Source organism: Panthera onca, chromosome E3 (genome assembly GCF_046562875.1).
Source record: "Panthera onca isolate mPanOnc1 chromosome E3, mPanOnc1 haplotype 2, whole genome shotgun sequence".
In the NCBI taxonomy this organism is placed as follows: domain Eukaryota; kingdom Metazoa; phylum Chordata; class Mammalia; order Carnivora; family Felidae; genus Panthera; species Panthera onca.
In genome coordinates, this window is record NC_138354.1 from 4,211,288 (window position 1) to 4,778,393 (window position 567,106).

Sequence of the window (567,106 nt, forward strand, 5' to 3'; positions counted from 1 at the left end):
GTTCTCACTCTAAAAAAAACACATGAATAAGAGGGAAAAAACGTTCAACATAGAATTACTATATGATCCAGCAAAGAAGATGCCCAGAAGAATTGAAGGAAGGGACTCAAAGAGATACATGTGCACCATTTTCATAGCAGCATAAACAGCAATAGTCAAAATTTGGAAGCAACGTAAGTGTCCGTGGGCAGAAGAATGGATAAACAACATGATACACACACACACACACACACACACACACACACACACGAATATTACTCAGCCTTTAAAAGGGAGGAAATTCAGGCGGCTCCTGGGGGGCTCATTCGGTTGAGTGTCTGACTCTTGATTTCAGCTCAGGTCAAGATCCCAGGGTTGTGGGATTGAGCCCCACATCAGGCTCCAAGCTCAGCATGGAGTCTACTTAGGATGTCTCTCTCTCTCACTCTCTCTCTCCCTCCCTGCACCTCTCCCTGGCTCACACCCTCTCACTCTCTAAAATTAAAAAAAAAGGGGGGGGGTAGGGTAGGAAATCCCAATACCTCCTACGACATGGATGAACCTGGAGGGCGCCATGCAGAGTGAAAGAAGCCAGACGCAGAAGGGCAAATACTATGTAATTTCACTTGCACGAGGAGGTATCAAGAGGGGTCAAGTTCACAGAGACAGAAGACACAAGGGTGGGTGCCAGGCTGGGGAGGAGAGAGAGCACTGGGGAGGGAGCGCTGGATGGGGACCAGCTTCAGTTTGAGAAGATGTCAACGTTCTGGAGATGACGGTGGTGTGGGCTGCACAACACTGTGAATGGATCACAGGCTGAAATGTAGGCACTGAAACGACAGTTTCCCGAAGGAAAATTAAGGGGGAGAAAAATCTTGGTGACACTGGGTGTGGGAAAGATTTCTGAAAAGCAACACAAAAAGCACAAATTATAAAAGAAAAAACAATCAGCAAACTGAACTTCATCAAAACATTTTTTAAGTTTGCTCTTCAAAAAATGTACCTTGAAAAACCCCAAAAAGGTGGGGCGTCTGGCTGGCTCAGTCAGAAGAGCAAGTGAATCTTGATCTTGGGGTTGTGAGTTCGAGCCCCACGCTGGGTGTAGAGATGACTTAAAAATCAAATCTTAGGGGGCGCGTGGGTGGCTCAGTCGGTTAAGTGTTCGACTTCGGCTCAGGGCACGATCTCACGGTTCGCGAGTTCAAACCCCACATCGGGCTCTGTGCTGACAGCTCAGAGCCTGCAACCTGCTTCGGATTCTGTGCCTCCCTCTCTCCGCCCCCTCCCCCACTCACGCGCGCACGTGTTCGCTCTCTCTCTCGCTCTTTCTCTCCTCTCTCTCAAAAATAAGTAAAGACGTTAAAAAATTACAAAAAAGAAAACGAAAACAAAACCCCAAAACACTCTTACAATTCAATATAGGCCAAATGATCCGATTAGAAAAAAAATGAGCAAAAGATTTGAACGGACATTTCGCCAAAGGTGACACTCTGCTCTCCCAGGTGACAAGATGTTCCACGTCAACAGTCTCTAGGGAAACGGGATTTAAAACCACAGTGAGACATACATATCCCGCCACGGCTAAAAGGAAGGACCGACCATACCAAGTGTTGACAAGGACGGAGAACACTCTTACTTTACCCCACACGCCACCCAAGGAGCCTGAGGACCGGCCACCAACTTTCCCATCAGGGGGTCAGAGGCTATACCGCACCCCCAGAGGCATTTGGAAACGTTTGGGGGCTTTGGTTTTCCCGGTAAAGGGGGAATCCCTGGGACTTAGCAGGAGGGAGCCCGGGAAGCTGACCTCCCACGGGCATAAGACGTTGCCCCACACAGTAAACCATCCTTCCCAAATGCCAAGGTGGAAAATTCACCAGAAACCTCCATCCAACTAAAGTTCAGCTTTTTTTTTTTTTAATTTTTTTTTTTAACGTTTATTTATTTTTGAGACAGAGAGAGACACAGCATGAACGGGGGAGGGGCAGAGAGAGAGAGGGAGACACAGAATCGGAAGCAGGCTCCAGGCTCTGAGCCATCAGCCCAGAGCCCGATGTGGGGCTCGAACTCGCGGACCGCGAGATCGTGACCTGGCTGAAGTCGGACGCTTAACCGACTGCGCCACCCAGGTGCCCCAAAGTTCAGCTTTTTAATTAAAGAGAAAATAATAGAGAGGTGCCTGGGTGGCTCAGTCGGTTAACTGTCCTACTCTGGCTCAGGTCACGATCTCGCCGTTCCGGAATTTGAGCCCCACGGCGGGCTCTGTGCTGATGGCTCACAGCCTGGAGACTGCTTCAGATTCTGTGTCTCCTTGGGGCCCTGTGCCCCTCCCCCACTCACGCTCCGTCTGTCTCAAAAACAAATAAACATTTAAAAAAGAGAGAGGGAAAATAACAGAATGAGAGAATACAAGATAAAAACTCAGCGTGCGTCCCTCGAACTCAGGACGGGTACTGCCTCCTGACGTTCTAGTTCCGGTTACTATGTCTGTGTTCTCTGTACTAGGTTACGACGTAAAATACAGTCTTCCTGGGGGTCCAGGAAAAAAAAAAAAAGTGACAGACACGAGGTGCCGTCACGGACTCCTGAGCGGGGGAGACACCCACAGTGCTGTCCCCCACGACCCCCACGGCGTTGAGTGAGGCCTGAGGGGACCCGGGGACGCCTGGGTGACCGGGAGCTTGGCTGAGGGGCGCACAAGAGCACACATGGGGCCGTGGGGCCCGCGAGTCCCTCATGCGGTGGGCCAGGCAGGCGCTGGCCTGGGACTCGCTGCGGGAACCCGCCCAACCCCAGCAGGGCCTCTCGTGGGCAGCCTAGGGTGGGGGAGACCCTCCCCAGTGTGGGGGACCCCGGGGCATGATCCGTGAGGGGGGGCTCGAGGGCCGACAGCCCCCTTCAGCCAGAGCGATGTCCCTCCCCTGCGTGGTCCGGAGGGGGGTGGAGGGGGGGGCAAAGGACTATCTTTGCTACACTGACGCGGCTTCTGGGAAGTTTAGGACCCGAGCTGCAGGGCCCCGAGGGCCTGAGTCCCCCCCGCCCCCCTGCAGCTGGCGCTTTCTGCCACTTCTCCTCCCTGAGCCTCACCCCAGAGTAGGGGTCATGGGGTAGTCCTGTGAGCCCTCCTCTGGGCAGGTGGTGAAGGCGTGTAGCCCTGCCCGGGTGAGTCCCGGGTGCCCACGTCTGCCCAGCTGCAAAGGAGACCCCCAAGCTGGGACTTGAAGGACACACCTTCAAAGGGAAGGTGCCCTTGAGCTCAGTGGGAGCAGAGTCCCCAGTAGGCTCTCCCAGAGTCCCCCTGCCTGCCTGGAGGAGAGGGCCGTGGGCAGGCAGAGGAGCTAAGGCCCGGGAAACATCAAGGCTGACGAGCAAGATGGCTGAGCCCCAGCGACAGACCCCAGGGAGCTTGCCTGGCAGGCCCGGCGGGCCCCGTCTGTGACAGACGGTGGGCACACCTGGCCGGAGGCCTCCTCTGAGCAGGCAGAGGTCGGGGCCAGGACCCTCAGAGGCTCTGCCCTGGGCTTGCTCTGAGCCCCCCTGCCATCCATCAGACCCCAGGGACCACAAAAAGAAGGCACCTGAGAAGGGAGCCCAGACCCACCCGTGTCTCCTCCCTGACCCACCACACCCAGCCCAGCATCACCGGGGGCCGCTCCCAGGAACCTGTTCCCGGAACGGAGGACGGAGAGCGGGGCAAACTCGAGCCCCTTCACACCGGTGGCTGTCCTCACGTGCCAGGCACCACAGCCAGCTCAGGGGACACAGCAGACCCTGCCTGCTGTCGCGGAGGGACACATGGGACCGACCGGGGGCTGTAGCCCCTGAGAGGCGCCCGGGGTGGGATTGGGGGCGGGGGGGATGGTGCCTGGATGGTGAGTGTGGCCAGCTGGGCACACAGGGCATGTCTGGGGCTCACAGGGGCCTGTGGCACCAAAGCTGACAGGTCAGGGAGGTGACGGGAGGTAGGACCTAGAGGCCACACAAGCATTCGAGGAGGTGGGCTTTTACTCCTGTGTGTGACTTCGGACAGCCGTGGACATAACTGCGTGTGTGTGTGTGTGTGTGTGTGTGTGTGAGATAGGTTTTTTTGTTGGGGTGTGTGTCTGTTTCTACCTCAGAACAGCCTGTTTAGCCAAGGTGGCATTCGGTGCCCGGGCCCTGGTCCCTGTCAGCAGAAGTGTCTGGAAGGAGTCTGAAGTCCTTGCAGCGGGGCGTGGCCTATCTGACGGTGGAGGCACGGGCCCTGGCCTCCCGTTCCACACCCGCCCTGCCTCTGCCCTCTGCCCTCTGCCCTCTGCCCTCTGCCCCCAATCCACACAGCCCCCAGCCCGGGGCAACTGTTCGGCTGCCTAAAGCCTGTTTCTTCTCTTTCGCTGTATTTTTTTTTTTTTTCCCTTTCTTTTTTGGAAGCAGCACTGCTCTGAGATAATGGTGCTTCTGGGAAACAGAGCTGAGAGTCCTGTTTGTGCAAAGTGCCACACGCAAGTGCCGTGTTTATGCCATAAATCGCCCCCCTTCCGCGGCTGTCCTCCGCCCTCCCCTCTCCTGTCCCAGCCAGAGTCTGGCCCCTGCAGGGGAAGTGGGGAAGCCAGGCTGGGCTGGGGGTGGCTCCGTGTGCTCCCCTGGGCTGCCGAGAGCCCCAGGGACTGGACGCGTGGCCCCACGCCCCCCAGGCTTGGTCTAGGCCTTGGTTTTCCCCAGCTCGAAGGGGGGTTGCAGACTTGGCCGGGGAGTCCTGGGGAGAGCACACACGTATGGTTCAACCCCAACCTCACACAATCACTGACGACGCGCCGAGGGCTGGGCCCCGGGAGCCATAAAAGGGGTTCAGACTGCTTCAGGAGTCAAAGGCAAGCAGAGGAGAGGGGTCCAGGTCGGGGGGCTCAGGTCACCATGAGGGTGGGCGCCCGGAAAGCCTGCTGTCCAGCCCTGTGACCACACCTGGCCCTGAACCAGTCCTGCCCTTGCTGGGGGGATCAGCAGCGTTGGGACTGGCCGCCTTCTTTTCTTGGCCACCCTAGGGGGTCTGTCACTCACAGCGGACCTGGATTTCTCTGCCCAGGATGACCCACAACCGTGTAAAGACAGGCTGCTGTGCATAAGGGCAACTACGTCCCTGTGTCCGGCGTTTGCTGCTGTTGTTGGCCGTTGGTTTAACACTCAGGACTTTATATACGCATTTGAGGAACAAAAGCCCTAAGCATCAGATTTCTTTTTTCCCAGACACGAGTGTTCCAAGGAGCCTGACTTGAGCCAAACCAGAGTGAAGAATCTCTGCCTTCTCTCCCTCTTGACCGAATGCACGTCCCCACACATGCAACAACAGCTGGTCCAACCCTGGGCACAGGGTTGGGCGCTCGGACAGGAAACACTGGCGTGGAGGGGACACACGAGCCACAGGACAGGAAGCCATAGTTCGATTCACCACTGGGGGGATGGTGCCTGTTCTCTCTGGGGCGTACTGACACCTCAAATTCTAAACACCTTTGGACCCTGGAATTTTCTTTCTAGGAATGCTTTCTGTTCTAAAGAAAAAAATATGCACACATATTCTGTTTATAAGAACACTCACTGCAGCTCTGATTATAAAAGCAAAAAACTACGGGAGCCTGGGTAGCTCAGTCGGCTGAGCATCTGACTTCGGTTCAGGTCACGATCTCACCGTTCGTGAGTTCGAGCCCCGCATCGGGCTCACTGCGGTCAGCAAAGAGCCCGCTTCAGATCCTCCGTCCCTCTCTTTCTGCAACCCCCTCAAAAATATATAAAAACTTAAAATAGGGGGGCGCCTGGGTGGCGCAGTCGGTTAAGCGTCCGACTTCAGCCAGGTCACGATCTCGCGGTCTGTGAGTTCGAGCCCCGCGTCGGGCTCTGGGCTGATGCCTCGGAGCCTGGAGCCTGTTTCCGATTCTGTGTCTCCCTCTCTCTCTGCCCCTCCCCCGTTCATGCTCTGTCTCTCTCTGTCCCAAAAATAAATAAAAAAAAAAAAAAAAAAAAACTTAAAATAGGGGCACCTGGGTGGCTCAGTCGGTTAAGCATCAGACTTCAGCTTAGGTCATGATCTCACGGTCCGTGAGTTCGAGCCCCGCGTCGGGCTCTGTGCCGACAGCTTGGAGCCTGGAGCCTGCTTCGGATTCTGTGTCTCCCTCTCTCTCTGCCCCTCCCCTGTTCACACTCTGTCTCTCTCTCTCTCTCTCTCCCCCTCTCTCTCAAAAATAAACATTAAAATAAATAAATAAGTAAATAAATAAATGCAAAAAACTAGGAGCAACCTAAATGCCCAATCATGAGGGATCAGTTGAATAACTCAGGTAAACACAGCTGTCGTAAGTCATGGTGTAGAAGATTATGGGGGGCAGAAACGTGCACCACATACACAAAAAGCAAAAAGAGAGGTGGGCAAAGTCGTCTGTGGAATACAATCCCGTCTGAGTCTTTTCTGATACATACATACACATATAAGTCCAAAGACAAAGGCCGGAGAGATGTACTCTGAAATATTAATGTTGGGATTACATTATTTTTCCTTTGTGTATACAGGCCGTTTTTCAAATGAGCTTTATTTTATTAGGGAAGAAAGACTGGTTGAAAAACTGAATTCGGGAGGATAATGGCAATTAACAGGGAAGTCTGCCCAAGGCACAGACGTAGCGCAGGAAAATGAGGGGTTCGCTCTGTTGGGAAGGGCCAGGACGGGGGGATGGGGGGGTAGAACTCCCCTGGAGGTTCACGGCAGAGGCGGCTGGGTTTGGAGAAACACCGCGGACTCTGCCGAAGCCACAGGAAGAGCTGGGTAACTACAGCAGAGGGAGAAACATATGCGACGAACAGAAGACACCTGCTGTGTCCCTGAGGCTGGCTCTTCAGGCAGAGGAGGGCCCAGCGCCCCGGGCTGGCCCCCGGAGGGCGGGAGCAGCTCACGGCGTCTGCTTCAACGGTCTCCAGGTCCCCTGAGAGCAAGACGTGGGCAGAGCACACACTTAAGGACATAAAAATAAAGGCCCTTGTCTCCCTAATAGACAGAGCGTCTATAAACCAATAAGAAAAACATACCAGAGAAAGAAACGCTCGATGGCCTTTAAAATACATAAAAAGATGCTCCACTTTGCTCATAAAAGAAACGTTCAGTGAAATCACACTTAGATACTATTTTTCACCCACCCGATCGGCAAAATTCAAAAGTTAGAGAACACCCTCTATTGGCAAGACCGTGGGAAGCTCAGATTCTTGTACATTGTTTGTGGGAATGTAAATTGGTTCAACCCACCCCCGTGGAGGCCAATTTGGGCAGTATCTGTCTAATTACAAATGCATACACTCTCTAAGCCATTCCACTCCCAGCAATTTATGTTACAGACATTGGCACACACGTAAAATGATATTCAAGATTCAAGTGATGGTATTAATTTGCAGCATTGTATGTAAGCACGGAAGACTGAATCAAACCATCTCAAAATTTTTTTTAATACTTATTTTTGAGAGAGAGAGAGAGAAAGAGAGAGACAGAGTGTGAGTGGGGGAGGGGCAGAGAGAGAGGGAGACACAGAATCCGAAGCAGGCTCCAGGCTCCTGCCATCAGCACAGAGCCCGACTCCGGGCTCGAACTCATGAACTGTGAGATCACGGCCTGAGCCAAAGTCAAGAGTCAGATGCTTAACCGACTGAGCCACCCAGGTGCCCCTGTGGTTGAACATTTAGATGCGTCTCAGTCTTGGGGTGCCTGGGTGGCTCAGTCGGTTAAGCATCTGACTCTTGACTTTGGCTCAGATCATGATCTCACAGTTCGTGGGATTGAGCCCCACATCAGGCTCTGCACTGGGATCGTGCTTGGGATTCTCTCTCTCCTCTCTGCCCCCTCCCTCTCTCAAAATAAATAAACTGTAAGAAAAGGAATTAAAAAAAATGTTCAACCACAGGGGATGGGTTGAATAAGTTGTAATTGCCACCCGGTGGAATATTACCCAGCTGTCACAAGTGATGCAGGAGGGGACAGGAGCGACAGTGGCCACATAGGAGCCTTTGAAAACTCACGCCTTCGTAGAAGCAATGGAAAAAAACGATCAGAATCAATTTTTTCAGAACTCCGGAAATTAATCAGAGGCCTGCAGCAACCTGGGGAAATGTTTATTCCAGAAAAATGAAGGACTCTCGGTAGGGACAGCATCCCATGGGGTCTTACCCGCCCATCCCGTGTCTCACTCTGCAGCGAAGCACCTGCCAAAGGCCCCACCCCCTTACACCATCACGGTGGGGGTCAGGGCTTCAACACATGAATTTGGGGGTGGATACAAGCATTCAGACCGTGGCACTGTCTGGTTCCACTTCTAGGAGGTCCCAGGAGTAGTCAAATTACAGAGACGAAGAGTAGAGAACCTGGCTGGATGTCTCTGAAGGAGTTCCTCAAAGCCCAACAAGGCTTTGTGAACTGTTCCCCACCACCCAGACCCGGCAGGGGGCGGGGGGGGGGGTGGCTCCTGTCCAGTCCGGGTGTGTCTGAACTGCCCATGCTGTCTCTGGCCAGCTCCAGGGGCCCCGGATCCGACCGCACATTGGGTAGCCCACTCCCCACCAAGACCCCTCCACTGATGGCCGGTGTGTACTTGGGTTTTGCTCTGCACAAACCTACCCCAATCGTTTTATCACAGCTCGTGTAGTATCCGGCAATCTGCCCTCGGGTCCGTACACCGTGAACAACCTTCTGTTTTATCGCACAGAGACGCGATCTGTTCTCGTTAAGGGCTCCGTACTACGTTTTTAACAAAATTATGTCTGTTTGCTTTGTTCTCCTGTGTGTGTTTTGTTTTGTTTACATCTCAGAATTGAGTTCATCCATGACCATTATAGAAAATCTGGAAAAGGACGGAAAAGAATGAAAAGGAAAAAATAAAGTCACCAGAAATCCTTCCCTTTGGCGGACACGGGGGCGGCGGTTCCTCTCTGCCTTGGCCGGCGGCCCTGCGCGCCCAAGGATGGGTGGGAGGGAGACAGGCGGGGGGGGGAGGTCCTTGCCGGCTGCTAACGCTGTGGTCAAGGCCCACAAACTTAACGGCTCCATCAGTCTGACCCAAACCTCACTGGCTAAAATCCAGATGTTGCCAGGGGCTGGCTCCTCCCCGAGGCCCTAGGGGTGAACCCGTGTCCTTGGCTTTCCAGCGCGTGGAGGCCACACGGTTCCCGGTCCCTTCCTCCAGCCACAAGGAAAGTTCTCCCTCCTCTGCTTGCTAGGACCCTTGTGATTATGCGGGGCTAGTCTGTCCGTGCAACCAGTCCGCTGATTTGGGTGAACTTACCTGCCCTTTGCCACGTGACCTAACATGGTCGCGGGACCTGGGGGTGTGGGCATGGACATCTTTGCGGGGGGTGTTAGGCCACCTCCACAGATGGCCTGGCGGGACGCACAGCCAGGCCCCAGGTCCAGGCCTGTGTAGGCGGTCAGTGGGAGAGAGGGACCTGGGGCTCTGGCCGCTCCCCTGGACGCAAAAGCAAACTTGGGGGGTGTGGGGAGTCACCATTCGGTAGGATTTACATCATCTGACACCTATCAATTTTTCTTTGTCTGCGTTTGCTCCCTTATATGCCTTGATCATCGACGTCCTGAGTCACTAGTACATTTGGAATCGGGACACTTGGCAACTGGGAGGTGACCTCCGAGTTCTGAAGCCACGGACTGCCACGCGGGCCGGATCGTTCTGTGGAAAGATGCTCAGCCCACGCCCGAAATACAGCTCTGCTTCTACAACCCCCTAAGGCTCCTCCCAGCCTTAAAAAATTCATATGTAGACCCAGAAATTTCACTAACGAGAGTCTCTCCTAAGGAAAGAATTCTAAATATAGAAGAACGCTCGAGCACAAGGGTATCAGAGCAGCATTCCCTGGAAAAGTGGCTAATTAGAGACAACCTAATTGTCCAACGACGGGGGACCAGCAGCGTCCACGTGATGGCAAACCGTACTGTTAGACGGATGGGTCTGGAAGGACAGAAGATGCTTTTATCGTTGCAGGTGTACAGCAAAACCCTACATTGGACGATCACAGTCTGAGAACGTTTTTTAAAAGCACAGGACGAGGACTCCAAGGACATGAACTAAAATATCAACAGAGGTTCTCTCCAGCTCCTAAGAATATGGGTCATTTCTTTTCCCCTTCTGCTTCTCTGAATTTTCCAAATTTTCTGGGCTCGATAGACGCAAGAGGAGAGTGGAACTGAACTGGTCGTGCTAAGTAACTGGGGTGTGAAACGAATCCGGCCCTCGAGCAGGTGTGTGAGTGTGCGTCCCCGTTACAGTAGTGCGAGGGTGTGAACAGGAGTGTGTAGGAGTGTGGGTGCCGGCGTGCACACCATGAAATTCGGTGTGGAGGTGGGAGCGACCGTGGGCGAGCGAGCCGGCGTGAGGTGTGTCGGCGCGGGGGGGTGTGAGTGGAGGTGTGAACTGGCACGGGTGCCGGTGTGAACACTCAGGTGTGTGACGGCTGGGGGGTTAAGGCAGGTACGCGAGGCAACGTGTGTGGGAACACGCGTGCGCGCGTGTCAGCGGCTGGGTGTGAGCTACGACGTAGGAGGGTATTTGCGTGAGTGGCCACGTGTGGGTGTGAGGGTGGATCCGTGCTCGCGCTTGTAAGGGGGCGTGAAAGGGTGAGAGAGGGTGGGGCCGGGGTGTGTGCGGCGTGAGTGTGAGCGAGGGCAGCAATCCGCGGGTCCAGGGGTTCCAAGCCTGCACCCCTCTTGCGGGCCTTCCACCTCCTTCCTCACCGGGGTGGGTGGTCGTCAGGGCTTCGCCCAGGCCCCGCTCCTGGCTTTGGCCGACTTCCCCAGGCGGCGCTGCGTGTGGCCCCTGCAGCCGGGGGGGGGGGGACAAGGGGCAAAACTCACAATGCGGCAACTTCCCGCGGCTCGGGCCCCAGAGCGGGCGGGCAAGGTCCGAGGGAAAGCACCCTTTCCCTTCCGACGTGGGGCTCCGGGCAGGCCACGCGAACTCCCAGAAGACCCTCGGCTCTGGAAGGTCAGGGCTCCGCAACGCCTTCTCCCCCCGCCGGGAGAGGCAAACGGGGCAACCAACAAATCCTGTGCAAAGCTCTGGGCCGCAATCAAAGCTTACCATTCTTTTTTTTTTTTTAAGGCTTTTATTAATTTATTTGAGAAATGGAGTAGGGGAGGGGAAGAATGAGAGAGAGAGAGAGAGAGAGAGAGAACATCCCAAGCAGGCTCTGCGCCATCAGCACGGAGCCCAACACGGGACTCGATCCCACGAACTGTGAGATCGTGACCTGAGCAGAGATCAAGAGTCAGACGCTTCAACGACTGAGCCCCCCCGGCCGCCCCCAAAGCTTGTCATTCTCGCCACCCCTCCCTCCCCCAGCCTCGACTCCTGACGCTTCCAGCGCAAACCCCATTCACTCAGGGCGTCCGGCTCTTTCATCACCGCCACAAGAACAGCTTCACTTGAGGTCGTTTGGATGGGTTTTTCTGAGGCTCAGCCTGCGGACAGAGGCCAGGCCGCTTCTCACCCCGTCAAGCCCGGGCGCGCCCTGGCCTTTCCGGGCCGTGCAGACCTCTTCACGTCTCACTGCCCCCAGCGGCACAGTGCTCCCCACAAACCAGGGGTATCTGCTGAGGAGGCCCCCGGGAAGCAGGCGTCGTCCTCCCAGGCTCGGCGGGTCCCTCCTCCTCCACGGCAACCCGCGAGGCCGGGTGAGGTTGGCCGGGGAAGCCAACGGCCCGGGGGGACAACGGCCCCGCATGCAGGCACCCTCCCCTGACCACGAGGCACTTGCTAAAAACGCCACACTGGGCTCCCGTTCCACACGCTCGGCGAGTGACACCTCCCTCAGCGTGACTCCCACCGGGGGCTGCGACAGCGCGTCCCCTTCCCTTGGATCTGGCGGACCCGTGACCGTCACAGTGAACGGAGTGTATGGAGGTGACGCTACGGGACGTCCAAGGCTAGGGCACAGCGTCTGGGTTTCCTGAGGACCCGGCCACTGTGCTGGGAGGAAACCCAAGCAGCCCACGTGGAGAGACCACATGGAGAGGCCACACGCAGGCAATCCTGCCACAGGCCCGGCTGAGCTCCCGGTCGACGGCCTGCATCAACCACCGTCACCTAAGAGGCCTCTGGAAGATTCCAGCCGCCGGAAGAGGCTCCGGGCACCAGGGAACTGGGGCAAGGCACCACGCCACGCCCTGTCCAAACACCTGCCCAAACACCTGCCCCACGGAAGCCACGAGCATCCCCCAACTGCTCGTCTACACCCTGAGGCTGGCATGGCTTGTCCTACACCAGCAGCGGCATACCGCGTGGTTTCCCGCCCTGGCTCCGCCCCCCACCACTCACCTGTCACCCTAACCACCGGGTCACACGCGTGTCTGAAGCACGGGACGCCGGATCTCTCACTCCTACGCCCACCCGCCCTGGCCTCTCCGCCTCGGCTGGCACCTTCCACCCCGTCCACGCTGCAGCCACAGCCCCTTCCCACAGCCCTGGTCTGCTGCCGGACATTTCGGCCTGAAACATGCTGCAAATAAGCCCGTCCCAGAAGCACGAACCCAGTCACTCCTCTGCGGTCCCCAGCGTCCTCAGACTCCCAGAGCCGGGGGCTGGGGGACAGAGTCTCAGTGTGGGAAGATGGAAAGTTCTGGAGCGGGATGGTGGTGACGGCTGCACAGAAGGGTGAATGTGCTCAGTGCCCCTGAACTGGACACTTAGAAATGGTTAAGGTAGTGATTTTGTTATATATATACTTTACCACAATTAAAAATACATATACAGGGGCACTTGGGTGGCTCAGTCGGTTAAGCCTCTGACTTCGGCTCAGGTCACGATCTTACCGTTTGTAAGTCTGAGCCCCGCATCGGGCTCTGTGCTGACGGCTCGGAGCCGGGAGCCTGCTTCGGATTCTGTGTCTCCCTCTCTCTCTCTGCCCCTCCCCAACTCGTGCTCTGTCTCCCTACTCTCTCTGCCTCTCCCTCGATCACGCTCTCTCTCTCAAAAATAAACACTAAAAAAACTTTTTTAAAAAGATAAGGAAACACATTTTTAAAAGTTAAAACATACACATACACACACACACACGTATATAATATAAACAAAATGGACACGGTCCCCACGGCCCCTGGATAACACCTATGGCAGACAGTCACCAGGCACTGCCAGAGCTCAAGCTGCCACTGGGGAGCAGAGAGCGGCTTCAGGCCACGCCGTGTCCCTGCGTCCTGCCTGCCCGGCCACCTCCCTCCCCAGCACACGTGAACTGACCCAGCAGCTTCCTCCGGGGAGCCCCGGGCAGCCTCCGGATCCTCTGCCGGGTCTCACGTGTCCGTCGCGGTCACCCCAACGTCAGAACAGCCGTGGGTGACTGGTGCCCCCCGCCCCCCGGGGGTGGGGAGGGTCGCAGGGGAAAGGTCAGGGAGGGTCCCTCCCGGAAGGACTGCATGGCCACCCGTCTTTCGAAATCAAGTCCACTTTATTTGAAACTTTTCACATGCCACAAGTTTACATGAAAATACCCATTCAAAATATCATCTGGACACAAAATTCAGGAGTGGGCATCACCAGACGGATAAGGGGGTCTGTGTGGAAAGGCAGGTGACACATATTTGGTCACTTAGCACCTGGTCACCACATACCGTGAGACCCCCTGCCAGCTCCCCCCACACCCCCTTGGAAACGTGCCAAGCTCAACGGCTCCGGGTCGGCCGCGCGGGGACAGGTGGTGGTCGGCCGGCAGAGGGGCGGCTGGTGCCAGCGCCGGAGACCCCACCTGCGCCAGGGTGTCACGTGCCCCCCCCCCCACCCGCTCCAGTGAGGAGCAGACACGCCTCCAGTTCACACCGTTAGGACTCCACGGGAAACTATTCCCTCGTCGGGTCCGGCAGCTTCTGGCGCGGACTGAGCCTCCCAGGTGATGAGTTTGGCTCCCTGACCTCACAGCGACGAGCAGCCCCGGGTCCCCCACGTTCCCCATCTGGCTGGCCCGGAGAGGACCCTGTGACGTCAACGCAACGCCCCACGCTCCCGTGGTTTCTGGAAGAGTTCCAGAAAGCAGACATTCAGGTGACACCGCCCGGCCTGTATCCGAGACCTTAGACATTTACGTGCCCCGTGAGAATTCTGCGCCCCCGACGCGGAGAAGACAGGCGAGCACCGCACGGGCACCGAGCCCCTGCCACGTGATCCCATCCCCTCCTGCCCAAGCAGGGAAGGAGGTTCGGGGCCAAGGCCACGAGAACTTCGGGCGCCCGTCCTCCTTCCACATCTCCATTGCCTCAGGTTTTCTGGCCGGAACCGCCGAAATCTCCCACCGTTGGCCTCACCGATTTCTCAGGTCATAGTATTTCTTCTTACAAAGTCTTAGCAATTCTCAAACCTCCAAGGAGCAAATAACAAGGGCAAGAGGAAGCAGGAGGCTGCCCGCTGCCCCAGGGCCACTCAGAGGTCGTGAGGGTGGGTCCACAGGGCAGGGTCCCCGTCCTGCAAGGTGGGGAGAGGTCACGGGGTCACTGCCTTCTTGGCACAGACTCCGGGAGGGCCGCTGGCATGATCAGGATGGCACGTGCTGGTTTCAGACCCTCGTGGGCCCATAGACATCCGGGTCCTCCGGCTCCTGCGGCCCTGCTCCCCTGGGCCCGCTCTCCTGGCCAGAACCCGCCACGTTCGTCCTCCCGTCCGATGGCCCACAGCCGGGGGTCCCCGTGCAGAGGTGGTTGAGGGGGCATTGCTCCCAACACCCAGCCTTGCAGAGCCACCCGAGGTGCACGGGGCATCGTCCAGGTCCCATCCTGGGCCACAGTCGCCGGCCGGAGCAGAGCACACCCTCCAGCCTGGTGGACACGTGGGCCCAGACCCGTGAATCGTCGGGTCCTCAGAAGGGTAGCTGCCAGGCAGGGATAAGGTCTGCCCCCCAGTCATTTGACAGAGTGAAGAGTCCCCAGTCCAGCCTCCTTGGGCTCGGAAATGAAAATACTCGCATGTGACAATGAAAATCCAATGGCAGGGAAGGGAGCCTGCGGCCGCTGCTCTCCTGGCGCTCCGGATGCCTCCCCCCGCCCCCCCACCCCCGGAGCACCTTCAGACGCTCCGGCCAGGGGCTTTGGTGGCGTGGCAGCAAAGTCAGGGCCCGGGGAGCAGCACAGCCGGGAGAGGAGCGAGAGGAGTGAGCCGCCGGGTCCAGGGGCGAGCTGGGCCCAGGAGGGAGGAGCGGCCGTGGGAGGGCAAGGGGGCTTCTGTTTCAACAGGGATAAATGCCCCGGTCTCTCCTCCCTCACTGTCATTCCCACCTTGTCCCCGGGCCGCTTTCTCGCTCTCTCACACCCACACACACTCACGCGCACACGTGCACACACGCACACTCGGTCACATGCTGAGGCGAGCACACGGAAGACGACACTCACGTGTGTGCGCACAGATGGACACGTGTGCACATGCACACGCAGCCACCGGTGCTGACCAGGCCCCTCTCAGCAGGCAGCATATGGTCCGCACTTAACAGCCCAGTTCTGCCAAGTGGGGACCATTAGGGTGGGTTCTTTTCCCAGCATAAAATGCTGCAGAATATAAATTGCAATTAACGCTGCTGCCAAAATGGCACTTAGCGCGAACAAGCACATTATTAACATCTGGCGGATCCTGTCTCGGGTGTCGAAGCGGCGGAAATTCTCGCCCTAAGTAGAAGAACGGCTACGGGGGACACGAACAATACGAGGTCTACCGCTTGGGGGCCGTTTTCCACGGCAGCTCTTGCCCCGGCCTCCGCTGAACGGCCCCTCCCAGCCTGTCGGTGGGCGTAGGCGATGCCGCCGGTGGAAACTGCTTGCTCAGGAGAACGGCCGTCCAGGCCAGCGCGTGAACACACGATCGCAGCCTCTGGACAAAGCACGTTCTCCAGCCTGAGCCCAGGTTGCTCTGAAGGAGACCAGGGCACCCAGGGCCACCCAGGGCCCTGGGCCACCTCCCTCCCGGGTCACACCTCCCTAGCGGTCAGGCCTCGACCAGACACACTCCTGCACTGAGCACGAGAAGTCACTGCCTGCACTGACCACGCTTGCCTGCGGGTCTCTGGGCACCGCCTGAAAGAAATGTCCCCAAACTGGGGAGGGGAGGTGCTCCCACCAACTCTCAGACCCTCATCTACGGCCACGTGGCCCCCTAGGGACCTCAGCCCTGTCTCTCCAGGGCCCAGGGCAGTCTGTGCCTCAGCCTGCAAGGCCAGGCATGGCTCTCAGACTGCATCGGGACCTCCAAGGTGAAGGCTGCAGGGCATTCATCTGCGGACAGCCTGCAGACCAGTCCCTCTGGCCAGGCTGCAGAGAACTGCCAGCTGCAGCCTGGGGCAAGGAAAGGGCGTGCAAACCACCCCCCTCCAGCCATGCAGACCCCATCCACTCAGACAGGGGAGGGGAGAGCAACCGAAGTTGCTGGGATGGGCAGAGGCTGTGGACAGACCGTTTCTCCCAGGGCCCTGACCCCAGGCCTGCTTGATTCCTGCAGCTGCTGTCTGCCCCCCCACAGCCCCTCAGCCCGGCGGGGTCGGGGGCTGCTGAACCGTTTGCCCCTCACGAATCCAGGGAAGGAAAAGGCGAATGAAAAGCCCCGGGACCTGGTCTTCTAGTAGATTGACTGTAGGACACGCTACACAGAACGGGAGAGCGGGGGAGACTGTCACCACAGAAACCAAGCGGGAAGATGGCCGGAAAGCAGATGCCAGCCAGGATGGGCCCCGGCAGCATGAGCAGGGCCCGGTGGGTTCTGTGGCCCTGGCCCAGAGCACAAGGCCGCCTCCACACACTGGCCTGCCCCTGGCTGGCTGGAAGGTGCCCGGCATCCCCCCCAAGTCTCCAGGAGCATCGCCAAGGGCAGTGGGGCCGGACTCTCTGGGTAGAAGGAAACCAGCCGTAGCCCGTCAGAAGCTCCCGGATGAGGGGCTGACGGCTCCGGGGGAGTCTTGCAGTCGAGAAGGCAGAGGCAGTGGGCTCCACACAGGGAGCGAGGCCCTGGACGCTGGGCAGTCGCTCCCCACTTTTGGAATAGCTGCACTGAATTTTTTAAAGTGCTAAATAAAGCTATATGAAATGGGGTAATTTGATCCCTCCTCTGGCCTTAAATGTCCTTCCTAACTTTTAATATTTCAGGCTGCTTTAATGAAGTCAGGTGTATCTGTACTTTCCCAGAAACACGGGGCTTCAAGGGGGCTGCAGGTTTTAAAGCCGAACGTCATGACGGCCGTACGGCGGGCCAGACCCCAGGCCGTACCCCACAATCCCAGCCCCGGGGGGCCCTGCCCAGCCAGCGGCCCTGAACTTGGCTGATGCTGTCTGCCTGGAAACATACTGGGGACATTACTGGGTTAAAACGTGTCTTACTGGGAAAAAGCAGCCCAAACGTGCAGCCACAAAACCTGTGAGCTCCCAGCTGGCCTGAGGGAAGGAGAGCGCGGTTACGGGCAGCGTCGTCGTGTCACGGGGTAAGCCGAGTCACCCTCACAGGCACCCGCGCCGTCACCTCAGCACTGGGCCCCCGCCGCCCCTCCACAGAGCCTGACGGCAGGTGGCCAGGAACACACGCACAGACGGACACTCTGGAGGGCTGAAGTAGCAGCGGGGGCAGCCCTGGGGGCCTCATCAGGGCCCCCAGGAGCCGGCGCCCCGTGATGGACGCGGGTCTCAGGTCAACACCCACGTGGGGCCCTGCAGGTCGCCCCGACAGCCGGTTCTTCCTTCTCATCCTCCTCACGGATCAGAACCCACGGTTCAGTGAGGGCCAAGAGAAAGCGAGAGGAAGCCCCGGGGAGGCCCTGGGGGTGGTGGGTGCACAGGACGGCTGGGCGGAGGGGGCTTTCTTCGTCTTGTGACCCAACAGGCCCTGGCGTCCGGCAGGGGCAGGCGGTGGGCAGGAGCGGCGAGGCCACGTGCCCACTCGGGGCAGTCCCGCTTCCTGGCCCAGGAGACGGACAGAGGCGACAGCGGCAGGCGAGAGGCTTGGCTGACGGAAGCCGCTCCGGCCGGTGCGAGCTGAACCTGTCACCACCACAAGTTCGGTGGCTCCTCGGCCACTCTGCTTTTAAATAAGGTGATCTCATCCAGGTGCACCATGGGGACGTCCCGGATGACATTGGTCAGGCCCTCGTGGAGCAGAGGGAAGATGACGACATTCAGCGCGGGCCGCTCAGCCTGGAAACTGAACCAGAGGCAAGCCGTTAGCGGGGCCCTGTGGAGGTGGGCGCCGCGGGGGCAAGGCGCAGGGCCGCAGGGGGAAGGCGCAGGGCTGAGCCACCCCACCCACCAGCAGAAATGGGCCTCCGGGAGCAGCGGGGCGGGGGGCAGCCAGAGGGAAAGCCACCGACTTAGGGTGGTGGCATTTCTGTGGGGTTCACAGGAGACACCCAGACACCCATTCTCCTGCCAGGGGAGGGACCAGGAGAGCGGCCTGTCGGAACAGGCCATCGCATTCCTACACAGTGGGGGCTCCTGGGAGCTGCAGAAGCCACGCCTGGCCAGGACAACACCCGCAGGGGGTGGAGAAAGAAATGGCAGCCAAACCTGCCTGCCCACAGGCCACCCTGTGGGCACAGAACCCCCCAAGTCAGATGAGGCGGCCCTCTGCCAGGCCCTGCTGCTGGGAGCCACAAGCCCTCACCTGAAGTCATGACTAAGGGGGGTCAGATTTCCTCCCCGCCTCCCCACCCCACAGAGGGGGCAGTCTGCCCTGCCCACAGCACACAGGAAGCGTCCAACTGCCACGGAAAGCCTCGGGTCACCCTCCCCGGGACCCCGCGTGGACAGCCAGCAGGGTGACCAGCCCCCATCACCCTGGCCGTGGGGCCCCTCCCTCCCTGCTTAGAGCAAAGTCCCTGTTTGTACCCGCCCACTCCGCACAGTGGCCAAGAGACAAAACACAAGTGTGGCTGCAGGAGCCCCAGAAAGGCAACATGCTGGTCCCTACGGAGTGAGACAAAAGACCTCCAGACCCCAGAGCGACTCTGGTTCTGGAAGAAAGGCCCGTCCCACGGGTCTCAAGGGGCAAGAGATGCAAAGGTGCCCACAGGACAGGGAACCTGGGCATCTGGCAAAACAAAGGCAACTCCCCTACGGCCCCGGGACTGCTGAAAGGGACCAGGAAACCGCGGCCCCAGCCCTCCCTGTGGTCCCCAGTGGACACAGTGATGGATTTACGACACATGGAAAGTAAATGCCAGAAAGGTACTCATAAAGCTGGATGCTTTGGCAATAAAGATGCCAAGAAAATGCCTCCCAGTTCCGCATTCAGTGGCCTACTCGCGGGCAACGGTGTCTGTGACCGTGAACCTCAAGGCAAGTCCTTGCCTGCAAACCCGCCGTGCAACTGACTTGAAACAAAATATCCTCGGATGTGGGATGTGCCTGCAAAGACTCCCCTGCCCGCCAGCCTGCCTTCCCGAGGCAGCGTCACCCCAGGCTCTTCACAAGCTGCTGTCAGGATGCTAACGGGGGATTAATTTCTCACCCAGAGCCAGGACAGGAATGCAGCTGCCTGCCCGGCTTTGCTCCTCGTGTGCAGCCCCGGGGGCGGCTCCGGGTGGCCGCCCAGGTGGCCGGGCCCAGCAGCACTTGGGGCCACACACAGAAGGTCCCCGGGGCCACGGGCAGACGTGCTACCACCACAACTGAACCCCACGTCCTTCCCTCTCTCAGTTCACACCTGGATTCACGTGGACTTGGACAGAGCTCCGGGAGCACACCCACAGTCGCGGTCTCTGCAAAGCCCCTCCCTGGGCCTCAAGGGGCCCGTGCTCTCTCAGCCACAGCCTCAGGGCCCCTTCGGGGCATCGCCCCCGCTGGTCAGCCCGGCCTGTGACACCACTGGACATCACACGGCAGGCGGGCCTCGCCCAGAGCGAAGACATGGTGACAAGTGGGAAGACGGCAATCACTCGCGTCCAAGTGCAGGGCTGGGGCTGCCTTTGCGGGGGGAGGGGGCCCCCACGGGTGAAGGCGAGTCCTTGATAGGGCAGGGGTGGCGGGGGCGGGGGGGGCTTGTGTGATCCGTTCTGCTCCCTGTACCCTGCCACATAACTTACGTACGTGCTACAATGTTCTTTTGCATGATGCAAACATAGTTTGAAATTCAAGTAAACAAATCCAGTAAATTAAAACTTCTGGCTACCCGCGTTCAGAAGCCACACTACGGAGGACAGGTCACCCCTCAGAACCTCTCCCCTGCTCAGGGCCAGTTGAGTTGCTAACCATAAAGGCCCAAGGCCGAGCTTCTGGCCCTGAGTCACGGAGGAGGAGAGCCAGCCCCCGGAGGTCAATGGGCTTGCCCCCAGGTGTCACCCTGAGGTACCCTGAGGAGGTCTCCGGTCGCGGTCCTCAGGCCCGGCTACACCCCGTGCTGTCCTGGGCGGCAACGCCAGCCCGGGACAGGCATCGGGCAGAGCACAAGGCAGGTGCTCTGGCCTTCCAGGAGCGGCACCAGAGGAAACCTCACCGAGGAACAGAGGGACCCACACGCAGAGGCCTGCTCACCTGTCCTAACGCCAGCACCTGTGAGCTCGGCCGCCGGGCTCCCACCAGGAACAGTGACAAGTGACAGCAGAGGCGGGGAGGGGACCCCACAAGAAGCAGGAGAACCAGGGGTCACCGTGGATGGGGCAGAAAGCCTGCCCTTCCTGGAGGGCCAGAGGACGATGCTTAAGAAAAGGTAAACTATAGGGGTGCCTAGGTGGCGCAGTCGGTTGAGCGTCCGACTTCAGCCAGGTCACGATCTCACGGTCCGTTAGTTCGAGCCCCGCGTCAGGCTCTGGGCTGATGGCTCGGAGCCTGGGGCCTGTTTCCGATTCTGTGTCTCCCTCTCTCTCTGCCCCTCCCCCGTTCATGCTCTGTCTCTCTCTGTCCCCAAAAAAATAAATAAAAAACATTGAAAAAAAAAATTTTTTTTTAATTAAAAAAAAAAAAAAAAAAGAAAAGGTAAACTATATTTACTCTCCACCATTTAGAATGGCTGGAAGGAAAGAAAAATTCTACCGGAGGCTGTTGCACACACACCAGGAGTATTTAAACGGCGCCTTCAGCCACCCAAAAGTCTCAGGACCCAAAATGCCTTCTCTGCACGCTCTCGAAGCAGAAGAAATGTTTCACTTCTAAACCACTGCTCTGTTTAAAAAGAAAATACGACAGAAACCGTACAGGAGAGCGCAGAGGCCCGGGCACCGCCTCAGCCGGGCCAGCCGCCCGCCTCGCCACCTCACGTGCGTCTTGCTGTCGTACTGAACGCGCTCGTTCTAGACGCGGCTTAGGGGACACAGCAAAACGTACATGACCATGGGTCAGGTTTGCTGTGCTTGTTCCAGTCCTTGACATCTTTATGTTAAACAAGGACACGGCACGGCCACAGCAGCGGGACCGTGTGCACTCCGGCCTGACGGAGACGGGGCGCCCAGCACGCCGGCGGGCATCGCCCAGGTGCACACACGCAGGGGCCTTTCCTCTTACTACCATGTTGATAAACGTCAGCTAACGTGGTACAATTATTTCTGCGTTTTGAATTGTTTCCTCAGAATAAATCCCAGAAACAAGTGCTACTTGGGTCAAACAAGGGCTACTGGGTCAAAATGTATGAAAACTTTTACACCTCGAAGGACAAGGCTGTAACGACCTCAGACAGCAGTGAGGGCCACGGTGAGGAGCCCGCGGGCTGACCCACCCACCCTCAGGGGGTCAGGAGAACACTGTTCCGGCACGATCAAGGTGGAGAACAGCTGGGGGCTCCCCGATCAGCTAGGGCACCTTCGTCCTGTGAGCCCACTATGCATCGGCCCGCGGCCCTTTCGGAGAAGCGGACAGAACGGGCCCGGACTCCGTGCTCATCACCAGCACGAGCGGACAACGCGGGGGCTCTGCACAGTGACCACGCTGGAACTGGCTCTGGGCCTGACTCTAGAGTGAGGGAGGGACGCTGGGACCTCACGGCCTGCACGTGCCACGGAGGCGGGAAGGGCTCCTGGAGGGGCAGGCCGGATGCAGCCTGGAGGCGGAACTGGTTCTATCAGCTTCGAAACAGCCACCGCCGGGTGTGCTCCTTCGCAGAGAAACTACAAGCAACATTGAGACTCACGGCCTCTTCCCCCCAAGACAAAGGTCTTCTAGAAAAGCCGAAGGGGGAAGATAAGTCAGAGGAGCCACCCAGACAGTGATAACAGTCCTCAAGAAGCACGAAGACAGACGGCAAAAGTTAGTGAAACCTGCAACAGGGAGGAGAGAAGGGACTTTTGTCAGAGTCCACAGAACTGAGACGCCGCTCTAGGGAGCAGTACGGGCGCGCTGCCGAGCTCCTGGACGATCCCACAGATGCCCAGCGCCAACCTCGGAGTGGCCCGGGTTCTGCCCGCGGGTCCTCCCCTCATGGCCAGGGAGTACCCCAGGAGAGACCAGACCTTTCCGGTCTCCCGCCCACCAGCCGGTGCAGCCACAGCCCGCTACGGGGTACTGGGCCTCGTCCCGCCACTCGGGTGGCCTGGACAGTGTGGACCACGGGAGATTTTAATCACTGAACCGTCTTCTACACTGATCAGCAGCGTGGGGCTCCAGTCTGGCCCCTGACGTGGCTCTCCACCCCCCGCCGGCCGGCGGCTACAGCGGGTCCCACGGCACCTGGCCCAAGGCCTGCCCGCCCCCAGATCTAGCCCCTTGGGCCTCCCCCACCAACGGAGCCACAACTCACCAGCCTCCTAGCTGTGAGGCAAGGCCAAGGGCTCCCCCCGGCTGAGCCCGAGAAGCAAAGCCCTGCTGGCCTGGTCCTTTTCCGGATCACATGCGGATCGGCATTCCAGGTGGGAATGACGAAATCCTCCCAGAAACCTGCCCGGAAACCGTAGTGAGGCAACGCCATTCACGGTGGAGCTCAACCGCCCCTTTACCAGCAATTAAGGCTGCAAAACAGCGCTAATTCTGAATTTTAAAATCCACTTTCAATTCTAACGCTCCCAAGGTTCCCCAGACTTGAACAATTGATCGCTCCATCTGTAAACTTTACTCGTTTCTAAACACGTTTCCAGAACACAAACGCAGACGGAGCCCCGCGGCACAGGGGCGCGGGCGGCCCGGCCCCCAGGGCCCCGGCAACGGCCAGGAAGGAGCTCACGGGCTCAGGGCAGGGTCGGGGAACGTCCCTCCGGCTCGGGCGGCTAGGAACTTGCAGCGAACCGCCTGCCGACCTCACAGGCCCACATTCCTCGCCAGCACAAGACTCTCCAGGACACCTGGGGGAAGGAATTTCCACACAGGCCTCGCAGGCAGAGACGTGACCCCGTCTCGTGGAATGTCCGACCCGAGGCGCAGAGGCTCGGGGGGGGGGCGGAGGACATCGCCTGCCCCTGCCCGGGGTCGGGGTTCCCGACATTCCTGAAAAAGGAGGCTGCCCCACTCCGGCTCGAGATCCCTCAGGATGACAAACGACAGAGGTCAGTGACAAGTAAACACACGCGGCCTGGGAAGACCAGGGATGGGCGTGGCCCCCAGGGTACTGGCACCTGGAACGCCACCACCTTCTGGAAAGCACCCGGCTGAGTCTCAGAACCAGCACGTCCTCACATCAGACACCTCTAGCAACGGACAGGAGACGCCTGAGGGCACAAGCCTCTTCTGCCCCGTCTTGCTTCCCTGAGTGCCCCTGCCACGGAGACAGAGCACGTGGGGGATCATGGGAGCAGCAGAGGGCCCCTCACTCTCAGGATGACCGGGACAGTCCCCGACCTCACGGAGCCGGGCTGCCCCATCTGCAGAGCAGAAGGTCCGGCCGCCGCCCGTGTAACACTCACCAGGGCGGGCACAGAGTCGGTGAGACGCTATTTTAGACAGGAAACTCAGCTCAGACAGAAGAGTGACTTGAAGTCACAGAGCGAGTAAGTGAAGAGGCCACAGCGTGAGCCCAGCTGATGGGATCTGAGGGCACAAGGTAGGGCTGAGCTCAGCAGGATGCCACACACACTAAAGCAAGCTGCCGTCACTCTGTGTGGGACACCAAGAACACTGGAGGGCTGACACGGCCCTCGCCCACCCCCCGGGGCCCACGAGGCCTCGCAGGAAGCTTCCAGGAAGGGCAGAGTCAAAGAAAACCAGAAAAGCTGACAGCCCCCTGGAAGGAGCCCTCCCACCCGGGACGAGGCCAGGGGACAGCGGACAGCAGAGCTGTGGCTTGGTGTGCGGCTCAGACCTGAAGAGTCAAAGGACAGTCCCGCCACGGAGGAAGGGCCGCGCCGCCCGGCTTCTCACCAGGCTGACCGGGGCCCAGACAGAGGGGCAGCCGGGAGCTACTAACCTGGCAGGGACAGGACTCCGGGTCTCTAGGAGAGACAGCAAACGGAACCGACAGGCAAGGTGTCTGAGGCCAGGAGGGAATTGGGGGCAAACAGCCGACCCTGTGAAGCCGGGGTGTGCCCATGGTGGGAGGAGGGCGGCAGGCGGGAAAGCTTCGTCCCGCTGCCCGGAGGGGCCCCGAGAGCCCCGGGCCCACAGGCGTCGCTGCCCCACGGCACCGTCCGAGCTCTAAACCCAGACCCGACAATGGGAACACCAGAGGACCCAAAGTGGGGGAACGTGCAGAAGCAGCCCGCAAACCCAGAGGGGGGGACGCCACAGAGGTCAGAGAAAGGCCCGAGTGTTTAGCGTTTCAAACTTGAAAGAGCAAAGAACAGAAAGAGAGAACGGATGCGTGTCAGGACGCTGCGCTTGGTGTGGGACACACATCGCCACCGCTGTTATGACTGTGTCCGGTACGGTCACAAACCCGCCTCCCAACTGAGGAAACTGAGGCAGCCTGAGAGGCAGGGCTGGGCTCCAAGCCCAAGTGCCGATGCCACCCCCACAAAGGGCACCACGACGGGACCTGTGAGACACATGGAGATCAGACACATAAACCAGAGGGAAAGTGCCGACCCCGAAGAGAGGAGCCACTCGCCCAGTGACAGGACCGCAGATGTGACAGCAGCCCTGTGGCTGAGTCACGGGGAGAAACCGGGCAGGGAGTGGCAGGGCAGCCCAGGGCCAAGTGCGCCCCCCTGCTGGCTCCACAATTCCCTGAGCCTGAGGCAGGGAAGGAGATAAGAGAAAAGAAAGGCAGCAAGAAAGTGACGACAAATCCCAGCCTTTCCCTTTTCCCTGGTGGAACGCAGGCCTGGAGGCCAGAAACCAAGGGCCGGGTCAGGAACCTTCTGGTTACTGTGAGCTACGGCGCCATCTGCTGGCGACATCGCAGAAAAGCAGCTGGGCCCCCGCTCTGGCAGCAAGGCCGCAAGGCCTTGGCCCGCGGCCCAGGGTCCCGCGCGACTGGAAAGGCCAGCAGGTCACCCATGTGCGGCCCGACTGCCAGAGCCTCCCTGTGCTGGCCCAGACCCACAGTAGGGGCCGCGCCACAGACAAGCGCAGAGGCCACCGGGACACCCGTGCAGAGGCGGGCCAGCACCTCTCCCGTCGGGCTGCATCTCGGCCCTGCCCCCTGCAGCACGGCCAGAGAAAGGCTTCCGGTAGAACCTGGACGTGGGTGCAGCTCTGGCAAGCACAGAAGATTCTTCAGACCTGTGAGCCTCCCTCAGGGCTTGCGGGCTCAGGGTGAAATGCCCACGTGGCTCTGGAGGGCCCACACAGCACCCGGCAAGGCCCTAACCCTTCTCCCCTCTGGACACAACCTCCCATCCTCACCTTGCTGGGGTCCAGGCCGCACTCCTCACCTGACTCTGAGAGCCTCAGTTTCCCCATCTGTACACTGGGACTAATGGCCCGTATCTCACAGGACTTCCGTGAGGCTTGAGTAAGAGGCAACGATACACACCGCTGGCACAGCCCCCAGCATCGAGGCAGGGGCCCGGGGCAGAGGCTCCAAGGAGGTTCGCTGGAGACGCGAGGGCTCCAGGCACCGCAGGCCGGAACGGGCCCTTAATTCCCCCGAGGTGGCACTAGGCACGCGGGGGACCCGGCCATGGCCCGGGCCTGTGCCAAGTGCTGGGACGCGGGACAGAGAGATGGGTGCGGCCTCCGCCCAGGATGTCCATTTAACCAAGGCCAACCTCAGGTCTGCTCTCGGATGCCGCGCCCCAAGTGTCAGCCGTGATCGGTGCCCACTGAGGCCATCAGTGAGCCCAGCCCTGTACCCGGCTCGTGGTCCGGGCGCGGAAAACAGAGCACACCGGGCCTCAGACCTCATCAACGGCAGAGGCTGCAAAGAACATAACTGGGAGTGCTACGCCCCCTAAGAAAGGGGCAGGTGGGCGCGGTCCGAGAGGCCAGGGGAGGGATGCCCTTGACCAGGCCACCAGGAGGCGGGCAGGCTGCAGACAGGGACCTCGAGAAAAGAACCGAGAGTGAGAAAGAGAAGCTGAGAGCAGGGACTGGCAGAGCCGGCCCAGCAGCGTCTCCATCGTGCACCAGAGAAAAGCGGCCTTCGCCTGCACAGACAGCAGGTGCGTGGGGAGAGCACAGGGCGGGGCAGCCGCACGACCTGCCGCACACCCCACTTCCCAGACAGCTGCGGTCCCTCCCAAAGCCCACAGCGCCTGGGCCGCACAGCCTGCACCCGACTCAGCCCCCCGAATCCCGGGCACACCAACAGCATTGACTCCATCCCACCCAACAAGCATACTCAGGTGTGGACACGCGATGGTGAGCTGCCCTTGCCGACACGGGCTCCAGAGCCGGAAGACTCCTAAAGCGGAAGGTGAAGGGGAGTCAGTGGTACACAGAGTGAGCTACGGCCAGACCAGAGACCGCGACCCACCCATATAACGGACACAAAACAGAATGAAAGGTAATTGTGTGCAGAGGGGCACCCGGGTGGCTCAGTCGGTGAAGCGTCCGACTTCAGCTCAGGTCATGACCTCACCATTTGTGAGTTCGAGCCCCGCGTCGGGCTCTGTGCTGACAGCTCGGAGCCTGGAGCCTGCCTTGGATTCTGTGTCTCCCTCTCTCTCTGCCCCTCCCCTGCTTGCAATCTGTCTCTCTTGCAAAAGTAAACACTACAAAAAATTAAGAAATGATAACAATCATGTGCAGATTTATCGACATAAAAACCATCTACAATGTGTTACATTTTTAAAAATCAGATGGGGCACCTGGGTGGCTCAGTCGGTTAAAGCGGCCGACTTCGGCTCAGGGCATGATCTCGCGGTCCGTGAGTTCGAGCCCCGTGTCGGGCTCTGTGCTGACGGCTCAGAGCCTGGAGCCTGTTTCAGATTCTGTGTCTCCCTCTCTCTGACCCTCCCCTGTTCATGCTCTGTCTCTCTCTGCCTCAAAATAAAATAAAACGTTAAAAAAAAAAATTTTTTTTTAAATAAAAATCAGAGTAGGGGCACCAGGCTGGCTCAGTCCATAGAGCCTGCGAATCTTGATCTTGTGGTTGTGAGTTCGAGCCCCACGCTGGGTGTAGAGAACACTTAAAAATAAAATCAGAAAAAAAAAAAATCAGAGTACACACCATATGATAAGTCCACCCTGGGTCGGCCGGCCGCGATGACCTCTGGGTGGTGGAACCATGGGGAGCTCTCACAGAAAAGCAGCTTGACGCATGGTCCAAATTTTTAGAGGAGTATTAACATATTATTTCCATAACCAGGGAAAGGAAAACCTCAGCTAGGATTTCTCCTGAGCAGTTCAGCAGAAAACTGCAAAGATGGACGTGAAGTCTGTCCGGCAAGGCCACCGGAAATTCTGGAGACCTCCCGGCTGATGGCTGTCTTCGGCATTTTGTTAACATCGGTGGCCTCCTCCCTGTCAGCTCCCCCCGATCCCCGGGACACAAAACTGGTGAAGGAAGCGACCCTCTCGGCCGTGCTGACCCCAAGCGTCCACACTCAGCTCTCTTTCAGGGACGCCGCGCACTTCCCCACGAGCGGTCTCTAAATGGCCGCTGCCCAAACAACCTGCTCACTCGGGTCAAGTTCTCTCCAGGAAGCATTCCTCCCGACTTGTTCAAATTCTGGGAGCTTATCTAAGTTCTAGCTCCGCCTCCAGGAATGCCACACTCTTGAGTGGAAGACGGGGGCCCTGGTCTGCAGGGCACTGAAGGCGAGGGGGTGCACGGCTTCTAAAGACGCCCCAGTGCAGGGCGACGGGGGCAGAGCGCTGCCCCTCGAGGAGCAGGAAGTGTTTGAACTCTACTGCCTTCACTCACGACTGTCCCAGTACCTACTGCTTCAAAGTCTAAATGAAGTGCAAAGACACCAAAAATTTAAGAGTTGAGAGATCTTAGCATTGGGGCGCCTGGCTGGCTGAGTCAGTGGAAGGTGCGACTCTTGATCTTAGGGTCATGAGTTTGAGCCCCAAGTTGGGTGTAGAGGTTGCTTAAAAATAAAATTAAGGGGGAGTCTGGGTGGCTCAGTCAGTTAAGTGACTGACTCTTGATTTTGACTCAGGTCACAATCTCACGGTGTGTAAGTTCAAGCCCCGCATCAGGTTCTGTCTGTGCTTGACAGTGTGGAGTCTGCCTGGGATTCTCTCTCTCCCCCCCTCTCTCTGCCCCTTGCTGCACTCTCTCTCTCTCTCTCTCTCTCTCTCAAGATAAATAAATTAAAAAAAAAAAAAGAAAAATAAATAGAAAGTCGAATAGAGGTTCCAGGGGAGCTGGGTAAGCGGGTTAGTTTTCACGATCACACGATCACGGGTCACCGTAACAAATTTAATAACAAAGAAAACGTTTGAAATGCTGGGAGAACTACCAAAAATGTGACACAGAGACACGCAGCGAGCAAAAGCTGTCGGATAAATGACATGAACAGACTTGCTTGATGCAGAACTGCCACAAACCTCCCATTTGTAAAACAAAACGAAACACAGGACCGGCGCGCAAAGCACGATAAAGGGAGGTGCGCCTCTACACTTACAAGCGGCCAAGGTGGTAACGTTTATGGTATGTGTATAAAAAAGGCTTCAAGGGGCGCCTGGGGGGCTCAGTGGGTTAAGCGTCCGACTCTTGATTTCGGCCCAGGTCATGGTCTCATGGGTCAGGAGCTGATGACCTTTGCGTCTCCGAGGACTCCAGCACAGAGGGAAAGGTAAGGATTGCCGACTGAGAATTTCTCCTGGCGCTGGCTGCAGAGACGGTGCCCGTCAGCCCGCACGCTGGTTTCCACCTGATAAGCTGTCCTGGGTCAGCCTAAGACAGAGGCGAGTGATCTGATACTGAGCAACTCTGGTCATTAGTCGAGACTTCAATTCCACCCCTCATTCAAACTCCCCAGCACGTGCTGGAAGCTCAGGAATCCCCAAGTCTTCACTCGACAGTCACCGTCCCCACACAGCACAGCACAGCCCAGCCCAGCCCGGGGGGACCGGGGATCTGCGGAGCACTGCACGGGGAGTGCTCTGGAGTCTGGAGTGGAGCCAGGGAGGCTGTGCAGCGTGGGGCACTCGACCGAAGGGGAGCCTAGGAGCAGGGCCTCACTCAACTGCTTGGCCAAGCGTTAGGCTAACCCACGCTCACCACTGCCTGCTGGAGGGGCATCGACGCTCACTCGGCCGAAGGTATCGGGCCACCTGCTTAGTTAACGCAACACCCCGGTGCGATCAGCGTTTCCAGGAGGTCTTTGAGCCTCTGGCACACGCAGGACTCAGGTTGGCAAGTGCAGCCCCCGGGGAGGCTCCCCGTGACCGCCACTCAAAGCCCACGTGGCTCTACTTTGCAGACAAACCAGCCGGCTTTGATACCTGGGTTCTCCTGAAGGGGAACAGGACGGGCGGCAAGTGTGAGAGGAAGCTCCGGGTGTAAGAGAGGCAGCGGAGGCGGCCGTTAAACGCGTGGCAGCAACCTGAAGCGACGACGGACACAGCAGGAACCAGGAGGAGGACCCGATACGGTGGGCCCACGGACTCCGGGCACGGCCCAGCCTCTCACCAGCCAACACACCACCACCCAAAGCCAAGGCCGACAGAGAAGTAAGGCGTCTGCGGAGCTGATCACAGACCGGGAGAGAGCCTGGTGATGAACACGTCAGACGACGCTTGCTGGGAACAGACAAGACACAAGCTTGGACAGCAGGAGGGCCCTCCTCACCCAGGAGACCAGGACAAGCCCAAAGCCCAATGATATCAAGGGGTGGGGCACGGATGTAGGGCAGGAACTCTCTCACACTCCGCCAGGGGAAGCAGGGCTTGGGAGAATCACTTTGGAGAGCATTTTGCCATTTTCTTTTTTTAAAAAAAATTTTTTAACGTTTATTCATCTTTCAGAGATAGAGAGTGAGTGGGGGAGGGGCAGAGAGAGAGGGAGACACAGAATCCGAAGCAGGCTCCAAGCTCTGAGCTGTCAGCACAGAGCCCGACGCGGGGCTCGAACTCAAACACGCTGCGAGATCATGACCTGAGCCGAAGTCAGATGCTTGACCAACGGAGCCACCCCGGGTGCCCCGATTTTGGTGTCTGATAGTGTCACATCTGGGAATCTGGTAGCTGCACAGGGACATTCACCGGGATAGAGGAAACACAGGAAAACAGCCCGAACATCCATCAGCAGAACAGAAATACAAGATGTGACAAATCCATTTGAAGGGTTACTGCGCATAGCACGTGGCAGGAACGAACTAGCGCTAATGAACAGCGGCAGACCTCAAATCCGCGGTGGAAAAACACAGGCTGCATAGCCACGTGCCAGTATCAGACATTTATGGACGTTACAAACACACAGAAACAAAACGCCATGCTTCTCAGGGGATGTACTTGGGGCTGTACTCCTGGGACTTAGAAACCAAACTCACACCAGCAGGTGCAACAAGTCAAGGGAGCTCTGTTTCCATCGATGCACGATTATCTTTTATCTCTGTGTTTTAAGACTCTTAAAGTAAATTCCAAAGGGAATGCAGAAAAGGCCAGACCTAAAACGACAAACACTGCGTGGTTCCACTTGGGTGAGGTCGCCAGAGTGGTCAGACTCCAAGACAGGGAGAGGGTGGGAGCCAGGGGCCGGGAGGTTAGTGTTTCTGGAGACAGGGCCTCCGTTTTCGCAAGATGAAAAGTCCGAGGATGGAGGCTGGTGATCACACAACAACGTGGACCCGCTCGGCGCCACCGGACGGGACACTTACAACCAGTTAAAACTGTCATCACTTTTGTTTTGTTTTTTTAAAGAGGGAGAGAGAGAATCTTAAGCAGGGTCCACACTCAGTGGGGAAGCCGACACGGGGCTCAATCCCACAACCCTGGGATCAGGATCACGACCTGAGCCTAAATCAAGAGTTGGACACTCACCCAACTGAGCCACCAGGTGCCCCTTAACTGTTTTTGGTGGAGGGGTGAGGGGTGGTGGCCCTAGGTGGCTCAGTCGGTTGGGCATCTGATTTTTTTTTTTTTAACGTTTATTTATTTTTGAGACAGAGACAGAGCATGAACATGGGAGAGTCAGAGAGAGAGGGAGACACAGAATCTGAAACAGGCTCCAGGCTCTGAGCTGTCAGCACAGAGCCCGACGCGGGGCTTGAACTCACAGACTGTGAGATCATGACCTGAGCCGAAGTCGGATGTTTAACCGACCAAGCCACCCAGGCGCCCCTGGGCATCTGATTTTTGACTTCAGGTCATGATCTCATGGTTTCGTGCGTTCGAGCCCGGCATCTGGCTCCGCAACGGCAGCACGGAGGCTGCCTGGGATTCTCTCTCTCTGTCCCTCCCCGGTTCACCCTGTCTCTGTCTCTCTCAAAATAAATAAACTTAAAAAAAAAACAGTTGAAACGGTAAACTGTGCTATGTATATACATCTCACGACGAAAAAGAACGCAGGGCCGTATGACCCGAAATCCAACATACATGTTATTAAGCAAAAAAGCAAAGCACATATCAGAAAGTGCACAGGGGAAAACACTGTGTATCTGTTCATTTGTGAAAACAGAAAACAGAACGAATCACTGAGAACTGACAAGACCAGGTGTCTAAGGGGGGGATGGGGTGGTAGCGAGGCGGAGGGAGGGGGCGTGGGGCGGCGCTTCTCCGAGGCCGCCGTCTGATAGAGCCCTGACTCCGAGCGCCACAGCAAGGCTTGGCTTCACGTACGGAAACACGGGACAAATAAAACCTCCCAGGACGCGGCGCGAAGGCAAAATGCTACGTGACACAGCGATAAAGGACCCCGACTGCATGACAAACAAGTGACATGAGCACACTGAAGGGGTGGGGTGCAAAGAACAATCCTGAGTAACTCCGGAAAGCAGGGACCGCGGGGGGGGGGGGAGGCCAAGAGCGTGAATACAGATTATCCTCGGGCTCCAGGCGGTGGGCTGGCGACTCCCAAACTGCCTTAGGTGTGCGCCCGAGGGCGGAGCGGACCAGCAAACACCCCGTGGATGGTGACACCCAGACTGTTCAACGACAGGGAGGGAGGTCGTGAGGAAGGAAGAGGAGTCTGCGGGAACGGGAACCCTGGGCTGCCGGGCTGGACGAGACGCGTCAGCATGAACCTGTCTTTGATGTGGATGCAAACGGGCGACGGGGACACACAAATACGGATGTGTGTAAGGACATACACACATCGGGGCGTCTGAGTGGCTCCGTCCGTTGAACGTCCAAGTCTTGGTTTCGGCTCAGGTCGCGATCTTGCGGTTCAAGACACCAAGCCCAAGTCAGGTTCCGCACTGACAGTGCGAAGCCTGCTTGAGATTCTCTCTCTCTCTCGGCCCCTCCCCCACGTGCACACGGGCATACCCACTCTCTCCCCTAAAATAAATAAATAAACGTTAAAAAAAAGAACACGTAGGTGTGCCTGGGTGGCTCGGTCGGTTAAGCGACCGACTTCGGCTCAGGTCATGATCTCACAGTTCGTGAGTCTGAGCCCCACATCGGGCTCTGTGCCGACAACTCAGAGCCCGGAACCTGCTTCAGATTCTGTGTCTCCCTCTCTCTCTGCCCCTCCCCTGCTCTCACGTGTGCAGGCTCTCTCTCTCCCTCAAGAATAAACATTTAAAAAAATTAAAGTAAAACAAAACAAAACAGAACATACAGACCTCAATTTCCTACTGCGTCCATAAGGGGGCCTGGAGGCGGTGACACCCCAGCAGCAGTGAGCATACCCCACACCCGGCCTTGGTTTCTAATTCCAGCCTCTAATAAAAGGAGCCAGGCTCCATGAGGAAATGGTGGATTCCAGGACTGGGCCTGGAATATCTTGTAGTGACAGAAAAGGAAGGAAAAGGAAGAAAGGAAGGACAAGCTCAGAAAAGGAAGGGGCATGTCGAAGGAGGCACAGGACCCAACCTGAAAGAACACGCCCACGGCCAAATCTGGAACGATCTGTGCAAGCCATGAACGGTGTGAGCATGACAAAACCCCGCTGAATGAAACGAGTATCCACGAGTCCGTGCTGATACAAGTAGATGCCGAGGAAGTAAGTGAATGCGGAGAGGGGACAGGTTCCTTCTCAGAGCACAGCTCCGTTAACAAATGTGGGAGGAACGAAGGAAACAGACAACCATCACAGCCAGACGTCAAAGTAAAGCAACTGTCACTAGAAAGATCCGTCGGTGGATGCCAAGATTAGCGGGCAAAACTCCGACGAGAACCGGGGTATCTGCAGACTCTGTAAGTATCTCCCCACGAGATGCTTCTTCATTCGAAAGGGAATAACGGGCCGAGGGACCCGCAGACACCAATGAGAAGACATGACAACACCCTGTGTCCCTGGCACACCACGCCGAGGACACAGCGTCACCGTGGGTGACGACGGGCATCCTACCAAACACCTGGCCCGTGCTCTGCACAAAGCGTCAAGGTCATGAGAGACCAGGAGAGACCGAGGGCTGTCACGGGCCGAAGGCTAAGACGACGTGACTACCGCTGTGACGAGGGCTCTGAATCAAACCCCGGGACGGGAAAGGACCAGGGCAGGCACTGAGGAAATCCTAAGCGTCACTCCTCATCTGGACGACCGCACCGTGGGGACATGTGCGCTTGGTGGGGGAGGGGGACGGGGGGGGGGGAGGGGGAAACACTCTGCAGTTCGGCTGCCTGGAACTCGACCGTGGGGCAGCGGGAGCGCCCGGGAGGTGAGGCGCCGCCGCGAAAGGGAGCTGGCCTTCGTTCTCATGCCACCTCCGCGGGCGCCCTCTCGACCCAGGAAGCGGCCGCCTCTGCGCCAAGCCCTCGGGAGGAGCCGCGTCACCGGCGCGCCCCCACCCCACCCCCGCGCCCACTCACCTCCGGAGCAGGGACTGCTGCAGGCTCTTGCAGGTGGCCAGGGACTCCCCGGTGAACATGTGACACACGACGACGTGCAGGCAGCGCGCCATGAAGGCCAGCACGGCCTCGGGCTGGAGGGTGCCGCTGCGGGACACCAGGCAGAGGCGCTGCAGCGCGGAGCACTGGCTCAGCGCCTGGAAGAACTGGGCGTTGGCGCTGAAGTAGGGCTGCTCCAGCCTGCGGGGAGAGAGGGCGGTGTGAGACCACGCTGCTGCCGGACCCCCACCCCCCGCGCGGGGGGGGGGGGGGGAGGGGAGCCTCTCGCGAGGGGGGGCCAAGCGGGTCTCTGGGAGCCAGACCCAGACCAGCTGTCCCCACGCCTGTCTACGCCACAGTCCCCTGGGGCATCGGGAGGAGACACAGACCCCAGGGCCTTCCCAGCTGATCCCGAGTTGGGGGCAGACCCTGGAGGCCTGACACGACGGGCGAGCCACCGTACAGACCCCAGCCGGCCACTGCCCGGAGCCTGGAGACCCGCACGCTGGCTGGGCTGGCCGCTCGGCACCCCACCCACCTCAAACGCTGACCTGTCGGGCAGGGGGCGGGGAGCCGCGCTTACATGGGATCCCAGCCACACACTGCTGCCCGCGCCTGTGACACACAACGACAGGCTGAGGGCAGTGGAGGGGATCTGGAGGCTGGGGCCACTCCGGCCACGGAAGGGAAGGCGACAGATCCCTAGTCCTTCCGCCACGGAAGGAGAGGTGACACCGGGCAGATCCCTAGTCCTCCTGCCACGGAAGTGGGGGGGACACCGGGCAGGTCCCCCCGTAGATAGGGGCTGAAGGCAAAGAAGAGCCAATCTACAAAACCGGGGCCTCGGCCACAGACCACCACAAAAGATGGGAGGTGCACCAGGTCCCACCTGCTTTAGAAAGACGGACGAAAAGAGGGGTGCCCGAGTGGCTTCGTCGGTTGAGCACCCAACTCTTAACTCCAGCTCAGGCAGTGATCTCACAGTTTGCGAGTTCAAGTCCCACACTGGGCTCTGCACTCAGTGCACTGAGCGCAGAGCCCACTTGAGATTCTCATTCTCTCTCTCTCTCTCTCTCTCTCTCTCTCTCTTTCAAAATAAATAAAATTTAAAAGAAGTAAGGGCGCCTGGGTGGCTCAGTCAGTTAAGTGTCTGACTTCGGCTCAGGTCGTGATCTCATGGTTCGTGGGTTCGAGCCCCGTGTCGGGCCCTGTGCTGCCAGCTCGGAGCCTGAAGCCTGCTTCCAATTGTTTCTCTCTCTCTCTCTGCCCCTCCCCCGCTCATGCTCTCTTTCTCAAAAAATAAACCTTAAAAAAAATTTTTTAATAAAAATAAACATTAGGAAGGAAGTGAAGAAGAGAAAGGAAAAGAAAGGAAAGGAAAGGAAAGGAAAAGGAAAAGGAAAAGGAAAAGGAAAAGGAAAAGGAAAAGGAAAAGACACGAAGAGATGGGAGAGCCACAGTGGCTGTCGGACAGGGCCTTGGCACAGGCAGGAAGGAGTGCTGGAGCCTCCAGCCACAGGTATGAGAACAGGAAAGTGGTGTGGAGGACAATGTTCCGGAGCCTTCCAGACCCTTCTGCGCACCAGCCGGAAAGCCTAGAGGGCAGACAGAGCGATGTAGTGGGGACACACGGTTGGAGGTGCTGAGGACAATGGACAGGGCAGTTCAGCACCAGCTGGAAACACGGCTGCGGAACCAGCAGATGCCCAGATGTGCGGCAGGACGCCGGGCCGCAGGCCAAGGGAGCCCTCTGGAATGCGAGTCGGAGGAAGAGCAGAGGGCCGGGGGGAAGCTAACAGGATTGCGGGGGCTGCCAGGAGGAGGGCCGAGAGCCAGGAGAATGGGAAGAGAGGAGCTGGTGGGAGCTGTGTCCCCCCCCCACAGACAGGTGGCTGTCCTAGCCCCTGGCACCCGTGAACGCACCTTACTTGGAAACAGGGTCTTTGCAGGGGGGACTTCGTTAGGATGAGGTCGTGCTAGACTGGGGGCGCCGTAATCCAGTGGCCAGTTCCTTACAAGAAGGCCATGCAGAGGCACAGCAACGCAGGGACACCCAGGGAGAGTGCCATGTGACTGCAGGCGGGGACTGGAGTGACACGGCCACAAGCCAAGGACTGCCAAGCACTACCAGCGACCGCCTCTAGAAGCCAGGGGACATGCCTGGCACAGGGGCTCCATCAGATCCTCTAGGAGGAACCAGCCCTGCTGACACCTACAGCTCGAACCTCCGGCTCTCAGAACTGGACGTGAATCCAGGGCGCTCGGGTGGCTCAGTCGGTTGGGCGTCCGACTGGCTCAGGTCATGATCTCACAGTTCGTGGGTTCGAGCCCCACGTCAGGCTCTGTGCTGACAGCTCAGAGCCTGGCGCCTGCTTCGGATTCTGTGCCTCCCTCTCTCTCTGCCCCTCTCCTGCTCACACTCTGTCTCTCTCTCAAAAATAAACATTTTTTTAAAAATTAAAAAAAAAAAAAAAAAACCTGTGCGTGAATCCACTTGTGCTGTGGCGGTTTGTGAGGGGAGCCCCAGGACCCTAACGCAGAGGCCGAGCAGACTCACAGATACCTCCCTGGTCAGTTACACACACGCCCAAGACAACCACGTGAGCAGAGACCAACGTGTGTCCCCCTGTGTAAGACCTTCCCAGAGAAAAACGTAAGGATTATCCCTGGAGAGCAGAGCTCGGCTCCAGAAACTTCCTTATGTCACTGCCTTCAGCAGGACTTCCGTCCATCTTAGACACACACAGTCATCACTTGATGCTTTTATTTTTTTCCACTTGATGCCCTTAAAAAGCTTGCTCAGAGCCTCTGTCCCCCTCTTTCTGCCCCCCAAAAATAAATAAACATTTAAAATAGGGGCGCCTGGGGGCGCCTGGGTGGCGCAGTCGGTTAAGCGTCCGACTTCAGCCAGGTCACGATCTCGCGGTCCGTGAGTTCGAGCCCCGCATCAGGCTCTGGGCTGATGGCTCGGAGCCTGGAGCCTGTTTCCGATTCTGTGTCTCCCTCTCTCTCTGCCCCTCCCCCGTTCATGCTATGTCTCTCTCTGTCCCAAAAATAAATTAAAAAAAAAAAAAAAAAAAAAAAATTAAAAAAAAAAATAAATAAATAAAATAGGGGCGCCTGGGTGGCTCAGCCAGCTAAGCGTCCAACTTCGGCTCAGGTCATGATCTCACAGTCCATGAGTTCAAGCCCCGCGTCGGGCTGTGTGCTGACAGCTCAGAGCCTGCAGCCTGCTTCAGATTCTGTCTCCCTCTCTCTTCTGCCATTTTGCCACTCACGCTCTGTCTCTCAAAAATAAATAAACATCAAAAAAAATTTTTTTAATTAAATAAATAAACAGCTTGCTCTGAGGGGCAGGGGAGTAAAAAAGAACAAAAAGCAGCTCGCTCCGGCTGCCGTGGGGGGTGTCGCCGGTCACCTGGCCAGAGCGGCTCCAAGGCTGTGGCAGCACAGAAGCTCGTGGAGGCGCCGGCCCGAGCAGCAGGGCAGTGGCCGTGGCCAGCGGGGGGCCTGGATGGATGATGCAGATCTGGGCCCGTGCGTGGGGAACCGCAGCCCACGGGGGGCCCGGCAGACAGCGGAGGCCCACAGGCAGCTGAAACCGCTGCCTCCCGAACGCGGGGCGGGGGGTAAAGGGGCAGAGGACAAGATTTGTCAGGAAGGTGCTTCCCCGCCCCTACCAGGCTTCATCGGTCTTTGGGTCGCCTCCGTCTGAACCGGATGACTGACAACAGGACACTGTACAAGGGCGGCCACCAGGCAGCAGGCAAGGTCCTTTCTCCGGGAGCCTCCAAGGCCACCGACGGACTCGAGACAGATGGCGGGAGAGACTCGGCCGGCCCCCGCGGGCAGCCAGGCCCCAGAGACCAAGTGCAGGACCGCGCCCGGCGGGGCTGCAGCCTCCACTGAGAGGACACTGCTGTGCATGCGCTGGGTGCCACTGTCCCTCTCCCTAGGATCCCCTAAGTGTCCCCAAGGCCGGCCACGCTAATCCACCTAGCAGCTCCTCCCAGGGCCCGGGCGCCGCGCAAAAACTCCTCGCAGAAACCCCAGGTCAGACCCGGGACATTCTGTCTCTCTGAGTCATGGCCCAGTGGCTGCGGGCAAGACCTCCATCCCTATGCAGGATCCACAGAGACCTCCCGGCCAGGTTGGTGACCTCCTGGGACACTGCCGACAAGGTGGTAAGCAGTCGTGGATGCTCATAAAAGGAGACGTTTCCAGGATGAGCAAGAAATGCCCACCCCCATCCCAACAAGACAGAGTGTCCCCATCCAAGCCCCCAGGTGGAGGGAGACCCGAAATGCTCTGAATGCAACACCTTCAGAACGGCTGATCCAACCAGGACTGGGTGTAGGGCAGTGGATGGGCGCTCCCCAGTTCTCAAAGCCTAAAAAGACCCAATTGGTCATGCACTAGGTCCCCATCACCCCGACACCTGGGGACACTACCAAGTTCCAGGACAAAAGGACAGAGGTTTTCAAAAAGGGGTCTTTGAGGAAAAAAAGAGCAATCCCGGCCATCTACAGCAGCCACCCGACAGAATATCCCTCAACAATGGAATGTTCTAACCTGAGCTGTGCAGTAGGGGAGCCACCACTCACTGAAATGTGGTTCATGAGACAGGTTTTTAATTTTAGTTTATATTTATGGGTGCCTGGAGAGCTCAGTCGGTTAAGCATCCGACTTCGGCTCAGGTCATGATCTCACCGATGGGGGGTTCGAGCCCCAGGTGGGGCTCTGTGCTCACAGCAAAAAGCCTGGTTGGGATTCCCTGTCTCCCTCTCTCTGACCTTCCCCCACTCTCAAAAATAAACACTGGGGTGCCTGAGTGGCTCAATCAGTTAAGTGTCTGACTTCGGCTCAGGTCATGATCTCACGGCTTGTGGGTTCGAGCCCCATGTCGGGCTCTGTCCTGACAGCTCAGAGCCTGGATGGAGCCTGCTTAGGATTCTGTGTCTCCCCTTCTCTCTCCTCCTGCCCCGCTGGCACATTGACTCTCTCTCTCTCTCAAAAATGAATAAACATCTTCTTTTATTTACTTATTTTTTTTTGAGAGAGAGAAAAGAGAGAGAGTGCATGCACAAGAGGGGGAGGGGCAGAGAGAGTGAGAGAGACAGGATCCGAAACAGACTCCAGGCTCCAAGCTGTCAGCACAGAGCCCGACATGGGGCTCGAACCCACAAACCGTGACATCATGACCTGAGCCGAAGTCAGATGCTCAACCGACTGAGCCCCCAGGTGCCCCGAGCTTCTGACTCTTGATCTCCAGGTCACAAGTTTGAGCCCCACATTGGGGGTGGAGATTACTTTAAAAAAACAAAAAAATGTATACGAGTAGAAATGCTACTAAGCTCCTGACACTAACATTGTGGGGAGGACAGTGGGTCCTTCTAGAGTACGCTCACAAGAAGTCTCACGTTCACTCCCCCATCAACAGTGGAGACTCAGGACGTGTGAGGGAAGAGAAGAGCGGCACTCAGTGTGTGGCAGGAGGGAGCCCCTGGCAGGGCTGTTCTGGGCTCCAATGCTAGAGAAAGGACCCCCCTGGGGCAGCCACAGCCATCAGAGATCCGATGCCAGCAGGTGCCCCTTGGCAGAGATGTGAACACGGGCCTCCCCCCACCCCCAGACCCACTGAACGAATTTCATCGGTAAGGAAAGGACTCCAAGAGCCGTGAGCAGAGAGCAGTGCCTCTCCGAGAAGCAATGGTGGCTGTGTGCAGTCCTCATTTACCCAAAGGAAGGCCAAAGTAACAGCCAAAGTCATGCAGGGCCCAGACGGAAAGCGAATGTCATCCCGGTTATAAGTGTGAATTTTCTGAAAAGTTGACTTTTCTTGAAAAAAAAGTCTAAATATACTATTTCATTCTATCTTTCAAAGGCAAATTACTCTCTTTTTTAAATATTTAAAATTTTTTTCTTTTCAATTTGAGAGAGAGAGGGAGAGAGATGGAGGGAGAGAGAGGAAGTGTGTGCACACGCAAGCAGGGGAGAGGGACAGAGAGAGAGAGAGAGAGAGAGAGAGAGAGAGAGAGAGAATCTGAAGCAGGTTCCACACTCAGCTTGGAGCCTGACTCAGGGCTCAATCCCACGACCCTGGGATCATGACCTGAGTCGAAGTGGAGAGTAGGACGCTCAACCGACTGAGCCACCCAAGCACCCCTATTCTTCTTTTTTTTTTAATGTTTATTTGTTTTTGAAAGATACAATGCAAGCAGGGGAGGGGTGGAGAGAGAGGGAGACGGGGGGTCCCAAATGGGCCCAAATGGGACATGGGATCCCACAGGGCCCGACGCAGGAGTCGAACCCACAAACCATGAAATCATGCCCCGAGCCAAAGTTGGTTGTTCAACCGGCTGAGCCACCCAGGCACCCCAAAGGCACCCCTACTCTTTTAAAAGTCCTAAGGTAAGCATCCCTTTGCAGACCTGAAAGTGGGAAAACGGGAGGGGCTGAAGTCCAGGGTCTCTGGCTCGTCCCTGAGGAAGAACAGGCCTGTGGCGCTCTGGCCACTAGGTGGCGCTGTGGGTCCATGCTACCCACCGGAGACGTAGCGGATCTGGGTTTCAAACCAAGTAAACAGAGTGTGTTCACACAGCCTTTTAAACAGTTTTCAACCAGCCGGCCACTTCCGGGCTCTCCCACTCTGAAGGAAGCCACCCGTGACAGGTGTTTGGGATGGGGGCAGGCCTGTCCACTCCACCAGCTGCCTGGACAAGGGGGGGTGGCCCATCCAAACCTCCCCCCGGCTCCCCGCACGGCCTGGTGGCAGAAATGGCCGGGTGTCGGTGGCTGCCAGTGCCTGCCCTCTGGTCAGAGGGTGAGGAAAACGATCCACCGGAATGGAATCACTTTTGCCTCGGGAGGCAGTCGTCCCCCTCAGCCGCGCCTCAACCTTCCGCTCAGGGAGGATCTGGCCTCCAAAGCCCACTCCCCGAAAGGCAGCCTGGTCTCCTGAAGGTTCTGTGGGCACAGGAAGGCGCTCGGGGAGCGTCCCCTATCAGCCCACCCACCTCCGGAGGGCCCGGGCCTCGAGGGCGGTCCTGGGACGACCTCCAGGGCCTGGCTCCAAACCAGCCCTCTCACTTCCGCCCAGACGCCGCCCTGGTTCTGAGGTCGCGAGCAGCCCAGGGTGACTCAGGGTGATGCCTTCCCCTCCCTCCCCCAGGAGGCAGGGCTTCATCAGCCCTGGGAAAGAAGGCGCCCTGCTCTGTGCGGCGTGGGCTCCTCTCCCTGACGAGGTGCGTGCGAAACGCGAGGCGCTGTCAGCACGACGTGTTCCCGCACCACCTCCCCGCGGGAGGGGTCCTGGCTGCGTGGAGGCCGCGCCCCGCCAGGAGTCCTGATGGGCCTCGCTGATGGGCACAGTGGTGGCGGCACCGGCCACCTCAGGGACGTTCTGCCGGGAAGTGCGGGAGCTGCCCGGGGAGATGTAGCGTGCCGGTGTCTCCGGAGCACGGGACGCCATCTCCTTTCTGCAGCTCCTGCCCACGGCAGGCGGGCAAGTGCCACCTGCTCCTGTCCCTCAGCCTCCCTGGGCTCGGCTTGCCGCAGAAGGCGAGAATCCAGGGGAACGGGGCCATTTGGCTGCGTTTTAGAAACTGGTGTTTGTTCTGAACAGGCAGTACCCAGCTCTGATCGGACATGGTTCTCGGCAGCCAGCGTGCACAGAGAGTCCATTATGAGCGGCGGTCAAGTTCCCGGGCCGACCTACAAAACCCATCTAGCCCGGGCCCCACAGGCCTCCCCAGCCACCGAACTCCCGCACAGCCTTGCTCCTGGAGGACCTGAGCCACAAGGGTCACGTTCCAGCTGCAGAAGCCACTCAGGACCACTAAATGCTGCTGTGTTACCCCGCTCAACGCTCAACAGGCCCTGTGAGGCAGGAAGTGCCACAGACCAGCTGTGTGGCTCAAGCAAGCTCCTTAATCCTCTGGGCCTCACTTTCCTCATCTGCAAAAGGGGACAATAATAGCTCTACTCCCGGGGTCGTTCCAAATGTCAAAGGAGTCAACACCTATGAGTGCGGGAAAAAACAGCTGGCAGCCGTCACAAGTACACCAACAGGATCCAACAGCAGTCACTTCCTACAGTCCCTTCCTCTAGCTTCTGGAACACCTTCCCCCTCCATCTGCCGGCTCCCTGCCTCCCTGCCGGCTCCTGCTCAGTCGGCTTTGCTGATTCTTCCACCTCCTGACTGGGTGACCCCGGGCCCGGTCTGTGGTCTGCTTAGTTCCACGTGCTGGCTGGAGTCCACCGCCTCTCAAACTCTGGGACACACGTGCACAGCTGTGCCCCACAGCCTCCCCATCGCAGATGATGACGACCGCATCAGCCCAAATGCTCGGGCCGAAAGCGTCAGCATCGTCTGGACCCATCCTTGAGCCCTCCCACCCGCCCCACGTATCTGATCAATCAGCAAATTCTTGGGTCTCTCCCCGAATGTCTGACACGGCCTCCCCGACAGTGACAGCGCCCCTGCTCCCGCCCTGGCCCCAGTCTGTTTCAGTACAGCGGTGTGACCTGCCCTTCTGCTCCCCTCCAGTCACACGGGCTCCTGGCTGCTCCCGAAACACCCGACACACCCCATCTCAGGACCCTGGCATTAACTCGGCTCTGTCCAACAAAACCTTGTGTGCAGATGGGAACAATCTCCATGTGTGTTCTGTCCAACATGGAAGCCACCAGCACATGCGGTTCCTGACCGGCTGAAATGTGGCTAATACCGCTGAGGTATGTACGCTTGATTTGACTCCCATTTTTACTCATTTAAAAGTAAGCACCCGTCTGGCTCAGTCGGTTAAGCGTCCGACTTCGGCTCAGGTCACGATCTCATGGCTCGGGGGTTCGAGCCCCGCGTCGGGCTCTGTGCTGACAGCTCAGAGCCTGGAGCCTGCTTCGGATTCTGTGTCTCCCTCTCTCTCTGCCCCTCCCCTGCTCATACCTGCTCTCTCTCTCTTTCTCTCAAAAATAAATAAACATTAAAAAAAATTTTTTTAAAGAAAGAATTATCGTGGGTATTACAGGTGCTAACCCTGTTCTGTAGGCCCTCCAGGTACAAAGTGCTTTGCTCTCACCAGCCCCACTTTACGGGTGGAGGATCTAGGAGCAGGGCGAGGCAGGCAGAGCCAGTCCGAAGGGGGCCTGTGTTAGGCGTCCAGCAGCCCAGGGAGCCGGCAGCACCTGCCATGTCCAGGTAGCCCCACAGGCAGCAGACATGTAACGCTGTGGACGTGAGGCAGGCATTTGGGGGACAGATTCTGACTACTTCGACTTATTAAATTAGGGGCTGTATTTTACTTAATTTCATTTTCATCGACTTCCGTTTTTATCAAACACTCCCGGACGATGACCAAACACTCCCCAACAGCACGGCCAGAAAAGGCACAAGGTTTAATGGGTTGGCAAGAAAGAAAAAAGAAAAAAAAACAAAACAAAACAACCCGATCGCAAAGAGGAAAGATCCAGAAATACCTTGACTCAGAATTTAGTGAAATTAGAACTCAGGTGTTCACCCGCCCCCAATTTTGGGGAATGTTCAATTCCTCCTAATCTCAAGACTCCCAACAGGTTAACAGGGTTGCAGACCCGGGGAGTTTTCTGTTTGCTAAATATATACCAGGACCCATCTGCAGCTTTGAGCGAAATGTGGCCCGCTGACCGCACGCCGATCACCGCTCCTTCCGGAAAGGCCAGCGATGTGACGGCAAAGGCCCAAGAAGAAGCAAGGTGGGACAAGGCACTGGACAGAGAAGGACCAGTGGAGGAGGGAGCAGATTCCTGCTGCTGCAGATACACAGGCAAGAAGACAGGCATCCAAGCCTCTGACGTCAGGAGGCCCGTCCCATGAAGACGGTGGTGGAGGGGGCCGCCCGCTGCAGCCGGGGCCCCTCCTCCGTCCCCGGCGGCTGATGGCACACCCCAACCCGGCAGGAGAGGCGCCCAAGCCAGAGAAATTAACAGAGAGGATGGAATTTGGGCCACAAGGCGGAGGTGGGCAGGAAGGGGGACGTCGGGGGGGTGGCAGGAAGTAAAGGGCAGGCCTGCGGTCCTCACTCCTCCCAACTTACCCGGGCACTCCGCACCTGCGGCAGGACAGAGGGTCCCAAAGGTCCCTGCAATGGGAACAGCAACGCCGCCCAGCGAGCGTCCTTAACCGTTTCGTGACGCCTTGTATCACCTCTGGGCAAGGCCGAACGTGGCTGGGGAGGCCGCGGCCAGAGCCAGGCACTCACTGCACCTCGAAGTTCCCGGGAGGTTAACTTTGACTCAGGTCTAAACCAGGGGGTTCTAACAACACAGCATTACGATTCTCGAAGCGAGGGTAACTGGAACGCACGGGACACGGCATGAACAACTGCCCCCTCCCCAAATACGGGGTTCCGTGGACACTCGGGCTAACGACCGAAGCCGCACATCCAGGGTGTGTGGATCCGACACGGCGGGAAAACACGGAGGCCTACTCTCCCTGCTCTGCCGGGTCGGATCCTGGGATTCTCACCCCCGACGGCAGGGCCTCAGGAGCCGCAGTGTGGATCGCGCTTGGAGGGAGAGTGGACAGACGGCAGGCACAGCCTGCAGAGGACCCCTAGAAGGCTCCAGAGCGGGAGCGGCAAAGCACTCAGCCGGCCCCATTTCCTGTCAGAGGACGCCTTCTGAGGGGAAAGTGGAAGCCTGCAAAGGCACAGTGGTTTCCATTTGGCACGACCTGGGGCCAAGGTCAAGCTCTGGAGTTCGACTGAGCTGGGTGAACCTCAGCTCCTCCTTCAAGCTTCCACTACTTCGTCTGTGAAACGGGAACGATGAAGGGCTGTCACGGGGACTAGACGGTGCCCGACAGCCCCTGGCTTAGCACCTGGCACTCGGCAAAAACGCAAAGTGCGCGCTGACCACTGTGGGGACAGTGACACACACACACGCCTCAGTGCTCCTGCTCTCGCGTCACCCACCAGCCACCCCACAGCTCCAGCCCGACAGGGAGACCAGCTGAGTGATCTGAGCCCGGCCGCTACATCCTCCCCAACCTGAAGCCCCAGCAGAGCTGGCATCCGCCCCACCATACCTTCCAGTAGATTCTGGGAAACAGTGTGATTTTTCAAGCTCAGTGCAATTTTTCAAGACCAGATCTGTCAAGATTTTCAAACATGTCTCAGGTCAACCAAGGCCTACCCTGTATTTATTTTTTTAAGTTTATTTTATTTTATTTTTAAAGCTTATTTATTTATTCTGAGGTGGGGGGAGAAGTGTGTGTGGGGGAGGAGAGAGAGAGAGAGAGAGAGAGAGAGAGAGAGAGAGAGAGAATCCCAAGCAGGCTCTGCACTGTCAGCCCAATGCAGGGCTCAAACTCATGAAACTGTGAGATCACGACCTGAACCGAAATCAAGGGCGGACGCTTAACCCGCTGAGCCGCCCCGGCACCCCCAAAGGCTTACCCTTTCGATGCTCACAAGAACCCCCCTCACTCCACGGCTCAATTCAGCGAGAGTCCGCTGTGTCTGGACTCTTAGGACAGCAGCCTGGGTGGGTCCTGCCCCTCACCCTCTCCTCTCTCAGATCGGCCTGCCACCTCGCTCTGGGCCACTGTCACCTGCCTACAGCAAGCACCGCCCCCTTTCAGCGCCCCTGTCTCCGGCTCCTCCGGTCCGGGCGGGTGCCAGGGGGGCCTTTCCCAGCCGGAGACGGGACTGCTCCCTCCGCCGGCTCTAGTGCGTTCACCTCACCTGGCTGCCCGCCCCACCTCACCTGTGCTTTTGAGCACCCGGTGTGTCTGCAAGACCCCGGGGCCCCGGTACATGCCTCCCGCTTTTCCAGAAAGCCTTGGCCTCGAGTCTCCTCCCAGCGCCCTCTGACTCTTGGCTTCAAAAAGCACACAGTCGGACGGAAAGCCCCGAGTTCGGCTCCTGGCACCACCCCTCACCAGCTCCGCTACGTGGGGCAACAGCCGCCTCCTGGGGTCGTCGCGAGGACTGACCAGGACCGCGCACACAGCGGCATCTTCTAGAGCAACCACTCAAACGACCGACCGCAGCGATGCGGACACGCCTGCCTCCCGCCCCGGCCTCCGCCCCCTGCTGCCTCCCTGGGTCCCGTCACCGCACCCCAGCCCCGGTCGGGCCCCACCGCCCCCCAGGCCCTCAGCGGCTAGAGGACAGCCCGCCCCTCCTCCACCCCGGCAGACGGGCAGCAGGTACGCGAACGTCTGCCACGCGAGGGCCCGAGCCGCTCACGTCCCCCTGCCGCCTCTCAAGCCTCCGAAGGGCCGGCGGCGGCCACGGCGGAGCCGCCAGGCCCCCTCACCTGAGGTCCTTCAGCCGCTTGCAATGCTTCAGCATGTCCGAGAGGGCGGACGTGTAGACCACCTTCCCCATCAGGCCCAGGTTGGCCAGCGACAGGGACTGCAGCTGCTGGCACTGCAGGCCGATGCTGACCAGCCCGGAGCCCGTCAGGATGCCGGGCAGCTGGGCCAGCGTCAGGTGCCTCAGGAAGGCCAGCTGGCCGACGGCGGCCACCTCCGAGTCCCCGACGCTCTGCGCCCGGCTGCAGGGCGGGAGGGAGTTGCGGATGGCGGGCTCGTTGCGCGGCATGGCGGAGGAGAAGCTGGACCCGATGAGCTCGAGGCGTTCCAGAAAGGGCACGTTCTTCAGCAGAGCCCAGAACACGGAGGAGGGCTGGGGGGCCGCCTGCCCCGGGAGGGGGCCGGAGTACGACGGCACGCCGATGCGCACCTTCTTGCCGAAGCCGCGGGGCACGGCGTGCGGGGCGGGCTGGGCCGGGGCGCGGTCGGCCCGCGGCGCCGCCTCAGCCACGGAGCACACGGGCAGGGACAGGGAGCGCAGGCGGCGCAGCCGGGCCAGCAGCTGGCAGAGGTGGCGGCCCGGGCCGTCGGCGCTGTGGTGGTGGGCGGCCGACAGGTTGAGGTGCTGCAGGTTGTGGCAGGACGCCACGAGCGTCTCCAGGATGCCGCTGTCGATATCGTCCTCCGCCTTGCGGAGCAGCGAGTCCGGGGACAGGCAGTGCACGCAGCCGCTGAGGTTCAGGCTGGCCAGGCTCCGCAGGTCCCTCCCGCCGTTGATGACCCGCTGGATCAGGTGGCCGCCGGACAGGGCGCAGCGGCTGAAGCTGAAGTAGAAGGGGTTGTTGAACTTCATGTGCTGGAGGAGGGACGAGCCGTTGAGCCAGGACTTGGGCAGCTGCAGGGCGTCCAGCGCGACGTTGCGGGCCATGGAGTCCAGGAGGTTCTTGGTGGCCCCGCTCTCGGCGAAGCTGCCGGGCACGGAGATGAGGAAGGCGTGGAGGTTCTCGGGCGTGCGGTCGCTGAGCACGGCCAGGTAGAGCCGCACCACCTCCTGGTTGATGTAGCCGGGCGCCAGGCGCGCGTAGAACACGCGCAGGTTCTGGTAGTGGGGCACGTTGCTCTGGCCCACCATGAGCTGGCCCGACAGGACGGCGCCCTCCCGCGTGCGGTCGAGGATCTCGAAGTAGAGCAGCAGCTTCTCGAGGCTGGTGCAGCAGGGCACCACGCCGTACGAGGGCGTGTACAGCGTCTGCTTGAGCTCCCGCACGCGGCTCAGCGTGGCCTTGCACTCGCCGCTCAGCTGGCCGGCATCGAAGCCGGGGCTCACGTCGATGGCCAGGGAGCGCAGGTGCTGCAGGGCCGACAGCATCTTGGAGAGGCGCACGGAGGTCAGGTGGCAGCCCGACAGGTTGACCTTCACCAGGCCGCGGCAGCGGGCGACGTGCTCGATGGTGGCGCCCGACAGCCAGTAGCAGCCGGCCATGTTGAGCTGCTGGATCTCGCGGCCGATCTCCTTCACCACCTGCTTCACCTTGTCCTCGCTCGCCTGCGGGACGGGGCGGGACGGGGAGGGGCGGGGAGGAAGGAAAGGGGCTGAAGGCACCGGGCGGCTCCTTCCCCTTCATCCCTCGGCCCACACCCTCCCCCTCAGCAGTGGACAACCCGGAGCCTCGAGGGGCCCTGCAGGGGCTCTGCGCTCCAGCAGAGGAGGGACACCGGAGGGGAGAGCCGGCCCCTGCCTCCCCTCCCCACAGGCCTACCGGAAGCCAAGCCGCAGTCGAGAACCCCCAGCTGGGCGCGAATGTAAACCGGTGCAGCGGGTGTGGAAAAGTGTGGTGCCGCCTCCTTAAGCTAAAGCCAGGGTTACCATGTGACCCAGCAACTCCACCGAGGGAATGGAAGACACAGGGACTCGATCCGTGCCCGTCACGCACACGGCAGCACTACCCACAGCAACAACGGGTGGCAACAACCCAAACGTCCACCAACAGACAGAGGATAAACAAAAACGCGGTCCACGCACGCAAAGGAGTACCGTTTGGCCACACGGTGACGCTCTGACACGTGCCACAACATGGTGAACCTGGAGGACGTGACGCTAGGTGAAACAGGCCAGTCCGAGGAGATCCCATGTTGTGTGACTCCACTCACAGGAAATACCCACAATAGGCAAATTCACCAACGGAAAGCAGAGCAGAAGTTACTAGCGGCCGGGGAAAGGGGCATGGCGGTCACCGCTTAACGGATCCAGAGTTTCCGTTCAGGGTGATGGAAAAGTTCCGGAAACATTGACGATGGATGCACGACACCACAAAGGTAATCCTGCGTACCGGACAGCGTCGTGCACTTAAAACCGGTGAAGACGGTAAGTGTTATTCCGTGATGCGGGCGGGCGGGGGGGTGGGGGGGTGGGGGGGTGTTCGAATCACGCGATGAAGTCGTGGCCTGGAAACCCGACCTGGCTGTCGCTGCCCTTTACATCGTAAGCATTTTCACATCATTAAATATTCCTCAAAAATATTCCTCACCGCTTAGGTGAGCCACATTACGTCTGGTCATGGAAGCCAGCAGCCGACAGCTGCCCGTCCCGGCTGTGCCAGCGAGGCCTTCAGAAACCACACTGCCTCGAGCACCCGCGCACGTCACGTTCGTGCATCCAGATCACTGCTCTAAGCTAAACTCGCGCACACACAGCCGCGCAGGGGCAGGACACACGCATCGGAAATGCTCCAGATACACTGTGCCGGGGCAGATGCCCTTCCCTCTACAGGAAAGAACCCTCACAGGCAGGAAGCCTGACCCTGGCTCTGGGGAGTGGGCTCAGCTGTCCCCCACCCCCACCCCCAGCAGAGAGGGGCACAGTGCATTCTCCCGTAAAGAGCCAAGCTCTGGAGGGGCCTCGCTCTGGGTTCAAATGCACGGCTTCACAACAACAGTAAGGAAACCTTCCCACAGTCTCCTAAAACTTGGGTCTAGGTCAAGTCCTCTATTTTTATCTTTAAGATATGTCGTCAGTTGACTTTCAACAAAAGTTGCAAGGCAATCATACAAAAGAATGAAACCTTGCCATTTGGGACAACACGGATGGATCTAGATGGTTTAATGCCGAGGGAAATAAGTCAAATACCGCACGATTTCACTCATATGTGAATTTAAGGAACAAAAAAGCAGGGGTGCCTGGGTGGTTCGGTCAGTTAAGCGTCCAACTCTTGGTTTTGGCTCAGGACATGATCTCGTGGTTGGTGGGTTCGAGCTCCACATCTTTGCTGATAGTGCAGAGCCTGCTTGGGACTCTCTCTCTCCCTCTCTGCCCCTCACCTTCTCACTCTCACACAAAAAGAAATAAAACATTTTCTTTTTAATTTTAAAAAATAGGGGTGCCTGGGTGGCTTAGTCAGTTAAGCATCTGACTTTCTGCTCCAGTCATGATCTCATGGCTTGTGGGTTCAAGCCCTGCATCAGGCTCTGTGCTGACAGCTCACAGCCTAGAGCCTGCTTCGGATTCTGAGTCTCCTTCTCTCTCTCTGTCCCTTCCCCCGCTCACATTCTGTCTCTCTCTCTCTCTCTCTCAAAATAAATCAACATAATAATAGTCAATTTTTTTTAATTAAAAAATAAATAAATAAAAGAAACAAAAGAGCAAAGGCAAAAGAGATAGGCAGACAGACAGACAAACCAAGAAACAGACTCTTAAGTACAGAGAACGAACTGATAACTGATGGTGACCTGAGGGGTGGGGATGAGGAAATGAGAGAAAGAGGTGACAAGGGTTAAGGAGCACACTTGTCATGATGAGCACAGGGTGACGTATGGAAGTGTTAAATCACTAAATCATATACCTGGAACTAATATAACACTGTATGTTAACTATACTGGAATTAAATATATATAGAATAAAAAAAATTACAGGGCGATTTAACAAGGAAAGGACGACCCTGTCGATAAGTGATGTTGCAACCGTGAGGAGCCACGTGCAAAAAAGGAGCCCTCGATCCCTACCTCACACCATATACAGAGACGAACACAACAGGGATTGGACGCATACCAGAAGAGCTAAAGCTGTAAGACTTCTGTAAGACAACAGCAGAAAATCTTCACGACCTCAGGTCTAACAAAATTTTCTTCAACAGAAACGCGAGACACACGAACTCAGAAAAAAAAAAAATCAATAAATTGTACTTCAACTTAAATTCAAACACTTATGCTCTCAAAAGATCCCGTTAAAAAAAGAGGAAAGGCAAGCCAGACTACGAGAGAAAGTACGACACAGGCACCCGACAAGGGACGCAGAGTACGTGAGAATTCCTGTAACTCCACGAGAAGAAGCCTTACACAGCTGCTCCGGGAAAGAAGATACACCAACAGCCCAGCCCCGGACGGAAACAGCACTGCTGCCATCCCAGCGCCCTTCCCCCGCGACGCCAGGTGAAAAGGCACAAGGCGACGCCCACCCTGGCCGTCAGAGAGTGGCCTGGTGGGAAGGTCGCGCAGCAGCTGAAACCCGGCACGCGGCTGCTGGGGGGCGAGATGGGGCCTCCCCGGCACCACCGAAGTGCCAACACCCACCGCGGACCCGCTCCTGGGGTACCTGCCAGGAGGTGGGCCTCCCTCCCAGCACCGCATCCACCGAGCCTGCGCCCTCCCCCGGAGGGGGGGCCACACTGGCCGCGCCTTCCGGTCTCTAGCTTTTATCACCTAACCATGTGTCTCGGAGGTTGAGCAGGTCAGGACTCGGAGCTCCCACCTTCTTTGTCAACAGCCGCACAGCGCCCCCCTGCCAGGCTGTGCCGGTCCTCGGAGGGGCACGTGGGCCGTCCCCATCCCCGCCCGCGGGCCAGCACCACCTCGCGACCCGCGCCTCACCTCATAGTCCTTCTGCAGCAGCACAGTGTGGGTAAGGCTCTTGTCCAGGCACAGAACTGCAAGCTTCCGGCAGGTGCGCCGGACGTTCAGAACCAGGTCTGTGCTGGGCACGTGGCTCAGGATGTGCAGGAGGATCTCATCCGAGAAGCCGAGAAGGTGGGCGCCCACCGCCACAGTGGCCGCTGCAGGGGGCGCGTCGCCCTCGTTGGACGTGTCCTGTAGATAAGGGGGGGCGGGGAGAAAGACACCGAATTCCCACGGGATCCCTGAGGTGGCCTTCAGCCCGGCCTCCTCGGCCAAGGACAGATGCCAAGAGAAGCCGTCAGCACAGTCTGTGGGAAAGAAGGTACTTTCACCAAAACCCTTACCTGCGGAGCCAGAGCCCGTGCCATCCAACACCCCCTTTCACATCTGCACACCAGGGTCTCTCCTCAAAAGAGAGGCAAAATGAAATTGCAATTTTTTTCCAAATGTAAGAGACCGTTCCCACTAAAGGTCTCCCATCAAGCCCGCCATGTTGCGGACTCCACTTCTGACCTTCGGCCAACGTTCTCCATTTGGGAAAGAGGCTCTTCTCCCGCTCCCCCCAGCCTCACGCTATATTCTTAACATGCTCAGGTAGCAGGAGTCTATCAAGAAACAATAGAGGTGGGAAAAAAAATAAATAATAAGAGGGGCGCCTGGTGGGTAGGGCGGGGGGGGGGGGGCTCATCCAGTTAAGTGTCTGACTCTCAATTTCGGCTCAGGTCACAATCTCATGGTTCCTGGGTTCGAGCCCCACATCAGGCTCCGTGCTGACAGCACAGAGCCTGCTTGGGATTCTCTCTGTCTCCCTCTCTTTCTGCCCCTCCCCCACCCAAGCTCTCGCTCTCAAAATAAACATTAAAAAAAAAAACCAACGAAGACTGGGGATAAAAACATGTCTTCACCTGTTGGGGTTGCTGGGATGGGCGTCAGGCCCTCAAACAGTGGCAGACAGCAGCTCTTTCCAGCACTGCCATTAAGGAAGGGCAGTATAAAGTCCTTATAAAGAAGAAATCGCACCTCCTAGACCGACGTCTTTACATTGCCGAGGCTACTACTAGATGATGGGAACTGCACAATTTACCCCCACTTATCACACTATCTGGCTAGAAACTCGGACCAGTACTTCCCGTAAGATGTCCACACATTTCACTGTGTTTCTGTAAATATCTGCAAAAGGTTTTCTTCCGTGATGCGGGCCTCCCGCCTCTCCTGGGCTGATGTGTACAACCCAGCGGGAGAGGGGGCTCACCCTTCATCAGTGTGACAGGAAATTCCCAAGTCAAGGGCAAAGGGACTGGAGGCTCTCAGGGGAGCCCATGGTGGGGAGGGATCCCCGTATCTTCCCGGCACTTCCCAGAAGGGATCCTCTTGCCTCTAAAGCATCCTCACCGAAGGGGTGCCTGTCTGACCGCTCCCAGGAGAGGGCACCCAGGATTATTTCCACCGCCTGTCTCCAAGCCCCCCTCCTCCAACCAGACTTTTCTTCTGTACGGATGTGCACCGATGGAAGCCCTGAGACCTGGAGAGCCCTGCTGCTGCTGGGGCAACCGTGAAGTCTGGGAAGGGAGAGCCTGCCTGCACACCCCACACAGCCTCCAAGCCTCTCCCGGGCTCTGTGACTGGAGCCCCCTTCTCTGTCCCACCAAGTGTTCCCCAGGCCTGGGAAAGGGTTTCCGCAAACATTTCCCACGGTGGAACAGCACGGGCCCTTCCCATGTGCCTTCACTGCCCCCCTTTCCATCTGAGGTGCCTTCGATCCTGTCCCCCTCCTCCCACGGTTTGTGAGGGTAGACGACAGCCGTCAGACCCAAGTCCGCAGTGTTCTGGGTTGCTGTATTCTGGGGCTAGTGTTCTCAACCATTAGTGACTTTCCGTAGCTCGGCGCGTCCCAGAGCCAATCATAGGGATCACCTAGGCATGTGTTACAAGTGATGATTCCCAGGGGCGCCTGGGTGGCTCAGTTGTTTAAGCATCTGACTTCAGCTCAGGTCATGATCTCATGGTTCGTGGGTTCGAGCCCCACGTCGGGCTCTGTGCTGACAGCTCAGAGCCTGGAGCCTGCTTCACATTCTGTGTCTCCCTCTCTCTCTGACCTTCCCCCATTCATGCTCTGTCTCTCTCTGTCTCAAAAATGAATAAACGTTAAAAGATTTTTTTTAAATAAATAAATAAATAAAAATAAGCAAAAAGACTTAAAAATATTTTTAAAAATAAAATGTAAGGGGGAAAAAGTTTTATGCACTTTTCAGAACGTAACATTTCACAAAAAAAAATTTTAAGCAAAGACAAAACAAAACAAAAAAACAAAACCTCAGGCAGAATTAAGTAATGAAACTTCAGTGCGTGCCTGCCCCAAAATCATCCCCTCCCAGATGTTCACATTGGGCAACCCAAGAAATCATAGGTCTCACAAATCAACCGAAGAGGTGTCTGGAATGATCTAAATAAATCAAGGGGAGAGAGAGATGAAACAAGGATAATCATGTGTTAACAACTATTAACTCTGGGCAATGGGAGGGCACCTGGCTGGCTCGGTTGGTGGAACATGTGACTCTTGATCTTGGAGTTGTGAGTTCAAGCCCCACACCGGACATAAAACTTACTTAAAAAAACAAATAAAGAGGGGCGCCTGGGTGGCGCAGTCGGTTAAGCGTCCGACTTCAGCCAGGTCACGATCTCGCGGTCCGTGAGTTCGAGCCCCGCGTCGGGCTCTGGGCTGATGGCTCGGAGCCTGGAGCCTGTTTCCAATTCTGTGTCTCCCTCTCTCTCTGCCCCTCCCCCGTTCATGCTCTGTCTCTCTCTATCCCAAAAATAAATAATAAAAAACGTTGAAAAAAAAAAAAAATTAAAAAAAAACAAATAAAGAGGGGTGCCTGAGTAGCTCAGTCGGTTAAGCGTCTGACTTTGGCTCAGATCATGATCTTGCAACTCGTGAGTTCGAGCCCCGCACTGCACTCCTCACTGGCAGTACAGAGCCTGCTTGGGATTCTCTTTCTCTCTCTCTCTCTCTCTCTCTCTGATAAATAAATAGACTTAAAAAGAAAAAAAGGAACACTAAATGCAAAACAAAATTTTTTTTCAATAACTGGCCAATGGATCTAACAGAAAGGCTCATTATAGCGCTCTTTCATGATGTAAACTTGTAAAATATAGCATATTTTACATCATAAAACCTTTGTTAAACCACAACACCAATCTCAAGAGGTGCACAATTTTATGGGTTTCCATAAATTTTCTGTCCCACTTCTCAGGTCTCTGTTTCTCTTAGCAATTTCTAGAATGTCCCCTGCCTGCCTCGTGCCTCTAAGCCTTTCCACAAGCTGTTTCCTTCCACCAGACAGGCCACCACACAGGAAAACTGCTCCTGTCAGAACTTTGGCTCAAAGGCTCAAATGCAACGAAGCCCTCCCAGCATCCGGCACCCCGCTTACCTCACCCTCACCGTGCTCATCACCGCTGGACCAGGCACCCTCCTCCCCTCACCCCAGCCTCATCGGATGACGCTTATCTCCTCACTAGGCCAGGAATGGCTCCTGAACGGGGACCGTTTTTTAATTTCCAAGAGTTAAAAAAACACCGAACCAGGTGAGGCAACGGACCACGGCTTCAGAATCATTTGAAGCATTACAAAAACCGCAGACCACTACTCCCAGAAACTCTGGAAGCCATCCTGGGCATCTGCATTTTAAAGCCAGCAATGAGGGGCGCCTGGGTGGCTCAGTTGGTTAAGCATCCGACTCTTGATTTCTGCTCTGGTCATGACCTCACGGTCGGTCGTGAAACTGAGCCCCACATCGGGCTCTGTACTGACGGCGTGGAGGTTGCATGGGATCTTCTCTTTCCCTCTGCCCCTCTCCTCTGTTCACCTGTGCACATGCGCACTCCCTGTCTCTCTCACACAAAAATAAACTTAAAAAAATAAAAATAAAAACAAACACCTTTCAAAGCCAGTAATGACTTTCAAAATCAGACCACCTCATCTGGAATCCTACAGCGGGGATGGCTGCACAACCATGTGACTATGTTTTTCAAAACCACTCTGGGGCACCTGGTTGGCTCAGTTGGTAGAGCATGCAACTCTTGATCTCAGTGTTGTGAGTTCAAGCCCCACGTTGGGCATAAAGCTTACTTTAAAAAGATAAATAAATTTAAAGCTGTGGATTTTATTTATTTATTTATTTATTTATTTATTTATTTATTTATTTTTGAGAGAGTGCAAGCAGGGGAGGGGCAGACAGAAGGGGACAGAGGATCTGAAGCAGGTTCTGTGCTAACAAGCTGACAGCAGCGGGCCAGATGCGGGGCTCCAACTCACGAACCGTAAGATCATGACCTGAGCCCAAGTTTGACGCTCAACCGACTGAGCCACCCAGGTGCCCCCTAACACTGTGAATTTCATGGTATGTGAACTATATATCAACAAATAATCAATAGACCATCCCAGAAGGGACCTTGATTTCCATCCCCAGGGTAGAAAGAGACGGCCCTCTCTCCTCTCAACTCAAGAGCCGCCCACAAAGCAACGAGAGAGGCCTCACTGGCCAGGTCGCTTCAAGGAACACAGGGGCCTTTGCGCCAGCCCCCCGGGGCCCCGCAAGTACACACAATTACCTGAATCTGTTACAGCCAGGCTACTCCACAACTCTTCCTTTTAGAGCTGCAGCTTTCCAGCCCTTCAAACCTCCCACCAGTCTGCAGGTATGTCCCACAGTCCCACACCGTCCTTCTCAATCAAGGGGCCACTTCTAAGCCTAATTCACTTCAAAGGAAGAGGCGCTGTCACCAACACCCAGCCCCGTTCGAAAAACACTTGAACCTCTGACTCCAGTTCCCCAGAGCCTAGGTAAGCCCCTAAGACAGGAAGTGCACTCAAGGGTCCAAGTCCCACGTGCTACATATACACACAGGTGCACACAAATACACATAAAGAAAGGCAGGAAGCAGCAATAGGAAAGACACTAGTCAGAGTCCGAACCCCCATACCTCGATATGCAGATAAAATACGTTGCACCACATCACAGGGACTCAGACCCAGACTTGTGGAGCGCTGGGGAAGGAATTCTGGGCTAAGTCAAAAGTCTGCCAGGTGAAATGGCCCTTCCTCCATTACCCCCCAAGTCACACAAGCAGGCACAGAGCAAAGTGCTGAAAAGGACTGAAACTGAGCATTCAAAGATAGAGGATGGGGTGCACAGCGGGCATGGAAGAGGGAAGTCTCATAGCTCCAAGGGCTGAGCCCAGGTACAGGGGAAAAGGGCCTGAGAGGCCTAGAGGAGCCTGAAAACTCTGGGGGCGCAGAGGAGGGGAAGAACTCTGGCGATCACGACTGCGGGGCTGGGAAAGGGCTGGAAAACCCAAGGAGGAGAGAGCTTGTGCCTTCGGAACGGAGTGGTGAGGACCGGGGAGGGATGGGGGCGGGATGAGGCAAGGATGGGGCAGGGGGCAAGGCCAAGACAGGGATGGGAAGGACCCGGCGAGGCCGAGGCCAGGGTCGGGGCAGGAAGGACCAAACAGGGCAGACGCCAGGGCTGGGGTGGAAAGGGCCAAGCGGCACGGAGCTGGGGGTCGAGGTCGGGACGGGAAGGATGGAGCGGGATAGGCGGCTGGATGGAAAGGACGCAAGGGGACCGGGGAGAGATGGGAAGGCCCGAGCGAAGCCAAGTCCGCGCGGCAGGAAGGGGAGCGGAGAGAGGCGCCGGCCGTACCTCTCCGGAGCTGGCCATGTCGAAGGCGGGCGGGGCCGCGGCCGCGGGAGCCGCAGCCCCAAGGCCTCCCCCTGGCCCGCCAGGGGTGCTCAAAGCCGGCGCGTCCGCGACTCCACAGAGACCCCGGGAGGGGGCGGGGGCTCCAGCCACTTCCGGCGCCTGCTGACGCACTTCCTCTCGCCAGTCGGCCTGTCCCGCGCGGCCGCCATGTTGGGTGCGGCGCCCGTGCCAGAGGTCCTGCTAGGGCGCGGGGTGAGCCCGAGAGGACCCCGTCAGCTCAGCCGCAGCTGGCTCTCTGGCCTGGCTCCTTTCCCCCTCGTCTGCTCTCTGCAGGCTCCTTTCCAGCCCCACTGGCCTCTTCCTGTCCGGACAGCACTCTCCTGCCTCCAGGCCTTGGCCTTTGCGTCCCCATGCCTGCAAGAACCACCCGCGGGGAGCGGGGCCCCTGCCCACCGTGCAGAAGACAGCCTCCCCTCCTCCACGTCCTCACATTCCCACACCTAAATTTGCTCCTTATCCTGTTTTTTTTCTTCATAGCTCTTGGCACTGTCTGACCTACTGTGTCTTTTTCTTTTCTTTTTTCTTTGTTGTTCTCTTCCTGTACTCAGGGGCAGGATTCCAGGTACCTAGGATGCTGCCTGACGCGTAATAGGCACTGAATAAATACTTGCTGGGTAAATGAACAGGTGGCTGATGTGCCCTCACCCCTTAACGCTTTGTATATAAAAATCATTTACTCATAAAAATCCGTGGGGGAAAAACTGGGGTCAGAATTGGTGCTGACTCCTGAGTGACCTTAAGCGTGTGTATGTTTCCTGTGGTTGGTGGAACAAAGGGCCACGATCTGGGGGCGGGGAGGGAGGGGGGGTTAAACCACAGAAATGTATTCTCTCACAGTTGTGGAGGCCAAAAGTAGGAAACAAAGATGGTGATTGGGCCATGTTGCAGTGGCTCTCAGGAAGAATCCCTTCTTGCTCTTCCTAGCTTTGGGTGATGGCCAACAATCCTTGGCTTGCAACTCTATGGCTCCCAAGTTCTTCCTCTGTCTTTGCAGGGCCATCTTGCTTTCTTGCAGGGGCGGGGGGCGGGGGGCGGGGCGGCGGGGGCGTGTTCACACATTTGTATTCTTTCTTCTAGGCACCTGTCATGTTAGATTTAGAATCCATGTTAGTCCAGGGTGACCTTATCTTAACTAATGACATATGCAAAGAGCTTGCTTCCAAATAAGGTCACATTCTGAGGTTCTGGGCGGAGGTCAATCTTTGGGGGACACGTATTCAACCTAGTACATCAGGTTTCATATCCTACTCTCCTGGGGCCTCATTTGCCTCCCACTTCATTGGGTTGAGCCTTTTGTATCAAGAGGCCTTTGATGAGCTCCTCCTGTGGGTGGACCATCCTGGGGGCAGGCACAGTCTTTGCCTCAAAGAGTTCGTGGTTTAGTCAACAGTTAAACACAACTTCAGGCATAACAAGAGTGTTAATGGAGATCCCATTGTTTACTATTGGAGTCTTGACAATGGAGCCCAACTATGACCTAGACAGGTATCTGGAGTTTCCCAGAGGCCCAAGGTTTCTCCTCCCGTCCTCCTGACTCCCGGACCCATTCCTTCTTTTCCCCTGTAATCTGTAATCAGGTGTGTTTTTTATTGTCATGCAAATGTTTATTTTCTGTCCCCTGTCTAGAGGCCGCTCGCTTTTAGGCAAACAGGCTTGAGCAACGGAATGTAGAAAGGGCCCACAGCAACTACCTGGCTGAATACAGACAGGCCCATCAGGTGACCCACCTCAAAATATCCAGAGGCCCTAAACTGACCAATGGGCTACTTACAACCAGGCACAGTTACCAAAAAAGGGAAAATTCCATGCGTCCCCATACCTCCTCACCTTCCCTCTCTAAAAACAGCCCCCACCCGCTCCCTCATTGCAGCCGGCCTCCCCTCTGCTGTCCTGCCTGCCGCTCCTTTGCGGAGCCTTCAATAAACTTCTATCTCCTTTGTTCTGCCTCAGGTGAATTCTTTCACCACCTGCCTTCATCTCAGCTTTAGCTGAAGCCCGATTGTGTCCCACATTTGGGGGCTCCCATCCAACTGGGAGAGACACCACATTTAGACACCACAGCCCACTAGAACGGGGCTTGGCAACGACAGGCCCTCGATAAACCACCATCAGCTAGGCACCTGATTAGCGGAGATGATGCATGTAAGTGTCCGGCACAAGGAGTAATTCAAACACTGTAACTATTGCTATTATGGGTCCTGATGAGGACGGAGTCCCACGTTTCCCGGGTGCCCCAATTCTGAGGAGCATTTGGTTGGAAATCACAGAGCGTGGGCTCCAGGTAACCAAAGTGGGGAGTCAGTTCCAACACCTCGCTGCTCTCACCCCTCGTTTCCAGGTCTGGGCGACACTTCCTCGCAGTGCTCTCAGTGGCTCCTGCACTGAGAGCCAGCCCCCCCCACCCCCCTCCCCACCCCCGCCACTGCAGTGTCTGGCTGGCCATGGGTTCACCAAAAACCCCAAGTAGAGGCTGGAAATGATGTAGGCGAAGGTGGTGATCTCTGTTACCTCCCACCCACTCCTGATGTGAGGCCTGAAGGAAAGCTGTTTCCTAATAGAAATGACAATGGCCACGATTCCCACGCCACTGGTGATTACACTTTCCACGTGAGATCCGATTGGAACTGTCACGGAACCCTGGTGGGTAGACCCTATTATTACCCCAGCTTGCAGAAGAGGACACAGGTGCACGTGAATAGCAAAGCTGGGATTGGAGCCCACGTCGTCTCTACTCCGGAGCTCAGAGGCTTGGAGAGGCAGAGGGAGCCCTCCAATTCCGCCTCCTTAACTGTATTGCAGGGAGCAGAGAACCTCCAGGCACCGGGAGGCTGCAGCGAGGGGCGGATGGAGCCTGCTGAAGGTGGTCGAGGCAGGGAGAGGCCTTGGATGAAACCCACTGGAAGAGCCTGGACACCTGCCCCGGGGGGGCTCTTCCTGTGCCGAAGTCCTCACCCTGAGGGTCTCATCCCACCAGAAAAGTTTGTGAAGGAGCCATACCTTCCTTAAGCACCTCTCGCTACAGCCAGAATAACCTCTTTCTCTTAAGATTTTTTTTTTTTAGAAGGTGTGGGAGGGGCATAGAGAGAGGGAGAGAGAGACTCTAGCAGGCTACTCACTGACAGCACGGAGCCCGACCTGGGGCTCGAGCCCACGACACCGGGATCATGACCTGAGCCAAAATCAAGAGACGAACACTCAAGGGGCACCTGGCTGGCTCAGTCAGTAGAGCACACAACTCTTAATCTCCGGGTCGTGAGTTCAAGCCCCATGTTGGGTGTGGAGCCTACTTTAAAAAAAAGAAAGAAAGGAAGGAAAAGAGACACTCAACAGACTGAGCCACCCAGGCGCCCCTGCCCCAGCATTCTTAAATTTAAACGGCCGCTTATGGCTAGTGGCCCCCTTGGGACAAGCCCTTAAGCTCCTTGAGGACAGGGGCAATGGGCACTGTCCCCCAGCACTGAGCACTGCACGCTGCTCACATGTAAGTCATCTGATGAGTGATCGAGTGAATGAAGCATCAACCGCTTGGCAGCGGGTTCTGGGAGGTTCCAGCCGCCATGTCCCTGGGGTGACTCCAGGCCACGGCATGTATTCAAACCCTCGGAGAGCTGCGTTACCCTCCGAGCCCCAGTTTCCCCACAAGGAAAATGACAGCCTCCAACAGTGTGACCATGAGGTTTCCCTGTGTCCTCACCACCAGGATGAAGGGGAGGGGCTGAACCCCTGTACTTAACACAACCCCCCTCCTACCCGAGTGGCCTAGTGGGGCGCAGGTCTATTCAGGCAGGGCTGTCGTGCAGCAGAGAGACATTCCAGGGAGATGGGTTTCAGCTGATTAGAAAAGTGAGCCTCCTCGGTGTCAGGGCCGCGACTCAGGTGGAGCCAGGCACCTGACAAAGCAGGGAACTTCCTGCTTTGTCCCAGGGCAGAGGCAAAGCTGCAGAGGGGGCTGGGGATCACAGTCGACATTCCAAACTTCTAGAAAGCCAGAGACCCGTCGTGTTGGCGTGAGCCTCGAGGTGTCCGGCCGGCCGATCTGCCAGGCTTCAGAGGCATCAGGGTCAAACTCCAGCTTCCTCACGTAAGGTCGGTGTCCCTGGGCCAGCCAGCCGCTGTCCTCTTGGCCTCAGATTCGTAACGGACGCACAGAGGAAGACAGGAAGCAACGAAGAGCGCCTTCTCAGACAGGCATGTGGATGGTGATGTGACTTTCAAAGCCACTTAGATAAGACATATGGCCCCACCACCTTCCCATTCTGCCTTGGGGGTGTGACTCCATTTACTTGGACTTTGTTTCTGGTCAATCCATGCCTCTGTCTGTGACACACAAGCCCACACCTCCATCTGCCCAGCTGACTCTGCCTCAGGCATGTCAGAGGGCCCTCTCCCCCGGGAAGTCTCCTGCTCCAGAGGGACAGCTCCCCACTACCCCGTCAGACAGCTCTCTGATCCTTTATTTCCTTTTTTCGATTTATTTTTATTTTGAGAAAGCAACAGACAGAGAGCACCAGCAGGGGAGGGACTGAGAGAGAGGGAGACAGAGAATCCCAAGCAGGCTCCTTGTTAACAGTGCGGAGCCCAAGACTGGGTTCAAACCGACCAACTGGGAGACCATGACCTGGGCTGAAACCAAGAGTCAGACGCTCAACCAGCTAAGCCATCCAGGTGCTCTTTTTATGAATTTTATTTTATTTTATATATTAGGGAGAGAATGCGTAAGTAGAGTATGGGGGGCGGAAAGAGAGAGAGAGAGAGAGAGAGAGAGAGAGAGAATCTTAAGCAGGCTTCTTGCCCAGCATGGAGCCGGACAAGGGGCTAAATCCCATGACGCTGGACCACGACCTGAGCCGAAATCAAGAGTCAGACACTTAACCGACTGAATCACTCGGGGGCCCCAGATCTTTTATTTTTCTTTTTGTTCAAAAGAGACAGAGGCACCTGGGTCGCTCAGTCAGGTTAAGCATCCGACTCTTGACTCTTGATTTCGGCTCGGGGCACGGTCTCACGGTTCATGGGTTCAAGCCCAGTGTCCGGCCCCACACTGATAGTAAGGAGCTTGCTTCCGATTCTCTGTCTCTGTCTCTTCCTTCCCCCCCGCTTGCTATCTCTCTCTCTCTCTCTCTCTCAAAAATAAACTTTTTTTAAAAAGAGAGACAAAATGATACGTGCTTTTTCCTCCTTTTTAAATCTGTATTTCTTAGTTTCTTTTTTCCAGTTTTACTGAGGTACAATTTGCAGGGTTTTGATGTGTGTGAGCACCCGTGACACCATCTGCCAGTCGATATGAACAAAAGCGTGTGCCCCTGCGGTCCTGCCTCCTTCCTCACATGGAGCCTCTGCTTTTTCTCCTCCTTGTCACAACCAGTAATCGTACCTTATTTGTTGGTCTAATATCAGGTTTCCCCCTTACACCGGGTGCCTCATGCGGGCAGGAAGCACATCTGGTTTGTTCTCCACTGGTCCCCAGCCCCTGGCGCCCTGCCTGGCACAAACAGTGGCTGGACAGAGGAAGGAAGGAGGAAGGCAAGAAAGAAAGGCAGGCTAGCATACAGTGGGCACTTAATAGATGCTTATGGCATGAAATAAGTGGTCCAAGGTGGAAACTTGCAGGGCAGGGCCCAGGGCTCATCATCACCACTGAATAGGACCAGAAGAGCTGGAACTGACCTGGGGGGCGGGCAGTGGAAGGGGGACTTCATGCATGTCAAAGCCTGCTGCCCGGGCCCCTAAGACAGAAACATCCTGGGCACTTTGCTGTCCCACCTCCCGCAGGCAAGCTGCATACAGGTCAGAGGTAGCCCAGGAGCCCGGAGGGAACAAGACTGCTTCTGGAGCCCACGCCGCCCTGTGGCATGTTATGTACAGAACTAGGAAACCTTGCAGAGGTGAGCTGGGGGATCAGTCACAAGCTCCTGCTGGGTGTTGGAAGCCATCAGGTCTTAGAAGAGTCTCCTTCCCACTAACCAAGAGTCACCTTGCACGTAGAGTGGAATTACCTCCAAACCCGCCCCAGTTCCGTGGGACTCTGGGCACGTCCTGCCCACCGGAAGGTCTCTGCTCCTCCTAAGATGGGAGGCAGTGGGCCACCACATCCCCAAGGGCCATGGCACCGGCGCCCCACAAGGGTGGGGCCTTGTGCTGGAGGGAGCCGGGATTCCCGCAAGGGCAGGGCCCCCTCAAGGCCTCAAATCTGGATGGACTTGGGGGCACTCAGTCTCTGGAGATACAAAAGCCAAGCAGCATCCTGCATGAAGGTCCCCACCCACTCTCCCTCCCAGTGGCAGCTTGGAGCTGAGGGAAGCCAGGCTGGCCCTTGGCTTTCACTTGGGAGCACTCCATTACCAAGCTGACCTCCAGTGCCAGGCAGACCCTGCCCCTGCAGGGTCTCGGGAGAACTAGGTCAAGCCTGAGCTTGAAGAAAACTGGGCCCGGAGCGCTCAGGAAGGCACGAGGCAGAATCCAGAGCTCTCCCCCAGAGGAACTGGGGCATTCTCGGCCAAGCTGACATGCCCTCCCCCAACCACGGAGCTGCCCTGCAGAATCCTACAAAATACCTTTGGCTGTGTCCGAAATACCGGTCCAGGTAAGCTAGCAGTACAGGTGGAACCCCAAACCCCACCCTCAGTGTCCCAGGCCCCTCAGGAAGGCCAAGGATGAAGACAAAGGCATGTGCTGCCTAGGAGCCCACTCTTCCAAAGGACACCAAGTTCAGGGGGCCCTCTCCAAAGAGCCCTCCACTGAATGGAGGCTACATGGACCACTGTCCTCCCCTTCCACAGTCCAAGACCCCGCTCTTTCCTGAAGCATCTGGACCTCAGAACTCTGAGAAATAGGGGTACGTGGTGGATAGCTAGAGGGCCAGGCCAGGATCTAACTCCCTCCTACCCATATCCCACCCCCAGGACTATTCGATGTCAGGGTTAGATGCATCTCGAACCCCCTTCCCTTCGTGGTAGGGAAGGCTTGGTCCCCGCTGCCCCACCCTTCTCCCCAATACCCAAGAAGCCACATCTTCTCTCTTTAAGGTGTGCACTTTATTGATCTGGTCTCAAGTCAGTGTACAGGGAAGCCCTGACTGCCTGTGCCTCAACCCCACTCCCAGGGAGACCAAAAGCCTTCATACATCTGAAATTGGGGCGGGGGGGGGGGGGGACAAAAAAGGGGAACCACGATGGCAGACCATTCAAAATAAAACAAAAAGAACAAGTATTAAGGCGAAGATTAAAAAAAATTTGGACTACATAATTTACACCAAAGCAATGTTATCACCCTCGCCTGTGTGGACTTGGGCGAGGACTGGCCCTTCTCCTCAGGGAGAAATGGGGTGGCTTTTGGGAAGGCAAGGGACTTCCTGTAACAATGCATCTCACGGTATTTGGAATGACTATTAAAAAAAAAAAGAACAATGTACAGTCAAGGTCCTCGGCCACACCGTAGAACTGTGGGGGTGCTCGCTCCAACCAGCTGCTGTCACCTTCGCCGTTCCAGTTTTTAAATCCTGAGTCAAGCGCCAAAAACAAAACAAAAAAAAAAACGAAAAAAAAAAACCAAAAAACAAAATCCAAAAACAAAAAAAATTTAAAAAAAAAAACCAAAAAAAACAAAACCGAAAAACAAATAAAGCCATGCCAATCTCATCTGTTTTCTGCGCAAGTTAGGTTTTGTCAAGAAAGGGTGTAACGCAACTAAAGTAACAGTCCGCCTAGAAGCATTTGCGGTGGACGATGGAGGGGCCGGACTCGTCATACTCCTGCTTGCTGATCCACATCTGCTGGAAGGTGGACAGCGAGGCCAGGATGGAGCCACCGATCCACACGGAGTACTTGCGCTCAGGGGGTGCGATGATCTGGAGAGAGAAGGGGGCGGTCAGCAGCCCCGCAGGTGGAGGGGGCGCAGCTGGGAGAGCCCGCCCCCGGCCCACCCCACGCCAAGCGCCCAGGCCAGCTCAGGCTGGGCCAGCACCCACCTTGATCTTCATCGTGCTGGGCGCCAGGGCGGTGATCTCCTTCTGCATCCGGTCAGCGATGCCGGGGTACATGGTGGTCCCCCCAGACAGCACCGTGTTGGCGTAGAGGTCCTTGCGGATGTCGACGTCGCACTTCATGATGGAGTTGAAGGTAGTTTCGTGGATGCCACAGGATTCCATGCCTGAGAGGAAACCGAAGCCAGACTTAGCTTCCGGGGTGGCCACGAGGGGGACCCCTCTGAGGGAGGGCCAGGAAGGCCGGCTCACTTACCCAGGAAGGAAGGCTGGAAGAGCGCCTCGGGGCAGCGGAACCGCTCGTTGCCGATGGTGATCACCTGCCCGTCGGGCAGCTCGTAGCTCTTCTCCAGGGAGGAAGAGGACGCGGCGGTGGCCATCTCCTGCTCGAAGTCCAAGGCCACGTAGCAGAGCTTCTCCTTGATGTCACGCACAATTTCCCGCTCGGCGGTGGTGGTGAAGCTGTAGCCGCGCTCCGTGAGGATCTTCATGAGGTAGTCCGTCAGGTCCCGGCCAGCCAGGTCCAGACGCAGGATGGCGTGGGGCAGGGCGTACCCCTCATAGATGGGCACAGTGTGGGTGACCCCGTCCCCGGAGTCCATCACGATGCCGGTGGTGCGGCCAGAGGCGTACAGGGACAGCACGGCCTGGATGGCCACGTACATGGCCGGGGTGTTGAAGGTCTCGAACATGATCTGTAAGGAGAGGAGCCCCTGTCACGCTCGGCAAACCACCAGAGGCAGCCAGGCCAGACTGGGGACATGCAGAAAAGTGCAAAAACACAGCTAAATGTGCTGGGGATCCCGGGATGGGGATTCACTTCAGACCTACTGTGCACCTACTGAAATGCACACTCCAAGGCCGCTTGACAACCAGCCTCATTGGCTTTGTCTCGCGAGCCAGTGTTAGTACCTACACCCACAGCGTTTTATAGCCTCAAACACCTAATCAGAAAAGCAAACACCAGAAAAAGATTCCATCTGGGAAAAAGCAAATAGAACCTGCAGAGTTCCAAAGGAGACTCAGGTCAGAGAAGAAAGTCCTAGGAGAACGGCAGAAGAAAGAACAAGTGAGAAAGGGCACAGAAGAGCAAGGAAGGACGGGGGTGGCCGCCCGCGAGAGGCCAGCGGGCCACTGACCTGGGTCATCTTCTCACGGTTGGCCTTGGGGTTCAGGGGGGCCTCGGTCAGCAGCACTGGGTGCTCCTCGGGGGCCACACGCAGCTCGTTGTAGAAAGTGTGATGCCAGATCTTCTCCATGTCGTCCCAGTTGGTGACAATACCGTGCTCGATGGGGTACTTCAGGGTCAGGATGCCCCTCTTGCTCTGGGCCTCATCGCCCACGTAGGAGTCCTTCTGGCCCATACCCACCATCACGCCCTACGGAGCGAGAGGAGAGGTCAGCGCGAGCCTGGGGCCATCGACCTCCCCCCAACCCCCCCCCCCCCGCCCCGAGAACCAAGCACAGGGCAGGGCCTCCCCTGCGAAGGGGCCCTCGTGCGTGGTAGCGCCTGTTCCCGGGAGTGGAGGCCCCACCCCCTCCCCAAGTCAAAAGCCCAGGTTGGAGCCCTACCTGGTGCCGGGGGCGCCCCACGATGGAAGGGAAGACGGCCCGTGGGGCATCGTCGCCCGCGAAGCCGGCCTTGCACATGCCGGAGCCGTTGTCGACCACGAGCGCAGCAATATCATCATCCATGGCGAACTGCGGGAAGAGCCTCGCCTGAGTCGGGGGTCGGGTGGGGCCGCCCCCGCCCTGCCCACTTCCGGCGCGCCGCGGCCTCGAGCCGCCAGGGGGCGCCGGCGCGCGCCCACAACGGGGACAAAGGCAGCTCGGCCGGCAGCGTTATTACCATAAAAGGCAAACGCTGGTTGGAGGCGGCCCCGCGGCGCGCGGCAGGAAGCCAGGCCCCCGCCCCCTCCCCACACCCGGGGCAAGCTCCGCCTCCGCCCCGTTTAAAAAACGCCGGCCGGCCTGGCGCGCGGCGGCCACGCCCGCGGGAGCCGGCGGCGCGGGGAGGAAGTGCGCGCAGGCGCTCTAGCGCCGCGGCGACCCCACCCCTTCCGGCCGGCCGCGCCGCCCTCACCCTGGCCGCGGCTCCGGGCCCCGAGCGCGCACGCGCACGCGCAGCCATGTCCCCAGCCCCCACCCTGCCGGCGGACCCGCCGCGCCCACCCACCCACCGTGCCGCCAGAGCAAGCAAACCGCCCGCTGCCGCACAAAGACCCGCGGCCGCCCTGGCCTGGGCCGCAAGCACCCCGGGGGCGCGCGACGTGAGCGCAGCCCCGGCCCGATCGAGGGGCGCGAGAGCCCCACTGCCCGCGCCCGGCGGCGCTCCCGGAGCGAGGCCGGTGGCCGAGGGGCTCTTCCACCCCGAGAAGGAAGAGGCGCGGGGCCGCCGTGCTCCCGGCCGGCCCGGGGCCTTACCTGAGAGCGGTGTAAACCGGCGGCGGCGACGGAGGAGCGGCGAGGGCGAGAGGCCTGTGCTCGCGGAGTGGACGCGGTCTCGGCTGTGGCTGTGCGTCGCGTCGCCGGGTTTTATAGGGCGGCGCCGCGGCAGCTCGAGCCATAAAAGGCAACTTTCGGAACGGCGTGCGCTGATTGGCCCCGCGCCGCTCACTCACCGGCCTCGCCGCACAGTGCAGCATTTTTTTACCCCCACTCCCCTCCTTTTGCAAAAAAAAAAAAAAAAAAAAAAAGAGGGAGAGAGAGAGAACGAGCCGGGCTGGGAGAGAGCGAGAGCGAGATTGAGGAAGAGGAGGAGAGAGAGAGTTTTGGCGTTGGCCGCACTTGGGTGCTGGGCCCATGGGCCGCCGCCCCTCTGGGCAGTGCCTGGTCCGCCCCGCGTGTCCCCCACCCCGGGACCCTCGGGTGTGGATGTCACATGAGCAGTGAGCGCCCCGGTGGGCAAGGGTCAGCACGGATGCGAGGGTCCCTGGTTGGTGTGGGTGCATGCTTAAAGAGCAGTTGCAGGGGAAGAATTGGTCAACATTAACTCAGCTGCCTAGAAAGCCTGGATTGGGGTGAGGGAGTGGGGGCTCTGGCTGGGGGTGCTCAGCTTGCTGAGTTAGGGACATTACCACTCAGACCTGGGCTGAGGAGTAGGTATGGCGTGGGGGAGTCAGCGGGCTTGTGGCCACTCACTCGACCGGGCCTCAGAAACAGGACAGGCAGCAGGAGCCAGGGGCTGGAAGTTCCCCGTGAAGAGGGCTCCAAGCCTCCCCTGCCGCAGGCCTGGACGGAGGTGGGCTCTGTAGAGCAGAGACACTGTTCCCATGGAGCCAGGCTGCTTCTAAGAGCTGCCTGGTCACACCCAGCCAAGGCCAGGCCAGAGCCGTTAGCCTGTGACCCAGGCAGCTGCTGGCGAAGGCAGGCAGGGGTGCCCGGCACGGCTCTGGGGCCTGGGGCCCACCATCCATCGTCTGTGTGTCATGTGTAGCCGCAGCTGAACTGCTGTCCTGGGCCATCTGGAGGCTGTTGAGCGCTGGGGAAGGACCCTTAATGCCCCCAAAGATGAGTTAGGTTGAGGGGGGGCGGGGTGGTAGGGACAGTAGGTGAGGACCAGCTGCCCTCAGACAAGACCCTCTTCGTGTCACCTTTTCCTGCCCCAGGTCCCTCCACCAAACATTGGGCAAGACCTGGGTGCCCAGAGTGTTCTGGATGGTTCCCTGCTCCGAGAGCAGCCAGTCTGGGCAGGCAGAGCCTGTACCCAGATGGTGGCCAACAATGATCAGCGTGTGGCAGACGGAGCCAGCGCCCACGGGACCCCAGAGTGGCATCTGGCTCAGCCTAGAGGACCGCGTACCTCCTTGGAGGTGGTGACAGGAAGCTGACTTTTCACACGGAAAACGGGAAGGGTGGTCCGGGCAAGGGGTGCTAGCCTGTAGCCACTGGTCTCTCTCTCTGGGCACCCTAGGGCGCACACAGTAGGTGGTCCTGAAGCCTGTGTTGAAACCAGTGAACCATTCGTCCATATATGGATGTGGAATCTGTGGCCAGAGAAGAGGTGGCCTGGTCCTGCCCACTATAGGTGGCTGGTGGCAGGGCACTTTGGAAGTCGTGGAGGCCCCAGCCAGGTGGGAAGGGTGACCAGTACCCAGCATGCAGCAGAACCATCAGGCTCAGAGCTGTGCCCCGGCATCCCCAGAGAACTGCCACGGGGACTGGCTCCCCTATCACCGCTCCGGGCTTGGGGGATGTTCCCAGCCAGTCCACTCCCTGCCTCCCGGGGACTGCCCTGTCCCCGGTCTCGTATCTCTCAGTCGTGGGCATCTGGCCAGCCAGTTGCCTTGGGGCCTGCCAGGCCTGCGTTTCAGGGGCTGGGGAGCAACCCTCTTTCTGCCTGTTGGTGAGGGCTGCTTGTGGCCATTCACCGAGCCCCGAGGGGTGCTGGGCAGGCTGGGACTGGGGCGACAGGGCAAGGGATGGGCAACTCTAGGGTGGTTTCCGGCAGCTACGTGGGGCAAAGAGCAGGCCTTCTCCATAAGCAGGGCCTGTGCTGTCACCTCACCTCCTCTCCACCAGGGGTGGGCCACGGGGCAGGAACACCAGCCCAACCTGACCTGGGACCGAAACGCTCCCACCCCGTGTCTGCAGCAGCCATTTCCTGGTGCTCTCCTACACGTCCTTCAAGGCCCATCGCAGAAGGCCCGTCTCCCCTCTATGGGGGAGCCCTTTAGCATCTGCAACCTACACTGTCCCTCCCACTTAAGACCACTGCACTCGGCCTCCTCCACGGACCGTGAGCCCTGGCACCCACCTCTTCCTGCCAGACCCTCCCCAGGGCCACTGCTGGAGTATTCTCAGCCTTCCCAAAGGACCCTGGGAAGAAGATGGAGGGTTGAGAGGGGGGCTGGGCCACAAGCCTAGGGGGAGGGGAGGAGAAAAAGAGGAAGTGAAGCGGGCAGGAGGAAGGGGGAGGAGACCTGCCGGAGAGGAAGTGAACAGGTTCTTCGCTTGGGAACTTTGTCCTTGCAGGGAGTTTTCAGAGCTGTCACTGACGGCTGCACAGTCCCCGAGCCTTAGCCTGGCTCAGCCAATGGGGACCTCACCTGCTTTCTGGTGTTTTTTTTTTTTTTCCCCCTCTTGTGGTTCCCCCACCTGGCAAGGCGTCCCAGCAGGGGACATTTTACAGCCCTCCTAAAGGACCACTCCCTGGCCCTCTCTAGAGAAATGGCCACGCTGCCAGGTGAGGACCCCAACTCCCACTTCTCAGAGGAAGAAAGCAACGTGTAGCTGAGGAGGGATGTGTGGCCTGTGGACTTTGGCTCTGGGAGAGTGGAGACACCGGGCCCAGAAGGTGATCAGTGACGGCGAACTGGTGGATGAGGGCATGGGACACTCTAGCAAACACACATCCTCTCTACAGATGAGGAAACTGAGGCAGGACTGCAGTCCAGCATGAAGGACACTAGGTGCAGGGCCCCTGGGGAGCCTCACGCTGCCCCTCCCTGGTAGATTGTCCTGTGGAGTGTCCCCAGGGACTGGGTCCAAAGGCTGTTCCAAGGTCTGAATTCTTGCATTCTACCTCCTCCTGGGTGCTTATCTCCTAGGGCCCAAAGAGGACAGCCACCAGCCTTTGGTCACATAACAATTGGTCCTGAGGCCCCTGTCCGGCTGCCCCTTTCCCCTGCCCTCCTCCCCTGCTCCTAGGGTAGTCTCAAAAGGAGATTGTGGACCTTGGGATTCCTGAGGGACTGGGCTTGGGTTTCCTGTGCCTCCTGCCCGACTTTTCCTTTGCCTCAGGGCCAGCTCTTTGGGATGCCCCCTCCAGGAAGCCTGCCATGATTGCCTCCTTCCTCTACCCTATCAACCGTAGCTTTCCTGCTCAGGGGAAAGAAACAACCCAGCCAGGGATCACACAGCTAGGGCACAGCCAGGAGCCAAACCTCCTGCATCACGGGGCTCTTGCCTCCAGTGCACCAGCACCAACCGGCCAGGCCCTCTTCCAGAGTGGAACAGCACCAGGGCACTGTTTTGAGCAACACCCTGAATCAAGCAGGTGTGATCCCTGAGACAGACCTCAAATGAGAGAGCGAAAGAGAACACGCTCCCTCTGCCACCTACGAGGGAAAGCAGTGGGTCTTCTCAGGGAGGGGGGAGCTTCTTAAAGGGCAGTCAAGGAGCACCCCCTCGCCGCCGCCTCCCCTCCCCCCCAGGTGAGCAGCCAGCTGATGGGGCTCCCATCAGGAGACAGGAGGGCTGGGCTGGGCCCTGTGTATTCTCCTGGGCAGCAGCCAGGGCCTTGGTCCCCACCCAGGCCTGGCCTCTAGCCAGAGTCTCCTAGGGCCTCAGCCTGCTCAGGGCTATCCCTGCTCCCCGACAATCATCCCGCCCCCCCCCAAGGGGGATCCCCGCCCTGGAGCCGCTGGGAACTTCTGACACTTCTTGGGAGAGTTTTAAAAAATCCTTAAAAATCACCGCCTTTCTTCCTGTGCCCCAGGGCGCACGACACCGACAAAGGCCAGGCCCTCCTGGGAAGTTCCCAGCCTTGCTCACTTGACTTAATTTGCAGAAACAGAAGGCGAGGTTCCCTGGACTCCCCCACTACACGCACCAGCCAAGGCCCTTCTTCTTGCCCCCGACCTGACCCGCTGCTGGGAAGGCTTGCTGTCCGCGTCCCACAGATGAGAAACCCAGGCGACCCACACAGACCCTGAGTGTTGACAGGGAGCTGGCCCGTGGGAGCCACAGACCCTTCCAGGCGAACTGGGGAGTGTGGGGAGACTGGGGCGTTCCCACGTCCCCCGCAGTTGTCCTGGGAGGGTCTTGAGGCCCACGTGCCTGGAGAGGGAGCTGATCTGCCCAAAGCCACCTAGAGACCAAGGCAGGCAGCCTTCGGATACCCTGGGGGGTGGGCAACACACCCAGTGGGAGTCACAGGGACAGGAGGTGCCACACAGACCTTGCACTTTGGGCCTCTGACCCTGGGCTGTGATAAAAGGCAAGGGGCATCTGACACCCAGGGCGTCCGGAGCAGTGTGCTGGGGTCTGCGGTCCCGACCCCGGGGCCCCAGCACCCAGGGGTGTGGTCAGTGTTGGGGCTCAACCCCTTCCTGGCCGGGTAGACTTCTCCCTGCTACTCTCCTATGGGGCCCTGGGGGTGCTAGAATGGCTGAGGAGCTGGGGGAGGGGAGGGAGGGAAGGAGGGAAGGCCGACCCTCCTGGAGGGCCCAAGGAAGTGAAAGGGGAACGGAGAAGGGGGAAGGAGGTGCTGGAAAGTGTGGGTGGGCAGGGCCGCTGACTCAGAGGCCAGGCACACTCACCTCAGAGCCAGGCCTGGCCTCCCTGGTCCATGAGAGTCCCTGAAGGCCTGCCCTGACCAGAGCGGCACCACACAGAAACCTCGCCTCTCCCCTGCCGGCTGAGCTGGAATCTCCCCATTTCTCAGACTAGCAAACTGAGGCCAGCGACCACAAGACTTGGCTCTGCAGTTAAGAGCACACTGCTGCCGGACCGCCACACCGCCGGTGGGCAGTGGTAAAGCCAGCCAGGCTCTAAGGCTGTGCTCAGCCACCCTGCCTGGCCGTGGGGTACAACACGGGGCTCCACGTGGGGCACTCCCCAGCTGTCGCCGCTTCTCCAGCCTCGGGGCCTGGGGCCCATCCAAGTGGAAACCTGATCAGTCATGGCCACGTAGCTGCGTAACTAGGCCCTGCCCAGCCAGAAATCTCGGCTGCTGCTGGGCTCGCCAGCAACCTGAGCCGGCTCTGTGTCTGGGCTTCCTGATGTCTCCCAGTGCCTGGCCCCGTGCCAGCTGCTGGGGACCCAGGGGGCCCCCTGGCCTGCACTGTCCACTGGGGATGCAGTCCTGACACGATGAGATTGGTCCTGTGCTAGCCCAGAGAAGAGGCATAGGTCTCGGGCTTGGGTTGTGATGGCTCAGGTAGAGAAGGGGTTTCCCCTGTAGAGTGGCCTCTGTTGGGGGCCAGGAACAGCGGCCAGGGCTCCCAGTCCCCTCGTTTCCCGGATCACTAGGGTATCATTTGGGCTATCTCATTAAGTCAACGCGACTGCTGAGACCCCTGGCGTTGGGGATGACAGTGGAGGGAGTGACACACAGATGTGTTCACAGCGGTGACCCAGAATGTGCAGTGATGGTGCCTTCTTACCATAGCCGGAGTGAAAAGAGCCCAGAGCAGGTGGGGAACCCCAGGAAGGAGTGCAGCCTCCTCCCTGCTCCATGAGGCCCCGCAGAATGGCCGGCTCAGCACAATGTCTTCTGGGGACCCCAGTCTTTCCTTCTTGGAAACACTTTCAGGCTTTGCGCTAAGTAAGATCGTGTTCTGTCGCTCACCCATCGGATGCCCTTGGAAAGTGACTCAGCATCTCTGGGCCCAGGGTCCGCAAGACCACATGTGGATGGCATTGTCTGGGTGGGCCTTTCAGCAGCTTGTCGTGGACATCCTTGAAGCCGGCCACCACCCAGCTCCTTAACAAAAGAGAAACCAAGGCCCAAAGATGGACAGAGGCTGGCCCAGCGTCACACAGTGTATGTGGCAAGTCAGAGCCCAGGCCTGGAAGGCTGGAGGTCTGCATTTTGTGTGCTGCTGGGAGGGCTAAGCAGGTCTGTTGTGAAGGCTACAGGACCCTGCTCCCCTTGGCTAAGAGGGATGACAGCTCTGGGGCACCTGGGTGGCTCAGTCAGTTGGGCATCCAACGCTTGATTTGGATTCAGGTCGTGATCTAACGGTTCGTGAGTTCGAACCCCGTGTCGGGCTCTGTGCTGACAGCTCAGAGCCTGGAGCCTGCTTTGGATTCTGTGTGTGTGTGTGTGTGTGTGTGTGTGTCTCTCTCTCTCTGCCCCTCCCTTGCTTGTACTCTCTCCGTTCTCTGTCTCTCTCTCTCAAAAATAAATATTAAAAAATCAAAAAGAAATAAATAAAAAGAAACAAAAAAGAAACAGTGACAAGTGTCCAGTGCTCCTATCGACGTGGCTAAGTCAATTGTGTGTCGGTGGCCTTGGGCAAGTTGCTCTCATCACATGCATAGTCGCAGAGCTGCAGGGAGGGAACAGAAACGCTGGGCCTGCCCAGAGTGAGTACAGGGTGGCCACACCATGGTGACCTTGGGCCGGGCATATTGTGTCTCTGTGGCATGAAGGCCGTACCACCTCTTCTTCCCAGGCTTGAGGGCTCCAGGCAGGGGAGGGGCCGCCAGCCCTCCCTTGGTTCTCTCCCTGCTGGGCCAGCTCCAGGGAGGTGAGGGAGGGAATTGCTGGGAAAGACCCTTCACCCTGCCCCCTGCCCTGCATGTGTGTGTGTGTGTGTGTCCCTATGTGAGCCCACAAGACAAATCCAGGTCTCTCCCTGGTCCCTAGGCTTGTCACACACAGAGCAGGACCCTGGAGGGCTGGGTGGTGGGGAGGAGGAAGCTGGGGACTACCACCTTCTCCTTGATGTCCTTTTGGATTGTTTTTCCACCAGAGAATACTGGCATGGCCTTCGGGCAAGGAGGGGAGAGGGAAGGGGGTGGGGGAGTGAGCAAAAGACCGTAAAGAACTTGAAACAAGAAGCCAGCCAAATCTCCAAATCACCGGCAAAGATACAAAAACATGCTCAGGGCGCCTGGGTGGTTCCGTGTGTTAAGCATTTGACTTTGGCTCAAGTCAAGATATCAGGGTTCAGAGCCCCCCGCTGGGCTCTGTGCTAACAGCTCAGAGCCTGGAGCCTGCTTTACATTGTGTGTCTCCCCTTCTCTCTCTGCCCCTCCCCTGCTCATGCTCTGTCTCTCCCTCTCAAAAATAAATAAGTGTTAAAAAATTGGAAAAAAAAAAAAAAGATGCTTAACATCATGGGTCGACGGGAAATGCAAATTAAAACCACACGGAGACACAGCCTCCTACCCCCAACGGGGGACATGAGAAGGACTGGCAATCCAGGGGTTCCTGGGGACGAGCCGCCCTCCGTCCGCGCTGGGATTTCCACAACCGCTTTGGGAAACTTTGAGAATGTGCTTAAAATATCACCCAGCGATTCCTCTCCTAGGTATTTATCCACGAAAAACGAGGTCACGTGTCCAGCAAAAGACACCTGCGGACACGTCCCTACAGACTCACATGTGATGTGTATGCACATAACGTACATTTGTCAAAGTCCCAAATGTACATCGGCAATGGCACAGGAAAACAAGGTGTGGTGCGCTTCCGCACTGGCGTAAACTCCCGTCCTGCTCAACACCGGGAACCTCCAGAACGTCCCGATGAACAAAAGAAGCCAGACCCAAGCAAGAGTGGATTCCGTGTGATTTGGTGTTCACAGAGTTTAAGCACAGGGGTGTGAATCTGTGCTGAAGTCAGGAGGCTGGCTTGCCCTCTGGGGAACTAGTGACTGAAAAGGGCCCGAGGGACCTTCTGGGAGTCGCAAATGTCTCTAGATCTGGGTGTCTGGGTGCCGGGCCGGGTATTCGGTTTGTGGCAATTCATGCAGGTGTCCACTAAGAATGTGTGCACTTTCCTAAGATGGCTCACCCCTGCCAGCTTCATCTCACACTCTGGGCACTCAGAGCACTAAACTTCTGCTTGCCTCAGGGCCTTTGCACGTGATGTTCTGTCTGTAATGGACCCTTCTCCTCCTGCACCCTCTTTTTGCCTCTTTAAATTCTGCTTATCCTTTTTTTTTTTTTTTTAAGTTTATTTATTTTGAGAGAGACACAGCATGAGTGGGAGAGGGGCAGAGAAAGGGAGACAGGGAGAATCCCAAGCAGGCTCTGCACTGTCAGTGAAGAGCCCGACATAGGGCTTGAACTCACAACCCGTGAGATTATGACCTGAGCCAAAGTTAAGAGTTGGATGCTTAACCCATTGAGCCACCCAGGTGCCCCTGCTTATCCTTTAAGGCTCAGTGTAAAGATCACCTCTTCTAGGAAGTCCTCCCTGATCTCTAGACAAGGGCAGGGCTCCTGCACCTCCTACATTTCTTTGTCACGCTCATCACCACTGATGATTCAGTGCATCTGTGTGATGACAGGTTTACTTTCTCCTTCCAGGCTCCAAAGGCAGGGACCAGGTCTGTTTTGGTCACTGCAGGATTCTCAGTTCACGGTGCGTGGTTAGTGAAGTTTTCAGTTTCCGTCTGCAGATGGAAGGAAGGAAGGAAAGAAGGAAGGAAGGGAGGAAGGGAGGGACCCAGTTGTCTCCAGAAGGGACAGAGGACTGGATGTGTTGTCTCTTGAGGGTGTGAGCATCCTGTCCCAGGAGGGTGTGGGCACAGCCCTGGCAGGCGTGATGTCCCAGGACTGCCAAAGCTGATGAGGAATAGGCTTAGGGAGGAGGGGCTGGGCCACCTTAGGGCTCACACCTTCCAGAGGATGTCGGGCTGGAGGGGGGGTGTCACAGGAAGTCCTCAGGTCTCCGGGCTGTAGCTGACTCACCCAGCCTCTGACAACAGTCAAAAGTCAGACTCCAGCCTTGTTCTCCAGGGATCCCCAGGGGGGACCACCGTCTGACATCCTGAATGTGTGAGGGGCTGACCTGGAGATGAGTCTGGCAAGGCTGTCTGGCAGAGAGGTCTTTGTGGCTGGGCCCTGACGTCTGAGTAGGAGACAATCTGGGGAGGTCTTGATACAAGCGTACGTTGGGGGGACCGGAAGCCTCCCATGTGGCCGGCACTTTGGAAACTGAGTCTGTAGAAACCTCAGTGGGGAGATCCCTTCTGGCCGACACCCAGTAGAGCACAGGGAGGCTCCCAACTGAGAAAGAGCCCAGTTGAAGCGGGTTCAGTGCATGAGGTGGGGGGAACCCACGTAGCACCGCCTTCCTCTCTATGCCCTGTTCCTCCCAGGACACGACTTGGGGGAAAGGAGGTCAGAGCGGGCTGTCAGTTCTCACCCCTCGGGAGAAACGTACTGGGCCTTGAATTCAGGTTCCGTTGTACAGATGGGGAAACTGAGGTGGCCATGGACGGAACCTAAGCTCACATACCTGGGTTAAGCTTGGATTCGGGAGCCCACAAGGGCAAGAGACAGGCTCTCCTGGGGGTTGGGTGACCCACACACACAAATAACTGCCACGCTGTAGGGCCCAGCCCTGGCGGGGCGGGGGCGGGGGGGTGCCCCGGGAGACCCGCCAAAGAACTTGTTGGAAACTGGGAACCAGAACCTGAACCAGGCCTCCCAGGTGACAGCTGCAGGGCCTCTATGCTTCCTCTCCCTCGAGCTGGCCTCATCAGCCCCAGCCCTGGCAAGGAGAAGGAAAGCAAGCGGCAGGGGCCACACAGCCAGAACGTGTAGCATTGGAACTCAGCCAGGAGGTGGGAAAACGCTTCCTAAGCCGGAGATCACTGACACCCGCAACGTGCAACGACCGGGGCAGGCATGCTTCAGAGCAGGAGCCTAAACTTGGGCGCCGGGACTTTGTCCTGCAAGCATGATGGGCGGCTACAGAGGGTGTAGGAGCAGGAGAGGGGCAGGGCCAAACCTGATGCTTCAGCAGAAAGTTCTACGTAGTTTGTACTAGAAATACCAGAGTTATCTGGTATTCACTCCCCTGGATGAAGTGAGGTGATGAGCCCCTAGTTGGGACGACTGTGCCTTCACAATCATGCTCTTCCTGAGATGCTCTTCCTGAGCCCCTGGCGGCCGGCCCTGTCCTCCTCACTCCCCATCAGATGCTCCTGGAGGCAGAGGCCTAGATGGTTCCCCAAACCCAGGTGAGGCTCAGAGGGTTGAGGAGACATGCCCAAGGTCACACTCAGTTAGGGAAAGTTGGTGAGATGGGCATGTCTTCCTTCTCCATGACCCTGAGCAAGTCACTTTACCTGGAAGGGTCTCAATCTCACTGTCAGAATAGGGGTGAGGGGTGCCTGGTGGGGCTCAGTCAGTTGAGCGTCTGACTTCACCTCAGGTCCGTGGGTTCGAGCCCCGTGTCAGGCTCTGTGCTGACAGCTCAGAGCCTGGAGCCTGCTTCCGATTCTGTGTCTCCCTCTCTCTCTGCCCCTCCCCCACTCGTGCTCTGCCTCTCTCTCCCTCTCAAAAATATACAAACATTAAAAAAATGAAAATGGGGGGGCTGCCAGAGGATGGAACCAGAGGGGGTGTTGAGGGGGGTCGCTGGCTGGCTCAGTCATCAGTAGAGCATGTGACTCTTGATCTCAGGGTTGTGAGGTCAAGCCTCATGTTGGGTGTAGAGATTACTTACAAAATCGAAGAAAAGAAAGAAAGAAAGAGAAGAAAGAAAAAGAGAAAGAAAGAAAAAGAAGGAAAGAATGAAAGAAGGAAAAAAATAAAAAGAAAGAAGGAAGGAAGGAAAGAAAGAAAGGAAAGAAAGAAAGAAAGAAAGAAAGAAAGAAAGAAAGAAAGAAAGAAAAGACAGGCGGAGGGAGGGGGAGAGAGAGAGAGGAGGAAGGGAGGGAGGGAGGGAGGGAGGGAGGGAGGAAGAAAGAAACTACATGGAGGTGCTGGGCTGGAAAAGGTTCACTCTTGTTCCCAGGGAAGCACTGGGGGGGGGGGGGGCAGTCGCCTGTCTCTAAGGCACCTGCCAGCTTTGGGGAGGGAGCAGGCAGGGTGTAGGGAGGAGAAGGGTGTCCATGGACCAGCTGAAGAACTGAGCTTCTTGGCCTTGACTCTCGCCCACTCCCAGGGGCCCCCTGAGCAGAGGGCAAAGAGCAAAGGGCAGGGGCTAGAGTCTGGCCTCTCCCTGTCCTCCTGGGGCCACTTGTAGACATTATCTAGGCTTAATCATGACAGCTGCCTTTCCCTGAGGGTGCCCTGGGTGTGGTGCCAGCCTTCCAGCTCAGCATCTGTAAGCACCCCCTCACCTGCTCCCCCCCCCCCCCATGAAACGTCACCCTGGGCCCCAGGGGGCAGGTATCAGTCATAGAAAACTAAGGCCTAGAGAAGTTTAGCACCACCCACACTTAGGTCTGGCAGACCCCCAGAGGAGGCGGTGACTGTACAGGTGTCCCAGCTTTGCAAGGAGCCCGACCACAGTCCCCGGGCCCTGCTGCAGCGCTGTTATCTGACCCTCAGCTCCTGAGGCCCCGGAAACTCTCTTCGAGGCCCGGGAATTTCTGGGGGACTCAGGAGAATCACAGCCCGTCACAGGCCACTCACCACTCACAGGACCCCCTAGGGTATATACCTGGGACGGCATCCAGGCCCAGGGTCCTGTTCAGGGTTCACGTGACCCAGGGCTGAAAAGCAGAACCTTTGCACCAACCTGGGCCTACGGGGCTGTCTCTGGGCCTCGGTGTGCTCATCCGTACTATGGAGGCGGGTGGCCTCAGACCAGCGTCCGGGGCCCCCAGGCGGACCCCGGACCACCCGGACGGGATGGGGCACAACACCGGGTTCTCAGAATCCCACAGCGCATCGGCGACGCGGTCCCGCCCAGCGGCCAGGACAGCAGGAGGCGGAAGCGAGGGTAGAGGAAGGTTCTCTCCGCTGGGAATCTGGGTCCAGACAGCGGGTGTCCAGACAGAGGCCCACCCGCTCCCAGGTTGGGAGGGGGGGTAGGCGTCTCGGTCTGGGCAAATCAGCGGGTGGAGGGCGCGTCCGAACACCCCAGGGAGGCAGCTGCCTGGGGACCTCCCGAGGCCGGCGCGGTCCAACCCGTTCCCCAAGCCTTCCAGCCCGGGGCGGGGCGGCCGGCTCGGCCTCGGGGGTCCAGGCCCCGCCTCCGCCCAGGGCCCGGGCGCTGAGGGGTGGGGTGGGGTGCCATTATCTGGCGCGGCCAGGCCCGCAAGGCTCAGGCTCACGTGGCCGCGGCTCCTGGCCTCCCAGGTCTCAGGGCCGCGGCGCGGGCGGGCAGATAAGCCGGGCGCTCCCAGAGCCTGGCCGGCGCGGGCCGGGCCGGGCCGAGCTCCCCGCGGGCCCCCCCCCCCCCCCCCCCACCGGCCGGCCCGGCCCACTTGGCCCAACTTCTTCTCCATAAAAGGCGAGGTTTGGGAGCGCCCGGGGAGGGGGCGTTGGGCTCACACGTGGGGCCCGGAGCTTTGCCGGGGCCGCCCCCCCGCGTCCTCCGGCCCTCCCCCCTCGCCCCTCCCCCGGAGCCGCCTCGCCCCTGCCCCTGGCGTCCCGCGGACCACCATCCCGACCTCGCTCTCCTCCTCCGACCCGGCCCTGAGCGCCCCGCACTCTGTCCCCACTTGGCCTTGCAACAGCTCGAGGCCCCCCACAGCCGGGCGGGTCCGCGGAGGGCGGGGTCGGGCATCTAGGAGCGTCGGGAAGACCAGCGGGACCGGGGGTCACCCTGTAACTCGGCTCCGTGCGGATGCAGACGAATCGTACTGGCGGCGGACTGTAACGTGCATTTTAATACCTCTAGAGCTTGGGGTGCCTCTTCCCGATTTTACGTGTCGCCCAGCTCGCCTGTGGCCTTGGGCGCACGTTACGTCTGCGCGCAGCCTCAGTTTCCCCGTCTGTTAACCCGGGGAGAGGCTTCTCCTGCTGGGTTTGCGCGACTGTAAACCGCAGCGCCCCGCCGGGCCCGGCGCGGGGCTGGAGCAGAAGCGGGCAGGGGGCGGAGCCGTTTCCCGCCCGCACGCCCCCCTCGCTCCTCCGGGGGAGGCCCCGCACGGCTGCGTTGAGGGAGAGGGGAAGTGGGCGCCGAGAGACAAACAGTGGGTGCTCAATAAATGCAGCGCTGCCCCACCCCCACCCCGCCCCTCAGGGTGAGTCATCCCTGTCCTGGCCCTTTGCCGAGGGTGGGGGGCGGGTAGGGCCATCGGGTGCCATCTGGCTCCACCCCGCCGGGCTAGGCGACCTCGCCAGGGCTCCGCTCCTCTCCGGGCCTCAGTTTCCCCCTGCTAAAGTTCAGGGCAGGGCTGGCGCAGGCCGGCTGGGGGCCGCGGGCACCCCCGCGCGGCCCCGGCCACGTCCGCTGCCCACGAGGCCGCCATAAAAGGCAAGCGGCCGCAGGTCGAGCAGCCAAACTTAGTCATCCGGCCCGCGGGCCGCCCGGCGCGCCGCGCGCAGCTTCCTCCCCGAACTTCCCGTTTTCCGAGGGGCCCGGGGAGGGGGCCGAGGTGCGGCCTGGTCTTTCGAAATGCCTGGGCTCCGAATGGCTGGGGGCTTGGCCCGGGGGCGTCCCAGGCTGGCGCTTTCATCCCGGAGCTGCGGGTCAGCGCGGCGCCTCCAGAAGACGCCTGCGAGGGAGGCCCAGGCTGCTGCCCGGATAAATCTCAGCCAGCTGCCCCGGGGGTGGGGAGAACAGTGCGGTGCGGCCCTGAGCCCGTCGGTGCATCGCCAGAGCGTCTGGGCCGAAACCACCCAGCGAGCGTCGCGGGAGCAGGGCTGGGTCAAGGGATACGGGGTGCAATTCAGTGCAACGTAAGGGACAGCTCGAGCTGCAGTCGCTGGTCCGTGCATGGACCTCGGCGGCCCCCTCGTGCTGTCTGGGTCTCGGGTTCCATTTACAGGCAATCAGGACAGTGGCTGTCCAGAGGTGGGGGGGGGGGGCAGGGGCAGGAGGCTTGCTGGAATGGAATTGTACCCTGGACTAATTAGGGTGGTGGCCTTACGGCTGTGCACACAGGATTGGGCTGTCCTATCAAGGTCGCTGACCTCCACTGTAGGTAAATTATACCTCAATTCAGAACTGTAAAAAAAAAAAAAAAAGAAAGAAAGAAATGCACACGCAGGGCACGCCCATACATTGGTTAGGGATGTCTACAAAGGTACAGGGAAGGAGTCGTTGCTGCCGCCTCGGGGTGGGTGGGAAGGAGAATCGTGGAACGCTGGGTGTCTTCTGATTCTGATATCCTGTATTTCTTTCAGAAAACAGAGCTGAAGAAAATACGGTGAAGTAATGCCTGGGTCCAGGAGTACATTATGTTCCTCTCTGTCCTTTCCTGTGTATTTGAAATATTTCACACTTTTCACGAAGAAAGGGCGAAAGCACCGTGGCTGGGAATCGGGACACACGGTGGTCAACCTCTTTGACCCTCGGTTTCTTCTTCTGTACAAGGGGGCAATCAATAATCCCTTTGGGGGAAAGCGTATTGGGTGTTAGCTGCAAAGAGCGAGCCCTAGGCATGCAGTAGGTGCTCAGCAAAGGGGTCTGTTTGGGGCTCCCCTTTTCCTAAGCCCACCTTCCCCCCAGCAGGCAGGACTTGCTATAGGGTGAAGGGCCAGGGTGGGAAGGTCTTCACCTCACAGCTCCATTAGGCCAGTGGCCTGGCCTGGCCTGGCTGGGAAGGTTTGTGTTTCTGACAAATGGGGCCAGCCAGCCCCATGCCCTGCCTGTCGCATCCTGTCCTGACTGTCCTGTCCCCGGGGCCAGGGTCACTCTAGGTGAGGCTCAGGGCCAGTATACTAGCAGGACACAGGCCAGCAGGTCACCTGGCCTCGGATTCCAGGTGGCCGGATCCTCAGGAAGCCACTGGGGGTGGTGAGGGCCCAACAGGGATGGTGGGTGCCAGCCAGTCAGCACTGTTAGGGACACAGAGCCCAGAGAGCCCCAGAGGTCTGTGGGCAACCACGGCCAGCAGGAAGGAAGGGAGGAGAGTGCAAGGTTAAGAAAGTACATCCAGGAAGGGAGAGGGAAGAGAAAAGAGAAAGCAAAAGCCTGCATTTCCTCTCACTACTTTTGACCATCTGTACATGGGCACTGCACCCGGCTCTCTGGTGAAAGTCTCCCATGACCCTGAGGGGGAACGGAGACCCCCCCCCCCCCCCCCCCCGCCAAAGCCAGCACGGTTAAATGACGAGGCCAAGGTGACCCAGCTAAGAAAGGCAGGGTCTGGGGGAGTGTGAGCAAGAGAGATTGACGGACGTGTGGCCAGGGGACAACAGGGCCCTTGCTAGGAGGTGTGCTGCAGCTCTAGGGAAGGGGAGGCCGAGGGAGTGGGGAAGGAGGGGTAGGGGACTGAGAGCAGTAAATGACAGCTGGCTGGGGCTGGTCTGAAGGCCGGACTGGCTGCAAGAGACGCCTCTCGGGTGCCCTCTAGTGGGGACATTCTCCTCCCTGGCGAGGCGGATCTGTGTGTCCGCATTCCATGCTTCAGGGAGTGACCGCCTTCTCCCCGTGTTACCCAGCCCATCATAGACACCCCCATCCAGAGCACCTCTTTTCTCAACGCTCCCTCACCTCCTCAGGCTCTGCCTCACTCCAGGCCTTGCTGGACAAGAAGAGGCCGTGGGAAAGCATCAGATGGCAAGAGGACCCAGCCATCATTCGCCCACCAAAAAGTCTGGCTGCAGCCTCCCAGCAGCCCTCCCAGGGGAGACATCTCTCTCTCCTCCTTTTTTAGACAAAGGGAAGAAAAACCCTGAGGTCTAGAGGGTGCACAGGCACCCCCTTTCTCATGCACATGGTCTCATGCACTGAGTCTGGACATCTGGGAGCTGTGGCCCCCCTTCCCCTACCTGTGGGCAGAAGAAGCCCCTCCTCTGGTATCTGGGGCCTCTAACCTTCCTGGCAGACTCTGTAACACCCTCGGCTGAAGGGGCCCTCTCGAAGGCTCCACATCCCCAACCCCCTCTGCAGCCTTCTGCCTTAGAATGAGGGTCAGGGGGTGCCTGGGTGGCTCAGTCGGTTGAGCGTCCGACTTCAGCTCGGGTCATGATCTCATGGTCTGTGAGTTCGAGCCCCGCATCAGGCTCTGTGCTGACAGCTCAGAGCCTGGAGCCTGCTTCCGATTCTGTGTCTCCCTCTCTCTCTGCCTCTCCCCTGCTCATGCTCTGTCTCTCTCTGTCTCAAAAATAAAGACATTTAAAAAAAAAAAAAGAATGAGGGTCAGATTCCAACATGTCCCAGGTGCTTAGAAGTCAAGGTTGACCCTGGAGAAAATATACTCCAAATGAATGACAAATGCTGCTAATTTCCAATAGGAACCTAGGGACTCGGAGTGGAGATGTTAGGCCCTCACAGTGGACTGTGACACTGCATTGGGCCAGATTTATGGGTTTGAGCGGCGCCCCAGAGAGTCGGAATGTAAGGTGGAAAGGCCCCCGACAGTTTGCTAGGTCTGTAGACTGAAGTTTCAACCAACCCATCAGTGGCCTGCATTCAGTGAGGCAGACTTTCGAGAACTTTCCCAGTGGGGTGGAAGTGGAAAGTCCAAAGAGAGTCACTTATCATGTGCTACCCACACGCTTTTAGAAATACGTAGGTAGGGGCACCTGGGTGGCTCAGTGGGTTAAGCAGCCGACCTCGGCTCGGGTCATGATCCCACGGTTCCTGGGTTCTAGCCCCGCATCACGCTCGATGCTGACAGCTCAGAGCCTGGAGCCCACTTTCAATTCTGTGTCTCCCTCTCTGCCCCTCCCAAGCTCGCACTCTGTCTCTCAAAAATGAATAAACGTTAAAAAAAATGTTTTTAAAAGAAATGTATTGGCGAAGCAGCGGCTTCATCCCTGTGTGGGTACCTTCTGTGGGCTGGCATCAGCCACTGACGTTCCACTGGGCTGGGCTCCCGATCTCAGGGGGCTGGCTGGGGCACCCCGACTGGCAGAGGCTGAGTGGGAACTCTTAAGCCTCAGAGACCAGGTGGCTGGATCACACAGAGATGGAGTGGTTTCCACGAGGTACTGATCTGCAGTTTTGATGGAAGCTAACCGATCCTGATGTTCTTGGGAATGAAGGAGCTGGTGCCACTGAAGTGTCACTTGAGGCGGACAGCTCTGTCGCTCAAGCGTCCGACTCTTGATCTTGGTTCAGGTCATGATCTCACGGTTCGTGAGTTCAAGCCCCATGTGGGGCTCCGGGCTGACAGCACCCACATGGAGTCTGCTTGGGATTCTCTCTTTCTCTCTCTGCACCCCGCCCCCTGCTCTCTCTCTCTCTCTCTCTCTCTCAAAATAAATAAATAAAACAAATAAATAAGTGTCACTTGACCAATATAGTAGGGGAAACTTGAGGTCTGGTGGACAGAAACCTGGCTGGAGTCCCCATAGTCTAGAGTTTCTAGGCTTGAGATATGTTATTTGATGCATTAATAAAGGAATGCATATATTGGTTACTGTATGACACATTTGTTCTTTCAGCTTGTTGACAACTGCAATTAAATTACAAAGTTTCCTTCGGAATGCAAGCGGGTGCAGCCACTCTGGAAAACAGTATGGAGGGTCCTCAAAAAACTAAGAATAGAACTACCCTATGACCCAGCAATGGCACTGCTAGGCATTTATCCACGGGATACAGGTGTGCTGTTTTCAAGGGACACATGCACCCCGATGTTTACGGCAGCACTATCGACAATAGCCAAAGTATGGAAAGAGCCCAAATGTCCATCGATGGGTGAACGGATAAAGAAGATGTGGCCTATATATACAATGGAGTATTACTCGGCCATCAAAAAGAATGAAATCCTGCCATCTGCGACTACGTGGATGGAACTGGAGGGTTTTCTGCTGAGTGAAATCAGTCAGAGAAAGACAAATATCCTATGACTACACTCATATGAGGACTTTAAGAGACGAAACAGATAAGGGAAGGGAAACAAAAATAATATAAAAACGGGGGGGGACAAAACAGAAGAGACTCATAAATATGGAGAACAAACAGAGGGTTGCTGGAGGGGGTGTGGGAGGGGGGATGGGCTAAATGGGTAAGGGGCACGAAGGAATCTACTCCTGAAATCATTGTTGCACTAGATGTTAATTTGGATGTAAATTAAAAAAAAAATAAAAAATAAATATAAATCGCCTCAAAGAGAAAAAAAAAAATCACAAAGTTTCCTTTGTAATTCTATGCATGTTACTTTGGGCACTGAAAAGTATTCTGCCCAAATGTCTATCTGTGATGAATGGATAAACAACAGTACAAGCAATGAAAGACAATTCCACTTTTATCTATTTATTTTTAAAGATTTTATTTTTAAGGTAATCTCTACACCCAGTGTAGGGCTAGAACCCGTAACCCCAAGATCAAGAGTTGCTTCCTCCACCGCCTGAACCAGCCGGGCGCCCCTATAATTCCAGTTTTAAAAGGACGAGAAGGAAACGTTCACTCTGCTACAACATGCATGAACCTTGAGCACATTACGCTGAGTGACTCAGCCAGACGCCAAAAAACAAATACTGTATGATTGCATTTATATGAGGTATCTAAAGGAGCCATACACAGAAACAGAAAGCACAAGGGTGGTTACCAGGGGCATTGGGGGAAAAGGGAATTTAATGCATGTAGGGTTTCCCATTTGCAAGAGGAGAAAGTTCTGGGGTGCTGTTTCACAACAGAATTAATGTACTTACTACTAAACTCTAAAGTTAAAATGTTTGCGATGGGGAAGTTATGTTACTTTGCCACAAATTTTAAAATGCAGGATGCAGTAAAAACACAAGTTAAAGGCTTAAACATTTTGTAAACAGCGTATTTCTGAGAAGAGGACCGTATGTATCCTTAGGTGCCACAGGCGACCGCAAGGTTCCCGGCACGGGAAAGGTTAAGAGCCCTGACGCCTCCTACTGGCCGAACCTAGCAGGAATTCCGGGGGCGACAAGGATTCTGGGAATTGTAGTTTGCAGACACACAGCTGCAGACACACAGCGAGGCTCTGTGAAAGGTGGGCTTGGAGCCGGGAGACAACAGCTCCAAGATGGGCATCTGGGCTGGCGGGGAATTCGTGGGATGCGCGCTCAGCGCGCGCCTGTGCTCCCGCTACGCACCTGCAGCCTCGCACTGAGGCACACACGGTCACGCAGACCTGGCGCGCGCACCTGTCACTTGCACCACGCAGCACGTGGCACTCCCGGTTTGCGGTCTGCATCTTTTCCAATCTAACTGGCCACCCAAGCATCTGCGGGTCACGGTGACAGGTGCCCCCTTGCTCCCATCTGACACATCCCCACGGGAGCAGATGCCTTGGCAGTGACCGTGGGAAGTACGTACAGGCTACAGGTGCGCAGGGAGGGGTGTGCCAGTGAGAGGACACAAGCCGGTGCAAAGGCCCTGAGGTAGCAGCTTGCACGGCCACCAGGGTGGCTGGGGGAGGACGGCAGGGGATGAGGTGGGGTTGGCTTCTCTAGACCGAAGAGCCGTTTAGACAAGACAGTAGTCGGGTCTCCCAAGTGAGCGCTGGGCCGCTGCCTAGGGAATCGAATGGCACTCTTCCCCCTGGGGCTGCAGAGGCAGCCTCGGAAGTGACTCAGCGGTATTCCGCGAAATGGGGGAGGTTGGGAGGGATGCTCCAAAGGGGCTGGGGAGGGGGCGTTGCCTTCGCAGAGGCCCCACCCCCAAACTCTCTAGGCCCTCGAAGCCCACGGTCTCAGTTCTCCACCCACCCGCGGCCCAGCGGGTTAGCGGCGGGAATATAGCCTGAGGACTGAGGGAAGAAATAGGGAGCTGGAAACCTGATCTGGGGGGGGGGGGGGGAGGCAACCAGGGAGGGGGGCCAAGACTCGTTCCCACCCTCCTGGAACCTCCATCCCAGAGCCTGGCCTCGGCTGTCGGTGGGGCAGACTGGAAGGAAATGGCGTGGGGTGGCGGCTGGCTCTATTTCCAATCCCGGGTGGCCTTTGGAAGGGGGCTGGGCGAACAGAGTTGGTTGGGTCTGGATTCCCTACGTGACTCTGCCGGCTCAGGCTCTCTCGGAGACAAACTCCTCCTCTGCATAAAGGGAATTGTTCAATAAATAGGCCTTCAAGGATGATCATAAATTACCTGGTGGCACAATGGGCGTGTATGTGTGTGCGCGCGAGTGCGTGTGTGTGTGTGTGTGTGTGTGCGCGCACAACGCACACACCCACCTTGGCTGGGGCAGGCTTGAGTGGATTAGGACGGCGGCACCAATATTCCAAGAATTGGGCCTCAGTTTTCCAATGAATAAAATGGGTATAAGGACCCCCAAAACGAGGCTTGCTGGAGTTAGAGGCAAGCAACGCGATGTCGACCTAATTCACCTAATTATGGGCAAGGCCACGCTCTGGCACTTGCACCCAGGGATGGCTGGACTGAGAAGGCGAATAAATAAACGTTCTGCACGGCTCGGCTCCAAAACTCCAATGTGCCCCCTTAGGGAAGCTGTCCACGACTACAAAGACAAAAGATACAGCCTGCTTCCTCCTAGGCGGAGAGAGGAAAGGACCCCACCCAAGACTGCCGCCCTCAGGGACCCTGCGCTACCCCCACCTCCGGATTGGGCTGCGGAGCTCCTGACGGCCGCCAGGTGGCGCTGCAGACGCTCCTGCTTCGCCAAGCTGGGCGGGGCTGGATTGTTCTGGAGTAGGGCCCTTCCGGAAGCCTCCCTCAGACCTATGTAGAAGCCCTGCAGCCAAAAAATAAAAAGCAAAAAAAGGACTGTGTTCAAAAAATGCAAAATAAGACTCAATACAGTACTTACATATTTATGTGGTCAAATTACAACTGAACTTGCTTCATCTGTCCTAGCCTGAGGCCCTGGGGCCCCAGTGTCCCCTGTTTTGGGGGTCCAGAGCAGGGGCCTGAGGACCTGCTCAGGGTTGCAGCAAAGAGGACTAGATGGGGTGCAGAGCAAGGAGGCTTAAGCCAGGCTTTAAAAGTAGGTAGAATTACTGTTGCACTATATGCTAACTAACTTGAATGTAGGTTAAAATAATAAATTAAATTAAAAAAAATTGCGCATGCAAAAAACAAAAAGGCATATCTTAGAATGACCTTATAATCCAGAAATTCTACTTAGTTTTACATCCAAGATAAATAAACATGTGTGTATACATAAAAAAACAAATAAAAAATAGGGGCGCCTGGGTGGCTCAGTCGGTTGAGCGACCGACTTCAGCCCAGGTCAAGATCTCGCCGTCCGTGAGTTCGAGCCCCGCGTCGGGCTCTGTGCTGACAGCTCAGTGCCCGGAGCCTGTTTCAGATTCTGTGTCTCCCTCTCTCTGACCCTCCCCTGTTCATGCTCTGTCTCTCTCTGTCTCAAAAATAAACATTAAAAAAAAAAAAAAATTAAGAAAAAACAAATAAAAAATAAAAGTGGGTAGAATTTGGGGGGCCTGGGTGGCTCAGTCTCTTAAGCGTCTGACTTCAGCTCAGGTCATGATGTTAAGGTTTGTGAGTTGCAGCCCCACATCGAGTTCCCTGCTGTCAGCACAGAGGGGGCTTCAGCTTCTGTCTCCCTCTGCCCCCCCCCCCAAATAAATAAAACATTAAAAAATGTATATATACACACATATACATGTGGGTAGAATTTGGGGGGGGAGAGGGACCGGACTGCAGGCTGGGAGGTGGACCTGGTCCCAACAAGTACAGAGCCCATCACCCAAGTAGGTGAGAGGGTGGATTCCGGAAAGCGTGTGGGCGAGCGATGCCCTTGCAAATCCGGGAACTCGGCCCGAACCTGCCTGCTGATGGCGGCTGGACATCCCCTAGCAGATGAGGTCAGCGAGCTGTGTCTGCTGGGAACTGGAACAGGAGTGACCTCCAAGCTCCATGGGTCAGAGTGGGCTGGGGGGGTACCTGGCCTGGGAGCAGTGATGGGGAGGGGGTGAGTATCCAGGGAGACCCAGGTCTTGACCCCCTTCCTGCCCAGCCCTGATCAAGGTGGGGGAGGAAGATAGGTGCCAGGAGATAGGTGTCAAAGTATAATTTCCAAAAAGCTAAACAGAGCTGGGGCGCAGGGCTGGGTCAGTCAGTGGAGCACAACTTTATCTCCGGGTCGTGCTTCCAGCCCCACATTCGGGGTGGAAGATTACATTAAAAAAATCTTTTTTTTTTTTTAATTTTTTTTAACGTTTATTTATTTTTGAGACAGAGAGAGACAGAGCATGAACGGGGGAGGGGCAGAGAGAGAGGGAGACACAGAATCGGAAGCAGGCTCCGGGCTCTGAGCCATCAGCCCAGAGCCCGACGCGGGGCTCGAACTCACGGACCGTGAGATCATGACCTGAGCCGAAGTCGGACACTCAACCGACTGAGCCACCCAGGCGCCCCATAAAATCCATTTTAAAATGTTGGGATAAGATTCCCAAATTCAATAAAAAACAAAACCTGACTAATGTCCTTTGGGGCAACGAAGGGTAACCCTTGAACGGCAAATAGCATACAATTTCACTTACAGGTGGAATCTAGAAAACAAACAGATGAACAAACGAGAAAACAAAGAGACTCTTAAATACACAGAACAAACTCGTGTTTACCAGAGGGGAGGTAGCCGGAAGGATGCGTAAAAGGGGATGAAGGGGATGAAGAGGTACAAATTTCCAGGTATAAAATAAATGAGTCACAGAGATGAAAAGTACAGCATAGGGAGTTTAGTGGATACTATTGTAACAACATTGTATGGTGACTATGCTTAGTCATGGGGAGGATGTTAGCCGTATTTCAATCACAAGTAAAACTTTTAAATTATTTTTGAGAGAGAGAAAGAAAGAGAACAAGTAGGGGAGAGGCAGAGAGAGGGGGACAGAGGATCCGAAGCAGGCCCTGTGCTGACAGCAGAGAGCGCAATGCAGGGCTCGAACTCCAAAACCATGAGATCGTGACCTGAGCTGAGTCAGACACTTAACCAACTGAGTCACCCAGGTGCCTGAATAATAAGTAAGTAAATAAATAGGTAAATAAGTAAATAAATAAATAAATAAATAAATAAATACTTTCTTCCTTTCAATGTCTGTTTATTTTTGAGAGAGAAATAGAGTGTGAGGGAGGGAGGGACAGAGAGGGAGACACAGAACCCGAAGCAGGCTCCAGGCTCTGAACTGTCAGCACAGAGCCCGATGCGGGGCTCGAACTCATGAACCGCGAGATCACAACCTGAGCCAAAGTCAGACACTTAACAGACTGAGCCACCCAGGTGCCCCATAAGTACATTTTTTTTTTTCTTTAAACCAGTAACTGTTGGTGTTATCTTTTGTATCAGACACACATCCACAGGTTAACCTGTAACTTCGCCAAGTCCGAGCCCTTAACAGAAAGCAAACAGCAAGGCAAACAGAGGCCTCCTAGAGAGGTAAGTCTTTAGGTGCATTTGTTAGACAAGGCAGTCCTTCTCTGGGCCTTATTTCGAGGTTTTGGATGACATTTCCTGGCACAGGAGAGACGTGGGTGCTTGGCCAGGCCCCGACACATGCTAAAGCCAGGAATACTCCCCAACCTTTCTAGCCTCAGCCTCCTTAGCCCCGAGGGGCTCGGACCCACATCTCCCAGCTCTGACAGTCTCCACCCTCCAAGACCGATTTTACCACCAAACGTATACCCATGGTCCCCATTTCATTTCATCCCTACCCTGCTCTGGTCCAGCCGTCCTAGGGACCACAGGAAGGTAATGACATTGGGTTCAGAGGGACTCAGAACAGCCACAGTCCCCAGGTCTGCCCTCAGGTACTATGTGATTCCAGGAAAACTCGGCCCCTCTCCAGGCCTCTGCTTCGGGTTGGCCAAAGGGCAAGGTGGAGGGGGTCTGTGGCTGCCCCCGCCTGCTGTTCCACAGGGGCCCCCCAGATTTGAGAATGTGGGAACCCTCCTTGCCCTTGGTGCCACTGAATGCCATTCAATTCAAAAGGAATGAGCCACTGGGGAAGAGAGACCTGATAAGCTCCTAGTGGTCAGGAGCTCAGAAACAAGGTCTGGTCTCTTAAGATAGTGGGAAAATCTGAGACGTTTTGTGGATTCAGCAGGAAATGGTTTAGCAGTTGACTGGCAATGTCTGTCATAAGTGCAAAAATGAAAATAGGTTGTATCTTGTGTATTTACCCAACCCGGTCAAGTAAATACAGGCTCTCTCTCTCTCCAGTAGAGAGTCAGGAAAGCGCAGATTCTGGTCCCAATTTTGCCACTGCCTTGCTGAGTAAACTGAGGAAACCAGCCCCTCTGAGCCTCAGTTTCCGTAGCTATATAAAATGAGAGTTAGTATCTTCCCAGGGTTGACGTGACAATAAATATTGTCAGTGAATATCTTCATGTTGCAAGAAATGGAAAATACCAATGAATCCTGCTTGGAACAACGAACATTGGTTTCCCTAACTGTCTAGAGATGAGACTTCAGGTATGGTATGATCAGGGTTCTGGCTCAATTTCTCTGTGACTCTGTTAGTATTGTTCCCCGCCCCCCCCCCCCCCCCCAGGTCAGTTCTGTCTTCAAGGACCCGAAGCCTGCTACAGGCCCACACTGACTTGGGGTAGATTGCAATGTTCTGGGCCAGCCCGCTAAGCAACGGCCCTAAAGTTGCTCCTGATTGGGCAATTTCAGTCACGTACCCATCCCTGGAGCACTGCTTGTTGCCTGGCTCGGAAGGAGCCAGGAAGAGAAATAGGGTCTTCTCCCAGGCTCCGGCGTTAGAGGAAGAGTGAAGAGTGGAAAGGAAACCAGTAAAAAGGAGGGAAGGGAGGGATGCTGGGAAGGAGCCCCCGGGGAGCACGGTGGATGAGGAAAGGAGCGGCTGACAAACTTCTCCAGGCAGCCCGAGGCCATTGCCTCGGGATCAGACAGCCCGGGAGGCTGGAAAGGGCACAGCCGCTGAGGTGTGCAGGGGGGAAGGGGCCCTGGGTGAGGGTGTGGCGCGGTAGTGGGGGGGGTACTTTGGGGAAGGTGCCTCCAGCCGGAGATCTCAGAAACCACGCCCTGCAGGAAGCCAGTCGGGGTCCCCTCCAGGAGCCTCCCGGTCCCCCAAGCCTCCTGCTGCGCCCTCCGCGGTCTCCGCCAGCAGGAAGCAGGGGGCGGGCTGGGGAGGCGGCGGCTCTCCGCAGGGGGTCGGGGAGCGCACCGGTCCCGGGACGCGGCGGCTGACGGAAGTACCGCGGGGCAGGGGTTGCAGAGGGCAGAGGGACCCGGGAGACGCCCCCTCGCCAGCCGAGCGCACAGTTGGGGGCTCCCCCTTCGCGGGCGGGGCCCCTACTCACTCCGACCCCCACTGCCGGATCCAGGGCCCCTCTCTCCGCCGCGGCTCGGCGCTCCGGCTCCCTCTCCCCGCCCACAGCCCCGCCATTGGCTTCCCAGGGCTGCGGCCGCCTCGGATTGGTCCAGCTCCGCGAGGCCCCGCCCCCTCGCCGGCACAAAGAGGAGGCCCACCCCGCCTCCGGGCGCTCAGATCCAGCGGAATCCGGGGGCCCGCGTCCCCTGGTTGCGAGCCCCGCGCGGACCCCGCGGCGCGGCTGAATCGTGGCCCCCCCCAGCGTGGGGGTTGTGAGCCCCAAAGGGACGGATTTATGCCTGGGGTCCCCGCCGGAGTCTCCACACCTACACCCCGCCCCTGGGGCTCTATGACCTTGTCGGAACTGACCCCCAAGTCCCCCTTACTTAATTTCCCCTCCCTGCCTGTAGTGCTGTGGGTGTGGGTGGGTCGACTCGTCGGATTATTAGTGCCTTGAGTATAAACGCTTACAGGTGAGAAAACTGAGGCTCAGTGAGGGTAGGTAATCTGCCCCCAAGTCACACAGCAGTCAAGGGTACCCAGTTACCAATAATGAGGAGTGGGGAAAAAAAGAAGGGTGGTGTAATCTCCGTGCACCGCCCCGCTCCAGTTTCCCTCCAAACACACTCGAGACCCTCAGCTAAGCGGGCTGGAGGAGGGAATGTCAATAAAATTTGGCAGGGGCGTTTAGGGAGCCAATGTAGGCTTTGTTCCCACCTCCCCCTCTTAGGCAGGTTTGGCCTCCCTGAACTTTACTTTCCTTATCTGTGAAATGGGATGATAACCGCTGTGAAGATTAGACCAGACCTGCCTGGCGTCAGGCACACAGTAGAGGCTAAACATGCGGTGCCTTTGGAGACGCTGTGAAGGGGTCACAGTCCACAGGACATCCTTACAGCACGGTGGACCTGCTCAGTGGGGGTCTGGAAGGGGGCATTGGCACTAGGTTTCCCAGGGGGACTGACGGGCCTGTGGGTCTTGGATTGTGGGAAGGCCCCAAGCCAGGAGAGCAGGGCAGGGTGAGTGTCCAGGCTGCCCCAGCGGGGTGGGAGTGGGGGTGCCATTCAGGGTTTACCAGACAGGGGCCGTGTGAAGGGGACGATGGGAACAGAGCCTCTCCGTGCCCAGCGAAGATGGGGCTAGGGGGTATAGGCGGGCTCGAGGGCTTCGGGATTTCCAGAACCACCCCAAAACTTTTTTTTTTTTTTTTTTTTAAATTTTTTTTCAACGTTTTTTATTTATTTTTGGGACAGAGAGAGACAGAGCATGAACGGGGGAGGGGCAGAGAGAGAGGGAGACATACAGAATTGGAAACAGGCTCCAGGTTCCGAGCCATCAGCCCAGAGCCTGACGCGGGGCTCGAACTCACAGACCGCAAGATCGTGACCTGGCTGAAGTCGGACGCTTAACCGACTGCGCCATCCAGGCGCCCCACCCCAAAACTTTCAAAGTGGTTGGCACTTGTGAAGCTCTGGGAGAGGGTGACCAGATGCAGGGAACACTGGCCAGGACTCCTGGGTTCAACCTGTGGCATATCACAGGTGTGAGTCCTGAGTGGTCAGGGCTTCCCTTGTGGGAACCGGTCAGTGGCCCTGTGCTCCTGGCCACCTGCAGGGTCCATGTTTGGTTTCATCCCCAGCCTCTTACAGCATGGACCAGCATCCTTTGTAAGGAGCAGCTGACCCCTTCACCTCTCCAGCCCCTGCAGGGCTCCCCTCCGCATCACCTGCTCTCCCCCCATGGTTTCCCAAAGACCCTCTGCAACCCAAAATGTCTTTTTTCTTTATTTATTTAGAGCGAGAACCAGTGGAGGAGAGGCCGAGGGAGGGGGGGGGGACAGAAGATCTGCACCGGGTCCGTGTTGACAGCACAGAGCTGGATGTGGGGCTCGAACCCACGAACCTCGAGATCATGACCTGAGCCGAAGTCGGAAGCTTAACCAGCTGAGCCACCCAGGCACCCCGCCCCAAAATGTCTTTTTAATCTCTTTTTAAATTTTGAAATAAGCACACACTCAAAGTTGCAAGTACAATACAAAGTAAGGTTTTTTTCTGGAAAAAATCGGAGAGTGATTTCCCAACCTGATGCCCTTTCTCCCCTTATATTCCCTTCAAACAAGTTTGTTCTTCTTTTTTTTTTTTTTCCTTAGAAAGAGTGAGCAGGAGCCGGGGAGAGGGGTAGAGGGAAAGAGATAGAATCTTAATCAGGCTCCACACTCAGCACAGAGCCTGATGAGGGACTCGATCTCATGACCCTGGGATCATCACCTGAGCTGAAATCAATGGTCAGATGCTCAACCGATTGAGCCACCCAGGCGCCCCAAGTTTGTTCTGTATACATAGCCACATTAAGGTTGCCAAAATAGGAATACGTTACTACGCAATGAAACATGACCTCCAGCTAATGTTCAGACCCCGTGAGTTTCACTCGTTGTCCCCAAAATGTCCTTTATAGCAAAAAATCCAAGCCAGGTGTTGTGGTTAGCTGGATCCCCTCTTCGACCCATCTTTGGCTTTCCTGACCTTGACATTTTAAAAGGTTACAGAGCAGTTACAGGCCAGGAGTGGTTTGGACTTATCTGACCTCATGATTTCTTTCCGATTTTGCTTTGTGGCAGTAATATCACAGCGCTGATGCTGTGTTCTCGGTTCGCCCTGTTCCTGGTACTGCTTCCTGTAATGATTTGATGAAGGGCGTGTCTGCCCAGGTTTTCTCCATGGAAAGCGTCTCTCTTTTTTTTCTTGGTCAATCATCAATCTTTTGCAGATGTGCTATTTTGTAAAATACTCCATTCCTTATCAGAGTTGACTTCCAATTACTTCGTGTATTTATATCTCTACAGAATCACATTTTTGTATCTATTTTACTCAATGGGTTGTAATCTGATACTATAATAATTTTGTTTTTCTTTTTGGATGCTAAAATTGTCTCCCACTTGGGCTGTGGGAATACCTCCTAAATGGCTCCTGTGTCCTTTGGACATCATGTCATACTTTTTTTTTTTTAAACAGCTTTATTGAGGTCTGATTGACATACACTCAATTGCACATTTTTGAAGTGTAGGATTTGATAAGTTTTGACATGTGTCCACCCATGAAGCCATCAACACAATTAAGGTAATGAATGTATTCATCACTCTTTGTGCCTTTGTAATCCCATGCCTCCCACCCCACCCATGTCCTCAGGCGACTGCTGACCTTCCTGTCCTACGGATTAGATAACCATTTTCTAGAATTTTATATATGTGAAACCATGCACCCTTTTTTTAAAAGCTTATTTATTTCTTTTGAGAGAGAGAGAGAGACTGGGAAGGGACAGAGAATGAGAGGGAGAGAGAGAATCCCAAGCAGGCTCTGCGCTGTCAGCCCACAGTCTGACGTGGGGTTCGAACGCACGAACTGTGAGATCATGATCTGAGCCGAAATCAAGAGTCGGACGCTTAATGGACTGAGCCGCCAGGTGCCCTGCTACATCCTTTTTTTTTTTTTTTTTTTAATGATTGAGAGAAATTCACAATGCATAAAATTAACCGAAGTGAACAAGTCATTGGTATTTAGTGTATTCACAGAGTTGTGCCACAACCATCTCTAACTAGGTCCAGAACATTTTTATCACCCCCAAAGGGAACCCCCATGCCTGTTAGGCAGTCACTGCCCATTGCCACTAACCCTCTGTCCCTGGTAACCACCCATCAGCTTTCTGTGTCTCTGGTTTGACTTATTCTGGATATTTCACACAGACGGAATCCTCCAATACATGGCCTTTTGTGCCCGCTTCTTCCAATGAACACCCTGTTGCCAAGGTCCGTCCGGATTGTAGCGGATCAGTTTTTCGTGCCTCTTTACGGCTGAATACTATTCCATTGAATGCATGCAATGCATTTTGTTTATCCTTTTAGCCTGTGACAATACCTTTGGATTGTCTCCACCTCCTGGCTATTGTGAATATCAGCGCTGCTATGACCCTCTGTGTACCAGTTGTGTTTGAACACCTGCTTTCAATTCTTCCGGGCATATACCGAGGAGCCACGTTGCGGGGTCACATGGGCATTCTATATTTAACTTGTGTACCCGCCAACCTTTCCGGCGGGCTCTGCACCATTTTATATTCTCAGCGGCAGCATAGGGGGGTTGCAGTTTCCCCGTGTCTTCAGCAACACTTATTTTCCTCTTAATTTTTTTTATTATGGTCACTCTAGTGGGTACGAGGTGGTGTCTCCCTGTGGTTTTGACCTGCATTTCCCGGGTGGCTAATGCCTTGGAGCATCTCTCCACGTGCTTGCTTTCCATGTGCTTGCTGATCCTTGGAGAATCCTGGATCCCTCTGACAGGTCCTCCCTGTTCCCTGCACCAGCCCTGATCAGACCACACCAGGGGCCCCGTCCGTCCTTTTTGTGGAGCCTAGGGATGGAGGCACGAGGTGTGGCTGCTCCCAGGCCCTCTTGAGGGGAGAAGCAAGGAAATGTGTGCATGTTCACACGCAGGGCACGTTCACACACATGTATGATTCCCGTATCTATTGATTTGTATTGAAACTCCTGAGTTTACACTGATGCATCTCGGGGTTCACTGTAGTTTCCTCCCTTTCTGTATTTGTAGCTGCCTTCTCTACCAGTGAGAATCTGGCTGCCGTGATCCTAATGTTCCCAATCCTGCTGTACCCGAGTGTGCCCCCAAACGCACCCCACCTCTCATGGCCACTGTCGCCCCATCGCCCTGCAGACACCCTCCTCTCCTGCTCGGTCACGCTGTTTCTACTGCCTCCTTACCCCGCATGGGCTTGGACACCCTTCGCCTCTCCTGCCTGGAGATGCTCCCCCCTCCACTGAGCTCTTTCCCCCCCACTCTGATCCCCGGAGCCGGCCACCCCCCTCCTGGACACCTTCCACGGAAGCCCTCGCCACCTGCTGGCCTCTGGGCCCTGACCTCTGCGCAGAGCCGCAGCATGCCCCGCCCCCAAGTGTGAAGGCCCATTTTGCTCTACCCCAGCTAATGGGTTTAGGACTCAGTTGTTCCAGAAGGGAAAGGAAAGGAGAAGGGGCAAAGAGAAGAGGGAGAGGTCGCCTCTCTTTCTTGCTTTATCTTGACAACTCATGGCAGGTGTGCCCTTTGTAACCAAAGCGAGAAGATGCGACCAGATATTGTACCCCCCTCCCAGCACACCTGCGGGTAGAATTGATGGGGAGGAGGCTGCAGTTCCAAGGCCAGGGCTTGGGCCTCTGCTGGGGAGGGCTGGAAAGGACCGCCTGGGGACGCAGGCACCCCGGGGGAGGGCTGGGCACGGCAGGTGGCCTCCTATCCTCTTAGCTTCCTCCCCAGACAATGGGCTGCCTTCTGCGGCCTGAGATAAGAGCCACGTCCAGGAATCACAGAATCACAGCCTCCTGTCTGCCACCCAGGAGAGGACTGCTTCCCTGGGGACGGTCCCCTCATGTAGCAGAGGCCACCCGTCTGGTCCCCATCACCCTGCGCCTTTGAGGAAGGGAGGTGTGAGGCCCTACCCTTGCTCCAGGACTCAGCTGCTCGAGGAGAATATTTTCTTTTCGTTAAAAAAAATTTTTTTTAACGTTTATTCATTTTTGAGAGACAGAGCACGAGGGGGGGAGGAGCCGAGAGAGGGGGAGACACAGAATCGGAAGCAGGCTCCAGGCTCCGAGCTCCGAGCTCCGAGCTCCGAGCTGTCAGCACAGGGCCCAACGCGGGGCTCGAACTCGTGAACTGTGTGATCATGGCCTGAGCTGAAGTCGGATGCTCAACCAACCGAGCCACCCAGGCGCCCCAATTACGTTAACTTTTTTAATGTGGCTCTAGGACATTCCAAGTTACCTTTGTGGCTGGCATAGAACATCTCCAGTCCCGGGAGCCCCCGGAGCCCCACCCAGTCAGCACCTCCCCGGAGGCCGCTCTCTGCTGTCACCCTACACTAGCTTTGACTGCTCTTGAACTTCAGGTAAATGGGGTCACACAGCAAGGGCTCGTTCCTGTCTGCGGGGGTCAGCCGTGGCATTCATGTCCTGGCACATTCACGGGAATTTACTGATCCAGGCCCTGGATGGGACAAGGGGACCCAGCGAGCAACCACTCCACTGGGTCCTTGGCTTGAGGAGCTCGCAAACGGCGTCCCCTCCTGGGGACAGGGGACGTCTCCTCCCTCACCTCAGCCACCATCTTCCTGCGGGTGATAACGAGCTTGTCACACTCCTGCTCCAGCCTTGCATGGCCCCGCTGCTCTCAGGATAAAGCCCAGAGCACAGGTCTGCAGGTCTGGCCTCTGCCACACCGTCTCCCTTCCTCTGCACCCAGATCTGACTCCAGCTGGCCCCTCAACTCCTGCTCCCCTGCGGGCTCCAGTGGACACATCCCCGGAACTGTTCTATGCCAACGACCCCGTGGGGGAGGCACCACTGTGCCCATTTCCTGCCCCCCGGGCCCCCTTGGAGGCTGCTTCCTAGTCTGTATGCTGACCTCTGTTTCTTTGAGCCTCTCTGTTCCATTGCAGTGAACCTCGATGGGAACCAATCATGCGCTGATCACTAACCGAATTTCCCTCCTTTATGCAAAGTGAGCAGCAAACGCCTCTAGGGCCGTGGCTTTGTCACCAGCAGTGTCACTGATGCCTTCAGACCATATTACATTTATTGCAGAAATTTCAGAATATCATTTAGACTCATCTCATGGTAGTTCTTTTTAAAAAAACTTTTTTTTCCGATGTTTCTTTATTTTTGAGAGATAGAGCACAAGTAGGGGCAGAGAGAGGGGGAGACACAGAATCCGAAACGGGCTCCAGGCTCCGAGCACGACGCGGGGCTCGAACTTACGGACCGTGAGGTCATGACCTGAGCTGAAGTCGGACGTTTAACCGACTGGGCCACCCAGGCGCCCCAAATGATGGTAGCTCTTAAATCCACCACTAGATGTTATTATTTAGTGTATTAATAAGGAACACATATATTAGCCTATTACATTTAAACAATATGTTGAGAACTTCAATGTAACTGATTTCCTTTGTAATCTTATGTATTTTATATAATCTTATGGCTTATGTGTGTAAAAACATGATACTGAGAAAGGGTTCATAGGTTGTCACAAGTCTAGTTTGGATACTGTTGGGAAGATGTGACGTCTGGAGCCCTGGCAGCCATCTTTTGACCCTGAGGGGCTCAGCCTGAGGGCAAAGCTGACTCAGTAAGAATGCAGAATGAGGAGGGGCGCCTGGGTGGCTCAGTCGGTTGAGCGGCTGGCTTCGGCTCAGGTCATGATCTCACAGTCCGTGAGTTCGAGTCCCACGTCGGGCTCTGTGCTGACAGCTTAGAGCCTGGAGCCTGTTTCCGATTCTGTGTCTCCCTCTCTCTGACCCTCCCCCGTTCATGCTCTGTCTCTCTCTGTCTCAAAAATAAATAAACGTTAAAAAAAAAATTAAAAAAAAAAAAAAAAAAAAAAAAAAGAATGCAGAATGAGGAGTGGGGGAAGTTCCAGGGTCCTTTCCCAGCTATTAGCAGAAATAACCCTGGAAACTCCCCTCTTCAGGACTTCTTCTTTCTTGCTATTTATTAATGACTTTGTTGTTTGGCCAGCTGAGTCAGAGTTTTCTTTCTTTTACTTTGATGGTACCATGCCTGAAACAGGTTGTTTCCAAAGAGGTCCAGGAATGGCCTAGGGAGAGGTGGGTGAGGACAGAATCCTGTTGGTCTGTTCAGAGTCTTAACGTGAATTAGAAAAAGGTACTCCCGGGGCGCTTGGGTGGCTCAGTCGGTTGAGTGTCCGACTTCCGTTCAGGTCATGATCTCGCAGTTTGTGAGTTCGAGCCCCGCGTCGGGCTCTGTGCTGACAGCTCAGAGCCTGGAGCCTGCTTCAGATTCTGTGCCTTCCTCTCTCTGCCCTTTCCCCGCTCATGCTCTGTCTCTCTCTGTCTCTCAAAAATGAATAAACATTAAAAAAGAAATTACAAAGAAAGAAAGAAAGAAAAAGGTATTCCTCTGGGTGGATGAAAGTTACCCTGTCTGGGGGCTGTGACTTCAGGCAAAAATCAAAGTCCTTTTTCTTCCAGGCTAACAGCCCCCAGGTGAGCACGCAGGGCTTGTGTGGGAGGAGCCTGAGTTGGCTCTCACCCCCATGCAGCCTTTGTGTAGGGTACAACCTGTGCAACTGTACACGGATGGCCTGGAAGATGACCGCCAGGCTGAGGAGAGTGGTGGGTTTTTTGAAGGGACATGTGGCACATGTGGCCGCGTGGCAAGGGTGGGGCCTGCAAACGTCAGTTCTCAAACACAGGCCCTCCGGCCGCACTTGAGGGAGACCCACAAACGGCCGGCACCCATGGTCTGCAACTCCTGTTCCCAGCCCCGTGAGGACCTCACTTTGTCTGCCAGGGACCACCCTGCAGGTGTACCTCTTGTTCATGCCCCAAGGCTGCCCTCGTCCCCATCCGAGGACCCCCACTGATGCCCGGACCCTTGGGAAGTGACATGCACTGGGGGGACGTAGGGGGGCCGTCAGCTCAGGACTCCTGAGCCAGGCAGGTGGTGAAAGACTCCCCCTCCCCCACATGAGCATTTCAGATATCCCGGGCTGCTGTGCCCAGCCAGCTGGCACATCCCGAAATGCTAAGCTGTCCCTGGGAAGCAGCCAGAGTGCCGGGCTGGGGGTCACGTGCTCACTTCTGGAAGTGCGGGGTCTGCAGTCTGGAAGGTCCGCAGGTCAGGGATGATTGAGCCCAGAGAGGCCTGGGCGGCAGGGAAGGTGAGGGAGGGTCTGGCCTCCTGGCCTGGCCGCCCCTTCCCGCCCCTCTCTGCTGCTGTCTTGCCCTGTGGCTGCTCGGCTTCCGGGTCCACAGGGCTTCGTGCAGCCCTGCTCTCAGCTGGGGGGACGTGGGGGCTGCAGCCGGGGCACGAGGCAGACGCAGATCTGCCCAGTGGTGCGGCAGGAGGGACGGAAAGTCGCCAGCGGTTTCCGGGGGGTCCCCACACCTGTTGGCCATCTGTCAACTCCTCGGTTGTCTCTCCAGTTCCCAGATCCGGCTCCAGCCTCCCGGGGGTGCCCACGCTGTGGCGGGGGCCCCAGGGATGCCCAGACCTGCGCTGCCCAACACGGTCACACGAGGCTTTTTGCATTTAATTTCAGGGGTGCTCGGTCGGTTGAGCACAAGACTTCAGCTCACTCACGTCATGATCTTTGAGCCCCATGTTGGGCTTTTCAAGGGCAGAGCTCATTTCAGATCTTCTGTCCCCCTCGCTTTCTGCACCCTCCCCAACTCATTCTCTCTCTCTCTCTCAAAATTAAACGCTAAAAAAATTTATACTGGGGCACGTGGGTGGCTCCGTCGGTCAAGCATCTGACTTCGGCTCAGGTCATGATCTCTCAGTTTGTGAGTTCGAGGTCAGGTTCTGTGCTGACAGCTCGGGGCCTGGAGCCCGCTTCAGATTCTATGTCTCCCTCTCTCTCTGCCCCTCCCCTGCTTGCACTCTGTCTCTCTCCCTCAAAATAAATAAACATTAAAAATTTGAAAAAAAGTTTTAAGTTAATTTCAGTGAAGTAAAATGAAAAGTTCCGTTCCTCGGTCACACAGCCACATTGCAAATGTTCAACAGCCGCATCTGTGACTGGTGGCTCCCATGCCGGACAGAGCAGATTCTAGAACATTTCCATCATTGCGGAAAGTGCTATTGCTTGGTGCTGAGCCAGATGCCTGTCTGGACCCCAGAGACACCTAAACTTGGGAAGAAAGTGCCACAACCCCCTGGGGCTGGTCAGGGAAGGAGCCAGGTGGCTCCCCAGACAGGGCAGGGAATGTTTAAACGGGGTCTTTTTTTTTTTAATAATGTTTAAAAATTTTTTTAAAAATGTTTACTCATTTTTGAGAGAGAGAGAGAGAAAGAGACAGAGCATGAGCGGAGGAGGGGCAGAGAGAGGGAGACAGAATCCGAAGCAGGCTCCAGGCTCTGAGCTGTCAGCACAGAGCCCGACCTCGAACGCACAGAGAGATCAAGACGTGAGCCAAAGTCAGACGCTTAACTGACTGAGCCACCCAGGTGCCCCCTATAACTTCTGACTTTCCCCAAATTTAACTACTAATATCCTACAGATGACTGGAAGCCTAATCTACCACAGGAACAGTCGATTAACACATATTCTGTCTGTTATTTACAAACTGCAATCTTACACTAAAGTAAGCTGGAGAAAAGAAAATATGATTAAGAAAATCATTACTTAAAATAAATGTAAGAAAAGAAAGGGGAGGGGCGCCTGGGTGGCTCAGTCGGTTAAGCGTCCGACTTCGGCTCAGGTCACGATCTCGCGGTCCGTGAGTTCGAGCCCCGCGTCGGGCTCTGGGCTGATGGCTCAGAGCCTGGGGCCTGCTTCCGATTCTGTGTCTCCCTCTCTCTCTGACCCTCCCCCATTCATGCTCTGTCTCTCTCTGTCTCAAAAATAAATAAACATTAAAAAAAAAATTTAGAAAAGAAAGGGGAGTGTGTGCCTGGTTGGTCCAGTTGGTAGAACATGAGACTCCTGATCTTGGGGTCATGAGTTTGAGCCCATATTGGGTGTGGGGATTACTAAAAAAAAAAAATAATAAATAAATAAAAATAAAAATAAATACAAATAAATAGATGAATAAATAAAAATAAATAAGCTTAAAAAAAAAAAAAAACAAGGGGACCTTAGTGGTTCAATCGGTTCAGCGTCCAACTCTCGATTTTGGCTCCAGTCGTGATCACACAGTTCATGAGTTCGAGCCTCACGTCGGGCTCTGTGTTGACAGCTTGGTGCCTGGAGCCTGCTGCAGGTTCTGTGTCTCCCTCCCTCTCTGCCCCTTCCCCGCTCCACTCTTTCTCTCTCTCTCAGAAATAAATAAACATTAAAAAAAAATGAATTAAATAAACAAATTTACAAAAAAAGATTTCTAAAAAAAAAAAAAAAAAAAAAGGAAAATCATAAGGAAGAGAGAATACACTTACAAAATCCTCACGTAAGTGGACCCGTGCGGTTCAAACCCGTATCGTTCAAGGGCCAGCTGCACGGGGCAGGACGGAGCAGCGATGGGCACGGTGCGAACGTGGCCGCAGCCCCACCTGGGTGGGTGTGAGCGAGTGGAGGAGAGGGAACGGGAGGGGAGGCGGGAGAGAGGAACAGAGGCCAGACCTGCGGGGACCCGACACCGGGTGCTGAGCACTGGGGAGCCATGGGGGAGGTGAGACACCCTGGCTGCTCCCGTGGAGGCATTGCAGGCCGCTGTACTAGGGAGACGGGCTTCTTATTATTCCTCCCCGCGGGCGTCAGGAGTTGATCAGACCTCGCTGAACCAGGGAAGGGCAGACCCCTTGTTCCTTGCCGAGATGCCCGTGGATTTACGGGCATTTAGCGGAAAGGGTTCCGTGCCAGCTCCGGCAGGAGTGGATGGCCGCTCCCCTTGGCAGATGGAGCTGCGGCCCGAGACAGGCCCGTCCCGCTGAGCTTTCACAGCGTGGGTGGGGGTGAGGGGAGCCCCAAAGGGCACAGGCCGTTTGGAGCAGGAGTGGGGTGGTGGCCGGTGCAGGGAGGCTGAGGCCTGCCACCAGCCAGCGGCCTCTCTGTCGCCAAGGAATCCGGTCTGGCTCCTGGCAAGGACATCTTGGCAGGAGCCGGGCTCTGCCCGGGGTGCTAATGCCCTCTTAATTAGCCAGGCTCTTGCCAGGCACCTGCCGTCACAGCCTCACTTTGCAAAACACGCTTGGGCCTCAGAGTCGGACCAGCCACTGCCCTGCTGTAGGTCAGGCACCCTGGGACGGCCTCTGAGCAGCCCGCTGAGGCCCATCTGGGCTTCCCTGTCAGGGCATCGACGTTCAGGAGGATGCCAGAAAGTAAAATGATTTCTAGGGACATGTTTTCAGTAACAGAGATGGGACAGGCCGGCCTCCAGACTTTTGCCCCGGTTGTCCCTGACTCTGCCTTCCTGAACTGGTCACTCGCTTCCCCCTGGACTTCCGGGTTAACTCTAGAGTTCCCCCTGCCCAGGACAGCTCACCACTTGGGCCACCACAGATTTGGTGGTGCCTTCCAGGGGCTATAGTTTAGGGCCGGGGTTGGGTCACAAATCTCTCGCCAAAGCCGATGAGAGCCACAAGCCTGGGACCCTGAAATCTGCCCGTTCCTCCTTTAAAGCTGGGCTACCGCCTTTCTGTTCTGCCCAGGCCTCAGTTGCCCTCTTTGTAGCCGGAAGGCACTGAAGCCAGAGACTGGCAGGGATGCTTGTGGAGACGGGGTGATGGCCTCATTCTGCCCTCCTCGGTTCTGTCCGGACAGGGCTGGGGCGCAGCCTATGGCCTCGGCCAGCACAGCTGGCCTGGAGTCCCTCCCATTTGCAAGACAGCCTGGAGGGACGCAGGCCGTACCAGGCTGCTTCGAGGGGCCCGCAGCCGCAGAACAACAGAAGCCATTCACAGGCTCTGGCCTCCAAGGCCCCTCATTTATGGTGGGCTGGGCCGTGGACATCTGTGCGTCTATACCGTGGAAGCACTTCCGGCCCCTTATGCACGCCTGGGCCGCACTCCCCTCCTTTTGAGAGAAGGGAAACCCAGTCCCCATCACACAGCTCTGAGGGATGCTGGCCTGAAGCTCCCGGGACACTTCACGCCCCGGTCCTTCTGGGGACGAGGAACCAAAGCTTCCAGGGGGCTGTGATCAGCCCCGGGCCACCCGAGGCCCCAGGGCCTGGTCTCCGGGTGAGAGTCCAGAGGAGAGGGCAGAGCCCCGAGCAGGTGGGGTGCGAGGTTTCCAGCATCTCACTGGGCGGGTGTAAACCGACCGAGCCACCCGGGGTGGGGGGGTGGGGGGGGGCCTCAACTTACCATTTGAAAGCGTGTACACCTGTATCTACCTCCAAAGCATTTGTGTCATCCCCAAAGGAACCCCGTGCCCCTCAAGCAGTCCCCCCATCCCCCAGGCGACCACCAATCTGCTTTCTGTTGGGTGTGTTCCTTCACCTCCTCTGAGAAATGAGGAAGATCCCAGCTTACTAGAACTTCAGAGCAGATAAGGGAGCAGATAACCGAGAACGTTCAGCACAGTGCCCCGAGCTCCCCACCCCACCAGAGGGACTCGGTGGCCCCTGAGGGCAGAATCCAGCCAGAGGGCTCCTGGGGACGGTGGGAGCCGGTTCTCCAGCTGGGGAAGATTCCTGCCAGGAGGAGGCAGGGGGAGTCCGAGGTGTAGGAGGCCGTGGGTAGCAGGGCTCAGCCTGGGGATGGGGAGAGGTGAGCACACAGCCGGTGCAGGCGGTCGTTGCCCCGGATGGAGCAGCGTCACCCCACTAGGAATTTCATGACCCGCCATGTGTCTTGGTGCAGGCAGGGGTGCGGACGGCCCTGGTGACGGGGGAGGGGGGGCTCATTGGGAAGAGTCGTCAAGAGACGGAAGCAAGACGCAGAGAAAAAAGCCAAAGCCAAATAAATAAACAAAATCCTCAAATATGAAGCTATACGTTCCTATATCTAAACATCTATCAATATCTCCCAGAGTAGGGGCGCCTGGGGGGCTCGGCCGGTTCAGTCTCCGACTCTGGCTCAGGTCACGATCGCACGGTTCGTGGTTTCGAGAGCCCCGCGTCGGGCCTTGTGCGGACAGCTCAGAGCCTGGAGCCTGCTTCCGATTCTGCGTCTCCCTCTCTCTCCTCCTGCCCCCCACTCACACTCTGTCTGTCTGTCTCTCTCTCAAAAATAAGTCAACGTTGGGGGCGCCTGGGTGGCGCAGTCGGTTAAGCGTCCGACTTCAGCCAGGTCACGATCTCGCGGTCCGTGAGTTCGAGCCCCGCGTCAGGCTCTGGGCTGATGGCTCAGAGCCTGGAGCCTGTTTCCGATTCTGTGTCTCCCTCTCTCTCTGCCCCTCCCCCGTTCATGCTCTGTCTCTCTCTGTCCCAAAAATAAATAAAAAATGTTGAAAAAAAAAATTAAAAAAAAAAAAAAATAAGTCAACGTTAAAAAACTTAGAAAGAAAACATTAAAGCATGGCGAATCTGGGGCGCCCGGGCGGCTCAGCCGGTTAAGCGTCTGACTTTGGCTCAGGTCATGATCTCACGGTTCGTGGGTTCGAACCCCACGTCAAGCTTTTCACTGACAGCACGAGAGCCCACTGTGGATCCTCTGTCCCCCTGTCTGTCCCCCTCCCGCTCACACTCTCTCTCTCTCTCTCTCTGAAAAGTACATAAACAGTAAAATGAATAAATAAACACTAAAAAACCATTAAAGTAGAGCGAACCTGCTCGTGCTGTCCTCTGCTGACACAGAAATCACGCTCCATCCATTCCCCTCCCCCCACCACTGCTTTTGGAGGGGCGCTGGGCATTTTCTTTCTTATTTTTGTCCTTGCTGTGCTTCTGTAAAACCTTTTATTATGGAAATGTCCAAACGTTTATGGAAGTAGAGATGCTCACACAGGAAACCCCACGCATCCACCACCCTCTCTCGGGAAGATCTTAAAGCAAACCCCAGGCGTCTCTGTCATTTCGCGGGCAGAACTTCTGGGGAGTGCTTCCGGAGGGTGAGGACAGCGCGTTCTGGTTTTTGCCTAACGCCCGTGCCATGAATAGCCCCATCTGCGATTTCACCAGACGCTCTGCAGGTGTTATGATTCCCATTCACAGGTGCGGCACCAGAATAAGTCTTTCATGCAAGGTCCCGTGGCAAGGATGTGTCAAAGCCAGGACCCGAGGGACTCCAGTGTCCCCTCGACTTTTGTGCCAGGTGTCCCTTCAGAAAGCCTCTGCTCCTCCGTGGTGGGAGCAGGGAGTCCCGGGGCTGCAGGGCTGGGGACAAGGGGTCTGGGTCTCTGTGGCTCAGGACCCTCACCCGGAGGACCGGGGCCCTCACCTCGGAGCTGGAGAGCTGGGCGGCCCTTCCCGGTGGCCTCATTTCCCTCCCCGGACCAGGCAGGCGGCACGAGGTGGCCAGCCCGGGGGCAGCTTGGTCTAGGTCCCGCCAAGCACTCCGTTCACCCCGTGCCGTGCCCTCCTTCCAGGGCAGCTCAGGTGACGCCTGGGCTCCCGTGGGACCCTGGGACACAGTGACCGTGTTCCTGTCCTTCCCCAGAGGGACCCGAGGCGGGGTCTGCAGACAGCACCCTGTGACCATGCTGGACGTAGAGGTGCCCAACGTAACTGAGCCCTGGGAAAGGCCAGCGGAGGGAACGCGGGGTGGGTGCAGAGCAGCGGACGACTTTTGAAAATGCTAACCGCATCTGAGATTTTGTTCCTGTATTGGCTTCCCCGAAATCACTATTAATAATAATGTGTATATGTATTTATGTTTAAAGTTTATTTATTTTGAGAGAGAGAGAAAGCGTGAGTGGGGAGAGGCAGAGAGAGAGGGAGAGAGAGAGAATCCCAAGCAGGCTCCAAACTGTCAGCATGGAGCCCAATGTGGGACTAGAACCCACAAACTGTGAGATTATGACCTGAGCTGAAGTCAGATGCTTAACCAACTGAACCACCCAAACCCCCCAATAATATATATATATATATACATACATATATATATATGTATGTATATATATATATTTAAAACCAAGAAGTTTCCAGGGAGCCTGGCTGACTCAGTCGGAAAAACATGTGACTCTTGACCTCGGGACCATGAGTTTGAGCCCCATGTTGGGTGCGGAGATTACTTACTTATAAATAAACAAATTATTTATATAAAAAAGAGGCTTCCCACTCACCCCATCCAGGGATCTATGGTCATGAGATTCACACATGGGGTCGCTTGCTCTGTCCACAGGACACCCTCTTTTCCTGGCAGCTGCTGTGGGCCACGGCTCTCTCACTCCCAATCTCCACCCAAGCTAGTCCAGGGCAAATACACGTCACCCACATCGGCCTTGGACAGAGGACGGAGTGAGCTCCCCACTACCAGGGGCATTCAAGGCAAGACTGGACTGCCTTAATTTTTTACATGGTGCACGGGCCATGGCTGGGCAGGGAGATGCACAAAAACAAGTTGGTTTGTGGTTGAGGGTTTCACTATTGGGAGGGGGTTCTGGCCAAAGCAGGGCATCAACGGCAACAATCCAAATGTCCATCTGTATGACACCAATTAAACAAACATGGCGCATCCTGCCAGGGAATATTATACAACTGTGAAAAAGAACAAGGAAGCCACTTTTGTACTGAAGCGGAAACCGTGTTAAGATACACCGAGCAAGGAGCACCTGGGTGGCTCAGTTCGTAGAGCATGTGACTTGATCTCAGGGCCCTGAGTTCGAGTCCCATAAAAAAAAGATACATCAAGTAATCAAAGGGTTGAAAATAACGGAGAGAAGAATACAAACTCAAGTTCGCTGGTCTTTGCGTAAAGAAAGGAAAACACAAGACACCAATCTAACTGCACTTGTGGAGCTGATGGGGTGGAAACTGGGATGGGAACAAAGCCCGGGTTGCGTTTTTGAATATTTGAACCCTGGGAAGGCATCATCTATTCAGACAAAAACTTAAATACTGGTAATTTAGGTCCACATCCTTTGAAATTCTTCGTGTACTGACCCCAGCTGACCTCGCCCCCCAAGTCCTAGGACACAGCCGCTTTTCCACAACACTGCAGGATCGATTGTGTTCACTAGACTGAGACGGTCCTTGTCCTGTGGGGACATCTCAGGTGTCCTTTTCTGGTCCTCCCCCATCCCCTGCCCTTTGCAAAATTGCATGTTCATTTATTCCACAAATAGGCACGAGCCTCCGTGTTCCTGGCTGATGGATCCTAAAAGGCTTACACAGACTCCACCTTTGCTTGACTACAGGAGTTCTCGGGGGTTCCTGGGGACCCTGGGGGCCCGAGGGGACCCGTCTGTGTCCCCAGGATCCTCCTGTCAATGTCGTTAGTGAATAATAAAACAGCTGGCATTTGTTGAACACTGACCACACGCCAGGGAGAGTTTCTCAGCAACTGTCCTGGGGCGGGCACTGTCACCATGCCCCTTACAGGATGGCAAAGCCGAGAGCCAGGGATGTGCATTTGAACCCAGGCTCCCACCATACCCATCTGGACTCACCAGTCTTTCTAGCCCTCAAGAGCGTCACCTGGGAAGGCCTGGACCCCGCTCCCACCTCTGGCCTGATCGAGAGGCAGGAGCCCCCAACCTCCGACCCCCTCCTGGCCTCTGGGCTGCAAAGCTGTGGGAAAGGGCCTTGGGGCCGGAGAGGGGAGCTGCAGACAGGGGGGAGGTGTTGCGGGGCCTGATCCCCGTGGGGGGGGTCTCAGCACTCCAGCACCACTGCCGGCATGAGGTCGGGCACCCCACGGCCTTCTGTAAATGCTGCAGCTATCTCTCCGCCTCTCCTCGGAGCCTTGGAAGTTGGCCAGAGATCTGGGGTCTTTCTGGTTAAATGGAGGGCTTTTTGGGGACTGGAATGGCTCCTCAGGGAGGGCCAGGGCCAGTGTCTGAGCTCCATGCCCCCAGGGACTCTCAGACCGGCCTGAGATGGGGGGTCTGTATCTCTTCTACAAGACGGAAACTGAGGCTCTGAGAGGTTAAGTAACTTGCCTAAAGTCACATAGCTAGTGAGACCCTGGGTTTCGAGCCTAATAGCCTCACAATGACAAAGTGTGGATGTTCCAGCTCTTGAGGAACGGGTTTTGTGGGAGGGGAGGCTATGGTCACTGTCAGTAAACCCATTCGAGCCACAGTGGTGAGAAGGGGACCCCATCTTCCCCTGGAAGATGAAATATCCCCGGAGGAGTTTGCCTGGGTTGGGGCGGGGGGGGGGGGGGGGGTGGGCACAGAGCAGACCAACCAGTAGGAGCTAGTTCAGTGCTCTCTGCCTTTGGCCTCGGGACCTTGTGGGCAGCCTGTGGTCATGCTGGCATTCCAGGGGCTCGCTTGGCATGTGGGGAATGTCCCAGCAAAAGTCCTAGCCTTAGAAAAGGGAAGTGTTCCTAGAAGGGGGAGGAAGTAGGAGGGCGGTGGGTGTCGGCAGGGAATGTCCCCTTTGAGGGAGGAGGGCAGAGAGCTGGGGTCCTGAAGGAGGAGGGCTACTCTACCTTCCAACCCCCTTCCAGGGTGCCCAGCTCAGCCACCTATGAAGTGGGAGCCTAGGGGTAGAAAGCGAGCGGCCCGGTGGTCCCGGGGGGCGCCCACCTGGATTCCACCCCTCAGGCTGCATCCCACCTCCGACCAGCCCGGAAAAGGGTACACTGATCCTGCACTGCTCACCCCACTGCCTGGAAGACCAGCACCCCGAGGCTCCTGCAGCCCCAGAATGGGAACAGCGGTCACTCGTCTCTGCCACCAGCTGAAAGGGCTATTTTGGGCTAGCAGGGCTGGGTGCTTGGGCCACCGGGAGGGTCTGGGCGGCCTTCAGGGCAGAGTCTTGCAAGACCTGAGTTGGGGTTGTTGGGGTGTGCCCCCACCCCTCTTCGGCCCACTGGCCCTCTTGGGGGGATGTGGGGGCGTCTCCCTCCTTTAGAGCTCTGCTCTAAGGCCACCTCCTCCGAGCAGCCTCCGGACCGCCTCCACCCAGTACTGATGTGTTCTGTGGCCTCTGCGGTCTCTGTCACAACCTCAAACCCGGCCCGGCCCGTCCTTCCTCCCATCTAGGCTTGGGATGGAGGCGGGGTGGGGGTGGGGGTGGGGGTGGGGGGGCTTCGAGGGGTCCCGACCTCTGGGTAGATCCTCAGGCTGCGGCACTGCGGGGGCGGGACCCTGGCACTGGGGGGAGCGAGCCGAAGCGGGGACGCAGCAGAGGCCTGCCGCGCAGGAGGTGAGGGGACGCCGAGCCTGCCAACCGCGCCCCTCCGCGCGCTCCCTGCGCCCCCTCCCCGCGCCGAACCCCGGGGCGGGCCGGGGGCGGGGCCTCGCGGCGCTGACGTCACCCCGCCTAGAAAGGGGCTCGCGCGCCGCGGGCCGGCTTTGTGGAGCGCTGCGCAGGGTGCGCGCCGGGCCGCGGCCGTGAACAAAGGAGCAGGGCGCCGCCGCGGGGACCCGCCACCGACCTCCCGGGCCGCGCCAGGGCCCTCCCGCCCGCCGCCACCATGACCGCCAACGGCACTGCCGAGGCGGTGCAGATCCAGTTCGGCCTCATCAACTGCGGCAACAAGTACCTGACGGCCGAGGCGTTCGGGTTCAAGGTGAACGCGTCGGCCAGCAGCCTGAAGAAGAAGCAGATCTGGACGCTGGAGCAGCCGCCCGACGAGGCGGGCAGCGCGGCCGTGTGCCTGCGCAGCCACCTGGGCCGCTACCTGGCGGCGGACAAGGACGGCAATGTGACCTGCGAGCGCGAGGTGCCGGGCCCCGACTGCCGCTTTCTCATCGTGGCTCACGACGACGGCCGCTGGTCGCTGCAGTCCGAGGTGCACCGGCGTTACTTCGGCGGCACCGAGGACCGCCTGTCGTGCTTCGCGCAGACCGTGTCGCCGGCCGAGAAGTGGAGCGTGCACATCGCCATGCACCCGCAGGTCAACATCTATAGCCTGACCCGCAAGCGCTACGCGCACCTGAGCGCGCGGCCGGCCGACGAGATCGCCGTGGACCGCGACGTGCCCTGGGGCGTCGACTCGCTCATCACGCTGGCCTTCCAGGACCAGCGCTACAGCGTGCAGACGGCCGACCACCGCTTCCTGCGCCACGACGGGCGCCTGGTGGCGCGCCCCGAGCCCGCCACCGGCTACACGCTCGAGTTCCGCTCCGGCAAGGTGGCCTTCCGCGACTGCGAAGGCCGCTACCTGGCGCCGTCGGGGCCCAGCGGCACGCTCAAGGCGGGCAAGGCCACCAAGGTGGGCAAGGACGAGCTCTTCGCCCTGGAGCAGAGCTGCGCCCAGGTCGTGCTGCAGGCGGCCAACGAGAGGAACGTGTCCACGCGCCAGGGTGAGTGGGGACGCCGCCCCCCTCCTCTCCCGGTCGGTGCACAAAGCGCACCCCACCCCCGTACCTCCAGCCTCCCGCCCTTTCTCGCCCGCGGCGCTGCTGTGATCCCCAGCGACGTCCGGTGCGCCCCCGCTAGGCGCGCCGGCCACCCCGCCTCGTCGCGGGACGTGCGCTCGGGCCCGGAGGAGGGGGCGAGGGGTGGGGCTTTGCCCATCCTTGCGCGGCGCCGCACACCCCCGCCCCGCGTCGGGGTTGGGGCTCCCCGGGCCCCACGTAGGCGCCGCCCTACGGGCCACCCTCCGACCCCCCACCCCCACCCCCAGCCCCAGCCCCAGCCCCAGGCCTGGAACTCCCCACGCGCGCTGATCCCGCGGATCGCCCTGCCCAGCCCTGCCCAGCCCAGCCCTGGGGGGCAACGCCCATCCCCCCTTTCCTCGTGCCCCTCCCTGGTCAGCTCGAGGGCGAAGATGAGGGTGGCTACACGCTCGGGGCACACCCCCGCCCCCCACGGTCCTCGCAGCGCAGGCGGGATGGGGGAGCCTTTGATCTCCGCAGGGTGCGCCGCCACCTTCCAGCCCTCCAGGCCTTTCTCCACCCCCACTCTCAGCCTCGAGAGGTCGGCCTCTGCTGGGGGGTGCGCCCCTCGTGTCTGCCCTTCCCCCCCCAGCCCCTCCTCCCGCGTCTGCCCCGCGCTCCAGGCCGCGGCCTTTGTGAGCAGGGGGGCGGGCTCCTCCAGAGGGCCCTCCCTCGCCCCCTTTGTCCTGCTCGGTCTCTGCAGATGGGAAAACCAGATGCGGAGGGGCGGGGGAGGGGATCGGTTTTCTGCGGGTCCCCCCTTGCTGAGGACCCCCCGCACCGCCCCCGGTTCTAGTGCCCGGGTCCGGAGCCTCTCCTGGAGGCGGCCTCCCTCCTTGCGCCCCGGTCCCGGGACGGCGTGGCGCCGATGGCCCCCTGCCAGGCACCCACCCCGCCCTGCGCCCGCCGCGCGTCTCGGGTCTGGTGCGCTCTGCGCTGCGGGCGTTCGAGGGCGGACTTAACGTGAGCCGAGAGACCCCAGCCTGGCTCCCTCGGGAGGCCCCCTACCCTCGAATGAACCCATCCCCAAGTGTCCCGCCTGGAACAATTGGCTGCAACTCGATGCGTCCTTTCCCGGGCCTCCCGCTGGCCTGGCCATTTCCTACCGGCCTGCGCGCCAGAAATGAGCCCCCCTCTTCCCTTCTTAGATTCTCCCCCTGGGCGGTTTCTCTTCCTTCTGATGCCCTCGTCCCTCCTTTGGCAAGGAAGACAGTTGGTTCTCTGCAGCCAGAGGCCCCACTGGACGGACCTGTCGGGGGCTGGCTCTGCCGAGTGGGAAGTTGGAGCCCAGCCTCTGGAGATGGCTGGATGGGAGCCCAATCGGTGGCCTCCCCCTGGTAGAGTGGCCTTCCCGGACTTTCTCCTGATAGCCAGCCTCCTGACTGTGGGCTGGGACTGGGGAGAGGGGCCTGCAGCCCCTTGTCAGTGGGGTAGAGGCCGGGAAGGGGAAATGGCTGTTTTGTGCCTGAGTTTGCTTGATTTGGGCAGTAATATTTCAAGGGAACAGATGAGCGGGTTTGGCCCAGAGAGGTGAAGCCATTTGCCCAAGGTCACACAGCAAGTTAGCAGCTTGCAGAACTGGGTCAGTCTGACTACAGAATAGGTGCTTTTCGGGACCCCCTGATACCTCCCAGCCTCCAGGGCACAATGGGCCTCCCCTTTCTGGTCTCACACAGCGTAGGTAGGGCAGGACTCCTCACCTCTTCAGCAGATTTTGAGGCCCTACCAGGTGAGACATGCTGAGGCCTGAGTGGTGAACAAATGAGTGCGTGTGTCCGGACCCTTCCCTGTTGTGGCTAATGTTCTTGTTGGGACATGAGCAGCATCCCAGAGGTGTCAAAAGGCCTGGGGGTCCAGAAAGTATATCAGGATCCCAGATTCAATGGGGGAGGGCAGGGTGGGGGGTTGGTGACTTCTGAAGAGGATAATTGAGCTGACCTGAAACATGAATACAGGTCGTGTGGATCAGGTGTGTGGAACAGTGGTGCCAGCAGGAGGCACAGCTGGTGCAAAGGCCCTGAGGCAGGAAGGAGCAGAAAGCCCAGTATGGCTGGGAAGGAGTTTGTGAGGTTGGTAGGTGGTGGGACTGAAACAGCTGGTGGGGGCCACCATGAGGAAGACCTTGCCCTTGCCCTCGGGGTCGGGAAGAGCTGAGCGAGCCTGGGCAGATGGCCTCTCCTCTTTATTAAGCTTGCTGGCAGCGTTCGGGTGTGATTCAGGCTGATGGGGCAAGGGGAGCCGGAAATTGGGCCAGTAGAAGTGTTGGCTCATCTGTGAGTTTAAAGGTGCATAGAGTTGGGGGAGGGGTCTTTGGGGGCTGAGATTGGGGCTCTTTTGGCCTCAGATCTTGGGGTCCTCCTCTTGTTCTCGTGTTAGCTGACCCCGGGGCTTCCCGGTGGGATGGAGGGTGACCGGAGGACCCGGAGCCGTTTGGGGGTGGGGGGCGTGTCTGCGGAGGCCATTTTGGACAGGCCTGCGTGGCAAGGAGGCGGTGTCTGTGCTTCTGACACATGCTGGGAAAAGCCAGCCAGGAAGGAGGAGGATCCGGGGCTTAGCCGGCAGGGGGGATGTGAATCATGTCCACAGGCTTGCACAGGCCTGGCCTGGTGGGGGTGGGGTGCTCCCTGCTGAGGCTGCAGTCTGCTCTCTGGCCTCAGTTTCCCCACCTGCTTGGGCTGCCCCAGGGTAATCCTTTGAGCCAGGCTTTGTCTCTGGGAGGGGGCCGTCTCGGCTACCAGGGAGTGGGGTCCTCTGCCTGAGGACCGATGTGACAGGCAGATGGCCTATGTCCATCCCAGGTGCTCAGAAATGGTGTAGCTGTGACCACGTCCCAGGTGAGGAGCTGGCTTGGGTGGGGCTGGAGGTTGGCAGGGTCTCTGGGGGAGCAGCACGTCACTCCCAGTGGGGTCTCCTGCCGTGCTCCTTAGAAATCTCACCTGCCCCCGACGCCAGCCACACGCTGGGCTGTGCCTCACCGAGGCCCCCCCTTGGTCTCACAGCTCCTTGCCTCTGGCCAGCTGTGCCCTGGGGATGTGCTCGGGAAGTGCCCTGTCCCAGCCACTCAGGGGCACTCAAAAGGCAAGGCTGGCTGGCTGGCTGGCTGAGAAAGGGCTGGCCAGGTTGGGCTTCGCAGGATGTGTGAGAGCTCTCCTGAAGAGGCGGGACATGTGAGGTAATTCAGGCCCTTGTTCTTGTGCAAGGATGGAGGCAGGATCTGAAGGGGTCAGGTGGTGGTAAGAGTGACCAGAAGGTGGGGCGGGGGGAGCGGAGTCTCCCAGCCCCCGCAGCCTTAGCAGTCCCCAAATTCGCCTGGCCTGTCCGAAGTGGACACTCCCCAGCACCCCATTCAGGTTAGCGGAGGGGACTGGGAAGCCCTCTCTGAGCTACCTTAGAGAATGGCTCAGAGGCTGGAGACAGGGAAAGCCATGAGGCAGAGGGCCGGGCAGGGCTGGGGGAGGCAGGAGACGGGCTTCTTTGAGCCCCCACATCTGCCTCCCCGGGGCTCCTGCGGGTCTGTGACTCAGGTTTTCTGTGCTGCTGCTGCTGTTGATGAAAAGAAAAATCCCGAAGAAAACCCTGTTCCCATAGTAACCCAGCTCTAATTAGAGACTCCAAGGCCAAGCGGGGCCTTTCCCGTCTGGGCAGGGCCTCGGAGCCAGGAGGGGCCCCGCTGGATGTTGGGGAGACGAATCCCTCCCCCACCCCTTCCTTTTGGGGTTGGAGGACGCTTTTGGTAGACAGAGGGAGACCGAGGCTGAGTGAGGGGAGGGCACTTACCCCAGGGTGCCTGGCCCCCACTTTGGGTGGCTCCCCTGCTGGCCTAGGCCCTTCCAGGACTGCACACAGCCAGCTGATGGGGTCTCAGTAACCCAGTGGCCGGTGGCAGCTGTGTGCCCCGGGCAGCGACGACCCAGCGGAGCCTCCCGACTTCTGCGTTATCTCCGGAAGGCTGGCAAGTGCCTCGTTTATCTGCAAGGCTGTATTAAGATGAGCCCTTTGAACCAGCAGATTTGACTTCTAACCCAGGTCCCTTCCCTGCTCCCTTCTGCCCCTCTTTCTGGGGATCTCCCTCTGTCTTTCCTGCTGTTGGAGCGTGCCTGGAGGGCTTTTACTCTCCTCTGTTCCCTCCTTCCGGTCAGCCAGCCAGCGCAGGTACCCTGGGCAGGTGGCCGGGGCGGGCTCACAGGGCCCCTTCTGCGGCAGTGGGGGTGGGGCAGGTCGGCCGCTTTCGGGGACTGCAGCCCCAAGTGGTGCTCCTCCCCTGAGTGGCCCTAGGATGGTCCCATTCTTGGTGGCCCGGCTACCCAGGGGGCCCAGTCCGTGCTGACCCTTATCCTCACCCATTGCTTTACTGGGGGTGTGATGGTGGATGGGGCTCATTACCTGCCTCGCGGCCGTCAGCAGATCCCCAACATCAGGGCTCTGCGGGCCCGGGGGGGCCTGGAGGGTGGAGCCCAAGGGGTTCCAAGAGGATCTATTTCAGGGCCCTGGGTCCGCCAGGCCACACAGAGGGAATGGCTGGAGGCCCGTTTGCCCCCTTCCCCTCCTCAGGACTCAATACTCCTCACCAGGACTCAATACTCCTCACCAGGACTCAATACTCTCCCTCTGGGTGACCTTGGGCAAGGACATACCACCTCTGTGCCTCAGTCTCCCTCTTTGTGGAGGTGAACGTCCCCTCCGCCTGGTGCTGATGTGGGTTAAGACAGGCTCACACCCTGGGCACCTGGGGGGCTCAGTGGGTTAAGCGTCCGATCTCGGCTCAGGTCACGACCTCACCGTTCCTGGGTTCGAGCCCTGCTTCGGATTCTGTGTCGCCCTCGTTCTCTGCCCCTCCCCCATTTGTGCTCTGTCTGTCTCTCTCTCTCTTTCAAAAATAAATAAGCATTAAAAAAAGAAAATAGGCTCACACCCTTCAGGCCCTTCACTTGGTGGCAGAGAGCTAAGGGTGGGTCCCGGCCGGGGGTGGGGGTGGGGGTGGGGGTGGGGGAACCGGGGCTCCGCCAGCCACCAGCCTCCATCTGCCCCTCTGAAGGGACAACTTACCGTCCACCAGTGTGGTCCCGTCTTCCCTAAGGTGTCGGGACCCAAACGGTGACCCACTTGTGAGCTCTGAGTCTGGGCACCAGCAGGTGGGGCAGATGTCTCTGCTGTTGGGTTTGTTCGAACCCAGGCGCTTGGGGAGTGTGAGTTCGTTCTATTGGGGCCGCATAGCTTGCTTCCGGGCTGCAGGGCGTGGGAACACTGGAAGCTCCCTCTGGTCACATCAGGTGCTTTGGGGACAGGGACACGTGTGCAAAGATGCTGCCAGATCACCTGCAGGTCGAGATCGGTGGCAGGCGCGCACTGAGGTGGAGAAAATGCCTGTGTCTGCACAGGGGGGACAGGCAAGGAGGGTGACTCCACCCGCCGTGCCCGGTGCGGTCTGGGGCGCGGGGGCGTGGGAGGACCGCGTGGGACTTCACTTTTACGAGTTTTGTAAATTCTCTGAAAGGAACGTGAGGTCGCTCTTCTGTTTTCCTATTAACTTGGACATATTCAGAGGCACGGGGAGGCTACGATGTCTCGATTTCCCTCAGGTGCCACAGTCTGCCATCTAGCTCCATCTGTCCCTTTATTCGTTGTTTTTGGTTGTAGGGAAAGCAAATCCCTGGCCTCGGGGCATTTCGTCTCGAGCTGTTTGTGTCTGAAAAACGAGGCCATTTTCCTACATAACCGCAATATCATGAACCGTAATTAATCCTTAATATTTAATCCTGGGCCGCGTTAAGGTTCTCCCGACTGGCTCAAGAATGGCTTTTTGCAGATGGTTTGTCGGAAGGTATCACTTGTATAATCAGAGGACATGATGCCAAGACGGACGTGGCCGGCCTCGGTCCCTGCCTGGCCCTGCCTGGGGTCTTGGGTTCTGGCCTCTGCCGTCGAGGCTGAGGGGTCTCCGCAGCCCCGCCGTGTTGGTGTGTGAGGGCAGGGCTGTGGGTCAGCCCGAACTGGGGTCCCCGTGCCAGTCGGAAGCTCTCCCCGCAGGTATGGACTTGTCAGCCAATCAGGACGAGGAGACCGACCAGGAGACCTTCCAGCTGGAGATCGACCGCGACACCAAAAAGTGTGCCTTCCGCACCCACACGGGCAAGTACTGGACGCTGACGGCCACCGGGGGCGTGCAGTCCACTGCCTCCACCAAGTGAGTCCCTCCCCCCCCCCCCCCCCAACCACCCCGCACCCAGACCGGCCCTCTCTGTTGGGACGGGGCCGGGGACCCGGGGCGGCCTTGCCTGACCCTGCCCTGTCACCCCCAGGAACGCCAGCTGCTATTTTGACATCGAGTGGAGTGATCGGCGGATCACACTGCGTGCGTCCAATGGCAAGTTTGTGACGGCCAAGAAGAACGGGCAGCTGGCCGCCTCGGTGGAGACAGCAGGTAGGTAGTCCCTCCCTGGTTCCCCGGAGGGTCTGCCCACCTCCTAGTCACTCCCCGGCACCGCACCACCCCCCCCCAGGCCCGCCCCCTGCTGGGTCTCACCCTAGGGCTGATTTGCCCGGGGACCCCAGAGTCCCGCCCTCCCTCTCTGAGCCACACCCGGATCATCCCAGCACCCCCCCCCCCCCCCCGCCCCCGCCCCGCCCCCGCCATGAGGCTCACCGCCCTTCCCCCTTCCTGGGCCAGGGGACTCGGAGCTCTTCCTCATGAAACTCATCAACCGCCCCATCATTGTGTTCCGCGGGGAGCACGGCTTCATCGGCTGCCGCAAGGTCACGGGCACCCTGGATGCCAACCGCTCCAGCTACGACGTCTTCCAGCTGGAGTTCAGTGACGGGGCCTACAACATCAAAGGTGGGTTCTCCGGAGGCGGGGTGGCTCAGTGATTTGGCTCTGGGGACAGACATCCTGTGGCCGCCAGGCCCTTCCCTCTTCTCTGTGTAGGAGGGGGGCTCCCCGGCCCACCCCAGAGTGGACTCCCTCGCTCCACCAGAGCGAGAGGCGGGGTTCTGGAAAGGGTGGGCCGGGAAGGTGTCGCACACCTGAGCTGTGGGACTTAAACCCCGGGTGGGGGGAAGGGGCGCGGACCCCTGTCCAGCGGGGGGGGGGAGGGAGGCTTAGACACAGAGGTCACCCCAGTTCCGGAGGTGGTGATTGGCGTGTGGGGAGCCGGCCCAGCATGGGACCTGATGGGCCTCGCCCCCACCCCCCACCCCAGACTCCACAGGCAAGTACTGGACGGTGGGCAGTGACTCCTCGGTCACCAGCAGCAGCGACGCCCCCGTGGATTTCTTCTTCGAGTTCTGTGACTACAACAAGGTGGCCATCAAGGTGGGCGGGCGCTACCTGAAGGGGGACCACGCGGGGGTCCTGAAGGCCTGCGCCGAGACCATCGACCCCGCCACTCTGTGGGAGTACTAGCCTGCCGCCCAGCGCCCTGTCCCCGCCCTGCCCAGACCCTTTTGCTAATAACTCTCTTCTCCAGGCGGGCTCCGGTGTCGTGGCAAGTCCCTTGCCTTTCAAACTGGAAACCCAGAGAAAATGGTGCCCCCACCTGTTGCCCCGTGCCTGGTCCTTGGAGGGGATCTCAGACCCCTCTGCCCTCTCCTCTCTGCCATGGGCGAGGCTGGCACCCCTTTCTTCTGACCTCAGACGACTCTGAGCCTTATTTCCTCAAAGTGGCCAAGGAGGGCGGGGGGAGGGTGCGGGGGGCACTGGGAGGCCTTCCTGAGCCCCTGGGCCTGGCTGGGTGTGTAACTGGAATCTTCTGCCCCCTCCCAAGAGCCTCTCCCCACCCGCCCCTTCCCGGGAGCTGGGTGCTTGCCCCCAGCTTATCGGAGCCCCTGGTGCACCATCCCTGCGGCGGGGGGAGGCTGTGGGAGGGGGAGGGGGTGAAAGCAGCGTGCGCTGGCTGCTGGCCCCTCTGCACCCGCGGCCTGCCCGTCTGCCCCCCGCTGTGGTCTGGGGCCCTGCCGTCTTCTTTCACCCTGGCCTGACTGGAAGCAGAAAATGACCAAATCAGTATTTTTTTTTCTTTTTTTTTGAAACGAAACATTACTGCCAGAGGCGCCCAGGCAAGCCTGGTTGGCAGCCACGAGTGATCTTCAAGGGGTCTCGTGGGGGATCTTGAATCGGCATCTCCGGGCCTCGCAGCCCTACTTGCTTGCTAGTCGTGGGGGGCGGGGGGCAGGGTGCTTCCCTGAATCCCAAACCCGCCCCTACCTCCTCGGGGCCTCTCGCTGGCCCCCTCCCTCCTGCCTGCCCTGGCCTGTGTCCCCATCTGGTGGTGCTGAGTCCCTCACCGCCTCAGCCAGAGCCCCCGGTGTGATCGGTGCTCCCTGTCCGACTGGACTCCTTGGGTCTTGGGGTGGGATGAGGTTGGGCGGCACCCTCCATCGGGAGCCTCCCGGGGAGCCCCGAGGCCCTTGGCTCCCGGCCCTGCCCCCTGCCAGCCCCCCACCCCCGGTTCATCTCTGCCATGCATCTCACTCTGGGTGTCTTGGTCTTTTATTTTTTGTAAGTGTCATTTGTATAACTAAACGCCCATGATAGTAGCTTCAGACTGGAAAGCAAAATAAAATAATGCGTGTGCAGCCCTGAGCTGGCCCGTGTGTGTGTGTATGTGTGTGTGTGTGTGTGTGTGTGTGTGTGTGTTGGGGGTGCAGGCGGGTGGGGCGGACGGGGCCCAGGGTCCGATGGGTGGTCTGAGCAGCCTGGCTGCCTCCAGGAGTGGAGGAGGGGGCCCTGTGAGGGATGGCCTCTTACTTACCCCAGAGATCTGCCTGAGGCCACCAGGGTCCCAAGCAGGTAGCGGGAGCTCCTGGGTGGGGAGGTGGCTCAATCTGGTCCCACAGTTTCCTGCCTCCAGTATTTGTGAGGCCCGTTCAGGCCTGCACCGTGAGTTGGGCCCGTGGGCTTAGGAGGTCGAGGTCAGGGTAACACGAACCCATAGATCCAGCTTTCTCCTGCCTCTAGAGATGCCCTTGACTACAGCTTGGAGGACTGGGGCCCTTGGCCGCCCTCTTCTACTGCATAGGCCTTGTGTGGATCCATCAACACCCCCAAACGCTAGGCCTTGCAGAGGCTGGGATTTCGCGGTCCGACGGGCCCTCTGAGGATGGGCACAGATAGAGACAGGTGCAGGTACTGGGAGCAGGTGGCCGGATGGGCTAAGCTGGGGGGAGGGAGGCGCCAGGTTGGGTCCCTACATCAAAGCAGGCTCAGCCCTGGAAGTTGGGGGACACTTCTCCATCTGGCACACCGGAAGCTGATGAAGTGTCCAGCCCTGAGCCCACCCTGCGTTCTCGGCCCCTGGCAGACCCCCCATCTGGCCAGCCCTGCAGCGACTGCAGTATATCACTTAACCCAGAACTTCCCGAGGGTAGCGCCAGCTCCCATCTTACAGAGAAGACTGAGGTCCAGAGCAGTCAGGCACAGCCTTGCGGGTGGAGCACGGCGCCCTGTGGGTGTCCAAGGAGCAGAGGATGGATGCGGACACTGGGGGCGTGCAGCGTAAGGGCCTGGGACCGCTGGGGTGAGGGGGCTGGAGCCGGCCTCGCCGCCAGAGGGCTCAGCGGAAGCGCTGATTGGCTGCTGGTGACGAAACTGGGAGGCGGGCTGTGATTGGTGGTTCCTGGAGGCGGGAGTCTCGAGATTGACAAGGGCAGATGGCAGCCACAAAGGGATGTTGGGGCCCCAGCGGGGTCCTGGCGACCGGTCCCCCCACCCCTGTTAAAACCAGGCTGGAAGCCAGAAAAGTCTCAGTGACATGGAAGGGACAGATGAATCTTCCGGATCCAAGCTCTTCCAGACCACGGGGGAGGGGGTGGGCGGGGGAGGCACACTGAGAGGGGTTGGGGTGGGGTGCAGGGGTTCCAGTTGGGCACAGCTGTAGATCCTGCTGGGTGAGGTGGCTCGAGCCCCGCCCACGGACCAGGAATGAACTGCCCTGGAATGACACCAGGGTCCGCTCCCGGAATCCCAGCCTCGTCCCTAACCAGACAAGCTAGGCACAGATTCCGAATTCCATCCATTCCACAAAAATGGGCACCTGTCACGTGGCTGCGCATTGTGGGGGCTGTGGGTGACTGAGGCACGCAGTCTGACTGGGGAGATGATCACACTTAGGGAAAGAGGGCATTATAAGGGACAGGAAGGACAGTCTGGGCAGAGGGAACAGCATATGCAAAGGTCCTGTAGGGGGAAGCTAGGCAGGAGGCAGGGTGGAGCCTCCTCGGGTGGGTGGAGCCTCCTTGGGTCCTCCCTGAAGAGTGGGTTTGAACAAGCGAGGGAGGTTGTCTCAGGACCCACCTGGAGGCAATGGGCATCTTCAGAAAGAGATCGATCATCCTGTGGCCTTGCGTGGAGCATGCTGGGGACCACCAGCCTCACTCCTGCACACCCAGGCTCCTCACTTCTGGGTCTTTCCGGGCCTTCGGTTCCCTTCTGTCAGAACCAGCTCTGGGGCCCAGGGTTGAATGCCAGAGCAGGAGACGCAGCTCTCGATCCTGCCAGAAGAACCTTCCTCAGTGTCTCCCCATTGACAAGGGCCTGGCCCCATCACATGCGATCCCACATACACGTGGACTTATGTACATGCATGGGCATGCGTACAGAGTCCTGTGCACACACAAACACACGTGCACTAGAGACATATGTGTGTGCACAGACACAGAAGTGCTCACGGACACACAGATATGAATACAGATACACATATGCCAGCTCCCGGGGAACAATGAGCTGTCCTGAGCTGTCCTGGTCGGTGGGGCCTCTGAGCTTCCCAAGTGTGTCCGCAGCTCAGGCTTCTCCCCTGTTTGTTTCTTTCTTTTTAATTAAAAAAAAAAAAAAAAAAAAAAAAAAAAGGTTTTTATTTATTTTTGAGAGAAGGAAGATGGAGTGTGAGAGGGGGAGGGGCAGAACGAGAGGGAGACACAGAATCCGAAGCAGGTTCCAGGCTCTGATCTGTCAGCACAGAGCCCGACGTGGGGCTCGAGCCCAGGAACCGTGAGATCATGACCTGAGCCGAAGTCGGACGCCTAACCGACTGAGCCGCCCAGGGCCCCTCCTCTCATTTCTGGGGAGATCTCAGAGGAGGACACTCCAGGGCTGGCTGTGCCCTACTTCCTGCAGGGTCAGAGCAGTCTCTTCCTGAATCAGGAGGGATGATAGGTAACCTCCGGTGACCCCACACTGAATCATAATGTGAGGCCCCAGAAGGATCTGGACTCTCTGGGGACCCTCCGTCCTCAGTTTCCCCCATTTGAGCAGTGGGCGATTGGCTCCCTGGCAAGACTGTCCAGATGGAGGAGGGGTTCTGAGACCCCTGGGGCAGCGAAGAGAGAAGGGAACAGATGTGGTCTCCCCAGGCAGAAGGAGGCGTGGAGAAGGGGCCTGGGCAGGGGGAGGAGGGGCGGGGTAGGGTGGAGCGTTTGGCCAGAAGCCCAAGCCTCTTAGTGGGGCCTCTGGGCTTAACCAGGAGGAGGCTCATCCTCCAGGAGGTGTGAATCAGCAAGACAGAAGCTGCGCAGACTTGGGGGAGGGATATGCACTCCCCTCCCCCTCCCTGGGACCCAGGCCTGGCCCCCTGGGAGGGGAGGGGCAGACCCACCTTCCAGGAAGCTCCTGCTGGTGCCAGGCATTGGCAGGTCCTCTGCATGGGACCAATAACTTGATCGTTATTATTATCCTAAGAATCGAGGTGATAAAAGCAAGAGGATGACGTCAAAGGGTGCCCGACCCCAGTCCTTCTCCCCCCAGCCCCGCCCCCAGCCAGGGTACCACCGTTGACTACGTCTTTTACTCTTCTGGAAAACCGGCTGTTACATACAGTACCCACAGATAGCCCTTGCTACGTGCCGGCTACTAGCCCCTTATTCACTCACTGAGTCCTGTGACGGGCTGAGTTGCGTCCCCCTTAAATTCTCACGCTGAGGCCCCAACTCCCAATACCTCACCATGGGATTGTGCACGGAGACAGGGTATTTAAGGAGGTGATTATGAGAGGTCGCCGAGGTGAGCCCCACTCCAATCTGTGTCCTTGTAAGAAGAGGAGATTAGGAGACAAATTTGCACAGAGGGAAGACTGCGTGAGGCCTCGGGTAGAGGCCCCAGCCCAGCCGTGCTGACTGACACCTTGATCTTGGACTTCCAGCCTCTGGAGCCAACTGCCACCGTCCCCATCCATCCCAGCCCTGGGTAGTGGTGCTGAGTCCTGCTCCTCCCATTTATTGGTGCAAAGACTGAGGCGCAGGGCGGTTATGAAACTTGCTCCGGGTGCAGCTGGGATTTATATAGAGAAACATAACCTGTCTGTGCAGCACATAGACGCTCGCGGGATGGGTTCTCCCAGAAACAGACACGCACTCAAGGCCAGGGGGCTTATCTGGGAGGTGACCCCGGGAACAGGGAGGGGGGTACGTGAGCCTGAAGGAGGACGGCAATAGTGTGTGAGCGCCGTGGGCGACCCGGGAGACCCGGATTCACCCCGCAGAGCCTCCCCGCGAGCGAGCGTGCGGGCGCTCACCGGCTGGCCACTTCCTTAGTGGTTACCCTCCAACACTTTGGACTTTGGGGTCAGCTGCAGCCGGGGGTGAGGGGAAGTGAAGGGGAAGCCGGGGTGGGGGACTGTGCGTCCAGGGGGCAGCTGGGGGGGGGGAGACCGGCAGGCCCGTGGTTCACAGCAGCTCTGTGCTGGGCAGGGAGGGGCTACGTGGCAGGGCTGCTCTGGCCTCTGCCGCTGTGCCAAGATGATCAGGACCCCCGTTGGGGTTCTTTTATTGTAATTCAGTAAGGAGATAATTTGGGATGGTGGTAAAATGCACTGACACAGAACTTACCGTCTTCCCTGCTCCGAGTGGCCAGTTCAGGGGCATTAAATACATCCGCCACCACCATCCGTCCTCTAGAACTTTCCATCTTGTTGATTATTTACAAAAATTGTTTTTAAATGCTTATTTAGGGGCGCCTGGGTGGCTCGGTCGGTTAAGCGTCCGACTTCGGCTCAGGTCATGATCTCACGGTTCGTGGGTTCGAGCCCCGCGTCGGGCTCTGTGCTGACAGCTCAGAGCCCAGAGCCTGTTTCAGATTCTGTGTCTCCCTCTCTCTCTGCCCCTCCCCTGTTCATGCTCTGTCTGTGTCTCAAGAATAAATCTAAGCAGAGCAAAACAAAACAAAACAAATAAATGCTTATTTATTTTTGAGAAAGAGAGAGAGAATGTGTGAACAGGGGAGGGGCAGAGAGAGGGGGGGGGGGCATAGAATCTGAAGCGGGCTCCAGGCTGTCAGCACAGAGCCCAACGCGGGGCTCGAACCCATGAACCACGAGATCGTGACCTGAGTCTGATACTCAACCGACTGAGCCACCCAGGTGTCTGCAGAACTTTCCATCTTGTAACATGGAACTCTTGCCCCCGGTTCAACCCCAACGCCCGCCCCTCCCCTGGCCCCCTGGTAAAGTCCATTCTGTGCCAAGGACCTCGGGTCAGTGGAATCTCACAGTGTCTGCCCTTCTGTGACCGGCTTGTTTCCGCGCGGTGTCTGCAAGGCTCATCCACTTGGACCGTGTGCCAGAATCTCCTTCGTTTCTGCGGCGGAGTATAGTGTCCGTGGGAGGGACGGGCCGCCCCACCGCCGGCCGCCAGCTCGCCTCCGCTCTGGCTCTTGGGAGCGCTGCCACCGGGAACACGGGGAGCCGATCTCTCTCCTCGTCCCTGCTTCCCATTCTGTAGGGTCTTGCTGTGTCCTATGGTCATTCAGTCTAGTGGGGTTTTTCTCTTTGAGCAGCTCCATACGGTTTCCCCGCAGTGGCTGCACGTGCACATCCCACATTCCCGACGACAGTGCGCCAGGGCCGCAGTTTACTTTTTTTTGCGCACACGGGATCGAGTGCCCCCAGGGCCCCTTCCCTTCAGGGGTCTCCTGACAAACGTGCGGTTTCCTTACCTGCACAGGCCGACCTCGCTCTGGCTTCTTCACGACCCACCTGACCCACCTCGTCCGCCGCTCACGGACATTCACATCTGTCCCCCTTGTCCTGAGCGGCACACGCTGCTGAATGGAACAACAATAGTAGGCTGGAGTCCCTTTTTTTGTTGGTTTGCTTGTTTGATTAGAGAGAGAGAAAGAGAGGGAGAGAGTGAGCTGGGGAGGGGCGGAGAGAGAGGGGGACAGAGGATCCAAAGCAGGCTTCGAGCTGACAGCAGCGAGCCCCATGTAGGGCTTGAACTCACGAACCATGAGATCATGACCTGAGCCAAAGTCGGACACTCAACTGATTGAGCCACCCAGGCACCCAGGCACTCTGGGGTCACTTGACATTTTGATAGATGTGGCCAGATGGCCTCTCCGCAGCCCCGCCCCAGCCGTGGGTGAGTGTATCTTCCCAGACCTCGACGGAATCGCCCTCGAAGCTTCTTGCCAGGCTGAAGCCTGGGTTTCATGGAGGCAGGAAGTACAAACGTCACCCCGTGTGGGTTAGGGGGTTCGTCTCCGCTAACGGGGAGCACCCAGGCTCGGTGGGGCTTCTCCACCTCGTCTTCCTGCCCACCGCCTTCCTTCTTCCCAAAGCACCACTGGCAGATTTGGGGGGTATAAATAAAAGCCTCCACAACTCTCAGGGCCTCAGATAGAGTCTCCCCCAAGAGCTGGTCCCTGGTCCCCACAGCGGCAGGTGGTGGCCCGGGCTGTGGTCGGCTGCTCTCCACCTGGCCCGAAGGCCTCCCCGCCGGGCTCCCGTCCGCAGACCCGGGCAGCCTGTCCGGGCAGCTTTCTCCTCCTTCGCTCCTCTGCCCTGCACAGCCTAGGCCTCCCCAGGCTCTCATGTCTGTCTCCTTGACTCAGGGAGGCCACAGTCTCTGCCCAGCTTCCGGGTCCCCTGCTGCGGCCCGGAGGCTCTCCTGGAAGGCGTTGGGGAAATCACGGAGTCGCCTTCTCCCGGGATCACTGACTTTGCTCCTGTTGTCCAGCATCTGAAGGGCACTGTCCAGGGAGAGGTAAGCCCCGTCCATCATCCTTGTTCCTCCATTATGGCCAGAAGTGGTGCTTCTGCACCCCAGCCCGCCCCCCTTTCTTAAAACAGCATCACGGAGAGATGACTCACGCATCATATAATTCGCCCACTTAAAGGGTACAACTCAGTGCTTTTGTACCTCACGGATACATGCAGCCGTCACCACGGTCAATTTTAGAACATCTCATCATCTCAGCAAGAAAGACTGTCGTCTTTTAGCTGGCATCCCCTACCCCTCCAGGGCCCCTTCAGCCCTAGGCAACCACTCATCTACTTTTTGAATCTTTGGGTTTGCTGACTCTGGTGGACATCTCACATAAATGGGATCGAACAATCTGTGGCCGCTTGTGTCTGGCTTCTTTCGCTGAGCACCATGTTTTCAGCCACGTTGTAACATGGGTCAGCCCCTTCTTCCCTTTCTATGACCAAGTAACATTGCGTTGTACGGATAGAGTCCTTTTTATCTCTTCATCAGATGATGGACCTTTGGGCTGTTTCCAGTTTTGGGCTACTATGGATAATGCTAAATTGTCACCATATTAGCAAACGTTCTAGGGGAGCATCTCTGTACCCTGAAAACCCCCACTCCGTATCTGGGCCATCAGGACACCTGTAAAATTAGAGCCTGTTGTAGCTGGGAGGGCCATTCGGGTTACCCCTTTCCTTTTACAGATGGGGAAACTGAGGCTCCAGCTAGCAGGTGACTTACCCACCATGACACAGGTGGGAAAACCACTTGCCACATTTTCTGATTCCAAAAACAATTAAGCTGACATTTATGTGGCTTCCGTATGTCAGACTGTGTCCTCACATGCAATAGCTCACTTAACGTCCCACAAACCCCCTTCTGAGGTGGGTATTAAAAAATTTTTTTTTTCATGTTTGAGAGAGAGAGAGAGAGGCAGAGTGTGAGCAGGGGAGGAGTGGAGAGAGGAGACAGAATCCGAAGCAGGCTCCAGGCTCTGAGCTGTCAGCACAGAGCCCGACGAGGGGCTCAAATTCACGAACATTGAGACCATGACCTGAGCTGAAGTTGGACGCCTCACTGACTGAGCCATCCAGGTGCCTCACGAGGTGGGTATTTATAGCCTCGTTTCAGATTTATTCTCTCAACAATGATTCCCTGAGCAGCCTGGACCCAGAACCAGTGCGGGAGACGCACCGAATATTCTCCATGGCAGGAACTGTGGAGAATATTCCATGGTAGGGACCGAGTCTGAGATGGTCAGTGGCGCGTGAAAAGAGAGCCCACGGAGGACCGGGCCTCGGCTCAGAGCCGGGAAATGGCGGAGCTGGGCAGGAACGTTTTTTGGCAACATCCAGCCTCCAGGACGTTCTAGGCTTCCTCTTTGGCCCGGTTCCCCATCAGAGGGGAGGGACGGGAGATGTGTGTGTGGGAGGCATCAGAGTCCCCAGAGGTCTGAGGCTGGGCCGGTTAGGACAGCCGTGTGGGCTGGGGAGCCATGTGGGTCATCCGCTCTGTGCCCCCGTCCAGGCCTGCCCAGGGCCCCAGCGGGGGCCCTCGAAACCCAACAGGGCCTGGGGCCAGGCTGGATCTGATCCTGGGGGTGGGTTCTGGGGTGCCTGGGACAGGGGGCCGCCACCAGCGGGTCGCAGAGACGTGTGCCACCCGCAGAGTGCCCTTCCTTTGAGCTCTGGGCACGTGTTCATCTTCTGGACGCGGTGGCCCTCAGGACTCGTGTGTCTCTCCATGTGAGCTGCTGGGAAGGTGAAGTTGCCTTTAAGGACCCGGCCGGGCCGCCTGGTGGAGACGTGTTTCGGGAGCCCCAGTTCCCGGCTGTGTTTATTTTAACACTGTAGCTTTGCCTCTGCTCCAGTTTGTTTTTTCTGCTTGTTTTATATCATGTGTTATCTTTTTGGTAAGTGGCCTCAATCTCGATAGAAATGAGAAGAGATAGCGCGAGAGAGAACCAGACGTGGGACAGAGAAAGGAAAGAGAGACTACGAGCTGCCTAAAGGCGGCTGCGGCCATCGTCTCCCTGAGGTGACATCCTGGGCACAGGTGCACAGCCTCCCTATCCCAGGCCGTGCACGCCACTTGTCCGGGACTTGGTTCAGGGCAAGCTGGGAACGGCGGTTTGTGGTCCCATCTCCGCTCCCTCACCGGGGTGGCTGGTTTTGACCCCTTGACGGGCCGGCAGGGTCCTCCCCCGGCCTCTCGGAGGTCAGTGCCCTGCTGGAGGGAGGCTCGGGCTACGAGGGGTGAGGCCGGCGGGGGCTGTGGTCTCAGCTGAAGCCCAGCGGGGAGCAGAGCTGCCTGGCTGAGCCCTCGACCCGCAGCGCTGTCAGAATCAGCACCTCGGGGGTGTTCCCAGCCGCCACGGTGGCCTGTGGTTTTCTGCGACGGTAGATGAGAGGCCGGAGAAGCAGGGGCCAGCTGGAACCAGCACCCAGAGGAACCGGAGGAAGGTCTGAGAACGCCCGCGGGTGCACCAGCCATCCCTGGCTGGCAGACACCAGCCCCGCGGTCTCCCCCTGCTTCCCTGGCCTCCGCTCTGCCTGTCCGGAAATCCGGGCACCCTTGGCGCCCTGGTCTGGCCTGCTGTCATCCCCAGCCCTTCAGGACTGGGTCTGCGGTCGGATGCGCCGTCTGGGCTGAGGACGTGGCCCCCCCCACTGCGCCCCGCGCGCCCCGGCCCCTGCTCCCTCAGCAGCCGTTCCGGCGCCTCCTCACTCCACAAGTCCCCACTGGCGTCAGGTCCCCCTGGACTCTCCTGAGCCCCCCGGCACGTGCTCTCACCCGGAGCCCAGGAAGCAGCCTCCCCCACCACCCTCCTCCCCCGGGACTCCGCCAAGGCCCTGCGGTGATTCCCAACACAGCGCTTGATCGAAAAGGCAGATTCCCCGGGAACCCCCAGAATCACGGGCCCCGCAGCCTGCATGTGGACAAGCCAGGAGGACAAGGAGCTAGGTTGTGGCTCCAGTCTCGGATCCGGCCACCATGATGCCTGCCCCATGCCTGGGCCACCCCCACCGCGTCCCCCTGTCCCCACCTGCCTGGCCTTTGAGGTGCACGTTTCTTGTTGTCCAGTTGAACGGCAGGCCCAGGCCAGGTGGCCACCGCCCGGTGCACACGTGAGACTGCACGGGGCACGCGTGCCTGAGATTCCTGCGTGGGGCTTGGGGCAGCCTCACACGCACCACGGCCGAGGGCAGGTGGGGGGGGGGTGGGACCTGCGGAGGGGTGAGGGGCAGCGGGAAGGGGGCCGGACGACAGCGCTCTTCAGGATGAGAGCCTCCAAGCTCTTTTCCCACCTCACGCAATCATCTCAGCCTGACGAAGAGGTGCCGTCATCATCCCCCCCTCAGCGGCAGGCTTAAGTGACCTGCTCGGTTCACGGGGTGCCGCCCAGCACCTGCACAGCCTACTGGACGGCCTGGGGCCTGTGTACCATCCCCCACTTGGGGAAGAGGCAGGCCCAGGTGATCCTGGTGACAGCAGGTGCTGTGGAGGGCCAAGCCAAGCCAAGGTGGCGGTGAGTTCTGGGCTGTCTTCACCAAGATGTGCTGATGAAAGGAGAGGAAGCAAGAAGGGCAACCGCTTTCGACGAAATCCTGACCGAGAGAGAAGACACACAGATGGGGCTTCAGGTGAGCGCCACATCCCCCCAGGGGTCATGAGAAGACACAACAGCAGGCCGGACAGGCGCAGCTGTGCACCAGCTTGCAGCAACATGATCACAAGAAGTCCAAAGAGAAGGCTAACGAGCCTGCGGCAAAAGGTTCTAGAAGCAGCAGCTAAAAATCGTCTTTGGGAAGCTCATACCTGGCTCATGTTCGTGGTGGGTCGCCAACTTGTGGTTGACCGGTCCTGGGAGACATTATATACATCACAGGGCGAAACCACCCCAGAAGGAAATGCATCAAAATATCCCCAGTAGTCACCTTTGGGTCACAAAGCATGTTTGTCTTCGTCTTCACACTTTTCTGTGTTTTCAAGTTCTTTTCTATCTCGAAACGTCTGTAATTGGCAAATGTGTATACATCTCTATCACTTCGAGGACGGGAAAGAAAGTCTGGACCTCACAGTTACAAATGCTTCTAACCTAAATAAAAAGCAGTCCGCTTTGCAGAAAGAGGTGTGCATTCAAGGGGTGCCTCCCTGGGGTCAGATTCCGGGAGAGGGTTCAGGGACCCTGGTGACGAAGGTGTGTCAACGAAGGATGAGAACACCGTCTGGGACTGGTGGGTGGGGGCTGCTCGGTCAAGGAACCTGGAGAGCAATCTAGCAAAAGCCACGGCAATACATACACCATCTTACCTTTTCGTTCACGAGGCTACTACTGGAAAGAAGAGCCACTGAAACATCAAAGGGGGTGCTCAGTGAGGTGTTCGGTGGTGGCAGGAAGTTGGAAGTCCCAGAATTTTCCATCAGGGCGGTACAAAGACCCAGTTAGACCTGGAGGGCACTCCATGGTTAGAAAAGGAGAAAATCAAGTCCTGTGAAAGGTATGGAATCACTGAAAAAAATTTTTTTTTTTTTTTTTTTTACAGAGCCCAACGTAGACTTAACCCTGAGATCAAGAGCTGAGCTGAGATCGAGTCAGACACCCAACCAAGCCATCCAGGCAGCCCATTAAAAAAAAAAAAAAAATTAAGTAGGCTCCATGCCCAACGTGGGGCTCAGACTCACGGCCTTGAGATCAAGAGTCATGTGTTCTACTGACTGAGCCAGCCGGCTGTCCCTTGGGATCAATTTTGTTAACAACCAGGGCGGCAGAGCAAGCGGGTGTGGGAGTGGAATGTGCTGGCAGGAGTGTGGGGAGGAGCAAGAGGACCCTGGTGACGAGGGTGGAGGGTGGAAAAGGTGGCAGAAGACGGGAGCATGGCCATTACCCCTTTGCTTACTGGGGGTGTGGGACAGTTTGTGACTAGGGTGTGGCTGCCAAGTACGAACAATACTGAAAATGTACTGGAATGATGAATGATGAATGATGACAGGGTGGCATGAACTTGTTTAGAAGCTGGGAATGCAGGTAACTTTTGTCTTGGGTTGATTTCAGTGTACTTTTTTCAGAGATGCAAAACAAAACAAAACAAAACAAAACAAAACCAAAAAACAAACAAAACCAAAAAAACAACCCCAAAAGTATCACTCAGTAAAGTTGCAAATGGCAGACAGGACAGACCAGATCATGACCTCGGCCGAAACCGAGTTGGACGCTGAAACGACTGAGTCACCCAGGCGCCCCTAGCCCATGTTTCATTAAAATAATTTTTTTTTGATGTTTATTTTGAGACAGAGTGCAAGCGGGGGAGGGACAGAGAGGAAGACACAGAATCCAAAGCAGGCTCCAGGCTTTGAGCCGTCAGCACAGAGTCCGACGCGGGGCTTGAACTCAACGACCACTAGATCATGACCTGAGCTGAAGTCAGATGCTTAACTAACTGGGCCAGCCAGGTGCCCCAGAGCTTGAATTTTATTAAATCGCTGAGCACGGTTTGAGCCCGTGTGTGCTGAGGTCTGCGGGCCTGGCACGTGGTGGGGGCAGAGGGGGTGCTAGGACAGGCACGTGGCTCCAGAGGACTTGTGGGGGAGGTGGCCCCTGTCAACCAGCTTCCCTGCCCCAATGCTGTCTCATAACGTCGTGTCCCAGTGCTGGAGGACGAGCTTCCTCCCACCTCACCCAACCTTCGCCTGGTCTCACTTGTGCAGGTGGCTCTCCAGGTCAATGGGTGTGGCTTGTCGCCCAGGCCTGGAAGAGGGGATGAGCACATCTTCTGGAAGGGGATTCTGGGCCAAGAAACCAACCAACCAACCAACCAACCCACCCCTTTGTGCCCAACTGGGCCTCCGCAGCCACTCAAGCCAAGGTTAGCATGAGACACCACCCAATGCCTTCTGGGGAGGGGCGGGGGACAGGAAGTGGTCCTTCCCCACGTGGGGCCGGGGCCTCGGGCTCGCTACTCTGGGTTCACACCCTGCGGATCTGCAGCGGCAGCTGGAGGTCAGCTCCCAAGGGGTGGGGAGCCGTGTCACCCTAGACCCGGACACTCCCCAGGACCCTGCCACCCGCCCACGCAGCCCCTGTGATTTCACCACGCGAACGGACAAAACCAGAGGGGACATAATGCACAAACATTTATTTACAAAAAGTCAAAGTTACATATGGTACAAGCTTTTTACACACAGTAGTTTAAACAGAATTCTTATGTGTTTTTACTACCGGAAGGTAAAGAAAAGAATTTAATAAACTAATCATTTCTGCTATTTTTATACAAAGTGACAGGTCATGCACATTTTTTTTTAAAGTTTTAAAATCTTTTGCTAAGTGCAAATACTAGATTCCTCTCTCCAGTTTAAGGCAAGTAGAACGGGACTGTCGCCGGGCAGTCTCTCGTCTGGGGGAGCAAACACTGTGGCCCAGAGAGGGGAAGGTGTCAGGCTGCCTCTGGGATTCCTGCCTGTCCCCGAGACCGGCTGATCTCTGGGGGTTTCCTGCCATCACACCTTGCAGCCACTTGCCGGCCCGTCAGAAGGGCCTGCTTTCCCCCAAACCATCACTAGTGCAGACTGCTTCTCAAGAAACCTGGGGTCCTCTGGGACACAGGCACCTAGAGGGACACTTCGCGGACAGGTGGGGACTCACGCCAGTGTCAGAACTTGTGGCAATGACCTTCCCCCAAACAGCAATCGGGCTCCTGCAGACAGGGGAGCCACTCCACAGTCCAGCTCGAGGAGGAACGTTAGAAACCAGGCACCCTCAGTTCAGAACAGCAGGAATGGACCCCTAACAGCTGCATATGGTGACAAACAGCCAAGAATTCATCTCAAAGGAACGTGGTGCTTGGCCTTGGGAGGAACCAGTTATTCTGGTCTCTCCCCCTCTGTGCCAGCACCTCCCATGCCAGGTTCCGGTGGACTTGCTGGATGGCGGTGTCAGGGGCAGGCCACCCACCCGGAGCCCCCTTCCCTGGGCTAGAGGGCACAGGGGGGCTGGCTCATTCCCTCCTTGGATGAATTGGCTCCGGGGGCCTAGGACATTCTGGTGTGTCCTGGGGTCACCCTCCCCATTTGGTGGGATGTCTGCTAGAAGCTCACTGCTCTGAGACCCTCCCTTGGGGATGCACAGAGAACATGTTTTTAAGGTACTTTAATCCTGTCACCTGTCACCCTTGGCGCAGCTCTCCCAAGGCACGGTCGCTCAGGCTACCAGCAAGGCAGAGGCAGCCTGACAGGGGCTCCCGGCGGCGCAGACCTCTCCTCGTGCGCCCCGATGACGGTCTGCGAAGCCCTGGCCTGGAGGAAGCGCAGGAGGAAGAATGGGCAACTTAGCAGATTTCTCCCCAATTTAACCCTTGAAATACAGGAGACAGTGATGGCGGTGGATGACCCTGGGGCACGGCCTGCACGGAGATGGGGGACCGGCCATTAGGCTCACCCTGCTGTCTGAGGTCTGTGCACACACGCCGGGAACCCCAAAGCCATCAGACATATAGTGACGGCGACAGAGACCAACACTGGGGAGCCAGGCAGGGCCGCCCCCCACAGAGGCCTGTCTCTGCATGCGGGCAGGGTGGGAAGTGGCGCCCAGCGGTGAACAGGCAGGGCCCCCACGCTGGACTCCGCTGGCCTCAGGCGGAGGCAGCTCCGAGGATGGGTGCCGGTGTAGCCTGGGTCGTCTGTCCCCCTGCTGAAACCCACTGCCGCCACCAGACCTCAGGGAGAAGGTGCTCACTGCCGGGCTGGTGGCGAAGGAGGCTTCCCGACAGCTGGGCTGCCCGGGAGGGCCACCAAACCCGTCAGGGTTGCTTCATAAAGATGTTCTGTCTGGCGAGCGTCAGGACCGTCCCGCCCTCACCGGCCGCCTGGTGTGGGTGACAGACTGGACTCTCCAGAGACTGAGCGAGAGAAACTCTAGTAGGCCACAGAAAACCCAATAAGTTCAAAGCGAGTAAATGGCAAATATTTTAAACTACAAAACAGAACAGACAGCACGAGACAGCTCTCTGTGGTCTCAACTGAGTGGTCCAAGGTCAAAGACCCCTGAACAGTCACGGTGGTGGTGGCCTGGGGTTCTGGATTCGGGGGGACACGGCCCACAGCCTCCCCACCCTGAGCGGTGCTCCCAGGCCCGGGGACTCTGGTGGCTCTGCCCCCACTTGATGGGACCAAGTGGCTTGGAGCAGCAGGGCGTACCTCTCTCTGGGTGGGCTGTGGTATTGGGGTGGGGCGTGACGGTGGGGAGGGAGAAGAGAGCCTGGCTTCCGGGACGTGGTTCAGGTGGCCCGGCTCTCTCCAAACCGTAGGAGTTGCTGCGTCAGTTTTACGACGCTTCAGGCTGCACTGTGGTCAGGAAGGCCTACGTGGTTAGGGGAGACACTCTGTAGTCGGCCGGGGGAGGGGTGGAGGCAGACACCACCCTGGCCCCAGCAGGGCCTGGACTAACCGCAGAGATGGGCTGCCCGGTGGGGAGGGTCCCTGCACTGGCCACTGGCATGGTGGGACACTCTGGGGAGGTTTCACTGCCCCCTTCTCTTTGGCCCCGTAAGTGCCAGGCTGGTCCTGTTACAGGTGCCTGGGGGCAGTGGCCCTTCCCAGGAAGGAGCAGGAAAAAACCCGGCCCATCTTTTCGAGAGCCCAGTCCATCATGCCTATTTGACAGGCACGGCCCCGGGAGTGCGGCGGGCTCCCCGGACGAGACAAGGCCGCGGGCGGTCAGAAGCGGCGCCGTGGCTGGGGGCCGAAGTGCATGGGCAGGTTGTGCTCCAGCGGCACGTGGACGGGCGCGAAGTCATAGTTGACGCGCACGTTGGGCAGGGGGGGCACGTAGGGCGCCGGGACGGGGCCCATGTTGAGGGGGAAGTTGTTGAACACGGGCCGGACAGGCGGCAGAGGGAAGGGTGGGTGCACGAAGGCGTAGGGTGGGATCTGTGGCTGGTGCAGGTTCTGCGGGACGGGCCTCGGCAGGGCTTCGATCCGCTGGACTTTCTCTGGAGGCTTCTCCAAGGGGGGCCCGATGCGTTTGAAGGTGTTCTCTGAACAGGAAATGGGATTTAGTAGAGGAGACAACGAAAACCCACGGTGCCTGTGTGCGGGGCGGGGCCGGGCCTGCTCATCTCAACCTCCATCCTGCCTGCCCCAAGCGGGAGGCCGAGGGCCTCGAGAACGGAGCGAGGCCAGGAACATCTGACCTTCAGCGTCATCCTTACCGTGGACACGGGAGGGTGGCCAGGCCACAGTAAGGCCGATTAACGTGTACATCCACCTCCCGCCCCTGCTGTCTGAGCGAGTGTTGATTCGGTGATCACTCTGGAAGGTGGAGGATCGACTGAGCTCAGACCAGGTGGAGCTTCTGTGAGCGCCTTTCCCTCGGAGCTAGGGCCCGGACGGCCACTCCCAGAAACTCCCTTTCTTTTCTTTGTGACCTCAGTGAGGCCAGGGTGGGCCTACCGTCTTTTTGGTCTGGCGTGGGTTCCTTCTGTCTGCTTCCTAAGCCCAAACCCACCCTTGGCACCCCCTGATCGAGGGCATGCGGGAACCCTCCTACGTTCCCGCAAGCAGCCGGGGGCCCGGGCAGAGCGTGTCCGCGGCCACCCGAGGGCCAGCTGTGGAGGTCCCCCCGCCCCTGTGCACACGGACCGGACCTGGCGTGGGGCCCGTGCTGGGGGAGCGCTTGCCTCCGTTCTTTCTCTTCTGCTCTTCTTCAGCCTCCTTCTGGATCTCCTCAATTAGCTTCTCATCGTCTTCCTAGAAGAATAACAAGAGGGTGAGCTTGCTCCCAATCGGCTCCTTGCAGCAGCACAGAGACCCCGCTGGGATCCGGGGAAGGCCAGCTCACGGCCAGTCAGCACCACTCACTGCCACACCCCAAGGGTCTCCTTGCTCGGTCAGTGGGTGCCGCCGCCGCCACGGGGAAGCCCACCCGGAAGGCCTAGGGCGAGGCCGAGAGCTGCTTTTTTGTTCAGTCACCTGTAAGGCAAGCAGACGAAGGACTCTCCGCAGCTTGGGGCGGGCAGACTGATAACCCAAGGGCTGGGGAAGGGGGCGAGCGTGGGTGGGCCGGGCCCGAGGAGTTTCAGATCCGGTCTATGAACTCCGAGTGCAGCGGCCCTTCTGTACAGAGCCTGACAGTCTTGCCGATTCCCTGACCGCAGGTGGACGAATCCTCAGGCCGGCAGAGCCCTGAAGCTGGCGGGCTGCAGAGGCCGGACTGCTTGCCGCCAGTGGAACGGTGGCTGGGGGTGGGGCTCGCACGTGGGAGGAAGGGCACAGCAGTTTTTGAGCATGATGAACGGAGTGGCGTATCATCAAATGCACGGGTTTGAACGGAATGAACTTGGTTCCTAGGGTCTCCCGGCTGCTTCTCCATGAGTCAGGTACAGTCAAGTTGGGAAGAAGTGTAAGGAGGGCACTGGTGCCCACTCTGGGGGCAGGAAAGCAGAGGAAACCGCAGGACTCGGGAAGCGTTTCCTAGACCAGGCACCGAGCCTCCCCCGTGGCCAGGTGTATCCTGGGTTGGAGAGATCTCGGCGATCGCTTTGGATTTTTCATGCTGATCTGAGGCTCTGACCGACTAAACACTGCGTGTTTACTTAGCACATTCATGTCCCAGCCAGGACAGCACTCGGGGATTTCACCAGCTACGAACCCTCAAAGATTTGCGAGTCGGGAAGATCACTCCATCAGCGTGTACCAGATACCTCCTAGTGTTAGACATCGTTCTTAGTGCTGAAACTTCTGATCAACAACGAGACTAAAAGTCACACTGCTGGAATGACTAAATCGCTACGTCATATATTCCCTTTAGTAGATAAAACATTTTAGGACAGTCACAGGAGTCCGTGTGCTCTGTGGGCAATCGTGAGAGGCCCTATTAAATTCACTCACACTCTCCCACCCTCCGATGCTGAACGGCGGACCGAACTCAACGGTCTCGAGATTCTTTCCAATTCTGACATTTGGGAATTTTTAACATACGACCGAATCTTTTTCAGCCTCACCCTGCCAGGTGTTCTGAGCAAAGCAAGAGGAAGAGGAGAGGTAACAAAGGTTAAGTTCCCATCACGCCCGTCGTCAGAAGCTGCCAGGTGCTCGTGCATATCAGAGAATCGTCCGACCCGGAGGAACCCTCACGGCATCATGTCCGGCTCCCCGGTAACACACCCACACACACACACAAATTCTCCATAAAAACCCCAAGACGTGGTCATCTAGGCTCTTTGCGAACACTCCAAAGCAGGGAACTTAGTACGCTACAAAGTAACCACTGAGCTAACCCACACAGAGGGCTCCGACAACAGAGTTCAGTGGGCACAGTTTGAAGGTTTCTGTGTGACTGTAAAAATAAATTCTACCAATTATCTACATTAGGAGCTGACACACCTTTTAATTTTGGTGCCAGTGCAAGGCCCATGAAAAAAAGATTTTTAATCTAAGAAAAAAGAAAAAAAAAAAAAAAGAAAAAACAGAGAGGAAGCGATCCAGAAAACACAAATGGAAGGGCAGCCACCGAGTGGCTGGGAGCAGGCTCTCGAACATCCGAGTCGCCACACCTCATCTGTAAAGTGGGCTGTTGTAAGGACTGAGTGAGCACCAAGTGTGTAAAGGACTTGGCACAAAGCTCTCACTACTAAAGGCAGACAGGTCACGAAAAATGGCAGAAATAAAGATTTTCAGAAGGATGAAAAGTGTCAAGGAAAGTCGTAGAGACTGGGAGATGCCCTCAACACTTCTCTCCGTGGTTCCTTTGTGGTGGCTTCTTCGTGGTACAAGTGACAGGCTTCCTGACTGTATTTACTACGACCACTGAGCAACTGTCAGTTGCACCTAGAACAGGGGTCAGATGGTTCAGATTTCAACTGCCTCCAACTGGCTGGGAGTCACAGGACACTGTGTTTAGAAACTAAGAACTAAAATGCATTTCAATGAATGTGTTTTTTTTTTAAACTTAAAAAAATGTTTATTTCTTTATTTTGAGAGAGAGCAAGCAGGGGGAGGAGCAGAGAGAGGGAGAGAGAAAATCTCAAGCTGGCTCCAATGCTGTCAGCCAGAGCCTAATGCAGGGCTTGATCCCATGAACAGAAATCAAGGGTCGGACACTTAACCGACTGAAGCACCTAGGCGCCCCTCAATAAATGTATTTTTAAAATTACAATTTTTTGGGGTGGGGGAGGGACCGGGGTGGCTCAGTCAGTTAAGTGTCTGACTTCAGCTCAGGTCATGATCTCGTGGTTCATGGGTTTGAGCCCCGCATCGGGTTCTGTGGTGACAGCTCAGAGCCTCGAGCCTGCTTCAGATCCTGTTTCCCTTTCTCTGTGCCCCTCCCCTGCTCACACTGTCTCTCTCTCCGTCTCTCTCTCAAAAAAAAGAAAAATTACAAAAAAATTAAAATTTCGTTTTTAGCCAAACATGTTAGATTCTAAGGGGGAGTTCCTTCCCAAGCAGTTTCCCTTAATCATTTAAAGCTCCTTTGGGGTGCCTGAGTGGCTCAGTCGGCTGAGCGTCGAACTTCAGCTCAGGTCATGATCTCACAGTCCATGAGTTCGAGCCCCACGTCAGGCTCTGTGCTGACAGCTTGGAGCCTGGAGCCTCCTTCGGATTCTGTGTCTCCCTCTCTCTCTGCCCCTGACTCACTTGTGCTCTCTGTTTCAAAAATAAATAAGAATATTAAAAAAAAATAATAAAGCTCCTCAGATCAAGGGGCGCCTGCCTGGGTGGCTCAGTCGGTTGAGCGTCCGACTTCAGCTCAGGTCATGATCTCGTGGTTCGTGGGATCGAGCCCCGCGTCGGGCTCTGTGCTGACAGCTCAGAGCCTGGAACCTGCTTCAGATTCTGTGTCTCCTTCTCTCTCTGCCCCTTCCCCGGTCATGCTCTCTCTCTCAAAAATAAACATAAAATATGCTCAAGAGTAAAGGCAGACATTATCATATACTCTTACAAAATGGCAAATCTTACTTTATATGTATTTTACCATAACTTAAAACATGAAGACTGGTCCCCTTGGGTTTGGGCCGAGTGACAGATGGGCTTCTAGGAGACCTTTCTGGAGGGAGTTCCCTTGGGACACACTGTAGGCACCCTGAGTGTCATCATTCACGGTGAACCAGGATACTCGCCACTCTGCAAATCTAGGACACGCCTAGGCTGCTGGAAGCGGGGAACAATAGGAGGAAAGAAGATGAGAAGGCCGGGTGCGGGGGCTGGGTCACAGAAGGAACTGACCTCCAGCACCCCCGGAAGGGGCTGAGTCACCCACAGGAAATCCAGGCGTGCCGGAGCGGCCACCACGGCCAATTTTATCTTCCAGCAGCACTGGCTTCCTAACGGACAGGCAGCGGGCATGACAGGAAGAACTCCAGTTCTGGGGCTCCACAGAGCTGGGCTGGGGGACCCCATCAGCCTCCACAACCTGACGTGGAGCCTATCTGCAGCAGGTTTACCGTGAGAAGCAAATGATCTCTTCTTACAAAGAGACTTTGTAAGCAAAGTGACAGCAAGAATGGAAGTTAACATTTATCGGGGGCCTCACTACGTGCCAGCTCCTACCGCGAGCACCACACAGACCCGGATCTGCGTAACAACTCCACCAGTCAGGTCCGATTAATGAATCCCCACGTTACAGATGAGGCAACCGAGACTCAGTGAGGTTCAAACCCAGGCCTTCCAGCTCCAAGGCTGGAGCTCTTAACCTCCTAAACCACGGGTTTCTGAACTGGAGCTTCTGGAGCAGTGTGACTGCAGGGCCCCTGGAACTCTGCCTGCCCTGCCCCAAGCACTGTCACAGGCGAGTACTTTCAGGCCCTGCTTTGTTCTAGAGAGAGTGCATCTTACCCTCCTTGAAATACAAGAAGGCTTCTTCTCTCTGGGATGGGCAGAACTCCGAAATCTCCTTTTTTTCCACTAAATACAAGAAAATAGGGCAAAACAAAACACCTCCATTCAAGCAGACGAACAGCCAATACAGCAGAGCATCACTTCCCTGGAAATTTTTAGGGAAATCGCATTCTTGGTTAGCTCACCCAAAAGTGCATGTACCATGCCTTAAAAATAGTTCATCTGAGGGGTGCCAGGACGCATGGCTCAGATGGTTAGGTGTCTGACTCTTGGTTTCGGCACAGGTCATGATCTCATGCTTTGGTTTGTGAGTTCGAGCTCCGCATCAGGATCTGTGCCGTGTGGAGCCTGTTTGGGATTCTCTCTGCCCCTCCCCTCCTCGTGCTCTCTCAAAATAAATAAATAAACTTAAAAAAGGCCCCGTTTGACAGTCTCTGACCGGCTTCCCCGGCACTTGGCCTTTGAGACAAAGCTAGCAGGTCCCTCTCATCCAGACAGGAGTTTGGGGGCCCAGAAACCTCACCTCTTGAGCCAGAAACCCAAGGTGCAGGCCAGGCTCTACCATGAGGCCCAAGAGGACTTACTGGCTCATGGTAGTCGGGTCTCCTGTCGCCTCTGACTGAGCTGTTGTTCTTAGCCCATTTCAAGAGTGGGAACACACACTTCCAAATTTCCCTGACATGCTTTTCTTGTGAGGCTACTAAGTTTCTTGCACATCACAGAGTCCCATGGAATTTTCTCTTTCTGCCACACAAAAAAACAGTGTTTTTGATTCTTAGACACATTAAAGCAATTATGGGGGAAAAAAAGTTTAATAAAACACAAATAAAAAAGTCACCAGTAATTTCTCTCCAGAGAACTCCTGGGAACATTTTGGCCTGCTTCCCACTGGTTGTTTTTGTATCCACATCTCACTCGGAAAAGCCCCGAGGTTCTCTTCTGGAAAGTCGTGCTCTGCACATTCAGGTCCCACCTCCCTGTGCGTACCTGCTCTAGTCACACACCGCTCCCTATGTGTCTCTCCCTGCCACCCCAGTCTGCCAGAGACTCTACCCCTCTGAGGATGCAGTCACGTGCCGAAGGTCGCAGGGTCATGAGACATGAAATCGGGACCAGGCAGAGACCGGCTGCTCCTTCTGGGCTGACAGCCTCCAGGGGTGCCTGGGCAGTTCTGGGCTCTGCAGGTGGCCACAGGCCGCAGACCTCAGGAGCGGGCGGTCAGGGCCCCTTCATCGGCCCCTGAGACCTGAGCTCCTCTCCGCACCCCGCCCGCGCGGGCCTGTCAGGAACTGCGGGAGGAACAGATGGCTCTGTCACAGTCACCGCATCGGACACCCCGACAGGCTTTAGTGAACGGCCACCAAGGGTGACACGTCCCCCAGGACTCCTCCATCTGGTCTCTGGCACGGGCTTTAAGACGGATCCAGCAGGCCTGAATTCCATTCTCTGTATGCTTTCTGGCTCCTCCTAATCGGGGTGAAAATTTTTACACAGATCCACGGAATGTGCATACGAGCGAGGCTAGGCTGAAACAGGAGGGAGTGGACACCAGTCCATGGTCAAGATGTCCCAGGACGGGCGGGTCTCAAAAGGCCGAATATAACGAAACACCGGGCTCGGTGGAAGAGAACCATCCAAAAAATCCCTCTGGCTGCCCACGGCCACTCTGGGAGGGGAGCCCACAAAGCACGACCAGACACGCGGAGGACTGCGAAGGGAACAGGCACAGCGCCCACAGTGGTCCGGCACACCCCAAATGCAGTGCCGAGGCTCAAGGAACAAAGCGGAATGAGGCACGGAGTCTCACCGCCCGGCAGATCTGGAAGAATACTTTAAAGGGAGAAACAAGTGGGCTGCATCTTAACAGGAAGGTTTTACTTCCTTTCCCCGAATTCCTTTGAGCTCAGCAGGACACAAAGTGCCGGCCTGACTTGCAGGCCTCGGACACGCCTGTTTCACATGGAGGCAGCGGGGAGCACGGCGAGGGCACGAGGCCGACGGCAGGGGCCCGGTTTCTCCAAACACACACTCGGCCCGGCAGTCGCCGACAGGAAGTGAGGCAGAATTCACCAGAGAGGTTTTAATTAAGAAAGAAAAAGGCGCCCAAATCCCGACTCCTTAAACTGCACCTCAACAACGAAGCTCCACAGCTCTCCCTGAGCAGCAGAGTCTGGACAGACAGGAGGCAACAGAAAAAGAGGCTGTTTCTGTCAATCAGAGACTGCCGAGATCGCCAGCACAGGCTGGAGGTCCCTAAAATAGACGTGTGAGTGCTTGGCCCCAGGCTGCTCTTGCCGAAGCTTTGAAAAGTCCCTCTGGGCCGGTTTTGTTCAGCATTTCTGATCACCATGGCCGGCCGCCCGCTTGCCTGCTGTCCAGCCTCCTGTGACCACGGAGGGAGGGTGGGTGACTTTTCTTCTTCATTTAACTTTTCCTCCCCTTAAAAAGGTGACTGGGAATCGCAAGTCAACTGCTGCTTCCCTCCTGAGACTCTGGGGGTGGGGTTGAGGCTGGGATCCAGGTCATGTGTGGCCACAGCTGTTGTTAATAAACTTGCAATGATTTCATAAAAGCCTTCCAAAGGGCTGAGGATTCAGTTTCAAATTGTTCCCAGATCGGCTGCAGATCGCCGAGCAACACCAGTCCCTAACCCCCCGCCCCAGCTGTCCCCCTGCAACAGGAAATTGGGGGGGAGGAGGGGGAGGCCCAGCCCGGAGCGGCACATGCTGTGCAGCTGGGGTCTGGAATGGCGGGGCGGGGGGCCGGACAACGTGCTGGGGAGCAGAGACGGCCAGGCTCTCGGCGGGCTCAGGCCGCTATCTTGGGTCAGAGAGGCCCAGCGCCCAAACACCTTTCTATCCAGAGCTCCCCACGGGGGCCCGGAGGCGGCATGGAATGTGACGTTTTGACTCTTGTCAGGGTCAAGTGCTCAGCCTGGGCCTGCTGGCATTCGCTGAAGACAACACATATCAGCTGTTTACTGGACTAAGTCATGCTGCTACCCTCCTTGGCAAAGTCTTCCCGTGATACCTACACTCGATCAGGGACACTTTCAAGGTTTGGGGATGCCTGGCCCCCCCTTCTACCATTGGCAACTCGCTCATGGGGAAGGGGTCCAGTGATGGTCCTACACCTCTGTGGAGTCCCACCTGGTTCACTGGGCTCAGGGACCCCCACGGGCACCTTCTGATGGACCTCTCGCTCCAGGGTGAGGAGACTTCTGGAGTAAAAGGAGCTGACATCTGGTACAAGACCTGGGCTTGCACCCTGCTGTTACCAAGTGACCCGAATCTCATTCTCCTCACCTGCAGACCAGGTGAGGGGTGGGTCCTGTCCCCATGTTGTAACAGAACGGACAGTGTTTAAAAGGTGACTAGGAATAAAATGCTGAGGCTAGCTGTGGAAGCTGGGCTGAGGGGCAACAAGGGAGCTCACATTTCCATGTCTTTCTCTCTCGTACAAGGCACGCTGAAAAAGTTAAGGAAACAATGGGGCGCCTGGGTGGTTCGGTTGGTTGGGCGTCCGACTTCAGCTCAAGTCATGATCTTGCGGCTTGTGGGTTCGAGCCCCGTGTCGGACTCTGTGCTGGCAGCTCAGAGCCTGGAGCCCGCTCTCTCTCTGCCCCTCACCCGCGCACACTCTGTCCCTCTCTCAAAAATAAATAAACGTTAAAAAAAGTTTAAATTAAAAAAAAGTTAAGGAAACACGGGTGCCTGGCTGGCTCAGTCGGTAGAGCGTGTGACTCCTGATCTCAGGGTCGTGAGTTCAAGCCCCACACTGGACGTGGAGCCTACTTAAAAAAAAAAAAAAAAAAAAAAAAAAAAAAAAAAAAAAAAAAAAAAAAAAAGGTTGTGCAGTATCCTCCATACACCAGACCCGGCAGGGACTGGGCACTGGTCTAGTCGGGGTGGAGCTGGAACCACAGACGGGAGAAGTCAGGTGGGTGGCTTTAAGACGCCAAGAGAAAAAGCAATCCGGGCTGGAGCCTGCGAGATACCGTTCACTGACCGTCATCTTTGTAAAAATGGGAGGACACATCCGCCTTAGAGAATTAAATACATTAACGCAGGTCGACATCAGGCTCAATTCGACGCAGGCTTGGGAAAAATAAACACGTCTCCTGACCAAACGGCTGGGTGGGAATGGTATCAAATTGTAAACTGGCTGTAAAAGCCCCAGAGTTTTATTTGAATTGAACAATCTTTACTTTCGCATTAAAAAAATCAAGGAGGTTGTGAAAAACAATTGTGCGCAGTTTCTGGTAACCAAAATCCAAGATAAACACTGACTTTGTTTCGCGTTTATAGAGAAGAAGAGGGCTGTGAAGAATTTTGCCCCACTTCTGAATCCACACTGCCAGGTGACTGCCCTGCTGAACGCGGCTTCTGAGGAGACACCTTCTTAACTACTACCGCTCACTCAGCTGCACACGGACAGGGAACGGTCAGCGTGTTTGGATGCAGTCAAGCCCCAGGGACCCTCCCTGCTGCAAAATAACGGCTGCTCACTTATGTGTGGCCATGTGGCTTTGCATCCTGCCCCCCAGTTAGAAAACTGTAGTTTGCTTCTCTTTCCTTCCTGAAAAGACATCTTGTTTTTCAAGACTCGCAGTTCAGTGTTGCTGGCTTCTTGTTGATAACGAGCAGAGAAGGAAAGTTACATTCCCCGTTTCAGGTCTCATATGGAGTTCATTCGGGTTCCCAAGCAATCTCTGGTCATTAAGGGAGAAAACCACCAAGGGACATAGACACTCTTCCCGGCCTCACTGGTTAATTAAGCTGGAGAAAAGGCTTGGATGACAGGGCACGCTTTGTTTCCCTGGGCTTCTCAATGGCTTTGTGTTCTCAGAAGCCCCAACAGATGCTGGCTTGGAATCCAATCAGTCTCCTGGTGAGAATCAAGGAAACGGGGCTGATCCCAGATTTGATGGGAACGGGGCACATGGAACCAAATCTCTGGCTGTAGCTGCCCGAGGAGATCGGAGGAGTTTGTATTTGCCTGACCTTCCTTTTGAACTTTATTCTGAGCAAATACAGAACCTTTCTCAGGGCGGAAGATGACAGTTCAACAAGAAACAAGGGGGCAGTCGCACGCCGTGGCACCCAAACAAGGTAACAGAACACAAGAAACCTTTAACCAATTCCAGGCGTAGGACCAAAAAAGAGGTGGGAGAAGGAACAAGCACAAGCGTGAGGAGAAAGGGAAAACTGTGCAGGCTGAGGACAGGTCAGCCAGCCGAACACCCTCTCGTGTGTGACTCTACTTGGCGCTGTTTCCGGAGAGACGACGCAGAGCAGGGAGCACTTAGTGGGAGTTGTAGCTGAAGAGAAAGAATCCTATTTCCTGGGGCGCCTAGTTGGCTCAGTCGGTTTAAGCATCTGACTCTTGGTTTTGGCTCAGGTCATGATCTCACGGTTCGTGGGACTGAGCCCCGTGTCAGGCTCTGTGCTGAGAGCACAGAGCCTGCTTGGGATTCTCTCTCTCCTGCTTTTTCTGCCCCTCCCCCACTCTTTCTCTTAAAATAAATAAGTAAACCTAAAAGCAAAAATCCTGTTTCCTCACACAGTTCCCCCAGTTTGCTAAGCTGCATGGCACTGAGGAAGCAGGTCGGCAGAAATGCCAGGTCCCGGGAAGGTTCGTCCCCAGAGGCCCTGCGGATCACCTTAGTGAGCCCGTGTCACTGAGGGCCGCACCTCCCTCCACCCCATCAAACCGACACCAGAAGGATGACCTATTTACAAAGTCTGCCCTTCCTTTGGTGACGGGGGCGTGGGAGTGGGTGGCGGGGAGGAAGGCTTGTTAAGAGTCTCAGTCACAGAGCTGTGGAGTGAGAGCGTTTTCTGGGTCCCTCAGCCCAATTTTCTGCCCAGTGAGGTTGTTCCTGACACGCACACACCTGGTTTCCATATACGACTCCCTGCTTTTCAAAACTGGTCGCTCCGAGGATTATGGTTAGGCCAGGAGAATGCTCTGTTGTGGCTGTCACACAGGGGCCGGCCTGTTACCAACACCTCCTCTTGTCAGGCATATTGGAGATGTTCTGCAGCAGGGGTCAAGTCTGCTGGCTGACAAGGCGTTTCCTTTGGCTTATAAAGTGCTAGCTTAAACTGTGTTTTAAAGATACTTGGATTAAGGGCTAATCTTTACCAATCAGGAGAGATCATATTAAAGTACAGATTTCTACCTTCTCTGGAGAATGTGAAGCCATGGCTAAGTAACTGGGAGTTAAAATCTCACTTGGCAACAATCTGTGGGGGCCGAGGGGCAGCCTTAGATGGACGCTTATACCCTCTCCTGTTTGCCACAGTCCCCACCACACCCTACGGCCCCAGACCTGGCCCCACTTGACATTCACCAATCATTTACGTTACTATTGCCCCTGCGGTAACCTGGGTCCGTGATCCCAGCTACATGCTGTTGGGTGTCCTATGTGTAGATCTTTCCATGTTTTTCTTCCACCATGTTTTAAAATATAGCTATATAGCATCTTATTAATGCAGTATATATTACCTGGATATTTAAGTTAAAAAAAAATGTATACATACAGCATCGCTTAAAAAAATTTTTTTTAAGTAAACTCTACCCCCAATGCGGGGCTCGAACTGAGATCAAGAGTCACATGCTCTACTGACTGAGCCAGCCAGGCGCCCCAGCATCACTTTTTATAGCTGTGTACTCTCCTAATACCAGCATCCCACTCTCGGGCTGTTCGCTGCTGTACTTAACATGTGATGAAAAAATAAAATTCTATCTTGTCTAATCCAATGCTGTTTTTGGACTTCCGTGAGTCACAGCCAAATTGATCCTTATTAACAGAGGAATGTTTATTGATTTCTTATTGAGTCGTATTACTCATTACATATATATTTTTTTAAGGTTTATTCATTTTTCAGAGACAGAGAGACAGAGGGTGAGTGGGGGAGGGGCAGAGAGAGAGAGGAAAACGCAGAATCCAAAGCAAGTTCCAGGCTTTGAGCTGTCAGCACAGAGCCCGACTCGGGCCTGAATTCACGGACGGTGAGATCATGACCTGAGCTGAAGTCGGACGCTTAACCGACTGAGCCACCCAGGTGCCCGTGTCATTACATTTTACTATTCATCTGTATCATATGTGTGTTACGACGATTTCCCCCAGTTTTCCATTTAACTTTATCTTTGTTTACGATGTCTTTTGCCAAAGAGGATTTAAGTAATTTTAGTCTGGCCTCGATATACCACTAAGAAGGATCTTCGCACTTTAGGGGATGATAGAAGTCATTTTCTCTCGTTTTCTTGAAGTATTTCCAAATAGCCCAGTGCCCCAAAAGAGCTGCTGAAGGTTTCTCTTGCCACATGGTAGCCAGTGTGATCTTGAACGCTTACATTAGGCCAAGTCACCCCCCCCATGTAAGCCCTGCAGCAGCTCCCACTGTAGCTGGTGAGACACACGGCCTGGCTGTGCCTGCCTCCCTCACTTTCCTCCTCTCAGCCGCCACCTGCAAGATACACAGCCTTCTTTCTGGTCCCCAAATAGGCTGAATTCATTTGATTTCCTCCTCCTCCTCAGGCAGGCCTCTCTGCAAATGCTGCCTCCGGGGGAGCCTGCACAGGTCACTCCACCTAAAGGCGGCCTAGCCTCCCTCTCCTGCGCTAGCCTTCTCTGTGGCATCACTCGTCAGTCCTGCCTAACACCAACTACACGAAGGACTCATCTCAGACTGTAAACTCCATGATGACGGGGCTTTTCTGTTCAGACTAGTCCTGGCAACACGGAGTAGTTAAGAAAAAAAGAACGGGTTCATCTATCATTTCTCCAAGTGATCTGAAAGGATATTTTCAGGGTTGTCTGGCTGGCTCACTTGGTACAGCATGATACTCTTGATCTTGGGGTTGTGAGTTCAAGCCCTACGTTGGGGGTAGAGATTATTTATTTCTTAATGTTTGTTTATTTTTGAGAGAGACAGGAAGAAAGAGGAAGGGGAGGGAGGGAGAGAGGGAGGGAGAGAGGGGGGGAGAGAGGGAGAGAGAGAGGGAGGGAGGGAGGGAGAGAGAGAGGGAGGGAGGGAGAGAGGGGGAGAGGGAGAGGGAGAGGGAGAGGGAGAGGGAGAGGGAGAGGGAGAGGGAGAGGGAGAGGGAGAGGGAGAGGGAGAGGGAGAGAGAGGGAGGGAGAGAGAGAGAGAGAGAGAGAGAGAGAGAGAACACGAACACGAGTTGGGGAGGGGCAGAAAGAAAAGGAGACAACAGAATCTGAAGCACCATCCAGGCTCTGAGCTGTCAGCACAGAGTCTGACGCAGGGCTAGAACCTATGAACCACGAGATCATGACCTGAGCCGAAGCAGGATGATTCACCCAGGCACCCCAGAGATTACTTTAAATAAGAACTTAAAAAAACCAAAACATAAAAACCAATATTTTTATCACATTAAATTCTCATTTAACGTGTTTCTGGTCTCTGTTTTGTCCTCTGGTCTAGTCTTGAGTCTACATGATTAGCGCAGCTTGGTAAAAATTAGTCTCATTAGAAGCAACTTTTCAAGGGAAAAAAACCATCCTACTGAGTTTAAATGGGAATCACAGCAAACGTCTAGATTCTGGATAGAAGTGCTGTCTTCCCTTAGAGGGGGAGGTGCGTCTCCACTCTCAGGCCGTCCTCATTGGCCCCAGGGAGAGCAGAGGAGCGGGCTGGCGGCCCCCGGGGCTCTGGTGCACCTTCCTCAGGCCTTTGTTTGCTCCAGGCTTGCAGGGTTTTCACTGTTCTGCTCAATCTTTGTGGGAGAACGTCTCTTGGCCCAGATCAGCTTATCACTGATTCAGAGTTTCAAACTTAGAACTCACTTTAAGAAGTGATACAGTTTATGTGAAAACTTACTTGAGAAGAAAGCATATTTTTCCATATGTTCAAGTCTCTTCATGTCTTTCAATATAGTTTTATAGTTTTCTTCGTATTTCTTGTTGAACCTAATCTCCTAATCTCTAGGATATTTTATGACTTGTATTGCTATATAATATGAATGACGGCGAATGACATTCTGTGTATTTATTTTGTATCTAGCCATCTTTGTATGGCTATGACCTCTAATAGCTTTCCAGTTGATTATTTTGTCTTTTCTCATCTCAGGCTTAAAACGGTAGATTTAACTTTCTTCACTACATTTAAAAGTGCTTAGAACTGTGCCTGAAACACAGTGGATGTTCAGTAAACACCAGCAATTATGTTCTCTAACTTCTGCTCTCTTAGCTAACTGAACTGACGAGCAGTTCCAAAACAAAATAGTGGTGATGGTCTTAGATTTGACGTTTGGTAATGCTTCTATGTATTTCACTATTAAAAACATGCTAAAGGACTATTCTGAAATATAGGATTTAAAAAAATCAACCTTCTATACTACTCTTTAAACCTTAAGATAGATATTTGATTTTATTACATGTCTTTTACCACCTAAAGATATCATATGGTGAAGTGTATTAATAAAGCTCTCAGTATTAAACCATCTTTTGGATTTCTGGAACAATCTCACTTGGTTATAATTTCTATTTGCTGATATTTTACTTAGAGAATTTATTTATTTAAAAAAAAATTTTTTTTTAACATTTATTTATTTTTGAGACAGAGAGAGACAGAGCATGAACAGGGGAGGGGCAGAGAGAGAGGGAGACACAGAATCTGAAACAGGCTCCAGGCTCTGAGCCATCAGCACAGAGCCCCACGCGGGGCTGGAACTCACAGACTATGAGATCATGACCTGAGGCGAAGTCAGACGCTTGACCGACTGAGCCACCCAGGCGCCCCGAGAATTTATTTTTATCTAAAGACAGAGTGAGCAAGCATGCGCAAGGGAGGGGGGAGGGGAGAGAATCTCAAGCAGGCTCCACACTCAGCATGGAGCCTGATGCGGGGCTCGATCCCATGACCTGAGCCAAGATCAAGAGTTGGATGCTCAAGTGACTGAGCCACCCAGGCGCCCGTTTATTTACAGAGTTTAAAACCTATATTAATGAGTTAGACAGATGTAATTTTCTTTTTTTAGGGTTATCTCTGACAGGTTTTGGTATCAGCCTTATGCTTTATACACAAATACGTAAAACTATCTTTACTTTTCTATGCTCTGGGATTTGTTTTAGATGGCACAGAAACATTTTATTCCCTGAAGGACTGTAAGACTCTGCCTACAAACTGGGCATGCTGCTTTCTTGAGGAGTTGCTTTTTAATTACTTTCTCATTTTTCCCCCGTGGTCATTGGTCTATGTAATTTCCTATCTTTCCAGAAGTCCCAACGAGTTATGTATATATAAAATCCCTTTTCGGTATGTCATCTTACCACGATTGCCCCCTACAAAGCAACAGGCAGCCATGCATTCACTTACGGTGGGGTCGGTCCAGAGAGAGCATCTTGAACACTCCTGGCAAGGAGCTCCCGGTGAGCGAGGATGCTGGCAGAAATGGTCATAGCCGTTGATGGACACTCGACAGAGGTAGCACATTTGGGCGCCACAGCGGCAAGACATGCGGTTGCAGCCTTCGGATTTGATGAGGCCGGTCCCACACTTGTGGCATTTCCTGATGCGGGCTGCCGTCATTTTTTCCTCACTGAGAAGAGAACACATGAGAGGAGACAGCAGGGAAGATGACAGGAAGAGAAAAGCGCTGTGGCCACTAAGTCCGTTTTCCCACAGGGGACCGCCTAGCCCTTCTAGTGACACCTGGAGAGTGCAAAGAACCTCTGCTTTGGAGTCGATAACTACGTTCGGTTTAGTAGTTATGTGACCCTGGGTAAATCCCACAACCGCTCGGAGACTCAGTTGCTTCATTTTTAGATTAGGAAAGCCCAGCTGCCTCCATCACGTTTTGAGGATTATTAGGTATGGAGATCAAGTACCCTGGCACAGCACCTGGCACCAGCATTTGGAAACTGCTTATTCTGCTTGTTACAGGCCTAAAGCAGAGAAAACGCAAGGTCTTCCTAAATATGTGTTTTCTATAAACAAAGCTGGTTCGCGAAGAGCCAGTGGGCCTAAACCTGAGTTGCAGAGACACCTTCGGTTTTGAATACTCAGTGTGGGGTGGGGAGACACAGGTGGGGACAATCCAGCAACCAGTTCATAACCTCTTCCTGTTGACAGGGCCCATCTCCACGTCAAAATCCCACATCCCCAGACTCCCTTGTAGCGAGGGGATCTGCATGCATAGGAGTCGATTCTGGCCAACGGAAGCTACTTCTTTCCAGAAGCACTCTACCTGATCTGAAGAGGCAGGGGACTAGAGCCGAAATGACACATCTTGGCTCTTTGCCAAGAGCTGGCACTGCTGGACTAGTTTCTTCCGCAGTGCAGTGTTCCTAACTCTAAAATGACACTTGCCACCTTGGCCTGTGACTGTTGATGTGTCTGTCCTCCTCTACTGAGTTGAGTTCTTCAAAGGTATTAAAAGGCATGCCTATGGAGACGAGGGAAGGCAGGAAGGACTCCAAGAGTGGACAGCCCCAAAGCTGGACTTGCCCCACTGCTCTGAGCCCTCCTCTTTCTTCCAAGCGGGAACCCAGAATGGTGACCAGGGAACTGCTTCCCTGAAAAGACTCAACAGTCTGGGCAGGAGTTCTGATCTGTAGCCTCTCTCCTAACACTGAGAAAATAGCCATCTTCCTCCCAGGGCTCCCAGTGTATCTGCTAAGTGAGGGAAGCCAGGTGAGTCTGGGGGCAGGCAGGTGTTTTTAATTACTGATATCCAGAAGACTGTCATAGTTTGCTCCTTAGAAGCCAGATCATGTGCTTAAGAATAGAAAAATGAATTAGGAAATTGGCTGCTATTCATTTAGGTCTAATTTTGAAAGGCCCCAAATGCAGGAAAGCTCCGGCTTGAAAAGAATTTAAACCCAGTTCAAGTCACAGAAGAATAAATGATTTCTAAGTGTCACTGAATAGGAAACATCGTCAAGGAGACAAAGTTTAAATGAAGTGAATTTGTTATTGTCAACTTGATAATACAGCACACATGTTCATGAATTCAGTTACTCGGCAACTGTGAAGACATTTCTCAATGCTCCATGTTAAGACTTAACAAGGTTCTGATGCAAATGTTTCCAATATAAAAACCTGTGACCAAAACACAAGTGCAATTCTCTACGCGCAAACTTTTTGTCTAAGATCGCCTCCGAGGCTGCTGTGTGGCTTCGAGCTGTCATGCTCTGGTGGCCTGGGGCGGGCTGGCTGGCTTCTTCCCTGGGTAGCTGCTATGGCTGTAGTGTGGGAGAAGAGCGGATGAAAGAACCCAGGTTACACAGCCCTTTCCTGAAAGCTTGGGAAGAAGGCGCACATTTATTTGCTTGCTCTGTTCCACCGTGCTATCAGTCACCAAAGTAACGGTGGATATGGTAGGGGAGAAAAGGCACTCCCAGACGAATGGAGGAGCACACAGGGCACACCGCACACCATGGCTCTGATGTTCAAACAGCTGTTCCACACGGCAGGAAGGTCCGTTCGAGGCCTTCGTTTTTGCAATCATAACAATAGTAAGAGGTAGGGCCAGTCCCCGTTAACTTTTCCTACACCAAACAGAGACTGCTCTTATGGCTTGTGGTGACTTGTTCAGTAACACGAAAGTGCAAACTGGGATGAGGAGACATCAGTTGATTCTTTTGGGATTAGAGCGATTTGGGAACTGGATTCTAAACGAGGCAGGAAACAAACATCCCCACAGGATGTGTTTCTGGGCAGGACAGGAAGAGCAGCCGGAGCTGCAGCCGTGTCTGCTGACCTTGTGCTCAAACAGGAAGGTTCACTGCCGCCTCTACAAAAATGATCTAGACCCCCCTCTACATAACTGATCTAGACCCTACAGCTCCATGATTGTTTATCTGCACCATGTTGAAGTATGTTGGGAATTTGGGAGCTGTCGTCATTTTTGGTGGCACATACCATTCAAAATGTTAGATGGTTTTCCTTTGTGAATGTATGAATTTCTTTTATTGTGACAAAACGCACGCAAAATTTCCATTTTAGCTATTTTAAAATCCAGAGGCATTTAGTATATCCCAATGATGTGCAACCATCACTGCCATCTAGTTCCAGGCCATTTTCATCATCCCCCCCAAAAACTCCGTACGTACGAAGCAGGTCACTCCCCGCGCCCTCCTTTCCCTGCACCCCCTCATCCGTCTCTGTCTCCAACTGACTGGTCTATTCTTCACACAGGCAAATATCCACATGTCTAAGGACCGCTCAGACACATGGAACGATGCGAGGGTGGCCTTCTGTGCCTGGCTCCTCTCACTGAGGAGGCTTCCGAGGTTGCGGCACGGATGTTCATCCTGTTCTTATGGCTGAGTAAGAATCCCATTCTATGGCGTACTGAACTCCGTTTACTGTTCATCAGTTGAAGGACATCTGGGCTGTTTTCACCTTTGGCTACTGTGGATAGTGCTGCCAGGAACATTCACGTACAAGTTGGAATACCCGTCCCGTCTCGTACCACTTATTATGCTGTATTTTATGATTCAGCAACAGTAAACTGCTTATAATTCCTGGTGTGTACCCTGCCGTTGCTTATTTTTGACACTAGGCAACTGGCACAATTCCCTGGCCCTCTGGTCCGTGGAGTAAGGGCTATGCGGTGGGGAAAGGAAGTGGAAGCCCTCGGAGGACCCCCTCTCTACAGAAAGTACCACCAGATTCCTCCGGGCATCTTTGAGATTGGTGCCATCATCGAAGACTTCAAAGGTACAGCGGTACTGATTCTCAACACACCTCCTATTGTTTCGGTTTGGCCTGTACAGACAGTGGGGCTTTGAGAACATTACTGTATTGTAGGTACTTGTATGGAGAATGTGCATTACTGTGACTCATCAGGTGCTGCCTGTAACTGTAGCCGCTGTTCCAGATGTCATTTCTTACCAAATACACACAGCCTCTGGCAACCGGTATGTAGCTACTGATCTGAAAAACACTTTCTCTGTCTGATACGCAGAGACTACCAGAAGCAGTTGGCAAGGACCTCGATCATCTGTGGTCCAACAGGACAATACAGTGGTCTTCTATTCAAAAGACAGGCAGATAGAACCTGGGTGACCAGGAAGTAGCAGGTACTCTAGGATACATTAATATGGTAGGTGAGTGCTAGGAGGCGGGAGATCAGTCCCTTCAAACTACAGAGATCTTTAATCTCTACGACATGCTGGCAGTCTGGAGGTCAGGCGTGTGTATTATGCCGTTCCCTCCAAAGTCAAGCACATGGTACCTTATCTTGTATCCCCTACCATGAAGAAAGAAGTCGGACATCTGGGAGGTCTTTCTGGATTTTGGAATTAACATATGATCACGTTTGGAATTAACGTATGATCATACTTGGATGTGCCGCTCTGATTTAGGCTGATAAAAAAGGCTTCCAGGTTTAAGTAGGGCCCAGACCAAGAGAGGCTTTCCAGTTGTTACTGGATGCAGTGGTGCTCCAATCTAGGTCAGACCAAGACCTCGAATGGAGCCGGAGGCAGGAACTGACAGGACGTCGGGGTGGAGGTTCTGCTTTGAAAAGTAACCAGCTATTCTCTTGCTAAGAAACACTTCCTGGCCTGTGACCAAGTCCTGGAGCAGTCCCAGGGCCCGGGCCCGGGGCACTGACAGTCGGTTTACGGAGCTGGGCAGTGCTCCGTCACCAACTGCAAGTGGAACACATGACCTGAGAAAGTCCCAATGCAAGAAGTTATCTGTGTAAGTGCTTTGTGTCATGTTTGTGAACTAGGGCCTTCTGCTTACACATTCGCGTGCGCACACACACACACAGGCACAGCGAACACTTACGGAAGATTTACGGGGCCAGAATCACGCTAGGCACTTGAGCACTTTCATCTCCGTGAGAAGCAGACACAAGTACGCTCTGTACCATACAAATGAAGAAACCGAGGCACAGAATGATTAAGAAATTTGTTCAAGGTTCTTAACTACTGCTATCCACAGCGAGCACTCAATAAATCTGTACTGACTTCATCAAGAAGACATCCTTCTTAGGGGTAAAAGCCCAGATGGCAACAACAGAAAACTTCGGCTTCTCCCAATCCAAACCAGACGTAACTTGTCCACAGTAATCAGAACAAATTCTGGGGGGAGATGGCTCATAAACTGGCTGAAAGACAACTCCAAAGGAGAAATTTAGAATGTTCTTGGCAACAGCACAACTACTAGACTAAGTATACAGCCTGACAAGATGATTACTTTCAAGAAAGAGTAATTTTTGACGTGTTCATCACTTTAAGGCCATGCCACTGGTCAGCTGGTGGCCGCTCGGAATTATAAACGCTGGCAGACAGGATTTGAGGAATCAACGCTAGACTTTTCTAGTTGGAGGGGCATTTCTGGTATCATGTCAGTTTTCTTTCATTGCCATAGACGTAATCCCATCTGGGGATAAGGGCCATGCTTCTGCCCACTACAGTCTACCCTCCGGCCTCCAGATTCAGAGCCATCCTACACCCTTACGACCACCTCAAACCAAGACCCCAAAGGTCTCATCCACCATAGCATCAGCTCTAAGTCCCAAATCTCACCGTCTAAATCAAGTTCAGGTGAAGACGAGACATGATTTGGGGACACACTTTTGCTGAGATGGCTGAGGGGGGGGTGATGCCTGAGTTTCTTGGAAGCTCCTGGGTCTGACTGAAGGGATCCGAAGAGTCCCTCCCTCGAGCCTTTGCGTGACTGAAGACTCCGACGTTTGGCACACTTCCTTGGTTTTCTCTCCAGGAGCATGTGTTTTCTGACGATGAACATCTTGATTTTGGGGTCTTTTGTCACCTGGACGGGATGGGAATTTCAGAAACAATCAAATCCTGTTTCTGACCCCCAATCTCTCCTTCTGCTTGCACTTTCCTCTCTCCAGGGCTTTCCCTGTGGGTCCTCTCAGCTCCATGTCCAGACGCATGGTCTTCACCCTCTGCTTTCGGCACGACCGCAGGGAAGCCGGCTGAGCCTCTTGCCGCTGACACAAGCACACGTTCCGCCCTGACTTCTGAGTCCTCACCAGCAGGCCTTTACGGCCAAAGGGACGCGAGAGGTCTGTTCACTGAAGTTTCAAGTATTCTCCAGGACAATTCTGGTTTTGTCCACGGTGCTCCTCACTTGCTTCTGAGCCCTCAAGGGTGAGGTTTCTGAAGTCCGTATTTCTACCACTTGAAGGCAGTCTGGGCTTTTTTTCTATCGTGCTTTTGCAAGATGCCTCCGGCCTGTATCCATTGACCGATTCCAAACCCACTCGCACACTTCTATGTATCTGTTATAGCCGCACTCTACTTCCGGCCCCCAAATCCGTGTCAGTTTTCTACTGCTGCTGTGACAAGGCATGTCACGTTATTAGCTCACTGTAACACAACTGCATTATTTTGTAGTTCTGTAGGGCAGAAGTCCAGCACGGGTCTCCTCAGAAGAACACCAAGGTGTCACTGGGCTAGGTCACCTACTCCAGGACAGAATCTGTTTGCTGTTCACGTGGGCTGTCAGCGGATTCCTTCTTTGGGGCGGCAGGGCGGAGCTCCTGTTTTCTTACTGGCTGCACACTGAAGGTTGCTCCCTGCTTCTAGAAACGGCCGCGTGCCTTGGCTCAAGGCCACCTTCCTCCATCTCCAAAGTCGGAGGCAGGAGGTGGAGTCTTTTCACATCTCTCCAAGTCTGTCACTACACCTCTAGCTGACCACGGAAAAGCTTTCTGCTTTCAAGGAGCCCTGGGATTAGACTGGGCTCACCTGGATAATCCACGATCATCTCCCCACCTCAAGGTCCGTAACCTTAATCACATCTGGAAAATCCCTTTCGCCATGCCACAGGTTCCAGAGATTAGGGCAGGGCCATCTCTGGTGGTCATCAATCTGTCCACCAAATTTGTGGTAAAGAACACAGTTGGAAAACCATTTGCTTAGATTTAAAACCCTGCTATGCACCACTTACTACCTGAGTGACCATGTGCAAGTCACTTGGGCTCTGTGCCTTAGTTGTATCATTCAGTAAAATGAGGATAATACCACCTACCTGTGGTAGAAACTCAGAGACTGTTAACTGCCCCAAACGGTCATTTCCTACTTCATTTTCTTGGTAACAAAACCCACTCTTCACCCTTCAAATTTAAGTTGGACATAAAATCACCCAGCTAGACATTATATATGGTGTCTGCTGTGAAGCTAGGTGGTGGCCACGTGACTCAGTCTAGACCAATAGGGCAGGAGCAGTCTAGACCAACAGGGCAGGAGCAGAAGTCACACACACACATGTGTGCATCTTATAACTTAAAAGCTGCCTGCCTGGCAGCTTGTCTCTTTCTCCTTTGCTGTGGACTGGAGTGCAAATGTGGCTGCAACCCCGCCACAACCATGCGGATGAGAATACCACCTTAGGGAACGGTGAAGCAATGTGATAAAGGAAACTGGTCTCTGAATGACCTCATGGGATAGATCTGTGTGGCAAGACTGGACTATTATATGAGAGAGAAATGGACTTCTGTATTATTTAACTCAATGTATTTAATGAGTTAATATCTGTAAAGTGCTCAGCCACATAGGGAGTGCTAAAGAGTCCCAGTGCTGATTATTAACTGACTGCATTATATCGCATTCTGGAGGCTGTAATTCTGCTTAGTGTCTCAGGCTACCAGTATCCTATAGGAAACATGGATATAAGCAACATTAGCGCAATCTAATCCAGCTAAAATGTGTTACTACTTATTTATTCAGATTATACGGAGAAGAGGAACTAACATTTACTGAATTCGCACGTGCTGGGCATTTACTGTATCACATCTGACTCCAGCACCAGCTCCATGAGGCTCAAGAGGTGAGGAACCAGAGGGAGGTGAGGTCACTTCCTGAGATCACTCTATACTGGGGTGGCCTGAGAGCCTACTCTTCACACGATCCTCACTGTCCCCTGACAAAGGGCAGGCTGATGGGGGGGCGGAGGGCCCGTCGTAAGCCCCCCGGAACGAGGTCACTCACATAGACGTTCGGTACTTGATGTCATCTTTCTCTGCCAGCTCTTCACAGGTGAGGCCATTGTGCTCCTTCCAGAGTCCCTGACACTTCCTACAGGTTTCCTGGGGATAAAGGAGAGACACAAAGACAGCTCCTGGTGAGGACACACCACACAAGTTTCTGTTCTACAACAGGAAATGCGAAACGAGCTTCACGTGGCTTGAGTTCTTTCTGAGGATGATTTCTAAAGACATTTCTCAACGGAAAAGGTAAGAACCATTAGGAGAAAGCACGGTGAAAATTTCTTTTCCTTAGGTTAAAAAAACAAAAAAAGTGTCCCCCCATCACCCAAATTGTGTAAGGCCTTCTACAATGTCAGGAGCCACCTGAAAAACAACAACAGCAAACAAAAACCACAGCAGACAGACTTATGTGAAATCGGGTTTTTACAAATAAAATCCCGGCAGCTGCCTCAGCGCAGGGCCTGTTTGGGTCTCAGAGGTTTCCGTAATCCCTACGCCCAGGGTTCCAGTGCTGCTCTGGCAAAGGAATACTTCTGCTGAACTGATGAAAGGTCTGGATTAGGATCACTAGGGATCCTTAATTAAGGGAGATACTCCCTCAGTCATCCCTCACTCACAAATACAAATATCAACCTCCACAGCTTAGCCTCATTGATAAAGGTGAATTTTAAAAAATTACTACTTTTTACTCTAGGAGGCTTTATAGTTTACAAAATACTCATCTGTGTCAGAAACGATCTCACATCTATAACAAGAATTTAAAGGAACATTAATCCAATTACATTTCCATCAAGTGGAAATTACAGCCTTAACATGTACAATAGGAGAAGATGGTACTGTCCCCAGCTTTAACTGGGGACCCGATCCAGTTTGGGGGCGGGGCGTGGGCGGTGGTGGTGAAGGCTTGAGGCAATGGAGCCTGACTTCTGAAAGATGAGTCAAGGGTAGCAAAGAACACCAATCTAGACAGAGAATAGAAAGAGAATACTCTGGCAGGTGAGGCTGGGCAAGTCTGGTTCCTGTGGTTGGACCGCAGAGAGGAAAAACAGGCTGGGAGAAGCCTGCAGGGACCGGTCTGCATAGACGCGACCATCAGTTTGACCTCTGTCCTAAGAGCACCAGGAAGGCATCAAAAGGTATCAAGCATGGAAGCAACGTGGTCAGGTTTGTGGTTTAAAAGATCTCTCTGTGTGTGGAAAACACACTGGAGACAGGAAAGAGTGGACATGCCAAACGACCCAACACAGACCCGAGAAGGCCCAGAACAAGGAGGTAGGTGAGGATGGGAAGGAATGTTGACTGACTGGAGAGAAATTCAGGAAGGTGTCAAGGATGGTCTTAGTTTCCGGTCTGTACAACCCAAGACAGAGATGGAGCCTGGCAACAATGGAAAAGGTCTGGCTTGGCCTTTTGTGGGACCCCACCGGCAATGTCAGGCGGTGAGCTGGGTGTAAATGTTCAGCATTTGGGAGTGGCTGGGCTAGAGGTCGCCAGGAGATGTACTAGATTTTATCTTTAAAAATTTTTTAAATGTTTATTTATTTTTGAGACAGAGACAGAGTGTGAGCAGGGGAAGGGCAGAGAGAGAGGGAGACACAGAATCGGAAGCAGGCTCCAGGCTCTGAGCTGTCAGCACAGAGCCCGACGTGGGGCTTGAACCCACAAACCGCGAGATCATGACCTGAGTCAAAGTCAGACGCTTAACCGAATGAACCACTCAGGTGCCCTTAGATTATATCTTGACGTCAATTCTAGAAACATCTCCCACTGCTGTACTCCCCACTTACTACTGAATTTTCTCCAACACATGCTGCTCAAATGACTCAACAAGGCAGAGAACAGTATGTACAGTACAGACACGGTACATAACAAAGGTGGTGGGGGGAGAATATAGCGACACATCAAGTCAACCTGAAGAGTTACCTAAGAAATTGGTAGCACCGATTGTCCCAAGTGGCTGGAAGGCAGGGGTGAAGACTTCTTACTGCAAGCTCTTTTCACCTTTTGAATCTTATACCGTATAAATGTACTGTCTAATAAAAAAATGAGTAGCATTTAAAAAGAGACAGAGAGTGAAATGAAGTGGGCTGCTCGGGGAGCTGAGAACGTGGATGGCCCCTTTGGTAGATGTTGTAAACGGGCTCCAATCAGTGGAAGGGGGTGGGTGGAAGGAGGGAGGAGCTGATCAGAAATTCACTATTACACGCCGCTGCTTCTAAGGGATGCAGTGTTCTCTGTTCCCCTACCTACATTCCCCGCCAGTGAACAAAGGCTAAATCAGTAATGACTTAATTACTAAACAGCAAAATGCAAAGCAGCCCCAAACCCATTTTTAAAAGACCTTGTGCCTGACTATTCTGGGAAACTGAAGGATAAACAACAGCTGGAGAATAGATGAGCTGGTATCTGGATCCTAACCTTCAAAACAATACTAACCTAGCCACCCACCAGGAACAACAGCTTGACAACAATGTGCGGCCTTTAGACAGCGCTTTTCAGCATTCTCGGTGATGCAGTTATTAATTCATGGGACCTTCTTTGTAAGGAAGAACTCATTTTCTAGGTGAGACACTGTCCTGGCCAAATGGAGTCCGTCGTGAACGGTCATACACATGATAGGACACCACCACCACTCACTTCTAAAATCACAGCGGTTCTCCTGCAGCTCCAGAGGCAGATTTCCTGCCACGGTGCTTCTCACTGAAGGGCCCAGGGTTCCCAGAGGATAAAACTGAAATGTCTTTGGAAGAGACCAGCGAGGCATTGAAACCCATAATTAAAATAAGGCGAGAGAAAAGCAGTTTGGGTAGATTTAACATTCGGAGCTGTGTTGTTTCTTTAAAATGTATCTTCTCTTCTAAACACAACATGTATTTCACCGAATAGTAATTCTCTCCTCTGAAGCGCGGCTCGGCTTCGTTCTCAGACTCGACAAATGCTTAAACAATATTAGGCAGGAGAAATATTCTTGATCGCTTCTAACACAAGGATAATTATGTTCTTCAAAGTGAGGTTAATGAGAACGTCCCAAGGACCACTGTGGAAAGCAGAGTACTCTGCCATGTTAACTTCAAAACTCGAAGGACAAGCGTATCCTGGCTATCAAATCTAACCGGAGACCATGCTCTCCGTCACCTGCGTGCATTTTCATATCAGGAGGAAAAGGTGACTTCATCATCATCCCAATATAACAAAGAAGGTGGCTCCTTCCTTCTGTTTTTTTTTTTTTTTTTTTTTTTTTTTTTTTTTAAATTTATTTATTTTTGGGACAGAGAGAGACAGAGCATGAACGGGGGAGGGGCAGAGAGAGAGGGAGACACAGAATCGGAAACAGGCTCCAGGCTCCGAGCCATCAGCCCAGAGCCTGACGCGGGGCTCGAACTCACGGACCGCGAGATCGTGACCTGGCTGAAGTCGGACGCTTAACCGACTGCGCCACCCAGGCGCCCCGGTGGCTCCTTCCTTCTGAACGAGGAGGGCACCCACACACCGATGCAGTCAGTAAGGACTGCTATTCCATCTGTGTTCTTCACGGCCTCGGAGAGATTTCTGGTTAAGTTTTCTGTTGCCCTTTCGTCCTCAAGATGCATCGACCTGTTCTGACTACTCACTGAGGCCTCAACTCTGCTGTACAAAGAAAACACTCCAGAGCCTCCCTTCAACCACTTTCTGCTGCTTCGGTAATGTTTTACGGGCAAGGCAGAAGATTAAGCTTGGTTTCAGATGACCCTGTCAGGGAACTGAGAGTTCGTCAACACAAACAGCTTCCTCAAAGAGCAGCCAACACCGTCCCTGGTCGTCACCTCGTCTACGCACAGCAAGGCTTCCTGATGCTGGCGAAGAACCCGGGAGAAGATAAGACCAAGAGTCCAAGTCACCAGACTCTGCCTTTGTCATTCGCTGCCCTCCAGGCCTCTTCGGAATTTGCCCGGCTCTCCGTGTACCTTGCATCTCACTTGTGGGCCTTCCAGCCTGGTCCAGAAAGTGGAATACAGTGGAAACTGCTCACTTATTTTTAAATGGTTGTCCAGTGAAACTTCTAGATCTACCCTCCAGAGTGGAGAAGTTGCTGACCCAGATACGGAGCATTAGGCTGTGGCCAACTCAAACAGAATCCTTGCATCTCAAGCTGCTTTGCTATCTCAGGCACTCCCAAAAATGCTGGGTCTGGAAATTCCCAAACCACCCCCCCCCTTTTCTTTTTTAAATGTTTGTTTATTTTTGAGAGAGAGAGAGAGAGAGAGAGAGAGTGTGAGAGAGAGTGAGAGTGAGTGGGGGAGGAGCAGGGAGAGAGGGAGACACAGAATCCAAAGCAGGGTCCAGGCTCCGAGCTGTCAGCACAGAGCCCGACGCGGGGCTTGAACCCACGAACTGTGAGATCATGACCTGAGTTGAAGTCGGACGCTCAACCAACTGACCCACCCAGGCGCCCCACTCCCAAACCCCTTAATGCAGAAGATGAGGCCCGGGTACCCGACTATTCACAAATGCTTAGCAAACAACTCCAGCAGCCAAAGGGCCACCTGCGTTCAGGCCACAATGTCTCTCAGCCGTCAAGGTTACCAGTTTTCCCCACCTCCAGGTCCAAATGACACACGGACCAAGTCCAGGCAAGAGCCCGATTTTAAGACAGGAAAACAGACAATGAGACTGATGTTGGAACCCTTGAGAATCAATAATGGCTGGCAAACTCAAAGCTCAGCAGAATTGGGGCCTTTCCTTCCTTTAACTGAGGAAATCCGAGAACTTCTATTTTTCCCAGGGTAAGGATGCACACGGTCTCTCGAGGAAGTCAGATATGTAGCAAGCCAAGTGGAGCAGAGTGGAGTTAAGCGTAATAGGGCGCTCGTGCACACATGAGATGGCAAAGAGGGGGAGGAACTAGGTCAGACAAGGGTTCTTTGAGGAGTGGGCATCTTCACAGGACTGAATAAAACAAGTATCACGAGTTATGAGAACACCCAGGCGACCAATACAGTACTACTCCTATTGGGACTGACACCTGTCTGTGAAGTGCCCTTCGCAGCTACAGCAGCCGTCAACGCCAAGTATCTGAAGTGCAGAACCAGATCCCCAAACGTTTCAACTAAGAAACACACTTAATGTGTTAATATTTTAATGCACACAAAAGGATTCACATCATTCTATAAAATTATTTGAGTAGGCTTTCATCCCACCGTCTTAAATTTTCTGTATTGAAGCATGCTTTGCAATATAGGTCACAACGGTAGCACTCACACAGACTTTGTAAACATACATACACCAGGGGGGGTTTCTGCTCTACACCATCCTTCTGAGGCAGTGAGCAATCACAATGTTGTACATCACCTGCTCTATATACTGGAAGGTCACGGAAGGGATCGAGACAGGGCAGCAGCAATCTGTCCGGGGGCTTGTGTTTCAGAAGGCTTTCACGAATGGCAGAAGCTAGACGAGAGGCGGGAGGATGGCTGAGCAACAACTGGAAGAGTCCACGGGAAAGATGAGGGCGAGAGAAACCTGCAGTGGATTCTGGGGTTCTGTGACAACCTATGACAACCCTGGGCCGGTGGAAGCATGAACCTGGTTGGACCAGGTGATGCAGGAGCAGCGGACGTGAGTGAGGGTGGGAGGCAGAGGTGAGAATGTAAGTTTAATTAGAAAAAAAATTGTATTTGTTTCTTTTAACATTTATTGATTTCTGTGAGACAGAGAAGGAGTGGCAGAGGGACAGGGAGAGGGGGAGACACAGAATCCGAAGCAGGCTCCAGGCTCTGAGCTGGCAGCACAGAGTCTGATGCGGGGCTGGAACTTACGGACCACAAGATAGTGACCGGAGCTGAGGTCAGATGCTTAATTGACTGAGCCACCCAGGTGCCCCAATGTAAGTTTAATTTTAAACTAGCTTATTTATTCACTCTTTTTAAAAGTAATTTTTTAAGAGATTTTATTAAAATATTTAAATTTATTCTGAGAGACAGAGAGAGCGAGTGAGTGAGCATGGGGTAGGGGCAGAGAGAGAGAGGGAGAGAGAGAATCCCCAGCAGGCTTTGCACTCAGAGCCTGATGTGGGGCTCAAATTCACAAACCATGAGATCATGACCTGAGCTGAAGTCGGACGCTTAACCGACTGAGCCACCCAGGCATCCCAAACATTTTTTTAAAAGCAGGCTTCATGCCCACCATGGAGCCCAATGTGGGGCTTGAACTCACGACCCTGAGATCAAGACCTGAGCTGAGATCAAGAGGACGCATAACTGACTGAGCTACCCAGGCACCCCTTCACCCAATACTGGCTGAACTGTTCTCACTTGTCATATGCTGAGATGCTGGGGACAGCAATAGGCAAGTCAGACTCTACCTTTTCTTTCGTTCTTTTTTTTTTTTTTTTTTAACATTTTATTTATTTTTGAGACAGAGAGAGACAGAGCATGAATGGGGGAGGGGCAGAGAGAGAGGGAGACACAGAATCGGAAGCAGGCTCCAGGCTCTGAGCCATCAGCCCAGAGCCCGACGCGGGGCTCGAACTCACGGACCGCGAGATCGTGACCTGAGCTGAAGTCGGACGCTTAACTGACTGAGCCACCCAGGCGCCCCTCTTTTTTTTTTTTTTAAAGTAATCTCTACACTCAATGTGGGGCTTGACCTCAGGACCCTGAGATCAAGACTCACAGGCTCCAGTTGGGCACCCCATTACCTTCTTGAAGCATACGTTCTAGTGAAGGAGAGAAATCTGGGGCAAACAGGGATCTGGGGCAACTACGACAGCAATGGGAACATTTCAGAAGAATAGCACTGGGTGCTGTGAGCGTGAAATAGCACTTACGTTAGCCTGGAGATCAGGAAAGCCTTTTTGAGGATGTGACACTGAAGCACAGCCCTGCAGGGTGTGCAGATTTAGCCAGGTATGGGGGAAGGGTGTTCCAGGCAGAGGGAAGGGGGTATGTGAAGGCCTGACGCAGGAGAGGACCTGTCTCACTGGAGGAGCACAGTGGAAGCTGGTACAGCTGGAGCTCAAAGGGCAGGGCCGAGTGGCCAGTGAATCCTGCTTCCTGCTGCAGGCATGGAGTCGAGAAGAAGAGTCTGGAAAGCCGGGGCATGGGTGGGAAATGCAATGATTTGACTTACATTCTCTTCAGTTGATTTATTTATTTTGAGAAACAGAGAGGGGGAGAGAGAATCCCAAGTAGACTCCACAATGACAGCGCAGAGCCAGACATGGGGTTTGAACTCATGGACCTCGAGATCATGACCTGAGCCTAAATCGAGAGTTGGAAGCTCAACTGACTGAGCCACCCAGGGGTCCCTTGACTTACCTTTTCAAAAGCTCATGCTGGCTGCACAGGCAGGGAATGGCTCCTGGGGGTGGGGACGAGGCTGTAGGACCCTGCAGCAGCCTCCTCACTAAAATTAGGGCCAAGTACATAACTTCTAGGGGGACAAGCCCTAGAGTGTGGATTTGATTCTTGGCCAGACTTCCTTCCCAGCCCTCTACAAATAAGGCTATGACCTACTTCCTGAAACAGGCTGCCAACAATGAGCCGACCTGGCAGGGGTGAGGCTGGCCTGTGATTGGGGAAATGGCACCAGGCCTATCTTTCCTTGTTAGGAATAAGAGAATCGCTTTTCCAACATCTCTTCAAGAAGAGACTTTAAGAAGTGGATTTTCAGCTTTGTGTCTTTAGATAAGCTTCCCATTGAAATGTCTGTATGGAAGGGGGGAAAAAAAAAGGGAGCGTCTTTTTTTTTTTTTTTTTTTTAAAGACTTCCATGTTTTGCAAGTATTCTCAGGGCGCCTGGGTGGCTCAATTGGTTGAGCGTCTGCCTCTAGATTTCGACTCAGGTCACGATCTCATGGTTTGTGAGTTCGAGCGCCATGTCGGGTTCCGCACTGACAGCATGGAGCCTCCTTGGGATTCTCTCTCTCCCTCTCTCTCCTCCCCTCCTATCTCTCTCTTTCTCTCAAAAAAAAAAAAAAAAAAAAAGTATTCTTTACACCCAACGTGGGGCTCAAACCCAAAACCCGGACATAAAGAGTCACGTGCTCTACTGAGCCAGCCAGGTGCCTAGGAAGGGAGCATCTTTAAACACGCGTCCTGAGCTCACACACCCCTCCTGCTGCCCCGCGTCACCGGCTCAAACTCCAAACCAGTACAGGGTGCTTCAGACCCGTGCCACTCAGTCTTCACGGCAATAAGGGAAGTATGGACCGTTAGGTCGCCATTCTTTTCCGTAGAGTAGGCAAGAAAAGGAAGGCTGAGGGAGGCAAATTCACTTGTTTAAGGTTTTGGAGCCACGGACTCAGTCCGCTTGATTCCAAGTCCACTTGCTCTTTCCACGCCGTTCTCACTGCCTGCCAGCTTGGGGCCTGCCAGCAAGAACAGGACATTGTTTAGTGGAAAACCCGAGGGCACAAGGGTATGAGACAAGCCCTGAGGTTACAATGGGCATCTTGTGTGAGAGCAGATGAAAGGGCGGCCAGGCCCCGAGGGGCAGGCGGTGCGACAGGGCGGATAACCAGCTGCAGCTGCTTCCCCGTGCCTCCCCGAGGCTGGGAATGACCCAGCAGGGGCAGGATGCGCTAGGACCGAACCCGAGGACACCATTTCTTAACGATAATGACAGGAACCTGCTAGTCACAGCGAACTCAGACGGGACACATGCGAGGAAGTAGCTTTTCCTGCGACCTCTGGCCAGCTGCACGGCTGCGGGGGCACAGAAGGACGCGGGCTGTTACACTGCCGTTAGACATGCAGACAGGTTCCGTGTGAGCATTCCACAGTAGAACCACGCACCGCTACTTGGTCCTTCCGTCACCCAGTCCCTGGGCCTTTATTTAAAAGAAAAAAATTTTTAATGTTGATTTATTTTTGAGAGAGAGAGACCGAGCATGAGTGGGGGAGGGGCGGAGAAGGAGACAGAATCTGAAGCAGGCTCCAAGCTCTGAGCTGTCAGCACAGAGCCCGATGTGGGGCTCGAACCCATGAGCTGTAAGATCATGACCTGAGCCGAAGTGGGGCGCTTAACCGATTCGGCCACTCAGGCGCCCCTCCCCTAATGCCCTGGGCCCTTATCTGTAAGTACTTGCCCCTCACTTCCCTGAAGGTGGCCATGACGATGATGTACGAAGACTTGCTAATGACAGCGCCCGAGACCATCATACCGCCATGTCTGCTCTGGGGGAAGGTTTGTTCCCAGTGACACTGGTGAGGGAGACAAGTTCTGTACTGAAAGGAATGATGACACTCCCCCTTCCGTCCCCTGCCCCCTTCAGTAAACACCTCCTGAGACAGCGAGGCTGCCACCTCGACCAGGCTCTATTCTCAGCAAAGGGATCAGTGGACAAATGAGGTCGCTGCTCCTTACGGTCTCCGCTCCGACCGACAAGTACATAAACATCCACTCTGCAGGAAGACCGTGAAGAACACACAGGGTACAAGTGGGGGCGGGGAGACTGCCATTTTACACTGGGGTGAAGGATGCCGGCTGGTGCTCAGGTGGTGATCCAGTCTGAACCCGAAGGGGATCTAGCAGAGTGGAAGCAAGGGAGTGGAATGACCTGGGACAGCAGGAAAGGAGCTCAGAGAAGCAGCCCCCGGGGGCTTCGTGGCTGATCCTGAGCCAGCACCCAGGGCCAGCACGGTCGGCCTCCTGTCAGGACACACACCTGACACCCTCGACCTCGCAATGCGCTGCCTGCGTGTCCTTTTTCTTCTGGCAACGCCTACCCATCAGTTCTCATCTCAAACGCTAGGGGCTCTGGGCGACCCAAATGACCTGGGCGAGAGTTGGCACTCTTTCCCTGGACTCCTCGAGCACTTGGCTCCCACTCTATCACAGCTCTTTTAAGTGTCTCGTAATTATCTGATTACATCACATCTCCAAGGAGCCAAGCACTCCTTGCAGGCAAAGACTACGCTCTGCTGATCACTACGGACGGACTCGGAACGGAGGATTCAATCAATCTGTTCAAAAAACAGCACCCTTTGAACGCCTACTTCGTGCCACACGGGGATGTACTGGTGAGTAAGCCAGCAGATTTCTGGATCACAAGGTGCTTACAGCCTACCGCGCTGTCTCAGGTGTCTCTGGATTTCCAGGACCATGCGCTAAGTCTGAGCCACGCGAGGGAGTGAGTGCACGAAAAAACCTCAGACGAAGGCTGTCAATACAAGGCACGTTCCTCTTTATGCAGAGTTACAAACACACCTCCCACCCTTACTCCTGGGACTTCTGCATTTTGTATGTGAAAAAGGCATTTGAGGGGCGCCTGGGTGGCGCAGTCGGTTAAGCGTCCGACTTCAGCCAGGTCACCATCTCGCGGTCCGTGAGTTCGAGCCCTGCGTCAGGCTCTGGGCTGATGGCTCGGAGCCCGGAGCCTGCTTCCGATTCTGTGTCTCCCTCTCTCTCTGCCCCTCCACCGTTCATGCTCTGTCTCTCTCTGTCCCAAAAATAAATAAAAAACGTTGAAAAAAAGAAAAAGGCATTTGAAATCTCTTAGTAAACGGATTCCCTTCCCCCAAAGAACATTATCTCCTCCCTATCAGGTCTTCATATTTATAATCATGCAAAATACAATGATGAGTTTATGAGAAAATCAAGTTATATACAATATACTTTCAGAGGGTGCCTGGCTTGCTCAGCTGGTAGAGTACACAACTCTTGGAACTCCGGATCATGAGTTCAAGGCCCATGCTGGGTACAGAGCTCACTTAACAAGAATCAATGTTATATATATATAAAAAAACCTTTCAGGTTGTGTCACCGCAGCTTGTGCCTTAAGGATACAGGTTGTGTCTTTCTTACAGAGGCTCCTTTCCTTGCTCCCCCAATTCCCTTTACCAATCCAATGCACAAAACTGTCACGATCAGTTATTCCCAAGGAGCTAATGGCCAAATGCCTGCGGATGGTGCCTGAGAAAGTCCCGAATCTCTGAATTCCAAGGTGCTTCGTTGGCTTTAACCTACAGCCTCAACATGTAGAAACAGATAGCTCTTCATTTCGGACAAGAGGTGCTTCACTAACAGTAGTGCCTACTAACTCGTTGCACCTTTGAGAACCTCTCTGGTTGAAAGTCAGGACCGAAAAATCAGTCCGCCGCGCTCTCTCCCTCTCCCACCCAGGGCTCTCGTCGGTTACCACCTGAGGTCAGACCGCAGGTTCCTCTGGCCCCCAGCCACCAGAACAAGACGGTCTAGTCTGCCTGGGTCCATTTTTCTTAAAGGGCAAAAGAAATGTGAGCATTAATTCTTTTAATGATGTCCTGTAATTACCTGATTACATCACATCCCCACATGGAGCCAAGCTCACCTTGCAGCCATTTCTCTTCCCCTCAAAGTAACAATCCCTGAGGCAGAAGAACGTTCTTTTCTTTTCTTTCATTCTTTTTTAAAGTTTATTTATTTTGAGAGAGGGAGAGAGAGGGAGAATGAGGGAGAGAGAGAAGAGAGAGAGACAGATGAACAGAGGAAGGGCAGAGAGAATCCCAAGTGGGCTGGCTCCATGCTGACGCGGGGCTCATTCTCACACACTGTGAGATCATGACCTGAACTGAAATCAAGAGTCAGACGCTTCAACAACTTGAGCCACACAGGCGCCCAGAACCTTTTGATTTCTAAACGCAGAAATTCAAATCTGGGCATGGCCAGGTGACAGCTCTAGGCAACATTACTGAGGAAGAGACTTCTTCGGGAAAGATTGCACACTGTTCTTACTTTTTGATGGTTATACATACAGACACTAAATTAATTTTCAAAAAAATGTGTGCCCTGGATGCATACCCTCCCATTTCTAGATACAGAAGCAGACTTTGAAAAAAGAAATCACTAGGGGTACCTGGCTGGCTCAGTCGGTGGAGTGTGCAACTCTTGATCTTGGGGTGTGGGTGTTGATAAAACTTAAAAAATAAAATCTTAAAAAAGGGGGAAAAAAAGGAAAAACAATCTCTAAACCTCACTCCCGTAGATTGGAAAGAAGCCAAGCATTCCTCTCCTTTAGGTTCATTTAGGATTAGGTGACAAACTGGAATGGGGGACTTCAAATTTGGTTTCTGTACTAATGCTGCCCCCTAGGGATAAAAGTTAAAAAGGCACCAAGACTTGCAGAGATGCATGCTGCCGAGGACAGGGGAATGCTTGAGAAATTCACACGGGGAAAAACCATCTACATTATGACCACAGCGCCTACATTTTATTCTATTACGGACACCAGAGTTCTAAGATAAAGTGATATGTAAATGCTGCCTAGCATGTAAGTTTAATTTTACCAGAATAACCATAAACAAAAATACCAATTCCCTTATAGAGTTATTCAAATACTGAGGACTGCTTCTCTCGAATGTCCATTTAACAGAATCACTGGGATGGTATCAGCAACACCCAGGGCAATGTCAGGAGGTGGGCGTTTACGTAGAAATTTGGAGACAAATAGGTAAGCTCCTACTAGGTACTATGACTACTGCTCTGGGCGCTGGGGAACAAAATGAAAAAATATGACCCTCCACCTTCATGGGAGCTACTGGAGACAATGTCACATAAAATACATATAGGACATGATTTTAGGTGCTAAGGAGAAAATTACAGGAAGGAAGAATAGTCTGGGGGTGCTGAGGTGCAGAGATCGTTCCCAATTATAAAGCAGGTGGTTGGGGAAGGGCTCTCTGAGAAGGCGTATTTAAACAAAGATGAGAGAAGGTGAGAAAGCGAGCCTCGTGATGTCTGGAGAAAGCGTTCCAGGTCACTGGAACAGCAAGGAGTGTGGAGGGAACAACAGAAAGAGTGGGGTGTCTGGGGCCTGGGAGGTAATGACACAGACTGTGGCTTATACCCAGAGTAAAGAGAGGTTGAGTTGAGGATTCTCTCTACAAGGACCTGAGCAGGTTAAGTCCCAAAGAACCCTATCTGCCAGCACCCCTTTCATGGAGAGCTCTGCTGCTCTGAGCCACCTCTCTCCCAGGGCCCTGCCTTAGAGAGGGCTGATGGGCAGCAGGGCAGGGGCTGTGACTAAGCCCAGTCCAAAGGGGCTTGCTCATAGCACAGTGCAACAATACAAGTTTGTGCAACCGAAGTTACTTATAGCTATGATTTTCATACTATAAATTGCAACCCACTGTTGGGTTATGAAATCATTTTAGTAGATTATGGCCAGTGTTTATTTGTTCACTTTTTTTAAATTTTTTATTAAAAAAAATTTTTTTTTATGTTTATTTATTTTTGAGACAGAGAGAGACAGAGCATGAACAGGGGAGGGTCAGAGAGAGAAGGAGACACAGAATCCAAAATGGGCACCAGGCTCTGAGCTGTCAGCACAAAGCCCGACGCGGGGCTCGAACTCACGGACTGTGAGATCATGACCTGGGCTGAAGTCGGACGCTCAACAGACTGAGCCACCCAGGCGCCCCTTATTTGTTCACTTTTTTGAAGTTTATTTTATTTTTGAGAGAGAGCACGTGTGTGAGTAAGGGAGAGACGGGGGTAGGATGGACAGAGGATCTGAAGCGGGTTCTGTGCTGACAGCAGAGAGCCTGATTCAGGGCTCGAACTCACAGACCATGAAATCATGACCTGAGCCGAAATTGGATGCTTAACCTCCTGAAGCACCCAGGTGCCTTTTTCTTTTTTAAAAATGTTTTGAATCTTTATTTATTTTTGAGAGAGAGAGAGAGAGAGACAGTGTTAGCACAGAGCCCAAGGTGAGGCTTGAACTCACCAAGTGCGAGATCTGAGCCACCCAGGTGCCCCTTTTTCTTTAAAAAAAAAAAAAAAAAAAAAAAAAAAATCTTTATTTATTTTGAGAGGGAGTGGGGGGGAGGAGAGAGAGAGAAAGAGAGAAGGAGGGAGGGAATGAGCGGGGGAGGGGCAGAGAGAGGGAGAGAATGAATCCCAAGCAGGCTCCACGCGGTCGGCACGGAGCCCGACTGGCGGCTTGATCTCATGAATGGTAAGATCATGACCTGAGCTGAAATCAAGAGTTGGACGCTTCACCAACTGAGCCACCCAGGCACCCCTTGTTTATTTTTCAAACTAGAACAGAAAAGAAGATACTAGAGTTCATACCAAATGTCAGGCACAGGTTTTGTAAAATCACTGTTCTGGTTACATACATGTAAGTTATTTACATACATATTGGTTTTATGGTCAAATATATTCTTACTATAGATCACAGTCAAAACAGATGGAAAGCCATTAACTTATGATTATTACAACTTTTCTAAAAAAAGTTTAAGGGTTGAGAGAGGCTCTTTCTCATAATAGAAATTCCTAGGAAACACGGTCAGGAACTTAAAAATGGCCCCATCTCCGCTTTACCTCGCAGATAACGCTTTTATAGAGAGGAACATCGCAGAACAGCAGGCTTCATCAGGGCTCAGAGCAAAGTAATGTATTAGGAAGTGATGGATCTAATAACAGATTATTTCAAACTGTCAAAGATAAACACTGCTAGGACACGGGGGGAAACAAGCCCAATACATCTCCTCTTTGCTCAATGCAAGTGTTACTTCTGGGCTTTCTGGTGCTTCTGGGGATCGTGGCCCGGCAGGAGCTGCCAGCAAAGCCAGCTCTTCCCTGCTTGGACTCCAAAGTCATCAAGTCCCGGAAGAGAGGCGCCCGATTTCAGGAAAAGCCAAAGACCCATTTCCTACAATACGTTTTGGACCGCATCTATGTTTTCATGTCGTTAGCTAACTGGGCAGGGGTGCTGGGGGAGGCAGGCGATAAAAATAAAGGCCCTCACAGCCCAGCACTCAGAGAGGTCAGCTTTGCTCTCAGCATTAACATGAGAAATGCCACATATTCTCTGGGGAAGACAGACAAGCGGCAGAAGAGCTCAAGGAGCAACACGGCGGATCACACAGGACGGGCGACCAAAAAGAGCGTTCCAGTCTCATGAGCAGCTCCAACTAATTGAGGAGCGGGAAGATGTGCCTGCGTTACCAGAGGTTAGAAAAAGGGGAAATCGGGAATGTGCCAGCCCGACCCCCACTCTGAGGGAGAGGGGACTGCACTGGCCAGCTCAAGCATCTCTGGCCCTGTCACAGCTACCATCCTGCGGCAGTGACAACGGGCCATGGGATAGCTGGACCCCTCCCCTGCCTCGGGCTCCCTCTCACGATGTTCCTGTGGGGACAGGAAGGCCAACTTAGGTATCTACGTGACAGTCCCATCTGTGACTGAACTAGCATCCTGGTTTCCCTCGACCTCGCCGTGGCGGTCCGCTCTGGACCAGCAGCGCCGAACAAACCCTCGGCCCTGGAGCTCGTCTTGTGTGCGCACGAGAGCGACCAGGGCTGCTAAGAGAAGATGCAGGTTCTGACATTGGGGTCCCAGGGGGTCCAGGAAGCTGCACGCAGACCAACTTTTGGGTCACTGTCAGAGCTCGCTTACGGACCGTGTTTTGAGAAGTCTTGACCCGACTGCAGCACTGCCTCCCCGCGAGGCCCTGCCCTGGTGGCTTTCCTTGGGGACACTGGGACCACTGCTCCCTTGGTGACTTGGTTTCCCCACAAGGGAAAAGCAAATACATGCTGATTAATGTCCCTTATCCAAGAACCTGCTCAGTTTCCCTTTATGGGTTCCCTGAACATATACTTTTGCCACTTTTTTTCTTCCCTGCCAAAATCAGAAAGAAAAAAAAAAGTCTTCTGTACAGACCGTGCTTTTATTTCAGCCTAGGTCTGAGGACATGCTGTGTCCTCAGTAGAGGAGGACACAGTTAGGAGGACACAAGTAGAGAAACCAAGCCCTGCCCCTCAGGCCTGAGAAGCAGAGATGGATGAAGGCCATCCTCGACATGCCCGGTCTGGCAACAGGCTGGGAGATTTACTCAGCCAGGCTTAAAATATAGTAAAATTGATCTCAAAATATAATGGAACAAGAAATGAGATCTACAGCATACACTGTTTGTGTCAATGAAAACCATACATGCCCACACTCTTCTATTTTCTCAAGATATACACACATCCAAGGACATACACACAATTCTTAAAGTGGATGTTTAAGGGATGGGGGCTGGGAATGGGGACGGGAGACGAAGAAGAAAAAACAGAGAGAGGGTCTTGCACAGCTGATTCTGATAGTGTACACTAAGGCGGTGTGGCTGACTCAGGTTCGTGGACTTGGGGGTTCCAGTCCTCACCCCAAGATCAAACACACTGCCTCATGTGCCCTGGGCTCAGACCACTATCACTGCCCTCACCCTCTTTAGGTTTAGAAACAGGTGCAGAGGGGTGGTTGGGTGGCTCAGGGTTAAGCGTCTGACTCCTGACTTCGGCTCAGGTCATGATCTCATGCTTTGTGAGTTTGAGCCCTACATCAGGCTCCACACTGTAACGGCACAGAGCCTGCTTAGGATTCTCTCTCTGCCCCTCCCTATTCCCCATGCGTTCACGTGCTCTCTCTCGCTCTCAAAAATAAATAAATAAACAAACTTAAAAAAAACCCCAGAAACCCAGGTATAGTATAACTGGATTAATCAAAAGGCAAAGCACTACCAACAGGGCATAAGCACATGAGGGCAGGTGTATTCTGGGGTGTCTCTCACTAATGCTTCTAGTTTGGTTAAGTTTGTGGGTTTACTGCAGTGACCTAGTCTAAAAATGACTCTGCTTTAGAATGTAAAAAACTGTGGACTGCTAAAAGTGAGAATTGTAAGAATTAGCATATACTCAGAAAGATGGGTCCCGACAAATGAGAGGACCTCATGGAATCTCTGGTTCTGTATTTCTTGGACAGCGTTCCAGATACTAGGACTTGGCCTTTTTTTTTTTTTTTTTTTTTTTTTTTTTACCATTTGAGATGAAATTCTTACAGTGGAGGGAACAGAATTCAATTTTTTCCTTATTACTCACAGTTATGGTCCTGAGATACATATCCATGACTCTAAGCTGTAACCAGGAAAGCCACTGGAGTCTACCAAGATGTGTGGACAGTCTGTCCCTGTCCTGAATGTCCCCAGACTGCTGGGCCCTTGGAGTCCTCCTGTTTGTTTTGGCTGGTTTCTTCCCTGCTTTCAGGTGGCCTCTTTTTTGTTGCTGTTTCTGTGCTTACATGACACACTTCCTCTTTGTCCCCATCTATCTGTTCAAGAGGTGAAAACCAGACAGCTAAGCATTTTAGAACTGGGTTTCAAGTAAGAATGGACTGATCTAAAGGCAAATCTCTAGGGTTCACCTTGGAGGATGGAACATCAAAGACTGTAATGTTCACTATTTTGGATGCTTCAAAGGCTTTTCAGATTAGCTCCCGCTACCAGTTCAGTGTGGAAGATGAAAAAAAGGCAGCTGTGGAAAATTCTTCACAAAAATGATGACTGTAAAATCTGCTCTGGCTTGACCTTGATGGACCTTTCCCAACCTCATTATCTTCACCTACTGGGCCAACACTGTGGGGGAACGGTACTCTCTGTCTTGGCAGACACGTCTGTCGGGGGGAGTCGTGGGGGTACGAGGTCAGTATCCTCACCTCCTGCTCAGTTTCTCTGAGGGTGGAACCTCCAGCCTAGGCAGACCACCATTCAGACCAAGGCCATCTTTAGTGATGAGGGTGGAGAAAGTGCCTAGGCCTTCTCATTTTGCCAGATGACAAGCTTCTCCTGTCTGGGATGCAGTCCATCAGTTCTCATTAACAGGCTTTCTCACAAAATCCAACCCACGGATTAGCGCAGAGGGAGGCCCAGGTATGTTCCAGGTCTTTTCAGATCTGATGCCCAGGTGTCATTATGTTCACCCTAATTTTTTAGGGTCCGTGAACTTTCACGAAGCCCTCCGTCAAGAAAATCAGTAAACACAGTACAGAGCTGCAGTATCTGGGACTGTGATAGCAAATGTGCATTTACCAATGGGATTAATCAAATGGAGCCTGCATTTCCCTGTTTTCCCTCATTTGATAAAATGGAAGAGTGAAATGCGGATACCTTACCCACCTACAAGAAAACTGTAACAGCCCACAAAGTGACCCTAGATTGTTATGAATTGCGGTGTAACATAACTCTAACTTAAACAATCTCAAGAGCGCACCTTTTTTTTTTTTTTTTTTTATTAATTTTTTTTCCAACGTTTTTTATTTATTTTTGGGACAGAGAGAGACAGAGCATGAACGGGGGAGGGGCAGAGAGAGAGGGAGACACAGAATCGGAAACAGGCTCCAGGCTCCGAGCCGTCAGCCCAGAGCCTGACGCGGGGCTCGAACTCACGGACCGCGAGATCGTGACCTGAGCTGAAGTCGGACGCTTAACCGACTGCGCCACCCAGGCGCCCCAAGAGCGCACCTTTTTAAAATGAAAACATGCTTGTTTTTTCCCCAGGGCTCAAGGAGAATGGAGTTACTCCTGAAGAAAGCACGACAGATTTAGATATCATGTGGGGGATTTTTATTTATTTAATTTTTAAATTTGTTGTTTATTTCCTAAGTAGGCTCCACATCCAGCACAGAGCCCAACACGGGGCTTGAACTCACGACCCCAAAATCAAGACCTGAGCTGAGATCAAGACCTGAGCTGAGATCAAGAGTTGGACACTTAACCAACTGAGCCACCCATGAACCTCACCTGTGGTGGCTTTTTGAGAACTGCTTGGGAGGAAGGGGGTTGAGCCCAGATGTGGGCAGCTTCAGCATGTACAAAGCACTTAAAGACATGCTTTCGATGAGATCACCCGAAGCGAATGGGGACAGATGCACAGGGTCACAGGTCAGAGCCCCTCGGTGCTCCAGGAGCGGTGTGCAAGGTGGACAAAGGGAGGACCAGGGAGCTTCTCAGTGGAGGAGTTCTTGAAGGTACTGGATTGGGGTTCTACACGGGAAAGACGACAAATGGAAGAGGGTGTGTGGGAGGTGCACATGCACCAGGGACTGGCAATCTCTGTCTGTTCTGGCTCGTCAGTAGCACCACCTCCGTCTCTCTTGGCCTGAGGACTGAGGCACGTTCTACCTACATTGCTCTCTGGTGATGCCTTGTGAAATTCGAGACAGAATCTGCATCATTTTGTAGTCCTACAGTGACAGAACCTGAAGCCGTTGCAAGTGCTGAGCTTCCTGGAACCGAGAGAGATACAAGTAACTGCTTAGCTCTGAGCCCCAATCAGCCCAGAATGCTCAGATAACTCCTGGCTCAAATTCTGTTAATTATTGACGGCTGAGAATTGCCACACTCACGTAACATTAAGACCACAAGTTAGTAGCTTCCCAGAACCACAAACTTTAGCTCTAACTTAGAAAAAAAGGAACTCCTCGGTGGACATTCAGGGTGGAATGTATCAATGATCTTTCCAGTATAGTTGGGCTTGTGGCAAGTATTCACGCCTGGGAGTGGATGTAGAGGAAGAATACACCCTCCACAGAGGTGTTCAAAGTGGGTTACATTAGGACCATTTAGAAAAAAAGTTTACTTTTGGCGGGGGGAGGGGGGGGTAGAATGAGAGAGGATGTGAGCAGGGGAGGGGCAGAGAGCAAAGGAGACAGAGAATCCCAAGCAGGTGCTGTGCTGATCTGGGCCCTGAAGCCATGAACCATGAGATCATGACCTGAGCCAAAACCAAGAGTCGGACGCCTAACTGACTGAGCCACCCAGGTGCCCCAACAGAACGACCATTTTCGATACTGACATTAGACAATGACTTCTGGGAAACTTGGAAACAGAATAGGTTCTTAAAGGAGCAGTGGGGGTCAACAGTGGGAAACAACGAAAGAGAACAGCACAGTGGGACAGGGAGGGACAGAGCGCTGCATCCTATCTCTGCCGTGGCCGATTTCTCCCTGGCACTTCCAGAACGTGCCCTGCATGTCTGCATTTCTCTCTCTTCCTGCCGACCTCTCAATCCTGCTCTTTATGTAAAAATGTTCATTTCCCCTTTCAGAACTGGACTTCATGAGGTACAGGCTACACACGGGCCTTTCCCTTGAATATGGCCCCCCCACTCACTCTTTGTTGGACAGTGCAATCTCTCCAGTTGCCTCTGGTTCCTGTGCCCGCAGAAAGACACAGAGGCACGCTCTGTTGAAAGGATTTTGTGGCTCACCACTCTGGGCAGAGAGAATGGAGGAAAAACTGACATATAGCAAGTTAAGTAAATGACTTCTGGAGAGTGGTTTGAGGTACACTTCTGAGCTGCTAATTGGAAAGTCCCATTGGACTTCCTTCCATTTTTATTTTTAAAGCTCATCTGCCTTCCTCACCTGCTTGTCCCAACTCCTGAAAGGAATAAAGACAACACAATGTAGCAGAAGGAGCCCAAGCTTTAGACACTAGACAGTTTGCTGCTATTGATGCTATGGGCAGGCTCCCTGGTCTCGCACCAAGACTTACTCTTCCAATCTCCCTGGACGAGTGTTAAGATAAAATGAGAAAATATGTGGCCTCCGGTATGATGATGCCTGGCTCTCAGAGGCTGTCCCGAATGCTGACTTTACTAGAGGGTTCCCCTTTCCCGAGGTACCTGTGACTACTCTGCCACTTCTGTTTCCAATCCTCTAACATTTAGAACATCACCAACAAGCCTGACGTTCCCCAGGGCTTTTGTCTACGCGAGCAGGTAGGGCAATCTAGGTATGTGTCTTTTTTTTTCTTGACTCCCATGATTTTCAGGGCAGATTCTATGATGACACCATCCACGTACGGTATTTACTAAGTCCCCACCGGGGACGAAGCAGAGCATGGGTGCCATCAGCAGTGCCTGATGTCATCAAACCACACGCCCTCTTCATGCTTCAAATATGGTAACAGCCTCGCATAAAAGGGCCTGATCCTTCCACTGTGAACCCTGGCAACACTCTGCTCGGACTACATTTGACCAAAGAGCTCTTTGCTTTTGAGTTCAGGGTTTCCTCAATGCCCAGGGAGTGGAAGGCAATTTATAAATCATTCATCTGAGCTCAGCCACGCAGTCAGCTCCTGGAAAAGGGATGGGGATCAAGGGGACCATGCACCTGTGAAGGTTTTTAGGATGATTTTCCTCCAAAGAACTCACAGTTCTCCCTAATTATTTGTATCACGAGGAGACTGAATTCTCACTGTTGTCCCAGAAAGAACAAACAAAGGTAAAGTAAACTGCACAGTGTAATCACTTTTGACCCTTTCTGGCCACCTCAAAATTCGCTAATTCTGTTTTGGATTCAACGGAGGAGGTATAATGATGGGCCGCTTAATTCTTGTCGAGCAGGGTAAGAAAACCAAGAGTGACGTGGCTGGCCGATGTGTTGCAGACGACAGTCCCTTTCCTCTGGTGTTGGAAGGATGGTCCCGTCCTTGACCTTAGCTGGAAGCAGAGGCGACACCACACTTCGCGAGTGCCGTCCACGTGGCAGGCTTGCGTGGAGAAAGCCGCTGCCCACGCTGGGAGTTTTTCACGCTCATTAAAAAAACAAAACGAAACCACCGCCCCCCTCGCCCCCTGCAGAAAGTGCACACATAGGCACAGCAGCAGGGACACGGTCTCAACGGAGAAACACTTCACGATAAACGGCAAAGGCAGGCCGCTTTTCTCCCAATCCCTCGTTCCTTTTATTCTCCCAGTTCCGAAGCTTTGGCAACTCCAGTTATGGTATGAGTGTCTTTCACACATTTTTGTCATGGAAAATAGCACAACACTGCTTGGTTAGCACATCACCCATCTGAGGTCTCCAGACAGTACTGTTCTTACGCTCCTACTCACATGCCCACGTGGCTCTTTCTCCACGTGAAAATGAATCCTCTCCTTCAAATATGGGCTGTTTGTTTCATCAGTGATTTTTAGTTCTGGGGGACACGATACCATAAAGAACACTGGAGGACGCTTAATGCAGGCAGGTGGCTATAGATGGTCCCCTTAGAGGACAGTCACCCTGTCTCTTGCTCCTCAAAGGATGAGCAGGACTCCACCCGGGAGCTTGTCAGGAACGACAACAGCAGGCTCCACTCGAGACCTACCAACGAGAAGTGCCCGCGGACATAACGGTGGCGATTCTGACGCGTAGTCCACTTTAGGAAGCGCCGACCTTTTTTTACACAGGTCTCGGTTTTGCTGGTCCTTTTGATACCTCTATTTAGGAAAAAAAAAATCAGACAACTGGGTTCTTTAGAAGAAGAATTTGCTACTGGCAATTACAGGGAAGTTGACAACATTCACTGTCCATTCTTTTCTTCAACGCCCTGAAATCTTCACTCCATCTTGTTTCAAGTGGCAGGTGATCAACAGATTCAACAGTAAGACACCAAAAAGGTATTAGAGAGTGAGGGGACAGGAAGGGCTGGCAGTGAAATCTATGACTGCTCACGTTTGTAAACCAAGGCCTAAACGTAGTATCGAAATTGGCAAGTGGTGTTGAAAATGAGAGGGTGGAGGCGCCTGGGTGGCTCAGTCGGTTGAGCGTCTGACTTCAGCTCAGGTCATGATCTCACGGTCCGTGAGTTCGAGCCCCGCGTCAGGCTCTGTGCTGCCAGCTCAGAGCCTGGAGCCTGCTTCCGATTCTGTGTCTCCCTCTCTCTCTGACCCTCCCCCGTTCCTGCTCTGTCTCTCTCTGTCTCAAAAATAAATAAACATTAAAAAAAATTAAAAAAAAAAAAAAAAAAAAAGAAAATGAGAGGGTGGACAGCGCATTCCGGAAAGCACTCCTGTAAACGATGCCAACACAGCTTCAGGGCTGTACATAAACTGTTAGGACTGAGCACACACCCGCCGGGGCACAGGGATGCCTTGCTGACGCAAGAAGGACCTGGTTACGCAGGGGGTCGGGGGGGCAGGCTTGCCTGATGCCGTGTCATGCCGGGGTAGCTGCCGAGGGGAGATATTCAGGCCCGAGGGAGAGTGCTGAGCTGACTGTCTGATGAAGACAAACCATCCTTTATTGTCTTACTTGCTGCTTCTTTTTTTTTCCCAAAGTTTATTTATTTATTTTGAGAGAGACAGTACAAGTGGGCAGGGGCAAAGAGAGAGAGAATCCCAAGCAGGCTCTGTGCTGCCAACACAGAGCCTGACGTGGGGCTCGCACTCATGGAACCCCGAGATCGTGACCTGAGCCGAAACCAAGAGTTGGACACTTGACCAACTGAGCCACCCTGGTTTGCTTATTCTTGGATGTAAATTTCCGGTGCTGTCAGCGACAGTGGCTATAAAACAAACCTTAGGATGCTACTACCTCAAACACTGTCATGAGAGCTTGATCAGGGAGAAATGAATCAGTAGTGTGTCCCCACCACTCTGTGCCCAGAGAATGCTTAGTCCCCACTCTTACTTCTTCATTAGCTTCTTCACATTTAAAACCCAAAGGTGACTTCCGGAGGTGGAAGTACAGCTCAGGTGTTGCTGAGTGCGTCTCCTAACACCGCTGCAAATATGACTCCCCCTCCCATGTTTTCCAAGCTGTCTTCAGCCTTCATCTGTAACCCCGGATCTCAGTGCCTGTTACGTGGTCTAGCTAGTGGGGAAAGTGCAGTGGTGACCACATGGGCGGCTCATCTACGGCGTCCTAGAGGGCAAGAGTCCAGTCCAAGAAGGTAGAGCTGAAGGTCTCCCTGGTGGGAGCTGCACCAGTCGCACCCCTAGCCACGTGCCCTCCCCTAGAAGGCTTGTGGTGATTTCTGTCAATAAATCACTACCTGGCCCTGCGGAGAGCTGCCAAAGGGTAGTCTGCTGTGGCACTGCTAGTATCTGTTTTCATTCTTAGCGCCTTCCTGCCAACAACTGTTCAAAATAACAGATGGACAATAGGATAAAACTTCACTAGATGCCATTTGCCTTTTGCCAGGTTCCCTGAGCTCTGCTCTATTCAGGCTTAGAATGAACCGCTCTACCTGCCCAGATGAACGTAGGACAATTTGGAAACACACGGAGAACATATGCTAATACTCTGATTGATTGGTTTTTGGGTTCAATTGTAAGCCCAATCATAACCAGTCCTGCTTTCCAAACTGAATATCAGAACCAGTAAAACAAACAAACAAACAAACAAACCCATGTCATTTATTTATGGCTGTTATGGACTGAACTGTACCCCCCCCTCCAGTTCAGATGCTTAAGTCCTAGCCCCCAGTACCTCAGAAGGCGGTAGGACTTTTAATCAAAATGGAGATAGGGCTTTTAAAGAGGTGATGAGGTTAAAAAAAGATACTTAGGGTGGACCCTAATATCCATTCTGACTGGTGTCCTTCTAGGAAGAGGAGATTTGGACACATAGACACCAGAGATGTATGTTCACGATGCAAAGGCCATGGAAGGACCCAGGGAGAAGGTGGCCATCTCAAGTCAAGGAGAGAGGTCTCAGAAGAAACCAAACTTGCTAACACCTTGATCTTGGACTTACAGACTCCAGAAAAAGAAAAATTAACTGTGAAATGCTAAAAAATAAGTTTCTCTTGTTTAAGCCACCCAGTCTGTGGCATTTGGCTATGCCGGCCCCAGCAAACTAGTAAAGTAGCCTTCAGTGTTCATCAAACACTAGATGGTGGTGCATCCAGAGTGGTCGTGATCTCCTCGTGCACATACTGCTGCCTTCTGATCTTCATACATGCTGGAGACTCTAAGTCCAGATTCTTGGGGACACAGATGGGAGACAGGCTGTAGACACTATGACTAAGTCCCAGAACACCAGGAGTGTCACCGATTTACTTCCAATCCAGATGAATACATGGCTTCCTGGAAGTCGCTGCCTCTAAATACATGTTTACTTTGGGGGAACAATAATCTTTTAGTTCTATCAATTACTTACTTAAATTTTTAAAAAGTAATCTCTACACCCAACATGGGGCTCAAACTCATGATCCCAAGATCAAGAGTTGGATGTTCCATCAACTGAGCCAGTCCGGTGCCCCTGTATCAGTTACTTTTGTCTTCACTAATGATATCAAATAGTCTCACCCTAAGAAACGATCAAGTTGGAGAGTTATGTTTGCTAAACTTAAAAGGAGCAAAGCAACCAGCCATGGAATAATCACTCCCCACCCCCAACAAGCAATGGAGTGAGTGCTTGCAAATGTGAACAGATACTTTATGCTACTGACCAACTTCAATAGGCAAATATTCATTTCATTCATAGGTATTCATAAATTCATAGGTATGAATATATTTCCTGGGAATAAAGAGAGATTTCCAAAATTCACAAAATATGTGTTTTTTTAAATTTATTTTGAGAGAGATAAAGAGCGAGCAGGGGAGGGGCAGAGAGAGAGGGAGAGGGAATCCCAAGCAGGCTCTGTGCTGTCAGCACAGAGCCCGATGTGGGGCTCAAACTCAAACTGTGAGATCATGACCTGAGCCGAAACCAGGAGTCGGATGCTTAACTGACTGAGCCACCCAGCTGCCCCCCAAAATACATGTTGAATTAAATCTGCATCCATCTCCCTGTATCCTCTTGCTGGTACCCACAAGTAATTAAGGTTTTTAGGTGTGATTAATTATATCTATTTTATTTATTTATTTTTAATCTTTTTTTTAATGTTCATTCATTTTCTGAGAGAGAGAGAGAGAGAGAGAGAAGCAGGGGAGGAGCAGAGACAGAGAGAGGGAGACATAGAATCTGAAACAGTCTCCAGGCTCTGAGCTGTCAGCACAGAGCCTGATGTGGGGCTCAAACCCATGAACCATGAGATCGTGACCTGAGCCGAAGTCGGAAGCTCAACTGACTGAGCCACCCAGGCACCCCGAATTATATCTATTTTAACAAATATTTACCAGGCGAGCCAAACACTGTGTTAGGAAGTGGGGAAAAAAAATCATAAATAAAACTCTGTCCTTAACTTTCAGATTATAAGATTCAAGAACAGTTGCCAAGCAGAAGTTAGACTGTTTGCCCAAGGTTTTAAATTCAAGAGAAACCAAAAATCTGGAATTTTATATAAAATCTAATTTTATATATTGGTAGCTAGCTAAAAACTAGTTTATAATGTCAGTGAGGACTAAACAACCATGGCTATGAGCTGGATCTGGGGTGTGTGTGTGTGTGTGTGTGTGTGTCCACTTTACAACTCAGGTTTGCATTTTACAGGCCAGGCTGGCCTGGATACACCTGGAGGACAATTACTGGCACCAAGGCAACTTTCATAACGTTGGCTCTAAGTTCAGTTTGTACATTTGGTACATCCATCCACTGAACTGCTATACTCGCCAGCCGTTCCCCTGTTGCCCTCACCTCTCTCCTGCCCACTTGGGGAATGGTACTGTAGTTCTCCTTAACTATCAAGAGAATGTTCTCCTCTCCACCTTTCTCCCCATCACTCCTTGCCGCAAAGACAAGTACAAGGGTTCCTGGCTACTGTGTGGAAAAGGTCCCTCTTCTCATAAAACAGCTATCACCGGGGAAGCGGTGGTGCCTACTCCTCATGATTAACCCACTCGTTCACTTGAATGCTTACGCCAAGTCCTGAGCAGGTGCCAGTTAAAAGAAATGGATCCTACAGTGTTTCAGCTCAGGGACTGGCTGGTGGAGTGGGGATTAAGGAAGAAAGAGGGTCACATGAGTGCTGCAGGTGCTCAGGAGAGAGGTGGGTGGGGCATGGGAAGACCGCACAAAGGAGAAGGTCTGCGTGAGGTTCCAAGGTTGAGAAGAGGCATCCGGGAGAGGGTGAGGGTAACAAGTATCAAGTGTGGGGATGTGAGGCAGCCGGGCTGGTGCAGAAACTCAAGACATGAGGCTGGAACAAGATGCTGGGGGAAGGAACACATGCAGAGAGGCTGACCAGAGCCAGTGTAAGGCCTCCAGAGGTGCCTCCCGGAGCTGTGGGGAGATACTGGAGGGTTTTAATGGAAGGACAACATGGTCAATGCAGTCTGTTCTTCAGGAAGATCACCACAGTGCGGGTCTGGAGCACGAAACTGGAAGGAGCCGAGCGGAAGAGGAAGCCCTATTAGGATGCTGCCATGATCCAGGAGCGCAACGGCGGGGAGGACAGATGTGAGAGAGCCTGGTGACAGACAGAGGTGGGAGAGTGGGGGTGAAGGGAGGGCGGGGGTCTGGAATAGGTGGCGAGAAACCAAGGCCCCATGAAACACGTGGAGCACAGTCTTTGCTGGACATCGCTAAGGTGTTCCCCTGGCCAGAGGTGCTGGAGATTCTCTCTGTGGATTCCATCGTTTGACCTTTGGGGATCTCTTGGTCAGAAAATCTACAGAAGTGCTGAGATTTCCTGGGCCTTAGGCTAAAGGGCTGTAACTTATGGGGTTGTTGCATCTTTTTTAATATACATATGAAGTTTATTTATAGATTTCGAGAGAGAGAGGGCAAGCATAAGCAAGTGAGGGATAGAGAGAGTAAGAGAGAGAGAGAGAGAGAAACCCAAGCAAGCTCCGCACTGTCAGCATGGAGCCCGGTGTGAGGCTCAAACTCATGAACCATGAGACCATGACCTGAGCCGAAATCAAGAGTTGGGATGCTTAACCCACTGAGCCAGTCAGATACACTGTGGGTCTGTTGCATCTTAAAAAGCAAGAGACACGACTGGTCTCTTTCAGCTTTCTGCCCACTCAGGGTGGGACAGGCAGATGTGCATAGCGTGGTCATCCCCTTCACTCTATCTAGACCCCTGCGATCAGTTTCTTGAACCTGATGCTGCAACAGATGTACTCTCTTTAATACTAAACCCCATCTGCAGGCAGGGAGGTCCTGTGTCAGGCACAGCACCACCCCAGAGTGAGGGAAGTGGGTTAACTGCTCAGTGGTTACTAGGATTCTTCTATGGAGCCCCAAAGCGTCAGACAGAGCCCCTGCCTGCCTGCCTGCCTGAGTATGGTAACTGAGATGGACACACTCAGTGGAGCTATGTGAGCTGGGGAAGACTTCGTGGAAGCAACAGGACCAGTGGCGAAGAGAATGACGGAACATGTCCAGGAAAAGGCATCTATGCAAACACATGCAGGCAGGCAAGGGACTGGTCTTGTTTGCGAGAAACAGGAGGAAGAGGCCAGACGAGAAAGAGTGTTAGAAGCCTGGAGTTCTAGAAGCCACTGCAGGTTCTCCCTAGGTGATGTGAAAGAATAGCGAGCAAGGCTGACTGAGAATTACAGGGCAGCCAGGAAGGAAGAGAGTTGGGATGGAGAGCAGGAGGCCAGGGGTACAGTCCAGAGTGAGACTCCGGACCAGGGGAGTGGGAAGACACAAGATTCTGAAGAACCTCTTCCAAATGGCTAAAGAGAGAAAAAAAGAAAAAGAAAAAACCCTAAGAAACCACAGCTTATTAAAAAAATCTGCTGGTCAGGGAATCCTATTCAAAGAGGTGCAGTTGTAGGGGCACCAGGAGGGAAGCTTTTGAAATAACATAGATGTGAAATGGTCAGTGCTTCGTGTGTAACACAGCAGAACTCCCACAATTTAATTGAAAGGTTAGTTTTTTATTTTAAAGTAACAGCATGGAAAGAAGTAATGGGTCTGGAACACTTAGATGAGGTGCGGTTTATTCAGTGCCTGTTACACGCTAGTTACCGACCAGGGAGCTCACGTCCATCACCTCAGGCAGCAGGTCAGTCTCGGACCCACAGGTGAGGCTCCTGCTGGGGAGTGACTTCCCTGGGCCGGGTCTCAGTGCACGGGGAGAGGCAGAACCGCACTGAGGCTCATGGCACCACCTCTATCGCGTTCTTGTTCCAAAGAAACTCCCGTTTTCTCGAGCCCCAGACCTGAGAAGTTTATGTAAACTAACACAAAACAAAGCTGGCAGTAAAAGTGTTGACAGCGGGTGCAAAGAACAAGACGAGCTCCGTCAGCACCGCTGCTGGGGAAACCTCCCAGCAGCACTTGCAGCAGAGCCAGTGAGCTGCTTCCCGCGGAACAAAACGGTGCAGTCCGCCCCAGCCCCGCTGCTCTGGTCCCGTCTGCCTGGCTGTGTGGCGACCACAGCTTCAGTGGTACTCCTGGGACACAAACAAGGCCCCGGACACCCTGAGAGGGCACAGGAGGGGGACAGGAGCAACTGGAGAGATAGCCTTGAGACCTTATTTTTATGGAAGAACAGCACTCCAGGCCTAACCTCCACAAAACGAAGGATTCACAAACACACAGGACGCTATGAGAACCGGGACATGCAGAAAAACCACCGGCCTTCCTTGGGCCTCAAGGCCTCAGGCTCAAAGCGCTTCCCCTCTAGCCATTGTCCCACGCTGCGATTTCAAGGCTGACCTTGGCCCAGGACCAGGTGTGCGTCCAGCTGGGCTGCTCCCAACGGGACTAGCGAGTGCAGGTACAGTCTCATCCAAGGCCCCAATTTCCAGTGGGCAGGGGTGAATGCTTCTTAAACCAAATGAAACCGTGTTTAATGACCTTGTTAAGAAACCTAACCGGAGGCCCAATTGAAGTAAAATGCCACTACAGGATCTGAACATGCACAGCCTCCCACCCGACATTTTAAGGGCGCTCTGACAGAGCTTATTGGGTGTGGAAAGCTGACAAGCATTTTACTTTGTATTATTTCTAAGTTGTCAGGGTGTTCACTTCAGAGCAAGCGCACGTTACTCAGACACTGCTGAGCATGCGATTCTACTGCATCAGTCCACGGGCGGCTGGCGGTGTCCCCTCGCCTCCGAACGCGCTGTGCTCTGCTTGCCGTGTGTGGGGCGCTCATTACTGGTGAGCGTGAGAAGCTGTGCCCACTGCAGAGCGTGACAGCTAATGACATAAGCACATTCTTTTGGCTTTCTTGCCATTTCCCCAAGCCTTCTACTGTAAGGGGGAAAAAAAATCTTTAAAAAAAAAAAGAAAAAAGGAAAGAAAAATAGGCTCTAGGCCTGATTTAAAGGCTCATCTATATGGGGCATCTGGGTGGCTCAGTTGGTTGAGCATCCAATTTTGGCCCAGGTCATGATCTCACAGTTTGTGAGTTCGAGCCCCACATCAGGCTCTGTGCTATTAGGGCAGAGTCCACTTGGATCCTCTGTCCTGCCCCTCCCCTGCTGATGCTCGCTCTCTCTTTAAAAAAAAAAAAAAAAAAAAAAAAGGCCCATATACAGTACATAGATTGTAATAATAACAAGCCCTTATGCAGGCATTGTTCTAAGCACCTACAGTCAGGATCCTCAGATTGGAAAGAAATCATTAAGAACCTGGTTGGAATCTGGCCATTCAATTGCTAATACTGAGGGTTAAGAGCCAAACAGCTTAATCTCATTCTGGGTGTGTCTGTCATTACCTCACTAGCATTTACTGTCCATAGTCCTGGGACAGCTGCTCAGAACATTCCAGGAAAGATACTACCGAGGGGGAGGGTCATTGCAGAGGCCATGAGGGTTACTGAATCAGAACCCAGTAAAAATCAGGGCAAGGGGATATTAGAATATGAAGGACTTGGGCAGTTTCTTGTTCCTTTCCTGGTTCCTGCAGAAGCCGGTGGGTTAACTCCTTTACATACGATGGCACACAATCCCGTGCCCTACCCTCAAAGCAAAACCACACGTGACTATCAGGTCACCAGACTCTGCACTATTCTTCTATAATTAACTGCAATTTCTACCTTCTACTTGACTCCTATCTTGATGTTGGAGGTGCTGGGGTTTCCTCCCAGCTGAGAGAGGAGTACTCCAGTGCAGGCTCGTCTGAATGCTTCCCTACTACGCCAAAGGACACTCGCTGGCTTGGTACCTGGCGAGCATCCAGCTAAGGCCGGAATCTAGATTTTTTTGGTGAGGCTCGGGGGCCCTCTGCTGCCTGCCTGCTGCAAATGTTAGCTCCTCACTAGAGTAAAGAAAATCTCCCTCAGGAACCTACCCACCTGCTGCCGTCTACAAGGCTTTCAATTCATTTCAAATATCCACATGCAGAGAAATGTACAACGCAGCTTTCTGTCATTTGAGCTCCTGCAATGTTAATATTTTATTCACATCTCATCAACAGGGTCTGCAGAACATTAAAGCCTGTGACCAGTCTCAGGAAGGGAACTAAAAGTCAAGGATCTGCCTAAGAAAATCCCCCAAGTAGCATCACAGCCTAGCCAAGCACACACTGTTAATCTTGTCACACAGAAAACAAAAGTGGGATTCAGACAGATGAGTGTGACAGGGCTTCCCCACATAACCTGTGGTCAGGAACGCTAGGCACATGTGGGCAGTCTGCCTTGGTCACTTACTAAATGGTGAGCACAGGCAGGTGGGTGCCTCAGCTCTCCCAGCTTCGGTTTCTGCAGTCTCATTCTATAACAGGGGATATAACGGGGCTACGGGATCGGATGAGACAACCATCTCCAGCACGTACAGGGTGACGGCACACAGCGGTGACCATAAATGTCAGCTGCTGTTCTGCATTGCTGCCGTCACAACTGCTCACGGCCTGGGCCCCTCCAGCGCAGCTGCAGGAACACCAGGTCCCATGGGGGTCTCCAGCAAGAAGACAGGATGGAGAGGCCCTTTACACAGAAGGTGACAGAGCCTGTTTCTGGACACCAGCTCACCAAGTGGGAGCTGGCTTCTCTAACTTATAAGGCAGAGGGAAGGGGCACCTGGGTGGCTCAGTCGGTTAGGTGTCCGACTTCGGCTCAGGTCGTGATCTCAAGGTTCCTGAGTTCCAGCCCCGCGTCGGGCTCTGTGCTGACAGCTTGGAGCCTGGAGCCTGCTTCGGATTCTGTCTCTGTGTCTCTGCCCATCCCCTACTCGCTCCGTGTCTCTCTGGCTCTCTCTCAAACATAAAAAATAAAACATAAAAAGAAAAATTTAAAAGGCAGAGGGAAATCAAGAGAGCTGACAGAAAATGAGAGCAAAGGGGGCTAAAAAGTAGATCTGCAGAGACAGCCAAGGAAAACGAATATGCTGTGCTAGAGCGGAGGGTGTGGAGACACAGGCAGTGGACAGTTTACCGGTTGCTTTCCGCTAACCCTGACCACCCAGGGATTGGAACTGGCCGTGAGCAGAGCAACAAGGAAATTTATGCGAGCCACAAGTACAGAATACTGAAAAGATGGCTGAGTCAAGTTGCCCAGTCTAGGAGTAGGAGCTGAGATACGCAGCAGGATGAATGACAACAGGCAGCATTCACTGAGCGCTCATGGACTAAGCATCTTCTTACGTTAAGTCATTTGGTCCCCGATCCCTGTAACAGACCTTCCCCCAGGGGTGCTATTTTCCTCCCTGTTCTTCCAGATGAGACTGCGGCACAGGGTGGAGCGGGCAGTGTAATACCACTCAGCTACCGAGGGCAGGGGCTGGGGTCCGAACACGGGAGGCCCTGCTCAGGCCGCCCCATTGGCAGCACTGGACGCACCGCACCGCCTGCTCTGCCAAAGTCTGGGAACTTTGGGCAGATCCCTCGGCCCAGAGCGGCGCTGTACAGGGAACACCGCTGCCTGGCCAACCTCCCAGGGATACGCTATGAGGACTGAGGCATGCAGGTGAGGACACCGTGTGGACACACTAGAGACAGACTCACTGCCATGGGCTGTTAGGAAGCCAGGGGGAGATGGGCGGGGCCTTTTGGTAGGAAGAAAGCTGACCAGAATGCCCCACCGTAGTCCTCATTGCCTCACGTTTCTGGGGGTTGACGTCTGCACCACACAAACAGATATTTGACAAGGCCTGAGCTCCAGGTACTGTGGCAACATATCATAAAATCAAACCACTGAAATCAAGCAAGTGAAAGAACATTCCTGCTGTAGAATCTGCCAGTGGAATGTACTGCTGCAGGATGCAAGGGGAAAGGAAAAAGAAAGGAAAAAGAAAGGAAAAAGAAAGGAAAGGAAAGGACTCAGAGAAGGAGCGTATGTGCATGTGTGCACATTTAAAACTGTGGGTCTTGGGTGGCTCAGTCAGTTAAGCGTTCGACTTCAGCTCAGGTCATTCGTCCCATGTCGGGCCCTGTGCTGACAGCTCGGAGCCTGGAGCCTGCTTCGGATTCTGTGTCTCCCTCTCTCTCTGCCCCTCCTCTGCTCATGCTCTGTCTCACTCTCAAAAATGAATAAGTGTTAAAAACACATTTTTTTTTAAACCGCTGGTCTTAAGGAAACAGCAAGAGGAGTGCCTTTAGAATTGGCCCGGGAGCAGCTAGAAGACCATCACACAGGATCCAGAGCCAGCCACCTTCCCACTTCACAGGCTGGCCCGTCCGTATCTGCTTTTCTGCTGGCCGCAGATGGACCCTGGGCGGGGACAGCAGTGCGGCTGCCCGGGGTGGGGTGCGCAGACTGTCTTCATGCCTTGAGCTGCCCTCACCTCCAGTCCGTCCTCCACACTACCGCCAGAACAGCCTTCTGAAACACGCGATGTGATCACATCACTCCCGTTTCCCACCCTGGATGGACTTCCCACAGGGACCGGCCACTTCCCAGCCACGTCACCTCCCCACCAGCTCTCAGAAACGCTTTGAATAAGCCGTGTCCTTTTCTGGGAGCCTCTCCTACTCCTCTGCCCCAGCTTTCCAGCAGCATTCCAGGTCCGGTCCTGGAGCCGCTTCCCCATGATCTCCAACTCCCCAGGCAAAACCAGTCAGGCCCCTCCTGCCTCACTGGGCCCAGGCTCTGAGGCTCTGACAGCTCCCGAGTGGCAGGCTTGCACCTCCACCTGGCCGCACGTTTCCACTGGGACATCTAAAAGGCATTTAGATATGTCTGAAACACGAACTGGGATGCCCCTGCCTCCCCACAAAGCTGTTTTCTCTGCCCTGTATCACTAAAGGATGCTACTGCCCACTAGCTAGTACTTCCAGTTCCACCTCAGATCTCTCTACTCCTTTTACTAACAAAAATGTGTATTATTTTGAGGGGGGGGGGGAGAGAGAGAGAGAAAGAGAATATCCCAAGCAGGCTCCACGCTGTCGGCACAGAGCCTGACATGGGGCTCAATTCCATGAACCGTGAGATCGTGACCGGAGCAGAAACCAAGAGTCGGACGCTTACCTGACTGAGCCACCCAGGCACCACTTTCTTCCACTCCTGTCTGTGTCTAGAGACCACTACCATTTCTGGCTGGGACCATAGAAGGAGCTTAGATTTTGGTTCTTACTTTCCCTCCAGGGCCTTCTGCCATGTCTCTAACAGCTTCTAAGCTTCTGGGAGAAAAACCACTAGCCCCGTTTCAGTGCACGTTTCTCTCTAGTTTATTCCAAGGGTTTTCTCAAAGCCTCAGAGGTCAGGCAGGAAGGCAGGAGCGTCAGCACCAAGGACAGGCACCCTCTTCCTTCCTAAGCCTATCAACTGTCACCGCATGAACCCTTCTCTGTCCATATTACTCGGGAGGTGTCAACAAGGAATCCTGTGACTCAACTTGGGACAGCTGTACCTGGTGAGCTGGCCCCAGCGTCACTGGTCACAACTTCCACATGCCACAGACAGCACTGGCCAACTTCTTCAGTACATTATTCACTGGCCTGGGTGTCCAATCAAGTGACACACTCTAGTGCTGATTTTCTAAATGGGAAACAGATCTAGAACGGGAAGGGAAAAGACCAAACTTAAAAAGCAAGTTCAGAACTAAGATAGTGCCCTCAAAGGGTGCCCCTAAGGATCTTCTAAAGAATGCTACAAGTGTGACTGAAGGCAACAAACTCCCTGAGCCACCACCAACCTTGAGGGAACAGGTTCACACACCCTCAAGACACAGCTTCACGGGCACATCTGACTGTTTTTGTTCTTTTCCCACAGTTTCTTCCCCCCAGAGACGCCTGCACTTAACAAGCAAGTGCCCCTGACCTCTCAAGATAACCGAGACCGCAGTAGGTGCTGTGTTGCCGGGACCAAGTACGCGCACGCTCTCCCTTTTCTAAACGGCCCAGCCGGTGGACTCTGTAGCTAGGTGTCGGCCCACACTTGCTTTTGCTCAAATGTGGACTCTAAAAATTCCTATTTTGTCTTGAAATCCTCTGGAAACACCTCAAAGGCCACTTCACGGAGTAGCCCTTCACAGCTGTCAGTGTCCCTTTGGAAGGGCAGCCAGTCTCTGAGCTGAAGAATAGACTATGACATTTTTGAAAATAAGCAGCACGTACTGGAGGGAACTGTGTGCAACCCTTTTGGAAAGAATTTTGGAAGTCTCGAGAAAATGGATTCTCTTGGACCTAGGAGTCTTCCTCTAGGGATCTATCCTAAGGAATAATTCTAAAAAAGAAAAGGCTTTACATACAAAGCCATGCACTGTGTCACTTGCAGCAGCAAAAGCAGAAAACGCCTTTTACCTCGGACCCAGGGCACATGTAATAAACTGAGGCACATTTGTCTGACGGAATGATAACCACCCATGACACAGGCTTGCAAACTGTTTAAGAATGCAGAAAGGGTTCAGGTCATGCTAAGTAAAAAAACAAACAAACAAACAAACAAACAAACAAACAAAAAACCACAACAAAACCTGGGCATGACACTGTACACATGGAATGATTATGATCTTATGGCAAAAAGCAAATGCTAAAAACACAGCATCACGTTAGGAAGAGAGGACAGGGACCAAAGGGATCTGTGTGACACTAAGCAAGTCTTGCTCTCTCTGCTTCCTCATCAATAAAAATGGGGAAAGCAAATACCTGGCAGGATTCCTGTAAAGATCAATGAGAAAACTGTGTGTGCCCAATAAATGACAGCTGCTATCCTCATGCAGGGACAAGAGGAACGGGTGGTGCCTCCCACACTCCTCACCACGCCAACGTAGGTACAACGTTATCTCCTTACTCTCCGTGTGAAGTCACGTCGGCCACAGGCACAGGGGCGTCATAATCTTAACTATGCCACTAGAACCTTCTAAACAGCTGTGCCCTCTATGGGTATGTACTTAACTTCTGAGCCAGGAAGAGGCTGCTTTTAGGCAACCCGCTTGAGCAATGGGAATCTGAGTAAGGTAAAAGGGCCCACAGTGACCACTGGGCTGAATGCAAACAGGCTCATTAAGCAACTGACCTTGAAAAGGGCCCTAGCTGACCAAAGGGCTACTTGTAACTGGGCATGGGTCCCCAAAAGGAAAATTCTATCCGTTCCCATCCCTCGTCACTCCCCTCTTAACCAAATCCCCCCACCACTGTCTCCTGGCAGTCTCTCCTTTGCTCTCCCGCCAGCTGCTCCCTTGCGGTGTATTCAATAAACTTTTATCTCCTTTGTTCTGCCTTGGGTGAATCCATTCGCCACCCATGCTGCCGGCTCCCCCCGTGACTGGGTTGCCCCACTGGCCCCAGCGTCCCCATCTGGTAAAATGGGGGTAATGACATCTCTCTCAGGGTTACTCTGAGGACTGGGAATAACTTTTAAAGAGCCCAACACAGCAGCAGATAATAAATTAATCGTATAATTATTTGGGGAGGATGTGGGGTTGCTGGCAGTCCCATCAATATTTTGGGACAAAATCTGCAAAAAGCTTATAATGAGCTGAGCAGAGTTTATATCCTAGTTACTCTGGCCATTCTCACATAGACAAATGAGAGACAGGATTCTCCAGCTTCATTCCAAACGGATGGGGACAGGGCAGGGAAGCTTTTGCTTAAAGGAAGAGTAACATTAGGATATGACGAGTTACATACGGTGAGAAGGTTGGCCATGGCTGAGTTAAGGACTAGATAAAAAAGCAGACGGTGATGTGTGAAGAACAAGGGAGTAGAAAAGCAATTCAGCCTAGCCAGTATCTGGCAGTGACTTGTGATAGCTGAACATGGGCTCTCTAAGCCGAGCCTATGCATTAAAACACAAAAACAAACAAAACCATCCTGATGTTCAGACTAGTGCCAGATTTCTGTTTTTCCTGACCTGCTCTAGGAAGCACCGGCCATCACTCCTGGAGCATGACGCTCCCTGGGGTTTCTGGAAAGCAAGCCTGGCTTGTGTCAGCGGTAGCGAAGATCGACCCGAGGAGTTGTGTAGTGTCCTCAGTTCTACTCAAGGCCCAGGTGCCTGTGTCCTGGGCAGAGGGGAGCAGAGCCGCCTCTACGGATATCTTAACAGCTATTCAATGGGCTCCCAAACAGCATCTGTTCAAGGCACAAAACCTTTGCCGTCGTAGGGTCCTCTCCTCCAGCAAGAAGGAAACATGAACTCTGGCCGGGGTGGTCTGCGGCTGCACCCCAGGTCCAGGTTCAGGCTGCGTGGGGAAGGGCCATCATTCAACACCCTGTCCACTCGCGCAGGCTGAGCACAAGTGCCCGGCACTGCTGAAGGTGGGCTGCGACCGGAGGAAGCCAGCTTCTGCTGGTTAGCCCTCTGCGCCCCCATAACCTCACCACCTTTGCTACCGGCTGCTCACTCCACACGATGCCTCCCACAGGGAGACAGCCCACAGCAGAAAGGGAGTGAGCCTTCAGCCACTGGACCCGGGCTGTAGAAACCGGGGAGGCTCCCCACAGTCGTCATCCACCGCAGATGTGGGGACACAGGGGTGGCTCTGCTGGCGGTGGCGGCCTGAGGTGGAAAGGACACACTCACCTGCAACAAAGTCACCCCCTTCCCTTTGCCCCACAGGCTCTCGGGCCTCTTCTGCCTTCACAACTAGATGGGTAACAGCGATCAGTTAGGAGAGGAGACTCCCCCTGGCCCCTGTCTGGGGTCTGAGCTCTTTTGGGGCCTGTGCGATCCCTCCTCTCCACACGGGCCAGCAGGGTTGAAGGAACCCAGGGTGTGAGAGTATTTTTAAGTCTCTGGAAGGGCAGGGCTGTAGAAATCGTTCTGTGACCTTATTTTCCTGGATGCTAAGAGACGCACACTAAACATAACTACTACGAAAATACAGCAAGCTGGAAGATGAACTCCACAGAGGCAACTTCTGCTACCTTTCTCTTTCTTCCCCAAACTCAAAGGACAAAGTGATAAGCTGACAATAAAAGGGGAGGGGCTTGGCAGGCAGGGAAGTACGCTTGAGCCCCTCTCCTCGCACAGACACATCCAAACGGCAAGGCACCAAGCTGCAAACGCTGAGCTCAGGAGTAATTAAATCAAATTAATCTTGGGAAAAGAGCTTTAAATATTCAAAGCCCCATTAATCCTCATGCCTTGTAATTAAATATGTATGTTAAGAAGGCTTGGACAAAAGCAAAACGTTCTCAATATGTGAATTCTTTACATTCGTAGCATTATAATGCGTTCTAAGTGCTGACCTCATAGAAAACTATGTAAAAAATCCAGTGAAGCGCACGTTGTAAAAACATGGCAGAAAGAATGTAGCTACAATCTCTGGCCATCCTGAGCACCTTTTAGAAAAATGTGCCTTGATAAACATCTTCAGTTTCCAGGCTCCACATAATTTGCCCAGTGATAACCCTCACTTAGTCTGGAATCTCCCTGGTCCTCACTCCTTGGGGTCCCGACAGGGCAGCCCTCACACATGGCTTGAAAAGTTCTTGGCTTCTGTTGCTCTGGAATCCTCTCTTCTATTTCCTTATTAAAACACACACATTGTGTCATCTTCCAGGAATAACCTTTCCTTTGCTAATCAACCACCGAGAGAGACTGGTCAGCCCAACCTATCGTGTGTCTTAGAGGGAAGACACCCAATGTTCCAATCCTAAAACACGGCATAATTGCCAAAACCCTCCAGGAACTGCCGCTGTGGGGTCTCTGAAGAGCTCTCCCCTTTCATGGGACCCCACTGCCTCACAACCACCCTGGAAAGGGCAACAGGAATTAGCATGTCCATTTTTCTGATGAGGAAAATCAGAGTGAATGATAGGCTGATGGTCACAGAGCAAGTAGTCTGAACGGCATCAGTTCTCCGATTAAATGCTACAGGTCCGAACCAGCAGCACCTCCAGGAAAGGCTGTCACAACGCGGGCCCAATCACTCAGTGTGCTCCCGTGATTTGTCTAAATTGCTCGATGGGCTCTGTGAGAACTGTTGTTATCAACTACTTCTTAAAAAATACAGGAGCTGGTGCTATGGACTGAATGTTTGTGTCCTTGCAAAATTCTTATGTGAAATCCTAACACCCCTGATGTGATGGTAACAGGAGGTGGGTGGAGCCCTCATGAATGGGATTCCTTAGAAGAGACACTTAGAAGAGACCCGGCTCTCTGCTCTGCCACGACGACACATAGAGAAGTCAGCCATCTGCAAACCAGAAGGTGGGCCCTCACAGGAACTGAATCTGCTGGCACCTTGAACTTGAACTTCCCAGCCTCCAGACTGCAAGAAACGAATGTTTGTTGTTTAAGCCGCCCAGTCTACAGTAATTTGTATAACACCCCGAGCTCAGACAGCTGGGTTTGGAAAGCCTGTCAACAAATCTTTCCAAGGTAGTGGTATTTGTGGTCATGGAAGTTTACTTACAGAAAATCTTAACAAGATAAAAGCAGAAGCATGGATTCATTACCATGGTCAACTGAATGTTAATCTGTCAGGAATACCAGGTTCAAACCCAAAACTAGAAATTAAGGGAACAGGTGGAGTTCCCAGAAAACAGAGTCTCTTTGTATCTATTTTTGGACAAAGATACAGTAGAAGGATTCTCATACCAATACCGGCGGATCTAAACAGCATCTTAAGTTTCTCTTCTGCCCCTTGCAAGATGCTGACGTAGGCACATTTCGTTCCAGGGGGAGAAAAACTAGATAAATGCGGAGAAATCAAGAATAAAAAAAACTCGCCTTTCGTTTATTTCCCAAGCCCCATGAGAGGGAGAAGATGAATGAACCCACCTGTATTGCAAGGACCTGAATATTAAAGGGGCCACCTAAGAATCTTACAAACACCCTCCCCCCATCAATCCTCAGGCCACCCCGTGACACAGGTATGTATCATTATACCCGTTGTGCAGATGAGGAAACCAAGTTACTGAAAGACTGAAGGACTGAGCTAGACCACACAGGTTATGCCCAGAAGTCTCACTGTCATTTGGCAATGAAACCAGAGAGGCGAGTGGAGCGGTAAATAAGCGTCAGAGGAATGGGTATGTCCGATCAATGAAGTCTTTGCCTCCTGTGTATTGATCTTGTTCCGTAACTGAGAAAACTTAGGACACAGAAACATCAGAAGTTTCTGCCTTGTGAATCTCACTTCTGCGCGACTGCAGATACGGACCCTGACACAACGCCAGGTCTCACAGATGGAGAGGGCGTGCAGGTCAAGTGAGTGAGATGGAACTTCACCATCGAAACTGCAGGAAGCTCTGCCGAGTCTTCTTGGAACAGTCATGAGAGTATTAACGGAAGACACTCCTGCTTCAAGTCCTGGATTCCTACTGCTGGCCTGTGAGGACACCAGGCTTTCATTCTGCTGTTCAAAGCACAGAACTGAAAGTGTAAAAACTGAAAGGCATTTCCAGCAATGATTAGTCTTCCTTCGATTATTTAACGTTGGGAGAATAGAGGAAAAAACTATAAAAAGTAGATAGTAAATGAAGAGGGCTGCATACTGTACATAATATGACACGCTCACATAGCCAAGAGCTGCAAAGAAATGGAAGCAGGAGCTACTGACTGGCTCATTCCAGACAGACTGAATGTCAGGGGAAAAGGGTTTTCTGTCCTGGAGCTGTTGGTTGTTTTGTTTTGTTTTAATCTCAGAGATTACTGGGGAGAGCAAACACACCCGTGCACAAGCCACTAAGAAACACAAAAGGCACACATGAAGGCAAAGCGCACTCCTCTGGTTTCAAGCCTTCCTTCAGCAGTTTGTGTTTCATTCCAGAAGATACACACACTTAACAGATAAACGCTTTCCATTCACACAGAAGGAGCCAAATGCTCAGTGTACACACCGCACCTTGCTGTTTTCACTTGATGGTGCATTTCTTACAGAGGTTTCTTGATCAGTACCTATAGGTCCATCTTAGTTTTTTTTGGAATGAGTTACGTAAAATTTGTTGGCGATTCTAGCACTGGGCCATTCTTAATTTACCTATTTCACATTCTTATGAAAAAGGGTTGCTTTTGGGGTGCCTGGGTGGCTCAGTTAGGCATCGGACTCTTGATTTCGGCTCAGGTCATGATCTCGCGGTTTATGGGTTCCAGACCCGTGTCAGGCTCAGTGCTGACAGCTCAGAGCCTGCTTGGGATTCTCTCTCTCTGTGCCCCTCCCCTGCTCACGCATGTACGCACTCTCTCTCTCTCTCTCTCCATAAATAAATAAGCTTAAAAAAAAAGGGCTGCTTTTGATAAAGTATGACACAGGCTCCTGAATGGTTAACAGCTAATGTTACTGTGACGACTGCTGTGCCCTTTAAAGTAAAATTTAATAGGCTCTGAACTCGAACGCTTACCGAATGAGGAAACAGAGAAAAAAGTTCAAAGAACCGAATAAAGGAAATAGCCTTTTTTCATCAAGTGGATCTAGAAAGCTGAGGCTGTCTCTGATTCTGCTGTGGCTCCGTCCCTTGTGGAAGGACGGGAGGGCAGGACGAGGGGACAGGTGAGTTCTGCGCGTGCGCCGCGTAGAGCTGCTGCCTGGGGACACCTGCCCCTCCCACACAGCCTGTTTCAAGCATCTGGCTGGTGTGTGCCATACGGGAAAGTGACAGGATTTACTTTCAGTTTTGAACACCGTGACTCACGCCAGCACTCTGTTCAACTGTGGCCGCATTTGTAATATTTAAGAAGAAAAGAGAAAGGCAAGTCACCTCAAGATGAGGAGGCAGGGCACCTAGAAACCTACCTTGTCGCTCAGCTCCACGGTCAAGTGACCAAGAATTCCTCACTTTCTGAAGCTATTTTCAAGAAAAATCGAAACTTTGTGTCCTTTCAAAATGGGCTTTCATGCTTTCCAACAATTGAAAAATACGATTTCAAAGTAGTTTTCCTTTTCTCCTGGGCTTTCTACAAGCCAAGGTTGCACAGTGTGAGAAATCTAGGTTCAGGACCGGGATTCCATGCCAGCACGCGAGTAAAAGAAGGCAGACGTGCAGAGTTCACGAAAGTGGCACGCCGAAGGGGCGGGTAACCCAAGTTGACAGAGTTTGAGTTTATTTATTTATTTTCTTTTTATTTAAAAAAAGTTTTTATTCTTGAGAGAGAGGGACAACAAGCGTGAGTGGGGGAGGATCAGAGAGAGAGAGAGAGGGAGATACAGAATCGGAAGCAGGCTCCAGGTTCTGAGCTGTCAGCACAGAGCCCGACGCGAGGCTCAAACTCACGAACCACGAGGTCGTGACCCGAGCCGAAGTCGGAGGCTTAACCGACTGAGCCACCGAGGCGCCCCTGAGTTTATTTTCTTTTACTCACATCCTTAAAGTCCCTTTCTGCTCCCCGTTCCTCCGGAAGACACAGCTGGTGCTGCTCAGAAGCGGGGTGGATTTGGGCTGAGGTTCGCGAAGCCCACACGGCTCACAGCGTGGGAGGTGGCGCTGCAGCTGGCACTGGGCACGCCGGCCCAAGTGCCTTCCATGCTCGTCAGCAAGCACCACACAAGCCCTCCGAACGCACGGGGCTGGTGGGGGCAAGGGCCCTGACGGGCCGAGGGCAGAGTTAAGCGCAGGACCCTTCTCTGACGCCACTCCGTCCGTGGCCCCGGATGCCGGGGTGAGTGCACGTCACTTGTGTGCTCCACCAAGCTTACATCTCACGGCACAGATGTCCACACCTGAACGCACAAACTCGCCAGATGAGAGACCCGGCCCCGGAGGGGAAGGGCTGACCCAAGCACTGGGCACACGGCACACGGCACACGGCCACGAGAGGACGGAGCCGGCCCTCTGCGCTCTCCTCTGCAACCCTGCTGTGTTTCCTTTGGGCTCACGCCACCCGTGCAAAGAGCCGGTTTTCAAAAGGTTGTTCGGCCAGAGAAAGAATTCTAGACGCTTTTACGTTCTAAGAGAAATGAGACCAATCCCCTTCTCTAACCCTGTGCCCCGACACGGAGAGCCTGGGGTGACCGATGTGAAGAGCATTTGTCCTCCCACCAGGAGGGTCCCTGCCAGGTCAGCCTGCGGTGGAGGCCCACCTCCACCCCTGACAACAGAGCGCAGACACCGAGCAATTTTGCCCGACAGCGGTATTTTATTGTTATGACAGTGTCTTGTGACCCACTTTACTCCCTGCTCCTTCCTTCTCGGTTATAAGCAGTAATTAGTAATGTCAGCGTTCTGGCTGGGCTGCTCCAGGCCCATTAATAATGCAAGAACAGGAACAGGACGGATGCGTAAGTGTACAACAGAGGTTTCAAGGTTAAAAGCGGTAACGGAGAGAGCTATGGCGGGGATAGGGGTGTGGTGGTGGTGGTGGCGTGCAGGTGGTTTTGGGAGGAGAGGAGGAGAGTATGTGTGTGTGAGAGAGAGAGAGAGAGAGAGATGAAAGGAGTGGGAAGAGAGAGATACGGAGAGAAAGAGAGAGATTTAAATCTATTTTCTGCAACGCTCAGCTTCCCTTTAGGGCAAGACGTATGGCAAAGCACAACTTCCTAGTTGTCCTCGCTCAAGCTCGCCCGCTCTTCTGGAGTGGACACACGTCTCTGGCCACCTGGCAGGGAGTGTGTCCGTGCTAAGTCTCTGGCGCTGGAGAGTTACTAGTGTATGAAATTGAGGTCAGAGAAAACTATACCAGTATCTTTCAAACATATTTTCGACGTTCTAAATGACTTCTCTTAGGAAGGCAATGCCTGCTTGTTCAGCAGAACTGGTACCTTCCCACTTACTGCTTTTAAAGGAAAGTCAAGACAAGCGATGCAGAACAAGCCCTGGGTTTGGCAGCCAGCACCGCCCCCCCCTCCCCCCCCGGAAGACAAGACTGCGTTGTTACAACTGCTCCCGCATCTCTGCAAATCCCCATCACAGGGGTTGCGAGGGGAGGATTTCAAAAGGTACAATATCGCACATTCCTGCAGAGGTTCGTAGAAGAACTGAATGACTGCACACAGCCTGCAAATCAGGCCTGGAAAAGGATTAGAACAGCTATTTGAGAAACACTTGCTTGGTAGATGGGGGAGGGACTACAAAGCAAGGCTGAGCCCCATCCTGAGCTGTTCCTATCTTCAATGTCTTTTAAGCAGAGAAGGATTTGCTACTAAACCTTTCATTTGTCCCTCACATACCAAAAGTGAGCACTTTTCTGTACTAGGAGAGTAACAACTTTATCTGCTAATTTCACAACCAAGGGCAGAAATTTTTAAAACTGGTCGTCGTAATGCTTAGGTGAATCAGAACCCATTCTTACTTGTGAGTCAGAAATAGTCTCTATGGGAAAAGGAAGCAGCTGGAAACAGTCTTGAATCATAACTACTGAAAGCTGTATTTATCCCCACGGGGCTGACTTCAGGGCCAAGGTTTTCTCACTGGCTGTGTACTGTCCAGGAGCCCCTGAGCACGTGCCGTAGACGGGGCTCCTGCACAAAAGCCCGTGAGAAGAAGAAAGGCAGAGCAGCCGAGTTCCAGCGCTTTCCACTTGCCATGAAACCCCACCCCCTCACCTAAAACCTAAGGCCACACACTCTTCTTTGAGGGAGGTGAAGTCAGCCCCCACAACGATCTGGGAGAAATGGCTATGGGCTTGAAAACACACAAGCACAGTTTACAAATCACATTTCTACCTTTCCCTGCAAGTTTCCTTAAAGCCAACAAAACAAAATAAAAATCCTTTTGCTTTAAAAGTTCAGGTGACTGGGTTGATGAAAATGGGTGCGTTATTTTTTTTTAATTTTTAAAAATGTTTTTATTCATTTTTGAGACAGAGAGAGACAGAGCATGAGCAGGGGTGGGGCAAAGAGAGAGGGAGACACAGAATCCGAAGCAGGCTCCAGGCTCTGAGCTGTCAGCACAGAGCCTGATGCGGGGCTCGAACTCACAGACCGTGAGATGATGACCTGAGCTGAAGTCGGACGCTTAACCGACTGAGCCACCCAGACGATGGCTATTTTTTAATTGAGAAAGCAAGACACGCATAACTCCCCAACCCCTTGCGCCTTCGTGTGCCTCCCCCGACACAACTCCTGGGGCCAGTTTAAGAAACTGCCCATCCTCCCAGTTCTTCTGTACGTGTCCACACATATCTCCTGAGACCCGAATATAAACGTACCATTCCCACCCGCCACTCTACACCTGGCTCTCTTCACTTAATACATCTCGGGGGCAGCTCAGCGGTGGCACCACCACACCCATGTCATCCTTCTAAATCTTATTGCGCACGCCAGGAGTTGACTGACGGGAGCTCACGGGCCAAATGTGGCCTGCTGCCCATTTTTCTAAACACCATGTTACTGGATCACAGCCACGTTCACTGTTCACATATCATCCAGGGTGACTCGCGAGGTACGAAGGCAGAACCGAGTAGCTGCGACAGAGACTATGCGGTCGGAAAAGCCTCAACTGCTGGCTGTCTTGCCCTTCATGGAAAAAGTCTGCCATCCCCCAGTGTAGCGCTGTATGGATGCGCCAAAATGTACTTGACTTGTTTCCTGCTGGTGAACACGGTCATGGAAAATTCCTTACTCCTTAGAATTCCTCTTATTCCTTAAGAATAAAATTACAACTCTGCAAATGCTGAGGGGCGTGAAGAAGGATGAGGAAGGGAAGAGCAGGAGCTAGCTGGGAAGAGGCCAGCCTGAAGGCACAGGCTTCAAGAGGGAACTTCAGGGTGAGCTACAACCTCCCGAAGTGTCACTTCCTCTTTTTAGAGGAAACAAGAGGCGAACTGTGGGTCTTTTGATAAGAGGAAATCCCCCTCTGCTGTATCAAAGCTACTCCCTGTGTTTGTGTTTTTCTAAGTCTGGCAAGGCTGCCCGAAGCACACTGTGACCAAATTAGGAAGCGAGCAGGCTGATGTCTCTAAGCCGGTCACCGCACAGCCAGGACGCCCGAGCATGTGTAGACAGTGATGGATGGGGAGGGAGAGGCTCCATCCAAGAAGGAAATGCTATTTGCTTGAGCAATTAGCCTTATAAAAGTTACACTTAATAAGAATTAGTAAGTGTTCTGTAAGACGAAATTCACTTGCTACTGCTGACAAAAAAAAACAAAGGCTTCAAAGGTTTCGACAAGGAAAGATTGTGGGAGACAGAGAGTGGAGACAAATTTTGAGGGGCATTATCCTGTTTATTTCGAGGGCAGTGAAGATCTTGAGAAGTGCCAGGGGAAAATATACCAACTAGCTCTTTAAAAGATTCAGAAGTTTTACACTATTGAGAAAAAGAAAAAAGAATTCAGGCAGGTCGTGCTAAAAAAGAGTTGTGTAAACGCTCCATTTTACCACTACTGCCTCCCCAACTGCTTCATTTGCTGGAACAGTAAGGTTTAAACTCATCTTACAGTTTCCAACAAGGTCTAGGAATGTGTGACACTGAATCATTCATACTGAGCTCCTTTCTGCCATCTCTACTTGGTGATATTCTCTTCCAGGAATGACTTCTGAGTTAACTTCTGATTCTGAGCCAACAAGCTGACAATCTATTCTGACCACCAGTACTATCGGGGTAATAAAGTTTAAACTTGAAAACCCTTGCTTTCCTCCCAAATTTCCAGATCAGCAAGATTCTTGGACATGGTTTTTATTCCCCGAAGAATGTGCTTGGGTCAGTTCCAGCATTCGCTCTGAAATCAGATGTGCAGTTAAGAGTTAAGGTAAGTTTTAAATGACACATCTCAGTTCCTCTTTACAGGAAAACCTTCAAGGGAGCCAGGCCAAACGATGTGGGCACTGTTTTTGGCTCAATCGGAGAACCTGTCCTCTTCAGCTAGAGAAGGCGGAGGCCCAGGGCAGAGGTCTGTGCGGGCGGTGTGCTGGGGTGTGGGGCTCCCGCTGAAACAGCATGCTGTGCGCTGCCGCTAATGTGTGCTGAGCTGGCATTCTGGTTCCTTCACCAGGCTGCACGGGGCAGGAATTTCGCAGCCCCACTCTCATGTTGTCGAAACAGCTAAACGTTTGCTTCCTACCTACTCCTATACTGATTCCCGAACAACATTTCCTTACAATCACCTCAAGGGCCCATGGATTTTACAGGTAACAAGGCTACAAGTAGGTACTTTCTGAAAGACCCTGGCTGACTCACACGCAGTCCCACCAGTTGAGAACTGTACTTTTATTAGTCCGGGTTTCTGTGGCCCATCATTAACGGAGGCGATTGGTATACTAACAGACCACTGAGGACACGCACAGATTTGACCTATCCTGGAATCTCTGCAGAGTCCCCATGTAACTGAAAGACATAAGCTGGAGGTCTTCCTCAAGCTACACGAACCTGGCACTCAGTCTCTTCCCTGCACCTGCACAATGAAGGTGCCGGGGCCACATGATCTCCCAGGTACCCCTTGCAGATCCAACGCCCGCAATCACAGATTCGGGAAACCAGAGGCCAGGATCACAGAGCCGTGCGGGCAGGCCCAGTGCAGCTCCTCCGAACAGGGTCTGAACTACACATTCACGTGTCCCGCTCGGCCAGTGCCGAGGATACCCACACCTGTCCTGACCTCACGCTGCCCATCAGATGGCACACCACGCCCTGCTCTCGGACACCCCCCGCCCCGCAGCCGGGCCTAAGCCAGAGGTGTGCTCTTTCCAAGGCTGTCTTCTGCTTTTTCACTGCAGTGCAGAAGGCACCGCGGCTCTACACAAGCTTCGTTGTCCTTTTATGGTAGAAAAATGAATTGCTTGCCCAGCAGTGGAGCTGAGAGAGATGACAGAACGGAAAGTTGTCATTTGTTGTGGTTCTGGCAGCAACAGAAGAGAGCGTTCTCCCCTCAGCCACCCTGGGATGGACAGTGCACGCCAGGCATTCAGCGGGGGAAAAGCAAACCCAGCCAAACTGCTCCCAGAGGCATTCCTCCCTTGCCTGGCCTGTGAACGGATGTGTTTATTTATGAAGAGTGTCAAGATTTATTTTGGGGGAAATGCACTTTTTACAAAACAAGGTATAAAAAGGCCGTTTTGTGCTCTGCTAGAAGCTCTTAACAAAGGTACCCCAGAAAACACGGTTCCAATCAGATTGCATCCAAGGAACGGGCTTCATTTCCTTGCAGGATAAGGCTATGGGATGGGAGCTGGGCGGGGAGGTGACCTCGCTCAGAAGGGGGGGGGGGGCCGCAGCTGTTGCTGAAGGAAGCCCAGCTCAGCCCACTGCCTGTCTGTCTCTGGCTCAGCTCGGAGGGATGGGGGAGTAGCCACCAACTCCAGATAAATACATTCCTGGGAAAAACACACCAATATCCAAGTCCCTGGGGTAATAAACAGCAGTTGGTACCACAGGGCCTTAAATTGTTTGCATTTCTGTCAGGAGGCCCACAGAAAAAAAAGCAGGCCTCCCAGCAGCTGGGAAACCATGTTGCAAAAGGAGAATTAGGCAATTCTCTGTATGCACATCGGAGTTAGGGAAATTAAGCTTATCTGAGTGAGAGAAATTAAGCTTATCCAACATGCTTTCAGCTGGAAAACAAGCCATTTTAAATGGGTGGGGAAAAAACTTTGTGATGGTTACATGGTTTCTTCCATATTTAAAGCACCCAAGGACTAAAAAAATCACGCTGGCCACAGAGTGGTAGCTAAGTAGCAGCCACTAAAAGAGGGGCCAAACGTCTGGTTTTCCTACAGCCAGCAATGCAGACCCTTCCACGCAGCAGGGGGTGTGCTCCAGAGACAGCCAGCCTCTGGACATGTGCGCCCAGGATGTGTCCACCTGGCCTGTGAACGGATGTGTTTATTTATGAAGAATGTCAAGATTTATTTCCTTGCACTGTCTCTGCCTCTATCGTCGCTCGTGACCACTGCTGCCTTCACCTTCTGGCCTGCCCGCCCTGGTCAGCCCTCGGAAGACTAGCGTTTCTTCAGGCTAATCCACTCCCACCGAGGTCTTCTGGAGAAGGGTCAAAGATTGCTAGTGAACACCCACAACAGTGCACTAATGGGCTTTGGGACTGGATGGTTTGTTAACCAAGGACAAAGGAGCACCGTGCATTCCCAGGTCGCGGGTCACTAGGTCACCAGAAGTGACCAGATATTCCAGCCCCCCTAACGCTGTGTATCTAGTCTCTCTCCCCATCATGCCCTCTTTCATGGCTCTCCAAGGCCCGCGCTCCCACCAGAACTCTGATCACACCATCCCAGCATTAGGCTCGCAACGGCTCCCTGGGGTGTCTGCAACCAGATTCAGGCCTCTGCTCTGCAAACCCCTTTCTATCTAAGGTCCACTCCTCCCAGTGTGTACTCTTCCTGCTCTGTCACACCCGTCTAACGGCTGACCCTTGTTCAGCTCTGCTTGCATCCCTCCCTGGCCAGGAATACTGGTCTACCTGTACCCATCGGGTCCCGTTAGGACTCAGGCCAAGACCCAGCTCTTCCATGAAGTGTTTCCAGACTGTGCCCAATTAAAGTCCCCCCCGCCCCGCCCCCCATCCCCAGATCCCTCCAGCAGCCCCTGTCACCATCTCACTATTTAGCCGTCTGCATAAGGAGTCGGCTTCTCTGACCCCGATCTCAGAGTACGGTTGTGGCTGCCCCTTTTGTATTTCTTCAGGCATGGCAATACTCAGTCAAAATCTGCTGAATGAACGACCAAATTCCAATCAAAGCCAACCGGCCTGTCTTGGCACAAGCCTATGCCGACGGAGCAGTGAAGCAGTGTGTTCAAAGAGGGAAGAAACGTGAGACAGAAGGGGGAAGACCTTCATCAGCTTCTTCTACAGGAAGACAGCAAGGCAAAGGGTTTTAAGAAAGAGCGAATCCGAAGGAAGAACTCAGGGGAGAGAGAAGAGCTGTAGGGCAGAAAGGGCCACGGTGACAAAGGGCTCGGGGGCATGGGGCTTGCCTGGACAGAAGACCCACCCTGGGAGAGCTAAGTGGAGGTCAGAGTGGGCACTGGCCTCAGAAGGGAGGAGGAGGCCTTTACAGGAGGAAAGAGCCTGGGAGCTAAGAGGATTGTGACAACAGGAGACGTTTTAAACAGCAAAATCTCGAAGAGGGGACAGGAAGGGAAAAGGACAAGCAGGAGTCAAAGGCAAGAGAAGAAAAAATTGTGACCTATCTCACCCTCTTTGGGCTAGAATCTGGATCAGCTTCTCAGGTACAGGGAGCTTTTGAAATTTAAAATACTTTTCATATGAATTTCTGATGGAAAATAAAACTGAAAAGTGCTTTTATGAGGCTACAGGGATTTGATCTGAGAAACTCTTAGCCTGTTTCTCTTTGAAAACCAAATGCCAACACCAGTTTCAAAACCCTCAGTATTCTAGAAACCAGGGACTTTGGACTGGAAGGACACTCGAAAGGTCATCTGGTCTCTTTTCTGGCCTTGAAGCTGCACCACTTGCTGGAAGGCATTCCAGAGAAGGGAGTCTGTCCAGAGCTGTCCAGCAGCCTCTGGCAGGGCCTCAGCATAGGGCTCCAGGCTCCTGGAACAGTCTCCCTGGTTACAATATGGTATAGTGACCCATCGTGGGATTTCTTCTGGGTACCTCAGGTCTTTTTTCTCAGGGAAGCTGGAAAACACCAGGTCACTACCACTCCTACGGAAGAATCTTGTACAAATAGAGACCCTCTCCCCTGCTCTTCCCTCCTCCTTCCAGGAGGAGGGGCCCTTTCACACCTTCCCACAAAAAGCTTTTGACAGTTTCCTACACATTTTCCTAATCTCTTAAAAAAGTGACAATGCCACAGAACTGGACATCCGATTAAGGGTCTTTCCAGTTCCCAAGACTGAGAGGCCCTCAAAAGAACAAAGTAGTTAAGAGCACAGATACAGAAAAGTCAAGTGAAATCAGACTTTTAAAACGCAGTATTTAAAAAAAATTTTTTTTCCCAACGTTTTTTAGTTTTTTATTTTTGGGACAGAGAGAGACAACAGAGCATGAACGGGGGAGGGGCAGAGAGAGAGGGAGACACAGAATCGGAAACAGGCTCCAGGCTCTGAGCCGTCAGCCCAGAGCCTGACGCGGGGCTCGAACTCACGGACCGCGAGATCGTGACCTGGCTGAAGTCGGACGCTTAACCGACTGCGCCACCCAGGCGCCCCTAAAACGCAGTATTTTTAAAATTAACTTTGTTATGAAAAAATTTAAATATACAAAAAAGTAGGCAATAAACATGAGTGATGGATCCCCACATGCCCATCACTCAGGTTTCATAATGATCAGCTCAGGGCCAATCAGCTTTCTGTACCCCATCTACTCTCCTGTCCTCTCTCACCCAGTGTAATTTTAAGGTAAACCCCAGACGACATATTCTTTCATTTGTAAGCATTTCAGTTTGTATCACCAAAAGATAAGGAAGGAGAGTTAAAACTGACCAACCGTACCCAAATCACACCTCAAACCACAGAACAGCCTTGGATTTGACTCCTGATGTTGTCACTTGCTAGCTGTGACTCTGGAGAGACGAGGAGCAGAAAATCCCTGAGAGGCTGTCGGCAGGAGCTCTGCTGGCAGGCTGCTCGGCATCTGCCTGTCGAACTAGGGAGCCGACCCCCATCTCAAAGGGCCCTGAGCACCTGCGCGAACTTTCTGGCAGAATGGCACAACAGCTTGTGGGTGTGCTTCTTCCCCAACCGCAGCCGACTGGACCGTTTCTCAGCGCTGATCCTAGTCAACAAGGTCATTCTGTGCCCGTTTTCTCAAGGCGCATCAGTACGTAACGCAGACACAGAGCACACAAGCTGCCCTTCAGTTTCGTGGGCTGGCAGGGCTGGCTCTTTAGCCTGTGACAGTGGAGACGAAGGGCAGTGGGTTCTGGGTCTGGGCGGTTCATCCCACGTAGAACGGTAAACTGGCCCACAGACAGGCACGGGTTTCTAAACATGGTCTGGGAGAAAGCCATGCGGCCTCTGGGGACTAGACAGGTGACAGAGGCCCTCCTCATTCTCTGTATGTTTGTCTCAAAGTCAGGGAGGACACCGAAGAGTAAAACGCCATGCTCAATGCTTAGTTACTCCACAGCGACAGGAGAATGACCTTGAGCCCAGCGGCACACATGAGAAATCCCACCCCGCGACGGCTCCGCTCCGTGCTTTAAGCCTTCCTCTTTGCTCCCGCCTCCCGTGCCCCCACGCCTCCTCCCTGACACAGACACCCACGGGGAGATGGGGTGTTTTCACGCTTGTGTTGTCACCATAGCAACCATTTCTCTCCTACCTGCAAGGCTGGAAGCCCTCAGTGCTCTGTGCCGAGAACGCAAAGAGGGCACACGAAGGCTCTGTGCTCCACAACACACACACACAGCACACATGCACACACACGCAAACACGTGTGATGCGTGCACACACTCCTTCAAGGACACTGCAGTCAGCACCACTAAAACAAATTAAAATGCTGACACCGGGTCACACAATTAGCAATTAGACAAAAAGGCAGCAAATGACCATAAAATGACATTTTGTAGACATCAATTCTTGAGGGATTCAAAAAAAATTTTTTTTTAATGTTTATTTATTTTTGAGAGAGAGACACACATACAGAGCATGAGCAGGGGACGGGTGAGAGAGAGAGAGAGAGAGAGAGAGAGAAAGACAGACACACACACACACACACACACACACACACACACACACACACAGAATCCGAAGCAAGCTCCAGGCTCCAAGCCGTCAGCACAGAGCCCGATGATGTGGGGCTTGAACCCACAAACCATGCCATGACCTGGGCTGAAGTTGGACACTTAACCGACTGAGCCACCCAGGCGCCCCATTCTTGAGGGATTTTTAACGTGAGATTTCTGAAGACTCTGAATCAAAACGCATCTCTCCTCTGATGAGGCACACGCAAAAAAGCCATTAAGTTATTTTAACAAAACATATGAAGGCACTAAACAAATAATGTGTAGTTTCCAGAAAGACAGGCACTGAAAACTTACAGTCCCCCTATGGTTTGCGAACAGGGTTAGAGACTGTGGAGAGCCTGATACGCAATGGCTCACGGTGGCCACAAAAACCGTGAGAAAGGGGTCAGAGTTTCAATTTTAGTAAGTGCCCATACAAATCTGTTAAAAATTCAGTCTCTCTCTTTATATACTACAGACAACGCATCTTAGTAGAAACCAAGACACCAAAGAGAGACAAGGAGGCATGTCCCTTCACTCCAAGGTCAGTGAAAGGCGAGCAGCCCCGACCTCTAGGCCTGCCTGCTGCACTGGCGGCACGTGGGGCAGTCAACACCCCAAGATCAGCACCTTCCCAGGAAGACAAAAAAACATACCCAATGAGTCACGGAGACAAACCGTGGATTTTTATCTTTACTTTGTGACTAATTCTGACTTCTCCAGCAAAATGTACAATCGTTTTTCTAGGTCCATCCTACACTCATCTCTTTGAATATTATTCCCTGGGATGCCAGTTTTTTCAAATAGGGATAACACCACCACCACCACCACCACCACCACGAGAAACTCAAGAGGAGGGACAAACCAGTGCTGCGGACCAAGCAACTGAGACTGACAGAACAGACCCACAGGTAGCCTTCATTAGGACACAGCTCTCCCCAGGGTAGCACAGGTCCCTCTCTGAACTTGAACAATGCAGGCTCAAGCGACAGCAGTCATTTCTTCCGGAATGCATCAGGACAAAATTTAGCTTAAAAAAACCCATCCCCTTTCCACAGTGGCATGCTAGTAAGAAAAGAGTTTTCTGAGTACATGATTTGAAAAACTAGGTATGCAAGGAGTCATTTGTGGGTCCCCCACGGGACTTCACATCTACCCATTTCAGGGGAATCCCACCCTCTGGTGGTGGCGGACATTTTACAAACCTGGGAGAAGCTCCTCCTTCTAGGAACTCCTCACCTGCACACACTCACTGCTGGCATCAGTCTCCCCCTTCCTTGTGCGGCAGCTGTTGTTTCCGGACCTAAGAAGTGCCAGACTCTGGAGTGAGCGCTTCACCTGCATCACGCCGTTTACTCCTGGGCCCCTGCTTTAGGACACACGGCCGTTCTCGTTTCACACATTAAAGAACCATGGCTCGGGGAGGGGACCTATTTACCCTAAGTCACGAAGTCAAGAAGTGGGAGAGTTGGAATGAAAGCATGAGCCGATTTCGCATCAAAATCCCTGGTCTTAACCACTGCGCCAGACTGTCTCCTGAGCCGCAGTGGAGGCGACAGCCACGGGCACCTCGGGGTCTACGGCCTCACCACACCCAGCACAGTGCTGGGTCCAGAGCAGCACATCAACGAATGCCTCTCGTATAACTGTTTCCAAAAGAATCTCAAAACAGAGAGCTTAGTAATAAAGCCCAGCGAAAGCGCCTGTTCCAAGCTATGCTGACAGAGGAGGAACACAAAGCCTGGGAATAAGAAGCTGTGTGACTGGCCTCCTGGAAAATGGCAACATTTTAACCATCTAGAGCAGTTTCAATGGGCGAGAAAAGAAGCACTGGAATGTCCTCTGGGAGCAAGACATAGTAATGCCCATGCCCACCTCCCGCAGGTCAAGGAGACAGGCAAATACCAAGTCCGCATGGACACTTCGGCCTGTCTGGACCGCTGGGCTCTGAAATGCACTCCACTACCTGGGGGAGGGGCTGCAGTCAAGCCTTGCGCTTCAGGGGAGGAGTGCGAGGGCCGCGCCAGCCCTCCCGAGGGGCAGCCATGGCAGCGCTGCCCGTGCCCACTTACCAGCCTCCTCTAAGGCCAAGGGGGAGAGGCTGCTGTTTTCACCATTCGGTGCCCCTGATCAAGGGATAAAAAGGATGAACTGTAGGAGTAAAAACTACTCCTGTGGGGCTAAGGGGAAACAAAAACAAATGTTTTATTCATACTGGCCTTTTCGTTTAGCCCATGTGTATGTAAATATACGTGTACATATCATTACCTTTCCTCCTCTCAGATAGAAATCTACCTCCCTTTCAAGTAAGTGCTGCAAACAATAGCAGATATGGCATTTACAGGACTTTTACTGGGAAGGCAGGGGAGGAAAAAGGTAAGCAATATTTACCTTCTGTGTTTTTATTCTTCTCGGGAACACACAAACACGCACGCACACCCACTGAAAGAACCAAACTCTAATCGTTGTTAGATGTGTTAAGATGTCAAATAATGAAGTGTAATCATCAACCAAAATTTTTCAAGGATCAAGCAGCCTACGACGAACAGATTCACTATGCTGTTTGCTATGAGGAACTTTAAAAAGTGGAAAATGACAAAAATATTAAGTTCAACATAGAATTAAATCCTGAAACCTCACTGCCATGATTGCAGCTCTGCTCCGTGCTTGACGGGAGGGCGGCTGACACGGATGCCGCCTGGGATCCCCTCTGGGACCGTGTCTGAGGTGGGGGGCCTCCCTCTGGGTTCTCGCCACTGGGTGGTATCGTCACCCAACTCCACACCTCCGTGGCCACTTGGTAGGGCAGCTGTGGGGAATGCCGGGAGCCCTGTGAGGCACCTACCCAGCATGCCTGCGCACCACTGCAGCCCGAGGTCTTAAGCTATTCAGCAAGAACCCTCGGAAGGAAGTGACTCACCTTGCGAGCAGGGGCAGGCCACCTCCCCCGAGAGGGAATTCCCACCCCACCCCACTCCCTGTGTGGACTCGCATCATGCAACATGGACTTCCACGCCAGTGAATGAGCCCTCACTCTGGAACTTAAAAAATCCTTTTGTTACCCAAACATTCGGTTCTTGTCAACATAACTTCCTGAATAAAGATCCTCCCTAGTAGTGGGAACAAGAGGATCAAGCTTCATTCACATCTAGATAAATGTAAATGCCTGTGCTCAGCACAGGAGTCAGCTGACTGGCTGGGGCTCAAATTATAGTGCTGCTAATAAGTGCCAACCGTCCACTGTCACAGCTGGAGCCGCCCTGGCACTGACAGCTGGGCCAGGCTCATTGACAGGCTCTTCACGCAGCCATTCAGCTACTGTAGGCGGCTGCAGATGCCTGTTTTTTAGCAACAAACTGGTTCACTGCAGATGTGAATTTTGGTTGGATTTCACTGCTACAGAGTCAATCAATAACACTGAAAGCTACAAGGGATAGGACAGGGCCTAGAAAGGGTAGAAAAAGATGTGTAGGGAAGAGAGATGAGAGACATAGGAAAAGAAAGCAAGAAAGAGACAGGGAAACAAAGACGTGACACTGGGAACAGACGAGTGTTTGCACAGCCACACTCACCCTCTTAGCCTCACTAAGGGACACCAAACCAGGTGTCCTTCACAGTTCTGTGGACTAAAGTCTCATGGCCTGACAGGTCTCCCTTCTTGAGCACTTACTTCCTGAATATTCTCAAACCTCCACCTTGTGGCCCTGGCTACCATTCTGGAAAGTTCTACTTACAAACCTCTGAATTTATGGAACAGATCTATGGTTCTGGGAAGGTACAGAAGGACTCAACAGGGAATAAATATTCCAGGAGCATCGCTTTGAAATCTCCTTTTATCTAACACTCAGCAGTCCCACACCAAACATCCAATTCATTCCTAAAAGCAGCATGCTGAAAACAAACTGATGAATCCTTTATCTGAAAACACACAGGGTGCTAAGGGCCTGGACAAAAGCATTCCATCATATCAATGAGACAAAGACTCTCTCTCCATTTCATCAAAGATACAGGATCTCATTCTCTTCAGGGATTTTGGAGGAATGAGTCCAGGCATTCAAGCCCCCGTCTAGATAATGCATTAATATAAACGCCTCATCTCAGAATGACAAGTTCCTGGAAATCTAACCGGAGTTTAGATTACTGGCAAAGATGCCGCAATGAGGAAGCAGATGCCCTTAGTCTCATGTGGGCCAGAATCAGTTTGTGGCTCATTTCTTAAACATTAGCAACCTTCAAGGATGAACGGTTTGTTTAGCCACCTAGTTGAAAAGAAACATCATAAAGATAATTTGTGTAAGTCTAAAGGTCAAAGCGTATGTTCTAAAAACACTGACATCTTTGAGGTTACATTCTGAATGCACATACTGATTTGCTTTGGTACTAAGCCCAAAAGAATACTGTCAATTCTGTTTAGGAGACGGTGTCTTGCTGACTGACATACTTTTGAAATGCTCCAGAGAAAACCCTTCCTCGTGGAGTATCAGTGCCACCTAGCGGTGACTCTCCATAGCGCTTAATAAGAATGGACCAGGCTGGTCCTAATGGTAAGCTCTCCTGGGTGCAGGTTCCCAAGAGACAGTTTTCACTTTATTTTCCATGGTGGGCCAACCTCTGCAGACCTCACCCCAGTGGCAGAGAGCGCGTCTCTAAGGCGAAGGCGCATGCTATCACCTGCAGGGGTGGGTCAAGTTCTGCTGAAGGACACTGTAATTGATAACGCCTGCCTTCTGATGCACTTTCTTTACTGGAAAACATTACCAAGGGACGTGAAAAGATGTGCATAAATGGAAATACCTACTTTGAGGTTAGCAGGACTCACCACTTTAAAGATAATAATTTCCCCAAACTCACCTATGCATCTGAAGAGATCCTAAATCAAATGCTAGCAACATTTCCTAACTCGGTCACCTACTTCCTAAATGCTCCACCGCAGGCCTGCTGTATTCCCAGCTGCGTTCCCTGTCCCGGGGCTCCCTCCTTTCAATGCTTCTTTCTCCTGACTCCCCAAATTTTCCTCTAGCTTAGCTCTCACCTCATGTTCCCGACTCTAGCACTTTGCAAGTAATTCCCGAGCACCTACCACGTGCCAGGCATTAGCAAAACATGCACATACTCAATCTCCCCATCCTCAAAACTCCGCCTTCCCAAAACAGAATTAACCTTCTCTCCTGGAATCTCTTTCTCTTCTATTTTCAATTGTGTGTGAATAGCATCATCACCCACTTAGTGGCCTAAACCAGAGAAGTGAGTCATCTGGACTTCTCCCTACCCCCACAGTCAGAATATCTTCTTCTAATCCTATCTCGCCATTATCTTTCAAATCTGCTCCTTTTCCCCATACTCATAGTCTCCATACTCATAGTCATGATCTGTATTGGTCCGGACGTGTTAAGTCATGCCGGTGGGAATAAATTCAAACTCCGGTAGCTCAAGAGAGAGACTTATTTCTACATGTCCATCTTGGCAGAAGGAAAAGAGACAACAAACCATTAGATCTCTCTCTATTGTGTTTAAAAAAACCAAACAAGTGAAATCCTATTAACAAATCTTACAGTGTACAGTACAGTATCGCTAACTGCGTGTGCGCTGTTGCATAGCAGGCCTCTAGAACGTGTGCATCTTGCGGGACTGAAATTTTATACCCACCGCACGGCAGCTTCCTATTCCCCGCCCCCCGCCTCTGGAGCCACCATTCTACTTTCCACTTCTGCAAGGGACTACACCTCCAGTAGGTGGAATCCTACAGTATTTGTCCTTTTGTGATGGGCTTGTCTCACTAGTATAATATTTTCAAGGTTTGCTCATGTTGTAGCATGACAGGATTTCTTTGTTTTTTGGAGAGAGAGCTCCTGTGCGCTTGAGGAGCAGAGGGAGGGAGGGAGGGAGGGAGGGAATCTTGAGAAGGCTCCACACTCAGTGGGGAGCCCGATGTAGAGCCCCACGAGGCTTGATCTCACAACTCTGAGATCATGACCTCAGCCGAAATCAAGAGCTGGATGCTCAACTGACTGAGCCACCCAGGCACCCCAGGACTTCTTTTTTCTAAAAAACCTGAATAACATTCCATTGTATGGATAGATATCTCCTTTAGCCATTCATCCATGGATGGACATTTAGGTCGTTTCCGTATCTTGGCTACCGTGAACAATAATGCAATAAACAGGAGTACAAATATCTCTTCAAGATCCTGTTTCCAATTTTTTAGGACAAATACTCAGCAGTAGGATTCCTAGATTATATGGTAGCTTTATTTTTAATTTTGTAAAGACTTTATTAAGTAATCTCCACACATGAGGCTCAAACTTACTACCCCATGATTAAGAGTCACATGCTTCATCAACTGAGCAAGCCAGGCGCCCTTATTTTTAATTTTCTGAGGACACCCCATGCTGTTTTCCACAGGGATGTACTGTTTTACACGCCCATTAACAACGGACAATGGTTTACATTTCTGCACATCTTTATCAACACTTGTCATTTTCTTTTTCCTTTTTGTGAGAAAAGGAAACACATCCCAGTAGATGTGAAGTGATCTCACTGGGGTTTTGATTTGCATTTCCCTGATGATTAGTTATGTTGAGCACCTTTTCATACACCTGTTGGCCATCTGTACGTCTTCTTTGAAAAACTGTCTATTCGAGTCCTTTGTTCATGTTTAAAAAAATTTTTAACGTTTATTTTTGAGAGAGAGATAGAGACAAAGCAGGAGTGGGGGAAGGAGAGAGAGAGAGGGAGAGAGAGAGAGAGAGGGGGAGACACAGAATCCAAAGCAGACTCCAGGCTCTGAGCTGTCAGCACAGAGCCTGAAGCGGGGCTGGAACTCACAAACCACGAGATCATGACCTGAGCTGAAGTTGGGCCCTTAGCCGACTGAGCCACCGAGGCGCCCCCTGGCCATTATTTTTTCAAATAAGCTTTCTGTCTTTTTCTCCCTTCTCCTTCTGAAACTCTTATAAGATATACACTGTTTCACTTGATGGTGTCCCTCGCATTTGTCTCTTAAGCTTTCCTTGTTCATTTTTTTTTCTTTTTGCTCTTCTAAGTAATTTCAAATGACTTGTCTTTGAGTTCACTAATTCTTTCTTCTGTTTAGTCAAATTGGATACTGAATCCCTGTAGTGAAATTGTCCGTCAGTTACTATACTCTTCAGCTCCAAATTTTGTTGGGATTCTTCTCTATATTTTCTCTTTGTTGATAACTCTCATTTTGTTCACATATCATTTTCCTGAGCTCGTTTAACAGCTTTATGATCATTTTGAATTCTTTGTCATGTAATTCTCATACCTCCCTTTCTACAGGGTCCTTTCTGGAGGATCTACTTTGTCCCTCTGGTTGGACCATGTTTTTCTTGTGCCTTGTTACTCTGTGGTAGGATCTACACATTTTAAGCAACACTCACCTCTCCCAGTCTTTACACATTGGCTTTGTGCAGGGAAAGACCTTCACCAATCAGCCTAGCTAGAGATTCTGGGAGCTGTTACTGCGGATATGTCTTCTCTGGAATTAAGCGTGAATTCCCAATTTGAGAGGTTTCGCAGTTTCCTTATTCATGAGCCTGCAATTTCTTTCTCCCTCTGGTGTCTGTCTATGGTACTGCAGGTTCTCTGGAGCTGGTGTAAACTGTCCAGCTCCTTCTCGTTCTCCACGGCTCCTGGGCATCTAGAGTACGGTGGGTCTCATCAATGCTGAGCTCGGCAAGAAAGAAACTAGTCCCTTAAAAAACCTCTTCCCCAAGAAGCTAGAAACTGGGTACATGCTCCACTCTTCCTTTCCCTGAGGGAGAAGCTGCCAAGCTGTATCAGCCTCTGCCTCCATCTGTGTGAACTGTGGGTCCTCTCGGGTGGTAGCCAGCCTCTTGGCTCTCCTGTGTTCTCAGAGGCATCCAGGCATCTAGAGCATGCAGGATCCCGTCAGTGCTCTGAGTCCGGCGAGACAACAACCAGTCCTGTAGACAGTACTCCCAAAAGCCAGAAGACTGGACACACGTTCCAACTCTTTCCCTCTTCCCGGGGAGAAGCCAGAAGTTGGGAGTTTTTCTCTAGTTCTTTCCACACTAAGTTGAGGGGAAGGGCAAAGGTACAGCAGCATATGCTAGTTTAAAATACTGCCTCTGGGGGCGCCTGGGTGGTTTATCCGGTAGAGCATGTAATTCTTGATCTACGGGTCGTGACTTCAAGCCCTATGTTGGGCACAGAGCTACTTAAATTAAAAAAAATAAAATTAGGGTGCTTGGGTGGCTCAGCTGATGAAGCATCCAACTTCGGCTCAGGTCACGATCTCATGGCTTGTGAGTTCGGACTCTGTGCTGACAGCCCGAAGCCTCCTTAGAATTCTGTGTCTCCCTCCCTCTCTGTCCCTCCCCTGTTCATGCCCTGTCTCTCTCTCTCTCTCAAAAACAAAACACTGGAAAACTTAAAAAGTAAATAAATAAATAAATAAAATGTAGTAAGTAAATAAAACGTTGCCTCTGTTCGCAGCAGCCTCCAACCTGGTGCCCCTTCCTGTCAGTGCTTAGATTCAGGAAAGACAGAAGCCAGCCCCTTGGGTAGCTGCCCAAGAAGTCTGGATGCCAGATATATGCTCCAGTCTTTCCTTTCCCCCCTCCAGGGGGGAAGCTAGGATTTAGGGGTTTCCTGGATGTGCAGGTGGGAGTGGCTCTGGCAACAGAGTTCCACGAGTGTTCCCATAGGCTTTAATACAGCTGGCTTTGCACTGTTTGGAATGAGAGAACCTCTTAACTGGTTTCTAAATTTCTCCCAAAGGGAACTGGTCTGTGTACTGCTGATCAGCGTTTCGGCGGGGGGGGGGGGGGGGGGGGGGGTCTGAGGCTGCTGACTGTGCCATCTTCTTGACATTACCCCAAATCACGTTTTGACCACTTTTCCTGCAAGTGACTGACTTCATCCAGACTGACATTTCATTGACCAAAAGAAGTTACATGACCACCTCCAAGTTCAACAGGGCACGTATATCCCTTCCACAGAAAGGAAGCGGAATATTTGATGTTTCTGCATCAGATCCTTTAAGAGCAGGCTTCATGCCTAGTGTGGAGTCCAACATGGGGCTTGAACTCATGACCCTGAGATTGAGACTTGAGCTGAGATCGGGAGCCGGAAGCTTAACTGACTGAGCCACCCAGACCCCCCTCCGCTTCAGATCTTAAAAGCCACTGGGAGACTTTCACTCACATCTCAGGTTGGATGTTCTCAAGACACTCACAGGACACTGTCAGAACCATGAGTGTAACTGTCTTTGGAGAATAATGGCTGTACCTTCAGTCTTCCAAATTGTGTACGAACAGTTTTACTGGCAGGGTCTAATTTGGAATTCTATCAGGAAGTGCAGTCCCAGCTCCACCTTAGGCAATTCATGGAGACTCCGCAGTTGGTGGCAGTGATGTGCATCTTTCACCTGGACTACACAACAGCCAGAGAGACCTCCCTGTTGCCTGTCCCTTTGTCCCCCCTCTCTTACTGGCGCTCCAGGCCTGCATGGCCTGACCCCACCTAGTCTGTAAGCCTTCGGTGTGCTACTGTTCCTCAGACCTAGAATATTCCAACATCTTCACTTCCCCCCACACCCCTACCTTTCCTTCCCTTGGCTACTGGGGCCTCCCCAGGCATTCTGGCGCTGGGTGCATGGGAAGCACACAGGGCAGACAGGTACTACGCTTAGTTCCACAAGCCGGAGACTATCGGGACAAGTGTTATAGCAACAGCCTGCAGTGGGGATAAATTATTACACGGACACATCAGTTCTAAGAACGCATTCAGATTTTACACAGAAACGTGAATGCTGAAAACAAAGGGAATAAAGTTTCGTCCATTAGTTTAGTTTCTTCCTCCTTTTCCAATGACTCCTTTCATTTCTCCCCTCTCCCATAAGGCAGAGATATTATAATGTTCAACTCTTGTCATGCTATTTTCTTTTTGAAAGTAGGCTCCATGCCCAGTGCAGAGCCCAATGCAGAGCCCAGTGCAGGGCCTGAACTCACAACCCTGAGAAAAAGACCTGGGTGGACGCTTATCTGAGCCACCCAGGTGCCCCTCTGGTCGTGCTATTTTAGAAAAATGGTTTAAAAATACTTGTCTAGGTTGCTGCCCATATTTATCAAAAGCTCTAAGTGGTTTGTAAACAGTTAACACATTTAAATTTTTATTTTATTTTTAAAAATTTTAATGTTCATTTATTATCGAGAGACAGAACATGAGCGTGGAGGGGCACAGAAGAGGAGGAGACACAAAATCTGAAGCAGGCTCCAGGGTTTGAACTGTTAGCACGGAGCCCAACGTGGGGCTCGAACCCACAAACTGCGAGATCATGACCTGAGCCGAAGCCGGATGTTTAACCGACTGAACCGCCACCCAGGCGCCCCAATAGTTGACACATTTTAAAACACTCTTAGTTAACAGAGGAGCCTAGTTAAAAAGAAGAAACATTTTCTGCCACGAGGTGCTTAGATGGCTTTGGTCTCACCCGACACAATCAGTTCTCCTGAGAACAGTGAATAATCAGATGTGACAGAGAGGATGCCACGATGCCCAGTCCTTTAATCAAAGAAGTGTCACTTGAACTTCGAAAACCACAGGGAGGGAGGGGGAGAGAGAGGGAGGGGGAGAGAGAGGGAGAAGGAGAGAGAGAATGTGTGTGTGTACACGCATGTGTGTGCACACAGGGGAAGTATTTGAGCACAGCAGGGTAGTGAAAAGAGCAATCAAGAAAAATGCTGGCCCAGCAGAAGAAACTAGAAACCCTTCACGTTTGGCGTGAAGCTATCTGCCCTCCTAGGAAAAGGTATAAAACAGGGGTCCAGAGCTTTGTGACAGGAGTTCCACACGTGGCCCGTTTCTCTGTAACCAAGTCAAGCATGATTCACAAGTGGTGATCTTCATTTGCTTTCATGAAAAGCAGAGCACACAAGTCCTGCTCACGGGTCAGCATGCAACCAGCCGCTATCTGGGCCATTAGTGTTGTCCACAATACCATAATTCAAATATGAATACGGAAAAACATGTGCCTCCCTACCTTTCGGCAGCGAGGATTGGGACAGCTGAACCTCTTCACGTCGCTGTCCAACAGGGCTGGAAAGCTACAGGAGGGGCACCTACGATCAACACGGCAGAAGGAATATTGCTCAGAATATGGAAGCCTGACTTGGCTCCCTGTGACCGTTCCCACGAAGATGGGGTTTTCAGCTGGACAGCCGTATCCCCTGACTTTTAATTAAAACACGGACCGAGACTCTCCATCATGCTGGCTCTTATCAGGAAATGCAGGTGCCACTCTGAGTCCTGCCTCAGTGTAAACCACTCCGTAAACACAGACCTTCTACCTTTGTGAGAACGCCTCACACCTATGTCATCTCTCCCCCAGCCCCCCAACCCAATGTGTAATGACGGTCCTATAAAGCGAGTGATGAGAGGTGCCAAGGAATGTGGTTACAAACATGAAAGGCAGATTTTCCCTTCGTAAAATTATTGCTACTGCTCAGGAGAAAACGCCAGAAGACCTGGAAGATCCAGCTTTGTTACAGAAGTTTCATCGTCTATGACAGTGGTTAGGCAGTCTTCCTAACGGGGACTGAGATCACAGATGACAAGCCCCAACTCAGAGGACTCACCTGACAAGCTCATCGGCGTAAGCAGCGGCCACTTCTTCTTCCGCTTTCCGCTCATAGTACTTATACAGGACGGTCTGGGGAAGCACCTTCTCCAGTTCGCTGGCTGGGAATGAACACGTGCAACTGCCCTCCATGCAGCTGAGCTCTGACTAGAATTGTGAGGTCAGGAGACAAAGAAAGAAAAGAAAACTCAACCAAGTTTTCAGAAACACAAAATCCCCAATGGTTCAATGTATTCCTCAACGGGAAGCAAATAAATAGTGGATAAGAAAGAGATCACGCTCAAAATAAGGAAAGCATGAATAAACCCTACAAAGTCCATCTCTGGTGGCACCAGAGGGCCCGTCACGGTCCAAACCACAGGGCCATGGAGAGTGACGAGGAAGGACACGGCACGGTGTCTGAAAAGGAGGGATTTGTGAGAAGCGAACGGATTCCCTCCACAGGCCCTGAAAAGGTTGGAGGTTGAGACCACATGGGAGGCGGAGGTGAGTGGTACAAGGGACTGACGAGAGTACAGAGTAGAGCTCTTCCAGGAGAAAGGACAATGGCCTCCGGGAGAGCTGCACCCGAGGGCCCTGGACGCTGTCTTCAAAGCTACCAGCAGCTCACCGAGTCCTTCCCACATCACGCCATGTCCTCTCCTGCTCTCGCATCCATTTTTAAGGACTCCTGTGACTACACTGGGCCCGCCTGGATAACGCAGGATAGTCTCCCATTTCAAGGCCACCAGACTAGCAACCTTAGTTCCCCTGTGCCACGGAGGTAACATTCCACAGGCTCTGGGATGAGGACATGGACGTCTCTGGGGAGGCCATCATTCTGCCTGCCACACCGCTCTGCCCCCGTTACTCAGTTCTTGACTCAAGTACAAGCAACTTTAGAATAACTGAGGCTGAGTGGTTTGATTATTGGTTAGGCATTCACAAAAAGCGATTTTGGGTTTTAGGTATTTATTAAGACAAAACTCCTTCCCACACCGTGTTATGCTAACGTCAAGAGACACCAACTCTGGACAGAGAAATATGATCTTGTACAGTTATTCGTTTTTTTCCAAGCCTCCTTACCTGTTTTTAAGTAACCTCTATAACCGATGTGGGGCTCAAACTCACGAGCCCAAGATCTAGAGTCACATATTCATCAGACTGAACCAGCCAGGTGCCCAACAGTTACTCATTTTAATGCAACTATCAAATTCTTCAAAAATTTTATTAAAAAAACCCCCAACAACACACTCTCATATATTCACATAGCTGCAAAGACCTCTGAGTTCAGGCTTTTTATTATGAAAATGAAGATGAGTGAAGGAGGTGCTCCTGGAGCAGGCACAGGGGGACGCCGGGCACGGAGAGTGACGCCACTCGCTTACGACACCATCGCTGCAAGCAGGGACCGCCTAGGCATCCCACACACGCCAGCCTGTCTCACCCCCCAAAGGGCCATTCCACGAGGCATGTGCGCTGGTCTGTAAGTGTGTCGCATCCTCTGTGAGCACCTCGCGCGCGTGGACACGTCCCATGTTCTCACCTTCCCAGATCCGAAGACGGCCTCTTGGGCGTATCTGATGAGACACTCTTTGCAGAACAAGTGCGCGTCCGCACACTGCGTCAGCTCCTCAAACGGAAACTCCCCGTAGCAGCAGCGGCACTCGATCAGCTGGCCGTCCTGCGGGCCGTCAGAGACACGCGTGAGACGCCCCGTGCGGAAGCAGACGGGCAGCTATGGGCCACGGTCCCCCATCCCCAAACGCGTTCTGAGGTAAAAAGCAACCTTCAGACGCCATCAAACAACGATGAGCTGTTCTTTCCTCCCTAAGTCTAGCCCGAGATGCTAATACAAATAGTAATCTATAACTGGAGACAGGGAGAACCGTCATGGGTTTTTATTCTTTGGAGGCATCCTTTGTACAAAGTTACCGTATCAGGAATCCCATGCTGCCAGTAGAGCGAGCACACCTATTCTCCGACGCTGACATGATTACACGAATCAGGGGCAAGTGGCATGAAGGATGTTATTGCGAAAAGCTTCAAAAAGTAGGTTTGGCTCTCTTGTAAGAAGGCAGGAGTGTGAGGGGCTGCATCTGAGCCCCAGCTCTATGTGCAGCGGCCCCTGAAACTAGCTAGTGCAGCAACCTCCGGCACCGTGAGGACCGTGAACTTGCTCCTCTCGCTAATGGTAGAGATCGAGCCAGTCACCAGTCCGTTCCCTCCGTGCTAGAAAAGGCCGCTACATGAGGACAGCAGAGAGCGTACAAGTCACCTGGTCCTCAGGTCAGACACGGCGCTTCCTTCTAACCCTTTGGCACCAGAACTAAATTTGCCTCTAAGAGCCTAACGGATTCCAGGCAATGTTTTTCAAGACGAACAATTCTGTCATTCTCTCTGCTTCAATTCTGACCCAGTCTGGGATCAAGAATGCCAACCATGGTTCAAGTATCTGACTGCAAGCTGGTTGAACCACAAAGTCAGTACATCAACAGGTTATACAGGAACCAAAATCTGCCACTGGGAAATGTCGTAAAGAAAACAGGTCACGTAAATACCCAGAAAAAATGAATTCGTGGGATTTCAAACTACCTTTTGATACTGTTCTTCATTCATCTGCAGGGCGAGCAGAAAGTCTTCATGCTGGGGAACAAAAAATAATCCATGCAGATACAATTTAGGGAAGATGCCACAAGCATTTAGCATTTACTTTCATAAACACAAAAGGACTCAATTACGAAAAATCATCTCTTCGCTTACACGGTGTAGTGGTTTAAAAAGTTACCTCAGAGTAAATTTAAAATGCACCAGAAAGCTAAATATAAAAAAGGAAACCGAACAAATACTGGAAAATATGGGGGAAGCTTTCTTACATCGGATTCCAAATGTGGAAGGAATGAGGGAAAATCCGTGTACATAACACTTCTGAACAGCAAAGACTAGCGCAAGCAAACAGTAATGTGAACGGGCCACAACCTAGTCTGACCCGGTGTTTTGTGGGCATGGCTGGAGCGACGCAGGCACTCCGCTCACATGACCGCTACGGGCACACCTAGCACCACAGGACTAAGTTACGTGAGCAATTACCCTTTGACTCATCACCTGCACTTCCAGGAACGTATCCCCAAGACGCTCTGGGGCAGAAAGAGGAAATCAGGTACACATGGGGGTTTTTACCACGGAAACACCTTGAACTTCCACCAAGAGGAATCACCGAATCAACACGGGTAATGCAGAAAACTGCACACCAGGCGGTTTTAAAAACGAAAGGAGAATCTCTGGCTTGCCTAAGAGTGACCAGCAGGGTGCACTATTAAGTTTAAAGGCAAGGGGCAGAAAAGTGGGCTGCCTTCCAGGTAAGAGAGCAAGAACAACAGAAAACAACCTCCTCCCAATATATCTGCTTTTACATAAAATAAGGAAAGACAGACTAAAAACTATTAATAATGGTTACATATAGAGGGACTCAGGGGTCATGGGAAGAAGGGATAGGACAGAAGGTAGGTCTCTCTGTTCCTTGTTTTACAGTTTTGACTTCAGAACTAAAAATATTTTATAAAATCAAATAAAAGCAAATAAAAAACCAACTCCTTAAAACTTACAAACTTGTTTATTATTTATTATATCAAAACCCCGCTGTTTATCAAGTTAATGGCATAACCACATAGACTTATTTCAAGTGACTTTGTAATATTTTGATTTCATATTTTTAATGACATAATCAGACAAAAAATTATAAATAAATCTCAGACTATATTTAGTGCCTATATATTAGTTGTTGGCAATTAATATTGAGCTGGTATTTCAGAAATGTTAAGTATATAGTATAGAATGAAGAAAATAAGTCATTATAAAATTATTAAAAATCAAGAGTTTTGGGGCACGGAGCCTGCTTGGGATTCTCGCTCTCCCTCTCTCTGCCCCTCCCCAACTCATATGCTTGCACTCTCTCAAAATAAATAAACTTAAAAAAAAAAAGAATCAAGATTTTTAGCATAGAAATACAAACAGAAAATGGAGTAAAAAAAAAAACCTATAAACTAAATTCGAAACTGAAATCTCAGTATGAATTCCCACTAAAATAAAACAAGGTATGTTAGACAAACTGGTGATCCCAGGTCCAGGTCAGGCAAAGCAGGGTGAACCTGGGTCACCCTGTGTGCCAGAAAGGAGGGATGCTGTCAAGAATGACCGAGGCCAGGGGCGCCTGGGTGGCGCAGTCGGTTAAGCGTCTGACTTCAGCCAGGTCACGATCTCACGGTCCATGAGTTCGAGCCCCGCGTCAGGCTCTGGGCTGATGGCTCAGAGCCTGGAGCCTGTTTCTGATTCTGTGTCTCCCTCTCTCTCTGCCCCTCCCCCGTTCATGCTATGTCTCTCTCTGTCCCAAAAATAAATAAAAAACGTTGAAAAAAAAATTTAAAAAAAAAAAAAAAAAAAAGAATGACCGAGGCCAGGATGGAGACACTGACCCGAAGGGCTGGGGGGGGGGGTGTGGAGAGGGAGAGGGAGGAGAGGGAGAGGGAGAGGGAGAGGGAGAGGGAGAGGGAGAGGGAGAGGGAGAGGGAGAGGGAGAGGGAGAGGGAGAGGGAGAGGGAGAGGGAGAGGGAGAGGGAGAGGGAGAGGGAGAGGGAGAGGGAGAGGGAGAGGGAGAGGGAGAGGGAGAGGGAGAGGGAGAGGGAGAGGGAGAGGGAGAGGGAGAGGGAGAGGGAGAGGGAGAGGGAGAGGGAGAGGGAGAGGGAGAGGGAGAGGGAGAAAGAATTTCAAGCAGGCTCCACAGTCAGCACAGAGCCTGACATGCGGCTCGATCCCAAGGCCATGAGATCATGACCTATACCGAAATCAAGTGCTGGACGCCCAACTGACTAAGCTACCCAGGTGCCCCCTTTTAACACTGTTCTGACGAGAAATCGATGGCTGCCATGCTTTGATGCTGTACCATGAAATGTGCCAGCATCTGCAAGACCCACGGAATGCGCGAAATTAGTGCTTTACGTGACAAAACCATCATGTGTGGAAGATCCATTAAAGCACAAGGTGCACTAACAGGTGTTAATGTGACAGATGACAGGTAACCGTGACAGATGGATCAAAAATTCTAATTTCTGCTTGAGGACTAGAGTTTTATCACTGGCCACAATCATTTCACTTTTGAGATAATGCCTGCCCCGTGCCTACTCCTGAATAAGAAGCTTTCTGTCAGCACTTTTTCAAATAAAAAGAGTGTTTTGTGGGGGAAGAGGGCCTGATTGGGCATCTTGCAACTCGAAGGCACCAGCACTTCTTGAGACCCCACTGACCGGTCCGTGTGCGGCAGAGGCACCGTGCCAACTTCCTGGTGGGTCACACAGAGCATCGCGAGGTAACGTGATCAAAGAAGTAAATCTTACTCTTTCATCAAAGGCGTTTTAATTAAAAAAAAAAATTGTTTTATTATTCACTTAAAAGAAGGCTCCAAGCCCAGCGCTGAGCCCAACACGAGGCTTGAACTTACAACCCTGAGATCGAGTCAGATGCTTCACTCAATGAGCCACCCGGGTGCCCCTCAAAGGCACGTTGAGAAACACTGAGTTCTTTTGTAATGTGAGTGCCTAGTGGTGCAGAAAGTGGTTACTAGCACGGTCTGGTGCCACCGACTTGGTTTATGCTGAGCCAGCGCTGCTACTGTTCTGTCAGTACGAAGTCAACGGAACGAAACAGGCAAAGGATGTCTCGTGAGGGTGAAAGATCTGACCTTGCAGACCTCCTGAAGAGTCCCGGGGGGGCCCAGAGGTTCACGCGCTGAATCTGAGATCCACCGATGCAGAAAATACAGAGCAAAAAACCCCCGATACATAAATATTCTGGTTGGCTTGCACACTTGACAGTTTACTCGAAGACCTGAAATGCTAAATGGTACCTCTCTCTGGTTGTTCTCCATCATTAGAGTCCAAGAGAGGTGAAATAGGTATGTTTATCAAACTCCAATTAAAATTCTTTCACATAAATCTGATCTTTAAGTGGTGAACTTTACCCAGTATTATTACAAAACCCAGTTGTTTTTTTAAAGCTTTATAGTTTATGCAAACCAACCGTTTGAAAGAATATGCAAATCTTAAAAGACTTTTTTTAAACATTTTTAAGGCGGGGCGCCTGGATGGCTCAGTTGGTTCAGTGTCTGACTCTTGATTTTGACTCAGATCATGGTCCCAAGGTCATAGGATTGAGCCCTGTGTCAGGCTCCATGCTGAGCGTGGAGCTTGCTTGGCATTCTCTCTCTCTCTCTCTCTCTCTCTCTCTCTCTCTCTCTCTCCCCCCCCCCCCCCCCCCACTGCCCTTCTCCCTAGCTCACTCTCTCTCCTGAATAAATAAAAACAACAAAAAAAAGATTTTTAAGTCTGCATACCACAACGTGGGGCTTGAACTCATGAGATCAAGCGTCGCATGCTCTTGCAACTGAGCCAGCCAGGCACCCCTTAAAGGACCATTCTATACTGAGCCCTAAGAGCAAACCAGAACCCCGGAAACACACCCCAAATCCCCTCTCCTACCTCTGCCATTTCCTTGATTTTCTGCTCATAGAACTCCTGCTCTTGCTGCACAGCTGGGAGAAGGGCACGCCGGTCATAGGACCTACAATGTCGCCGCTTATTTTCCAGAAAGAACATCCTCTTTTCTATTTTTATGTCACCTAGAAGATAAGTGACCACCACACAAGATCATGCAGACAACTGTTGCTAGGAACGCAGGGCGGCCATCCCAGTCTTCTGGGGCCCAGTCCCCCCCCCCCCCCCTCAGGCAGTGCGTTTGCGACTCTCGAGAACACATTCTACCGTCTGGGAAAACTTGGTCCCTTACTGTTCCCTAACGTATCACGCACTTTTTGACTTCCATGTTTTCTTCCCCCTTGTTATGCTCCAACTGGAAGGGCCCTCCTATCGTAGCAGTATTGCACCGCACGAATATACCAGTTTATTAGCCATTCTACCAAGGGCAGTTGGGTTTATAGTTTGGGGTCGTTAGGAACACGTCTGCACTTCAGCTGAGCACACGTGAAGGAGTGGACGTGCTGGATCATAGAGCTGCATGTCTGCAGCTTCAGAAAACAGCACCAATTTTCCAAACAGTGGTGCCACGCAAGGTACACTCTCCCCCCTCCAGCAACGCGTGTGAGCTCCAGTCACACCACGTCCTCACCACCTGTGCCACCGGCCTGTGATTTTAGCCATTCTGGCAGGTGGCCAGGCATCTGATCAACGCTTTTTGAACTTTTTACTTTGAACACCTTCCTACAGAACAGCTCAAACAGTAGTACGTAAATTCACGGTAAGCAACATTTAGAATAAAAAACAACAAAATGACGGATGTCAGACCACGTAATTGACCTGTTCAGGTTTTTTATTTTTGTGGATTTCAGAACTTACATTTTCCAGAAAACTGTCTATTCCACCCAAACCTTCTATTCTTTCACTAAAGTCTCTTCTTCATTGTATCTTTTGCTTTGTCAATATTTTCTACATCAGGTTCCTGATACCTCTCCCCCACTTCATTCTTTTTAACAATTAAATTAGCTATTTCAGCACCTTGCCTTTCCCTGTAAATTTTAGGGTAAGGTTGCCTGTAGCCACCACAAAGTCTTGCTGGGATTTTGACAGGAATTACATTAAGCTTGTGTATCAATGGGGAGGATTTACGTCTTTCCTATGCGGAGTCTTCCTGTCCATGAACATCATACACGTCTCCATTGACTTCTTTCTCCTCTGATTTCTTTCTTCAGTGTTCTGTAGTTTTTGTCACACAGGTCTTGTAAGTGTTTTGTTAGATTTACACCTAAATATTTAATTTGGAGGTGTGGGGGAATAATTATAAATCGCATTGTATTTTAAACTTTGATTTCCACATACTCATTCTGGCATACAATTGTTTTTTGTCGGTTGACCTCGTACCCTGCAATGATACTGAACTTATTCAATAATTCTAGAAGTATCCTTGGAGTTTCCTATGTAGACAATCACGTTATCTGCTTATAGGGGCAGTTTATTTCTTCCTTTCTGATCTGTGCGTTTACTTTACTCCACTAGCTATAATTTCCAGTACATGTTGAATAGCAGTAAATAGAAGACATCCTTCCCCTGTTCCCAATTTTAGGGGGCAAGGATTCACCATTAAACAGGACATTAGCTTTAGGTTTTCTTGCAGATGTTACCAAGTTGAAGAAGCTCCTCTCAAACTCCTGAGTTTTAATCATACGCAGGTGTGAAATATTATTAAATACCTTTTCCACACCAACTCATATGATGTAATTTTTCTTCTTTAGTCTGTTAATATGGTGGATTATATGGATTGTTTTCCAAAATATTAAACTAGGCTTGCACCCCTGGAATATACTCGAGTTGGTCACGGCACACAATTTTTTTTGTGTATCGCTATGTCCTATTTGCTAATATTTTATTAGCGATTTTTGCATGTCTATTTACAGATATTGGTCTAGTTTTTGTACTGTCTTTGTCTGCTTTTGTTATTAGAAGATACTGTATAGAATTAATGTTCATTCTTCTAAAAAAGTTTGGAAGAATTTTCTAGTGGATTCAACTGAGGCTGGAGATTTCTTTTTTGGAAGACATGGAAAACACTGGATTCAATTTCCTTAATAGCTACAGGGCTATCCAAATGATCTCTATCTGAACATGGGTAAGTCTTGGTAGTCTGTGTTTTTTGAGGAACTGGTCCATTTCACTTGTAAAATCTTTGTGTGCAAAGCTGTTCACAGTATTCACTTTGGCTGTCTGTAGGGTCTACAGTGATATCCCCCATAAAAGGTGCTAGCTCCTAATATTGGCAATTTGTGTCTTATTTTCTTGGTCAGCTTTGCAAGAGATGATAGGCTGTATTTTTTATTAATGCTCAGTTTACATCCAAATGCTCCCAGAATCTTCATGAGAAGACTGTGTAGTTATCAACGGATTAAACCATAAACAGTGGAGGGGGAATCCTGTCTCCTCTTCGAGCCAAGCAAGGTACAACCCAAATAGCAGTGCTTGGATGGCAAACGGCTGAAAAGGTGGACAATGAGATTCCTGGAACAGATAGAGGACTCTGAGACTATGTGTACTTATAAGCTGCTGTGAAGAAAGGTTAAATGTATCTGTAAGTCATAAATATCAATGCTGTGTGTTGTCTCCACGCAGCAGACTCACGTGGAGTATGTTCACCCAGACTTTCAAAGAGCTTCTGACAAGCAGAGGAGACACACAGAGAAGGGCAGTCAGGAAGATGAAGCAGCAACAGACAGATTCCAAGTCTTCTCAGAGACAAGAACTACACCCATGGCAGGAAATTTCGGGAACATTTTGACCGGATATAAAAGAACTCCGTAAAAGATAGAGCTGACCAACAAGGGAGTGGACCATCTTGCAAAGTGGCACTTTCTTTCCTCTACCACTCAAAGTTAGAAACCAATATGGAATGACTATGTACTTGGGATGCCTAGTCTAAACCGTGGATAAACTTAGCTGAACGAAGAACCACCTACACGCTGTCCCCACTTTCTTAGCCTTTGGCAAACGTGTGAGAACGTCATGGCAGGAGAGCAATGTACCACAGACTAGCTTGGGGACCTCACAACTCAGAGTCTATGGGTTTCCTTTCAGATCCTCAAGAGCTCAGAAACCCAAACCCTTTCCAACTCCCTGGTTGCCTCCCAGAGTTTCCATTTAGTCACACCTGCAATCAAGTTACGTTAACTATGTGCAGATTTGAGAGAAAGACAAATAGAAAACAAAAGGGAAATAATCCTATTTCTGACATAATCTATAGGAAAATTTTATGGCGGGCTCTTTTATTGGACACAAACGACTCGGATCACATCTGATGTAAAATCCAACAAGTTTACTTGGATCAGATCTGATGTAAAGTCCAACCCGAAGTGACCCCTCTGGAAGAGCTTTCAGAAATTATTTCATCAACAACAGAATGTCCAACAAACAAGTGGCTGTTCAGGAGCTGTGAGCTTTTCTCGTGCAGAAGCCACTTTCTCGGGCACACAGATAATCAATCTCTGGTCTAGATAATTTCACCAGAGATAAAGTGAATTCTTGTCACATCTTCAAGACCGGCCCCACCCCCCAAGTTTGAGAGTGTCCCCAAACACTTTCTCACACACGAACTCTGACACTGCACAGAATGTTCTGGTCATGGTGTTCCCTAGGCAGAAAGAAGGTGGGCGGCAACCACAGCCAGTTTCTAAACACATGGATGTGCTCTCAAAGCAGTCCATGCAGTCGGTCCCTGGGCTGGCCCGGCAGGGCGGCCACGCCACGACTGGCCTTTACAGGCTGTGTGGGAAGGAGACGGTCTGCACAGTCACTACACAGGCTGTGAGCAAAACTCAAAGTTGGCCGTTACCTTGTTCAAACTTGAAATCTATGTAAGAATACTGATTCATTTCTTTTCTCTTTTTTCTTTTTCCACTGGTTTCTGGTGATAGCTCCTGCCATTTTTTAATGGCATCAGAAAAGGCCTAGAAATTGAGAAAGGGAAAGGTTACCGCTGTACATGGGACACAAGAATACACGAAAGCAAGCCAGGCAGCCCCAAACCTCCTCTGACACAGTTTCAGCTATCTCCCCTGCATGGCTTACCAGAAACGGGCCGCAGCAAAATGAATAGGGAGCATTTCATTATTTTCTCTTCTTTCATAAACTGCCACAAGGGCAGAAACAAAGGCTAACTGACAAAGGGCAACATAAGGAAACACCAACTGTTCAAGCTGTCCTCGACTGCGTCCAGGGTAGGTCACCTAACAGATGGCTGACGAGTTCCACTCTACAGGCATACCCTAAATGGTCTACCTCTGGCCCACACTCCCCATCCACTTTCCACGAACATCCCTATGTTGCTCGCGGCTGCCCCTGAGTCCTCTCCCTGTACAGCACACTGCAAGGCGCGAGTCTTAGGCCAGCAGTAATAATCCCTTTTCCTCCATACCCTCAGCTTCTCTCTTTTTCATATCTTTCCAATCGATACTTCAATGTGTTCGAGTCTTTGCCATCTTAAAAAAAAAAATCCTTCCTCCCCTTGCCTCTTTCCCCTTTCAGGTACCAGCCACCACACCCCAGCCCAAACCTGTCAAAGGTGCCATCTGGCCACTGTTTCCTCACCTCACCTCCTGGACGTCTTCCAACCCCTTCCCATCGGGCACCGAAGCCCATCTTTCAACTAGCTTACCTACTTGGTAACAGGAGGCAAACTCTAGACCCCGTGTTTTAGTCCCCGTGTCACCAGGCCTCTCAGCAGCACGGATGACGCAGACTGCTCTTCCCTCCCGGGGTCCCGCGCCCTCTCTGCCCACTCCTCCTCGCCACCCTCCTCCACTTGGCCTCTACATGCAGGGAGGCCTCCAGGCAGCCTCAGCTCTCTTCCTGTGCCTACTTCATCCAGGCCGGGGAGGTCACCCTGCGTGTGCTGATGACGCCCACCAACCCACTTCCTTTGGCCATTCAAGCATCCAGATGAATTCTTTGTACTTGTAGGCCTCACAGACCTCACTCAACATGCTGGCAACTCAACACTTTCCAGATGGAATTCATGATCCTTTCCCTTCCACTTAGCTCTTTTACAGTATTCCTCATCCCAGGGAGGGACATTCCCCCAAATCCCTCTCACTGAACTCCTACTTCTAGAACATTCAAGGTTTGTGCTTAATATCTCTTGCTCAGGGAGGTCCTCCCGGAGCCTCCTGGTCCACCTTAGGTCCTCCTGTTACACTTTTTCCGAGCACCTTACATTTTTCTTTCGAAATGCGGCTAATGGTAATTACACACTTATTTGTCTGATTCTGCTTCCTGTTATCCCCTCTACGGACTATGGGCTTCTGGGGGACAAGGATGGCTACTGAGCCCAGGCTGTATCTGCAGCGACCTGCAGAGTTTGCATTTCATACTCATTTGGTGAACAGTAAAAGGTTCAGGGATGTGTACGTGTTACAGGAATGTTGCTAAAAAGTCACATTCTGAATGTCTGAGGGGAGCAGCTAGGCTGGCCCTCTGGTAAAGTGAAAGCAAGAGAAAATGAGCATTCCAGCTCCAATAGAGAGAGCGTCACCCTTTCACCTTCACCTACCTTCCGTCCCTTCCTTTTCAAAATCTGAGGTCTGGGAACCTGAAGGGAATGGCCGTGTGCCTCCGCACTGCTGTGAGCTAAGCCCTTTGTGCGGCAATGGATACGGCTCATCTCACAGCACCCCCGAGGGAGGTGTTCTTTCACAGCAGAGGCAAGCGAGGCTTATGGACGAAGGACCTGCGCCCAGTCAAGTTGACTAACACTGGGATATGAACTCAGGCCAGTTGCACGACTAAACCCCCTTCCTCTCTTTGACACCGCCTGGTCCTCCCAGAGCGGTTCAGGGAGACCCTGAACCAAGAGCCGGCCAACAGCACAGCTCATCTTACTGCCTTTCCATCTCCCCAGCCAACGTCCTCCCTTACTCTGTTTCCTCTTTTCAGAGTTCTGACTACCTGAGGTGTTCCCCACCAACACTTAAAGTCACATGTTTGTGTGGAAAGACCACTAATTCCTACCAAGTTTTACCTAGAAGTAAATGCTCCATCCTTGAACCAGGGCTATCTGCAAAAACCCAGGAAAAAAGGCAGGGCAGGCACAATAATCTGAATATTATAAAGGAGATGATCAAAGGGTAGATGCCAATTGTCAGCAACTAATGAAACCGGAATGTGAACTAAGAGCTTGTAACTGGCAGCCCACTGGGTTTGCAACTGCACCACCCTCCTGTCTAGAAGTGAAATAGGATCACTACCTTTCTCCCATTTAAATACTATTTTTACTGGGGCGCCTGGGTGGCTCAGTTGGTTAAGCGTCCAACTTCGGCTCAGGTCACGATCTCGCGGTCTGTGAGTTCGAGCCCCGCGTCGGGCTCTGTGCTGACAGCTCAGAGCCTGAAGCCTGTTTCAGATTCTGTCTCCCTCTCTCTCTGACCCTCCCCCGTTCATGCTCTGTCTCTGTCTCAAAAATAAATAAGCGTTAAATACTATTTCTACTTAGCAGGAAAAGAATCCAAACTGGTTCTTGTCAGGAAACTGTATCTTAAAACAGATGTTGCCAACAAATTAAGGAGCCTCCGAAATCTTACCTCAGTAGTTATATCAATCAGCACTTGTCTTAGTATTAACTAAACGTCTAGGGAAACAGACCAAATAAAATTATAAATCAGAATCCTTTCCTTATAGGAACTGCTAGAGTTCACACCTACATACCCAAAGGCACCGTGGTTACTTTTTCTTGCGTCTGCACTCAAGATTCTAGTGAAAACACCCTTCCCTTAAAATCTTGTTCAAATGACGCCCTCATTTCTTTCCTAGTGTTCTCGTGTACCTTTATTCACTCTTTTATAACACCATGTTGTTTTAATCTTTTTTCCCCTTTTAATCTTCTCAAATAGACTGAAAGCTCTCTGGAAGGAAGTTAATTTGTGTTCTACAGAAGCCACTGTCCTCAGGGTCTAGGTGATAACTATCACACAGGAAGTACTCAAAAAACCTACCAGGAGGAACACAGGAATACGAGATATTGAAGATCATTTTTCCTTTTACACTTAGCTGGCATTTCTCCCTCCAGCCTGCTCACATTCACAAATCAAATCCCCACTCAAGGTATTGGTCCTGAGAATCAAGGATACAATCTGGTAAGGATACAAGATTCTTAGGATATCTTGACAATAGCCAAAATTCCTTCAAGAGAGGACCTAAAAATACTACAATGGGCATTTGATGAAATAAAAGTTGAGAAGTGGCCAGAGACTCCTCTATGGAGGCTGGCGGAGGTCAGGTCTAGAAGTGGGGACGTGTCGCCTGCATGGAGACAGAGGTGATCATTAAAGTACACAGGGGAGACATCTAGGAAGGCTGGGGAGCGGAGACACCCAGAATGAGCACATGGCAGAGGACTGAAGGGCTGATTAAAAGATGACACCGCCCACTAGTATTTTAAGCTCCACAGGGGAAAGGATCTTGCAACTGTTCACTGTGACACTCCTAGTGAATGGTCCGTAGCAAGCACTCAACACGCTGTCTGAATGAAAGAGTTAGATCTGTGGCAGACTCACAGAGGAAAAACTTGGAGGAGAAACCCAGTGGTACTATCGGCCACGTGTGAGTGTGTACACCAAGAGAAAGTTGTCAGGTCTAGAACACAGAGGATCAACCTCTGTCCAAAGGCAAAGGGAATTCCTAAGCTGACAGCTATGTTACGAGGTGCAGAGGAGGAAAGGGAAAAAAATGAACTGAGGACTAATGGATAGGTTTGACAATAGAAGCGTGTTTTAGAGTTGTTGGCCATGAAAAGACAGCCACAGGATCAAAAAATAAAGCAACAACAAAAAAAGCAAATGAAAAAAACAAAGGCAACCAATTTTAACCCCAAGAAAAATAGAAAATTCAATAAAGGAAACATTATTGTAGTATATTATCTTCCCTAGCAGTGAACATTTAATTTACATAAATCATAACAAAAACTTTAAAAACAGATTTAACAAAATCACGTATCAAAAAGGTGAGTGTGTATGGGTAAGGCGTAGATCCCCATCTACTATAAAAGAAAACTAAAATAATTATTAAAACTAATAACTCAAGCATAAGCATGTGTTAATAAATGTGGAGATAAGTACTAGAAAGAAGACAGAGAGAGAGTCGAGTTGTCTCTGGAGAACAGAGGAAGAGGGTGAAGAAGGGGGCTTCAGACCGTGGTTTAAAGAATTACCCACCCCCCCCCAAAAAAAATTACAAATAAGCATTTTGGCACAAATTGATTTTTAAAAGTATGGCTGAAAATTCCTTTGATAAAAATTAGCATTCATTTTACCAAGCAGTTCCTGCCGTGAGTTTTAAGGATGACCTGTTCCCTCCAGTCTAGAAGTTACTTATTTTTGAGAGCACCTTTGTCCCTACAAAGGGTAACGGCCGGAAGAAACGTTACTGCAGCTGCACTGTGGTGTGCAAGAAACCTACCCACAGGATACGTCCGTAAAAAGAGTTGAGCTAAAATATATCTGACCACACACGCACTGGGGACGAGTCTTCCTGAGCCCTTGGCCTCCATAGCACAGGCTGGGAACAAAGCAGAGCAGGCCCTCGGGTCCTAGGCCCCTCCAGGGGGAGCTCAGTGCTGTGAACTTAAGGAGGCCAAATCACAGAAGGCTCTTGTGCTCTTGTAATAGTACTCTGAGAACGGACTCTTAAAATCACACTGTGAGGCAGTTACCAAGTCACTTCTAAATACAGAGGCTTGACAAGTGTCCCACAGCACACAGAAGGAAGTGTGGATGGAGGGAACTTCTTACTGAAACCTGATACATGCGAACCACTGTGACGGGCTCGCTCCACACTGTACCCAACCCGATTCTCCCATTAGCCACGTAAGGCATCCACTGTTCACCAAGAAAACTGAAGTTCCACACGTTCAAGACATTTGCTCAAAATCAGAGATCTACCTGGTAGAACTGGAATTAAAACTCAAGGGGTGGGGGAATCAAACCTAAGTTTGATCAAGATTCTAGATCCAACTAGAATCGGTCGGATATGTTAGAACCGGTTAATGATGCCACAGCATACGGTCAGCAAAATCTACGTGGTCAAAACCTACAGGATAAATAACCTATTTTTTTCAACAAATGAGCAGCAAGTAAAAGTAAAGGGGGAGGAAGGAGAGAGAAGTTATAGATTAAAAGAGATTTAAGTAACCTATCAACCAGCTGCAATAAACAGATTTTACTTGGAACTCAATATAACTGAAGGTTTTTGACACATCCAGAGAAATTTGAACAATGACTGGACACCTAATAATGTTAATTTTTAAGGTGTGACAATGATATTTTGATTATGTTTTTCAAAAAAGAGTCTTTATCTTTTAAAGGTAAACACTGAAATAGTTATGGATTTAAAGAAAGTGAAACTTTCCTTGGAATTTGCTTCAAAACAGTCTGGGAGAGAGGGAGCGGGCAGGGTGGGATGAAACAAGACTGGGCGGCACTGACAGTTACTGAAGTGGAGTGATGGGTAAGCACGGGCTCGTTAAAATACAATCGCTAATTTTATACGTGTTTGATGTTCATAATAAAAGGGGGAAAAAATCCAGGGAACTGTGATGGGCTCCGGTGAACATGCGCATGTTAGTAAACTAAGCGATCATCACGCGTGCGGGGCAGCACAGGGAAGGCCTACTGTGGCCATAATGAGAAACATCCCTGGGGGTGCTTCCCACACCCTACCCACGTGGGCATGGCTGTCTAGGGCAAAACTCTTACGCACCATTTGTACACAGCAGGGAGAGGTTCTGAACAGAGGGCATCAGGTTTTAGCTTCTGCCAAAGAGAACTTCCCCTTAAACACCCACTTCCATTCGAACAGTCCAATCCACCCCGTTTCAAAACCCGGTAAAATTTCAAACTACCCACCCAAACAAGCAGACACCACAAAAAATATGCAGGGCCAGAAAAACCAAGAAAGGGATAAGGAAAGTATAAATAACAGGGGAGCCACGAAGCCCTCCTACCTCCCACCCAAGTGAGGAGTGGGCTGTGGGATGACCAGGGACAAGCATCTGCTAGCCAAGTTCCTTTTACCGGTCCCAGGACCGTGGCAGGGACACCGCTCCCAGGACCAACCCACCCCCAGGCCACAGGAGCTGTCCTTTTCACTTCTCATCTGGGCTCCCTGGGAGCTCAGCAAAGGTGTCACGCACCAATGGAGCAGTGAAGATGCTAGAAGAGCCTAAAGAGGAAAGACCCTTTCTTTCTTGTGGTCGCTGGTTTTGGGGGGAAGCTCATTCATTTTTCCCTGACAGTACAGCATTCTCTATTTAGCGTGAGGAATGAGATCCAGAAATAGAAAGCACTAACTATGCGGTCCCCTCAGAGTAATTTTACCTAAGCGTAACCTACAATTAGAGGAGTCTGTGGACAGCTGCGTGGATCTTCCTGGCCATCTAAAGGGGGAAGGGGCTAGACTCAGGGTGAGGCCACATTCACCCATGTGACCTGTGCCCAGCTGGAGACGAAATCAGGGAGGGGCGCTGGAACACACGTTTCACACCTAGCCATCTCGCTCTCCACGTGACATTCGTTACCCTCTATATCCTCACGGGTAAACCAGAACTTCCCTGCTTCTTTTTTGACACATTTTTTTAAAAGTAGGCTCCACACACAACGTGGGGCTCAAACTCCTGACCCCAAGATGGAGTTACATGCTCCACTGAATGAAGCGGCCACGAGACCCTACAACTTCCCTGCTGCTAATCTCTTTCTTTTCATTCAGTTCCTCCTGATCAGCAAATACCTTTGTCTATTTATCTTCACCCTGACAAACTCCTTAGCTCTCTGCCATCATAAACCATCCAATTTCCACAAGCTACACTCTTCATTCTGTTACCAAGGGAAGAAGTGGTCATGAGGTGTGACCCCACCAAGAAGACCAATGAGCACCTTTCGGGTGATTGCATAGTGTCCTTTGAGCTCATGCAGGGCCCACTTGATGTCCTGACTGCTGAGCATTTTGAAGTCGGCCATCAGGAGGTCAGCAGCTTGGATGAAGCAGCGCTGGTCAAGAGGAGCCAATTTAGAATAGTCAAAAAAGTCTAGTTTAGGCAACTGAAACGAGAGAGAGGCATAACGTTAGGAGAACAGAAGTGCATTTCCCATGTGGCACAAATCACTTTAAGAACTGCTTATTACAAGGGGCGCCCGGGTGGCTCGGTCGGTTAAGCATCCAACTTCAGCTCAGGTCATGATCTCGCAGTTCGTGGGTTCGAGCCCCATGTCGGGTTCTGTGCTGACAGCTCAGAGCCTGGAACCTGTTTCGGATTCTGTCTCCCTCTTTCTCTGCCCCTCCCCCACTCACGCTCTGTTCCTCTCTGTCTCAAAAATAAGTAAATGTTAAAAAAAATTAAAAAACAAAACTGTTTATTACAAAATAGAATACTCTCACTTGTACTGATAATCACTCTATGGGGGTTACCAGCCCTGCACAGAGATGAAGAAATTGATGGTTCAGAGATGCTAAATAAGCTGCCTAGAGTCTGGTGACTAGTTTTACCAGCCAGGACTAGTAAAAAAGTATAGCTATGGATTTGAAACCAATCTGTCAGTCATCTTCTTTCCACAAAATGTTCAGAAAAAACTAGTACTTCTGTTACAGACTATGGAGAAGAATCAAAACAAGGTGTGGAGAGTAGGACTTAGCAGCCATGAAGCAGTTCTGTTCTAGACTTTCCTTTCCACCTGACACACTAAATACCAGTTAGGATTACAAATAAAAACGATGATAAAGATTTTAGCAAATCAAACTGTTTATACCATGATACAGAATTTAGTTATATAGGTACATGCACTGTATATAAATCTCACATCATAAGAAAAACTATAAACAGACAATGAACTCTAGGCAATGAAACGCATGCTTAAGTATGTATGGAGAAGTGGGGCGCCTGCGTGGCTCAGCTGGTTAAGCGTCCGACTTCGGCTCAGGTCATGATCTCACGGCTTGTGAGTTCGAGCCCCGTGTCAGGATCTGTGCTGACAGCTCAGAGCCTGGAGCCTCTTCAGGTTCTGTGTCTTTCTCTCTCTCTCTGCCCCTCCCCCACTCACACTCTTTCTCTCAAAAATAAAAAAACATTAAAAAAAATAAAGTGCTTGGATCATTTAAAAAAGTGTGTATGGAGCAGTGTTGATGTTTTTGTGATTTACTTTGAAGTGCATCATAATGAAATGAAACATAAGAGAGATGTACTGACAGACAACTGGATATGTCATTCTATGGGGTGGATATTATAAAGTGGATATGATAAAATGTCAACTTTTACTAGTAGTGCTGGTACTTGGGTATAGAGGTGATCCATGTAAAATTCATTTGGCTTTACTTACCATATGTCTGAAAATTTTCATAATAAAATATTGAAAGAAAAAAAAAGAAATGAAAAATCTTGGCCAATTCTGGTCTCATTTTAAAAACTTGCTTTGTAAGACTAAAGACATGGAGGGTTTGACTTTTGTGGGAAAGAGAAGATGGAGTTACCGTAAAAGAAGTTAAATACAGAAGCCAAAGTGGCTCAGGACAGAAATCCCACTGAAGGAGAAGTATATTCTGAAATCCTGTTTTGCAGGCTGCTCTTTAAGGATGTGTTCTGACAAAGCACTTTCTTCCCACAAAAATGAAAACAGCAGAGCACTTCCAGGTAGAGACTGCAAAACAAAGAGCACGCCACTTGCCTTGGTCTCATCTTGGCTGGCAAGCAGGCTGCTACTGGGGTTGATAATGACTCTGTCTTCCCTCTTTGGATAATCTGGATTTTCCAGAAGAAAATTACAAAGTCTGCAAAAATAAATAACATTATTTTCATAGCGCTTCCAAATCCTACACCTGCCCACCGATTCAAATACAACGTTCGAAAAATAATGTGCCTTGTCATACACTATGACTGGCTTAAGAAATTAAAATGTTTGTGGATCAGAAAAATGAAACAAATAAAAAAGATACACTTACTTTCTACTTTTTGCTTCTAACTTTAAAAAGCAATAAGCATACTAAAAACGCACACTTCTCTGAAGTTTTCTATTAGTCAATGTAATGAAGTCACCGAAATTCTTACTGGTTGAACTGGATGGAGCTGGAGAATCTAGATGAAGAGGATCTACTGTTTGTCAGAAAACTCTAACAAACAAAGGATGGGAAAACGTATTCGCATTCACAATTAAAAACAGTTTGCTGGGCGCCTGGGTGGTTCAGTCGGTTGAGCGTCCGACTCTTGATTTCGGCTCAGGTCATATTCTCAGGGTTGTGGGATCGAGACCTATGTCAGGTTCTGTACTCAGCGTGGAGCCTGCTTGGGATTCTCTCCCTCCCTCTCTCTCTCTCTCTCTCTCTCTCTCTCTGCCCCTCACTGCTTGCATTCTCTTTCACTAAAATAAAACAAAGAACAAAAACCAGCTTGCTAAGTAAATAAATGGAAAAATTAACCTTCTATTAATATTTTTTTAACCCTATGGCAATATAAATCCCCATGAGCAATTTGAGTGACATTCAGTTTACACAGCTAACTGCAAGGCTGAAGGAACAGGCCATGTCTGCTTAAGAATGGACTGTCTTTTGGCTAAAATGAACAAATCAGGAGACTATAGATGCTGGTGAGGATGTGGAGAAACGGGAACCCTCCTGCACTGTTGGTGGGAATGCAAACTGGTGCAGCTGCTCTGGAAAACACAGCGGAGCTTCCTCAAAAAATTAAAAATAGAGCTACCCTCCGACCCAGCAATAGCACTGTTAGGAATTTACCCAAGGGATCCAGGAGTACTGATGCACAGGGGCACATGTACCACAATGTTTACAGCAGCACTTTCAACAATAGCTAAATTATGGAAACAGCCTAAATGTCCATCATCTGGTGAATGGATAAATAAGATATGGTTTATAGATACAATGGAGTGCTACTTGGCACTGAGAACGAATAAAATCCTGCCATTTGCAGCAACGTGGATGGAACTGGAGAGTATTATGCTAAGTGAAATAAGTCAGTCAGAGAAAGACAGATATATGTGGAAGTTGAGAAACTTAACAGAAGACCAGGGGGGAGGGGAAGGGGGAAAAAATTACAGAGAGGGAGGGAGGCAAACCGTAAGAGACTCTTAAAATACAGAAAACAAACTGAGGGTGGATGGGGGGTGGGGGAGAGGGGAAAGCGGGTGATGGGCACTGAGGAGGGCACCTGTTGGGATGAGCGCTGGGTGTTGTATGGAAAGCAATTTGACAATAAATTATATATATATATATATTTTTTTTTCAACGTTTTTTATTTATTTTTGGGACAGAGAGAGACAGAGCATGAACGGGGGAGGGGCAGAGAGAGAGGGAGACACAGAATCGGAAACAGGCTCCAGGCTCCGAGCCATCAGCCCAGAGCCTGACGCGGGGCTCGAACTCACAGACCGCGAGATCGTGACCTGGCTGAAGTCGGACGCTTAACCGACTGCGCCACCCAGGCGCCCCGACAATAAATTATATTAAAAAAAAAAAAAGGATGGACTCTCTTAATACCAAACCCACAGCCTTGTCCTTTCATCACTCATGAAATACTTTAAAGGTAAGGAATATAAATAACACACGCTGATGTATCATTGCCCAGATTTAACAAATGTTAACCAGCAAGGTTCTTCACCCCGAAACGACCCAATATGGCGACAAACTGAGCTCCTGGGACGATTCCACAGCGACAGCAACAGCCTGGGCGGCATGCAGCACAAGCCGCTGCAGTAGCAGGGAAGCTTACGGGCCACGTAAGGGCCACGGGGCTTCCGTGCGGGATGGCTCCTCCATCCTTTTCCCCTCCCTTGCTCCTGCAGGTTCTTAGGATGACTCCGCTCCATGATTCTCAACTCTCTTCTTTCCAGGTCTCTCCTGCCCCGTGTTGGCTCCAATACTGGAGCCTTTACTTGTAAGACAGGTAGTAAGTAAATACTTATTTAAGTAAATAAGACAGGAAGAGGACAGAGGAAAAGCACTCCCCTCCAGCATCTCTTCTCACCCACGGGCCAGTGCTGGGGAACCGAGCAATGGAGAGGCATGCTTCTTCTGCAACCCCGAGGAGCCTCAGTATCGGCCTGATTGCAAAGCCCCCTCCTTAGCCTACTCAAGGACCTGGTCAGCACTGGTCGGCATCCCTCCACATCTTCTTCTTCACCATCACTTCAGGAACCCCATGTGCTTACCATATCCAAGCTCTCTTGGTGATCACCATGCCCAGTCTACTGGAACACAGTGCCAGAGGCCCAGAAAGGGAAAATCCTCTTCCTGCACCACAGCTGTAGCAAGGAGAGGCACCCCAGGTCAAGAACTCTGAGCACGTTTCTCTTCGAAACCACAGTCACTAACGGCGATTCTCTCTTCTGGTATGAAGTGATGAGCACTACGGGTTATACAGATCTTGGCAGGCTGACCTGAGGATTAGCCATCACCAAGAATCACTCAGTATCTATGGGGAAAGGCCTCAAGGTCTAAACTCTGTTCACGTGCACATCTGGACATACTAGAACCCAGAAGTGGAACAGCTCCTCCATTTCAAACATGCCTGTTCGTAATGTTTTGGTAAGTGTGGCTACTACAACCCAACAAACTGCCAGGTATCAGGAATTTGGGGAAAGATAAAAAGGTCACACAGTGAAGAAGCTTCTTTGATAGACTAGTTATCCACGAGTGAAGCCAATGGTCTCCAAGTGGGGTGCATGAAAGATGATCTGCTGGGGTACTGGAAGAAACTACTACAACTCCTGTTTTTTAAAAAGTCTCACCCTTAAAAACGTTTTCTATTTTTACGTATTTTCTAAAGTGTGAAATACAGAATTACAGTATAGGACACAGAGGTAGAATGGGAAGTATACTTTCTGGAAAACAAACCAAAAAACCTCCCAACCATAATTTAGGGGGTTCCTCTCTGACCCATTCACCTTGTATTTTTATTATTATTTTTAAATGTTTATTTATTTTTGAGAGAGAAAGAGACAGATTGCGAGCAGGGGAGGGGCAGAGAGAGAGAGACACAGAATCTGAAGCAGGCTCCGGGCTCTGAGCTGTCAGCACAGAGCCCGACGTGGGGCTCGAAATCACAAGCCAAGAGATCATGACCTGAGCTGAAGTCACTTAACTAACTGTGCCCACCCAGGCACCTCTCATTTTGTATTTTAACATCTTCAGAAGATCACATACTGAAATGCTGCAAGATACGGAATTCCACAAGGCAGAACTCAAGAGGCTCTCATCGTTACGTGTTTATGTTCCAATCTTTTTTTATAATTTTTAAAAAAGTTTTACTTATTTTTTCAGACAGAGCATGAGCGGGGGAGGGGCAGAGAGAGAGGGAGATACAGAATCCTAAGCAGGCTCCAGGCTCTGAGCTGTCAGCCCGGAGCCTGACGCGGGGCTCGAACCAACAGACTGTGAGATCACGACCTGAGCCGAAGTCGGACGCTCAACCGACTGAGCCACCCAGGCGTCCCAAAAATTTCAGAAATAAAAAATTCCTGCTTGAAAATACCAGTAGCCTACAGGATGGTGAAGAAGGCTAAATCTGGTGAGGAATGGAGCATGGGAGGCATGTAGAAGCAGGTTCAAAGGTGCATTATTTGTGAAAATCAAAAAGTGGAAACAACTCAACTGTCTATCAAAAGGAGAGGGAAGGCGTGCCTGGGTGGCTTAGTCAGTTGAACGTCCGACTTCAGCTCAGGTCATGAGCTCATGGCTTGGGAGTTCGAGCCCCGCATCGGGCTCTGTGCTGACAGTGCAGAGTCTGGAGCCTGCTTCAGATTCTCTGCCTCTCTCTGACCCTCCCCCACTCGCGTACACTCACACTCTCAAATATAAACATTTAAAAAAAAGTAGAAGGAGAAATTACAGTATTTTAATACAAATAGATACCACATGGCAATGAAAATGAATGAACTATACTTACACAGGGCACAGAAGAACCCCAGAAACAGAATGCTGAGTGAAAGAAGGCAGTCACAAAAGAATAGAGACAATATGAAATCTTCACAAAATCTTCAGTGTTCACAGATGGTGGCAGCATTCAAATTTTTGAGGACTTCTGGGTGGTAGTTACATGCATGCTTGATTTGTGATAAATTAAGCAGCTATCTTTACTTTGTCCATTTTTCCGTATCAGTATTGCAGTCCACGATAAAAAAGGTTTGAAAAATGCTGAATATTAAAAAAGAACTTGCAAAGTACATCAAATTATAGTTAGGAGTTCCTAGGAGTCCAAACCGAAGCGGAAGTAAAACCCCGGAGAAGTGAGCTAAACACAGAGGCAAGACTGTCCAGAGTGCACTCATCGATCCTAACAGACTTGAGCCCTTAGTTCACAGGGCGCACAAGGTTAAGAGACAAAGCTCACAAAGCACAAGGAAAAGCAAGCCTTAACACTGACGATGAATGGATGGAGAGGAAACCCAAACGCCTTGTGAGAACTGGTGAAGACTACCCAGTCCTAACCCAGGACTAAATGCTGACTCTCCGGATGATCCTGCAGACAACAATCTGGAATATAAAGTGGTACTAGACCGACATCACCCCTGGGCACATGAGGAAAGACACAGCAAATCCTCCCCTGAAGGAAGAGTTTCTATCAAGACCTCAAAAAATGAGCTCACAATCAAAATTTACAAGAAACACAAGGCAACAGGACACCAAGAGAGCCAGCAGAAACAACAGAATGAGATTCATAAGAACTTGACATCAGAATGATCGCACTCGGAACACAAGCTACGTTTATTCGCTGTGTTTGAAGAACTAAATGAATTAAAAACACAGGTAAAAAATAACACTAGAAAAATGTTAAGGAGAATTACAAGGATGCCAGAATGAAAAAAATATAGGAACCGGAACCAGAAACATAGTGGATGAGTGTAAAGGCAGATTACACGCCGTTAAAAAGACACTTAGTGAGCTGGAAGACATCCCTGAAGAAATCATCCAGAGTGTATCAATCACAGAGACAAAGAGGTGGTGTTAAGAGCCACAGAGCACGGGGGAGAGCGTTAAAGCAGAGGGGAGAAAGAGAACAGGATCTGAACAGACAATGGCTACCAAATTTCCAGAACCAAGGAACATCATCCATCTACGGCCTACAACAGTCTGCATTCTAACTGTACTGCCTCAATGCATGAAGCACAAAGTAACTATCAAACATTTCTTACTTCACTCAATAGTTTTCATTAATAGTAACATTGGTACTACAATTTTACCTTAGTTTATGTATACTGTAGGACAAACAAAATATATTAATGTTATTAGAAATTAACGTTTTAGTGGAAGAACACATAGATGTAAAATTTAGAAAGACCAAGCAAAAAAACCTTAAATAGTTAAATCTGGATGGGAAATTATAAATATAAGCCCATGATTTAAAAAGCCTTGTCTGTCCCCTGAAATAGCCTACAAGTGATGACATGGTAGTGGCAATGAGGAGCAGGTCTAGTCCTCAGATAGTAGTTTATAGGATCAACCCTTACTCTACGGAACCTAGGTTTCTTGGAGAAACGACAAGATTCCAGGTTTAGGACAGAAAAGTTCAAGGTAAGCAAAGGCAACTCGGTATTTTAGAAAGTAAGGACGCCGGCTCAGACTAATAAGGACCACGCCAAAAAGACATAGATGCATCTTAAGAGGCTCCTACTGGTCAAACTTAGGATAATTCTGTATCAAACACAAAAAGGTTGTAACTGATTGTAAAACACCACTTCTGTAAAACCTTTAAGTTCACAGTAACTCTAAAAAAGAGCAAGAAGAAGTAAAGGGGCAAGATGTTCCTTAAGCAGATAACAATCCATGTGGCAGATGTACCGATGCTTGCTGTACAGTCTTTTAATCTATGTTAAAAAATACTAGGGGGAAAAAGTCAATGTCATTAAAAAAGTAAGCGGCGGGGCGCCTGGGTGGCTCAGTCGGTTAAGGTCATGATCTCGCGGTCCGTGAGTTCGAGCCCCGCGTCGGGCTCTGTGCTGACAGCTTAGAGCCTGGAGCCTGTTTCAGATTCTGTGTCTCCCTCTCTCTGACCCTCCCCTGTTCATGCTCTGTCTCTGTCTCAAAAATAAATAAACGTTAAAAAAAATTTTTTTTAAAAAGTAAGTGGGGGATTGTTCTAGATTAAACAGCTAAAGAGATAAATACATGATGAAAACCTTGACTCAATCCTGGTTTAAAAACTGGTCACAGTGCTGCCGCTGGACAGAGGGCAATAGGGTGGCCACTGGCACCAATAGTGTCTTTGTACAAATTAGGAATAAGCATCTCCTCTAGGCTGCTGACCTGGGAAACGGGGCTCTTTCCTCTCGGCCATGGCAGGGAACAGCTCCCAGCTGCACCCCTGCCTGAGTGAGTACCACGGTAGAAGCTATAATCTCTGAGGACGGAGGTTTTGGTATACTCCCCCTTCCGTGTTAATTAGCTGAAAATTTTATTAGTTTCAATATTCTACTGTTCTTCATTAACTTGTAACTGTTTTACCTCCGCATGCTGTAAGGAGGGGAAAGAGTGTGAAAGGAAAGAGACTTACTTTTCATTTTTTATTCTTTGGGACACGGTTATTTTTATTTATTTAAAAAAAATTTTATTCTTCCCCCTCCAACCAGAACATTTATATTTTTACAAAATCACAGTTCACATTTTTATGATAAAGGGACTAAAGAAACACTTCTATGCATTTTCCCAAATAGAGAAAGTGGTTGCAGAACACTGTTATAACCACAGGGAAGAAAATGTCTTTTAACAACCTGACCAAAATACAACCTCGACCAAAATGAGTTATCAATGTTCAGAATTAATGAAACACCTTCATTCCACAGCCACGCAGGATTCAGTAAAACCCAGACAACAGTCTGTATGTGACAAAAAGGAGAACTCTTCAAATAGGATTATTAAAAACGACAAAATGCTAAGTGAAATAAGCCAGTCACAAAAAGACAAATACTGTGTTATGCTACTAATATCAAGTCCCTAGGGTAGTCAAATTCAGAGAGACAGAAAGTAGAAGTGTAGGTCCCAGGGCCTGGGGGGCAGAGGAGCGGTGGGAATAAGAAGTTAACGTTAAAGGAGACAGAGTGTCAGCTTGGGAAAATGAAAATGTCTGGAGATGGTGTTGATGGTTGTGCAAAAATGTGAAGAAACTTAATGCCAATGGTCTATATACCTAAAAAATGGTAAAAATGGTAGGTTTTCATATTATGTGTATTTTACCACAATAAGAAAAAAAAGGCATGGTAGTATACTTACACATTCAAATCATAATAATTCTTCAAATGAATTATCTCCTCAACATACCCATTTGCAACATCTGGAAATCTTGCTTCCTAAAAAGGAATAAAGACATTATTTATATTTTATCCACTACAACGGTTTCAAATTGCAATAACAGCCAGAGGGCAAAAAGTACAATGACTGAAGATGACAAAAGGGCTGTAAAGCAGGTCTGTGCCCAGACTTCTCTGTCTACAGAGACTGTGGACTCTAGAGAGGCCCCTAGCAATTATCGGGTCCTCTGCCACTCTGCATATCCATTCTTCACTCTTTCAAAAAACACTGAACATCTCAGCCCCGGCAAAGGCAATCCAAAGGGGAGTAAAGCACTACCCCTTAAGATGCACGTGAGCTAGTGTGCCGGATGAAAACACCTGGGGGAAGGAGGGTTAAGGGCTTGTTCAAAGGCAAACAGCAGCTGAGCCAGAACACACAGCCCTGCATTACGTGCTACATCAAGGATATCCAACAGAACTCCATTCAATGATGGAAACGTTCTATTCTGTGCTTGCCAACATGGGAGCTATTCAGCCCCACGTGGCTATCATGCACACCGAATGTGACTAGTACCACTGGAAATGGAATTTCAGGTTTTATTTGTTAAGACATTTAATTTTTTTCTTCAACGTTTATTTATTTTTGAGACAGAGAGAGACCGAGCATGAATGGGGGAGGGTCAGAGAGAGAGGGAGACACAGAATCCGAAACAGGCTCCAGGCTCCGAGCCGTCAGCCCAGAGCCCGACGCGGGGCTCGAACTCACGGACCGCGAGATCGTGACCTGAGCCGAAGTCGGATGCTTAACCGACTGAGCCACCCAGGAGCCCCTATTTGTTAAGACGTTTAAACTTAGGGGCGCCTGGGTGGCTCAGTCGGTTAAGCGTCCGACTTCGGCTCAGGTCACGATCTCGCGGTCCGTGAGTTCGAGCCCCGCGTCGGGCTCTGGGCTGACGGCTCGGAGCCTGGAGCCTGCTTCGGATTCTGTGTCTCCCTCTCTCTCTGCCCCTCCCCCATTCATGCTCTGTCTCTGTCTCAAAAATAATAAAATAAACATTAAAAAAAAAAAATTTTAAACTTAAACAGCCACATGAGGCTACCACATTAGACAGTGCACCTCTAGCCTGTTTTATGGGTCTGAATTAGAGTTAACTGAAAGCCTTTTTAAAACCAGGGGGATTGCTCTTATGACAGCACCATGGTACCCATGATCTGCTGCTAAAATCCCATAGGGGTTTTTGGGGGGGGGTTAAGGATAGATTAAAGGATCCTAATTTAATTTCTGTATCATATCAGAGTTTCTCTTCTTCTGTTCTATATATCTAGCTGTATATCCCTTAAGAAAATGAAGCCCCCCGCCCCAACACAATGATTTTGAAGTAAAAGAAAATGCAGCTCATTTAGGGTCTATAATTATTTACTTAATAAAATAAAACTTACTGTTTCTTTCACTAAAAGTGCAACGAGTTCTTGATCTACCTCAGTAGCTTCATGCCCCCAAAGGTTTTCCAAATTGGGCTCCTGAGATCCTTGTAGTGGAAAGGCTGGCCCGGGCTCCTCATCATCTATTGCTAACTGCTGGTCTTCAAGCTCTCCTAGAGGATGGCCAGGCTGCGGAGAGGAGGGGCCCGGAATCCCATCCTGCTGGGGTTCTGGTCTTGGAAAAGCCGGCCTAGGAAAAGCCAGCCCTGGGGGCTCACGCTGATACAACAATGGGCCTGGTTCTGCTTCGGGCTGCCGCTCCTGAGGAACCACCTGGTTTGTTATCTCCCGGGGCTGCTGGTTTAGGGACTGGAAGTAACGATGGTCTAACCAGCAGCCTTCTTCGATGACCTGATCATCCAGGATACCAGGTGATTCTCCAAAGTTTGATAAAAGCTCTGTTTCTGAGTCAGATGACTGGTTCTGAGAGTCCAAAGGATCGCCTTCTGGTAAAAGAAGGCCACGTTCTTCCAAGATAACGATTTTCTGCTCTGATCTGGGGTTGACAATGTCATTTGCTACTTGGTTATGACTTGGTCCAGGTTTGGGTTCTCTTTCTGTTTGGCCACTTGGCTTAATGAATTCAGAAACTCCAGGAGGCCCAAGATCCAGAAATTCACCGTAGTCATCTTCAGAATCATCCTGTGCCCCAGAATCAAACAATGAGCTGTTACACACTGAAAAATAGCCGTTCTTATCTGATTCAAAGGCTGCTCTAGACTTTTTAGGCCTTTCTTCTCCCAATCTTTTGAGATCTTGCCACTGGGCAGCTGGTTTGATGAGATTGGGTCGTGATGTCTGAGGTTTATGTGTCTAAAAAAAATTAAATTTTAATAATAATAATTCAATTTCTTTCCTATGTCTTTGTCTCCTTGCGTACTTATGTTGAGCTTCTGAGACAGGACAGGAAAGAAACAAAACCCCAAACACCCTAACCCACAAAACCTATTTTTCCCAATAGTGATCTTAACACTGAAATTTGATCACATTATAGTAATTCTAAGAATCAAAGTAGCCATTCATAGATTGGAACCTGAGTTATAGTTTGAATTATAATCTCACCTGAAACCACTAAAAAGTAACTATGAAGTAGAGGAAGTAATGAAGGAATGACAACACAGTAGGAGTGTTCAATAAACATGAAAAGAATCTAAACTTCATTAGTTACTACCAAAATATAAATTAAAAAAGATCCCTCCCCCCATAAGACTGGCAAACTTTTTAGTTAGAGAATATCAAGTACTGATAAGGATGTGGGAAAACTCTCGTGCTATTATGGTGAATTTAGGACAGCAATTTGGCATTATTTATTAAATTAAAAAATGTATATAGCCTTAGCAGCTTTAAGTGTAACCTTTTCCTATCTATCCCATGAACCCTATGTATCTACAGGGGACATATAAAAAGATATTCACTGCCACATTGCTTATAACATAAAAAGAAAAAAAAAAATAGACATTCTAAAGTTTATGCCCAAGAAATTAAGTCAACTATTATCTATTCTACAAAATATTCTCCCAACTCCCCTCCCCCAAAAGAGGTAGCTCTGTATGTACTGAAAAGCTCACCAAGAAATGTCATTAAGTGAAAAAAGTTGTAAAACAACACAAACACAGAATGATTATTTTAAAAAATCAAAACACAAGACATAAACATAACCACTTCTAAAAGCATATATGTGTAACACACACACACACACACACACACACACACACACACACTCAAAGAAAATGATCTGGAAGAAAACATGTCAAACTGATAACAGCAATTCCTCAGGGAAATCTCTGGAGAGGAAGGGGCTGCTGAAAAGAGACTTTAGTTTATCTGGATTGTTTGAATTTCACGTGTTACTTGTAAATGTAAAAAATTGAAACGGATGTCTATTTTAAGGTAGCAGAATACAGATGCCTTTGACCCTTCTCTTCTCTGAAATCACCCTGTCCCAGGGAGGAGAATGAGACACAACTGAAAATCTCTGATGAAACCAGCAGACATCTGTAATCCTGAATCATAACATATATGAGGAGGAGCAGAAAAATGCAGTGAGGGAAGCACAACCACAGATTTCAGGCAAAGCAGAGAAAGCATCAGAAAGGCAGAGATTTTTCCAAAAAAGGTGGTGTGCCCTGGAAGGGCAAAACCAATACCCTGTTTGGAACAAAGGGCACCTCTACCCCATTCGGCAGCGAGGAGTTTCTGAGGAGGTTGGACTGTACAAGGACAAACACCTCTGTTGAAAGGTAGGATATCAAAGAGACAGGATGGACAGAACTTTGAAATGGGCGTCTCTGGAATCAGCAATCTCTGCCAGGTGATAAAAAGTGAAGGCTAAATAAACCTACGTGCATGTGCACAAACACCCCCCTGCCTACACACACACACACACACACACACACACACACACACACCCTCCGTTTTAAGAGGGAGAGCTCTTGCTAGCCAAGAACAGTGCCTGAGCCCCTTCCCAACACAATTGCCCACAAAGAGCTGGTTCTGGAAAACTTCAGCTTCATTCAAAGTTGAGTAACAAAAATCAACTAGAAACTATATAAAGATACCCAACTTTAAAAAAAAAGAAATGGCAGATGAAGAACATAATTAGAAAATTAGTACTACATGGGCGCCTGGGTGGCTCAGTTGGTTAAGTGTCTGACTTCGGCCTGGGTCATGATCTCACGGTTAGTGAGTTCAAGCCCTGCATCAGGCTCGCTGCTGTCAGCACAGAGCCCACTTTGGATCCTCTTGTCTCCCTCTCTCTGCCCCGGCACGCTCTCCCTCTCTCTCTCGAAAATAAACATTTAAAAAATAAAATAAAGTAGTCAAAGAGAAAACAGTAAATTGAATGAGAAGTCAGAGGATAACAGCCTAAATAAGGCACAGATACAAAATGATTGAAAATTAGGTGAGAAAACAAGAAATAAAGAATATAGCAGAAAAAAAGGTTTTACCATCTATGTAAGTGAGTTCTGAAAGAAGAGAGACATAAGCAGTATTTGAAAACAAAATACAAATATCCAAGGACAGTGCTTGATTTGTTTTAAAGATCTCAGTAGGATGAATTAAAAAACCCCAAACAATAGAAACCTAACAATAGCACCGCAAGACTTCAGAAATCAAATACAAGATAAATTCTCAAAAGCAGCAGCACATATTGCCTTCCAAAGATAAAGACTGACTTTTCAACAATGGAATATTATTCCGTTGTTTTCTGGCTTTCATCTTTCTAGTGTTAAAGGCAAGTAACTGCCACAAAGAATTTTATATTCAATGAAAATATCAGATTTACTGTAAAGGAAATCCTAAAGACTGTTCTTGAGATAGAAGAATAATCTGTTTGTAAGGCCAGAGATGCAGAAAGGAATGAAGAGCAACAAGAAAGGTAAATATTTGGAGAAGATGAAGTGAATGCCGATTGTATAAAATCAAGAACGTACTGTGTAGGGTTTTAAAAATGTATACACAATTAAAGTATATTTAAAAAACAATATGTAAGTTGGGAGATGAATAAGTAGAATTCAAGCGTTCTAAAGTCTTTACCTTATCTAGGAAGACTTTAAAGCACTCATCTATATTAGCGCTGAGGCCTCTACCTGCCCTTAAAATAGATCATATGTTAGACGTGACACCAAAAACAATTGACAAAAGAATAAGCTGAATTTCATCATAGTTTAAAACTGTTATAAAAGCTTCAAAGGATAAAAAAAAAAAAAAGCTTCAAAGGACACTATCAAATAATAAAAAAACAATTCACAGAATGAGAGAAAAATCAGGTATTTGATAAGGGTACAGTACCCAGAATATATAAAAATTCAATAATATAAAGATAACCCTTTTTAAAAATGGGCACGGGGTGGGGGGTGGCGGCACCTGGGTGGCTCAGTCAGCTAAGCGTTGGACTTCGGCTCAGGTCACGATCTCACAGTTGGTGGGTTCAAGCCTGACACTGGGGACTGTGCTGACAGTTCGAAGCCTGGTGCCTCCTTCGGATTCTGTGTCTCCTTCTCTCTCTCTTTCCCTCCCCTGCTTGTGTTCTTCCTCTCTCAAAAATAAACATTAAAAAAAATGGGCACAGGATCTGCATGAGCATTTCTCCAAAGTAGATAAACAAACGGCCAATAAGCACATCAAAAGAGGCTAAATATCATTAGCCCCAGGGAAATGCAAATCAAAAGTATGAGATACAAGGATGGCTATAATGAAAAAGATCTATCCTATACTAACAATCGTCCGAGAGAACATGGAGAAAGTGGGAACTGTCATACGCTGCCAGAGGAATGTACAACAGTGCAGCTGCTCTGGAAGACAGTCTAGGAGAGCAAAACACAGTTACCATATGATCCAGCAATTCCATTCCCAGGTGTATGATTTCTATGGTCTGAGTGTCTGGGTCTCCCTTCTCCACCCTAACGAACCTGAACAAATGGGATCGGTGCCTTTATGGGAAAGGCTCCAGAGAGATCCCCTGCGTCTTCCACCACATGAAGCCACAGTGAGAAGTGCTACCTATGAACCAGAAAGAAGACCTTCACCAGAACACAACCACGCTGGAACCCTGATCCTGGACTTCCAGCCTCCATAACTGTGAGCATTAAATTTTTGGTGTTTATAAACTACCCAGTCAGTGGTATTTTATAGCAGCCAGAATGGACTAAGACAATCAAGAGAAACAAAAAGGTATGTCCACACAAAAACTGCTACGTGAATGTTCACGGCAACATTATTCATAAGAGCAACAGGTGGAAGCATCCCAAATGTCCATCAATTGATGAATGGATAAACAACATGTGGTACATCCACACAATGAAATATTATTCAGCAATAAAAAGGAATAAAGGACTGATTTATGACAGATGAATCTTGAAGACATTATGCTAAATGAAAGCTGGTCACAAAGGATCACATATTGTACGATTCCATTCATATGAAATGTCCATAAGAAGCACATATATAGAGCCAGGAAGTAAATCAGTGGTTGCCTAGCGTGGCGGTGGGCAGGGAATTAGGATTCACTGCTAATGGGCACAGGGTTTCCTTTCGGGATAATGAAAATGTCTTAAAATCGACTGTGTCGATCGGTGCAAAACTCTGTAAATTAACAACTACTGAACTGTACCCTTTTTTTTTATAATGTTTATTCATTTTTTTGAGAGAGAGACACAGAGTGTGAATGGGGGAGGGGCAGAGAGAGAGGGAGACACAGAATCCGAAGCAGGCTCTAGGCTCTGAACTGGCAGCATAGAGCCTGACATGGGGCTCAAACTCACAATCTTGAGATCATGACCTGAGCCGAAGTCGGAGGCTTAACTGACTGAGCTACCCAGGCGCCCCTGAACTGTACGCTTTAAACGGAAGAACTGTATGGTATGTGAGTTAGATCTCAAAAAAGTTGTTTATAAAAAAATTTTTTTTTAATATTTGAGAGACAGAGACAGAGCGTGAAGCAAGGGAGGGGCAGAGGGGAAACAGAGACACAGAATCCGAAGCAGGCTCCAGGCCCTAGACCCTGAACTGTCAGCACAAAGCCCGACGTGGGGCTTGAACTCGCAAACTGTGAGATCGTGACCTGAGCTGAAGATGGATGCTTAACTGCCTGAGCCACCCAGGCACCCCATCAAAAAACTTGTTGTTGTTGTTTCTTATTACTAAGTTTATTTATTTGAGAGAGAGAGCAAGCTGAGGAGGGGCAGAGAGAGGGAGAGGGAGAGAATCCCAAACAGGCTTCACACTGCTAGCGAGGAGCTCGACGCGGGGCTCGAACTCACAAAACTGTGAGATCATGACCCAAGCGGAAATCTAGAGTCGGATGCTTAACTGACTGAGCCACCCACGCACCCAAAAAAGTTGTTTTAAAAAAGGAGAGAGAGAGATCCTATGTAGAAGTCCTGAAGAGAGCAATGTCTGCCAGCCTCCAGCTGCTCCAGTCCCCTGCTGCCCAGCTCCAGAACCATCTGACAACAGTCACATGAGCCAGAACCAACCAGCTGAGCCCTTCTCAAATTCCTGATCCACAGAAACAAACGACTGCAGCTGTCTTAAGCCATTAAGTTTTGAGGTGATACATTACATGGCAATAAGTAACCAGAATAATAATTAATATAAAAGGATAAAAGAAGAATGAATAACTCAAGAAGTTAGTAAAAGGCCCATAAGATAAATGCTAAGGAAGTATGTTAAATATACTAAAGCAGAAGAAAAGCATTGAGGAGAAAAACAGAAACTGATTAGTAAGAAAACAAATGGTAGCACTATGAAATAAATGTCAAAGCAATTTCTTTGGTAAAAGAGTAAGAGAAGAGGGGAGGAAGGAAGATAATGGTTAGTTCATTAAATCAGGAAAAAGGGGATAAAACACAAGTACACAAAACAGAAAAGGAAAATGGAGGAACCATAGATCAGAGAATGTAGAAAGAACAGGTTACTTTGTTTTACTAAATACACTAAAAAACCTTGAAGAAATTATTTTGTAGGAAAATATCCATTATTATACCAAAAAACTGGTATTAAAAGTAACAGAAAATATAGACATGTCAATGACCACAGAGGAAGCTGAGATAGTTTCAAAGAACTGACCTCTAAGAAAAACAACAGCCCCAAATGCCTGTATGATAAATTCAGGTAACTCCAATGTTATTTCAAATAGTGTAACAAAGTACAGAAGAACAAAGAAAACTTCTAAATTCTTTTCATGAAGTCAGAATCAATCACGTTTATAAAAAACCTGTCAAGGATAGCACAGGCACACACATACACCCATGGGCCAATCTCACTTATGAGATCTATGAAGAAAACCTTAAGTAAAATCTCATCAAATGGAATTCAAGAGCATACTACCATTACATTACAATACTATTCCGAAGTAGTCTATCCAGAGACAGAATAATTTACCTTAACAGATGAAAGAAAATCCTATGATAATCTGCACAGATGCTGAAACAGAACTTGACAGAATTCTATATTCACTCATAATAAAAACTTAAAGTAGAGGGGCACCTGGGTGGCTCAGCTGGATGAGCGCCCGACTTCAGCTCAGGTCATGATCTCATGGTTTGAGTTCGAGCCCAACATCGGGCTCTCTGCTGTCAGCACAGGTCCTGCTTAGGATCCTCTGTCCCCCTTTCTCTCTGCCCCTCCCCCACTGACATTTTTTCTCTCTCTCTCAAAAATAAATAAGCATTAAAAAAAAAAAAAAACACCTTAAAATAGATGGCTCCTTCCTTAATGTACTTTAAAAATGGTATCTCAAGCAAAAACCACCATCACAATTAGCGAAGAAACATTAGAAGTATTCCCATTTAGGGGAACCTGGGTGGCTCAGTCAGGTAAGCATCTGACTTCAACTCAGGTCATGATCCCACAGTTCGTGAGTTCGAGCCCTGCGTCAGGCTCTGTGCTGACAGCTCAGAGCCTGGAGCCTGCTTGGTATTCTGTGTCTCCCTCTCTCTCTGCCCCATCCCCACTCATGCTCTGTCTCTGTCTTAAAAATAAATAAAACATTAAAAAAAAATTTTTTTAATGAATAGTAAAAAAATTTTTGTAAATAAAAAGTAAAAAAAATAATTATTCCCATTTATGTCAGTTGGTATTTTTCTCATTTCTATTACCACTATTAAGGTATAATTTAATATAATTAGATAAGAGAAAAATATAAAAACTGGAAAGGGAGAAACTGCAAGTATCTTTATTTCCAGCGAGATCAGATGCCATCCCTTGAGAAGTTAATAGGGTCAACTGAAAAACAACTATAGACAATAAAAATAAGGTGACCTGAGTATGAAATTATCATAAAACCCAACAGACTCTTCAACTAAAAAAGAAAAATGGTTAAAAGGAACAGTGGGAAAAAAGATGCCATTTACAAAAGCGACAGAAAAGAGAGAATAACCAGAAAGAAACAACAAAAAATGTTTAAGATTTATAGTAAGAAAAATTCAGAACACTCTGGCTGAGGGATATAAAGGAAGTCCAGACCGAATGGAAGGAGAAAGTTAGAAAGGGTCAGTATTATAAAAATTGTTCTGTAAACTTAACAATAACATGTGTTCTGAATTTATCTACCTTTTGGAATTAGAAAAGCTGACCTCAAGATCTGTATAAAAATAGCACAAAAACATCCAGGATGATTCTGAAAAATGTAGAGTTACAAAGGGGAGATAAACACTACCTGATATTAAGACGCATGATAAGATTTAGCGATTACAACAATGCAGACTCATGCACAAAGAGAGCAATAGTGCAGAAGTCCGGAAACAGACCAAAACACACGGCCTCTAAAGCTATGGGGACACTGGGCGGGGTAAAAAGGTACTGTTCTCGGAGATGCAGGGTGACAGCACACATGCAGCGGCACAGGCTGCACGAGCGGTGCTCTCAGGCGTCCTACAAGGCCCTACCTCCCACTGCCCTGGGGCTGAAGAATCAGATCACTAACTTGCAATGATGCCTCATCAGGGTAAGTTTAAGAAAACTCACTTCCGTCAGGATGACATCATCATCCAGGTCCTCTTCGTCGTGTTGCTGAGGAGCTGGGGTGACCAGCATGGGAACCCCTTCCTCATCAGAGGAGTCAGATATGGTGATGGGTCCATCTCTGAGATTGATCCAGTCTAAAAGGAGGCAGAGAACACGTTTACCAGGAGGCGGGCACAACCACATTCAGTCTTTTAATTCAATTTTGGCATAAAAAGGGTCAAGCCTAAAGCCAAGCTACTGGTATGTTAGCTTATCTCCTCAAGCAGCATGTGCACCCAAATATTAACAGCCAGGTTTCCATGGAGATCTTCGCAATAATACATTTTGGGAATCCGAAGAAATAATCTGACAGTATTATCCACTTTTTCTTATACAAGGTTGGAAAAATCTGTTGATAAAATCCTGACTGCAAATTTTTAAAAAGTGAAATCACGGTCTCCCCCTCATCTCTACTCCTCCCAGGGAATAAACATTGTTTTATTCAACGGATCGGTCTGAAAAAACTTTCACTCAAACACGGTAAAATTTCATTTAATATTTAAAATATCAAAATTTACTCACCTTAGACATAAACCTTAAAAATCATTTATGCAAACACAGTTGAGTGTTTTATTTTTTTTTAATTTTTATTAGGAAAAAAATTTTTTTTTACATTTTATTTATTTTTGAGAAACAGAGTGAGACAAAGCGTGAGCGGGGGAGGGGCAGAGAGAGAAGGAGACAGAATCGGAAGCAGGCTCCAGGCTCTGAGCAAGCAGTCCGCACAGAGCCTGATGCGGGGCTTGAACCCACAAACTGTGAGATCATGACCTGAGCCGAAGTCGGACGCTCAACCGACTGAGCCACCTAGGCGCCCCACAGTTGAGTGTTTTAAACACCATTTAGCATCCATGACAGTAAACAATAGAACTTTCCTAATTTCCTTTTAAATACAACTATCTGGATAACTATATGTTCAAAGTTTCTAACTTTTTTTTTTTGTCTGAAGATAGAGCGTGTCCAATTTGAATTACTGAATAACACAAACTGTTAATTTTTTCCTGCCTGACCCATGGGAATGTTAAAGGTTAAAAGAAGCAACGAAGAGAAAATGCATTCAGTGTCCTAGAGAAAAGGTTAGGGGGGGAAAAAAAAACCAAAACGAGGAAAGAGGCATCATCATTACAAACACTGAAATTTTTCCATTAAAGCTCTAATATCTTTCTCAAGGTTAATGCCTCATTTATTTTTATGGCACCCAACAATTTGAACAGCAATCTAAAGTCAATTATCTCACGTGACTCATCCCTGTGACAGAGCTGTGGGACAGCAGTTTAAAACAGGTAAGTCTGTAAAATCTAAGGTTCGACCTCCGAGGTCCAAGTCTCTGCTCTACCATATGCCGGCCATATGAGGCTATTATCTAACTTCAGCAAGCATCCGCTTCTCCAACATTAAAAAAGGTTAGTGCAGAAGGCTCAAACCCGCAGCCTGCAGGGGGGACAACCAACCAGAGCTGGCCTAATACATGCTGCAGAATTCTAGATTTTCCTGAATGTTCTCAATCATTATATGCCTTTGGTCATTTCCAGTCATTAAATGGCTGTTTTTGACAATTTTGTCTCATTTTATCACTGGTTTTGGGGAGAGAATTTGCCAAGCTCCTCGGCCACTCCAAAAACCCCACCCTGAGGAGGTCCATTGTGAAGAGACACTGAGGCAGAGTACTAGACACCAGGCACGGGGTCAAGAGAGGAAAGAGGTGCCCGTGAAATAGAGTAACAAACGAGGCCCTGGATGCTTTCTGTTGCTTAGCTCCCAGAATGCTGGCAGCCGGTCTTAGATTCCATATGCAGGAAACTGTAGACTCCTCTCTGGAAGAACTGGTCTGAGAAAAAAAACACTTAAGAGACCACCTTGGAAGACCCAATGAAAAAGCTGGCTTGAAGCTTCTCACCTCATAGTGAGGTCCAATGGTTGGCAAAATACTCCCCCAGCACACCATGTATAAACACGCTAGCTTTGAAAAAAATAGTTTAAAAAACTAAAGTGTAACAAAGTCTACGAATCAAAAATATAACTTCATGAATTAATACAAAAGGCCCACAACTGGATGACCATCACCAAGGTCAGTAAATACAACATTTCGAGTACATTAAAAGCTTCCTGACTCCACAGACTAGTTGTGTTTGTTTCTGAGTACGCATTCATTTCTGGCTTTCTTGCAAATACTGGCTCCACGTATTCATGTGGTGGCATGTGCAGTAGCTCTCTCTGCTCTCTCCGCAGGCCAGCACGTGACAACATTACAAGTTATTTATTCTTCTGTCAATGGACTTTTGGGTTGGTTCCAGTCTTGGCAATTTTGGATACTGAACATTCTTACACACATCTCTTGGTGTGCTCATTTCAGTTGGGTACGTTCTAGGAGCAGAAGAGCTGAATTATATGGGAAGCATATGTTCAATTTTAGTGGACGATGCCAAATGATTTTCCAAATTATGCCAATTTATATTCCCACCAGCAGTGTGGGATGGTACCTGCTACTTCCTGTCCTCACTGGAGCGTAGCCATGCTCATTCATTTATATATTATCTACAGCTGCCTTCACTTTTTTTAAAATAATTTTTTAGAATGCTTTTTATTTTTGAGAGAGAGAGAAAAATAAAGACAGAGAGAGAGAGAGAGAGAGAGAGCACACACGTAGGTGAGGGGCAGCGAGAGGGGGACAGAAGATCCAAAGCAGGCACTGCGCTGACAGCAGAGAGCCCAATGCCCAATGCGGGGCTCGAACTCACGAACCATGTGATTGTGACCTGAGCTGAAGTCAGACACCTAACTGACTGAGCCACCCAGGTGCCCCTGCCTTCAATTTAACATATAGCTGAGTAGCTGCAACAGAGACCATATGACTTGTAAGGCAAAAATAGTGACTCGCTGGCTCTTAAAAGTTTGCTGAGCTCTGGTTTAGATTATTCAGTTAGATGAATCTCATGAGCTTCAAGATTGTATTTTCATTACCATGCAATTAAAAATATTTTCTAATTTCCATTGTGACTTTTTCTTTGAACCATAAATTGTTCTGAAGTGTATTCTTGTTTTCCACGTACAGGGATTTTCTAATTATATTTCTGTAATTGATTTACAGCTTAATTCCAGCATGGTTAGAGAACATCATCTATATGATTTCAATCCTCTGACTCTGTTTGGTGGCTCAAAATATGGTCAATTTCGGTAAATACATTGGGTGCAGTACCATCTATCTATTATGTCAAATTTGTTGATTATGTTCTTCCATGTTCTACATTCATACAAAAGTTTGCGTATGCTTGCATCAGTTAGTGAAAAATACATTTAAAATCTCCCACTCTGATTGTGGATTTATCCATTTCTTCTTTTAGTTCTGTCAATTTTTGCTTTTGACACCATGTTACTGAGTGTATAGAGGTTAGAAATGTTTTATCTTTCCAGTGCAATAACCCTTTTATCATTATGAACTCTATCTTAATATTACTACTTTGGGCTAAAATGTCTATTTTACCTGATAACACAGAGACATACCAGCTCTTTTTTTGTGCTACGATTTGCATAACCCATCTTTTTTCATTCTTGTACTTTTAACCTTTATTTTACCTTCATTTTTAAGCCCATTTTCACTGCATATAGAATTCTAGGTACATACTACTCAGCAACTAAAAAGGATTTAATTACTGATACATGCAACGTGGATGAATCTCAAACCACTCTGTTGGGCAGAAAAATTCAGGCATAAAGAGTACACACTGTCCGGTTCCATTTATATGAAGCACATCAGCGGTTTCCTCAGGCCAGGAGTGGGGTGAGGACTGACCACAGATGGGGCATAAAGGAACCTTTGTGGTATGACAGAAATGGGTGGTCTATGGGTACATTCATTTTTCAAAGCTCACCGAACTATACAATTAAAATGTGTGCATTTATTTAAGTAAATTATACTTCAATAAAGATGATTTAAAAATTAAAAAAAAAAAAAACTTACAGGGGTTGGCACAATAAAAATTATGGTGAAAACACCACAGCTAATAAAAACAAAACAACTCTGCAGGCCTAAAAAAATATCCTCATGCTGGGTGCAAAATACATAAACCCTGTCTCACAGAAAAAAAATGCTTCCAAAGTCAGTAATTTCCTCAAAGGAATTAGATGTTCTGAAATTCTGTTCAAGTATATTTAAAACCCAGTTAAAACACTACTGCAACATTAATTTGATATACATGTGGAAACATTTTAGAAATGATCACATATACAAATTATAGCTAAGATTTAAAGCTTTCTCACTCACAGTGAATTATGGTTACACTCACTACCAAATTAGAATAAACTATTAATAAAATTCTAAAAAATCAGTACTTCTTTTGCATTCATAATGTGCCTAGTTTAAGCATGTTAATTTATTTTTCTCAATATATTTGCTTAATAAGATCTGTTCAACTTCAAATGTTGTCTGAAAGCCAAATGTATATAACTTACACTCTACTGGGAGAAAAATCATCTTCATAAGCACAAAACATTAATAGGAAAAAACAGCAACAAAAAATGGTATAATTTCTTCCATGGAATCTATACTTGTCAAATATACTTTTTCCCTGCTCGTCAGCATGAATTTTTTCCTTTCAGCCTAAGTGTAAATGTGAAGTAGGATTTGACAGAAAATTGCATATGCATTTAGGAATGTTACATAAATACAGGCTCCTTTCCCTTTAAGAATCAGTGAACTTGCCCAAATGTTAAATACCGTAAAATGAACACGTGTTCTAAAATTCCCTGTGAGGGGGGTGCCTGGGTAGCTCAACTGGTTAAGCGTCCAATTCTCGATCTCAACTCAGGTCATGACCTCACAGTTTATGGTTTGAGCCCCGTGCTAACAGCGTAGAATCTGCTTGGGATTCTCCTTCTCTCTCTCTCTCCCTCGCTCTCTCCCTCCCTCCCTCCCCGTCCTTTCCCTGGTGTCTCTTTCTCGCTCTCAAAAATAAACATTTAAAAATAAAATAAAATAAAATAAAGTTCCCTGTAAGGCAACCAGAATCTCCTGGCAAAGAATGAAATCAAGCACCATATGAGGGGGCAAAAATGCTCCAGCATCACTTTCAGTACCTCTAGAGCATACAGGCCTGGAGGAGCCCTCCTTTGAAGACCCCGTTTCTTCAAAAACACAACTGCCACCGTTCCTATATTCCCACTTGACTTCCTAAGATCCAATGACTGCACATTCGCAGCTCTTTTTGGCTTGCTCATTAATAGCTTATGAATCCAGTTGTGAGGAAACATTTTTAAACTTCATTCATGCCAGCAGGTATTACCATTTGGCACAAAGTTTTAGACTGATGAGTCCATTACATCAGATGTTCTGATGTCTAAAAATGAAATGTCTCTGGGTTCTACGGGGTGCAAAACAGGTTCATTCCAAAGACTATGGGGGCGCCTGGGTGGCTCAGTCGGTGAAGCGGCCGACTTCGGCTCGGGTCACGATCTCGCGGTCCGTGAGTTCGAGCCCCGCGTCGGGCTCTGTGCTGACAGCTCAGAGCCTGGAGCCTGCTTCGGATTCTGTGTCTCCCTCTCTCTCTCTGACCCTCCCCCGTTCATGCTCCGTCCCCCTCTGTCTCAAAAATAAATAAACGTTAAAAAAAAAAAATTTTGAAAAAAAAAACAAAGACTATGTAACTGTAACATAAAAGGAGAAAGCAATGATGAAAGGAAGAAAGTGAGAACACTTACCTTGTCCCCGGTGGCAGTGAAAGTTGTTCAAGTGAATTACCTCTTCATTGTTGTTTCCCTCTGCCATTTTCAAACACAGACATATACATACGTGCTTGCTAATATCTGAACATGGTGACTATTCAAAAGGGTCTGAAAAAGAAAAAAAAGAATACTAAGAATGAGGGATTATCGAAACTCTTCCCACATATTTGGTCAAGGTAGCATTCTAAGCTTATGGCGAAAATACCACTAAAGAAAATAATAAAAGAATGCATAACAAAAAAGGTAATGGTAGGGGAAAAGAATAATTAAAAAATAACTAATTATTGCAGAAGAACATATAAAAGAGGAATCAAGGATTAAAGAACACATGGAACAAATAAAGAATAAAAAAAATACACTTAAAAACTCCATTATAGCAACCTATAGAATGAGAGGAAATATTTCCAACTCATAATATCTGGTAAGGGGTTCAAATACAAAAATATACAAAGAACTCCTGCAACTCAACAGCCAAAACCAAGTAATCCAATTTTAAAATGGGCAAAGGACCTAAATAGACATTTTTCCAGTAAGATATTCAAATGGCCAACAGGTACATGAAAAGGTGCTCAGTATCACTAATCACCAGGGCAATGCAAATCAAAACCACAAGCTATCATCTGTGCTCTGTTAGAATGGCTATCGTCATGACCTGAGATGAAACCAAGAGTCAGACACTTAACTGACTGTGCCATCCTGGCGTCCCCACCAGAGAAATTAAGAATGAAAGGCAAGCCGACAGGAGAAAAAATCTGCAATACACATAACAAAGGGCTCCTATTCAACAAGTATGAAGAATGCTTACATGCTGATTGAAAAACAAACCAGACAACTTAAAGGAAAAATGAGCTAAAAGATTTGAACTCCCAACGTTGAGTACCTTGAGGAAACCCAAAAGGCCAGTAAACAAATGAAAAAGTGCCCAACATTATGAGACATCAGAGTAATGTAAACCGAAACCACAAAGGAATTCTGACAAGATGGCAGCACCACAGCTTTTGACCTAAGCTTTTATTTTCATCTAAAAACAAAAAATTCCAGGGCACCTGAGTGGCTCAGTCGGTCGAGCGTCCAACTTCAGCTCAGGTCATGATCTCATGGTTCATGAGTTCGAGCCCCACATTGGGCTCGCTGCTGTCAGAGTGAAGCCAGCTTCAGGGCCTCTGTCCCCCCCACCCTCCACCCCACCCCACCAGCGCTCTCTCTCTCAAAAATAAACATTAAAGAAAGAATTACAAAAATTCCAAGTTAGGAAAAAAAAAAAGCTAAGAATAACTTAAACCCCAAACTATGAGCCCGTGAGGACCAATCACCAAGAGCCACGTGATCTTTGAAGTACCATTTGTGCCTCAGAAAACACACGGAATCATTCAGACGTGAGGATAAGCCCCAGACAACCAACAGGTATCCACTGAGAAGCACACAGGCTAATCTGAGAAAGCTGTGGACACCGGGAAGGGGTTTGCTCAGCTCAAAAGTGGGTGAATGCAAGGGATGCATGCTAAGGTGTGGGAGGAGTGAAGCAGCCCAGGACCCAGAAAGTTTCAAACCTGATCTAGCAGGGCTCCCTTACAAGATGAAAAGCTGGGAAGAGTGACATTGAGTAAAAAGAGACAACAGAAAGAAAGGAGAGAAGGCGGGTCTACATGAGAACACAGGACAAAGCCAGGAAATCTCAAGAACCGAGGTATCGTATTTTGAACACTGCATGAAAAAGGAGTTCGGTGAAGCTAGAAAAGCTATCCCAAACTCCTCTCCTGGAAGTCCAAGAAAACCAATTTCATTACAAATGAGCAAAGAAGAGAGCTGATGTCAAAGCTCATATAAAGTTCTAAGAAAAACAAGCAAAACAACATCCCTATAATTAATGAATACATGCCAGGTAGAGGAGACAACCTAAAGGACACTAAAAAAGTACACAAGCCATAAAACAACATAAATCAGAACTAAAAAAACTCAAATGGAATGACAGCTCTCAGGAAAGAATTAGAAATAAAAGGAAAAAAAGCTTTAGGAGTGAAGACAAAATTAGAAGGAACACAAGTGTGAATGAACACAACACACACTGCTTAGAAGAACTAAAAGGTGAAAGGAGGAAAGTTTTAAATAGAAAAATAAAGAGACAAAGGAACAAATAATCAAGGCCAAGACTGTCGAACATAACAAACAGCAGCTCTTGAATAACTCAAAAGGGAAGAGAATACTAAAAACTGAAATGTAAAAAAAAATTTTCCTAACGTGAAAATGTTGAGGGGCGCCTGGGTGGCTCAGTCAGAAGAACATCCAACTCAAGTCATGATCTCCCAGTTCATGTTATCGAGCCCTGTGTCAGGCTCTGCCCTTACTGTACGAAGCCTGTTTGGTTTGCTCTCTGTGCCCCTCCCCTGCTTGTTTACATTCTCTCTTTCTCACTCTCAAAATAATTAAACTTAAAAAAAAAAAAGTTAAAAGACCACATTTTGAAACAACCCCGTATATACCTAAAACAAAAAACACCTCACCCAAAATGACAACCATCAAGACACATTCTAGTGAAATTACAGGACTTTAAAGAAAAGAGGTCCCTTTAGGACCTGGGCTTGAGACATACAAAAGAATGAAAATTAGATTAATAATAGACTTTGACAGTGATGCTTTATGCCATTAGAAAATGGAGTCAAATTCTTTTTTTAAAAAATGGGAGCCAGAGAACACCTGGGTGGCTCAGTCGGTTGAGCATCCAACTCTTGATTTCAGCTCAGGTCATGATCCCAGAGTTGTGGGAGTCCCTGAGTCGGGTTCCACGCTAAGTGTGGAGCCTGCTTGGAATTCTCTCTCTCCCGCTTTGCTCCTTCCCCTCTCAGTCTCTCTCAAAAAAAAATTTTTTTTTAAATGGGAGCCAGATATTTTCTATCCAGCAAAAATAATTTCAAAGAAAAGGGCACAAATTTATCAACATATAAGAACCTATGGAATATTGATTGCTTCTACAGGTCCTTCCTGAGGAATTGACAGAAAAATAAACTTCAGGCAACCAAAATGACTAAAGACACCACCACGAAGACTGGTAGTGAACATTAAATGTATAATTACTTGTAGCACAGAGACTAAATGCTAACTAAAATCTAACAATACAGTACAATTATAAAAACTATGGGGAGGGGAAGCATATGCAAAATTTTAAAGGAATGTAATCATATTGGTTGTGATGTTCTGAGACTTTCATTCTGATAGCTGTGTGCATATAAGATAAAAAAAACTAGTAGGAGTTATGGAATATTCTAGTTCTATTAATCCCTATGTCCTTGAGAATCAAGATTCTCCATGTAGAAAAAAGAAATTTTACTTATAGAGAAGTAAAACCCTAATAGTCTTAAACTTAAGTTATAAATACTAGTGTGAAGGAAAATATTTTAGTTCTGTACAAAAAAAAAGAGAAAGGCCTGAAGAAAACAATTTATTTGTAGCAATCAGCATCTGTAGTGCCTAGATCATGGTCTTGATTTAAAAGTTTATTTATTTGGGGGGGGGAGGGAGAGGGAGGGAGAGAGAGGGAGGGAGAGAGAGGGAGAGAGAGGGAGAATCCCAAGCAGACTCCACACCATCAGCACACAGCCCGATGTGGGGCTCAAATTCACAAACCGTGAGATCATGACCTGAGCTGAAACCAAGAGTCAGATGCTTAATCGACTAAGCCACCCAGGCGCCCCTAAGTTATGGTCTTGAAATACTATTTCCCACCAAAAGAAACCAGGGATTTTTGGGAGAAATTACTAATTCCATATCTGAAGCAAGAAATGTACAAAATGAGCCTACAACATCTTGTCCCATCACATATCACGGAAACTATCAAAAACTACCTATCAAAGACTGGGTCCTGTCAGAATAACTCAAAGGAAAAAAAAAAGTTCTGAAGAGGTGCCCATTGGCCAAACATAGAACATTCTGAGCACCAATAAACATAATAATATGACATGACTCTCTGAAGAAAATATATACAAGAAAGTGTTCGTAATTATTAAAAAAAATTTTTTTAATATTTATTTTTGAGAGAGAGAGAGAGAGAGAGATAGAGAGAATGCAAGTGGGTTGGGGCAGAGAGAGAGGGAGACACAGAATCAGAAGCAGGCTCCAGGCTCTGAGCTATCAGCACAGAGCCCGACACGGGGCTCAAACCCACGAGCCATGAGATCATGACCTGAGCCGAAGTCGGACACTCAACTGACCGAGCCACCCAGGTGCCCCAATAATTTTTTTTTAACAGGTCATTTTCACAGTATGATATCAACCGATACATTATCTTTAAAATTGGTAAAATCAAGGCACAGATTCAGGTATTTTCTTGTCTTTCCTCTATAAACTATAAATCACTGGATAACCAAATAGAGCGTAAGAAAATGGTTTCTTTATAAAAGTATTCCAATATCAATTAAAAAATTCAATTAAGATACGATCATTTTGTAATCCTTAATGAATTACTGGATCTAGACCTTGCAAATCACTGGCTGCTAACATCACAGAGACAAGACAAAAGCGCATTCTGAGAAAAGAACACACTAGCTACAGCCTTGTGAAAGAGACTGAACCAGAGTTTGGTGAAGGATTTGGACTCAGCCACATTTTTAGAATAGAAGCTCGAGGAAAAAAATGAAATTTTGAATTGCACCCTAAGTATGCAATCCAGACCATGTATCCTCAATGGGAGTGCTTCTGCAAGAGTGTGAAAAGACCTTAAGGTGTTACAATGGCTTGACTCTTCAAAATTCAGTTTCACCCAGCAAAATCTTATTCCTTAGTAATTAATGGGGAGGGTTAGGGGGAAAAATTGTCTAAAAAGGCTCTCTCTATAGGGGAATGATAATTTCTTAGAAGTCTGATGAACACATATTTAGGCTCTGTGAAACTACGGGTCAAACAGTTCAGGTTCAACAACATTTAAGTTATAAGGAAAAAAGAAAAGGAATGGAAGAACCACCTTAGATTTAAAACATACATCAAATCTTTATTTTTTTAATCTTTTTTTTTAAGTTTATTTATTTTTGACAGAGAGAGAGAGAGAGAGAATGTGTGTGTGTGTGTGTGTGAGCATGAGCTAGGGAGGGGTAGAGGGAGAGGCAGACAGAATCAGAAGCAGGCTCCATGCTGTCAGGACAGAGCCTGATGCGGGGCTTGAACTCACAAGCCGTGAGACCATGACCTGGGCCGAAGTCAGACACTTAACTGACTGAGCCACCCAGGCGTCCCATATGCATCAAATTTTTAAAATGCGTTTATAATACCTAGGGATGTACTCTTGGATGATAAAACCATAGAGAAATACAAGAAAATGACTATAAAAGTCAGACTAATAATTTTAGGGGGAAGGAATGAGTTATGATCAGGACAGGATATGTGGGAGGGTGCTGGGGTGGTCTACTTTTTAAACTGGGTGGTGAGTACAAGCATCTTATAATTCATTACGCCATACATTTGTTTTATGTGGTTCTAAATATGGTGTTTTAGGGGCACCTGGGTGGCTCAGTCGGTTGAGCGTCCGACTTAGGCTGTCATGATCTCACAGCTCGTGAGTTCAAGCCCCGTGTTGGGCTCTGTGCTGACAGCTCGGAGCCTGGAGCCTGCTTAGGATTCTGTGTCTCCCTCTCTCTCTGCCCCCTAACCCACTCACATCCTGTTTCTGTCTCTCTCAAAAATAAACATAAAAAAAATTCATTTAAATATGGGTGTTTCGTTTTGAAGGGTAAGAAAACCCTCACAAGATATTATATACCCACAGAATTGCTAAGGGGCACCTGGGTGGCTCAGTTGGTTAAATGTCTGACTTCAGCTCAGGTCATGATCTCATGGTTCGAGAGTTTGAGCCCCGCATTGGGCTCTGCGTTGACAGTGAGGAGCCTGCTTAGGATTCTCTCACCCTCTCTCTCTGCCCCTCCCCTGCTCACTCACTCAAAATAAATAAAAAATAAACTTAAAGAAAAACAATATGACAAAGTCTGATACTTTATCATAAATTGTAGTGGAAGATGATATGCTCTGACCCAACAGCCCACCACTAGCAATCTAGATTATAGAACTATTGCTTATATGCACCAGGTCTATGTATATAAGAATGTTCACAGCAGTATTTTTCTTTTTTTTCTTTTTAACGTTTATTTATTTTTGAGACAGAGAGAGACAGAGCATGAACGGGGGAGGGTCAGAGAGAGGGAGACACGGAATCTGAAACAGGCTCCAGGCTCTGAGCTGTCAGCACAGAGCCCGACATGGGGCTCGAACTCATGGACCACGAAATCATGACCTGAGCCGAAGTCAGCCGCTTAAACGACTGAGCCACCCAGGCACCCCGGCAGTATTTTTCTAAGAGCCAAAAACTAAAAAGGACTCACACCAACGAAGGAATGGACAGATATCCAGTGCTATGTTCACACAATTAAAAACGATACAAAAAAAACCCCCAAACTATTGTGAAGTCACACACACAACATGGATGGACCCCAAGACATAAAGGTTGAGTGAAGGAATCCAGACACAAGAAAGTATGTATTGAATGACTTCATTTAGATAAAGTTTAGTTTAGGCACAGGCCCAAGCTCAGTCTGGGGTGAAACTTCTTTGTGTGTACTGTATTTCACAATAGAAAAGTTAGGCAAACAAAAGCCATTATAAGAAAAAAAAAGAAAAAGAAGTGGTTGCCTCTGTGAAACAGTAGTTGGGGCGTCATGAGGGGAGAACTACTTTTAAATCTTCCTGCACTTTGATTTTTGAGCCATTTTCTTGCTTTAATTCGATGAACGTTAGGAAAATGAAAATAATTAAGAACGAAAGGAGGACAATTCTAACTGCCATGGGGCCCTTTTAGTCCCAAGATCCTATCTATAACCCACCCACTCAATGTTTTTCCTTCTAAGAAAATCTCAATTTTCTTTGCCTTCCTGGGAGAAACCACGTGCTTTAGAGAAAGTAGGTCCCCAGACCCTGGCTTCTCATTAAATGATGTCTACAAAGAATTAAAAGTCAAATCAACATTAGAATTTTTCCAACTTAGAGAATACTAAGTTGTGTATCAAGACTTTTTAAGTCTTACAACAGAATTCTCTGGTTATCTATACCTGGACAAAGGTAACTCAATTTTTAAAAATTACAAATCTCACTTGAAATAATAATTAGGACATCATTTACAAAGAGCACAGGAGAAAGGTAAGAGCTCTGATGTCAAATTTGAACTGCCACCTATTCAAGAACTTTACTTTTCTTCCAAATACAATTTTTTAAAAGTATTCTGAACACTTAATTCTACTAGTCAAGTTTCTTATTTCACCACAAAGTTCCTTCAATTTTACGACAGAAATCCAACAGAAATGTGATTCATTTTACATCTACCTAATTTAGTTAAAATGTCAAACTTGTGGTTGAACAGATTACTTGTGGTGCTTTAAGAGCAAGATTCCGCACAAATGAGTGGTACATAAAAAGACCCCAAGTTGCAGTGAGAAAAGGAGTCTGACAACAGAACTCCTCCTCCTGACTAGCTTCTCTGCAAAGGTCATGTCCTCTCATTCAGGCTTCAGATTAAACTACCTAAGCATGAATGCTGGTTTCACCATTTAGTCAATCAGTGACTGCAAAAATTGCTTAATTTCTTGGACCTAGTTCATTTGTGAAATGAGAATAGTGGTTTTAAGATGAACTGCATTAAATATATAAAGTGTTTAGCACGGTACCTGGCACACAGCAAGTGTCACATTATGACTGTTATTTCCTATGAAATGAAAATAGCTATTCTTACCTTGTAAGGCTGTGGTGGAAGACGAAATCAGAGGCCATTTGTAAATGGTAAATGCCAACAAAACAAGAATTTTGTTATCCCAAGCACACAGATGTATAGTGTTTATTAATTAGTCGGTGATACATACAAACGTTGGGGGAGGGAAGGGCTTTATTTTCCTTTTCCAGGTTAATTTTTACTAGTTTTATTAGAACTATTCACAGTTAAACTTTTACTTCTTTCTATAAGAAACTTCATTTTTTCTGTGAAAGTAGGTTCTTGATCAAACAGCTGAAGAAAATGGTTAAATAAATGTGGAATCCAGAAATTGGAAATGCTACCTAAGAGAGTATTTTATCTTGCCTCTTCCTCGTATTGTAAAAAGTTTCATATGTACGTTTATGACTATACTCTATAGTCAGTAAGGCAGTTGATGCTTCCAAGCCAGAACCAAAAATTAGCATATATTTCATCACTTCATTATTCCGCGGAGAATCTTATGTAGTACTACTATATACTAAGTAAAAACTTAACAAAATTAGATGACAATTCTGTGTTTTCTTCTGCCTCCTACAACTATTTTTCAAATCCCCTTCTTTTCCTTGGGTGGATGTATCAACATATGAAAAAGTCCACATCTGAATCATGTTCTCCACCATGTTCTTGACTATCTTATTCATAGCTGTATTTCCTGCATCTCACACAGTGGCTGAATGAATGAGTGGCTCCAAAAACATCTTCCTCTGTCAGAGTCCGGAGCTGTTCAACAGAGCCATACAGAACCAGAGTCTGATTAAGGGACCACAATCAGTTCATCAGGATTTTCTTCAACTATAAATAATCTTCTTCTCATTCTTCTATTCATGTTACATCTCCATTTTTCCTTCTACAGGTTCCTAATATAATACTGCATGGTCCTGGGGTTTTGTAGTGTTACCACTTTCCAGAGTAATCTCCAGCAATGTGTCGGTCACTTCTGCAACACTGATTTTGGGGTAATAAAAGATATTTCCCACTTAACGAGTTAATCTTTTTGGCCACTCCAGAGGAAGGTGGGCAAAGCCGAGCCAGGCATAGTCTGGGAGAAGCTGACATGCCCATGTCATACCGCTCCACAGCACCTCTTCCCAGAACGGTTTCTCAAGGGTCTATAAGTGATTATTGCTCTTCATTCACATTCTAGCTTCTCATCTTAACCATTATTTGGATATCTATTTATTGTAAGTCTGTACTAACAGTTAATCAGCATTAAATCAACAAAACAAAAAGTGAGTGAGGTTATTACTAAGTATTAAGTTTCACGCAGTTATACTTTTTTGCTTTCTTATACGTTCTGACTTTTCTATACGATAAAGAGTTCAGCAAATATTTATTATGTTCTTGCCACATGGTATAAAAAAGTTGTTATGCATCACAGGAAAACCCAACATGGATCTTGCCTCAAAAAACTTGGGGGAGTCCGGACAGTGAGAGAAACTACGCACACAATTAAGTACACTACAAATTAGCACAACAGAATGAAGTCTTTGTGCGATAAAGACACTATCCCAGTTGGGAGAGGGCAGATAGTTAGGGAAGCTTAGCCAAGATAGCTGTATTTAAGCTAAACTGAATGCTGTGCTAGTTCCAAACTTTGCTTTTAAGATAACTTTTTTTTTAATGTTTATTTATTTTAAGAGAGAAAAAGGGAGAGCAAACGTGTGTGCTCACAAGCAGGGGAGGGGCAGAGAGAGGAAGAGAGAATCCCAAGCAGGCTCCCCGCTGTTGGCACAGAGCCCAGTGCAGGGCTGGATCTCAGGAACCACAAGACCATGACCTGAGCCAAAATTCAGAGCTGGACGCTTAACCAACTGACCACACCCCCCCCCCCCCCAGGTGCTCCTAAGAGAACAGCCACTTCCGCCTAGGGCTCCTGGAGCCCAGAAACACCATTAAGAATTCTGACTCCCCTGCTGGAGAGATCACACGGAAAGCCCTAACTTCACGCGGAGAGAGAAAATGTGGCTGAGCCCAGCCTCCCAGTAGTCCCTGACAAGGCATGGGAGTGAAAAAGCACTTTGGAAGTAGAACCTCCAACCCTACCACCTCTACTAGCAACATGTGGATCAGGAAAAAACAGCCCAGGTTAGCCCTTCCCAATCTCCTGACTCACAAAATTGCCAACAAATAAAACTGTATTAAGTGACTAGGTCTGGGGGTGGTTTGTTATGCATCTATGGATAACTGAAGCCCGGCTCAAATTTTATTTTCTAACCAATGGAAAGCAATGCACAAAGTTGTACTTTAGGAAAATCAACCTCACTGCAATATGAAGACTGTACAAATATCTGGTACCAGGAAACCCAGAAAACAAGAGGCAGTGAAGTATGAACTAGAGATAACAGTAAGCAGGACGAGGGAAAAAATACGATACCAACCACAGTTAGATTCTAGAGGACTTCTGTATGTAAACAGCCATCGGGAAAGAGGAAGAAAGGAGTCAAAGTTGACCTAGATGTTGGGTGACTGGAGGATGGTGATACTATTAAAAACAAGGAAGGTAGTAAGTTCAGAATAAGAAAACACAATGTGCACAAATTTTAACATGTAGACAAAATGGCTCAGTCAGGTGAGCATCCGACATTTGATTTCAGCTCAGGTTATGATCCCAGCATCATGGGACCAAGACTTGTGTTGGGCTGCAAGTGAGCATGGAACCCTCTTGAAATTGTCCGTGTCCCTCTCCCCTGCTTATTTGCGCTCTCCCTTAAAACAAAACAAAACAAACCAAACCCTCTTGTTAGTCTTTCTACAATAGGAAACGTTTTAAACCGAAAATGAAACTCAACGATCTTCCGTGGGTGCACTAAACAGTTTAACATATTAACCTTAAAATTTTCCTCAAATGTCAACTGAAAATTGGTTCAGAAATTAGATTAAGCAAGCACATCCTCATCCACAAGAGGGGAAAAAAAATCAATGTTTTCAATGATTTTTTTACAGTTCAATCCTCCATGAACTCATGAATACAGTGCCCCTGCTACCCCACAATGCCTCCAGGTTCTACCCTCTGATGTATTTTCCTATACCACTAAGGGTTTTTTTTTGTTTTCGTTTTTTTTTTAAATCACAAAATCTCATCATGGTAGAACCAAAATCTCATGGCCTGTGAAATGGTGTCTCGCATGATCCTTGCTGACCTAGCTGACCTCACCTGACACCTCTCCCCCATTCACCATTCTGCAGGGACAATGGTTCAGGCCTTTGAACATGCCATGCTTCTTCCTCCTCTGGTTGACTGATGACTTTTCACTGCCTCCCGGACCAAATTAACTCCATTCATCCTTCAATTTCTCATTTTAAACGACTTCCTCAGATAAACCTTTCCTGACCATCCCCAATGACAACATATCTCACCCCTTCAAAGTGGCTGCCACAGTAACCTACACTTACTTGGGAAGCTATGTTAAATCGCTATCTCCTCTGCTAACATCAGTTCCAAGATCGTAGGACCCTGCAGCTTATTCATTCCATAGCTACAGGACATAGCACGCTGCCTGGCACAAAGCAAATACTCCAGAAGACCTTTCTGAAAAAACATCATTTACAGACATAGCAGAACAATTAGAAATACGAACTATGGAACCAAACTGAGTTCGAGTCCCAGCTCTGACCCAGTTCTGTGACTCAAGAAGTTATTTTTCAGCACCTCATTTTCTTCCTTTTTAAACCAAGGACAATAACAGAACCCCCATCATTGAAGATTAAGAGAGTTTTAAAGAAAATGCTTAAAACGGTGTCTAGCACATGGTTAGCGTCATGTTTTGTCTCACTGACAATGAAGATAAAATAACACTGCCAGGCAGGAGAATTAGTCCTGAGGTCTGCAAATAACACAGTCTAGAATATAGTGAACGCTCGTTCAATAGTAGCTATCGGAGTTGGCAAACACAGGCTCACTCAACTACCCTATTTCATAAACTTGCAGTCTCCTTGACTCGCATCTCAACTTCCTTTATCAGATTCCTCCAGAGGGGCTGGAAGGCTTCTTTCGCGTGCTGCCGCTAGGCTCTATTTAAGAGTTAAGGTGATCCAAAAATCTGGTCCCAGGCTCCCTAGCTGTTTCCTCCAGTTCACGCCACCCCCTGCCCCCAGCCCCAATAAATTACCTATAATAATAATAAACGGAACAAAGCAAGGTTGTTTCTTTGCGGTCTTCAGGCAAGCGTGCAAGACTGAGGTCGGTCCTAAAATCTTCCCTGTCCTCTCCCAGCTCCCAGCAGGGTACAAAAATCTTCTCTTTGCATTAGCAGAGTGCCTAGGACAAGCTGTACCCAGGAACTTATCACATGGTATTGGGAGTTATTTACAAGGCCCCCTGGCTGGTTTATATCGGACCCTGCCGGCGCTCAGGGAGCCCTCGCACGAGACTGGAGCGGCCCGAAGTTTTGAGACGAGCGTTCCACACAGCATTCAGCCACATCCCACGCGGGAACAGCGGTCTCGTTCACTGCGCGGCGCTCCAGGTACATTGGACGGGTTCGCGTTCCCCGCGCTGCAGAGGGTTTTGACGCACTTGGATGTCCCCGCAAGGGCTGGGGGGCGGGGGGGAGTCGCCGGCTTTCTCGAGAAGAGAGCCCTCCTGAACCGAGTCGGGAGGGTTTGGGACCGAGGCCCGGCGCCCCTAGGCCGGGGGCGCCGGAGTTCAAAGTCATAGGGCATCGCCGCCCGCGCGCTCCAGGCCGCGCTCGGCTCCACGGACGCCGCCTCCCGCGAGGTGCCGCCGGGGAAACTCGGTCTTTCGGCGCTTTCGCCTTCGCGCAGCAGGCCCGGGGCCGGCCCGCGAAACTTCCCGAAGTGGCGGGAGCGGGGGAGGGTCCGCCGGCCGCCTGCGCCTTTGTGGCTCCCGCCTCGCCGCCGGCCCCACTGCTCGCGTCCCTCGGCGGCGCCCCGCGCGGCCCCGGGCCCGCTCGCGTTGGGGCGGCCGCCGGGCCAGGCCCGCGCCCCCGACTCCTCGGCCCCGCCGCCCCTCACGGCCGAGGCCCCCGCCCCCGCCCCCACCCCGGGGCTTAATGGAGGCGCCGGGCGGAGACGCCGCTCGCCTCACACGGCCTGCCGAGGAGCTGGACGCGCCCCGCGGCCGACACTTACTCGCCACTCAGCTCGCCGGCTCGCCAAGCGGGCTCGGCGGCCTCTGTCGCCGCGGCTTTTAGTCACCGGGAGCGGCCGCCGACAGCTTCGTCGCCGCCGCCTCCGAGGCTGCCGCTGCACTCCTTCCGGCCCCGCCGCGGCTTCACCCCGCGCCTGCGCACAGCGCCCCCTCCCGACTAATGACAGGAAGAACCATAGAGGCACGCCGGGTGCTAGGGAGGAGGGACCTGGGGAGTAAGACCATAGAGAGGGACGCCTTTCCGCTCACCACCCAGGGAGTCTTGACTCCCCCACGGGGTGGGAGGATGAAGGAAACCGAGGTACCCTTCCCGCCACCCTAGGAAGTGTCGCCATCTCCCTAGAGATGAATAGGTCGGGGGTGGGGGTGGAGGTGGGCAGAAACAGGTGCCCGTGAAAATCCGCTGGATGTGCATTCGTTTGCACCCCTTGCCTTTGGCAAGTCATTCATTCAATACGTATTTTCCGGAGAGGTTCCTGTCAGCCAGGCACTGTTCTAGGAATTGGAGATACAACGGTATGGAGGGTCCCAGTTCTCCTGAAGCTTATGTTTTAGCGGGCGGGGATATAGCTAGGGAACTCGCTAACTAGTAAACTAATGAACTAAAATACTGGTTCGGGCAGAAAGTGTTCAGGGAAAGAAAAAAAAAAAAAAAAAACCACGCATAGGGGAAATAAAGCAGCAAAAGGGATAGAGCGTGATGTGATGAGGATACCGGTGTGGTCGGGGAGTCTTCTGAAGAGGGGACATTTCAGCAGAATACGGAATGACGTAAGGAGGTGAGAGCGATGGTGACCACCTGGAGGAAACACACTTCAAGCACAAGGGAGAGATGCCTGGCGTGTTAGAAAAACAGCGAGCCTGCAGTGCGGTGAGTGAGACGAGTGTGGTAGGGAATGGGGGTTGGCCAGGCGGTAGGGGGCCAAATCATAGGTCTTTTTTTTTTAATCTGTATTTATTTATTTTTTGGGGGGGGGAGGGACAAAGAGAGGAGAGAGAGAATCCCAAGCAGGCTGCACACTGTCAACACAGAACCCCACATGGAGCTCCATCCCACCAACTGTGAGATCATGAGCCCAAATCAAGAGCTGGATGCTTAACCGAATGAGCTCCTCAGGTGCCCTCATAGAAAGTCTTGATAAGAAATTTGATTTAAAAAAAATTTTTTTTAAATCTATTTCGAGAGAGACAGCGTGAGCAGGGGAGGGGTAAAGAGAGAACAAGAATCGCAAGCAGGCTCCTGCCTGCCAGCACGTAGCCTGATGCGGGGCTGGAACTCAGGAACTGTAAGATCATGATCTGAGCTGAAACCAAGAGTTGGACGCTTAACCGACTGAGCCACCCAGGCGCCCCAGAATCTGGATTTTCTTCCAACTGTGATGGGAAGCCACTAGAGAATTGGGAATAGACGTGTGGGCTGATTTTTCCGGGAACGTTTTCCAAAGATGACCCTGGTGGCTATTTGAACAACAGACTCTAGAGAGCTCAGAGTAGAAGCAGGAATGTGTTAGGAAGCGATCGCGAGAGTCAAAATAATTATTATGTGATGGTGACTTTAACTAGGATGGTCAGGAAGGAGGTGGTGAGAAATAATCACATTAGGGATTGATTTTTTTTTTTTTTTTAGGTAGAACAGAGACATTTGCAGGTAGATTGGATGTGAGGTGAGAGAGAAAGGAATCAAGGGTAACCACAAGGTTTTTGGCGTGTGCAACTGAGTAAATGGTGGTTCCATTCACAACTAGGGGGGGAAATTTGGAGGGACAGGTTTTGGTCGGCCTAGGAAGAGGTGAACGTGTTTTGGACGCATTAAATTGCCAGCTAGACCTTCAAATTGAGATGTCAATAGGCAGTTGGATATATGAGTCTGAAGCTTCAGAAAGACAGGATAACTCAGGCTAGGGATTTACAATGGGGGGTCACTGAGATATGGATAATGTATAAAGCCATGGGACTGGCTATACTCATACCTAGGGAATGAGTAGACAGAGGAGAGAGGACGGAACTCAGGGTCACTTCAACGTGTGCCACGTAGAGGAGGGTGCTGAGGAGGAAAGCCCGGTGAAGGAGAAGGAAAACCAGGAGTGTGTGATATCTCAGAGGCCATAGAGACAAAGTGTTCCAAGAAGGAGGAAAATTATCAGTGTTGACAGATGCTGCTCAGAGATGCAATACAATAGAGCTGAATCTCAGGGAAACCAGAAGGAGGGACATTGGCTGAGAGTGAGGCCGGGGACAAGATCTTGCAGTTTTGTAAAGGAGAGAGACAGGATGAGCTGAATGCTGTGGCCTTGCTGGCTCTGGAGTTCTGTGGTCAGAGATTTAAAGTGAAGCCAGGCAGCAAGGATATGGGGCTTTCTCCAGCCACCCACTTAGATGCAGGGGGAAGAAAAGAGCTGGAGACAGTGGGTCAATGAGAGGTATGCTTGACATTGAGATTTTGGAGATGATGCAGTTGTTGGTAATGATGAGCCCAGGGATCGCTGAAGCCCCACGACGAGGGTGCCTGAGGTAGAGAGGAGGCGTAGATCATCGAAGGGCAGGGATTAAGAAACGAAGGGCTGGGTGTAGATAGATTATATAAGAGGATATTAAATCGTCAAGAAAGATGTCAGAAACGGAGGTGGGGCGTGGAATAAGACAGTTCCTAAAATCTTCAATGAATGAGGAGGACTGACCAGCAGCCCAGCAGATAGTTGCCCAGGAAAGAGGGTGGTATGGTCCCAGGGCACGTGCTTTGACGATTCAGTTAATCGTCGTTGTTGTTTTTGATTTGCTGGCCCTGCTCCATCTTCTCAAGATGTCACAGAGGAGCCCACACCTGCCCTGTCACCGAACCACAAAACAGCAGAGCAGAAAAGGGAACAGCCTTTAACAAACCCCAGACTTTTGAGCAGTATGGGAATATCACAATTTTTGCCTAAGTGACCTATTGCCTGTAAGTAATAGTTTGTTCTTTAGACGGATTCATTTTTCATCAAAATATATTTTTTAAATTTTTTTATATTTATTTATTTTTGAGCGGCACGCGTGCACGCGCGCGCGTGCGCGCATTAACACACACACACACACACACACACACACACACACACACACACAGTGTGGATGGGGAAGGGGCAGACAGAGAGGGAGACACAGATTCCGAAGCAGGCTCCGGGCTGTCAGCACAGAGCCTGATGCGTGGCTCAAACCCACAAACTGTGAGACATGAGCTGAGCCAAAGTCAGACGCTCAACCAACTGAGCCACTCATGTGCCCCAAAATATATTTATTTTAAAAGGGAAGCCTCATTTCCCTCTATAAATAGAAAACAAGTCTCACTCTCCATAAAGCAGAAAGTGACCATAAAAATAGGTTCCAGGAAATAAAACAATGTTACTGACTTCTTTTTTTCTTTTTTTTTTTTAAAGTTTTTAATTTAATGTTTATTTATTTTTGGAGGAAAGAGAGAGAGAGAGAGACAGAGCGTGAGGAGGGGAGGAGGCACAGAATCCAAAGTAGGCTCCAGGCTCCGAGCTGTCGGCACAGAGCCCGACGTGGGGCTTGAACCGGGAGATCATGATCTGAGCCAAAGTCAGACCCTCAACCGACTGAGCCACCCAGGCACCCCTGTTACTGACTTCTTAAAAAGTTATAATTAGAGGAAACCAACCAATAAACCAGCCAACCAATAAACTAATAAACCAACCAATAAAATACAAATAAAAATGAAAATCAAGGTGTGAAACATAGAACTGAAAGTAAGCTTCCTTAAGAGAAGGATGGCAACCTGATACTTACATAACACCGTATGTTAACTAATTGGAATTAAAATAAAACTAAAAAAAAAGAAATTAGGGGGGCCTGCATGGCTCAGTTGGTACAGCGTGTGACTCTTGATCTTGGGGTTGTGAGTTCGAGCCCCACGTTGGGTAGTACTTAAAAAAATAAAATAAAATAAATTTTAATTTAATTTAAAAAAAGAGAAGGATGGAATAGTTTGTGAGCAGTCAGCAGTATTAAGGGATTTTTGCTCCATATTTTTATTATAAGGAAAAATGTTCTATGTCAATAAGAGGAGTCACTTTTTTTTTCTTTTTTTGCTTTTAACGTCAACCAGCACCCAAAATCAGAAAGGGCAGAAGAGATCTGCCTGCAGACAAAACTATTGCCCAGAAGCGATGCTTTGCTACTTTCCTGGGAAGACTTTTCCCATCTATGGAAACTCGTCCCATGTGTATTGGCTATACTTCCGTGCAGTTATGGTGGAAGGTATGCAACATAAGAGCACTCGGAGCCTTCCAGAAAGCTGGGGTATAATTCATACACCTCTGTGAGTCATTGCAGCCCTGCCTCCTGTATTTCATTTTCTGGTTACAATTAGTTTAATGTGCCTGCCACCTGTAAAATCATTTATAATCGTAGAGGACTGCCATTTCCACACTCTGTATATCATCGTCACTCCCAAGAGCTGTGAATATTGCCATCGGTTTTATCTCGATGAAGCCGTGCTAGTCTGGCCATGGAGGAAATTATTCCTGAACTCGATCTGCTTTCAGAAGCAGTAATTTCCTGCTATTCTAGCGCATTGCTTTTTTTTTAAAATCAGTGTTATTGCAGAATGATTTATATGCAATACGACGCGCCCACTGTAAGTGTACATTTCTGAGTTTTGACAGATTCATGCGCCCACGCATATAACCTCCGCTGCAATCAAGATAGAGATCATTCCCATCACCCCCAAATATTCTCTGGTGCTCCTTCCTCAACCTGTAGTGGTTGATCTGCTCCCTCCAGCCCTGGATGCTAGGCAACCACTTATCTGCTTTCTGTCACTTTAGATTAGAATTGCTTTTTCTGTAGTTTCAGATAAAGGAGATCATAAAGCATGCACTCTTGTGTCTGGTTTCTTCTGCTCAACATATGTTTATTCTCTCAATTTTTATTGTGGTAAAATGCACACAACAAATCTCAAATCTTAACCATCTTTAAGTGTATGCCTCAGTCGTATCAAATGTATTCATAATGGATGTTGTGCAAACATCATCACCATCCATCTCCATAACTGTTTTCATTTTGCAAAACTGAAATTCTATACCCATGGGACAATAGCTCCCCATTCCCCGCTCCCCCCCCCCCCAGCCCCTGACAACCACCTTTCTACTTTCTGTCCCTATGATTATCACTGCTCTAAGTACTACGTGTAAGTGGAATCCTACAGGATTTGTCTGTGACTGGTTTTATGTCACTCAGCGGAACATTCTCGAGGTTCATCCATGTTGTAGCATGTGTCAGAATTTCCTTCCTTTTTAAGGCTGAGTAATATTCCATTGTGTGCCTTACCACATTTTGCTTATCCATTCATCTGTCAATGGACATTTGGGTTGCTTTCATGTTTTAACCCTTGTGAATAATGCTGCTATGGACATGAGCATACAGCGATCTCTTTAAATTCTTCTGGATATATACCCGGAGTGGAATCACTGGCTCATATGGTAATTCTGGTTTTTTAACTTTTTTTTTTTAAGAGAGAGAGAAAGAGCACAAATGGGGGAGAAGGGCAGAGGGAGAGAGAATCCCAAGCAGGCTGCATATCCAGCATGGAGCCTGACACAGGGCTCGATCTGACAATCCCGGGATCACGACCCAGGCTGAAATCAGGAGCCGGACACTCAACCGACTGAGCTACTCAGGCACCCCTGGTAATTCTATTTTTAATTTTCCAGTAAAAATCATATTGTTTTCCACTATTTGACATTTCCACCCACTGTGTACAACGGTTCCAATCTCTCCACATCTTTACCGATCTTTACTATTTTCTGTTTTTTGATAATAGCTATCCTAATGAGTATGCAGTAATATTATAGTCCTGATTTACATTTCCCTGATGATTAATGATCTTTAGCATTTTTTCACGTGCTTATTCACAGTTGTATATTTTCTTTGGAGAAATGTCTATTCAATATTTTGGCCATTTTTATGTGGATTTGTTTCATTGCTGTTGAGTTTCAGAAGCTGTCTGTATATTGTGAATATTGATCCTTTATCAGATATATGATTCCCAAATATATTCCCCCATTCTGTGGGTTGCCTTTTTAAAAAAATTTTTTTAATGTTTATTTGTTTTTGAGAGACACAGAAACAATGCAAGTGGATTAGGGGCAGAGAGAGAGGGAGACACAGAATCAGAAGCAGGCTCCAGGCTCTGAGCTGTCAGCACAGAGCCCAACGCGGGGCTCGAACTCACGGACCGTGAGATCATGACCTGAGCCGAAGTCGGATGTTTAACCGACTGAGCCACCCAGGCACCCCCTGTTGGTCTGTTTTTAAATAGACACCTATACCTTTGGTGTCACGGCCAAGAGATCTCAAGATTTGGCAATCTATAATTGCCAGATCCAATGTCACGAAGCTTTTGCTTATTTTTTTAATTAATTAATTAATTAATTAATTTATTTATTTTTAAGTAGGCTCCACACCCAATGCGGGGCTTGAAATCACGACCTTGTGATTAAGAGTCAGATGCTCTACCAACTGAGCCAGCCAGATGGCCCTAATTTTATAGTTTTAGATTTTCCTTTTAGGTTGACCCATTTTTATGTCACTTTTTTTTATATGGAATTCTGTAATTCTTTATTTTTTTTTTTTCTTTATGCCAGGACCACACTGTTTTGAGTACTGTAGCTTTGGAGTGAGTTTTGAAATCGGGAAGTGTGACTCCTCCAGCTTTGTTTTCCTTTCTCAAGATTGCTTTGGCTATTTAAGGTCCCTTGAGATTCCATATGTATTTTAGGATGGGTTTTTCTGTTTCTATTAAAAAAAGTGTCCCTCGGATTTTGATAGAGATTGCCCTGAATCTGTAAGTTTCTTTGGGTGGTATTGACATCTTCACAATATTAATACTTCCAACCCATGGACATGGGAGGTGTTTTCATTTGGTTACATCTTCTTTCAGCGATGTTTTGTAGTTTTCATTGTACAAGGCTAGGTCAGCATATGTTTTGGGGGTTCCTCCGCTTTGCGTGTGCCAATGGTTTATTCGTTTTGCCGCTGAGTAGAATTCCATTACACAGCTATGGCACAGTTTGTTCCTTTACTCACCAGATGATGGGCATTGAGTTGTGTCCAGTTTTGGGGCTATTTTGAATAAAGCTGCTAGGAACATTAATGTACATGTTTGGGGGTGGATATCTGTTCTCATTTTCTGGGTGTGGAATTGCTGAGTCATGTATTAAGTGTCAAACTGTTTTCCAAAGTGGTTGTACCATTTTACTTTTCCCCTGGCAAGGAATGAGAGTTCCAGGTGTTCCTCTTGGTCACCCACAGTCTTTAATTCCAGCCATTGTAATGGACGTACAGTGGTGTATTGGTGTGGATTTAATATGCATTTCCCTGATGGCTAATTGTGTTGTGCATCTTTGCTTGTTGTGCCTTTTTACATCTTCTTTTGTGAAGTTTTGGGTTTCTTGTTTGTTTGTATTGGCCCATTATTTTTTTTTCGAAGATTTTATTTTTGGGGGTGCCTGGGTGGCTTAGTTAAGCGGCCGACTTCAGCTCAGGTCATGATCTCGCAGTCCATGGGTTCCAGCCCCGTGTCAGGCCCTGTGCTGACAGCTCAGAGTCTGAGCCTGCTTCAGATTCTGTGTTTCCCTCTCTCTTTCTCTCTCTCTGCCCCATCCCCACTCATAATCTGTCTCTCTCCCTGTCTCAAAAAAATAAACATTACAAAAAAATTTTTTAAAGATTTTTAAAAGTAATCTCTGTACCTAACACGGGTCTTGGACCTACAACCCTGAGATCAAGAGTCACATGCTCTAGTGACTGAGGTGCCCCTCGGCCCATTATTTAAATTGAGTTGTTTGTCTTCTTATAATTGAGTTGTAAGAGTTCTTTTTCTATTTTGGATATGAGTCCCTAAGTAGTGTGTATATTTTCCTTCACTCTCTTGCCTTTTCATTTTCTTTATATTTTGACAACATAGTTAACAAGTTTGATCTAATGAACATATATAGAATATTACACACATCAGGGGAATACATGTTACCTTCAGATATGTATTTATGAAAATGATTATGTACTATATCATAAAGCAAGCACCAAAAAATCTGATAAACAGTATTTATAAGAAACATTAATGGTAAAATAAATGGAATGTACCATGTTCAAGAAAAGGATTACCCAATAGTCTAAAGATAATTTTCTCCCAAATTGACTTTTAGTATGATGTAATCCCAAACTAAATTTTGGAGGCATTTGTTAAACGAATTACAAAATTTATACAATAATGCAGAGCGAAAAAAAATAAAAAAACAAAACCCAGTCAAGATACTTCTGATGAAGAATAAGGTAAGAGGACTTACTCCACTGGATTTCAAGACATTTTATAAACACATAGTAAGTAAGACAGTGTGGCAATAATAGAGGAATAGACCGGTGGAATAGCTCAGAGAGCCCAGAAACAAATCCACACATACGTGGAAACCTGACATATGACAGCTGGTATCACAGGGAAAAAAAGGATGCCCTCATCAATATATGATTTTGGTGCACGTGGGTGGCTCAGGCTCAGTTGGTTAAGCGTCCGACTCTTGGTTTCAACTCAGGTCATATCTCATGGTTCATGAGTTTGAGCCCTGTGTCCGGCTCTGTGCTGATGGCGTGGAAACTGCTTGGGATTCTCTCTCCCTCCATCTCTCTGTAACCGCCCCCATGGGTGCGCACACACACACACACACACACACACAGTCTCAAAATAAATAAATAAACATTAAAAAATAAAATTAATTCTTTAAAATATGTAGATTCTTGAGACAACTGATTATCTGTATGGAAAAAAAACAAAGAAAATAGATCCCTCCCTCACACACACACAAAAATCAACCACAGATGGAAAAAGGGCGTAAGCAAGAAAGGCAAAACTTTGAGAAAAAAAAATATATAGGAAAAGAAACAATTCTTCAGGCATCCAGATGAAAAAAGGAAAGCTCCTGGTAGCCAAATTGCACAACCACAAATGCCACCTCTGGTCCACATGACCTGACTTCCCTTGTTCCTGCTGAGGCGTTGAGCCTGATAGGTGACCCTAGTTGCTTTCTGCATTCCCCAGTTCTGCGAGTTATTGCTCAGCTTGACTTTCTTGCACAGGCTCCCGGGGACCTCTGTAGCTGCAGAGTGTGACAGGATTCTCAACGGAGCCTAGAGGGTAGCAGGAGGAGAGGCTGGCAGGAGTGGGGTGGGACTGCCTTTGCATTTTCTTAAGAGTGTCTTCTGGGGGCACCTGGGTGGTTCAGTCGGTTAAGCTTCAGCTCAGGTCATGGTTTCATGGTTCGTGAGTTCGAGCCCCACATCAGGCTCTGTGCTGACAGATCAGAGCCTGGAGCCTGCTTCAGATTCTGTGTCTCCCTCTCTCTGTGCCCTTCCCCTGTTCATGCTCTGTTTCTGTCTCCCTCTCTCAAAAATAAATATTTTAAAAAAATTTTTAAAAAGTGTGTTCTGAAGGGCAAATTTTAGTTTTGATATATATATTTAAAATTTTTAAAAAAGTTTATGTATTTTTGAGAGAGAGAGTGCAGGGGAAGGGCAGAGAGGGGGAGAGAAAGAATCCTAGGCAGGCTCTGCACCATCAGCACGGAGCCCGATGTGGGGCTCGAACCCATGAACCATGAGACCATGACCTGAACTTAAGAGTTGGACACTCAACCAACTAAGTCACTCTGGTGCCCCAGTTTTGATACATATATTTTTTAAATTTCCATTCAATTTAAACATTTTCTTATTTCCCTTGTGATTTCTTTGTTGACCCATGGGTTATTTAGAATTGTGTTTAGGGGTTCCTGGGAGGCTCAGTCGGTTAAACGTCTGACTTTGGCTCAGGGCGTGATCTCTCGGTTTGTGAGTTCGAGCCCTACATTGGGCTCTGCGCCGACAGTGCTGAACCTGTTTGAGATTCTCTCCCTCTCTCTCTGCCCCTTCCCCACTCTCTCTCTTTCAAAATAAATAAATACACTTAATTTTTTTTTTTATCTTTTAGTTGGGGGAGTTTTTAAGATATTTCTCTGGTTTCTAATTTAATTTCTTTATGGCTAGAAAACATACCGTGTAAGCTGTCCAACTTTAAAAAATTCATTGAGACTCGTTACAGGGCCGGAGAGTTTCTGGTGAATTTTCCATATACATTTGGAAAGAATGTCTATTCTGCCCCTTCTCAGTGGCGTGTTCTGTACATGTCAACTAGGTCAATGTTAAAAGCTACATCCTTCCTGATTTTCCATCCCCTTGTTCTTGTAATTAGTGAGAGTCAAGTCTTGAACCCTCCAGCTGTGATTGTAGGTTTGTTGACAACATAGAGTTGAGTCGTGCATTTTTAGCCAATCTCACAATCTCTGTCAATTAAAGTGTTCAGAGTATTTTAATTAAATATAATTCTTGGGGCGCCTGGGTGGCTCAGTCGGTTGAGCGCCGACTTAGGCTCAGGTCATGATCTCGCGGTCTGTGAGTTCGAGCCCCGCATCGGGCCCCTGTGCTGACAGCTCAGAGCCCGGAGCCTGTTTCAGATTCTGTGTCTCCCTCTCTCTGACCCTCCCCCATTCATGCTCTGTCTCTCTCTGTCTCAAAAATAAATAAACGTTAAATATAATTCTTGATGTGATTGGGTCTAAATCTATGTAGATTATCTTGTATTTGTTTTCTATTTGACCCTCCTATTTTTTTTTTCCTGTCTTTTGGATTTCACTGAGTAATTTTGAGATTTCCGTTTTTCTCTCTACTATTGGCTCATTAGCTATACTTCCTCGTATTACTATTTTAATGATTTCACGAAGGTTTGTAACATGCATGCTGATCTTATCACAACCCATCTTTAAATAATGTTATTCCACTTTATGTTTAATCTGAGTCACTTACAAGAATATACTTCCATCTCTGCCTTCATCTTTTGTGGTTTTACTTCCACGCATAATATGAACTCCACAACCCTGCCCTTCCCAACATTATGCCTTCCGATTTCTAGCTGCCTGAGTCTCTGAGTTCTGATCTCTATCTCTTCCGCTTGATAAGGCTCTGGGGTTCTGATGAGATTTCCCTTCCTCGCTCCTCTCTGATCCGGAATTGCTTCCAGGCATAAGCTGGGGTGGTGTTAGGCTCACTCAGCTCATTTGTTATCTTACTCTTGGGCACCCAGTCCTGGGCCGCATGCCGCCAATGTCTGAAAACCGCTGTTTCATGATATGCCCAGTTTTCCAGTTGCTTGCTGTGAGCAGATGACTCACCAACTTAGGGAGTGGAAGTCTTAGCACCATTTTGTCCTTTTCCTGAGCAATAATGTTTTTGAAATCATGGATTTTATATTGTGTTTATATTGTTTGTATTCATATTAAAATAAATAACTGTTGGCGTGCCTTGGGTGGCTCAGTCAGTTAAACGTCCAGCTCTTGATTTCGGCTCAGGTCATGATCTCACTGTTGAGCCCTGCATTAGGCTCTGCACTGTCAGCACAGAGCCTACTTGGGATTCTTTCTCTCTCCTTCTCTCTCTGCCTGTCCTTCCTGCTCAAAGTAGGTAAATAAACTGAAAAAAAAAAAAAACAAAAAACCAACAAAAAACTATTAACGTGAAAACACGTATCAATTAAAATGATTTTGCCCAGCAACAGTGGTATGTGTGTCTGCTTTGGAAAATCTTGAGGCAGTCTAATCTCAAAGTATTGTAAATAGGTGGAAAGCAGAGGGCCTGTGACATGCCTGAGGTCACATGGACTGTTAATTTCCAATTCTGATGTGAAACCCAGGCAGTTTACCAATTTCCAGATTCTTTCTATTGCAAACCCCACCCCATGCCCCATTGCTTTCTCTTCTCCTTTGTCTATCCCTTTTCACATCCATGTTTTAAAGGAAGCTTCTGAGGGAAGAATCAGATTCTAAAATGTGTGTTGAGTGCCTACACTTAGCCTATTCATCATTCAGTCATCGGATCAAATGCTGTTTTTCTCACAGAAACCTTCTCACACAATTTGGGGGTAGATCAGCGTCCCTTTTGAAATAGTCCTTTATAGTCCATTTACAATTTTTAATTATGTTTGAATTAGTGATTAGTTATTATTGGAGGAATGCTCTCTCCTCCATTGTGGTACACTGTATGAGGACTGGTGTTTTCTTTCTTTCTTTCTTTCCTTTTTTCTTTCTTCTCTGCTCACTACTCTTCCTCTAATGCATAGTGGCTAGCACATAGAAGCCACTCAATAAATACGTGTTGAATAAATTTGCTAAAAACATCATCAATAGAGAAGCTGTAAGCCACTCAAAGTCTCAAAGAGATGCCTGAGTAAGATCTGATCAGGACTTGCTGGTTGAGCTCTAAAAACAAAAAAGCTGCAGAGTGTATCCCCAGATCCATCAAAGTGACCCTGGTATGGGAGGTCTGGTCTGCCCCTCGGGGGCAGATGACGCCAGCTATCTTTCAGTCACCACCTTGGAAGAATGCCAGGGCACACTCAAACCCCCTGAATTAGCCAACATCACCAGGGGATGTGAGCCTCGGTATTGTCCTGAGATCCAGCCATCAGAGACCACCCATCAGAAATCCAAACTCATGACTCACGTGGGACTCCAGACCAGGGGGAAAGAAGGATTGAGAACCAAAGAAGCGATATTTACACCTACCACCAGATGGAGGGACCATCTCATTAAAGGCCGTGGAGGTTGGCATCCCGACAGTGATCCTGGGAATTTTACTGCGCATTGGCCATTGGTACGGAGAAGATGAAGTGGGTACAGAACCTTGAAGGACAAAAGCCTTCTTGCTGGCAAGAAGTACCTTGACAGGAAAATGCCCATGTCAGGGGCTTGCCCACCAAGACACCAAACTGCCTTTTCTAGAGAACAGTTGTACACCTGTGGTCCCCAGTGCTCTACCTGCCTGTGAGAAACTCTGCACAACAATCACCTTATTCACCTTGAGAGCCAGCGAGGTACCCAAGAGGTGCTGAAAGTGATTTCCTTCATGCCCTGGCTTGAATTTAATATAGGTGACAGACGTTCTAAATTAGACTTCCGAAGGTAACACTGTATGTCATCTCTAATAATAAGCTTGGTGTCAGATTCTTAGTAGGGTGATGTTATGGGCTGAGCTGTGTCCCCCAAATATTCACGTGTTGATGTCCTAATCGCTAGTACCTCAGACAGTGACTGTATCTGGAGACAGGGTCTTTAAAAAGGTAATTACGTTAAAAAGAGGTCATTAGGGTGGGTCATAATCCATTATGACTGAAGAGACGAGGACGTAGACAAACACACAGAGAAAACCAAGTGAAGACTCAGAGAGAAGGTGGCCATCTTGTGCCAAGGACAGAGGCCTCGAAGAAACCAAATCTGCCAACACCTTGATTTTGGACTTCTCAACTTCCAGAACTGTGAGAAAATACATTTCTGTTGTCTAAGCTGCCCAGTCTGTGGTACTTGTTATGGTAGCCCCAGCACACCAATATAGGCAACTAGCCGTAATAATCAAGTAAAGAAATGACGAGAAATACTCACACGGGAAAAAGGAAGAAGCTTTGTTAATAAAGATTGTAATGCACGTACTAAAAAAAAAAAAATGCATCAATATGGAACTGTAGAGACACAGTGAAGGGGGTGATCATTCATTCCTGGGGGGGGATGGAGACTAAGAGGGAGGGTCCGTCAATGGAGGGTGAGACGAATCTGGAAGGATGAGCAGCCATTTATTGGGTCAAGAGTTTGGGCTGGAGGAGGGGAGGAGAGGGTGAAAGAATGTGAAGGGTGCTCGGGAGCAAAGTCCTGATGGTGAGCAAGAACACAGTGAGCAGAGGATCTAGGAGTTGACGAAGTAAAGCAGGGAGTGGAGAGGGGCAGGGGGGGTGGGAGACAAGGGAAGAGAAAAGCTGGGACCAAATCCCAGAAGACTTGGGGCACCAGCCTGAGAGATCTGACAGCACCATGGAAGGTTCAGAAGCCAGTGGAAGCGTTGCAGACTTCCTTTAAAAAAAAAAAAACAAAAAACACTTAGGGGTGCCTGACTGGCTCAGTCTGTAGAGCACACAACTCTTAATCTCAGAGTTGTGAGTTCAAGCCCCACATTGAATGTAGAGCCTACTTAAAAAAAAAAAAAAAAAAAAAAAAAAAAAAAAAAAAGAAAAGAAAAGGGCAGCCTGGGTGGCTCAGTCAGTTAAGCATCTAACTCCTGATCTCACCTCGGGTCTTGATCTCCAGGTCATGAGTTTAAGCCCCATGTTGGGATCCATGCCAGGCATGAATCCTACTTAAATTAAAAAATAAAATAAAGTAAAAATTTAAAAACTCACTTGGAGGATGGCTGTGTCCACTCAAATAAGATCAAAGTCACTGAGGCAAGCCTTCCACTGGACACAACAAAAACAATGTGGATGTCGCATAAAACAGCTTCTTAAAATAATCACAGAGCCACAAGATCTTGAGTCGTTACTGGGCTGAGAGATCCAAAGAGGATGTTAATCCGGGGGAGTCAATCAGGTTCAGGGCTGCCTGGGCCTGGGGTCACTCACTGGTCCTTTCCTAGGAGAGACTCTGAGGGTTTCATGTGACTAGGGACGGGGTGAATGTTCTGACTTGGGAAACTTGACAGATGGGGTACAGAAGAACTTCCATTCTGGAGGTCAAGGCCGTGCTTTTCAGCTGGGACTTCCTGAGTTGAGATGCCTGCCCCCATGAATCTCCATTGTCTCGCCACACGTGGGCTACTCCCCTGTGGTAGAGGGTCCGTAAAGGGAGCTGCTTTCGAAGAGCCTGGCCATCAGCCTTCCCCCAGGTCCATTTTTGCCTTGCCATGTCCATACTCTTTATCTTGAACTTGGAGTACTTTGGGTTTTCAACTCTGCTCCTCTCCTTGGTTCAGCACTATGGCCCTTTTGGGAAAGCAGGCCCCTAACAAGAAGCCTCTTCTACCAGAACTGTGCCTTCTCTGCTTTCACAGGAGTCATTTTGAGCCTCAGTTTGTCTCTTTCATGAGGGACCTCCTAGAAAGGTTCCCCGAAGCAGCTGATGTATTCCAACATCCTGAATTTGTCTTGCTAAATTTCTGACCCTAATTCAAGAAGATGTCCCTGCTTAACATGGTGCAAACATTTCCAGATACAGTCCCAAACAGTCATTCCTCTCTGGAGGGCATTTCTGTCCTGCCTGTTTGCCATGTAGGAAGTGCTACATACGCAATGAAAGAATGATGGCCGAGATAGCATCACAAACACATATTGTGCAACTATTTTGTCATGATTATCACTTTTGTTTTCATTTAGGCAAATCTTTCAGAGTTGTTGGCGTTGGTGGGGGGTGGTGGTTTTCAGCAGGGGTAGGCTTCGTTTTACTTAGTACTGCTGGAAACCATGTCACAAATACCTCTTAATTCAAGTAGGAAGGTATGTAGGAAGGTGCACGTATCATGAGCTTGATGAATTTTCACGAAGTGAACACACTTGTATAATTGGCCCCCAAAACAAGACAATTAACTTGACCAGAACCCCAGAAAACCCCTCCTGCTCTCTTTCAGGCACTGCCCACCTCTCCCTTAGATGACTAAGGGTAGTCATTATCCTGACTTTTAAGACCATGGATGGGGTTCTCCAGGCTTTTGTGCCCTTTATTTCCTAAATGTATACAGAATTATATTGGATATACTCTTTTGTGCCTGGCTTCTTTCACTCAGCATTACAACCGGGAGGTTCGTTCCTATGAGTGTGAGTCATTTTCATTGTTGGAGAGTGGTTCTCGAAGTGTGGTCTGGAGAGCCCTGCGGCTTCCCGAGACTGCCTTCAGGGAGTCTCTGAAGTCAAAACTTTTTTCATAGAAATACTAGGCATTATTTTCTATTTTTGCTAATGTGCAAAACAATGATGGGTAAAAGTGTTGGTGTCTTCACATTAATCGAGACAATGGCACTAACCTATTTACCCACATGTACTTGCAAGAAAAAAAAAATCCAGTTTCACTTAAGAATGTACTTCATTATTGGGTCGCCTGGGGGGCTCAGTCGATCAAGCGCCGGACTTCGGCTCAGGTCATGATCTCACGGTTTGTGGGTTCGAGCGCCGCGTCGGGCTCTGTGCTGACAGCTCAGAGCCCGGAGCCCGCTTCGGTTTCTGTGTCTCTCTCTCTCTCTGCCCCTCTCCCTCCCTCTCTCTCTCTCTCTCTCTCTCTCTTTCTCTCTCTCTCTCCCCCTCTCTCTCAAAAATAAAATAAAACATTAAAAATTTTTTTTAAAAATGAATGTACTTCATTAGAAGCAGTGAAAGTATTGACTTCATTGGGACACCTGGTGGCTCAGTTGGATGAGCATCCGACTTCAGCTCAGGTCATGATCTCGTAGCTTGTGGGTTCAAGCCTCACGTCAGGCTCTCTGCTCTCAGCACAAAGCCTGCTTTGGATCCTCTGTCCCCCTTTCTCTGCCCCTCCCCTGGTTGCACTCTCTCCAAAATAAATAAACATTTAAAAACATTGACTTTTTAAACATTAAACATTTAAACATTAAACATTTAAACATTAAACATTGACTTCATTAGATCTGGACCCTTGAGTACATGTCTTTTTCATACTCTGAATGGAGAGTATGCCCGAAACAGGGGTTGTCTTGAGGAAAAGCCTTTGGGTAATAGCTGAGTCATGAACTAAACTGGCTACCTTTTTTTTTTTAATGGAACACCATCTTTTTTTTTTTAATATTTATTTATTTAAAAAAATTTTTTTTAACGTTTATTTATTTTTGAGACAGAGAGAGACAGAGCATGAACGGGGGAGGGGCCGAGAGAGAGGGAGACACAGAATCAGAAGCAGGCTCCAGGCTCCGAGCCATCAGCCCAGAGCCTGACGCGGGTCTCGAACTCACGGACTACGAGATCGTGACCTGAGTCGAAGTCGGACGCTTAACCGACTGAGCCACCCAGGTGCCCCGTAAATATTTATTTATTTTTGAGAGAGAGAGCACACATGGGGGAGGAGCAGAGAGAGAGGGGGACAGAGGAGCTGAAGCGAGTTCCATGCTGACAGCAGAGAGCCCGATGCGAGGCTCAAACTCATTAACTGCGAGATCATGACCTGAGCTGAAGTCAGACACTCAACCGACTGAGTCACCCAGGCAGTCCTGGAACACCATCTTTTAAGAACGACTGGCCAATAAAGTATGATATTTCAGACTCTGGCAGTTGGCAGACACTTTCTTGAAAGCAAATTTAAAAAAGTAACCATGTGTTTACTGCCAGTGATAAAATTGGAGCTTTCAAGAGAAAATTAGAATTTTAGAACATTTATATCTGCCACTGTGAGCTTGGCAGTTTCCCAATACTTAAAATTTTTGTTTGATGAAATGGGTGGTGATATTAACAGATACTTTATGAAAGTATTTATGAAAATATCTTATACTTTATGAAATGTGTCAACATTTGCAAAAGATGCATAACTCAGTGAACGAGTATTTTGTGAATGAGCAAAGCCTGATGTAACAAAATCATGCACGTGTAAAAAAAGATCACTATAAAATGCAAGATAGACCGAGGGCGCCTGGGTGGCTCAGCTGGTTAAGTGTGTGACTCTTGGTTTGGGCTCATGTCATGTTCTCATGGTTTGTGAGTTCAAGTGCCGAATCGGGCTCTGTGCTAACCGCACGGAGCCTGCTTGGGATTCTCTCTCTGCCCCTCCCTCTCTCTCTCTCTCAAAGTAAATAAATAAACTTAAAAGAATTATAAAATGCAAGATAGACCAAAGGATTTTAGTGGAACAGAGTTTAAAAATGTAGGTTGAGGGGCTCCTGGGTGGCTCATTCAGTTAAGCGGCTGACTCTTGATTTCAGCTCAGGTCATGATCGTGGCGGTCGTGGGATTGAGTGCTGCACCAGGCTCTGTGCTAAGTGTGGAGCCTGCTTGGGATTCTCTCTCACCCTCTCTCTCTGCCCCTCCTCTGCTTTCTCTCTTTCTCTCTCAAAGTAAATAAATAAAATAAACTTTTAAAAAAATCTTAAAAAAACAAAAAAAGAAACTACCACTTGCTGGGGCACCTGGGCAGTTCTTTCGGTTCGGTGTCTGACTCTTGGTCTCAGGATCTTGAGAGATCAAGCCCCATGTTGGGCTCTGTGCTGGGTGTGGAGCCTACTTAAAAAAAAAAAAAAAAAAGAAAGGAAAAGTAAAAAGAAACTACCACTTGTCAAGTTTTGGTAAGATATCAAAGAAGAATATACATGATTGTTTGAAAAGACTATTAAAACACTCCTTCTTTTCATCATGTATTTACGTGTAAGGCCACAATTGCTTTCCGCACTTCAACTAAAATAACATATTGCAACAGACTGAATGCAGGAGCAGAAGTGAGAATCCACCTGATTCCTATGAAATCTGAAATCTGACATTTAAAGAGATTTGAGAAAATGCAAAACAATGCCATTCTTCCCATTCATGCTTTTTTGAGGGGCTGTTTTGGAAAATATAGTTATTTTCCACAGAAATAAAAAGTTATGATACTCCGTAATGAGTTCATTATTATTTTTTGTTACTTTGTAATGAGTTCATTATTTCTAAATGACTTTATAATTAACTATTTAAAGACCTCTCAATTTTAATTCCTAATACAGTAAACACGATAACACTTTAGGGTCTCAAAATTTATGTAAAGGGCTTACAAAGCAAGTAAATTTGAGAAATTGTGCTGCACCACATTTTTTTTAAACTTTTTTTTTTTTAATTTTAAAAACAGAGGGTAAGAGAGAATCTTAAGCAGGCTCCACACTCAGCAGGGAGCCCAACGTGGGGCTTGATCCCACAACCCTGGGATCATGACCTGAGCCAAAATCAAACGTCAGGTGTTCAACTGGCTGAGCCACCCAGGCGCCCCTGCATCACATTTTATGAAGGTAAAATTTTAACTGCAAAAAAAGGATTTATTTGCAATCATTCCCCCCCCCCCGCCCCCCCCCCCCCCCCCCCCGTTACTTGGGGAAAAAGCCACCATTCAATTCTGGGTCAGTGCTCAGCTTGAGCAGAAGCTTGAGACAACACCAGGTCCTAGGCCATGTCGAGGGTACTGGAAATGGGGAGTTTCTCCTAGAGTGGTGGGCTCAGCTATGGAAATGGAAACCGAGGACTGTAGTAGGTTGTTCGAGTAATCACCTCCCCCGCCCCCACCGGCAACCCAGCCCCAGTGAATCACGTGTCTATGCAATTTGCAGTGTGACTTTGCCCCGCCACCCAAGAGGTGGGGTCAGGTAGACTCCACCCTCTGGATCTGTGGCCTTGAGACCAGCAGAATGCCACAGAAGGGGCACTGTGCAGTGGTCATTTTAAAAGTATCGTCAAGATGGAGAGCTTAAACTCTGCAAGCAAAGATTCCTGGGAGAATGACCGAGTTGATAGCACCGTCCCTGTCTGTCTTGGGGATGCTATGATGACTGGGCTGGGATGCCAGCCCAGGGGTAACGGAGACATGTATTCGCCCTCCAGGCCAGAGTGGAAGATTGTTATCAGAGATTGCTCATGGAATCCACCGAGAAGGTGGTGGCTGGTGGGCGTGGGAGGGACCTGGAGTCCCAGTGTCACTTGCAGGGTTAAAACTAAATTATCAGACCCAAGAAGATTCAGGGTCGGTATCAATGCTGTAGCGGAGGGCTGATTTCTTAAATTTTGTGCATGGCAGGCTTGCGTTGGAGGGATGGGCCAAGTCTGGCGATGCCCGGGGTTGGGTCACACAAGTGGAAGTCGTTCCGAGAGCACTCGTTCATTCAAGCCCTTTTTCTCAGTGATCTCGAGTTTCCCCTAGAGGTGGTTCTCTCTGTTGTGTTGAAATGCTTCCTGGATGCTTCCTCTTAGCCTCCTCTGGCATGATTTGCTCGATCACGGGAGCTGGTGAGTGCCAGGCATGCCCGTGTGCTCCCACTTTGGGTAGTCACACTGGTTATCATGCTCGCTGTGTTCCGGGCTCTCCGCGGCTGTGATAGGCACGTGAGAGGAGGGGCTTTCTCTAGCGAGGATCAGCTGTGGAACTTTTCCTGGCGTGTTCACACTTCCTCTTTTCCCAGGCCAACTTTTTATCAAAGCACAGTGGTTTTCTGGGAAACGTTTTACAATCTCCTCTCAAAAAAAAAAAAAAAAAAAAAAGCCATGACTTGCACCATTTGATGGTTGCCATGGGTAAATCGTTCCACCGTGACTGATTTCAGCCACCAGCTTGATGTCGACTGACTTGCAAAACTTAAAAATGTAAAAGCCATCGCTTCTAAGCCGGCGTGGACTGGATCCAGCATCGCGCCCGGCCAAGACAGGAGGTATTTTGGAATCTCCTGTGCTCCTGGAGTCTTCAGCTGTTCCTGCTGTTTTGGGCCGTGTCTCTAACACGCCGGGATAGGCCCTGATCACCCCTGTGAACTTCCTCCTCCGACCTCGCCTCCTGCGCCCCGCCTCCAGTCCACAGCTGTTCCTCAGTCCCGGAGGGCTGACTCAGTCTCCCCGAGCGCAGCACTTCAGAGGCTCTCTGGAGTCATGAGGTGGCACTGCCTGATGGCACAGCTGCTAACTGAACACATCCGGCCTCTGAGAAGAGCCTGGAACCCCTCTGCTCCTGCCGCGGCTGTAGCGGAAACTCCTCCGACAGTGTGGGCGGAAGCCACTGCCAATCGTGGCATCTCACTCTGCTGGGCGCTCAGGGGCATTCCACAAGCCCTCAGTTGTCCTTGGTCCCCGCTCTGTCACACTCCTCACACCAGCCTTCCCAGCCGTCCACGTCTGTTCATGCCTGTGCGTCGTCTGACTTTGCTTCCTCGCTGCAGAGATCTGGTCTGCGCTCTCATAGACCTACGCTCTTCTCAGACATCACAGCGAACCATCAAGCCAGTGGCGTGTTGGAGCGGGAAGAGCCCATCGTGTGCAATTCTTCCTGACTCTGCGTTCAGTGACATCGCACCGGTAGCTTGAAATAGGCCACGGGGGGGCATTTACCCCATAGGAATCAACAGCGCTGCGCACCAGAGCTCACTCCCCAGAGAACCAGTCGTGAAGCTTTTACTAGCCCTTATAGCGTTAGGTCACCGTTGCAAGGCGATGACTGACCTCCCAACCATTTATCTCGTTCCCAGATCTTTCTTTCACTTGCCACTCGATACAGTCTGATCCATTTTGCTATACGTAAGTTTTCCCGTAGCTACTTCAGGTCAGGCTTGCTCTAACCCTATCAAACCTGCTTGGTCATCATCGTTAGTCAAGTAAAGTTTCTGGGGCCGACATTGTTAAAATAGTCCCCTCTTCTGGATCTGAAATTCAAGAATTATGACGGCAACTACGAAAGAAGTCAAGCACGTTAAGAACAGTATGGTGATAGGGGCGCCTGGGTGGCGCAGTCGGTTAAGCGTCCGACTTCAGCCAGGTCACGATCTCGCGGTCCGTGAGTTCGAGCCCCGCGTCAGGCTCTGGGCTGATGGCTCGGAGCCTGGAGCCTGTTTCCGATTCTGTGTCTCCCTCTCTCTCTGCCCCTCCCCCGTTCATGCTCTGTCTCTCTCTGTCCCAAAAATAAATTAAAAACGTTGAAAAAAAAAATTTAAAAAAAAGAACAGTATGGTGATAAAGGCCACTTCGTGTCAACATTTACCCAACACCACAAAACAATGACATAAAGACGATGTTCTAAACACATTTCTGGGGAAACAAAAAAAAAAGCTAAATAATGAAGTCTGAGGCAAACTTGAAGCAGCAAGAAGAATGATGATAAAGATAGGGTCAACTCAGGAATCAATCGGGCTTTTCCGTCAGGGCCTGCCAGAGACCCCACACACGCCGTGGTTCTCTCTAGCATCACGGCACCTGCCATGGATACGTGGAGCACCACGGCTGGCACCTGTAATGTAGGCAAGGACTCCAGCAGCCTGGCCTTTGGCCCCCAGCCCGGGCCTGCTACAGAGCTCTCTCTTGCTCAGGAAGCACTCAAAAATGTCACCCTTCTGAGTCACCTAAAAAATTGTAGCTCTATTCTCATGTGTGATATGTGTCGTCTCCAAAATCTAGAGAGGCCTATCAAACGCCCAGCCTCTTTCTTGACAGTAGGAGATAAAATGTATAATAACTTGTCTTGGGCACCTGGGTGGCTCAGTCGGTTAAGCGTCCAACTTGGGCTCAGGTCATGATCTCACAGTTCGTGGGTTCAAGCTCCATGTCTGGCTCTGTGCTGGCAGCTCGGAGCCTGGAGCCTGCTTCAGTTTCTGTGTCTCCCTCTCTCTCTCTCTCTCTCTGCCCCTCCGCTGCTCATACTCTGTGTGTCTCTCTCTCTAAAAAATAAACATTAAAAAAAAACTTTAAGCAACCTTAGCATATGAATCATGGTCCTCTTAGATTCCTAGTCTGATAATTCCAACATCCCTGCTTGTGGGTTTCTGCTGTGGTGAGCTTGATTCTTTCTCTCTGTTCACCTGTCTGTCTAGTTTAGGGGGCAGTGGCTTACCCTACGACCCTTACCCTACGACCTCACCTCTCTGACAGACAAGTTGTTGTTTTCAGTTTGTTGAGTTTCTTACTTGTCGTTGGGATGGCGTGGCACCTTCCCAGACCCTCGCGTGCCAGACTGAGATCAGAGTTCTGTCCATCTGTTCTTAGGCCCTTTGTCTGTCTACCTTTGTGTGAATGTGGAAGTTGGTGGGCACTTGGTTGGGGAGAGGTGGCGGGCTCCGCCCTCCCTCATTATCCCTGTCGGTTTTGTTCACCTCTTTGGGAGTGAGAAGACTGGAAACCAACCTGTCCCCAGGCTCCTGCAGCACTAAAACATTTTATTTTCTCAATGCCTAATATATGCCAGGAATTGGTCTCATCACTGGAGATACAGCAGCTAATAAAACACCGTTCCTACCTCCTGGCACCCGCCTTCCTGCCTGCCTAGAGAGGACGCATTCATCTTTCGAGTGCCAGCCTTCCGTGCTGCTTGTTCTGTAAATGTCAGCTGATAGCGTGCTCCGGGGAGGCGGTGGGGGTGGCCGTTAAGACATCAACCTCCTCTAAAGTGCCTGGTGCTGAATGAGGCCCAGATGCATGTAAAAGCTAGAGCAGACAGCGGGAACCGGTGTCACTCCTCTCCAGATCTCATGTTTACATTTCATATTGAATTCTCTTCCGACCTGGAGAGCTGCCTGGAGGCCAGGAGTTGAAGGTGTTTTGCCTGCAGAGAAATATTTTCCCATTACCATGTGCAACTCCAGCTGATATAAGAGAAGATCATTTCCCTGCATGCCAACCTCAGGGGCAGAAGGATGATGCCATCTTCCTAAAGGAAGACACATGAAGAGATAAGCGAATGAGGAAGTCTTGCCTCAGTGCCGTGGTCTCCGCTATCGGCCTATCTACATTCCTCTCCCGCCAACTTGCTCTGCCTCGTTCAATCAAACAACGCTCCTTTGTTCTTCCGAGTGGAGGACAAAGCTTCAGATTTGAAATCAGCCCCCAAATCAGCAGCCCAAATGGACACTCACAGGCTTATCCTCTCTGAATCAACATTTAATTAAAAACAATCCAAACAAAGAACGCGTACAAGGATATGAAGGCTATCTGAACAGTAAATTACTTTTTTTTTTTTTTTTTTGGTTTCGTTTGTGTTTCCGTTTTAATCTAAGGGGTTGGACTGAGTGGGTGTTCTTGCCACTGGGCCCCAAAGGATCGTGATTCTGCGATTCTGTGTTGCCATGGGGATGGGATTACATGATTCAGATGCGCAGCAGGGTCCGTTGCTGAGGGAATTACAGGCCTCTTCACCCTCTCTCTCAGGGCTTGTTTTCTCACAGATATTAGCCACGGGACGAAATAAGCTCGGGGCCTCAGGTGCTGAGAGAGAAGGGAAAAATCAGCTTTGTGGGAGGTTTTGGAGGAAGTGAAAAATTCCACTTGCTGGTTGACCCGGGTGGTCTCCTGGAGACAGCCGGACACACGGATGGCATGGTTACAAGTGTCTTCAGAAGGCTCATTCCAAGGCACGAGTCAGTGCCTGCCATTCCACAGGGGCCTGCTGGGATCATGGCTAGATGGCGGCGAGACCCAGAAGGTTTGAGTGCTCCAGAAGGCATCAGAACCTTCCAGACCCAGGGTACCATGGAGGATGAGCAGTGAGGGAAAGGAGGCATGAGGGAAGTTTCTGAGGCGATAGACAATTGTCTCTCCTGCCTGGGTTTTAGTTACATGGGTGTATTTGTTAAAACTCATCAAATGGCACACCTCTGTTCTGGGCATTCGCCTAAAATATAAATTCTATCTCAATAAAAGCAATACTTCAGATGGGAAGGGGAGACGGCAGCCTTGGGGAACCACAGGAGAATAGCCCTAAGGTGTCTCTAAACTTTTTTTTACCCCCTATGGAGTAGAGATAGTTTAGTATTTGCTACAGGGTACATGGCAGGGCGTGATGTTTGCGCTCGTGTTTTGTGTGCACATTGACCACCCCGGTTGTGGTCCCCTGAGGATGATCGTGCCAGTCTCCTCCTCCTCCCTCTCAGCTCAGGACCTCCAAGTGTCAGTCTGTGTTGCTGTCCTGTGTTGATTGGGAGGGCATAGCATTGGAGCAGGAGTTGGGGGAGCAGGACTCCAGCCCCCATCTGGTCACTAATCCACTGAACTCTAGTTAAATTCTCTGGGCTGCAGTTTCCCCAGGTGCAAAATGGGGTCAGCGAAGCTCAGGGTCACCACGAGGGGACAAAGCACCCTGGAGGGGTCTGTCCTCGCAGCGGAGGAGACCGGAGACTGCCCAACGTGTGAACGGCAGGCGTGATGTAGAACACCGGCAGCTGTCAGGCACTCGGGGACCTCGGGGTCTTCTGGTTTGGGGGGAAATCAAGAAACAAATGGTGCGTGGGGGGGGGGGAATGCATTTTAGAACAAGGTGGTCAAGTCAAATTGTAGCTTTGCCACTTCTGATCTTGTATGGCTGGGCCAAGTCATTATTTCATTTCTCCTACATCATAAAGCTCCCTGAGTCTCAGTTTACACAACCGTGAAACGAAAAGCACGATCACAGCAAGTCAAAGGAGAAGAAAGCAGTGGAAAAGGTAATGTGTCAAAGAAAGCGTAGAATTTCCCACAGCCTGGATTTTGTGGATTGTCTCACTGTGGTGTCCTTGGACATTTTTCTTCTGCTCCTTGTTTTTCCTGTCCTGTGGGCCATGAGATCCGCAGGCTTAGACGGGTTTTGTTCTGTTTTGTTTTGTTTCACCACTACTCCTTGACTATGTTGCCTACAACCATATCGATGAACAGAATATCTGGCTTTCTCGTTTTTGTTTTTGTTTTTGTTTTAAACGTCAGCAGTTGTTGGCGGTCATTGTTTAAGATCATTAGGGATTGCAAAATGACGAATAGTATAATTCTATCAATTCTTAATTGACAGATTACCCCTTATCAGTTACTGGGTTACCCAAGGTACTATTTATATATGAAAGACAAGATGTCTGCTCCTATATATACCCATTGTAAAAATAATGACTTGAGGGGCACCTGGGTGGCTCAGTCGGTTGAGTGTCTCTTGATCTTGGCTCAGGTCATGATCCTGGGGTCATGGGATCAAGCCCCGTGTCGGGCTCTGTGCTGAGCATGGAGCCTGCTTGAGTTTCTCTCTCTCTCTCTCTCTCTCTCTCTCTCTGTCTCTCTCTCCCTTTGCCCCTCTTCCCTGCTCATTAGCACATGCTCTCTTGCACTAAAATAAGAATAAATAAAAATAAATAAAAAGAATGCTGACTTGGTCTCCTAGTATCTTCCAAAGGTGATTAATAAATATTTTTTTCAACGTGTCAGCAAACATGGTTTTTTTCTAGTCTAATAGGTGAGAAATGGCCTCTCCTCTTATCTCTCTTATAATGAATGTGGTTGAGCAATTTTTAATGTTTTAGAGAACTTGTTTTTTTTTTTTTTTTTCCTGTGAGCTCTCTGTTCATGCCTAGTGTCCATGTTTAGGTAGGGCTTTTGTCTTCTCTAATTTTTAGGATCTCTCTCTGTATTAGGCATAGTAACCCTTTGCCTATGACCTACATGACAGGTATTTTCCCCAGTAAGTTCTTTGCCTTTCTACTCTGGTCATGGTATTTTAAGCTTTGTAAATGTTGTTTAAATTTTCATTCAGTCAAATTTACTAATCTTTCCCACTATTGTATCTGGATTTTAAGTCATATTTATAGGGAAGTTTTCTTCATCCCCAGTAATAGAGAAATTTCCTCGTGTTTTCTTCTTTTTCCTTCTTCTTTTTTTTTTAAGCACGGCACCCAATGAGGGGCTTGAACTCGTTTGTGACCCTGAGATCAAGACCTGAGCTGAGATCAAGACACCTTACTGAGCCACCCAGGTGCCCTTCCTTGTGTTTTCTTCTAATACTCACATGGTTTCATTTTTTTATTTTACATTGAAATCTCTGATTCATTTAAAATCTATTGGTTGTATGGTGTGAGGAATGGATCTAATTATATCTAATTCCATTAGGCCAGCCAGCTATCCCAGGATCACACATTAAAAAGTCCTCTATGCCTCTTACTGATTGGAAATGCTCTCTTTATCATGCACTTATCTTGCATCTGCAGTTGATTCTTTTTTAAACATTTTTTTAAAGTGTATTTATTTATTTTGAGAAAGAGAGTGCAGAAGGGGGCAGAGAGAGAGGGGGAGAGAGAATCCCAACCAGGCTCTGCACCATCAGCATAGATCCCGATGTGGGGCTCAAACTCCCAAACTGTGAGATCATGACCTGCGCTGAAATCAAGGGTTGGATGTTCCACCCACTGAGCCATCCAGGCGCCCCTGCAGTTAGTTCTGATTCTGGATTTTGTCTTCTCCTTCTGTGCCCTTCTGTCCGTGAACAGGCCGGTGTCTCATTTTTAATGACAGAGGCTGCATCTGTGTTCTAATATATTGAAATCTGGCTGTCTTTCAAGCATTATCTGGCTGTTCTTATTTCTTCTTTTCCAGATTATAATCCACTTGTTTTTAATTCCAGGGGAAGGAAACTAATAGTATTTTTTCCCCTTGAGATCTTGTTAAATTTATAGATCAACTTAGGGAGGGCTGACATCTTCATGATGACCCTATCCAAGAATGTCACATGACTTGTCATTTGCTGCAGTTCCCCCTTTGCCTTTCAAAAGTGTTGTTATAGCTTCTTATGTGAATTTTTTAGACATTACTTTTTAATACTTTGCTTAAGTGTTTTATTTTGTATCACCAATAGGGTCATCTCTTCCATAATACCTTTTTTCTTCCATTATATCTTTTGAACAGCTTTTGTTTATACAGATTTTTGCATGCCGGTTTTATAACCTGCTTCTTTTACAAAATCTCCTTATATTGTAGTGTTTTTCCCCTGACCCTTTTGTGTATTCGAGAATATGATCACACCATCTGAGATTGTAGTTTTATCTCTTTCTTTGTTCTAATTTGTTTTTTCTTATTTCATTGCAGTGAATAATTCCAACACAGTATTAAAGAGCAGCAAACAAAGTGGCCTTATCTTAGTGAGAAAGATTCTAGTATTTTCTCTTTGGGATGAAGTATATATAGTTTTATTATGTTAAAGAAGTATTAGTTATCTCCTGTTTTTATATATCTTTTTTTTTTTCCATCTAGGCTTCCCACCCAGCATGGAGCCCAATGTAGGGCTTGAACTCATGACCCTGAGATTAAGACCTGAGCTGAGGTCATGAGTCGAACGCTTGACTGACTGAGCCACCCAGGTGCCCCTGTATAACACTTTTATCATGAATGGGTGTTGACTTTTCAAAAATGCCCTCTGCTGCTTCTAATTAAAATGGTCACATAAGTTTTCCCTTTAGTCCCATTAATATTATATACTAATGACTTTTCCAACATTGAACCACACTTGCAATCCCATTAGAAACTCAATACAATGTCTTACCTTTATTTTATTTTTTAAAGATTTTACTTTTAAGTAATCTCTGCACCCAACGTGGGGCTCGAGCTCACAACCCTGAGATCAAGAGTTGCAGGAGATCAAGACTGCCTGGCTGACTGAGCTAGCCAGGGGATCCCAGTGTCTTCCTTTTAAAATAGGATTCTGTTTGCTAATATTTTATTTAAGACTTTTGCCTATTTCATAAGTAAAGTTGGTCTGAAAGTTTCTTTCTGGTGTGTAATTGCTGTGAGCATTGGACATAAATGACATACTTGCTTTATAGAAATATTTTGGTCCTACTTTCCTTTTTTCTTAAAAAAATTTTTTTTTTAGTTAACATACAGTGCAGTATTGGTTTCAGAAGTAGAATTCAGTGATTCATCACTTACATATTACACTCAGTGCCCATCACAAGTGCCCTCCTTAATACCCATCACCCATCTAGCCCATCCCCCACCCGCCTCCCTCCATCAACGCTCAGTTTGTTCTCTATCCTTAAGAGTCTCTTGTGGTTTGTTTTTCTCCTCTTTTCTACCCCCCTTCCCGTATGTTCATCTGTTTTGTTTCTTAAATTCCACATGTAAATGAAATCGTATGGTATGTGTCTTTCTCTGACTCACTGATTTCGCTTAGCCATAATACATTCTATCTCCATCCACATCATTGCAAATGGCAAGATTTCATTCTTTTTGATGGCTGAGTAATGGTCCATTGTACATATATGACATCTTCTTTATCCATTCATCACCCAATGGACATTTGAGCTCTCTCCATAGTTTGGCTATTGTTGATAATGCTGCTATTAACATTGGGGTGCATGTACCCTTTTGGGTCTGTATTTTTGTATCCTTTGGGTAAATACCTAGTAGTGCAATTGCTGGATCATAGAGTAGTTCTATTTTTCGTTTTTTTCCTACCTTTATTTATGTTCTGGAAAGGCTTGAGAACAACTGGAATTGTGTAGTCTTTAAAGGTTTGGTATAGGGGCGCCTGGCTGGCTCAGTCTATAGAGCATGTGACTCTTGATCTTGGGGTTCTGAGTTTGAGCCCTATGTTGGGCCTGGAGCCTAGTTAAAAATATGTTTTTAATTAAAGCTTTCATATAATTTCTCAATTAAACAATGTGGACCTGGTGCTTTTGTATTACTCTTCTCTGTTTCTTCTATGGTAATTGGTCTATTTAGGCTTTCTGTTTCCAGTGGGGTCAATTTTGAAAAATGGTATTTTTCTAGAAAACTAGAAATTTCACATAGGTTTGCCAATCTTTGGATAGAGCTCCAGGTTTTCTAATTTATTTGCAGAGTTGTGTGAAATAAACTAGTGTCTTATTGTTTTGTAAAATATCCCTGTTTCGGTACCAATTTCCCCTTTGTCGTTTCTGATGGAGACTCATCAGATTTAACCGAAGGCACCCTGCATTTACCAGGACGGCGAGGTGCTCCTTGATAAAGTCCAATGCAATTCACCGTCATTCTGGTGCAGAGAGTAAAGGTTACAGCGGGAACAGAGACTGAAAGGCCTAGCATATGTGGGAAGATCCATTAAGCAGAAGAAAGTAGGTGCTGTTACTATATGTTAATTTTTCAAGGAGCGTTTCTGATAAATACATGTGTGGGTGTGGCCCCCAATCCCTGCTCCTCCCCACACGGTAATGTGAGGAGCCTGGTCACGATTAATCCTTTTTAAAAAATATTTATTTATTTATCTTAGAGAGAGCATGAGCAGGGGAGGGGCAGATGAGAGGGAGAGAGAGAATCCCCAGCAGGCTCCTCGCTGTCAGCACAGAGCCGGACATGGGGCTCAAACTCACAAACAATGAGATCATGACCCGAATGAAAATCAAGAGTTGGACACTTAACTGACTGAGATGCAGGTGCCCGATGATTAATCTTTTTTTTTTTTTTAAGTTTATTTATTTTTTAGAGGGAGAGAGAGACAGAGCATGAGCAGGGGAGGGGCAGAGAGAGAAAGGGAGACAGAATCTGAAGCAGGCTCCAGGCTCTGAGCTGTAAGCACAGGCCTCAAACCCTAGAGCTGTGAGATCATGACCTGAGTGAAGTTGCACGCTTAACCGACTGAGCCACCCAGGCGCCCACAGGGTTAATGCTTTGAAGGAGTGTTTATCTCAAATGAGTTTTAAATTCATAGGTTAGAAATCCCAGACAACTGGTATCTTGATGAAGAAGAAACCAAGGGGATTCCTGGTTTGTGAGTTCGAGCCCAAGTCAGGCTTTGCACTGATAGCATGGAGCCGGCTTTGGCTTCTCTCTCTCCCCCCTCTCTCTACTCCTTCCCTGCTTGTTCTCTCTCTCTCTTTCTTTCTTTCTCTCTCTCTCTCAAAAATAAACATTAAAGAAGATGGAAGAGGAGGAGAAGGAGGAAAAGGGGAAGAAGAAGAAACCAAGGAAGTTTTCTGTTCTACTCCTACTCTATCTACTCTCCTCACTTTCTGCTCTGGTTCTCAGCCAAAAGTCCAGGTCTAAACTATAGAGCACCATCCTTTGGCATGCTGGCTTTGGATTCGGAAATGCTGAATTTTTTAAAGAATTTTTTTTAAGTTTATTTTACTTATTTCGGCTCCTGAGCCGAAATCAAGAGTAGGATGCTTAACCAACTGAGCCACCCAGGTGCCCAAGAGATGCTGAATTTTTAATCTTGGCTTCTAACTATGTGAGTTTACACACGTCATTTTAGTCCCTCTCAACCTCGGGATCCGCACTTGTAAATTGGAGATCCTAACGTACCTGTCTCACGGGGTTGTAGTAAGAATCCAACAAATCCTGCATGGGAACAGTCAGGACAGTGGCCGGCGTTCAGTAAGGAATCAGTTCACGTGAATCAGAAGTGCTGGTGGGGTGACATGGCGTGATAGGCTCATGGGATGCCCTTTGGCTTAGAAAAGGAATTTGGAGGTCAGATTTTTGAACTGCTGTGATGGCGGTAACGTTGCTGGCATTTTCTTGATTGTATGGATGAGGGGCTAGTGCTGTGGTTATTTCTTTCTTAAAGTCATCCCGGACACCCCTTTCTCTCTCACCCCACAGTGGATTTATCAGCAAACTCTGTTGACTCTGATATCAAAATGTAATACACATTATATCTAAATTATATTATATATATTCAATATTATCTTTAAACATCCAACCTTATCTCAGAACTTCTACTCGTGTGACCATAAAATAATGTACTTGGATTATTGCAATAATAGCATTTGAAGTCAGGGTCAGCCGACTACTGCCTGCGGGCCGAATTATTGGTTCATATCATTTGCACATTTCAGGTGGGTTTTTTATCTTTTGTGGGTTGATATGTAGGCAGCAGTCATAGATTCTGGATACTAGTCATTTGCCTACGGTGTGTTTTACGACTGTCATCTCTGAACCTTTAGCTTACTTTCTAACATTATTTATGGTGATATTGTATGTAATCTTTCACATTTTAAATATCAGCTTACTAAATTTTAAGCTCCTGAGGGCATGGGTCTTGATTCGCGCAACTTTTTTTTTTTTTTTAATTAATATATATTTTTTAAGAGCAGTTAGGTTCACAGCTTATTGAATGGAAAGTATACGGAGTTCCTGTATAACTCCTGTTCCCATATAGGCACAGGCTCCCCAACTATGGCCACTATGTACAGGGTGCTACATATGTTACAACTGATGAACCCACTTTGATGTGCCATAATCACCCAAAGTCCACAGCTTATGTTAGGGTGCACTCTTGCTGTTACACATTCTATGGGTTCGGTGGAATGTATAATGCATATACTCACCACTGTAGTATCATACAGAATAGTAACATTGCCCTAAAAATCTTCTGTGCCCACCTATTCATCCCTCCTTCCCTCCTAACCCCTAGCAAGCGCTGATCTTTCACTGTCTCCATAGCTTTGCCTTTTCCAGAATGTCGTATAGTTGGGATCCTACCATATGCAGCCTTTTCAGACTGGCTTCTTTCACTTGAGAAGTATGCATTTACATGACTTGAGAGCTCATTTCTGTTTTAGAATCGAATAATACTCCATTGTCTGGGTTGACCACCGTTTATCTATGCGTTCGCCTACTGAAGAACGCCTTGGTTGCTTCTAGGCTATAAAAATCAGCCTTTTGTGCGGACGTAAGTTTTCAGCTCCATTGCGCAGATACCAAAGGCTGTGGTTGCTGGATCATCTGGTAAGGGTATGTCTGGTTTTATAAGAAACAGCCAAACTGTCTTCCAAAGTGGCTGCACCATTTTGCACTCCCGCCGGCCGTGAATGGGAGTTCACTCACATCCTCACCAGCATTTGGCGATGTCAGTGTTGGATTCTGACCATTCTCAGAGATGAGTTAGTGTATCTCATTGTTGTTTTTAATTTGTGATTATCTGATGGCAGATGCATTCAGGGCAGGTCTACAAGCGACACATTCCCTCAGTTTTGTTTCTATGAGAAAGTCTTTATTTCTTCTTTTCCTTTGAACCATAATTTTGCACGTTACATAATTTTAAGTTAGTGGGTTTTTTTCCTCTTAATTCTTTAAATATTTTACTCTGTCCTCTTCTTGCTTGGGTGATTTCCGAGAAGTCAGGTTAATTTTTACCTTTGTTCCTCTATAGGTAAGCTGATTTTTCCTTTGATTTTCTGAAGTTTGAGTATGACATGCCTAGATATATTTTTTGTTTGTTTGTGTTTGGGCATTTATCCTGTTTGGTGTTTTCATTTTTGTTTGTTTTTGGTTTTGTTTTGTTGTTTTGTTTTGGTGTTTTCTGAGCTTTCTGGATCTGAGGTTTGATGTCTAACATAAATTTTGGGACATTCTCAGTCATTTTTGTTTAAAATGTTTCTTCTTTTATCTCTCTCTTCTACTGGTATTTCCATGACCTATATGCTATGTCTTTTTTAGTTGTTCTTAGATATTCTGTTCTGGTTTTTCTTTTTCTTTTTCCTGTTTTTCTCCTCCTCCTCCTCCTCCTCCTTTTTTCTTCACTTTTTAGTTTTTGAGGTTTAAGATTAAAAATTTTATTTATTTATTTATTTATTTATTTATTTATTTATTTATTTTAGAGGTGGCGGGGAAGGAGCAAAGGGAGAGATAGAATCCCAAGCAGGCTCTATGCTCAGCATGGAACCAGACCTGGGGCTCAATCCCATCACCCTGGGATCATGACCGGAGCTGAAATCAAGAGTTGGATGCTCAACTGACTGAGCCACCCAGGAGCCCCAGTTTTTGAGGGTTTCTATTGAGATGTCCTCAAGCTTAGGAACTCTATCCTCAGATGTGTCCAGTCCCCTGATAAGCCCATCAAAGGCATTCTTTATTTTGGTTACAGTGCTTTTGATTTCTAGCATTTCCTTTTTATTCTTTTTTGGAATTTCCATCTCCCTGCCTACATTATTCATCTGTTTACCTGTTGTCTGCTCTTTCCATTAAAGCCTCAACCATATTAATCACAGTTTTTAAAAATTTTTGGCCTAGGAATCCAACATTTCTGGCATACCCGATTCTCGCTCTCATGGTTGTTCAGTCTCTTCAAACTGTTTTTTGCCTCTTAGTATGCCTTGTAATTTTGTCTTGATTGCTCGACATGACACACTGGGTAAAAACTGCTGTAATGGGCCTTTAGTAAAGTGGTGGTAAGGTGTCAGGGAGGGAGAGCACGTCCAACGACTAGGTCTCAGGTTTGTAGTCACCCTGTGCCTCTGGACTGTGAGCCTCACACATGCTGCTCATTCCGTCTCCCTCACTGGGTGGGATAGTATAGTTACAGCTGGCTGGAGCTGAGTATCTCCCTTCCTTTGGTCAATTAGGCTCTGATAAGACCCCAGGAGGTTAGGCTCTGGTTAACTAGTTTCTCCTGAGGGCAGGCCTTATTAAGAAGAACAGAATGCTCTCGTGTATTTCAAAATGGCTACCGTTCCCTTCTCCCTGCAGGGAGTTTTCCTCGCATGGTCGCTATGAGCACCGGGGGGATCTCCTGAGGTAAGACTCATGAAAGCGTGTCCCCCTCCCAAGGTTTGGACTCTCAGACTTGTTCAAAACACCGAGCCTCCAGCAACTCATCAGCTTCAGTGCAGGTTTTCTTAACCCAGATCGGTTCACGCGGAGGTTTCTGCTCTGGTAAGTGGTGATTCTCTGAATCTTCCTGCCTCCCTCTCCATTTTGGGGCCCCGTGGCTTGCCCATGCCCTCACCTCCCTGATGGATCTAAGTAGAGTTGTTGGTGTTTTAGTTTGCTCAGTTTTTAACTTGTGAGGGTAGAGTGGCAACGTCTAAGCTCCTTAAGCTACTGTGGTATTTATGTACAGTTGATTTGTTGGCATCTTGGAAAAGTGGAAACAATAGCTTTGGAGGAGAATTGAGCCACCCCAGAGATGCTGAAGGAAGCACGAACTATAATGGAAAATGGTCCAGAGTTGAAAGCAGGAAGGCAGATTCTACTTAGGTACCTGCCACCCACATAAGTGGGGCTATGCAGAATTTTTACAGTAAGGAGTAAGAGATTTACTTCATTAAATTTTTCTGGGGCACCAGGGTGGCTTAGTCGGTTAAGTGTCTGACTCTTGATTTCAGCTCAGGTCATGATCTCACGGTTCCTGGTCTGAGCCCTGCATTGGGCTCTGTGCGGGCAGTGTGGAGCCTGCTTGGGGTTATCTCTCCCCACTCTCTCTACCCCTCCCCTGTTGGTGCTCGATTGCCTGCTCTCTCTCCCTCTCCCTCCCTCCCTCCCTCTCTCCCTCTCTCTCTCTCAAAATAAATAAATTAAAAAAATTTTTTTCTAAGGAGGAGAAGATTTCAAATGGGATATTAATTCCTTGGTTGAAACCTGATGATATCAGGAGCTTGTAATACTGAAATCTGGGACTTTTTATAGTGTTGGCGTTGTGTTATTTTAACCGTGACGTCACTGGCTGTTTGTTAGATTGTTACTGGTTGTCTCAGGAAAATATGGGGCTGCTTTCTCACTTATGGGTGTTTCTATATTTGGAAAGAGATTTGATGCTGAATCTGAGATCTGGAGCTGCTGTCTGGGGCAATATTTCCAACAGGAATGAGCGACAAACCCTGTTGTATAGTTGTATTGGGGATTCCAAGTCCAGCTCCCGAATGGAGGTGCTGAAGGAGCCCATCAGTTCCCATGGAAGGTGGCCCAGGCTTCAGTCATGGAAGGAGGAAAGCAGATTCTACCTGGCAAGCCACATACTCTGGACTCGGGTTTCTCATGATCTAAATCCCTGGTCTGATGAGGCTGTAACTCCCTGACTTTGCATAAGCTACGTGATTGTATTAAACAAGTGGTTCTCGATTTGGGGCAATTTTGCTTCCCCTCCACACCCCAGACACACGTGGCAATGTCCGGAGACATTTTCGGTGGCCGTAAATGTGGAGGGTGCTACTGGCATCTGGGTGCCGCTACACGTCCTACAATGCGCAGGACAGCACCCCTACGACGGAATTAATTTGGCCACAAATGTCAGTGGTGGCAAGGTTGAGAAACTCGTTCAGCAGGACGTACCTAAAGGTGCAATTGCCGGGGCTTCGCATACATGCATTCATCTGTCCTGTGGCATGCCCGAATGTCACCCTACGTGGTTGCATTAATCTCCACTCTTCACCAGTAACGAGTGTTGTTGCGGTTTTACCGCTTTGCTCATCCTTGGAGTTGCCTGTGCCACCTTGGTGGCTTGTACTTCACGTTTCCTTGGTCATTACTAAAGTTGAGCACCTTTTTGTGTCCTTCATTGCCCATTTGGATCTTCTTTTCTGGAAAAATGCCTGTCCGTGTTTTTGATAATTCTTTTTTCCATTGCATCATCTACTTTTTTTCTTAGAGATTTCTAGGAATTCTTAGTTCTTCAGATGAGTCTTTGTAAGTTATGAGTATGATAGATCTCCCACGCTGTGGCCAGTTCATTCATTCTCTTTAGGGTGTCCTTACTCTTGGTGCGATCTTACCAACCTATTCCTTTATAGTTAATGATTTTTGGTTTTTCTTAGGAAATCACCTTCCTCATTCTGAAAATCACGAAGATATTCTGTATCTTCTCAAAGTGATATAGTTTTGTCTCTCACAACTAGGTCTTTGGGATTTTTGACCCCCTTTATTTTCATTTATCTTCTATTTTACCAGTTTATTCTCCAAACTTAGGATCATTGTCATGCTCATTTCTTTGGGTTTAGTTTGCTGTTCTTTTTCTGAAATTCTTAATATGGGAGTGTAAAAATATTAAACACAGAAAAAAAGCAGCTTATTTGCAGAAGAATAAATCCCCAAAATCAGAAGAAAATGGAACATTTATATATATATATATACATATACATATACACACATACACACACACACATATATACATACATATATATATATACATATACATACATACACATACATATATATGTATATACATATACATACATACACATACATATATATGTATGTATATGTATGTATATGTATATATATTTGGGTGCTTCCGAATTGGGTACATAAACATTTATAATTGTTAGCTCTTTCTGATGGATAGACCGTGTAATTATTATATAATGCCCTTCATCATCTCTTGTAACAACCTTTAAAGTCCAGTTTGCCTGATATAAGTATGGCTACTCCAGCTTTCTTTTGACTTCTAGAAGCATGATAGGTAGTTCTCCATCCTCTCACTTTGAATCTGTAGGTGTCCTCAGGTCTAAAGTGAGTCTCTTGTGGGGTGCCTGGGTGGCTCAGTCGGTTAGATGTCCGACTTTGGCTTGGGTCATGAACTCACGGCTCATGAGTTTGAGCCCCACGTCGGGCTCTGTGCTGACAGCTCAGAGCCTGGAGCCTGCTTTGGATTCTGTGTCTGTCTGTCTGTCTCTCTCTGACCCTCCCGCATCATGCTCTGTCTCTGTCTCTCTCTCTCAAGAATAAATAAACATTAAAAATTTTTTTAAAAAATAAAGTGAGTCTCTTGTAAATAGCAAATAGATGGGTCTTGTTTTTTTATCCATTCTGATACCCTATGTCCTTTGATTGGAGCATTTAGTCCATTTACATTCAATGTTATTATTGAAAGATAGGGGTTTAGAGTCATTGTGTTATCTGTAGGTTTCATGCTTGTAGTGGTGTCTCTGATAGTTTGTGGTCCTTGCAACATTTTACTCACAGAGTCCCCCTTAAGATCGCTTGTAGGGCTGGTTTAGTGGTGATGAATTCCTTCAGTTTTTCTTTGTTTGGGAAAACCTTTATCTCTCCTTCTATTCTGAATGGCAGACTTTCTGGGTAAAGGATTCTTGGCTGCATATTTTTCATGTCCATCACATTGAAGATTTCCTGCCATTCCTTTCTGGCCTGCCAAGTTTCAGTAGATAGATCTGCCAGTACTCTTATGTGTCTACCTTTAGAGCCTGTTTATCCCTAGCTGCTTTCAGAATTCTCTCTTTATCCTTGTATTTTGCCAGTTTCACTAGGATATGTTGTGCAGAAAATCAATTCAAGTTACGTCTGAAGGGAGTTCTCTGTGCCTCTCGGATTTCAGTGCCTGTTGGCTTCCCCAGATTGAGGAAGTTCTCAGCTTCCCCAGATTGGGATTTGTTCAAGTACACCTTCTTTCCCTTTCTCTCTCTCTCTCTTCCTATGATACAGATTTTGTTCTGTTTGATTGAGTCACTTAGTTCTCTAATTCTCCCCTCATGATCCTGGATTTTTTTCTCTCTCTTTTTCTCAGCTTCCTCTATTTCCATAATTTTATCTTCTGATTCACCTATTCTTCCCTCTGCCTCTTCAATCCACACTGTGGCCGCCTCCATTTTATTTTACACCTCATTTATAGCATATTTAAATTCATCATGACTATTTTTTAGTCCCTTGATCTCTGTAGTAATAGATTCTCTACTGCCTTCTATGCTTTTTTCAAGCCCAGTGATTAATTTTATGACTATTATCCTAAATTCTTGTTCAGTTCTGTTGATTCTCTACTGCCTTCTATGCTTTTTTCAAGCCCAGTGATTAATTTTATGACTATTATCCTAAATTCTTGTTCAGTTCTGTTGCTTAAATCTATTTTGGTCAATTCTTTAGCTGTCACTTCTTCCTGGAATTTCTTTTGAGGGGAATTCTCCCATATCGTCATTTGGGCGACTTTACTCTCCCTTATGAGTTTTAAAAGCTTGTTACGTGCTCTGCACCTGCGAGCACTGCTGTATTAAAGGGGGGTTATACACTGTCTAGCGCCTGGCTCTTCAGGAGGTGTTTTTCGGAGAGTGTTACTTGCTGTCTGTTGTTGTGACTTTGGTTATTTTATTTCCCTACTCGTAGTGATGTTGTGGACCCTCCACCAGGTGTGCTTTGATTTATTCCTTGAAGTAGCCCTATGGTTTCTCAGGTTGTCCCGGTTTCTTCCTGGTAGACTCAGTCTCTTTTCCTCCCAGACTCTTGGGGTTCAAAGTCCTTTGGCTTCAGGCCTTCTTTGTTTGGGAGACTTGGGAAGTATGGATCCCCCTACTTCTCTGCCATGTTGGCCATCTTCAATCGGAATGACATTTTTTTAAGTGCTGATAGGAAAAAAAAAAACCTGTTGACCTATAATTCTATACCCAGTGAAAATATCTTTCAAAAATGAAGATAAACTTCTGTTTCCAGTGAAGATAGTATAACAGAAACCAGATCTACCCCTCTATCTGAAACAAACAAACAAACAAACAAAATCTAACAAAAGTATATGAAACAATTATTTGGGAGACATACTAAGCAGTGAACTGTCAGTCCTAAGGGGGAGGGAATAAATGAAGGAACCCTACAATTGCCCCAGCCTTGGGAGAGTTTTCAGGTTTAGGTACAAAGAGGATAACCCAGGTGAAGCCCGGAGGACTCCCTGATTTGGGGCCGGGACCCGAGAGCCCAGGGAGATCAAAGTAGTTAGAGGCTCTGAGGACAGAGTGCTGGAGAGTGCTAGGTATGATGTCACATATTTTCTAGCACTAGAAGGTAGATTATGAGATGTTAAAATGGCTTCTGTGAATCTAAAGCAACCACTAAAATAATAAAACAAAGAGAGCCAATGAGCCAACAAAAGAGAAAGTGTAATTGCTTTATGTGGGGCATTCCGAATGGGGGGCCAACGGTGCAAGCGGGGGTAAGAATTCACCCAAGGCAGAACCAAGGAGTTGGAAGTTTGTTGAATACACCGCAAGGAGCGGCAGGTGGGACAGCAAAGGAGAGACTGTCTGCCAGGAGGTGGGGGGCGGGCTATAGTTAAGGGGGCAGTGAGGAGGGTTGGGAACAGATGGAATTTTCCTTTTTTGGTACCTGTGCCCAGTTGTACGTAGCCCATTGGTCTAGGCCAGGGTCTATGGCTGTTTCGAGGTGGGTCCCCTAATGGACTGTTTGCATTCAGCCCGGTGGTCACTGTGGGCCCTTTTGCCTTACTCAGGTTCCCATTGCTCTAGCGTGTTGCCTAAAAGCGGCCTCTACACTGTGGACTGTATGCGTGTCCTCTCCCCCGTCCTATGTTGAAGCCTAACCCTGAATGTGATTGTATTAGTAGGCGAGGACTTTGGGAAGTCATGAGTAGAGCCCCCCTTAATGGAACTTGTGCCTTCTAAAAGAGACCCCAGAGAGCTCCCTCCTGGCTTCCACCACGTGAGCACACAGTGAGAAGACCTGAGTCTATAAACCTGGAGGGAGGTCCTCACCAGACACTGAATGTGCTGGCACCTTGATCTTGCACTTTGCAGCCTCCAGAACTGTGAGAAGTAATTTTCTGTTGTTGATGAGCCACCCGGTCCAAGGTATTCTGTTCTAGCAGCCCAGATGGACTAGGACAGGAATCATAAAAAACATTCAAGTAATCCAGAAGAAGGCAGGGAAATATGAAAAGGAGAATAAAAACCAAATAGGACCAACCAAAAACAGATGAGAGATTTAGACCCAAACATTAATGACCATATTAAATGTGAATGGCCTTTGCATGGTTTTATATGATTACATAGAAGCAGGAGAATTCTATGGAAGAACAGGTACTAGGCTGTTTACATTCGTTATTTGGGAATATGGGGGCGGGCTCTATGTGTATTATTTGGTGTGCTAACCCATATGTTTCTTGTGCTCTTCAAATACACTGAAAAACTTGAAAATCTACAATCAGAGCAGTTAGATGCCCTGGGCTCCAGCTCTATCCAGCATATCTGGGTAGCTCTTAATGCTTATCAATTTCACTCCCATCCCTAGGAGATTAAATTTTGTCCTCTGGTGAAATGGAGAAAATAAAATCCAACACTGCCAACCATCGAACTTGGGCAGGTGGGGCGAGGCTCCTGGTTAATATCCCAATCGGCTTCCACTTGTTTGGCGACACCTCTCCCGTTCTCTCACCTCCTATGGCAGACACTGCTCATTATCTCCCAATATCTGTCTCTGCTTCTCAAGTCATAAATCCTCGTTTTTTTAGCTGGGAATACTGCCCTCCTAGAATGAAGACTTCATTTCCCAGTCTTCCCTGTAGTTAGGGGTGGTCACTTGACGAGACTTGCCCAATGGGATGTGAGCAGAAGTGACTTGTGCCTCTTTTAGATTATGCTCTAAAAGAAAAGCCCTTCTCTGCACTGCCTTTCCCTCCTCACTCCTAGGTGAGAGACAAAATGTCATGTTGGCCATCTTGGGAGGGTAGAGTAGTAATTCAGAAGGAGCTCAGATTTCTGACTCCCTTGAGGCTGTCCAGATGAGTTTATGAACAGAAAAAATCATCTGTGATTTTTTTTTAAGGCACTGTTTTTTTTTTCTTTTGGCATCTCTATTTATCACAGTTTTACCCACATCCTAAATAATGTAGCTCCATCCTTTTAGTTCTTCTTGTGTGATTAGCATTGGTCTGCTCCTAAGTGGAATGCTCCCATTTATTTTAAAGTAGTTTCCTTGTAATCTTGATATTAAAGGGTAACTGTAAGAGTTTTATTTTCTCTCTCAGAGAAGAAAAGAAAAAACCGAATTAATAAATCTATTCGGGGTCTTTTCTGGTTCCATGCAAATTTTAGGATTATTTGTTGTAGCTCTGTGAAGAATGCTGGTGTTATTTTCATAGGGATTGCATTGAATACATAGATTGCTTTGGGTAGTATCGACATTGTAACAATATCTGTTCTTCCTATCCAGGAGCATGGAATCTTTTTCCATTTTTTTTGTGCCTTCTTCAAGTTCTTCCATAAGCCTTCTATAGTTTTCAGTGCATAGATTTTTCACCTGTTCAGTTAGACCTATTCCTAGATATTTTATGGTTTTTGGTGCAACTGTAAATGGGATCAATTCCTTGATTTCTCTTTCTGTTGCTTCATTGTTGGTGTACAGGAATGCAACCAGTTTCTGTGCGTTGATTTTATATCCTGCAACTTTGCTGAATTCATGAATCAGTTCTAGCAGTTTTTTGATGGAATCTTTAGGGTTTCCCATATAGAGTATCATGTCTTCTGCAAAGAGTGAAAGTTTGACCTCCCCCTGGCCGATTTGGATGCCTTTTATTTCTTGGTGTTGTCTGATTGCAGAGGTTAAGACTTCCAATACTATGTTGAATAACAGTGGCAAGAGTGGACATCCCCTGTCTTGTTCTTGAACTTAGGGGGAAAGCTTTCAGTTTTTCCCCATTGAAGATGAGATTAGCATTGGGTCGTTCATATATGGCTTTTATGATGAAATAATAAACAAATCTAAAGCTCTATGTTTGGGGAAAAAATAAGTGATAAGTCTCTGATTGTGGTAATCAATACAAAAAGAGATCAATTCCAGGGAAACTCTCTAAAAATAGATCTGGAAATTAAAATGTTTTAAAAATGTTTATTTATTTTTGACAGACAGAGAGAGACAGAGAACGCGAGAAGGCGTGTGCGAGCACACAAGTAGGGGAGGGACAGAGAGGGAGTTACAGAATCCAAAGCAGGCTCCAGGCTCTGAGCTGTCAGCACAGAGCCTGACGCGGGGCTCAAACTCAAGAACCATGAGATCATGACCTGAGCCGAAATCGGACACTCAACCGACTGAGTCACCCAGGCGCCCCAGATCTGGAAATTTAAAGTAATTTAAAGTAATAGGCTTAATTAAAAAAAACTTAGTGAAAACTTGAAAATACTGAATTAAAGAACGATTTGGGGAAAAAATACATTACCAAGACCAGTTTAACAGGAAGAAAAGAACAAAACAAAAGACATAAAACCCTAAAAGAATTATCCTATAAAAGTTTCTACACTCAGAAGTTTCACGAATGAATCTCCCAAATGTTTTGAAGGGGATAATTTCTACTGTTTGTAACTTTCTCTAGAACAAAAGTTATATATAAAGTTATGTAGCTGAATCTGCAAAGGACTCAGATCTCTGATGTCCAAACCTGACACAGGAAGTAGAAATAAAAGGAGAAGCAGCCCCATGTTACAAAACAATAGGATTACTTCCCCCCCCCCCCAAAAAAAAGCATGAACTGGGGCACCTGGATGGCTCAGTTGATTAAGTGACCGACTTCGGCTTGGGGTTTGTGGGTTTCAGCCCTGCCTTGGCTCTGTGTTGACAGCTCAGAGCCTATTTTGGATCCTCTGTCTCCCTCTCTCTCTGCCCCTCCTCTGCTCACATTCTCTCTTTCTCTCTCTCTCTCTTTCTCTCTCTCTCCTTCTCTCTCTCTCCCTGTCTCCCTCTCTCCCTCAAAAATAAATATTAAAAAAAAAAAAGAGCATGTGGGGCACCTAGGTGGCTCAGTCGGTTAAGTGTCCGACTTCAGCTCAGGACAGCTCGGTGCCTGTAGCCTGCTTCGGATTCTGTGTCTCCCCCTCTCTCTGCCCTTCCCCTGCTCTGTCTGTCTCTCTCTCTCTCTCTCTTAAAAATAAATACACATTAGGGGCACCTGGGTGGCTCAGTCGGTTAAGCATCCGACTTCGGATCAGGTCATGATCTCACGGTTTGTGAGTTCGAGCCCCGTGTCGGGCTCTGTGCTGACAGCTCAGAGCCTGGAGCCTGCTTCAGATTCTGTGTCTCTGTCTCTCTCTGCACTTCCCCCACTCGTGCTCTGTCTCTATCAAAAATTTAAAAAATGCAAAAAAAATTTTTTTAATAAACATTAAAAAAAGCATGAACTGAGTCTAATAGTATATTCTAAAAGTTCTTATAGGCTGCATCCAAAGATGCAAAATGGATTCATTGATATGAAACTTACTATTTAAATATATTGATAGTTAAAATGATCATTTTAGTAGACTTTAAAAAAAAATCACATGATAAGGCTGCCCCTAGCCCCTCTCTCATACAAAATACACGATGGCATAAAGAATATCTATTTAGACCAATATCCTACTTGGTTGTTCAAACTCTGCCAGTAATTCCAGCAACAGTATAGAATTAGTACAATTTATTGGCACTGTTTAGTAGCATGGGCGATCCCAAAGAACTGAATTTTAATAAATCCAGCGGTATAAATGCTATGAGCAAAGAAAAAGCATAATTTTAAACTTTAAATTTCTTTTACCTTCCCTTACTTTGTGAATTTTGAATAATACATTTATAATAGCAAATGATGAGGGGAAAACCACACAAAAGAGTAGGTAGCCAGAATGAACCGAATCTAGGGGCACCTGGGTGGCTCAGTCGGTTAAGCGTCCGACTTCAGCTCAGGTCATGATCTCTCAGTTGGTGGGTTCAAGCCCTGCTTCGGGGCTCTGTGCTGATGGCTGAGCCTGGAGCCTGCTTCAGATTCTGTGTCTCCCTCTTTCTCTGCCCCTTGCCTGCTCACATTCTGTCTCTCTCCAAAATAAACATTAAAAAAGAATGAACAGAACCTACAGAAAAATATTGACAATTATATCTCTGAAAATAAACACCGACAAACAGGCCAAGGTTATTTTTTCAGAGCTTGCTGTCTCAAAGCACTCAGTCGTGGGGCGCCTGGGTGGCTCGGTCGGTTAAGCGTCTGACTTCGGCTCAGGTCATGATCTCATGGTCTGTGAGTTTGAGCCCGACGTCGGGCTCTGTGCTGACCGCTCAGAGCCTGGAGCCTGTTTCAGATTCTGTGTCTCCCTCTCTCTCTGCCCCTCCCCTGTTCATGCTCTGTCTCTCTCTGTCTCACAAATAAATAAACGTTAAAAAAACACAAATTTTTAAAAAAAGCAGTCAGTCGCTGTTAACTTGAGTTTTGGCAGAGACTCAAAGGCAGGCAGGGTAATGGGGAAGTTTTACTATGGGGAGAAAAGGGAAGGTTTCCAAATGCCCTCACTGGTGGCTGATGGCAGGATGAAGCTGGAGGCAGGCTAGCTTGGGAGTGGGGCATCCCATGTGATGGGTTAGCGGGTGTATATTCAATGTTTTCTCTGGTTACTCCTGAGTTAGAAGTGAGGACAAACATTAAGAAAGCTGCCAGTCATTGACGAAGTCCTGGCCATTTGGGACTGTGACAGAAGTTATTGTTCAGCTGCCTGGATTGTTACTAAAGATAGCAATCTGGCTTTCTGCGCTGTTTATTGTAGACAGGGGAGTTGGTTTCTGCGTAGGTGGCGGTGGTGATAGGTCAGAGTCCTATCTCGGTACATGGTCTGGCCGTTGTCCATTTGTATACTGATTATCTCCTGAGTGTAACTTGATGATTGTCTTATTCTACCATGAGCTGCAACAATATTTGGGCAAGGGTTTGTTGAGACCTGAGACTATTTCAAGGGCTCTTCCAGGGTAAAAATACTGAGAAAGACTGCCTCTGATTCTGTGGAATGGGGATAATGATACCTATGCTGGGGACTGTCATGAGGACTAAAGGATTTGAGTTTGTTTGTTTGTTTGTTTGTTTGTTTTACAAAACCAGGTGCCCGACATGGAGCCCCTCAGGTAACGGACTTCTGGGCGGAGGCATACAGACAGACCCAGGCTGGGCGCGCAAATTAGGAGGGGGGCGGAGGACAGGGGCGGGTTTGCGTTGAAGGGGACAGCCATGACCGGTCCCTTAACACGGCGCAGGGCTGGGGGCGACCCGGTCCGATCCGGTGGAAAGCCCCCGGGGCGACCGCTGGCTGGTAACAACGCGGGAGAAGGTGCATTTGCCCACAACCCACTGGTCCACACGGCGCCCGCGGCGCCTGCTGGCCCACACCTGCCGCCCCGTGGCCGGAAACGGCTGGGCCGCCGGCCGGAAGTACCTCACCGCGGAGTCTCCCGGGAGTTGTAGTTCCGCCCACTCCAGGGGCGTCTCGGCTGTGTCCGGAGGTCTCCCACAGCAGTCTGCGCAATTCCGGACCCTTGGCGGGGTTCGCGTGGCCGGCACCTGGGACTTAGCCAGTCCTGAGGCTCCCGCTGCATCTGGGACTGACGATTCCCTCTGCCCCGCGGTAGAGAGGGCACGTGTGGCAGAGCCACGGCTGCAGAGCTGGCGAGCCCTGGGAGGCGTGCTCTGCTAGGGGGGTCCGGTGGGCGGCTCTGTCTGACGTCTACTGGGGAGGGTCAGGATTCCTGTCTGGTTTGGGGCGGGAGCTGTGGGCAGGCTGGTCTCATTGCTTTGCTTTACAGCCCAGCCTCGTCGGAGCCCACCGTCCGTCCACAGAGGGCTTAGCGCGGTGGACCCGTGACAGCCTTGGCCCCGGTGAGCTGGGGGCCAGCTCTTTCCCGAATGGTCACCCTTCTTTCCCGATACTGGATTTGTTTCTGTCCCTTGACCCGGAGCTGTTCTGCCCGTCCAGGTCCCTGAACTCGGCCTGGGTGGCCGGGCCTCCCGTGGGTGAGGAGGGACTGCTGAGGAAGCCCACCCTCCCCCCCCCTTCTGTCCAACCCTCTGTCACTCCTTCGGACCCCACATCACAGCCAACGGTAGGCTCTGAGCTATGAGGGCAAGGAAGGAGGGAAGTGAAATGATTGGTATTTCAGGGATTTATGGTGTCGGTGTTCCTATGACCAATGTTTATTGAGTGTCTGGGTCAGGCAACTGGTGAAGCACCGGGTTCCATTCTTGGCTAGAGACCTAGGGCGGTGTCGGTCCCCTGAACAGATAAGGGCCACCAAGGTGTGGGTGCTCTGATAATTACTCCTATCTATGGATGAATGGACACCAAGGAGGGAGGTCAGTTCCTGTTGGGGGAGGCACAACCGAAGATCAGATTTGAAATAAGGTCTCCATAGGTGAAAAGGGGCAAAAGGGTTGGGGTTAGGGAACAGCCTGTGCAAAAGCATGAAACCCGTGGGTACTGCTGGATTTGGCACCATGGAAGAGCCTGGAAGGGGTGTGTGTGGTGAGACTGGAGGTGGTTTCAGGAGCATATCAACCCAGCGGCTGGGTTAGGGGGTAGGGACTGGGTCCTGTTAGTGCCTGAAGTGTTTTAGGCAAGGCAGTAAGCGTGGTTACATTGGTCTTTGGTGTTACTATACCGGCAGTGAGTGGAGTCGATGGAGACCGAGCTAAGGTAGTGAGAAAAGTAAGTAGGGGAATGTATCTCGGGTTTGTGAAGCCGCCAGCACGGGCAGGGGTGGGTGAAGGTGGGGCTGTGTGAGTGCCTCTGTCTGAATGCTGATCAAGCAGGGAGGAGATGATCAAGCAGGGAGTCTCCAGTTCAGTGTAGACTCTTCTTTCCCCGCACTCGATTAGGAGAGCCACAGTGAGGGTACCACAGTGATGCAGAGATGAGGGAGAATTTGTCTGTCTTCGAGGCTTTTTTGATCAAGGTAGGACAGACAAGCTGGGGCAGGGAGGGGGGAAACGAAACCTGGTCCTGTAATGGTAAGTCTTAATGTTTTTTTTCCATTATAACTTGAATCTGGGTCTTCTTGAAGGAGGTTTTTTTCTATTACAACCCATAACTGTTTCTTACTGTGTTCAATTAGTAACATTAGGAAAGATCTCAAATGTATATAGCAAAGTAACAAAAGGAAACTTTTGTAGTTATCATTTAGATTGAGCAAATGTTAAAAGTTTATTTGCTTCAGATCTTCTAAAGAACAAAAACCTTATACGTACCACTGGATCCCTTTTCCATTTCCCTTCCTCTCAGGGTGACAACTCCCGAGATTACTTTATTCTTACATGTTCTTTACTTCCTAGATAGGAATGTGGTCATAAACAATATATTATTTTTTTGTTGGTTACCTTTGCCTGTATTTCTTCTGCTTTGCCTTTTTCTTATTTATTTTTAGTAATTGTTTTCATCTATTCTAGATACAAAACCATTTATAGCTTATGCACATTGTGAAAATCTTAAGTAGTTTGATTGGGCCTGGTGTTTTCTTGATGGGTATAATTCTGAGTACTAATCTATTTTATTTAATGTTTAGTGGGGTTCTGTTTCTGATTTCTGTTGCTTTGTCAATTTTAGTACTTTGTATTTTTCTAGGAAATTGTCCAGTTTAATTTCAGATTTATGGCATTAAATTGTCTATAGTGATCTCATAATTTAAAAACATCTCTACGACATCTGAAATGGTTTCTTTTTTCCCTGTTTAAACATTGCATTTTTTTGCCTTCTCTTATTTTCTCCATCAGTCATACCTGAACTTAGTGTGTTTTATTAGCTTTAAATACCAACCAATTATGCTATTAGTTTTAATAAATCTTTTCCAAGAGCTGATTTTAGTTTTTTCTTTGTAATTTTTTATTTGGGTACAACTTCAGACTTCAGAGAAAACTCACAAGGGTAGAATAGTACAGAGAATTCCAGAACACCTTTCATCTGAATTTCTCAAATATGAACATTTTGCCACATTTGTATGGAGGGAGGTCGAGGGATTTGTGAGCCGATTAAAGAAAAAGATGTCACCGTATGACCGGAAGTACACGCAAGCTTTACTGAAGCATGCACGTTGGGGAGAGGTCCCTCGCAGCATGAGACCATCCAGAATTTGGGGCCCAGGGCCCACTTCCCAGGAGGGAGGTGGAAAGGATACCCCTGGGTGTCTCTGGGTCAGAGGCACATGGGGGCTTGGTAGCCACACGGTGTATTTTATCTGTGCCTACCAGATGCTAGTGTATAGCTTCATGGGGCAGGGAAAGCAGGCAGGTTCCAAACGACTAAAAATCTGTTCGTATTTGGGCTATCTTTGAAATGAATGCATGTGTTAACATCTGAGTTTGGTGCTGCTGGTCTTTTGAGCCAATGGTCTCAGCCTGCCAGGGGCCACTCTGCAGAGGCCATCGCTGGGTCATTTATACACAACTTGCGCGCTCTCTCTCTCTCTCTCTCTCTCCTCTCTCTCTTCCTCTCCCTTTGACACATACGTGTGTGTGTGCAAATACTTGGTGTGCCTTCCCAAAGACAAGGCACTTCTGTCACACTGCCGCAGGAAAATGATCAAAACCAGGAAATTAGCGTTAAGACAATACTGTTGTCTAACCCACGTCTCGTACTCAGCTATCACCTGTTGTCTCCGTAAGACCCTTTCTAGCTAAAGGAGATCTCGGATCATGCATCTGTTCTCCCATTTTCCTTTGTCGTCTTTTCTCTGGAACAGTACCCCAATCATTCGTTGTCTTTGCTAGCATTGACATTTTTGAGGAGTACAGGCCAGTTACTTTGTGGAACGTTTATCAATGTAGGTCTGACTAATGTTTCACCATGATTAGATTCAGGTAATACATTTGTGGCAGGCTTTTTCTTTTTTCCGCCTGTTCTATTATTTCTTTGGTTTTTCCTTTTTAAAATCTCTGTTCCTACTTGCTTCTTTTGTGTTGCTTGGGTTTACTCTTTGCTGTGTTAGCCTCCTGCGATGAATGTTGTTAATTTTCAGATTTTGTCTCATCTGTATCTTAGGGCTGTGATTTGTTTTAAGTCTGTGTTTGTAACTGTGCACCAGGTTTGATATGTAACATTTTTTGCAGCCATTGTTCTAAATAATTTTGCATTCTTCTTATTTTCTAGTTGTGTTGCTTTTGTGTTTAGAGAGCAGCATCTATGCAATACTGTTTTAAGTAACTGTTGAAGTTTATTTTTAGCTTTTTCGGGTCAATTTTTAGCTCCCAGGTGTGCTTAAGAAGAATGTATGTTCTCTAATCAAGTACTTTCTTGTGTCTGATCCAGTAGGTCAGGCTTTTAAATTTTTTCTTAATGTTTGATTTTGAGAGAGAGAGAGAGAAAAAGATGAGTGGGGGAGGGGCAGAGAGAGAGGGAGACACAGAATCCAAAGCAGGCTCCAGGCTCTGAGCTGTCAGCACAGAGCCTGACATGGGGCTCAAACTCACGGAGCGTGAGATCATGACCTGAGCCGAAGTCGGATGCTCTACCGACTGAGCCACTCAGGAGCCCCAGATGTTTATTTTTGAGAGAGAGAGAGAGAGAGAGAGAGAGAGCGCACATGTGCAAATGGGAGAGGGGCAAAGAGAGAAGGAGACACAGAATCCACAGCAGGCTCCGGGCTCTGAGCTGTCAGCACAGAGCCCGACGCGGGGCTCCAATCCCACAAATCGTGAGATATGACCTGAGCTGAAGTCGGACGCTTAACCGACTGAGCCACCCAGGCGCCCCAATAGGTCAGGCTTTTAAATTGTTATTCAGATGTTGCACACTCTTGGGGCGCCTGGGTGGCTCAGTAGGTTAAGGGTCTGACTTGATTTCGCCTCAGGTCACGAGCTCATAGTTTGGCTCAGGTCATGATCTCATAGTTTGTGGGTTCGAATCCCGCATTGGGCTCTGTGCTGACAGGATTCTGTCTCCTCTCTCTGCCCCTCCCCTGCTCACTCTCTATTTCTCTCTCAAAATAAATAAATAGGTTTTTTTTTTTTAAATGTTGTATACTCTATTTTTTGTATCCCGAATCCTCTAGGATCTGTTCATGGCGATGTGGAGTTGTGTGTTTCCCCTCATGGCGTGGGTGTTCCGTGTGTTTGAGCTGCACACTCATCACGCTCGTGTGTTGGTACGCACAGACCTAAGATCGAGTGGGCCTCAGCTCCTTGCTTTGTCTCTGCAGTGGGTTGTTGTTTCTGGCTTTTTGTACGTCTCGAAGTTTGATTGTTTAAATGAACACCGGGCCGTGTGTGTGGGAGTAGAGCCCCTCTTGCCGTGCGCGGGGCTGGGAGGCAGGAGGTCGGTGCGGTGAGACTGGTCGGGCATTGCCGGCGCTGGCATTTGCTGTTGCTGTGGTTACGGTCAGGCCCCCGCTGGCTTCGAGGGTCTCTGCTCTGTGCTTAGGGCGGGCCGGTTCCTGTCCCCCGCTCTGGGACCCGCCTACCCCCTTCGACCTTCTCCCGCTCATGCCCCCGCTGGCTCCTCAGTGCTGCCCAGCCTGGTGGTGGAGGGCCCTGGTCCCCGAGTCTGCCCCTCCCGCTGTGGTAGGAGGCTCTGAGTCTGAGTCGAGGACATAGGCCTGTCCCCTTCCCCTGGGACGGGGTGTTCTTCCCCTTCTCCCTGCCGGGTGCCATGGGTCTTAGCTGTGCTCTGGGAGCAGTGGGTTGTGCTGCCCTTCCCTCAGCTGCACAAGGCCTTGTTCCTCCACGGGGAAATTTCTAGGAGGATGGGGCTTCCCCGGCTTTCCCTGCCATGGCAGCCACTCCCCTCCTCCAGACCTCACCACCCAGGGGGTCTCTCTGTGGTCTCCCAGCCGTCTTCTTTCTCCTGAGCGCCCAGTGGAGAGCCACGGACCAGATTACCACAAATTCAGTGATTGAAAGCTAGGCTGGCTCAGTCGGAAGAACGCGCAACTCTTGATCTTGGGGTCGTGAGTTCGAGCCCCATGTTGGGTGTAGACATCACTTAAATAAAACTTTAAAATAAAATAAAGTAACACCCGCTGTCACCTCACAGCTCTGCAGGCCACAGTCCAGGGCCTCCCAAGGCCAGAGTCAATGTGGTGGATGGTGGGCCTCTTCCCCTAGCGGCTGGAGGTAGAGTCTGTTCTGGGCTCATTGGCGGAAGTCAGTATCTAGTGGTGTTAGGCCCGAGGCCCCCGATTCCTCGCTTGCTGCCAGCAGAGGTTTTGCTCAGCTTTTGCACGGGATGGCAAAGGGTCCTTCTTGTGTTTCGCTCTCTCTGGCTTCCCCTGTGCCCCCATCAGAGGAAAATGTGCTGCTAATGTTTTCACATGAGTCTTACCGTGCCGTCTATTGTTTACAGGTGTTCTTAGTGTCTATTGCAAAGGCTTAGAGACAGGCCGTGACCAGGCAGCTCAGTCCTGCTGTGGATTCCAGCTCCTTCTAACCCCCAGACGGCCTCCAGGCGGGAGCTGAGCCTCCGGCCATGGTAAGTTCTCAGCAGGAGAGCAGAGCTTTGCCCATTGGAGTTGACCCCAGTCCTCAAGCCCCAGGCACCCCACCGATAGAATAATTCTTGGAAAGAAGGTGACCCGACAGCAGCAATCTACTTTGGAAGCGGGGCTCCCTCTCTGAGCTCCCTCTCGTAGCTTAGGGATAAAGTTGGAGGTCACAGAACGGGGTGGCTTCCAGAAAGTGTCCCTAAAACAGCTGAGGATGAGCTTGCTGACCGTGAATTTGGGTGATGCCATCGCATTAGGGGATCTGTCTAGGATTTGGTCGAGGGGAAGGTTTGCTAGGAGGAGAGGGGGTCCCCCGCTTTAAGGTTAGGGAAGCACAAACGAGGGAAGGGATCCCCGCAACACTCAGGCGACCCCCGTGCGGATTTCTCTACACTCGGTGCCTTCACTGTCCTTCTCTACTGCCCCCCGGCCCCCCACTGCCCCTCACTCCACTGCTTGTGAGATGCAGACCGTCCTCCTGTAGTCGAGGCACAAAAGTTGCTTTCTTAACCTAAGAGTATTTCATTTTTCCTTCTCATGTTAAAGACGAAAGAAAATGGGCGTGAGAGAGGTGTTCAGAGCCACCCAGCTTACTAGAGGCCGAGCCAGCACTAGCGCCCAGGGCTCCCGTCCGCCAGGGCCCACCAGGCGGGGGCTTCCTCCTGGGCGCCTCAGTTCATCGCTAAAACCCGCCCCTTCCCACCTTCCACCCCTTCAGACCCTCTCACGGATCTCCTCTCCTCCAGGGGAAGGACTCTGGTAGGAGGTCATGGAGAGAAAACCCAGTAAGATGATATATGTATATTTTTATGAGATACTTAAACAGTGAGCATATGTTTATTGTCTAAAATAAATTAGAAAATGCCACTATTGTAAAAACAAACGAACACATCCTACCATGCAAAGGTCACCATTGTTAACATTTTGTGTGTTTTGTCCAGAATTTTTTCTTCTTTTTTTTTTTTTTTTTTTTTTTTACAAAAACCCATTCCACGTGCTGAAATTGATGTAGACAAACAGGCAACAGAGCAAAGTGTCCCAGTGTCCCCTTTGACCACTGTTTTGGACCCACTCTATTGGGTCTGCCTTCCTGCACTTGTTCCCTGGGGTTCCTACAAGGTACCACAAACTGAGCTGCCTAAACAACAGACACGTGATCTCTCTTGACTCTCGAAGTTGGAAGTGAAGGCGCGGGTGTGGCCCGTTCCTTCTGAGGCCCTGATTGGGGGGCCCGGTCCCGGCCTCTTCCCCGCCTTCTGGGGCTTGGTCGGCAATCTGTGCCCATTCTTGGTTTCTGCTGCATCACTCCGAGCTCTGCCATCATCCTCCCTGACGTTCTCCCTGTGTGAGTCCCTGGGCCCCAATTTCCCCCTTTTGTAAGGACACTAGTCCTTCCTCCTGGACTGGGGCCCGTCCTCATGGCCACACCGTCACCTGATCGTTGACAAAGGCTCTGTTTCTAAAGAAGGTCACATTCTGAGATATTGACGGCTAGGATCCCCAGCAGATCTTTCTGGGGCACAGAATTCAGCCCAGAACACTCCACTGCCAGGATGACATCTCTGGTAACCCAGAGGGGTCCTGTTACTTGAGGCTGTAATAAGGAACAGTCTCTCCTGGCTTGCTGGCGGGCTAGTGAACATCTCACTGCCACATCCGGGTTCTCTCTCTCCCTGTGGATCTGCAGCTCTCCACTTCCCCCCACCCCCCATGGAGGGCCTGTGATCTCTTCTGTCTCTGCTCCTCCTTAACCCTTCCTTCTCATTGGACCACTTCTTTCTCCACCAGGGGCAGGGGTGGAGAAGGGGAAATGGAGGCGAAGTGACACAAACATTTCCTTGCTTGGCGCTTCCGGTAGCTCTCCCCCTGCCCAGCCATCTGTCCTTTATCACGCGGGAGGCCGCGTGATGGCTTTGTAGGGGTGCAGAGCCTGTGACACGAGCAGGGGCTCTCTGGCAGACCTCTGTGCCCGCCCCTGGCTCAGTGCTCTTGCTTCCCAGGGCTGGCTCTCTGTGTCCCGCAGGCAGCCTGCTTTCTCCCCATGTTGTTCAGGCTCCCCTAGCTTCCTGCCCCCCACGTGGCCCCGGGGAACGCTGCATCCTTGTTGTAACACAGGCTGGCCGTGCAGGTGTCTCCCATTCCTGCCCCCACCCCCCACCCGGCCACCACGGTGGCCTCTGCCGGCTTCTCACTTCCAAGAGCTCCCTCCTGCCGTTGGGCTCCCGCATCTGCAAAGCTTCCCCCAGAACGCTTGCGCCCCCCTCTGTTGAACCACCATGCGCCCAGGTGTTTCTGTAGCTGGGCACGCGTCCAGCCTGGGGGGCCAAGTTACTCCCCCCACTTTTGCCGGCTCAACCGTCCCTCTGGTCTTGGGAGGGGGGTAAAACACCATGTATCTACGTCTTCAGTAGTGCCCCTCCCTGCTCCTTCGCTCTTCCTTATCTGAAGGAAGGTGTCCGTTAGGTTGGGTCTGCCAGCTCCTCTGGAGAATTTGGGGTGTCTGGGAATTGAGCTAAAACTTCGGGTACCCGGGGAAAATACCACCCATCTCTGCCTGTTACCCATCTGTGAGTCATGTGTTTGTGAATTTCATAGCTTCCTTTTTATTTATTTATTTTTTCCCCACTTACTGGTGTTGCCAGAAGGTAGTTCTTACAGATACTCTGTAACAGTTTAAGTTATTTCATGGCATGGCATGCTTTGATTGTGTCATAACTGATTAACCAATCTGTTATTTTTAAGCACTTAGGTAGTCTCCAATTTAAAAACCAAAACCAAAACTCCCTCGGAATTCTTTATGGAGTTTCTGTAATTCTAGAGTTTGAGCGTCTCTACAGACTTCTTGGACCCAACTCCAGTGTGTGTCTGTCCTGAGTAGGAACATTCCTAAGACCAACCTCGTGTCTGTTCAGGAGAGAGATAGGTGTGGGGTCCCGTTGATGATTCCAGCCACAGTAAACTTGCTCCTGAACCTTCGTGTTCCTGTCCCCTGGCCAAATGAGGAAAGGAGGAGGAGGGCTCAGGAGAAGCCATCAGATCTTGTCCCGTGTTTGGTAAGTGGCAGAGCCAGACCGGGACTGCTTCCCGGGCCGAGGCCAGCACAGCCGAGCCAGGGCGGTTCTTCCTGACAGCGAACGTGGACAGGCTGCAGGTGGAACAAAGCACAGGGGACCCAGCAGGTCCGGGATGGGATTGAGGGCCCCGCCAAGTAGCCCTCAGCTTGTCTCAGCTGAACTCCATTCATTGGACTCTGCCCTCCAGATCCCATTGTTAGATTTTCCTGTGAGTTGACCCCAGCGTCTGCCAGGGGCAGGAGAGGTGACAGAGGTTCGGGTTCGAAGCTTCATAGGCTACAGATACTTAAAAAATAACTTCGGTATACAAAGTACCAGTTTGTCCTAGATTAGGAAATTCATCTAAGTACAAAAAAAAAATGTTCAGTGGTCATTATCTACCTACCTAGGGCTAACTGCTGCTACCTTTTTGCCTTGCATCATCTCAGAGATCTATGTGAGTGTGTGTGTGTGTGTGTGTGTGTGTGTGCGCGCGCGCGCGCGTGTGTGTCCGTATGCATGGGATCAAATAGTCTTCGGCCACCTTTTTCAATTATCCGTATGCTATCCAATAAAACAGTTTTTTCCATGATTTTGTTTTCATTAGCTACATAACATTTATTTCCCTTTGGAGTAGTGTTTTATTTAACGGGTCCTGTGTAGATGGATATTTCGTTATTTTCTGGGTTTTTTTTTTTCAGAGTTTTAGCGAACTATAATAAACACCTTGGCGACTAACTCTTCGCCTGAACTCATGATTGTTTCTTCAGAATAAATTTCTATTCAATTTCTGAGTAACGAGGGGAGGGGTTAGTAAATTGCACATTGACTATGGAGACACAGACATGAGCGCATTAAGTAGAAAAGGAGAATCCAGGTTGAACCCTCGCCAGGTTGGGTCCCCATCACTCTGCAAGGCGTGGGCATTATGTGATGTCCTCGGTGGGAGGAGGGGGGGAGGGGAGCCTGTCCTCCCCCAGGCCTGGTGGGGGGTGGCAGCAGTTGATCCAGAGGCCCGGGGCAAGCTTGACCTCTCACGTCCTCTCCCCTGCCCTCCCCTCCCCATCTCTGCTTACACAGGTGTCTGCTTTACCCCGCCCAGCAGGGAAGGACCATGTCCCAGGTGAGTGTGGCATTTCTTTCTACCGCACTGTGCTTTCCCGGGGACTTGGGGGTGCTTCTAAGAATGCAGCCAATAAAATACTGCAGGCAGGACCCAAGATCACTGAGGACGCACGGGGAGGGCGGGGCGGATGCGCTGCTGAGGCCGCCACAGTTCTGAGCTGCCCGGTGTCTGCCATTTCTGGCACTTAAAAAAAAAGACATAGTTTTTTAATGTTTATTTTTGAGAGAGAAACAGAGTGTGAGCGGGGAAGGGGCAGAGAGAGAGGGAGACACAGAATCCGAAGCAGGCTCCGGGCTGTCAGCACAGAGCCCGATGCAGGGCTCAAACCCACGAACCGTGAGATCCTGACCTGAACCGAAGTCAGATGCTTAACTGACTGAGACACCCAGGCGCCCCTCTGGCACTTTTACTTACTTCTTTTATTAAAATTTTTTTAAATATTTGTTTAAGAGAGAGAGAGAGAAAGCCATCGGGGAGGGCAGAGAGAGGGAGAGACAGACAAGCCAAGCAGGCTCTGTATTGTCAGCACCTAGCCCCACGGGGCTCGAACCTACGAACCATGAGCTCATGAGCTGAGCCGAAATCAAGAGTTGGACACAACCGACTGAGCCACACAGGCGCCCCAGACGTTTCCGGCACTTTAAAAAGATTCCCTCCAACATAGGATTTGTGTTGTCTGCTTGGGACAAGCACGTCCACGTCCTAGGAGAACTAAAGCTGTTTCCAGTATTAAGAAGGTTCTAGGGTTGGCCTTGGGGTGTGAGGTGTCACAGGCAGGGTCCTGTCTAGTGATGACAGTGAAGTGGACCCAACAGCGAGTCTGGACTCTCCGTTGGGTGTAAGCAGTGGGTCTTACAGCCGTGCAGAATCTGTAATGCTGGTTGTTTCAGGGATCAAAATACTCCGTTCTGCATAAACTGCCTTGTTCTGTCACACTGACCCAGATGAAACCCTGCATTGTCCAGAAGAACAGACGAGTAGCGTGTTCTTCAAATTATCTTCTGTAATAGTTTTTTGACACAGATGGAGAGCAAACAGCCCCGTTTCAGACTTTGGTGGGGGTGGGGAGGGAAGATGATCAGCGTGCTCTTGGCCTTTTGTCCTGGAGTCTGAGCGTCTTTTCGCCACTCGGACCTCACGCATCTGCCCTTGCCCTGGGCCATCGTTCTCTTTGGACGTCAGTGACGTCATTTGCTGCCAGCCTGTCTGCATTCTCAAATTGGACCTACACGGCCCCTCTCTCTACTGTGAGCATGAACGTGAAGTGTGCTGGCCAGAATCCTTCAAGTGACAAGAGCCAGAAACCCAGCAAGAGCTAGTTTAGGGCCAACCCCAAATCTAGGCCACACCTGGCCTGGTACTCAGGGACAGTCACACCTAAGAATGCAGGCGTCTCCCAGAGTCTCTCTTGCCCCTTGTCTGTGACTTCCTTCTCTCATACCGACTGCATCCGTGTGGCCAGAAATAGGCATGGCCCACACCTCTCTTGCGAGGTCTACTGTAGAAAGGGACCAGGTTCTGTATCGTAGAGCCAGTTTGCACAGTCTTTGGGAGAGATGCAGATTTGGGCCAGCTTAGTTCGCGGTTAGGACTGAGAGGCTGTGTCGGTGGTGGGGCGCTCCCAGGAGCTTGGGGTGCCAGAGGGAGAGAGCTAGCCCCAGAGGAAGATGGGCCTCGTGGACAAACATTACAGCTCTCCACTCCAGGAAGAAAAACAGATTCACAGGGTCTTGGTTTCTGGCTTGGGGACCTGTCTTGATGAGCGTGTCTGTGCCTAAAAAGCTTGAACCATCTGGATGTTGGGTACCAGAAACACCTGGGAATGGGACCAGTATGAGAGGTCCAAAACAAGATGGCAGCTCCGTGGCCTCAGAGGAGAGACGTGGGCCGTGACGCGAAGCTGTGGGACCCATATTCAGGGCCGGGGTTTCCTCTGTGCCTCTTAGGGAAATTTGTTCTTTTGTAGGAAACCAGTTTTCACCAGGAGCTTCTTAGGGTCATCCACAACAAAGATAGTGACAAAGGTCTAAGCTCCACCTGTTGAATGCTTAACATGTCGCCATTTCATGAATACCTGTGAGATCGGTATCATTAACCCCTCTCCCATCTTACAGACGAACACACACAGGCTGGAGGTATTAAGCAAGCTGCCTGGGATCTTGCATCTATTAGGTGATGGAGTTGGGATGTGAATGCAGGCAGACCTAGAACTGGGCCCTCAGTGATGGAGCCACACTGTAGTTTTCTCTGGCCAAAACCCAGCCCCGGCAGAGAAATTCAGTTGTACCCTCTACGGTACGGACTTGCACTGTCCAATGTGGTAGCCACCAGCCACGAGGGGATACTGAACCCTGGTGGCTAGTGTGGCTGGAGACCTGAGTTTCTCATTCACACTTAAATTGTAAAAGGGAATCAGAGGAAAATACTTTCCTAATAACGCAACTTTATGGGGGCACCTGGTAGCTTGGTCGGTTAAGCATCGGACTCTTGATTTGGTCTCGGGTCATGATCTCATGAGTTGTGAGTTTAAGCCCCGCATCTGGCTCTGTGCTGACTGTGGAGCCTGCTTGGGATTCTCTGTCTCCCTCTCTCTCTGCCCCTCCACCCCCCTCAAAATAAATATCAAAATATTAAACACAACTATGTTTTTACAGGACTATATTTCATGAGAGTGAAATTGAAAACATAGTGTCTGAGTTGAGATGTACTCTAAGTGGAAAATACCCACCAGGTTTTGAACACATGGTATGAAAAAGAAGAACGAAAAGTATATCAGCAATTTTAAAATAATTATATATTGAAATGATAATACTCCAGATATATTTGGCTAAAAGATCTTATCTAAATTGTTTCCTTTTTTACTTAAATGTGACTACTAGAAAATTTTATCTAAGCCACTTTATTGAGGTGTGATTGACCTGCACAACTGTGTGCTCACAGTTTCTAAGGGTGCAGCGCAACGTGGCTCATTGTGACACTATGCTGTGCAGTGCATCTTCAGAACTTACTCCGCTTCCGTAACGAACACTGAACCTCTGACTAGCGCCTCCCCCTTTCCCTGCCCCTCCCAGTCCTTGGTAACCACCGGTTCTAGGAGTTGACCACTTGAGAATCCTCATAAAAGTGGGGTCACACGGTACTTGTCCTCCCATGTCTGGCATATTTCACTCAGCATATGTGAGGTTCACCTGCTCGTCGCAAATGAAGGGACTTCCTTCTCTCTCCTGGCTGAGTAATGTCCCGTGCTGTGTGTCCACCGCACGATCCGTTCGCCCACGGCTGGACACTTCGGTTGTTTCCATCTCTTGGCTACTGTGGATAATGCTGCGAGGAGCACGAGAATGCACATATCGCGTTGAGACCCGCGTTCAGTAAGATCACGTCGTCTTCGAACAGAGATACGTTTATTTCTTCCTTCCTGATTCCAATGTGTTTTATTTCTTTTTCTCGCCGGATTGCTCTGGCCGGACTTCCAGTACTGTGTTGAATAGGAGAGGCAAGAATGGGCATCCTTGCCTTGTTCCAGATCAAGGAAAGCTTTAGAGGGAAAGCTTTCACCACTGAGTATGATGTTAGCTGTGGGCTTTTCATAAATGGCCTTTATTGTGTTGAGGTAAGTTCCTTCCATTCTTGGTTTGTTGTGAGCTTTTAATCTTTAAAGGGCACTGAAGTTTGTCAAATTTTGTGTGTGTGTGTGTGCGGCTGTTGAGCGGATTATGTCATTTTTATCCTTTATTCCGTTAACGTGGTGTCTCGTATGGATTATCATGTGTTGAACCATCCTTGCATCCCAGGGCTAAGTCTTGCTTGGTCGTGGTGTCTGATGCTTCTCATGTGCTGTCGGGTTTGATGTGCTAAGACTACCTTGAGGATTTTTGCACCTGTGTTTACCAGGGATCCTGGCCTGTAGTTTCCTTTCTGTGTGGTGTCTTTACTTTTGGTATCATGGCGATGCTGGTCTTGTAGAATGAATTTGGAAGTATTCCCTCTTTTTCTGTTTTTTTTGGGGGGGGGGTATTTAAGAAGGATTGGTAGTAATCTTTAAATTTTCGGTAGAATTTGTCCATCAAGGTCCTGGGCTTTTCTTTATTTGGAGCTTTTTGGTGACTTCTTCATTCTCTTTGTTAGTGCTGTGCTCAGGCTTTCTATCAATTCAGTATCGGTAGGTTGTTTTTTTTATATTGTATTTAAAAAAATTTTTTTTCTTTAACATTTATTTGTTATTGAGAGACACAGAGCGTGGGCAGGGGCGGGGTAGAGAGAGAGGGATACACAGAATCTAAAGTAGGCTCCAAGCTCTGAGCTGTCAGCACAGAGCTCCACATGGGGCTCAAACTCAAAAACTGCAAGATCATGACCTGAGCTGAAATCGGTCACTTAACCAACTGAGCCACCCAGGCGCCCCATATTTTTTAATTTTTTTAAAATGTTTTATTTATTCTTGAGAGAGAGAGAGGCAGACACAATCCCAAGCAGGCTCCAGGCTCTGGGCTGTCGGCACAGGGCCCAACACAGGGCTTGAACTCACAAGCTGTGAGATCATGACCTGAGCCAAAGTCCGACGCCCAACCGACTGAGCCACCCAGGCGCCCCAGGTTTGGGTTTTTTTTTGGTTTTTTTTTTTTTTTTTTTTAGAATTGTGTTCATTTCTTCTAGGTTGTCCAACGAGTTGGCATTGAACTGTCTATAATAGCTATTATCCTTTTTATTTCTGTGGCATCCGCTATAATGTCTCCTCTTTCATTTCTGATTTTATTTATTCTAGTCTTTTTTTTTCTTAGTCTAGCTAAGGGTTTTTCAATTTTATTTCAAAAAACCAGCTCTTAGTTTCATTTTTTCTATTGTTTTTCTATTCTGTTTCATTTATTTCTAATTTTTATTTCCCTCTGCCAACTTGGGGTTTAGCTTTTCTTTTTCTAGAGGTGCAAAGTTAGGTTGTTTGAGATCTTTCCTTTTTGAATGTAGATGTTCGTTTCTATAAACGTCCTTCTTAGTGCTGCTGTTGTGGTATCCTGTAAATTTCAATCTGTTGTGTTTTCATCCGTCTTAATATATTTTATAGTTTCCCTTTTGATTTCTGTGACCCAGTAGTGTTTAAGAATGTGTTAATTTCCAATATTTAAAAATTTTCCCCTTTTCTGTTGATTTCTAGTTTCATTTCATTGTGATTGGAAAAGATACTTAGGATGATTTCAGTCTTCTTAATGTTAAGACTTGTTTTGTTAGCTAGCCTATGATCCACCCTGGAGAACGTTGTGTGTGCTCTTGACAAGAATGAGTATTCTGTTGCTTGTGGGTCGAATGTTCTGTAAATATCTTCAAGGCCTATTTGATCTGTAGTGTTGTTCACTTCTGAAGTTTTTGTTTTTGCTGATTTTCTGTCTGGATGACTATTGAGAGTGGGTATATAAGTCTCTTACTGTTATTTCATTGCTGTTTCTCCCTTCTGATTGGTCAATGTGTGCTTTATATATTTAGGTCCTTTTGATGTTGGGTGCATATGTATTTAAAACTGTTATATCTTGTTGAAGGGACCATTCTGAAGTTATAGGACTTTGTCTCTCATGACAGTATGTGATTTAAAGGCTGTTTTTTCTAAGTATTGCCAGACCAGCTCTCTTCTGATTACCATTGTATGGCATGGGATATCTTTACCTTGTTGCTTTCACCCACTGTATGTCCTGAAATCTAAAGTGAATGTCTTGTAGACAGAAGTTGGTTGGTTGATTCCCTTTTTGTTAGGGAAGTTGAGTTCATTTACGTCTAAAGTAATTATTACTAGGTAAAGACTTATATTGCCACTTGGTTAATGGTTTTCTCTTTGGTAGTTTTTTTGTTCCTTTCTCTTACTCTTTTGTCTTTATTGTGGTTTGAGGATTTCTTATAGTGATAGGTTTTGATTCTTTCCTCTTTATTTTTGTGCATTATAGATTTTTTTTGTTGCTACCATGAGGCTTACATTGAATATTTTTACAGTTCTAGAAGTCTCTCCTAACCTGATAACTTCAGTCGTATGTGGAAACTCTATACTTTCTCACACACTCATACTTTGATATTTATGTCAGGTTTTATTTCCTTTTATATTGCTTTTCCATTAATAAATCTGTGATTATAGTTGTACTTTTGCCTTTTAACTTCCATACTTCTGTTAAAAATGATTTACACAGTATTACAGTATTCAGTGTAAATTAATTTGTTGTTTTGGTCCTCAATTCATCCAGAGAGAAGATGAAGGAGAAGGGGAAGGAGAGCCAAGCCCTGTTCTGTATTTGTGGAATCCTTTGTCCTTTCCTCTTGGTGCTCCCTTAATTTTGACCATGTCTTTGCTTATAATTGTGCCCTAATTTTATTTATTCATTCCCTCCTGGTGATTTCCCACCTTTTTCTACGGCGGTCATCTTTTGTCCCTCCCCTCCCTAAAATACCATCATAGGCATCCCCATTGTCTATAGGAAAAAAAAAACCTTTGCCCTGTGATTTGTGCACGTGTGCTCTCTCTCTCTCTCACACACACACACACAGACGCACGCACACACATCCATGCAGTATCTTCTGTATTGTCGCTCCCAAGTATTTGCAGTGTCTACCAGATTTTTGTGACTCCTTGCCCTCGCTGATGCCGTGCCTCTTGGACACACGGTTTATCTTTCAAGATTATGCTCCAGGGCAGCCTCCGGTGAGGCTTCACTTGACGTCAGGACCTTGAACATGACTGCTGTCTTTGCTTCTGCTCCTTCTGTAATGTACTTCCATTGCAGCCTGAGGTGTGATCGCACCACACGGAAGTCTTCTGTCCATCTCGCTCCACCCGGGCTCCAGGTGCCTGTAGAACAGGAGTAATATTGTGTTCTGCTTCCCGCCCCTCCCACCCCCCCCCCCCACAGCCCCAGGCGGAATACCGTCAACATACCATATAGTCTGTAGATGCTTGCACGCCAAATGAATGCAGATCCAGGAGTGAGATCTTTTCTTATGATCTTTTCTTTTCTGTCCCTGGAAATGTAGCACAGAGTTAGGGGCATGCCAAGCTCCCTAAATAACTTACTGTGGGGCAGTCCGAAGGCCCTAAGAGCCCTCGCCTCTGAGCCTTTGCCGCAGAACTCTGCCAGGTATTTCAGGTTCATCGGGCACGTGTCATTCCAGGGCTCATTGTCATTCCGAGACGTTGCTGTGGGGTTCACCCGTAAGGAATGGCAGCATCTGGACCCCGCACAGAGGACGCTGTACCGGGATGTGATGCTCGAGAATTACAGCCACCTGGTCTCAGTAGGTGAGGAAGGCTTCCTGCATTTCCCGATTAATGTCTTTTCTCAGTTATGTAAAACCTCTGAAATGTTTGGCCTTGGGTGTCAGCTGTCTACAAGCCTTGCTGTCATCCCACTTGCGTTATTCGTGAATTTACCTCCTGTGTGAAATAATCCATTCTCTGGCCGACACGTAAAAGTGCATTGTGCCCCCTGCTTCCTTGGATGGCCCAGGCGGCTCAGCATAAGTCCTGTGACTTGTTCTCACAAACAGGGTGTCAGGTCACCAAACCGGCTGTGATCTCCAGGTTGGAGCGAGGCCAAGAACCGTGGATGGAGGAGGAAGAGCTCGTCAGATGGAGCTTTCCAGGTGAGAGGGGGGCAACGGACACACACTGGGCTGCAGAGCAAAATCTCCTGTGTTTGTTTCAGGCAATTGTTCTCAAAAGCCTTGGATCTTTGCAAGTAGCTGTGGATATTTGGTCCAAGGCCTTGAGATGCCCACATGACTCCTGCTACCTCCACACGTCCCACCGCCCGACAGGATTCCTCCTCTTTCCCTGGCCTTTAGAGAGAGGCATATTCTGCTTTCATTCTTTCATTCCATCCTGCTGTCCCCATCTGAGACCTTGCTTGCTCAGTTTTTGTCTAGAATCTTCAGTCTTAACACTTACCCCATGGTTATGAAACAGGCTTTCTCATGTTTTCAGGGATTTGTAGATTCCCGCTATTAAATTTTTTTTTTTTTTTTAATTTTTGAGAGATACAGAGAGACAGAGCACGAATGGGGGAGGGGCAGGGAGAGAGAGGGATTCATAGAATCCGAAGCAGGCTCCAGGCTCAGAGCTGTCAGCACAGAGCCCCATGCAGGGCTCAAACTCACGAACTACGAGATCGTGACCTGAGTTGAAGGTGGATGCTTAACTGACTGAGCTGCCCAGGCGCCCCTCCCCCTATTTTAAAATAACTTATTTTGTGCCACTCATTTTTGTCTTTTCTTTTACTGTGAAATGCCTCAAACTTTCTTGCTCCCTTTTATATGACTTTAGATTCCTCTTCTTTCCTAACTACGAAATATGGCCCCATTTTGCTTAATGGGATATGAATGGCACTCCCCCCACATGCATCCTAGTATAATCCCAGGGTGGATACTGACTCCCTCTTTCTTTCAGGACAGGGGCCTTTTATCAAGCTTTTGTTCAGGGCACACCAGAAATCAGCTGGGGAGCTTTAGAAATACCACCTGCCTGGGTCTCAGCCCAGAAAATCCTGATGGGGAAGATTAGTAGGCATTGATTCTGTCCCTTAGGAATTCAGCACTGGGGCTCAAGGAATTTCCACATTTCTAAACCAAGAAGCTCTGTGGTTGCACTGGGTGTGGGTTTCATGGAGGTGAAACCACGGATAGTTGATGATTTAAAATGTAAGGGCACCGGGGTGGCTCAGTGGGTTAACTGTCCAACTTTGACTCAGGTCATGATCTCATGGCTCAGGAGTTCAAGCCCCGCATCGGACTCTGTACTGACAGGTTGGAGCCTGGAACCTGCTTCAGATTCTGTGTCTCCCTCTCTCTCTGCCCCTCCTCCCACTTGCACGATCTCTCTCTCTCAAAAATAAACATAAAAAAAATAATAAAATGTAGGGAAGGGGCCCCTGGGTGGCTCAAAGAATGGAACTCTTGATACTAGCTCAGTTCTTAATCTCAGGGCCATGAGTTCAAGCCCCACGTTGGGCTCCCCTCTGGGCGTGAAGCCTACTTAAAAAGAAAAAAGAAAAAAGAAAAAAACCAAAATGAAGACAAAACCAAATGAGGATCTAAGCACAGGATGCAGAACCCAACATTTAAGAATCTCAGAGGAGGGGCCACAGTGATGTGGATACCAACATGCCCGAGAAATGGTGCTGTGGGCTTTATTAGTTAGGAGGCTGGTCTGTGGCCAAGTGCATCAGACATCTGGGAAGGATCTCATTTTTTCCTTTCAAAAGCCAATGGATGAGGGTATGTTTATAGATTTATAGCTGTGGTGATTGAATCTGGGCACTTAGGTCTGAAATTTATTCTTCCTCCTGTTTCTGATATAATTTTATTTTTTTGCTGGGGGGGCCTGGGTGGCTTAGTCTGTTAAGCATCCAACTTCGGCTCAGGTCCTGATCTTGCAGCTTGTGGGTTCAAGCCCCGCAGCAGGCTCTCTCCTGTCCGCATCGAGCCTGGTTTTGATCTGTTTTCCTCTCTTTTTGCCTCTCCCACAGTTCTCTCTCTCAGAATAAAATTCAAAGTAAATAACAGTAGGGACACCTGAGTGGCTTAGTCGGTTAAGTGTCCGACTTCGGCTCAGGTCATGATCGCACGGTTCACAGGTTCAAACCCCAGGTCAGTCTCTGTGCTGGCTGCTCAGAGCCCGGAGCCTGCTTCAAATTCTGTCTTCCTCTCTCCCCACCCCTGCCCGCTTGTACTCGGGCTCTCAAAAATAAACACTAATAAGATTATTTTTAAAATTTTATTTGGGGGGGGGGGTGTGTAGGCAGAGAGAGAGAACACGCAAATCCCAAGCAGAAAAGTGCAGAGCCCGATGCGGAGCTTGAACTCACCAACCCATGAGATCACAACCTGAGTGGAAACCAAGAACCAGATGCTTTACCCACTGGTCCACCCAGCTGCTCCCTGATATCATTTCGTTCTGTGGCACGATTCTGGACACACGAACCCATTCAGGTCATGGTATTTTTTGCCCCTAGAAGCAATTTTGCAAGTCGACGGCCACGCAGGCAGAGCACGGGAGCACCGAGCCAAACTTCTGCGGAGCGGCGCCTTCCTGGACGGCCAGGAACCGACCGAGAGAGGGCCCCGGGCATCCGTCCGCCAGAAGGCAGACCTTGACCCCTCACGACGGCAGGGATGCACCTGTGACTCCTGTGGCACGAGTCTGCCGCGTCACGGAGACGGTAGTCCCACCGCCTACCTGGCCCGGAGGCGCTTCGAGTGCGACGGGCAGGGGAACGTGTTCCTCTACTCCAGGCCCGACGGCCCGGCTCCGGGCGCGCGGCCGCGGCAGTGTGAGCGGTGCGGGTGGCCGGGAGGCCGGGCCCGCCGCGGGGAGCCCTTCCCCTGCGAGGCGGCCGAGCGCGCCGATCCGCGGCTGCACGCGGCCCCCGCGGCCCCCGAGGCCCCCGAGGCCGGCCTCTCCAGCCGCCCGGGCTGCCAAGAGCCGCCCGGCGGCCCCGCGCCGCCCCCGGGGTCCGGCCCATCGCCGCCCGCCGCCCTTCTGGCCGGGGGGAAGCCCTACAGGTGCTCCGAGTGCGACAAGACCTTCTCGCACAAGTCCCGCCTCGTCGAGCACCGCCGCTCGCACACGGGCGAGAAGCCGTACGGCTGCGGCCAGTGCGGCAAGGCCTTCTCCCGCAAGTCGTGCCTCCTCATCCACCACCGCATCCACACCGGCGAGAAGCCGTTCGGCTGCGGCGAGTGCGGCAAGGCCTTCTTGCAGAAGTCGCACCTCATCCTGCACCGGCGGACCCACACGGGCGAGAGGCCCTACGAGTGCGGCGAGTGCGGGAAGGCCTTCTCGCAGAACTCCTGCCTCGTCATCCACAGGAGGACCCACATGGGCAAGAGGCCGTACGAGTGCCCCGAGTGCGGCAAGACCTTCTCCCAGAAGGCCAACCTCATCCGCCACCGCAGGATCCACACCCGGGAGAAACTGCACGGCTGACGGGCACAGCCGCCGTGGGCCTCCCTCCCGCGTCCCCGCACGTCTGGGAACGCAAGGACAGACCTCCGCGTGTCCCCCGCGCGCACCACCCTTCAGCGGGAAATCCGGTGCCCCCGCGGGAAGAGAGGGCGACCGAGGGGAAGCCCCTCCCTCGACCGTAGCCAGGGGAGGGTGAGGACACTCTAGAGCCACCTGTTTTTACAAGAGCTGCCCCGCGACAGAGGGGATCGCTGTGAATTCACTCTGGTCGTTGAGCTTTCGAGTCTGTAAATAAATGTAATCATTTAAGACAACAGCTGTGAGCAACATGGGAGCAGTCCCTGGGACGGGAGTGTTTAGGGGTTATGTTCCCAACGATGCTGCATAGGAGGAATTTTATTTGTCAACCGCAGTGGTAATCCAACAGAATTGTGAGCCTGGAGGCACAGCCACCAGACTGTAGAGAATGACCTCTCTGGAGCCCCCGCACTAAATCCTACCCTTTGGTCACTGTAGGGTATGTTATACCCGGAACAGTACGAACTTATTATTAAACCAGGAGTCCGTGCACCGTACCACTTACCATTTGTCCCTTTGTTTGCTGGCAACAGTTATAGAGCCCCCAACCCCCGCCACCCTCAGATCTGGAAACTGGCGCTTTTGTGACCTCTCCTGCTAGCTCTCAACCAGTTCCTAAGTACGTTTCATGTTAAATGTGTCAAGTTAGGACTCCCTTTTCTGGCAACATGACAGACTGTGTAAGGTGAAAGCCCTTCCACTGTGAACGGCCAGAAATGATGACCAATGATAGATTACGTGCTTTTACATGCATAATTCAGCTGGCGACCAGGGAAGTTTCCAGGCGCCAGCGAGGGACGCCGAGCTGAGAGCCAAAGATTAAGTTCGAGAGCCGACCGTGGGTTTAACTTGGTTGACCCAGAAGCCTGGGTTGTTGAAGACTGAAGGAGGGTGCGAAGCAAGGCCTCGGGCACATGAGGCAGAGAGCTGGTAATGAAGTAACTCACAAATTCAGAAATTTCAGAAGCCTGGACATACAGGGAAGGGGTGGACTGGCGAAGAATCTCATTGGCACAGGGAGCTTGTCCGTATCTCTGTGGGCTCCGATGGGGGAGGATTTGCCCTGATCAGCATCCCACGTGAGACAGAATTTGCAATTTGCCCTATTCCTGTCCCAGTTCAAAAACCGAACCGTTAATATAGAATATTTGTCCTGGCCTTGGAGACAAATTATGGAAGCAAACAAAACATGTTGTGGAGGAAGGCGCCCTCAACCCATGTTTGCCAGGATTCTGACATACACACCCAAGATGAGTTCATAATCCCAAACTATAGAACACAAGGGACCAACCCACAGTGAGAGGCAACAGGCAACTTGAACGAAATACGAACGTCCCGGATTTTAAGGGTCATAGAAACCTACAAAACTCCATGAGCTGTATTGTATGGAAACCGATTTGACAAATGATATTTCATATGAAAAAACAGCCGTCTTCACAAGCCATTAAAAACGAAAACGCCGCATGAAAGCAAGGCACAAAGAGCGAGCACTGGCTTCTTTCGAAAGGGGACCACCCTGGGTGTCTAGAGATGACAGATACAGGCACTGAAAGGTGAAGCTACACCAAAATAATGAGCCACCAACCCAGCCGGTGCTAACTCGGGGGCCGAGAAGGCGAGCAGAAAGTGGAGCGAAGCAGATTCTTAGGATTCGGTCTACAGAGAGGCGGGAAATGTACATGAAAGGGTGAGACATCTGGATGAAAATCAGAGCAAGTAGGAGTTCCTAAAAGACAAAATAGTGGAAGAAAGGGACATTCCAAGAGAAAAAGCGGCTCAGATTTGACAAGACCGGAGATCACCGATACGGGCAGCACAGTGGACAGGTAGGAAATTCGCATCTTAGAGCTGGCTAAGCTGTTTCGGGGTGTCCCTGCTCCGCACCCGCTTGGTGTGGCCGAGGGATCTGCAGGGACAGGACGCTGACACCCGCCTAGATTGCAGCCGTGGAGCCACAAGCGACTGCGAGGGCCCATCGTGGCTTCTCCCGCGTCCTTGCGAGCGCCGTCTCCCCCGCTTGCCTGTCTGCCTTACGCGCCCCTCGGCTGAGACCCTGCGGAGGTTACCTAACCCCCTCTTTGCTGCTTTGCATTAACCAGTGTGGTCCCAGCCCACCATCTCTATTATAAAAGTCACGTGCCCCGGGTTCGATCTCTGTCTGCCTTCTACCTCGACACCCCATGTGGCCCCTCGAGGCCTGCTGTGTACTTCCCGCGGGTCCTGCAAATAATAAACTTCTCCACTTCAGTTTCTCTCCTGGCCTGTTGTCGCACCCGCTGACCACCGGCACCTGTGGTCCTCTTAGCAAACGTTAGTTTAGCGGAGTCCTGACCGTCAGCCGCAGGATCAGGACGGTAGAGTCGTGCTGGCAGCCGGCTGCCGGGGAGCCTTGGAGCTGCGAAGGGCAGGCTAACTGGCTCTCCCCGGTGGGCAGTTAGTTGGTGGGTGCAGCTTTGACCTTGGCCACCGCCCGTCCCAAAGTGCAAGCTGGGGAAGAAGCGACCCGAGTCCTCCAGGGCCTCGGGGCATTGCCCTGGGAGCTGGTTTGCGGTGCACCTGTTCACGCCCCAAGGAGGATGCCTGCCCCCGCTTCCCCACCTGCCCGTGGCTCTCAGGTCCTGTTGCATGGGTTAACGGCCAGCACACGGGTGGCCACCCCACCCAAGTGCAGGCTATGATAGGGGGACAGAGAGACACCCCGTCCCTGACGGCTGTGCTTGCGGGTGGCACGGGGAGGCGGACTCCTAGTCCCGTCTGGTGACAAACGGCACCCTCACTCGGGGAAGGCACGGCTCCCGGCAAAGGTCGGTGTGGCCGGGGCCTGCGGTCCCTCTGTTGCTGCACACCTTTCTGCTGTCACACTACCCTGTGGGATATGACGGGTCCCACCCCTGGCACATGGTGGCACGGGATCTAGTGGTCTGATGCAAACGGTCCGAGCGCCACCTATAAGGCCGGAGGAAGTTAGCAAGTTCATCGCGGAAGTGAAAGCCCACAGAAGTGGCCGCGGGCCGGTCAGCCTGCAGAGCAGGAACCCGCCAGAGCGCTGGGTCCAGCCCTCGAGGGCTAGGGGTCAGCCCGTGACCTGCCACCGTCACTGTTTTGGAGAGGCCGGGCAGGACACCCCCGAGATGGACCTGGCCCTGGGGGACAGCCACTGCAGATCTTTCCAATAACAATCTTTAAGGTCAGATCAGTGGCAGATAATAGAGCATCTGAAACTGCCAACTATGGCGCATTTGGAAGCTGCCAAGAGAGTAAATCTTGAAAGTTCTCATCACAAGGAAGAAAATGCAACCGGGAGTTGCTGATGCTGACTAAAAGGGGTGATCATTTTACAACATACGCATCTATCGAATCGTTGTGTTGTACACCTGCAGCTAACGTTAGCTACCAATTACACCTCAATAAATAAATGAAAAAAACCCAAACTGTTTCACGCATCTCAAGATTCACAATATTCTCAAAGACTTTGTGCAGCAGGAGGGATTAGGAGGGCGGCCGGCTGAGAAGCTGTTCACACGGGCTCTGAGCTGCTGCCCGCCCCACACGTGGGGCAGAGGCCCGCGGCACATGACCTTTCACCGGGACCGGGGACCGGCAGCGGACGCAGGTGCCTTGAGGGAAAGGTAACCACCTCAGGCTCCCGATCAACCACAAGCGATTCTGCCCGAGGGAGGCCCGGCATCTCATCAGATGCTTGTGGTTCCGCGCAGCCTGAGTAACAGGACGGCTGGTGGACCCCCGGGGCCTAACCCCAGCTCCAGAGGGGTACGGGAGCAAAACCAGCCCGGCACAGGACCACAGGTGGCTGAGCACCGGGCGTCGGCAGACCCCACCTGCGGGGCGCCTGGGTGGCTCCGTTGCTTAAACGTCCGACTGTTAATTTCAGCTCAGGTCATGACCTCACGGTTCGTGGGGTGGAGCCCTGCCTCGAGCTCTGTGCTGGTGGGGTGGAACCTGCTTGGGATTCTCGCTCTTTCTCTCAAAATAAATAATTAACTTACGTCAAAAAAAACTTAAAAAAAGAAAAGCCATCTGCAAGCATCTCTGAGGATCCAGGGCCTTTCCCCTGCCCAATCAGGACGGTAGAGTTTTCCGGACGCAGCTAGTGTGCTCAGTTACAAGCCTGCTGCTCCCGAGGCTACTTGGGTTGGTAAACCGGGCCCAAGAATTGCCAGCTGAGGTTTACAGCCAGCTCTGACAGACCCCAGACCAGACCCCAGAAGACGCGGTCCTACCGCTTCCTGCCCTTGGACTCCGGAGCTATGCCCCTGGGCCTGTAGCCCTTAAGCGAGACGCCCACGCAGCCCAGAGCTTGTCTATGGTTTATTCCTCCATCTGGTATTTACTAAGAACTGCCAAGTTCATAGGGTCTGAGACCTGGCTTTAAAGAGCTCACAGTATAATTGAGTGGTAGGTGAAGGAGATGTTTATATTTTAGACTGCCAGTTTATTTTTAATTTTTTTTTTTTTTTAATTAGAGAGGGTATGAGCAGGGGAGAGGCAGAGAGAGAGATCCCGAGCAGGCTCCTTGCTGTCCGTGAAGAGCCTTGACTTGGGGCTCGAACTCACAAACCGGGAGATCACGACCTGAGGCGACATCAAGAGTTGGACACTCAACTGACTGACCTGCCCAGGCGCCCCTAGAGTGACAGCAGTTGTGATTGGGGGGGGGGGGGGACAGAGAGGGGGCTGTCTTAGCGTGCTACACAGACTAGGGGGCTTCTGAACAACGGACATTGCTCACCAGACTGGAGGCCGGGAACTCCAAGATCGAGGTGCCGGCAGATTTCGTGTCTGTTGAGCACCCACCTCCTGTTTGCAAACAGCCGCTTCCTCGCCGTGGCCTCACCCGGTGGAAGGGGAGAGGGAACGTTCTGGAGCCTCCTTTATAAAGGCACTAATCCCGTTAACAAGGGCTCCACCCTCCTCACCTAATTACCTCTAGAGGCCCCACCCCTAAGCCCGGCTCCCGGTGATTAGGTTTCCAAGTGATGAATTTAGAGGGGGAGGGGGAGGACAAAAACATTCTCGCTACAGCAGTATTTGGGTTGATCACTGAACAACACGAGGCATTTTCACACGTGGAATGCGGAACGAGAGGAAGTGTGCACCGGGGGCATAAGGCAGCGTGAGCAAAGGCAACGCTGAAGGCGTGGCTCGCTGCGCAAACAGGAGAACAGCTGTAGCTCATTTTAAATACAAGGAGGTGCACAGATCTGATGAAGCTTTGAACACCTACCTACCCATGTAATTACCACGCAGATCGAGATCTAGAACATCTCCAGTGCCCAGACCATCCCCCTGTGCCTGTGCCAACCCAGATCCTTCTCCCAGGGAACCACTATTCTATCAACCAGCACAGATTCGTCTGTCATTGGCCTTTTGCGTACAGGGAGGCATTCGGTTTGTGCTCTCTGTGGCTTGCTGCTTTTTTTTTTTTTCTTCCCAAATGTCTATTTTTGAGAGAGACAGAGCATGAGCGGGGGAGGGGCAGAGAGTGAGGGAGACACAGAATCCAAAGCAGGTTCCAGGCTCTGGGCTGTCAGGGCAGAGCCCCATGTGGGGCTTGAACCTACGAACCTCGAGATCATGACCTGAGCCAAAGTCGGACCGACTGAGCCCCCCCAGGCGTCCCCATCCCGTGACTCGGCCACAAGTCGTTCGCGTCTACTCCATGTTCGTGAACATTTGCATTTTCAGTTGTGTATTATAAATTAAGGAACCATAAACTTGTACCTTTTAGCACTCGTTTCTCTTCAAAAGGTACCGTGTGTTCAGAATTTAGAGCAGTTGTTCTCAACAAGGGCTGATTGCGCCCTCCCCCCAGGTGACATTTGACAATGTCTAATGACATTGTTTATTATCTCAACTGGGGGGGGGGGTGGTGTGCAAGTGGCATCTACTGGGTAGAGACAAGGGGTGGCTGCTGAATATTCTCCGGTGCACGGCCACCAGCGAGAACCGTTCAGCTTGAAATGTCCACAGCAGCCAAAGAACTCGGCTCAAGTCCGCTTTTGGAGTCCTTGTGACGCTGGGCTCCAGCAGGTCTTGGGGAGCCACAGACGGCTCTGGGATGGGGAGGTTCCCCTCGCGGGGGGAGATCGCAGGCCAGACGCCGTCTGGCACGCAGCATTAGCTGACCTCGGCCCGGACGACGTTCCCTGACTTCCTGCCGCCGACCACCCGCCACAGGGCACCCTGCACGTCCCGGTTGCGCAGCGTGTAGATGGCGGGGTAGAGCAACGGCGTGAGGTTGATGTAGACGAGCGACACCAGCTTGTCCTCCTCGAGGGAGCGGCTGCTCAGGGGTCTGGCGTACATGGCCGTGGCACAGCCGTAGTGGAGCACGGCCACGGTGAGATGCGACGCCACCGTGTTGAAGGCCTTGCGGCGGCCTGCCACCCCCCCGACTCCCAGGATGACCGCCAGCACCCTGGTGTAGGACAGCAGGATCAGGACCAGAGGCAGCACCAGCAGCAGCAGGCAGGCGGCCAGCAGGACCCTCTCCTGCAGGTCCCGGTCCCCACAGGCCAGCACCAACACGGCCGGGAGGTCACAGAAGACGTGGTTGACGAGGCCCCCCCGGCAGAAGGGCAGCTGGAAGATGGCCACGGTGAGGCCCAAGGCCAGGAGAGAGCCCCCAGCGCAGCAGGAGGCGAGAAGGCACCGGCAGCGCCCCGCGGTCATGAGCCGGGGGTAGCAGAGAGGGCGGCAGATGGCCAGGTAGCGGTCCAGCGCCATGGCGGCCAGCAGCAGGCACTCGGAGCCTCCCAGGGCCACGAAGAGGCCCATCTGGGCAGCACAGGTGGAGCGGGCCACCACCTGGCCCCCCGGGGGCAGCAGGAAGCCCGCGAGCGTGCGCGGAGTCAGCACCAGCGTGTAGGCCGCCTCCACGGCCGACAGCGCCCCCAGAAAGAAGTACATGGGAGTGTGCAGGGCGGGGTCCCCGACGGCCAGGCCCAGGATGAGCAGGTTTCCCACCAGCGTGGCCAGGTAGAGTGGCAGCAGGAAGGCAAAGAGCAGCAGCCGCAGCCCCCGGGGCCACCCGGAGAAACCCAGGATCACGAACTCCCGCGGAGCCGTCCGGTTTGACCCAGGCCAGGGGCTCATGTCGGAACCTGAGGGAGGACAGGGGTGCAGGCCAGAGAGGAGGGTCGCGGTGACACACCCCTCCCAGAAACACAGGGCCCTCGCGTCTCCGGGGTTCAGCCCCCACACCCCCTCCACCAGGGACGCGGGGCGTTCTCCCCAAGCCGGCACCTGCCGCCCCCGCGAGTCCTCCAGGAATGCAGGTGTCCGCAGCCACCGTCCGCTCTCCCTCTGGCTTCCGCGGCCCGTGCTCTTCCAGGCACCCCCCCCCCCCACTGTGCCTTCTGCACACCTCTCCACCCACCCCCCCCCCCCACCCCCCGTCCAGGGCCACCATCCAGCTGACCTCCCCGGAGAGGCCTCAGCTGCCTGGGGGAGTCACCGCCTCCAGGCCTCTCGGGTACACACGCGGGTGGATGTCCGCCAACCCCGTCGAACCGCCGGCTCAGGCCGACGCGGCCGCTCCCGCGCACATCCCACCGGCACGCGAGCCACCCTTCCCGTTTAACCAGCGCGTCCTCTGCTGGGGGTGGGGGCGCTGCTAGCGCATCGAGGGCGTTTCTCCGGAGCACCGCGCCCGCCACCGCACTGTGAACGGTGGCCCTGTCCCTGACCGTCTCCTGTGTGACAGAATATCTAAAGATATTTTGATATGGGGGCACCTGGGCGGCTCAGTCGGTAGAGCGTCCGACTCTTGGTTGCAGCTCAGGACATGATCTCGTGAGTTCGGGCCCAGCATCAAGCTCCTCGATGACGGTACGGAGCCTGCTTGGGCTTCTCCCTCCCTCTCTGTCCCTTCCGCACTCACTCTGTCTCTCAAAACAAATAAACTTCAAAAACCATCAGCAAAGATATCTTGATGTTTCAAGAGCCCAGAAAGAATTCGGAGGGGCATCGCGTTGATCTAGAATACTAGGTCAGTAAGGGAGCATTACACCGGGCCTGTCGGCATCAACTTAGGGGTCTTTGAAGAGCCTCAGACCACCAGTGCACATCTCAAAACAGCTCTTTCTAGCCAAGCCAGTGCGTGTGTGTGTGTGTGTGTGTGTGTGTGTGTGTCTATTTGCACACGTGTGTGCAGGGCACAGTGGGTGCCTTCTGCCTCATCACCCAGCCCTGGGGTGGCCTCAGGTCACAGGGACGCCTGGGGCTGAGTAAGGAGCTTTGCTTTCTGGTCCCGTCTGTGATGCTGCCCAAGCCCCACCTTCTCCATGGGGCTCAGATTCCTCGTCTGTCGCCCTTGATGCGACACAGGCCCTGATGCCCCAGGATGTCATTCTGCAATCCTCCCCCCCCCCCCCACCCCGGGCACGAGCCCATCCCGGAGCCCGGATGGCTCAGCGGCACAAGCGGGGCCTCTGGGCTCACGTGCACCTGCTCCGTCTCCGCTGTTTCACTGACCAGCTGAGACGGCTTGGAGTCTTTACCCTGTGGAGCCCCAGCAGCCTCCTCAGCCCCACAGAACTGTCGTGACGACTAAGTGACATCACGCCCAGCACAAAGCGCCCAGCACAGCAGGCCCGGCGTGCGGGAGATGTTATGGAAGGAATCGCCACCCTATCCTGTCGTGTGCTTCCTGCTGCCTGTGTGCCGGGCACGCCCTGCCCCGGCTGAAGATCTCTGGAGGGAAGCGTTGTCTGGAGAGAGCAGAGAGGGAGGTGTGGGGACCGAGGCAGCAGACCTGCGTCACCTGGCCTATCTGCCCGGATTCCGAGACCCCGGAGCCTTCAGGTGTCCCGCCCCTCTGTTTCTCTTCCCCAAGGGTTCCTCCCGCCCATGCCCCGCAGCTCTTCCCCCGAAGCCTCCGAAGCCTCCCGGAAAGTCGTCCAGGGACACTGACATCACCTCCAATGACCCTTCGTTGGCAACGCCCCCATATTCCCTCCAAATGCCGACGGGAGGGAGGGAGCGGGATCACAATCGCTGCCGTGTGTCCAGCCCTCACGGTGTGCAGGTGAGCCGTAAACGCCCCGCGTCCACAGTATTCCTGAACATTCTCGAGACCGCTGTGAGGAGTCACGCCACCATTACAACTGATTTACAGACGGGGAGGCTGAGATCTGGGGGAGTCCCACAGCATCTCCCTTAGTCAGAGGCCCCCAGGTCTGTCTGATTTCACAGTCTCCGCCCTTAAGTAGGGGGAGAGCCCGCTCTTCTCTGTGTCTGCCTTGTCTGTCGGTCCTTCCCCACCCAGACGAGGGGAAAATGGAAAGGGGACCGGAGGAGAGAGAAGGAAGCAGATGCAGAGGTGCGGAAACAGAATGAGGCCTGCGACCAGGGACAGGCAGAGGCGAGCCTGCTGAGGGCAGCGGCAGGGAGGCCGCCTCCACTCCAAGTGGTTCGCCAGACTCTGGGCTGACAGAGACAGAGACAGAGACAGAAATGGAGAGGGAGAGGGGGAGAGACAGAAAGGGAAAGATGAAAGGAGAGGAAAGAGAAAGAAACAGAGAGAGAGACGGATGGGGGGGAGAGAGATAAAGAGAAAGGGAGAGAGAGAAGAGAAACAGAGGAAGAGGTGGGAGAGACAAAGAGAGACAGAAAAACAGAGATGGAGAGAGAGACAGGCAGAGAGAGGAGAAAAATCTCCTGTGTCCCCCCCCGGGCCTTCTGGACCCGAGACCCCCTCCTTGAAGGGTTTCCTCTCTCCCGCAAACATGGGCTTCAGCTGGGGCTTTGCCCTCAGTCCCTGGCACCCACACCCCACCTCCCACAGCATCTCTGGAGAATTCGAAAATTCCTTTAAAGGAGACAGCCAGACTTGGGGCCCCCCAACCCCGAATCGCAGCCTGAATTAAATCCTCAGCTCGGCTGGCCAGGCGCCTTGCTCCCCCCGCTAACCTGGCAGACGTGGTTCCCAGCGGTGACGCCGGAGTTTGGGCTGAGCAGGCGACCAGCGTCCTGGCTGGGAGAAGTGCCAGTTCTGACCATCACGACATAGAGCCCGCAAGCCTTATGGGCGCCCCCATCCCTCTATCTCCCGCGCACGCCTTCCCCACAAGCCTCGCGGCGGCCTGCTGCCGTCTCTCACTTGTCCCTGACCTTGCGCACCTGTTTCGTATCAGAAAGTCCTTCCCCACCTGGAAAGCTACTCGCTCTTCACAGCCCAGCTCAAATAGCAGTTCCTCTGTGGATACAAATTATAAAGTAGCGGCGGACTGTGGAAGGATTCTGCGGAGAATGGGGAGCAGACCTCCTGCACCACATCAATCCCCCCCTTCTCCCGTGATCTCCACCTCTGTTCCCAGGGACTCTCTCAGGAAGAAAAGACAAGACTGACTTAATAGGTTTCCCAGGGCCCACTTAGGGGTCTGGCTTCCTCCAAAGCCCCGGGGCCTCATTAGTGCTCTTCCCCGTGCAGTGTGGTGCCTGAGGACCACGGTGGTCTCAGAAGGCTGGGGGCTGAGGGAGGAGTGGGGGGAAGACTTGGGAAATCTGACCTGGGGTGTCCCGGGAGAGTCTGAGACTTCTGGGCCAAGGGGACAGAGGCCGCCTCTCTGCAGGGATGGAGGTAAACTGGGACGGGGGAGGGAGGGAGTAGCCCAAAGTAGCATAGTGGACAGCTTGTTGGAGAGAGGGGAGGAGAGAGCCAGCTCTCTCCGCATTTCCCCAAAGTTTGCAATAAGAGGGGGCCAACGGGCTGGAGATCTTGGAATGGGGTGACTGGTGTGGATGCGGGTGGGCATCTTCACCACCACCACCACCACCAGAAAGTACCCCAAGGTGCTGAGCAACAAAAGCCAATGACATAGACGTCTTCTGTTCTCGTTGCCCGTTTACAGGGAAACTTACAGCATTGCAAAACGTACGGTTTCGTATCCCACGATTCCCATTTAACATTGACTTACACACGTTTTCCATTTACTACATAGTCTTCTTAACTATTTTAAGCACTAATTTTATTTTTTATTCATTTTTTAAATGTATATATTTTTTGAGAGAAAGAGGGAGAGAGCAGGGTAGGGGCAGAGAGAGAGGGCGAGAGAGAGAATCCCAAGCAGGCTCTGTGCTGTAGAGCCCAATGGGGGGCTTGATGTCACAAACTGTAAGATGATGACCTGAGTCGAAGTCAAGAGTTGGACACTGAACCAACTGAGCCACCTAGGTGCCCCTAATTTTATTTTTTTTTTTCAATAATTTTTTTTTTATTCACCCTTGAGAGACCAAGCACAAGCAGAGGAGGGGCGGGGGGGGGGGGGTACACAGAATCTGAAACAGGCTCCAGGCTCTGAGCGGTCAGCACAGAGCCCGACGCGGGGCTCGAACTCACGGACCACAAGATCATGACCTGAGCCGAAGTCAGACGCTTAACCGACTGAGCCACCCAGGCGCCTTTATCAGTGTATTTTTAGTGTGTTTAACAAACACTTATGTCGTACTTACTGGCTACCAGACACTGTTCTACGGTGACACAGAAATACTGATCCGTTCAGTCCTCACAAAACCCTACGGTGCGGGTGCCACCGTCACCCACTAAGGCCTAGAGAGGTGGAGGGACGTGCCCGCGGCCACATCTCCGGGGCGGGGAGGCAGCACGCGGACGTGGGTAGCGTTTCCGGCTACTCTGCTCTGCGATCTCCGACCATCCTGCGCCACTTCCGAACGATGAACAGCGCCCTCGCTCCCCACCGCGCCACTGCGTAGATGCCGTCATTCGTTTAACAAGACCCTGCTGACGGGTACTCGGGTGGTTGCTCGTTGTTGGCCGGTACAACCAAAACTGAGATACATATCCTGGTCCACGTGGTATGTGGCTTGTGTGCAAGTAATTAGATCGGTGGGTTTGCGCATCTTAAACCGTCTCGGCTGTCGCGCTGGTTACTGACACGGTCTCTCCATCGTTAGGACGGCGCTGAGCGCCTCCGCCTGGAATACGCACAAGCACCCGCCCCTCCACATCTGCACGACATGCTGTCAGATCGTTCGTCACTGATCATGCAGAAATGCGTGGTCTCCCTATCATTTTAATTTGTTCTCCATGAGTGAAGCTGACCCTCTTTTCCCATTTGTAAATGACGTTTGAATTGTTGGCACTCTTCATTCATATTCTTTCCCATTTTTTTCCTATTTGCACTATTTTTGGCACTCATATTCCTATTTCCCATGTTTTTCCTATTTGCTCGTGGCTCTTAGGTTCTTATTGGCTTACAGTCAATAAGAAATCAACTTTGACTGTAGGAGGAAATGTAAATCGTTTTCCTGGTTTGCTGTGTCTTCTGATATTGTTTGTGATGGGTTCTGCCGTAGAGAATTGTTTTATTTCAGTGTAGTCAGATTTATCAATATTTTCTTTTTTAGCTTCTAGGTGGCACATCATGCTTGAAACACTTAGAAGAGAAATTATTTCTCAAATATTGGTGGTTTCTTTTTTTTTTTTTTAACAATTAAGCGCTTAATCGATACACAATTTACCCTGTAAGATGTCGGGTAGGAATCCGATGTTATTTTTACCAGATGTTAGTCATCATTAAAAAAAAAAAAAAAACATTATATGGGGCACCTGGGGGGCTCAGTCGGTTCAGCATCTGACTCTTGGTTGGCTCAGGTAATGGTCTCTCGATTCGTGGGATCAAGCCATGCGTTGGGCTCCCTGATGCCAGTCTGGAGCCTGCTTGCAATTCTCTCTCTCTCTCCCTCTGTCTCTGCCTCTCCCCTGCTCACGCTCTCCCTCTCTCAAAATAAGTGAGTAAACTTAAAAAACAAGCATTATAATAGACATATGATAGACTTACAGAAAACCACACAGAATAATGGTACAATTGAATTTTCACAGAGTGAAAGAATATTGCCAGAATTCCAGAAATCCTCCCTACCCCTACCCCACTGCTGTCCTCTTTCTTCCCTAAGGGAAAATAATATATTTTTTAGCACCTTATATTAGTTTTGCTTCTTTTTCAACCCGAAAGCACATATTCTTTTGTGTCTGGTGTCAAAGAAAAACGTGCAGACATAGAATTAACCATCAGCGTGCTGTTACTTGTATACAGTGAAGATCAAACCATGCACTGAGTCCTAAACAAGTAAAAAAAAAAAAAAAAGGAGGGGGAGAATGAGGATTTAATTTTAAAAAGAGGAAAAGGAAAAAGCGAACACTGCAGAGAGTCTGGGAACAGTGAACCTTATTTGAACATTTTCGGGGGGCACACTGATTAGCTATGAACTAGCAAGGAGGTCAGAACAATCTGTCCTTACACAGGCTGATGAGTGGTATTGGGAAAAACGATTTCAGTTGTTCAAAGATTCACCAGGAAACCCTGAGATTAGCTATGGAGAATAAGTGACAAACTATCTTTCTGTAACGTCTGATCTGTGATTTAAAAAAAAAACACCAACCTGGAATACACAGAAGCAGGAAAACAGGACCCGCAATGACTGATACAGATGACAGATTTAGCAGACAAGGACACTGGGAGGGTTATTACAACTGTATTCCGTATGTTCCAGAAGCTAGAAGAAAGATCAGTCATGCCATGGAGAGACACAGAGTATATAAAAAAGGGCAACAGCCAAACTTCTGAAGGAGAAAACAGGCACGTCCAAATGAAAACTGCACTGGGTGGGGTTAACAGTGTGAGACAACGCAGGAGAGATCAGTGAACTTGAAGACACTGCAGTGGAAACTGTCCAAAGTTAAATACAGAGAGGAGGTGGGAGGGAACGACTAAATAGAAATGAATCAGCAAGATGTGGGACAGAGTGAAGCCACGTAACAAGCGTGTACTTGGAATCTGAAGGAGAGGAGGGGGAAGAAAAATATTTAAGGAAACTCCCAAATTTAATGAAAACCAAATCCACACATCCAAGAATCTCCACATATTCTGAGCCCGAGGAACATGAAGCAAACAATGAGAGAGCTTAAAATCGGTGACAGAAAATATAGAAAAGTATAAATTAAAGAAATACATTCTCTACAGAAGAATAAATGTAGGAGTGATCACTGACTTATCAGCAAGCCTGAAGTCCCCATCTTTAAAGGACTAAAAGGAAAAAAAGAAAAAAAGTCTGTACCCAGTGAAAATATCTTTCAAGAAAGTAGGCTCTTAAAAATTTCTGGATGTACAAAAGCTGAAAGAATTCATCAAGCAGTGAATCTTCTACAATGCATGGCTATCGACATTGGCAAAAATATCTGTAGAGCAGAAATAGACTTCGTTTGACAAGTGTACAAAGCTTTTGAAAATCTACGGTAGAGTCTATGGTTATTAACTGCCTTATTTACCAGCCGGTGCTTTTTGAAAGCCATTTCAACCTATCATGTGTTATGAATCAGGAGTATCAACTGTGAGCTTCATTTGCTCTCCTGAACTTGGACTTTGAAAATATTCTCACCCGTAGTTGTTCCTTCATATCCATGGGGGCTAATTCTTCAATCACTTCAAACTTGGCATTGGCTTCTCAAATGAATGCACAACCTGAACGGTATTCGTAAGAGCTGTCAACTCTCTGAGAGATGAGGAAAACCACTCAAAGTCACTTGCCTTGTTTTGAAATTGACTGTTGATGTTGCTCTCCATGTCCTTGACCCTTCTTCTCACCAAAAGGCTAAACGTCTCAGACTATGTTTGTCTTCTCTGTACACTTTTTTTTTTTCAGCTGTCTCCGTCATGATTTAATGAACCTGCCATTAGGTGGGTGGCTCTCCTTGCTTGACTAGAAACTTAGTTTAGTTGCAGCCTCATTTTTGTTTTTATTTTTGTGAAGACATTCTGATGCAATGAGATCATCTCTTTTAAGCTTTCTCATGTTTCTGGCTGTTGCCCTTCTATGAACTTTGTCTAGCCTGGTGAAGTCAATGTTTATTGTACTCTCTAGCAGAGCTATGGTTTGCTGTGGCAAACACAATGCTTGGCCATCTAAATCAGTAACAAAACAGTCTTTACTCCACTGGATCTTAAAAGTACAGTACTTGAAGTTCACTTTTCTTCTTTTATAGATATGTGGATGTACATGGTTTCTGTTGCAGCTGATTTTCGTTGAACCTGCCTGACTCTGCCAATGCAGCCACATGGGGGTGAGTGGTCGTGGTCACGTTCCAGTAACGATTTATGGACGCTGAAATTTGAACTTGGCATAATTTTCACGTGCCACAAAATATTTTTCTTTTGGTTTTTCTCAACCATTTAAAAACGTAAAGCCATTCTTATGTCGGGGCGGTAAAAACCGTGTGGTGGGCTGGATTTGTCAAGTGGGCCGAAGTTTGCCAACTGTTGGTTTAAACAGAACATTAGAGTGCTAAGTTCTTCATTAGAAAAAGACCCCAAATCACACTCAGCTTCCACCTTAAGAAATTAGAAAAGGAATGATAGGTTAAAAATAAAGTAAGCACAAGAAAGGAAAAAATAAAGATCAGAGCAGAAGTCACCAAAATGGGAAAACTAAAACGATAGAGAAAATGAATAAAACCAAGATTTTATTTTTTGCTAAGAGCAGTTAAGATTGATAAACCTCAGGGACACTGGGTGGCTGAGTCAGTTAAGTGTCCAACTCTTGATTTCAACTCAGATCATGATCTCACGGCTTGTGGGGACTGAGCCCCACGTCAGGCTCTGTCAGTGTGGGATGAATAGGCCACGCTTTTCGGTTTCTTGGCATCTCTCTCTCTTTTTATGTGAAACTGGAAATATTTTCTAATTTTGTAAATGTTTATTTATTTTTGAGATGGTGGTGCAGAGAGAGAAAGACACAGAATCCAAAACAGGCTTCAGGCTCTGAGCTGTCAGCACAGAGCCCAACACGGGGCTCGAACCCACAAACTGTGAAATCATGATGGGAGCCGAAGACAGACACTTAACTGCCTGAGCCACACAGGCGCCCCTAAAACTGGATATTTTAAATAACATAATGTGGCAGTAAGATCCCCTTCCCCCTCCTCAGAAGGTTTAGCTCAGTTGTTCTGTTTATTTGGTGATTTTCTTTTCCTAATTCTGTTAAGTCTGTATTCTTTGTTGTGAGAAGCCTCTGCTCAGTTATCCCAGTTTTCTGGTAATGGCTGGGCAGTCCCTTAAAACAGTAAGCCTTTGCCAAGTGGCCCCTCATGTGTTGGGGCCCCCTCACTGCCCTGGCAATCAAGAACTCTGCCCTAGCCCTTACTTCCTGTTTGCTCAGTCTCCAGACCAAGCACATGGGAGAGAGAAACGCTGTCCATGGTATTTCCTGGGCGTGTGCACAGCCTCCTCGTTAAGGGGCAGTGAGTCACAGCTTCTCATTCTCAAAATGTTCCTTTTAAGTTCTCGACCAGCCTCTTGTTTGCCTCAGCTGATATCATCTCCCCAGACAGCTATGATGTGATTGAAATGCCACTGTTTTTGACAAATGTCCTGGGGATTGGGCTTTACTCCCACAGTGAGCTCTTAATCAGCAAAAATAAAGACCGTTCTTGTAGATGGGGCATTTCTGGGGAGCTGCCATCTGCGGATTTTTGACAGTTCCCTGGGGATGGGGCTTCTGGGGAGCTTCAAGCCCACTCGGTCCCTCCAATGGCTGATAGCTAGGCTGCTGCTGTTTCTCACTGCTGTGTTTCTGAGGCTGTTGGTTTTCGAGGATTCAGCCATTTTTCTGGAAGGAACTCTCCCCAAATTGCTGCAAGCCTTTGGTCACTTTCCAAAGTTCTGGGAAAGTTTCTTGTGACAATTTTTTTTTTTTTGTAAATGCTTTGATGGAACAGAAGATATTCAGATGTCCTTATTCTTCCATAATGGAAGTGCTCGTCTCCTCAGATTTACTCCTGATTCAGTAATAAGGGGGGGGGGGGGGATGCACATGCGGAATTTTGCTTTTGCAAAAATATTGGCCAAAAAGTTTCTGAATCCAGGGCTGACAAAGATGAGAGGAAATAGGCTTTTTCTCACACAGAGTTGGTGGGAGTGTAGCTTTTCTGGAAGGGAGACGTGGTACTTGTCCTTATCAATTGGAATTTCAGAAAAACCTGTTTTTCTGCTGGAACTTCTTGGGCCAGAGACCCCAGCAGGTTGGAGAGGGGCCACCAGCCTCCACCACCTGAGGGCAAAAGGCCATTTGCTGAGAGGAAGAGGGTGAACAGAGGCAAAACAGAGGCACGTCGTGCCATGCAGGGCTGGCCATACAAAGCCTCAACATGCGCAGGAACAGGCAGAGAGGGAGCGAGAACGGGGGCCAAGCCTCCCTTCCCAGTGTGGTGGGGAGATGGCAGGAGAGCTTTCTGACTGCAAGAAGGGAAATGCAGGTGTCGGGGCATGTGGATAGAGAGTTTGCAGCATGATTCTTGTGCACCTTCGAGAGCCAGACCATAGGCGAGATGTAAACACCTTAAAGCAGTAGTTTGGTCCTGTGATCAACAGAGGCCAAACTATCGATGACAAAAGTTGGTTAGACCATGCCTCCTTTTTCACAGGCCCAAACTCCACACCCCAGACGAAAAGGGGCAGCCTAAGAGGATGGGAACGCCCCCTCTCGTGGGAGGTGCCCCTTCTGTTTGCATTTACAGCTGGGGAAGTGGGGCTCCAGATTTTGAGGGGGCACAGTCACATCTCAGCAGACTCTCCTGGGTGAGGACAGAAGCTGGGTATCTGTGCCTGTCGGGTATCTCTGGTTCTGGGATTTCACACACCGCCCCCACGCTGGACCTTACCCTGATTCTCTAGAGTAGCTCCATGCTCTGGCGGGGAGGGGGAACAAGGTCAGTCTGCTTTACTCCTGAGCTGTGAATATTCTCCAGCTGGAGGGGCCTCCTTGGGCTCCCAATTCCTCCCCATGCTTCCCAGAGCCCTACTTGGGTACAGTGGGAGGCACCAGCCACTCCCCCTCAGTCCCTAGCTCAGTCTATGTTCCCCCTAGAGGCTCTGAAATTCTCTACAGGGCAGACTGACCTGGGGGTATCACAGGGGTCTCCCTGACAGTCCTGTGTCTGAAACTCTGTCTCCATCTCTGTCTTGGGGCTGGCCCATGGTGTCAGTGAGAAGGGGGTCCCCTCCTTTCCCCAAGACTCCCATCTCAGCTCCTGCTTTTCCTAGACCCAAGGATCCTGGGGGCAGATCCTGAAGAGGAAGAGCCCTTTGAGAGCTCTCCCTGTGTGGCTTCAGGGACCCCTCGCCCTTCACTACCCGTCGAATTTGCAGACATGGGTCTGGATGTGAATGGGAGTTGCCAACAGAAGAACTGGTTGTTGCAGCAAGTAGCCTACTGCCGCACAGAATGTGCTAGCTGTTCCCAGCACCCCTGCATTCTGGCCCCCAAGCTTCCATCTTTGGGTCACAGGGAACCTGAGCCCGGAGCCCACTCCCATCCCAGGTCAGAATGGAAGCATTCAACACTGAAAACTATAGAGAGCTAATGAAAGAAATTGAAGACACACAAAAAAGGAAAAATATTCCATGCTCCTGGATATGAAGAAGAAATATTGTTAAAATGTCAATACTACCCAAAGCAATCTAGATATTCAATACAATCCCTATCAAAATAACACCAGCATTCTTCACAGAGCTAGAACAAACAATCCTGAAATTTGTATGGAACCAGAAAGACCCTGAATGGCCAAAGCAATCTTGAAAAAGAAAACCAAAACAGGAGGCCTCACAATCCCAGACTTCAAGCTGTATTACAAACCTGTAACCATTAAGACAGTATGGTACTGGCACACACACAAAAAAGACACTCAGATCAATGGAACAGAATAGAGAACCCAGAAATGGACTCACAAATGTATGGCTAACCAATCTTTGACAAAGCAGGAAAGAATATCCAATGGAAGAAAGTCTCTTCAGCAAGTGGTCCTGGGAAAACTGGACAGCGACATGCAGAAGAATGAGCCTGGACCACTTTCTTACAGCAGACACAAAAATAAACTCAAAATGGATGAAAGACCTAAATGTAAGACAGGAAGCCATCAGAATCCTCGAGGAGAAAGCAGGCAAAAACCTCTTTGACCTTGGCTGCAGCAACTTCTTACGCAACACGTCTCCGGAAGCAAGGGAAACAAAAGCAAAAATAAACTATTAGGATCTCATCAAAATAAAAAGCTTCTGCACAGCAAAGGAAACAATCAGCAAAACTAAAAGGCAACCGACGGAATGGGAGAAGATATTTGCAAACGACACATCCGATAAAGGGTTAGTATCCAAAATCTATAAAGAACTTATCAAACTCAACACCCAAAAAACAATCCAGTGAAGAAATGGCCAAAAGACAAGAATAGACACTTCTCCAAAGAAGACATCCAGATGGCCAACCGACACATGGAAAAATGCTCCACATCACTCATCATCAGGGAAATACAAATCAAAACCACAATGAGATACCACCTCACACCTGTCAGAATGGCTCACATTAACAACTCAGGCAACAACAGATGTTAGTGAGGATGCAGAGAAAGAGGATCTCTTTTGCACTGTTGGTGGGAATGCAAACTGGTACAGCCACTCTGGAAAACAGTATGGAGGGTCCTCAAAAAATTAAAAATAGAACTACCCTACAACCCAGCAATTACACTACCAGGTATTTATCCAAGGGATACAGGTATGCTGTTTTGAAGGGGCACATGCACCCCAGTGTTTACAGAAGCACTATGGACAATAGCCAAAGCATGGAAAGAGCCTAAATGTCCATCGATGGATGAATGGATAAAGAAGATGTGGTATACACACACACACACACACACACACACACACACACACATACACACACACACACACACACAATGGAGTATTACTCCAAAAAGAATGAAATTTGCCATCTGCAACTACGTGGATGGAACTAGTGGGTATTATTTTAAGTGAAATTAGTCAGAGAAAGACATCATATGACTTCACTCATAGGAGAACTTTAACATACAAACAGATGAACATAGGGAAGGGAGGCAAAAATAACATGAAAACAGGGAGAGAGAGAAAACATAATGGACTCTTGAACAGGAGAACAAACAGAGGGTTGCTGGAGAGGTGAGAGGGGGGATGGGCTAAACGGGTAAGGGGCATTAAGGAATCTACTCCTGAAATAATTGTTGCATTATATGCTAACTTGGATGTAAATTAAACAAACAAACAAACAAACAAACAAACAGAATGGAAGTGCTCAGAGCCCAGGACTCTAAGGAGTGATGAACCCAGGCCATGGGCAGCAGCCAGCCCAGAGACCCTGATACCATGGGAGGGCCTGGGTACCTCCTCCCCTCAGAGAAAACCATTTCTCCACTTCTGACCAAACCCCAAACCTGCTTCTCCTCTCTCTTGAGAACACATGTGTGCACACACAGGCACAGACACAGACACAGACACAGACACAGACACGGACAACTCTTGGCCAGCAACTTATGGCAGAGCTTTTCTACCTAATTAAGTCACCATTCCCACACTTCTGTCTTAGGAGGGTGATTCATTCTGCTAATACCTTAGGATCTTTTTACCTGTGTTTTTGAGAGATATTGAACTGAAATTTTTCCTTTCTCAAAATTTACTTTTCAGGAGCACCTGGGTGGCTCAGTCGGTTAAGCATCTGACTTTGGCTCAAGTCATGATCTCCCGGTTGGTGACTTAGAGCCCTGCATCAGGCTTGCTGCTGTCTGCACAGAGCCTGTTTCAGATCCTCTGTGCCCTTCTCTCTCTGCCCCTCCCCTGCTCATGCTCTCTCTCTCACAAACAAATAAACATAATTTTTTTTTTTTTACTTTTCAGGTTTTGCAACCAGGCTATTCTGGTTTCCTAACACATTTTCTATTCTCTGGAGGAGTTTATGTAAGATTGTCATTAATATTTTTCTAAAGTGTTTAGAAGGATTTGCTAATGAGGTGGGCTGAGCCTATAGATTTTTTGATGGGAAGATTTTAAACCATAGATTCTATTTCTTGTGTCAGTTTCAGTAAGTTGTGTTTTCTAAAAAGTTGTCCATTTTATCCAGATTTTCAAACTCACTGGCACAGAGTGTTCATATCTATGGGCTCTGTAATGATGTCTCACTCTTTCCATCCTAATGGCTGAGGTGGGGAGAACAAAGATGGACTTCCAGGCAATGGAACAGCATGAGCAAAACCCTAGCACAGCGATTCAATCAGCAGCTGGACCCCCACCCCCATCTGTTTGGAGATTTGAGGCATGTGCCCCAAGGATATATGGGGACCCAGTACCAGGTCCTGCTGATACTGGATAGGCATTTGTGGGCAGAAGCGGCTGCCATTTCATTGGATGGTTCCATCTGGGGTCCCAGAGACAGCCTGAAGAGCAACCTGAGTTATGCTGTGGCCTGAAAACAAGGCCACGGCAACCATCCTGCAGGCTCCCTCTGCACCACTAGGGTGCCATCTCTTGCTGGCCGGTATCTCCATCAGGTATGCTCACTTGGATGCCTGGTGCTGTTGCTCCTCTACCAGCAGGACCCCAGCACTGCTTGAGAGCCCAGTTTATAATTACCACCTGGCCCACCCATCCAACCTTATGCCAAGCTTGCTCTGTCAGCACAGTCCTGACCTCTCTGGCCTCCAGCTCAGACCCCTGCCCCTTTACTCCATGCCCCCACATCCACCTGGCTCTGCGATATGCTAAAAGCAGATGTCATTGTGGGCCAGCTCCTCTGGCTTGGATCAAGCAAGGACCTATCCAGACAATGGCTGGGACTCTCCATAGGCTGAAGCATAGCTGGCCATGCTCATGCTGCCATAGGGCCCAGACACACCCACGGGCACCATAACACAGAACCAAAGAGGAATGTGTCATCACTTTAAACTCAAAACTTAGGGGCACCTGGGTGGCCCACTCAGTTAATCATCTGACTTCAGCTCATGTCACGATCTCATGGTTCGTGGGTTCAAGCCCCACATCGGGCTCTGTGCTGACCGCCCAGAGCCTGGAGCCTGCTTCAGATTCTGCCTCTCTCTCTCTCTCTCTCTCTCTTTCTGCCCCTCCCCTGCTTGCACTTCATCTCTGCCTCTCAAAAATGAATAGACATTATAAAAAAATTTAAACTCAAAACTTAAATCAACAAATAGTGCTTCTTCACCTCTGAACAGAAGTAGGAGTTCCCCACTAGGAATGACTCATTTCTTTTCACTGACCCTTCTCTGTGTGTGTTATCTTCAATTTCAACTTTATGAAATAGGACTCTGGTGTTTTTTAAACTGTCCAATGTGACTGCCACTTTGGGCAATATTGAAATGGGAGCTTGGGGCTGGAGCCTCAGGGAGGGGGTCCCTCTGGACAGCACCCAGTGGACTCAATCATGTACGTCTATTCTTGACGACAAAATGTTTTTGAGAACTAAATGCAAGCACGCTCTGTGGTACTCATCATGCAACACGTTGCTGCTGCAGGAGCTCATAAATTAGGTACAAGAAATAATTTTTATCTGGCCAGGGATTGGGGACCAGCCCTGAACGGAAAACAGCACAGCTGGCTGTAAGACAGAACTTTATTTCTAAATGGAGCTGGGGATGGGTCTGGTAAGGGTACATGTCTGTCCCCTGAAGTGCTCTGGTGTCCACCCCCGGCCTCAACAGCTGCTGATGAGCCTGGGAAGGGACAAAAAGTGGGTCTTGGGGGTGGGCTGTTTGAAGTGAGGGAGGCCCCAGGTCTCCTTTCCAGGCAGGCCTCCTTTAAGAAGCTGGCTGCGGATGGCCCTGAGCCGTGGAGGCTTCTCACAGAGCCGCAGGCCAGCCGCCTGGGTTTTGGGGCTGCAGCACCACGGCAGCCACCTCATAACCCAGGAGGACAGTCAGAGTGAGGAACTCGATTTGGGAACACCCTCGGCCCTCTGTCTCCTCCAGCTTGAGCACCTGGTGAAGGAGAACAGGTTGGGCTCCAGGAAGGGGCTTTCTGGTGCTGGCTGGAAAGGGTGTTGCTCCCCGGCCAGGGACCCTGCTTCTCTGTGCGGTGGCAGTTCCTGGGGAGGCACTTAGAACACGGGGTAGAAGGGCAGCTGTCCCTGTCCCACAGCAAGGGCCCTCCAGGCTGGGTCCCTTGTTCCTCCCTCCCTTCCCTGTCCACCCTTGGACCCTTAGGGCAGAACCAGCCCAAGCCCACCCCCTTTTTGTCCCCTGTTTTTATCTCGGCCCCTGTCTCTATGCTGTCCCACTTCCTCCTTATTCCTGCCCTTCATCTGTCGTTTAACTCCGTCTGTCCTTCAGGCACCCTCATTTTATCTGTCTTTCCCTTTCTTTGTGTCCCTCCGACTTCTCTTGATGTCTGCCCCCACCCTCTTCCCTTTCCTCCTCCACTCTCCCCACAAACTCCAACAAGAGGCGGTTACAACCTTGGAGCATGCTCTCCAGGCTGTCCTGGCTTTTGGCATTGGCATCCGGGATGGGAGCGGCAGTGGCTCTGGGGACGGGGACGACAGGGAGCAGCAGCAGCAGCAGGACCAGCGGGAGCCACGTGGCTTGGCAGGTAGGACTGGCGAGGCAGTGAGGGCTGGGTGGTCCGAGCCCCTGCCCTTTGTCCAGGCACCGCCTCCCACTCCGCCCACCCCCCCTCTCCCCGACCCCCCCTCAACCCCGAGTCCTGGCCCTCAAGCCTAAGCCTCAATCACGCCTGACCTGCCCGCGGACCTGCCGGACTTCCCGCCACCCTCGTGTCCGCCCGCAGCCCGGTCAGTGGCCTCTGGGAGCTGCCCCTGGAACTACCTACCCCTTCTCCAGCCGGAGCCACGCCCCCTGCCGACCACGCCCAGAACCACTCCCCAGTTTTGACCACGCCCCACTCATTGTTACACACACCCAACGATTCGCAGTGACCACGCCCCCAGGACACAACCACGCCCACACCCCTAGAATCAAGGCAAACTTCCACCCGTTGGCCACCCTCTGATCACAGCAGGCCACGCCCCAGGCCAGAGCCACGCCTCTACTTGTAGAGCAAGGACCCTGGAGTGTGGGGGCCCTCCTGTGTTCCGCTCACAAAGCCCTGTGCCTTCTAGGTCCTTGGCCTTCCAGTTTGTCAGCTTGGGGAGCCCTTCCCCCACTGTGGCCTGGAAGGTCTGTCCAGGCAGCACGCTGGGCACCCACGGGGACCACCTCCTGTGCCCACTGTCCCCATGGCATGACTTTATTTTGTCCCAGTTTTCAGTTGAATCAGGAGAGTAAATCTGGTTCCTGCTTCCTCACAATGCCTTATACTGGAGGATGACAAATCATTACCATTTGAGGGACAGCCTCTTTATAGAAACTTAGAAAATTTTATCTTCAGTATTCTTACATTTCACTTTAACGAAGTGTGGATATTTCCATATCTTTCCTGTTTGGAGCACCAGATGCTCTTTTGAGGTCACTTTGGTTTCTTCCCCCGCCCCCCCCCCCCCCCCCCGCCTCCGAATATATGAAATTAAGTAGCCCTCGCCCCAAGTAGTTCCTTCTCTGCATCTGTAGTTTCCACCACTTCGGAGATTCCTGTGATCTTGCCCATGCCTCCACGTTTGTACCCCTTTCCTGGCACACATTATTCTTGCTGAGGTCTCCTGCACGCAGTCCTTGACACACGTATCTCCCAGCCCATTAACCCATTAACCCCCGGCTCATCGGAACCACTGAATACTGTTCGTACTCAACATTTCACTTCTTTACTTACTCCTACTTCATGTTACCAATACCCTCTAGTTTCCTTGGAGATGTTTATTTAGCATAGGTGCGTCAGTTTGCCTTTTTCTTTTCTTTTTTTTTCATGTTTATCTACTTAGGGCACACATGCGAGCGGAGAAGGAGCAGAGAGAGGCAGAGAGAGAGAATTCCAAGTAGGCTCTGCCCTGTCAGCACAGAGCCCGACACGGGGCTCAATCCCATGAACCGTGAGATCATAACCTGAGCCAAAAACAAGAGTTAGATGCTTAACCGACTGAGCCACCCAGGCGCCCCCAGTCTGCTTCTTAGTGGCTTAAGTCTCAGATGTCTCTCTGCCAGAGCTCCTTTTCTCCCGGGAGCCCCTGCAATCCTGCCTGCAGGAAAAGCCACTCACTTCCGCTTCCCAGAGGTTTCTGGAGAGCCCATACTTCACGAAGCTGGCAAAGCTGGTGTTGGCTTTCCCGTGTGTCCACCCCACCCAGACAACCATGATACAAAAGGATTCCCCTTCCTTACTTTTAAACTAAACTACCTCAAATTTCTTCTGTTGTCATGCAAGCTTAGCTGGGGGGGGGGGGGGTGGGGGGGAGGGGGGCTCCTGCCAGGCTGGAGGGCTGTCCTGTGGTCCTGAGCTCAGCACTTGCTTTCTTGTCCCACTGGCATCATGTCAGGTGATCGTGTAGAGAAAAGAACACGGTTTTGAAGCTGGGCTCAGCAGGTGCCCCTTCACTGTGTTCCTTCACAGAGAGACCACAACTGCCCTGTCGTCCCTTGGAGGACTGACATTATTTTCTCCCCATACTCTGCTCACAAGTCCACGATTCAACTAGTTCACCAATTTTGACAGGAGTTCAGGAGTTACAGCAGTTTGATTGCTTTCACGTGACAGGGAATTTACTTTTTTGTCATGATTACCACTGTGGCAACTGAGGGGGCAGGGGGTTACCTACTAGTTGAATTTCTTCATGGCCTCTGTAGCATTTAATTTGGGGAATACTGTAACACTGTTGTGCAATGGGTCACACGTTTGCCCTCACATTAAAGGGCCTACCGGGGTGGACAACAAAACTGGGCATGATTTGGGACGGAGTAAGGGGCAGTGGCTGGAGTTTAGCCCTCAGGTGTAAGTGAGCTCGCGTTAATGTCTCTGGCATATTTAAGAGACTTTAGGGAAAAAATCTGAAAAGTTAACTGACCCCAAGCTGAGCAGCAGTAAATGTGGAGATGGTGCGGGGCGGGGGGGGGGGGGGGGGCAACCCCCTGATGAAAGAGGCAGGCTCTGGCTGGCATGGGAGGGGGGTCACGGCCTTGCCTGACCACATGCCCAGTGGCTAAGCCCGACAGACTGGAGAGAACCGGCAGCTCCATGGGGGACCGCACCACCGAAACCCAACTTTCTGATGACTGCACGTTACGCAAGGCGTTCATCTGTTTACACCTGCAAGCTTTGCCTGGTAGGTTAAATGGGAAATGAAATCACGTGCACATAGTCTGCTCCATCCAATGTCATGACTCATCCCCTCTGTGCCACTGAGCTCAACCAGCCCTCTTCCCTCCCCACACCAAGTCCTCATCCTTTTTATGATGCAAAATTGGGCTGTTTCTTTCACATGCACTCATTTGTGCTGTTAACAACAGAGTATCTGTAAAAAAAAAAAATTTTTTTTTTTAACATTCATCTTTGAGAGACAAAGAGAGACAGAGCGTGAGTGGGAGAGGGGTAGAGAGAGAGAGGGAGACACAGAATCCGAAGCAGGCTCCAGGCTCTGAGCTGCCAGCACAGAGCCCGACCCGGGGCTCGAACTCAGAATGCGAGATCATGACCTGAGCTGAAGTCGGACGCTTACCCGACAGCCACCCAGGCGCCCCAACAATGGAGTATCTTACATTTGCTGAAAGGAAACCTTCTAAATACGATTTCCCATCGAGTCAAACTCACCGTTTTATGTATTTACCTCCAAGCAAGATCACCTCTATGACAGTAATGCAGAAGACGCATCCTGAATTCAGAACGTGAAAAACAACTTGAGAAAATAGGAAATGTTTACACACATTAGTTCTTTATTGGAAGAGGCGGTTCGGACCCATTTATATATGCAAAAGGGAAGGATGACAAAATATGTAATGGCTCTGTCACCTCTTCAAATATTTTACTTAAAATATACTTTATATTAAGCTTTAAGGTCACAGTGTAGGAAATCTCTGTAGTTGCCATTAAAACTACTCTAAGGAGTCTTTCCTGCTCAAAATTATGCAGGACTTCAAGATAATATACATGCAGAAAAATACACATATCTTAAGTGCACAGAACACTCAAGATATTGAGCACCCAGATTTAGAAACAGTATTACCAGCACCAGATAAATACCATTTTCAGCCTTGCCTGAGGCTAACGGATATCCTGATTTCTAACTGCATAGAAAGTTTTTCTGTTCTTATACTTTATGTAGGTGGAGTCATACAGTATGTTTGCTCCTGTGTCTGGATTCCCTCGTTCAGCTCTGTGAAACTGAGCTATTATTGCAAGTACTTCTAGGTCACTTGTTCCTAATGTTCTAGTCTTCTGCAGTGAATTATACCACTTGGGTTCACTCATTCCACTGCACGCATGCCTTCAGAGAATTGTTTCTTGCAGTTTTATGCCAAGAATACTCTAGTATGTCCTTTGGTTGTCATAAATGCACAGATCTGCGAGGTTTGGGTTAAAAGGGTACATGCATGTTCAAAAGTGACAGCTTTCCAAAACGGTCATACCAGTTGGCAATACCTTCAGCAGGGCACGCTTCCCACGGCTCACATCCTTGCCAAAACTTGATCCTTTTTCATGCTTTTCATTTTAACCATCTCAGAGGGTGGGTGGTAGTTCCACATGGCATTTTAAATGTGCGTTTTCCTGATTACTAATAACGTAACTGTTAATGATTATCCTCTGGATATCCTCTTAACTGATGTCCCCAATCTTTTTGCCCATTTTCTATTTTTTTCTTGTTGATTTGTAAACGCTCCTTTTAAATTTTTTTAAGTTTTATTTATTTTGAGAGAATGTGGGAAGGACAAAGAGAGAGAATCTCAAGCACTCCCCGCACTATCAGCATGGTGCCCTAAGCAGGGCTCGAACTCACCAAACATGAGATCATTACCTGAGCCAAAATTGAGACAAGAATGCTCAACCAACTGAGCCACCCAGGAGTCCCCGTAAACGCTCTTTTTAAGTTACAGATCCACAGCTAGAAACTATGGCCTGCAGGCCAAATCCGGGCTGTTGCACGTGCTTTTGAACAAAGTATTATTGGGACACAGACATGTTCACAGAGGCTCCAGCCCACAAAGCCCCAAGTACTTATTATCTGGCCGCTTCCAAAAACATTCACCAACCCCTCCCGTATGCTCAAGTCTGCTGTCGTATGTTGTATATATGTTATAAGTATCTTTTCCCTCTGTTTCTTGCCTATTTGCTTTCTTAGTGGGGTCCTTTTGATAAACAGAAGTTTCAAAAAATTAATATATCCAAATTAACTGATTTTATTTTATAGTTCAGTGACTTTGGGATCTTCTTTCTAAAAAAAGTTTTTTTAATGTTTATTTTTGAGAGAGAGCACAAGTAGGAGAGGGGCAGAGAGAGAGGGGGAGACACAGAATCAGAAGCAGGCTCCAGGCTCTGAGCTGTCAGCACAGAGCCGGACGTGGGGCTCGAACTCACGAGCCGTGAGATCATGACCTGAGCCAAAGTCAGACGTTTAACCAACTGAGCCATCCAGGTATCCCCAGTGACTTTGGGATCGTAAGAAAAATTTTGCTTGCTATAAGGTTACATATAGTCTACTAAGTTTTCTTCTTAGAGCTTTATTATTTTACATTTCATATTTAGATCTGCAATCCACATTTCTATTTTCTATTAAGTTATTAAACGCAATGGCAACACATTTATTAGAAAGAACATCTCTCCTATTACACTGGATTATCATTTTCATCAAAAACCAAGTGACTGTATTATGTATAGGTGTTTCTGGAGCCTTTATTGTCCCAATGGTCAATTTGTTTATGTATGTGCCAATACCACACAATTATAATATAATCTCTATGGCTTTATGACAGGTCTTCTTTGATATCAAGCAATGTAAGTTCTTCTGTTCCATCTATTCCAGAAGATATCCTTGACTATTACTGGCCTTCTGAATTTTCATTTGAATTTGAGAATTAGTTTAATTTTGATAAAAAAAATTTACTAGGACTTTTAAGATTGCATTGAACTTATGAATTAATTTGGGGATAATTGACATCTTTTTAAGACTGTCCTGGAATCCATGAATCATATAAGTCCCTCTCAAGTTTTGTTTTGTTTTTTTTTTCCTGGATACAGTTTTTGAAAATATGGTGTTGGGTAATTTTCCCTCTAGGCACTTGAGGATTTTTGATGCTATTGTTGAGTGGTATTGCTTTTAAGTTTTTCACTTTTTATGTTCACTGCTGGTATATTAAAACATTTTTTGCATCATGACCTTGTATGCACGGACCTTGCTAAACTTACTCATGTGTTTCCTCAGAATTTTCCATGTACAGAATTACATCATCTGCAAATAAAAGTGTTAATTCTTTCTAATCCTTATGCTCTCTGATTACTTTTATTCCCTTACTCTCCTGGCTAGGTCTTTCTGCAGAATACTGAATACAATTAGTGACAGGAAATAACCTTGTCTTTTTTTTTTTTTTTTTTTTTTTTTTGAATCTTGGGAGAAAACTTCACATATTTCAGCACTAGGCATGCTGCCGTTTTGTAGTTTTAGACACTCTTCATCCAAGGAAGGAAGTTCCTCTCAAATCCATAGTTTGTGAAGCACATAAACGAATGGTGACTTTACCACCACATGACTTTTCTGCATCCTAGATTACTTCTTTCCATGTGATGTAGTCCAGGAATTAATTTTTGATTATTAAATGACCCCCTTTGTGTTCCTGGAGTAGTAAAACCCATTGATCGATGTTTTATCCTTTTGCCAACATCCGTCTATTCTGTTGGCCCAGAACTGGGTCATGTGACCACTATAAACAAGTTACTGGCGGTCCGAATAGAGTTCTCGTGACTGGTTTACACGAATCAGGATTCACACTCTATGTCATGTGAAGAAACGGCGGATACCCAAACTCTCCCAGCAAGGAATGAGGGGAGAAAGGACACTGAGTTCATCAACTAAAGCTGTCTGACAGAAACCTGCATTTGTCCCAAAATACTGGGAATAAGCAGTGCAGAGAAGAATGGCATAGTATTCAAATCAAATCAAAGTAGAGATGAAATTTCTGAATCACGTGGTATCGGCACATGGCTCGCTCAAACCCATGCAGGATGGCATGAGACTTGTGTGTATCTTACAGACTACACAGTGCAAGGCCCTCTTTCACTGACACAGACTTAACTCCAAATCATCTATGCATAGTTTATGAAAATATTACTTTAAACTTTTTTTGCTCAAACGTAGTTGAAAACGTTATAAAAACCACGGGCTTACAATTTATTGATGGGCATTCATGAAAAACCCATTTGTAAATACCTTCAAACAAATAGAAAATTATGTATTTAACTATCTGGTACTTATCAAATGTTTCACCAACAATATACAATCCCGTGTTAGTACATTTTGCCACCTTAATACTCAAATTAGAATACTGCCTTTTCCCAAATAATTCAAATCCAAGTTTGCATAGAATTACTGATAGAACACATTTTTAAAACATGATAGAAACTGCCATATATGTACTGTCCTCATTATAAACTCCTGATGATTTTATACAATGGTTTATTCAGAGCTGATAGCTTCTGGTATCTTCCCTATAAACATGTGAATTTACATCAGAAATATGGCTTTCAGTATAACAATTTCCAAGACAACAGATTTTCCCACATTCATTACTTAGACAGATCTCGCCTTGGTGTGATTCCCTGATATGTAAATACAATTTGAATTCCAAAATAAATATTAAATAGTTATCAAGTTTCACGCCTGTATAAATTATCTAGTGTCCAATGAGTTGTAGGGTCTTGCTCTGAAGGCTCTGTTTCTTCTTGCATCCTTAGGGACTCTTCTCTGTGAAAAACATTAGGTGAAGATGAATCCAGTGCCTGAAGCATTTTCCCCATTCAGAAGCACGAACTCTCAGACACCGATCTTGGACTCCTTGTTGGATCTCGATACACTCAGAGGGCTCTGACTTCACAGGAGATCCCCCACAGCCAGTACGCTCACACTCCCTCTCCTGTGAATTCTCTGATGGCTATTGAAGGCTGACCTGTGGTGGAATTTTTTCCCACACTCGTTACATTCGTAGGGCTTCTCTCCGGAATGAGTCCTGTAGTGCACGGTGAGGTAGGACTTCTGAGAAAAGACTTTTCCACATTCGTTACATTCGTAGGGCTTCTCTCCCGAATGGCTTCTATAGTGTACAGTGAGGTTCGACATCCGAGAGAAGACTTTCCCACATTTACTACATTCATAGGGCTTCTCTCCCGAGTGGATCCGATGGTGGATAGTGAGATAGGACTTCTGGGAGAAGAACTTCCCACATTCATAACACTCATAGGGCTTCTCGCCCGTGTGCACTCTTTGATGTCTAAAGAGGGAGGAGTTATGGGAGAAGGTTTTCCCACATTCGCTACAACCATAGGGTTTCTCTTCCGAATGACTTCTATAATGTATAGTGTAGTAGGACAACTCAGAGAACAATTTCCCACATATGTTACATTCATAGGATTTCTCCCCTTTCGGAAGTGACTGGTGCCCACTGAAGGCTGAACCGTCAAGGAAGATTTTCCCACATTCGTTACATTCATAGGGTTTCTCTCCTAAAGGAGCCGGAGGATGCTCGGTGAGATAGGAGAACTGAGAGAACTTTCCGCATTCACTACATTCGTGGGGTTTCTCATCTGTGTGTACCTTCCGATGTCTAATGAAGGCGGAATTTAAATTGAAGGTTTTGCCACACTCATTACATTCATAGGGTTTCTCTTCTAAATGACTTCTGTAATGGATGGTGAGGTACGACACCCGAGAGAAGAACTTGCCACACTCACTGCACTGATAGGGTTTCTCTCCTGTGTGTGTCCTCTGATGGGTAATGAGTGTAGATTTTCGGTAGTAGGATTTCCCACACTCGTTACATTTGTAAAGTTTCTCTCCAGTATGCGTTCTCTGGTGGTCACTGAGGGCAGACTTGCGGGAGAAGGATTTCCCACATTCATTACAGGGGTAGGGTCTCTCTCCTGAATGATTCCTCTGGTGCAAGGTCAGATGGGTCTTTTGGCAGAAGGTTTTCCCACATTCATTACATTCATAGGGCTTCTCGCCTGAATGAGTCCTCAGGTGTTGGGTGAGATGTAGCTTCTGACAGAAGGTTTTCCCACACTCATTGCATTTATAGGGCTTCTCCTCCAAGTGGGATCTCCGATGGACGGTGAGGGTTCCCTTTTGGCTGAAGGACTTCCCACATACATTACATTCATAAGGTTTCTCTCCCGTGTGGGCCCTCTGATGTATGATTAACTTTGACTTTTTACAGAAGGATTTCCCACACTCGCTGCACTCAAAGGGCTTCAATTCCATCTGCGATCTCTGGTAAACATTAAAATTTGACATCTGGATGAAGTCTGACCCGGAGTCATTCCATTCGTAGGGCTTCTCCCCCATATAAGCTCTCTTATGAGTAAGGAAAACAGCTTCGTTGTCTAAGGCTTCCATGCATTCACTGTATTCAAAGGGTTTCTCCAAAAGATTAACGTTCTGAAGAATACTTTCTGCGTTTTGAGAATAGCCTTCCCCATTTTGGTTACACTCATAGGGTTTGTCTCCGTGGTCCATCTTTCCGCACTCGCTACATTCACTGGGTTTCTTTCTCGCATAGCTGCCGTCACTGATGATTAATTCTGAAGTCGATTCTAAATTCTTTCCACATGAGACACAAGTGTGAGATAGGACGCTTGAAGGAACAAGGCTTGTTTCCACATTATGTGTTGTATCAAACGCATCCTCTCTCTCCTCATTTGGGGTTTTGCTGTTGGCAGAAACAGCCTGCCTTGAAATGTCATCTCCATTTTCTGGGATTCTCTCTATCAGGTCATCAACTTTCCAGACTTCTAAAAAGGAATAAAATTAAACAAACCTTGTGAATCTGAACACAACAGGTACAGAACGGGCTGACTCTGGCTGTATGGCCAATCTCTGCAATAAAATAGTCACAAGTGTACAATCGTCTGTTCCCCTTTGTTTGTCCTACAAGACAGACAGACACACACACAAATACGCACACATATGGGGATGGGGTAGACACAGGAAAGGGACAAGTGGGATAGGACTGAGAACTATAGACAAAAGGGAGAATAAATTCACACCGAATAAAGTACCTTTATTACTTCACAAACTATGTTCAAAACTTTGGTAGAAAAGGTGAAATAAACCTTTCACCGACATTTGATGAGCAGAGGGCAATGTCACTGAAAGAGCACTAGATTAGGGCGGACGTGGGGGGAATCTGGAGCACATCGGTCAGGCGGCAGAAGAAGAGTAACTGATGTACGAACACTCAAAGAAAATAATCAAGTATGGTCTACGTTTGGAAGCAAGAGATCACCATTTATGTTAAACTGTAACATACTGCTTCACACTTAGATTACCATGGTGACGTTCTCACTAGCCCAGACCCTTCCAAAATTTTTGCCTTTCTACTCTGTACATAAATCCAAATAATCATTCTAAAAATTTCAATCTCCTCATCTTTAGAGACAGTCCCCCACCCTGTCCCCCAGTTCCTCTCCCCTGGGAGTCTCCGACTCCCCAGCCCTGGTTCACCTTCACCTGGAAGGAGAGTTCCTTCCAGGCACATAACTGCCTGAAAGGAATGCAAGATGGACCCGATGGCAAGAGACCCGGCCGCTCAGATCGGCTCTCTGAAGTGTTCTGACGGGCTTACGTAAGCCTAACTGCACTTATTTGCACAACAGAGTGTGGCGGCTAAGAGGACAGAGATGAGGCTACCTTGATTCAAATCCACCACTACTGGCTGGGACTGGAGCAAGGTATTTAACTGTGATGCGGCTTCACACAGCTGAAATATGCCCAGACCACCGGGCTGGGAAAGGACCAACTTAGTGCATGCAAATCGCTCAGAATAGTATATGAAACAAATGCCCATCAATTTCCTTTCAACGTGCTGACCTCAATTTCCTAAAACCAGTCATGTCCCTGACGTAACACCAAATGAATCCGGAGAACAAAGAGTTTCCATACACGCAGGTTTCATTTTGTACAAAACCTTGAATGTCAGATTTCTAAAGTGGCCCCCACAGTATTAACTTTTATTTCTGCGTATCTTACAAGTTTTTGGAGCCTCTGAGCTATTATCATTAGCGGCTCTCATCCACAATCAGTGCAATGGCCGACAGTTCTGTGCTCAGAAATCTACACCATCCCTGGCCCCAAAGCCCCAAAGACCAATAGGAAAAAACAGAGAATTTATCATTCACCAGTAAGATTTTGCAATTACCTGGATTCACAAATATACTCAAAGTAGCAATTTGCTAGTCTTCCAAAAATACCTCCTGCTCCAGGAAGCCAGGCTATGCCCACTTATTCCCAACCACCAGCCTGTGCTCATGCCCTTGTTCATTCAATGTGGCTTTCAGCGCTGGCTACACTCAAAACCTATCTATGCTTCAGGGGAAGCTCTAAAATATTTATTAAATCTTGGGGCACCTGGTGGCTCAGTCAGTTTAAGTGTCTGACTTCAGCTCAGGTCGTATCTCACAGTTTGTGGGTTCAAGCCCCACGTCGGGCTCTGCATGGACAGCGTGGAGCCTGCGTGGGTTTCTCTTTCTCTCTCTCTCTCTGCCCCTCCCTCACCCATGCTTTCTCTCTCTCTCTCAAAATAAATAGTAAGTATAAAGTTGAACAAAGATCAAAATGGCTGCAGTAATGCTTCCATGAAGCTCAATTTTTTTTTTTTTTTTTTTTAGATTTTATTTTTAAGTGATCTCTATACCCAGTGTGGGGCTCAAACCCACAACCCTGAGATCAAGAGTTGTGTGCTCCTCTGACTGAGCCAGCCAGGTGCCCTGAAGCTTGATTTTAATTTTTTTTTAAATTTTATTTTTTAAACATTTATTTATTTTTGAGACAGAGAGAGACAGAGCATGAATGGGGGAGGGTCAGAGAGAGAGGGAGACACAGAATCCGAAACAGGCTCCAGGCCCTGAGCGGTCAGCACACAGCCCGACGCGGGGCTCGAACTCACGGACCACGAGATCATGACCTAAGCTGAAGTCGGACGCTTAACCGACTGAGCCACCCAGATGCCCCATTAATTTTTTTTTTTTAATGGTTACTTGTTTTTGAAGGAAAGACAGAGAGTGAGCAGGGGAGGAGCAGAGAGAGAGAGGGGGAGACAGAATCCGAAGGAGGCTCCAGGCTCTGAGCTGTCAGCACAGAGCCTGATGTGGGACTTGAACTCACAAACCGTGAGATCACGACCTGAGCCGAAGTCAGATGCTCAACCAACTGAGCCACCCCCCGAAGCTCAATTTTAAAGTAACCTTCTTCCTGTCTTCCTCTCCTTTCTTCTCAGCCCATTCAGGAACCCGTCACCCCCCCGAAGACTAGCAATGCTGGCGGCATGTACAGTTCTGTCGAGACCCGCTAGATCCTGTATTTCCCTATAAAACCGCCAGTGCCCTGCTCCTGGCGGGCTTGGAGTTTTGAAGGCCACAGCGTGCTGCAGCCTCCTTTGGCCGGCAAAGCGACGCAACTACTGTTCCTCTTTACCCCGAACTCTGTGTCTTTGTTGTATTTTGGCTGCAAAGCACAGAGGTCCGTTTTCAACAATTTAGGGCCTGCATTCAGCACCACCAAACAGAGCACAGGTGCACCCTCGGCGGAGCAGCTCAGGGAGGGGACAGGTTTTGGTGGCTGAGTGCACAGAGGAGGGAGTGAAATGGGCAGAAAACCAGCCCAAGGCATTTCGTAGCAAGGAAGGAAAAACAGAAAGAATGAACGTGAGAGTCTCAAGCTAATTTTTCTCCTAGACTTCTGAACGCCAGAAAACAAAGGAATTCTGTGCTACTGGGGGGAGGCTAAGTTACTAGGGGGGAGACGGAGGTAGGAGGAAGGCACCGGATCCTTAGCACAGGCTCACGCGGAGGTTCCCCACAAGTGCAAATCAAATGCAAAAGGAAAGCAGCCTGCACGGGCGCCTGGGCTCAGAGCTGCCTTCAGTGACTCCCAGGGGTCTGGGGCCACCATGTTTAAAACCGTAACATGCTCCTGACGTACCTGGACGACTCCGACACGGCAGGTCACCTTCCACTACCCACGGCTCCTCTCCCTGCTCCAGCTTGAGGATCACTTTCGGTTTGGTGCTGTCGTACCCTGTGAGTGAGGAATGGAGGCAGGCTGGGACCGGCTGCACACCTTTCAGGTCTCTGAGTCCAAGATGCTGCCTCGGAGGCTGCCTGATCGAGTGCCCGGTTTTGCACCTTAGCAAAATCCAGACGTTTCGATGGAGGATTAAACAGACAAACAGCCTCCCGGGAGCCCAAAGAGAGTTAAATGGTCCTATCATTTATTTCTTCAAACTTGAGGGAAGAAAATCACTAAATTGGCAGGCCCCCCGCCCCGCCCCCCAAAGCAGCAACCGGACAGCAGGCTCTCCTCACCCACGGAGACAAGGTGGCTGTAGTTCTCCAGCATCACGTCCCGGTAGGTGGTCTTCTCCTCCGGCTCCAGCTGCTGCCACTCCTCCTGGGTGAAGTCCACGGCCACGTCCCTGAATGACACTGGTCCCTGTAATGGCACGGTGATCGAAACTGGTAACACGGAGGAGATGTGTGGGCACAGGAGCTGACCAAGTTCGCCAGTAAAATGAACTATGAACACTGAAAATCTGACTTTATGTCACGGATTGTACAATAAAACAAACCATACTGGAAATATACTGTCTTTGGGTCCTTTTCATTAAGTGTTTATTTATTTTTGAGAGTGAGAGAGAGAGAGGGAGAGAGAGAGAGAGAGAGAGAGAGAGAGAGAGAGAGAACAAGCGGGGGAGGGACAGAGAAGGAGACACAGAACCCGAAGCAGCGTTCAGGCTCCGAGCTGTCAGCACAGAGCCTAACTTGGGGCTTGAATCCACGGACCGTGAGATCATGACCTGAGCCTAAGTCAGACGCTTAGCCAACTGAGCCACCTAGGTGCCCCTGTCTTTGGTTCCTTTAACTGCCCCCCTAAAAACCAAACCCCCAAACCAGAAAACCAACGGAGTTCCCATTCTGCCAGTGGGCTGAGTTTTGGGGGACGTGAGGTGAGTAAAGCTCCTGCCAGGGCAACACCACACAAATGGACAAGCATCGGATTCCCTGGCCTTCTCTCCGGCCACCTTTCCTAGCGGGGCCTCCGGCCCCCTCTTCACAGGGTGCGCATAGGGCCCGTCCACGGTCTCCTCCTTCCTGCCTGACGCACCTCCTGCTTCAGCTCTTTCATCTTGGACTTTGACCCTCACGGGGGCTACCTGGGGCCACCCGTGTGGCTAAGTGTTCTACTTCCTCCCTGTGTTGGTCCAAACAGCGCATCTCAAATACCCCTCTCTTGCAGCGACACGGTTGGTTGTGCTGACGAACGCCCGAGACGTCAAGGTGAGGTCTATCGCAGGGAGAGTGCCTTAACAAACTTTGAATGTTGGGGCACCTGGGTGGCTCAGTCGGTTAAGCGGCCGACTTCCGCTCAGGTCATGATCTCGTGGTCCGTGAGTTCGAGCCCCACGTGGGGCTCTGTGCTGACAGCTCAGAGCCTGGAGCCTGCTTCGGATTCTGTATCTCCCTCTCTCTCTCTGCCCCTCCCCCGTTCATGCTCTGTCTCTCTGTCTCAAAAATAAATAAATGTTTAAAAAAAAATTAAAACAACAACAACAACAAACTTTGAATGTTATGCTGCCAGGCTTGGCGTCACAGGGGTGGTGGGGTACTGCACGGGGTTCAGGGGGAAAGATGCAGACGTGAAAAAGGACCAATGCCTGAAAACAGACAGCATCAGTACTGAACAGGTTGGCAGGGAAGAACAGGGCAAAGAGACCAAGACCCTTCTCCAGGACTACTTTTCCTTTTTTAACGTTCATTTATTTATTTTGAGAGAAAACGCAAGCAGGGGAGGCACACAGAGAGAGGGAGAGAGAGAGAATTCCAAGCAGGCTCCACACAGCACAAGGCCCGACATGGGGCTCGAACTCACGAGCCGTGAGGTCATGAACTGAGCCAAGATCAAAAGTCAGACACTTAACTGACTGAGCCACTCGGGTGCCCCAAGGACAGCTTTCTGACGATAAGAGTTGATTCCAATTCAGGAGAGGACGCCGAAGGTACACAGTCACTTTCCAGCCTCGAAAAGAAAACGAAATCCTCTCAAAGTCCAGTTCAAAGCAATATAAAAACAGAGACTGTTACCTAGAGCAGGCGTCTCTGAGGAGACTCCGGAGATGTGGGGTCGAGAAGAGGAGAACTGAGAGCTGCGGAACACAGAGCTGCACGCAGGGCACACGCTGGGCACCGCAAGAGAGGAGGGCGGACTCTGATGGAGCCCTGGAGCATCCCCAGGCCCATCGGGGGGGCCCGGGGTTCCCTGTCGGCAGCGGAAGTGAAGGGAAATTAACCACAGCCCTACCTGAGCAGCCTGGGTGGCTCCCGGTTTTCAGCGCACGCAGCAGCCAGATGAGGGTCGGATGGTAAGAACGCTCTGGCCGCGGGCACTGCGGCCACACACACTTCAGAGCCTCTGTAATTAGGGTGGCCACACGCTCACCGTCCAAACCAAAAACTTCCGTGTGGGGTAAATGTTAAACCAGAAGGAATACAGGTGCAACAAGACGGTCTCGGGCAAACCAGGACATACGTGAGCTCCATCCGTGTTGGACACGGATGATTTTCCTGAGGGCAGTGTCTGTCAGCACAGAGCCTGATGCAGGGAAGGCGCGGCCTGGAGCCTGCTTCTGATTCTGTGTTTCTCTCTTTCTCTGCCTCTCTCTCTCTCTCTCTCTCTCTCTCAAAAATGAATAAACATTAAAAAGAAAATTCTTTTCTAAATAGCATTCCCAGGGGCGCCTGGGTGGCTCAGTTGGTTGGCTAAGTATCCAACTCTTGATCTTGGCTCGGGTCATGATGTCATAGTTCGTGAATTCAAGCCCCATGTCGGGCTCTGAGCTGACAGTGTGGAGCCTGCTTGGGATTCTCTCTCTGCCCCTCCAACTCTCTCTCTCAAAATTAACTAAACAAATAGAATTACCATAGGATCCAGCAATTCTTTTGAGTGTACGCTTGTTAAGAACTGAAAGCAGGGCCTTCAAAGAGCTACTTTTATGTTCACAGCAGCATTACGTACCGTCGCTAAAACACACAAGTAACCCAAGCGTCCACCGACAGGCGAAGAGATAAGCAAGATGTGGTCCATATATACAACGGAGTCATCCTCAGCCTTAAAAAGAAAGGAAATCCTGGCACCTGCTCCAACATGGACGAACTCTGAGGACACTATGCTCGTTGAAAATAAACCAGTTACAAAACGACGAACAGTGTGCGAATCTACTTAAATGAGCAATCACACTCAGAGACAGAAAGGAGAATGGCTGAAGGGGCTGGGAGAGAAGGGGAGTTATTATCTGATGCGGAACAGAGTTTCAGTTTTGCAAGATGAGAAGTATTCTTGAGATGGTTGATGGTGATGGTTGCCTAACAATGTGAATGTACTTAATGCCAACCAACTGGGTATCTTAAAATGGTTAAAACAGTGAATGAATTTCATGTCGTGTGGAATTTACCACAATAAAAACACTGGAAGAAAAAAATGAAGTGATATCTACCTAAAACACGTATCGCTAATCCACTAACTTCTAGAGCTCCGCAGACTTCCCCTCCACAAGGGAAAGCGCAAAATGGGGTCATTAGGTGAATATATTCACGTTAGCTATTAGGAATTTTTCTCTCAAAAATTGAAATTAAAAAAATCAAGAATTCTCACCAATTGAGGAAAAGCGAGTAAGTAAAAGCTAAGCATCAAGGTGAGCTGGTCAGCAATAATGGAATCAATTTCATAAAGGAAACGACTTACAATTTTTCCACTGATTTATATTTTTTAACAAATTAAGCAGGATATTGCTTCCATAACATGAGAACATTCTCCTAAAAACAGCCATCACAAAATGCTTAGAGATTAAAGACCAAATTGTTGAATTTTTTTAAATCCCCAAGGAACAGGCTTAAATAACAAATGGGACACAAAATAAATAATCTAGGAAATCTCTCAGATAACTAGAAATTGAAATGATGAGATAAAGCTTGCGATATGAAAGCCAAATCTGACAGATTTGACATTTTCACAACGAACGAGAAAAAAAAAAAAAAAAAAAAACTGAAAACGATACCTGAGCTGAAGAATCAAGTAAGCCTTCGCATCAAAAGGGGCCATCCAATTCGCAAACAGGACTACTGGGAGGAAAATACAGATCTAGAAATTTCCTGACAAAATACCCAAAGCGGAAAAATTAAGGAAAAAAAATCCTAAAAAGTTACAAGGGTGGAAAAAATACCCTTAGGTACCCCTGGGAACTGCCATTCTACTTCTCACCTGAGAAAAACCCACAGAGAACTGCCCACTGCTTGCGAAGGAAAAAGGATTTCGAACCCAGAACCATATATGAAGCCAAGCTATCACTGAGGCGTGCAGACATTATAAAGGTATTTGCAGCGAAGCAGGACAACTGATTTATCAAAGGGAACACTTTCCTTCAAACACTCGAGATACCCTTCCACCCCAGCCCGAACAGGGGGTACAGAAGCCCCAGCGGAGGAGGGAAGAAGGTTTCCAGAGTTGCTGCCAGGAGTAGTTCAGGTGACCGCGAACACTGAACTCGTATTTCAGAAGAGAAGCGCTCAGCAAATGTGCCCCACGGCCCTGCTACTTACAAAGTCTTCATCAACAAGGGGTTTATATCACTTACAAAGTGTGCATCAACAAGGGTTCAAACCACACTGATCCGGATGCCACGGCTGAGACTGCCCAAGACTGCAGAGTTGAGCTGACTGGCCACCCAGAGCAGGGCGTCCCCAGCTGGTCCAGGCCGAGGGAGCCTGTGAACTGCCATGGAGAGTAAGAACCTTCTGGGTCCTCAGTCCACACGGCAAGGAGTACCAGGATCAGAAGACCGATCGATCAATAAATAGGATAGATAAAATTACACGGTATCTCTTACATCAACACAAACATCCACAACGAAACATCAGCAAACAGAATCCAACACCAGACTGAAACGGTAACATATAATATCTAAGCGGCACTTACTCCAAAAATACAGACCTGTTTAATCTTTGAAAAGCCACTGACATAACATGCCATTATAATACAGCTAAGAAAAGACTGATCTCCACAAAGATGCTGCAAACACCTGACAATATCTGAACTACATACGTGATTAAAAAATTCCTCACGAAAACAGAAATGGATACTTCACTAGCACGGACTTGCATACACGCACACACTCTTGTACCCTGATACGCAAAGTACGTGTGATGCGTGCATACATGTACCCATCTCAATCACACACAAGCACATGTATGCTTTTTAAGTTTACACAGATGAGGACACGCACGCACATGTGTATTTATGGAGACTTCTCAGTTCTAAAATCGGGGTTTTACTTAATGGACAAACACTAGACTCATTCTCAGTGAGATCGGGAACGGGGCAAAGTGCTACCTCCGATTGGAGAAAAACAATCAGAGGCATAACAATCAACAGAGAAAAAGTGAAACTATTATTCGCAGGTGATACACTACACCTAGAAAACTCAGAGAGTCAAAAACAAAACCAACTCAATGAAAGGATTGTGTTAGATGACAGGATACAAAATCAACACACAGAAAGCAACAGCCCTCAGGGTGCCTGGCTGGCTCGATGGGAGGAGCTGGCGACTCTTGATCTTGGGGTTGTGAGTTTGAGCCCCAGGCTGGGTGTAAGGATTACTTAAATAAACTTAAAAAAGAAAAAAAAAGAAAGAGAAAAGAAAATCTCAAAAAACCAAAACAAAGCCAAAAACCCTCGTTACGTAAAAAGAAGCGTACAGTTTACAGAGCAACAGAAAAGATAAAACTGTTAATAAGAAATGTATAGTGTTATGCTAAGTGAAATAAGTCATACAGAGAAAGACAGATACCATATGGTTTCACTCTTATGTGGATCCTGAGAAACTTAACAGAAGACCATGGGGGAAAAAAAAAGTTAGAGAGGGAGGGAGGTGAACTATAAGAGATTCTTAAAAACTGAGAATAAACTGAAGGTTGGCGGGGGGTGGGGGAAAGGGGAAAGTGGGTGATGGGCATGGAGGAGGGCACCTGTTGGGATGAGCGCTGGGTGTTGTATGGAAACCAATTTGACAATAAATTTCATGTATTAAAAAAAAAATGTGTAAAATCTATAGTAGGAAAACTTTAAAAACAGTCCCGAAGGACACAGAGGTACACTTGAACAAATGGCATGACGCTTTGTTCCTGCACAGGTCAACTCAGTAACACAAAGATGCAAGTTACCCCCAATTACTTTACAGATGTGTGATCCCAACAAAAAGATCAAAAAACTTTTTTCGTGTGGGGCCTGGGTGGCTCGGTCGGTTGAGTGTCTAACTTCTACTGAGGTCATGATCTTGCGGCTCGTGTTTTCGAGCCCTGAATTGGGCTCTATGCTGTCAGCACAGAGCCCACTTCTGATCCTCTGTCTGCCTCACTCTGAACTTCCCCAACTTGCACTCTCTCAAAAATAAACAAACATTTAAAAAAAAAAAAAAAAAAAAGCTTTTGCCTGGAACTAGGCAAGCTGGCACTAAAGTTCATATGAGGGGAAGAAATCAAGAACAATTAGAAAAATCTCCAAAGAAAGCAGCAGTTTAGGGGGCCTAACCCTACCAGTTTTAAAACACAACCTTCATGGGGCGCCTGGCTGGCTCAGTCAGAAGAGCATGAGACTCTTGATCTTGGGGTTGTGAGTCCAAGCCCCACATTACTTAAATAAATATTAAAAAAAAAAAAAAAAAAGACCCCAACCTTTATGAATGAAATGGTTTGGTTCAGCACGAGAATGGAGACGTGTCTGTGACGTAGAGCACCAAGTCTAAAAACAGACTTTACAATAATCCACGGAACTGACTGCAATAAACAGTGTTGGAGTAACGGTAGTCATTTGGGCATGGACAAAACAGCATCCGTATCTTACACCATAAAAGAAAAAAGTCCAACTGATCAGTGATCTAAATGTAAAATATTCAGCAACACAGAAAACAAACAAACACAAACTATGGGTGAATTTCCCCATAACCAGTGCGGGGAAAGGTTTCTAACTATGACTCAAGATATTGGGACTGCTTTCAGCCAAGATGAAGAAGGACTGGATTTACCCTCCCTCCTGAAAGGACACCAAAAAACAGAATATACAAAGCTGTGGTCTCCAAGACGCTGATCTTGAAGCAACGATCATGGACAGTAATCAGAGACAGGAAATAAACAAGGTGAGGCCTGTGGTTACTGCCTTGAGAGTTTCCAGCCCTGCAGCAGGGAGGGAGAACCCAAACAGAGGTGAGGACGGTTGACACACTGGGGAAACAGGTAGGAAAGTATAGCCCGTACAGAAAATCATCAATCAACCAAAGTGGGCCCAGAGCAGACACGGATGTTATAAGCGCCAGAGCACAACACAACAGTTTATAACGGGATTCCTTATGTTCAAAATATCTGAGTGGGAACAGGGAGGATATAAACAAAAACTCAGACTGAACTTCTGCACATAAAAGCTACAGTGTCTGAGATGAAAAGTACAGCGGACTAGATGAACACACTGCCGGAAAAAAAGATCAGCCAACTCAAAGCACAGCAACAGAAGCTTATATAAGATGAAGCACCCAGAGAGAACAGAGTTTGAAGAGAATGAAGAGTGTGAGTGAGCTGTGGGACAACTTCAAGTGGCGGAACATACAGGTAAGAGGAATCCATGCAGGGCGGATGGACGGGGAGACGGGGGGCATAGCTGAAGAAATATGATCAAAAATTTCTCACAGTTGCCGAAAATCATGAACACACAGATCCAAGAAGTTCAAGGAGATCCCCAAGCACAGAGACACGAAGAAAACAATACCAAGACCTCTCACAATCAAACTGCTCAAAACCAGAAACAAAGAGAAAAGTTTAGGGGTGCCTGGGTGACTCAGTCAGTCAAGCGTCTGACTCTTGATCTCAGCTCAGGTCATGATCTCCCAGTTCGTGAGTTCGAGCCCCGCCTCGGGCTCTGTGCTGACAGTGTAGAGCCTGCTTGGGATCCTGTTTCTGCCTCTCTCTCTGCCCCTTCCACCCCCTTCTCTGAAAATAAGTAAATAAAACTTAAAAACTTAAACGCAGCAAGAGGAAGAAAAATAAAAACCAGGTTATATAAAGAGAAGGAAGGTGAGGAGGACATCATATTTCTCTTGGAAACAACGTAAGCCAGAAGACAGCAGAGGAACCGGTTTGAAGCACAGGAGAAAAACCAGCATAGCTCCCTTGACATAAAAGCCAACGCAAAAATAAAGGCGTTTTCAGACATACAAGGCCTGAAGGAATTCATCATCAACTAGAAGAAGAGGTGACGGAAGTCCTTCAGGCAGAAGGAAAATGACAGAAAATAAGAATCTGGATTTTTTCAGAAAAAATAGTAACTATGTTATTCTCCCTTATTCTTTAAAAGATAGCTGTTTACATAACAATCACAATGTACTGCGGGGTTGATCCTGCCTGTAAAAGCAAAATGCAACAACAGTTTAAGGACCCAGAAGGGACAAATGGAAGGGACCATAAGCTTCCTGCATGCTAAGCAAAAGAGAACATCACTTCAAGAGAAATTGTGATGAATTAAAGCTGCATACTACAAACCCTAAAGCACCCACTGAAATAAAAACCGTGCTATAGCTAACAACCCCACAAAGGATGTGAAATGGAATCATAAAAAAAATTCAATTAGTCGAAAGGAAGGGAGACAAGGAAGAAAGAGGAGACAAAGCTGATGGGACAACTAGAAATCAGAGACAATGGACTACAACCTAGCCAGTTATGCCAATAATTGTATTAGGTGTAAATGGCCGAAGCAGCCCAATTAATAGAAACTGTCAGACTGGATTAAAAAAAAAAAAAAAAAAAAAAGCAAGACCCCACTATGTGCTGTCTACAGGAAATGCACTTATTAAAAAAATGTTTATTTATTTATTTTGAGAGAGGGAGTATGTGTGCATGAGCGGTGGAGGGACAGAGAGAGAGAGAGAGGGGGAGAAAATCCCAAGCAGGTTCCACAATGTCATCACAGAGCCAGACAGGGGGCTCGAATTCAGAAACTGCAAGATCACGACCTGAGCCAAAATCAAGAGCAGACGCTTAACTGGAAATAAAAAATTGCTATAAAGGAAATTACTGGGAAAACTTGTTAAATCAGAAGGTGAACTATAGATTCGATAAAAATATTATATCAAAGTTACATTTCCTGAATTCAGTATCTTTGATCTCAGGAGGTACAATCTGAAAAGGGACATGACAGATGACATCCGCTCTCAAACGGTTCAGAAAAAAAATACATATATACACAGAGATAATAAAGCAAATGTGGGAACATGTCAAAATCTGGACTCTCTGGGCAAAAGGAACACGGGAGTTCTTTGTACGATCCTTGCAAGTGTTGTGCAATTTGAAGTTTTTTCAAAATAAAATGCTGAATAAAAACAAAAGCTATCAAATATATAGGGGATGTTTCAAAAGACTCAGAAACCAATCTGAAGAGATTCCTCTGGTCAAAGACAGATCCAACTAGACACCAAATAGAGTGACAACTTCAGTGTACTGAAAAACTTAAAACGCGTCTAAACCCGTGAGCTAATGATAACAAAACGAAACACGCAAACAAAATTCCTGTTGCACAGGAGCCTACTCAATATTGTGGAAATTATCTTTTCTGTGTGAACCACAGAACGATTTGACAGATGCTTTCCTTTAGAAAAGTATTCTAGCTAGTAAATGAAGAAGAAATGGTAAAGCGGCATGTATCACCTTGTCTCCCCTGAAGAATTGGCAATGAACATCAGCCAATGGGAGGTTAACATCACACACAAAAAAGACAGGCTTAGAACACGGCCTCCAGGAGAAAGTAGACAAGGGTCATGAGGAACAAAGTCTTGCCAAAGGAACTGAACGTAAGTGGGTAAACTTCCCAAGCTAACTACCAATTTTACAAGACTTACTGGGAATTAAAAAAAAAGAAAAAAAGTGTGAAAGTTAAAATGACAGCAATGTGATACAGACCATGGGAAACTAAGGATAAACCCGATTTCTTCAAAACATAAATTACAAAGTAACACAAGAGACACACAGGGGGAGCTACTATTGAAAGATTTAAAAGACAGGGCGCCTGGGTGGCTCTGTCAGTTGAACGTCTGACTCCTGGTCTTGGCTCAGGTCACCATCTCGATCGTGGGATCTCGTGAAATCGAGTCCCACGTGGGGCTCTACAATTGACAGCATGGAGCCTGCTTGGGATTCTCTCTCTCCCCCCACCCCTCTCTCTGACCCTTCCCCACTCGAGATCTCTCTCTTTCTCTCTCTCTCAAAAAAAAATGGATAAACATGAAAAAAAAAAATTTAGGGGCACCTGGTGGCTCAGTCAGTTAAGCATCCGACTTCGGCTCAGGCCATGATCTCACAGTTCATGAGCCTGAGCCCCATGTTGGGCTCTGCTGACAGCTCAGAGGATTCTGAGGCATTGACACAGAGGATTCTGTGTCTCCCTCTCTCTGCCCCTCCCCGCTCACACTCGTGTCTCTCTCCCTGTCAAAAATAAATACACATTTAAAAAAAAATTTAAAAGACTTATCGGCCAGCCACAACATGTGGACTCTTACACGTATCCTGATTGAAAAGAACAAACCCAAAACATTCAGAAAACTGTGAACCTCTGAACACCAGATATTACATATTAAAAAAGAGAGATAATGTGGGCTATCTCCACCCCCTCTTTCAAAGACTCCTCATCAGCTCAAGGTATTTACAGAAATACTTCAAGTGACTTGTTTTAGAGGCCAAGAACCAAGAGACACCAGGAGAAAGTATCCGTTTGTAAGTAACAGGTCAACAGCAAACACATCGTGATGTGAGGTAAGGGCTGGAAAACGCCCAACGGATTTGACTGTAATGAGGTCAATGGTAATCTTTACCACCACATTCAGGAGAGCGGTGAGGACAAAACCCAAACGCTGAGGATTGAAACAGAAACAGACGTGAGGACATATTTACTAGAGAATACCTTCCTGTACCATTTACGGCACAACCCGAATAAACAGTAACAGAAGCATCTGAAGGATGAACAGGCCATTTCCTCAGGACTTCGCTTTTACCCCTGGATTAAACAGTAGCAGGGAAAATATGTCTGGCTGGATCACAGCATTTTGGTGCATGTCATTTCTCCCTGGGCAGGCCCTCAGCTCAGATAAGCTACAAGTATAAGCCACGTGTTGCAATGACATTAAAGGTTGTTACCGGGAAAGCTATCCCTGGTTATTTCAATTTTAACAAGAAAATTTTTTTCAAGTCTTGGGAAATCTTTAAAACCCACAAGTAACAAACTGGGTTCTTCTTACAGTCAATACAAATCACGTAATGGGCAGTACTCTTCCTTTTCTGTAACTGTCAGGAACATCAGTTACATTTGTAGCTATAGGGGCATGAGGACGGTCCAGTCAGTTAAGCCTCTTCTGCTCAGGTCATCATCTTCCCGATCTCGCCGTTCGTGGGTTCGAGCGCCATGTCGGGCTCTATGCTGACAACATGGAGCCTGGGGCCTATTTTGGATTCTCTCTCTCCTTCTCTCTCTGCCCTTCCCCTGCTCAAGCTCTGTCTCTCTGTCTCTCAAAAGTAAACATTAAAAAAAAAATTAAAAAAAATAATTTGTAGCTCTACCCCCACAGCCCTGAAGTAGCCCACCATCTACACTCATAAACTCAACAAGGACTCTGGGTGCCGATCCAAATCCTAACAATTTTATTTTACACGATGATGTCTTTTATTTATTTCTACATTCCCACTGTAAAATCTGGAACCATATAAACCTCCTAAAATGCATTAAAAAAACAAGTAAGAGAACATATACAGACATAGGAAAGCTCACCTGGGACTCATTCATTTTCTACTGCTCTTGGAAATGCGTACAGACTGTTAACAGTGGACCTAGGGAAGGAGAAAGAAATAACAGAAGTCATGGGTAATCTGGCCTGCCCAGGCAGGAACATCCTGCGTAGTAACTGCCAAAGAAAAGCTCGTAAAATGACACCCTGTGAACACTTACAAGGAGCTAAAGACGTGATAAAGGTGAAACACAAAGCATACCTGTTACTCCCACATATCAGGAGATGTTTGGTTTTAAGTTTTTTAATGTTTGTTTATTTTTCAGAGACAGAGCGTGAGCAGGGGAGGGGCAGAGAGAGAGGGAAACACAGAATCCAAAGCAGGCTCCAGGCTCCGAGCTGTCAGCACAGACCCTGATGCAGGGCTGGAATCACAGACCATGAGATCAAGATCTGAGTTGAAGTTGGACCCTTAACCAATGGAGCCACCCAGGCACCCCACAGGAGATGTTCAGATGGGTTACCCTCGTTGGTTAATATAAATATTCACTCCTTTTTCAAATAGTTTGCCTTCATTAATGTTGCCAAAAAAAAAAAAAAAAACTCCCCTTACACCGTTTACAAATTTTCTTACTGTGTCTTCAAACTGTTTAAAATCAAAGTATCCAGAGGGACAGAGATTAGCTCTCCAAAACGGGACAGATGGGCATGATCAAGGCATGATTTTGTTTTTAAATTATCTAACTTAACTAGGTTATCACTGCACGTAAGAAGAAAACTTTAACAGAGTGGAAGCACATTGGCGCAGGAGTTGAGTCGCATCCACAATCCCACCCATAGACTCGGTCACCCTGCAAGAGCCACCTCCCTTCTCAGGCCCAACCTCCTCCTCTGTCACCCCAGCGGCCGCGGCGGCAGCAGCAGCAAACCCTCGCAGGCTTGTCCTGCACTACACTGGCGGATGCCACAGGGCAGAGCCCAGCGCGGTCGGCACACACTTAGAGCACACAGCACAGGTGCTCAGGGACGCTTAGAGACCCGCTTGGAAGCCGGAGAGGGCGGCACGGGGAGCAAGGGGTATCGGGACTGGAGAACGGAGCGGACACAGAACGTCCGCAGCCCACGCGGGGACCCCCTGCGCTCCCAGGAAACCTGGGCCCCGCGAGTCCCGGGGAGAGCCCATCCCTCCCTGGCCGCCGCTCGCGCCCTCGGTTTGCGGCGCGGCCCACAAGATGCACAACCGCCTGGAGACCCGAAAGCCCACGACCTACCTCGTCGGGACCTGCCGAGCTGCCCCGAGGCTCCCGAGGGCTCCGGAGCTGGCGCGGCGCCTCCCGGGGCCGCCGTTCCCGAGGAGCCGGATCTGGGCCTCCGGGACAAGTTCACTTCGGGCCGACGACCGTCCCGGGGCCCGAATCGGCCGCCTGGGACCTCGCCGTCCCGCGAGCCTCGGCCGAACCGCCGCGGGTGCAAACGGGCCGGGCCCGGGCCCCGCCGCCCTGCGCCGCCGGTGCCGCCGCCCGGCCCCTCCGGCCCAGCCCGCGGGCTCCGGGGCTCGCGCTTGGGGGGTCTCCGCTCGAGACTCCGCCGGGCCCCCACAGCTCTGCGCCCGCTGGGTGCCGGCCCGGACGGACGGCGCGCAGCCCCGCAGGCCCCGGGGTCCTTGCCCGCTTGAGGCCGAAGCCTGGGAAGCACGGCCAGCGGTGACCTGGGCACGGACAGGAAGCGAGAGCGGCGCGGCGGCACTGCGCGTGCGCGAACACGCACACAGGGCGAGTCGCACATGCGCAGGACGACGCCGGCGGTGCGCCTGACGGGAGTCCGGCTCGGGAACGGGACCAATACCCGGACTCTGTTTCCCATAAGTCTAAGCGCCCACATGTTAGGGGACGTCTCGAATGTCTCCACCCTACCTGGTGCTTAAGAGGGCGCTGTGTGGAGGGGATTGACCGCCTGGACCTGGGACCCAATTTTCCATTTGTCTTCGCTTCTGTTAGGGATTAGGGGAAGGTGTAGCCTAGAGTAGCGGGCTGTGTTTACGTCCTGGATCCCTGGTCCTTTGCTTGCCCTGAGATCTTTCGTGTTGGCACTGAGATTCCCCACGAACAGGAGGGGACAAGGAAAGGGTGTACCATGTGCACGTCACTGAAATATTAGAAGTTTCACTGAAACGCTGGGATACAATTAATACCCAGCCATGACATAAAGTAATAGTATCTATGGGCACATGGTTTTTCCAAGAGGGAGAAGGAAATAGAAGATGTAGCTTTTCCAGATTGCACAACTAATGCGTAAAGACTGTAAAACAATCAGGAAATACACACAAACCGAAAAAAGAAGAAGAAGAAGAAGAAGAAGAAGAAGAAGACGACGACGACAGATACCTGAGATCTTACCTGTCAAAGAGAATTAAGTTTATGTTAGGTTAAAACGTCATTTTTCAAAAATTGGATAAGGACGATGATTTATCATCATTATTATTATTATTTTTTTTTTTTTGGTGAAATTATATAACCATGTTCTTGGCCAGTTGTTTCTTAATGCTTTCATAGTTCATCCTAAATTCACCTGGTGATCTGGGTGCCCATCCGTGCTAGTTGTCTCTGTTCAAAGGATAAAGCAAACTATTCACATTTCTCCAACAACAAGGTAGTTACAGCTCAAAGCAAGGTGCCTAGAGCCCATGCTTAACGACCTCCCTGCCCCCTGTGGTGACAGAGAGGGACAATATCTTCCTAGAGGTTTACATTTCAAAGAAATGTCTCCCAGGTCCTTAAGAAAAACCTTCCTGGGTTGTAATGCTGGCAAGATAATTATTTAGCTTCTAAAGATACTTAGATACATATGCAATCGACAGAGGTAAGTATTTAGATTTCAAGTTTTCTCAAGGCAATGCTCTTTTAAATGGTAGTAATACGTACTGATGCATGCAAATGAGTGGTCACATAACCCATTCCTGATTTCTCTAGCTGAGCTGTTGCATCAAACTAATCCCGCACAAAATGCGTGCTTCTCCCAAAGCTTCTCTTGGCAGTGACTACTTCGCCAGGGACAGTCTTTCCCAGCTCTTGTTGCTATTAAATGTGGCCTGTGCCTGAATTCTCACGAACTGAATGCTGGAATTTGAGTGAGGTGACCACACCTCACCTGGGCCTGAGCCGGGAGAACCTCCAGACACATTTCTTCCATGTTCTTTTCCACTTTCACCAGGTAAAGGATGGAAGCTTCGCTGAGCTTCTTGGAGAAGACAGGCAGAGTGCCCATCTGCCTGGCCCAGCCTCCAGCTCTTGCCTCCCCTACACGCACTGACTGGCTCAGTCTTCAGCCGAAGACTGGGATGCCCTCCTGCCTCTCTCCACTCTGGTTCTCTGCCTGTGAACCCTGGCTGCCATGGGCGCCCCAACACGCAACTCTGTCCCTGCAACTCAGAGACCCACTGGGCTCCCCCACTCCCCCTCCCCTGTACCTTGGCCTGGACACTCTCTGGGTGGCGAACTGGACACTCTCAAGGCTCACCCCTCTCTCCAAATGGCTAAAACCTGTCATTTCATATATCATATATTTCCGCCTTCTAAAAATGTATGTAAGCTGGGAGGGCAAATCTGGACCCTATGTTTCCACCTGGGCCAGAAGCAGCAGAGCCCTGCCTTTCAATGTGGCTTCACTTATTAGTGTTGACAATATAAAGCTTTCTATTTTGGGGTGGAGCCACCTGGGTGGCTCAGTTGGTTAAATGTCCGACTCTTGATTTCGGCTCAGGTCATGATCTCACAGTTCATGGGATCAAGCCCCACGTGGGGCTCTGTGCTGACAGTGCACAGCCTGCTTGGGATTCGCTCTCTCTCCCTCTCTCTCTGCCCTTCATACATTCTCTCTCTCAAAATAAATAAACATTAAAAAAAATAAAGCCTTCTCTTTCTGTATTTGTATAAAATACAAATATTTTCCCAATTCATCATCAATCTTCCTAACTTAATCTTTTACTTTCATTTTCTATCACACGGACATTATTTTTTTGTGTTCAAATCATTCAGGCTCTCCTCACACTTCTCATGTGTTGACATTGTACTTGAAGAAGCCTTTCCCACCCTTAATTTTCTAAGTTGTGGCCTGTGTTTGCTCCTGTTTGTTTTCTTTTCTCTGTAATGTGTCAATTTTATTAAGATACCAGCACCCATCTTCAAGATTTCCAAACCATTCTTGAAGTCTTTCACCCACTTTTTCCCGAAACTAACATATTCACCGTGACCAGGAAATGTGAGAGGCTAAGAAAAAGGTTCAAGTTTCTCATTTGTTTGAAAGAACTGGTTCTTCTCTGGAGCCTTGGGACATGCCTTGCTTTAATGGAATGGTCGCCAGAAGTGTCAGGACAGTAACTGTCAAATCTGAATTCCCTCTTATTCAAAATACGGGTTGGATCAGTTTACAGGGAAGCTGTAATGAAGTAAGACCAACCAGGTGGCTTTAACCACAGAAGTGCATTGTCTCCAGTTCTGGAGGCTGGGAGTCTGAGATCCAGGCGTGGACAGGGCTGGTTCCCTCTGAGGGCGGTGGGGGCGGGTGTGCTCCATCTTCTTTCCTTGGCTTGTAGGTGACCATCTTCTCTCCATGTGTCATCACATTGTCTTACCTCTACTTCAGTGTCTCTGCGTCCAAATTTCCCCTTTTTATAAGGACGCCACCCATACCGAATTAGTGCCCATCCTAATGGCCTCATTTTTTTAGACTTGATTTCCTCCGTAAAGACCTAACCACCAAATAAGATCACATTCTGAAGTACTAGGGGGTTAGGACCTCAACACATGAACAGGGTGGTGGGGATAGGGGCACACAATTCACCCACAGCATTCGTGTACCCGGTCACATCAAATTCACTACAAGTGCTTTCTCACTGCTTTGCTTATGCTGTGGGAAAGGCCCTTAAAGATCATCTTATCTACACCTTTTATTTTATAGATGAAGAAATGGGGGCTTGGAAGGAGGAAGGATTTGCCCAAGGGCACATACTAGTTTATAATAGAACCACTACTTTCCCATTCCCCATCCCCACCTCCATCTTTTGATAGGCACATCATACTAACTGGCTTATGTCCTCCAGATTGTCTGGGCAGATGGAGAAGAGAATGGGATGAATGGGATATAGGACTTGAATCAGAGCAGTCGAGGTGAAACCTGGGATCCTGCTTCAGTCTTTTGAGTTTCACATCCTTTGTTTCTCAAAGACAAAACTCAGGGGCGCCTGGGTGGCTCAGCTGGTTAAGCACCTGACTCTTGATTTCAGCTCAGGTCATGATCTCATGGTTTGTGAGTTCGAGCCCTGTGTTGGGCTCTGTGCTGACAGCATGAAGCCTGCTGGGTATTCTCTTTCTCCTCTCTCTCTGCCCCTCCCCCAATGTCTGTCTGTCTCTTTCTCTCTCAAATAAATTAATTTTTAAAAAGGACAAATCCCAGAACCCTGTCTTCTCAACTCAACAAAGAAAATGAGACAATCCTCCTGAAAATGCCTTATAAAGGATAATTCTTTATCTCAAAACAAGATTTGAAACCATAAATGGGCACATTGGTGTGTAGATAACATTTTATAGCACTTAAGAGAGGCAATGATATCAGACTACAACTAACATGATTTTAGGACCCACTGAGAGCGTGTCAGACATGGTGGAGGGGAGCATAAAAGTTAAAGACCAAGGGGCGCCTGGGTGGCTCAGTCAGTTGAGTGTCTGACTTTGGCTCAGGTTATGATCTCCCGGTTCATGGGTTCGAGCCCTGCATCAGGCTCTGTGCTGACAGTTCAGCTTCAGATCTGTGTCTCCCTCTCTCTCTCTGACCCTCTCCCACTTGCACTCTGTCTCTCTCTCAAAAAGAAATAAACATTAAAAATCTGTAAATAAATTTAACACAGTGTTTAAAACTTGACATGTAATTGTTAAAAAAAAAAAAAGTTAAAGACTTTAATGATTAGCTTCTGACACCAGATCTTAGAGGTCAGTATCAAGAATCTCATCCCATCTCCCCATCCCAGACACTCTGTGTCATCTTCCTAGGGGTTTCTCTAGGTCTTACAGGTCACAGGAGGGAAGTACAGAGACCATCACTCACTAGAGAATGACAGGCCAGGGTGAGCAGCCCCTGGCGAGACAGGACTTCCTAGTGGAGAGAGCAGTTTTTCACCAATACATGCACAGTCACTCAGGATGAACTCTGCTCATGGGTCTATGTATCCAAATCGGCACCCAGGCTGCTGGACAGGTTGTCACCAATAAACTGGCCAGAGGATTGAAGGCTGGTTCCAAAGGACCCCTCAGCCTTGGACTCAAGGCCTGGCCGTGGTCTTGGCATGTCAGGTATAGATCATGGCTTATTTCATGCAAGTGTGGCTTTGCTTTCTTTAGGACCCCCATTGCCCTGGGGCGCCTGGGTGGCTCAGTCAAACATCTGACTCTGGATGTTGTGATCTCACTGTCACGGGATCAAGCCCCATGTTGGGCTCTGTGCTGAGCGTGGAGTCTGCTTGAGATTCTCTCTTTGTCTGCCCCTCCCCCACTCACTCTCTCTCTCAAAATAAATAAACTTAAAAAAAAAAAAAAAAAGGATCCCTATTACCCTGACCTGGGTGGCATGTCCCACAGAGAGATTTCCAAATCTGAATGTGCATCAGTAAATAAGTTAGAGGCGCCTGGATGGCTGAGTCAGTTAAGTGACTGACTCTTGATTTCAGCTCAGGTCATGATCTCAAGGTTCGTGAGTTTGAGCCCTGTACTGGGCTCCGTACTGATGGTGTGGAGCCTGCTTGGGATCCTGTTTCTTCCTCCCTCTCTGCCCCTCCCCAGCTTGCTCCTTCTCTCTCAAAATAAATAAATAAACTTTAAAAAGTAAAATAAAGGGGCGCCTGGTTGGCTCAGTCGGTTAAGCGTCCGACTTCGGCTCAGGTCACGATCTCGCGGTCCGTGAGTTTGAGCCCCGCGTCGGGCTCTGGGCTGACGGCTCAGAGCCTGGAGCCTGCTTCGGATTCTGTGTCTCCCTCCCTCTCTGACCCTCCCCCGTTCATGCTCTGTCTCTCTCTGTCTCAAAAATAAATAAACTTAAAAAAAAAAAAAAAGTAAAATAAAAAACAATAAGTTAAAGTGGGCCCTACCCCAGTTCTGTTGAACTAGAACCAATGAGGCTGGATCCGGTATCTGTATCTCAGTTACTTTCCCCATGTGGTCCTCACGCCAGAAGGACTGCACTTGCAAAGCACTTCTGTTTCATCCTGCCAGTATTTCTGCAGTAGCTACAGCCACTGTTATATTAAACTGCCTCCACGGGGGGGGGGGGAAGAGACAGAGAAGAAGTACCAGTTTGCTCTTCCCCGTCTGAGCTGTTTAGCCCATTTTTGGGCAATGTACCAACAATGTATCTTAGGATGGGCCCTGCCTAACTGTGGAACATCCAGACAAGGCGGTGGGGGAGAAAGGAGTATGCAAACTGTCTTGAAGAATCCCCTTCTTCAAAGTAATCCGGGCTTTCATGGCACAGAAGAGAAACTCGAATAGGGACAGAGTATCTGCCTTCTAGTACCGGGAAGCTAGCTTCATCAGGAGGGAGAGTGGCCTTCCATTTTGTTATGGAAGGACCCAACCAGCTATGATGGCTGAACGCATCATGAATGGAATTTAAGTGCAAACTGGCTTCCTAGGAGTTGAGCTTCTCCAGGGATGAGTCATGTGTCCTTCACACAGCAGTGCCTCTTCCATCAGTGGGGAGCTGTGGGGGGGCCCCAGGCCCAAGGATACTGTGCAGGAACCCCAAGGCTGTCTGCATGCTCTCCGAGACCTCGTCCGAGTCTGAAAGTTGACGATTGCAAACAAAGGAGACGCTCAGTCCCTGTGCCTTGGATCAACTACTTTCTAACGATCTCGGCCTTATTCAGGTAAAACCGACAAAAAGTGGAAAGATATTTAAAGCGCGCATCCAGGCGATTTGATATATGTATCCACCATGAAAGGATTCTTCCCATCCAGTTAATTAACATGTCGATCACCTCACATGCTCACCTTTTTTGGGGTTAGAACGCTTAAGTTCTTAGCAAATTTCACTTATACAACACAGCGTTATCAACTGTGGTTCCCATGTTTTATTTGAGATCCTTAGACCTCATTCATCTTATCACTGAAAGTCCGCACCCTGGCAAACCTCTCTTTTACCTTCTGTTTCTATGAGTTTGACCTTTTTTTTTTTTAAGATTCCACACATAAAGGATACCACGCAGTATTTCTCTTTCTCTGTCTAGCTTATTTCACTCAGCACAATGCCCTCGAGGTCCATCCGTGTTGTCACAAATGGCAGGATATCCCTCAGGTCTCCATGCATGTACCTTACACCTTCTTTAGCCATGCATCCGTCGACGGACACAGGTTATCTTGGCTGTTGTGAGTAATGCTGCAGTGAACACAGGAGGGCAGACATCTCTTTAATATCCTGCTTTCATTTTCTCTCGGTATATACCCAGAAGTGGGGTTGTGGGATCATACGGCAGTTCTGTGTTGAGAACCCTCCACGTTGTTTTCTGGGTGAACTGATTTGACTTCACTTATGCCTGGGTGGGGCTAATTAGAAATACGTAAGTGATGAAAATACAAAATAAAACTCTAGGCCCATCCTGAATAACAGATGTGCTTCTCATCGAAGTTCAAACAGCGGATGGAAAGCAGGACTCAGAGCCAAGATGTGGAAACGACCCAGGTGTCCATCAACAGATGGATGAACTAAATGTGGTATGTAAATACATATGTGTATCATATTGTTATTATATTATTATGAAAGGAACATGCAAAAACATGTAGACACACGATGGCTATTACGCATCCTTAAGAGGAAGGGAACTGTGACATGCTAGAACATGGATGAGGCTTGAGGACATTTTGCTGAATGAAATAAGTCAGAAACGAATGGACAAACACTGCACGCTTCCATGATGGGGGGTACCTGGAAGTGGCCGTGTCCATAGAGACAGAAAGTAGGACGGTGGTTGCCAGGGGCTGGGGCGGGGTGGGGGAAGGTGGGGAGGTGGTCCTTACCGGGTGCAGAGTTGCAGCTTCAGGCAAGATAAAAAAGTTCTGGAGATGGATGGTGCTGAGGGCAGCGCAATAGCACAATAATGTATGTGTGCCTCATGCCACTGAATTATACCGTTAAAAATGGTTAAAATGATGAATTTTATGTTATGGTATTTTACCGAAGAAAGAAAGAAAGAAAGAAAGAAAGAAAGAAAGAAAGAAAGAAAGAAAGAAAGAAAGAAAAAGGAAGGAAGGAAGGAAGGAAGGAAGGAAAGAAAGGAAGGAAGAAAGAAAAGAAAGAAGAAAGAAAAAGAAAAAAAGAAAGAAAGAAAAGGAAGGAAGGAAGGAAGGAAGGAAGGAAGGAAGGAAGAAAGGAAAAGGAAGGAAAGGGAAGGGAAGGGACAGGAGGGAAGGAGAGGGGAGAGAGGGTAGGTGAGAGAGGGGATGGGAGGGGAGGGGAGGGGAGGGGAGGGGAGGGGAGGGGAGGGGAGGGAAGGGAAGGGAAGGGAAGGGAAGGGAAAGGAAAGGAAAGGAAAGGAAAGGAAAGGAAAGGAAAGGAAAGGAAAGGAAAGGAAGAAAGGGCAAGTCTCAGATGCCCGGGTGAGAAGCAGAGGTAGGAGGTAGGTAGGAGGAAGGAGGTTCAGACGACGCTTCCTCTGATACCACAGGGACAACCAGTTGGCCATCCGCATTACTACATCCATACTTTCATGTGTCTCCCCACCTCAATAAAACACATTCTGTCCTGGCGATTTTTCCATTTAGTCTTCTTGTGTGTGTGCCATTTTCTTCTTAGGATACACAAATGGTAGTGAAATTTCTGGGTCAGGAGTGATACACATGCTCACAAACTTTATCTGCAGACCGGAGCTGATTAATGGCAACTGACGGGCAGGTTTGGAGCGACCCATAGACTTCAGAAACTGTAGACACCATTTGAAGCGTGTGTGAGCACGCTTCAAACAGTCTCCCCAAAAAGTCTCTCGGGCTTGGTAGAGCATGAGTGTCCCTCCAGCCCAGAATCGCATCAGTAAACATAGTGTCAGTAAACATCGAGCACAGGAGCTCTGTCAAATTCGGCATTTTGAACTAGCTTTTAACCCAACAAATCAATGTCCCTGGGACCTTCTTTACATACTGATTTCACTCTCACAAGGTCTTACCTTCCTGCTAAATTTCCTTGTTGGCTTCCTCCCTCTCCCGCCAGACTGCGCCTTGAAATAGGAGTAGAGGGGTGGAGAGAGTCTGACATGGTTCAAGTTTAGCGTGGAGGGAGCCTGGCATCTGCTGGAGAGTGGTCCAGACTCTGGAGGACAGTTCTGGAGGACGGTCCAAGGCTGGGTTGGCGGCAGGAGATATCCTTTACCCCGATCTCCAAAGTGGACACCTGTCTGGCAGTTACGCGTGTTTTCCTTCAAACTGGTTGCCAGGCTGGAATGACCGATGACATCAGAGGCTTCTGACCTTCCTGATTGGAAGGATCAAACTCCATACTGCTTAGCAGCGGAGGTGGACAACAGCATCTTCTCAGAGCTTTTCTTCACTTCCAGCTTTTCCCCAGCTTAGAGAAGTGATAACGGGCTTGTGTTCAGCCAGAATCCAGAAGAGGAGTTTGAGCAGGACACAATCTAAGTTTTCTGGAAGGGAAGAAAGAGTTTGGGAGAAATCATGGCCGGTTGTCAACCGTGTTCCCGGTCTGAGGACCAGAGCCCACAGTCCAGCTCCTCAGGGTACCCCCTGGAGGCAGTAAGGGGTGAAGAAAGGCCAGGACCATCAGGTGAGGAAGCAGGAGGAAGAAGGGACTTGAGAGTGTTGACTAGGAAGGAGGAAGGGGTACAGAAGTCAGAAAGGAGCATGTGAGTAGGGTTTGTGTGACAGGAGAGATTCAGAGAGCCAGGACCTAAGGACAAGGATATCCCCATGGAAGGAAAACCTGGGGGGCAAGGAAGGAGGGTCAGAAGATGAGATCCTCAAATGAGATAAAGGAGGAGAGGAAATTATTCCACTATTCCATTATTCCAATGGGAGAAATTAACTATAATGAGGAAGAGTTTCGAGGACAGGGGATGGAACAGTGGCAAAGATGAATGGGGGCAGGTGGATATCAACAAGGCAGAAAGATGGAAAGATGGTTTGGGAGAGGCCAATAGTCTCCGAGGTCGGAGAGAATGAGGGGAGGTTTGGGTTGCGGAGGGGCTTGGGTGACCAATGGCTGAATCCCAAAGACAGAAGCTTTATATTGGAGCCTGGTTTGTTCACTCAGCCCCCCGGGTAGACCCCCATCCCCCGCCTCCCTCCCGTGGCTGGAAGAGGAGAAGGGAGGAGTCAGAGGAGGAGACAGCCCCAGGGGCTGAGGACGTCTGGGTCGTGGAGACGCTGTGTGGACTCAAGATGAAGTTGAAGAGACAGCGGTTGTCTTCAGTGCTGCCTGAGCACCATGCAGTTTTCAACAGGCTGCTGGGTAGGCAGAGCACCCTCCAATCCTATCCTTTCTTTTTTTTCCTTAAAAAACAAGAAACTTCCAATGCCTACACTTTTCCAATGGAAAAGAATTCTCTGCTAGCTGCTGAGCTCTGTCTCCATCCTTGGAGGACCCCATATTGATCCTCATCAGGGACACTTAAAAACGACAGAGGATTAGGTGACACTTGGAGAAAGCTCTGTCTTAGGGACAAGAAACCTTGGTTTTTGGTCATGCCCCTGGGACATCTCAGCTCTTAGTGGCCTTTTGAAACTAAATGCCATCATCTGTGTGAAGGGGGATGACAGGCCATCTTTGTACCCTGAGGGCACTGTCAAATGAGGAAATGATGGTGAATGACTCTATGGTCTCTATGGTCCCTGCTGCAGTACGTGATAATGACAGAGCACCACTGTTTACTTAAGATCCGAATCCTACCTCTCTCTTGGCCACCCCGCAAGGATACCACCATATTTTCTTGGCCAGGGAGTGGTCTCCTCTCACCTCTGCCCATCAGCCTCACCCTTGGCCACATCCTACAAGCTCCCCCAGGGGAAGCATCATTCTCCTCTTCACTCTGGAATGTTCCCACACTAACCCAGTCCTGGTTCCCAACCTAACACATGCCTTCTTCTCACAGAAGATCCTGTCGTTAAAAGATTCCTGGCCTGGGACAAAAACCTGAGGGTATCTGACAAGGTATCGTCTGTCACTCTCCACTAAGATGTACTCCCGCTCGCTCCAACGTCTGTCCCGGGGCAGGCGGATGCCTTCTGAACCCTCAGCTCTCCTTCTCTCTCCAACCTGATGCTGCCTACACTTCCCTCCAGGCGCCTCATGGTTTCTTGCAGATCCTCTGGGATCTGAACCCTTGTTGTGGCTCTCTGGCTGTTGTCACCTTAAGTCCCCTCTCCTCTCAGCTCCTGGGGGCTCCCCTTTGCTCCAGCTTATCAAAGACCCTCCTGAGGCTGGCTATCCTAAAGACAAGCCCCCAAAACAGCAGAGCGAGCCACCCTGGGAGCACCAGAAACTCTCCCCTTGACTTCCTGGGTTTGCAGCCAACCTTCTGAAACCAAATAAGTAGGTTCAGCCGACATGTGGGAGCATGAGCACCTGCTGAGGCCTTCCACGTCCTGCCCCCACTCTTCTCCCTCCCCTAGGACGTGACCCCTGTCTTATGGCTTTTTTCCTCTCCCCATCAGTATCTCCTGTCTATGGTCATAGCTTACTTCAGCCGTGCTGGCCTCTTCTCCTGGCAGTTCCAGCGAATCCACTTCTTCCTAGCACTGTGAGTATTTTGCCTCGGCCGTCAGTGCTACTCAACACCCTGTGACGATGGAGGGGAGAAGTGGGACTCTGGCCTTCATCTGTTGTTTTCAAGCTTATTTATTTACTTTGAGGGGGGAGAGCCAGAGAGGGAGGGAGAGAGAGAGAATCCCAAGCAGGCTCCACACTGTGGGCACAGAGCCCATCGCGGGGCACAAACTCACAAACCACGAGATCGCGACCTGAGCCAAAATCAAGAGTCAGATGCTTAACTGACTGAGCCACCCAGGCGCCCCTCATCTATTTTTTTAAACCTGTTTGTAACTGATTATTTTTTTAATCTTTTTTTTTTTAAACTGTTTAGTCTGTGTATGAAAACGATAGGATTATAGCGTAGCGTTTTTTATACTTTTCTTTCTAAACACAAATAACCCTAACATCAGTTAAGAGACTGAAGAATAGAAAACATAAAGCCATCCGAAGGGGAGAGAAGGAAGGAAGTGTACTGCCCTGCCCCAAGCCAAGAGCGAAGCCCAAGTGACATCCATCATTGTCTTCCTCTCCGCATTCCCTGCACAAATGCTTCAGTTCAGGCCCTCAGCACTCAGCACAGACCTACCGTAAACACTCCTGCTGGTGTCTTACAAGGCTGTCCCCAAGCCAGCGGGTGTTATGTGCCTCAAGTCCTTCCAAAGCACCCTTCTCTTGCTTCATCTTCCAACTTCGCCGGCCAGTGGCGCTCTTGGGCAAGGCCAGAGCTCCCAGTTTGGATCCAACCCTCTCCACCCAACCTGCCAAGTACCTTTCCCTCTGTTTCTATATTGCGGTTTCTGTCTAGCTGATTTTACACATGCACCTGAAGAAAATGACCTGTCCTCAAGGTTGATTCCAACTCCCAAATCTTCAGATGCTCCCCTGACCTCTCTGACTTTTGTACCTGAGTAGCGCTTCTGTTAAAATCTTAGCCTCATAGGGCACTGAGGTGACTCAGTCAGTTGAGCATTTGGCTCAGGTCATGATCTCATGGTTCAGGAGTTTGAGCCCCACATCCGGCTCTGTGCTGTCCCCACAGAGCCTGCTTGGGATCCTCTGTACCCCCATCTCTCTGCCCTTGCCCCACTCACATTTTCTTTCTCTCTCTCTCTCAGAAATAAATGAACATTAAAAAAACATTTTCAGGGAGCTTGTGTGGCTCAGTTGGTTAAGCGTCCGACTTCGGGTCACGTCATGATCTCGTAGTATGTGAGTCCAAGACCCATGTCATGCTCTGTGCTGACAGCTCAGAGCCTGGAGCCTGCAGCCTCCTTCAGATTCCATGTTTCCCTCTCCCTCTGCCCCTCCCCCACTCATTCTCTCTCTCACTCCCCGCCCCCTGTCTGTCTCTCTCTCTCTCAAAAATACACATTAAAAAACATTTTCAAAAAATAATCCTAGTCTTATGGATATTTTGGACTATAGTTATTTAAAAAATATATTTAATGTTTATTTTTGAGAGAGAGAGAGAGAGAGAGAGAGAGAGCGAGCATGAGCAGGGGAGGGGCAGAGAGAGACAGAGGCAGAATCTGAAACAGGTTCCAGGCTCTGAGCTGTCAGCACAGAGCCTGACGCGGGGCTCTATCTCACAAGGTGAGCTGTGAGATCGTGACCTGAGCCAAAGTCTGATGCTTAAATGACTGAGCCACCCAGGTGCCCCTGGACTATAGTTATTTCTTATCCAGCCCCCATACCCCCTTCCCCAGTCCCATTAGACTAGACACCTGTTGAAGGCAGGTCTTGTCAAAATACCTCCACACTCTCCTCTCCAAACACTCAACACAATCCCTTCCATTCTGCAAATGTTTAAGTTATTTTAAACCAATGAGGTAATCAGTATTGCACTTGACCATGAGAGAAAGCATTCATTCATTCACTCATTCATTCACTGAACAAAAACTCCCCAAGTGTATCTTATGTGCCAAGGACCATGAGGCGATGAGAAGAAGGATGGGGAGAATGCATGTTGAACTAATGCATCCACATGAACCAAGTCCTACATTAGTCATTTGGTAGGAAAGCCACTTTCTGCAGAAATAGAGTGGACTCAGCTCCTGGCCGCAGGAACTGTGTATGTCCCCAGTCCACACAGGGAGACAGGTGTGTGCACAGACACGGTGAAGGGCAAGGGGCGGGCATGGGGTTGGGAACACAGGGCAGGACGTGCCCACCGGCTTCCCTGCTGAGTTCTGTCTTGTCATCACGGTGGGAGACGTCTCTGCCCAGCAGTGACTTCCTGGTGACTGGATGGCATCTGGAGACATTGGGTAGTGAGCAGCCAGCAGCCTGTGTCCTTTCTGGGAAGCTGAGCGTGTGTGTGTGTGTGTGTGTGTGTGTGTGTGTGTGTGGTGGGGGGGTCCTGCCTGTCCTGCTCCTGACCAGCAACCTGACATCTCTCTCCAGCTACCTGGCCAATGATATGGAAGAAGATAACCAGGCCCCCAAACAGGCCATCTTTTCATTCCTGTACGGGAAGAACCGCTCCCAGCGTCCCTTGTTTCACAAACTGCGGTTTCAATTCATCCGATCCATGGGCTGGAAGACCAGGGTGTCCCGGGAAGAGTGTGAGGAGGTGGGTGGGCTGTGGCGACTTGGGGGGGTGGTGCCCAGTGGGAGACAGAGGGAAATATGGAGGGACACGGGATTCGGGATGAGAAAGAATGAAAGCCTGGACGGTGGCAGGGAGGGGCGCCTACCTGGAGGTTGTCTGCTCAGGGGGCCGTCTGTCTTCCAGATCCAGGCTTTTGATCCAGAGCTGTGGGTGTGGGGGCGAGATCGCACCCTCATGCCCTAGAGTTCCCGGGACCACGGAGGCCTGAGGTCATCGGCCTGAGAGAAGGTAGGTCTGTGTCCTCAAGGGTACAGGCAGAATGATTTATTGTCCACTTAGGAACTCGGAGGAGTCTAATTGCTGGACGCATGCTCATTGCCCCCCATCCCACACATCAGCCTTCCACACACTGTGAAGTGGGGGCGGCCACACAGCCAGACGCTGACTCACGTCCCAGCCACGAGCTGACAACCACACACCAGGCATGACCTCAGGGAGATATGTGGGTGCCAGACCTCAGGAAAACCAGTTTGTCACAGAGGCATGGACTTGGCTGAAATAACTGCATCCAAAGCAATTGGGCCTGGATGACAGTTTTGACGACATGTTGATTTTTTGTGTGAAATAGGAAAGTTTCTAATTTTTCCGTATATTGTGTTTTGACTTTCTCGTTTTAACTCATTTTTGGCCTTTAATCCCTGAGAGACTATTAACTCTAGGGATTTACTTACAACAAAATAAATGTCTAACAATACGATATTTGATGGAAACAGCCTACCTGTCCAGTAATAAAAGATAAATTATGACTAGCTATGTCTTCATCCAAATTTGCTTTCGAGCGAGTTGCTTATGGCCAGACCACATATGTGTTCTCACCTCACCTGGCCCACTTCCAGAACAGTCTCTTATCTTGTTCAATCACACGTTTCCCCTCAGGTTTATGGTCAAGGAAGTTTGTCAGAACGAGTGAAGGTTAAGGAATACCAGTTTCAGCATGGCTTATTGTGATCGACACATAGTGACAGATTTGGGCAGAGGATTTAAGTAAAGATGTGGTCCGAATTGTGCGAACTGGCTCTCTTAGTCTGTTCAGGCTCCTATAACAAAGTACCACAGACTTACGAACAGCAGACACTTCTTTCTCACAGTTGGGAGACTGGGAGGCTGAGAGCAAGATGCCAGACCGTTTTCTGGGCTGCAGACTGCCACCTTCTCGCTGTGTCCTCACCACCTTCTCGCTGCGTCTTCACACAGCGGAAAGGGAGAGCTAGCTCCCTGGGGTCTCTTTTATCAGGGCACTAGTCTCATTTATGAGGCCTCCACTCATGACCTAATCATCTCCCAAAGGTGCCATGTTCTAACACCATCACCTTCTGGGTTAGGATCCCAACATGTTAATTTGGCGGGGGAGGGTGGACACAGGCACTCGGGCCATATAGCACTGACCAAATTTAGGACTAACTGCTTTGGTTAAACATTAGGATTCAGGGTTCAAATGGGAGGTTAGGCATCTGGTCTCATGGTTCATGATGTTGTTGTGTTGGTGATGTTTGTAGTATGGTTATTAGTTCAGACCGTAAGAAGCACAAAAGGACCAAGGTGAGCATTGAGTCTAAAGCAACATTCTCTCCTGTTTGTATTACTCCCTGAGAAGAATCACCTAGAGTCCTGGCTACAGCGCATGTAGATAACTGGGCCTGACCTTCACCATAGTAAGACATTTTTGGAGGCAGGGTCCCCAAAGACCAAGGATCAAAATTGAAAATGAACTGAGGTTTAGAATGAAGGATTAAAGATAAAAATGGATTTATAAATCAGCCTAAACTCTGATTACAATTGACTGGGAATGTGAATAATCTTTTCTAACTGGAGACTTGCCTCCTTGCAATCAATCGGACATCCTCTTTTTCTCTCAATTTCAGAGCCCAGGGGAGATGCAGGTTTTCAGCAGGAAGTCCATCCGGATGCTAATGACAGGCCTGAGGAAGGAAGAGAGGAGTCTCTTGTACAGATAATCTGGAAGAACCTAGAACCTTCTAGAATGAGCTGAATAGAGTTATCACACTGTACTCCTAGGAGTTGGGGGCACGTCTAGGAGTCCATGGAAGGACAATGAGAAACCGGGGTTTTGTTCAGGGTCTGTCCCTTCCCAGGGCACCACCAAATATTTCAGATTGTTTTAATTCAAATCTCCTCTGAGGTAGAAGTTGGAGGGCCCGTTTTTTATGCACTGGGACACAGATTAGGAGGGAAGTACTTCAAAAATGTAAAATTAGAGCCAAAGGATTGTTTGTGATAGATAGCCTAACAATATGCCATAAATTTCATTGGTTTATTTTGAAAGTCTTGCCCTTAGAATGATTATATTTATTTTTATACTCTATGTTTATGTATTTATTTTAAATAGTTCTGAAATAGTCATACTTTTCAAAACATGCTGTTCCTACAAAGTTTGTGATGAGATTACAGGTGTTACATATATGTAAATATAATTTTCTTTACATTTTCAGGATAGGTTTTGTGTTATTATATTTATATAATATATCAATTATAAGCAGATGGATAGTTCTCTCAAGTTCTTGTAACTACATTTTTAATTGACATTTACTCTTCATTATTCAACTGTGAGAATTCAGTTGTAATTTTTTAACTTGCCTTGATGACATATTTGTATGTTATTTTAGATTATTAAGGAGGATACCACAGTGTGTATCTTGGGGAAACATAATAAAGATAAAAAGTCTTCTTACCTTCATGATGTTCATAGTCATCCCAAGTCTGCCCTACCTGTTTGCTGTCAAATGATAATGTTGCTTAATGGGGTTGTGATCACTCAACCACATTTCGTAACTCTGAAAAATAATTCTGAGTTATTTTTCACACGGAAAAAAGCAATAGAAGACAAGGCAAATCCTGAACTAGAGTTCTAAAGCCGGAAAACAAGGAGAAGATACTGAGGGAGGAAATGGGGAAGAAAGAAGGAAGATAGTACTATGGGGACCTAGATCTGAAAGTCACAATGAAGGCAAGGTGACTCAGCAAGATATGCATTCCCAGAGATGGTCCATGGCAAACACACCCACAGGTGCAAGGGAACACACGCAGTGTTCATTATTTTAATCATAAGGGGAGTCCTTTTCACAACCTCCAATTCCAGTTTACTGTGGTAGAAGGAAGATCCTTTGTGATGAAAAAGGAACAACTGAAAAGAAGTGAAAGTTTTGGAGAACTTTCTGAGAAGCACGAGAAGGTAAGAGGGGCTAAAGCTGACAAATCAGATAGGCATGGAGAAGAAAGAGCTAATAACACGAATCCTGAATATTGGAGGAAACCATCTAGGGACGTGGTAGCACCAGAGAATACTGGGACTGTCCAAAATACCAAGCTTCAGTGTCCCCAGGGCACACCACCCTCCTGGCACATAGATGTATATCACCAGTCAGGAAGCTCACCTGAGCCTTGGTGACCAGAGTTTGTATTGGGGTTTCATTATGCAAAGTATGATTAATTCTATCACTGGCCATACATTGAACTCAATCTCCAGCCCCCTGCCTTCCCCCAGAGACTGAGCTGATATCATGTGGTTCAAAGCCCCAACCTTGTTGGTCTTCCTGGCATGGCTGGCTCCTATCCTGAGTCACCTTGTGAGCATAAACTCAGTTTTGGTCCAAGAGGCCCATGATGAGTAACAGGCACTGCTAGCATTCAGGAAATTCCAAAGATTTAGAGGCTCTCTCCCAGGAACCAGGGACAGGGACAAGATAAATTCTTTTTTTTTATTTTTAATTTTTAAATTTACATCCATGTTATTAGCATATAGTGCAACAATGATTTCAGGAGCAGATTCCTTAATGCCCCTTGCCCATTTAGCCCATCCCCCCTCCCACAAGCCCTCCAGTAACCCTCTGTTTGTTCTCCATATGTAAGAGTCTCTTATGTTTTTTCCCCCTCCCTGTTTTTATATTATTTTTGCTTCCCTTCCCTTGTGTTCACCAGATAAGTTCTTTATACAACACGCTGGCCATGGTCAGGGGTCTGGCAGAACTCAGGTGGTCAGGGAAGGTAAACATTTTAGGACAGATATATCATGGGAGATATTTGAGACACTGAAGAAATAAGGATTGAAATAATGGGGTACTCACAGGGATTTGGGATATCCTAGGAGACATGAGAAATTAGGAGATGAATGTAGTTGTCTATATAGGAGCAGCTAATGACAGTGAGCAACTGAATAAAGAGAGGCCAAAGAAAAAATGTGTGGGGTGGGGGTGCAGTGCTGGTAAATGAGATCAGCTAATAAGCATGGAGCAATTTCAGAAAGTGAAACCACCAAGGCAAGAAGAGCCACAAGGACAACAGCATCAAATTACAGCAGCTCTAGGAGAGGGACAGCATTCAGACGTCGGATGCAGTTGATGGACTGAGGGCAGCAGAAAGACTAGATTCACCAGACATGGAAACAAAGAGGAGAAACAGTCTGACAGGAACAGCTTGGAAACAGATATAACTTATGAGACACCTAGGAATTAAAACATATATTTAAGAAGCTCTAGGTCTCTGCAGGATGGTAGGTGAGGGCAGATTAGGAAATCGCTAAAATGAAACAGCTGAATGAAGAGACACAAGAAACAGGACAATGGATTCAAACAATAAAGCAATAACAAACAGGCAAGAAAACAGATGGTCAGGTAACTGATGACAGGGTGAGATTCGGGAGTGTTTGGGAAACAGAGAGCATGGTGCAGAGCACCATGGTTTCAGCCAAGACACCTAAAGAACCTGGGATCAGGACTGATCCAGTTGAAGAGGGGTGGGGGGGGGGTGGGAGGGGCAATGCCGCTGAGAAGGGGGTGAGGCTTAAGAAATTTGGAGGACAAAGAGGTGGACCAGCTGAGAAAGTGGGAGATGCTGGAGGCAACCGAAGGCTGAGAAGGACTAAGAATCTGGAAGCTGCTTCGGAAATGTGAGCTGATGTCACAAGAATGTGTGGCTCTCAATGGTGGGAAAGTCAGGAACAGGTAGAAAAAGAACGAAGAGTCAGAGCAGCTGGGCTACGGTGGCTGTGGCAAAAGGAACTGTCTCCGGGGTCTGAAAGGACTGACTCAGTGACAAACAAGGGGTGGTCGCTTTGTAAAGACAAAACACTGAGAAAACTATAAAAGAAAAAGGTAGGAGTGACACAGGGAGGGTCCAGCAGGCAACTCAAAGGCCCCTGTCTCTTCAGCTACTCCCATCCTCTCAGCTTTTCCGGTAACATGCAGCCACATATCCTTTACAGCGACTTACATGCTAGATGAGGTGGGGATTTCTGAGACGTCCCCTAACGTGTGGGCGCTTAGACTTACGGGAAAAAGAGTCCGGGTATTGGTCCCGCTCCCGAGGTGGGCTCTGTCAGGCGCACCGCCGGCGTCGTCCTGCGCATGTGCAGCTCGTCCAGTGTGCGTGTTCGCGCACGCGCCGTGCCGCCGCGCCGCTCTCGCTTCCTGTCCGTGCCCAGGTCACCGCTGGCCGTGCTTCCCAGGCTTCGGCCTCAGGCGGGCAAGGAACCCTGGGCCTGCGGGGCTGCACGCCGTCCGTCCGGGCCGGCACCCAGCGGGCGCAGAGCTGTGCGGGCCCGGCGGAGTCTCGAGCGGAGACCCCCAAGCGCGAGCCCCGGAGCCCGCGGGCTGGGCCGGAGTGGCCGGGCGGGCGGCGGCGGCGGCGCAGAGCGTTGGGATCGGGCCCGGCCCGTTTGCACCCGCGGCGGCCCGGCCGAGGCTCGCGGGACGGCGAGGCCCCAGGCGGCCGATTTGGGCCCCGGGAGGGTCTTCGGCCCGAAGTGAACTTGTCCCGGAGGCCCAGATCCGGCTCCTCGGGAACGGCGGCCCCGGGAGGCGCCGCGCCAGCTCCGGAGCCCTCGGGAGCCTCGGGGCAGCTCGGCAGGTCCCGACGAGGTAGGTCGTGGGCTTTCGGGTCTCCAGGCGGTTGTGCATCTTGTGGGCCGCGCCGCAAACCGAGGGCGCGAGCGGCGGCCAGGGAGGGATGGGCTCTCCCCGGGACTCGCGGGGCCCAGGTTTCCTGGGAGCGCAGGGGGTCCCCGCGTGGGCTGCGGACGTTCTGTGTCCGCTCCGTTCTCCAGTCCCGATACCCCTTGCTCCCCGTGCCTCCGTCTCCGGCTTCCAAGCGGGTCTCTAAGCGTCCCTGAGCACCTGTGCTGTGTGCTCTAAGTGTGTGCCGACCGCGCTGGGCTCTGCCCTGTGGCATCCGCCAGTGTAGTGCAGGACAAGCCTGCGAGGGTTTGCTGCTGCTGCCGCCGCGGCCGCTGGGGTGACAGAGGAGGAGGTTGGGCCTGAGAAGGGAGGTGGCTCTTGCAGGGTGACCGAGTCTATGGGTGGGATTGTGGATGCGACTCAACTCCTCGGCCAGTGTGCTGTCCACTCTGTTACATTTTAAGTCAAAGTAAGTTTCTTAACAAAAGATCCTTTTGAGTAGCACGTTCAAGTGTCTACAAATGATTTAAAGACAGCCATGCCGGTGCACATCTTTTTACTCAGACCATCCTGCATCCTGTTCTGATCTTAAGTAGTTAAAAGCATGGCTAGAAAATAGATGACTGTAACAGAATTTCTTTTTGTATCTTCTTTTGAATGATGGAGGTTTATCTCAATAGGATAGTGTTCATTCTCTAATGAGAAACACATCCACTCAGTGACCATATAGTCAGGTGCCAGTTGCAGACAGGTGGGTGCTCCCTCCTTATTCTTCCAGTTAACTTCTGAAGATTTAAAGGGACAGTTCCCCCACAGGTTTCTTCCATGGAACTTTCCAGGAGAGCACTTTCTTGGCAGTGGAGATCACATACACCTTCATCGCTTCTCTTTTCTTTCCCCAGGTCTGCCCCTACTTTCACTGTTGCCCATGTTTTTACAAGAGGAGCAGAAGATGAGTAGATCTGTGGTAAGTGATTCTGTTTAATGTATTTATTCCCCACTTCCTTTTGTAATATCCCCTAGGAAATGAATAGTTTAGACTTTAAAGGGGAAGGTAGAGATAGAGAAGAGATATGATTGGTCAGACACGGAGTACCAGAGTGGCAGCAAGCATTTCTGTCGTGTTCACATGTGTAGATAGCACGATCCTTCAGAGCCTTGAAAGCCAAAGTGCAGGGCCTCCTTGGTCTGCTTGACATTCATTGAAAAAAATGACAAATGCCATTCGTTACTGGACTGACACTGACCTGTTGAGAAACAGGTTTGTTTTCTCAAGGGTTTTGCAGTTTCTTTGACCATCTCACTTTAATTGTGACCAGTCTCCCTAAATGGCAGCCCCTAAACCATGGCTGTTGGTGCCTTACTTGTGCCTCCTGTAAGCTGAGACATACTGGTCCAGGGATCACCTAGTGCATATAATTTTTCTGGAAACTACAACATCATTCCATAGATACATTGTTTTTACTGCTTGATCCAGGGGTAAATGAGGATACTCTGGAGGAATGGCCTTCTCACCCTCCAGTAAGTCTTGCTAAATATTTTTCTATGCTAGCCTATCGGGTGTGCATCTCAGACTGTGCTGTCATGTCTCTGTCAAAGATTGCTTAGTTCCTATTCATGTTTTCTCCTGCAGTCTTGGTTCTGTCCCTGCCTGTCCCCAGAACCTGCCCCAGTAAAGGTTACCCATGAGCTAATGTACAAAGCCAGCGATTTGCCAGTCCTTGCCTTGGACTGCTCTGCTGGCTTTCCATCTGCAGGGTCTGCTCTGTTGGTTCTATGACAAACCTCTTCTACTCTCTTCCTGACTGATCTGTCCTGTTCATGTGCTGTTTTTTCCATCCCTGGCTCACGACCTTCATACGTGTCTGACTTAACCCTCCTGTGCTCTGAACTGCCCACTCTGTCCATTCTTCCACACGGACCAGATGCCTCTGCCCAGCCACCTACCAGCGTTTCCATGGAGGTTGTCCAAAGGACACCTCAGGTTAATAGTAATTATTTGTAGCCCCCACCTATGCCTTCTGCTCTCGTCCCTGTTGGCTTTTTGTTCTACTGAGCAGCCTGTCACTGAATCCAGAAAAATGGGATTCTTTCTAATCTTTCTTCATTCTCTGTTACCACATTTGCTTGTTCATATTATTCTTGTTATATTATTTTTTTGTTTGTTTTAGAGAGAGAGAGCGAGCGAGCAAGGGAGCTCTAGCAGGGGAGAGGGGTAAAGAGAGAGAGAGAGAGAGAGAGAGAGAGAGAGAGAGAGAGAGAGAATCTCTAGCAGGCTCCACATTGAGCCCCGACATGGGGCTCAATCCCATGACCCTGGGGTCATGACCTGAGCTGAAATCAAGAGTCGGACGTTCAACCAAGTGAGCCACCAGGCGTCCCACAGTAGGTCATTTTTAGGGCAGTTTAGGTTCATCTGAAAATTAAGCAGACAGTACAGAGATCCCATCACTCCTCCATGTCTCAGATTCCCTTGTTATTAACATCTTACATTAGTGTGGTACACTGTTTCAGTGGATGGGCCAGTGTTGATACATTATTATCTGAAGTCCAGAGTTGATGTTAGTTTGCTCCTTGTATGGTTCAGGTTTTGACGTCTGTAAGATGGCGTATGTCCACTGTGACAATATCATACAGAACAGGTTTACTGCCCTGAAAGTTCCCTGGGCACCACATGTTCATTCTTTCCTCCCCCAGTCTCTGGCAATTACGAGCCTCTACGCTGTGTGTATGGTTTTGCCCTTCTCAGGATTTCACATACAGGTGACCTTTGCACAACACGGGTCTGAACTGTTTGGGTTTGCTTATCCATGGATATTTTTTCAATAGATACAGCATGGGACCATAAAGGTATCTTCCTCATGATTTTCTTGATATTTTCTGTATTTTTTTGTTGTAAAAATGCAGTCTGGCATTCACATAATGTACAAAACACGTGTTAATCGACTATTGAGGTTATCAGTAAGGCTTCTGGTCAGCAGCATGCTATTAGTAGTTAGTTTGGCAGAAGTCCAAAGTTATATGTGGACTTTCAACTGTGGGGGGGGTGGTCAGTGTCCCTCACCCCCCGCATCATTCAGTGGTGAGCTACTGTTGGGAGTCATACAGCCTGTAGCTTTTTCAGACTGGCCTGTTTCTGGTTTTATGTGAAATGCCAGTTCGCATCCACTGCTAGTCTCTCTGTCCCTATACTATCTTGTTTGTTGTGCTTTTCTTCTTGACTTACAAAGGAGTCTTAATTGTTTCACATTTTGTCTGTTTGGATCATGTTAGTAAACATTTTCTTCCGAGCTTATTTGTCTTTTTACTTTATTTTCCAGCCTTACTATATAGTCCTCTAATGTTTTCATTTTGATGAGTTGAATACTGTACATTTTTTAAATTTCTCAAAATTTGTGTGGGTAGGACTCCTAGTTCCAGAGCGCTCTCAGCAGTCAGCACTGGAGCTGCCACTTCATTAGTAGACGGTCCACGGTGGTGAGTGGGGAGGACTTCATGGTGTTTCCCTCTTATTTCTGTGCGTTCTTGGTTTTCCCCTCCTGGCTCTGGATGACGGCCACAGTTGCTGTCCTTGGACGGGCCGCGGACTGGTATACTGACTTCCTGACTCTGCAGGCCTCACATGTCTGAGAATGTCTTTTTCCTGGATGTTCAAGAGGAGTCTGGCTCAGTGGGGACCCTTGGACTGCAGTCTTCCCACCCCAGTAGGCTCTCGCTGTTCTCTGTTGTTTGGGCCTCAGCAAGGCATGTGAGCTCTGTGACACACGGAGGTGGCTGTGACACACAAGGGCCCCTTGTAAAGTCATTTTGCACTTGCGTCTTTGTCTGCAGTCCTCTGAGGGGGTCTCTTTCTCTGTCAGTCTTTACTGATGGAATGCCAGTGCTGTGCCCTTCTAGCCACTGCTGAAAGGAGTCTCAGAAAGGTAAAGAAAACCTGTTCTCGCTCCCCCACACCAGGGGAGGGAGCAGCGCTGTCTGCATCAGAAACCTTCTGACAACATAGCAGCTTGAGATGTTCACAGGGTGTTCTTACCCTCATGTCTGATGGTCTGGCTTGTGTGAAACTCTGTAGCCAGCCCTGCATTCTTGATTTACAAAGCCATCTCTGGAATATGAGCTGTACTGAGTGTTAAGACAGCAAAGGTTGTTCCCTTTTGAAACTGACCTAAAATCCCTAAATGCAGTTCTGACTGGTTTCTTAATTTGTTAACCAGGTTTTCTGAAACCCATTTTCCTTGAGTTTAAAATGCTTTTGTAAAGCTGCTTGCTTGAAGCTGGGGAAACAACAGTGTAGTTTTCTCCCTTTGCCTTTGCACATAAACGTGAACTTGGGCAAACTACTCAAACCCGTCACAAAGAAAAAATTCAGTTTGGAACATTCACGATAATGCTCTTTTTAAGGGGCATCACTGCAGTTATTTTACGTGCATTACAAACAACAAAAATTGTAATTTTTTTCTTAGTGTGCTTTCCCCCCCAATAAGACCAAAATGCAAGCATTAAAAAAGTCCGCGCAAATTGCACGTTTTGTGAAATTACGCATGCAAAGCCAGAAGTTAGAATAAGATGTACATTGTTCTATTTATTCATTGAAATGAAACTACGTCCTGTTTCAATCCCTTGCTCTTTTGCTTTTGGTAATAACTTTTGACACGTGAACTTCTGGATGCCGATCTTCATGAGGGCGGCTGCAGTTGTGGCTGGAGGTGTCTGAATGAAGGCCGGGCAGAGCTTCTGGAATACCTCCTTACTGTATCTCCAGGACTGTCTCCTCACAGACCGGGCCTGGGCAGTTCTGCACACAGATTAGTCTGGCCTGGGTGGGAACCACCTCTTACAGCACCCAGTGCCCTGTCAGCAGTTGGTGCTCGGACCTGAACACCTTTACCTGGTCCCTGGTGTCCCCGTACCTGGAGCCTGGGAGAATAACAGGTTCAGGTGACCAGGTGTCTCAGGGAATCTTGCCAACAGGATGCGTCCTGCACTCTTTGATCGTTACATGTTAAATATTTTAGATTTTCAGTCAATGTCAGGAGTTTGTCATTCTCTCAAGTGGCCCCTGAGCAGGACACAGCCTTCTCCTTCCACACCACTCCTTACATGCCTTGTCAGATCACTGGAGCCTTTTTGCTTTTAATGTACTGGCACTGTTTTATAATCCCTCCTTGGCAACTGCATAAATCTGACAGCCTCATTGGCTTTAGTTGTTTAAATGTATTTCTGTGTTTTCTGGTTAATTTTTGTCCTTATTTGGAAAGAGTGATAAGATACATAATGGATAATCAACAGTAACCTGAGGTGTCATTATGTCCAGAGAACTTAGTTCAGGGCTTTCCATGGATTAGCCCTTTTGATGCTGGTATTATGATACTTGACAGGTACCATTGTTACCTTTATTTCAGAATTAGTGATACTGAGGGATGGTTGTAATGACTGGTGTATTTGAGTGGGAACAGTTTATTCAGAAGATCCATATTTAAAGGTTTGGCTTGGGCAGTCTCTGGGTCTGTTTGCCCCTCCTTGGGACCAAGCTCCGGCTCCCCTGGAATGTGTAAATGGGCAGAAAGGGGATTCCTTCCGAGCTTCCCAGCTAGGAATTAGGGACAATTGAACAAGCTATCACTGACAGTTTACGTGGCAGCCATGGTCAGGCCTGCTAGACATACCTTGCGATAAAATACACAACTCACAGGGTGCCTGCGAGGCTCAGTTGGTTGAGCGTATGACTCTTGATTTCGGCTCAGGTCAAGATCTCACAGTTTGTGAGATTGAGTCCCATGTCGGGCTCTGCGCTGACAGCATGGAGCCTGCTTGGGATTCTCTCTCCCTCTCCCCTTCCCCTGCTCACTTACTTTCTCTCTCTCTGAAAATAAATAAAAAACATTTTTAAAAATAAAAATTAAAAAAAAAAAAACAAACCACACACACAACAAGGATGTGTGTTGCCTGGCTTCTTCCTTTGCCAGTTGTGGCAAATATCACAGATCAGCTCCTTCCATGCACAGGAGGATCAGGCTGACTGAGAACAGTAGTTGAATTTCAGGCTGTTGAGTTTGGATCTGGGACACGTGTCTGGAGTTTAGGAGAGAGGTCTGGCCTGGTGGTAAGGGTTTGCGAAACGCTGACATACTCACAGCAGGTTGCAGATAGCAAAGTGTGAAAGACCAAAAACGGAGCCCCAGGCCCTCCAACTTCAGGATGTCTTAGAGAACAGGGGAGCCAGCAAAGGAGACAGAAGGGAGTCAGCAGGGGAGGTCAAAGGAGAGCCAACATCAGTAATGTTCTGGAAGCAAAAAGGAGGAGCAAAGCGCACCCTGCATTTCTCTGAGTGCCTCTCAGGCCTGTGCCCCTTGGCACAGGGGCTGTGTCTGCTGGTCTTCGTGTCCCCAGCAGCCAGGACTGTCCATGGCTCACAGTGCAAGACGGTATTTTCTTTTTTTGGTGACTACCGAATGAGTTCATCCTAGTGTATTTCTGATTTATTTTCTTTCCATGATAAAGGAGATAACAGTGTTTGTAGTTCACTTGACCAGTGAGTTTGGTAAGCTCTTATCCCGTATGCCTTCTCTACCTCATCTGGTTCCAATCACGGTACCATTACAGGGGCCAGTGTCATTCAGGGACGTGGCCGTGGACTTCACCCAGGAGGAGTGGCAGTATCTGGACCCTGAGCAGAAGACCACCTACCGGGATGTGATGCTGGAGAACTACAGCCACCTCGTCTCTGTGGGTGAGGAGAGCCCGCTCTCTCGATTGCTAAGATACATGGGATTTCCCTCAGATGTACCGACTGTAACTTTGAATTTGATGGGACAAATGTGAGTGGTCTGTTTTGGGCACCAGGCAGGGCCTTTGGTCTTCACCTCCCCAGTGCAAGGCTCTGATTGTGGCGCAGCTCATAAGGCAGCACCGTTCTCAGACGATGAGAGACCTGGCAGCCCAGCAGCGAGGCTCAAGTTCTCTCTCATTTCTATTAACAGGCTGTCACATTATCAAACCGGAAGTTATCATCAAGTTGGAACAAGGAGAAGAGCCATGGATAGTAGAAGGAGAATTCCTACCACACAGTTACCCAGGTGTGTTAGTGCAGGCAGTGCGGAGACTGGTAACTCGGAAGTGTTTTTCCCCAGGAATCTCTCAAGGTCCTGAGCCTGTAGAAGGGACTACAGACAGTTGTGTGTGTGCTCTAGCTACCCACGCCTCACTCCCGGAGCCTTCCTCCTTCCCCGTGAGAACCTGTGTTTGCAGAGCTTTTCCGTGCTTTGCCTCTCCCCGGAGCCCAGACCCCGTGGCTCCCTTCTCCCTGCTGAGCCTCGGGTCTTGCTTGCTCCATGGCATTTGCAGTCGCCCGTTATCATGGCTTCTTTCAGGTTTTAGGCATTCGTGTCTGTCATGAAAAAGTAACTGACAGGACTCGTAGGTTTCTTGCCACCTTCCTTACTTCTTCCTCTTTTCTGTTGAGATGCCTCAGACAGGTCTCTGTCCCCAGTTTCGTGTCTCCCTTTACTGAGGTCAGATTCCAAACCCCTATCCTGTGCCTGAGCCAGTGACTTTGGTGCACCTGTGCCGTTGGTGCGCCTGTGTGCTGCTCATCTGTCCCGAGATCCAACCCTTCTTGAGCTGGGTGACAGCAGTGTCTGGGCCTCCTGTCTGCCCCAGACACGCATGTCCATCTTGTCCCTTACTCACTGTGCTGTCCTGTCCTAGTGGGTGCTCAGTGAGTGTGGTGCACGGAATGAGTTATGATTCCTTTCCCTCCATGCTCCAGAAATGTCTCTGAAGGCTCTGCTTCCCCCTTTGCTGGGTTCTGCTTCCTGAGTTCTTCAAAGGGCTTCTCCTCCTGCCATTAGGGTTGTTGTTTGCCTGTTTGTTTTATCCTTTACCATCCCTGTCCTCCTGTCCAATCTCCTGTGGTAGCAGCCCAGTGGTCCCTCATGCTACGTGCACTTGCAAGATGCATTCCTGGAAATTTCCAGTTGATCTTATCACTGGTCTTCCAGGATGAGCCTTCAGGGGTTTCCCTGCTGCTACTGAAAGGAAGTGTAAATTCCTCGTCTTCCCCGTGGTGCCTGGAAAATTAATTTTCTGTCGTTTCCCAGAACTCTTGCTAAATCCACTGGGTCCTCCTAAATGTCTTCTGTTCGTGTGGTTATTGTCCCTTTTGCTTTAATTCAGAGGGGAGTGCTCTGTTTGCCAGATAACAGCACATTTTTCCAGATAACTAAGCACAGGGCCCAGGTTTTCTGCCCCTCCTTGAAGCTTTTCCTTCCAGCTCTTATTATTATTTTGGTCTCTTCCTTGTCTCAAGGTGATTCTGCCTCAGGGCCATACCTTGAAAAAAGTTAGGTCTGATCAAGTAATCTTACTTGATATTATATATATTTTGCTTGACTTCTTTCTTTCCCAAATTATAATCCTATAAAGAAAAGGGCATGTTCTCCTTGCCAAAGTATGTAACATGTAGTCCACATTGAGTATGTGTGGAGTCCAGTAGGTGAAAGAACTTTCTTGTCCATCTATTGAGAAGTAATTGATAAGCGGTGCTAAATATTCATACCTGGGTCACATCCCCATTTATTCTGCAGGTGCTTGAAAGATACCCAGAGGTTTCAGATCAAAAGCAACAGCTCTGATTTCAGTTCAGGGGTTCAAAGGAAATAGTGAGTAGTCATACTTTCTAAGAGACAGGATTTGGTTAAGAAAAGAGAAGAGAGTTGCTTGGTATAATTTATAACTCAGCATTTCAGGGGCGCTTGGCTGACTCAGTCGGTAGAGCACACGACTCTTAATCTCAGGTTCATGAGTTCAAGCCCCACACTGGGCACAGAGCCTACTTAAAAGAAACAAAAAGACCCTCAGCATTTCACGTGGAATGTTGATGTTCCAGGCTGAACCACCGTGCTTAAGCCCTTCTATGGGGAGTAGTTATTTTCAACTTTAAGGGGAAATGGATCTAATTGAGGTGAGAAAGGACTTGAGAAGATTTTGTTTTGTTAAAAAAAATTTTTTTTAGTGTTTATTCATTTTTGAGAGACAGAGACAGCCTGAGCGACAGAGGGTCAGAGAGAGGGAGACACAGAATCGGAAGCAGGCTCCAGGCTCTGAGCCGTCAGCACAGAGCCCGACGTGAGGCTCGAACCCACCAACCACGAGATCATGACCTGAGCTGAAGTCGGATGCTTAACCGACTGAGCCACCCAGGCGCCCCGTTGTTTGTTTTTTTAAAGCATGGAACTCTTCTGAAAGACAGGTCTTGAGTAGATCAAGGCTGGAAGCCAAGCAGACTGAATAAAGCAATAGAAGCTGAGACTTGTGGTTGAAAGGAGCTGGGCACTGTTGGCACACCATAGCTGTCTCAGAAGCACATGGTGCCTGGGATGGAGGGTCAGGCCCCCTCCCCCACACCTAACCGCCCTGGGATGGGTCATCTGCCACCTCTTGTCTAGCAAATAGCTTGGTTTCCCTGGGGCAGAAATTCTTCTTCGTAGGCTGGTATAAACCCAGGGTGGAATCACACTGTGAATCCGGGCAAAAAGTATTCTCTGTCAGACTTTTTCCCTCGTTTTACCTGTTGATGTTTTGGCAGTGCACTCAGGGAATTGTAGGTTTTGGAGGACAAGGCTGGTACGGTTTCATCTGATGTAGATGACAGCAAGCACGGCCGTCAAGTTCATCCAAAAACTTGTTAAGATAAGTAAAAATAAAGGTCACTGTTTGAGAAACAGTTTGGGGAATCTGATTTTTAAGGTTTGTAAATGAAACCAAATGAAAGTCACGAGTGGCGAAGCCTATTCACATTCAGAATTAAGGGACAGTGTGGTATGTCAGAGGCAAGGCTAGTTTAAGGGAATCGCCAGGAGTCTGAAAATGGGAAAAATAGTTGCGAAACTCACAGAGCATGTGTTTTGTGCCAGATGCTGTTCTGAGCACTTTATGAGTTTATGTATGTAATCTCACGGCAGCCTGATAAAGTAGGTACCGTTGTCTCCGTCTCACCCCTGGATGATCCTGAATCATAGGTGACTTAAGTACTTGCTGGTCGCCCAGCCACAGTGCATGCTGCACCATCCAAATAAGAACAAATAGAGTTTCATGGTCAGAATCAGTTCAGTGTAAATCATAGTATCAATAGAGTGTTCACGAAATCTTAAACTTCTGAAGGGCTGGCATGCTCCGAGTTCCTGGGACTCGCCTTTCAAGTGAAACAGAACCAGAGGGATGTTACTCTAAACACAAGGAGGTTTGGGCGCACGCTGATTTGGCCCCACTGTGCGGAAGCTGAAACGAAGGAAAGTAGTGTGGAAGGATCTAGGCTGGTCAAAATGCTGTCACAGAAATCTCAGTAAAAAGCGATGGTGCCTGAGCCTGTGATCATCTCCCCCCAACTTGATGGGAAACGGTGTGGCACAAAGTGCTGGGCTCCTCCCCTCCCCCACTGCTTCCTGAGGCATCTGTGCACCCCAGCTTGCCTGGTAGCACTCCTCATTCATCCCCGTTTGCTGTGAGTCCTTTCATATCTGCCTGTCAGCTGCTCATCCACCATCCCTTGTCTTCCCATCCCTGCTCTGTGTTTACATTTCACCTTCTCTACCCAGTTTTGAACAAAACCTTATAAAGCAGCAAAGATCAAAGGTGCTTGAGCTTTTCCCCTTTCCTGACCTCAGAGGTATGTGTGTATGTGCGCATGCATGCGTTTACCCCAAACCATGAGGGTAGGGAAAAGAAGTACACTTGGAAATATTTACATCTGCCCATGGAGCTGGCATCTACACCACGATGAAATGCTTACATGTAAGTCACATTCCATGTCTTAATGTAGGAGATACACGAAATGTTGTTAATTTTGCCTCTTTTTAGAAGAAGTCTGGAAAGCCGATGACCTGGTTGAAAGGGTCCAGGAGAATGAAGGCAAACATTCAAGACAAGCTGTGTCCGTCAACAAAACCCCGACTGAAGAGAGAGGTAATGTTCTCGGTAAGACTTTAAATGTGGAAACGAACCCCATTCCTTCAAGGAAAATGTCCTATAAGTGTGGCTCATGTGAAAAGAGTTTGAAGTCCATTTCAGAATATATCAGTAGTGATGGCAGCTATGCAAGAAGGAAGCCTGACGAATGTGGTGCGTGTGGGAAACCGTTTCCCCGTGTGAAGCTTGAGAAAACTCATCCAGGAGACCAATCTTACGAATTTAATCAAAGTGGGGGAGCTTATAGTCTAAACGAAGAAAGTATTTATCAGAACATTCATATTTTGGGGAAACCCTTCGAATATATTGAATGCCAGAAAGCCTTTCAGAAGGATCCAGGTTTTGCTAATCATATGGAGGAGAAGCCCTATAAGTGGAATGAATCCGAAATAGCCTTCCTTCAAATGTCCAACCTCAGTGTCCACCAGAGGTCTCACATGGAAATGAAGCCCTACGAGTGCAGTGCATGTGGGAAATCCTTCTGTAAAAAGTCAAAGTTTATCATACACCAGAGGACTCACACAGGAGAGAAACCTTATGAATGTAATCAGTGTGGGAAATCCTTCTGCCAGAAGGGAACCCTCACCGTCCATCAGCGCACACACACAGGGGAGAAGCCCTACGAATGTAACGAATGTGGGAAAACCTTCTACCAGAAGTTGCACCTCATTCAGCATCAGAGAACTCACTCAGGAGAGAAGCCCTACGAATGTAGTTACTGTGGGAAATCCTTCTGCCAGAAGACCCACCTCACACAGCACCAGAGAACACATTCAGGAGAGAGACCCTATGTCTGTCACGACTGTGGGAAAACCTTCTCCCAGAAGTCAGCACTGAACGACCACCAGAAGATTCACACGGGCGTGAAACTCTATAAGTGTAACGAGTGCGGGAAGTGCTTCTGCCGCAAGTCTACTCTCACCACACACCAGCGCACGCACACCGGGGAGAAGCCCTACGAATGTAACGAGTGCGGGAAGTTCTTCTCTCGGCTGTCCTATCTCACCGTGCACTACAGGACTCACTCGGGAGAGAAGCCCTACGAATGTAACGAGTGCGGGAAGACCTTTTACCTGAACTCCGCCCTCATGCGGCATCAACGAGTGCACACCGGGGAGAAGCCCTACGAATGTAACGAGTGCGGGAAGCTCTTCTCTCAGCTGTCGTACCTCACCATCCACCACAGGACTCATTCAGGAGTGAAGCCCTACGAATGTAACGAGTGTGGGAAGACCTTCTACCAGAACTCGGCCCTTTGCAGGCACCGGAGAATCCATAAAGGAGAGAAGCCCTACGAGTGTTACATATGTGGGAAGTTCTTCTCTCAGATGTCGTACCTCACCATCCACCATCGGATCCATTCAGGAGAGAAACCGTATGAATGTAACGAGTGTGGGAAAACCTTCTGCCAGAATTCAGCCCTTAATAGACATCAGAGGACACACACGGGAGAGAAAGCCTATGAGTGTTACGAATGTGGGAAGTTCTTCTCCCAGATGTCCTATCTCACCATCCACCATCGCATCCACTCGGGAGAAAAGCCCTTTGAATGTAACGAATGTGGAAAAGCCTTCTCTCGGATGTCCTACCTCACCGTGCACTACAGGACTCATTCTGGAGAGAAGCCCTACGAATGTAACGAGTGTGGGAAAAAATTCTACCACAAGTCAGCCTTCAATAGCCATCAGAGAATTCACAGGAGAGGGAGTGTGAACGTACTGGATGTGGGAAGGCTTCTCTGAAGTCCAAGAACCCTCTCAGCGTGGTGAGCAGGCAGCTCCTGCCGTCGTCCCTCAGAGTTCACACGGGTGATGCACACGAATGAGCCTTTGTGTTAGTCAGACTTGAAATCTGAGAGTTCACAGGGTAGAGACCACAGTTGTAACAAGCCCACAGTTGTGACAAGGACTCGTCGGATACCAGACTGTACAGAAGTAAATGTTTATAAATATGTAGGATGTGTATGAACTTCACCGTGGACTCAAACTGTTTCACATATCAGGGAATTCATACCAAGGGAAAATCTCTCAATTTAACGAAGGTGGAAAACACACTCCTTTGGAAATTATTACTATTAAATGTTTGTGATGTAGTAACAAGCTTCTTGGAACTTGAATAACTGTTGTAGTAAAGATACTTGTGCAAACAGAAGCTGTCAAATCAGCAGGTAGTGATCAAGACTGTAGCATCGCAACTGACGCTCGTACGTGAGTGTTCCTGGGAATGTAGGACTTACGTTTTTGAGGAGTTTTTAAGTTTGTCCACTTGTTTTTAGGATGCTCCATTACAGGAATTGTATGTTCATTTGAATCATGTTTGAAAAGCCATTGTAACCTTAGTAGAATAATTTGTAAGACATGGTAAGATTATCCATTTGAAACTGCTCCACCACGTCAGTACCCTAATACTGTCACTGAACTCGTATCTGATCGTGTATGAAGTACACTGCTTCTCCCACTCTTCCCTGTCAATGAACTAAATCGTCTATAAAGAAGCTAATGTTTTTGTAATGTGTTCAACTTTATCTGAGTCAGCAAGAGATAGAAATCTATGCATAAAATAGAAAACCATATAGATAATTTTGTTAATGCCAGAAGTTTCCAGTAGTAAGTCTCCTATAGCACTCATTGCATTCTCTACAGTTAAACAGAAAGACTTAAAGTATTTCCATTTGTACTAATTTTTTTTTTTTTGGTCTGTTTTCTTATTTTTTTAGTTCGGATGCCTACCTATGTGTAAGTGTGCAGAGCACACATACTGTGTAACTTAGTAATTATCCGTATTTTTACTTGATATAATAATGTTTTTAAATATTGTGCTCTACTCCTTCCTGAATGAATGAAGAACTCTTCATACGGGTTTGTGGCAGACGTTGGTGAACGACCCTCACTCACTTCTTACTCACTTCTTACTGTTTGCTGGCGGAGTTTGGGTATCCATTCCTCCTCATGGAATGAGGGATAGATCCTGACTAGTTTCAGTTAATAATGGTAATCCTTTTCTCATTGCCAGCCATTGGTTTAGAGTGGTCACAGGACCCAGTTCTGTGCAGATGAACAAAGGAGAGATCTGACAGGTTACCTCTGGAAAACATTCCTTCAAAGATTGGAGGGATGAATCATGCAGGGTGAAGTAGAGTCTTCTGTCGAACGTTGCCTTCTCTGCATGGGATGCCTGGTTGTGTCTTTCAAATACGGATTATAATTTAAGCATGGCCGAGCAGAAATATCGGGAGAACCTGGGACCTAGATGATGACGTTGAGCCACTGAACCAACCAGCCATGTAGCTGGGCCACCTCTGGACTGTCTCTTCTGTAGTAGACTAACTTTACTTTTATGCCAGTTGATTTTGGTTGCTCTGTTAGCCATAACTGAAGATACAAAGTTATACCTTTGTAGGAATTATGCAATTGAGAAGTGGACTTTAGGTAAATCATCTATTTAGAAGTAAGTACTGATAGAGAGCTTTATCTTAACTTTCTGTAAATCTGGATGTAAATAGTTTGAGCACTACAAATCAACTTGAAACAATTAAATGTATGTTTCCTTGAATTGTTACATCATTGACCTAAGAACCTTTAGAGCCTCATAAAGTGTCAGGTATACCTTCCTTTTTACAATGCATGACAAATTTTGTTTAGGTTATTTATGTTATCCATGGATCATCGCTATAGTGTGAGTTGACAACATAGGTGTGGAGGGTAAGGACCTTTGCTTTCCAGTGATTAGCCGAATAGCCTCTATTTGAATAATTGACCCCTTACGGCTGAGATGAAATGCCATACTTTCTGTGTATTTCAGTCACTTGTGCCACCTGTTTTTGTTGCTTAGCACTTTCCCTCCACATTCTTCTAGATAATCGTGAGTATGCTACATAGCAGGAATGAAAAGTCTGGTAGGTTGTGTAGTTTTGTGTAGGAAAATATACTCATGGTGTATTTGTGGAAATGATACCTACAAAGATTCCCACCGTAATCTGTCATTATAGCTTTAAACACACAGTATGCATTTTAAGTAAAATACTCAAAAAGTTTCAGTGGTTCACCACATTCTTCTTACCAAGTGCCTGCGCATGAAAGAGCCTGGTACACATAAGTGGTCCCGGACTGCCTCTGTGATGAGGGAGCAGTGTGATCTGTTCAGTTTCAAACATGTCCGTGCTCTCATGTTATTACATCTCTGAAAGTAAGATCAGTGGCATGTTCTTTAATGCCACTGTTTTTCTTCTCTAGAGGCACGTAAAATAATGGTTTTAGACTTGATGGAATACAATATATGAAAAGTTTTTAACTGTCCCTGGCAAGTGTGTAAGGTAACACAGGCCCGGGTTCATAAAGAAAGCACTAGAGGGACTTGAGCCTCCCTGTCCGGCAGTAAGGACTGAAGGGGGGACTGAAGGACTTGGGGGTGAGTTGGGGGGCAGGAGCTCCTGGGTGTTGTACCAGTGACCTCATAATTTGGGGTGTGAGCAGATCATGAACTCTGAGAGGGGCTTCCAGGGGCTGAGCAGAAGGCAGACCCTTCCTGGCCGTGGACACGTGAGATCCCCCAATATTCTGTATCCTCCTCGAGTTAGTGAAGCGATGGCTTACTCCTTCTCACGTGGATCAAAATGAAGACGTAGTTTTAACACCAAGGCCCTATCCCCTCGGAGGCCCCCGAGTCACCCGCTTCTTTGTTCCATGTCAGTGAGCTTGGTGGCACTGTCCATCCAGGCTCTCCAGAGAAGACTGTACAGTCTTGTGCAGATGTGGCCCAGCTAACTGCCAGCTTTGCAGGCTGCCTGCAGTGAAACAAAACAAGGAAATTCCTTTTCCTTCTCACAGAGATGACATCACAAACCAACGGTGTTTCCCTTCCCTGAATTCAAAGTCCGTGATTCCTGCCAAACTGATGAAGTAGCATGGGCTGCCGACTTGTTTCCCAAGCCCAACTCTGGGGTGCCAGAGAACCCCAAGCAGTTCACACGTCCAGGGACTGCAGGGGTGCCCTGGGGGCAGATGTGGCTCTCGGCAGGGAGGTGTGAGCAGCCAGAGACAGTAGGGAGGCCGGTGCCAAGGGGAACTCGGGGACTACACGACATTGCTCTCCACTGTAGTGTCCCAAGCACATCGCTGCCCACCACGGTCCTTTGTGAGACCGAAAGCAGGTGCATCAGCCCCATCCAGCTGAGATGAGGGGTGGACGTGACAGACACAGTGTGAGCTGCATCGTCCCCTCCTCATTCCACAGCCATGTCATTACCATAAGTAGGCACGTTTTTCCGGATGAAGGAGGACCTTCTGGTGATCATGTAATGTGCCAAGAAGGGGTTCCTCCTAGCTGGGGGTGGGCTTTCTCTTCTGTAACACATACGTCTGCTGAGGCCACCCTGAGGAACAGCAATAGGGGTTAGGCCTTTGCCCAGCTCCTTCCATTAGCCGAGATCTCCAGACACCTCAGCAAGAATAAATGCCGGGAGAAGACAAGGAGTTTACCAAGAGCACACCATATGTCTCCACCACTAGTGGGATGTAGAAATCCAGATTTCAAAATGGTCTTACTAGACATCCCTTGAGAAAAGTGTATTGGTTATATGAAGCAGGAACAGTTACCCCAAAAGAGGTGGGGGAAAGGGGAAAGGGCATCAATAAATGGCATGAAGCAAATGCTTCACTAGATGAGTTTAACTGCAGAGTGGGTGCAGCCAAAAAGCCAGTGAGTGGGCTGAAAGACAACAGCAAATGATTTCGCCCTCGACGCAAGAAGAAAGAGGTACAATGTGAAAAATAAAACAGAGGATGGTAGAACACCCATATCCTGGGGTTCTCAAAAAGACAAGATGGGAAGAAAACCCATGAATTAAAAGTTTCTCAGAATTAAAAAAAGAATGAAATTAAGAGAGGCTTTTGTGATGCCAGAGGGAAAGATCCAGAAAATCTCAGGTCTGTAAAGCAAAACACTGTCAACCGGTAACTAGAACAAATGAGATCCAGTAAAGTGGCAAGAAAAGGGCAGCACATCCACAAGAAGGGATACGACGGTGCTTGGAGTCATCAGTCATTAGAATGCACAAGTTAAAACAAGTTACACTGATCAGAATGGAAAAAATGACAGTGATGTACAATAAATACTGGTAAGGATGTGAATGGTGATTGGTAATATTTGTATACCGTGGGAGTGGGTAAACTGACCTGGAAATACCTTTTAAAATTCATGTGTGTGGGGCACTTGGGCAGCTCAGTCAGTTGAGCGTCCGACTCTTGGTTTCAGCTCAGCTCATGATCTCATGGTTCAGGAGTTCCAGCTCCGCATCGGGCTCTGCACTGACAGCACGGAATCTGCTCGGGATTCTCTCTCTCCCGCTCTCTCTCTGCCCCTCTCCCGCTTGCGCACACACTCTCTGTGCAGCTAACAAAGTTATGGAACTTTCTCTGTCAAAATAAACATTTAATAAAAATAAAAAATCTTTAAAATTCATGGATGTGCCTTCTCATGCAGTGGCACTGCTAACACATTTATCCATCCCCAAGAAATTCTGTACACGCGTGGATGTGTACACAGGGAATTCTGTCAACAGGATGTTTGAGATGTCCGGGTCACCAGAAGAGGTAATAAAACGCTGATCAAGCAGTGGCGTGCATAACACATTTGATAAAACATGGATATGAACTTTAAAAATGAAAAGGGATTTCCGCAACTAAATATTTGTATCCGTTAACATCACACACACACACCCATATACGTTACAATGGAATGCGGTTAAGGTCATAAACCGACCAGCATGAATGGCTGTGAGAAAGGAACAGAATCAGAGTTTGAAATGAAGAGAAAAATCAGGCACAGAATGGCCTCCGTGCAGAAACCAACATTGAATATAAATGTTTTGAACCCACTGGTATGATTAACACTGTTCCCCAGGACTCCTCCAGAAACATTAAAACAAAAATTAAAGGACCTGAGAAGTAAAACTCCTCATCGTTTTATGCTGTTTAGTTTTAGCCAGAGTTTCACGGCTCGGGTGCCTAAACGATGTCTGTGTCTTTTCTGGCAATTTCAACCCAACCCAGCTTCCAATAAAATTGTCGTGGCTGCTCCATTTGTTGGTTCCTCCATACTTTAACTTTTTTTTTTTTTTTTAGGTAGACTCCATGCCCAACGTGGGGCTTGAACTCACAACCCTGAGATCAAGAGTTGCACACTTTACTGAGCAGCTGGTGTCCCTGTCACTCTGTCCTTTTACATGTTCTTGCTAGGATGAAGGAGCCCCCAGCTGGGAGTACCTGCACCGCGTTGCAGAGGTCATTTTGTGGGAGACACTGCATTGCTCAGTGCACCACGGTGCCCCCTTGTACCCAGTTTCGGCTGTGCGCCTCCCTGCAGAGCTGAGTCCCCGGCTTCAGCCAGCAGTGGCCAGGTGACTAAGTTTAGGTCCACGGAATTCGAGCTGGGGGATATGTCATCTTCTGAGTCCTATTCGAAGAGGGCTGTTGTTCCCCACTGCCTCCTCCTCCCTCCATGGGCTGTGACAGCACCATGGTGACAAGGGTAATACCTGAGGACAGGGCTTGGCCAACTGGGCCTGGGAAGGGCCGGGTGGAAACACTTCAGGCTTTGTGGGTACAGCCCCTCACAGCTGCTCAGCCCCGCCTCCACATGTGACAGCACCTACACAGCCAATGGGGATGGCCTGGCTGTGTCCCAGTAAACCTTTATGTATGGACACAAATTTCAATTTTGTAGAATTTCACATGCCATAAAATATTTGATTTTTTTAAAAAAACTGACAAATGTAAAACCCAATCTTGGCTTACGGGATGCACCAAAAGGCAGCAGGCCAAATGTGGCCCATGAACTGTACCTTGCTGACTCCCTTTTAGGGGATGGAAAAGTAACAAGATAAAGGGGACCCTTTCTCTAGAGAACATCCTGGACCACCTGCCTGGTAGTTTGGAATTGTACGTGAGATCGCCATCTTCTCTCTTACCAACTAATCCAACACTGATACAGAATTAGCCAACAAAAAAATGAACCACAGTCATTTCTTCTAAACTGCAGCATATATATTCTTCCCAAACCTAGTGGTATGCTAATGACTTAAGAGTAAGTCACAGGAAGAAAATAAAGGGCAGCCCATTCAAAACCTCTGTAATATAGCAAGAGTTCTAGCACAATCAGTAGCAATCCTAATAAAAGATGTGGTTTTAAAATATTAAGTTCCGAATAAAATATGCAGTATTTCTATCTTTAGAAAAATGTGTGCTCACATCTTGATTTCTAAATATCACACTTTAGAGTAACAGTTTACTCCAAGGCTGATCAGGAAAAATAAGACCACGGAACATTTATCTGTACTAGTAAACAGGAAGTGCTCAGGAACTGATCAGAAGGTATGGCAGAGAGGAGGAAAATGGGGCTCTGCCCATGCCACCCCCCCCCCCGCCCCTGCCCCCCAAGTAGGAACAACTAATGAGCTGGCATCTTCTGCAGAACTCTAGAACCTGGTCCAAAATTTCTAAGTATCAGGCGAGGCTTGATGAGGCAGGGGCACAGCTGTGCAGCCAGATAGATGACTCTCCCGCCCACCTACCACCTCCACCCCTGCCCCCACACCTCAGATCAGCTACCAAATGGGTGACAGCCTGCATTCCAGGCCAGTGGGTTGTTCTCAAACAGCTGCAGAGTGGGCTTCACCTGCTGGACAGAGGTCTGTAGGAGGGTTTCGAGGGGCATCCTCTTGTTTCCTGGACCCACATCAGTCATGGGCCTGGGCAGCCTCCCAGATGGCTCATGCCGAAAGCATTTAAAGGCACAAGTCCAGGGGCGCCTGGGTAGCTCAGTCGGCTGAGCATCGACTTCAGCTCAGGTCATGATCTCACAGTTCGTGAGTTCGAGCCCTGCATCGGGCTCTGTGCTGACAACTTAGAGCCTGAAGCCTGCTTCGGATTCTGTGTCTCCCTCTCTCCCTGCCCTTCCCCCACTGGCTCTTTCTCTGCCTCTCAAAAATAAAGAAACTTAATAAAAATAAATAAATAAAGGCAAGAGTCCTGGCTGTAGCCAGCTGGGGCAAGAAATGACAGTCAAGGTGAGCAGCAAACTGAGACACCTGGGAAAGAAGAGGTTGAGAAAGGAGAGATGTGTGGGAATGAGGGCTTCTAGAAGCTTCCGTGCATGCCAGGAAATGACGTGTGCCCTGGGTGGGTCACAGGCTTAGAAAAGGTCGAGAAGTCGCTAGGCTCTCACTATGGATGGGCCTGCAGGTTCAACAGAAACGAAGTGAAGGCTGAGGCAGAACCAGAACCAGCTTGGCTGAGCAGTGAAGGCATGCTTGATAAAGAGCCAGTCTGCAAAGACTGGGACAAATTGTTTTTCCTCTTTTTCTTTCTCCCCACCTCTTTTTTTCTGTTGGGTTTTTTTTTTTTCTTTTTTCAGCTCCAGGTGTTTTAAGCAAAGTGAGAAAATACACCTAACTCTTAAGTTACTGGAACAGAGAACAGTGGCTGCACATGACAAGGAATACATACCTACTGATACGGAAAAGTCAATAAAAAGAGCACACAAGAAACAACACAAACTCTGGGGTGAGGGGAAAATTTGATTCCCAGAGCTGCTGATTATATTTAAAATGCCCGGTTTTGGGGTGCCTGGGTGGCTCAGTCAGTTAAGCATCTGACTTTGGCTCAGGTCATGATCTTGTGGTTCATGGGCTCGAGCCCCCACGTCTGGCTCTGTGCTGGAGCCTGCTTGGGATTCTGTGTCTCTCTCTGACCCTCCCATCTGCTCCTGCTCAAAAATGAACATTAAAAAATATGTCCAGTTTTCATCAAGTAATTGTAAAACGTGCAAAGAAACAAAGTATGGTCTACTCACAGGAACGAGAAATTAACAAGCTGTCACCATGAGTCCTACCTCTCTGGTTGCTGGGGATGGATCAAGAGTGGGCCACGCTTGGTGGGCAGCTATTTGAGACTACATTTAAACACAAACTCCAGCAGAACCCCAAAGGCTTGGGAGAAGAGCCTGGTTAAGTCCACTCGGGAGGCTGTCTCTAAGAACTAATGCGGGAAAAGCCAAGAGAGATTTGAAAAACAGAATGAAGAGAGACGTGCTTTTCAATACGTGGCAAAACATTACAGAGACAGAGCAATGAAAACATGGTTTAGCTCATCACAATTCTAAAAGAGGTCTGTAAGACAGAATCAAACAAGCCAGATTCAGAGTACTTACAAGCTATGAGTTAGGACTGACTGCAAATAGGAGAAAACCCAAGATGACCAAGCGGCTAGCAGCTCCATCATCCAAACCAGCCAACCGCTGGCCTGCGATGTCTACCAAAGCCCAAGCAGGAGCCCCCGTCGAGTCTCGCTGGCCTTAGATTAGGCATCCATCCCAGGAACTAAACTGGGCTCACAGGGCGGGCGCTGTGACTGGCCTGCCAGGGAATGTGCTGGCTCTGGGGTATCAGCTTCCCTTTCTAAAAGGATGTGGGGAAGAGCACTGAGCACACAAAAAGGAAAACCACTGCAAATGATCATTTAATCCATGATAAAGACAGTATTTTGAGTCAGGGACAAAAAGATGAGTGGCGTAGACAACTAGCAGTTCATTAGGAAAATAAAAATCAGACACATCAAGCCACATCTTGTCAAGAAAAATGGAAAAGATCAACGAATGACAATTTTTTAAAGGTTGTTTCACATAAAGAGAAAGAATACTTGGTACGTAACTGGGTTGCAAAAAGAATTTTCCTGTGCTCCATTTCTTTCAGACAAGAAATAACCGTACTTCATCATTGCATGGAATTTTATAGGGCACAGGGCAGTCACTGAATCATTTTCTCAAAAGAAATCATTCTTGCTCCCAAATCCCTGTATCTAACATATGTGAATTACATAATAAAAATGGGGAAAAAAAAAGTATACCTCCACAATATTAGGATGCTTTATAGCTCCAAGGAACAGAAAAGTCTCAAGTCCAACAGGTGTAAGGAATGTGAACGACCTTCACCTTCCGGGTACAGAGCGGCTTCCGAGCTGGTGAATTCACCATCCGTGTGCTCCCTGCCTGCGGTTCTGCCCTCCCTCAGCTCACCACCCTGACCTCCAGCCCTGAGTCACAAGACGCAATCAACAGGTATCCAGATGGACAATGCCATTCTGCCCTGATTCATCAATGAAGAATCACCCCAAATACTTCCCTAAACATCCTGTTGGCCAGTGTTTGGTCAGACTCTCAGCCCCAAACAGCCTCTGGTGAGGGAGGAAAACCAGGCCACACCAAGGCACTGCCATGAGGAGGAAGGGCTCAGCACAGCTGCCGACCTGCTGTGTGGACACTGAGTGAGGAAGGAGACAAGGACAGGACACTGTCTCTGGCGTCCTGTTATGCACATGGCCCCTGGGTCCCTCACACAAGAACTCTGTCGCTGTACATCTGTAGGCACCCCAAATACTGTCAGGAGCAGGAAAGAGAAGGGTATTTTCTACACACGCCTGTCTTCAGTGTAACAAACACTCTGTTTCGTTAACAGAGCTGCACCCTGCCTTTGCACACTTAATGACTGTGTTTTTATTAAATCAGCTAAACCCAAGACAGGCAAACACTTTTTTTTTAAGGTATTGTTTGCCTTCTTTATTAAAGAGCAGATCAGTAACGATGGGCATCACTATTTATAAATGCCAAAAAGAGAGTGAGAGAATAGACAAGTAGTGAGGTACTTCTCCAAAAGGTTTAACGAAATTTCTCAGAGCTCTGTTAAGAAAAGTAGAGTGGACACCCGTGTCCCGACCACTATGTTCAACACTCACTAAGATCTTGCTACTTTCTGCTTCATCTACTTATGTACGCATAAGCTGCACTTATGTACTTCAAAGCTGCAGACATCATGACAGCCTACCCTTCTGTTCTGCATGGCATCCTAGAAAGATTCCCATCCATAACCACCATTATCACACTTCGGAAGAGTAACTAATTCTGTAATATTACCGAATACCATTCCACATTCAAATTCCTCTCAATGCCTCCAAAGTACATACGTGGATGTCTTCTTGAGTTGGATGTTTTGGGGATCCGATCAAGGATCACGCACTGCATCTGATTATGTCTCGTTAGTCTCTTTGTATTGAAAGAGTCCCCCTGACCCTTTCTCTCTTTTTAAAAATGACATTGGCTTTTAGAGATCAGGCCAGTTGCCTTGGTGAATGCCCCAAAGATTTCGCTGATTGATTTCTCCACTGAAGCTGTTCCTCTCTTCTGTATTTTCTGTAAACTAAAAGACTAAGCGCTTAAAACCATATTAAATATCCTGCCAAGACTATACCCCAGTGCAACGTATGTACGTACCTCACACTGCATCTCAGCAAGAGGCACACAATGTCGCCCCTGGTGAATGGGGGTGAACAATCATTCCATTGTAAAGGTTACCTTTTACAGGGTCAGTGAGGAAGATGTCTGTGCGAGATTCTCTGGCACTGTACAAACTCCCAGTTTCCTTTGTGTCAAATGATCCTGGCATCCACTGATCATCTTTGCCTAGATGCCCTAGGGGTTACAAATTAGCAATATTTCAAATTCTATCATTCCTCCTACATTTATTAGTGGACACTTTTCTGTAATAATCAGCCTTTCCACAACTGTGCCCACTAAAAGGGCAGGGTGGAAATTCTTTCCTTCTAATTACAGAGTAAGGCGTTTGGGCAAGATTTATCTCCAATGGTGGAAATGAGCTCAAGCCCCTTTCTCTTTTTCTGTATTGCTGTGGACAGACTTTTTTGTTTATTCGAATGTTGCCATCAGTCATAGTCAGTCTGTTTGATCATCAAATTACCTCAAATTTGGCCAAGGAGAAACCCTGCAGGCTAGCTTCTGGGACCTCTGACATCTCCCCATTAATCTTTGAGTATTTCCTTGTTTTCTGACACAAGAGGTCCCAGTCTCATCCTGGACACTTCAGGGCCCAGGTCTAGAACCAGCTGTCTCTCCGGGGAGTCCTGGTTCCTTGTGTGGGAAATGCTGGCACCATATCTGCTCATCTGTGGGGGGGTGCCATGGGTTCTGGACCCTCAGTGGACACAGCTAAGAGATATACAACTTCTAAAAAATAATGAGCAATACTTTCAGTTCATATTTCTCATTATGGCAAGGTTTACACAAATTCTTGTTTTTATGGTCACCTCTTCTCTTAAACTGGGGGTTTGGGCTCTGGTATCTCCAATGGTTTCTTTTTGCCTTATCTTACAATATACAAAAACTGGATCCAAAATAACACCAGGATTACTAATAAAATTAATGAGCCATGTTTATAATTTTTTGCAGGTCTTTGTCCTTAAACATATCCCACTGAAAACATACAGTCATAATTCTGCATTCACAAGTTTCTTGTAAAAATTATTTTCTCTGTGCGGTTACCAATTCGATATAAAGATGATTTCTGTTTTCAATTTCAGAATGGTTTTATTTTCTATTTTTGAATATGTAAATAATTTTACATTTATTCAAAAGTCAAAATTTCATAAAAAGGTGTAACGAAAGAAATGTTGCTTCCATCCCTGACTCTAGCATGTTCACTCTTGCCTCCAATTCATTTTATTAGTTTACGGTTTATCCTTCTAGTACTTCCCTTTGCAAAAATAAGCGAGTGTGTGTGTGTGTGTGTGTGTGTGTGTGTGTGTGTGTGTGCGCATGTTACTTCCCGACTCTTACACTGAATGTAGCGTGATATATGGTGTTGTGCACTTCCCTTTCCTTAACAGTCTGTTGGGGTATAGTACTTCAAATTTGTCAAACGTATCACTTATAATGCATACTGTACTATAAAAATACAAAAACACACTGGGGGCATTTAGTGTGAGAAATCTGTCCTGATAATTACTAAACCATGGGGAGATACTTCCTACCGACACCAATTTCAACATCTGCTACGTAAACCAAACATACATCATGTGTGTACAAAGCCGTCCTTACTTGGGCACCTCAAGTGTCTCATGCTGTCAGCTGCTGCCATGTGCTTTTCCAAAGGCCTCATACTCCCACAATGAGCATCTTCAAAATCTGGTACCACGTCAGAATTATGACTTCTAGTGCTACATTATCTCTAGAAAAAACAAAGTATTCACCTATTCCAAATTGATAGAATTCCCCTCAACATTAATTCCTTTCTTCTACAGAGTTTGATTTTTCTCTTTGAACGCTTTCATGTATGTAAAACATTTATATAGTTCCACTCCAGCATCAATTACCTGGTGATCAGTAAGCTGTGGCTCTGTAAATGCTTTTATACTTTTGTTGCACTCTGTGATTTTAGCGCCGTGACTGATTTCTCTGAGACACAGGTTAGATTCATAGGTAGATGCTAATATACGGGACATTGTTAGGGCTGTCTCTCCACATGAGTTCTTTGATATTTAGTACTGTATGACATGGATACCCCCCCGACATTCATTCCAGAGAGAGCCCACAAACCCCCGCCCCCTTGTCTTCTGATGCCAATTAAAGACTGAATTTCCACAGGAGGGGGTCTCCACATTATTACAATCATAAGGTTTCTCCTGGGTTCTCTTGGTTCTTTTGTCTTGTGACAAAATTTGACTTCGCTCAGGAGGGTTTTCCGTATCTGCTGCATCTTAGGGTATCTCTCTTGTGTGAATTACCTGATGCTTTGTGAGAGTCGATTTCTTGCAGAAGGACTTCCCACATTTGCTACATTCATAGGGCTTCTCCCCCGTGTGTGCGCGCTGGTGAACCGTGAGCGTCGACTTCATACAGAAGGACTTCCCACATCGCTTACACTCATAGGGCTTTTCCCCTGTGTGAGTTCTCTCATGATTAATGAGGTTTGACTTCACATAAAAAGTTTTCCCACATTCCTTACATTCAAAGGGGTTCTTCCCTGTGTGAGTTCTCTGATGGACAGTGAGGTGTGATTTCATACAGAAAGATTTCTCACATTCATTGCATTTATAAGGTTTCTCTTCTGTGTGAGTTCTCTGATGTATGGTTAAGGCTGACTTATAACAGAAAGATTTCCCACATTTGTCACATTCGCGGGGCTTCTCCCCAGTGTGTGTTCTCTGGTGTTCAATGAGGTGTGACTTCTGGAAGAAGGTTTTTTTACATTCCTTACACTCATAGGGTTTCTCCCCTGTGTGTGTTCGCTGATGTTTAGTGAGGTGGGACTTCTGGAAGAAGGTTTTCCCACATTCCTTACATTCATAAGGTTTCTCCCCCGTGTGTATTCTCTGGTGTTGACGGAGGGCTGACTTCATATAGAAGGATTTCCCGCATTCATTACATTTATAGGGTTTCTCCCCCGTGTGAGTCCTCTGGTGTACAGTTAAAGTTGACTTATGGCGAAAGGTCTTCTGACATTCGTTACATTCATAGGGTTTGTCTTCCGAATGTGTCCTCTGATGATCGATGAGATTGGACTTCATGGAAAAGGCTTTCCCACATTCACTACATACGTGGGGTTTCTTTCCCGTGTGATTCCTCTGATGAATATTAAGAAGTGACTTCACATAGAATGACTTCTCACATTCATTACACTTAAAGGGCTTCTCTCCAGTGTGAGTTCTCTGGTGTATGATGAGGGTTGACTCCATATGGAAGGCCTTCCCACATTTGTCACACTCATGTGGTTTCTCCCCTGTGTGCGTTTTCTGATGTTTAGTGAGGGCTGATTTTTTATAGAAGGACTTCTCGCGTTCATTGCATCCATAGGGTTTCTCCCCCGTGTGGGTTCTTTGATGTACTATTAGGATGGAATTCATGGAGAAGGCTTTGCCACACTCGTTACATTCATAAGGTTTCAAACCGGTGTGAATTTTCTGATGTTTAGTGAGGTTTGATTTCACACAGAAGGTTTTCCCACACTCCTTACACTCATGGGGTTTCTTCCCTGTATGAGATACTTGATGGATAATCAGGGCTGATTTATAGCAGAAGGACTTCCCACAATCTGCACATTTATAGGGTTTCTCTTCTGTATGCTTCCCCTGGTGTACGTGCAGGGCTGACTTATAGTAGAAGGATTTCCCACATTCATTACATCCATAGGGTCTCTCCCCTGTGTGTGTCCTCTGATGGTCGGCAAACTGTGACCTCTGTAAGAAAGTTTTCCCACACTCATTGCATTTGAAAGGTTTCTCCCCCGTATGTGTTTTCTGATGTTTAGTTAAGTTCGATTTCACACAGAAGGATCTCCCACATTCCTTACACTCATAGGGTTTCTCCCCCGTGTGAGTCCTCTGATGATGACTGAAGTTTGATTTTGCGTAGAAGGATTTCCCACACTCAGTACGCTGATAGGGCTTCTCTCCTGTGTGAATCCTCTGATGGACTTTGAGGGCGGAGTTATGACGAAAAGACTTGTTGCACTCACTGCACACATACAGCCTCCTTTCTGACTGTGTCCTCTGCTGACCAGGAGGGGCCAACTGAACGGGGGCTGTGTCACACTCACTAGGCTTCTCTCCTGGGTGAGATCCCGGATGGTCTGTGGTTGTGATTTCTGAAAAGTTTTCCCACATTTATTACTTTCACATGGTTTCTCTCCTGTGTGTATCTTCTGGTGCTGAGTCAGGTGAGACTCCCGGTAAAAACACTTCCCACAGTGACTACATTCAAAGGTTTTCTCTCCCGTGTGAGTTGCAGGAGGTTGAGTGAGCTGGGACTTCTTGCTGAAGTTATTCTCATTTTCATTAGATTCTTGGGTTTTCTCCTCCACGTTAACTTTCTGATGTTTTGAGAGGGCTGACTTCTCACACTCTTTGACCTCAGTGTGACTCTTCCTTGTGTAAGTTCCTGAAGGACTTGGCGGGCTGACTCATCACTGATATTTCCCCCATGTTCTGTACAATCAGGGGATTTCTCTTCTGTTTGAGCCCTTGTAGGTGGAATGATGGCTGACTTATTAAGGAAGGTTTCTCCACATTCATCATCTTCAAAAAGTAGTCCCAAAGTTTGAATTTTGTGTTGCTCAGTAAGGTCCTGAGTCTGACTGAGGGATTTCCCGTCTTGGCTATGTGCATCAGATTTCTTCCCAGTAGGAATATTTTCTTGATTATTAGCAAAAAGAAATTTCTCACATGCAGTAATTTCATCAGAGTTCTTACTTGAATGACTTTTATCACTAATAATGGATTCTGAAACATTTTTCAAACTCTTTCTACATGAGTCATACTCACAGGGTGTTTTTCTGCAAACATTATCTCTCTTCTTAGTCAGAGATTTTTTGTTAATGAGTGAAACTCGCCACAAACATTTATTTTGGTTTTCCTGGCTTCTGTCTATAAGGTCATAAATAAGAAAAATTAAGTCCACTTTAAAGATGTTAACACATTTCCTATGATTACCAAGATCAAGATAATTAACACATCCATCACCTTACGTAGTTAACACAAGTAGATTGTGCGTGTGGTGAGAATGGTCAACATCTACTCTCAACAACTTTCCACTGTTCTTACCGTCTTAGTCCCCGTGCTGTGCATCACACCCCCAGAACTTGAATAAGTCATTTGTGAGGGAAAAAAAAATCAAGCTGATCTAAGACAACCATAATAGCATTTAGTGCTAAAAGCAATGGAGAAAGAATGACAAATCCTTCAAGACTAAAAGTAAATCCCAATAGTTTCATATGTAGACAAAATGGTACTCAGGTGAAGTAACGCCAGTGAGTCTGAACATGCAAGAATGCAGGTAAATATTGTTTTCATGAATTCTTAAAGAACCTACTAGAAAATGAACTTCAATCAAGAAATGGTAGGAGTGCCTGGGTGGCTCAGTTAAGCGTCCAACTTCGGCTCAGGTCATGATCTCACGGTTTGTGAGACTGAGCCCCATGTCAGGCTCTGTGCTGACAGTGCAAAGTGTGCTTGGGATTCTCCCTCTGCCTCTCTCTCTGCCCCTCCCCAGCTCGCTCTTTCTCTCTCTCTCTCTCTCTCTCTCTCAAAGGAAGGAAGGGAAGAAGGAAAGGAAAGGAAACAAGAAACAGTAAAATGTAATACAGCAGGAGATTGCTTCTGAGCACTGATTTGTTGAACTGGGAATCAAGCCTGGAAGCGGGGCCTGCCTATGAGAATACAATGAAAACATAAAGGACTTCAGATCTTAGAATTATTCGATGTTAAATTATAAACGTCCCCAAACCGATCCTCCCCAACCCCCCAGTGCAGTAACACCTCCCACCACCATCATCATGTTGCTCAGATGGAACGCTTGCCTCCCCCCATCACATGCCACATCTGACTCAGCAGCCAATCCTCCTCTCTAAACACGCAGCCCCACCTCCCCATGTGCACCAGCTCCTTATGCTAAGCCGCCATCACTTCTCATCTGAAGCAATGCAAGCATGTCTCCCCCACTGAAACCCAACAGCCCACACAGCTCACCATCTAGGCTAACCTGACTAGTGCTCTGCTGTCTTTGTGACAGGACTTTACTCCTGCAGGAAACTCCTGCCCAGGAAGCTACAGATTGCAAGTAATTTTAATATTCAGTTCAGAAGCTTCCCCAAAACCCTTTTTTTTTTTTAATTTTTCAAATTATTATTTTAGAGAGAGAGTGCTAGCAGGAAAGACGGGCAGAGGGAGGGAGAGAATCTGAAGCTGGCTCCACACTCGGTGCAGGGCTCGATCCCACAACCCACAATGATTGTGACTTGAGCCTAAATCAAGAGTTAGATGCTCAGCTGACTGACCACCTAAACACCCTTTCCCAGAAAGCTGTCAAATAAACTGCTTAACTTTCCAATAAATAATAAACTTTTTCTCCAGGACTCTTCAATCCTTGTTGTGTTCACACATCCTGAACTATTACACTAGTGTCCTTACCCAATGGTTATCAAGATCCTGTCTGAAACCATACCCTCAAATCCCACAAATAACCTGATTTTGTTCACCCGCCTACAAGGCACTACTGAAACTGTCAGGGTGAGCAATAAATTCAAATGTGCCATATTGGCAGGCGATTCTGGCAGCGTGCTCGTGGGGCCAGCCCTGCATACGGTCTCTGTTTCTACTTTTTTTTTTTTTTTTAATTTTTTTTCAACGTTTTTTATTTATTTTTGGCACAGAGAGAGACAGAGCATGAACGGGGGAGGGGCAGAGAGAGAGGGAGACACAGAATCGGAAACAGGCTCCAGGCTCTGAGCCATCAGCCCAGAGCCTGACGCGGGGCTCGAACTCACGGACCGCGAGATCGTGACCTGGCTGAAGTCGGACGCTTAGCCGACTGCGCCACCCAGGCGCCCCTCTCTGTTTCTACTTTTAATCACCACACTCGCACCCATCTCTGATCTTCTTGGACAGTAGTGGCCACAGAAATTCTTCTAAAATAGTCTTTTGCAGAAATCTGTTAACAGCTGCCCATTTCACCAAAAATAGAGTCAAAGCCCTTACCATGCCCTGTAAAACATCATCTGGGCTCTGGCTGACTCTCTGAAGTCATCCCCTACCAGTGTTCCTCTCAAATGCATCCTTGCAGCCACAGTGGCCCCCAGAGCACTTCCAACAAACACCTACCACAAGAGCACGGCCCAGGTATTCACTGTGCCTGGAACCCCTAGAATCCACATAACATTCAATTATCTGCTCTAAGGTGGACCTCATCAAAAAGGTATTCTCTGACCACCTTTTTTTTTTAATTTTTATTTTTTTAATGTTTATTTATTTTTGAGAGAGAGAGAGATAGAGTGTGAATAGGGGAGGGGCAGAGAGGGAGACACAGAATCTGAAGTAGCTCCAGGCTCCAAGCTGTCAGCACAGAGCCTGACATGGGGCTCAAACTCACAAACCATGAGATCATGACCTGAGCTGAGCCACCCAGGTGCCCAGGTGGGGTGTCAGAGAGCACACCCCACTCCATCTGCTTTTAGCCTGCTTTAATTGTCTTCATGGGTCTTGTCACCACTTGATAAGTAAATTTTTTAGTTATATCTATCTTCTCCTGCTAGCTTGTAAGCTCCAAGAGCTCAGGAAGATTGTTACATTTACTGGCTTATCTCCAACACCAAGAACATGAGTGGCACATAGTAGAAATATCTGCAGCAGAATGAATGAATGAATGAATGCACACGTAGGGGGGGGAACATAAAAAGAAAATACACCATGAAAATGGAGGAAGATGCACACTAGAGAAAGAAACAGAAGATGCTAAGATGACGCAAGCAAGGGTTCAATACTGGGTGTCAGGCAGAAAAGGACAGCACTGGTGTTTACAAGTGATGAAGTAGGGCGATTTGGGTGATTGGAGGTCTGCTAGCTCACTGTTCAGCTACTTCCGAAGGCCTCAGGGCCCAAAACAGAACTACTGAGACACACACCAACCTCAGAACCAGCCCATCCGGGACCTGATTTCTGTGGGCTTCATTCTCCATAATGACTAACTCACCTTGATCACCCTGATCTGGGGATTCTCCCCTTGATGTCCACAGCTCTTCTCCTTGCTCCAACTTGAAGATCACCTCCGGTTTGGTGAGGCGACACCCTGTGAGTGGGATACAGGGTAAAACTCCTCACGGGCTGCTTGGGTATCAGGGCCCGTGGAGGACGAGGAAGGTGCAGCTTCAGGAGCCACATGATAAAGGTGCCCATTTGAACCTTTCATTAGGGAGGCAGGAACACATCCTTTCTATGCCCAATGCGAACATCTTTGACCCATGAGATGTACACACATTATCACTAAACACTCCTTCAAGGGCCCACAAACTCTGGCAGCTAAGAACGAAGAAAAGAAACGCATGCTATGAGACATTACACAGGGAACACCCCTCACCCACTGAGACCAGGTGGCTGTAGTTCTCCAGCATCACGTCCCGGTACAGCGTCCTCTGTGTGCCTGTCAGTTGTAGCCACTCATCCCGGGTAAAGTCCACAGTCACGTCCTTGAACGACATGGATCCCAGACCAGCGCATTTCTGTTCAAGCCAAAGAGATCAGTATTAGGTGACATGAAACAGATATGTGAGAACTCTTAACATGTTTACTCTGAGAGTTTACAACAAATATTATACATGTTGCCTACTCTGTATCTTGTTTTGTTTTTATTTTGTGGGGTAAACTGATATGACAGGAAAACCCAGTGTATTAACTTATTAATTCAAATATAAAAACTACACTTCCTACTGTGTTTCTGAAACTGTCCTACCCTGCCAAGAATATTAAGCTAAATCAGTCCTCTTTTCTTCCCCCTGCCCTTAAGGAGCTTAAGCCTTAGTAAGGAGACAAATCACATTTACAAACACTTATCCTGTAATACGGTATTATGAGAGGTGCATGGGAATCATGTACAGTTAGTGTTAAATAAGGGTAGACAATATGGTTCTATTGTGTATTGTCAGGTTGTGCTTCATCTAGCAGGGGATCTTTGTTAATGTGGCACCATTACACAAGCAGAGCCAAGGAGGCATGACAAACACCCAGAAGTGTGACAGGAGAACGCGGTGTAGGACTCTAAGAAGATAAAGTTCTGCAAAGGTGTTCAGGGATACATTACAGAGTGAGTCCGGGTCTTAGTCCTATAGCTGAGTGTCTCTAAAATACTGCACCCTCACCCTAGCAATAAATTTTTGAGCACCTCCAATTAATTTATTAATAAATAATATATACACCCTGTCAACCCATGCAATAATGATAGGCTTAATTTAACTTTTTTTTTCCCCCTGGCTAAAAGTTAAATGTAGACAATTGACTGTTTCCTTCCTACTGGAGCATCCTGGGCCCTCTATAGGCGGGAGGTAGGACACTCAAGATAACGAGGGGCCAGTAAGGATTGAAAGCAATCACTGTCACAGCTGTAAAATCACTGTTTACACTGAAACACAAGACAGATCTCAAATCAAAAACTTCCAAAAACCCGACTTTAAAACTTAAGGTACCAGGAAAAGAAGAAATTAAACCAAAACCCAGCTGAAAGAAATAATAAAATCAGAACAGAAATAAACAAAATAGAAAAACAACAGATAAAACGAAAATAAAAGCCGGTTTTTCAAAGAGATAAACAAAATGGATAAACTTTTACCTAGATGGACTAAGAAAAAACAGCAAAGTCTCAAATTACTAAAATCGGAAAAGAGTAAGGACATTACTACCAATTTAGCAGAAATAAAAAGGCTTATAAGACATTACTATGAACTACAGTGTGCCAAAACACTGGAAAACCAAGAGGAAATGGATAGATTACCAGAAACACAAAACCTAGCAAGACTAAATCAGGAGGAAAATAGATGATCTGAACAGAACTGTAACTAGGAAGGAGACTGGGTCAGAAATGAGGAATATAGGGACAAATACAAGTCCAGGACCTCATGGCTTCACTGTTTCATTCTATCAAAAATTCAAAGAAGAGCTAAATTACAATCCTTCTCAAACTTTTCCAGAAAACTGAAGAGGACTTCCTAACTCACTTCCTAACTCATTCTGTGAGACCAGCATCACCACGATACCAAAGCCAGAAAAAGACACTGCAAGAAAACTACAGACCATTATCCTTTACGTACAGATGCAAAATCCTCAACAAAATTCTAGCAAACCAAATTCAGTAGTATATTAAAAGTACTACATACCATAACCAAGTAGTTTATTCCTGGAATGTGAAGATAGTTCAAAATATGAAAACCAATCAACATCATATACTACACATTGACTGAAGGAAAAAAAAAAAAAAAAACATACGATAATCTCAACTGATGGAGAAGCATCTGACAAAATCCAGTACCCCTTCTTCATGAAAAAACACTCAATAAGGGGCGCCTGGGTGGCTTGGTCGGTTAAGCGTCCGACTTCGGCTCAGGTCATGATCTCACAGTCCGTGAGTTCGAGCCCCACATCGGGCTCTGTGCTGACAGCTCGGAGCCTGGAGCCTGTTTCAGATTCTATGTCTCCCTCTCTCTCTGCCCCTCCCCTGTTCATGCTCTGTCTCTCTCTGTCTCAAAAATAAATAAACGTTAAAACAAACAAAAAAAAAAATTAAAAAAAAACAAAAACAAAAAAAACACTCAATAAACTGTGAATAGTAAGAACCTACCTCAACATAATAAAAGTAATACATGGAAAACCCAGAGAAAACATCACATTCAGTGGTGAAAGAAAGTTTTTCCTTTAAGACCAGGAACAAGACAAGGATGCCCAATTTGCGCCGCTTCTATTCAATATAGTACTGGAAATTCTAACCAGAGCGATTATGCAAAAAAAAAAAAAAAAAAAAAGAGAGAGAGAAGATATTCAAATCAGAAAGGAAGAAGTAACAATACATCTATTTGCAAATAGTATGATCTTGTATGCAGAAAACCCTAAAGAGTCCACAAAAAAACTGAGCTAATAAAAGAATTCAGCAAAGTAGCAGGAAGGATACAAAGTCAACACACAAAAAACAGTTCCATTTCTATACACTAACAACAATTTGAAATGGAAGTTATAAAAACAATCCCATTTACAATAACATCAAAAAGAATAAAATACTAGGAATTAACAAAGGAGGTGAAAATTTGTACAATAAAAGCTACACAACACTGCTTAAAGAAATTAAAGACATAACTAGATAGAAACACACCCCACATTCATGGATTGGAGGACATAACATTGCAAAGATGTCAAGATGCTACCTAAAGCGATCTACAGAATCAACGCAATTCCTATCAAAATCCCAATGATTTTTTTTTAACTTTTTTTTAACATTTATTTATTTTTGAGACAGAGAGAGACAGAGCATGAACGGGGGAGGGTCAGAGAGAGGGAGACACAGAATCTGAAACAGGCTCCAGGTTCTGAGACGTCAGCACAGAGCCCAACGCGGGGCTTGAACTCACAGACCGCGAGATCATGACCTGAGCCGAAGTCGGCAGCTTAACTGACTGAGCCACCCAGGCGCCCCTAGAAAAACTCTTCTTAAAATTCCCATGGAATCTCAAGGGACCCCAAATAACCCAAAACAATCTTGAAAAAGAAGAGCTGGAGGACTCATTATTTCCTGACTGCAAAACTCACTACAAAGCTACAGAAATCAGAACAGTGTGGCACAGGCAATAGACAGACATATAGACAAATGGAATAGAGAGCCCAGAAATAAAACCTCACATACAAGGTCAGATAGTTTTTTGTAAAAGTGCCAAGACCATGAAATGGGTAAAAGACAGTTTTTTCAACAAATGGCACTGGGAATACTGGGTATCCACATGCAAAAGAATGAAGTTGGAACCCTATTTAACACCACAGACAAAAATTAAAGTGGATCAAAGACCTAAATGTAAGATTTAAAAGTATAAAACTCTTAGAAAAAAACTTAAGGCAAAATCTTTATGACACTATACCTGGCTATAATTTTCTGGATAGGACATCACAACAAAAGGGCAGGCAACAAAAGAAAAAACAGATAAATTGAACTTCCTGAAAATTACAAAGTCTGTGCATCAAAAGACACTCTCAACAGAGTAAAATGCAACCCACAGAATGGGCCAAAATATTTGTAAGTAATATATCTGATAAGGTGTTGATACCCAGAATACACAGAGAACTCCTAAAGCAAAACAACAACAAACCACAAACAGCCAGTTCAAAAATGGGCAAAGGACTTCAGCATTTTCCAAAGAAGATACACAAATGGCCAATAAACACATGAGAAGATGCTCAACATCACTGATCATTACAGAAATGCAAATTAAAACTACAATGAAATACCACCTTGCACCCATTAGGTTATAATAATACATACACACACACACACACACACACACACACACACACACACACCCAAATGCTGGAGAGGATGTAGAGATAGGGGATCCCCTGTGCACAGTTGGTGGGGATGTGAAATAGTACAGCCATTATGGAAGGGTGTGGCAGTTCTGCAAAAAAGTTAAAAAACAGAATTATCGCATGACCCAGAAATTCTGCTTCTGGATATAAACCCAAAAGAATTGAAAGCGGGGTTGTGAAGAAATGTTTGTACACCTGTATTTATAGCAGCATTATTCACAATAGCTATAATGTGGAAACAACCCAGGTATTCCTCAACAGATGAAAAGATAAGCAAATGTGTTATATACACAAAATAGAATATTATTTATCCTTAAAAAGGAAGGATATTCTGACACATGCTATAATATAGATGAACCTTTAAGACATTATGTTAAGTGAAATAAGCCAGCCACAAAAAGACCGATACTGTACGACATCATTTACATGAGCTAAATATATAGGAATATCAGACATAGATATAAATATATCAGATATCAGAATAGTCAATATCATAGACAGAGAATAGTGGTTGCCAGAGACAAGAGGAAGGGAGGAATACAGTTACTGTTCAATGGGCACAGAATTTCAGTTTTATAAGATTAAAAGAGTTACGGGGATGGATGATGGAGATGGCTGCACAACATTATGAATGTATTTATTTAATACCACTTAAAAATAATTAGAATGGTAAATTTTATATGCCACAATAAAAAAATTGGGGAAAATTGCATTGAAGAGTGAACCCCCATCAAATGTACATGGCTGGAGAAAGATACACTATGCTAATACTAATCAAAAGAAAGCAGGTGGGCCTGTATTATTTTCAGGCTCAGCAGACTTTAATAAAAGTTCTCAAGGATAAAGAGAGGCTTTCATCATGATAAAAGGGTCAATTCTCCAAGAAAAGATAATAATCCTCAATATGTATGTGCCTAACAACAAAATGTCAAATATGTTAAAACTGACAGAACTCCAAGGAGAAAGAGGTGAATCCACTGTTACATAGCTGGAGACTTCAACATTATTCTACCAGAAATGGACAGATCCAGCAGGCAAAAAACCAGTAAGAGTTGAACTCAACAACAGCATCGGTCAAGTGGATCTAACATCTATAGGCTACTCCATCCGACAGAAGCAGAATACATTCTTCTCCAGGTCACCTGGAACATTCACCAAGACGGACCACATTCTGGGCCATAAAACACACCTTAATTAATTAAGAGGAAATAGAAGTCATACAATTTCTGCCCTCAGACCACAGTGGAATTAAACTATACAGCAATAACAGAAAGATAACTGAAAAACTCCAAAATACATGAAGATCAAACAACACACTTGTAAATAACACACGGGTGAAAGAAGAAATCTCAAAAGAAATTTAAAATAGTTTGTACTAAATGAAAAATAAAACACAATTTATCAAATATTTGTGCAATGCAGCCAGAGCAATACAGCAAAATGTATAGCATTTAGTGCATATGTTAGAAAAGAAGAAAGATCTAAAATCAATCACCTAAGATTCCACCTTAGGAAACCGGAAAAAGAGCCACAAACCAAAAGTGAATAGAAGAAAAAGAAATAATAAAAATTAGAGTAGAAATCAAATGGAAATTTCAAAAGAAATTGAAAAATTGAAATCAATACGAAAAAAAAAGTCAATGAAACCCAAAGCTGACTCTTTGAAAAGATCCAAGAAAAAAAAAAAAAAATCAATAAACCTCTATCTAGGCTTTCTATGAAAAAAAGAGAGGACACAAAGTACTAAGATGTGAAATCAAAGAGAGGATATAGTGATATCCTAGGGATATTAAAAGATCCTAGGGATGTTAAAATAATAAGAGGAATACAATGAATAACTCTGTCCACAAATTTGATAACTGCATGAAGTTATTCAAAGACACAATCTGGCAAACACACAAGAACAAATACACCAATCTAAATAAGTCTATATCTGTCAAAGAAATTGAGTCAGTAATTAATAATCTCCCAAAACAGAAAGCACCAAGCTTAGATGCGTTTACTGGTGAATTCTACCAAACACTTAAGGAAGAAATTATATTACTTCTCTACAATCTCCTTTACAAGATAGAAACAGAGAGGGTGCCTGGGTGGCTCAGTCAGTTAAGTGTCTGACTCTTGATTGCGGCTCAGGTCGTGGTCTCAGGTTGTTAAGATTGAGCCCGGCGTCAGGCTCCATGCTAGTTGGGGAAGTCTGCTTAAGATTCTCTCTCTCCCTCTCCCTCTACACCTCCCTGGTTCATCATGCATGTGCACTCTTTCTCTCTCTCTCTAAAAAAGAAAAAAGAAACAGAGTGGAATAGTTCCTATTTCATTCTATGTGGCCATCACTACCCTAATATTAAAATAAGACAGACATTCCAAGAAAACTACACACCAATATCTCTCATCAATGTAGAAGCAAAATCCTCAATAAAATATTAGCAAAACAAGTCCAACAATGTATAAAAAGAGTTATATATCACAACCAAGTAGTATTTTTCCCAGATACACAAGGCTGGTTAAATATTTAAAATCAATTAAGGTAAACCCATTTCATCAACAGGCTAAAGAAGAAAAATCACATGACCACATCCATAGATGCAGACAAAGCATTTGAAAAACGATAAAAACTCTCAATAAACTAGGAATACAGAGAAAGGTCCTCAACTTGATAAAGAATACCTACCAAAACCTACAGCTAACATCATACTTAATGGTGAGGAACTAGAAGCTTGGGAACTGATTGGGAAGGAAGAAATAAGGTGTCTCTGTTCACAGATGACATGTTCATCTATGTAGAAAATCCAAAAGAATTAACAAAAAAAGTCCTGAAGCTATTAAGTGATTATAGCAAGTTTGCAGAATACAAGGTTAATATACAGCAGTCAACTGTTCTCCCTTATAACGGCAATGAATAAGTGGAATCTGAAATTAAAAACATAATTTCATGTACATTTTCACCGAGAAAAAAATGATACTTGGGGGGCACCTGGGTGGCTCAGTCGGTTAAGGGTCCGACTTTGGCTCAGGTCATGATCTCACAGTTCGTGGGTTTGAGCCCCACGTCAGGCTCTGTGCTGACAGCTCAGAGCCTGGAGCCTGCTTCCAATTCTGTGTCTCCCTCTCTCTCTCTCTCTGCCCCTCCCCTGCTCATGTTCTGTCTCTCTCTCTCAAAAAGAAAAGAAACTTAAAAAAATTTTTCTTAAATGGTACTTGGGTATAAACCTAACAAAATATATACAAAATGTATACGAGAAAAATCATAAATCTCTGATGAAACAAATACAAAACTAAATAAGTGGAGAGTTAGCCCATGTTTGTGGACAGGAGGACTCAATGTTGTCAAGATAACAGTTCTTCCCAACTTGATCTATAGCTTCAATCAATCCTAATCAAAATCCCAGCAAGTTATTTTGTGGATATCAACAGATTCTAAAGTTTATACATAAAGGCAAAAACCTACAGTGGCCAATATAATATTGAAAGCAATATTGGAAGCAAGTTGGAAGACCAACACTACCTCACCCCAAGTCTTATATAAAGCTGTAGTAATCAAAGCACCTGCTACTGGTGAAAGAATCAATGGAACAAAACAGAGATCCCAGAAATAGACCTCCGTAAATACAGTCAGCTGATCTTTGACAAAGGAGCAAAGACAGTCTTTTCAACAAATAGCACTGCAATAATTGGAAATCCACGTGCCAAAAAATTAATCTACATTCAGATCTTACATCCTTCCCAAAAATTAACCCAGAATGGGTCACAGACCTAAATGTAAAATACAAAGCCATACGACTCCTAGAAGACAAAACAGAAGAAAATCTAGACTTTGGGTTTGGAGATGACTTTTTATATACAACTTCAAAGGCATAATCCACAAAAGAAAGAACTGATGAACCAGACTTCATTAAAATTAAAACTTCCACTCTGTGAAAGACATTGTCAAGAGAGTAAGAAGACAAGCCACAGACTAAAAGAAAATATTTGCAATAAAAATATCTGATAAGGGACTGTTACCCAAAATACACGAAGAACTCTTAAAACTTAACAATAAGCGGGGCACCTGGCTGGCTCACTCAGAAGAGCATGTGCCTCTTAATCTTAGGGTCATGAGTTCAAGCCCCACGTCAGGTGTAGAGATTATTAAAATAAAATAAATAAACCTAAAAAATAAAAACTCCACACTAAGAAAACAAACAACCCGAGACCTTCAGGGACACCTCACCAGAGACATACAGACAGCATACAAGCATATAAAAAGGTGCTCCCGGGGCACCTGGGTGGCTCAGTCGGTTGAGCGTCTCACTTCGGCTCAGGTCATGATCTCACAGTCTGTGGGTTCAAGCCCCACGTCAGGCTCTGTGCTAACAGCTCAGAGCCTGGAGCCTGTTTCCAGTCCTGTGTCTCCCTCTCTCTCTGCCCCTCCCCCAGTCTCACTTTGTCTCACTTTGTCTCACTCTGTCTCTCAAAAATAAATAAATATAAAAAAAAATTTTTTTTTAAGTGCTCCATGTATCATTAGAGAAATGAAAATCAAAATACCACCACACACCTATTAGTATGACCCAGATCCAGAACACTGATAACACCACATGCTGGTCAGGATGGAAAACAACAGGAATTTTCATTCAGTTCTGGTGGGAACGCAAAATGGTACAGCTAGCGTGGACAAGTTTGATGGGTTTCTTAGGAAACTAAACATACTCTTACCATATGATCCAGCAATCACACTCCTTGCTATTCACTCAGTGAAGTTAAAAGTTGTGTCCACACAGAAACCTGCACGTGGACATTTGTTCCAGCTTTGTTCACTACTGCCAATACTTGGAAGCAACCCAAATGTCTTTCACTAGGTGAGGGATAACTACACTGTGGCCCATCCAGACAGCAGGCTATTATTCAGAGCTGAAATGACACGAGCTATCAAGCTATGAAAAGACAGGCAGGAATCTTTTTTTTTTTTTTTTTAATGTTTATTTATTTATTTTCGAGAGAGAAAGACAAGGTGTGAGCAGGGGAGAGGCAGAGAGAGAGGGAGACACAGAATCCAAAGCAGGCTCCAGGCTCTGAGCTGTCCGCACAGAGCCCGACGCGGGGCTCGAACCCACAGACCGTGAGATCGTGATCTGAGCTGAAGTCAGACGCTTAACTGACTGAGCCACCCAGGTGCCCCTTCAGGAATCTTAAATGCATACCACTAAGTGAAAAAAAAAGCCTGTCTGAAAAGGCTACATACTGTACAATCCCAACTATATGACATTCTGGAAAAGGCAAAACTATGAGGACAATGAAAATATCAGTGGTTGCCAGGGGGAGGGAGAAGGGAGGGATGAATAGCACAGAGGACTTCTAAGCACAGTGAAAATGCAGTTGGCCTCTGAACATAGGTTTAAACTGCATGGGTCCACTTATACTCAGATTTTCTTTTCTTTAAATTTTTATTTACTTTGAGAGAGAGAACATGAGCTGGGGAGGGACAGAGAGAGGTAGAGAGAGAGAGAATCCCAAGCAGGCCTCATGCTGTCAGTGCAGAGCCCAATGCAGGGCTCAACCTCTTGAAGCGGGAGATCATGACCTCAGCCAAAATCAACAGTCAGATGAAAAACTGATGTTTTTCAATAAATTCAGTACTACAAATATGTTTTCTCTTCCTTATGAGTTTTTAATGAGTTTCTTTTTCTCTAGCTTATTTATATTGTGAGAATATAGCACATAATACATGTAACATAAAAATATGTGTTAATCAACTGTTTATGTTACTAGTAAAGCTTCCAGTCTATTAATAGCTGAGTTTGTGGGGGGAGAGAGTTAAAAGCTATGTATAAATCTCTGACTGAACGAGGTATTGGTGCACCTAATCCCCAAGTCGCTCAAGGGTCAACTGTACGCTGTATGATATTGTAATTGGGGATACATGTTACACATTTGTCAAAAACCCACAGTGTGAGCACCAAGAGTGAACCCTAAGGTAATCTATGGACTTTGGATGATTATGATGTATTAATGTAGGTTCATCAATTACAACAAATGCACCTCTCTGGGAGGGGAGGATATTGATAATGGGGAAGGCTGGGGTGGGGGGTAGGAGTACATGAAAAATCTCTGTACCTTCCACTCAATTTTGGTGGAAACCTAACGCTGCTCTAACAAAAACCAAATCCTTAAAGCGACAACAACAAAACTCCACCTTGTATGATTCGAGACAGCATTCAGGGAAGGGAAAGGACACCCTAGTTCTCCCGGATGGCCCTGCTGGGTTCCCAGGTAGGATGGTTACCAAGTAAGAGCAGAGTATGGGGGGGCGCCTGGGTGGCTTGGTCGGTTAAGCGTCCGACTTCGGCTCAGGTCATGATCTCACGGTTCGTGAGTTCGAGCCCCGCGTTGGGCTCTGTGCTGACAGCTCAGAGCCTGGAGCCTGTTTCAGATTCTGTGTCTCCCTCTCTCTCTGCCCCTCCCTTGTTCATGCTCTGTCTTTCTCTGTCTCAAAAATAAATAAACGTTAAAAAAAAAAAAAATTTAAAAAGAGCAGAGTATGGGGCACCTGGGTGGCTCAGTCGGTTAAGCGTTCGACTTCAGCTCAGGTCATGATCTGGCACGGTTCATGAGTTCGAGCCCCATGGCCAGCTCTGTGCTGACAGCTCAGAACCTGGAGCCTGCTTCGGATTCTGTGTCTCCCTCTCTCTCTGCAACTCCCTCCCCCACTCATGCTGTGTCTCTCTCTCAAAAATAAACATTAAAAAAAATTTTTTTAAAAGGAAGTTCTGATATAGGCTATAGCATGCACGAACCCTGAAAACATTTTAAGTGAAAGAAGCCAGACACAAAAGAATAAAGACTGTGTGATTGCACTTAAATAAAATATCTAGAATAGGGAAATTCATAGAAACAGAAAGCAGTTTTGGGTACCACTAGCTGGGGGGTGGGGGGATATCAGGGGTTACTGCTTAAGGATTACAGAGATCTGTCTGGGGAGATGAAAAAGTTTTGAAAATCATGGTGATGGCTGCACAACACTGTGAGTGTAATTAATGCCACTGAACTGTATGCTTATGGTTAAATGGATAAAATGGCGAATTTTGTTATATACACTTTACCAAAATAAAAGACACGTGAACGGATAGTGCACAAGCATTTGCCAAAGACTGTGAGTCTGAACAATCTGCTGTCCAACTGTGCAACTTAACAAGTTAAAAAAGAACCAGTCGTCCGTTTCTTTCATTCCTCCAGAGAGCCTTCGGGTTTTGTCCCCAGATCAGAGCGGACGTTCGGACAGCTCTCCAGACTCCGACACCACTGTAGTCCCTGATAAAACCTGAGTTCTGACCTCCACTTCCAATGAGAAATGATTACAGGCAACCAGGGGCTCAAGGCAAGGTTCTTCACTACCTGAAGAACTTCAAAGACATTTTTTCCAGACTCCAGAGTCACTAAGTCTCTCTGTCCCAGGAAAAAACTGGCTGGTCTCTCTTTGTGGTCACTGAAAATCCTGCGTAGATCAGGAAGCTCAAAGATAAACGTGTGGGTCACCTTTGATGACTGTAGGGTCGGTCCCGTGACCTGCAGCCAACTGCTCGCTGCCTGCTAGACAGATGCCACCCACTCATTCTTCATTGGCCCTGAAGTACTTTTCCTCTATTTCCACTCTTCTTCAATAATGTGTGAACACATTTACAAAAACCACAAAACCTGCGGGAAAAAGAAATCAAGGATAAAGAAAAGAAAAGAACTCACCTGGGATTTGTTCATTTTCCGTTGTACTCCCAAGAGCATCAAAACCTGGGAAGGCGTACCTGTAAGAGAAGGACAGAGGAACAGGAGAATGAGAGCCGGCTGGCCCTGCAGCATCTGGATTCTTGTACAAACTTCTGCACACAGGCTGGGTAACCTCTGATGGTGGAGAACAGAAGGAAGGTGACATCCGTCCCTCTGTGACTCCTGCAATGTTTCCTACTGCTTTAACTACGCTGCCCCCCCCAACACAGAAACGTTAAAAACAGAACTATTATTAAGCAAATTCTGGCACGTCAAAAAAATGAAATACAAGGTCTCCATTAAACCGGACGTTGCAGGGGAGAACAAATCCTAAAGGATGTTTTGTGTATCTGATTTACTAGATAACATTCACCCCCTGGGTAGGAGAATCCTCAAAGCTTTAGAAAAAGGCACAGGTGCCTTGAATGCAGGTCTTCTAAAAACGTGTTTCTTCTAATTGGACTGATGCTTCTCAAAAGGATCTTTTAGGAGTGAACTTGCTTTGATGGGACTGTGAAGACTGCACCAAGCTTGGAGTCAGGGACTCTGGCTTCTATTCCCTCTTGTTAATCTTAAATAAGCCGTTTCCTCCGTCAGGATCTTTCCCCCACTTCTGCCAGATGAGACAAAAATAGAAAGAAAGGAAAAATCCTGGCAAACCTTCCCTGAACTACTACTCTTGAGCCTGTAAGATCGGGACACGAGAGCGCACCTCCACAGGCCCGACGCGGTGAAAGCTGCCCAGCTTCTGGAAAGAATCGGTGGAGAACGAAGGGAGGCAAGAGAGCGTTTGGGGTGCGGTTGAAAAAAGCTGCCCGCCTGTAGAACTCCTAGCGTCCCGCCAACCAGGCGACACTTCTCCCACGGTCTGTCCCTCGCCACCACCTGGCCCCAGCTGCCGGCAAAGTGACTCACAGCATCTGAATGCGGTGAAACCCCTGGAGCCCTGCCCCCCCTTTGCTTCTTTTCCGCGTTTCTTCCGTCTTTCTCTTCTGAGGCTCCGACGGGCTCTGATGCGTTCTTCCCGGCGGGATTCCTGCGCTTGCGGCCCGGTCCTTCCTGCCTCCGTGAAGCTGCTTTGTTCCAGGAGAGCCTAGGGGACAGACACCCGCTGGCTGGCACCTTCACCAGGGGCCCCGGACCCGCCTCCCCGAGAACACACAGCGCCTGTCAGGGAGCTTGCAAAGCGGGGGGCTGAGGACAAAGGCAGGAGGGCCGTCGCGAAGCGCCCTCAGTACCCGGACAGCGCAGATTTGGGGAGCACCCCCGGCCCCCGGCGGGCAGGACCCCCGCGGCTCCCCGGGGACCCATATTCCACGGACCCAGGGAGACACGAAAGGAGCCCCGGGATGCACACCGCCGCGGGGCGCGCGCGCGTGTGCGCGTGTGTGTGTGTGTGACCACAATACATGTGGGTCCGACGGGTGCACGGCGGGCAGCGCGCGACACCCGGTCCCCGTCCGACCTCCGAGAAGCGGTCGAGCCGCCTCGGCGCCTACGAGGACGGAGACCCCGCGGCGAGCGCGGCTTCCCCCCAAAACGCCGCACTTCCTGCGCGTTCGCTTGGGGCCCTCCAGAGGCGCCCCCATTTGGTGTCGACTCGGCCCCCGCCGGGGTGGCGGGGGAGGAGGGGCGGCCTGAGCGGGCCCCGAGCGAACCCGAAGCCTCCCTCCCCACGCCCCACGCCGCAGCCTCAGGCCGTCCGCGCGGACCACGGTCCGGACCTCCCGGACCTCCCGGACCAACCGCCCGCCTTCGCGCCGCCGCACCCGAGTAGGGCCCGGGACCGCCGGCACGCTCCGCTGAGGAGAAACGCGCGCCTGCGCACTAAGCACGACGCCGACCCGGCCACGCGCACCGCCCACCCCGCGGGACACTCCGCCCATGTGTGGGGGCGTGGCCTGCGCGGGCCCGCCCTTTTCCCCGCCCCCAACACCTGGACTCCCTCCCACCCCGCTCCTACATCACCCTGACTCCCGCTCTGCCCCTCCCCCACGTCACCCAACTCCCACCCCATCCTTCCCTTCCCCCACATCGCCCCACTCCCATTCCGCCCCCATGTCACCCCCAGTTCCCCATGTTTCCCCCCCAACCCCAGCTCCGCGACTTCTCCTGCCAGGAGGTGAGGGGCCTCAAAGCCGCCAAACAAGGGAGAGATTCGGGAATACAGATGAAAATCTTAACGAAATTAGTCCTTGCAATCAATTGCCCAGCCAAGCAATTGGATAATAATGAAATAACCTCCAATGATGTATATATACGAATCTTGTTCAATTTAGTTGCACTAGAAAAATAATGGAAGCAATATAAATTTAGACAATTTAAGTATCTAATCAATGAATATGTAAAATACATTGGGGAAGGTGGTAGCCATTCAAAACTATAATGTAAGGTAAATAACTCACGTGTAACAATGTTCGTGATCCATTTTGGAATCAAAATATACTTGAAGATACAGGGCGCCTGGGTGGCTCAGTGGGTTGAGTGTTCAACTTTTGATTTCAGCTCAGGTCAGGATCCCAGAGTCGTGGGATCTGCGCTGAGTGTGAAGCCTGCTTGAGATTCTCTCTCTCTCCCTCTGCCCCTCTGCCCCTCTCCCCTGTGCACGTACATTCTCTCTCTGATAGATACATGGATAGATAGATAGACAGATAGATAGATTCCAAGATAGAAGATAGGGTCCTTTTTTTATGTGCCTATGTGCTGTAAAGAATATAAACAAATATGTGGTTTTTTTTTTTTTTTAATGTTTATTTACTTTTGAGACAGAGCAAGATAGTGCAGGGGAGGGGCAGATAGAGCGAGGACAGAAGATCTGAAGCAGGCTCTGTGCTGACAGCAGAGAGCCCGATGTAGGGCTTGAACTCACAAACCAGGAGACCATCACCTGGGCCAAAGTCAGCTGCTTAACCAACTGAGCCACCCAGGTGCCCCTGTGTTTTTTTAAATAAACAAAGACGAACCCACAAACAGTACAGAACAGTGTAGACATTCTGGACATTGTTCATTCACAGGAGTCTAAGAATGGAATTAACATCTGAATATTAATTTAAGGGACACTGCCCTGAAATGCTGGCAAAGCATGTCAGCTTTACCATTCTACAATTCCTGTAAACGTTCAATTTACAATTTAACGAATCTGTATTATTTTAAAATTTGGGCTTACTATGAGATTCTTAGTACTTGATTACCATTACCTCAAATCTGCACGATTAAAAGACCTATAGGAATATGACAGTACTCTACTATGTGTCCTCTATATTTGTATATAAAGTCATAGAGAAGGTCAGGATGTCTGCACAATTAATTGATAACAGTGATGTCTCTGGAGAAGTGGACCTAAGATCCACTTAGTATATATGACTTCAGATTTCTCTACATTTTTCTCCCCCCACAAGGAAAAGAAAATTACTTATCTGTGGGATTGTAAGGCACGAGGCAGCACTGCACAGTAGTCCTGCCCAAAAAGGGGGTCAGCTCACATTGGCAAAGATGACGTCAAGCAGGGACAGCCTGGTCCTAGCTGTGGATAACTTTGATCGAGATCCTTCAAATGCCCAGACTTCAGTGCTTCCACCCATAAAGAGCAATGGGATGGGTCATGCAGTGAGTTTCCAGCTATGAGATTTCACAAGCCAATGATTTGACCATTCCAGCTGTGCATAAGTCCCCAAACTCTTGGAAATCTGGGATCTGCAATTTCCTAACACAATGAGATAAAAGAAAGACACCACCTTGCTGTTTAGGAATAGAGTTGGCTATATGACGTCGTGTCGGTGGGACTATGACTGCAGATAAAAACATGGTTGTGTGTATGTGCACGAATGTGTTCTAAGAGTGTGTCTGAGAAGCAGTTATGCAGAGGGATGGAGCTAGGTCTACAAAATCTCAGTGCCTGGGCCCAAACCGCGATTCTCCAGCCTACCAGACCTTGAGACCTTAGGGTGGCTCTCTGTGCCTCACTTTCCTCACCTGTAAAATGGGGATGATCATTCTTACCAGAGGCTTGTAAGGACCAAGGGAGTTGATTCAGCAGTGGCTGGCAGAGCTCTCACCCAGTAAGCCGGTGATCAGGGTACATGCACAGGGCGCTGTTCTAGGCATTGGTAGCTTTTAGGTGTTTCTAAGGAATCCATCTGAATGTATACTGTCATCTTGTGTGAGTGTAGTTACATGCACCGTGGTGGTGGGGGGGCACCCCAGTTTCTTTGAAATAAGGAAGGTTATAGACAAACCAAAGAGTAAGAAAACAATAACTTTATTATGTTCTGTGTGTGTTCCTCCCAAATTCACATGTTGAAAACCCAATCCCAATGATGGCATTTGGAGGTGGGGCCTTTGAGAGGTAGTGAGGGCGGAGCCCTCATGAATGGGATTGGTGCCCTTATAAGAAGAGATCAGAGGGGCGCCTGGGTGGCTCAGTCGGTTGAGCGGCCGACTTCGGCTCAGGTCACGATCTCGCGGTCGGTGAGTTCGAGCCCCGCGTCGGGCTCTGTGCTGACAGCTCAGAGCCTGGAGCCTGTTTCAGATTCTGTGTCTCCCTCTCTCTGACCCTCCCCCGTTCATGCTCTGTCTCTCTCTGTCTCAAAAATAAATAAAAGTTAAAAAATAATTTAAAAGAAGAGATCAGAGAGCTAGTTGTGACAATAGCAGAAGTCAGTTTGCAACCCAAAAGAGGGCTCTCATCAGAATCCAAACGAGCTGGCACATGTCAGGCTTCCAGCCTCCAGAACTGTGGGAAATAAACGTTTGATGTTTAAGCCATCCAGTCTACGGTAATTTGTTACAACAGCCTGAACTAACGCAGATCCCGTGATACTTCGCACTCTCTCCATCCAGGTTCTGCAGCAACCTGTCAGGCTATGTGTTCCAGATGGCACAGGTTCAAGAAGGCAGAGCCTCCTGACCGGTCTGCCTGGTGTCTGCTGTTCCCCGCTTCCCACACACATCACAGGTCTTATGAAGAACAGAAATGGATACCTGTCATGTGCCGCTATGCAGAATCTAGGGCCCGTCATTTGTCACCGAATCAAAGTCTAAAACATTGTACCAAGCTCTCCCCACCTATAATTCAACAGCAACCCTACCACGTAGCTATGCAGCCCTCTACATGTGGAAAAACTGAAATTTTTCGAGGTTAAGTCACCTGTAGAGGTCATAAAATCAGTACATGTTGGAGTTGAGATCTGAACCATAACCATTTTCTCAGACTTAGCTCTTAACCATAAGGCCAGATTAACACCACTCGCAAAAGTATTTGTTCCCCCGTGCTGCCACCAAACCTTATGGGAGAGCCATCCAAGAGGCCATGAGGAAAGGCAGCCATCCAGAATGGACACACCAACTGAGTCAGGCAAGGAAACAGCCCATCAGTGGTGACGTCTTCTTTCTTTCCTCCTCTTCCACCTAAGCCATGAGAACAGAAACTGTTAGAGACAGTTGCATTTGCATCCCTCGCCCTCTCTCATCTTCAAGGAGGAGAGGAAAATGCGGGCACTCCAGGAGGAAATCCACTGGGATCACTCCCAGGGACCCCTCTCTCCCTCCATCCTGATAAAGCTGCTTCTCCACATTCATGTAATAAGCTGGGTCTCGGCCCAAAGGTTCGGTAATTGTGAGGGGCCCTTCCCAGGGGAGTCCTGAGGACCCTATAAAGGACAGAAATTCAGAACCAGAAGAAAAGCATCCACCCCACCCCACACACCCCCAGGGGCTGCATCGTGAGCACAAAGAGGAAGGAAACAGGAGGGCAGCCGGGTGAAGGCGGGAAGAATGTCACTGACCTAGCCCATCCCAAGGGAGCATCATGAGACGCGGAAAGCGAGTTTCAGCCAATCGCGAGAGAGTAGGGAGCGTGGAAAGCCAGCCTTAGCCAATCCTGAGGGAGCAGCCCCCTGCGCCAGCCAATTCCCGAAGCACCAGGGGGCGTAGCGGGTGAAAGCTTCAACCAATTAGAGAACGTCATTCATCCCACCAAAGTCCCTATGAGAAAACCGTATTAGTCCGCGGGAAGTTTTCTTTGGGGTTGCAGAAATTTGGTTTACGGAGCTCGGCTTAGGAAATCTAAGTTCTCAATTATTAATGTGAAACAGTAATATCGTCTCCACCAGAAGGACGCTTGGTTCTTTCTCACACACACACCTGGGAACTCTCCCAGGATTCTCCAAAAGATCTAAACCATCACAAAATAAGAATTTTAGAGAATTTAGAAAATTATGCAAGCATCAGTAGTCAACACCTGAAATTAGAATTGGTTTGGCTATCAAGTGGATTTTTTGACTACTTGCATTTTTTAAGGTAAACATTTCTTTTATTAGAATTTTTTTTTAAATATCCAGGAAAACTAAGTAACAAAATTTACTTTTAATTGCAAGGCATTTGATTCCTGTACTGTTTTCCTACCCCATGAAGGAGGTAACATTTCCTGCTTATAGGAAATAAATAGCTTTCTTGTAACTCTCTTCTGAGCCACTGTGTTTGTTACAGCCGCAAGAAACGATGCTTCGTGAGAACTTACCACTAAAGGGTCAGCAGCTGTTTTAAGGGTTTCCACTCATCTGATTCTCAGGACAAAAGCCAGGAGGTAGCCCTTGTGTTGAGATAACAGAGGCACAGTTTTATTGGGGTAATAAGCGACGTAGAGTGAATTGAACATGTATGAAGTTTACAATTGGAAGTTTTGGTGTGTGAATATACCCATAACTCCATCACCACAATCAAGATAATAAACATATTGTGCCCCCCAAAGTTTTCGCATGCTCCTTTATAATCCCTGTCTCTCACTTCTCCCTGCCACCCACCCCCCCGCCCGCCCCGCAACTTCCAGGCAATCACTGATATGCTTTCTGTCACTGTAGACGAGTTTGCATGTTCTAGAATTTTAGACTTTTATATAAAGCGAATTTTGTTCCTTTTTGAATGGCTTCTTTAGGCCAACATAACTATTTTGAGAACCATCACTGTTGTTGACTGCATCAATACTCTATTCCTTTTTATTGCCAAGGGGTCCATTGCATGAACAAACCATTATTTGTTTACCCATTCACCTATTACTGGACATTTGGGTAGGTTCATTCCTCTTAGGTAAATACCTAGGAGTTGAATAGCTGAGTCTAGGGTAGATATATATGTAACATTTTAAGAAACTTCCAAACTGGTTGACCATTTTCCATTCCCACCATCAGTAAATGGGAGTTTAAGTAGTTTCCTATGCTTGCCAACACTTGGTATGGTTTAGATATTTACAGTCATTTAAAATAGGTGTGTATTGTGTAATAGTATCCTATCATGGCTTTAATTTGTATTTTCTTAAGATTGATGGTGCTGAGTTTCTTTTCTTGTGCTCAATTCCCACTCATATATCTACTTTAGTGATGTGTCCAAATATTTTGCCCATTCAGAAACACAAACAAAAAAAACAACAACGGGGTTCTTTGTTTTCTTACTATTGAACTTTCAGAGTTTTTAATGTATTTCTGGATACAACCCCTTTATCAGGTATGTGATTTGTATTATTTTCTTTCAGTCTTTTCCTTGTCTTTACAATGTCTTTTGAAATTCTTGATTTTAATAAAGTCTATTTATAGGGGTTTCTTTTCTTTTATGGTTCTTGTTGTATCTCAAAAAATTCTTTGCCTAACGAAACATTTATAAAATTTCCCCTGTGTTTTCTCAAAAGCTTCATGGTTTTACATTTGGGTCTGTTATCTCCTTTGAGCTAATTCTGGTATGTTGAGAGAGGTGTGGATCAAAATACAGTTTTAGTCCAGTAGTCAAATAGGAATTTGGAAGAAGAAAATAGAGAGACTGATAGAAAGGCAATATTAGAAATTGCTAAGAATTTCCAGACTTAGGAAATATGTTCATACACCAATTCACAAAATAGGTTCTGAGCAGGATAAACTTAAAAGTTCCCACTTTCCCATTAAGTTGCTTTTTTTTTTTTTTTTGTAGGAGTTCATCAAGTATTTTAGATGATAGTCCCTTGTCAATTTTAGACATTTCAAATATTTCCCTCCTCTGATATCTATTTATATTTATCTCTGGAGTCCTGCATAGTGCAAAATTTATAAATTTTGAAGTAATCAAATTCATCAATTATTTGCCTCATGGCTATGATATTGGAGCTTTGTTGAGTCCTTTCCTACCCTGAGGTCCCAAAGATTTCACCTAAATTTCCTTCTGCTAATATTGTGGTTTTACCTTTGTCTTTAGGTCTTCAATGCATCAGGTATCCACCTCTTTATCTGATGTGATCCAGTATTATCCAGTATTATCACCCAGCTTCTCTAACCTCATCTACCAAACAATTTGTGCTTTCTTGTCATTGGTAGGGTAAGTGAACCTCTCTTTACTCTTCTTCTTCCACAGAAATTTATCAAGGCCCTCAAAAAGCCCAACTGAAATTTTTATGGAAATTGCATTATTTATGGATTAATTTGGAGGAGAAAATCTTTGTAGTATTAAGTCGTCCCCTCCAAAAGCATGATACAACCATTTATTTAGATTGCTGGTAGAGAAACACCGTTGATATTTTGAGGTTGATCTTATATGAACTTTTCTGTAAGTTCTAGTCTGTGAGCAATGGATTCTGATGTTTTTCTAGGTATATGGTCATGTTATCTGAGAATTAGAACATTTTTAATTTATCCCATTGTAATTCTTACACCCCCTCTTTCCTTGCATGGAAACTCCAGTATTATCCTAAATGGTAGAAGGATAGTGAGCACATATGTTTCTAATTTTAAAAGAAATCTATCTAATGTTTTTTCCATTAAATATAATGTTTGTATAGATTTTTGCTATATAGCCCTTACAAGGTTAAGACAGCCCCCTTCTGATTCTAGTTGAACTTTATCTAATGTTCTTTCTGTATCAATTGCAATATATAAATTTGATGAATACTGTACACAGTTTAATTATATATGACTATAATACATAATACTCATAGGGCTATATTATGTATAGTGATATATACAATTTAAACACAGTTATGTATGCACAGAATTTGATGACTAATAGATACAGCTTTAAAACATTCAAAAATATTGTTTTTGAGACGTAAATATGCAGCATAACTCTAACGCATGGGAGCAGTGAACATCAAATTAATGACAGTCACTTCCACGGGGGGAAGAAAGAGAATGAAAGTAGACAAGGATACATAGATGAGCTCTACTGCACCTGTAACATTTATTTCTAACAAAATGAAAATTCTTGAAGCGATAAAGAAAAACACCAAGTCTGGATATGGATGAAAGATTCATGATTGTTCATTTTATAGTATATTCTCTGTGCGGGTTCTTTGAAAATTTTTAGTTAAGACAAGGGCATTCTGTTTTACCCTTCGGGTTGCCAAAGATCAAGAGGTTTGATTAACACATACTGTTGACGATTGTGTTGGGAAAAAGGGGCCCGTGTTGTTGACCAGAGGTCCGATGTTATAAGGACTTCTGCAAAACTCAAAACCAATGTACCCTTTGACAGAGAAATTCCATTCTAGGAATTTATCATACTAATCATACTAGCAGGCGTGTGCAAAGGGCATATATGCCTTCCTGCATTGGTTGTAGTAGCAAAAAAGAGGGAGCATCTAAAATGTCCATTCAAAGGGAGCTGAGTGAATAAATGTAACATTCATACAATGCAGCTATGTGGCATTAAAATGAAGAGGTAGATCTCCTTGTACTGATTAGAAAGTGACTTCAGGATACAAGGTTAAGAGGGTAAAAGCATCCTGTTTGTTATTCCAGCATTTGTTTAAAAAGAAGGTAGGGATATATATGCATTTGAATATGTATATAGTTTCTCTGGGACACAAGAGATTAGTAACAGCAGGTGCCTTTCACAGAGGGAACAGCAAGTGGGTGTGACTCCTAGTAGGTGTGAGAAAAAGAATCAACCTTCCCCCCCCCCCCCCAATCTAAAGCCTTGTGATATGTTTGAATTTGTATAATATGTATTAAGTTTTCAAACAGATAAAAGCATTTGTATCAACGGTATTTTAGTATCCTCCTCACCCTTTTGTTTTGCCTTTTCTCAGCAGCTGTTTCCAAAAAGGCAGTCTGTAGTTGCTTCTTTGGGGCTGAGGAGGTACCAGGCTTTGGAAGATAAGGGGGGCAGAGGGGCTCCCCAACTCAATAGCGAATCGTCACTAGCTAGGGACCACTCCAGACCTGGTGTCTTTATGTCTAGATGTCGCCTTTCCCCCCTTCGCTTCCCCCCAGGCACGTTTATTGCACGAATTCTTTTTACAGGCACTGTGCTAGTCAGAGGAAGAGAACAAAATAAGCTGTCCCCACCTTGTTGGATGGTACTGGCCCACGGAGGAGACCGTCATTAAACCAGGAACACAAGTAATCCTGTAATTTGTGCTAAGAACCTTGAAAGTGAGAACTGGGTGTTGCCTTAAGAGGGTGGAACAGGGAAATCTACATTAGGTAAGGGGAGCAGACCTGTCTGACAAGCAGATGGTTATGCTGGAGCTTTGCCATTTTAGGACTCTTTCTGGTACAAGTGCAGAAATCCAATCCAAGAGAGCTTAAGCCAAAAACGGAAAACTGCTGTGTATAAGTAACTGAAGAGCCTTGGATGGGGCTCAGGGGAAAGAGCATCAGGAGTGTCTGTGGAGACACAGAAATGTTTGGTAACTGGACAGAGGTGCTGGTTGTACAATACTGAAATGTACTAAGTGCCACTGATCTGTACACTTCAAAATGGTTACTTTTATGTGACATACATTTCACCTCAATTAAAAAAAAAAAAAAAGTGCCTGTGATTCTACGGCGAGGATCCCAGATCATTAGGAACGGCCTCTGTGGGTGAAGTAGTTAGTAACATCCAGCGGGAGAAGGACAGATGTGTTCTGACCCCGTTCACCAAGGTTCCTTAATGCTCCGATGGCACTCTAAGTCAGATACGGGAATGATGCACCCGCAGTCTCCTGACATGACCCGCAAAAACCGTCCAGAACCATCTAGTTACCACCTTCTGTGTATGGAAGTCACGGTGTTTGCTGATCTTTGGTGGGTAGCTTCATCTGTGATCTGTGCCTGGCTGACACATTACAACCTTGGGACCAGGCGGTGACAACCCACAAATCTTGATGTGTGCAAGTAGCTTCCTGTGGGGTTCCCTGTTGATGGCAGGGGTTAAGGATATGGTGAGTGGGCATGGGTACCCGTTCTCATTTCCTTCTAAGTGTGCCTGCTGGGGCTGGAACGCTGACTACTGCATTTCCCAGGCTTCCTTGCTTCTAGGGTTCTGGAATCAAATTAGGCCCTCCAGTTAGATGCACTTGGGTAAGATTCAGCAGACGGAGGAGAAGAGGGCACATCTTCCTGATGCTTTGCATATTGTGCCAGCAAAAGTACTGTGTGTCTCTTTTGTTTGGTTTTGTTTTTTGTTTTTTGGGTTTTGTTGTGGGCCGTCCAATGCCCAGCACCAGATCCATAAATGAGCATAACACTTGGAAATAGAGGCACCTGGGTGGCTCAGTCGGTTAAGCTTCCAACTCTTGATTTCGGCTCGGGTCGTGATCTCAGTTTGTGGGATCCAGCCCCATGTTGGGCTCTGTGCTGACAGCTCAGAGTCTGCTTGGCATCCTCTCTCTCCTCTCTCTGCTCCTCCCCAGCTTATGCTCTCTCTGTCTCTCAAAATAAATAAACATTTAAAAAAAAGTGGAAATAAAGCAAATTCACATTTTTGTCACCTGTCCTTCATGTTGCCATCTCTACCTGGAAAGAACCTGAAGGGGACAGGACACGAGGATCAGCATCTTGGCACAGTGAGTCAGGAAGGCATGGCCGCTGCTAGGTTGTCACCTGACTAAGTGGGTGACACCTGGCCCAGACCTTGTAAGAATGGGCTGACCATTTGGAAAGGAAGTCCTTGAATGAACACCACGGTCGGGCCTGTGTGCACTGGCTATTGTAAAGGGCTAGGTTTGGGATGGGAGCTAGGGACAGATGGCAAGATGAGATAAAGATAAAGCCCAGAGTGCCGCGAGCCAGGATCCAAGAAAAGAGCTTCCCCAGGATTTGCACAAGAGAGACCAGACAACGGAGAATGAAGAAAAGCCTGGAAAGGCAGGATGCCTGCCAAGACGGGAGCCCATCCCTGTGTTCTCATTTGCATCCACCCTGGTAGTGAGTAGAAAAGAGCCACAGCTCACCTGGTCAAGGGGAGGGATCCTGGCCAAAGACGTCCTGGTGTATCAGTTACTGCAGGGGCACAGCGGATGTTACCCATCGTTTTTGGACTCTCCGGGGAGGAATCCTTTGTGTGGGTCTCAGTAGGAGGTAGTGTCTATGTCCCACTATAGATGCCAAAGGGGCCAGGGATTCTCAACCTCCTGGCAGCTGGAAAACGCCCCTGACCCAATCTCAGCCAATCACATGCTTCCTCCCACCTGGAACTTTGAATCTTCAGGGAATAATGCGAATACAGAGGGTCTATTGAGAAATTACTCTGGCAGCTGCAGCTGCTGGTCATCCCAACTGGAAAGTTCCTGGGGCAGAACATTGGCTATGTCTCCACTGCTGAGCCCACCTTGATCTTGCTCTTGGAGACCCCAGGTACTTGCTGCTTTTCTGCTCAGCCATTCTCAGCATGTAGCTGCCACCCTCAAAGTCACTTCATTGTCTCAAGATGACAGCTGAGCTCTACCCATCACATTGGCATTTCAGGTACAAGAAAAGGAGAATCAAAGGGCAAAAAGGTACGCCTTCCAGCTGAGTCAGGCCCTTTTAAAGAACTTTCCTGGAAGCCCCACGTAATTATCTTTTCCTTACCTTTTAACTGGCCACTTCTGTATACAAAGGAGGCTGGGAGGTGTCACTGGGGCACGTTGGCTCGCCCAGCAGTGTAGAGGTTCTTTTAGAGCAAAGGAAGGAAAGAATGGATACAGAGTGGACAACAAGGGAGGATGAAGGGAATAAAGTTAAGGGGAAGTAATAAAAGTGATATCGATCTGGGTGAGACAGCACAGCACATTCGCATTCACCACACTCCTTGTTTTGGTCACATAACGACGAAAGATAAAATTTGTCAACAGGTAATGAAAAAGACAGAGCCAGGCTCAGAAAGCAGGGCAGACATCTCTTTGAACCAAAAAATGAGCAGAAACAGTGTGCGTGGTGAGAGAATAGGCCTCATGGACTCATGGGTTTGGGAGTGAGCAGGAGGCATTGGAGGCTCAGCTCTGGGGGAAAGCCCTTATGAGAAAGGGACCCCAGGCAGGTTCACTGGGTGAAACAGAGCTGGGAACCAGGGCTGCCCACCTGCTGCTGGGGACTGTGGGTTACAGGGAGCTGAGGGCCTAGGGAGGTGGGCGAAGAGGACTGAGAGCCAGCTTCCTGACCGGGAGTCCAGCCCAGCTGCCTGTGCCTCCTTTCCTGGGTCTGCGGCATGCCTGGTATCATCATGGAGCGGTAGCTCAGGGCACTGTTAGCACATTTCTTGGTTACCATGGAGGTAACCAACAAATGGTAGACTCCTGGACAAGGAGAGAGAGAGAGAGAGAGAGACTGGAACTCAAACACCGGTCAAAGAAACCAACAAATAAAAGCCCTCCTCCTCAAGATGAGACTGCCTGCAAAGTAAGTTACCAAAATATGAAGAAATCTAATGCCAAGAAAAAGTAGACAAATTTACCAATCAAATTTGGCATGACACAAATTAAGCTTATGGAACAATATGACAAGAACCTAAATACGTATGTCTGGGGTAGTCGGGTATAAATAAAGACATAACTTCAAAACTGAGAAACAAATTACAAAGCAAAAATTGCACGGAGCCTCACAGTGGCCTCTGTGGCTGCCAGTTATGGGAAGATGTAGCATCAGCATTCAGCGTGTGTCTCCAGGTGGAAACAAGACCCTGGTTCCTCCCCGCCGCAAATCTTGCCTGAAGAGTTTACTTCATGGCCTGTGATGCTCCATGCTGGCTTTTCCAGCCGAGGACCCTTCTTCCCTTCTGGCCTGATTTTCATCCACAGCTGTGCTCTTGCATGTGCAACTTCTCGGGCATATTTCCGACTCCGCTGGTCTCCCCCATTTCACAGAGACCTACTTCCTGAAGCCGTCCATCCTCATGCTCAAATTGGACCGATGCATAGCTGTTGTTCCTGACAGCTCCTTCTCCTGGACTGGCTCCACTATTTCCTGCATCCCAAACCTTCCTCTTTCTTGGTTGACTCTTTCATTCTGTGACACGCCTCCTAAGAGCGGTCAGAAGATGGTCGGTTTTCTGAATTCTTGCATATCTAAAAATATCATTTGTCCTCATCACTAGAATACCATGGCTGGATATAGAATTCTAAGCTGGGAATTTTTTTTTCCTTAGAGGAAAAAAATCAGCCTAGTAGCATTGAGCACCCCAGCACCAAATTGTGGTCCCTAAATATCATTTCGCAGTAAAGGAATCCTGGCTCCTTGGAGAAGTGGTTGATTACAGGGTTGGGACAGGAAAATTTGAAGGCAAACCTGAGATATCTTGTCATACCAGAAAATAGGGAGGCTGTGAACTTGGGGTGAGTGGGGATAGTTTATAGCCACAGGCCCAGAAATACCTTAGCAAAGGCCATGAGTTGTTTCTTTTAATAACCTATTCACATGCTTAAAAGAAATAGAAAGATGCAAGCCACTCACCTCTGTAAAATTTAGAAAAAGATGAAAATGATTGTGGATGCCCCGTGTTGGCGAGGCCACGGACCAGCAGCACTTTCTCACTGCACCGGGAGAAGAATATATCATGGGACTGCTTAGCCTTTCTTGGTGGCAATTTAGCTATATCCAGAATTTTAAACATACATGCCTTTTGACCTAGCAACATCACCTCTAGTCCTTTTTCTCATTTAAACAGACAATTAAACATCTACAGAACTGCACAGAAATATGTACGGAACCTACATTGCAGCATTGTTTGTAATCAGGAGAAGCTGGAAACAACCAAATACCCATTGTTGGAGATACAGGTACATAAACTATGGTACACCCACTAAGTGAAATGTTATGATGGAGCAGTTAAAATGAGTGAGGTAGGTCTGTCCAGTAGGAAAGAGATGTCCTGGTACATTGTTAAATGAAAAGAGAAAATTGCAAGGGGCACATAAAGCAATCCCCAGCCGTGAAACATCTCTGTGTACGTGGAAGAAATGTGCCCCCACGCCCTCCTGCATCAACTGTGGTGCCTGATGGCTGGATGCAGTGTGACGCTTTAGGAGATGAGAAGTATGCACATAACACTTTTCTACTGTTGGAGTTTTGACAACTAGCATGTGCTTTATCATCAGGAAAAAAATTAAATAATGAACAAGGATCATAAAGCTTTATTTAATAAATATAACCAAAAATCTCAAAATACTTTATTCCATATGTAGCCAATTAGAGAAAGAAAAAAAGTTAGAAGGAAGTGTCTGAAGAGATCAAGTGTAAGGGTCAGGAGACAGGGAGGAGGTTGGGGAAATACAAGCAGTAGACAAAACAGGAAAATGACAAAGGTGGGTGGAGGCCAGAGGGATGCTCAGAGCCTCAAAACTCTGAGTACCTCCTTTCATGGGTCACATCTCACGGGGGCTTCCACTCCTTGGCAATGATCGAAGCTGATAAACTGATACTTGGGAAATTGATTAGGGACTCCAGAAATTCAGAAGTCCTTCAACACCAGAAGGGCTTTTTTTTTTCTAGGACCATCGGGATTGCCCCCCTCCCCATCCCCCAAATAAAAAAGAATTTGGCTGGACGTCTGTAAGCCCTATCAGGGAATAATTTACCTTCTCTGAATAGAAAGATCCTCAAGGCTATCAATTTTTAACTAGGTCTTAACATCCATTTGCCTCTCAAAGCCTTTTTTTTTTTTTTTTTTTTTAACTGAAATATTGGGCTCGGTTCTGATGCTTTGAAATCACATTTGAAAGAGAATTTACTTCATAGTTTGTATTTTCCAAATGCTTGGGGAAAGGGTGGGAGGTCAGATCTGGTTGGGGGGACATCATGTGGTGAGCAGATAGTCAGTAAATCAGCTCAAAGGAAGGTGTTTGGGGTCCTGGGATGTGCGCTTCTCCCCGGCACAGAGCAGGTAAGCCTGGATAAGCCCCCGAAGCGCTGGGGCCTCTGAGGAAATGTCTGGGACTCGGCAGGTGTCTGGACCCCCAGGAAGGGGACCTGGCCCCTCTCCTTTGACCACGGGAAAGCTGGAGCAAACAATCCCAAACACAGTAAGGTTCCAGGATGGGTGTATTACAAAGAGCATGTGGCAGTGTGGCTGGGGACCCCCAGAGAGACGCGGTGGACACAGGCAGCCGGCCAAAGCTCATCGTGGGCTGACTCCTCACAGGCCAGTTTTAGTTTCTGAAAGGAGAAACTCCTTAAAAAACAAACAAACAAACAAACAAACAAAACCCCTTTTTTCTTCTTGTTCTTTTTTGCAAAAACAAGGCCTGAGCCCTGACAGGGAGCCTCCCTGAGGGCACGGAGGAGCCGAGCGGCAACAACACGGAATGCAGTCAGAAAGCTCATTTCTCCACTCTTTATTAAAGCTAGGTCCTCCTGCCGATGGCTCCGCGGCCAGGCAGCAGCAGCTGGGGCCCAGGAGGGGCACCGAAGGTCAGGTCGTACTCTGAGGGGTGTGCACGGAGGGAGGAGCACGGAGCCGGACCCCGGCCGTGCAGGGCTAGTCCGCCTTGCCCTTGGCCCCCGACGTTCCCGGCCCACAGGGAGAGGAAAGAAACTGAGGGCACGAAGGCATCGCCCAGCACCGCGGACGCCTCCTGGGACCCCTGTCCTCCTCGTCGCCCACCCCACCCCGTCACCTCATCCAGCCGGGCGAACTCTTACCACCACCGTCCACGCCCCCGCCCCACCCACCAACTACTGCGCTTCCTACCCCGCCCCCAGCGCTGGAGAGCCCGGCTGCTGGCTCTCAGGCCCCAAGGCCATGCCTACACTAAAACAGAAGGAACTAGGTCTAAAAGGGAATGCAGTTGTTTCAAAGTCTGTTTTCTGGCCCCACTCACATTGGCCCAAAAGGCATGAGGGAAGAGAGAGCTCTCACATGAGCCACACTTCAGCTGCCTGCCCAGTGGCTCCCAATGGCCCAACCCGGAGGGTGGGGTGCCCACCAGGTGCGGGCCTTGCATAGCTGGGTGCCTGGCTTGTCACTGAGCCACAGGCTCAAGTCGGCACCCCCAGAGGTGGACTGCCACTGTGCAGACTGTCCATCCTGTGAAACGGGATTCTAAACAGAAACACTACTTGCTTCTGGTACAGAATAGTGACAGAAGCAGAGTTAAAGGGACCTGCAGACATCACAGGGCCCCAAGCCCGTAGGGTTGTGAGAAACGATCCTGCCGCCGACCTGTTGCTTTACAGTTGGTTATTAAATCTAAAGAAGCATTGGGCTCAGAGGGCAGGGCCTTGTGTGTCCACCTGCCCCAGGGGAGGGGACAGCCCAGGCAGCTGAAGGCTGGGGCCTTGGCTCAGCAGCGGGCAAGAGGCCCCCAAGGATCTCTGAGTGTGCCGCCTCCGGCTGTCGGGGGTGAGAGTACCGAAGGGCTCGAAGAGGAGGCTGAGACCGAAACCCACCCGGCAACACGAGTGCCTGGCTGATCCGGGTGCTCCAGTGGGGTGGGGAGAGTGGGTGACTCTCCCCAGAATAAGGCTTCAAACTCCCTCAGGACCCTGCAAACACCTGCAACCCACCAGCCTGGGGCCACAATTTGGTTTCTGCCGTTTTCTCCTCCCAGATTCTTCAGGCCACACAAGAGATGGAAATAAATATCCAGAGTAGACAGAATAAAAGCTCTCCTAGCTGCATGTCTGTCCCCCCGGGTAGGGAGGAACGTCGTCCTCTGGAAACCCTAAGGCTTCCCCTTAGCCACGCGCAGTCCCTAAAACTTCCCGGACACACTCAAATGACCAGAAGGTCCCTGAAGTCTCTCACTGAGGAATGGAAGAAGTCGTCAGCCGAACCCACGGGAGGAGGAGCGGGATGCTCTGCCCTCGACCACCCTCCCCTCCCCTTGACGCAAGGGCATCCCCGCCCTCGCTGTACAACCCACTCACAAACTCGCCGGCCGCCGGTACCCCAGGCCACCCAAATTGGAATCCGAGTGAAATAAATAACACCGCCCGCCATCCCTACCGCTTGGCTTCACAGCACAGACCCAGGGATGCCGCAGTCTTGGTCGGGGTGGCCGCCCCCTGCCCTCGCCTCCTCCGCGCGCGCGGCTCTCCTCTCCCCGCGCGCCCCCTGCACGGCCGGACGGGCTTGGCGGCCCGGTTTCCCCGGGGCCGGGCAGGAGGGGCGCCCGAGGCCGGGCGGGGGCGGGCGGGGCGGTGCGCCGGGGGCTGAGGGGAAGGCACCGCACCAGGACTGGGGCCCTCAGCGCCCCAAGGACAGAGGAGCAAGGGGCCGGCGGCCCAGCGGGCTGCGCCTCCGTCAGCCTCGGGCCATCACAGGATGCTCTCCTCGTAGGCGCCCGAGGGCCCCGCGAAGGCGGCCGCGGGCTCGGAGCCGAAGCTCGTTCCGCCCGCGAACTCCAGCAGGGTGCTGCCGCGCTCCCCGGGTCCGCTGCCCGCGCCCGGCGGCCCCTTGGCGGGCGCCTCGGCCTTGGACGCGGGGGCCGCGGCCGCCGAGCCGGCCGCGCCGGCCGCGCCGCGGTGCGTCTTCATGTGGGTGAGCAGGTGCGAGCTCTGCGAGAAGCGGCGGCCGCAGTTGGCGCAGGCGTACGGCCGCTCGCCCGTGTGCGTGCGCTGGTGCGTGACGAGCACCGAGCGCTGCGAGAAGCGCTTGCCGCACTCGGGGCACGGGAAGGGCCGCTCGCCCGTGTGGCCGCGCCGGTGCTTGGCCAGGTTGGAGCGCTGCGCGAAGCCGCGGCCGCAGTCGGTGCAGCGGAAGGGCTTCTCGCCCGTGTGCGTGCGCCGGTGCCGCTTGAAGTCCGAGCTGTGGCCGAAGCCCTTGCCGCAGTCGGGGCAGCGGTGCGGCTTCTCCTCGGCGTGCGCCCACTGGTGCCGCGTCAGCGCCGCGCTCTGCCCGAAGCGGCGGCCGCACTCGCCGCACGCGTAGGGCCGCTCGCCCGTGTGCGCGCGCCCGTGCGCCGTCAGGTGCGCGCGCCGGCTGAAGCCCGCGCCGCACACGCCGCACACGAAAGGCTTCTCGCCCGTGTGGCCGCGCACGTGCGCCGCCAGGTGCGAGCCGCGGGCGAAGCGCGCGCCGCACTCGGGGCACGGGAAGGGCCGCTCGCCCGTGTGCGTGCGGCGGTGGCGCGCCAGGTGCGAGCCGTACACGAAGCTCTTGCCGCAGTCCGCGCAGCGGTGCGGCCGCTCGCCCGCGTGGTAGCGCTGGTGCTTGGCCAGCGCCGCCCGGCGCCCGAACGTCTTGCCGCAGTCGGAGCAGATCCACGGGCTCTCCTCCTCGGCCAGCGCGGCGGGCGCCGGCTCGGCCAGCAGCCCCCCGACGGCCGGCGCGAACGCGCGGAGCCCGCCGCCGCCGCCGCCGCCGCCGCCCCCCGGTCCGCCGCCGCCGAAGGGGTCGCAGGCCAGCCCCGCGCCCTCCACCAGGGCGAGCCGGCCCCCCAGGGGTCCCGGCAGGGGGCGCCCGTCGGCCGGCAGCCGGTCCCCGAAGTCCGGGAGGCCCAGGATCGGGAAGCCGTCCGGGTGGAGCCAGGACTTAGGGTGCACGGGAAAGTGGAAGCCGAGGGGGTGCGAGGAAGGGCCTTCGCCCTCCCCCAGGCCGTTGCCCACCTCGAGGAACCGCCTGTCCGGCTCGGGGTCCTCCTTGCTCCCGGGGGTGGGCCCCACCGCCGCCGCCTCCTCTCTCGCCTCCACCTCGGCCTCTCCGTCCGCTTCGCCGGCCTCGGCCTCCTCCGGCCCCTCAGGCCCGGCCTCGGCCTCCTCGGGCCCCGCCGCAGGGACCGCGTTGCAGGCCTCCCGCCGAGGGCCTTCGCCGCCGGGCTCCGTGCAACCGCCGCCGCGCCGGTGGCGCTGGAAGTCGGCGCGCAGGCGGAAGGCCTGGCCGCAGTCGGGGCAGCAGTGCGGCCGGTCGGCCGTGTGCACCGCCTGGTGCCGCGCAAGCGCCGAGCTCTGGCTGAAGCTGCGGCCGCAGTGCGGGCACGGGTAGGGCCGCTCTCCGGTGTGCGTGCGCTGGTGCGTGACCAGGTAGGAGCGGCGCCCGAAGCCCGCACCGCAGAAGGCGCAGCGGTAGGGCCGCTCGCCCGTGTGGATGCGCCGGTGCGTGACCAGGTGCGACTTGTAGACGAAGCGCTTGCCGCAGTCCGGGCACGGGAAGGGCTTCTCTCCGGTGTGCGTGCGCTGGTGGATGGCCAGGTGCGAGCGGTACACGAAGCCCTTGCCGCACTCGTCGCAGCCGAAGGGCTTGACGGCCGCGTGGTAGCGCTGGTGCTTGGCCAGCCGGGACCGGTGCGGGAACACTTTGCCGCACACGTCGCACGTGGTCTCGGGCCGCCCTGCCGGAGCAGCCACGGTGGCAGGGAACGCCCAGGGTGCCAGCAGGTTCGCGCCAGGCTCCCGGCCCGGCAGGAAAGGCTTCGCCTCGGACCCCTCGGCCAGAACCCCGAGGCCCCCGGGGTCGGGACCCCAACCCTCCGGAGTCTGCGCCGAATCCGAGTCATCGGGGCCCCATGTCCCAGGCACGTCCCCCACGCCATAAGCTGCTGACCAGAGCCCCGGGGGCTCGTTCTCCTCCTCGGCCACCTCCGCCAGGAAGTCCTCGTCCTCCTCCTCCTCGTGGTCCTCTATATCGTCGGTCCAGAACCAGGCCCCTGAAGGTGACAAAGGCAGGCCAGAAGAAAGAGGTGAGAGGCAGCTCCTTGCAGGCTCCTCCCCCTGAGAAATCGCAGCTTGGGCGGGACCATCCCCTGTCTGGGACAGGGCACCTCCGTTTCAGTGAAGCCACCGCCTCCCCCGTGGGTGTCCCTCCTAGGGAAGCCGAGATTCCTTCACTTCTTGGACTGTTCTCAAACGGCATCAACTAATTAATGCCACCTGCTGAGGAACAGGGATGCTCTACAAAGTTGGTGACCTTGCCTGCAGGCTCCTGTGAGAATATTACAGGGGACAGGGGTCTTGTGCTCAGAAAAAGATTCCCAAGCTGTTTTCCTCAAAGCCCCTTGTGTTCCAGAGAATTCCACCCCCCCACCCCTGCTTGGCCCAAGGCAAGCAAAACTGTGGTGCCAGCACAGCCCCGGCCCCTGCCGCTGAGGACCTGCCCTCCTAAGCACCTAAGTGTTGCTGGGCAGCCCTTCACCTCTGAATTCTTCACCAGCCTCAGGCTGGCCAGCAGCCATGGGTCTCCCTCCCATACTCAAGAGCAGAACCAGAAAAGCTACCTTAAGTGGAGGGGACCCAAAGGGGCCACTGGGCCCCAGCTCTCTGCACTCATCCTAACAGCCACCAGCAACTATTCAGGTATAGCCCACGCTCCCCTGCTAAGCCACCCCAAAGCTGGGCTTTTTCTGAGTGTGCATTTGGGAAACAGTCCCCAGGTGGCTAAGACTGGGGGAACTGCAAGCACCTTATCACAGAAGGCCAAAGACAGCCCCCTCTCCAAGGTCCTGCAGTTCTGTACCTCCCCCAGCAAACCGCACCCCGACCTCTCCCTTCAGTGCAGGTCATGGATATGGACTCGGGCCTGCAGGGTTTTCTACTTTATATAATGGAGTCCGGATATACCAGCCAGTATGATACACCCAGGAGGGAACTACTATCTACGGAGCAGGCACTGAATCCCAAGGAACAGAAGGGAAAAGCCTGACCCACGGTGGCCCCAGGTGTTCCAAAGTACCTGTGTGCCTACTTTCTCATGAATACTTTGCCCCGCGTGTGTCCACAGTGGGCGCACACCATTGCTGTAGCCCACTTCAGAACCGTAACGTCTGGAAGGCTCAGGCTCCGAGGGTGGGAATCCCTTCTACCCGACCTGGGTCCGCCACCAAAACTGTGGCCAGTGCCAGGCATCACCTGGCTGGATGAGTCTGATTGCTGAGTCCTGCCCCCAAGGGAAGGTCCGGGCTGGCAGGGCTGCCCACCCCCGGCTCAGCCCTCGTCCTGTATTTCTGTACGGCACTCTACATGTATGGTGATATGGTCACATGGGCAAACCCAGCACAGCGCAGAGTGAAATAAAGCCAGACACAGGCACGATTTCAGCTGTGAAAAAAAACCACACATCATGTAAAGGGATACAGAGATGGGTTATTTTATTTTTTCATAATTGCAATCCTTTAAATTTTCTACAGTTAATAATATACCGTTGTAGTAAAAAGAAGCTTTAAGCAAGAGACAGAAGTTCCCTGAACTAAGCTCAGTTTGCCTGCAGGTGCCACCCAGGGCATGAGTGGGTGCTGTGGAGTGGCAGCGACCTCAACAGCACAGGGGGCACGCTCCTCACTGCAGTGCCCTCACGAGATGGGATTGTCGGTGGGAGGGTCAGGCAGTTGAGCGGATAGATCCACTGGAATTCTTTCTGTGAGTCTCAAAAATAATTTTAACTCAAGACTGGTGAGGGTCGTGAGTAGTTTGAATGAGACTCCCTAAGGCAGGGGGAATTCAAGCTGAGGAACAAGTGCAATGTCTTAGTGGGGTGACTGTGCACCCCAGGACCTAGCCTAGGGGCAGCACTTGCTGGCTCCAAAACAGCCACTCAGGCCAAATGAGGGCTCACCAACAGGCGACCTCGGCCACTCAGTACTGGAAGGGGTGGGTCAGGTCCCAGTGACTCACCCACCACACCTCCTCCTTGGGGTCCAGGAGCAGCAGAAAGTTTCCCCCATGCACCCCGGGGCGGGGGGTGAACCCTTGCCCTGCCCCTACCTCGAGCCTCTGAACAAGGCTCTACAGAAAGAGTGATCATAAGAGGGACCTGGGGGACCGGGTCACTAGCCCTGGAACGAGCACAGCCACTTATCCGAGAACAAGACGACACTTAACACACAGCCAGGTCATGGAGAGCACCACTAACACCAAGGGAAGGACGGTAAGGGCAGCCACGTCCCTAGCAGTCAGAGCTGGCTGCACCGCAAGACAGGACCTCTGGAAGGTACGGGGCCACGGGACAAAGAGCAGAGGAAGAGCAGCCTGCCCTAGGCTGGGCTCTGCTCCCTTGCCTCCTCTCACCAAAGTGGACCAACGTCTGGAGGTTGGGCCCTGGAGTGGGGGTGTCCCATGTAAGGGTCACTCCGGGCTGCAACGGGGACAGGGTTTCCAGGGGGGGACCTGGGATCCAAGTGAGCACTTACCAGGTCTACTTGTGACATGAGAGCCAGGACAGAGAGGTTTTGCTCTGACAAAGAGGGTGACGGGACATTTTGCAACAGTGGCCTATGGGGTCAAACACAGTTGCTTCTTCCAGAATCCACAGGGAGAGGGTGGAGGGGAGGACCCTGAGTGGGAGCTGGTGTTCCATCCCCAGAGACATTGCTCCTAAGGAGTGTGACCCTGGGTGATTAGCTAGGCTGGAACCAGCCCTCAGAGGCCCAGTGACAATCCCAGGGGCTGACCAGTGGCAGCCTCAGCACAGCCCCCGAGGTACTTCTAGTAAGTGCCCTACCCAGGTGCTCATCAGAGGGCCTTGGGGAAGGGCAGGGCCCCTGGGCCACACACCTGGTGCACCTGTACCCCTGAGCTGCTCCGCATGACGGACACACAATGCCCGGAGAAGGGTGCCACCGTTTACTAGGACTCCCACCCTCAGGCAGCCTCTGCCCCTGTCCAGGGACCCAGAGGCCTGCCCTCAGGCCCAACAGTGAGTCAGCCGTGGGTCTGCTCTGACTAAACGCCTCTCTGCTGCAACCCCTAAGTAAAGTCCACACCTGCTCCTGCCTCTTCCTCCAGACCTGGAGCCTCGAGGTGGCCTTGGGGAGAGGCCCCCACCTGGGGACAGTTACCAAAGGAGGACACGGACAGGGGCTGGTGTGCTCAAAGCTGCGTATGGCTCCTTCCTCCAGGGCTGCTGGCCAGCTGCCTTTCCTCCCCACTGAGCAGGGATTTGGTAATCAGGGCTGGACTCCAGTGTGACAGCTCCCGACAGGGCCAGGTTTCTGTGCTTCGAACTGTCCTCCCGTGAGGGCAGAGCCCGCCCCCCATCGCTGGCCTCAGCCTCCTCATTTGTACCATGAACTGTAATACCAAGGACCAGTTATTAGCAGGAGCTTGAGGCCGGGCCCCTCCTCACTTGGAATGTTTTCTGGCTCCTTCCCCTTCTGCCGACACCGAACCCCGGGGTCTGAGGCAAGACAGCACCTCCGTGCCTTCTCCCTGGCTCAGACCACAAAGGGGGATTCAGTGATATCCCAGGCCCCCTCGGGGGTGTGACAAAGGGAAAGCCCGTGCTGAGGTCTGACACCCCCCCCACCCCCGCTCTCCCAAGGGCAGACAGGCGCTCACGGGCTGTGTGACGTAGACACCACCTGCAGGCTGGCGCCCAGCCTGTGCCTCCGCTCCACAGCCGCTCTGAGTTCCGCCTCTCCAGAACCACTCCCCGCGCTCACCCACCGTGGGATTCGCCCACCTTAGTGTTTTACCTCTTACTGCCTTTAAATGTTCTCTCTATCCTCTCCTGCATCATCTGCAGGCAGGTTTAACCCTGCATTCTGTACTCCTCGTCTGTCCTTCACTTTCACGTGAGGGGCAGGACCAGCAGCCAGCCCCACCGGGTGCCAGGCCCGCGCCAGGTACGGTGGAGACAGCACAGGGGTGGACGATACACGGTGCCGGCTCTTACGGAGTCTGCCGGAGGCGGCAGGCAGGAAATGAGGAAGCAAACATCCAGCCAGGACCGTTTCAGACAGCACGGTCTGCTGTACATGCAGGAAACATCCTGGAGGAAGGCAGGAGGGAGTGCTCCTGAAGTCTATGTGGTCAGAGAACACGCGACCTAGTAGGGACCTAAGAGCCGAGCCAGCCACACAAAGGGCACTCTGGGCAGGGGAAACAGTAGGCACAAAGGCCCTGAGGCAGGCGAGAGCCTGAAGAGAAAGGCTCTGGAGCTGAGCCTGAAGACCCAAGGGTGTGTGAAGTGAGCCTGGCAGGGCGGCAGGTCTCAAGGCCACAGCAGAGAGCCCAGATGCTATTCCAAGCACATGGGGAAACTTCCAGAAAGTAAGGCAGACGGCTAGCTCAGGAACACCTGTGCCTGATGGCCTCACAGAAGCGTGGGATGGGGTAGCGCAAGGAAGGCAGAGACACAAGGACCACTCAGGCAGGCAGCCAGGCCCACTCAGGTGCCCAGGACGCTGCAAGGGGGGCCTGCGGGGGACAAGCGGGGCCACTTCACGCTGGGGGCTGGGGGGATTCACTGCGGGACGCCCATCAGATAACTGAGTGGAGATGTCAAGCAGACAAGGTCAGGGCTGGAGAAAGAAGCTGAGAATGGGCAGCAGAGATAGAAATGGTACCGGAGGCTCTGGTCCCAGTCACCAGTCACCTGGAGAGGACAGAAGAGGACGCAGGACCGTCCTGGTCTCATAAATAAGTGAGGGCAGGCGGAGAAGCAGCCGGGAAAGCAGCTGAGAAATCGAGGCACGTGGAGTCCTGAGGCCAAGAGGGTCTGTATCTCAGAGAGCAGAGAAGCCAGCCTAGCAAGGACACAAGGCCAGCCCAGCAGGCCAAGGTGGTGGCAGCGTCCTCAGGAGGCCTGTGGTCAGCCCACAGGTATGCTGTATTCCAGCCACGATCCCTGCTCCAGTGCACGTGTGGGCAGGGAACGGGCTGCTGCCAGGGGCAGGGGTCTGGCAGGCGACTACAAAGGGCAATCACGAAGGAAGGAGAGGTGCTGCTATCTAAGCCGGGTGAGGAGACAGGTACAGGAAAGGGGTGGGGTCAGAAGAGGCGAGGACAGCGAGCACCCGGGAGCTGGAGGTGGTGGCCACGGGGTGGGGAGCCAGAGCAGGACGCGCCAAGTCAGCACTGGACAGGTCTTGGGGTGCCTGAGTCGGGGGAGGCGGACAATGTGCCAGACCTCTTGGCCCAATTTTTCAAGCAGCACAAGAGAGGAATACGCTTGTGTTTTGCCAGACTCCAATCTAGAAATCCAGAAACTCTGCTGGGCTCAGAACAGTTGGCATCTGTCCTGCCCAGACCCAGCAATCCTCAATTCTCAACTGACTCAGGTACTCAGAAATGAGTACAGGGAGAAAAGGGAAGGAGACCGTCTAGCAAACAGACTACAGTTCTAGTTAAGAAGGACCTTAGGTGGATTCAGTGCACCCAAGCTGACCCCAGCCCTGGCTACCTTATCCCCTCCCGGGCACAAGGCCACGTCTAAGACTATGCCCGGTCCTGCCCCTACCTCGGGCTCCCCAGACAGGAGGGGTGGGATAGGGGAGCACTCTGGGCTCACCGGCCCTACCTGGCACAACAACCAGCCACTGGGGAGGACAGAGGGGCAGTGGCCTGGCTAGCCGTCCTCCTCAGGGAGCTGCCAAACTCACCCAGGGTCACAGGTCACATTGTGGGGACCACCCAGGCTGAAACCTGCAAAAGTCTGCACCCCAGGACCCTCCAAGAAGCGTAGACAATGGGGCCACATCTAGACCACATGATAAGAGACAGGCCGACGGAGGCCTGTGGCCCCTTTAATTGCAGGTGACTATTCTGAATAGGGCCGACCCCCCACTAAGGCCCCCTGAGAAACATCACCCACATCCAAGCCTCATCCTGTAAGCAGCTGCCATGGTCTCACCAACTAAAGCCCTCCCCAGTCTGCAGCCCAGGAACGGCTCCCAGACAGGGTCCCGGAGAGGGTGGACAGCTGGGGCAGGAAGGCCATTCTGCAACACCATGGACAGCGGGGCCCAGGCTCTTAACCACCACTTTAGAAGCCGATTTCCTCATCCGCAAGGGAGGCTGCTCTCCTCTGCCCTGCCATGTCACGGGGGTGCCGTGAGGATACAAAGTAAATGGGAAAATGCTTTGAAGAGTACACGTGTAGGCGTAGCATTGTCTGTGTTTTTCTGTTTTTATTTGAAAACACGTTTAGGAGAGGCTCTGAGTCTATCCAGGCACGTGACCGGCATGAACCATCCAGCGCCCCTCACTAAGGTGACGTCACTCCAACCCAAGGCCGGTACACCCGCTATGCAAGGGCCCCCAGGGAGCCCTGAAACACCGAGCCTAACACACACCTCCTGAAGTACCCCCACAGAACCGACAGTCCCGCGCCCTCAGCCTGGAAATTATGGATTCGGTTTGAATTTCTTTATTCCCCGTGTGAGTAAAGCAAGCAAAGCTCAGGGGGTTAGAGGAACAGAGCCAGAGTCACCTCAGTCCCCGGAGAAATTTGCCACCCTGAACACCTTCCGTACGCATCCCTCCCAAACCTCCTCCCGGGAAGGTGCGCGGCTGCCCGCCCAGGCCTGTGGCCGGCCCCCCAGACCCTTCGTTCAGAGATGGCCAAGTGGGTGCAGAAGGCAAAGAGCCGGCTCCAGTCTGGGACCCAGAAGGGCTCTGGCACGGCCAGGACCGAGCGTGCCCACTCCCGTCCCTCTGCGCCAAAGACTTAACGACTGGCCCTCGCTTACCAAAACAACTCCAAAACCCAAAGAGACGCTCCAAGGCAGGGACAGGGACAGTGTGAAGGGCTCCTAAGAGGAAGCTCGAGGTTCTGTAAGGACTCCCCAGCCTTGGACGACCACGGGCTGGAATCAAGAGAAGCCAACCCACAAAGGCAGAGACTGGCGCACGACGGCCTCCCTGTCTCCACGCGCCCGTCCACGGCCCAGACCGCCAGCACCAGGGCTGCAGCAGAGAGCTAAGGTGAAGGCCAAAGTCCGGCAGGGCTCTGAGGAGCTACAGAGGCAGAAACCGCACGAGTGCATCTCATACTCACCTGTGTAGACGCCAGTGACAATGTCTCCTTCCTCAGGACGGGGGCTATCTGGGACCCAGGGCTCCTCCCCTTGTTCCAGCCGGAAGATCAGATCCGGCTTGGGGATTGGGTATCCTGGCCAGGAGAAGGACAGCCAGCAGCTGCAGGGCCACTCTGGCCAGGCCCGCCCGCACCCCACGTGGTGCCATCCCAACACCCCAAGCCCTCCTCACTCTCTCGCCGCTCTTCTCCCTCCTTCCCAGGACCAGCTCTCCCGCCTCCCAGCCTCCACTCTGGGAAAGCCCACCTTCACTTCTCTAGAACTTTGCCTTGATACCCCCCAGCTCTTCTGCAGAGCCCTGCCCGCACCTTCCTCACCCCTCTCCTCTATTACCTGACTCCTCCCCCCTGGAGGCCTCTGGGGAGTATACAGAACAGAGACCACAGCTGGACTGGTGGCTCCCAGAACACAACCACCTGGCTCACGGCACTGCTGGACCACAGTGAAGACCCCAGAACACAGCCCCACCCAGAAGCCAGAGTGGTCCCTAAGAACCCCCAAGAGGTGGGCTGGATCCAGGACCCCCTTCTCCTAGACCCTGGGGTTTCAGAAGCCACTCTCTCAAACAGCTAAGCTGCTGGCAGTCATCACGTAGGAATGCCTCTTGGGGACGGAAGGCCCCCTGCTTACCCAAGGACACCAGGATCCCATAGTTCTCCTGCATGACATCCTTGTAAAGGTCCCGCTCGCCTGCGTCCAGCCTCTCCCACTCCTCCAGTGAGAAATACACAGCCACGTCTTCAAAGGTGACCAGCCCCTGGAAAACAAAGAGCCCCGGCCACTGCCCTAAACTGCCCTAGGAGAGAGGCAGGGGAGCCCCTAGAAAGAGAGCGACAGAAAATTACTTCAGGAAGAGCTGCCCGTGGACCTGCAACATGGAGCTCACGGGGACACAGCCCAACTGCCCAAAGCCCCAGTGGCACCGAGGGCTTCTGAGCCTGGCTGCACCCTGAAAGGCAAGGACCCCACGTCCGTTCAGAGGTGAGGAACCCAGGCTCAGACGGGGCGAGCACTCAGCTCGTGTGGGGCAGAGCCAAGACTCTCACACTGAGGCCAGGAGACAATGCAGCTCAAGTCCACGGCCGTGCTAAGAGGCGGTGTCCTCCCCTCCTATGTCATCGTCCAACCTAAGCCAGCGGTCGCATTGGCAACGAGAGGGCCCACGCCCGGGTGAGTATGTGGCATCGACTAACCTGCCTGGGCTCGGCAGGAAGCCAGAGCCCGGCCAGGTGAGCGGCACTCCAGGTGAGGGACCACAGCCCGATCCTGGGACAGAGCCAGTCCCCTGAAATAACTGCGCATAGAGCAGCTGAGTAAGTGGCAGTCAACACACTCAGGACATCCCAATGGCCTGGGAAGTCTCGGGCCCCAGGGAAGTGGAGCCATATCCCATGGCTTTGCGGGTAGAGACCCCCAGCCGCGTCCTGCTGCCCCGTCCCTGCTCACAGCCTGAGCTCGCCCTGATGACCACAGCGCCCCTGCCTTGCCAACAGGGCTCTCCAGGACAGCAGGTGCCAGGCTTCCCCCTCAGGAAAGCCTGCCTGGTTAACTGAGCTCCAAGTGAGAGAGCGGCTCACCTGAGACCCAGCTGTCAGGGAATCGTCATCATCTTCCTCCTCCAAGTCCTCCTCGTCCTCGTCCTCCTCGTCCTCGTCCAGGTCCTCATCCCTAGGTGTGGCTGGAGCCCGGCTGGCCTGCAAGGCTGAGGGGAGGATCTCTTAGGGACCCGCCCTCGCCAATAGGCCTCACGGCCACCCCTGCCCAGACAGCAAGTAGGTCAGGAGCCCCCGCTCCTCCGTCCCAAAGCCTGGGTCCTGACGCTCCAGCTCCACCCTATTGGGCCAAAGAGCTCTCCCGACCCGCCCTCCCAAGCTCCCTCACCTCCTCCCCCCAGAGCCAGCTCCTTTTCCTTACCCTTTTGCTGAAGAACTGGGGACCTGGCATCACCGGCACGGCGAAGGCGTCCCTGGGTCCCCAACGTGGGACTCTGTTCCTCGGCCACCACCTCGTTCTCGTCCGCCTCCACCTCCACCTCCACCTGCTCCCCGTGCCCGGCCTGCCCCCCCTCCTCCTCTTCCTCCTCCACCACCGCCGGGTCCTCCCCGTCCTCCGCTAGGAGCTCCTCCTCCTCCTCCTCCTCCAGCTCCACCTCTTCTCCCTTTTCTTCTTCCTCTTCTTCCTCCTGAGCAGGACCACATCCCAACCCATCCTCCGCCTTCGCCAGCTGCGTGGCTGGTGAGTCCGGGGTCGTACGAAGAGCCGCCATCTTCTCCGGAGGAAAGCCTCAGCTCGGCCTGAAACACAGACGGGCAGCGGGGATGAGCCGCCCCCACCCCCCGCTTGCTCCCACACGCTGCTCCTCGGGCCTCCCTCCGTCCCCCGGGAGGCAGGACTCATCTCCCCCACTACACAGTGACGCACCAGAGGAGGAGGGACCGAGGCTCTTCCCGTGCTCTCGTGAGGCACAACTGGGACGCTCTGTGCCCAGAAAGACTAACCACAGAGCCCCTCTCTGTGACCCCATTATGCAGCCTCAGCTCCTTCTTGCCAGCAATCCCGTGCAGGGCACGAACTGCTGTGCCGTCTAGGAGTAAATCAGGGATTTAGCCTAGGTCTTCATCCTCAGGGCCCGTGAGAAGCAGGGGGTCCAGGCCACACGGCCGAGGGTGGCCCACGTCTGGCTGCAAGGGGCGAGTGCGGCCTGGGAGCAACAGCCCACCTCCATCCGGGGACCCACCTCTGCACACCGACACTGTGCCAGCAGGGGTGCGGGAGGAGAGGCCCGGGCTCGGGCAGGGGTGACAGGTAAGACAGGCGGGCTCATTCGCCACCGCCTGGAAGGCCGGCCGGTCGGGCTCCTATTTGCCAGAGGCAGCACACAAGACGTCGTGGGTCTGCGCTGCCCCCTGCGTCTCCCTGGCCCCTCACTCCATCCAGGGCATTCGGGAAAAGTTCAGCAGCTCGTGGAGATTTGCTTCATCGCCGGACCAGCAGATACAACCTAAAATGCCCTTTAACGGCTCTTCAAGTTTAAGGATTAGAGAATCCCAGGAGGGAACCGTCAAAGGCCCAGTGGCTTCCAGGGTGCCACTCACACCAGCGTCACAGCTGCCTCAGCCCAGGTGCTCCGGAGACAGAGCCACGCGGCGGCACGGCCCAGACCCAAGGGCTTGGGGGGCCGCGCCTCCCTCCCAGGTGCACGCCCTCCACCAGCCTGTGGAGACCCAAGGGCAGGACAGAGTCACAGTTTTGACAGGTCGGTTTCTGGGGCTCCTTCTTGAGTGAAAACTTGAGGAGCCTACCCCCCAGCCCCAGCCCCAGCCCCATCAGCGTTTCAGACCTAAAGTGGGCCGCTCCCGAAATGATCTGAGCCCACTGCAAACACAGCAACCCCAGCACCCTGGGATGACGGCACGACCACCAGAAGGATCCTGCAACATCGGGCCACGTGGGGCAGGTGGGCCCAGCGCAGCTCGTCGGGCTCCAGCAGTGGGCAGCATCTGCCGCGGAACCCCTCCAATGGGACAGGGGCGCCCCACATGGAGACGTGCAGGGTCACGAGAGCGGCTCGGAACACCAGGTATCCACAGGGAAACCGCTCAGTGACGAGCTCTCATTCCACAACCCCTCGCTTTTCTACTAACGAGGCGGCACGCACCGGTTCTCGGCACCACTCTGAGCTGCCGCGGCTTTACACGGCTTTTCAGAGCAAGTGCCTCGGTGCACCCATGAGAGCCTTCCAGAGACCAAGGCCCGGGTCCAGGGGCTGGGATGTGTGGGCACCCAGAGGCCACCTCTGTCCTGCCCCTCATGCTCCCCTCCAGCTGACTAGATTGCGGATTCACAGGCACCGAATCCAAGATCACAGGTGAAGAGCTATGCCTCTACAGGCCACCCCAGCCTCCAGACGCTCCCCCAAACCAACCTCCTCGGTCTCCATGGTTCTTTGGGCACGTGAGGGTGCCCAGGTGTAGAAACGTGTGCCGTGGGTAACGCCAGCCACTTCCAGGAGGGCACAGCCCTCCCTGGCACTCAGGGCACTGAGAGTGTGCTCAGCAAAGGTTTCCCAACCACCACCCACCTCAGGCCCACAGGAGGGCTTTTCTCACCCAGGCCTCGGGCTACAAATCCACACTGAACTCAGACACCGCACGAAGCCCAGCAGAGCTGCCTCCTGCCTGGCCACCATCCAGAGCAGACTCCCACAGGCCAGTCTGCTGTACCCGAGGACCCACTCACAAAAGAAGAAAACTCCAAGGCTTTGGAATACAGTGGCCCTAAGCTGGTCCCACCTCCAGACCTTTGCACATGCCATTCCCTTTCCCCGGCTCTCACTTCCCCTCTCTTCACTGATCCTCTGGAAGTAGCCTCCTGGGTCCCCTATTTCACACAGTTCTCTGAACTCTGCCCTCACGGTGCCTCACTTTTATATATTTACAGAACTGTCTGCTCAGTGCCTGTCTCCCCAAGCACACAGTCCACTGCAGGAAGGCGAAGTTCCCTCTGCTCATCTCTGAACACTCCCCCCACCCCACCTTGTGCCAGGCACAGAGCGATCACTCAAATATTTATTAAGGAAACGACTCTAAAGTCTGTGATCAACACGATAACATGAGATTTTAAAAACTCAGGGGCACCTGGCTGGCTCAGTCAGTAGAGCATGCGACTCTCAATCTCGGGGTTGTGAGTGCAAGCCCTACGTTGTTGCACACAGAGCTCACTAAAAACAAAAACAAAAAACAAAACCCTCAGTAGTCTGACCCCACTGCCATGTTCCACAACAGACTGACAACTCTTTGGGGTCCTTCAAAATGAAACCCATCCCAGAAGCACTACGGAGTCTCTGCCTTCAAAGAGGCTGTCACCTGACGTCCCTTTTCCTCCAAAATGCACCTGCTGATGACCAGAGAAGGGAAAGGCTCAGCAGCACTGGAGGTCAGCAGTCATTCTGCAGATGGAATCACAGCCTAGCACAGACACCCCACATACCCCAACACAGAATCCAGAACAGAATCATTCCGGAAAACAGACTTCAGTCACTCAGGCACCAGGTTCCTTCTGCCTCGCCAGGCAGCTAGGTGCTGGGCACACTCCCCCAGACCCACACGCTCTCCTCTCTCCTCTTCTCAGCCTGCCAGCCCACTGAAACTCACTCCGCCCGCTTCCTGGCATCCGATCCCAGGTCAGAAGCCACAGAGGGTCAGGTAAGCAGCCTCATTGACATAAGCCCCCAGGGCATCCCAGACCCTTACTTCCCTTGGGGCCCTGCACCCTAGGACACAGCACTGCCGACACTCAGAACTGAGGATGACAAAACACCCTCTATGAGAACAGAAAGCAGCAGCAAAGTTTGGAAACTGTTAGAACTCTCCACAAAAGTCCCAAATCCAAGAAGCCTACCTAGAAAGGAAGAAACGTGTGGGTACATAAATATCTAGGCCCCTTCCTTCCCTCTAGGTGGCCTTACTGACTACACTCCTGTTATTCAAGGCCTTCCAGGTTTTTGCCTCCTTCAAGAAGCCTTCCTTCCTTGACAACTAGGATCCTCACTGTGTGTCCATGGCTCGGGCTCCCCTACTCTCCAGGATTTGCTCCTGGTGCAGGTGTATCCATGGGGCTACTCCCCCAGCTCCCCCAGGCCAACACTTCGCTATGCTGGCCAGCTCCCCAGACCTGCCAACACTTGTTGAACCAAACCAAGTACCAAGATCTCTCCGCACAGGTGCAGCTAGGGGCCTAATCCCTCTGCACACCTCCCCTTCTCCCTACCCACCTAGTCCTCTACCAAAGGCCAGCCCCTCTCCCACCTCTGCCGCCACATGGGGCGGCCCAGACCCTGTCCAACCCCAGGGATGAGTTCCCCTACCGGACGACCAGCAGTAGAAGACGACATAGCAGCCCACCGGAGCCTCCATTTGCAGAGAGGGAGGACCCAGACGAGGCCCCCAAGGTCACTAAGCAAGCTCCCGGGGCGCCTGGCCAAGCCACTTCCATCCCTCCAGGGGGCTTATCGGGCTCGGGTCTCCCGCAGAGGCCCTGGCGGTGACAGCCCCTCCTGGATGGGTGTGTCCCCGGGGGCGGCCACGGCCCAACCCCCGCCCCTCGGGCCTAGCCGGCGGCGGGCACCTCCCGAGGAGTCCGCGCGTGTCCTCCCCAGCCCCGCCTGCTCCGCGCCGCCGGCCTCTGCCCGCCCCGGGGGTCGGAGCCCGCCCCCATCGCGCGGGGCCGGGCGGGGGTCGGCGGGCGGCGCCGGGCGTGGGCGCGGCCGCCGAGAGCCCGGCCGGCGCGCCGCTCCGGCCCCGCCAGGCCCAGGCCAGGCCCCGTCGGCCCCGCGGCCTCCCAGCGCCGGCGTGGAGGGGCGGCCCGACCCCCCGGCCCGGCCCTCGCGCCCGGCCGCCCGCACCTGCCGCCCGCGCCGCCGCCCACTCACCGCGCGCGCGCCGGGCCGGCCGAGCCGCCGCCGGACGCCGGGGCCGGGCCGGGCCTGCGCGCCCAGCGCTACACAAAGTGACGGCCCCGGAGCTGCGCGGCGGCGGCGCGTGGGCACCGGAAGTGCTGCCGCCGGGCCCCGCCCCGCCCGCGCCCACGGGGGGCCACTTCCGGTCACGCGGGGTCGAGCGCGGCTCCCGGAGGGGGCGTGCGTGGAGGGAGAGGAGGTGCCGCTCGTGCGCGGGAGGGCGCTCTGGGCCCTGGAGCCCGGCCCCACCCCTGGGGATCCCGGTGCCCTCATCCCGCGACCCCGACCCAATCCCTGGAGACCCCAGCCCCACCCCTGGGAACTCCAGCGACTCCTGCCCGGAGACCCCATCCCACCCCTAGACACCCCAGCGCCCTTTGCCCCGACCGGAGATAGGGCCCCCAGTCCTGGGAACCTCAGCGCCCCCTGCCCAGATCCGAGGCCCAGACCCCACCCCCAGACACCCCATGAGCCCCAACTCTGAGACCTCGACCCCAGCCCCTGGACACCCCAACCCCGCCCTCTCCCTGGAGTCACCGGTGACATCCTTCTCACCTGCGAGCCTACTCCCTCCCCAAGCCCAGTAGGGATTCCTAATTCAACCAAGATTCGGGAATGACTACTGAGTGCCAGACCGGAGTTCATCCCACCCCAACCTTGGGACCCTCTCTAGGTCCGGAGCCGGTGGAGACAGGCCATGACCTATGGAGGAGCCTCGCGGAGGCCATCCATCCAGCTGGCGTGCCATGACACCAGACGATGGTAGGGGCGCTCCCTTGCAGGTGATGGACAAGAGGGACTGTAGCAGGTGGGCCGGGTGTCCACTGCTCACGGGCACTGCTTTGTGGGACCACTAGTGCCTGTAGGACCAGTGCTGCTAAAGGCAGGGGTTTTATCCAGAATGGATGACGATGAGGACTGAAGGTGCGGGGGGGCCAGGGCAGCTGAATGAATGCATTGCAATCCTTGCATTGGAGCCCTTGCGTGGAAGGACTTGAAATCAGTACCACGAAGAGGGCCAGCCTCTGAGCACGGAAGGGTCTACCAAGCAGAGGGAGGTACAAACAATAGGTGGCCGTAGGAGCTGTGAGAAGGTGAGGCCGCTGGACTCAGGGTCCACCTGCAGTCCTCCCCAAAACCTGTCTGCATCCACCCCCAGGGGCGAGGCTGGGGTCGGAGCTCTTGTGCCCACAGAGGTCCAGGCCCTTTTCAGCCTGGCTCCACACCCCCAGTCAGGAATGGTGTGGCCCGGCTCCTTCCCTACCTCCCACCCCACAGGTACCATTATTCTTATATTTTCTGTAGCGGTTCCCCAGCCTGGGACCCACCAGACAGAGCAGCAACCTAACTGGGCTTCGGGCAGGTTCAAACCTGTCTGAAACACCAGCTTCTCCCCTCCAAAACCTCAGCCCCTGGCTGGTGAGCTTGTCAGGCTTACAGAGGACTCAAACCTGGGTCCTGAAGAGGGGAGGGGTGCAGCCCCCCAACCCCAACTCTTGCCTTCTGGAGCCCAGAGCACCAGCTGCCCACCCTAACTCCTCATCATGACTGGCTTTAGCTCCTGGTGGCTTAAAAATGTTTTCAAATTAATATAACACTTAAAAACGGGAAGTCTCTTGTAAGAAGATGGAAAAAATCAGAAGTTCTCCCAACGCACAGGCTGTGGCTTACAGGGCACCTGTTAGGGGGCCCTGAGAAGTGACAGCAGCCCCTGCTTCTACACGGCACCTCCCGTCTGGTCCTTTGGAGCCCTGGACCCCCAGCGTAGACTCTCCCCCCCCCCCAGGTGGTCCCAATGAGAGGCTCTGAATGTAGGTTAAGGAGCAGGAGCAGTGGAGGCCGGGGAAAGAGAAGCAGCGGGAATGGAGGCCCAGAGACTGGCACCTGGACCTACATGGCGGGGGGGGGGGGGGGTGGGGGGGGGTGGCAGGGAGGGATGGTGTCTCCCCGGCCCGTGGAGAGCTGGAGAAAGTGCAAATGAGGCCACCCAGTGGGAGCAGCACCTGTGACGAGGCAGGAGAATACTCCACCCTTCCCACCAGCACTGCCCATTGGCCAAATCCACTTGTACTGTGGGGGTGCAAGGGGGGCCCTGGGACCGCAGCCACAGTTCGATGCCCAAAGCTGGGCAGAAAGCATATGGGGGTAGAGTGGGGGGCTAAAACAGACCCAACAGCTCCATCCCTGCCTTAGGACCCCCCCCCCCCCCCGCCCTCCTTGTCAGGCAGGGACGGGTATCACCTCAGCATCTGCTCAGAACTTTTCTTGGCCTGTCCCCTCACCTGAGGCCTAAACCAAGACCTGATTTCTTCCCCTCCCTTCTCTGAAGAGATTTTCAAAGGCATGGAGTCCACCAGACTCTCCCCACTCAGCAGGCTCTGCCCGAGTCTCTTCTGCTGCCCCCCCCCCCACCCCCCGGGGCCTCTCTGTTCCCTCCCCTCTCTGAGGCTCTGTCTCCCCCCCACCCCCAGGAGCCTCTCCTTCCTCCTGCCCTGTGATGGGCAGAGTCCCCCAAAGCCTGTCCGGCCCAGGACACCAAGTGGTGCAGCCACACAAAGGCCCCACAGTCCCCCACCCAGCCGGCGCGTCTGAGGTCAAAGTTGGGCTTGGGACGCTCCCCCCAGGGTATTCCCCCTCTGCCCCACACCTGTGGCTTCAGAAGCAAGGTGTGCTCAGGCAGACCGCCCGCTCTTCTGTGAGACTAAAAGCTAAGCTCCTTGATGGGAGCCTTACTTTATAGTCAGATAAATAGAACCCCCTGCTCTTACGACCCCGCCTGATCTGGTTGCTTCCAGCTCAGCTCTCCACTGGATCCAGACTGGGTGCTCGGGGGGCCTTGCCAGCCGCCTCAGACTGGCCACGCCTCTGCAGATGACCCTCCTCTGGGCCCCGCGTCATCTTTGTGCCTACTCAGGAGCAGTGCTAGGCTGTCCCAAACAGGTCACGCTTGGGCCTCTTCATGTCCTGAAGTCACCTGGCCCTGACCCTTCCGGCCACCTAAGCCCAGAGCTGCCGGGGTCTGGAGCTGGCTGCCCCAGGGCCTGTAGGCACGGAACCTGGGCACGGCCTAGGGCGGGGCCCCTGCCAGGCGGGCCTCTCCCCACAGGGGTGCTGGAGAGCCAGACCCGCAGGCTCCAGTCTTGATTCCCTGCCTCCTCTCCCCTTTACCCCATCGCACAGTGGTGTTTGAAAGCCGCTTGGGTTTTATGAACTCACAGTCCTGGTCAAGTCCCGGCCCCTGCCCTTCTCTGGCCGCCTCTTCCTGTGGGTTCTCGGGTCCTCCATGGCACCACCGCTCTGAGGCCAACGGTTTTTCCACCCCTGCTTTTCTGTTATTCTCAGCGGGGATTCCTGATGGGGTGTTCCCTCACACTCCCGCACACGGCTGAGTGCAGGGCCCGGTTCATGCCTGTTCTCTGAAGCACTCAGGCCCGGCCGTCTAGGTGGTGGGGAGGGCAAGGAGACGGAGCCTTCACTCGGGCCCCTGGTTCAACAGGCCCCAAGAGTTAGGGCCTCGGATTGAGCCGTGAAAGCTGACGGGAGGTGCCGGGGCTGAGCGGGGAGAGATGAGCAGGGGTGGGGGCCAGCAAGAGCTTAAAGCGTGCCCGGACTCCGCTAAGGGGCTGTCCCCACCCACGCGGAGATGCCAGTTAGGTCCATTTGCATTTACTGCTGGGGTTCTCAAAACTCGGAATTGCAATCCTGCCTGGGAGCGACAGAGAACCCTCACGAACAAGTATAAATGTAAACAAGGCGTCACTATTCCATACCAGAGGTAATTGGGAACCGAGAGAGACCTGGTGTCATTTTTGACAAGATGGGCTGGGGTCTACACGTGCCCAAGTCCTGCGAGTTGTCTGCGAGGGGCAGCTGACGGGAAATAGAAGGAACCTCCGAGGAAGGAACCCAGTTCCGCTAAAGGCCTCTGCCAGCGTGAGTCAGCCTGCAGAGGTACGGGGATCGGGAGAGCAAGCAGGCCTGCATCAGGGGCCGGTCCACCCTCCGCCCAGCTGCTTATAAAGCCGGAAGGAAAGAGGGGAGAGGTGGCTGGCAGTACGTCCCGGGGTAAGGCCTGCCTAGGCCTGTGCACCTGCACCCTGGAAGAGTAGGAAGCAGCAAGAACAGAGTAGCAGAGACCCAAATGGGACGTTCCCACTCAGCCCAACCAGCGGCTGACCTGCCGTCACTGGGAAGGGGCTGGTGGAGGTGAGCTGGGCACAGGGAAGCAGCAGCCCCTCCCAGACACGTCGGGCTACCCTCGGCTTGAGCTTCTCCGGAACCATGCCACCTGCACTGGTCTCCGGGACAGAAGTAAGGGACACAGAGTCTCCAGGCGCAAGAGGAGAGCAAGTCACAACTATGAGGTGCAGCCTGCGAGCCACGGGCCAGGTGCTGGGGGAAGTGGAGGTGGGACAGGTGGCATTTCAGCCAAGCTTGGAAGGCGGCCAGAAGCCGGGAGGCAGTGGGACAGGCGAGACCTGACCCGAGCAAGAGGAGGTGGGGAGTTTGGGGCCAGTGGGGGGATGGGGGCCGTCCTGCGGCTGGAGACTCATACCTCGGTAGGGCCTGCATGGAGGCGCGCAGCCACCGAAGGCAGCAGGCGGAGGTGGGTCATGACTTACCAGGATGGATGCGGGGCCACGGCAGGGGTCCACACAGTGTCTTAGTCTACTTGAGCTCTTATAACAAAGATACGACAGACCAGGGGGCTGAAACAACATTTATTTCTCACAGTTCTGGGAGCTGGAAGTTCAAGATCAAGGCGTTGGCAGAGTCAGTGTCTGGTGAGAACCTGCTTCCTGGTTCATGGCTGGTACCCTGGCTGTGTCCTTCTTCAGTGGAAGGGGCAAGGAAGGTCTCTGAGGACCCTTTTATAAGGGCACTAATCCAGGGGCGCCTGGGTGGCACAGTCAGTTAAGCATCTGACTTTGGCTCAGGTCATGACCTCGAGGTTCGTGGGTTCAAGCCCCGCATCGGGCTCTGTGCTGACATCTCAGAGCCTGGAGCCTGTTTTGGATTCTGTGTCTCCCTCTCTCTCCGCCCCTCCTCCACTTGTGCTCTGTCCCTCTCTCTCTCAAAATAAATATTTTTTTAAGTTTATTTATTTATTCTGAGAGAGAGGAGGAGAGAGAGAATTCCAAGCAGGCTCCGCACTGTCAGTGCAGAGCTCAGTGCGGGGCTTGAACTCACAAACCGAGCGATCATGACCTGAGCCAAAATCAAGAGTCAGATGCTTAACCAACTGAGCCACCCAGGCACCCTTCAAAAATAAATAAACATTGAAAAAAATTTTTTTAAATAAGGGCACTAATCCTGTTAGGGCCCCACCCGTAAGACCTAGTTACCGCCCAAAGGCCCTGCCTCCTAATGTCATCACATTGGGCATTAGGTTTCAACATATGAGTCGAGGTGGGGGTGGGGGGTGGTGTTGAGGTGGGGGACACAAATGTTTATTTAGTTCATAGCACAAGGTGATAGAGTCCAGCCGTGGAAATAGGGATTTCTGCTGTGTGGGAGGAAGCCCATCAGTCTGGGAACATTCCCTGGTTCTTTGATGATCCTTGACACCAACTATAAAGGACTCTGCCCATCATCCTTCCAGAGGGAGCCCCTCCCCACCCCAGATCCAACCCCCACCCCAGATGCCACTCCTGCCCAGTCGGTCCTCTGAGTCTATTCTAGCCTCCCACCTAGAGAGTGCTGAGGCCAGCCGGGAGGGCAGAAAGGGGGAGCAGGCAGAGAAGACAAGAGTGTCCACTTAACAGGGGCAGAGGGTTGAATCCAGGCCCCTGCAACACAGCAGAAAGGAACAGGCAAGGGTGGGGTCTAGACCACAGACAGGGCAGAGGGGGGTGACAGATGCTTTCCTTGACCAAACTTTTAGTGGGAGTTCAGCTCAGGCCCTGACTTCCAGCTTCCGTGTCTGTCTGTGTCACCCAGTTTTAGAAAAATCCGGTCACGTCAGTTTAGCCAGAGTCCTCACCCTTGATGTTTCTTCCGTCTTCATAAATTTCCGCCCCCAGCTTCCCCCTAGCCCCTCCTTGGCTGTGAAGTCTTCCCTCCTCCTTGTTAAAACCAGATTCTGGTCCAGTGCTATTCTGAGGTCTCTTTTCCCCTATTGCATTGGGCCCTGAATAAAAGCTGGTTTTACTGCTTTAACTGTCGTCCAGCTCTGGTTCTTTTTAGTGGTGGCACTTGTGCTCTCTCCCCACACTGGGCATGTGGGGGTTGGGTGGGAACTTTGGTCAGCACCCCTCTGTTCCAGGCTCCTTGCCAGGAGGAACCCAGGAGGGCTTCCCGCAGGGGGAGACACTTGGGCATGTCCTGAGAGCCCAGTGGGAGTGAACTCTGCCCAGACAAGTCCCTGAAGGCAGTGGCATGCATATAGGTGGGTCTGTTCAGAGGTGGCACCTGCCCCAAGCACCTGTGGACCTCACAGAATTCCAAATGCACCCGCATGCCTGTGCCCCTGCTGGTGAGCCACAGGAAGGCTGACACACAGAACGAGTCTCATGACAATCACAGGGGGTGCTGACAGCCTCCTCAAGGCCATCGTCCCCTTGGAGGGCCGCTGGTAAACTGGATTTCATGACTACATCTTTCCAGGCACCCAAACTGTCACAGATGCGTAACAGTGACACGGAAGCTGTTTTAATGCCAAAGTCTATATGATTTGAGAGACACCACTTGATTTCTTGCATTTATTATGTGTTTTTAAGGGAGTGACTTCTGGGGCACCTGGGTGGCGTCCAACTTCGGCTCAGGTCATGATCTCATAGTCTGTGAATTCGAGCCCTGCGTCAGGCTCTGTGCTGACAGCTTGGAGCCTGGAGCCTGCTTCGGATTCTGTCTCCCTCTCTCTGCCCCTCCCCCACTCATGCTCTGTCTGTCTGTCTCTCTCTCTCTCTCTCTTTTTAAACAAATTAGTTACTTCTCCAGGGGGATTGGGGAAATCTGTCCCAGATTGAGTTCAGCCATGAGTAACAGGAAAGGCCGCCAAAGCAACAGTGTATGCAAACCAAGGTGTTACTGTCCTCGGGTCCAGGGCTCCTTCAGCAGCTCCCCAAGGCAGTGGACAACCTCCCCTCACCACGCCCACACCCACCCGTTCCTCCCCTCCCCTGCCCTGACCGAGCCACTCAGCAGCCTCTGAAGCCACGCTGCTGGGGCAAGAGGCAGAAACCATCAGTGCACAGGTTACACGGCGTTGTTCAAATTTGATTTGTCTTTACATATTTATTTATTGCACCACTAACCGTTTACGTATTCCTAAAACACGAAGATAAGTTGAGAGTAAATTGGGAAGGTAAGTTAACTTTCAGGGCCTGGCCGAATGTGGTAGAAAGAAGCCTCAAAGATTTTTTTAAAAGGCCAAAGAGAATGTGAAAAGCCTTTTGCTCTGAGGTAAGGGATTCACATGGCTCCTGTAGGTCACGCGGGACAGAGGTGGTTTAAGGGGGTGCTGGGGAAGGACCTCCCGTAACTGCGCATCCGTTCTGGGAAGTTGTTACCTGGTGGCTCTTCCCACGGCTTCGGCTTCTCCGCGTCCTCTGATGGCATCGAGAAGTTCTCTCTGCGGGCTGCGGGCCTCCAACACGGATCCCGCACTTGCTCGCCGCCCTTTCAACAAGGACAGAGCAGGCCTCGCGTTCAGAGCTTCCGCCGGGCACCGGGGTCTCCCCTGAAGGTGACAGCACTGTTTATGTTGACGGCTGCTTTCCACTGGTGTCAAATTGACGCGGCTTTCAGCCTGCGGTGTTCATCTTTTTAAAATACACTACCCGCAAAAAAAAAAAAAAAAAGGGGCGCCTGGGTGGCTCCGTCGGTTAAGCGTCCGACTTCGGCTCAGGTCATGATCTCACGGTCCGTGAGTTTGAGCCCCGCGTCGGGCTCTGTGCTGACAGCTCAGAGCCTGGAGCCTGTTTCAGATTCTGTGTCTCCCTCTCTCTGACCCTCCCCTGTTCATGCTCTGTCTCTCTCTGTCTCAAAAATAAATAAACGTTAAAAAAAAAATTAAAAAAAAAAAATAATAAAATACACTACCCGCACTTCCGGGTTCCGGGCCAGCCTGTAAGGGGCTTGCAGGCCACTGCTCTGTCCTCACAACAAGAAAAAAAGTGGAAATCAACGACCCATCTCAGATCCTTCAGAGAATCAAGGTCAAAGCTCAAACTGCTGCCCCTAAAATCAGAGAGACAGACGGCAGACACAGAAAATCACAGATTCCAGGAGTAGAAACGGCCCTGGAGCCAGCGTCTGGACAGGGAGACTTAAACTCTTCGTGATCAATGGTTAGAAGCTCAAGAGGGCTCAGCTGATGCTTAAAACCTCCGCCCGGGGGATGGGGGTGGAAGGGGGGGGGTGGTGGTCCTCTTAGAAGATAAGCTTTGGGGCGCCTGGGTAGCTCAGTCGGTTAAGCGTCCGACTTCAGCTCAAGTCATGATCTCACGGTCCGGGAGGGCTTACTTATTCTCATTTTATTTAGTCTTACTTTTTTTCTTTCAGAGAGAGAGAGGGAGTGGGGGAGAGGGGCAGGAGACAGAGAATCTCAAGCAGGCTCCAGGCTCAGCGAGGAACCCGAGGCAGGGCTGGATCCCACGACCCTGGGATCATGACCTGAGCCGAAATCAAGAGTTGGACTCTCAATGAGCTGACCCACCTGGAGCTGTGGAGGTGTTTTGAAATACATCCAGAGCGCCGTGTTTTGTTGTTGTTGTTGTTTGTTTGTTTTGGGTTTTTTGGGGCATTTCTGACAGAGAGAGAGAGAGAGCACAGAAGGGACAGAGAGAGAGGGAAGGAGACAGAATCCCAAGCAGGTTCTGTACCATCAGCGCGGAGCCTAATGCGGGGCTTGAACTCACAGACTGTGAGATCATGGCCTGAGCCGAAGTCAGGTGCCTAACTGACAGAGCCATGCAGGTGCCTTGCACTCTGTTCTTCTTAACAGAGTCTGCTCTTGAGGGAAACTATTTTACTAGAGCCTAAGCAAACAAGTGGAAGAGGAAAATACCCAACTCCAGCCTCCTCTAGCCTTTGTATTCCAGGAGAGGGAACCTGAGAGAGGTTTGTCAAGTTCACAGCCTGCAGGCACAGGTTCACTACAAGCCTGCGACCTAATGGTCAGGATATAGAACACTTCCTCTCCCTGACACCGCACCTTCACATCAGTAGAGATTCTCTATGATAACTTGGGAACACAACGGAGAACCCACATGTCTCAGACCTTATTCTAGAAGAAGTCTCTAGGGGGCACCTGGGTGGCTCAGTCGGCTGAGTGTCCGACTTAGGCTCAGGTCATGATCTCACGGTTTGTGAGTTCGAGCCCCGTGTCAGGCTCTGTGCTGACAGCTCAGAGCCTGGAGCCTGCTTTGGATTCTGTGTCTCCCTGTCTCTCTGCCCCTCCCCTGCTCACGCTCTGTCTCTCCCTCTCTCTCAAAAATAAATGAACATTAAAAAAAATTAAAAGAAGTTTCTAGGGGGTGCCTGGGTGGCTCAATCAGTTGAGCATCAGGTTCAGGTCATGATCTCACAGTTTGGTTCCTTGGGTTCCAGTCCCACATCGGGCTCTGTGCTAACAGCTCAGAGCCTGGAGCCTGCTTCAGATTCTGTGTCTCCATCTCTTTCTGCCCCTCCCCTGCTCACAATCTGTCTCTCTATCTCTCAAAAATGAATAAATGTTCAAAAAAAATTTTTAGTAAATAAGTAAATAAATAAATGAATGAAGTCTCCAGAAAAATCCAAAGACAACAGGGAAGACAAAACAAGGAGACCAGAGGAAATTTTCTCCTCTAACCCCTACAGCAATGGCAACAGTAAAAAAAGCCTGGCTCCTAGCCAGCTAAGCATAAAGCCTCACACCAAAGACCTACTTAACTCAGTTCCTTTTACCTAGGACATCATGTTCACTTCTCAACAACAACAGCAAAATTACAAGGCATACTACAAAACAAAAGCACAGTTTGAAGAAGCAGATCCAAATACAGTAGAGAGATTAGAATAATCAGGACAGAAATTTAAGACAACTATGGTGAATATGTTAAGGACAATAATGGAAAAAGTAGCCAACATTAAAAAACAGATGAGTAATGTCAGCAGACAGGTGGAAACTAAGAAAGTATCAAAAGGAGGGACACCTGAATGGCTCAATCAGTTAAGCATCCGATGCCAGCTCAGTTCATGATCTTACCGTTTGTGAGTTCAAGCCCTGCACTGGGCTGTGCTGACAGCTTGGAGCCTAGCACCTGCTTCAGATTCTGTGTCTCCCTGTCTCTCTGCCCCATCCCATGGCTTGTGCTCTGCCTCTCTCTCACTAAAATAAATAAACATTAAAAAATATGTTAAAAAAGAAAATAGACCTGGATGGGCCTATATTGTAAAGTCAGGGCACCCATTAAAATTTTTTTAAGTATATCTGATATACCAAAAGAGGAGAAATAATGAAATAACACAAAATGCTTAAGTAACACCAGTGAGTGCAGAAAAAGAGTGGAAAACAAAAAAGATTCAAAGAACAAAGGCAAAACATAGAAAACAGTAGTGAATGTAGTAGCTATTAATCCAATGATATCAATAGTCACTTTAAAATAAATTTATTTTGGGGCACCTGGGTGGCTCAGTCAGTTATGCCTTCGACTCTTGGTTTCTGCTCAGGTCATGATCTCACAGTTCGTGAGTTCAAGCCCCACATCAGGCTCTGTGCTGACAGTGTGGAGCCTACTTGGGATTCTCTCTCTCCTTCTCTCTGCCTCTCCTAAATAAATAAACAAACAAAATTTTAAAATAAAATAAAATAAATTTATTTCAGCTAAAAAGTGACCAGATTTGGGATTCCTAGCTGGCTCAGTTGGTAGAGAATGCAACTCTTGATCTTGGGGTTGTGAGTTCAAGCCCCACATTGGGTGTATAGATTACTTAAAAATAAAATCTTTAAATACGTAGTGATCAGATTTAAAGAAAATTGCTAAGTAATTGGTAGTACATGTTGTAGGTCCATATGGCAAACATGTGTCACAAAGCATTGGTCCAGGGGCCACAGACTGGGCTTAACCAGAGGGGGAAACATTGGATTAGCATTTTAGGACCATCGTCACAACAATGTTTGAGAAGTTGGATTGGAAGGGGCCAGAAGCTGAAGGCAGGTATGTCCGATTGAACACAGGGAACTGACGTCATGCATTTATAACATTTCCCTCCCAGAATGCCCCTGAAGAGGGGGAAAGGATAAACATCCACAAGGACAAAGACAACCAGAAGGAACCATCAGTGGATGAGCAGTTCCAGCACATGGGTGGCAGACAGAGGTGAGAAGGGTGGCCTGACCCACCGGAGCGGCCGTGGGACAAGGACCCCAGATACCCACAGAGAAGCAGAGGCCTGTGGTTATTGCTTTTAGCACAACTATCAATGATTCTTGAATACTGAAGAAGCCAGGAGGGAGTTGGGATGAAAATCGGGGCCTTAATTTCAAAGCAAAACTTGGTGCACAATTAAACGAATGTATGGGAGATAAAAGATGGCTGGAAATTGTTTGCAGCCCTTCCCATGGTGAGGCAGGACCTATTTCCTTCCCCTTGACCTGGGCGGGGATTGAGACTTGGTCTGATGAGTGGTATCTGCAATAAATAACATTGCACAACTTCTAAGCTCCATAATAAGAAGCCTAGTAGATCCCAAGCTCTGGTCTCTTGGGACCCAGACCCTCTGCTGAGAGACACCAGGTCACATGGAGAGGTTATGTGTAGGTGCTCCAGGGGACAGCCCCACAGAGCTCCCAGCTGATCACCAGTATCAACCACCAGCCTCATGATGAACCTGTGCCTCAGCCCCCCTGGGCCATCAGATGTCATCATACAGAACAGAAGAGCCACCCAGCTGAGCCCAGGCAACCTGTGAACTGTGAGAAATAACAAAGCATCTTTTGTTTTTAGCCACTGTTTCGGGGTGGAATATTGCACAATAGTTAACTGAAGCAGAGGGCATTAGGAAAAGCAGGGGACATCTAGAAGGGCTCCTGGGTTTGTGTCTCAATGCCTCCAGGTAGTTGGTGCTCCAAATCTCGGAGACCAATGGGTTCTCAGGTCTGAGAGAGATGCCTACGTGGGGACTAATGTTATAGGCTGCGATGGAGTTGGCTGGGACCCTACCACATCCCACCTGCAGGGAAGGATCCTAAGGGCATAACTAGGCCCTTCTACCATCTGGGGGACTCACAATCTTTATTTCTACAATGTCTAAATTTTTTAACATTGAAATATTAGAAAGCCTTATCTCACAGAACGTCCAACCAGAGAAGAGCTTGCATTCAAATCTTCCTTGCTTTATTTTTAAAAAAAACATTTAATGTTTATTTATTTTTGAGAGACAGAGACAGAGACAGTGAGCGAGCAGGGGAGGGGAAGAGAGAGAGAGAACGACACAGAATCCAAAACAGACTCCAGGCTCTGAGCTGTCAGCACAGAGTCCGACACAGGGCTTGAACTCGTGAACCATAAGATCATGACCTGAGCTGAAGCCAGACTGAGCCACCCAGATGCCCCAAATCTTCCTTGCTTTAGATGCAACATATTCCAGGGGGCTAACATGCACTGCGCCTGTTTGCACATATTATCTCGCCTATTGTATTGGACACACAATAGCTCAGAACCATAGACACTCTGGCTCTCATCTTACAGGCAAGGAAAGTTGTCACATAGCAATTGGTGGCCGGAATTCCAATCCCCAAGTCCTCCCTGGAGGAACATCACTATTTCGTAAAAGATGCCTGACTCAAAGGAGGCAAAGACCGAGAATCATCATCAGGCTCTGTTCTGTTTTATACATTTGATTTTATCATATTCCCTGGAGATTTTCCATTTTAGGGATTTCTGGGCTTGGAATTCTCTTTCCAGCTCTTGATATAGCACAGATATAGCCCAAGGGTCAGTCCAAAGAGATATTTACCTAATTGTTAAAAACGCAAAATGACACCCTGCTGTACTGTTGTGATTGTGACTAACACATCACAAAGGGACAGGAAGGATTTCACACCAGGGTCCCTCTGTCTAGCAATAGTCCCTAAAGTACAGGAGACAGGGAGCCCTCTACTGACTCCCTCACAGAAACAACCTGATCCCTACCTTTTGCAAACCCTTGCAGATAAGGTCATTATATGAAAAATTAAAACTAGTCGTATTCTTGATAATCTTGTGAGGTTTTATTTTATTTATTTATTTATTTTTAAATTCACATTGTGTTTTTTCACTTGATATGCCAGCCTTGAGTCTGGACCCCTTTACAAGATTCCCATGCATTAAGAAATTTCTTTTTGTTTTTAAGTTTATTTATTTTGAGAGAGAGAGAGAGAGAGAGAGAGAGAGACAGCACAATGGGGAGGGGCAAAGAGAGAGAGAGAGAGAGAGAGAGAGAAAGAGAGAGGGAGAGAGAGAATCCCAAGCAGGCTCCATGCTGTCAGCGCAGAGCCTAACTCTGGGCTCAATTTCACAAACCGTGAGATCATGACCTGAGGTGAAATCAAGAATCAGAGGCTTAACCGACGGAGCCACCCAGGTGTCCCAAGAAATTTCTTTTCTTAACGGTCATGTCTCTGCATTTTCCTTTCATGTCTCTCAACACAAGTGACTTAGGCCTACCTGGTTGCCAGCACAGAAGGGAAGAAGAGTGATCTCAACACTGAAAAACAGTCTCCCACAATGAGTGAGGGCACAGCTAAAGTGAATATGGCGACCACTGACTCAAGTCAAAGAACCAATGGACATGGCAGAAATAACAGGTAGCAGGTGGAGGGGAGCCCTTGCCAGGGCCGAGGAGATGAGCCTCCCTCCCTGCTACATACAGCCCTGGGCCCTGGCGTATCACGTGTCTTTGCAACTGGGACCCCCCCCACTCCTGACACAGGAATCCAACTGTGGGACGCAGCCCTGGGAGCTGTGAATGGGGATGAGCTGAGGGTGGCTTCCTAGCTCCACAGACAGGGGCTCAGGATGTGGGGACGCTGGAGTGGGCATGGCAGCCAGGGGCCCTAGGAATTCTGGGTAGGGCGGGTGGGTGGACAGCGCAGCTTCCGGACCAGGCCAGCCCATGGCCCCCACCGAGGATCTGCGCATGACATTTGTTTTAGGTAAAAGTACAGGGGTGAGAGATGGCTCAGGCGCCATGGCTCCTGTCCCCCTGGGGCGTCGAGGAGGGTGTCTATTCCTTTCGCTGCTGCTCAGACTGCTGGTAGGGGTGGAGGCGGGCGGTAGCAAGGACTGGGGACTGGGCTGGCTTGTGGTTAGGTGGCAAAAGCAAGGTGGGGGAGAGCCGGGTGATGAGGGCAGGGATTGGGGTGGGCAGGCCTCCCGGGGGACAGGGCCTGACTCATGGGGCTCTCCAGGAGTATATTTGGCTGGGCTTAGATGCCTGTTGGAATGGACAAGTCAGGTAGAGGTGACAGAGATGCTGGAAAGTTCTGGGGAGAAGTCAAGGCTGTACCCAGGAAGAATCTGGGAGTCTGGGGCCAATGGATTCCACAAAATCCAGTCCCTAAGCTCTCTCTCTCATTCCACCACCTGTCTCCCGTAGCACCTACCTCCCAGCGATTCCCAGACTCACTGTTCCTAATCACACCAGGTCCCCTCTGGCTCTGATCTATCGCGCAGTGTGACTTCCATCCTGACCACCTCCCCCTCTGGTGTCTCCAGGCCTCACCTCCAGGCAAATGCCTGCTGATTCAGCAAGACTTCTGGGAGGCCACTTGGCTCCCCATGTTGGAGTCCCTTGCTCTGTCCCCTCACCCCCCATGTGTGACCATTTAGGTGTGTGTCCCTCTCCTACTGGGCTGTGAGCTCTTCAGCAATGCCTCTCAACACCTGGGGCCTGCCTGTCCTGCACTCCGACCAGGCCCCTCCCAAGACATGGCCTCCGCCTACCAACAGGCTTGGCCTGTCTTCCCACGCGGGCCCCGGTCTTCCGTTCCCCAGAGGCCACTGCAGAAGAGCAGGTATGTGCCAGTGGTCACTCAAGGAGAGGGCCGGGGGAGGCCGGTGGCGGGCGAGCAGCACAGGAAGGGGGTGGAAGGAGAGGTCTCAGGCAAAGCCCCACAGAGGCGAGGAAGCTTCCACCTTCCCCTGGGGCTCCAGCGTTGTCCAAATGTGAGGAAGGGAGCGGGGCTTCCACAAGTCTTCTGAGTCGGCTTAGGGGACACTTCACCTTCTCTGAGACAGTGGATGATGGGAGAGCCACTGGCGCTTGTGGGGGAAGCCAGCCAGCCAGGATGGCGAGAGCCCACACGTCTGTAGATCCATCCGCCCAAGGACAGGTAGGCAGAGAATCAACATCCGCCCAGGCCTCTCCCTGCCTCACACAGATCCGCTCACCCCCCACGTGGATTCTACTCGCCAAAGAACACGGATGACAGAGACCTGGGGGTGTCACCTATCGCCCCTGATGCCGCGGTTGGGTTTGAGGCCCTAGCTTATGCCTCTTACCCGCAGATCCCTTGCCTTCAGCATCTCTGCTGGTCGAGGGGGCCGTCTGACAGGATGAGTCAGACCTTCACCCCGGAGGGGTCAAAGCCCCAGTTGAAAGATCTAATGCCCCACCCCCTCAGCGAATGGTTACTCGGGGAAATGGGCCTGTCGGTGTAAAGACAGAGGAAATCACTCACTGTAAACAGAGGCGGAGGGAGGGGAGACGGGCCACTTCTGAATTGATTTAAAGCTTGTCCTTAGGAGACGCCAAAACTGGCCTCCCCGAGCGTCTGTCCTCTGGCTCCCATCCCTCCCAGCAAGGTTATACGGAATCAGCTCCTCCGAGGCCAAGGGGTTCAGGTTGGAAAGAAGAGTCTGGGGTGAGGGCGCTGAGCATGGGACTTAATAAGCCGTCCCTTGCTCTAGAGCAACCAGGAAAATGCTTTGTAGAGATGAAACCGGGGGCCAGACGCAAAATCCGGCAGGGAAAACAGAGACGAGACAATGCATTTCTTCATTTTAATTTATTTTTCAATTTTTGTTTCTCACTTACCAACACATTCGTAAAATGTAGCAGGCTGTGTTAGTAAAGGAGAAGCAGGGAGGAAAGAGAGGTGCGGGATCTAAGCAGCTGCACACGGGGAGCGGGGGGAGGTGGTGGTCAAGAGCAGGAAGCACTTGGGGGCAGAAGGGGCCGGGCGCCTCCACCGTCCGCCTTCCCGCAGGCGTGGGCATCGCCGATGCTCTATACAGACCCCCAGATGGTTTTGTAAACGTTGTAGAGAGCACTTCTGTTGCTTCCAAACTTCGTCCCCCAACTTCTCCCTCTGACTCCCCCTGCCCCCCACCCCCGCAGCCATCCCCACCACTGCAGCCACGAGGCAGGGTCTTCTCGAGCCAGCCCCCTGCATAGCCGGGCCCAGGAAAACCCTGCCCCTGGGTCTCAGGGCCCCAAGCCCATAGCCTCAGTCCCTGGGCCAGCATCTGAGAAGCCTAAAGCGGCTGGATCCCAGGGAGGTCAGGGTGGGGCTCCCTTGGAGCTCTTTCCCCAAGGGGAACACTCCCCTGGACCTTGGAGAGCATTCCCAGAATGCCCTCTGCTTCAGCCGCGGGCTCCTATTCAAGAGGTCACTGACAGGCCACCGTGGGCATGGGGACTTGGCAGCAGGGAGGGCTACCGCTTGCTGGAACCCTGGGTTAACCTGGAGGGAGGTTTTACCTTCCGCCCAGAGAAGGGCTTCCTGGCATTTGTGCACTAACCCAGTGGACACTCTGACCCTGTGCTTATGAACACAAACATTTTAATCAGGATTACATCCACCCTGATGAATTTTCATTCTAGAAAGTACTTTCAAGGCAAACGCCATTGAGGACAATCTAATGCCTTGATGGTTTTCTACAAAGTGCAGATAACTTTCCTTTCTCCCCCATTTCTTTTCCTCGAAGTCATTTTCACCAGGATCAAATCCTATTCGTGTGCGTTTCGCCACAGGTATCCGACTCCCGGGTTAGTGTTCGATGCGTGTCAAATGTCACCAACTGTCACACGTGTCACTGGCAGGTTTGTTTTTTTTTTTCCTGTGGCCGTCACTTCAAGAAAGTCCAGTTTTCTGGGGGAAGGGCTCTAGCGGACTCCTCACGGACCGGTACCCAACAACGAATTTGTGCGGCTGTCCTGGTGTGCCACACCTGTGCCCTTTGGCCCCAGAGGCTTTTCTCGAGGAGCCGTTCCGAGGGTCCGTGCGTAACCGTGGCCTACCCTCAGCTAACCAGGGACAGAGCCGGGAGCCCTTCCGCAGCCGGCTTCCAGGAGGTGCGCGCACACCACGGGACAGGGCGGGAGGAACCTGCGCCCTCACCGACCCCGGCTCCCCGCCCCCCACGGTCACGGCGCCTTGTCCGCGGCCCCCGCCGCCTGCTCGGGGCGCGCGGGGCCGCCGGTGGCCGCGCGCGTGCTGCGGAGCAGGCCCAGGCCCCGCGATCGGCCGGCGCCGTGCAGCTGGCGCTCGTGGCGGCGGATCTGCACCTTGTGCCGGAAGCGCTCGCCGCAGTCCTCGCAGACGTAGGGCCGCTCGCCCGAGTGCGTGCGCCGGTGGCGCAGCAGGTTGGACGAGACGCTGAAGCGCTTGCCGCAGTCGCCGCAGGCGTAGGGCCGCTCGCCCGTGTGCGTGCGCTGGTGCTGCACGAGCGCCGAGCTCTCGCTGAAGCGCTTGGCGCAGTAGGAGCAGGCGTAGGGCTTCTCGCCCGTGTGGATGCGCTGGTGCGTCACCAGGTTGGAGTGCTGCGAGAAGCCCTTCCCGCACTCGCCGCAGCGGTGCGGCCGCTCGCCCGTGTGCGTGGCCTGGTGCCGCACCAGGTCCGTGCTGCGGCTGAAGCCCTTGCCGCACTCCCCGCAGATGGTCGGCCGGTCCCGGGCGCGCCGCCGCCGCCGCTGCCTGGCCGGGGTCAGGGCGGCGCTGCCCGCGGGGCCCGGGATGGCCACCACCGCCGGCGCGGCCACGGCCGGCAGCACCATGAGCTCCTGCAGCACCACGTAGCCCGGGGGGGCCACCACGACGGCGGCTGGCGCCCCCGGGGCCGAAGCCCCGCCGCCCCCCGCGGCGGGCACCAGCTCCAGCTGCAGCTCGGGCTGCACGGGGGTCAGCTCCAGCCGCACCTCCTGCCGCTGGGCTCCCAGCTCCACCGGGGTCAGCTCCAGCCGCACCTCCTGCCGCTGCTCCTCCAGCTGCTGCTGCTGCTGCTCCAGCTGCTGCTCCAGCTGCTGCAGCTGCTCCTGCAGTTTGAGCTGCAGCTGCCGCTGCTCCTGTTGTCTCTCCAGCTCCTGCCGCTGCCTCTCCAGTTCCTGATCCGACCCCAGGTCAACCGGCATGAGCTCCAGCTCCACCTCTTCCTCCTCGTCTGGCTCCAGCAGAGGGGGCTGCTGCTGCTGCTGTTGAAGCTGTTCCTGTTGCTGCAGCCGTTGCGGCGGCTGCTGCTGCTGCTGCTGCTGCTGTAACTGTTGCTGCTGCAACAGCTGCTGCTGTAACAGTTCCTGCTGCTGCTGCTGCTGTAACCGTTGCTGCTGCAGGTGCTGCTGCTGTAACAGTTCCTGCTGCTGCTGCTGCTGTAACTGTTGCTGCTGCAGGTGCTGCTGTTGTAACAGTTCCTGCTGCTGCTGCTGCTGCTGTAACTGTTGCTGCTGCAACTGTTGCTGCTGCAGGTGCTGCTGTTGTAACAGTTCCTGCTGCTGCTGCTGCTGCTGTAACTGTTCCTGCTGCTGTAACTGTTGCTGCTGCAGGTGCTGCTGCTGTAACTGTTCCGCTTTCTGCTGCTGCTGTAACTGTTGCTGCTGCAGGTGCTGCTGTTGTAACAGTTCCTGCTGCTGCTGCTGCTGCTGCTGCTGCTGCTGGAATTGTTCCTCCTCCTGCTGCTGCCCGGACTGTCCCTGCTGCTGCTGCTCCTGCTGCCACGGTTCCTGCTGCCTTAACTGCTTCTGTGGCTGCTGCTTCTGTAACTGTTGGTGCTGGGGTAACGGTTTCTGCTGTGGCTGCAACAGGTGTTGCTCTGGCACTTGCTGCTCCTCTGATTGTTCCTGCGGCGGCATCGGCGGCAGCTGTGGTTTCAGCTGCTGAGGTGGCACAGGTTGGGGGTTTTCCTGCAGGTGCTTCTCTTGTCGAGGCAGCCATTCTCGGTCAGCTTGCCGCTGTTGCTGCGGACCTGGGGATCGGCTTTGTGGTCGCCGCTCCTGCCGTGGCTGTTGTGGCAGCGCGGGTTGCTGTTCTGACTGTTGTGGTTGCAACTCCGGCTGCCCCTGCTGTGCTTCCTCAGCCATTTCACTGGCCCCCGTCGGGGCTGAGCTTGTTGGCCGCGGTGGGCTGCCGTTCTCCTGAGCCTCTTCTTCCTCCTGACTCTCACTCCCACCGCTGCCACCTGTAGTGGAAATGGCAGGAAGCCAGGAGAGAAAAATCTACGGGCAGCTCTCAGGTGCAGACCCCCTGGACCTCCCCGCTCACCCGGCCCCATGGACAGCCACGCTAGGACACACTGTGAGCTCCCATCAGGGACCCAAAAGCACCGGCTCGGTTGACAATGGCAGCGTGGCAGGAACTGAATTGCCCAGAGGTGTGGGGTTGGCTTAGAAATGCGCCCGCAGGACTGCTGGTCACGTCACTCTGCACCCTGGCTGTTCCACCTCTCCCCCGCGCCTCCCTCCACACAGGCTCCACGCTTAGATCTTGGCAGTGACAAGAGCCTGGGTGCCTGGGGCTCCCCAGCACCGTTCCCTGAGAAGTCTCTCGTGCTTCACCACCATCCAGTGGGAATCCGCGTACAAGCCGTTCGGACAGCTAAGCCACAAGCCCGTGCTGAACTCTGACCTCAGTTAGGGTCACACCTCACAGAAGTAAAACTTGCCTTCTCCGTAAATAATAACGCCTGGAAGTATCACCACTAGCGGTCCTAAAAGTCACCGAAGTGTCAGAGACAGCACAAAGTTTCCAGCGGGAAGTCCTCCGTTCAGGCCCTAACTCTACCGCTTACCAGCCGTCGACCTCCCGCAGCCACGGAGCCCTCCTTGTCAGTGACAGCTTCGGGATACCCACACTTCCAGCTTCACGGGCAAAGCCAGAAGGGCCCCGGCATCGCCTCTAGAACCTGGTGGGTGCTTGAAAAATCCCTCTCCCTGTGACTTAGAAAATGAGTTTGCAAACTAACAAACACTTTAGCAATACCAAAGATACAACTAGCTCCGTTTGAAACAGCCTGAAGACTGGAAGTGTCTGAGACTATTACTCAGGAATGGAAAGGACTAATTCCATAGCCCCAAGTCAACATGGTGACTGGCCAGTTATGTCACCTCTGGGAACCTGAATTTCCCTGTCTGGAAAAAGGAGATAAACCCTTCCCAGGGACATAGCGAGAATGCCAGGGGGGAAACGTCTGGCCCAGGGTTGTGCAGGTGTAGAGGAAGCCCCACTACGTAAGAGTCGCTCCATTGTCACATTTCACTTTCCTGCACAATATCCACGTGTCTGTCTCTCATTTTGAGCATTCAGGCTGTGTTCACGGAAAATCCGAAGAGGCTCTCTCCATTTCCGAGTCTGATTTCCACGTCTGTTCTTCCTACAGCTTCGTATTTTCAGTTTTGTAACAGAAAGCAGAGGTTCGATGTTATAAAATTTTGCTTTCCAGCCACTTTGCCAGGATTGTATTGATTTCATAAAACCAAGGGATATCTATATGAAAATAACTTCCTTTCAGAAAACCAGTCCTAATAACCTTTGCTTAGGCTAATGGACAAGTGAATGCATTTCGCATAAACACACACCAGTCGGGAGTATGCATGTGGTGAGCGAAGACAGCCACGAAAACCTGTTCCCCCAGCAATGTCAAGGTCTGAGACACTCCAGCCTCCTGCCACCCCTCGAGGCAGCAAGGAGCACCGTGCTTCTGTGTGAGTCCTCACGTTTCTAGCACAGCACTTGGCTGTGTGGCCAGTCCTGGCTTCTTACAGCAGCACCAGCATTTTAAACAACGATGTTTTTAGTAAACATATTATTAAGTGTCACCTGATGTGCGTGCCCTTGCAAGACTTTTTCCAGTTAAATATTTGAGCCAGGAGAGTCGTTTAGCCACACATCCCAACACAGCCCCTCTAATTGCCTTGGTCCTTTTCATGCTGTTCGACCCTGGCCCGGCCCTCAGTCAGTGCCCTCAAAGCACAGAGAAGGAAAGTGGCCCCCAGGAGCATGACCACCATAGAAAGTTTCCCCAGACCGTGTCCCAGAGGGAGAAGGCATCTTGAAAGGTTCTGCAGGGCCATATTTGCCTCTGGGCAAAAGGGGAGGAAGATGGATTGAAGCAGAGGTCAGGAAAAGTGGACAAGGCCAGAGAAGGCCACAGAGAAAAGAGAAGCAAGGGGTCCAATGCCTGAGGTACAAGGGGCAGTGGGAGAGAGCCCCTGAATTCAATCTTGAGAACTTGAGTCTGGAGCCAGGGACAGGTCGGGGGACAGTGGAGGCCACCTGGCCACTGGGGAAATAGCAGTAGCTCCCAGCCAGCACATACCCAGGGTCCAGGCATGGCCTGAGAATATCTGCATCGTCGGGGAGCCCGTCACAGGCACAACCACAGCCTGATACAGCCGCCTCGGAAAACCCTGAGGGGAACCCGCCAGTGTCACTCCAGGCAGCTGAACTCGGCCGCGGTGAGCGGCTGCAGCCTGCCCCAGCCCCGCACCCCGAAACCACAGGTGAGCACCCTTGCGGACAGCAGGCTGCCCGCCACCCTGCAGCCCCCTCTCGCCCGCAGCAGGCCGGGCTCTGTCAGAAGGTCCTCCGCGGGGCCTGAGGACCGTCTCCCGCTTTGGGTCAGAGCCACCTCCCTCTAGTCCCTCACCTGAGAGGGTGCCGGGCCCCGGGCCCCCATCTTCGAGACACCGAAGCTCCAGCACGAAGGTCTCAGTCGCTGGCCCCAGCTCCATCCTAGCGCTCAGACCAAGACCCCGGGGAGCCAGCTGTGCTGAGAGGAAGGAAGGAAGCTGTTCAGGTGGGCAGGAGTGCTGTGAGCCCCCAGCCCCGTGGCACTGACTGCCAGAGAGCCCTCCACCTCAGCCTCAGGCCTCCAGAGCCAGGGGCCCTACCCTGGCTGGAAAGGAGGACAGTTGGAGCCACAGCTGGGGAAGGGAGGCGCAGGGCAGCCCGGAGCTCTGCTCCCCAAGGCCCGTTCAGCCCCCCGCAGGGAGGCAGTCCCTCCATTCCCGAATTCTGGGATTCTGCGGGGCCCACACTCAGCCCCAGCCTTAGGGGGCAGCCGGTGCAACTGCTCCACTAGGATGGGGAGCTGGAGACCCAGCAGGGACAGTTGAGGAAGTTGGCAGAGAAGACGGAGAAACCTCACGTTCCACTGCCCCCCCCCACAAAGCCCCGCCAAGCCTGTTCACCTCCCTGGTCTCTGGCCTCCTAGGCTGCTCTTGGGGTTCGGCCAGCATTCCTAGGCCAGAGCACCAGCAACCCACAGAACCAGCCCTGGCCCAGGGGCTCCTGAAGTCGGGAGGGTTCCCCACCTCTCTCCTGCATCCCCCCTCCACTGGCCTTCCCGCCCCACGCCCCACCCCCGGCCCCTGCAGAGGTGTCCCCACATCCAGCCGGCCTCCCCTCCTAACAGGACAGCTCCAGGTCTCTGTGGGGGTCCGGTCGAAAAGACTGGAAGCGCCCCGAAGGTTCGCCGCGCCGTCCCGCCCAACGGGCCTCACCTGGCGCAGCATTTCCTGCCCCTCACCGCGGCCTCTGCACTAGGGGAGGTGTGTTCATGGTCAGCAGGGGCTGGGCAGCCAAGGCCGAAGCGTCAGCCGGCTCCTTCCTGAGGCGCCTCCATCCAGAAAGAGCCGGGGAGGCGCCGGGCCACCCGGGGGCCTTTCTGGGCACTGCGGCGGCGGGCCTGTCGCTGTCAGGGCTGCCGAGGTCGCCCTGGGCCAAGAAAGGGGCAGAACGGAGTTCGCGAGCAGAAGTTGGTGTCGGGCACCCGTCCCGGGGGAAGGGGGCGGGGAGGAGGCTGGGCGCCGGGGGTCCGGTCCGAGGTCGGCGGGGGCCGGGCGACACCGGCCTCGGGTGGGCCGGGGGCAGCCCGGGTCCGGCCGGGTTCGGCCGGCGGCCACAGGTGCCCGGCGCCGGGGGGGGGGCGGGGGGGGCAGGGGGGCGGCCCGCGCTGGGGTCCGGTTCGCTCGCCCGCCACCCCCCCGAGCGTGCGTCCGGCCGGCAGCGGGCGGCGGGCGGCGGGCCGGACCGGGGGCGGGGGCGGCGGGGCCGGCACAGGAAGTCCCCCCGGCATCCGCATCCTGTCCCCCGCCCGCCACCCGCGCGCCCCGCGCCCCGGCCCCCGCGCCGCCGCCGCCGCCGCTCTAGGCCGCGGCGAGCTCGGTGGGCTTAACCCTTCCGGGCCCGGCCGCGCACCCGCGGGGGTGGCGAGACTGTCGCTGCCCCGAGGGGGGCGGGGCGGCTCCAGGCTCCTGCTCACCCCCCCCACCCCCCCCACCCCCGCGCCACCGTGGGGACGCGTGCGGTCTCAGGGCGCCCCTGGCCGGGCTACTAGTTGTGGTTCATTAGCGCTCAATTAGATGACACTCACCTGATGGGGAGGCCCCATTCCGCCCCCCAGCGGACCCCAAAGAGGCCTCCCCCTCCGCACCTTGAACCCCTCCTCCTGGAGCCCCGGATGGCGAAGGCAGGCCTGCGGGGGGCGTGGTGTTTGTGCCCGCTTGGACAGTGGGTCGGGACCCCAAAGGACCAGACCTTGTTAACTGAAGGGTAAGCCCGGCTCGCTCCCTCTGTGCGCAAGGCAGGTGATCAAGCCCCCCTCCGCCGCCCCCAACCTCTGTCCTCCCCAGGCCCCCACCCCAGTAGCGCGGTGCAGAGGCCTCCCTGGACGCGCCAAGCTGACCCCTGCCTGGGGAGGCCTTACCTGACCATCTCCATATCCTATCAGCTTTGCCGCACTGTCCTAACCTGGAAAGTTCACATGAGAATCGGGATACTCCAATCCTCTTGAAAAACCCAAAGACCTGGCCTCGGAGAGCTGTTCCTGGGGTAGAGTCTGGGAATAGCCTCCCTGGAGGGGGACACAGATGTCTTCCCTCCCTACCGTCTCCATGCTCACCTGCCCCCCCCCCCCCCTTGTTCCATTTGGACACTTTCTGGCCCCACGGGCAGTGGAGTTTGGGGCTTCTCCTCCAGCCCTCTGAAAAGCTCCTCTCTCTGGCAGCTTGCCCCCAGACTGGGTGCTCCAGAGGACAGAGGGCCACCTCTGCCTCTTCGGGGGAACAAGTGCATCGGGAGCCCATCTTTGGAGGCAGAAAATTCTGGATTCACCATGGCCTCTTCCAGTTGGGTAACGAGGCAAATTATTACCTAGCATGTGTGGAACAGGGACCGCACGCTGCGTGTCAGGAGTTGAAGGGTAAGTGAGCATCCCCCCTCTGGCCCGGCAGGTGTGCACCTTCACCTCCCCTGGGAGGGCTGAGCTGTCTCTGCCTCCTCCTTCCTCCCGGGAGACCTCACACCCAGACCACCCAGATGATCCACTCACTCCTTAAATCTTGAACCTCTCTCTCCGCTGGCTTCTTGCCAAGAGCGTTTGTTCATCCTTACGGCTGTCCCGTCTTAAAAACCAGGCAGCCCCTTCTCTCTCCTGCCCCCATGGCGGAACTTCCTGGAAAGATGCCCCATTGCAATCTGTCCATATCTCTGTCTACCTATCCCTCCTTCCCCCTCTCCAGCTTGGCCTGGGCCCCATCACTCCACCTGGACAGCTCCCTCTCATGTCACCAGTGAAGTGACCTCCCTGTCACTAAATCTCTCATGCCATCCCACCTCTGGGAGGCTTTGGACACTTCTCCGGTGGCTGCTGAGAGGGACCACCCTTGGTTCCCACTTCCTCTGGGTCTGCCTCCTCTCTGATTCCTCCACAGACTCTGCTTCCTTTATAGAATCAAAACCTGCATAAGTTGTCTTCCCACATCAACAGCTCCATCCGGAAGAGTCTTTCTCCTGTCCATGACTGAGCACCTCACAAACAGTGGCCACCCTTTTTCTTCCTCTTTGTCCCTTTAACTTTGATCCAGGTAATACACAAAGCGAATTGAGTCAGTCAAATTGTTCTAGGAGGGTTTAGCAACAACAAAAATCTTTTCATTTCCAAGTCCACTTTCTTCTGATATTTTTTGCCATTTTTTTTTTTAAGTTTAAAAACGTTTATTTATAGGGGAACCTGGGTGGCTCAGTTGGTTGAGCGTCCAACTTCAGCTCAGGTCATGATCTCATGGCTTATGAGTTCAAGCCCTGCATCCGGCTCTGTGCTGACAGCTCAGAGCCTGGAGCCTGCTTTGGATTCTGTGTCTCCCTCTTTCTCTGCCCCTAACTCACTCACATTCTTTCTCTTTCTCTCTCAAAAATTATTTCTCTGCCCCTAACTCACTCACATTCTGTCTCTTTCTCTCTCAAAAATTATTTATTTTTGAGAGGGAGAGAGAGCGAGAGAGGGGCAGAGAGAGAAGGAGACACAGAATTGGAAGCAGGCTCCAGGCTCTGAGCTGTCAGCACAGAGCCTGACACGGGGCTCGAACTCACGAACTGCGAGATCATGACCTGAGCTGAAGTCAGATGCTTAACCAACCGAGCCACCCAGGCGCCCTTTGCCATATTTCTAAATACCATGCTCATAGTGCTATTACTTGGTTTTTCCATTTTAGGTAGTATCTATGGACAGCCTACTTTGGAGGATGCAGATTTAACTCTTTAAGCCACACATACATATGTCCATGTCCTGCCCACAATAATTTGCCTGGTCTTTATCCAGTTTTCTGGGAGAGAACTTCCACACTCTTGGAGTTTCTCCAGTGACAGCAATGTCTTTGTTATTCAGGGGTTGGGGGCGGGATTAGCTTCAGGTTGGGGTCTGCTCATACCAAAAAGACCAACCATATGATTACAGGGTTGGGGCTCTGAGCTGGTGATGTCAACCCAACCTCTGGGGCTAGAGATTGAGGTCAGTCACATGGCCAATGATTCGATCAACGTATGGATGTAATGAAACACCAATAAAAACTATGGACACCAAGACTCAGGTGAGCCTCCTGGTTGGTGACGGGCGCTCTGTTTCCAGAAAGAGGACACAGAAGCTCCACCTTCAGGACTCTCCCAGACTTTGGATCTCTTCAGGAACCAGTGCTGGTCTGTCTTTCTATCCTTTGTAGTAAAACTGCAATTGTAAGTATAGCATTTACTGGAATTCTTTGAGTTGATCTAGTTAATTATTGTCCAACCTGAGTAGGTCAAAGGAATCCCTGAATTTGTAGCCAGTTGGTCAGAAGTGCTGGGGGCCTGGGGACCCCTGAACTTGCAGCTTACCTCTACAGTGGGGGCAGTCCTGCTGGGAGTGATGCTCTTAACTTGTGGAGTCTGGAGGGACCCTGGTGGTCAGCTGTGGAACTGCAGGGCAAGACTGCACCTGTCCATATGGTTTTATGACAGTTTGGGGGTAAATCCACGTTGACTGTTTCCCTAAGTACATCTCGGTAAATATCTTTCACTGCTGAGCCCAGTGATACTATTTGTATCAGTTTCCTTCTTGTACAACCGTTAGTTCTTCCTGGACTTAATCTCTCATCTTTTTTTTTTTTTCTTTTTAAATTTTGCTTTGATTCACTTTTAGAATCTCCTGAAAAGTCTTTTCACATCCTCTTATGGCTCAGTAAATGCCTGTGAAACCAACTTTACACCTGGTCAAACTAGTCAGAAAATCTATTTGTTTCATTTCATTTGTCTGTTTCCAGACATCCCTCTGGAGCCTCCTTCCACTGGATCCAAATTGGGCGGTTTGCCCTGCAGAGTGCTGGTGTCAGCTCGGAGTCCAGTGTCACCATCTGGGACTTTGTCTCTCTTTCTCTCTTTCTCTCTCTCTCTCTCTCTCTCTCTCTCTCTCTCTCTCTCTCCCCTACATCAATCTCTGTGACCTGTTTCTCCTTCTTGATTAGGTCATAATAGAGACCCTTAGCACTCACCAAATATCCCAAGTGCTCCCCGACATTTCCAAGTCTTACATGCAGTTCAACCGGGGTTAAATAATTACTCTGGCCAGGGGACTGTGAAAGGAAGTGGCCCGTGCTATGTCTAAGCCAAAGCACTTAAGAGCTGGCGTGACATCTCCATCTCATGCCTCCCCTGCCGTGTGGCCTTGGAAGAGATGTGTTCCCCGTGGTGCAAGCACATGATGGTAGAGCCTTAGTCGGCCTGAGCTGTCAGTCCAGTCAGGAAAACCTCAGAACTCTTAAGTAATTAAGCAGAACATTTAATGCAGGAAAATGGTCACAAACATGTTCAAAAGGGCTGCAGTATTACGCAGGGGACAGTGGGACGACCCAGAGAGTAGTAGTACCTCCAGGGCTAGAGGAGCAGGAGGGGAAAAGGATAGTATAGAGAGACACAACTGCTGTATCGGGGAGGCTATGGTAGCCACTCTTGGAAACTGGGGTGTGTAAGCAAGAAACGACCAGCCCAGACTCACCAGCCAGTGAAGGCTCCACCAGAAACAGGAAATGTCTTCTCTTCCATCCTGACTTCGGATCCCTCCTTGGTGCTTCCCATTAGCAGAATCTAGCCAGAGGCCAGCTGGCAAGGGAGCCTGGGAAATGGAGTTTTCCGTCTCCGGGCCTCCGGCAATGGAGCATATGGCGGGATGGAGACTGGGTCCAGAGGCAACAGGCAAAGAGCTGGCACATTTGGTGACTCTGTAGAGCAGGGCCCCCTGCCAACCCATGCCGGAAGGGCACACATTTATGAGCTAAGGGAGTGATTGGAATGTTGCAGCTTGAATGGATTATCCTGACCTTCATTCTGGGGGAGCACATTCTTGAGTGGTCTTCCTGAGAATAAGTATATGGCAAGTAAAATTTGGGGAGCCCTCATGTCTAAAAAGCTTTTTCTCTTTCATGTAACTGGGTATGGATTATAGAAGGGCAATGGCTTCTCCACAGATTTTATTTTATTTTTTTAACTTTTTTCGTTTATTTTATTTTTGAGAGATAGAGACAGAGCATGAATGGGGGAGAAGCAGAGAGAGAGACACACACACACAGAATCCAAAGCAGGCTTCAGGCTCCCAGCTGTCGGCACTGAGCCTGATGCAGGGCTCCAACCCATGAACCATGAGATCATGACCTGAGCCAAAGTCAGACGCTCAACCGACTGAGCCACCCAGGCTCCCCTATCATTATTATTATTATTATTATTATTATTATTATTTTCAAGTAGGCTTCCCACCCAGCATGGAACCCAACACGGGGCTTGAACTCATGACCTTGAGATCAAGACCTGAGATCAGAGACCTGAGACCAAGACCTGAGCGGAGATCAAGAGTCGGACACTTAACCAACTGAGCCACCCAGGCGCCCCTGCTTCTCCCCAGACTCTAAAGACACTGTTTCCTTGTCCAGTGTTGCTGTTGAGGATGTCCCCAGACTCTAAAGACACTGTTTCCTTGTCCAGTGTTGCCGTTGAGGATGTCCTGTGCCATTCTGGTCCCTGATCATCTCATGTTGTCATTTCTCTCCCATTTTTTTCATCATTTCACCTCTTGGTTACACTTTCTAGAAGATTTTCTCATCACTACCCTCCACTCTTTCTGCATTTGTTTCTGCAACCCTCTCTTTAATTTCAGAGCTTTCTTATTCTCGGACTGGGTTTTTTCCTTACGTGTGTTCTTGCTTCACAATTGCAATGTTGGCTCCCATCTCTCTGAAGACAGCTAACTTTGTTCCTGCTTCCTTCATCATCCTTGTTTGCCCCAATTCATTTCAACAACAACAAGAACAACAAAGTGTTTGTTTCATTTCTCTTGTTGGAGGATTTCCTAAGCTGCCAGGTGATGCTGGGCTGTGGTGTGGAGTCAATCGATCGGCATGCAAGAGAGGGGTGTGGACAGTTGGGGAGCCCGCCACGGGGAGGGGTGTCCTCCAGCTTCTCTTAGTGTTTTGTCTCGGGCTGCTCAGTTTGTCTAGAAAGGACTCGTTTGATCACCTGCCTGGGCAAGTAACTTGGCCATGAGCGTTCTAGGAGCCAAATGGGGAAAGAGAAGACTCAGATTTCAGAAAGCAGATTTCACTAAATCCCCATGGTTTCAAGAACTCTTCCTGCCTTTGGCTCTGCCCAGCGTCCCCAGAGTCAGAGCCTGTTTGGTACCAGGCTTTTGCCAGAGCAGATGTGAAGGGGGAGGGGAGGTCTGGAGACCCACCTGGCAGCAATCTTTCCGTTTCCAGTCCTACTGGGAACCTCAGGTTCTGAAGGCTTTCTGGGCAGTGGGGAGGGGGGCGGGGATCAGGTTGTTCTTTTTGGCTTCCCCCTCTGATAGCTTAGTCTTCTGCTAAGTAGGTCCTTCCAGGTCCATCTGAGTTCCAGTTTCTAAAATCTGAAGCTTTTGATTTATTTTTTTTCCTTACTGAGAGAGACACAGCAGAGACAGCAAAAGGGACAGAGAGAAGAAGAGACAGAGAAGACCAGACCATGGGCCAGGAGCGGGTCCCTCAGTAGGGGGCAGAATGTGACAGACTTGCACCCAGCTGATGGCTTGGGGCTTCAGGAAGTTTTCTCTCCCACTGGGGAGGGTGGAGGAGGTTTGCAATATGATCCTGGGAAGAATGACAGGCTGGGGAGCAGCGCTGATGGCTTGGAATGCATCTAAAGCACTCATGGTGGTGGCCCAGGGAGCAAATGTCGGGTGTGGCTTCCTCAGGTCAATCCCCTCCCTCCTCCCCGCAGTGTTCCCTCTCAGAGCACCAGGAACCCATGGCGTTCGCCTGATTCTGCTTTTACAATCTGATTGGGGTCTTGCCGCTGCAAGGGCAAAGAGTTCGTCTGGGTTGGTCACCCTTGTCTTCCCAATACTTCCTTCAGTTGACACGCAACACGTATTTGTCAAATGAATCAATAAAATAACCAAACGAATCAATAAAATAACCAAACACTTGCTAGCAGAGCGAAAACCATTCGGTATAATAATCCAAACTTCAGTGGGGGGCATGTGACCCAACGCGGGCAGATAATCCTCTGCCTCTGCCGGGGAGGTGGAGCGGAGGCACACGGGAACCAGAGGTGGCTGGGTTGAACGCACCAGTGCAGGAGCTGCAGGGTCCCACCCTGGCTGTGACGAGCGCTTGTGTGCTTCCATGGAACCCCTTTTCCTTGCCTAACTCACTCGGGGTTGGTTTCTGCAAACAGAGAACCCTCACAAATGCAGAAATTGGTAGTAGGAGTGGCACTGAGGCCCAGACGCCCCAGGAAAATGTGGGATTCGAAACTGGCTATTGGGCCAAGATGAGGACAAAGCACAGAGATTCCCACACGTGTTCCGGGATGGGGGCGGGGGAGGGGAGGTGTTCTGTTGAAACAACTGATCCCGGTACCAGCTAGGGCCACCTGAGACCGTGAGTCCTCTGATGTTGAGGTGCTCGAGGATCACTGGAAGGGGACAGGGATGCCAGGCCCACACTATAGGATGGTTCCATCTGATGGCATTCATTCCCGTCCAGGAAGACCTCAGCATTCCTTTGCTGAGGCCCACGTGGAACCGGGGCCTTCGTGGGGCTGCTCTCAGAGCATGTCAGAGCACGGGTAGCCACAGGCCAACACCTGGGTCTCAGGTTGATTCCTGGGTCACCGGAAGGGAGCTCCACTTGGACTCTTCTTTGAGTTTCCTGAGGTTGCCATGACGAAATACTACACAACGGGCAGACGCCACAGAGATGAATGTGGGACAGCTCTGGAGGCCAGAAGTCTGCGATCAAGGTGTTGGGAAGGGCGGTTCCTTCTGAGGCTGTGAGGGTGGGTCTGTTCCATGCCCCTCTTCTGGCTTCCGGTGTTGTTGTCGATCTGTGGCGTTCCTTGGCTTGTAGAAGCATCACCCCTTTATCTTCACATGGTGTTCCCCCTGTGTATGTGGTGTCCAAATTTCCCCTTTTTATAAGGACACCTGTTACACTGGACAAGGGCCCAGCCTGATGACTTCATTTTAACCAACGACATCTGCAATTACCCCATTTCCAGATAAGGTCGTAGAGGGGCTGGAACTTCAGTAATATGAATTGGGGGGGGGGGAGCAGGGAGTAGGGGTGAAAGAGACCGTGAGAAAAGTTACGCACAGGAAGCACAGTGTGGCTTCTTGGGTCAGGCTGAACGGGAGGCTTCAGTGCAGATGGGAGTCTGTGTTTTTGTGCCAGCTTGCCCACAGGGTGTGGTGGAGCAGTTTCCAGGGGAGCCAATGCCAACCCGAACCAAACATAGCTCTGTGCCTGGGGGCACTGCCCTTGGCCTGGATTGAGGAAGGAATACAGAGACGTTGGGGCTGGAGCCCTGGGCTGCACCGAACAGGGGCATTATGCCCCTGCCCCAGGTTCCGTTCCCCCTTCTACTGTCTCTCCCAAAGGGGCTCAGAGGACTTCACCCTTGATTTGAGAGATGGGTGAGTGAAGAGACACCAGGATCGTTAGAAAGCACTTTATCAGCCCGGTGGTGCCACCAGGCCACTGAAGTGAGCCTCCTAGTCTTCAGCAGGGATAGAAGGACAGTCTCCTGGCTGAAGCCAGAAGGCAGCAGTAAGCCTCCAAGAAGCAAAGCGGGGAAGCTTTGCAATTTAGGTATCGTATGGGTGGCGCGGAAATCAGTTTTCAAGCGGTGGGTGCATACTCCAATCAGTGGCTACAGCTAAGGAAACCAGTGGGCAGCCCAGAAAGAAGACACGTGATGCATGTAAGCTGACCCCTCTGGGTCTGTAGAACAGCAGGCTGAGCCACGGCTCCATGCTGGCCGCTATGGCCTGCCACCCAGTGCCTGTACCTGAACCTTGCCTTTAGCACAGAGGACACAGCCTAGGCCTGGCGGCAGAGGGGGCTCCGTGACAGGTTTGGTTTCCTAGGACGCTGACTCTGGGATGGAGACGAACCTGCCTCACTACAGAGAGCAGGGAACTGGAATGGAGAAGGGGAAAGGCAGGACCACACCGAGGAAGGCTTTGGAGTGTGGCATGGTCTCAGTGAAGCCCCCAGGCAACCCGATGGAGACCTCTGAAGCCAAGAGGGTCTTCAGACTGGTCACGAGCTGGGGCAAGAGGGCCCGGACTTCGTAAACTGGCATCAATCATTACATAAGGGGAGGGGCCGTGACCCCCAAGGGAGGTGTTGCTCTTCAGAGGATGCAAGTCTGAGAATGGCCAGCAGGTAGGCGCTGTCTTGGCAGCCCAGGAGGGCACATCCTTCAACCCTAAGGCGGGAGGAGGATCTGGATTGTGGATCTTGGCATCCACTACGGGCTTCTGCTGTCCTACCCCCGCCTGGGGTTCCCTATCCAGGCCCTGGGTCAAGGCCACTAGAGGGAGGACTCGGGACTCAGCAGTTAATCCACACCAAGCTGGGTCATCAATGCAACATGCGGTCAAAGTGCTGTTGGGGGCTCAAGAGTGGCCGGGCCGGGGATACCTGGGTGGCTCAGTCGGTTAAGCATCCGACTTCAGCTCTGGTCATGATCTCGCGGTTCGTGGGTTCGAGCCACACGTCAGGCTCTGTGCTGACAGCTCAGAGCCTGGAGCCTGCTTCAGATTCTGTCTCTCTCGCTCCCTCTCTCTCTCTCTCTCTCTGTCTCTCTGCCCCTCCCCCACTCATGCTCTGTCTCTTAGAAATAAACATTAAAAAAAAAAGAAAGAGTGGCACAACCTTCGGAAACCACTGGCCATGGCCAATGTATAATTATGCCCCCAGAAATGAAATTAATTGGCAATCAACCTAGGTTTTCTAAGACTGTATTACCAGAAAGCCCCCAAGCCTGGTGCATAAGGGTCTGGAATTAGTTCTCTGCCTCTTGAATAGTAATCCCCAGGCCTAAGGAAAGAGCAAACGGCATCTGTGGGAAGGGTTTCTAAGGAGATAAAAGGGGACTCATCTCCCTCATCGGCTGATTACAACTGAAAACTGGAAAACCCCAAAAAGCAATGACCTGAAGGCTGTGAAAAGTAAGTACTAGCGGGCAGGTTGGGAAGGAAAGTCAAAACATGAAGAGAAACCAGTATGGCAGAGGAGGTTTCCTGTTTGTTTTTTTAATCTCCTTTATCTACTGGCCTTGGGCTGAGGGCCAGCTGAAGCGGGGCCTTGCGTAACAGGTGGGGACAGTAAAACCTTCAAGAAACACTAGTGTTTATGGCCAGAAGACCAGGACAGTGGCCCCTATGAGCAGGAGTATGGGAGAAGAATCACCACATGTTTCTTCCTTTTCTCCCTAGTCCTACCCTGAGGCCAGAGCCATTGAGGAACCTCATTGCCATGGTGGGGGAGGGGGCGTGGACACCTAACATCCCGAGAGAAGACCCACTTTCTGGATGGAGGAACGTGGACAAAGGGTCCCTGCTGTGTGAAGAATGATTTGTTTCCCTCTGTCTTTTCTCTCTTCACTCCGGAGGAGGCCCAGTCATAAAGAAATGTGCCTGCAGCGGGTTTGGGGGCGGGACAGACATTCTTAGAGAATCTCATCTTGCGGAAGAATCTGGAAAAGGGGACCTGGGGAGTGTGGAGGAAATTCTGGAGAGGAGGGAGCTTGGGAATGGGTTCCCCTAATTCTGCGTATCAACGAATACATGTCCCAACGGTGCCTCCATGGGCCGCACTCAGATATGTAGCAAAGTCTTTGAAAACTGAACTGTCATTGGAACCGCTGAACACAGGAGGAAGGGATGTGTGATTCAACCGGGCTGACCACCTGCTTTCAGCAAACAAAAAAGCACCATTCCGATGTTCTCCAGAGAAAGTAACAGGACCCAGTGTCTCAAAAACAAAAACAAACAAAAAGCAGTATTGCAAATGTACAGCCTATGATCCAAAATTACTCAACACACCAAGAACCGGGAAAATGGGACCGATTCACAAGGGAAGAGACAATCCCCATTTACCAGCCCTGAGATGACCCAGATGTTGAAATTATTAAAGAGCCTAAGGCAGCTATATTGTAACTATCCTCCACGAGGGAAAGGTAAATATGCTTGAAATGAATGGAGCATGTTTTCAGCAGATGGACATAAACTGTATAAAAAAGACGACTTTAGAACTTCAAAATAAAAAAACCCAGTATCTGAAATATAAAAACCAAATCACTGAATGGGTTCAGTAACAGAATAGATGACAAATGAAAGAGTCAGTAAGATTGAGGACAGGTAAATATAAATTACAGGGTGAAAAGGATTGAGAAAATAAGGAGCATCAGTGACGTACAGAGCAGTATCAGAATCAGAAGGTTGGACATTCGTGTCATGAGACCCTGATGGAGAGGAGAAACAGATGATGCAGAGAAAATACCTGAAGAGATAATGACTGGAGACATCCTGAATTTGGTTAAAGACTTACACTTCCGGATTCGAGGGGTGCCTGGGTGGCTCTGTTTGTTGAGCGTCCGACTTCAGCTCAGGCCATGATCTTGCGGTTCGTGGGTTCGAGCCCCGTGTCGGGCTCTGTGCTGACAGCTCAGAGCCTGGAACCTGCTTTGGATTCTGTCTCCTCCTCTCTGCCCCTTCCCTGCTCGCGCTTTGTCTCTCAAAAAATAAAATAAAACATTAAAAAAAAAAAAATTATGGAGGCCAGAAAACAGTGGAATATTTTAAGATTTTATTTATTTTTTTAATGTTTATTTATTTTTGAGGAGGAGGGGAAGAGAATGAGCAGGGGAGGGTCAGAGAGAGGGGGACAGAGGATTTGAAGTGGGTTCTACGCTGACAGCAGCAAGCCTGATGTGGGGCTCAAACTCACGAACCATAAGATCATGATCTGAGCTGAAATCAGACGCTTAACCAACTGAGCCACCCAAGCGTCCCAAGGGTTTTTTTACTTTTTTATTAAAAAAAATTTTTTTTTAATGTTTATTTATTTTTTGAGAGAGAGTGAGTGAGTGAGCAGGGGAGGGGCAGAGAGGGAGAGAGGGAGACCCAGAATCTGAAGCAGGCTCCAGGCTCTGAAGTGTCAGCACAGAGCCCGACGTGGGGCTTGGACCCACAAGCTGTGAGATCATGACCTGAGCCAAAGTCAGACGCTTAACTGACTGAGCCACCCAGGCACCTCCCCACAAAATTTTATGTTTAAGTAGTCTCTACACCCAACATGGGCTGGAACCCACAATTCTTTTTTTTTTTTTTACTTAAAAAATTTTTTTAATGTTTATTTATTTTTGAGAGGGACAGAGTGTGAGCAGGGGAGGAGTAGAGGGAGGGAGACACAGAATCTGAAGCAGGCTCCAGCCCCTGAGCCGTCAGCACAGAGCCCGACGCAGGGCCCGAATCCACGAACCATGAGATCATGACCTGAGCCGAAGTTGGACGCCCAACGAACTGAGCCACCCAGGTGCCCCTGGAACCCACAATTCTGAGATCAAGAGTCACATGCTCACTGACCGAGCCAGGTGCCCCATCAGTGGAATAACATTTTTAAAGTGCTTAAATAGAAGAAATAATCAAGCCAGGATTCTATGTGGGGCAAAAATACCTTTTAGGGAGGAAGGTGAAGAAAGACATTCTCAGATCAAAGAAGATTAAGAGAATTAATCACTAGCAGACCTGCTCTCAAAGAAATGCTAAAGGGAGGTGTTCAGGCAGAAGAGAAATGATACCAGAGGGAAGCTTAGAACTTAAGGAACCAAGAAAGAGCAACAAAATGATAAATATACAAATAAATGTAATAGACGAATTTTCTCAAGTTCTTTAAAATACGTATAATGTTGCGGTAAAGTTGTAAGGTTTGTACACTTTGCTCTAAGTGTTAAAATACTAACTCCTAGTAGACCACAGTCTAGTTAGGCACCCGTAATTACAATCCCTAGAGAACCCCCCCCCAAAAAAAATTAACTAAACTAAAATCCTGAGATATAGCTAAAATATCAACATATAAATTCAAAATGGAATGCTAAGGAATTGAAGTCAATGAAAATCGTGGAGTAAGGGATTCTGAAAGCCAGCCCCTTCATAACAGCAATACAAAATCAACCTTTTTGAATGACTAGCAATGAGCTAAAAGCTTGCAGCATCCCAAGAAGTACCTGTTTAAAAAAATGGCTGATCTTGGTAAGAGCAGTAAACTTTGTGACATCTGACCTTACTCTGCCCTGAGACCAGGCTCTGAAGTAGCCTTGAAAATGGCAGCTGAATTCCTGGGACCAGTGATGAAGTTTTTGGGTTGATGGCGGGGTGGTCCGGAGCCAATGGCCAAGAAAGGATTCTTGAAGACGTCTTTTGTACAAAAAGGTGATTTTATTAAAGCAAGGGGACAGGACTTGTGGGCAGGAAGAGTTGCACTGGGATTGTGACAGGTAACTCATTATATGCCCTCAGGTTGGGAGGGGGTCAGGGATAGAGTAAGTCTCTAAGGAATTTTGGAAGTTCGAGCCCCGTGTCGGGCTCTGTGCTGACAGCTCGGAGCCTGGAGCCTGCTTCGGATTCTGTGTCTCCCTCTCTCTGCCCCTCTCTCGCTCATGCTCTGTCTCTCTCTGCCTCAAAAATAAAATAAAAACATTTTTTTAAATTATAAAAAAAAAAAACCAAAAAAGCAAAAAACAAAGAAAGAAAAACAGATTCCTGCAGGGGCTTCACTTGCAGGCTGATTCTTACCCACTGGCTGAGCATGGCGGGGAACCCCCGAAAGCCACAGGCTCCTGTGGCTGAGAAAGCGCTTGCGGTTGGGGTCCTTTCCAACCAAGGATGGCCCTTAACACGCAGCTGCCTCTGGCTCATTGCTCCTTATCTTGCGGGATGCCCCGAACTCCAGACTTGAAAAAACACACACAGGAATTTATTAGGCAATCTGGTTTGGTCTGCTCTCCTGTCATGGCCTCTGGCCAGGAACACAAGGGCAGACAAACCGCAGGGTTACATTTCATCCCACAGGTTAATCTCGGCCCTTTACTGCTCGCTGTTCACTGTGACCCTCTGTCATTCCTCACTTTTAGCCCAGGGCAGTGCAACCTCGTAGTTACCGGGACCTTTCCTTCCCCAAACTAGTAAATGAGAAATCAAAGCTCATACCTTCCATCGCATGCTAGGAAAAAACCAAGGGAAGCAGACAGCCCTGGGGCGCCCCTGCACGGTGGAGGGGACACTATCCTCTGGGTTTCTGTCAAAAGAAGTGCCTAAAATTGTATCCCGTCTTCTCTCCCTGATGACTGTGGACAGGGCATTGCTGCCGCTCACGTTTACTAAGTTTGTTGTTTTTTTTTTTAATTTTTTAAATGTTTATTTACTTTAGAGAGAAAGAGAGAGAGAGACAGAGTATAAGCAGGGGAGGTGCAGGGAGAGGGAGACACAGAATCTGAGGCAGGCTCCAGGCTGTCAGCACAGAGCCCACGAACCCTGAGATCATGACCTGAGCTGAAGTCGGACGTTTGATCAACTGAGCCACCCAGGCGCCCCTCACGTTTCCTAAGTTTTAAGAATACATTCCATAAACTCTATAAAACAGTTTAGAAAAAATTTATTTGAACATATGAAAGGAAAATTTAGACCCCAATAAAACAGAGAAGGTCCTCGGCGGTGAGGGCGGCCCTGGCCGGGTCCCCCACCCAGCGTCGAGCTCTCGGAGCTACTGGAGACCCTGGGGACAGGGACCCGCCACCTTCACAAGCAGAGAAGCCAAACGGACCTGCAAAGGCTGCTCGTGACACCCGTGCCCGGCCGCTCGGGCTCCCGGCGCATCTGAAATGCCACACAGGCCCTCGGGCTGGCGGAATCGGCACTGGGGACGCCCATCCCACTCGGCACGCCTTCTTCCTTCCATCCATCCGGTCTGGACTCCTGCGACCGTCACCCGGGCGGGAGGCACCCGGACTTCCCCACGCCGCGCAGCTTCCGCGCCAAGACAGTCCTGCCGCTGAGGGGCGGGGAGGGGGGCCGCCGGCTGCCCCCCAAAGGTCCTCTTCTATGGGGTGGCTCCCCCTTTCTCTGGAAGGCTTCCTCCGGCCCCGGCGGAAGGCACACTGCCACTCGGCGGCACGCGGGGCCGGCCTAGCGGATGGGCCTGAACGGGAACGTCATGCCCGAGATGAAGGTGTGGCCCGGGTGCGTGGGCAGCGCGGGGTGGGCGGCGGGGTGGGCCGGCACGGCCCCGTAGCCCAGCGGGGGCGTGTGGATGTGAGGGTAGAAGCCTGGGGGGAGCGCCGCGTGGGGCGCCTGCTGCACCGGGCCCGAGATCACCAGCTGGAGCAGGCTGCAAATACAAGGACAAGGGTTAGGTGTGCGGCGGCTGGGCGGGCCCGTCCACTCGTGGATGTGCTGCGGCCGGGAAGGACAGAAGGCCTGGATCGGCGGTGGCCTCGCGCGAGCGCCAGGAGGGGCACCAGCTGCAGGTCCAGAGCCTGCACGTTTCCGGGCATGGAGATCTGTGAACACGCGTTGCATGGGGGCGGCTTGTGGCTGGGGAACAGCGGCAGGAGAACTGACCTGGAGGTGGCAGGATTGAGACGGTGACCCCCCCCCCGCCCCCAGGAGAGGATCCTGTGGCGTCGCATCGGAGAAACCACAAAGTGGGTGCCGGAGGTGGGACGGCGAGAAGACTGCGGAGGGAGGGTCTGCACGAGGCTTACAGTCCCCAGGAGCTCTGGGCACAGCCTCAGTTGTCTGTGGCCTGGGGACTCCCACATCCGGTTCAGCCCCAAGTGTACACTTAGGAAGATCGTGACCAAGGCCCGATGGCACGAAGGACGGCGGGCCACAGAGTCATGCGTAGTGACTGAGTCTCCGCTGAATTCCAAGCACAGCCACTAGAAAGCAGGTCTTTCATAGACTCCGCCCTAAATAGGGTAGGCCCCGCCCCCACGATGGCCCTGCCCCTGGGATGGCCCAGGCCGGGACCCAGCCCTTTCCCACCTTCAGGGGCCACCTCCCCCACCCCCACCAGGAGGCTCCGACCCTCCTGCTCACTTGCTCCTTCACTCCAGGGTGACAGCCACACTCCAGCCCTACTCTTCATACCCCATCACTCCTTCCCCAACACCCTCCCGCCCACCACCGCCCCAGGCCCCAGGTGCCCCGCACCTTCTCCGCCCTGTGCTCTCCTCTCTGTGGTTCCGGACATCCATGGCCTGGGTCTCCCTCCTGGAATCCCCTTCAGTTTCCAGTGTTGGTCCCTTCTGGATCTCCCTGAAGAGTTCCCTCTGATCAGTCCTATCTTCGCCACCCCACATTCCCTCCCAGAGAGACCAGCAAAGATTGCTAACTTTCCCACATCAGGAGCTTCCAGGCCTTAGCCCGCCCACACCCTGCAGTTAGCACCAAATACCCAATCACCCACCCAGTTAACGCCGGAATCAGAGAAGCTTCTCTGGCCCTCTCCTCTTCAGGACGGAGGCCTCCTTCCCCAGCCTGGCCTCTCCCCTCTCTCCCCTGGCCTCTGTGTGGGACAGACTGGCTCTGCTCTCGCTTTCCTAGCTACACCCCAAGGCCATGCCTCAACTGGGTTCTGTGTCTGCAGTGTCTACACCGGCCTCTCCACATCATCAACCATTCACACTCAGGACTTCCTTGTCTCTCCCTCACACTGCCCTGCTGGGTCCAGGAGCAACCCCAGGCCACCCTGCCCTGGCTACTGTCAGCCAGCTACCTGGAGCTCTGACAGGTGGGGGCTAAGTCGTCTGCAGACTGACCATCACTGCCGCTCCCCCTGTCCACCCCCCCGCCCCCGGTATAAAGTCTGGTGCCCAGAGCCCACGGGAGGAGCTCAGAAAGTAAGCCGAGGTCAGGAAAAAAGCTGGTGCCTCGCCTGAAGCTCTTCTGAGCCCCTTTTCATTTATGTTACTATTTTTTTCTAACTCGGGGTGAGGAATTCAATCAAAATAAGCAAACAAATAAATCTAAGGAGGGTGTTACAGGGGCAAAATTTAGGTCATACATTCGTTTGAACCTGCATACTGTGCCAGAGATAAAATGGGTTTCAAGAAGTTTCCAGTCTATTCAGAAGGACAACAGAAAAAAGACTATCACAAGTCAAAGAAAGTTTCCAAGTGACTACAAGTTCTCTGCGTGCATCGGTACCAGGCTGCCCGTCCGGTATGTGCCAGGAGGGCAGGGCCTAGCGCCGGCTGTTAAGTTCCACCGGGGTTCCAATGGGGACCTCTAGCGATAATGCTGAGGTGATAAAGGATTTAAACCCTGTCATCATTTTAATGCCCTAAAAACATTAGATATGAAATAAGAGCTGTGCACAAAGAAGAGAAATACTACAACGGGATTATTGGAAGAGGGGCAGGAAGATACCTATTCATACAAACAACGTCTTCAGATGCCAGGGAATTTTCCTACACCCAGGGGTGGGGGTGGGGGCAAGAAAGGAACAGTAGGGGCTCTTGAGGGAAAGGTGGCCCTCTGGACAGCTGTCCATGCTGTTGACAGAGTATCTCAAGCAGGACGGTTCTACTTCACCAGGAGCCATCGCACTCCACCAATACGATACTCAGATATACTCGGTTTTCGGATCTACCCAGACACCTGACGGAAGCCGCCCCTCGCTGCAGGGTCTGACACGGAGTCCCCAACCACACACGGGGACGCAGACCTCAGGCTGCAACCACTCTCGCCATCAGCCCACGAGCTGGCCTTTGGCCGATCCCGGTTACTGGTCTGCCACATGTGCCCAGGCGCACCGGCCCTGGCGGCGATGGCGGGCCAGGCCCTGGGCAGCCGTGAGCACAGGCGGCGGGTTCGCGCACCCTCCATCCACACTGCCTGCCAACGCCAGCCCTGGAGCCCCGGCCCCTGACGATCTAAAGAAAGAAGAGTGTTAGTAATCCTACCGGCTTCACTGACTCTTTTCTGTCCCTGTGCACACTGCCGCGGTGGCGGGAGTTCTGCCTTCAACTGTAACATTTCCTCACCAGGACGCCAGAATTACTCTTTTCAGTGGATACATGATTTCTGCCCTTCTGATGTATCACTACTAATTTACTAGGGATCCCCGTGCTTTGGGACTGTTAGGTTGCTTCCAGCTTTTTGCTACTAGTGATGCTGTATTTGCATGAAACAGTTTTGCACCCTTGGCTTCTGCTTCTTAGAGTCAGTGAAACTAATCACATCAAGCGACATGCCTGAGTATAACAGTAAGAGCAACAGCAGCTAATACTTCTTAGATACTTGGTACACACCAAGGCCTGTTCCAAGCACTGAGTTTTTACTCTAATCTTCACAAAAATCCTACCTCAGGGGCGGGGCAGGAGAGGTGAGGGGAGCAGACAAGAGGCAGGTACTGTTATTTTTTTGATTTTACATCAAAACAAGGCAGTGGGAGATAAGGAACTTGCCAAAGGTCATTCAGACAGCAAGCAGCAGCCTGGACTCTCCCCCAGAAGCTGTGACCACACAGCTCCCGCTCCTCACCTCTGTCATCGCCACTACCCCCAAATCATGACAATAGCCACCATTTACGGGCAGATTCCCACGAGCCAGGGACTCGGCCTGGAAGTTTACAAGCACCAACACATTTGATCCTTCCTCCAACCCCGGGCACAGGCGAATTACCCGCCCCCTCCCCAGGCCAACTTTACAGAGGAGGAAACGGAGGCTCAGAAACAGGTGAAGGGAATGCCCGAGCAGCACAGAAAACCAGTTAGACCCATGCTCAGAACCCAGTCAGTGCCATCCATCGACAAGGCCTAACTGCCACGCTGTGCCCTAGGCCAGGGCTCTGAAGTGTTTCCCAGAGGGCCGCGCAACCCACAATACCACCAACAACACGCGCATGGACGCCGGGAGTCACCACAAAACACGTGCGCTAATTTAAGAGAGCGGTAAATGGCTCCGAGCTTGCTCAGGTTTCTTTCCTGGACTCCCAGGCAAGGTGGTTGCATCTCCTCGAGTTGCTCTCTCACGTGGGTTATGCTATCTCACTCCCCACTTATCATCGGGTCCTTTGGCAGCTCCCTACACACGGAAGCCAGGAAGCTGGCTGTCCTATCCAGGAAGCCAGGACAAGATGTCCAGCCCGCCCCCGCCCAGCTAGAATTATTTGAGAGGGCACTTACTTATTATGGGGCAGCCTGGAGCACAGGGTTCTCAGGTCATCTGAAATCAAGGAGACGCATGATCAGGAACAGACTGGAGACAACAAGGTGAAATGTTCACTGAGTTCTTTTCAAGGACACCGGTAAGATAGCAATAGTGCCTGTACTGCCTTTTCCCATCACCACTCAGAAACTGTAGTCTCTCGGGGCGCCTGAGCGGCTCAGTTGATTAAGTGGCCAACTCATGGTTTCAGCTCAGGTCAATCTCACGGCCTCGTGGGTTTGAGCCCTGCATCAGGCTCTGTGCTGGCAGCACAGAACCTACTTGGGATTCTCTCTCTCTCCACTCTCTCTGCCCGTCCCCAACTAACTCATACGGTCTCTGTCTCTCTCAAAACAAACTTAAAACAAAACAAAACAAAAAAACCCCTGTGTTCTCTCTTCCTTCAATTCTTGCTTTAACAATGAGGCCCCCAAAAGAGTACATGCCTCAGGAGGAGGGGCAGGTCTACTGGCAATCTGGCAGGTGGCTAGGAAAGGCTCCAGTGGCAAGGCTCTCACTGAGCAGAGCAGATGGCCCAGGTGTCCCAAGAGTGCCGAGTGGGAAACGTATCACATGAGCGCCAGCTGGGGCCACAGGCCACTTCTGTAAGCCCACAGTCACTAAACAAGCACAAGTTCTACGAGACACTGGGAGAGGCCAGCACCGCAGTGGAGAATCAGGGACCTGGATGCAGGTGAAGGGAATGTTTTGTGCACTTGAACCTGTGCACCGTGGTAGGTAATGTATGCCTCAATAAAAAAAGGACGCAGGAAAAGAAAGGGTTCTCTGCGAGGAGAGACAGTGAGGGATCATCCTCACTCCCAAAGGGTCCCTGCTCCTGGGCAAAGCGGCCAGGAGACACTCAGACATCACAGTCAGTGTTCTACCCGGGGAAGCTGTGCAACTTTGCCCTCGTCCCTCACGCTACGAGGAGAGAAGCTGTGAAGGGGCAGAGAGCAGCACTGGTCCAGGAGTCCCTATTTTCCTTCCAGGAGGGCCCGGGCGAGGGAGTCCTCACCTCTCGTGCACAGCAGGGCCCCGGAGGCCATGGCCACCTGCAGGGCCTGCGCCAGCCGGTCGAGAGAGAGCTCGATCTCCTGGGAGGCGTTTAGGGGGTTCAGTTCATCCGCCAACCTGTTGATCTCCTCCACCAGTGGGACCATGTGGTCAAACAGGACGAGCCCCAGGCGCCCATAAAGATTCTTCTCGGTTAAGTGCACCTGCAGCATCATGAGGACCTGGAGGACGTTGAGGTGGAGTTTCGAGTACAGGAGGTGGGGGTCTCTGTCCATCCCTCCCGAGTCCTTTGTAACTTTGGTGGCGACGTGCCCGTTGGACAAGGAGGGCTTCTTCTTCCGTTTATAAGCCAGAGGGGCCTTCACACACCAGCGGATCAATCCAGTGAGCGGCGTGAGCTCTAAAAATCCTATTGGGAGGTTGGCGGCAATCGGGGTATTTAAAAAAGTGATGAGAATCAACCTCGGGTCCTCAAAAATCCAGCTGACAATCATCTCGAGCAAGTCCAACGGTGGGATGAGGTCATCTGCCAACAAAGAAGCCGTAAGTCAGGTGGGTGTGCGGCCCCAGTGACGTAAGCGGATGGCGGGAGACGGACCCCGAAGTGCACACAGCTCAGCAGCACCTGACGTTCACACTATGTGCTCCGCCTATTTTCCGTCCCCTTTCCCAGAACGTCCCCTCCGTGAGGGCTGAGACCCTTGTCCTGGCCAATGTTTAGCCCCGGAGCCAGGACTGTCTGGCCACAGTGAGGTTCAAAAAAATGTCTGTTAAATCGACACTTCCCTAGAACTCCTCCAATGCCCTGAAGTTCATCCCATGGGTCAATGTAAATACATCTGCACACTCTTTATGTCCCAAACTACCGCCAGACCCCCATCCCTTCCCGGAGAGTAGCTTTTGTCTCCTGTGACGGCTACAGTGGCCTTCACAGAACAGTTCAGAGTGCGGTCTGTGGTCAGTCAGCTACCAAGAGCCATCCCAGCCCCAAATCTGGAATCTTTGTCTAAGCAAAGCCTGACCTGCCATGACCCTGGAGACCCTGCACGTTCCATAGCCTAGACAGAGAAGAGCAATAAAAATAAATGTTGACATTCCTTCTGGTTTTGCGATGGGCCAGGCACTGTTCTAAATCCTTTACACAGATTAACTCACTCCTCAAACAAGCCACCTATTATAGAACGGATGAGGAAACTGAGGCACGACGATGTTAAGTCACTTCCCCAGGACTCACTAAAAGTATGAGGTCAGGGGCGCCTGGGTGGCTCAGTTGGTTTAAGTGTCCGACTCTGGCTCAGGACATGATCTTGTAGTTCATGAGTTGGAGCACTATGTCAGGCTCTGTGCTGACAGCTCGAAGCCTAGACCCTGCTTCGGATTCTGTGTCTCCCTCTCTCTCTGCCCATCTCTGGTTCACACACTGTCTCTTTCTCTCAAAAATAAATAAACCTTAAAAAGTTAAAAAAAAAAATGAGTATGGGGTGCCTGGGTGGCTCAGTCGGTTGAGCATCCGACTTTGGTTCAGGTCATGCTCTCACGGTTCGTGAGTTCGAGCCCCATGTCGGGCTCTGTGCTGACAGCTCAGAGCCTGGAGCCTACTTTGGATTCCGTGTCTCCCTCTCTCTCTGCCCCTAACCCACTTGCATTCTGTCTCTGTCTCTCCCAAAAATAAATAAACATTAAAAAAAAAATTAAGTATCACAGACCAAGGATGATGAATAATCAAATTCTGTGTACCTGAGGTCCATTAAAAAAAAAAAAAAAAAAGCTTTGGGGAGCCTGGGTGGCTCAGTCAGTCAAGCGTCCGACTTCAGCTCAGGTCATGATCTCACAGTTTGTGAGTTCGAGCCCCGCATCAGGCTCTGTGCTGACAGCTCAGAGCCTGGAGTCTGCTTCAGATTCTGTGTCTCCCTCTCTCTCTCTGCCCCTCCCCCACTCGCACACTCTTTCTCTCTCTCTCAAAAATAAATAAATATTTTTTAAAAAGTTTTTAAGTATGAGGCCAGCCCAGATCCGGCTTCAGGTGGCCTGGCTCTTAACCAGCTGGCCGCACTGCCATCCTGGGGCTGGTGCACAAAGCCCTGGGGTCGTCTGCGAGCACGGGAGTGGGTGTCCGGCCTCCTGTCTCTGGGGCTGTCGAGCCCTCAGCTGGAGGAGCGCTAAAGATGACAGAAGCCCGTCCAGGACGCTGAGGCCGGAGCCGAGCACGAGACAGGAGAGCGTGGGGCGAGCGAGACACGTGTGCGTGGAGGCTCCAGCTGCTCTTTCTCAAGGGACCAGGGCTTTCTTCCCTGAGATCATGCCTTCTGCTCTGCAGTTAAACTGTGCCCTGCCCTTCCGTCATGAAATGTCGTCCGCAGCCTTTACTTGGCAAAATGTGTGGCGGGGGGGGGAGGGGGACCCTGTGTGTGGCCCCTTTATCACCCCTGAGAGGGAACGCCAATTTCACACCTTCTTGTCCGGCACGCCACCCCTCCTGCCCGACACACACACACACACACACACACACACACACACACACACACGCTGAGGCACCTCTGAGAGCCTGAGGGAGGTGTGTGTGACCCGCGTGTGCAGTGTGTGTGTGGACTCGAGTGAACCGTCCTACTCAGAGACCCAGCTTGTCTGCACCATCCGGGCAAGACAAGGTTCTGTCTCCTTAGGGGAGTTTCTTCCATCCTGTGGGCTGGAAGGCACAGACTCCCCAGGAAGGCTCCCAAGAGCGACAGCGGTCACCATTCTGACCGTGGACTCCAGGTCCACCCGCCAGGGCCACCGCGCCACTGCTGGGTGCCCGGCGACCTCCCTATGTCCAGACTCACCAGGCGGTATACGTTAGAAATGTACAGCTTTTTGTACGTCAATCATACCCCCATAAGGCAGTTGTAAAAAAAACCAAAAATCGCTGACATATCAGACTGGCAAACTGGCTTAAGAGAAAAATACCATGTCTCACGTCCATTCTGGAACACTGGCGGTATTCTCTGAACGTTGCCTCCTTTTCCACGCTAATCTGTTCCCAGTGTTAAGGTAAATTTCCGTCCTTGATGGCGTGGAATCACTGATCAACCGGGAAGCTACACAAAGGGTTGAATTAAATCATTCCTATGGGAAAACTAAGGGCCCGACTACTGTTCCCAGCTATCCAACGCTCTGAGGAAGCCTCTGCAGGAGAGCGCCAGGGAGAATCCCACTCCAGCCGCAGGGCACCGCTCACAAGACCTGCCCTAGTCCCAGGGGCACGCTGCCGTGACAGAAAAGGCAGAAAGCGCATGTGACCACGATACACATGTCAACGTCCACACTACGTCCACGCGAGCTTTCTCAAGAGAACGGAAAAGCTGAACAGCAAGGGGGGCGGAAATAAAGGTCCAAGTATATACTGAGGGTGCTGCTGGGCTGTACAGAAGCAGAAATGTCGTTGAAGGCTCTCCAGCTGCTGGTTTAGGCTTCAGACCAGAATAGGAGACTGCTGGTCGGCCCTCTGAGCAGCAAGAGCGGAGGGCAAAGGAGGAGGAACCTGAAGCAGAAAAGCAGGCTTTTCTGCAGAAAAACTGCTCACCAGGATGAGGTCCAAAACTTTCCCATGTGGAAACCCAGGGCCGCAGCCCCTGTCCAGGGGCTCACATGAGCCATAGGGGTCACGCAAGGACAGAGCCCTGTTTGCTCCACAGAGCCCTGTTTGTCAACCCGTGTTCCCCGGAAGTCACCCCTGGGGAGGAAAGAAGGCAGCAGAGCCCAGTGAGTGTGGGTCTGAGACTCCCACTCCAGCTCAACCGGAGAGGTTGATACTGGTTTTCTTGATTTGGAATCTGCAGAAAATGATTGGACCAGAGGGCTCTGACGCTGGGGGGGGGACGGGGCACACGGGCTCCTCCCAGTTGAAGTCAAATGCCATCTACTGGCTGCCCGGAGAACTTCACCCGACATCTCCCTGAGGAGGCCTCAGGAACCTCACAACAGAAGCGGCACTCGAGCCTCCTCATGCAACAGGCTGAGAACACATCACCACCTCAGTGGGACTGTTGCCAAAAATGTTGAACTCGAATCTTGCACAAGGAAACGACCAGATAAATCTAAATTGAGGGATATTCTGCAGAACAACAGGTCTGAGCTCTAACAAAACATCAGTGTCAGGGGGCACCTGGGTGGCTCGGTCGGTTAAGCGTCGACTTTGGCTCAGGTCATGATCTCGCGGTTTGTGAGTTCGAGCCCCACGTCGGGCTGCGTGCTGACAGCTCAGAGCCTGGAGCCTGCTTCGGATTCTGTGCCTCCCTCTCTCTCTACCCCTCCCCTGCTTGTACTCTGTCTCTCAAAAATGAATAAATGTTAAAAAAAAAAAAAAAGCCAATGTCAAAGAGACTTTTTAAAATGCTTCATCTGTTCAAGATTTGAAAGGGCCAAAATGACGTAACAGCCATGTATAATGTATGATCCCTGATGGAATCCTGAATTCTCCGGACCTCTGGGGGGATGGGGGAGAGGTTATTATTGAGATGACCAAGGAAATCTGAACATAGGCTATATAAGAGAAAATACTGTTCCCTCAATATTTAGTTTCTTAGGCGTGATAACAGTATCTTGGTTAAGTAAGGGAACATTCTTGTTCCTGGGAGAAAGATACATATTTAAGGACTTAGTACAAGACGTTAGTAACAAACCCTCAAAAGTTCAGGAAAAACCAGTACTTGTGAGTGAGTGTGAGAGAGGGGCAGAGAAAGAGAGGAAGAAAGGAGGAGAGAAACATGGCAAATGTTAACAGGTGGTGAACCCAGGCGGGAGTCTTACAACTTACAATAATCTTGTAACTTTCCCGAAGTTTTGTTATGTTTCAAAATAACAGTGAGGGATAACGAAGCAAATCCTGCCTGGGGAGAAAGCCATGACTTCCCCAGACATCTGACCCTAGCGTTTTTTAGGCCGTCTGCCCCTCGGACCACTCCGAACCAGGCAAGAGGGAATGACTACGGAAAGCTCCCTGCTAGCAAGTTCCAGAAGTCAGGGTGGCCCACTTCCTTCACTTTCAGCCAAAAATAAAACACACATTTCAGAAGGAAACAAACAAAAACGCCAAAGCATTCACTAGACATTTTACCTGGGTGTTTGAGGGGACACGAAAGTGGCCAAGAACTGAACTTGTTGAGAGCAACAAGTTGTTTAAGGTTTACCTGACGACAGGTCATAGAGCGCAGTGACGGACGTGATGAACTGGCAGCAGAAGCGAGGGCTGGCACTGAATATCTGCTTCAGCGTCTGCACGGATCCGGGCACCAGACAGCAGTAGTCGTCCACCAGGGCCCTGGCTAACCTCACGCAGTAGACCACCGGCGTCCGCTGGAAAGAAGCCACAGTCCACGTGACTACAGGTGTCGTGAGCTGGGAGGCTACAACCACGTACACACGGGGAAGACCCCCCCAGAACGGGCACTCCACTTCCCAGAGGAGATAAAGATGTTCACAGCTAACTCCGAAGCAGGGCTTGGCAAGCAAAAGCCCACGGACCAAATCCATCCTGTCCCCGGTTTCTGTAAGTCAGAGACGTGTATCTGCTCATCTGCTTGCCTGTTGTGTAAGGCAGCTCCTATGCTACCAGGACAGAGTTGAGTGGTTGTGAAACACTCTGTGTGATCCGCAGAGCCTCAACTATTTCCTGTCTTGCCCTTTACACAAAAGGCCTGCTGACCCCTGCTTTGAAGTGCAGTTAGTGAAGATCACCTCGGACTTCAGAGGAGGAAATGACAACTTTTGGGACCTGACAGGTAAGACTCCAAAAGCAGAAATGAACGGTGGCTACCACTTTGAGGAGCTTGAGGAGAGTTTGTGAGCTATCATGTGATTTAGAGCAGTGCTGTCTCACTTTCTCTTACAATCCTATCCTTATGGGTTCCCGTGATTCTTTCAAATCCTGTATCACCAGCCTCTCCCGCCTTTTTCCTTCCCACTCAGAGGCCGATGTGTAGCTAGGGCCACGTTCAACAGCTGCTCAGGATGTTCTAGTTCCAAGGGCCAACTGTGGCCTAGAGGGGAAACTGCAAGGAGAGAGCGTGCCAGATTGTTCCCTCAGGCTGAAATTTGCCCCCACAACCTCAAACCGGCCAACGCTACCTTCCCTAGCAGGGAGTGGTAGCCACTCACCCCTGGGGGTGGAGGGTTGGTGGTGGTGACGATCCCTGACTCAAGCCACCAAGACCCTGCCATTGACATCTGCTTTTATTTTGCCAAAAAGCCAGCACAATAGCATCAGGAGAGATAAATGGGAAATTATGTAATGAATTACAAGGGGCTAAGCCTGACTTCACTAAGTTACCAAGGGATAGAGGTAATTGTGAGATTAAATACAGCACACACCATCAGTTCACATTCCCCAGAAGTCAGACTGGTGAGAATGAACGTATAGATTCCACTGAAGCTTACCTGTGTGCTACAGAGACCACTATATCTATGTCTCTAACCAAATTCTGAGGATAAACAGATTTCAAGCAAAACATCTACATAAACTGGGGAGGGGGAAACAACCCCAAATGATTTCAAATACTTGAGAATTAAGCAGGTCTGTGAAACTGAACGTGGTAAATTCTGTTAGCTTAATAGAGAATCATGTTAAGCAAAGTTCTGATTAATAATTACTCTAGGGGCACCTGGGTGGCTTAGTCAGTTAAGTGTCCAACTTTGGCTCAGGTCATGATCTCACGGTTCATGGGCTCAAGCCCCACATCAGGCTCTGTGCTGACAGCTCAGAGCCTGGAGCCTGGTTTGGATTCTGTGTCTCCCTCTCTCCCTGCCCCTGCCCAGCTTGTGCTCTGTCTCTGCCTCTCAGAAACAAATAAATGTTAAAAATTTTTTTAAAGAATTACTCTAAGTAGATTATCAGTTTCTGAAAGACTCTTGAGTAACAAAACGCAAAACAAAATGAATCTTTCAAAGTACCAGCTAACACAAAATCTATTGTAAATATACATCTTTTCCTTTGATATTTAAAAACGGCTCTTCTGTCCATATCCATCGGGAGAGCCATCATCTTTGCAATGTCACCCTGGAACAATGCAAAACAAGTTACGTGCTTACTGACCCAAGTGTATGATTTAACTTATAATGACCTTTAAACAAACAAAAAATCCTATCTTGGAGGCTACATGTGTAGCTGTTTTCAGAATACTACCTTACCACATTCAACTAAGGAAAATGATTTTTCACTTGTTCTGAAGATGGAACTTTTTTTTCTTCTCAAATCCATTTACCACTCCAAACTATTATTTTCTCAAGAAGGGATACTACCTGTCTATAAACATAGGAGGAGGCTATCAGCGTGCCGGGTAGCAACACGGAGGAGATAACATATAGAAAAGATAGAAAAGGCCTCTCCTGAAATCCAAACAAGGAAAATTCCTGACACTAAACTCCTCTTCAGAGGCTCTCAGAAGGCTCTTTCTAGAGAAGTACCTGGAGCCAGGAGGCTGCACACTCCAACACTGGGATCCGACAAACAGCCACCGCCATGGACACCAGTTTTCCCAACAAGCTCATCCGGCTGTCATCAGCCTTGTTCCCTTGGGGGCTGAAAAGGGATGAGAAAATAATCTGCCGGACAGAGTCCTTGGTTTGCTCCTGGAAATAATTGCACATGATTTCAAGAAGTTGGAGCTCCTGAAGTGAATTCAACCTCTGTAAAACAAATCCAAGAAAAACGATAAAAAATTTAGCTTCAACAGATGCGTTAATTCGTAGAGTAAGAAAACAGGAAAAATACTATTCCCCACCCCACCCCCCCCTGCCCAGGGAACTGTTCACCCCTCTAAAGGCCGGGTCCCAGGGGGCAGAACTCTGTTAATCTCGGGAAACGTCACTATACAGAATCGTACATCATCCTGGGTGGACTCAGGATGACCTACAGCGGTTTAAGACTCTCGGTTACGGGCCTTTAACATCTCTCCCTGTAGCACTACTGACACCTGGCTGTCGCACGCCCCGCAAAACAGGCACACGGCTGAGCAATGCTCAGGACGCCAGAGAAGGTGGATCTGGGCTGCTGTAAAGGAGCACGGCCAAGGGCGAGAACGGAGCCTGAGACAGCAAGCGGGTCTGCGGTTTGGCAAATGCTTGCCACCTCGAGAGGCGGAAAAGGAGCGGGAGTTTCCTCGTCGCGGACGCGGGCATCCCGGCCGCCCGCCGCACCTTGGGCTGCGCGCCGCGCTCCTTGGGCACCTGGAACACGAACTCCTCGAGCAGCTCCACGGGGCCCTTGTCCACGATGGGCAGCGGCGCGCTCTGCAGCTGGCTGCTGAAGTAGATGTCCAGGTGGTACAGCACCTCCTTGGCGGCGCTCAGCGCGTCGCGGCGCAGCAGCGAGTGGCGGATGTCGCTCATGGTGCGGCCGCTGCGGCCCGGGGCGTCCAGAGCGCGTCCGCACTTCCGCCCCGGGCCCCGCGGGCGCGCCCGCCGCCGCCGAGACAAAGAGGCCGCGACACGACCTCTGCCCGCCGACCCCGGCGCCCGCCCGTCCGCCGCTCCCGCTCCGTCCTGCTCAGGGGGCCATCGCCGCCGCCGGCCAGCGGGCGCCCGGCTGTGCGACTGCGGCGCCACCGAGGGCAGCGGGAGCCCGACGCCGCGGGGCCGAACGGCGGCGGAATGCCGAGCGCGGCGACGGCGGCCCGCAGGGGCCAAGCGCGGGCCGCGGCGAGGCCCGGGCTCTCGGGAGGGCGCCACCTGGCGGCTCGGCCGGCCCGCGCGGAGGTACGCCCCGCCCCTCAGGCCCCGCCCCCGGGCCCCGCGACCGCCTGTGGGTCCTGCAGGGGCTCGCTGGGCCGCCGCACCCGCCACTGAACGCTCATTGGACTTTGCGCTCCACTCGCCCGCGCGCAAGACGAGAAGTTCCCCTTGCTTCCTCTGCGCGGCGCTCAAAGCCTATTGGATTGGATTTGACCGCGCTTTCCCACCTGTAAGGTAGGCCGGTGTGCTGAGCCGTAGCTCAGGCCTTGGCAGTTCATTGTAAAGATTACGTCTACTCCGGAACTCTTGGCGCTGCAGTGACAAATGATGCCCCCTTACCCCTGGCCTCCAGCTTCTAGTCCCAAGTCCTCTTCCCCAGTCCCCTCTTCCCAATCCCCAATCCTGAGCAGCCTGGCCATGGGAATCTTACGTATTCTGCTCCTGAAAACCCTCCCCTCCAAAACCCCCTCAGCACTTTCTATGAAACTCTTGCGCATTCATCTCTTTGCACTGAATTAACGGGACAGTGGAGGGGTAGGGGGTGATAGTTTGGAATTTTAAAAATAGGGCAGAGGTGGCTCAGTCGGTTAAGCGTGGAACTTCGGCTCAGGTCATGATCTCACCGCTGGTCGCTTCATGCCCCGCCTCTGGCTCTGTGTTGACAGCTCAGGGCCTGGAGCCTGCTTAGAATTGTGTCTCCCCCGCTCTCTGCCCCTCCCCCACTTGCACGCGCTCTCCTTCTGTCTCTTTCTCAAAAATAAACATTAAAAAAATTTGTTTTAATAGGTCAGAAAAGACTTGAACGTGGGCCACAAGAGGCCAGTGAAGGGCAGGGGACCACCAGCACAGGAATGGGCCTTGTGTAAAAGGCCCATGCTGACCCAAGGGAGGGCCTGGGTGAGGGGTGCTGGATATGGTTAAGGAGATAAAAAGCCAAGGCCTTTCCCTAGGAGGGATGGGAAGGGTGCAGCCTGGGACAACCCCAGGTCACTGGAACTCTCCCGCACATGTGGGGACACAGCCAAGTCCCCTCCTGTCAGAAGTCTGAGGTCTAGAGTCTAGAGCGGGAGTCCAAGGTTAGCTGGGTCCTCTGAGAAGGCATCTCTGGTCCCCTTGACACCAGGACTTCAGATATACTCTGTTCCAACAGGCTGAGTGAACAGAGGACGGGCAAGGGGGTTTCTACCACAGGGTCCAGCACAGCACCTGTAAGGATTAGGCACCCAATAAACACGAGTTTTCTCGTCCCTTCCTTAACTACTTGAAGCCAATTTATAAACATGCAGCAGAAGCCAAAAGAGAAAAAAACAAAAAAAACAAAACACCCCAAAACGAAGAAACACCACACCGATGCTTAAAAGTATCTAGACGTACAAATAAATGTATACTATATTTAAACAGCAGTAACACTTCTCATTCTTAGTTCATTTTCTCGGCACAATGTGCAGTGGCAGGTAGGAAGATCTCTCCAAGGTTGCTCCAAAGCCCATGGGAGTGAATGTTCCGGTAGACCTGGGGCTCTGCTGATGGGGGCCGGGCCACGTGGGGACAATGGTGGCACCAGGCCCGGTCACCTCTGTACCACTCATTAGTGGTCTGGTTGGTGGCAGCCAGGTACAAAGTGAAGCACAGGTAGCCCCCCAGGAGGAAGCTCAGCATCACAACAAAACCCAGCATGAAGACGATCCTTGGCAAGGTCAGGAACAGGTACTGGGGGCAGAGAAGGAACAGCACGTTAGGCAGCCACGCTGTGACACGAGTAAGGGCCACCAGCACCCACCAGCCCTGGCCTCGTCTGCAGGCACGTGAGAGCTGCCGCCCCAGCTCACCCACCTGTACACACACCTGACCCACTGAACACAAAACAGAACCATAAATGGCGCTGACAAAGAGCCCCGGAAGCAGTCCTAGCATGCAGGAGTTTACTATGGGATAAATGAAATGTGCACACCGAAGGAAAAGGAAAAGGATACTAGGAGATGTGACTATGCCAGTCAGCTACTTGTAAAACAAAGAAATAAATACAGATCTTCTTTCATGCATCACAATATAAATCCAGACGGACACAGGAGACCGATCTCTCTCTCAACACAATATGGCCAAAGAAACACACGTACGAGAGTATTCACTGTAGTGATTTTCACAGCCCCTCTTCCGAAAAGAGGAAGTCCAGTCGTGAGAAAGAGTAAAATCTTGGGGTAATGATACTATGGTATAATAAGGAGCCGGTACAAACGAGGCCAAGTTTTACATACTGATTCGGAAAAGACGTTGGCAAAATATTGCCAGATAAGAGAGACAAGAGGCAAGGATCCACATGGGATCATATTCTTATAAGAAACAAAAACACACTCCATGAAGGTGGGTAATATCGATAACCACAGGAAAAAAGCCTGAATGTACACACCAAGCTACAAAAGTTGTGGCCTCTAGGCAGTGAGCTGTTGGGAAGGGCAGGGTATAACCCCCAGTTTTCACTTTTTTTTAAAGATGCTTTAAATTTCATGTGTTTCCCCCCAGCTTTATTGAGACAGAATTGACATGACATTGTGAAAGTTTAAGGTGCACAACGTGACGTATAGCAAATGATCACAACAAGGTTAGTTGGTTTCAACTACAGGTTTGTGCCTTTGAGCCCTTTCCCCGTCTTCTCCCCCTTTTCATTTTAAGCACTTCTGGACTGCTTGAATTTTTAGAAGTTATTTTTTAGAATAAAGAAAATGAATTTTGACAGTGTTCAGTATCTTTGAAAGGCAAGAGTAAGAGAGGCAGGCGCATCAAAACTCTTCACAGGAGGGACCTTCTAACTGAAGTCACAAAGAAAAGAGGCAGATTCGATGAGAAAGGATGTCTAAATTTTTTTATAGGATTTTTTTTTATACAAAAGAGGATACACAAACAGAAAACAAATACAAGAATGAACTATCATTATTATATGATCTCAAATCTAAAGTAATTCTAGTATAATAAAGGACATAATTCACAAAAAAAGATATACAAATGACTGCCAAAAAAGGAAAGTAATCAAAAGTAATAAAGAAATAGAATTCTTTAAAAGGGTACAACATGTATTCCTACTAACATAGAAGCACCTGCCAATGCAGGTTCATTGTAAAGATTACGTCTACTCCGGAACTCTTGGCGCTGCAGTGACAAATGATGCCCCCTTACCCCTGGCCTCCAGCTTCTAGTCCCAAGTCCTCTTCCCCAGTCCCCTCTTCCCAATCCCCAATCCTGAGCAGCCTGGCCATGGGAATCTTACGTATTCTGCTCCTGAAAACCCTCCCCTCCAAAACCCCTCAATGTCCACCCTGACACAACAAAGTGAATACTTGCCAACCACTCTAAGCACAAGGTTTTATTTTATTAATGTTATTTATTTTGACAGAGAGAGCGAGAGAGAGAGAGAGAGAGAGAGAGAGAGCAGGTGGAAGAGGGGCAGAGAGAGACAGGGAGAGAGAGAATCCCAGGCAGGCTCTGTGCTAGAAGCCCCACCTAACCACAATGTTCTAAAAAACAATTTGACGATATATATTAAAATCAAAAGATTTATTTATAAATGTTAATCATCTTTGACTCAGGGGCACCTGGGTGACTCAGTCAGTTAAGTGTCTGACTTCGGCTCAGGTCATGACCTCGCGGTTCGTGGGTTTGAGCCTCGCGTTGGGCTCTGTGTTGACAGCTCAGAACCTGGAGCCTGTTTCGGATTCTGTGTCTCCCTCTCTCTCTCTCTCCCCTCCTCCCCCGCTTATGCTCTCTCTCTTTCAAAAATAAGTAAATGTTAAAAAAAATAATAATAATCTTTGACTCAGTACATATACTTTTTGGAAGCGATCCTACAGAAAGTCCTAAATACAAAAACAAAACTATATACACTGATTACCTACCGTAAAGGGGAAAATGCACTTCACCAATGGAGAGAGCTGGTGGGCACCACCTTAAGCAACAGATCAAGCTAAGTGTCACTGACCCTGTGTCCCACCTGATGGGATGCAACATGAAATACACACTCCTACCTAGAAAGCATTTTTGCCAAAAACATTTAACCTGAATCTGATCAGGTCTCTAGAACTAACTTCCAGTTCACGTTAATATTAAGGAACAGAGAAAAATTAGTTGACACAAGTAGGAAAAAGACAAATTTAGACCAAGGGACATTCTAAAAGACTACTAAACTACCAAATGTTAACTTCATGAAAAAAAGAAAGGGCATTATTTTAGACTATGAGACTAAAAAGGTATGACATTCAAATGCAATGTGTTAAGTACAAGGTGGATTCTGCTTCAAGGAGGCAAAAGAGCTTTATAAAAGACACATTTGAAACAATGGGGAAATTTGAATATGGACTAGATTATATATTACATATTTACTATATATTCTATACTTATTACATATATTTATTATTACTTTTCCTTGGTGAGATAACAGAATTGTAGTTATGTTGGAGGTTGACATTCTATAAAAATGCATGTTCCAGGGGCGTCTAGGCGGCTCAGTCAGTTGAGTGTCTCTTGATTTCAGCTCAGGTCACGATCCCAGGGTCGTGGGATCAAGCTCTGCACTGAGTGTGGAGCCTGCTTAGAATTCTTTCTCTCTGTCTGTCTGTCTGTCTGTCTCTCTCTCTCTCCCTCTGCTCCTCTCCCCTGCTCCTGCTCTCTAAAATTAAAAAAAAAAAAAAAGAAAGAAAGAAAAATTAAAAAGAATAACATTTTTTTTTAAATGCGTGTTCAAGTACTTAGGGGTGAAGCAACATAATGTCTCCAATTTATGTCTAATAATACAGAAAAATACAAGGGGCACCCAGGTGGCTCAGTCAGTTGGGCGCTGACTTTGACCCTGGTCATGATCTCGCAGTTCATGGGTTCGAGCCCTGCATCGGGCTCTGTGCTGACAGCTCAGAGCCTGGAGCCTGCTTTGGATTCTCTGTCTCCCTCTCTCTCTGCCTATCCCCCCCCTCACACTCTGTCCTCTCTCTCTCTCTCTCAAAATAAATAAATAAACATTAAAAATTGTTAAAAAAAGAAAGAAAAATACACAAAGAACAGATTAAAATGTTAATTTTTAAATCTAGGTGGAAAGTATACAGGTAACTTTTCAGTATGTTTGGACACTTACATAAATGAAAAAAACTGAAACAAAAACTACTCAAGGATAAAACAACAAATCACTACACACCTATCAGAATGGCTAAAATGAAACACAGTGATAACATTAAATGCTGGAAAGAATGCAGAGAAACCAGTCATTCCTCCATCACTGGTGAGAATGTAAAACGGTATATTTTACTCTGGTACATTACTCTGGAAAAGAGTATGGTGGTCCTTTTCAAAACCTAAAATGGACTTATCAACCCGACAATCACAGTGAAGAGGTATCATGCAGGAACTTGTAAATGGGAATGTTCAACGCAAACTTATAAGTTAATAGCTAAAACCCAGAAACTACAGAGATGTCCTTCAAAGGCTAAATGGTTAAGCAAAGCGTGGTCCACCCATACTGTGGAATACTATACAGCAGCAAAAAGGAAGGAACCCTAAATACATGCAACCATTTGCATGGATCTCAAGGAAACTGCACTGAGTGCAATCTCTAAAAGATATGATGTGATTCCATTTATGTAGCAATCATGAAATAACATACTAATAGAGATGGAGAACAGAGTAGCAGTGGCAGGTATGCAGGATGAGGCTGTGGCTTAAGGAGTAACACGAGGGAGTCTGTGGTGATGGACACAACATGCTGACTATAGTGGTGGTTATGCAGGCACACACATGCGACAGATTACACAGATCCACACAGACACACACACACACACACACACACACACACACACACAACACCAATGAACACATATGTAACTGGTGAAATCTGAATCAGCTCTGCGGATTGTGCCAATGTCAACTGCTTGGTTTTGGCATTGGGCTGTGGTTGCCTAGGGATGCTGGCATGGGGGGAGGGGCTGGCAGTGGAGGGCAGGCTTAAGAGCGCATAGGCTTCCTGTAGGTTTCTTTGTAACCTCCTGTAAATCACAGTTATTTCAAAATAAATTTTAAAAAATACTAGTTTTACTGTGCATTTTATCATATTAAGACAGTCTCCTTCCACTTCTATTTTCTGAGTGCTTTTATTAGAATGGGTGTTGAATTCTGTGAAACACTTTTCAGTATCAAGAGAAATAACCATGTGGGGCATCTAGGTGGCTCAGCTGGTTAAGTGTCTGACTTCAGCTCAGGTCATGATCTCATGGTTCATGAGTTTGAGCCCTACATCAGGCTCTGTGCTGACAGCTTGGAGCCTGGAGCGTGCTTCGGATTCTGTGTCTCCCTCTCTCTCTGCCCCTCCCCAACTCACGCTGTGTGTCTCTCCCTCTCAACTATAAATAAACATTTAAAAAAGAGAGAGAGAGACAGGGAAATGACCATGCTATTGTTCTTTATATTTAATAATGCCGAATAAAATACTAATCAATTTCCTAACATTGAACCAACCTTGCATTTATGGAATACATTCCACTTGTTCATTTTCTTTGAACAAAAGGAAAAAAAACCAAGAAGAATTAACCAGTTACCTAAAACAGTGACTGCTCACAAGCTACTTCCCATAAATGCAGTAGAAATCTTTTAGCCATCAAATGAGTTTTATAAGAACCCTACATTATTGTAAATTAATTTCTGACAAAGTGCCAAAACAATTCAATGAGCAAAAAACAGTCTTCTCAAAAAAAGGATGCTGGGACAACTGGATACCCACATACTAAAAGTATGAAGTTGGAACCCTACCCTACGGCATGTGCGAAATTTAACTCAAAATGACCAGAGGCCTAACCTGTAAGAGCCAAAACTACAAAAACACTTAGAAGAATACGTAAGTGTAAATAAATCTTCATGACTTTGGATTAGGTGATGGATTCCTACATATGACACCAAAAAGCACAAGCAATAAAAGAAAAAAATCAACTTAAAATCAAAATGTAAAACTTTCGTATTTCAGAGAAAACTATCAAAAACACGAAAAGACAACCCACAGAATCGGAGAAATCATTGCAAATTGTATATCTGATAAGGGTCAAGTGTACAGAATATAAAAAGGATTCTTACAACACAAGAATGAAAGACAACTCAATTTAAAGATGAGCCTCTCAGGGCGCCTGGGTGGCTCAGTTAATTGGGCATCAGACTTCAGCTCAGGTCATGGTCCCGCTGCTTGTGAGTTTGGGCCCCGCATCGGGTTCTGTGCTGACAGCTTGCAGCTTGGAGCCTGGAGCCTGCTTTGGATTCTGTCTCCGTCTCTCTGCCCCTCCCCAACTCAAGCTCCGTCTCTCTGTCTCTCTCTCTCTAATACGAAAAAGAAAATTAAAAAAAAAAGATGAGCCTCCCCTCTAAATCTTCTTGTCCAAAGAAGATATACAAATGGCCAATAAGCACACACAAAGTTGCTCAACATCGTGAAGTCATCAGGGAAATGCAAATCAAACTGCAGTAAGGTATCGCTTCGTGCCTGTGACCAGGGCTATGATCAAAAAGACAGTAACAAGTGTAGGCGAGGATGTATGAAGGTGGAACCCTCACACGTTGCTGGTGGAAATGGAAAATGGTCAAGATACTTTGAAAACAGGCTGGCAGTTCCTCAAATGATTACAAACAGAGCTACCGTACGATCCCGCAATTCTACTCCTGGGTGGAACTCAAGAGACATGAAAACACAAAAACTTGTACACAGATGTTCAAAGCAGCATTATTCAAAAATAACCAAAAAGTGAAAACACTCAAATGTCCATAACTGATACGTGAATAAAATGTGGTATGTCCACACAATGGAGTATTATTCAGCCATAAAAAGGAGTGAAATACTGATTCATGCAACAACATGGATGAACCATGGACACACCATGCTAAACAAAGAAGCCAGCCCAAAAGACAGACTGTGTGTTATGTGAAATGTCCAGAAAAGACAACTCCATAAAGACAGAAGGCAGATTAGTGGTTGCCAGGGGCCAGGGAAGAGGACAAAAAGGAATGACTGCTAATAGGTAAGAGTTTCTTTTTGGGGTGATGCAACGTTCTGAAATTAGATGGTGGTGGTTGTTACACAACTCTGAACCACTGCACTATATAGTTTAAAAGGATGAATTTTGGGGCACCTGGTGGCTCAGCTGATGGTGCGTCTGGCTCTTGATTTCAGCTCAGGTCACGATCTCACTGTTCATGAGATCGAGCCCCATGTTGGGCTCTGTGCTGACAGCACTGAGCCTGCTTGGGATTCTCTCTCTCCCTCTCTCTTTGCCCCTCCACTGCTTGTGCTCACTCTCTCTCTCTCTCTCTTAAAATAAATAAACATGAAAAATAAGATAAAATTAAAATAAAAAAATAAAATAAAATAAAACAAAACAAAATAATGAATTTTAGGGGCACCTGGCTGGCTCCATTGGAAGAGCAAGCAACTCTTGATATCAGGGTTGTGAGTTCAAGCCCCACACTGGGCATAGAGATTACTTAAAAAAACAAACAAACAAAAAAAACCCCTTAAAACAAAAAGGATAAATTTTACAGTATATGTACTGTTATCAACTAAAAAAATTATATGTTCTTTTTTTTTTAAATTTTTTAAGTTTATCATTTTGAGAAAGAGACAGAGCAGGGGAGGAAGGGGGGGGGGGGGGGAGAGGGAGAATTCCAAGCAGGCTCCACGACAGTGCAGAGCCTGATGCTGGACTTGAACTCACAAATTGTGAGATTATGACCTGAGTGGAAACCAAGAGTCAGACGCTTAACCAACTGAGCTACCTGGGCACCCCATGTTCATTTTTTAAAAAGGAATGGCTTCGTCTCTTGACTGGGAAAATAAATATCCTTTTTCCAATGTTGAATCCTAAAGTCAGAAACGTACATCCCACAACATAACTCCGTGAATATTAATTACCTGAATAAGAAAGACAATGTCAATAACCTGCAAGTGTCCAAGGTCATCAACGTAAGTCTCCAGATACAAGTCTGACACCACCACCAACTGGACCAGAAACACGGTGCTCACAACGGCCATGGTGGCAGCTGAGGCCGTCAACGTCAAGAGGTAGATGAGGAAGTACCTGGCGTTCCAGGCCCCGATACAGTTGTTCACCCAAACACAGTGATGGTCAAAACGGTGCACACACCTGTTACACACACCTGCACGGAAAAGGGAAAGTCACAGCCCCGAGTTAGTCCTTGAAGAAACAGGAGACCATGCACACTTCTGAAATTTTTACAAACTGACTCCTGGCAGTAGATGTTGGAGGAAATGGCAACTGCCATCACCAGGCTATTAGAAGTGCAGGGTCTAGTACGGTAGCCGCGAGCCACAGAGGGGTACTGAGCACTTAAAATGTGGCCATGAGGAAAACCTGAAAGAATACTGTTTATTTTGCTAAATTTAGAGTTGTTTTTCCATTTATGCAATGCTCCTTTAAGTTCAATGTCAGCAACGCTGAGATGACATAAGGGTTAGTGAATTTACTTAACTTGCACAGACTTAACTTTGAAACTGATGCTTTTTTTTTTTAATGTTTATTTTATTTTTGAGACAGAGAGAGACAGAATGTGAGTGGAGGAGGGGCGGAGAGAGAGGGAGACACAGAATCCGAAGCAGGCCCCAGGCTCTGAGCTGTCAGCACAGAGCCTGACGTGGGGCCCGAACTCACGAACTGTGAGATCATGACCTGAGCCGAAGTCAGACACTTAACCGACTGAGCCATCCAGGTGCCCCAAACCAATGCCTTGAAGTCAAATTAATTCTTCTTATAGAGATGAATCATTACGTGACTATTAAAGGAAAATGATTATGTTATGGAAAAAACTTGTAAGAATTTCTAGAGTAACTTGGGTACGTGAATCTGCTCTTCCAACTGCGAATTTTATGAAATCTAAATAAAGCTCAAGAATTTCCTATGAAAATTTATTGTCTCAATTGAGATGTGCTGTAAATGGAAAATACATACCAAATTTCAAAGACAGTATGAAAAGGAGAATATAAACTAACCCATGAATGACTTTTACAACTGACTACACGTTAAAATGGTGTTTTAGGGGCTCCTGGGTGGCTCAGTGAGTTGAGCGTCTGACTCCTGATTTCATCTCAGGTCATGATCTCACAGTTCGTGAGTTCAAGCTCCACAGTGGGCTCTGTGCTGCCAATGTGAAGCCTGCTTGGGATTCTCTCTCTCCCTCTCTGCTCCTCCCCCGTTCACTCTCTTGCTCAAAATAAATAAACTTAAAAAAAAAAAGCTCTTTCATAAACCATGATATTTTAAATAGGTTACGTTAAATAAATACATAATTAAATTTAACGTTGCCTCATCTTACTTTTGTAATGTGGCTACTAGGAAATTTAAATCACACATGTAGCTCACATTATATTTTTTGGGCAGCACTAGTCTAGAATCTTGGCTACTCCCCAGAAGAGTAGGCTCTGCCAGCACTGAAATCTGCAAACACAGCATCCCACAGAAGTCCTGTTGGGCAACACGCCCCACCGCGCGGCAAAGGATGGGCTGTTATGCCTGGGGCTGAGTTGCCCACTATGTAAGAATATCGAGACCTCACCTCCAGTCATCTGAAGGAGTCGCTATCTGGCCTCTACAAGCAGAGGCTGCCCATGCCTGGGAGACAAATGGCCTTGCTTTAGATTTCTGGAACCTTCCCTTACTGACAAAGCCCACGTCTGTTGTACAAAGGTAGAGAGGGAGCGACCAAAGCCAAACTTACGGCAGTGCTTGGATCGTGCTGGTTTCCTCACATTGCAAGTGAAGCACTTCATATTCTTTGGGAACATCACTTCATCGAATTCATAAACTTGAAGTAACGAGAACTCGTTTGCTTTTGTTACAGTGCCTGAAAAAAGGACAAATGTCAGTTTTGAGCAATACGGTAGACTGGACATTCACAAAATCTGCCCTGACAAAGTGCAACTAAAACTTATATATTTAATATTCTAAATAACTCACTTTAAATAAAGTTTTGGGGCACCTGAGTGGCTCAGTCGGTTAAGCACCCGACTTTTGATTTCAGCTCAGGTCATGATCTCACAGTTCGTGGGTTGTGGACAGTGGGATCGTGGATCCCACTGTGGAGCTCTGCATTGACAGGGTGGAGCCTGCTTGGGATTCTCTTTCTCCCTCTCTCTCTCTGCCCCTCCTCTGCTCGCTCTCTCTCACGATAAATAAACTTAAAATTTTTTAAAAATAAATGGCTTAGGGGCGCCTGGGTGGCGCAGTCGGTTAAGCGGCCGACTTCAGCCAGGTCACGATCTCGCGGTCCGTGAGTTCGAGCCCCGCGTCAGGCTCTGGGCTGATGGCTCGGAGCCTGGAGCCTGTTTCCGATTCTGTGTCTCCCTCTCTCTCTGCCCCTCCCCCGTTCATGCTCTGTCTCTCTCTGTCCCAAAAATAAATAAAAAATGTTGAAAAAAAAAAAAAATTAAAAAAAAAAAAAATGGCTTAATTGAGATACAACTCACAAGCCCAATTCGCCAATTTAAAGTGCACAATTCAACATATTTTAGTACATTCACAGAGTTATGCAACCATCACCACAACCAATTTTAGAATGTTTTTATCACTTCAAAAAGAAACCCGTTAGCAGCCACTCCACATTTCTCTCTAATCCCAGCCCCTGGCAATCACTAATCTACTTTCTGTCTCTATGCATTTGCCTTTTTTGGATATTTCATATGAATGGAATCATACAATTTTTGGTCTTTTGTATCTGGCTTCTTTTTTTTTTTTTTTAAGTTATATTTTATTTATCTTGCAACAGAGAGTGCGTGCTCACACATATGCAGGGGAGGGGCAGAGACAGAGAGAGGGAGAGAGAGAATCCTAGGCAGGCTCCACACTGTCAGCGCAGAGTGCCACACAGGGCTCGAACTCACGAACTGTGAGATCATGACCTGAGCTGAAATCAAGAGTCAGACGCTTAACCGACTGAGCCACCCTGGCGCCCCTCTGGCTTCTTTCATTGAGCACAGTTTTTCAAGGTTCATCTATGTTCTAACACATGTCACTCCCTCATTCCTTCCTGTTGCTGAATATTGTCCCATCGAATAGGCACACCGCAGTTTACCTGTTCATCAGCTGTCAGACCCTTGGTGCTTCAAGGATAGAAAGGCTTAAAAGGAAAGGCATGGAGGGGCGCTTGGGAGGCTCAGTTAGTTAAACATCCAATTTCAGCTCAGGTCATGATCTCCCAGTCCGTGAGTTCGAGCCCCGCCTTGGGCTCTGTGCTGACAGCTCAGAGGCTGGAGCCTGCTTTGGACTCTGTGTCTCCCTCTCTCTCTGCCCCTCCCCCGCTCATGCTCTGTCTCTGTCTCTCTCAAAAATAACTAAACATTAAAAAAAAAAAAGTAAAGACATGGAAAAAAGATACCAAGCAAATATCAATCCAAAAAAGTGTAATAATATTAACATCACACGAAAGAGAACTGAAAGCAAAGAGCGTTACTAGTGACAAAGAGGCTAATTATATTTTGAAAAAAGATTCAATGGAACGAGAATACCAATTCTTAACTTGAATGCATATAATACAAATATACACATAATCACGATATACGTATACACACACACTATAAGTAAATAAGTAAAGCAAAAATTGCAAGGAGAAATCTCAAATCTACCATCAGAATGAGATAACATGCCTCTCTTGATAATTGACCACACAAAAATATTAGTATGAATATAAAAGACTTGAACATAATTTAAAAACTTGATGTAATGGACTTATATGCTGTCTGTGCCTAAGAACAAGAAAACATACTCTTTCAAGCACACAGATCGTTTACAAAAACAGCACGTGACCGCCATAATGCAAATTATCAATGTTTAAAAGAAACTGTGTCATAAGGATCACAAACTCTCTATATAACACAATTATTAGTGAAGAGATCAAAAAATAAACTAAAAGAGTATATGGAAAATTTTAAGCAGTTCTGAATAACCCACAGGTCAAAGAAGAAATAACTTACAAAACAATCACAACCGAAAGATCATGAGACCACTACGTATCAACTCTTTTGCAGAGTCCTCAGAGGGATCACTGGTCTGTAGCATGGTAAGACCGACGGCTGCCGGTCTCTGTAGTGAGAGCCTCGACTTACCAGGGTTGCTTACGCAGCTGAGCGTGAAAAACACCAGGTTTATAACCAGCAGCAGGTAGGGCAGGAGAAGGTAATGCAGGGAGAACCCCAGCTCCTGACAGTAGCCAAATACTTCCCAGGTGTATTCAGCATAGACCAGCCCTTGCAAGAGGAGGTGCAGCATAATGAAGGTGTGGTTTCTGAAAGGAAGTAGACACGTGGCTAGTTTTACAGGGCCCTGTCCATGAAGAAACCATGTGATACTAAAGTTAACCCGGGGCCAACCGCTTCCTTTGGGCTTGGGATAACAGCAAGAATTACATAATGCGACACAGTTCTCACAGTGCCTAGCAATAGCAAGCATTCAGTATTTGTTATCTATTATGATTATCATCTTTGCTGGGAAGTGAGGTATCAGGATAGATTTCTTTTTACAGAAATGCATGTCAATATATCCCCACTCTTTAAATATTTCTGTCAAAACTCCAGAAATAAAAGGCAGGTTATTTATGAGCAGAGGTCCTGAACCAGGACTCTTGATCCTTCCAGCCTCCTTCCCCATACCACACCTGGAAACCAACAAGAAACTTCCTGAAGCTACAGGGCAGCAACAGTTAGCAGTCAAAACAGAAGAGAAGATAGTATGTAATCTGTGAAATATAAATACCGTGTGTGGAAGAGGTAATGAAGCACTTTTCGCATAGCTCTCTGAAGGCATTCTGGAATTATATGGGAAATTACCTAAAATAAAAGAGAAGGATTCAGTTTCATTTCTCATCCCCCCACTCCCAAACAAATTAGATGCTTCCCGGTCAGCCGTCAATACTAGTGATCTTGTGTTTCTGCACACAGGTAGAGAAGAGATTTAAGAGAGAATAAAAAGGAGGGCTTCACTCAGCTGGTCTGCCTTTGATGCCAGCTCCTCCTTTTTCACCCTAGCACCAAAGAAAGCACCATGTCGGGGTCTTCAGTCAAAGGGAGGTGAGCAGAGGGACTGGATTAGGTAATGCCAATGTGAATTCCACTCCTTTCCCTGCCTTGGGTTCAATCTCAGATTCCAGAGTCCACACCTGCAGTCACTGGGCATTAGCCCAGGTCCCTCCCAAGTGAACCCCCTTGCCAAAGGCCACTGACCCCAACTTTGCTCACTTGGATTCCTGAAGGAGTGTGGGCAGCTGATGCTCAGCTCTCTCCTCATACAGCCCCCAGTTCCACTCATCAGGCCCCTCCAGGCAGACATTGCTCACATCCACGCCCAGTCACAGGCATCAAATCCAGAGAAAAATAGCCAACCTCGAGAATGTGATCTTCTCTCAAAGCAACATCACAAGGTTACTTCAAAAGTAACAAAAAACAAAACCCACAAAAAAAAACAAACCCAGAGACTTTCGGATATACCATAACTGCCATAAATGAAAGAAGTGAACAAATGAATAAAAATGACATCTGTGTTTTGTTCCATTAGGGAACCAGTGAGCCTTTTAGATGTGGTAGTCACAATCCAGTGGTCTCCAAGCATCGTGGTTACCTGGGCTCCTCCTCTGACCAGGCCTCTCAGGTAATGGGTTTTTGAGCAGATGCATATCATAACAACACCAATCAGCACCAGAGCCAGGTAGAACAAGAAGAGAACCAGGAAGTCCATCCTGGGGCTACAAAGAAACAGAAAAAGTGTGACTACAACTGCGGGATAAAATCTATGGTGCACATTCTCAGACACCAACTCCCTAAACAGAATTCATCAGCCCTTGAGCACACACTGCCTCGCACTAGGGCCTCCCAGATGGTCCTGAGTTCTTCTGCTTAGGGAGTTTTCTAATCAAACCACTGTGATGTCTTTAGGGCACCTCCCGCCTGCAAATTCCAAAATAAAACGGGGGGAGATATGCCAAATGCATACACCTTCCCTCCCACCAGCAACAAATCATCTTTGTACTTACTTAAACACTCACATAGACATTGATACAGAACGTACCCAAAATAAGCTGCTGACAACGTTACCGGAACAAACAAACCCCAGAGGCAGTCAGGGACCCACTCCCACAGCAATCAGGGATCACCCACAGGGGCCAGAGTCAACACACAGGTCTGTATTAACTGGAAATGGTTACTTTGGGTCTTAGCAAGTATGATTTGGAGCTGGACTTCCAACTGAGATAAGCAAACTACAAACTATTCACGAGGTAAGACACAGGAAACAAAGAGCAGCAATTCTCACGTGATTCAGGGTCCCCAGCCTACATATTTCTGGTTTGGATAATTTTCAATCGGCAGCTCGGGCATTCCTCCTCCCAACATTCACGGAGAATCCAAACGGCATCCCGTCCTGTGCAGCGGCGTGCGCCCGGTGCAACAGGTGGCACCCAGAGCTGCCGGGGGCATGGTTCTAGAAGGCTGGACCTGGCTGCAGAGACATCGATAAAAGACTCACATAATAAAACAGGGTGGGAGTCAGGAGCGGCAGAAATTGTGGAAAATAATTTGAAAGTCGGGGATATTGTGTTACCTACCACAGGGTGAAAGGGGTTATACGACTTCAGGAGGAAAAGCTTAATTGGGAAGAATAAGGCAGGAGCCTTGGATCCCCGTTCCTATCCCTAATCCCTGAGGTGCCCACGCTGCCCACCGAACAGAAAGGCTTTCCCAGGCTACGGTCCCGGCGGGTGGACGAGGCCAGGGCTTTCCCCGGGGGCCGGAACCCTGGGTGGGGGGCGGGGTGCAGAAGGCTCGGCGGGCATACGGTGGGTGCCTGAGCACCCGGCGGGGTGGAAAGGCGGGTCAGCCTGGGTGTCAAAAAAACCCGGAGAGGCGGCCTTACCGCCTGGATCGGCCAACCGCCAGCCGTACCAAGCCGGCGCCGTCAGGGCGCCTCTCTACACTACACTTCCGTCGGACCTGTGACGTTAGCACGCGGCGCTCGCCTCCAGGCCGACTTCCGGCGGAAGTCCGTGCGGACGGCAGCTAGAGGCGGGGCTTGCCGCTCGCGAAAGAGCTGTCCTGGGTGTCCCTAGCTGCGCGCCTGGGCTCCTCCAGAAGGTGGTCGTGTCTTGGGGCCGGAAGGCCGAACTTTGGGACGCTGTTGCCAGAAATCTTCCTAAACGACGGTCCTAAGCTAGCGCGGGCGAGAACGCCGGTGCTGTGAAGCGGCCCGAGCCGCCTGGCGACTTCGGTAGAACCTAGCCAAGCACGGGCTCCGGCTGGCCCGTGGCAGGCACCCTTAGGGGCTCCTATACTGAGTCTTCGTGAAGGGCAGGATTTGCTTTTTTGCTTTCTGCCAGCCACGCCGTTGGGCTCTGTCCGAACCGTTCCAGTGTCTTTGCGCCTGCTGTCTCAGAACAGCTCTGAACATGCTGCCCCTGGGAACAATGACAATTGCTTGACTCCAAACCTGGAGGATAAGAACTAAGGCTGTTTAATGACAGTTGAACCTGGGGTGAGAAGAGCTGCTTCCAAACATAGCATGGAGAAGTCTCCCGTGGAGCGTTCCTTTGCTCCGAACGCCTCTGAATCCGCTGGGACCAGTCTATTCTTGATGCCTCTGAAAAATCAGTCAGGCCTGTCTTCCCTTTGAAGGGAAGTGTCTGATCTCCAAACACTGGCTTTAAAGCTCTTCTCTTTTTCTGTCTTTGCTACCTACCCCAGCTTCTTGATTCCTTTTCTTCTTCCTTTTTAAAAAACTTACAAGCTGGGCACCTTCTGGTACATGATGTGCAAGGCCATCATGAACTTGTGGACACGGTATTGAAAAACAAATTCCCCAAATCAGAAGATGTGATGCCCCCCCCCCCCCCCCCCGCCTCGGGGGCGGACTGTAAGTTATGGATGGAACGTCATCACTTATCCAGAGTGGGCTGGATTGCATCAGTGTCTCCAGCTGACTCACCTTGCTGCTTAATTCTGAGCTTGTGGTTAAGTATTTTGAGTTAATTTTTCTTTTTTTTTTTTGCTCATAAATGCAAGTTTACTTTTATCCCCATTCATTTTTCTCCAGATGACACTTTTAAATCTTGATCACCTATGTATTTTGCGTTGTCTTTAATTTAAAAAAATTTTTCACAATACTGTGTTCTTGTAAAAGAAACTATACAAAACAAAAACAAAACCCTTCCTTGAACATCACCCTGAAATCCCAATCCCTTGAAAAAATTAACCACTTATTTAGTATATCCTCCCCAAATTCTTTTGTACATTTATTCATAGGAGTACCTGGGTACAGCCAGTTGACCTGGCTCAGTCAATTAAACAACTCTTGGTAGCTCAGGTCTTGATCTCAGGGTTGTGAGTTCAAGCCCCATGTTGGGCTCCATGCTGGGCATGAAGCCTACTTAAAAAATAATAATCTTATACATTTATTCATAAGTATTCAACAAATATATATTGAGCACCCAATATATGCCAGGCACTTTTCTAGGCACTGGGAATATAGCAATAAAACAAATGTTCCTGTATTTTATAGTTTGCATCCTAGTGTATATACACAAATATATAATTTGTTGTTGTTTACAGAAATGGCATCATACATAATGGTACTCTATCCTCCTTTTTGGTTTGTTTTTTTTTTTTTTTTCCGTCTTGGTGATCTTTCCACATAAATATCTATTATATTGATTTACCTCATTATATGCATTTCATTACATAGATGAGCTATAACTCGTTTTCCAGGGTCCCAAATTCCAGTGCCTACAGGGACTATGCAAGTAATGAGTGACAAAGTAGAGCAAGTTTATTTTTTTCTAAGCAGAAATAGCTGTTTATGCAGACCAAAAGGATTGACAAATTACAGTGTTTCAAGAGTACTTGAAAATCTGGGTTTTTAGAACATAAATCTGATTTTTTAAATAAATTAATAATTTATTTTTGAGAGAGAGAGCATGCATGCACAAGCAGGGTAGGGATAGAGAGAGAGAGAGAGAGGGAAACACCGAATCCGAAGCAGGCTCCAGGCTCTGAGCTGTCAGCACAGAGCCCCATGCGGGGCTTGAACTCTCAGACTGAAATCGTGACCTGAGCTGAAGTCAGACACCTAATCAACTGAGCCACTCAGGTGCCCCCATAAATCTGATTTTTTTAGTGTTGGCAACTAACCTAGGCTTTTAAAACACCATTCAGGCTAAGCAGAACATACCTGCAGGACAAATTTAGCCCAAGGGCCACTAGTTTGCAATATACTGTTCTATTACTAAACATGGAGATTCATGTCAGTTTTTGCTATTACAAACAATGCTACAGTGGAAATACCTGTGTGAGCTTCATTGCACGCAACTAGGTGTGTTTTTCTAGGGCAGCTATGTGAAGTAGAATTTCTGGGCCAAAGAATATATAAGCATTTTAATTTTAATAGATGCTGTTAAATTGCTGTTCCACCACAAATGTCTGAATCTGTCTCTCCAGACCCTTGCCAGCATTTAATAGATCAGTTCCTTTAATATTTATCATTCTAATGGATAAAATGACATTTTATTTATTTGCTCAACAAACATTTATAAAGTGATTCCTGGGTTCCAGTTACTGTTGTAAGCACTTAAAATTTTTTTAAATATCATTTAATCTTTATAGTAATTCAGTGAGATAATAATAAATTATTATTAATTATTTATTATTAATTATTATTTATTATTATTATTAAACTATAGATGAAAAAACAGGCACAGAGAAGTTAAATTTCCTAGGGATATAGAGCTAGAAAGCATTAGAGATTCAAACTCAGACCTTTGGACTCAAGAGTCAGTATTCTCAATTACTGTGCTGTGCTGTCTTGATCACCACTAGCCAGTTTCTAGTGATGAATGTCTTATGTGCTTATTGGCCAATTACGTTTCCTCTGTTGTGAGTTGTTTACAGTTATCCATTTTTATTTGAGTTGTTTACCATTTTTCTGTTGCTTTGCAGTACTTATTTACATATAGTATGTATTTGTTAAGGTACGGACTAGCTGCTTCTCTTGGTTTAGCCCCCTCCACCCTCAAAAAGCAAACCCCAAAACAAGGATTTGGTAAAGGCAGCTTGTTTTTGTTTCTTTTTTTTTTTTTAAGTTTATTTATTTATTTTGAGAGAGAGAGAGCACAAGCAAGGGAGGGGCAGAAAGAAGGAGAGAGAATCCCAAGCAGGCTCTGCACCATCAGCACACAGCCCAGTGCGGGGCTCGAACTCGTGAACCTGTGAGATCGTGACCTGAGATCAAGAGTCAGACGATTAACCGACCACGCCCCCCAAGTGCCCCCAAGTAGCTTGTTTTTGGAGATAATCTCAGGAAACATGGCGAGGGATTGGGAAAGTGAGAGAAGACTGGAAAGCCAAGAAAGCAGATGTTGATGAGTACAGGTGGGCACGCGGACCTCAGTCCCACCGGGGACCCTCTGAGAGGCTGCAAAGAATATGCCTCCGAATCGTTCACTGAGGGACAGCGCAGCAGCGGTATTCACCCAGCCATTGCTGAGGCGGTACCTCCCTAGTCCTTCTGGCCTGCCCACACAGAGCCCAGCCCAGCCCCAAGGAGAGAACCCCCTGAACCAGAGACTCCATCAGCATGTACAGGAACCACTGCAGGTGACCTCTCCAGTGGGCTGCGGGGATATAGGCAGGACACCTACAATGTCTGCTTTGCTGTTAGGACCGAGAGATCCCCAAACACAATGGCTGCAATAGGAAAGAAGTCTATTTCTTTCACACACTATTGTCCTGAGGAAGGTGGCAGTCCACAGCAGTCGGCAGTTCTGTCCCAGGAGATCCACAAGATCACACAAAGACCCAGATTCTTCCTATCTTGTTCTCCGCCACCAGGCAAAAATTCCCAAACTTTCTCTGTACAGGGCACCCTTAAGTGCCTTAGAGATTCTTTCACAGAGCTCCTAAGCCCAAAGAAATATCTAACAATCTCCACTCTTAAATAATGAGCTCCAAACAACTTCATAAATATTTATGTCCTAACAACTTAGTGTCCGTTGCACAGTTTATCAAACTTTAAAACCAGATTGGGAACCACTGTTCTCGTTATTTGCTCCACATGGATATTCCCATAGCAATTGCTTCCTAAATCCGTCTTCTCAAAGACGCAATATCAGGAACTTAGTGACCTAATGTTGAAAATGTGAACTAGTTCAAGCTGTCATGTCATGCACGACACAGAAATAGCTTTGTTTCCTCAAAATGTTAAGATGCCCCACAGCACCCCTAGAAGCTTGTTCTGGCACCCCACGGCACTTTGTGCACAGTTTGGAGACACAGCACTAGGGTGGTGTCCTTACCCCCAGGTCACCACCTTCGAGCCCCTGAGAAAGGGAAAAGAAGGAAAGGAAAGGCCGTTTACCCTTAAGGATGGAACTTGTAGGGGGCGCCTGGGTGACTTGGTTGGTTGAGTGTCACAATGTCATAGTTCGTGAGTTCAATCCCCGTGTTGGGCTCTGCTTGGGATTCTCTCTCTCCCTCTCTCCTGCCCCTCCCCCCTTCTCTCTCAAAAGTAAATAAACAAACTTAAAAAAAATTAAAAGCAAACAAAAAAGAACGGAACTTGTAAACTGCACTTAGCTCTTCCTGCTGAGATCCCATTGGCCAGAAGTTAGTCACATGGCCAAAGGGGAGCTGGGAAATGTATCTCTGGCTGTGCTGCCAGGTGTTCAGCTAGCACTTGATAGGTTATTACTAAAAGGAAGAAGTAGATATTCTCTATCGCATTCTGAATATTAACCCTCTATCTCTGACATAAACTCCAAATATTTTCTTCTATATATCACATATGTGTTCACTTGGTATTAACTTGGTTAATAGTGTTTTCATCACACAGAGCTTTTAAATTCCAGAATACGTTTATCAGCCTTTCCTTTGTGACTTAAAAAAAAAAAAATCTTATTTAGGGGCGCCTGGGTGACTCAGTCGGTTAAGCATCCGACTTCAGCTCAGGTCATGATCTCACAGTTTGTGGGTTTGAGCCCCACATTAGGCTCTGTGCTGACAGCTAGCTCAGAGCCTGGAGCCAGCTTAGGATTCTGTGTCTCCCTCTCTCTCTGCCCCTCCTCTGCTCGCGCTGTCTCTCTCTCTCTCTCTCTCTCTCTGTCTCTGTCTCTCTCTCAAAAATAAATAAAACATAAAAGAAATTTTAAATCTTATTTAAAAGGTATTTTGGGGGCACCTGGGTGGCTCAGTTGGTTAAGCATCCAACTTCAGCTCAGGTCATAATCTCGAGGTTTGTAGGCTTGAGCCCCGTGCCAGACTCTCCTGACAGCTTGGAGTCTGGAGCCTGCTTCAGATTCTGTGTCTCCCTCTCTCTCTCTGCCCCTCCCCCTCGCGCGATCTGTCTGTCTCTCTCAAAAGTAAATAAACATTAAAAACAATTTTTAAGGTATTCTTTACTCCAAAATTACACACACACACGCACACACACACACACACACACACACACATACACACAAATACACACACAAATATATTCTCCAGTATTTTCTTCTAGTTGATTCATACTTTGATCTGTAATTCATCTGGAATTTCTTCCTGTGATGGCTGAGATAATTTCGGAAGGGAAGGAAGACACTTAAAGTGTGTAGCCAAGGAACTAGGTATTTATCAAATTCTCAGCTGCCTTCCAATTCACATCTGTGATTTTCATGACACTCTTCTGCACAGACATTATACAATGGACACTGAGATTCCCTACTCCCCAGGTAAGCCACACAACTCCCTATGTGCTCTTTGGGTCGGATTGAACTACCTCAGCTCAGGGGGTGGGGGACTTCATTGGTATCAGTCAGTCAAGGCAATCCTATACTCCTTATCACAGTAATTTTTCAAAACAAAAGCCAGCCTCTGGAATACCAGAGACCCAATCAGAATGAAGCTAGGATCCCCGTGCCATGGTGCCTCTTCTCCCCAAGATTGAATAAAGATATTAAAGAAGAAGCCTGTAGCTTCACTTCCTTTACCTTGGGACTATGAAGAAAGTCAGTCCAAGAAAGAAGTCTACACACTGGGGAGGGCAGACCTGAGAGAGGCACAGAGAAATGAAGTCTGAGCCCTGAGCAAACCGTACCTGAAGCTTACACCACCTCTGGACTTCCCTGTTAGGTGAGCCAAAAGCCCCCTTTATTTTTTAAAACCATGTGGAATTACCTCTTCTGTAACTTGCAACTTAAAACCTCCAAATCTTGAGAGAAACACATAGTCACTGAGCTCTTTTTTCCCCACCTCGTATTTTTCTTTTTAAAATCATTTTACACTTTATAGAAATACATACATAACAACATAGAAAAAGGCTATATTTTACTGTCTTAACTGCTTGTGTATTTCTTAACTTGTGTATTTCTATAAACATGTAAAACATGAATTTTATATATTCATTTAAATGGTTTACATAGCTACAATCATAGCATGCAGACAATTTTCGAATTTTGCTTCTTTTAGTTTATCATAGGTGTTATTCCTCTATCTAGACAGTTTTAATTATTAATGAGGGATGCAACATAATGACCTCAATATCATCTTATTAGATATTTGTATTATTTCCCACTTTTTAATTTTATAGTTTTGCAAGTAACCTATTCAGAACTTTTATTTTATTTTTTTCAGTTGAATTACTTTCCTGGGATAAATCTCTCAGTGGTTTGTCGGTTCCTGAAACTCATGCATTTCCCACATTTTACTTTTTCCCTCTGTTCTTCAAAACCTCCAAGCATGAACCTTGATGCTTGTGTTCTATAAATAGCACAGGAGAAAACACTATTTAAGCCTAAAATCAAAAAACGAATTCAAATGTGATAGGAAGGACTGTAGCACCTGTGAAACATACAGCAAAGAATTTCTCCTGGGAGCATTCCTAATCCCTCCTGTCAGCCCCTGAAACTAGACCTGTGGTATCAGTTTTTTACCTGCTGCAAGATCGGTTGACAGGATCAACCACCGTTTATACCATGATCTCTTGTCCCCCAGGGAATGACTGAGGCAATACTTTGGAAACGGGATACAGGACTTCATAGCTACCCTCGCAACAGACAAATATAGCACACGAGGCTCGTTTACAGTCAGTGATTTATTGGTCAGGAGGAATTTTACAATGGAGGAAAACAGGAAAAATTTTAAAAGGGACATAGCGCAAATATTTTTGTTGGAAGGCAAGGATGGGTCTGTATCTGCTTCTTATTGTATCAGGGGCAGCGATCTGAATGCCTAGCTCATAACAGATGTTCAATAAAAATACATTGCATGAATGCAAGAAAAAAGATGACATCCACCCAAAGGAAATCGATATCCTGGATATCACTGAACCACAGAGTCCTCTGGTCAGTCCCTGGGGCCATGTCTTGTACATTAGCCAGCTTGGAACGCAATGTAGCTTATACTTTCGAATTTCCACTTGGCCTTTGCTACCTTGATTATGCCCCTTAGAGCAGCTGTGTTCGGCTACGACGTCCAACGGGACTGTCAGGGCAGAACCTCCATTTCCTGATGGCTTCTGAATCGGTCTTGACCTGGTACACTGCTCAGCTCTCCTTACCCAAATGTTCTGTTACTCTGGTCACCAACACTGCAAATTCAAATTTCACTGGGCATCTTCTATTTTTATTGGCTAAATCTTGGAGATCCTATCTCCAGCCGCCATCGGGATGCCTCTCCATAGAGCTTCTAGTT

At 50.2% G+C, this 567,106-nt stretch overlaps 15 protein-coding genes, 3 long non-coding RNA genes and 1 other non-coding gene across 56 annotated transcripts; 6 read left to right on the forward strand and 13 right to left on the reverse strand.

The window, feature by feature from the left end:
* Window positions 1–7,477: 7,477 nt before the first annotated feature.
* FBXL18 (F-box and leucine rich repeat protein 18) lies at window positions 7,478–57,184 on the reverse strand. 4 transcript variants are annotated; one of them, XM_078440017.2, is made up of 5 exons: window positions 57,020–57,183; window positions 51,288–51,503; window positions 46,427–47,970; window positions 34,109–34,327; window positions 7,478–8,825 (listed from the first exon to the last, which is right to left on the reverse strand). In XM_078440017.2, exons 1-5 carry the CDS (start codon window positions 57,035–57,037, stop codon window positions 8,783–8,785), a joined length of 2,040 nt encoding a protein of 679 aa, XP_078296143.1. In that variant the 5' UTR covers window positions 57,038–57,183; the 3' UTR covers window positions 7,478–8,782. The 4 variants fall into 4 exon arrangements, with proteins under 4 accessions (XP_078296143.1, XP_078296142.1, XP_078296144.1 ...); XM_078440016.2 differs by lacking the exon at window positions 7,478–8,825 and adding an exon at window positions 13,419–18,146 and having other exon boundaries at window positions 57,020–57,182; XM_078440019.2 differs by lacking the exon at window positions 7,478–8,825 and adding an exon at window positions 27,419–27,718 and having other exon boundaries at window positions 34,107–34,327; window positions 57,020–57,184.
* A 6,907-nt stretch (window positions 57,185–64,091) lies between these two features.
* ACTB (actin beta) lies at window positions 64,092–67,619 on the reverse strand. Its single transcript, XM_060649588.3, has 6 exons — window positions 67,485–67,619; window positions 66,633–66,761; window positions 66,200–66,439; window positions 65,317–65,755; window positions 65,046–65,227; window positions 64,092–64,925 (listed from the first exon to the last, which is right to left on the reverse strand). The coding sequence occupies exons 2-6, from the start codon at window positions 66,753–66,755 to the stop codon at window positions 64,782–64,784; spliced, it is 1,128 nt and encodes a 375-aa protein (XP_060505571.1). The 5' UTR covers window positions 66,756–66,761; window positions 67,485–67,619; the 3' UTR covers window positions 64,092–64,781.
* A 43,997-nt stretch (window positions 67,620–111,616) lies between these two features.
* Window positions 111,617–121,241, forward strand: FSCN1 (fascin actin-bundling protein 1). Its single transcript, XM_078440424.2, has 5 exons — window positions 111,617–112,585; window positions 118,688–118,844; window positions 118,960–119,081; window positions 119,328–119,495; window positions 119,860–121,241. The coding sequence occupies exons 1-5, from the start codon at window positions 111,754–111,756 to the stop codon at window positions 120,060–120,062; spliced, it is 1,482 nt and encodes a 493-aa protein (XP_078296550.1). The 5' UTR covers window positions 111,617–111,753; the 3' UTR covers window positions 120,063–121,241.
* A 12,496-nt stretch (window positions 121,242–133,737) lies between these two features.
* RNF216 (ring finger protein 216) lies at window positions 133,738–278,716 on the reverse strand. Of its 2 annotated transcripts, none has more exons than XM_078439896.2 (17): window positions 278,583–278,716; window positions 265,688–265,819; window positions 259,955–260,088; window positions 251,444–252,298; window positions 249,984–250,060; window positions 242,435–242,537; window positions 240,653–240,817; window positions 233,566–233,680; window positions 229,713–229,852; window positions 225,778–225,828; window positions 224,729–224,866; window positions 223,202–223,350; window positions 222,607–222,685; window positions 159,393–159,490; window positions 151,792–152,014; window positions 137,290–137,359; window positions 133,738–136,647 (listed from the first exon to the last, which is right to left on the reverse strand). In XM_078439896.2, the coding sequence occupies exons 2-17, from the start codon at window positions 265,752–265,754 to the stop codon at window positions 136,328–136,330; spliced, it is 2,784 nt and encodes a 927-aa protein (XP_078296022.1). In that variant the 5' UTR covers window positions 265,755–265,819; window positions 278,583–278,716; the 3' UTR covers window positions 133,738–136,327. The 2 variants fall into 2 exon arrangements, with proteins under 2 accessions (XP_078296022.1, XP_078296023.1); XM_078439897.2 differs by having other exon boundaries at window positions 251,444–252,127; window positions 278,583–278,715.
* On the forward strand, window positions 145,157–145,229 carry TRNAR-CCU (transfer RNA arginine (anticodon CCU)). The gene has a single exon. It is a non-coding gene; the product is annotated as a tRNA-Arg (tRNA).
* LOC144614733 (uncharacterized) lies at window positions 173,358–181,899 on the reverse strand. The gene is made up of 2 exons (XR_013552768.2): window positions 177,636–181,899; window positions 173,358–177,384 (listed from the first exon to the last, which is right to left on the reverse strand). It is a non-coding gene; the product is annotated as an uncharacterized LOC144614733 (long non-coding RNA).
* LOC132689639 (uncharacterized) lies at window positions 200,442–205,817 on the forward strand. The gene is made up of 3 exons (XR_009615083.2): window positions 200,442–200,550; window positions 205,586–205,684; window positions 205,723–205,817. It is a non-coding gene; the product is annotated as an uncharacterized LOC132689639 (long non-coding RNA).
* A 41-nt stretch (window positions 278,717–278,757) lies between the features above and the next one.
* LOC132689636 (zinc finger protein 169-like) lies at window positions 278,758–346,484 on the forward strand. Of its 10 annotated transcripts, none has more exons than XM_078439901.2 (9): window positions 323,588–323,999; window positions 324,097–324,223; window positions 328,160–328,252; window positions 329,449–330,372; window positions 332,330–333,763; window positions 337,243–337,379; window positions 340,910–341,036; window positions 341,285–341,380; window positions 343,747–346,484. In XM_078439901.2, exons 6-9 carry the CDS (start codon window positions 337,269–337,271, stop codon window positions 344,718–344,720), a joined length of 1,308 nt encoding a protein of 435 aa, XP_078296027.1. In that variant the 5' UTR covers window positions 323,588–323,999; window positions 324,097–324,223; window positions 328,160–328,252; window positions 329,449–330,372; window positions 332,330–333,763; window positions 337,243–337,268; the 3' UTR covers window positions 344,721–346,484. The 10 variants fall into 10 exon arrangements, with proteins under 10 accessions (XP_078296033.1, XP_078296027.1, XP_078296037.1 ...); XM_078439911.2 differs by lacking the exon at window positions 337,243–337,379 and having other exon boundaries at window positions 329,449–329,578; window positions 332,505–332,640; window positions 333,721–333,763; XM_078439904.2 differs by having other exon boundaries at window positions 323,588–323,826; window positions 323,927–323,999; window positions 329,449–333,763.
* Window positions 346,485–347,997: 1,513 nt separating this feature from the next.
* LOC132676333 (olfactory receptor 10AC1-like) lies at window positions 347,998–352,123 on the reverse strand. Its single transcript, XM_060628443.3, has one exon. The coding sequence runs from the start codon at window positions 351,891–351,893 to the stop codon at window positions 350,916–350,918; it is 978 nt and encodes a 325-aa protein (XP_060484426.3). The 5' UTR covers window positions 351,894–352,123; the 3' UTR covers window positions 347,998–350,915.
* Window positions 352,124–367,220: 15,097 nt separating this feature from the next.
* Window positions 367,221–369,305, reverse strand: LOC144614756 (uncharacterized). Of its 6 annotated transcripts, none has more exons than XR_013552860.1 (4): window positions 368,362–368,441; window positions 368,079–368,218; window positions 367,603–367,709; window positions 367,221–367,338 (listed from the first exon to the last, which is right to left on the reverse strand). XR_013552860.1 is itself a non-coding variant. In XM_078439912.2 (4 exons), the coding sequence occupies exons 1-4, from the start codon at window positions 368,527–368,529 to the stop codon at window positions 367,320–367,322; spliced, it is 354 nt and encodes a 117-aa protein (XP_078296038.1). In that variant the 5' UTR covers window positions 368,530–369,305; the 3' UTR covers window positions 367,221–367,319. The 6 variants fall into 6 exon arrangements, 1 of the variants encoding a protein (XP_078296038.1); XM_078439912.2 differs by lacking the exon at window positions 368,362–368,441 and adding an exon at window positions 368,453–369,305 and having other exon boundaries at window positions 367,603–367,720; XR_013552862.1 differs by lacking the exon at window positions 367,603–367,709.
* A 2,111-nt stretch (window positions 369,306–371,416) lies between these two features.
* Window positions 371,417–394,313, reverse strand: RBAK (RB associated KRAB zinc finger). 3 transcript variants are annotated; one of them, XR_013552856.2, is made up of 6 exons: window positions 393,840–394,312; window positions 392,613–392,671; window positions 381,071–381,197; window positions 380,688–380,783; window positions 372,248–377,500; window positions 371,417–371,853 (listed from the first exon to the last, which is right to left on the reverse strand). XR_013552856.2 is itself a non-coding variant. In XM_060649585.3 (5 exons), the coding sequence occupies exons 2-5, from the start codon at window positions 392,625–392,627 to the stop codon at window positions 375,585–375,587; spliced, it is 2,154 nt and encodes a 717-aa protein (XP_060505568.1). In that variant the 5' UTR covers window positions 392,628–392,671; window positions 393,840–394,312; the 3' UTR covers window positions 371,417–375,584. The 3 variants fall into 3 exon arrangements, 2 of the variants coding, with proteins under 2 accessions (XP_060505568.1, XP_078296024.1); XM_060649585.3 differs by having other exon boundaries at window positions 371,417–377,500; XM_078439898.2 differs by lacking the exon at window positions 392,613–392,671 and having other exon boundaries at window positions 371,417–377,500; window positions 393,840–394,313.
* A 2,578-nt stretch (window positions 394,314–396,891) lies between these two features.
* On the reverse strand, window positions 396,892–413,416 carry LOC132689634 (uncharacterized). Of its 3 annotated transcripts, none has more exons than XR_013552863.2 (5): window positions 409,796–409,890; window positions 408,063–408,195; window positions 405,297–405,394; window positions 402,770–403,243; window positions 396,892–400,394 (listed from the first exon to the last, which is right to left on the reverse strand). It is a non-coding gene; the product is annotated as an uncharacterized LOC132689634 (long non-coding RNA). The 3 variants fall into 3 exon arrangements; XR_013552864.1 differs by lacking the exon at window positions 396,892–400,394 and adding an exon at window positions 413,263–413,416 and having other exon boundaries at window positions 403,129–403,243; window positions 409,796–410,769; XR_013552865.2 differs by lacking the exon at window positions 396,892–400,394 and adding an exon at window positions 410,668–413,416 and having other exon boundaries at window positions 403,129–403,243; window positions 409,796–409,896.
* On the forward strand, window positions 403,237–408,185 carry LOC132689633 (speedy protein E4). The gene is made up of 6 exons (XM_060649583.1): window positions 403,237–403,383; window positions 403,870–404,067; window positions 404,708–404,766; window positions 405,270–405,355; window positions 407,770–407,938; window positions 408,101–408,185. Exons 1-6 carry the CDS (start codon window positions 403,275–403,277, stop codon window positions 408,158–408,160), a joined length of 681 nt encoding a protein of 226 aa, XP_060505566.1. The 5' UTR covers window positions 403,237–403,274; the 3' UTR covers window positions 408,161–408,185.
* On the forward strand, window positions 413,406–428,403 carry ZNF12 (zinc finger protein 12). Of its 2 annotated transcripts, XM_060649581.3 has the most exons (5): window positions 413,406–413,850; window positions 414,789–414,853; window positions 420,490–420,616; window positions 420,867–420,962; window positions 424,744–428,403. In XM_060649581.3, exons 2-5 carry the CDS (start codon window positions 414,815–414,817, stop codon window positions 426,591–426,593), a joined length of 2,112 nt encoding a protein of 703 aa, XP_060505564.1. In that variant the 5' UTR covers window positions 413,406–413,850; window positions 414,789–414,814; the 3' UTR covers window positions 426,594–428,403. The 2 variants fall into 2 exon arrangements, with proteins under 2 accessions (XP_060505564.1, XP_081647804.1); XM_081791678.1 differs by lacking the exons at window positions 413,406–413,850; window positions 414,789–414,853 and adding an exon at window positions 417,488–417,809.
* A 114-nt stretch (window positions 428,404–428,517) lies between these two features.
* On the reverse strand, window positions 428,518–459,250 carry LOC132674377 (uncharacterized). Of its 5 annotated transcripts, none has more exons than XR_014136328.1 (6): window positions 458,776–459,250; window positions 458,226–458,403; window positions 457,290–457,348; window positions 445,600–445,741; window positions 445,216–445,311; window positions 428,518–429,634 (listed from the first exon to the last, which is right to left on the reverse strand). XR_014136328.1 is itself a non-coding variant. In XM_081791680.1 (6 exons), exons 1-6 carry the CDS (start codon window positions 459,194–459,196, stop codon window positions 429,537–429,539), a joined length of 690 nt encoding a protein of 229 aa, XP_081647806.1. In that variant the 5' UTR covers window positions 459,197–459,250; the 3' UTR covers window positions 428,518–429,536. The 5 variants fall into 5 exon arrangements, 3 of the variants coding, with proteins under 3 accessions (XP_081647806.1, XP_078296025.2, XP_081647805.1); XM_081791680.1 differs by having other exon boundaries at window positions 459,080–459,250; XM_078439899.2 differs by lacking the exon at window positions 428,518–429,634 and adding an exon at window positions 439,101–442,115 and having other exon boundaries at window positions 459,080–459,250.
* A 13,370-nt stretch (window positions 459,251–472,620) lies between these two features.
* Window positions 472,621–491,756, reverse strand: ZNF316 (zinc finger protein 316). 4 transcript variants are annotated; one of them, XM_060649577.3, is made up of 6 exons: window positions 491,624–491,756; window positions 487,108–487,487; window positions 486,771–486,895; window positions 485,824–485,950; window positions 485,154–485,267; window positions 472,621–478,089 (listed from the first exon to the last, which is right to left on the reverse strand). In XM_060649577.3, the coding sequence occupies exons 2-6, from the start codon at window positions 487,457–487,459 to the stop codon at window positions 475,763–475,765; spliced, it is 3,045 nt and encodes a 1,014-aa protein (XP_060505560.3). In that variant the 5' UTR covers window positions 487,460–487,487; window positions 491,624–491,756; the 3' UTR covers window positions 472,621–475,762. The 4 variants fall into 4 exon arrangements, with proteins under 4 accessions (XP_060505560.3, XP_060505562.3, XP_060505561.3 ...); XM_060649579.3 differs by lacking the exon at window positions 491,624–491,756 and adding an exon at window positions 491,060–491,593; XM_060649578.3 differs by lacking the exon at window positions 491,624–491,756 and adding an exon at window positions 487,931–491,050.
* Window positions 491,757–508,610: 16,854 nt separating this feature from the next.
* Window positions 508,611–514,973, reverse strand: ZNF853 (zinc finger protein 853). Of its 2 annotated transcripts, none has more exons than XM_060649572.3 (3): window positions 514,328–514,973; window positions 513,472–513,589; window positions 508,611–511,005 (listed from the first exon to the last, which is right to left on the reverse strand). In XM_060649572.3, the coding sequence occupies exons 1-3, from the start codon at window positions 514,337–514,339 to the stop codon at window positions 508,982–508,984; spliced, it is 2,154 nt and encodes a 717-aa protein (XP_060505555.3). In that variant the 5' UTR covers window positions 514,340–514,973; the 3' UTR covers window positions 508,611–508,981. The 2 variants fall into 2 exon arrangements, with proteins under 2 accessions (XP_060505555.3, XP_060505557.3); XM_060649574.3 differs by having other exon boundaries at window positions 513,472–513,594.
* A 14,118-nt stretch (window positions 514,974–529,091) lies between these two features.
* INTS15 (integrator complex subunit 15) lies at window positions 529,092–543,338 on the reverse strand. Of its 2 annotated transcripts, none has more exons than XM_060649555.3 (6): window positions 542,887–543,338; window positions 542,125–542,346; window positions 539,853–540,018; window positions 534,686–535,210; window positions 533,646–533,685; window positions 529,092–529,840 (listed from the first exon to the last, which is right to left on the reverse strand). In XM_060649555.3, the coding sequence occupies exons 1-6, from the start codon at window positions 543,046–543,048 to the stop codon at window positions 529,639–529,641; spliced, it is 1,317 nt and encodes a 438-aa protein (XP_060505538.1). In that variant the 5' UTR covers window positions 543,049–543,338; the 3' UTR covers window positions 529,092–529,638. The 2 variants fall into 2 exon arrangements, with proteins under 2 accessions (XP_060505538.1, XP_060505537.1); XM_060649554.3 differs by having other exon boundaries at window positions 542,857–543,337.
* A 1,423-nt stretch (window positions 543,339–544,761) lies between these two features.
* On the reverse strand, window positions 544,762–559,386 carry ZDHHC4 (zDHHC palmitoyltransferase 4). 6 transcript variants are annotated; one of them, XM_060649560.3, is made up of 8 exons: window positions 559,311–559,385; window positions 558,711–558,892; window positions 558,021–558,144; window positions 557,160–557,233; window positions 556,514–556,692; window positions 554,131–554,256; window positions 552,311–552,555; window positions 544,762–545,100 (listed from the first exon to the last, which is right to left on the reverse strand). In XM_060649560.3, the coding sequence occupies exons 3-8, from the start codon at window positions 558,135–558,137 to the stop codon at window positions 544,810–544,812; spliced, it is 1,032 nt and encodes a 343-aa protein (XP_060505543.1). In that variant the 5' UTR covers window positions 558,138–558,144; window positions 558,711–558,892; window positions 559,311–559,385; the 3' UTR covers window positions 544,762–544,809. The 6 variants fall into 6 exon arrangements, with proteins under 6 accessions (XP_060505543.1, XP_060505544.1, XP_060505541.1 ...); XM_060649561.3 differs by having other exon boundaries at window positions 552,338–552,555; window positions 558,711–558,896; window positions 559,003–559,385; XM_060649558.3 differs by having other exon boundaries at window positions 559,003–559,384.
* Window positions 559,387–567,106: the final 7,720 nt, after the last annotated feature.

Coding starts and splice junctions, on each gene's coding strand:
- FBXL18 (XM_078440019.2), bottom strand. Junction 34,328..46,426: donor AAGCGGCTGAAGGACCTCAG/GTGAGGGGGCCT, acceptor CTCTCCCCGCAG/GCTGGAGCAGCCCTACTTCA. Junction 27,719..34,106: donor GCAGTCCCTGCTCCGGAGGT/GAGTGGGCGCGG, acceptor GTCCCGGGGATC/GGGGGGAGCTGACAGGGAGG.
- ACTB (XM_060649588.3), bottom strand. CDS start 66,755: ATGGATGATGATATTGCTGCGCTCGTGGTCGACAACGGCTCCGGCATG. Junction 66,440..66,632: donor TGGGGCGCCCCCGGCACCAG/GTAGGGCTCCAA, acceptor CTCGCTCCGTAG/GGCGTGATGGTGGGTATGGG. Junction 65,756..66,199: donor ACCGTGAGAAGATGACCCAG/GTCAGTGGCCCG, acceptor CTCTCCTTACAG/ATCATGTTCGAGACCTTCAA.
- FSCN1 (XM_078440424.2), top strand. CDS start 111,754: ATGACCGCCAACGGCACTGCCGAGGCGGTGCAGATCCAGTTCGGCCTC. Junction 118,845..118,959: donor CAGTCCACTGCCTCCACCAA/GTGAGTCCCTCC, acceptor TGTCACCCCCAG/GAACGCCAGCTGCTATTTTG. Junction 119,082..119,327: donor CGCCTCGGTGGAGACAGCAG/GTAGGTAGTCCC, acceptor TTCCTGGGCCAG/GGGACTCGGAGCTCTTCCTC.
- RNF216 (XM_078439896.2), bottom strand. CDS start 265,754: ATGGCAGAGGGAAACAACAATGAAGAGGTAATTCACTTGAACAACTTT. Junction 229,853..233,565: donor AGATTTCAAGTTTGAACAAG/GTAACGGCCAAC, acceptor CTTATCTTCTAG/GTGACATAAAAATAGAAAAG. Junction 223,351..224,728: donor CCGTCTTCGGATCTGGGAAG/GTGAGAACATGG, acceptor TCACAATTCTAG/TCAGAGCTCAGCTGCATGGA.
- LOC132689636 (XM_081791681.1), top strand. CDS start 340,787: ATGCCAAGCTCCCTAAATAACTTACTGTGGGGCAGTCCGAAGGCCCTA. Junction 341,037..341,284: donor CAGCCACCTGGTCTCAGTAG/GTGAGGAAGGCT, acceptor TCTCACAAACAG/GGTGTCAGGTCACCAAACCG. Junction 341,381..343,746: donor CGTCAGATGGAGCTTTCCAG/GTGAGAGGGGGG, acceptor TTTTGCCCCTAG/AAGCAATTTTGCAAGTCGAC.
- LOC132676333 (XM_060628443.3), bottom strand. CDS start 351,893: ATGAGCCCCTGGCCTGGGTCAAACCGGACGGCTCCGCGGGAGTTCGTG.
- LOC144614756 (XM_078439912.2), bottom strand. CDS start 368,529: ATGAGTGGGGCGTGGTCAAAACTGGGGAGTGGTTCTGGGCGTGGTCGG. Junction 368,219..368,452: donor TGGCTCCGGCTGGAGAAGGG/GTAGGTAGTTCC, acceptor CTGCCTCGCCAG/TCCTACCTGCCAAGCCACGT. Junction 367,721..368,078: donor CCTGGAGAGCATGCTCCAAG/GTTGTAACCGCC, acceptor CCGTGTTCTAAG/TGCCTCCCCAGGAACTGCCA.
- RBAK (XM_060649585.3), bottom strand. Junction 380,784..381,070: donor CAGCCACCTTGTCTCCGTGG/GTGAGGAGAGCC, acceptor CCTCACTCACAG/GGTACGACAGCACCAAACCG. Junction 377,501..380,687: donor GCCGTGTCGGAGTCGTCCAG/GTACGTCAGGAG, acceptor ATTCCTTTTTAG/AAGTCTGGAAAGTTGATGAC.
- LOC132689633 (XM_060649583.1), top strand. CDS start 403,275: ATGGCCGGTTGTCAACCGTGTTCCCGGTCTGAGGACCAGAGCCCACAG. Junction 403,384..403,869: donor AGAAAGGCCAGGACCATCAG/GTGAGGAAGCAG, acceptor TTGTTCACTCAG/CCCCCCGGGTAGACCCCCAT. Junction 407,939..408,100: donor CCCGGGAAGAGTGTGAGGAG/GTGGGTGGGCTG, acceptor TCTGTCTTCCAG/ATCCAGGCTTTTGATCCAGA.
- ZNF12 (XM_081791678.1), top strand. CDS start 417,756: ATGGAATGCCAGTGCTGTGCCCTTCTAGCCACTGCTGAAAGGAGTCTC. Junction 417,810..420,489: donor CTGAAAGGAGTCTCAGAAAG/GTAAAGAAAACC, acceptor GTACCATTACAG/GGGCCAGTGTCATTCAGGGA. Junction 420,617..420,866: donor CAGCCACCTCGTCTCTGTGG/GTGAGGAGAGCC, acceptor TTCTATTAACAG/GCTGTCACATTATCAAACCG.
- LOC132674377 (XM_078439899.2), bottom strand. CDS start 441,356: ATGTGGGAAAACTTTTCAGAAATCACAACCACAGACCATCCGGGATCT.
- ZNF316 (XM_060649577.3), bottom strand. CDS start 487,459: ATGGCGGCTCTTCGTACGACCCCGGACTCACCAGCCACGCAGCTGGCG. Junction 486,896..487,107: donor CCCAGTTCTTCAGCAAAAGG/GTAAGGAAAAGG, acceptor TCCTCCCCTCAG/CCTTGCAGGCCAGCCGGGCT. Junction 485,951..486,770: donor CCCTGACAGCTGGGTCTCAG/GTGAGCCGCTCT, acceptor TTTGTTTTCCAG/GGGCTGGTCACCTTTGAAGA.
- ZNF853 (XM_060649572.3), bottom strand. Junction 511,006..513,471: donor GGGGCCCGGCACCCTCTCAG/GTGAGGGACTAG, acceptor TTTCCACTACAG/GTGGCAGCGGTGGGAGTGAG.
- INTS15 (XM_060649554.3), bottom strand. CDS start 543,048: ATGAGCGACATCCGCCACTCGCTGCTGCGCCGCGACGCGCTGAGCGCC. Junction 535,211..539,852: donor GCTCTATGACCTGTCGTCAG/GTAAACCTTAAA, acceptor CTTTGTTGGCAG/ATGACCTCATCCCACCGTTG. Junction 529,841..533,645: donor TCCAGGCTGCCCCATAATAA/GTAAGTGCCCTC, acceptor TTGTATTTGCAG/CCTGCTCCAGCTGGTGATCT.
- ZDHHC4 (XM_060649560.3), bottom strand. CDS start 558,137: ATGGACTTCCTGGTTCTCTTCTTGTTCTACCTGGCTCTGGTGCTGATT. Junction 554,257..556,513: donor CAGCTGCGTAAGCAACCCTG/GTAAGTCGAGGC, acceptor TCCTTTTTTCAG/GCACTGTAACAAAAGCAAAC. Junction 545,101..552,310: donor ACATTGTCTTTCTTATTCAG/GTAATTAATATT, acceptor CTCTGCCCCCAG/TACCTGTTCCTGACCTTGCC.